Source organism: Lithobates pipiens, unplaced genomic scaffold, assembly GCF_037356315.1.
Source record: "Lithobates pipiens isolate NorthernLeopardFrog02 unplaced genomic scaffold, aLitPip1_a1.2 Scaffold_27, whole genome shotgun sequence".
Taxonomy (NCBI): domain Eukaryota; kingdom Metazoa; phylum Chordata; class Amphibia; order Anura; family Ranidae; genus Lithobates; species Lithobates pipiens.
This window is the reverse complement of record NW_027507788.1, coordinates 82,806,197-83,382,912: the sequence shown is the minus strand read 5'-3', so window position 1 is coordinate 83,382,912 and position 576,716 is coordinate 82,806,197. Positions and strand designations below refer to the sequence as shown.

General features: G+C 45.0%; 2 protein-coding genes across 12 annotated transcripts; both read right to left on the bottom strand.

The window, feature by feature from the left end:
- Positions 1–9,237: 9,237 nt before the first annotated feature.
- Positions 9,238–46,138, bottom strand: LOC143932960 (zinc finger BED domain-containing protein 4-like). Its single transcript, XM_077455890.1, has 6 exons — positions 46,059–46,138; positions 43,967–45,311; positions 12,053–12,350; positions 10,194–10,493; positions 9,548–9,700; positions 9,238–9,380 (listed from the first exon to the last, which is right to left on the bottom strand). Exons 1-6 carry the CDS (start codon positions 46,082–46,084, stop codon positions 9,238–9,240), a joined length of 2,265 nt encoding a protein of 754 aa, XP_077312016.1. The 5' UTR covers positions 46,085–46,138.
- A 186,492-nt stretch (positions 46,139–232,630) lies between these two features.
- LOC143933945 (galactoside alpha-(1,2)-fucosyltransferase 2-like) lies at positions 232,631–532,085 on the bottom strand. 11 transcript variants are annotated; one of them, XM_077457132.1, is made up of 5 exons: positions 531,747–531,836; positions 306,117–306,247; positions 269,222–269,318; positions 253,528–253,596; positions 232,631–235,387 (listed from the first exon to the last, which is right to left on the bottom strand). In XM_077457132.1, exon 5 carries the CDS (start codon positions 235,368–235,370, stop codon positions 234,330–234,332), a length of 1,041 nt encoding a protein of 346 aa, XP_077313258.1. In that variant the 5' UTR covers positions 235,371–235,387; positions 253,528–253,596; positions 269,222–269,318; positions 306,117–306,247; positions 531,747–531,836; the 3' UTR covers positions 232,631–234,329. The 11 variants fall into 11 exon arrangements, with proteins under 11 accessions (XP_077313258.1, XP_077313262.1, XP_077313256.1 ...); XM_077457136.1 differs by lacking the exon at positions 269,222–269,318; XM_077457130.1 differs by lacking the exon at positions 253,528–253,596 and having other exon boundaries at positions 531,747–531,835.
- Positions 532,086–576,716: the final 44,631 nt, after the last annotated feature.

Here is a 576,716-nt window from a genome sequence, read left to right as displayed (position 1 = left end):
GTAATCGGCTATTATTCCTCCTCGCGCTGACAGCGCGAGGAGAGAAAAAAAAAGCCGATCACCGGCGGCCGTGATCGGGACATCAGTCCCGATCACGGCCAGCAATACAGCTGACCACCTGCCCCCTGCCAGTGCCCACCGCCGTGCCATCCTGAATAAAAGTAAGTGCCCCCCATCAGTGCCCCCCATCAGTGCCCCCCATCAGTGCCCATAGTGCCCACAGTGCCACCTACAGTGCCACCCACAATGCCACCCACAGTGCCATCCAGCAGTGCCACCAACAGTGCCACCCACAGTGCCCACAATCTGCCTCAAAGGTGCTGCGACCCAGTGCCGCCCATCAGTGCCCAGCAGTGCCACCCATCAGTGCCCAGCAGTGCCACCCATCAGTGCCCAGCAGTGCCACCTATCAGAGCCACCTATCAGTGCCACCTATCAGTGCCCATCAGTCCCATCTATCAGTGGTACCTATCAGTGCCCATCCGTGCCACCCATCCGTGCCACTTATCCGTGCCACCCATCCATGCCATCTTATCTGTGCCCATCTTTGCCCATCAGTGCCGCCTTATCTGTGCCCATCGGTGCCACCTTATCTGTGCCTATTAGTGCCGCCTTAACTATGCCTATCAGTGCCCACCAGTGCAGCCCATCAGTGCCCACCAATGCAGCCCATCAGTGCCCACCAATGCAGCCCATCAGTGCCCACCAATGCAGCCATCAGTGCCGCCTAATCAGCGCACTTCAATGAAGGAGAAAAATGACCCGTTTGCAAAATTTTATAACAAACTATTAAAACATGATTTTTTTTTTTTGCATCTTTTTTTGTTTGTTTAGCAAAAAATAAAACTCCGAGCTGTAACTAAATACCACCAAAAGAAAGCTCTATTTGTGGGAAAAAAATGATAAAAATTTCATTTGGGTACAGTGTTGTATGCCCGCGCAATTGTCATTCAAAGTGCATCAGCGCTGAAAGCTGAAAATTGGTCTGGGACTGAGGGGGGTTTAAGTGCCCAGTAAGCAAGTGGTTAAAGGACTAGGTAAAAAATATATAAATAACTCTGATAACAATAGTACAAATTGTATGACTATATGGACTGAGACATTATAATACAGTCCCGGTAACAATGTATAATGGTAACAAAAATATACTAAACAGTATGTTGGAGATAGTGATGATCTCACATAATATAAAACCTTTAATTCCTTGTTTCATCACAAAACAGTAGGGTTACATAGTTACATAGTTAGTAAGGTTGAATAAAGACACCAGTCCATCCAGTTCAACCTGAGTGTCTACAATTGTCCCCATCACTTTACATTGCACACTCACATCAGTCCCTACCCTCAAGGAGCACACAATCCAAGGTACCCATTTATATACTAGGGCCAATTTTGGACAGAAGCCAGTTAACCTACCTGCATGTCTTTGGAGGGTGGGAGGAAACTGGAGTACCCAGAGGAAACCCACACAGGCACAGGGAGAACATGCAAACTCCAGGCAGGTAGTGTTGTGGTTGGGATTCGAACCAGCGACCCTTCTTACTGCTAGGTGAGAGTGCTACCCACTACACCACTGTGCCGCCGACAGGGTGTATACAATAGTTCATATATTATTATTTGTGTAACCATAACCATACAGACAATATCAATAAGTGGTGTGGTTCATTCCTGTGTTATGGTTTAGCATTGGGAGTCACAATATGGCGCCAATATGACAATGAGGCTAAGGTTTTAAAATGGGAGTCTCAATATGGCGCCCAGATGAAAGTGAGGCTTGGTTTGGGCCTGAACATATTTAAGTGATGGATCAACATATCACCTGTGCCCCAGGAGGACGTAAGGTATTATGAAACATGTCGGGCGTAATATGTTGATACCATCACGCTCTGTGTGACCCTTATGCACGGGTGTTATATGTTTTTATTTATTTGGACTTTATTTTATCTAACTGTTTTTTTTATACATTTTCACTTGTGCAATATCTTTTTGTATTGTGGCCGTTTGTGGGTAAAACCACAGGTCTCCTTTTTATATATAAAAATTAACTTTTTGATTTCAAATGGTAATTTACCATTGGAGTTTGTTTTTTCTCCCTCTTTCCACCTGCACTCATGGCCAGCCAGCCCGATTGTGCATTTCCCTTCTAGATAAGCTGATTCATCAGCTGAAAAGCTATTCCCCGTTTGGTTGAGAAACCTTCAAATTCCTTCCCGGAGAATCACGCTGGATTAGAGTAGCGATTGGTGAGTTCGCATGTCAGTCTGCCAGTGTACCGCCTACTGCTGTCTGTGTCCCCTCGTTTACTTCCGGATTTCACCGCTGGAGTTCGTGTACACAGAAGTTCCATATGTACCTGCAGAGGGCTGTGTCTGCCTGCTCAGCTGACTGCGCTCATAAGAGAGTCCAACGGATACGGTAAGGACCCTTATATACCATCACTGGAAGGATTTTGCTATCGCTGATTACTACTGCCGGGGGGTTCATCTGAATATTAATCTCATCCGTATTATTCCCATAAAAGACCCTATTATCATTTTTGTGCATTTTATTACACCTGAATTAGAAAGGACAATTCATTTGACTAGATTATCGGTCTAACAGGATTATTTTATTGTGGGATTTTTTCATTTTCATTGTGATCATTTCTCATATTATTTCACTTTTGTAGCGCAACTTTATTTTTATACTATTTCACGCTTGCCATAAGGATATTTGACGGTGTTCAGTTGCAGCTTTTTCAAGATTTTTCTAGTGCAATCATTTTTTGCCTTTTTGTATAGGCATTGCACCTGTCTCCATTGACGTCTGAAAAGGTCTTTATCAGTAAACTCTCCATTTGGAGCACTGACCATGTTGGTTTTTGAGTGAGTAGAGTTGCAGGTGTCAGCAACATGGGGTCCTCTGGATAATTAGTAACTGGGATCAGAGGTCTAGCATTTATGATGGCTGAGACCTCAGCCATGAAGGTGGACAGACATTCATGTGTGAGTCTGACATTTCCCATTTGAAGGAAAATAGAATCCAAGATCTTGCGGGCTATGCCTATCATTCTTTCCCACACACCACCCATATGGGAAGAATGAGTAGGGTTAAATGTCCAGGTATATCCCTGTTGGTTGAGATACCTTTCCACGCTGTTGTTGTCTAGATTGGAAAGGATCTGAAGTTCCTTGGCCACTCCAACAAAGTTGATGCACCTATCAGAGCGGATGTGATTAAAGGGACTTCTAATGGCAATGAAGCGCCTGAGAGTGTTGATAAAGCTGGAAGTGTCCATTGATTCAATCAACTCTATTGCCGCGTACACACGGTCGAACTGTTTGACGTACTTAGTCCGTCATACAATCCGACGGACAATCCGGCGTACTTTCCACTGAACGGACTTGACCACACACGGATACACAAACAGTCCGACGAAAGCTTGCACGATGACGTACAGCACGTTCGACGGGACTAGAAATAGGAAGTCCAAGACACAGCAAAGCCCTGTAAATCCTTTCTGGGCATGCGCCATTCTTAGTCCGTCGGACTAGCATACTGACGACCGTATTGTCCGCTGAAACCAAAGTACGACGGACAGATTTTTGGAAAAACTGAAATTCTTAGTACTCCGGACTGCACGCTGAAAAAGTCCGCTGAAGCCCACACACGAGCGGATTGTCCGCTGAAATGTGTTTCAATGGACTAAGTACGTCAAACAGTTCGACCGTGTGTACGCGGCATTAGTGAACAGCTCGAACAGTCATACAAGTAAAGATAACTGGCCAGCGTTTGCTGCTTGCGTGGCCTCCCCTGGTTTGGCGAGTGGTAACGGACCAAGGACCGAATACTTTAAGGCCCACACTTGTAAAGGGAGGATCTGAGTTAAGTCTGTCAGGTGGAAGGTCAGCCATCTTTTGGGTTTGTAAGAGTCCACGGAGTTTGTGGCAGGTAATGCAATTAAAGATACACTTGCTCACACATCTTTTTGCTCCTATTATCCACAGTGCAGCAACCCGCAAAGCTCCTTCAGTGAATAGTCAGCCTTAGTGTTTAACTTGACTGTGATAGTGTTGTACAAGCAGGGCAGTGACATGGTGCTGAGCTGGGAGAATGAGAGGACGCCTCTCGTCGTACTCCAAAGCATCCTATTCTCAACAGGTTTCTGCTGTCGAGGAATGGATCGAGTTTCTTTAGGGTGCTGTCTTTCGGGATTGGCCTTTTGTTGTTAATACAGTCAATCTCTCTAGCAAAGGTCTCTTGTTGCACAGTGTAAATGATCAGCTGTTTTGCTCTAGGTCAGTCACTGAGTAGGTATTTTTACAGCGGTGCCAGCCTTTGCAGTTAGTCCTTTTCGATGAGATTTGAGTTGAATTTGTGAAGCCACCGTGACTAATGCAGACACTTGAGGATGAACTTCTGCATCGTTGACTGCATCTACCAAGCTAAAGGTCTCAGATTCAGAAGTGTTGTGTTCTGAATTGTACAGGAATACAGGGCCAGTAAACCATGTTGTGTCCTTAAGACAGTTGGCTGGGACAGCTCTGGTCACTAGTTCTGTGGGATTGTGTTTAGTTGGAACGAAGTGCCATTGTTTTGGGTGTACGGATCTCCTAATCCTCAACCCTCTATTACTGACGTAGACGTAGAAGCTTCTGGTTTCGTTGTAGATGTACCCCAAGACTACTTTACTGTCAGTGTAGAACTCAGTGTCTTTGATTTCTAGGTTCATCTCTCTAGTGATCGTGTCAGCTAACTCCACAGCTAACACTGTGGCACAAAGTTCTAGCCTAGGTATTGTGTGTTTTGGGAGTGGAGCAAGTTTTGCTTTTCCCATGACAAAACATATATGGCACTGTCCTTTCATGTCCTTGGTCTTGAGGTAAGCTACCGCAGCGATTGCTTTGACAGAAGCATCGCAGAAAACACAAAGTCTTTGTTCTTGGATAGGGATGAGCTTCGTGTTCGAATTCCGAACGCTATGGGCCGTTCGCGGCAAATTCGTGTGGCGCTCACGGCCCACAATGCACTGCATCATCGCATTGCATTGCTGGCTCATGATTGGCCAAGCATGCACTGTGACCCCGCATGCTTGGCCAATCACAGCGCCAGCAGCGAGGAGAGCCATGATTGGCCACAGGCAGGATGCCCCCTTCCGTGAGTTTGTACAATGTGCGGTTCCTCAGTGGCAGGTCCCCAAACGCCACTTTTTTTCACGGAAGGCGATTCCGGCTCTCTACCGGCATGTGGAAGGCAATGTCCTTGCCTCGCTGGACAAGGCGGTCAGCGGTAAGGTGCATATTACTGCTGACTCATGGTCCAGCAGGCATGGACAGGGACGTTACCTGTCTTTCATGGCCCATTGGGTCACTCTTCTGGCAGCTGGGAAGGATGCAGGACAAGGTGCAGTAGTGTTGGAGGTTGTTCCGCCACCACACCTCCAAAATGCTACTATTGGTTGTGACACACCTCTCTCCTCCACCCCCTCCTCTTCTTCTTCCTCCATGGCCTCTTCCAGTGCTCTGTCCTCAGAACCAGCGGTGTTCCGTAGGCGTTCCAGGGGCTACGCAAGTACGCAGGCAAAACGATGCTATGCCGTGCTTGCGCTGGTTTGTTTGGGGGACAGGATCCACACTGGGGCGGATGTTTTGTCAGCTCTGCAGGGGCAGGCCGAGAGGTGGTTGACGCCACGCCAGCTTAAGCCAGGAATGTTGGTTTGTGACAATGGCACCAACCTCCTCTCCGCCCTCCGACAGGGACAACTGACCCATGTGCCCTGTGTAGCTCACGTCCTTAACCTGGTGGTGCAGCGGTTCTTGGGCAGGTACTCCGGCTTACAGGATGTCCTGAAGCAGGCCAGGAACCTGCCCAAGAACCGCCTTATATGTGACATGCCCACCAGGTGGAACTCAACGTTGGCCATGCTGCAGCGGCTGCACACGCAGCAGAGGGCCATCAATGAGCACCTGTGCGACTACGGCACCAGGACAGGGTCAGGGGAGCTCGGTTTTTTCTCACCACGCCAGTGGGGCATGATCAGGGATGCATGCACTGTCCTGTCACCGTTTTAGGAGGCCACAAGGATGGTGAGCAGTGACAGTGCATGCATCAGTGACACTGTACCTCTTGTCCACCTCTTGGAGCATACCCTGCGTGGAATAATGGACAGGGCACTTAAGGCAGAACAGAGGCAGGAAGAGGAGGACTTCCTTGCCTCTCAAGGCCCCCTTTATCCAGACAGTGTTCCTGCTGTGCCACCCTTCACACAGGAAGAGGATGAGGAGGAGAAAGAGGAGGAGGAGGATGATTGTGTCAGCATGGAGGTGGAGGCTGGCACTCAGCATCAGCAGCAGCAGTCTTGTAGGGATGATTTACAGTCCCAAGAAACACGTGGACTTGTACGTGGCTGGGAGGAGGTAGCTGCGGATCATGTTGTCCTTAGTGACCCAGAGGACTCCGGACCGAATGCCTCAGCTAACCTACGCTGCATGGCCTCCCTGATCCTGCAAAGCCTGCGGAAGGATCCTCGTATTCTTCGGATCAAGGAGAGGGACCATTACTGGCTGGCCACTCTCCTTGATCCACGGTACAAGGGTAAGGTTGCCGACCTTATCTTGCCATCGCAGAGGGAGCAGAGGATGAGACATCTCTGGGAGGCCTTGCAGAAAGGTCTGTGCAACGCGTTCCCAGAGACTGGGAGGTTACAAACTCCTGGTCCTGGACAACGTGTTGCTGAGGCATCGGTCAGAAGGAGTGGTGGAGAAGGTGGCCGTCTGACTGATGCTTTCAGACAATTTTTTAGTCCGCAGCCCCAAGGTATGATCGGTTCCAGCAACCATCGCCAGCGTCTGATTTACATGGTGCAGGAATACCTAGGGGCAAGGTCAGACTTGGACACCTTTCCCACCGAAAATCCTCTGGCTTACTGGGTCTTGAGGATGGATCACTGGCCAGAGCTTGCACAGTATGCAATTGAGCTACTGGCCTGTCCTGCATCCAGCGTTCTTTCGGAACCCACCTTCAGTGCTGCTGGTGGCTTTGTTACCGATCACAGGGTGCGCCTGTCCACCGAATCAGTTGATCGACTGACCTTCATCAAGATGAATCAGTCTTGGATCACCCACAGCTACCAAGCACCTGAAGCTGATGTAACCGAATAATTTTTTTTGAAATATCACATCCCTTCAAGACTGCCTATGCTGATGCTGAGTGACTGTCCTGTTATGTTGATTGTCTATCCTCTTCCTCCTCCGCTGATATGTTGGAAGAACATTTCTGGTTCTGGGTGATGCCATCAGCCCAATTTTTCTGCCCCTGTTTAACAGGGGCGTTTAAGTACAATTTTTGATGCAATGCTTTGCAGCAGGGCTAATTCCTGCAATAAAACTAGAGTATATGGGAGAGGTTGCAGTGTGGTGGCACCAGCACCAGTGCTTAAGGCCCAATTTTTCTGCCCCTGTTTAACAGGGGCATTTAAGTACAATTTTTGATGCAATGCTTTGCAGCAGGGCTAATTCCTGCAATAAAACTAGAGTATATGGCAGAGGTTGCAGTGTGGTGGCACCAGTGCCTAAGGCCCAATTTTTCTGCCCCTGTTTAACAGGGACATGTAATTACAATTCTTGATATAATATTTCACAGGAGGGCCCGTTCCTGTGCCCACCCAGAGTAACTGTGAGGACTTATAGTGTTGTGGCACCAGCACCACAACCACCAAAGGTCAATTTTTCTACCACTGTTCAACAATGGCATGTAATTACAATTCTTGATATAATTGTTCACAGCAGGGCGCTCCAGCGCCCACCAAGAGTCACTTTGAGGGCTTACAATGTTGTGGCAAAACCAACACCTTGTTCCGCCATTTCTGCAGAGCATATAGGGCAGGCCCCTACTTTCAAACATCCAACTTACAAACATCTCCTACTTGCAAACGGAAGGAGACAACAGCAAGTGAGATGAAAAAAGATGGACGACAAAACAAATTATACAGGGGTGATAACCCTTCCCTATGTTTTCCAAAAAGCTTAAAAATAGTTTTTTGACTGGAGCTACACTTTAAAAATGTACCAGTTGAAAATTACAAACAGATTCAACTTAACACAACAAACCTACACAGTCCCTGTCTTGTTTGCACCGCCTGTATACTGCTGTTCTGAGTATATAGGGCCTGGGGGCCACACGCATTTCCTTTTTTTAATATGGGTACAGGGTTCCCCTTGATATGCGTACAAGACCCAAAGGGGCTGGTAATGGGCAGGGAGGGCTACCCATGCCATTTTTCTCAATGGTTTTCAACCATATTGCAGGAACCAGATTTAACATTAAAACTGCAAGCAGTTTTCAATGATGTTATTTCTGTTTAATGTCATTTTGTGCAGGGACTGTTCTAAACACGGGGAAACACGTGGCACTTCACAGGCATACTACAGACATCCCCCAGGCACCATATTTAAAGGAATATTTCACTTTTTTTCTCACTTTAATCATCATTAAAGTGGGGTACCCCCTAAAAAAAAAAAATTAAAAGTCAGCAGCTACAAATACTGCAGCTGCTGGCTTTTAATAATCGGGCACTTACCTGTCCCGGGTTCCAGCGATGCGGGGGAACGAAGCCCCCCCCTCGCTCCCCGCTCCGCTCGCGGCGCCGTCATGCATACTGTGGGCACCCGGCTGTGGCTTCACAGCCGGGCACCCACTGCGCATGCGCGAGCGGCGCAGGGCGCCGTGATACGCCGTACAGTCACCTGGGACACGTGACAGGTCCCAGGTGAATGTGCGGCGTGAGGGGAAGTGATGTCACCAGCCCGGGCAATGAAGAAGGCAGACTACGAGGGACCCCCTAGCAACCGGTATTTAGAGGTGAGTAAAAAAATTTTTTTTTGCCAATTATTTTTTTTTGATTTTTTTTAAGAATTTTAAGTAGTTTTATTTTTTGGGGGGCAACTCCACTTTAAAATCAGTGCTCCCGCCAAAACGGCCATTTTTAAAAACATTTTAGGCATTGACCCATGTCCCCTGGGGCAGGAGCCAGGTCTCCAAACCCTTTTTAGGACAGTATCTTGCATATTAGCCATTAAAATGAGCACTTTTAATTTCGAACGTTCGAGTCCCATAGACTTCAATGGGGTTCTAAAGTTTGTTCGAATTTGGGGTCCGTTCGAAAGTTCTGGTGCAAACCGAACCGGGGGGTGTTTGGCTCATCCCTATTCTTGGATTTCTGTAGACTGTACAGGAGCATATGGTCGAGGGACCTTTAAGTTAGACAAGGCTGTCTGGGAATTTTTCCACTCTGTCCACTGATCTCTTTTCTCGGGGGGAAAGTAGATCATCGCAGTTCACTGTCTCTTGAGTCAGGTCTCTGAGAAGTGCTTTACCCTCAATGGTGACCGGAGCTACAAACCCTAGAGGGTCATACAGTTTATGGTAGACAGAACGCCTCTGTGTGTAAAGGGTTTTACTTCCTGACTAACCTGGAAGGTGAATGTGTCTGACCTTAAGTCCCAGAGTAGTCCAAGGCTACGTTGCGTTGGCAGAGAGTCAGAACCCACGTCTAAGTCTTTGAACTCACCTGAGTGGTCTTGAGAGGGAAAGGCCTTCATCAGTTCTACGCTGTTAGAGGCAATCTTGTGGAGCTTCAAATTGGAACAGGCTAGCATCTCCTGCGCTCTCTTGAGGAGACTGATAGCTGCTTCAGCGGTGGGTAGAGATTTTAAGCAATCGTCTACATAAAAAAGTCTTTTTCAACTAAGTGTTTCACTTAAGACCTTAGATGGATTCACCTTCGTGAGCCGATCATCTAAGCCATAAATGGCAACTGCGGGGGAAGGGCTGTTCCCAAATATGTGGACCTTCATGCGATACTCTGCGATTTCTTTGGAAGGGTTGTTATCTTTAAACCAGAAGAATCTCAAAAAGTTCCTGTGTTCCTTTTTAACGAGAAAACAGTGGAACATCTGCTGGATGTCTGCCATGAATGCCACAGAGTCTTTGCGGAAACTGAGAAGTACCCCAATGAGAATGTTGTTCAGATCTGGCACTGAGAGAAGAACATCATTTAACAACACGCCTTCTTCTCTAGAGCTAGAGTCAAACACCACCCTAATCTGACCTGGTTTCTTGGGGTGCTACACTCCAAATATAGGTAAGTACCAGCACTCTTCGTTGTCTTTAAGGGCAGGAGCTAACTCTGCGTGATTATTTTTTAAATATCTTACCCATAAAGGCAAAGAAGTGATCTCTCATGTCTGGTTTTCTCTGGAAATTGCATGTGAGGGAGGCAAAGCGTTTAAGGACTTGTTCCTTGTTGTTAGGTAGACGCTGTCTATGGGGTCTAAATGGGAGAGATGCAACCCAATTGTTTGACTCTTCCTTGGCTGTCTCTCTTTCCATTATTTGCAAGAAAAGTCTATCTTCAAAGGACATTGCTACCTGCTGGTCTTCCTTTGTTTTATGAATGACTGTACACCCTAGGTGGTCTGGGTCACTGTCACAAGCATAGTCATCTGTGTTTGGTTCTACAGAGGAACAAAGTATGTGAGTACTACCTGGAAGTTCTTTTGTGATGAAGCTGTTGTGACATGGTTGCAAGGAGGAAGGATGTCCTTTGTCAAGTACATTAGTGAACATGCTACTGACCGTGGTAGGTCTGTGCACAGTCTTTAGGCAGACGTCCCCTACGATGACCCACCCCAGGTCAAGTCTTTTGGCAAAGGGAGCATTGCGGGGACCATTACCACTTCAGCCCCGAAACAATTGTCAGCCTAAGGACCAGAGATCTTTTTACAATTTCGCACTGCACTGCTTTAACTGGTAATTGCGCGGTCATGCAATGTTGTACCCAAACGAAATTTGCGTCCTTTTCTTCCCACAAATAGAGCTTTCTTTTGATGGGTATTTGATTGCCTCTGCGATATTTATTTTTTACGATATAAAAGGAAAAAGACTGAAAATTAAAAAAAAAAAAAGATATTTTCAGTTTCATAGTTAGTAAGGTTGAATAAAGACACCAGTCCATCCAGTTCAACCTGAGTGAGTGTCTACAATTGTCCCTGTACACTGCACATTTGCATTGGTCCCTACCCTCAAGGAGCCCACAATCCAAAGTCCCCATTCATATACTAGGGCCAATTTTGTACAGAAGCCAATTAACCTACCTGCATGTCTTTGGATTGTGGGAGGAAACCAGAGTACCCGGAGGAAACCCACGCAGGCACAGGGAGAACATGCAAACTCCAGGCAGGTAGTGTCATGGTTGGGATACGAACCAGTGACCCTTCTTACTGCTAGATGAGAGTGCTAACCACTACACCACTGTGCCGTCCCTTTTCTACTTTTTGTTATAAGAAAAATCGAATGAACTAAATTTTAGTCATACATTTAGGCCAAAATGTATTCAGCTTTTAATTTATGACTGCCTATCTAATTTCTTGAGGTGCTAAAATGGCAGGGCAGTACAAACCCCCCCCCCCCAAATGACCCCATTTTGGAAAGTAGACACCCCAAGGAAATTGCTGAGGGGCATGTTGAGCCCATTGAATATTTTTTTTTTGTCCCAAGTGATTGAATAATGACACCAAAAAAAAAAAAAGTTTAGAAAAATTTGTCACTAAATGATATATTGCTCACACATGCCATAGTTATATGTGGAATTGCACCCCAAAATATATTCTGCTGCTTCTCCTGAGTACGGGGATACCACATATGTGGGACTTTTTGGGAGTCTAGCCGCGTATGGGAACCCGAAAGCCAATCACTGCCTTCAGGATTTCTAAGGGTGCAAATTTTTGATTTCACTCCTCACTACCTATCACAGTTTCGAAGGCCATAAAATGCCAAAATAGCACAACCCCCCCCCCCCCCCCCATGACCCCATTTTGGAAAGTAGACACCCCAAGCTATTTACTGAGAGGCATGTTGAGTCCATGAAATATTTTATATTTTGCCACAAGTTGCAGGAATATTACAATTTTTTTTTTTGCACAAAGTTGTCACTAAATGATATATTGCTGACACATTCATAAGGGAAATTACACCCCAAAATAAATTATGCTGCTTCTCCCGAGTACGGGGATACCACATGTGGGGGACTTTGTAGTGAGCTTCTCCAGTGTGACATCTAGACATGTTTGTTCAAACTTTATAGAGACTTCTATTGCGGCCTTATCTTGCGCTTGCTTGGCTTCTATTGCAGCTTTATCTTGCGCTTGCTTGGCTTCTATTGCGGCTTTATCTTGCGCTTGCTTGGCTTCTATTGCGGCTTTATCTTGCGCTTGCTTGGCTTCTATTGTGGCTTTATCTTGCGCCTGCTTGGCTTCTATTGTGGCTTTATCTTGCGCTTGCTTGGCTTCTAGCGAGGCCTTTTCTAACTCCAACTAAATTTCTTGTTCGGCAAAGGTAGCTTGCGTCTTTGCAGCTTCGGCTTTCCCACGGGCAATGTCGGCTGCAGCACTGGCTGTCACCGACTTACTGGAACCGTAAACTAGTGATCTGGTTTTGAGTGAGAATGTGTTACTGCGTGGCATGGCTGCTTGACTGAGTAGCGGCCTGTGGGAGCAATAAGCGTATAGGGCTGCAGTCTCTGTATTTTGCTTGGCTGTATGAAAGTGGCTGTATAGTCGATTGCAGACTGTAGCTCTTCCTTGTGGCCAAACCTCTTCCCCTTCTGCACTATCCGTAGTGTTCCTGGATGGAGTTACTGTCCTGGCCTCGCCCCCCATACTCCCAGAGTCTGTGGGTAGCTATCCAGGCAGACAACCTTTTTTCTGCGCACACAATAATTGACTGCTGTTTCATGTCTGCGTCTTTTATTGGCATGTTGCAGATTTTAATATACACGTGAATGACACATGTGATATGCGGTAAAACTGAAAACAACAAGAATATAACATTACCATACAATAGTAAACATATAAAATAATAACTAAAATGACTAACTCCTTTCCCTCATAGCCTGTGGAGGAGGAAAATTAATATTGCTTACCTCCGATGCCATGGATGGGGAGAGATAGCATCTAGGTTGCTGCCATGATATTGAACATGTTTATCCCTGTGGCTGTTTCACTTCCTGACTAAAGAGGATAGGACGATTTTTACATCACTTCCTAAGTGGCTGGATAATTTCTCTCATAAACTATATTAATGTTTGGCCAGTAGGTGGCGCAAGCATAACAACTAACCTAGAACAAGCATAATTTATGGCTTAATAATGCAACAACACAATATACAAATTAAACGACAAGGTGAATTCTCTTTTCTGAACCGTAGGAAAGAGAAAGGTATCCTGGAGACATGACACTGGGCTCTACAGGACCTTGTCCCGACACTGTCCCCTTTCTTATTACCCTGACAGTGAAAAATCCAATGCGCAGTTTAACTGCTTCCCAACCGCCTCACGCCAATATACGTAGGCAGAAGGGCATGTACAGGCAGAATCACGTACCTGTACGTTGCCTTTTAAGAGGCAGCGGCGCAGGCATGCCCGCGGGAAGCTCCGTGACTCGATCGCTGCGGGGATACCTCACTGAGAGGAAGAACGGGGAGATGCTAAAGTAAACAAGCATCTCCTCGTTCTGCCTAGCAACAGTGTCACTGATCTCTGCCCCCTGTGATTAGAGCAGAAATAAGTGATGTGTAAAACACAGCCACACGCCCTTAGGACACACTTAACCCCTGCACTGCCATCTAGTGGTGAACCCCTTCACTGCCAGTGTCATTTACACAGGAATCAGTGCATTTGTATAGCACCGATTGCTGTATAAATGACAATGGCCCCAAAAATATGTCAAAAATATCTGATGTGTCCGCCATAATGTCACAGTCACGATAAAAAGCGCTGATTGCCGCCATTTAAAAAAAAATAATTATTAATAAAAATGCCACAAACTATCCCCTATATTGTAAACGATGTAACTTTTGCGCAAACCAATCAATCGCTTATTGCGATTTTTTTTTTTTACCAAAAATATGTGGAAGAATACGTATCTGCCTAAACTGAGGAAAAAAAATAGTTTGATATATTTTTGGGGGATATTTATTATAGCAAAAAGTAAAAAAATAATGCGTTTTTTTCAAAATTGTTGCTCGTTATTTGTTTATAGTACAAAAAAATATTAATAGTAAATATTGTGTGGGAGCCAAGTCACACGACCGTGCAATTGTCAGTTAAAGAGACGCAGCGCTGAATCGCAAAAAAGTGCTCTAGTCAGGAAGGGGGTAAATTCTTCTGGGGCTGAAGTGGTTAAGGTTAAACTGATCTCCTTCAGTCTCATTATGTGGCCCCGTGTCCTCTAAGCCCTTGTACACACAGTCGGAGAATCCGTCGGAATGTGTCCTATCGGACCGTGTCGTCGGATAATCCGACTGTGTGTGGTATGCATCGGACTGATTCCGTCCGAATATCCATCGGACCCAATTTTCCAACATGTTGGAAATATTTCCCGACCAACTGGTTCGATCGGACATACTCCGATCATGTGTAGCGAATTTTGATCGGACCAAGTGCCACGCATGCTCAGATCAAATTCCTACATCAAAGCTATTGGCTACTAGCCTGAATGTAGTCCCATCGTAACGAAATTACGTCATCACGTTCTGAAAGATCGGATTTTTCGACAACTTAGTCCGACCGTGTGTATGCAACAGTTTCGGACACAATCCGTCGGACTAAATCCGACGGACAAAATCCGACGGATTTGGTTGGCAGAATCTCTGACCGTGTGTACAGGGGCTTACACTCCCTGAGACTGAATAGTTTCTTTCCTATGTTGGGATCCCCATTGAGGTATTTGTAGACAGTTTGTGAATCGATAGATAACTGTCTAAAAGACTGTATTCAGAGAGAAGTGATGAATGCTTCATATGCTTTGAATGGTTTAAGGTTATGAGGGGCGTACCCCCAAGGTTTAGTGTTGAACCCTTATATTTTAACCTATAAGTTATATAAAGTTTGGGATTAAAAGTATAATTTTGGTGTTTGCAGATGACAAGTAGTGCAGTGGAATAACGTTTTACAAAACGTCAACCCTTTAAAATCTGACCTCAGGGCGTTATTTAACCACTTCAATACTGAGCACTTTCGCCCCCTTCCTTCCCAGACCATTTTTCAGTTTTCAGCGCCATTGCACTTTCATTGACAATTGCGCGGTCATGCTACGCTCTACTCAAATGACAATTTTTATCATTTTGTTCGCACATGATATGTGTATACACTAGGTTGGTGATCAGTTAAAAAAACAGGTAAAAAACAGCTCATACTCACTGATCACCAGCCGGCTGCAGCGATCTGCTCTCCTCACCGACAACTTCCGTGTGAGGAGAGGAGAGCCGATTGCTGAGCAACTGGCTCTGTGTTTACATCACATGACGGCTGTGATTGGACACGGCCATCTTGTGATCAGGAGGGCCAATCACAGAGCCCTCCTGCCGATCGGAGATGCGCTGTGTCCGGGGTGACACGAGCGCATCAGGATTGCGAATGTCCACTCAGAAGGAGAGAGCACCCACCCGGGCCGTACATTGTACATTGGCCGGGTGGGAAGTGGTTAATTAGGCAACTATGGGGAAAATGAGGTATAACCCTTTAATCCCTTTTTCTGACATTTGTTGCTTACAAGTTAAAATCTACACACACACACACACACACACACACACACACACACACACACACACACACACACACACACACACACACACACACACACACACTTTTTTTCATTTAGTAGAGAACCTGGTGAATAAAATGGCGATTGTTGCAATATTTTATGTCACAGGGTATTTGCAGCAGCAGTCTTTCAAACGCAATTATTTGGGGAAAAAATACACTTTCGTGAATAAAAAAAACAGTAAAGTTAGCCTGTTCTTTTTGTATAATGTGAAAGATGATGTTATGCCGAGTAAATAGACACAACATTTCATTCTTTGAAATTGCACACACTTGTGGAATGGCGACAAACTACGAAGCTTAAAAATCTCCACAGGCGACAATTTAACCACTTCAGCCCCAGAAGAATTTACCCCCTTCCGGACCAGAGCACTTTTTGCAATTCGGCACTGCATTGCTTTAACTGACAATTGTGCGGTCGTGCAACATTGTACCTAAACAAAATTGACGTCCTTTTTTCCCCACAAATAGAGCTTTCTTTTGGTGGTATTTGATCACCTCTGCGGTTTTTATTTTTTGCGCTATAAACAAAAAAAGTGTGACAATTTTGAAAAAAAAAAAAGCATTATTTTTTTATTTTTTGCTATAATGAATATCCCCCAAAAATATATATAAAAAACATTTTTTTTTCCTCAGTTTAGACCGATATGTATTCTTCTACTTATTTTTTGAAAAAAATAGAAATTGCAATAAGCGTATATTGATTGGTTTGCGCAAAAGTTATAGCGTCTACAAAATAAGGGATAGATTTATAGCATTTTTATTATCATCATTTTTTTTTTTACTAGTAATGGAGGCGATCTGCAATTTTATCCTGACTGCGACATTATGGCGGACACATCGGACAATTTTGACACATTTGAACCATTGGCATTAATACAGCAATCAGTGTGATTAAAAATGCATTGATTACTGTAAAAATGTCACTGGCAGTGAAGGGGTTAACTGTGTTCCCTGGGAGGTGATTCTAACTGAAGGGGAGGGACAAACTACAGGAAGTGACAAATCATGGTTCCCAGCTAATAGAAACACACTCCTGTCAGAACAGAACAGGGAAGTGTGTGTTTACACACAGTCATCCCATTCTGTGTCTACTGTGTCACAATCGCTCGTGGCTGGCAGTCATCGCGACCGTCTGCTTACGCGTATCAGCACCCCTGCTGTGCAGCGGGCATGCGCAGCCCGCTATCCGGACCCCGTGAGCTCACGTACAGTAAAGAGGTTTCGCGCAGAGGAGCCAACCTGCCGCAGTAAAATTGCGGCGGCTGGTCTGGAAGCTGTTAAAAATAGCTACAGATAACCAGTTTAGAGTTACAGAGGAGGCCTTGTGCTAGAATTATTGCTCTCACTCTAATGATACCTCACATGAAGGGTTTGAACACTGTTTACATTTGTGGGTGTGATTTATGTATGCGTTCGCTTCTGCGTGCGAGCATGGAGGGATGGGCGGTTTACATTTTTCTTTTCTTATTTTATATTTTTACATGGTCTCTTTAAAAAAAAAAAATTCTGATAATTTTTATTACTGTAACAAATAATGTAAAAATCTTGTGACAGTAATAGTCAATCTATAAGACCCCAAATCCCTCCTTTGCACTTAAAAGTATTCAAAACGCCAAAATGGGCATTTTAGATTACTGATGATTTTTTTAAATCTGCGCAGTGTAATTGGCAGCCGAGTAAACTGGAAGTGATGTCATGACACCACTTCTGGGTTACTAGATCCAAGACCCGATCGAAGCTGATTCTGGCTTTGTTCGGGTCTTCGGCCAGCCAGCGATCATGTTGGCTGGTCGCTCTCGTCTCCCAGTGGGATGGAGAGGAGACGTCCCCTCTTGCTCCTAACAGCCGAGCAGCTTTTAACCACATCAGTTGTTATCCCAAGAAAGCCAACTGCCGGCTCTAAAAAATGGTACTGGGTGATGCGTGAAGGGGCTAATGTTGATAAATTTAAAGTTATGCACTTGGGGCTAAAAACATGGATGCATTAAACATTCTAGGAGGAGAACAGCTGGAGTCAATCATTGAGAATCTGGGTGTTCTGGTAGATCATAGACTTAATAATAGCATGTAATGCCAAGCTGCAATTTTTAAAGTGGTTGTAAAGACTTATATAGGGACAAGGGGTGGGGTCACCGGATGATGCCCCCGCCCCTTATGATGTCACATTCCCGGAGGATACTGGGATTGTGACATCATAAGGGGACGGGGTCACCATGAGACATCACCCGGTGACCTCGCCCATTGTCCTTATATAAGTCGCCGCTCAGCGCGTCCCTGTCATTGCGGCCAGAGAGAGCGTTGAGTCAACATCTCAAGGAAAAAGATGAGAAGAAGAGAAGGCGGCGACAGAAGACCGGGCCACCGCTAGTAAAAGAGCTGGAACAAGAAAGCGGAAGGCCTGGCAAGAAGACCCGAAGAGGGGGACAAGACCCCCGAAGTTGGAAGAAGACCCCCGGACGGCAGCGGCAACGAAGAAGAATGCCGGGCTCCTCCGCTAGTAAAAGAGCTAGCAGAAGATAGCGGAGGAGTCCGGCGAGAAGACCCCCAAAGACGGAAGAAGACCCCCGGAGCTGTGCAATAAATTTTAAAAACATGCGTTGTATTTTTTTTTCTTTACACTTTTTTCACCAGGTGAATGGGTAGGGGTACATGGTACCCCAATACTCATTTGCATAGGGTTGGAGGCCAGTATCTGGGGGGCCCCCTTATTAAAGGGGGCTCCCGGATTCCGATAACCCCCCCTCGCTGACCCCAACAACCAACGGCCAGGGTTGTCCGGAAGAGGCCCTTGTCCTCATCAACATGGGGTCCTCATCACCGCAGGGCCCCCCTTCCCCAAAGCACCCCCCATGTTGAGGGCATGCAGCCTGGTATGGCTCAGGAGGGGGGGGGGCACTCGCTCGTCCCCACCCCCTTTCCTTACCGGCTGGGCTGCGTGCTCGGATAAGGGTCTGATATGGACTTTGGGGGGCCCCCACGCCATTTTTTCGGCGTAGGGCTTCCACTTTAAGTCCATACCAAGTGACGGGGCCAGCGAGGTGTCAATCTCGCCGCTGAAGGCGGTGACATTCACTTCCTTTGCCAGTCCCGTCTACCTGGAGCCGCATTCAAAATGAACGGACTTTCCTCCGTGTGTGGGCAAGTCCGTTCATTTCAAAAGTCCGGCAGACTCCCGCTATAGTCCGGTGGTTTGTCAGCCTCACCTAGTCCACCGGAAAAGTCCGGTCGTGTGTGGGCAGGTCCGCTTGCTCGGAAAGTCCAGCGGACCTCCGCTTCAAAGTCCGGCGGTTTGTCCACCGGGCTAAGTCCGCCGAATAGTCCGATCGTGTGTATGCGGCATAAGTGCTATTCTCTATATATAACTGACATCTATACACGGAGTGCTTTTCCCTAACACTAATATCTGTATACTGAGAGTATTCCTTATATAGAACACTGATATCTGTACCCTGCATGGCACTCTAATGAGCTTGTTGCACAAAATGACTTTATTACACTTTATTTATGACATCTATTTATTTAATCCATATTGAGCACTATATTTGATTGGCTGCTTCTGCTTGGCACACAAACACAATCGCACATGATGATGAAGTCATCATCATGTGCGATTGTGCGTGTGTGCCAGGCCTAAGCAGAAGCAAACAGCCAATCAAATATAGTGCTCAATATGGATTCAATAAATATGCATAGCCATAGATATCATAAATAAAGTGTAATAAAGTGATTTATGCAGTGCAACAGCAGGTACTACTAAGTAGACTGCAGATGCGACTATAGGAAATAACCAGAGACTGCAAATGCGCTACAGGAGATGACCAGACTGCGAATGCGACTACAGGAAACAAGAGACTGTGGATGCAACTACAGGATATAACCAGACTGTGGATGTGACTACAAGAAATAACCAGGGACTGCGAATGCGACTACAGAAAATAACCAGACTGTGAATGCGACTACGGGAGATGACCAGACTGCGGATGCAACTACAGGTAATAACTAGAGACTGTGGATGCAACTACAGGAGATGAGCAGAGACTGCGGATGCGACTACAGGAGATGACCAGACTGTATGTGACTAAAGGAAATAACCAGACTGTGGATGCGACTACAGAAAATGACCAGACTGCGGATGCGACTACAGGAGATGACCAGACTGTGGATGCGACTACAGGAGATGGCCAGACTGCGAATGCGACTACAGAAAATAACCACACTGCGGATGCGACTACAGGAAATAACCAGGGACTGCGGATGCAACCACAGGAGATGACCAAGTAGCCAGTTTTAAAATGTAAACTTTCAGCAATGCAATACAGGGGGTAAACAACATTGCCAGGGAGGATTTAGCATAATAGCAAGTCTACAGGCAGTGTATATAAGCAGCAGTGGCAGCTGGTGTTCAAACTTTTTGGGGGGGGCGCAAACAAACTGAAAAAAAAAAAAACACACATCAATTGCAGCCACTGTGCCCATCAAACGCAGTTACTGTGCCCATCAATTGCAGTTACTGTGCCCATTAAGGATGTGCTCTGGCGTGTTTACAAAGCCCATGTGCAGAGCCCGCCAGGAAGTCTGCACTGCGCTAATCACAGGCAGGGAGACATTTCCAGTTCTCTGCAGCTGCACATCAGGACAATGTCTCACTGCCTGTGATTAGCGCAGCGCTGACTTCCTGGCAGGCTCTGCACACGGGCTTTGTGAACACGCTGGAGCTCATCCTTAGTGCCCATCAAATGCAGCCATTGCCATGAAACACAGCCACTGTGCCATCAAACTCAGCCACTGTGCCCATCAAGTGCTGCCACTGTGCCCATCAAGCGCAGCCATGGTGCCATTAAATGCAGCCACTGTGCCCATCAAGCGCAGCCGTGGTGTGCAGCCACAGTGCCCATCAAATGCAGCCACTGTGCCCATCAAACTCAGCCATGGTGCCCATCAAGCGCAGCCATGGTGCCCATCAATTGCCACTGAATTAGGATAAAAAAGACCTACCTGGCCAGCTAGACTCACCTCCCGCTCTCAGAGGTCCAGGGGCGGAGCTTTCAGTGGTAGGGGGCAGGGCTTTTTGAAGTCCAGGAGAGGTGATCTCAGCGATCACATACAGTCAGACTACATGGGGCGGGGCAGAGCAGGGTCAGAACGTCAGTTGAGCCCCCTGCCACACTCCTCCCAGCTGACAGACCCTCCCTCAGCCTTAGCCGAGCCTAACAACTCAGGCCCAGTAGTGGCTATAGGATAGAATATTGGCCCTGCGCTCCAGCAGCCTGGCCGCAGCGCCGGGAGCTATATTAATCCAGAAGTATGGGAGTTTTCGTGAGGGGGCGGCTTTTTTGCCACTGCAGACTTAGCCGCTCATGGGTCCCTCCCTGACATCGGGCCCTCGGTCGGTGCCTGAGTGCCCGAATGGTCAGTCCGCCTGATAAGATAACAGGGGAATGTTCAGGAATGCTCTTAAACGTCCCTTTACCAGCAGCAGTGTACATGAGGCCTAACTAAGCTGATAGCTGAGAAGCAATTAGATGTAGTGCATACTCCTGATACTAAAGAATATACCACACCTTTAAAAATTTCTAAAGAAATAAGGGATAAGCTTCAAGTCAGAGGTGGAAGAGTGAACGTTACTGAACTACAGCATCTGGTAAATGCTGATTTTACTCACATTAAAGGCAGAGCAAATGACCTTCTGAGGTTAAAAAAAAAAAAAAAAAAAAAGGTACAGTTGGTACTTGGACAGCTTGTTGATGACAGCTATTTGGACCAACTAGTAGAAGAAGTTAATGATAAACTGCAGGAAGCCAGCCAAGTGACTATATCAAAACACTGCAAAACATACTGTGCCTTGAAAAAGTATTCATACTCCTTGAAATTTTCCGTCATGTTACAACTAAAATTGTAAATGTATTTTATTGGGCTTTTATGTGATAGACCAACACAAAGTGGCACGTAATTGTGAAGTTAAAGGAAAATGATAAATCATTTTCAAAATTGTTTACAAATAAATATCTGAAAAGCGTTTGTATTCAGCTCCCTTTACTCCGATACCCCTAACTAAAATCTATTTACACCAATTGCCCTCAGAAGTCACTTAATCAGTAAATAGTGCACCTGTGTGTAATTTAATCTCAGTATAAAATACAGCTGTTTTATGAAGCCCTCAGAGGTTTGTTAGAGAACCTTAGTGAACAAATAGCATCATAAAGGCCAAGAAACACACAAGGGATAAAGTTGTGGAGAAGTTTAAAGCAGGGTTAGGTTATAAAAAAATATACTAAGCTTTGAACTTATCACGAAGTACTGTTAAATCCACCATCCTAAAATGGAAAGAGTATGGCACAACTGCAAACCTACGAAGACATGGCTGTCCGCCTAAACTGACAGGCCGGACAAGGAGTGCATTAATAGCAGCCAATATTGAACTTTTTTGGCCTAAAAGCAAAATGTTATGTGTGGTGGAAAACTAACACTGTACATCACCCTAAACACACAATCCCCACCATGAAACATGGTGGTGGCAGCATCATGCTGTGGGGATGCTTTTCTTCAGCAGGGAAAGGGAAGCTAGTCACGGTTGATGTGAAGATGGATGGAACCAAATACAGGGCAATCTTAAAATAATACCTGTTAAAGTCTGCAAAAGACTTGAAATTGGGGTGGAGGTTTGCCTTCCAGCAGGACAAAGACTCTAAACATACAGCCAGACTTACAATGGAATGGTTTAGATCAAAGCATATTCATGTGTTAGAATGGTCCAGTCAAAGTCCAGACCTAAATCCAATTGAGAATCTGTGGAAAGACTTAAAAATTGTTAGTCATAGATGCTCTCCGTCCAATCTGACAGAGCTAAATCACTAGAGATCCGCGCTATAGCCAAATGACGGCTACAGCGCGGACCTGCTTTGCCGGGACTACGTCTATTGACCTCGTCCCGTGCATGAGCGGCCTGAGGGGCGCGCGTGGGGCGCTCTGTGATCAGCGAGTCTATGAGACTCGCTTGATCACGGATCAGAGCAAGGGGTCAATCCCGACGCCTTACCACGTGATCAGCTGTCAGCCAATGACAGCTGATCATGTGACAAAACAGAGCCGTAATCTGCTATTTTTCCTCCTTGCGCTGACAGCGCGAGGAGAAAAAAAAAAGCCAATCACCGGTGGCCAGCTTATCAGTGCCCACCTGCCCCCTGCCAGTGCCACCTAACTAATAAAAAAGTGCCCCCCATCAGTGCCCAGAGTGCCACCTATCAGTGCCCAAAATCTGCCTCATATCCATGCCCATCAGTGTCATCTACCAGTGCCCATCAGTGCCACCCATCAGTGCCCAACAGTGCCACCCAGAGCCACCTATCATTGCCACCTCTCAGTGCCCATCAGTCCCTTCTATCAGTGGTACCTATCAGTGCCCCTTAGTGCCACCCATCAGCGCCACCCATCAGTACCCATCTTTGCCCATCAGTGCCGCCTTATCTGTGCCCATCAGTACCACCTTATCTGTGCTCATTAGTGCTGCCTTAACTGTGCCTATCAGTGCCCACCAGTGCCGCCTCATCAGCGCATTTCTATGAAGGAGAAAAATGACCTGTTTGCATTATTAATTTTTTTTGCATCTTTTGTTTGTTTAGCAAAAAATAAAACTCCCAACTGTAATTAAATACCACCAAAAGAAAGCTCTATTTGTGGGAAAAAATGATAACAATTTCATTTGGGTACAGTGTTGTATGGCCACGCAATTGTCATTCAAAGTGCATCAGTGCTGAAAGCTTAAAATTGGTCTGGGCAGGAGGGGGGTTTAAGTGCCCAGTAAGCAAGTGGTTAAACTATTGTGCTATGAAGAATGGGCACAAATTTCACTCTATAGATGTGCAAAGCTGGTAGAGACATCCCCAAAAAGACTTTAATCTGTAATTGCAGTAAAAGGTGGTTCTACAAAGTATTGTAGGGGGGGCTGAATACAAATGCATGCCACACTTTTCAGATATTTATTTGTAAAAATTTTTGAAAAACATTTATAAATTTTCCTTCCACTTCACAATTATGTGCCACTTTTTGTTGGTCTATCATATAAAATCCCAATAAAATACATTTACGTTTTTGGTTGGGACATGACAAAATGTGGAACATTTTAAGGGATATGAATACTTTTTCAAGGCACTGTACAACCTTCCCAGAGGCTTCCTGTCAGAGGCACTGTTAAAGGAAAAGTTCACCTTTTAGAACATGTTACATATTCCACCTGTATTTAGGTTGGAACATGTATAATGTCATTGTGTAACAGGGGAGAGTCCTAGTGGTGGTTATAAATGAGGAGTACTCGGAATGCTCCAGTGTGGAAAGTAGGGTCCCCCAAGGATCTGTCCTGGGACCAATCCTGTTTAATTTATTCATAAACAGTATAGAGGATGGGAGAAACAGCTCAATCTCAGCATTTGCAGACAATACAAAGCTAAGCAGGGCAATAACTTCTACACAGGATGTGGAAACCTTACAAGAAGACCTAAATAAAATAATGGGTAGGGCAACTACATGGTAAATGAGGTTTAATGTTGCAAAATGTAAGGTAATGCATTTGGGTGCTAAAAATACGAACGCAAGTTGCTCACTAGGGGGAGAACCTCTGGGTGTATATAGGATGGAAAAGGACACGGGGGTCCTAATAGATGACAGGTTCAGTAATGGCATGCAATGCTAAGCTGCTGCAAGCAAAGCCAACACAGAATATTGGCATGCTTTTAAAAGGGGATTCACTCCAGAGATAAAAAGATAATTTTCCCGCTCTGCAAGACTCTGGTCCATCTTGAGTATGCCGTCCAGTTCTGGGCACCAATCCACAAAAAGGATGTGCTGGGACTGTAGAGAGTTCAGAGAAGAGCAACAAAGCTAATAAAGGGGCTGGATGATCTCAGCTATGGGGAAAGACTACAAGCACTGAACTTATTCTCTATGGTGAAGAGATGCTTGAGAGGGGATATAATATCAATGTACAAATACCGTATTGGTGACTAGGGATGAGCCGAACACCCCCCGGTTCGGTTCGCATCAGAACTTTGGAACGGACCCCAAATTCGTATGAACTTTAGAACCCCATTTTAGTCTATGGGACTCGAACGTTCGAAATTAAAAGTTCTAATTTTAACGGCTAATATGCAAGATGCTGTCCTAAAAAGGGTTTGGGGACCTGGCTCCTGCCCCAGGGGACATGGGTCAATGCCTAAAATGTTTTTAAAAATGGCCGTTTTGGCGGGAGCACTGATTTTAATGACGATTAAATTATATCAAGAATTGTAATTACATGTCCCTGTTAAACAGGGGCAGAAAAATTGGGCCTTAGGCATTGGTGCTGGTGCCACGACACTGCAACCTCTCCCATATACTCTAGTTTTAGTGCAGGAATTAGACCTGCTGCAAAGCATTGCATCAAAAATTGTAATTAAACGCCCCTGTTAAACAGGGGCAGAAAAATTGGGCCTTAGGCACTGGTGCTAGTGCCACCACACTGTAACCTCTCTCATATACTCTAGTTGTAGTGCAGGAATTAGCCCTGCTGCAAAGCATTGCATCAAAAATTGTAATTAAACACCCCTGTTAAACAGGGGCAGAAAAATTGGGCTGATGGCATCAACCAGAACCAGAAATGTTCTTCCAACATATCAGCGGAGGAGGAAGAGGATAGACAATCAACATAACAGGACAGTCACTCAGCATCAGCATAGGCAGTCTTGAAGGGATGTGATATTTCAAAAAAAATTATTTGGTTACATCAGCTTCAGGTGCTTGGTAGCTGTGGGTGATCCAAGACTGATTCATCTTGATGAAGGTCAGTCGATCAACTGATTTGGTGGACAGGCGCACCCTGTGATCGGTAACAAAGCCACCAGCAGCACTGAAGGTGCGTTCTGAAAGAACGCTGGATGCAGGACAGGCCAGTAGCTCAATTGCATACTGTGAAAGCTCTGGCCAGTGATCCATCCTCAAGACCCAGTAAGCGGATAAGAGGATTTTCGGTGGGAAAGGTGTCCAAGTCTGACCTTGCCCCTAGGTATTCCTGCACCATGTAAATCAGACGCTGGCGATGGTTGCTGGAACCGATCATACCTTGGGGCTGCGGACTAAAAAATTGTCTGAAAGCATCGGTCAGACGGCCACCTTCTCCACCGCTCCTTCTGACCGATGCCTCAGCAACACGTTGTCCAGGACCCGGAGTTTGTAACCTCCCAGTCTCTGGGAACGTATTGCACAGACCTTTCTGCAAGGCCTCCCGGAGATGTCTCATCCTCTGCTCCCTCTGCGATGGCAAGATAAGGTCAGCAACCTTACCCTTGTACCGTGGATCAAGGAGAGTGGCCAGCCAGTAATGGTCCCTCTCCTTGATCCAAAGAATACGAGGATACTTCCGCAGGCTTTGCAGGATCAGGGAGGCCATGCAGCGTAGGTTAGCTAAGGCATTCGGTCCGGAGTCCTCTGGGTCACTAAGGACCACATGATCCGCAGCTACCTCCTCCCAGTCACGTACAAGTCCACAGGTTTCTTGGGACTGTAAATCATCCCTACAAGACTGCTGCTGATGCTGAGTGCCAGCCTCCACCTCCATGCTGACAATCATCCTCCTCCTCCTCCTCCTCATCCTCTTCCTGTGTGATGGGTGGCACAGCAGGAACACTGTCTGGATAAAGGGGGCCTTGAGAGGCAAGGAAGTCCTCCTCTTCCTGCCTCTGTACTGCCTCAAGTGCCATGTCCATTATTCCACGCAGCGTATGCTCCAAGACGTGGACAAGAGGTACAGTGTCACTGATGCATGCACTGTCACTGCTCACCATCCTTGTGGCCTCCTCAAACGGTGACAGGACAGTGCATGCATCCTTGATCATGCCCCACTGGCGTGGTGAGAAAAAACCGAGCTCCCTTGACCCTGTCCTGGTGCCGTAGTCGCACAGGTACTCATTGATGGCCCTCTGCTGCATGTGCAGCCGCTGCAGCATGGCCAACGTTGAGTTCCACCTGGTGGGTATGTCACATAAGGCGGTTCTTGGGCAGGTTCAACTCCTTTTGGAGCTCAGCCAGCCAAGCACAGGCATTAAATGATCGGCGGAAATACACACAGACTTTCCTGGCCTGCTTCAGGCCATCCGGTAAGCTCGGGTACCTGCTCAAGAACCGCTGCACCGCCAGGTTAAGGACGTGAGCTACACAGGGCACATGGGTCAGTTGTCCCTGTCGGGGGGCGGAGAGGAGGTTGGTGCCATTGTCGCAAACCACCACTCCTGGCTTAAGCTGGCATGGCGTCAACCACCTCACGGCCTGCCCCTGCAGAGCTGACAAAACATCCGCCCCAGTGTGGCTCCTGTCCCCCAAACAAACCAGCGCAAGCACGGCATCGTTTTGCCTGCGTACTTGCGTAGAACCCGGGAACACCTACGGAGCATGGCTGGTTCAGAGGACAGAGCACTGGAAGAGGCCATGGAGGAAGAAGAAGAGGAGGGGGTGGAGGAGAGAGGTGTGTCACAACCAATAGTAGCATTTTGGAGGCGTGGTGGCGGAACAACCTCCAACACTACTGCACCTTGTCCTGCATCCTTCCCAGCTGCCAGAAGAGTGACCCAATGGGCCATGAAAGACAGGTAACGTCCCTGTCCATGCCTGCTGGACCATGAGTCAGCGGTAATATGCACCATACCATTGCGTTCCACATGCCGGTAGAGAGCCGGAATCGCCCTCTGTGAGAAAAAGTGGCGTTTGGGGACCTGCCACTGAGGAACCGCACATTGTACAAACTCACGGAAAGGGGCCGAGTCTACCAACTGAAAAGGCAGCAGTTGAAGTGCTAGCAATTTAGCCAAGCTAGCATTCAACCGCTGGGCATGTGGATGGCTGGGAGTGAACTTCTTTCACCGGTCCAGCAGCTGGGGCAGGGACATTTGCCTGCTATAATCGGACGTGGGTGTACTGCTAGCAGAGTGCCCGGAAGCACTTGGCTGTGACACACCTAATTCTACACCTTCATTCCTCTCAGAGCAGGTTTCAGAGAGGACTGAAGGTCTAGTGGGGTTGGAGATCCCAGCTGATGAGGAGCAACGAGCTGCATGGCAGGTCAACATATGTCTGGTCAAGCATGTGGTGCCCAAGCGGTTGATGTTTTGGCCACGCGAGATACGCTTGAGACATATGTTGCAAATAGCAGCGGTGCGATCTGATGCACTCGTCTCAAAAAAGGCCCACACCAAAGAACTTTTAGAATAACGCACAGAGGCAGCGCCCTGCACAGGCAGAGCTCTGCGGTGTGATTCAGTCGGTGTTCTGCCCCTAAGCTGGCCCCCGGAGGGCATCCTGCCTCGTTGGACATGTGCCTCCTCCTCCTCTCTCCTACCAGGCACCCACATGGAGTCAGTGCCCTCATCATCCCCTCCCTCTTCATCGCTGGAGCAAACCTGGCAGTATGCTACAGCTTGTGGAACATGACTGCCAGATTGCTGTCCTTCTTGAGCATCCCCTCTCTCTGCATTCACGCTACTGCCTTCCTCTAGCTGAGTATCATCATCAGAGCCTACAAAACACTGGGCATCCTCCTGGAGCATGTACCCAACACTGTGCTCAAAGAGTTCAGGAGACTCCTCAGGAGGACGTGGTGGGTCTAGGGAAGGAGTCACTGATGATGACATTGAGAGGAGGGAAGATGATGCGTTGGCAGCTGCTTTGCTAGTACCCTGAGACTGGGTGAGAGAGGATGAGGAGGATGAAGAGGGCTTGGTCATCCACTCTACCAAGTCGTTGGCATGTTGCGGCTCAACATGTCCAGCTGCCGAAAAGAAGGACAAGCGTGTCCCATGGCCACGTGCTGATGATGACGATGCACCGCGTCCACGACCATTACTGTTGTCTCTAGACACAGAGCCTGCTTGCCCTCTTTTATCGACTCGCGCCTGTCTGCCTTTCCTTGCTGGCCTTCCAGACATGGTAATGGTCTGAAGGGAGTTGGGAAAAACAGCAATTGGGTAGTGTATATTGTGCTGGAGGCACACACAACTTCCACTAACTCCTGCAGATGGCAGATGGCTCAAATAGAGAAGAGCTATGTAGGTGGATATAGCGGTGTATACTGGGATCAGAGCTTGCAGACAGCACGCACAAGCTCCTACCGCTGACTGCAAGCTCCATTTAAAACGAGCAAGATAGTTTGCTATATAGGTGGATATAGCGGTGTATACTGGGTTCAGAGCACGCAGACAGCACGCACAAGCTCCTACCGCTGACTGCAAGCTCTATTTAAAACGAGCAAGATAGTTTGCTATATAGGTGGATATAGCGGTGTATACTGGGTTCAGAGCACGCAGACAGCACGCACAAGCTCCTAACACTGACTGCAAGCTCTATTATAAAAGATAGATATATCGCTAGCTATATAGGTGAATATAGCGGTGTATACTGCGTCAGGGCATGCAGACAACAACCACTACAGAAGAGCAAGAACGAAAAATCGGCCGATAACGATCGGTGTATACTGTGTTGAAGGTACACAGAACACCCACTAACTGCTTCAGACGCCAACACACTACACAAGGCCGCCGCGCTGGCGGCCTTATATAGTGTGGGGCGTGTACTACACAGCCTGAGCTATGATTGGCCACAGACATCCTGCCTGTGGCCAATAATGGCTCTCCTCACTGCCGGCGCTGTGATTGGCCAAGCATGCGGGGTCACAGTGCATGCTTGGCCAATCATGAGCCAGCAATGCACTGCGCCATCGCAGTGCATTGTGGGCCATGAGCGCCACACGGCCCATAACGTTCGGAATTCGCCGAACGGGCGAACAGCCGATGTTCGAGTCGAACATATGAAGCTCATCCCTATTGGTGACCCTAGCATAGGGGAAAAAACTTTTCAGTGAAAGAAATTCTAAAAAGACACGCGGCCATTCACTAAAATTGGAAGAGAAGCAGTTAAACCTTAAACTGCATAGAGGGTTCCTTACTGTCAAGGCAGTTAGGATGTGAAATTCTCTTCCACAAGCAGTGGTATCAGCAGGGAGCACGGATAGTTTCAAAAAACGGTTAGAAGGGCACCTTAATGACCACATTATACATAGGCTAGCACAAAGGAGTCATTAAAACAATAAGAGACCAACAACCATTCTTTCTTTCAACAATTATTGATTTTGGCAATTAATATTTTTTGGGCCCTAGTGTTCAAGGGGTAACCTACTAATGTATTATGAAAATTCAACTAAATATGAAGCCATCTTGGCTATAATACAACAACCCAAAATATTATACATTGTCCATCCAGACAATGCTGGACGACTATTCCCCCACTAAACACCACGATTATTACAAGAAATAGGGAGGGCGGGTGGGAGTCCCGGTCCTGTGCCACATGATCTGAAGGTAACGTCCAGACTCATCCTTTTTATCTCCTTTCAATTTGCGGGCTTTCCCGCCCTCCAAATTCTTCCAATCCGCTGCTGTTGCTACCCTGGGGGAGCTACTGCTGTAACCAATAGCATTCCTGTAAAACATATAAGGAACACGAGCATTCCCCTTTGGGCTCTCCCATGTGGGTCCTGCATATTGCATGGACTAGTACAAAGGAGTCATTAAAACAATAAGAGACCAACAAAAATTCTCTTTCAACAATTTATTGATTTTGGCAATTAAAATTTTTTGGAACCTGGTGTTATTCTAAATCTAAATATGAAGCCATCTTGGCTATAATACAACTTTTATACATTGTCCATCCAGACAATGCTGGACAACTATTCCCCAGCGACCGAGGCCAGGAGGGAAGCTGCTGGCTGAGGTCACCCAACACCATGGCACTCTCAGTTAAGCTTTGCTGACCCATATTAAATATACCTATGCCAATGTCTAACAGGTGAACTAAATCTTCTCTAAATAAACCAGGTATAAAACCCTCCAGCTCTAAGTGGGAAATGATAAACCACCCAAGGATACTAGAAAATTATGTATGGTCCTAATTCTATCTACATAGAATAAGTACCTCCAAGGAGACCAAAGGTGTCGAGGGACCATTTCGGAAAAGGCCAAAGTAGTACCCGGAAAAAAAAGCTTAATGGCATAAGTATTCTTCTTCTTTTCGCAAAGCAGTTCCCAAGCTCTAACTTTACCAATGTCGTTTGCTCCTAAGTGAATAACTAGAATCTTAGGTGAGGGCCAAATGGAAGATAAATTAATTAAGTGGCCTCTAAGATTATTCCATCTTAGGCCCCAAATACCAGACCATAAAACTTTAAAGTCATTAGATCCAGGCCTAAATTGCTTGAATAAATCCTGGATGCAGCCTGCTTACCAGCCCAGAAAACGTAGGAGTGGCCTACTATCAAGATTGTACATTTATATGAATCGGAAATTAGAAAATCATACAATTAATAACTCAGGGTGAACATAAATCTTGTATCTACTACTAGCACACCTGCCAACCCTTTTTTGACCTTCCCAACAGATTGGCAGTTGTGGCGGCCCCAATCCTAAAGGCATGAGATGAGAATTTAAGACCAGAGAGGTTAAGGCGTTTAAGGCAGGAAGCTAGCACAGTGGAAAACTGATATCTGGTCAAAGGGGACAAGTCCTGGTGGATAAAAAAGGAACCTTCAAAGGAGGGTCTGACTGACATGTAACTGGCAGTATTGGACACCAGACATACCATCGGATTGGGAGATTTAGCCAGAGATACCCACTGACCATTACCCAAATCAAAAGTTTTGGACCTAGAAATAGACTTAAACGGTCGGGTTCCAGGGACACATGAGTGAACAAAAGAAAAGAAGAAGAGGATTTGTTTTGAGCTGTAAACTCTCCAACTCTCTGAGTACCAAAAAGGGTAACTGAAAAGGCCGCCCTGAAAAGCAAGAGTTCAAAACGAGAAAAACAAACATCTTCCAATATCCACATTAGTTTAATCAATAAATTAACCAAAATAGGCAGACTCATCCTTAGTAGGAGTTGATTTCCAAAATCCTTTGAGGATCGGACTTACCTGAAAGAATGCGGTCAAAGCTGGCCTGCCAGAGAATTTTAGAAAATATGAAACTCCAGCCAAAATCTTACTAACTGAGGCAGGACTAATGCAGCGTACACACAATCGTAATTCTCGTAAAGCTCTGATGGTTTTCCCGACGGAATTCGGCTCAAGCTGTCTTGCCTACACACGGTCACATCAAATTCCGATCGTTTATAACGTGGTGACGTACAGCGGGACTAGAAAAAGGAAGTTCAATAGCCATAGCCAATAGCTTCTGTCTCGTAGTTGAATCTGTGTGATTTTTGGCATGTCGGAATTGCATACACACGATCGGAATTACCGATAGAAAGTTTTTCCGTCAGGAAAATTGAGAACATGCTATCAATTTTTGGCTGGCGGAAATTCGAACAGCTAAATTCCAATGGAGCATACACACTGTCACATTTTCCGATGAAAAGCTCTCTTCGGCCTTTTTCTGTCCGGAATTCCGATTGTGTGTACGCGGCATAAGTTGAGACTGAATCAGAGAGGACACAAAAGCTAATGAGACATATGCATTCACATCCAAGACATCAATAAGCATGCTAGAGCAAAAGGAACACCATATGGACAAAGCTAGTTTGTATTCCCACAAAGTCTTCTGCGCTACTGAATCCTGGAGGTGAGTAGATATCTGGGCAAAGGATGCTGTGCTGATCTGCTGATGGAGCCAATTCCCAAAATCTCTGGAACTGTGAACGAGATAAAGCATCAGCTTTGTCATTATCAAAACCAGATATGCGACGTGCTTTCAATTAAATATTGAAATGCATGCAGTGCAATGCTAAGAAACGTCAAAGCTTAATGACTAACTCTGATCTGGATGATAGCATATTAATAGCAAAGAGTACACCTTTGTTATCAGTATGCACTATAACCCTAAGATTCATAATCTGCTCTTTCCATATTACAATTGAGACTATCACCAGAAATAATTCAAGGAGGACTATGTTATGTAGAATATCCCGATGCAGACAACTGGAGTGCCATTCAGAGGCACACCAATGGCTATCCAAAAAGGCTTTGAAGCCTGATGAACCCGCGGCATCCGTAAAAAAGTTCAGCTGAAAACCTTTTGTAGCTAAAGAAAAACGCCTAGAAAAAATTCTGGCTATTGGGATGATTCTGGCTGCAAATGCAAAAAGACCCAATAAAGATTGCGCCTCCTTTAACAACACTTTGCGTTTAGATAAAAATAACGAGATCATTAATCTCATATGGTGCAATTTTCTTTGGGCAGTCTAAACTCCATCAAGTAGGAATTAGAAATATGAAAGAATGTGTTTAGTGACTTAAGACATAAGTGTGAGTCCTCCAGACCTATGAACAAGAAATCATCTAAATAATGCAGGAAACCTCCAGCAGGGGAGCATTCCGACAAAACCCAATGTAAAAATTTAGAGAACACCTCAAAATAAAAACACGATAAAGAGAAACCCATGGGCATACATTTATCAAAATAAAATTAGTCCTGAAATTGGAAACACAGGAAATTGAAACCTTGTGGATGCATGAGTAGCAGGCGAAAGGCAGATTTGATGTCTTAAATGTCTTAAAAGCACATATGCTTCATCAAAAGAGGAGTATGAAATAGGGGGTAATACTTCTGAAACTTCATCATTAACCGCTTGTCTACTGGGCACTTAAACACCCCTCCGGCCCAGAACAGTTTTCAGCTTTCGGTGCTCTCACACTTTGAATGACAATTACTCAGTCATGTAACACTGTACCCAAATTAATTTTTTGTCCTTTTTTTCCCACAAATAGAGCTTTCTTTTGGTGGTATTTGATCACCTCTGGGTTTTTTATTTTTTGCGCTATAAATGAAAAAAGACCGAATGTTTTGAAAAAAAAAACAAATTTTTCTTTGTTTCTGTGATAAAATTATGCAAATTATAAATTTTTCTTCATAAATTTTGGCCATAATTTATACTGCTACATATCTTTGGTAAAAATAACCCAAATTAGTGGATATTATTTGGTCTTTGTGAAAGTTAGAGAGTCTACAAGCTGTGGTGCGAATCATACAAAATTGATCACATCTAATGTACTGGTGGCCAATCTCATTTCTTGCGACCCGAACAAGCCAGGAAAGGACAAATACCCCCCAAATGACCCCTTTTTGGAAAGTAGACATTCCAAGGTATTTAGTAAGAGGCATAGTGAGGTTTTTGGTGTTGTCATTTTTTCCCACAATTCTTTGCAAAATTAAGATTTTTTTGTTTTTTATTTTTTTTCCCACAAAATTGTCATTGTAATAGGTTATTTCTCCCACATGGCATGTGTATACCACAAATGACACCCAAAATTTAATTCTGCTACTCCTCCTGAATATTACGATACCACGTGTGGGACTTTTTCACAGCTTGGCCACTTAGAGACGCCCAACATGCAGGGAGCGCCATCACGTGTTCTTGGAGCATAAATTACACATCTAAATTGTTGACTACCTATTACACTTTTGAAGGCCCTGGAGCACCAGGACAATGACACGTGACACTGATGGCAGGTGGCACTGATACATGGCACTGATGGCATGTGACACTGATGTGACACTGACAACAGATGGCACTGATGACACTTGACACAGATGACAGATGCAACTAATCTGTGGCACTGACACGTGACACTGATGTGGCACTGATGACAGATGGCACAAATACGTGGCACTGATGACAGATGGCACTAATACGTGGCACTGATGACACCTGACACTGATGACAGATGGCACTAATACGTGGCACTGATGACACGTGACACTGACTGGTGGCACTGGGGATACATGGCACTAGGGACAGGTGGCACTGGGGACACATGGCACTAGGGACGGGCAGCACTGGGGACACATGGCACGGATAGGTGGCACTGGGGACAGGGGGTACTGGGAACAGATGACACTGTTAGGTGGCACTGGGGACAGGTGGCATTGATAGGTGGCACTGGGGACACATGGCACTGATAGGTGGCACTGGGGACAGGTGGGCGTGTGTGTGTGTGTTTCACTGTGAGTGAGTGTGTACACTCACAGATGCTGCAGCACAGAAGCCCTCCCTCCTCACACGCTGGGAGGGGAGCCAGCGATGAGAGATGATCTCATATGTTTACATATGAGATAACCTCTCATTGGATAGCCCGATCGAGTGCTAAATGGCCACTGATTGGCCATTTAGCACGATCTGTGATTGGCTGTGTCCGAGGGACACGACCAACAAAGAACTTCCCCGATGCGCGCCCGCGGCGGCGCGCATTAGGGAAGTAAACAGGATACCTTCCGGCAGGATGCCTCCCGGCAGTCAGCGTCTGCTCTGTAGCCGTCTTTTGGCTATAGGGCGGGCACGAAGCGCTTAAGCGAAACACCCATTGGATAGGACAAATGGTGGATTAGCCTGAAACTACCATGCTCCTTCTTGGGAACAATGCCCAAAGGGGAGATTCGGAAATTCACAAAAGGCGGGTGATGAAAAGGGCCAGCTACTCGACCTTCATTGACTTCCTTAGCTATCTGAACCTGGACAATGTCAGGATAAATCCCAGCAGAACGTAAATTCTTAACCAAAACGCATCCTATCCCAGAAAAGGAGGGAACCAAGAAACCTTCCTTGAAACCATCAATTAGCAGCCGAGCCATCGTGCGGTCTGGGTAATGATCTAACCATGGTTGCATTTTTGGCAAACTCACTGGTGTCATGGCCTTTGCCACCGGTATCCCGGAGGTAATGATGGGAGGGAAGTTGCTCCTGACTTCCGAAAACACCTGCTAGCGGGATGGGTCCCATGGCAGTAAGGACACTCATACCTATACTTGATAAGTTTGATAAGAATTTACATTGCCCTTCATTAAAGGCAAAACAGAAGCCTTTGCGAAAGGCATTTTGCAGAGCCACAGCTTGAGATGTGAATTGTGGTTTCTGTGGTAGCATGAGGTTCAACCATAAACACAAACCCTTGCATCACCATTGTAAGGCTGGGTAAACCGCTATTTTCTCAAATCGCCTTTCAGGACAACCCCGGAGAGAGTAGCTCCACCTTGCAATCAGGAAACACATGCCCACTTTAAAAACACCTCCTCCTCCTCCATGGCTTCAGTTATTGTGTTTCCTCCTTGGAGGAAGCATGTGCCTGAACCAGGGAGAGCTACACTCTCTGCAGGGGAGTAAGGCTTACCTTTTGTTGCAGGTTGTTTCTCTTTGACCCCCAGCAGCATCTCCACGGGGAGAGGACTCCTGGAGCTCCTGGTCCCGCCATCTCACGGGAGTAAGGACCCTCGGAGTGCCGGCGTCGGGTGCCCGGTGTCCGCTTGTTAGCGCAGGGAGGGCTCTGTTGCTGGCGGAGGCCGCTGCAGGTCAGCGGCATGGCTCCGTTTTCGGCGCCGGGTCCCGGGCGGCGACGGCGTCGTTCACGGTGACGCGCGGGCGCTCTGAGGGGGCGTGGCGCCGTGGTTCAGCGCCTGGAACGCAGGGGTCATGGGGCGGGTCAGGTGACCGTGTGCTTCCGCTTCCGGCCGGCCTTGATGACGCGGCGGCCGGGAAAATTTAAAATGAGAGCTGTTTGTAAAATAGCTGCCTCACTCAAACGATGGAAGAGTGCAAGCCAGCTATGGCGGAGACAGGCGCCCCCAGCACCGGTCCAGCCCAGGTACGTAAGGTGCACTGGCACCCTCTGCTTTACTGTGGGTATGTCTTTGTTTGTTCCCCCCTCTTGGGGGCCTGTCGCTGCAGGTCAGAGGTGGACTTCGCTCTGACCTTTTGCAGCCTAGTTCTGGGGTCTCACTAGTAGGTCTGTTTGGTGGTGGGTCTCTGCACTGGCTTGGTGTTAAGCAACTGGTTGTTGAGAGCTTTTAGTGAATTAAACCTGTATGTCGTTTCAGGAAAAATCACTAGGAAAAGCTAGACCAGGTCAGAGAAAATGTCCTTCCTGCAAAACCCCCCTCAGAGATTCATGGCAGAAGGCAATGTGCAGAAATTGTATCAGAGAATTGGTGGAAGAGGAAACATCTCAACAATATAAGGATTTGTTTTCTTCGGTTAAAGAGCTGACAAACTCTTTGAGTTCAGTCAAGTCCATCCTGATACAAAACCCTCCCGCACAGACCGAGCCTCAGAACTTACCGCCCAGCCCCAGGGCGTCGTCATCCAGACAGGTGGAAACTGAAGAGTCTGGAGACGAAGGGGGTAGTACTCTCATCTCCTTCAGGGATTCTGAGGAGGAGGAAGAGGAAGAAGATAGCAGGGGCTCCAAATTCAAGCTATCACTAGAGGAAGTAGATGATATTTTAAAAGCAATCTACACTACTCTAGAAATTCAGGAAGAAAGAGTACAACTGTCAGTTCATGACAAAATGTACCAGGGGTTGGACGAAACAAAACGGCGAGTTTTTCCTGTCCACAGGGTCCTCTCAGACTCAGTGAGAAAGGAGTGGAAGGACCCAGAAAAAGCCCCTTTCTTCTCTAAAGCTCTCAAAAGAAGGTTTCCCTTCGAAGATAAGGACTCAGAGGTTTGGAATAAGAAACCCAGAGTCGATGCAGCTTTCTCGCAGGTATCCAGACGAACGGATCTAGCCTTTGAAGATATGGGGATCCTTAAAGACCCAATGGACAAAAAAGCTGACTCCATCCTTAAAAAAGCTTGGGATGCTGCGTCAGTCAGTCTAAAACCAGCAATGGCAGCTACGGTGGTGGCCAGGAATCTGGAATGTTGGGTAGAGAAGCTGAAGAGCCATATTGAGGCGGGGACACCCCGCAAGGATCTCTTAGAGTCCTTTCCACTGATCCTGAATGCAGTCAAATACATGGCGGATGCATCAGCAGAATCAGTTAAACTGGCCGCTAGGTCTTCGGCTCTTGTAAATTCAGCCAGGAGAGCAGTTTGGCTGAAAACATGGTCTGGGGACACTGCCTCTAAGGTCAAGCTGTGTGGTCTTCCCTTCTCGGGTGACTTGCTCTTTGGTCCTGATTTAGAGTCTGTGCTGGATAGAACAGCCGATAAAAAGAAGGCTTTTCCAGTTAAGAAAAAGCAGATGGCTAAAAAGAATTTTCGTGCTTTTCAGCAGTCCCATAAAAAAGACCAGGAGCACAAGAGCAGATGGGGTTCACAGAAGGGCAAAGGCAGGGGTGGAGTCCTCTTTAGATCTCCCCCAGAGCAGTCCCCTAAGAACAAGTGACAATATCTCCCCAGTGGGGGGGAGACTGTCAGCTTTTCGCGAACAATGGGACAGGCTGTCTCCAAATCTGTTCGTGAAGAGCGTTGTCGATCAGGGGTACAGGTTGGAGTTTTCAGAACCACCCCCGAGCAGGTTTTATGTGACAACATTGCCAAGGGATCAGGAGAAGGCCTCTGCAATGAAGCTGTTGTTACAGGAGCTGATACAGCAAGAGGTTCTGATTCAAGTCCCAGTAAGCCAGCAGGGCGGGGGTTTTTATTCACATATTTTTCTGGTGAAAAAACCCTCAGGGAAGTACCGTCTAATCCTGAATCTGAAATTCCTGAACAGGTTCATTCGGTACAAACATTTCAGGATGGATACAATTTTCTCCATCACAAAGCTGTTGACCCCAGAATGCTTCATGGCATCCCTGGACCTAAGGGATGCCTACCTTCATATACCAATTCATCAGGCATCGCAGCAGTTCCTGCGCCTGGCATTGAAGGTAGGGAGTTCGGTATGGCACCTCCAATTCAGGGCTCTGCCGTTCGGACTCTCGTCCTCTCCCAGGGTCTTTACGAAGATTATGGCAGAGGCTTTGGAACCCCTGAAATTGAAGGGGATTCCAGTTGTTCCTTATCTGGACGACCTTTTGTTTTTTGCAGACTCCAGGGAGCAGGTCCTAGTCAATCTCCAGAGGGCCCAGTCTCACCTCGAGGGCCTGGGATGGCTTCTAAACCTAGAGAAGTCAATCCTGACCCCCTCACAGGAAATGAAATTTCTGGGGTATACATTAAATTCGATTCTCCAGAAAGTTTTCCTGCCGTTGGAAAAACAGGAAAAGTTACAGCTAGCTGTACAGCGGATACAGAGCAACCAGACAGTCTCAGTCAGGATGGCTATGGCAGTTCTGGGCCTGCTTACGGCAGCAATCCCGGCTGTTCAGTGGGCCAGGTTCCATTCCAGACCCCTTCAGAGGGAGGTTCTGTCAGGCTGGTCCCATCAGGATCCTTTGGAAAGACAGCTAAAAATTTCGTCAAAGACGAAAAGAGCTCTTTGGTGGTGGAGAGACCAGGCAAACCTCTCAAGGGGCCTGGTGTGGACCTTTCCTGTGGACAAGCGCCTTACTACAGACGCAAGTGCCTGGGGCTGGGGAGCCCATCTGGATGGTCAGACATCTCAGGGGGTCTGGTCCAAACAGGAAGCTCAAAGATCATCCAACTGGAGGGAGTTGAAGGCGATCTTTCTGGGTTTAGTGGCATTTCAGCAGAGTTTGAGAGGCCACCATGTCCAGGTGTTGTCAGACAACACAACAGCGGTTACCTACATTATGAAGCAAGGGGGAACCAGAAGCAGGAGCTTGATGGAGCTGGCCAATCTGTTGTTAGCCTGGGCAGAACAGAACACAGCCTCACTATCGGCAGTGCATCTGAAGGGCTCTCAGAATTTGTTTGCGGACCTCCTAAGCAGGCGCAAATTGCTAGAGGCAGAATGGAGTCTGAATCAGGAAGTGTTCCTGATGATCTCCGAGGCCTGGGGGGTTCCACAGGTAGACCTTTTTGCCAGCCAGCAGAACTCAAAGGTGGACAGATTTTTTTCTCTTCACCGAGGAGATGCAGCAATAGGGTTGGATGCATTCGCTCACCCCTGGCATTACCAGCTGTGCTATGCCTTTCCCCCCTTTCCTCTAATTCCACTAGTACTGAGGAAATTCAGGGAAGAAAGGACAGACTTAATACTAGTCACTCCTTTTTGGCCAAAAAGGCCCTGGTTCGCGGGTCTTCGAAACCTAGCCTCGAAGCCCCCATGGAGGTTACCACTCAGAAAAGATCTGTTATCCCAGGGGACAGTAAGTCATCCAGAGGTGGAACTCCTGCAGCTAACCGCCTGGTTTCTGAGGAGGACCTGTTAAAGGCTAAAGGTCTCTCAGATAAAGTAGTAAAGACCCTGCTGTCCAGTAGGAAGGCAGTTACACAGGCAATTTACATGAAGGTCTGGAAAAAGTTCAACTCCTGGTGCAGTTCTAGAGAACTCAAGGTCAAGAGCACGGTGTCCGTCTTGGAGTTTCTCCATGAAGGAATGGAGAAGGGTCTCGCAGCCAGTACCCTGAAGACTCAGGTGGCTGCCTTATCAGTTTTCTTTGAAAAGACTTTATCTAAAGAAACTTTAATTTCTAGATTTTTTAGGGCTCTTGCTCGAAATAGACCAGTAGCCCTTAAAGACTTTCCCAGTTGGGATTTGTCTACAGTTTTACAGGGTCTCTCGGGAGCACCGTTTGAACCCTTACAAGAAGCTTCTTTGCAGAAGGTGGTTTTAAAAACAATCTTTTTGGTGGCCATCACCTCGGCCAGGAGAGTCAGCGAGCTCCAAGCTCTAGCTATTACAGAACCCTTCCTTAGAATTTATCAGGACAGGGTGGTACTGAGGACGGATCCAGCATTCCTACCGAAAGTATCCTCAACTTTCCATCGATCACAGGAAATAGTGTTACCTACATTCTCTGCAAGCCCAGCAAATGCAGGAGAGGAAGTTTTTCACACATTGGATGTGAGAAGATGTCTTTTACAGTTTCTGAAAGTTACTAAAGAATTTAGAAAATCAAACGCCCTCTTTGTGATATTTTCTGGATCACGCAAGGGGGAGAAAGCTTCTAAAAGTACGCTGGGTAGGTGGCTTAAGTTGGCTATAACAGAAGCCTATAAAGCAAAAGGAGAAATACCTCCCTCAGGTATTGCTGCCCACTCTACTAGATCCACGGCAGTTTCCTGGGCTGAAAGGGCCGGTGCCACGCCTGAACAAATCTGCAAGGCTGCCACTTGGTCCAGTTATTCGACATTTCTCCGGCATTACCGGTTAGATCTACTGTCTGCAGCAGATCAGGCCTTCGGCAGGAAGGTACTGCAGGCAGTAGTCCCGCCCTAGGGTAAGTTTCTCGGTTATCCTCTCCGGGGTTGTCCTGAAAGGCGATTTGAGAAAGACTCAGTTAGACTTACCGGTGACGGTATTTCTAAGAGCCTTTCAGGACAACCGTTACTTCCCTCCCTAGGTTATGCTTAGTAAATGTATTAAGTTCTACCATGGTGTTGTGCTTTCTGTGCTTTGTTTTCCAGCGTCGGAAGGCCACAATAACTGAAGCCATGGAGGAGGAGGAGGTGTTTTTAAAGTGGGCATGTGTTTCCTGATTGCAAGGTGGAGCTACTCTCTCCGGGGTTGTCCTGAAAGGCTCTTAGAAATACCGTCACCGGTAAGTCTAACTGAGTCTTTTTGTCTAAAGTTATCATAGGGGAACTATGCTGCACCACCAAAATGACGAAAAGCTTCAGCAATTATATCCACCTGCTGAAATAAACCTGAGCATTTTTCAGGAAATCATTCTCCTAGCACAGCTGCATAAATGCAGAAAACTTGCAGCCAATTCTGAAAAGTTCTGGGGACGGCCCTCCACCTATCCTCCTCAGAACGGTCCTCCGCCTTCTTATCAGATTTAGCTAGGAATTCTTTGGAAGCAGGCAATAATGACAGTAACTCAATAAAATCTCCCCTCCAATTTTTTTCTTTAACAGAGTCGTCTAATGCCGCATACACACGAGCGGACTGTATGGCGTACTTAGTTTGTCATACAATCCGACGGACAGTCCGTCGTACTTTCGACTGAACGGACTTGACCACACACGGATGCACAAACAGTCCGTCGAAAGCTTGCGTGATGACGTGTACAGCACGTACGACGGGACTAGAAATAGGAAGTCCAAGACACAGCAAAGCACCCTTCCGCCGTGTAAATCCTTTCTGGGCATGCGCCATTCTTAGTCCGTCGAACTAGCATACTGACGTGCGGATTGTCCGCTGAAACCAAAGTACGACGGACAGAATTTCGAAAAATCCGAAATTCTTAGTACGCCGGACTGCACGCTGAAAAAGTCCGCTGAAGCCCACACACGAGCGGATTGTCCGCTGAAATGTGTTTCGACGGACTAAGTACGCCATACAGTCCGCCCGTGTGTACGCGGCATAAGTGGAAGCCCAAAGGTGAAATGTCCCACGGCATAGAAACTAGTGATGCACCGAATGGGTTTTTTGGTGCCGAAACCGATACCGAAAATGAAAAATACACTAGGCCGAAAACCGAAACAGCACCGAAACCGAAAATGGCTTTTTTTATATATAAAAAAAAAAAATTATATATATATATAAAATTGCCTTATATAGTATTATTCATTATAGTATTCATATTCAACTGAATCATTAATTTTATGAATAAAAGAATAGTCCAGTAATGGAAAATAACAGTACTTTAATAAAGCAACCCAAATAAATTGGACAGTGGACACAGAAGATAAAATCATAAAATCAAATAAAATACAAAATTAAATGATTACTACCGCATATCCTGCAGTGTAGACTGCAGTCAGTGCACATTGAACCATAACAACAAAATAAATAAAAAAAATGAAATAAAATAATATAAAAATAAAACGACTAAGTCTAAGAAGACTTAATGTCTTAGACTTTATTAATTTTCAACTTAAACCAGAAGAACTAGTAGTAATTCAGTTCTCTCCCTAAGGTGTCAGCGGCTGCATGTGCGATAAAAGTGTATGTATGTAGCTGCGGGTTACATACACGGTCACACAGTAGACCACACTGTTTTCCGGCCCTCGGGTATGAGCAGAGACAGCCTGGAACACAGTCTACAGTCTGGTCTACAGCAGCGGTGTTCGGGCAATCACAGCAAGCAATGTAGACTAGTCTGTTTCTGGAAGTCTCTGCCCATATCTGGAACACAGTGTGGTATAGTGTATAGTACTGGAATATGTAGACAGCCACAGATACAGGACATACAGTTTTGCACATGCAGCGGGCTGAAAGCTTAGGGAGAGACAATCAATGACTGACAGTTTTGTCCCAACAACAAACTATAAAGAATAACAATGGCAGAAGGCTGTTATTCTGTTTCACAGTAATATACAAGTATGCTAAATGCAATAAATATTTTCAACCTGAGAGAACTGTAGTAATTTATTTTTTCCCCCCTAAGTTCTCTCCCTAAGGTGTCAGCGGCTGCATGTGCGATAAAAGTGTATGTATGTAGCTATGGGTTACATACACAGTCATACAGTAGACCACACTGTTTTCCGGCCCCCGGGTATGAGCAGAGACATCCTGGAACACAGTCTACAGTCTGGTCTACAGCAGCGGTGCTCGGGCAATCACAGCAAGCAATGTAGACTAGTCGTTTCTGGAAGTCTCTGCCCATATCTGGAACACAGTGTGGTATAGTGTATAGTACTGGAATATGTGGACAGCCACAAATACAGGACATACAGTTTTGCACATGCAGCGGGCTGAAAGCTTAGGGAGAGAGAGATATAGTTTGGCCCAACAGCAACAAACTATGTATGATGTGTGTGTACAGTACTAAAACTGGAGATCTCTTAAATTGAAGAAGTGCAAAAACTGTAGAACTACTACAATGAACAAACAACTAATGGCAGTATGGCACAACTAGACAACTGGAACATACTGGTAGTCAGTCATACTATGTTGTATGTTCCAATTGTCCAATAGCACAGTCCAATGCCAATTCATTTACTATGTTCAACAACATGGTAAAGGAATTAGTCTATGCTACGGATTTATAAATCTATTTCAGTATAAGTGGCAGATTTCGCTTTAAGAACAGAAGTTGCTCCGCTTTCTCACAGGAGAGACAGTTTCTCTTCTCGTCAAGAATATGAGATGCTAGACTGAATAGTCTCTCACTCTCTGTACTGGTGCTTGGGGCAGATAAATATCTGCGTGCAATCTGTGCAAGCAAAGGAAAACGTTGTTTGTTGATGCGCCAGTACACAAGGGGATTGTCACTTCTGGCGATAGGCTGTTCAGCTAAATAAATGTCCAGCTGTTGGGTAGCTGCACTTGTTGTTGCACTGGTATGGACCGGGGTGCATTCATGTAAAATTTCTTCAAAAATATCAGATATGGAGGGAGCGTGTTCCTCTTCACTTGTATGCAACCGTTTCTTCTCACTTTCCTCTGTGCTACACCTCAAAACTCCTTCACCAGATGCTTCCACCACCTCCATTTGTGCCTGTATCATTTCCCGTGCACGCTGCTTTTTCTCAACATTAAAATAATGCTCTTTAAATCGAGGATCTAGAACTGTTGCAATGCAGTACAGAGGGTGGGACTCTGTCTTGAAACCGGTTGGTAACAGCCTCCAATAGAGTGGTTTTAGCCGTTTTTACGCCATGGTCTGTTTCTATCTCTTTTCCTAGCAGACGCTTCAGTGCGGCAATCAAGGGAATAACTTCAGAAATGGAAGCATTAGTTGAGCTTATTTCTTTTGTTAACTGTTCAAATGGAGATAGAAGAGACAAACTATTTTCAACTAACATCCACTGATGTGCACTCAGTGTTGCCGGCAGCTCGTAATCTGCAATGCATGCAGCTAAAACACGCTTTTGTTCAAAAAGACTTTGCAGCATATAGTAGGTGCTGTTCCAACGAGTGGCTACATCTTGCTGCAGTCGTTTCGGTGGCATTCCAAACTGTATCTGCAAAGCTTGTAATCTGGAATAAGCAAGTGGAGAATGCTTAAAGTGACCCACAATTTTTCTTCCTTTTGATACAATATCAGATATGGTGCGCTGACTCAGCAATCCTTCATTCACAGCCAATTGCAGCGTGTGTGCCATACACGGTATGCTTTTAAGTTCACTGTCCTCCATTGCCTTTGCCATGTTCCGCGCATTATCTCGTACAATCAAATGCACTTTAGACTTCTCAATGTGCCAAGTGTCAAGCATGGATTTTAAAGTGTCAGCTATTGCTGCTGCAGTATGTGATCCAACAAACTCACGTGCGTTAAGTAGGATGTTTTGCAATTGAAATTTGTCATCTATCCACTGCGCTGTCAGGCTAAGCATGCTCGTTGGACTGACGTCTGAACTCCAAATGTCGGTAGTAAAACTGATTGCTATGATGTCGGTAGTCATGAGCTCTTGAACGTGTTTTCTAACACTGCAAAACAATTCAGGTAGACAGGTATCTGCAAAGTAGCGTCTGCTTGGTAGTGAGTAACGCGGCTCAATATGTTGCATAAGCCTACGGAATCCAATGTCCTCCACAACAGAGAATGGCTGGTCATCTAATGCAATAAATTCCATAATTTTATCTGTTATGGCACGAGCTTTGGGACTGTCACTTGTACATTTTTTAACCTTTTCAAAGACCGTGGCCACAGATGGTGTTGAGCCTGAGTCACTTTTTGGAAGTGGCACTGTTTTCTTGTAATCTGAATGCTGAACTGGATGTCGTGTTTTCAGATGGTGTAACAAACCTGTTGTTGAAAAATGCCTTGGCACTGTACCCCCTCTTGAAATTTTTGCTGAGCAAAGACTACAGATTGCAAATTTGGGGTCTTTATCAGAAACTTTAAAATATTTCCACACTGCAGACATGGTCCACCTTTGCTGGTAGCGCAGAATAATAGCATAGAATGATCTATAGTGGGAGTGAAATCTGAGGGGGGAAAAGAAAAAAAAAGGACAAAATTAATTTTAAAGCTAAAGCCCAGGAGGCAGCTTTAAAAAATAACAAACTATCACTTTTTTTTTTAAACGCTGCAGCTCTTGCCATGCAAGGTAGTTAATAATATGTCTGCACTGCAGTACATCTCCTGACTTGTACCAAAAGATAATATAATTGCACTGATTAAATTTCATTGCAAATGGAATGGATTGCTTGCATGCAAATTGCAATTGCATGCTATATTTAATTTATTGGGCGCTATTCTGCAGTATAATATAATACTATAACTTCATGTGCTTGTTGTTGTACAATAAAATATAAAATATATATATATATATATATATATATATATATATATATATATATATATATATATATAGTTGTTAAATATAATATATTATATTGCGTACTGTCATGTTTTAAAAAAATCATGTCATGTCAGTGTGCTATACTATACCAAATGACAAATTCAATGACAACAAGGGCATACATTTTATAGTATACTAGTACTACAGAATAAATAGCATGCCATTCCATTTCAAATCAGTTTACATTTTTATTTATTTTTTTCACGATGTACTGTAAGACATTTAATTAATACCATACTGCATGGCACAAAAGGCACAAAGGCGTAAGTAATACATGTTGTTTGACTGCTATGACAGTTTCAGTAGTATAGTAAAATAAATTAGTTGGATTGTTTGGCAGTTTAAGGCAAAAAGGCAATGCATTGCTCACCGGCGAATAGTAGTAATGGTAGCCATCCAGGAGGGACAGTGCCCACTGTTGTACTTCAGTATGTGCAGCCCTCTATGAAGCCGTCTCAGGTCCCAGCAGCATCTCTCGGGTCCCAACAGCGTCTCTCGGGTCCCAGCAGCGTCTCTCGGGTCCCAGCAGCGTCCACGGGGAAGGTGCCAGCGTCTCAGCAGGGAACGTGCTTACGAGTGCGGCGTCTTATCCGCGAGGAACGTGCAAGCCGCCCACAGAACGAGTGATGTCATCCGAAGTTTCTCCACCCGCTACTGCGCATGCGCGATTTTCGGCGCCATTATCGGCAAGAATTCTCTTTCGGCAAAATGCCGAAAAGGCCATTTTCAGCCGATATGTTTCGGCGGCCGAAATTTCGGTGTATCCCTAATAGAAACCTTAAATGAGGACTCCGCAACTATAAAATGACTGGGTCGCGGAGAGGGAATGACAGACTTGTGAGTCTGAACAGGTTTTGTGACAGTAAAATCGGACCACCATCTGTAACAAGATGCACCTCTGACAAATTTCGCCAGATTGGACTGACATCATCCGTATTATGTTGTAACATGAAGTCATTAGATCGAAAAATAGCACTAGGTATCTGTGCCCTCTTAAAAACAGTGTAGCACCGGCTCCTGAAGAGCACACGCTATCTCTATAAAAAATTAATATTCCTAAAACAGTTGGGTTTTAGGGCTAATTTTGCCAAATTATGGTTTCAGTACCAGTCTAGCTGGATTGCACTGAGTTCTCCTTGGCTGCAGGTGTCGCTATCACTGTTAGAAAGTGGTAGAACGCAGTCTAGTTGGGTGCATTGAATGCCTTTTTTCTCTCAGAACCAGCCCAGTGGGAGTGTCATCTTGCTGTGCATTCTGGGAGAGGGTATTTAAAATACTGACATCACGTGCTTCTGGGTTCCGTACCAGAAGAGATTTTCCGTCTGTTCGGTCCTGGTCCTCCTGACCAGCCCCCATGGCCCTCCTGGCCTGGGGTGTGGATCCATGCAATTCTGAGTCACGGGGCTGGATAGTCCGAGACGAAGCAACTGCAGGGACAGGCCTGAATGGATATGAGGCCAAAATTATTCAAAGGTGGTCCGGTGTCATCTCATCTAGGGGAGGACTCTTCGGGAGAAGGCCATGCATAAGGCTGGTTTCTCAGAAGGAGCCTGGAGGCTCAGTTGAAGGACACTTTGTGGATCTACACTGATACAGTATCGCCGGACCGACTGAGAAATACTGATACCATATCATAGTTTTCTAAATTTATCTATGACCCTCAGTTACATCCAAGTCTGTGGCAGAGACTATTGCTTTACTTAACACCCCACGAGCTGCTAGGCCTAGTGAGAGGAGGTCTATCCAGTGGCTGTAAGAATCCAGTTGTGAAACGGTAATTCTCTGGATTTCTATAGTGAGAGACATTCCTATTTTTGCAGTTCCAAAAGTACCTGAACTTTCTTCCTAACCCTCTACCCTTCATTAAGAAAATGTGTTATCTTTTGAAAAAATATCCAGTGTCAGTTTCTGCAATTCTTTGGGCCATCTACCATGGGAAACCCCTAGACGGAGGTGAGGCCAAGAAGGTAACGGTAAGCCCAATAAAACCAGCAGCTCCTTCAGGGGTCAGTGCTACAACAGTATTATGATTAGTATCATGCAACGCACCAGAATACTGTGCAACGTCAGTTTCTTTAATACCAACACCAAAAGAACAAGACTCTAGCATAGCACCAGATAGCTGTGCTTCTGTAGCCTCCCTGGCGGTATTCCCGAGTCTGGCTCGGGGTAAGATTTAAATACCATAAGCGGTATTCCCGAGCCAGACTTGGGACCGCACCACTGGATCCATGGATGGGGTTACTTACCTTGTCCCCTGGATCCAGCGATGTCTCCCCACACTGTGACCTGCGAGCCGTCCTCCGCTCGATCTGTCACATCGCCGGGCTCCGTTCCCTGCGAGCGTTGCAACGCACAGGGACGGAGTTCTGCGCCAAATTCAAAAAGTAAAAAACACAGTATGGATACAGTATACTGTAATCTTACAGATTACAGTACTGTATCAAATAATTACACATCCCCTTTGTCCCTAGTGGTTTCTCCAGTGCCCTGCATACAGTTATATATATATTAATTTATGATTTCATATTTCAAATTTTATCATACCCAGGATATCTATTAGACTCTTGTTTGGACAGATTTAAGTGAATTATTTCTAAGAATTACAGGCCTACAATATAAAACGCCAAATTTCCATGCAATATAATGGTACCGCTTTCAGCACCCAAAATCTGAAATAATCGTACCGCCAGGGAGGTTAAATTCAGTATTGTGATTAGTATCATGTAATGCACCAGAGTACTGCGCTCCTTCAGTTTAACCAGCACAAGCACCAACTGTGTGCACCCCTTTAAGGTCATTCACAATATTAGATAAAGATTTAACCAGAATATTTAAATCAGTGACATTAATATTAGAACATGTCTCACCAATAGGCAAACTCCTATGATGCTCACTGCTGGCTGTGGCTGGCTGAGTAGCACTATCTTGGTAGGGGTTGCATTCCCAGGAGGAACGCTGCAAGCTCTCTCCTTGTCTTTGAGACGTGGAGAAGAGGCTGCTCTCTCTCTCTCTCTCTCTCTCTTCTTTGCTCTCCGTGGCTGCTGACGCCTACTGCGCATGCTTTCTGTTGTCTCCTCCATTTTCTCTTGGACTGTGATAGGGGATGGCCCGAGCGGAGCCTTCTGAATGACCGGTCTCCAGGCAGTGAAGGAGCCACTCCTCCCCTCTGGAGCTCTCCGACTTCTCTAGGAGGCGGCGTAACAGACTCTCTCTTCCTCCGGGCAAACGACGCTCCATCCTTCCATCGGTCCTGAGCGGTGGGAGTCACCGTCCTGTGTAACACAGCCTGAAGGTAAGGCCGGACTGACCCTTTTTATCTCCTCTCGATTTGTGGGCTTTTCCGCCTGCCAAATTCTTCCAATCCGCTGATGTTGCTACCTTGAGGGAGCTACTGCTGTAACTAATAGCAATCCTGTAAAACATATAAGGAATACGAGCATTTCCCTTTGGGCTCTCCCATGTGGGTCCTGCATATTGCATGGACCTGTTAGGGATATAGGATGTACTATTGGCATAAACACATACGCACCAAACATAGGCTGAACTGGATGGACTGGGATCCTTTTTTCAGCCTCACCAGCTATGTAACTGCCTGCCTGTGATGTGGGAACAGACAGATACACTGACATGACCTGCGTAGCCCAACAGTCCCTTTCTTAACAATGCCCCTTACCAGCCCCCTTATATCTATAATAATGAGACCACACCTTCTCTTTTGGAGTAAAATGGCCACAACAGCCTTTATTAAACATAACCAAATATTTTACTCCCTCCAAAATCTGTATATAAATATATAAATATATATCTACAACTGTAAACAAAAACATTTTTGAACAACTTTAGCAACTCCAGTCTGGTGATCTGACGGTGACCCACTTTAACTCCAAACACCAACCTCACTGCTTTATCTTTTACCATACCAGACCTCAAGCTGTGACCGCTACCTCCCAGTATTCGGTCCACCGTTCGGGAATACACCGGAGGGGCCCATAATACCAATGAGCCCCCCACCCTTTTATATCACCTCCGTTTACCGCCACCGTCAAAGACCACCAGAAATCTCACGCTGCAGCCCCCCAAAGGGGCCGACTTCACTGTTGTGACGACCATCCATCTTCACCTGAAAGAAAGAAAAACAAAAACAAAACAACAACACCAGCAAGTAACCAGTACCCCACACACACCAAACATGCCATACAGTAGGGAGGGAGGGTGGGAAAAGCTGCCGCCTCCGATGCTTCCACACGCGTAACTGGTCCCGCTCTGGCTCCGCCCCTTTTATATATTGCTCCTCCCCCTTCACACATTTTCCTCCTCCACCTATCTTGTTCCTCTCCAGGTGTCTCTAGGCACCCGGTCATGCCCGCCCCTCCATTACCCCTCCCCTTCTGGGTGTATCATTACGGGGCTCCCTTGACCTGCGTAGCCCAACAGTCCCTTTCTTAACAATGCCCCTTACCAGCCCCCTTATATCTATAATAATGAGACCACACCTTCTCTTTTGGAGTAAAATGGCCACAACAGCCTTTATTAAACATAACCAAATATTTTACTCCCTCCAAAATCTGTATATAAATATATAAATATATATCTACAACTGTAAACAAAACGTTTTTGAACAACTTTAGCAACTCTAGTCTGGTGATCTCTGACGGTGACCCACTTTAACTCCAAACACCAACCTCACTGCTTTACCTTTTACCATACCAGGCCTCAAGCTGTGACCACTCAGAGACAACAAATTCCTGCAGTGAAAAACCTCCCAGTATTCCGTCCACCGTTCGGGAATACACCAGAGGGGCCCATAATACCAATGAGCCCCCCACCCTTTTATATCACCTCCGTTTACCGCCACCGTCAAAGACCACCAGAAATCTCACGCCACAGCCTGAAAGGGTGACCACCTTACCCTTGAGGGCAACCCCACACCCTCAAAGCTTGTTGGATCCCCTCCTGCAAACCCAAAGACCATAGGTCAATCCCGACATCCGTGAGATGAATCCCGTCCTTCCTCAGGTACAAACCCACATTCGACTCCAGCTCCCTGTGTCTGATCACCAGCCCTCCATTCTGCACCACGAATCTCCCCACCACCTTATTCACCCGGATCCTTGTCTTCTGAATGCTTGCCACCGACCTCGCCCATCTCCACTGTGTCCGGGCGACAATGTCCGACCGCAGCAGGATCGTACTGGGAAACCTTGCACGCAGCTTAAGAAAATCAGCCTTAATGTCAGTCAGCAAATCCCTGACCTTCCGGGCACCCAGGTCATTCCCCCCAGCATGTATAACCAACACATCCGGGGGCTTATGCAGCCAAACGTACCTTTCCACCACACTCATCACCCTTTCCCACTGCATTCCTGGTATCCCCAACCAATGCAATTCCGCTTCGGCCCTGGAAATCCCCAGTTGCCTCCCCTCAGGTCTCATGTCTCCTCTCCTGGCCCCCCAACAAACGTAGGAGTGGCCCACGATCCAAACGAGGCGTGCTGTACCTCCATCTGAAACGAGAAACCAGAACCTGCTGATCCCCGACAAAAAAAGACCCCAGTCAAAAAACACCACCACATTGCCACCGTACCCATCCCACGTAGATACTAACAATACCCCCGTGGAAAAACTTTTTTTTTTTTTATATCTAAACCAGGAAATTAACTAAGGACAATCCCACTCCCGGGACCGCCCAACTGCCAACTGTGGTCTAACGTATGACCGAAACCTACGCGACTCCCAACGACCAATCCTGCGCACAGCTGCCTCATCCAACCCGCACCGGGCGGCTTCCGTGGCCGCCCCGATGCGGAAGGAGTGTGAAGCATATTCCGACCCCACCAAACCACTAAGCGTCAAGCATCGCCGAAAAACCGACACGAACTGGAACCTTGACAGGAAAGACCCGTCCGCATGGATAAGGAATGGCCCTAGACTCCCCGGGCATACCCCACGGTAACTCTGAACTGCTTCCACCGGTCAGACATGCGATCCCACCAAACGGAACAAGCAAATTTCCACACCCTTACCCTGTTGGTCTGTTTTAGATCGCCTAAGAGTTATACTCACCTCCGTCCCCCTCACCTGCACATCCTGATCCCACAGCCCCCCCGGAACCTTCCGGGACGGGCTGACCAACTCCCCGATCCGAAAAGCCCCGTAAAATGGCAACGAAAAGGCCGCCGTGAACAACCGCACCTCGAACGGAGACGTGCAAATCGAGCCCAATTTACCACAAATGGCCACCAAGATCCACCTGCCCTGAAAAAACGCACCATAGCCCGTAGACCCGGCCGCGTCAGTGACCAATTCGACATCGAAGTTGCTCACCGGCCCGGACATCCAAACCGCCCTGCCGTTATAAGAGGACAAGAAATCATGCCACACAACCAAATCTTCCCGGTGGTCCTCCGTCAATCGAATTAAGTGCTTCGGTGCCCGCACCCCCGCCGTCGCTGCCGACAGCCGCCGGCAGAACACCCGCCCCATTGGAATGATGCGGCACGCAAAGTTCAGTTTTCCCAGTAAGGACTGCAATGTCGCCAACTGAACCTTCCGACGGCCCTGAATCTCCCGAATGGCCCTCTGCAAATCCGCCAACTTGTCCTCCGGCAACCTGCACTCCATGGCCTCCGAATCTATCACTATGCCCAAAAAACTCAACACCCCCACCGGGCCCTCAGTCTTTTCCGCCGCCAACGGCACCCCAAAAATGCCTGCGATGTGCTGCAACGTAGACAAGAGAATCACACACACAGCGGAGGCCTGGGGGCCAATGTAGAGAAAATCGTCCAAATAGTGAATGATCGATTCAATGCCAGAGACATCCCTCACCACCCACTCCAGGAACGAGCTAAATTGCTCGAAAACGGAGCACGAAACGGAGCAGCCCATAGGCAAACACTTGTCCACGTAGAACTGCTCCCTCCAATGACAACCCAACAAGCGAAAACTGTCCGGGTGCACCGGTAGCAACCGGAAAGCCGACTCAATGTCCGCTTTGGCCATGAGCGCCCCCCGGCCGTAACGCCGTACCCACCGGACAGCCGCGTCGAATGATGTATAGGACACCGCGCAGACATCCGGGTCGATGAAGTCATTGACCGGACCACCCTTGGGAAACGACAAGTGGTGTATGAGCCGAAATTTGTTCGGCTCCTTCTTGGGGACAACCCCCAAAGGAGACATCACCAGCGTCTCCCACAGCTTCCCCACAAATGGCCCCCCCCATGCGACCCAGGGCCACCTCCTTCCCCAATTTTTCATCCACTACCGTAGGGTGCAGCAAGGCTGACCTGAGGTTCCGTGCCACCGGCGGCACCACCTTCAGGTCACAGGGTATCCGGAAACCATCCCGGCACCCCTCGACCAGCAGCCGCGCCGCCACCCTGTCCGGATACCTATTTAGGAAAGGAAGCATCCTTTCCACTCTCACCGGCGTCTTCCCTCTTGTTAGCAGCGTCGCCAGGACGCTTTCCCCTTTTAAAGCACCGAGACAGCGCGTGGGCCCCCCGCAGCCGGAACACTCGTGCTTGAACCGGCATGCACCCCCAAACTTGCAGGCACCCTCGTTGAAAGACCAGCACACTCCCCACTTCTTTCCGGCCGACAGTCCTGAGGAGGGTGTACCCCCGCCCCCCCCCCCTGAAAAAACGGAGGCGGGGCCCGGGCGGAGGACATCAGCCTCATCCAGAGGCTGATGTCCTTGTGATCCCACCGTAACTCCTGACGCACCGCCTTCCGCTGCCGGAACTGTTCATCGTACCGGAGCCATGCCACCCCCCCGTACACCCGGTGCGCTTCCCCAATGGCGTCCATATAGCAAAACAACGCCGAGCAGTGCTTGGGGTTCTTTTCGCCAATGACGCTCGCCAAAATCGCAAACGCCTGCAACCAATTTGCAAACGTCCACGGGATCAACCTATACCGCCTCTTCTCCTCATTGTCTTTTTTCGTGTCGTTGGGCTTGACCCGATCCAAATTGAATTTCTCCAACGGGAGTAGCGAGAATATCTCCACATACTCACCTTTCGCAATTTTTTCCCGGACTTCTGGCTTCAGGTGCGCCCCGAGCGGGCCCACGAAGCAGACGTACACCTCACATCTTGCCGCATCCCCAATCCGAACCACGTCAGTCCAGCCGGGCGTCACGTCCGCCGCCTTCTCACCACTGGGCACCCCACTTTCCACCGGCCCCGCCCTCGTGGACACCGGGGGTTCCCCACCCGCAGCCGGCGGAACTACCGCCGCCCCAGTGACCGCACCAGCACCCCAAGGCGCCGCCAGGGCAGGAGTGCCCCGGCCCTTCCCGAACCTGTCCACTAACTCCCGCAACCCCTCCAACAAACCCTGCATCGGCGGCACGGGCCCCAGGTCCGCTCGACCCGACCCCGAACCTTGTCACCCCACCCAGCGGTGCCTCCGGCGCCACCGAACCAGCCGCCCCCTGCACAACCCCTGAACAACCCCTGCACAACCCCTGCAAAGCATCAGAAAAAACATCAGTTACCGACTTACCGGGCCGACCAGGAACACGTCCCAAAGCCGCGCTGCTGCTCTCCACCGCCGGATCCACCATCTCTTCCTCAGTGGACAGCTCCCCCTCCGACCGGTCTTCTGCCTCTCTCTCCACTGGTGCCAGAAGCCCCCTGGGCGACTCACCCCCAGAGGCCGCAGCAATCGGGTGGCTGGGAAGAGCCTTCCCCGCAGGGGACTTGCTCCCCGACCGGCGGAGCGAACCAGACCTGGGGCGCCCCCCCGCACCACCCCTGGGCGTCAGTCCTCTGCTGTGTCCCTCAGCCAGGCCCGCTTCCGCTCGGCGTACCCCATCCCCCATCCGCGCCTTCCGGTAGGCCGAATCCACTGTTCTTCCAGCCCCCTCCGAACCGCTGGCTTGACCCCTGCTCGTGCGGGGCCCCCCACAGGGGTCCCCCACGCGACCGGTTGCCGGGCTGGACGGCGGGGAGCCAGCGCCATTGCGGCCCGTGGCCCCGCCCCCAGGGTAGGCCGGCGGCGTGCCGACCGCCCTAGGCCCCGAGTGTCCCGCTGTCTCCGTTTGGCGGGGGGACCGACCTGTCCTCCCCCGGGCTCCGCTGGTCACGAGGTGGCCGAGGGGCGGGGCCCGGCGAGAAGCGTGCCTGCTCCGTCAGCCACGCCGTCCCCCGCACTTTCGCCTGTGCGCACAGCCGCTCCAACACCAGTTCGATCGCCGCCATGCTTGCCGAGGAGGAGCAGTGAACAAAAGCTGCCTCCTCCGATGCTTCCACACGCGTAACTGGTCCCGCTCTGGCTCTGCCCCTTTTATATATTGCTCCTCCCCCTTCACACATTTTCCTCCTCCACCTATCCTGTTCCTCTCCAGGTGTCTCTAGGCACCCGGTCATGCCTGCCCCTCCATTACCCCTCCCCTTCTGGGTGTATCATTACGGGGCTCCCTGGAGTCCTGCATGGTACACGCAATTTGCTCTACAGACTCCAAGTAAAGAAAATATTAAATGCACTTTTTTTACCTGCTGATGTGATAAGTGCATTTATTTATTTTTAAAAAAGGTAATGACTTAGCAGTATTGTTCAAGGGAAAATTGACCAAAGCAACAAGGGTGTGATTTATACAGTAGCATGTGTATCTGGTCACAAAGAGCATATTTGCATACCTCCCAAAATTTTGAGATGAGAATGAGGGACACCTACTAACAAATGTATGTAGGCATATGACACACCCCGTGTCACACCCCCTTAAAGGAGAATTAACCAAAAAGTCAATTAAATCCACAAGGACTTTTTTTTACCACTTGTATTCCTTTATATTGGCTTTTAAAATGTATAAATGCAGCAATTTAGAAATTGGATGAACGGTTTAGCACTGGTTTTTGAAACAAAGAGTGCATTTTATATACAACTATATAGACCAAACCAAAATGAGGGACAAATGAGGTAGAATGAGGGACAGAGGGACAATGCTCCAAATCAGGGACAGTCCCTCCAAATCAGGGACAGTTGGGAGCTATGTATTTGTGGTCTTTGTACAGATACAACATGAGGAGGTGTTTGGCCTCTTTTAAGAAACACATACTTTTGCTGAATTTTTAGATAGCATCAGATTTGTTGAAGTGACCTAAAGCCCACCCTTTGCCCCTGGTAAGAGGGTTATGTGCATTAGGCCTGTATTATTATCTGGGTCCACATTTTAAGGTGAGAGTACAATTATCATGAAGGTGGAGCACATTTTAAATGTTTGCTGTGGAGCACTGGAGTTGAGGTGTCAACAAAAAGGCAAACATATTCACTTTAAATAAACTAAAGTCTAAGCCCTTGTACACACGGTCGGAGGGACATTCCGACAACAAAATTCATCAGATTTTGTCCGATGGATTTTGTCCGAAACTGGTGTTGCATACACACGGTCGGACAAAGTTGTCGGAAAATCCGATCGTTCGTAACGTGATGACGTTATTTTGTTACGACGGGACTACGTTCAGGCTAGTAGCCAATAGCTTTGGTCTAGAAATTTGACCTGAGCATGCGTGGCACTTTGTCTGATTGGAATTCTCTACAAATGATCGGACAAAGTCCGATCGGATCATGTTGCCGGAAAATTTTATAGCCCAGCTCTAAAACTTTGTCGGTCGGATATTCCGACGGAAACAGTCCGATGTAGCCCACACATGGTTGGATTATCCGTCAACACGGTCCGATCTGACATTTTCCGTCGGAATGTCCGATCGTGTGTACAAGGGCTAATGTGTGAAAAATGGCCACTCTCATGGTGGCACCCCAACATTAAAAAAAACAAACAAGGGTGCTCATACCCAGGCACCAAATAAGCCAAAGGGTTAAAAGCATTTATTAGAGTTACTTAAAAAAGGCATTAGCCAACAGAAACTGTGTGTTTAATACTTATAGGGGAGGCTGGGACACTAACACACCCCTTTGATAAAGTCTCTCATCACTGTCTCTTGCAAAAAGGAGAGAGTTTGGAACTTTAGATGAGGCGTGTACTCATAAGTCGATGCCGAGAGCATAACCTTAGTGTATATGCATACAGCAAAAATACACAAGAAAAACCAACAGACATTATATACATGATAAAAAAAACAGAGGGATTGCAGCACAATTGTGAAAACATCACTTCCTCAGGAGCAAATGCAATCCATCGATCTATGAAGAACATATATGTAAACATCAATTTCATTATATCTGAATAGTAATGAATTATTAGCCCAGCTAAGGGCAATCTCAGAAAATGACTGTGTAATTACTCACAAAAACGGTTATTGGTATGGCCCCCTCAGTTCCTGGTGCTGACAATGGAGCTGTTTTTGTGAGTAATTACACAGTCATTTTCTGAGATCTCCCTTAGCTGGGCTAATAAGTCATCACTATTCAGATATAATGATACTGCAGGGAGCCCCGTAATGATCCGCCCGAAGGGGAGGGGTAATGGAGGGGCGGGCATGACCGGGTGCCAAGGGAACCCAGGGAGTAATGGGATAGGTAGAGAAAAATGTGAAAAGGGTAGGAGGAGCCATATAAAAGGGGGGCGGAGGCAGAGCGGGGCCAGTCACGAGTATAGGACATTGGAGGAGGCAGTTTTTCCCACCCTCCCTCCCTACTGTTGGGGTTGTTTTTTTGGTGGATAAGGGTATTATTGCTTGCTGCTGTCGTCTGTTTGTTTTTTCTTTCAGGGGAAGATGGATGATCATCACAACAGTGAAGTCGGTCCTTTTGGGGGCTGCAGCGTGATATTTTCTGATGGTCTTTGACGGTGGCGGTAAACAGAGGTGATCTAAAGGTGTGGGGGGCTCATTGGTAATAGGAGCCCCTCCGGTGTATTCCTGAACGGTGGATGGAATACTGGGAGGTGTTTTCACTGCAGGAATTTGGTTGTCTCTGAGCGGTCACAGCTAGAGGCCTGGGATGTAAAATGGTAAAAGCAGTGAGGTTGGTGTTGGAGTTAAAGTGGGTCACCGTCAGAGATCACCAGACTGGAGTTTCTAAAGTTGTTTAAAATGTTTGTTTACGGTTGTATATATGTATTTATATATTTATATATTTATATATACATATCTTTGGAGGGAGTAAAATATATTTTTGGTTATGTTTTTCCATGAACAATTTTTATTCAAAAAATATGCAGACATACAAGTAATGCACATGCAGTTGTATTACAAAAAAACAGTGTACAAAAGGTCATTAACAGTGATGTAAGAAAACTGGTTAACAAAAGAAAACACAAACTTGTTGCTCGTAAGGTAGGCTAATAAAGAACCCCATACTTCCAGGACGACAGGCCTGAGAGGTGAGAGGCTCCTCCCTACAGGAAACACAATCAATCGACAGCTGTTTTAAGTCCCCACCCTTCCCCTTGATCCTCAGTTTGTAGAGAAGTAACTCTTGAACCAGGTTCACAAGGGAAATCATTCCTCATAGGCACTCACCTTCGGGTGTTCTACAATTTTCCCTCCTCCAACGGGCGGGAAGTAGGCCTGCCGTCCTGGAAGATTTCCCAGAAAGACAGCTACCGGTAAGTAACTGGTACCTTTGTTAAATCATCTTCCAGGACGGCACACCTGAGATGATAAACAAGTACCTCAGGCCTACCTTAGAGTGGGGCCACTGCAAGACCCTCTTGGCGAACCTTGGTTCTGCAGTGAGCTTTACCTCCACTCCATATGCTCATATGCTTGATGAAGGTATCTAAGCTGGATCATACTGCTGATCTGCAGGTCTGCTCCACAGATGTCCCTGCCTTTTCCGCTCCGGATGCAGTATCTAGGTGGAATGGGCTCTTAAAGATGGAATCAGAAAACATGTTAAACTTGTAGATTAGCAATGTTGCCTGTCTCACACATCTAACAGCCATGGCCTATTGTGCCAGTAGGTGCTACTTAGAACCACTAAAAAGATAAATCGAAGACCTGTGTTGTAAGACAAGGACACTCCATTAATCAATAAGAGGGCCTGTCTTAACACTACCCTGTTCAGGGAAATAAAACTGCAAAAAAAGGGGGGGGGGGGGGGCCCTGACAACCTTTTTTTTGTTCCTTTTTATCTTTAAGTCAGCAAAGACTAAAGGGAAGCCTACTTAAGGGTAATAGATTAACAGAAGCTTGATCCCTGGGTTTAAGGCAGAGGCGGGCTGGGCTGGGGGGCAGGGATGCATTTGCCCCCTGGGCTGCTCTGATTCCCTATAAAAAGGCTTATGTGCTACCAGCTGAGCTGGGAACTGCACATGATGTGCAGTTCCGCAGTTGGCCACATGTTACTGCTCGGTCAGGAGGGAGGCTGACAGGGATGGATAACAGCCCAGAAGCGCAGGAACGTTTGTGCTGTGAGCGGACATCTGTCCTGTCACAGTGCTGTCCCTGGCTTCTGAGCTGACAGTCTGTGTCCATTGCGAGCACAGCCGAATGGAAGAGGGTGGATCCGCTCCACCTCCTCCAGCCCCCTCTCTCTCTGTGCCCGCCCACACTCTGAGCAGCCTATGTGCTGCATCTGAATAGGATGTGTGGGCGGGAACATTTAAACAGAGCGGACAGGGCTTTCTATGGGACGCTGTGGAAGCTGTGATGACTGAGCCTCGTGCTGGGTCCTTCCTTCAAAGTAAATGAGCTGTGACCAGCCTCTCCCCCTCTCTGCAGATAATGAAGTTTCTTTCAGCAGCATGTGCAGTACCTGGTCCTATGATGTGGGCTCACACTGGTGTGCTGCAGTGTTGCTGATCTCACTGTCTTCCTGCATGTTCCCCCCCAGTCACACTGTGCCCACCAAATGTAACCTCACTGTGCCCACCAAATGCAGCCACACTGTGACCAACATATGTAACCACACTGTGCCCACCAAATGCAGCCACACTGTGCCCACCAAATGCAGCCACACTGTGCCCACCAAATGCAGCCACACTGTGCCCACCAAATGCAGCCACACTGTGCCCACCAAATGCAGCCACACTGTGCCCACCAAATGCAGCCACACTGTGCCCAACATATGTAACCTTACTGTTCCCACAAAATGCAGCCACACTGTGCCCACCAAATGTAACCTCACTGTGCCCACCAAATGCAGCCACACTGTGCCCACCAAATGCAGCCACACTGTGCCCACCAAATGCAGCCACACTGTGCCCACCAAATGCAGCCACACTGTGCCCACCAACATCACTGTGCCCACCAAATGCAGCCACACTGTGCCCACCAACATCACTGTGCCCACAAAATGCAGCCACACTGTGCCCACCAAATGTAACCTCACTGTGCCCACCAAATGTAACCTCACTGTGCCCACCAAATGTAACCTCACTGTGCCCACCAAATCCAGCCACACTGTGCCCACAAATGCAACCTCACTGTGCCCACCAAATGCAACCTTAATTTAGCACACCAAATGTAACTTCACTGTGCCAACCAAATGCAGCCACACTGTGCCCACCAAATGCAGCCACACTGTGCCCACCAAATGCAGCCACACTGTGCCCACCAAATGCAGCCACACTGTGCCCACCAAATGCAGCCACACTGTGCCCACCAAATGCAACCTTAATTTAGCACACCAAATGTAACTTCACTGTGCCAACCAAATGCAGCCACACTGTGCCAACCAAATGCAGCCACACTGTGCCCACCAAATGCAGCCACACTGTGCCCACCAAATGCAGCCACACTGTGCCCACCAAATGCAGCCACACTGTGCCCACCAAATGCAGCCACACTGTGCCCACCAAATGCAGCCACACTGTGCCCACCAAATACAGCCACACTGTGCCCACCAAATGCAGCCACACTGCCCACCAAATGCAGCCACACTGCCCACCAAATGCAGCCACACTGTGCCCACCAAATGCAGCCTCACTGTGCCCACCAAATGCAACCTTAATTTAGCACACCAAATGTAACTTCACTGTGCCCACCAAATGCAGCCACACTGTGCCCACCAAATGCAGCCACACTGTGCCCACCAAATGCAGCCACACTGTGCCCACCAAATTCAGCCACACTGTGCCCACCAAATGCAGCCACACTGTGCCCACCAAATGCAGCCACACTGCCCACCAAATGCAGCCACACTGTGCCCACCAAATGCAGCCTCACTGTGCCCATCAAATGCAGCCTCACTGTGCCCACCAAATGCAGCCTCACTGTGCCCACCAAATGTAACCTCACTGTGCCCACCAAATCCAGCCACACTGTGCCCACAAATGCAACCTCACTGTGCACACCAAATGTAACTTCACTGTGCCAACCAAATGCAGCCACACTGTGCCCACCAAATGCAGCCACACTGTGCCCACCAAATGCAGCCACACTGTGCCCACCAAATGCAGCCACACTGTGCCCACCAAATGCAGCCTCGTTGTGCCCACCAAATGCAGCCTCGTTGTGCCCACCAAATGCAGCCTCGTTGTGCCCACCAAATGCAGCCTCGTTGTGCCCACCAAATGCAGCCTCGTTGTGCCCACCAAATGCAGCCTCGTTGTGCCCACCAAATGCAGCCTCGTTGTGCCCACCAAATGCAGCCTCGTTGTGCCCACCAAATGCAGCCTCGTTGTGCCCATCAAATGCAGCCTCGTTGTGCCCATCAAATTCAGCCTCACTGTGCCCATCAAATTCAGCCTCACTGTGCCCATCAAATTCAGCCTCACTGTGCCCATCAAATGCAGCCACAGCGACCCCCCCCCAGCAGCATTTAACCAGCACAACCCCTGCCCGCTCGCTTTCTGACTGCCACTTACCGCATCTTGGTGGCGGGTCAGGCAGCAGATGACGGGGTGAGCTGTGGGACGGGCAGTGGATCAGGCAGTGGCTCCTGTGTCCTCCATGCTTCCTCCTGCTAGATGTCCAATAGGAGCGCCTGACCTTCCAGCCAATCAGGTGATGGGTATTAGACCTGCGCTATCCTGATTGGTGGAGAGCCGATTCAGTGTTAAAAAAAGCAAATATTAATTTGATTTTCTAATACACCTGGGTGGGCTCCAAGTGCAATGCTCTGCGCTCTGAGTCCATCCTATTTTGAAGCCTATTAGAGCCTATGGCTCTAATCAGGTGCAGGGAAATGTGGAGCAGGGTCTCCCTCTCGCTGTGCAGGGAAATGTGGAGCGGTGTCTCTGTGTGGCATAGCTTTACTCACAAAGTGACCCTGCTGGCCAAGATGCGTTTGTTCCACTGCTGGCCGCTATCATCTGCAGGGGTTGCTAGGATTGCCTGGCATCTAGCAACCAGTGATCTCACAGTCCCCAGGAGGAAAGGATCTTCCGCCTCCTCCACGCCAATTAGTGTTTTATCCACCCACCTTCTCCCTCCATCTTCTCCTGCGCCTCGGAGCCTGCCTGAGGGAAGGGAACGGTCACTGACTGACAGAAGCACCTCTGCCTGAGGTGAGGGAGCAGTGAATGAATTAGAACATATGTGTAATGTGGCGCATATGTGTCATGGGAGAATGAGCTGGTAGCAGAGGAGGAGATCACATGCTTAAATCTCAGCCAGGGGTCATGCTGGGACTTGTAGTCCTTTACTTTTGGGGATGTGATATCCCAAAAGTAAAGGGCTACAGGTCCCAGCATGAACCCCTCAGAGCTCAGGACCTAAGGGGACACATCCTTAGATCTCAGGGGTTCATGCTGGGACTTGTAGTCCTTCACTAGTTGGGGGGTCAAATCCTTAAATCTCAGGCCGTAATGCTTGGACTTGTAGTCCCTCACAGGTTGGTCTGGGGGGGGGTCAGGTCCTCAGCTCTGAGGGATTCATACAAGGACTTGTTTGCACTTTAGTTCCTGGAGGCCATGGTGGTACAGGTCCTCCACGGGCCCTTGGGGGGCCACATTGTTCTCCCTGACCCCCCCCCCACCTTTGTGATCATGGAAAACCTTAGTCTGTTTTCCCTATCCATCACTTTGCCACCACCGGTTATATGGGCCACTTGACTGGACTTGCCCCCCTGGTCTAGGGCTGCCAGCCCTCCCCTGGTTTAAGGCATGTCCAATCTATGGCTTTACTTACTTACTTACTTACTTGAGAGCCTACTTCAGGAAATTAAAGTCCCTAGCAGGAGTAGACTACCCATATTGCTAAGTCTAGTTTTGCTAAAAGGGCGAAATGAAGGCCATGCACCGAACCGAAACCTATTCGATCGGATATACATCTTTATACTTCATCCTCAGGCCCTAATACTCCTCTGAACAGAACTCTAGTCTCCAAGTTCTTACTAAACAGGGCGATTCATTATCCCCTTCCTCCAGTGTCCCATAACCCTACAGGGCTTCAACCCTAGGAAATGGTTCTGGCATCCCTGAATGTAAGGGGTCGAGGTTTTCTGACATGTGGCATCTGCAGCCCAAACTCCTGGCCCCTCCATGGAAAAGAAGGCTGAAATACAAAAGGTGATACATGTATTATTAATATCACAAATAAAAAGATCATAGATTGTGGGCACGGCACAATAGATTTAGACAGAAAGGACACAAGCATAGACAACAATGTTGTGTACCTGAGTGTGACTAGCTAAACCGATATATCAAATATGGGAAGAAACCCAAATCTGAACCTCAATGTAGACAAACAGTCCTCACAGTCTGGTTTTCTGATGTGCTGCCAAGATGTAAAAACATTAAGACAAAAGCAAACCTTAAATGCTGCATATTTCTGAAGGGCAGCTAGCTAGGTCATAACTGATATATAAATACAGAAAGGACAGGAACCCCCTTTACTGTTGTGTTTTACTGATGTACAGCAAAACAAGGCTATAAATATAAAGACAGAAAGATCCAAACTTCTATGTTGCGTATTTCTGACAAACCACCAAATACAGTTATAAGATCAATATGAACACCAACTCCCGTGTTGTGCATTTCTGCTATGCCACAGGGTAAAATATGGAACACAAGACAATCCTTTCTGCCATGCACTTCTGTAGTGTAGTTCAGATAGAACTAACACTGAGAAAGGACACAAACAACCTGCAGCATTGTGTTTTTCTGAAGAGCAGTAAGGCAAGGCACTATGAAACAGAAAGCACCAACAAGCTTCAATCTTTAGTATTTCTGCTGTGCAACAACATAAAAGCAGACACTGAGGAAAAAGACAGACAGCCTTTACAGCTGCAATCTTTCTGGTCTGCTGCAAAATAAGACAATAATTGCCATGATGTGTATTCCTGCTGTGTAGCAAAACCTCAACCAGAAGGGACAGATAAGCTTAGGGCTCCCACACCCGTGCGATCCAACCTGCGACTTGGGACTGCAAGATGCATGAGAAGTCATACACTATGGCTTCCAATGGGTACCATTCGTGTCTGTGCCACTCCAGCAGTCCCCTATTCCTGGATCCACAGACCTCAAGATTACACAGGTCGCAGGGAAAAAAAAATAGCAATTTTCAGGTCGAACAAGTGAGGGGTCCCCAATGCTGTGACTCCCTGGTGTGTTTACCTAAGATGCAGAAAGGTAGATCAATAAGAAACACTGCTCACTGCTGTGCCTGATATACAAACGATAAGGCAGTAAATATAGGACATACAGGACACAAACATTCAATCTTTGTGTATGTCTGATGTGTAGCAATATACCAATACTGAGCAGAGATGCCACCATCCTCAATGTGCCTCAGCTGAGCAGCAAAAATAAAATCAGAAAAAGACAAGCAACCTTCCCTGCTGTGTCCTTTCTGATATGCAGCCAATAAGGCAGTATATGCAAGACATAAAAAAAGGACAGACAACCTTCAATCTTGTATATGTCTGATGTGCAACAATAAAACACTCTGAATAGAGATAGCACATACATATTGAAATGATTTGTCATGCGACTCAACATGTCAAATCGCATGCTTAAACTCGGCAGCCATTGCCGTTAATATCACTGTCTGAATCAGCACAACGCCACTTTGCGGTGCTGCACCACTTACCAAAGGCAGTATATGTACTACCCCTAGCCCAGGTTCAATTTGTATTTCTGCTGTGCAGCCCAACAAATCAGGACCATCAAACTTCACTGCTGCCTTTCTGATAAGTAACACAGGACACAGAGCCCCACAGACAGACCTCAATCTTGTGTATGTCTGATGTGCAGCAATATAACCATTATGAGCAGAGATGTCACCAGACTCAATGATGTGCATTTCTGCTGTGCAGCACAAAACCAGAAAGTACAGACCACCTTCACTGTTGTATTTTTCTGATCTGTAGCCAAACAAAGCAGTACCTTTAGGATATAAAGGACAGCAAACAAGCTTCAGTGCAGTACATTTCTGATGTACAGCAATATAGCCCTTATGAGCAGAAATGTTACAAATCTCAATGCGTATTTCTGCTGTGCCACAAAAACATCCCAGCAAGGACAAACCTTCACTACTGAGGTCTACTAGTGTGCAGCCAATGAGGAGTCATGGTCTATCCCTTTATGAAATAACCAACAGGCAATTTATTTCATAGGTATAGCCTGGGCTGTAGATACTAAACCTTCACCACCAGTGAAGGAACAAATCCTAAAATGGTTGGACACCCTACTATAGTAGTTGTTGTCCTACCTTACCTCCATAGACTGAGCAAACGCTAGCCAGCTCATACCCAGGTGGGGCTGATTAGCAACTAAAGTCTCAATGAGCCCAGCTCTAGAGGCCAATTTAAGACAGCCTCTAGAAGAGGTGGTTACCAATTTAGCCTGGGGGTAAATAGCTACTTGCAGGCTTCAAACAAACAATTATGTAGCTCTTGCATAGGTTTGCACAGAAAATCCTCAATTAAAAGGATGTAGGAAGCGATTTATGGTGAATCGCCTTTAAATCTGCTACTGGATGGATTGTATCCCAAACCAACAAAAGAGGTTTTCCTTACCTCCTACACTATAATATATCCACAGTGTAAAGGTAGAGTGGGAGGTTGGAGCTTATGAAAGTTACCTATAGCAATCAACCCCCAAAAGGAGGATCTGTCACCCCTACTGTGCAATACAGAAGCTTGGTTCCTGCCCATCCTTGAATGTTAGGTCAGCTTTTAAGCATCTTGAAGCAACTTCAGATTCCTAGCAGCTGGGCTAATAGGGCCGGTAACCTAGTGCACCTGCTGACCAGGGGAGCTTCTGAATCCACCAACCACTGCCCAATTAATAACTTGTTCAGTGGTATACCTGGCCTGTAAGTAACTTTGTATCTACCAGGTCCCCTCTGTACGCTATATTCATCCCTTCTAATGTAACACAACTGGGCATGTATGGAGAGGCTGGCAACCTACTGCTGTGATAACCACAGTGTCTCTGCTGTAAGAGAGAGCTGTGGCTGGTGTTTTTAGCAGTGGCATCTGGGCTATTTGTATCCCAACCCCAGGTTCTGCACTGCACCAGTCAGTATATACACGGGGAAGGGGAGCTATGGCCTACCTACCTCTTTGCCATCTGAGGTGGTTTAGGCACACTCGTTCCTCTGCACCACCTGTCCACCATACAGCGTCTCTGATGTTAGAGGAGCTGCGGCTGGTGTTTTAAGCAGAAGCTTCAGGGCTATTTGAATCCAGACCCCAGGGGAGATTATCTCAAATGCCCAGAAACCCTCTGGCTGGAATTGGGGATTTTGCAGCTAAATTCCCAAGGCAAAGAAAAGTACTCATCGTTGTCATCTTCCCCTTTTACCACAGCCAGTGGGCTTGCTTTTCCATCCTTATGGTCCACACGCAAGGAGGATAGCTGCCAATGTGCCCCCCCAACTGCTGTCCCCATAGGGAGGTGCAAGGTTAGGCTTTGTCCTGCACTGTACCAGTCAGTATATACACATGGGGGGGGGGGGGGGGGGGAGGCAATGCCTTCCATTCCTCATTCCCATCTGGGGTGGTTAAGGCAGACATTCACCGTAGTGAACTGGTGCCTCCTCGGTCTAGCGAAAGGAGGATGTGGGCGCCTGCTCCTGCTGACTCTTAGCCTTCGCTCCTGGGTAAGAACGCAGCCGCCATTTTCCTGAAGTTTGACAATGATGCGGGTGCTTGTTGCCGCGCCCTCTCAAACAGCCCACGCGAGCTACCAGGAGTCAGGTACACTATACCCCTGGAAAAAACCGATGGCAAGCACCCCCCCGTCTGAACAGCCACCTGGACAGGAAAGGAGGGGAGACAGGATAATGGCCCCTGAAGTTCTGGGTACACCACTGTACCCAGAGTTCTTCAGCTCTCAGGGGGGCTCTTCCAATTTCTGCTGCCCCCCCTGAGGAAAAGATAGGGGAACCCCCCAGTAAGGACAAGAATATCCTACCAGACCCAGAGGCTTCCTAAGCTTGTGGTCCGGCTCCCAGGGGGAGACCACCAGCCCCAGGCTTCGGGTCATTTGGAAAAAAACAAACAGTTTCGCTGTGTAGGGAGAAACACAATCAAAAACTGAGGATCAAGGGGAAGGGTGGGGACTTAAAACAGCTGTCGATTGATTGTGTTTCCTGTAGGAAGGAGCCTCTCATCTCTCAGGCCTCCCGTCCTGGAAGATGACTTGAGAAAAAGGATGTCAATTTGGTTTGGGTACATCGTCGTATGACAGCACAATTGTCAGTTAATACGACGCAGTGCTGAATCGCAAAAAATGGCTTGGTCATTGAGCAGCCAAATCTTCTGGGATTGAAGTGGCTAATGTGCATCTATCTTGTTTATGCATATACACTAAGGTTAGGCTTTCGGAATCGACTTATTGGTGCACGCCTCATCTAAAGTCCCAAACTCTCTTCTTTTTGAAATTGAACAGGGATGGAGACACATGTCTATGTATACTTATCACTGTCTCTGGCTCATATGTTCTGGTGAGTATATTTATATCTCTGAAAATTAACTCACAAAACTGAGCATCAGTATTGCACAGGCATAAATAACAAAGGGCTGAGACTCTAACTTGTTCTTTAGAAAAAGCCTCTTGCCACTGACTGTGGTCCATTTCATCCCATCCGTTTGTCTATAGCTTTGTAGATTACCTTACAAAGCTGTACAGATGTATTGCAGAGCCATAGACACAAAGGGGTTTACCACATTTCAGCCCTGTGTACACAATAAGGGTTTTGGCTCTATTCTAAAGGGCACATAAAGTACTGAAGGGCTTAAACACTAAAGGAACAAGCTTCTTCTTCTTCTAGATGTGTTTACAAGTTAACAGTTTTTTTTTTTTTGCTAGAAAATGAGTTAGCCCTTGTACACACGGTCGGACATTCCGACGGAAAATGTCCGATCGGACCGTGTTGTCGGATAATCCGAATGTGTGTGGGCTCCATCGGACTGTTTCCGTCGGACTATCCGACTGACAAAGTTTTAGAGCTGGGCTATAAAATTTTCCGACAACATGATCCGATCGGACTTTGTTCAATCGTTTGTAGAGAATTCTGATCGGACGCATGCTCAGATCAAATTCCTAGACCAAAGATATTGGCTACTAGCCTGAATGTAGTCCCGTCGTAATGAAATAACATCATCACGTTCTGAACGATCAGATTTTCCGCCAACTTTGTCCGACCGTGTGTATGCAACACCAATTTTGGACAAAATCCGAAGGATTTGGTTGTCGGAATGTCCGAACATGTGTACAAGGGCTTAGACTACCCCCAAACAATATATTTTTTTTTCTAACACCCTAGAAAACAAAATAGCGGTCGTTGCAATACTTTCTGTCACACCATATTTGTGCAGCGGTTTTACAAGTGCACTTTTGTTGGAAAAAACACACTTTTTTTAATTTAAAAGAAATGAGCCCAATTTTATATTGTGAAAGATAATGTTACGCCGAGTAAATTGATACCCAACATGTCACACTTCAAAATTGCGCCCGCATGTAGAATGGTGCCAAACTTTTACCCTTAAAAATCTCCAAAAGCGACGTTTAAAAAATTCTACAGGTTGCATGTTTTGAGTTACAGAGGAGGTATAGAATTATTGCTCATGCACTACCGATCGCGACGATATCTCACATGTGTGGTTTGAACACCGTTTTCATATCTCCTTATCTCGTCATCGCTACTTACGTATGCGTTCGCTTCTGCATGCGAGCTTGGCAGGACAGGGCACGTTTAAAAAGAAATATTATTTTTACACGGTTTTAAAAAATAAAATAAAAAATTGTGTCACTTTTATTCATATTACCAGGACTGTAAACATCCCTTGTAATAGAAAAGAAGCATGACAGGACCTCTTAAATATGAGATATGGGGTCAAAGAGATCTCAGATCTCATATTTACACTAAAATGCAGTAAGAAAAAAAAAAGAACAATTGTTATTTAAAAAAAGATTTTAAAAAAATGCCCCTTTAAGAGCTATGGGTGGAAATGACGTTTTGACGTCACCACCTGTGACCACCTGCACTTTAGTTCTGAGGCACCTCCCCTTCTTCCAGGGAAAATGTTCTGGAAGAGGGGCAGGGCCTAGGACTGGAGTGGCAGGCAGCTCATGTGAGGAGCCCTGACCAATCCCCAACTGTAATTGGCAGGGGGCAGGCCTCCCATATAAGCTGAGGTAACAGGCCACTGAGGGGGGGGGGGGGGGAGTTGTTGGCCGGGTGAAGTGGAGAATAGAGTACTAGACAGAAGTAGGAGGGCACCCCCATCTGGGGGGGGGCGGTGGACTGATTGCAGGAGGAGGCCTGGGAGAACTGTGAGGGAATTCACCCTTACACCGTCATGGGTGCGGAGATCCTGGAGCAGAGGGGCAGGAGAAGCTGTCGGAATGTAAAGTCCGGTTAAGTTCTCCATCATGGACTCTGGGCAGGAAAGGTCAGTGAGTGTACCACAGTGTGGAGTGCTGGATGTGGAGTCAAGCCAGGGAGTCTGCGAGGGAACTTCACTCTTACATGATCATAGATGAAGTCCTCATCTTATTGATGAGGAGTCCTGGATCACAGAAGAGACTGTGGGGAATAGTGTCAAATCGATGCAGCCCGAGGGCGCAGAATTTGCAAGCAGGGATAGCTGGGAACAGTGGTCCACCGTTCAGCACATGCTATTAAACTACTAGACCTCCGGGGAGAGGTACTGCAGGCCTCTGGCCTAGTAAAAGCAACCAGAGTCAGCATTAGGAACTATTCAGTGGGTTCTTGAGGGTAACATGGCAGATGTTAGTAACTAGTGGCAACACACCGCTACAGTAAACCCAACTACCTCTTTAACCCTTACACTGCCAAGTCCATACGCCATATGGACCTACAGAAGTGCCTGCAGGTAGCCAAGCCAGTACCAAGTACGGACCTAATTTCTCCCGCTCCTATAAGCTTATGGTCACTTCAATAACCATAAGCTTATATCAGAACTGTTTAGCAGGCACTGAGCAATTCTATAACTCTGATCAGAGGATTACAACCCACTGCTCAGAGTTATTAACCCCTAATGTGACCGTCCATTTCCCCCATCCATGCTACCACTTCCCTGTCCCTAGCCTCTACACCCCAGCGCACCCTTCCATCTGAAACTGCCCCCCCACTCTCCTCTTCTATCCCCTTTACCCGGAAAGGAATTGGGGGAAAGCACTGCGCTAGGGCTAAAGGCTGGGGGTCAGCAGCTAACACCCAAACAAACAAAGTTCAGTGGAAATAGGGGAAAAGTGGTGTGAAAAAGTGTTTGCCCCCTTCCTCCTCATTTCCTGTTCCTTTGCATGTTTGTCACACTTAAGTGTTTCGGAACATCAAACCAATTTAAACAATAGTCAAGGACAACACAAGTAAACACAAAATGCAATTTGTAAATGAAGGTGTTTATTATTAAAGGTGAAAAAAAATACAAACCATCATGAAAAAGTGATTGCCCCCCTTGTTAAAACATACTATAACTGTGGTTGTCCACACCTGAGTTCAATTTCTCTAGCCACACCCAGGCCTGATTATTGCCACACCTGTTCACAATCAAGGCATCACTTAAATAGGAGCTGCTTGACACAGTAAGGTCCACCAGAAGATCCTTAAAAGCTACACATCATGCCGAGACCCAAAGAAATTCAGGAACAATTGAGAAAGAAAGTAATTGAGATCCATCAGTCTGGAAAGGGTTATAAAGCCATTTCCAAAGCTTTGGGAATCCAGCAAACCACAGTGAGAGCCATTATCCACAAATGGCGAAGACATGGAACAGTGGTGAACCTTCCCAGGAGTGGCCGGCCGCCCAAAATTACCCCAAGAGCGCAGCGACGACTCATCCAAGAGGTCACAAAAGACCCCACAACAACGTCCAAGGAACTGCAGGCCTCACTTGCCTCAGTTAAGGTCAGCGTTCATGCCTCCACCATCAGGAAAAGACTGGGCAAAAATGGCCTGCATGGCAGAGTTCCAAGGAGAAAACCACTGCTGAGCAAAAAGAACGTCAAAGCTCGTCTCAATTTCTCCACAACACGTCTTGATGATCCCCAAGACTTTTGGGACAACATTCTGTGGACCGATGAGACAAAAGTGGAACTCTTTGGAAGGTGTGTGTCCAAGTATATCTGGCGTAGAAGGAACACTGCATTTCATAAAAAGAACATTATACCAATAGTAAAATATGGTGGTGGTAGTGTGATGGTCTGGGGCTGTTTTGCTGCTTCAGGACCTGGAAGACTTGCCGTGATAAAAGGAACTATGAATTCTGCTGTCTACCAAGAGATTCTGAAGGAGAATGTCCGACCATCTGTTTGTGTACTCAAGCTGAAACGAACTTGGGTTCTGCAGCAGGAGAATGATCCTAAACACACCAGCAAGTCCACCACCAAATGGCTGAAGAAAAACAAAATGAAGACTTTGGAGTGGCCTAGCCAAAGTCCTGACCTGAATCCTATTGAGATGTTGTGGTATGACCTTAAAAAGGCCGTTCATGCTCGAAAACCCTCTAATGTAACTGAATTAGGACAATTCTGCAAAGATGAGTGGGCCAAAATTCCTCCAGGACGCTGTAAAAGCCTCATTGCACGTTATCGCAAACGCTTGGTTGCAGTTGTTGCTGCTAAGGGTGGCCCAACCAGTTATTAGGTTTAGGGGGCAATCACTTTTTCACACAGGGCCATGATGGTTTGGATTTTTTTTCACCTTTAATAATAAACACCTTCATTTACAAATTGCATTTTGTGTTTACTTGTGTTGTCCTTGACTATTGTTTAAATTGGTTTGATGTTCCGAAACACTTAAGTGTGACAAACATGCAAAGGAACAGGAAATGAGGAAGGGGGCAAACACTTTTTCACACCACTGTAATTGAATTTGTGAAAAACTCAAAAAAATATATATTAAAAGGGGATAATAATGAAACCAATACTACAACACATACATGTAACAGAATGTGCAGAAATACGTGAAATCAAAAATGAGTAAAAATAATGATTCACTAAGTATGTAAATACAATATATATATAAGTGCACGTGAATCTTGGATATCAGTAGCTGAAATAAAAGTCCCAACAAAACAGTCCACATATATTGGGTAGTGAAAAGTGTCAGTGTTGGTCTTCCCAGCAATAAAATCAGGCAACCGCACAATTCAATTGGACCTGGAACAGCGACTTGTCTGGAGTGATTTAGAGAGAATTAAATACTCTTACCAGAGATAGTGGACACATCTGTCATATGACAGTGGGTCAAATGCGCTTGTAATCCCATGTGGTGTCAATCAGGTGTTGTGCGTTGTTGATAGGTCCCCGTTGATCACCGCACTGTCTCCGGATTTCACGGGCTCCCGATATCAGTGGCTGAAATGTATGTCTCCAGGGTCAGCGGGGTCCAGTTATTCACATTGGGGTGCCATCCCAAATATGGTAGATCATAGAAAAGGGGTTCATTGTTTTTATGTCATGGTTTTTATGACCTTTTTAATAAACCTATTGGTTACCGTCTGACCTGCACCATTTGGAGCCTTATTTTTTTTATTTTTTTTTTTGCTTTTTTTTTGCTTTGATCATAGAAAAGGGGTTAAAAAAAAAAAAAAAGAAAAAGAACAAACAATTATCGTCCGATAATCTCATCATATTACATAGTTAGTAAGGTTTAACCACTTCCCACCCGGCCAATGCATATGTACGGCCGGGTGGGAGCCGTCTACTTCTGATAGGACGTTCAGGAACGTCCATCAGAAGGAGCGGGATCACGCGCGCGCGTGCCCGCGCAGCGACGCGATCCCGATGTGCTCGTGTCACCCGGACACGGCACATCTCAGATCGGCAGGAGGGCTCTGTGATTGGCCCTCCCAATAACATGACGGCCGTGTCCAATCATGGCCGTCATGTGATGTAAACAAACAGCCGGTTGCTAGGCAATCGGCTCTCCTCACACGGAAGTCATCGCTGAGGAGAGGAGAGCAGAACGCTGCAGCCGGCTGATGATCAGTGAGTAGGAGCTGTTTTTTACAGCTTTTTACTCACTGATCATCAGTCTAGTGTAAACACACACAACACAGTGTAAACACAATGTCCCCACACATGTCCCCAAAACACACATGTGCCCAAAACATACATGTCCCCAAATAATAAAAACACATGTCCCTAATAATAAAACCATGTCCCCCACATATGTCCCACTAAAATCACATGTCCCAATGATTATCTGCACACATATGTACGTGATCACCTGCACACATATGTACATGATCATTTGCGTACATATGTCCGTGATCACACAAACCAATTATTATACACTTAACGGATTTTTTTTTACCAAAAACATATAGCAGAATACATTTTGGCTTAAATTTATGACAAAATTAGATTTTATTGGATTTCTTTTAAAATAGAAAATATTGTTTTTTTTCCAAATTTCCGCTGTTTTTGCGCTTATATCGCAAAAAATAAAAAACTGAGTCCTGAATAAATACCACCAAAATAAAGCTCTATTTGTGCGAACAAAATGATAACAATTTCATTTGGGTACAGTGTAGCATGACCGCGCAATTGTCACTGAAAGCGCTAGAGCGATGAAAGCTGAAAATTGGGCTGGGAAGGAAGGGGGCGAAAGTGCCCTGTATTGTAGTGGTTAATAAAGACACCAGTCCAACCTGAGTGAGTGTCTACAATTGTCCCTATCTCTGTACATTGAACACTCACATTGGTCCCTACCCTCAAGGAGCCCCCAATCCAAGGTCCCCATTCATGTACTAGGGCCAATTTTGGACAGAAGCCAATTAATCTACCTGCATGTCGTTGGATTGTGGGAGGAAACCCACACAGGCACAGGGAGAACATGCAAGCTCCAGGCAGGTGGTGTCATGGTTGGGATTTGAACCAGCAACATTCTTACTGCTAGGTGAGAGCGCTACTCACTACATCACTGTGCTGGGTAACAGGAAAAAGGGCTAAGGCCATACCTCCCAACTTTTTGAGATGGGAATGAGGGACACCTATCAGCAAAAGTATGCGGGCATAGGACACACCCCCTGCTACGCCACCTTGAAGGGGAATTGTACAAAAAAAGAAGATTGGTTAAGCCCACAAGTGCTTTATTTTTATTAAATTTTTTTGGTTTACCACTACTATACCTTTATATTGGAAAACCCATTTTTGATAGATAAAAAGTGCATTTTATATACATCTATATAGATCAGACCAAAATGAGGGACAAATGAGGAGGAATGAGGGACATAGGGAAATTGCTCCAAATCAGGGACAGTCCCTCAAAATAAGGGACAGTTGGGAGCTATGGCCGCGGCTTTAACATGTTGTTTAGAAAAAGTCCCTCATCAGTGACTGTGGCTTATATGTTCCTGTCAATTTGTCTATGTAGCGGGTGTCACTCAGCCACCCACGGCCCTGCCGAGACTCACACACTTACAGGCTCACAGAAGGGAAACAGAGCCTGTCCACAGCTGCAGGGGAATTCTCTCCCCTCTCTCTCTTTCCAGCTACAGTGTGCGAGCGTACACCATACACACAGTGAAGTAACTGGCTTCAGCTGATACACTACAGAAGTTGTACCTGTCTATCTGCAGTCTTCTCTCCTGTACAGTGGTCTTTTGTAAGAAAATTATTGATTAATACCTTGTTATGTAGTAGTTATATTGGGTTAGCTTTTTTCTTCTTTTCCAACTAAAAATATTTTTACATTGAGTGTTATCCCAATTCATAACTCTTACCAATTTATGATGAATGTTGAACTATCCTTGGTTGTAATTTCATCGTGTCCAGATAGTTCTTTCGTTTTGGCTAGTTAAAAATTACATTTTGACCACTGGGGGCCACTGTTGAGTGAATTCCATCTGTGTCCCCTTGGTGATCATTCTGGCCAGATCCTGCTAGATTAGATCTTGTAGAATCATATGTTTATTTTGTTGTTATGATTTTTTTTGTTTTAATATTAGGGATTATAGAGTCCCTGAGAGGTGACAGTGGAGAGGAATAGATGATTTTGTTTATACCCCCGAATTTAGTCCATTCCCTGTTTATTATTTTGACTTGGCCCCAATAAACGGTTGTGGATCATTCTAGTTACTATAAGATATTAGTGATCTCGTATGCCCATTACAGTTACCTCCTTTTTTTTTGTGGATACATGTAGTTTACCTTTGATGTTTGGGATGGAGTACTATATATGGTTCTAATTTGAAACATGAGCAGGTATTGCACATTTCCCTTTGAATTAGATGTGGTTCCCACTTTCAATATGGTGGATATTTGGCTGGCCACCCGAGACTCAGATCGAGGTGTGGTTTTTTGTTTTATTTAAGCGGTGAGTCAACATGCTAGTCATGCCCCAGGACAACGTCATGTTGTGACGATTAGCGTTGGGAGGAGCAATGTCACTGCGTTGCTACGATCCCAAAAGGACTATGCAAGCTGGCCAGCTTTATATCTATGCCTTTTTATTCTGCTCCTTGCTGTAAGTGCAATACCATTTTTACTATTAACCCTTTCATTGCCATGCCCTGTGCTCCATTTCAGGTGGCCAGATCACTTTTGCAATTTTTCCTTTGCTTTTTTTATTTTTCACTTAAAGCTTTCAGAATTTGTGAAAACCCCCCCAACCATATATTTTCTGAAAGCACATGATCAGTAGAATAAAAAAAAGGTGCTACTGATTTTTATTATTATTTATTTTTTAGACCCCGCAGTATTTGTGCAAATATTTATTGAACCAATATATTTGCAAAAAATACACTAAACACCATTATTAGCAGATAAAACACAGCAAATTTTGCAAAATTCCTACTAAATATAAAATCTTAACCTGTATTGAGTTAATAAATAACAAATATTTGTCACTTTTAAATTGCGCCTTTTTGCACAATGGTGAAAATTGAACAGATGCAAAAGTGTAAATATCCAAATTTCTCTAAAAATCTGAAGATTTTTATTTTTCCCTTACAGCTTTTGGAATTTGTGACCTCTATGACCTCTAGAATAAAAAGAAGGTGCTACTAATTTTTTAGACCTCGCGGTATTTGCGCAAATGTTTATCGAACCACTACATTGGCAAAAAAATGCACTAAAACCATTATTAGAAGATAAAAATACAGCTAATTTTACAAAATCAGTGCTAAATTCTTACTAAATATAAAATCTTAACCTGTATGGAGTTAATAAATAACAAAAAACGTAAATGTTTACATTGCGCCTTTTTACAAAATGGTGAAAATCGAACGTACGCAAAAATGTATATATCCAAACTTCTCTAAAAATCTGAAGGTTTTTTATTTTTAACTTATAGCTTTCAGAATTTGTGAAAGACCCCCAAAACCATAGATTTTCGGAAAGCATATGACCTCTAGAATAAAAAGAATGTGCCAATGATTTTTTTAGACCCACAAATGTTTATCAAACCAATATATTCACAAAAAATACACTAAAACCATTATTAGATAAAAGCACAGCCAATTTTACAAAATTACTGCTAAATCCCTATTAACTATAAAAGCTTAATCTGTATGGAGTCAATGAATAACTAAAGTTAAAATGTTTACATTGCACCTTTTTGCCAAATGGTGAAAATCGAACGTACCCAAAAATTTCTCAAAAAATCTGGAGGTTTTAATTTTTCACTTACAGCATTTGAAAAAAACCCTCAAATTAGACATTTTTTTAAAAGCACATGACCTGTAGAATAAAAAAAGTGCTACTGATTTTTTGGGCCCCGCAATAAGCAAAATAAAGTTCATAAGCAAATTGAAGTTTGCTAAATAATCAGTGACAATGGCGTAACTAGAACCTTCAAGGCCTAGAACTCCAGTGCCACACTACAATTCCTACCAGGGAGAAGCTCCATTCCAGGCCAGTTGGACAACATTTAGAAAATCACCCCACGACCACAAATCTTATCTTCAGATCTCTGACACAAAGGCAGATGCCACGTCATCCTCAGGGGCTCCTGTAACTGGTCTTTGCTGCAACATTCATCTGGAGATCTCTATGGAAAATATGAAGCATTAATGCCAATTGTGTGGGACAGCTTGATCTGCCAGGAATAGGGATACAATCCCTGGATCTTTTTAATCTGCCGTTTACCTTACAGCAGTAAGGTAAAGGGCTATTTCACCTGGTGTGCTGTGAGCACTGAAGAGGCACAAGAGGGATAATTACTTTTCACCTTCCACATGGAGAAGCACTAAATTAGTCACTGATTATTCAGCAAACTTCAATTTGCTTATGGACTTTATTTTGCTCATTTGCACTGTGTGATTCACGTTTTATTTATTCATTTTCCAATTTTAATGCACTTGATTGGACTTGTTTATGGGAATTTTGTTGCACTTTATCATTGCACATATGGAGTTCTGGTAATTCTGTACAGTTTTTTATATGAATATGGTATAGTTTCATTATGTTGATTTAAACACTAGGCACCTTATTCAACTCTTCCCTTTGAGGATTCGTTTCCTTTTTGTTAAAACTTATCTCAGTGGGGTTTGCACCTCTGCAATACGTTTTTTGCACATTTTATGTGATTTGTTTACATTTATGCACCAGACACTTTATTATGTGGTAGTGAAATATCCATTCATTGTACCTTTTTACATTTTATCTACGGCTTGATTTATTTTAGTGGGGTTTGCACCTCTGCAATATAGGTTTGCATATTTACACAGGATGTTTATTTATGCACTAGGCACTTTAGTTTAGTTTTGGTAGCGCAACACCATTTATTTGATTTTTTTTTTTTTACATTTTCGTTGGTGGGGTGTGTACCTCTGTCGGTGGTTTGCTGCAACCTTTTTTAGTAGTAGTTTTGTTTATGATAGCTCGGGTATATTCCAATTTATCTTTGCGCCTATAATCAGCACAGTCCCATCAAATGTGCCACCACAGCTGCCAATAAGTGCCAATCAACTGCCAGTCAGTGCCCTATCAGAAACGGATGTCAGTGCCAATCAGTTCCCACCACAGTGCCAATCAGTGCCCAGCAGTAACACCTGTCAGTACCTCATCATCAGTGCTGCCCATCAGTGCCACTTGTCTGTGCCATTCAGTACCATCTGTCAGTGCCCATCACAGCCACCTGTCAGTGCCCATCACAGCTACCTATCAGTGCCCATCCATTCTACATATCAGTGTCACTTTATCAGTGCCAATTCTTTAGTGCCCATCATGCCCATCAGTGAAGGAGAAAACAAAATGTTATAACCGAAACAAAGAAAAACGTATTTTTTTTCCAAAAATTTCATCTTTTTTAGTTTGTTTAACAAACAATAAAAACCCCAGTGGTGATCAAATACCTTTAAAAAAAAAAAGCTCCATTTGTGGGAAGAAAATGATAAAAATTTAGTTTGGGTGCAGTGTTGCATGACCGCACAATTGTCATTCAAAGTGCAACAGCACTGAAAGTTGAAAATTATCCTGGGCAGGAAGGGGCCAAAGTACGTGGTATTGAAGTGGTTAAATGTAAATCGTTTTGTTTGATCTGGTATCATATGAGAAAAATATTGGGCTTGTCCTATTGGATAATATCGGATGAACTGTCGTGATCACTTCTAGAAAGCTGTGTACTAACGATCAGAATAACATGCGATCGCTTCTATAGCAGTATTTTTCTGATCGTGTGTACCAGCCATGTGTGTTTATGACTCTGCAATCCTGATGGACAGTTTTGTGAGTTAATTTTCAAATATATTATTATATTGAGCCACAGACAGCATTGAGAGTCTTACAAAGAGGGGCACACACCTGAGAATTTGAACTAGCTGCACACCTCCTAGCCATATTTGGAAAAAGCGAAAAATAAATTTTGCCATGGGGGTTTAGAGCAGCAACAGAAGGACCAATTACTTTTTTGAAAATGATTAGGTTTATTTACCAATACACTTCTGGAATCCCATTACAATACAACAACATTTTTTAATTAGTTATTTAAAATATGAGCTCTGGTGTACATAGTGCGGAAAGGTAGGTACAAGGAAACATACATTGTATTGCAAGACTTTCATGCGGTAAGTGCAAAATTATTTGAGGGTACAATCCCTACAATGTAAGTTACATGACCTTTGACATTAAATACCCCTATGCATTTCAACTTTTGGGAATTAATAGTCTCCTCGGGGGGTTTCAGAAAATTTCTGTAATAATATCAAAGAAAAGACAGAGTTATATATTTCATAAAGTTCATATTAAGTGGCTTGGCAATACCGAACAGCAAAAAAAGTGTTTTATAGTTATACAAGCCACAAAAACAATTCCGCTTGAACCAGAGACTTCTTAACCACTTAAGCCCCGGAGCATTTTGCTGGTTTAAGACCAGAGCACTTTTTGTGATTCGGCACTGGGGTGCTTTAACTGATAATTGCGCAGTCGTGCGACGTGGCTCCAAAACAAAATTTACATACTTTTTTCCCACAAATAGAGCTTTCATTTGGTGGTATTTGATCACCTCTGCGGTTTTTATTTTTTGCGCTATAAAAAAATAATAATAATAAAGTGTGACAATTTAAAAAAAAAACACATAATTTTTTACTTTTTGCTATAATAAATATCCCCAAAAAATATATAAAAAACAATTGTTTTCCTCAGTTTAGGCTGATACATATTCTTCTACATATTTTTGGTAAAAAAAAAAAAAAAAATCACAATAAGCAATTATTGATTGGTTGGCGCAAAAGTTATAGCGTTTACAAAATAGGGGATAGTTTTATGGCATTTTTATTAATAATCTTTTTTTTACTAGTAATGGCGGCGATCAGCGACTTTTATTGTGACTGTGACATTATGTCGGACACATCGGACATTTTTGACACATTTTTGAGACCATTGTCATTTATACAGCAATCAGTGCTATACAAATGCACAGATTCCTGTGTAAATGACACTGGCAGTGAAGGGGTTAACCAGGAGGTGGCATTGTAGGAGTTAAGTGTGTCCTAGGGGCGTGTGTCTAACTGTGGGGGCGTGGCTGTGTTTTATAGATCACTGATCTCTGCTCCAATCACAGGGAGCAGAGATCAGTGTCACTTGTTGCTAGGCAGAATGGGGAGATGCTATTTACATCAGCATCTCCCCGTTCTTCCTCCCCGTGAGACAATCACAGGTATCCCTATGGCAATCAAGTCCGCGGGACCCGCGGTCGGATTCACAGGGTCCCGATGGCATGGCAGCAAATTCAAAGGGATGTATCTGTACACCCATTTGCCTGTCTGTGCCATTCTGCCCGGAGGTAACAGCACCTGAGAACAACAGTCATGAAACATTTATATATCTTTATTTTATTCTGTGTAGGAATATTTTATATATTAGTTTATATATACACATGTATGTTTACACACTTATATACATACATACATACATATGTATGTTCTTACACACACACGTATGTATTGCCAGGCTGGAAAGGCAATAGAAACACATGTTCCTGAAGCAAACTTTACAGGAAGTTATAAACCTGCTGAAAAATATTTAGCAATTATGAGTTATTTCTGAACTGTTTAATTTACTTTGCTTATTGTACTGGCTACCCTAAAAAATTATAATATATTAAATGAATATTGTTAATATTATTGTATACAAACTAAATAAATTATAGTAAAAAATTTGACTCATCCCTAAGTGCATGGATGTTAACAGTGTATAAGTGTAATAATTTGTGGTAATTAAGTGATGATGAAATGCTAAAGAAATAATAGTAAGAAGTGAATAAAACGTTTACATTTTTAATGAAATTATTGAAAAAATATAATAATTGAAAAAAAAAAAAAATAATAAAATAAAAAATAATAATATCTACAGTGTAATAATATCAAAATCAAAAGTGATGCTACGTGCTAGTGTGACCAGTGGGTGTGAATTTGTTCAAGAAATTACTAACGTGTAAACATATCAAAATCCTCCTTTAAAAAACAAATATTATCATAATCCATAGGGAGTTACCTGATGGTGTGGTCTGCTTTGCATGAATATCTCAGAATAAATTAGTTATAGTGACAAAGGCTTCTATGATATTTAGCCAAAGTATCTGTTACACCAATGGCTTCTATGGGAATAAGCCAAAGTATCTGTTGCATCTAGGTTGTAACAAAATGTCAAGTTAAAGTATTAATTCGCTAGAAACTATTGCTAGTAACTTGTTATCATCTAAACTCCTGAAGTCTCTCTTACCAGTATGTCCAGTTTACTTGTGAGCCTGTCAGAGATCAGCTAGGGAGTCCCATCATGTGAGCCTGTTTATATTGCTTACCATAATTAGTTAATTAGACCCAGGGGCCAAAAAGAATAGCCCACAGATCAGCCCCATCAAAGCTACAAACTAGCCTCATTCAAGCCGCCAAGCAAGCCGCTGATTGCGGCCACCTGAGCCGCCAAACGTGGCTACTATGTTACACCCCCCCCTCCCAGCGTTTCCCGGAAAACACCAAAGTGTTCCGGACTTAACCGTTGTCTTCGACGCAAGTGTCTGGCACGTGATGCGGAAGGACTGGGTGCATGCGCAGACCGAGCCTCCCCGCTGAGCAGCACGGAGGTCCCATCGTGCATGGCCGTCTCAGCCACATGTCTGGTGACAATCACAGAATGCTGCCTTCGGGCACGGCCTCGTTGCGCTCGGCTATTTTATATTCTAACTCTATGTCCACTTGGATGGTGGGGCTAGAACCGTTCATCTTCGGCTATTTTCAGAATCTGTGTGTGCTGTGTACTGCGCATGCGCAGTACACAGCGGACACAATATGATAGGACACCGGCACGGGAACTGCCCCCTCCTATGGAGGTTGTTGAAACTATGAGGGCTAGAAGTGGAGACATATATGCATGTCTCCCCTCCGTGCTGGGAAGCCTGTGAGTGCCCAAGGTGTCCTTGGACCGGGTCGTACATTCGAGCTGGGACCAGGAGACCTGCATAGGGAAAAAGAGGAAAAAATAATAAATGTAGAAAACAAAACTAATTATAAAATATAATAGTATCAAATAATCAATATTAATTTGAAACATAATGCCAAATTATAAATATTTAACTTAACTCATTTTATTCATATTAACCATGCATTTATGGGGTCCTATTGATGAGAAAACTGGGAAAACGGAAGGGAGGATCAAAAAACTATAATGTACATATGAAGGAAAATATATCAGTGAATTACTTCTTGTTAATTTATGTATTTTTTGATATGTCGGATCCAGCCAGGGCGGAAGGCTATGGAAGGAGAATCCTCAATCAAGAATCTATGATTTTTAGATCAATAATTTTTCAAATATATGGGGGTCCTATTAGCACCCAAATTCCTTATTAATATATTTAATAGTAAGAGTTGAGGGTAAATCCGATCAAGCCTCACAAAATACTCGAAATACTCGTTACTTAATTTGAGTGAGGGTTGAGGGCAGATCCCATCAAGCCTCACAAGCCCCTCTCAAATCAGAGGGGTTCAGGTGTGGCCTTGATTTTTGAGAACCAAGGCGGCGCTATTACATCATATATCTCCTTCCTCCTGTTGCTCCAATCCAAATGCTGCCGCCCTAGCTGGTTTTACCTGAGCTATATCCCTTTAAAAATGGTGACAAAAGAAACACACTCATTTAGGCCTGGATTTACCGTAGCAATGAGTATATATATGCATTTTTGTTCGACCTGTAGCAATTTTTTGTTCCAATCACCACCACGGCTCGGAATATGCACCCGATCCAATGCGGTAAAGGAAACTCTTAGCATCTTATGATTGTGTTGAGTGACTACGTGTCTTCCAAGGCGGAGGTAAATGTTACCTATTTCCATACTGTAGACATGTTTAGATGTTCTACACCAGAACCTCTGTTTTGTTTTTCCTACGTAGTAGGCGTCACACTTGCAGGTCATCAAATAGACCACACCGTAGGTCTGGCAATTTACAAAGTGTTTAGGCCTGAAGGCCTGCCCATCTGGGAAGATGAATGTTCTCTCTTTTCTGATAAACGAAACAATGAGCACAGTCAACATTGGAATGTACCCAATAATGAGCAATGTTTTTTGTTGTTAGATTTGTGGTACTCTCTTTTGACTAATTGGTCTTTTAAAGGAAGAGGCCTGTTTGTAAGTAATTGAAGGAACAGGGGATAAATTACTGTAAATTGCTTTAGGCCGCGTACACACGGGCGGACTGTTCGCCCAACTTTGTCCGCTGAACAGTGTTTCAGCGGACAGTCTGCTCGTGTATGGGCTTCAGCGGACAGTTTCAGCGGACAGTCTGACGAACAAAGTTTTTCGGAATTCCCGTTAGACAGTCCGCTGAAACTTGGTTTGAGCGGAAAGTCCGCTCGTGTGTAGGCTTGTTCGTCAAACTAAGTCTCGCGCATGCTCAGAAAGAATTTACAGGGCGGACAGGGCGGAAGCGCTCGGTCTTGTAAAACTAGTGTTCGTATTGAAGCTAGCATATTCGTCATGCTGCTAATTTTGTGTTTTTTTAATATAGCCCGTTGTTTTCTTCTTCGTAATGCAAGAAAAGTGAAGTAGCTTTGCTGCTTATATTCACACAGAGTTATACCACATGTTTTTATTCATCCTCATCCTATGATTAATCTTCCAATTATCGAAAAAATATATTCAAAAAAAAAAAAAAAAAAAAAACCCCAAAAAAAAAGAAAAAAAAAAAAAAATATATATATATATATGTATATATATATATATATATATATATATCTTAAAAAAATATATAAAATAAAAACCCCCCAAAAAATTTATATATATATATATATATATATATATATATATATATTTATTTATTTCTTAAAAAAATATATAGAATTTATCTATTACTATATATTTTTGGAACTACTATTGTCATATTTTTTTTTTTTGTTTTTTTTGTGGGGGGGGTTGAAACAAGATGGACTTGCATTTTTTTTGGCCAAGCAGGACTATGCAAGTAGAGATAGATAGATAGATAGATAGATAGATAGATAGATAGATAGATAGATAGATAGATAGATACCCAAACCAGCATTTTAGCTTACACATGATTGCATGTTCAAAATCAGCAGAGCTTCCCCTCATTTCAAATGTTAAGCCTCAAATTTACAGCGACTGAACTTCCAAGTGCACTTGCAGTGCTTTAAAAATTGCACTTGAAGTTAGCATATTTATATTAACATGAACGTGTGTTTTGTAAATAACCCCCAGAGTCTTTTGACATGTATCTGCCTACTCACAAATAAACTTTGTTTTTTAAGCCAAAATAAAAAAAAAAAAAAAAAAAAAAAACATACAAGATTTTTTTGAAATAATACATTTTTTTTTTTCCTCAGAACAAAAATAAATCAAGAGGGAGGCAACACTGGAGACAATTTTGACGTTTGTGAAGCCTTTTGTCCCCCAGGCACACATCAAGTGAGTGGCCACCAAAATTCCGAACCTGTGTAGCATGTACATAGGGAGCACAACCAGGTCCTAGAATCCCAAAGACCAGGAACAGCAGCAGATGAGATCTATGTCCCCAGACTGTGGTACTACAACAGCCTGCGTCTTCTTTCAGAGCAGACTGAAGCCAGGCAGTCACTTGCGACTCTTCCGTCTAGCCTTCCCTCCACGCGTCGCTGGAGGCTGTGCCTCTGGTGGTGGAGTTGTGGTAGGAGGAGAAGGAGGAGGAGGAGGAGGAGCAGTAGGGTCTGCGTTGTAAAGCTTGGTGGTGGGTGTGAGCTCACCCTTCAGACCCCGTTGGATGGCATCAAAAAATATTGCTTCACACAAGTTGCGCTGTGGTTTGTCCATTTCAAGTAGCTTACTAGCCAGATAAGTGGCATAGGCCTCCTCCGGATTGGGGGGTTTGGACAGAACTTGTGTGGCTTGGCGTATAAGCGGCAAGGACTCCTCCTCTGTACGGGTCATCCTCCTGGGCCTTTTGCTGCCTAGGCGGAGGGGAGGGACCTGGCTTTCAGTCCGACTCCTGCTGGGCCCAGCTAGCTCCTGCGTGTGGCTGGTCCCGGCCTCCTCCTCCATACCACTGGTCCCGGCCTCCTCCTGGGTGAGCTCATCCTGTGTAAAAAACAAAGAAATCAATAAATAAAATATGTCTATATTTTGAAATCATCAATCACTAACAATTTTACAGTTCTCACTTGCAAATACATTTGTCTTGAAATACAAAAGGCTATCATTTTGACACCATCATTTTTCCATCAGTTCACCAAGATTTGAGCCACATTTGTGTAAACTACTGTATCCTTCTATCTAATTTAATTTGTGATGAAATCCTAGATTTGGAAGCAATTCAAACATTGAACTTTACATTATTAATATTTGAGCAATCCAAACTTTAGAAACTAAAATATACCTGGCTCCAGCTGGGCGCATCAACTTCGTCCAGCAAGGAAGGGTCTGGATCTTCCAGGGATGGCTCACCTGAGGCGGAGGGAAGGGTGGAGGGACGGGTAGACGGAAGAGTCGAAAGTGACTGCCTGGCTTCTGACGTGTCATCCAGAAAACGCAGCCTGTCATAATACCACAGCTTAGGCACATAGACCTGACCTGCTGCTGATCCTGATGTTTGGGACTCTAGGATCTTTCTGCGCTCCCGCCTATACACGCTACGCAGGTTCTTAATTTTGGCGTTCACAAAGTCAGTGTCTGCCTGGGGGAGTCGGGTTTTCACAAACGTCAAAACTGTCTCCAGTGTCTTCTTCCGGGCAGCACGGCTTGAATATTGGGGGTGTTTTGAATCCCAAAGACTACTGTGCGACTCAACTAAATCCAGAAATGTTGAGAGGAAGGCCTCCTCCTTAAAGGGGTCTGGGGTATACCTTTGCATTTTCTGAAAAAAAAAAAAAGTCAGACCAAATGCACACTATATTGTGACAATGTAGGCGAGACACACACTACCACACACGCTACCCCCCCCACACACACACTACCCCCCGCACACACACTACCCCTCCCACACACACAAACACTACCCCCCCCCCCCACACACACACACACACACACTACCACACACACACACACACACACACACACACACTACCCCTCCCACACACACACACACAAACACTACCCCCCCCACACACACACACACACACACACACACACTACAGCCCCATACACACACACACACACACACACACACACACACACACACACACACACACACACACACACACACACACACACACACACACACACACACTACCCCTCCCACACACACAAACACTACCCCCCCCCACACACACACACACTACCCCCCCCCCCACACACACACACACACACACTACCCCCACCCCCCTATACACCCACCTCCACCCCCACACTACCACACAAAACACCAACCCCACTCAACCACCAACCCACATAAAAATCAATTAAACATCAATAAGATTAAATTTCAATATACAACGCTTTATATACAGTGCATGCGCTCAGGCTCCGCCTGCGTCGCCCGCCCCTGACGTTCCTTGTGACCATATTTCCCCGCCCCTTTTACCCTCGTTCCGCTGTGGGTGAATGATAGGAGAAAATGGCGGACGCAAATTCTATTAGCAGCGTGAGCAGCGCGGAGGAAAGCCATGGACCCCATGCTTCCGGAGCAAGGAGGAGATATAAGGCCACCAATATGGCATTTGAAGAGATGGTGGAGATGGTGGCTATATTAAGAAGGGAGGACTATGATGGGGAACATGGCCCGTACCCCAAACCTAACGTCCGGAAAAGCGGCATCTTGGAGGAGGTCGTCACAACTTTGTACAACAAATTTGGGGTACGAAGAGGCAAGGACCAGCTCCGGAAACTATGGTCCGACATCAAGTCCAGGGAGCCGGAGCAATATCATCGCATCAAAAAGGCCCTGAAAAAAAGTGAGTAAACTCCGCGTTTATCGTGACTGTCGGACATAATCGTTCGTGTAGGTATTGTATGTGAATCTGGCGGATTTGATCGTAATCGTCCGTGTAGGTATTGTATGTAAATCTGGCGGATTTGATCGTTCGTGTAGTTAATAGTTCATGTAATGAGCGCATATGGTTGTTCGTATATGTGGGCGTAAATAGCATGAATTTGTGTATGGTGTAAATTTATCTGGTGTTGGATTAGATTTTAATTAGTTATTAATTTTTTTTGTATTGTTCAGGATAAACTGAATTGTCACACTCAGTTTATAGGATATAAATTTTTAATAAAGTTTCATAAATTTATTCAGTGCAATGTAGACTCAATAAAAAAAAAATGAGATAGATAGATAGATAAAATGCTGGTTCAACATCTGGACTGGGAAACATTTAAGTGTAGTTTGGGACATCATAGAACATTTTTTGACATAATCACACACAGGTACTCCAGGGGATGATTCGAGTGTGTCCGTCTGTGAAACTTGGACAAAAGATATAAAGTATCACAGTTTGGTTAAAGGCTAGGTTCACATTGCTGCAATGTACGAGATCAAATGTGATTTGCACCGCACTGCAGTGCAAATCACATGTGATCTCTGTGTGATGCGATTTCAGCCATACATATAGTATGGCTGAATTCGCATCGCATCCGGCCCAAACTTGTACATGGCCCTTTTTTTAGTCCACAGCCGAATCGGATCACATGGGTGTTCACACCATGTGGTCCGATTCGTGTCCGAGTTTAAAGATTGCACTGTGAAATGAGAACTAATTTGGAGGTGTCAATAAAACTTTACACTGATGATACTCCCAGCAGGTCACATAGGGCAGTGCGAACTGCGCATGCGATGCGTGAAACCACAGTAGATTTGCAGCGTTCGCACATCGCAGCAGTCTGAACACAGCCTAACTAAAAAAAAGTCATTTTAAGGATGTATTAAACTAGGATCTTGTAATAACCAGCTAATAATTGTACACCACTTCAAACCAATGTTTCATATTCAAATTTCTGAACTCAAATATCACTATGCTTAAAAGTATCTTTTTTTTTTTTTTTTTTTCTTTTCATTCTCATAGGGGAACAAAGACTCAGACAAGAGGCGGAGCAGCCCAGGACCCCCCGACCTCGCCAGCCTGATTGGGCACTTAGCCCCAGCCCCGCGTCGGTATTGGAGCTGCCCAGCACAGTGTCCGAGAGGGAGCAGCCAAGCTCGGTATCCTCCGCTGGACCAAGCTCCGTAGCTCCACTGGATGAGCCGAGCCCAGGGCTAGATGTGGAGGAGGAAGAGCTGGTGGAGTTACACACCCCACAAAGTGAGTGTCTGACAACCCAGCTTAAGGTAAACAATTAATGGCTGTATATTTTAACCAATTTTTTATCTACGAATGTTTTTAGGTGATGATCTGGTTGTGGTAGGAGAAGCCGCGGAGCCATTTTCAGCGGACAGTGCCCAGAGGCTAATTGGTGACATCATGGCCTGGAATGGGCAGATTGACCGGATGGAGAACCAGATTCTCAACATCCAAAGAGAACTGGTCACTATGAGGCAGGGAATGAAGAACATGATCGATGTTTTAGGGAGAATCTAAGCCCCTTTTCCCTAAAACCCAATCGATCATGTTCTTCATTCCCTTGTAAAAACGTTTTTAATGTTTTAAAAACAGAGTTTTTAGAGGCCAAATTTTGAAGATGCACACGGTGTGTCAACATGTGCTATGTGCCATCAGAGGATCGCAATGGACGCATTTGGTGTTTGCAAACCCTTCCTCATTCTAGTATGTGAGAGGAAGGGATTGCACACACCAAACACGTCCATTGATCACTCATGATGGTACATAGCACATGTTGACATTACCAATTTTTGGTGTGCATCTTCAAAATTTGGCTTTACCCCTTGTTTTATGTAAATAGTTAAAAATATGCTTTTATTTATTTTATTTTTTTTGTGATAATTGTATTTTAGATATATCTATATATTTCTATGTTTACAAAAAAAGAAAAAAAAAAAAAACAATTTAAAAAAAGAAAAAAATAAAATAAAAACAATTTCCAAAAAAAAAAAAAAAAAACACAAAAAAAAAAAAAAAACGATCTAAAAAAGAGGCACTGGTTGGAATGTGCACTATTAAAAAATCAAAAAAAGATGTGTGTGTGTGTGTCTACTTCTTTCAATACTCAATACCAGTTTGGGAAGTCATTTTGTGTTTTCTGTCACAAAGGGCCTTATTTCCTATTGTCAAAAACCACTTTGCTATACAAATGCACTAGGACAGGAATATGCAATTAGTGGAAATCCAGCTGTTGCAGAACTACAAGTCCCATGAAGCATAGCAAGACTGACAGCCACAAGCATGAGACCCAGAGGCATGATTGACTTGTAGTTTTGCACCAGCTGGAGGTTGGCCAATTGCATATCCCTGAATTAGGACAATGTAGGAGACAAGCAACGTGAAAAGCAAACAAGAACCAAACTTAAAAATTTGAACAGACAAGACATATTTCAAGAAAAATACATTTTTATTGCTCAGCTGGCATTGGAATAGCCCCCCTACCATTAAAATAGCTGACATAGTGGTCACGCACCTCACGTGCTGTTTGGGGGGCTAAGCCAGGAAGGGCATGATCCAGGCCAGGAAGGGCATGATCCAGCCCTGTCAGTTCTGGAAATATGAGTCCGGCCTCAGGCCCAATAGGCTGCAGGTACTGGTTACCTGAAAATTTCCGTAGAAAATTGTGCAGAATGCAGCAGCACAGAATCACATAGTTCAGTTTATATTCTGCAAGGTTGATGGCTGTCAGTAACAGACGGAACCGGCTGGCCATAATGCCAAAGGCACTCTCCACAACCCTTCTTGCTCTGGCCAGCCGGTAATTAAAAACCCTCCTCTCCGGGGTGAGGGTCCTTTGGGGGAAGGGTCTCATAAGATGTTCACTCAGACCGAACGCTTCATCAGCCAGAAAAACAAACGGTAGCCCCTCCACATTCTCGGCATCTGGTGGCAAGTCCAGGCCACCAGTGATAAGAAGGTGGCAGAACTCGGTCTGCCTAAAGACTCCTCCGTCAGACATCCGGCCGTTCTTCCCCACATCCACATAAAGAAAGTCACATTGTGCCGACACCACCGTCATTAGCACCACACTATGGAACCCCTTATAATTCCAAGAGTAGGACCCCGAATGGGGTGGGGGCACAATCCTCACATGTTTCCCGTCGATCGCCCCTCCGCAGTTGGGGAAGTCCCAACGGGCAGCGAACTGGGAAGCCACAGTCTGCCATTCCTGTGGCGTGGAAGAACACTGGGGAGTCAAACACAGGAAAAAAAAATTAGTCATTGAATAAAAACAATTGATAAGAAATAAAACTCAAGAAATTGATAAGAAATAAAATGCTGAGGACGTTAATGAAAGAAAATATGCATGTGGGACACAAAAAGGTAAAAAGCTCAAAAAAAAATGACACAAAAAAAAAATGCATGCATTCATATAAAGGGGGCATTCACATCATATTCCTGTCATGGATATTAAAAGTCATGATGAAATGAATACAAACATACAATTCATATAATGCATATAATGCAATATTAAAAGAACAAACTTATATTCCTTCTGCAGGACCCGAATAATGGCAGAACAGGTCTCTGGAATAATGATCCCCAGAGCCTGGGGGGAGATGCCTGTCGAGAACTTGAGGTCCTGAAGGCTTCTCCCTGTCGCCAAGTAGCGCAACGTGGCGACGAGCCTCTGCTCCGGAGTGATGGCTTGCCGCATGCAGGTATCCTGCCTGCTGATATAAGGGGTCAGCAAAGCCAGCAGACGGTGAAAAACGGGGTCCGTCATCCTGAGATAATTCCTGAAATCATCAGGATTATTCTCACGGATCTCACGGAGTAAAGGCATATGCGAGAACTGGTCACGCTGGCGCAACCAATTCTTTGTCCATGAACTCCTCCTCACCCTGTTCACAGACTGGGCTCGGGTCAAAGTATTAACCCCAACACCAAGCCCCAATATAGCACGAACTCGTTCCCGAGTACGTCCACACTCCATGGCTTTGAAACGATCGGCTGGACAGACAAGCTCAACTGAACGCACTGAAGAACAGCCAGACCTATGAAGAACGACCTGAAACCCAGAAACGAGCGGACCAGAAGTGCCTAATAACAGGTACAACTGATCCACGCGTACCGAAAGACAGATACAAACCTCACAGGTAGACTGCGCCGCAGTGAACGGACAAATTAAGCTGAAGTCTGAAAAGCGCGAATCGTCTCTAACCAAACTTCTACTAACGCAAAGTCAGCAGAAGGAGCCCAAAGGGTGCTTTGCTGTGTCTTGGACTTCCTATTTCTAGTCCCGTCGTACGTGACGTACGTCATCGCGCACGCTTTCAGCGGACTGTTCGTTCATCGTGTGTGGTCAAGTCCGCTCATGCAAATGTTGGTCGTACTGTTTGACGAACAAGGTTGGGCGAACAGTCCGCCCGTGTGTACGCGGCCTAACAGTATCATCTAGACATGTGCGATTAGTTTCGTACGAATCACAAATTCGTACGAATTTCCCTAAATTCGTACGTTCGGGAGGATCCGAAATACGAATTGCCATGCGTCCGAATTTTGTACGCAATACGAACTTTTGTTTACGAATTTCGGATCAGTTGTCGTCGCATCGACGACTCAGTCATTTTGCCTTTATGAGGGGCTCCCACCATCCTTGTGCTATGCTGACTTCCTCCTGGGGCTGTACCTCTGATGTGCTCATTATGAGGGGTTTCCACCACCATTCCTGTGCTGACATACTGAGCACAGCAGGGGTACAGCCCCAGGAGGAAGTCAGCACAGGGATGGTGGGGGCACCTCATAATGAGCACATGGCTGCCATCCACAGCTGCTCCAGTTTTGATCCCCCGCACTGTACGGGGTCACCGGAGATGTGCGGGGTCACTGGAAATTGTTTGGTGTTACCAAGCATGTGCTCTCCGCACATCCCCGGTGACCCCAAACAGTGTGGGGTGATCAGGCGAAAACTGGACCAGCGATGCATGGCAGACAATCCACTTCTCTCTTTTATTTTCAAATCTTAACGGAACAAACTGAAGAGAAGCTGATTGGTTGCCATGGGCAACTGCTCCAGATTCTGTTCGCTCCAATTTTGATCAATTTCCCTAAATGTCTTTTTATCTGTTCTAGCAGTCATATGTGTAAATGAGAAGAATGGTGGGGGCACATCAGGGCACTTTGGAGCACATCAGGGCACATTGGAGCACATCAGGGCACATTGGGGCACATCAGGGCACATTGGAGCACATTGGGCACATCAGGGCACATTGGGGCACATCAGGGCATATTGGAGCACATTGGGGCACATCAGGGCATATTGGAGCACATTGGGGCACATCAGGGCACATCAGGGCATATTGGAGCACATTGGGACACATTGGGGAGCATCAGGGCACATTGGGGCACATCAGGGCATATTGGAGCACATTGGGGCACATCAGGGCACATCGGGGCACATCAGGGCATATTGGAGCACATTGGGGCACATCAGGGCATATTGGAGCACATTGGGACACATTGGGGAACATCAGGGCACATCGGGGCACATCAGGGCATATTGGAGCACATTGGGGCACATCAGGGCACATCGGGCACATCACGGCATATTGGAGCACATTGGGACACATTGGGGAGCATTAGGGCACATTGGAGCACATCAGGGCATATTGGAGCACATCAGGGCACATCAGGGCACATCGGGGCATATCAGGGAATATTGGAGCACATTGGGACACATTGGGGAACATCAGGGCACATCGTTTACCAGCCAGCATGCAGAGTAGTGCAGGAAGTGTGTGTAATAGGTTCTCTCTCCGCTCCTCCCTGGTGGCACCTCCCCTCTTCTCGTCCTTCTCAGATGATTTCACAAGCAAATAGGGGTAGATGAGAAGCGAGGGGAGGGATTGTGTGGAGGGACAGGGACCAACTACTAAGACCAAATGGCCATCTCTGCTGCAGACAGTCAGTTCAAGGAATGTTCAGAGTGAGGGAGGGGTACCCCAGCTTTGGCAAATTGATTTTCAAAAATGCTAACTGCTCCATTAGCTGGGGGGATAACTGGTATCTTTGGGGTGACAGGATGTTTCCCGTCACAGAAAACACCCGCTCACTCTGGACACTTGTCGGAGGGTAGGACAGTAGCTCCTTGGCAATATCTGCGAGGGCAGGCCACTCCCCGCTCTTCCCCTGCCAAAAAAACATTGGATCTGTGGTGGGGTGCACTGGTGGGGCTGACAAATAGGACATGACAACCTCCTTTGCTGATATGAGTTTCTTGGGGTGCACTATGCTGGAGGTTCCCATTAGGGTGTCAAGTGCCTCAGCCAAGACAGGAGATGCTCCGCTGGCAGGAGCTCTGCTCACTTCACTAGATGTAGATGATGCATGGGAGAGGGGGTCTTCAATATCTTCTTCCTCCTCTTCCTCTCCTCCCAGACTTACCATCTGCCTTTCCCTCTGATGCACTCTGTCGATTAGTCTGTCCCGCCATGTTGTCAGAGCACTACACTGCACAGCCATTTTGCCCTTGATGCGAGGGTCATACATGGCAGCCAGCATCGGTTCTGGGAAAGAGGCGGTCAACTCCTGCGTGCGTCTGCCCAACTCCATCAGAAATGTGTTTAGCAGAGCCAACACATCAGGTTGAGGGCCACCACCAGGCAAAGGTTCCTCAGCCGACTTGAACCACTCCAATTTGCTCTGAAGGTGGTTGAAGAGTGGGAGCACATGACCAATGCTGGCATCCTCGCGGCTTAGGTGTTCTGTGACAGAGAGGAAAGGTTTGAGGACTGCCACAATCTGCTCGATTATGGCCCAGTCCTCCCTGCCTAAAGGTCTCTCTATGCCAATGTTATGATCACAGGCCATGGCATGGAGAGCCTTCTGCTGCTCAAAGATGCGTTCCAGCATTGCTAGGGTTGAATTCCAAAAATACTACACACATCAGATACCGCCACCTAGTGTGTAAACACTGCGCCAGCACCCAACCTCCCCCCAGCTGCCACTTGTTTATATATTATTCAAATATTTAGAAGGTGAATAAATCCTCACACTTACATCGTGTTAAATCACTATCCCCTTGTGGCGCTAAATGGGTAAGATTAATCCCCCAGTAAGACCTCCAAAAATATATAATGGGAGTATACAGAGTGGATTCTCCAACCCCTATTCCATACACCTCAAATAAATAATGTATATGAAAAATCAGCAAATCAGACATATAAATGAAATATCAAGTGTCCTTAATCATTCAATTATAAGTGCAAAAACTAAATAAATATTTTCATATCCATTTAAAATATGTGCATGTCCCTCAAAAGAAACAATATATTCAAACGAATATGCAAAAGTGTGTGCTCAACTTCACATGTGTTTATAACATACAGCAAAAGCAGGTTATTTTAAAGTGAAAAAAAAAACAATTTCTTAGCATATAAGTAAAAGAGTCCTCAATAGAAATATCCCAAAGTAGAACGACAGGTGGTGATAAATGAAAAATCAGCACACCCTTCTCATATGTGCTTTCTTATCAGTGTCCCCAAACGATGAAAACTCCTTCACCACACCACTAGTGACCCCCTATGGATGGAGCACTCACCAAACGGATTGCCTAGTACTCTCGCACCAGGCTCAACAGGCGTTTCAAATAGCTTAATTAGGAATCACAGATGTCCAGCACACAATATCCAGAGAGTGTTACTTCCTTTTTGCAGATTCAAATAGGATTATCTCCCCAAGTTCCTCAAAAAGAAAAACAGAGGCTTCCCATGGTGTAATACTATAAAACCACTTTAATAGCACACTTAAAAGCCACTTGGTAATGCACTCACATGTAAAAAGCTTATAAAAAGCACTTCAAAGTCACTGCAATAATTCACATCAGCAAAACTTCACTCAAAGGCATTGGTGGTTACAGTGGATACTGGTCACAGTTAGCAGTGTCAGTGATATCTCTCACCCCTCCTTTAGCTGTATGGTACCCTACAGCCAGACTCTCAATGACACTCTCTCTCCAATCCTGTTCCTCGTGTAAGAGGCACACACACTTCAGCCTTGTTTGCAGAGTTTGATTCAATCAATGGTTGCCAGATAGCCACGCCCCCGACATATTTCGTCACTAGGACTTATTCATGGGACTCCTCGGTGTGCCAGGGTGGTGTGGGGCGGAGTCTCAGTCCGGACCCACCACACGTGACTCGGCCGACTCCTCAAAATGGAGCGAAGGGCACCCCGAAGCCGGGAGATGGATGCACGCATGTGCAGAGCACAACCTCCAATGACGGCAGCGCTGGAAATCGGCCCTGGCGATGGCTTAACGCTCCTGCACTCTGCGGCGGGTCTATCGGAAGGCTGCTGGGTAGAGGGGGGAGGAGGAGCCGAAAGCAGTGCAGGCGCGTTGCTGGCGGGACGTCAGCTGGGTGGAGAATGCAAGCAGGCGTAGCTGTGTGGTCATGGGCGTGGTGCATGCGTAGGACACGGGAGGATAAACAGGATTCTAACAGACCGGCAGGGGGGAAGGTGCAGACTAGGGGTGCAACGGATCAAAAAACTCACGGATCGGATCATTCCTCGGATCAGATCAATTTTCGGATCAGCAAAAAAAAAATAACACTATCCCCGCCCCCCACAGCCACATTGTTTATTTAAATAAAATGTATAACACTATCTCCCCCCAATAAAATGCAGCTTATTACAAGCATAAAAACATAGTCAGCATATCACTGATTATTTGCGCCAAGCTCACCACCGATCAAAGTTCCTCAAAACAGACCGCCGTGATATGAATCGTCAGTGATATGCTATGTTTTTGATATGAATCGTCAGTGATATGCTATGTTTTTATGCTTGTAATAAGCTGCATTTTATTGGGGGGGAGAGATAGTGTTGTAACTTTTACCGTATATACTCGAGTATAAGCCGAGATTTTCAGCCTCTTTTTTGAGGCTGAAAGTGCCCCCCTCGGCTTATACTCGAGTCATCGCTGTCTGCCCGCTCGATCAGCGTGTCGAGCAGACAGACAGCGGCCATTCTACAATTCAAAAGCCGCGCCTCCGGCTCCGCCTTCGCCTGTGATAGGCGGAACACTGAATTTCCCAGCAGCCTGTGTTCCGCCTATCACGGACATCGTATCATCCTCGTACTACGGACGAGGATGATACGATGTCAGTGATAGGCGGAACACAGGCTGCTGGGAAATTCAGTGTTCCGCCTATCACAGGCGAAGGAGGAGGCGCGGCTTTTGAATTTTATAATGGCCGCCGAAGAGGGCACGGGACGGAGGCAAGGCAAGGCAAGGCAAGGCACGGCACGGCACGGCACGGGACGGGACGGGACGGAGGCAAGGCAAGGCAAGGCACGACACGACGGCAAGGCACGGCACGGCACGGGACGGAACGGAGGCAAGGAGGCAAGGCACGGGACGGAGGCTCGGGACAAAGGTAGGCTGGACACACACACACACACACACACACACACACACACACACACACACACACACACACACACACACACACACACACACACACACGCGGATGGATACACACACACAGGGATGGGTGGATGGATGGAGACACACACAGGGATGGGTGGATGGATGGAGACACACACAGGGATGGGTGGATGGATGGAGACACACACAGGGATGGATGGATGGAGACACACACACACAGGGATGGATGGATGGATGGATGGAGACACACACACACAGGGATGGATGGATGGATGGACACAAACACACACAGGGATGGACGGACGGACACACAGGGATGGACGGACACACAGGGATGGACGGACACACACACAGGGATGGACAGGCATGTCTCACCCTCGGCTTATACACGAGTCAATAAGTTTGCCAGTTTTTTTGGGGGTAAATTGGGGGCCTCGGCTTATATTCGGGTCGGCCTATACTCGAGTATATACGGTATTTAAATCAACTGTGGCTGTGCCGAGCAAGTGGAAAGGCTTAGATAGGATTAGATAGTAACGAACTACTATCTAATAGATAGTAGTTAGTTATTAGGTTAGATTAGGTAATAATTAACGTAGTGGTACCTGCATAAAAGACGTTTTGAATGAGGGCAGGCAAGGCATCCAGCGTGACCCCTCCAGAATTCCTTCACTTGGGCGGACACAGGCTGAACGCCGCGCTGGGGGTGACGTCAGCGCGCAGCTCGCCGCCGCCGGGTGTACCAAGATGGCCGCCAGCTCCGGAGCTAGGCTCCGCGGATCACATGGTGCGGACCAACTAATTGATAATGAAAATCGTTGACAATGATTTTCATTATCGATTATTATCGATAATATCGATTAATTGTTTCAGCCCTAGTCTTACGTGATGGCACACGGTACTGTGGTGCAACAGCCTGCATCAATTGCTTGAAGGGCTCACCTTCCACCATGTTGAAAGGTGCTCCTCCAACTGCAATGAGCTGGCCAATCAGGCGTGTTATTTTATGCACCTGTGCCCGAGACATACCCTTACTCTGAAAGCCACCAAAATCTTCCAGGGTGGCCTGGCTGGTATGGATTGGATGCGGGATGGTAACAGCATTCTTTTCTGCCTTATACTGGCTGGTGGTGCTGGCACTCATGGTGGCTGTGGCGGTGCCACTATTGGTTCCCCTTTTGGTGTTTGGAGGAGTGGCCATAATACTTTTCTCCCCTACTTTTCTCCCCTAACAGCACTGCATGGTGGTGCACACGCATGTGCTGGTTCATGCCACTATTACTGAGATGCCCTATGTCTCGGCCCCGGCTGACCTCCCTGCCACAGTGATTGCATTTGGCCTTCTGACCGACACCAATTCTTTTAAACTACCTTCCACTGCAGTGGTCACACTCTCTTTCTGAGGTTCGGCAGGAGCGGGAGGAAGAGACCTGAACATCCCAGGTATTTTGGGTTCTGTGATGGATTGAGGTCTAATGGTTGCATTGGCCCATTCTGATGCTGGAGGCTTAGAAAGAACTTGGGCAGGGGTCTTTTCAGGAGAAAAAAGTAGTGGGGACTGAGGGGAGATACTTTCTGGGCTGTCGGTGGTGCCAACATGGGTAGAGGGCTGGAAATTAAATTTGTCTACAACAATGTCAGGAAAGCCTGCTTCCACCTCTTTCACATTGCCAAGGGAACAGTGATCATTAGAAGCAGTAAACTCTGTCTCCTTGCTGACCACTGCCAAGCTCCCTGTAGTGCTGATGGTGATGGCACTGGCAGCAATGGTGGTGGTGACATCATGAGCCTCGGCCTCCTGACATGTTTCCTGCTGCATGGCCAGGATCTCCAGCTTTGGCTGCACAAATGTATGTGCACTGGGAACCCCTTTGGCCTGCCCTCTTCCATAAAAGGTACCAATGGGTAGCATGTTACCAGCATCAGTGGCAGAGGGGGTAGCGACACTTTTGCTATGAATTGTGCTGCTGGTTCTAGGAGGTAAATCCTGGAACAGCTGGCGATATGCAAATGTCTGCTGTTTGCCAGGCTCTTTACCACCAGCAGTCTTCACTCCCAGCCGCCTCAGCTTTATGGGAGGTGAGCTGAGCTCAGAGGGCGCAGAGACAGAACGTCCCACCTGCTGCTCATGTACACAGCTCATAGTTCTCCCTCTCCCAGCAGCACTGCTTTTTTGGCCTTGTTTGCTGCTCATTTTTCCTTTAAAAGTTAGAAAAATGTAGACAAAAAAAAATATGATTTTGATTGCAACAAACTAACACCAAAATCACCAAATGTACAAAAGAAATATTATACAAACAGAAAATAACAAAATATTAACTAAATGAAACAAGAAATAAGAAAAAAAATGTTCTCTCAAAACCAACCAAAAAACGAATAAAACCAGAAACTAAACACTAAGGCCGGGTTCACACTGCTGCGGGGGGAGATCCGGATGTGATTCGCACCGCACTGCAGTGAAAATCACATCCGATCTCCGTAGCGATGCGAGTTCAGCCATACAGATAGTATGGCTGAATTCGCATCGCTCCCGCAACAAACTCGCACGGGACCCTTTTTTTGGTCCGCAACAGAATCGGATCGCATGGGTGTTCACACCATGCGATCCGATTCCTGTGCGAGTCTGCAGATCGCACTGCGATATGCGGACGGATCTGGGGGTGTCATTAACATTTCATTGACACTCCCAGCCGTTCGCATAGGGCAGTGTGAACTGCCGGCGGGAGTCATGCGATGCGGGAAAAAGCGGATTCGCGGCGTTCCCGCATCGCTGTGGTGTGAACCCAGCCTAAGAGATGATACACTTGCAAACTACAACAGATATAAACTAAAATGAACAATGAAAAACTAAGGATTGCAAAGATATTCGCTCAGATGCACAGACAAATAATCGTGTGATCTGCTCCACTACACTAACTAACCCACAAAGGGAAGTCACATGATCTGGCCTGCCCTGTAGGCCTCAGCAGCAGAAGAAAACCTCTGATTGGTCAACCAAGTCACATGTTGTTTACGTAGTAACGAAATTTGGACATATTGTCATATTGAGGTATATATTTTTTCCTTTAAATTCATCGTAAAGAACGTTCGTACAAGTTAACGAACCTAACGACAATTCGTATTTCGTACGAATTGAAATTGAATTTCGGACACGAAATACGAAGTACGAATTAATTCTAATACGAACCGGAACGGAACGAAACAAATTTATTGACGGTGCCCATGTCTAGTATCATCGTCAGTGAGGATAGACCAATGTCTCTTGATGATATTGTGTATTTGTTTATGTTGTGAGGAAAATCGCGTAATGATGCGAGTCACTTCATCCTTTTTGTCTTTTTTAGAATGTGTTTTGAAGAGTAAAGTTTCTCGGGTTTGCTTGATCGCACGATTATAGGCCCTACGCAAACAGCAATGGCTATAGCTGCGATCCAACAAACGGGTTTGAAGTTTCCCTGCTTCTATTTTAAACAATGAATCACTGGAACAGTTCCTCCGCAAGCATAGGTACTGTCTATATGGAATCAAATTCTTTAAAGGGAGAGTATGAAAACTGTCCGCGTGTAAAACTGTGTTACCTGCCCTACTTTTTCTGTAAAGTGTGGTTGAGAGATTCCCTAAGGGATCACGTTGAAAGTCTTTATCTAAATTGTGTGTTAGAGCCCCAGCCTCTACTTATAAGTGGAGAACTGGAGATGCTTTATGTCTCTCTATAAGCCATCTGTAATCTGGTGCTTAAAGTAAAATTCTAAAAAAAAATTGATTTTTTTTTAACTTACCTCTAAATGCCTGTTGCTAGGGGGTCCCTCGTATTCTGCCTCCTTCAGTGCCCGGGCACCTGATGTAACTTCCCCTCGGTGCAGTCAGTCATCTGGGAAACCTGACAGGTCCCAGATGATTGCGCGGTGTATCAAGGTGCGTGGCGCCACTCGCGCATGCACAGTGGGTGCCCGGCTGTGAAGCCACAGCCAGGTGCCCATAGTAAGAATGCCGGCACCGCCGAGCAGAGGGGGGGGGACGAGCGGAGCTTCGTTCCCCCGCATCGCTGGACCCTGGGACAGGTAAGTGTCCGATTAGTAAAAGTCAGCAGCTGCGGTATTTGTAGCTGCTGATTTTTTTTTTTTTAAGGGGCACACCACTTTAAGGGAACTACAAATAAACTGACTGGGGCATAAGAACCATAGTCATTGATGAGAGGCTTTATCTAAAGAGGGTGTTAGAGCCCCAGCCCCTTGTGTTTATACCTCTGCAACACATATGTGCAGTTTTGTGAGGAAATTTGCACAGAGATAAATAAACTGACCAGAATAATGAACCACAGTCAATGAAGAGAGGTTTCATCTAAAGAGTGTGTTAGAGCCCCAGCCTCCACTTATAAGTATTAAACACACACAGTTTGTTTGATCATGCCCTTTTTAAGTAACTTTAGTAAACGTTAGTAAAAAAATAAAAAATAAAACATGGCAAACAAGATGCAGCGCTGTGCAATAATAGCCTTAATAATAATAAAAAAGTACTATTACAATAACATCAATACTAAGTATACAAAAAGAGAAATGAATATAAAATATGGTGCAATGAAGATTAGGAAATCAAGGAAGTTCACAGTGAAAATCGAGCAAGTTCAGTGAAAAAAAAACTTTCCTGACAGACTCCATGGCAGCCTACGTATGGGTTAATCCCACCTCTCATACCTCATAGGACCCCACTCCCATAAATCTTTGCTTCTGTACAGAAACTGTGTTCTTTTTTGTCCTCCTCCTAGGACCAAGGCGTTTGCTTACCTTATGAAGAGTAGTTCCGGTCCAGTCCTGTTTGCATGAAGATTTTGATGGTTGTTATGGATTCCAGCAGTCCCAGCTATTAGCCGGGTGGAGACGGGCGACATATGCAATGCCATGAAGAGCTTACTAACCTGCCATTGGCAGGCAAGCAGCAATTTGGCCATACATCCTTTGCTATTAGCAGGAGGCCTCTGTTTTGATGTCCCGTTCGTGCAGTGGGTGAAGTGCCCTCAGTCAGGATGGATCGGGATCGTGCCGTGGCAGTATCGTATTGGCATAATTGTTTCTCATTATGGCAGCCTATTTTTGGGTGTTGTTTGTCCTTTCCTTACCATTTTCCAGTATGTATGGCGGCTGGAGTGCATCTGCGTTCCAGTCCGCTGCCTCTTCCGTTCGTTCTGTGCAGACGCGGGCCTCGTTCGAGATCGAGACTTGGTTTGCGCATGCGCAGTTTTCGGAGGATGGCAGCGGTCGCGCATGTGCACGAACTCCACTGACCGACGCCGGGGGACGTGGTGATGTCACTATCGGCGCTAACATTCAAATAGCTGTCAGATACAGCTATGGTTGGGATTGCTCTGCGGGATTAGAACGGCGGCTTCCCGGTGTGCTGTGTGTCTTTCTCGGAGGTATGTTCTGTTTGCCAGTAAGCTCTACTATTGATTCCCTTTGGATGCTTATGGTGTTTCCAAATCTCTCCAGCATACAGACTTTTCATTATGGACGTATCATCGCCCCCCAGTGGCCAACCCTTACGCTGCAGGTAGGAATATTATTCCCTTCTGCTGGTTTTATTTTGGGTAGCTACTTTTGTTTCTCTTGCTGCATTCTTTTCTTCTCTATTTAGCCCTTCTAGGTCTGAACGTCAATTGTCGGCACGCAAAGATACTGACCAGTCTAGGTTACAACATCGTCATTCTACATCAAGTTCTAGACGCACTAGATCACCCTCCAGACACCGTAAAGATAGGTCAAGATCTGGATCGGACCGTCATTCAACCCACCATTCCAGCCGCTCAGAGAGGAAAGCCTGCTGGGGTTGTAAAGCTCACGTTCCAGAGGGTAAATCCCTCTGTGAGTCTTGTTATTCTAGAGCTATGAAGGAAAGAGGAGCCGGAGACCAGCAAGTGGAAGCATTGGTCAGGAAGGTGGTTCAGGAATCTCTGAACAAAGCAGAGTCTGATTGCATGTTTAATCCTCCCTCTGTTACAGCACTAGTCGATGTAGACGCAGACCCTGTAATTCCAGGTCCTTCCAGACGCAGTGTCTCTTCAAGCGAGTCTTCGGACAGTGAGATTGATGAATCTGCTGCAGGTTTCAATTTTTCTCTTGTTCCGCAGCTGGTCAGAGCAGTCAAGGATGCTTTAAAATGGGAAGATCCAGTGGAAGCACCCTCTAAACAGAGGAAGTATTTTAAACACCTTAAGAAGGATCGCCCGAATTTCCCCTTCTTGGGTGAGCTCGGGGAGATTATTTCAGACGAATGGGGAAAAGTGGAGAGAACGAACTCCTTCATTTCCAAGATTGCCAAAATGTACCCGTTTAAGAGTGAAGACATTAAATATCTGGATTCAGCCCCTCTTATTGATGCGGCCCTAATGCGTCTGGTCAGGCATGTTACACTTGCTCTTGAGGATACCGTTTCATTCAAGGATGGTTTAGAGAGGAAGATTGACACCGACCTCAAGCGTATTTATATCACGGCAGGCATGGCTTGTAAGCCAGCTCTGGCTCTTGCGGCATTGTCTAAAGCCATGGAGTCTTGGACAGATGATGTTGGTGCAGCTCTGGGAAGCATTTCTGAAGAACTGATCCGGAGTTCACCAGTACATGAACTGAAGTTAGCATCAGTCTTTTTGGGAGAAGCATCCCTTGATATCTGCCTAGTGGCACGTGTCATGCTCTCCTCGGTTACTGCAAAGCGCGCTTTGTGGCTTCGTCTGTGGGTTGCAGATCCTGCCTCTAAACAGGCATGGTGTAAGATTTCCTTTGAGGGGGCCTCGCTCTTTGGGAATAAGCTTGATTCTGCCATTACCCATGCTACTTGAGGTAAATCAGGGTTCTTACCACAGGATCGTCGCCTCTTGAATCAGAGGAAAGTTCAACCTAGACAAGAACAGGAGCGTGCTAGAGATGCTCGCCGTTACAGGCCTGGTCGGGAATTTAGGAAGAACTGGAGAAGAACTCAGTCTTCGGGCCAAAAATCCTCTAAGTCAACCACATCAGGGGGACGAGAGGCTTCTAAGTCCTTTTGATATGGGGCCTGTCCAGATGGAGCAAGTAGGGGCTCGGCTACTCCATTTCCGGTACGTCTTGGCAGCTTCGATTCAAGACTATTGGACTGTCAAGACGGTCTCCTCAGGTCATTCTTGGGTGTTCAACAGTCCACCCATTCATCAGTTTGTTCCTACAATCCTACCACTTGTAGAAGAAAAAAGAAAGGTACTCCTGTCTTACACAGACTCTCTCTCTCTGTTGGCCCGAGGTGCTGCCATTCCGGTCCCAACCAAGGAGAGATTTCAAGGGGTCTACTCCCCCCTTTTTATGGTCCTCAAAAAGAATGGCTCTTGGAGACCAGTCATCGACTTGACGCATCTGAACTCCTTCATTAAGAAGGAAAAATTCAAGATGGAAACATTGCTAACAATACGTCAGACAATACAACCAGGCGACTGGTTGATTTCCATAGATCTGAAAGATGCTTATTTTCATGTTCCAATCGCAAAAGAGTTTCAGAAATACCTTTGGTTCGCGGTGGGCCAGTTACATCTGCAATTTGTATGTCTCCCGTTCGGGCTTACAACATTGCCTCAAGTGTTTTCGAAGCTCTTACTGGCTGTAGTAGCGCTAATCAGAATCAAAGGTATCCGGTTACACCATTATCTGGACGATCTACTTTTGCTTTCTCAAGACAGAGAACAGCTGCTGATACATCAAACTCAGGTCATCTCTACACTCACGGAATTCGGTTGGCTGTTGAACGGGAAAAAAAGTCATTTGGATCCAGCTCAGTCTCTGATTTTCCTCGGAGCTCAGTTCAACACGGTAAAGAGTACTATTTCCCTACCTGTGGAGAAAATTCCAGTGATCCGAGACAGGATTCAGCTTGCATTGCATTCTCCTCTTCTCAGAGCTTCGCAGTGCCTCAAGATAATTGGCACCATGGTGTCCACAGCCCCCATGATAAAGTGGGCACAATGGAGGATGTGTCCCTTTCAGAAGGGTTTTCTTCAACAGTGGGACCCAGGGTCTCGGGACCATCTTGTCAGGATAACCCCCTCCATGCGGGAAAGTCTCTTTTGGTGGCTTCAACGGAAGAACCTCCTCAATTGCCATTCCATAGCCCCTGTCTCCTGGATCACGGTAATGACGGATGCCAGCAACAGGGGCTGGGGCACCCTTTGTCTTTCAGAAATAGCCCAAAGCGTATGGGATTTTCCAGCCCGAGACGTAGTCTCGAATGTTCTAGAGCTTCATGCTGCTCTCTGTGCTCTTCAAGCTTTTCCTCACCTGATTTCGGGGGCCTCGGTTCTCCTTAAGTTGGACAACATGACAGCAGTATCTTATATCAAGAGACAAGAGGGCACCCGCAGTCTCTCTGCTGAAGAAAGTAAGCCCGATCATGTCCTGGGCTCAGATGAACTTGGCAAATCTGACGGCGGTTTACCTCCCCGGAATTCAGAATGTCCAGGCGGACTTCCTCTCGAGGTTCTCCCTGGACAACAACGAGTGGTCTCTCCATCCCGAGGTATTCACAGGGATTCTGTCTCTGGGGATCTTACCAGAAGTGGACCTGTTTGCCTCCCGTGCAATTTCAAGCTGGAGAAATATTACACGAGGTGTCGTTGTCCCCAGGCCTTCGGTATGGATGCACTGACGGATCAATGGAGGTTTCGCACAGCTTATGCCTTTCCCCCAGTTCTGGTCACCGAGGTGGTGACAGTTGCTCCATTTTGGCCCAACAGGCCGTGATTTCCACTCCTAATGCAGCTGAGTTTTCGGGATCCAGTTCCTTTCCCTTCCAGGGCAGATCTCCTGCTGCAGGGAACATCTCTTCACCAATGCCTGTCCCATCTTCATCTGATGGTCTGATTCTTGAAAGGGGAAGGTTGGAAGCATTAGGATGTCCAAGTACTGCTATCGCTACTCTGCTGAACACTAGAAGGCCGGGTACTAATAAGGTCTATCAAAGAATTTGGGCGAAGTTTGCTGATTATCTTTCTTCCACTGACGGTTCCTGTAGTGATCCGAAGATTCAAGACATTTTGGGTTTCCTACAGACAGGACTAGACCTATCCCTATCAGTGAGTTCCTTACGTGTTCAAATTTCGGCAATTTCGGCATTTACTGGCGTCTCCTGGGCCAAACACCATCTTATCAGACAGTTTTTCAGAGGAGCAATAAGACTCAGACCCCAGAAAAAAACAAGATTCTCCAAGTGGGATCTTCCTTTTGTCCTTGATTTATTTTCAGAGGAAAGGCTTGAACATATGGATCAATTATCTATGAAGGATCTTTCTCTCAAAACTGCCTTCCTGGTGGCCATAACATTGGCCAAGAGGATCTCCGAGATCAGTTCTCTGGGTTACAAAGAACCTTTTCTGACGTTCTTTCCGGAACGTGTGGTCTTGGTTCCCATGTTAGGGTCAAATCCTAAGGTCACATCTGTATTTCATGAGAACCAGGAGATTGTTCTTCCAACTTTTCGGACTTCCGGAGATTCTAACATTCACCCTTTAGATGTTGGAGAAGTTCTAAAACAATACTTAGAAGCCACAGCTCCTTTTCGGATTTCTGATCATCTTTTTGTTTATTTTCACGGAAAGAATAAGGGATTGTGTGCTTCTTCAAGAACCATTGCAGCTTGGATTGTTCAGGCTATTCAAGGGGCTTATCAAGCTAAGGGTTTGTCTCCTCCGGAGGCGGTGACGGCTCATTCTACCAGGAGCGTTTCCACATCATGGGCAGCTGCTCATCATGTTTCTCCAGAAGTGATCTGTAAAGTGGCCTCATGGTCATCAATTAATACCTTTATGACGCATTATTGTGTTGAACCGGCTTCTTTATCTTCGGTTAATTTTGGTTTACAGGTCTTATCTGTTGACAGTGCCAATTAAACCTTTTTTTCGTTAACCAGCATTTTCCCACCCGGGTGTGTATGGCTAGTTATTTCCCATACGTAGGCTGCCATGGAGTCTGTCAGGAAAACTGAAAATTTATATCAAATACTTACCGTAATTTTCCTTTCCTGATGGACTCCATGGCAGCAGGAGTTCCCTCCCATTTGCTGGAGTAGGCTAGATTACGGAACACAGTCTCTGTACAGAAGCAAAGATTTATGGGAGTGGGGTCCTATGAGGTATGAGAGGTGGGATTAACCCATACGTAGGCTGCCATGGAGTCCATCAGGAAAGGAAAATTACGGTAAGTAATTGATATAAATTTCCAGTTTTCATCCTTACAATAACATCAATACTAAGTATGCTAAAAGAGAAATCAATATGAAATATGGTGCAACCAAAGATTTGTGCGTTTGTGGACCAAGAATTGGTTGCGCCAGCGTGACCAGTTCTCGCTCATGCCTTTGCTCCGTGAGATCCGGGAGAATAATCCTGATGATTTCAGGAATTATCTCCGGATGACGGACCCCGTTTTTCACCGTCTGCTGGCTTTGCTGTCCCTTTATATTACCAGGCAGGATACCTGCATGCGGCAAGCCATCACTCCGGAGCAGAGGCTATTCTCCACGTTGCGCTACTTGGCGACAGGGAGAAGCCTTCAGGACCTCAAGTTCTCCACAGGCATCTCCCCCCAGGCTCTGGGGATCATTATTCCAGAGACCTGTTCTGCCATCATTCAGGTCCTGCAGAAGGACTATATGAAGGTAAGTTTTATCCTTTAACATCACATTCTATGTATTTAATGTTTGCTAATGTCTTGGATTTCTTTCCTCATTCCCTAATTACCATGATTGCAATATGCTCTAATTCATATGCTCTGCCCCTTTGTCCTCATGCATATTTGCCTCACTAACTTCCCCACCATGCTCTTCTGGACCCATAAAACTATAGTCTAGTCACTTAGCAATGTCTTTTGTCAGCTCCATAGTATTGCTTTTCCCTAAACACCCCCTAAAATGTCTACAAATGTTATGTGTGTGCTTCAATTCATGCAGAGTGACTTTTTTTTTTTTTTTTGGTTGGGCCAAACTCCTTAGGAACCCCCTCCCCCCAACTGCTAGGTCAGCTGATAGCAATCCTCTATCTGCTGACTTTACCAAACCCAATACATACTCTATCTACCTTTTTTATGGTCACATTTATGGACAAATTCACCAAAGCATGTAGTGCAAGGGCCTGCCTCAATACTTTCAAATGCTATATTTTTAATTTTTTTACCCTATTATTATCTTGATAGGTAATAGCAGAATGTCAAAATGTGCTTCCATTTTGTTTTATTTTTGGTATTATGACACTTCTTACCTGTCTGGTGGGCTGCCAATAGTGTAAGTAAGGAGGGGCTTCCCAAAGTATCACACATTTAGGCATTTAGCTCTCAATCAAGTGGAGAGGGTTACCTGTCCAAAACACCACCATCTGATGGGCCCTTGCAAAAAATGAGGGGGGGATGGGGGGGGGTGTGATGACTCTGATAAGGGGACCTTATACTTTAGGCTTTAAATACTCATTTCCCAAAATGTTATACTGATCTTGGCCAAAAATGTTGGTGTCTAATCTGCTTGCAATGTTGATTAGCAAAATTACTAATTTTTTGTCTTGTTTCACTCCACAGTTCCCTTCAACACCACAGGAATGGCAGACTGTGGCCTCCCACTTTGCCAGTCGTTGGGACTTTCCCAATTGTGGAGGTGCAATTGATGGGAAACGCGTCCGCATCGTCCCACCCCCCAACTCGGGGTCGTACTATTATAATTACAAGGGGTTTAATAGTATCGTGATGTTGGCGGTGATATCAGGTGACTTCCTGTATGTGGACGTGGGGCAAAATGGCCGGATGTCAGATGGTGGAGTGTTCTCACGGACGGAATTCTACTGGCGTCTCCAGAGTGGCAGTCTGGGCTTGCCACCCCCAGAGGAGAATCAGGAAGGACTCCCGTTCGTCTTCGTCACGGATGAGGCGTTTGCCCTGGCAAACTATCTGATGCGGCCTTTCCCGATGAGGACCCTCACCCCGCACCAGAGGATGTTTAATTTCCAGCTGGCCAGAGCCAGAAGAGTGGTGGAGAACACTTTTGGAATACTGGCCAGCCGGTTCCGCCTTTTTTTAACGCCTATCCACATGGCTGAATATAAACTCAATCACATAGTGCTTGCCTGCTGTGTTCTGCACAATTTCTTGAAAAGACATTCAGCAAACTATGTGGTCTCAGTTGGCCAAGATGCAGGCTTGCCTGAAAATGATAACCTCACGGCCCTTGAAGCTGCTCGTCCTGGCTTGCCCCCCAAAGCGCCCGCGAGGTCCGAACCCAATACATGGAGTACTTTGTGGGTAGGGGGGCCATTGATATGCCAGACAATGTCTGAGAGGCATTTTTGTAATACATTTTTCTTTGAAACTACAATAATCTTTGTTTTCATTTACTGCTTGACTTGGTTTTAGGTGTCTCCTAGGTAAATTTTAGATTTTTGTTGTTGTGCCTTTTTCTTCAACAGTGCAAACCCAAGTTCTGAGCGAGATGAGGGGACAGTCTCTTCTTCAGATAATCTTATTATGTTGTGAGTCTGCTACACACACACCTTGTTTTTGTTAACTAATGTATGTAGTGCATTACTGACAAAAATCTTGCTCATTTTCAGCACCATGGCAGAAATATGTGGAGTCAGGAAAAAGTGAGGCCCGGAGTGCAAGACTGGAAGGAGACTAACGGAGGGCCGGGCATGACAGGGATGGATAAGGGCAGCAGGGGGTTAATTGGGATGCAAGCAGAGGCCGGTAGGAGGAGCCAGGAGAGTCTGTTGATGGAGGGGGGCGGAGCCGTATAAAAGGTGGAGGGGGCGGAGCTGAAGTCAGTCCGACGGAGGAGAACCAGAGAGGAGGCAGTTGTTTCTCTGCTCCTCTGAAGATGTCTGAGGTGGACCGGCTGCTGGCGGAACTGCGGCGTCAGGCGGAGGAGCGGGGACCGGACTGGCTGCGGGCTCGGATCGGTGGACTGGCGGGATCGGTCGGATCGGACGGAGCGGACGCTCTGAGGGGTGAGGTGCTGCCGTGCGCGCGGAGGTCTAGGCCTCCGGCGCGTTTTTCTCCCGGGCCTGGCCCTCGGCCGCCTCGTATGGTTCGCAGCCCTGGGGAGGATCGTTCCCTCCCACCGGCGAAGAGGTCCCAGGGGACTTTGGGGGGTGCTGAGCGGCCTTCACGCCGCGTACCCGAGGGGGGGGAGGGGCGGGCGGGCCTCGTGGACGGCAGGCGGCCATCTTGCCTGCGGGGGGGTAACATTGTTGTTGCTGCTGGACGCTCTGCTGAGGGGGGAAGGGCGGCCATCTTGCCTGCGGGGGGGGGGTGGAATTGTGGTTGCTGCTGGACGCTCTGCTGAGGGGGGGAGGGCGGCTCGGGGTGGCTCAGCTTTGGCTCCAGATGCTCGGGACAGGGGGGATGTCGCCGGGCCCGGGCAGGTACGAGGATCTCCTGCGGGCTGCTCTGCCCAGCGTGGATCAGGGAGCGCCCAGGGGTCTGCTGCACGTGGGGCTGGCAGGGCTGGTCCGCATCGCCAGGCTGCTGTGGATGGATCGGCCGTGAGTGTGGCTGCTCCCCTGCGGGCTGCAACGTCGGCCTCCGGGGTCTCTTCCCCCGGGGGGCTTACACCCCCGCCTACGTGGGGACCGGATGATCGCTCAGAAGGGGAGGTCTCGGACGATGACGAACTGCCGGGTCCTAGCGGTGCTGTCGCCGGTCCGGCTGTGAGGAACGCCCCTGGGCCGCCAGGTGAGTCCCCTGATGCGTTGTCCTTGTCGCATGCATTGCAGGGCTTGTTGGGGGTGGTACAGGAGGGCACAGGGTGGCCAGTGCCGCCGGTGGGGGGGAGCCGGGGGGCGGGCGTCTCGGGTGGGGGGGTGCCGGGGGGGGGACTCTGCCGGGGCTTTGCGGGATCTGATGGATGGGCTGCGGGCGTTGGTTGGTCGCTTCGACCGGGGACAGGCCCCACCGCCTGTGGCCCCGTGGGTGGCTCCCCCGGCGGGGGAGCCAGAGACGGCCCTGGGGGCCGCCGTGGCGGCTCCCCCGGCGGCCCCTGCGGAGCCCGCGTCGGCGCCAGTGGCGGCTGCGGACGGAGGGAAGAAGGATGCGATTGTGCGGGAGGACATCGTGCGGTTGGCCGACGCGGCGCGGTGCGAGGTTTACGTGTGTTTTGAGGGCCCGCTGGGGGCTCATTTGAAACAGGAGGTCCGGGAGAAAATTTGGAAGGGGGAGTTTGTGGAGATTTTCTCGCTTCTCCCGTTGGAGAAGTTCAACTTGGATAGGGTCAAGCCCGATGATTCCAAGAAGGAGGACGAGGAGAAGCGGTGGTATCGGTTGATTCCGCGCACGTTCTCCAACTGGCTCCAGGCGTTTGCCATCTTGGCGAGTGTCATCGGCGAGAAAAGCCCCGAGCATTGTTCGGCGCTTTTCTGTTACATGGATGCGATCGGTGTATGGGGGGGTGGCGTGGCTCCGGTACGACGAGCAGTTTCGGCAGCGCAAGGCGGTTCGGCCAGAACTGCGTTGGGACCATAAGGACATCAGCCTTTGGATGAGGCTGATGTCTTCGGCGAGGGCTGCGCCTCAGTTTTTTCAGGGGGGGCCGGGAGTGCACCTACCTCGGGACTGTCGGCCGGAAAAAAGTGAGGGGTTTGCTGGCAATATAACGAGGGTGCCTGCAGGTTCGGTGGCACGTGCAAGTTCAAGCACGAGTGTTCCGGTTGCGGTGGGGCCCACGCGTTGTCCCGCTGTTTCCGTAAAGGGAAGCGGGCCGGGGATGCCGCTCAGAAGAGGGAGGACGCCGGTGATGCTGGCAAGGATGCTCCCTTTTCTAAGTAGGTATCCGGATAGGGCGGCGGCTCGGTTGTTGGAGGCGGGGGTTTCGGGATGGCTTTCCGATTCCGTGCTCGTTGCCGGGGGTGCCGCGGGTTGCCAAGAATTTGAAGTCGGCGTTGGAGCGTCTGGGGGTGGTGGACGAGAAGCTGCGGAAGGAGGTGGCGTTGGGGCGCATGGGGGGGCCATTTGCGGACAAGCCATGGCCCGACTTGGTGGTTTCCCCGTTGGGGGTGGTCCCCAAGAAGGAGCCGGGGAAGTTTCGGCTCATTCATCACCTATCCTTTCCAAAGGGGGGCTCGGTGAATGATTTCATCGACCCTGAGGTGTGCACTGTTTCTTACACGTCGTTTGACGCCGCTGTCCGGTGGGTGCGGCGGTATGGGCGTGGGGCACTGATGGCCAAGGCCGATGTGGAGTCGGCTTTTCGGCTGCTTCCGGTTCATCCTGATAGCTTTCGGCTGTTGGGGTGCTGCTGGCGCGACGAGTATTTTGTCGACATGTGCCTGCCGATGGGTTGTTCGATCTCCTGTGCGTACTTCGAAACGTTTAGCTCCTTTTTGGAATGGGTGGTGCGGGATGCGGCGGGTCTGGAGTCGGTCATTCATTATTTGGATGATTTTCTCTGCGTGGGCCCCCCTGCCTCCGCTGTGTGTGCGATTTTGTTGTCCACGTTGCAGCACATCGCGGGCAGGTTTGGGGTTCCCCTGGCGGCCGATAAGACGGAGGGTCCGACGTCTGAACTGAGTTTCCTGGGGATCGTGATTTATTCCCAGGCTATGGAGTGACGGCTGCCAGAGGCCAAGCTGTTGGATTTGCAGCGGGAGATTCGGAGATTCAGGGTCGGCGTAAGGTCCAGTTGCGGACCTTGCAGTCGTTTTTGGGTAAACTTAATTTCGCCTGCAGAATTATTCCCATGGGGCGAATTTTTTGCCGGCGGCTGTCGGCGGCGACGGCGGGTGTCAGCGTTCCCACTCACTTCGTACGGCTGGGGGGTGAGAACCGTGCGGATTTGCGTGTCTGGCACGAGTTTTTGGCTTCTTACAATGGCCGGGCCATGTGGATGGCGGGCCCGGTCAGTAACTTTGATTTGGATTTGGTTACGGACGCAGCGGGTTCCTCGGGTTACGGGGCGTTTTTCCGGGGACGGTGGAGTGCGGAGCCTTGGCCGGAGGCTTGGCGGGCGGCGGGGTTCCTGGGCAACCTGGTCCTGTTGGAACTTTTTCCGATCGTGTTGGCTATGGAACTGTGGGGGGAGGAGTGTCGGAATCTGAAGTTGCGCATTAATTGCGACAACATGGGGGTGGTGCAGGTGGTGAACCGGGTGTCGGCTTCTTCCCCTCCTGTTATTCGTTTGATGCGGCAGTTGGTCTTGCGTTGTTTGCAGCTTAATGTCTCTGTTTACGCTGTTCATATCCCGGGCGTGGAAAACGAGTTGGCTGACTCCCTGTCTCGTTTTCAGTGGGACCGGTTCCGGGAGCTGGCGCCGGGCGCGGAGGCGGACGGGGCGCCTTGCCCGGAGTGGATCTGGAAGCTGCCCTTGGAGTCGCTGCCGGATGGATTCGGCGGTGAGTGAGTGGGCCCACCTGGTTGGCCTATTCCAAGGTTTGGTCGGAATGGTATGGTCTGGTTCGGGAGGCGGGGGTGGTTGATCGGGGCTCTGATTGGCGGTTGTTGGTAATCTATTTTGTGGCTCGGAATATGGAGTGTGGGGTGTCAGTGTCTGCGATCGGTTGGAAGTTGGCGGGTTTGGCTTTTTTGTTTAAGCTGTTGCGGATAGAGGACTGGACGAAGGATTTTTGGGTGCATCAGGCGTTGAAGGGTTATCGCAGGCGCTGCAGGGCTCAGGATACGAGGAGGCCGGTGACGTTTGCTACTTTGCAGGCGATCTGTGCCCAGTTGGGGGGGGTGTGTTCTTCGGAGTATGAGGTGCGTTTGTTTCGGGCTGCTTTTTCCTTGGCGTTCTATGGGGCTTTTCGCGTCGGGGAGTTGGTTAGCCCGTCCAAGCACGTGGCCGGGGGGTTGTTTGACGGGGAGGTTCGCTTAGGGGCGGACAGGGTTGGCTTCTGGCTGCGCAGGTCCAAAACTGATCAGCTGGGGAAAGGGGTGCTGGTGTCGCTGTTTGCTTTACCGGGATCCGGGGTGTGCCCGGTGTCGGTGGTGCGGGATTTTCGCGCTGTCCATGGTGGGGGGGAGGGTCCATTCCTGTGTCACGCGGAGGGGTCCTTCTTGTCGAGATACCAGTTTGTTTCGGTTTTTCGTAAGTGTTTGCGGGTGGTGGGCTTGGATGGGAGAGAATTTGCGTCCCATTCGTTCCGGATCGGGGCGGCCACGGAGGCGGCCCGGTGCGGTCTGGATGAGGCTGCGGTTCGCAGGATTGGGAGGTGGGAGTCGCGGCGTTTTCGTTCTTACGTCAGGCCGCACTTGGTTGCACTTTAATTGTAGTGTTATGGGCTCTTTAAAAAAAAACAAAAAAAAAAAACATGCAATACAACATAGGACGTGCAAAGCACTCTGTTGGTGATTTTCATGCATTACCTGTGCTGGGGTCGCGGGCGTGGTTCTGTTTTCATATATGTCTGTTAATGTGTCGGGAATTTTTGTTCTGCTCGATGTGTTTGTTCCTTCCCCTGGGGGTTTTTCTTTGTGGGTTGTTTGGGGTGGTTGAGGTGGTGTCAATTTCGCTGGGGTGACGCTGTGCCTGGGGTTGGGGTGCTTTTACGCTGTTGATTTTTCTTTCAGATGGAGGTCCGGCTCGCCTCGTTTGGATCGTGGGCCACTCCTACGTGTGTTGGGGGGCCAGGAGAGGAGATCAGCGTCCGGAGGGCAGGCAACTGGGGATTTCTAGGGGGGAGGCGTGTTTACGGTGGTTGGGCGTCCCTGGGCTGTGCTGGGGTAGTTTGGTGGAGGAGATTGAGAGACATGTGTCTCGGGGGGGTCCCCCGGCGGTGCTGGTGATTCACACGGGGGGGAATGACCTGGGGGTCAGGAAGATCCGGGACTTGCTTGTGGATATCAAGTCTGACTTTCTGCGGCTGCGTTTCCGCTTTCCGGGTACGGTACTGGTGTGGTCGGACATCGTGGCGCGGACGGCATGGCGGTGGGCTCGTTCGGTGTCGAGCATTCAGAAGACCCGTATTCGGGTTAACAAGGTTATTGGGCGATTTGTGGCCAGTCAGGGCGGGATTGTGGTTCGCCACCGGGAACTGGAGTGCAATGTAGGCATGTACCTTAGGCGGGATGGGGTGCATTTGTCTGATGTGGGGATTGATTTGTGGTCCTTGGGTTTGCAGGAGGGCATCCGAAGGGCTTTGCGGGTGTGGGGTGGCCCGCAAGGGTAAGGTAGTCACCCTTTTGGGCTGTGGCGGTGTGTGTCTGGTGGTCTTTGACGGTTGGCGGTAAAAATCAGAAGTCATCTGATATGGGGTGGGGGGCCCATTGCTAAGATGGGTCCCTCCGGTGTATTCCTGAACGTTGGAGGGAATACCGGTATGGTTGTCACTGCGGAGGTTGTCTCCGAGCGGTCACAGCTGGAGGCCTGGAGAAGTGGGAAGTGGGTACCGCAGTGACTTGTTGGGTTGGTAAAGTTATGGGTCACCGTCAGAGATCACCAGACCGGGCAGGTTAGCTATATGCTATTTCGTTACCAGATGTGTGTTATTGGTTATATGTTTATGTTTATAAGTATATTTTATATTGTACATTCTTTCGGTTATATATATATATATTTATGGAGATATATATTTATATATTTTTGGTTGGAGTATTTTGAGGATTGTAATAAAGGCTGTTGTGGCCATTTTACTCCAAAGCAAGGTGTGGTCTCTTACTTATGGGTAGAACATGGGGGGTGGAGGTTGGAGTGTAATGGGTAACAGGTAATAGTGGGGGCCTTTAGACTACCCTGGTCATGGCATGATTGTGAAAATTTACACATCACTGTGGGTGTTATTTACTAAAGGCACATCCACTATGCACTACAAGTGCACTGCAAAAGTACACCTGAAACTGCACTTGGAGTGCAAAGTGGAGTTGCCTTTAGTAAATAACACCCATTGTCACCGAAAACATAAATTTTACTCCAAATACTGCTTTCGCGCATTGAAAAATAAAGCCACACATTTTTGATCATTTAAATTTTTAATCAAAGCACATTCACACGTTAGAAAAGGGTTTTACAACAAACCAACATATTGGGTGTATCAAAAACATTATTTCAGGTAATTTTTTTTTTAACTTGGCGTTTTTGTGTGAACAGGCATGTATCAAAAAGTAACATACAGAACACAGGAACTTACAAAGTTAAACTTTGAAAAGTGAAGACAATATCAGACATGAGTATGTACAAACTGGGCTGATATTGCCTTCATCACATGAGGTGTCACCCCTGGAAAAGCCAAATTTGGAAGATGCACACAGTGTGTCAACATGTTCTATCTACCATCATGGGGGATCAATGTACATGTTTTGGGGCTGCAACCCCTTCATCTCAGCCACTTTCCACAAAACACGTACATTGATCCCCCATGATGGGAGATAGGGCATGTTGACACACTGTGTGCATCTTCCAAATTTGGCTTTTTGTAAAATACAAAAGTTGTTGTTTCAAAACACAAAAATAAAACCCTAGCTAGTTTGGGGTGTTTCAGACTCTCCCCAAAACATCAATGATGTTCTTCATTTTATTTTGAACATCATTGATGTTTTTCTGTATATTTTCTAAATCCCGATTGCACCCCATTATCTCCCCAATCAGGATCTGGGCACTTTCACTGGTAAAATGTGATTCTTCTTCCACATCACCTACAAAAAAAGCAAAAAAACACACCATGTATTATAAATATGCAGACATACATTGATTAGATTATCGGAAGCTGTGGTCTCCGACACCTGTTGTGGTGACAATTTGTCCAACTTCAACAATCTCTCCTTCCTCCTCCTCCTGCTCCACTGCTTCTGGTGTTGGAATTTCGCCTTCTTGGGGAGGTGTGGGGTCCCTGGTGTCCTCAGACTTCCAGAGTCTTCTCTCCCCTATGAGAATGTAAAAAAGGAATACTTAGCACACAGAGGGCAGAAATAGGAATATGAAACATTGCTTGGAAGTGTGGTCCAATTGTGTTTTTTGGCCGAGTTCAAAGGTGAGAACATTATTGTGGACACTTTGTTGAGCTGGAATACTTACCTGCAGAAAGATGTTTCTTATGAACGACTGAACCCATGAACTTGAAAGTGGCCATTTTAAACTGTACAACATGAAATCAAAGTGCATGGAGCAGTATGCAAGCAAGAATAATCATATGAACACACGACAACTACTTACTTTTTTGAAGAACACGCTTGATCCTTCTGTACTGATCGTGCTCCCTCAGTTTCAGGTCTGACCAGCGTTTTCTCAGTTGATCCTTGGATCATCGTACCCCAAAATTCTTCTGAAGACTCTTCAAAACTTTAGTCATGATCTTGGCCTTTCTGATATTTGGGTTTGGGTAAGGTCCATACTTTCTATCATAGTCGGTCCTCTTCAATATGTGCACCATCTCCAACATCTCTCCAAAAGACATATTTGAGGCCTTAAATCTTCTCTTCCAGGATCGGGACATTTCAGGCTCCGGGCTTCTCTCACCCTCCTCCTCGTTAGTGGAACTCTGATTGCGCACCTGCGTTCTCTCCGCCATGTGCTTGCCCCACTGCGCTGAAAGAGAAGGGGCGAGGAATAGTCTAGAAAGAACGTCAGGGGCGGGCGAAGTTTCACGCATGCGCACTGTATATAAAACGCAACACGCGTGTGTCGTACGTACGATCTGTGAACAGAGGGAGAAGCTGACGCGACAATCGTGCAAACAAAGGTAACATTTTGAACTTGGTACATCACTAGCATATACTGCTTCTAGGTTGAGGCCTAAATTAGTGGAGTTTAGTCTGACATTAAGGTTTGTCTTGTGTTGTGTCTTGCAGAGATTATGGACAGTTTCAATGACCATAGTTTCCTCCCTCTGTTCATCAATAAATACAGGGAGCTGCCCTACCTGTGGCAATCGACGCAACCTCATTACAGTAACAAACTAAAGAGGCAGGCAGCGCTGGAGAAACTGGTTGAGTTTGTGAAGCTGGTGGTCCCCAGGGCAGACGTTAACTATTTAAAAGTGAAAATTGGTGGCCTCAGGAGTACATATCTGAAGGAGAGGAAGAAGGTGCTGAAGTCCATGCAATCTGGAGCTGCAGCAGATGAAGTTTATAATCCCAGGCTGTGGTATTATGAGAGGATGCAGTTTCAGTCAGACCAGGCTGAGGTCAGGGAATCCCTCTCTACCCTTCCTTACACGAGTCCTTCTATGCTACATTCCACACCCGCTGAGTCTTCCGACGCCCAACCTGGGCCTTCCATTCAGGAAGAACTGGGGAGCCCAGCTTGAGCCAGGTATAGTATTGTTGTACATATTTTGGGAGTAAAAATGAATGATGTTAACTTGATTTTTGCTCACTAATTTCTGATTTTAGAAAGTGTTTCACATATCAATAGACAGTAGTGGCCAAAACCTTTGGGCCAAGAATGAAAAATGCTGGGCTCAGAATGATAGTCTTTTCTATTGGTTAACAATTTTCAACAGTCTTGATGTGAAAATTGTGTGTGTTTGATGAACCAAAAACTAAAACTGTGTCCCTTTTTCATACACAGGAAGACATCAGCCAGGAGGTGGCTGTGGAAAGTGGCAGCCAGGAGGAGGCAGGGGTAAGTGGCAGCCAGGCGGTGGGCAGGCGGAGGAGCCTGACAGAATCCCAGGTCCCTCCCCTCCGTCTTCCACACAAAAGGGCGAGAAAGGTAGGGGATGTGGAGGAGTCAGCTCTGAGGCTCATCGGGGAGGCTTCAGCGGCCCTCAAAGCCACCCCTACCTATCAAGAGGCCTTTGCCTCCTTGGCTGCATGTAAACTCGAGCAAATGGAGGAGGGGCACAAGATCTTGTGTGAGGAGCTAATTCTCCACACCCTCAACAAGGGTCTGTTGGGCCAAATCACACAAGCAACACACTTGTGTGATTTGGCCCATGCCCCTCCTCCTCCACCTTCTGCCACACCTCCAGCACCACAGCCACAGCCTGGAAGGAAGCGTGGAAGGAAGACCAGAGTGTGAGAACCTGGGTTCAGTCTGGTCTGACAGAAGATGCAGCCTCTTGTAGTACCACAGCCTGGGAACACAGATGTCATCTGCTGCTGTTCCGGGTTTCTTGGACTTCAGGACCACACTTCTCTTCCTCAGACATGTACTCCTCAAGCCACCAATTTTTGCTTTTAAATAGTTGATGTGTGCCCTGGGGGCCAAAGGCTTCGCTAATCTCCCCAGTTTCTCCAGCGCTGCCTCCCTCTTTATTTGTTACTGACACCTAAATAAAGTATTTTTTTGTTTGAAGAAATACTTAATGGTGTTGTGGTAAGTTGAAACCCAAAACACACACCAAAAAATGCAAAGATGAGCAAACTGACAAAAAAGGAGATGTTGATGAAAAAAAACCAACCACAAAATTCCTCAAATAAATAAATAAAAATTGTGTAGATGTGACGATTTAAAATATTGTATTGCTGAAATTAGTAAAAAGACTCAAGAAATATGTTCGGGAGAAGTGTGTGTGACTATGAGCATCAAAAGAAGTTCATTCTTGCAGCATTGTAAAGAACGAGAGAATGCGCTTCATGAAAGAATTTTTAACATTGCAGCGTGACAAATGTGCTATATCGATTACGAGCGGTAGTTTTACCCGAGCGATCGCTTCCGTGTCCGAGTTTGATTGTGAGCATGTGTGGCACCTTGTCCGTCGGAGTAGGCTACACATGATCAGAGTATGTCCGATCTGAGCATTTTGTCGGAAAATTTTACCGACCAGTTGAAAAAGTTGGTCCGTCGGATACTCAGACGGAGACAGTCCGATGGAGACCACACACAGCCAGATTATCCGACAAAATGGTCCGATAGGACACATTCCGTCGGAATCTCCGACCGTGTGTACAAGGGCTTAGAACTGGCCGCTCAACTGTCGGCTAATTGCCAGCTCCTATCGTCCACAGTTACTCAGCTGTTGATGACATCCTGCTTGTCAGTCCTGCCTAATTAAGCCATCCAGCCCAGGGGATCTCTGCGTCTGCCTTGGTCAACATCACAGAGACTATCGCCTGCAATCCTGTTAAAGACATTGTTGTCTGACATCCCTTCTGGCTCCAGATCCTGCTTGCTGTTTTATTGCACTCATCTCCAGCTCCCTGATGTTTGGCTTGTCTGACTATCCGTTCCAGTTGCTGATCTATGGCTATGTTTTGACTACGCTTACTCTGTTTACCTTTTTTTTATATTATTAAACAAGTGTGCTTTAACTGTACTTCTGTCCCAGTCTGATTCATGGTTTCTGACAGTAGGCGAAGGCTATGAATTCAGAAAATGCAGTCAATCCACTTGTTGGTAATATTTTTTTCCAGATTGGATGAACTGGATCACCGCTTGGATCAGTTTGCCATAGCGTTATGTAGCGGCGACACTTTGGACAAGGTGTCTGCTATGTACAATTTTAGTTTTTCCTCAGAACAGTAAAGGGGTTCTGAGGGCTGATTGTGTAGGTTTAACTTTGGCATCAGTTTGGCTGGGCTATGTTAGAGACTTTAGGTGGCGTTTTTTTGTCCCCAGTTATCCAGAAGGATAGGCCCCTGGATTTGGTCACCCTTTCTTGGGCTGAGTCGTCCATTGAGATACAGGATCCAATCGACTCTGGGGCTGCAGGCCTGTTCATTGATGCTGCATTTGTTTCGCAGCACTCGATTCCGCTGCAGCTGCGTGACACTCCACTTGCCATTGAGGCTCTTGACGGGAGACCTTTACAGCCTGCCCATGTGACTCATGAGGCGGTTCCGTTGTCCATGGCCGTAGGGGCTCTTCACCATGAGATAATCCAATTCCAAGTTATTTCCACAACTAAGTTTCCACTGGTTATTGGTTATCCTTGGTTACAGAGGCACAGCCCCTCTTTTGATTCGCTCCATGCCAAGGTTCTCTTCTGGTTCGCCACGATGCAGTAAGGCATGCTTCCAGAATTTAGCCAAGGTCCTGTGCACCTCTTCACCCTCCTCCCTGATGGAGGAGTACCGTGATTTTAGCGATGTCTGGTAGTCTGCCTCCACACCGATCATATGATTGTGCAATTAACCTTCAACCTGGTGCCATACCCCCTTGTGGCTGGGTTTATGGTCTTGGAGGATAAGGCCATGGAGTAGTATGTTGCAGATGCACTTTCTCGAGGTTTCATCCGCAAACCCTCGTATCCTGCTGGTGCTGGTTTCTTCTTTGTGAAGAAGAGTGGTAAACTGAGACCTCGAGGGTTCTTTCTAAAAGGCAAATCCCCTTTGCACTACAAGTGCAAAGTGTACTTGAAATTGCACTGAAAATGCACTTGGAAGTGCAGTCTCTGTAAATCTGAGGGGTAGATCTGAAATGAGGGGAAGCTCTGCTGATTATATTATCAAATAATGTTCAAGCTAAAATGCTGCTTATTATTTTCCTTGCAAGCCCCACTCGGATCTACAGCGACTGCACTTCCAAGTGCACTTTCAGTGCAATTTTTCTTTTGAAAAATTCTGTTTATTAATTTCATTTAAAACATACAAAGATTGGGTGTGTCAATTGGACACAACCACTGGCCATATGGCCAAATCCTATCTAACAGAAAAAATCTAACTGGTTCAACCCCCCCCCCCCCATCTCGTTAGTCACTGCTCACATCCTGTACATCCTACATCCCTTCTTTCTGGTAGACAAGATGTCTGGATCACACAATAAGAAGTAAGGTACATTTAAAGTGCACTTTGCACTTGTAATGTAAAGTGGATTTGCCTTTAGTAAATAACCCCCCTTGTATCGATTAAAGAGGTCTCAATCGGTTCACTATTAAGAATGTCTATCTGATCCTGTTGATTACAGAATTATTTGACCACCTCAACGGAGCAATGGTTTTCACAAAGCTTGATTTGAGATGGGCATATAATCTTATGAGGATTAAGGGGGCAATGAGTGGAAAACTATGTTTAATACCAGAACAGGCCATGATGAGTACCTCGTAATGCCTTTTGGCCTTTGTAATGCCCCAGCAGTTTTCCGGGAATTGTTATGTGTGGTGGTTTAGCTCGATGATATCCTCATATTTTCCAAGTCCCTGGAAAGCCACCACACAGATGTCTGTTGTGTGCTTCAGAAACAAAGACAACAATCTCTAATGTAAACTGGAGAAGTGCCATCGTGAACATGTTAAATGCCTGGGTTATGTAATTTCCACTGCTGGTTTTTCGATGGACCCAGTGAAATTTTCGTCAGTCCTACAGTGGCCCCGACCCATGGGTTTACGTTCTCTGCAGCGTTTCCTGGGCTTTGCCAACTATTATCAGAAGTTTATTCATAACTTCTTGTCTCTGGTAAAACCCTTGACTGATATGACCAGAAAGGACAACAGCCACAGAGTTGGTCTCCAGAGTCCATTAAGGCCTTTTAGAGTCTCAAGGCTGCTTTTGTTTTTGCTCCTGTGTTGGCACATCATGATCCTACATTGCCTTTTATCCTTGAGGATGATGCTTTTGAGACTGGTGTTGGCACCCTTTGGTGACAGAGAGCTGTTAGCGATCATTTTAGCCCTGAAAGAATGGAGACATCTTCTTGAAGGTACCACTGTGCCGGTTCTCAATCTTACTTGATCATAAGAATCTCACATTCTTGCCTGGGTCTAAATGCCTCTCTCCCAGAAGGGTGTGATGGGCTCTTTTCTTGTCAAGTTTAAATTACATTGTCTCACTCGTACCAAGAATGTAAGGGCTGATGCTTTGTCACAACAATTTTCCTCCACTTCCAAGATGGAGTTGGTTCCAGTTCCTGTGATTCCTCCTGATCGTATTCTGGATATGGTTTGCACCAGTCTCACTTCTCCTTTGGGTGACAAAATTCTTGCTGCTCAGGTCAATGCTTCTCCTGAGAAACCTTGTGACCACTAAGAGTCTCCGTACTGCCGTCCTCCACACTTACAGTACCATTCTCCCATGGCTGCTGGCCACCCTGGGAAGAATCAACTCTTTTGGGCCATTTCCCAACAATTCTGGTGGTCTAGTCTATGTGCCGTTGTAAACGCCTTCGTAGCAGCCTGTTCTGTGTGTGCTTAGTGTATTACTCCATGACATCTTCCAGCCCACACCCAATGGAGAGAGGTCCTGGACCCACCTGTCTATGGATTTCATTTTGGAGTTACTTAACTCCCATGGCAACACAGTTATCCTTATGGTGGTTGATCAGTTCTCAGAAATGTCTCATTGTATTCCACTTAAGAAGTTGCCCATTTCTAAGGAACCGGCTTCCATTAATGCTTGGGAGATCTTTCGCTTACATGGGCTACCCAAGGTGATTGTCTCGGGCAGGGGTAGTCAGTTTGTGTCCTGGTTCTGGCGAACCTTTTGTACACAGTTGGGAATTCAGCTTGCTTTTTCCTATGCGTATCACCCAAAGTCTAATGGGGCCACAGAACAAGCCAATCAGTCCTTGGAGAAATTCCTACATTACTATATTTTTGACCATCATAACAACTGGTCATACCTATTACCATGAGCAGAGTCTGCTCACAATAATGTCTTGAATTCTGCTTCCCAATTGTCCCTGTTTATGGCGAACTATGGTTTCCGACCTTCCATGTTGCATGACTCATTTGCTCCACAGAGTATTGCTGCGTTAGAGGAGCATCTCCGTGGTCTTCGTTCCACTTGGGCACAAGTCCAGGAGGCTTTGCAACATGCTAATGATAGGTACACACTCCATGCTGACCGCAGACACCTGCCTGCACCTTTCTACCAGGTTGGGGACAGGGTCTGGCTGTCATCTCGCAACCTCCAACTTTGAGTTCCCTCTCTGAAGTTCGCACCACAGTTTATTGGGCCTTTACGTATTCTTCACAAGATTAACCCAGTGGCTTACGCATTAGACCTTCCTTCTAATATGCGTATGCCATGTCTCCTAATTAAAACCTTTGGCCTACAACCGCTTTACCACCTTGGTGCCACATCCTCACCCTGTACAGGTTGAGAACCATGAGAAGTTTGAAGTACAGTCTATTGTTGACTCCCATAGGTTCTGTGGGCGCATACAGTACCTGGTGCATTGGAAGGGGTACGATCTGGAGAAAAGCTCTCGGGTCTCATCCTCGGACGTACATGCCCATGTGCTCCTCCGCGATTTCCATAGATGGTTTCCCCTCAAGCCTGATGGTCCTCCAAGGGGGAGGGGCCATTGAGGTGGGGGTACTGTCAGGGCTGGGCTCAGCTCTTCCTCTCAGAGCTGGCCACTCTGCTAATTGCCAGCTCTTATCTCTCCACAGCTGTCCCAGGTTCCCACGATCGGACATTCCGACAACAAAATCCATGGGATTTTTTCCAACGGTTGTTGGCTCAAACTCGAAATTCCGAACGTCAAGAATGCAGTGACCTATGACGAGCCAAGAAAATTGAAGTTCAATAGCCAGTGCGGCTCTTCTGCTTGATTCCGAGCATGCGTAGAACTTTGTGCATCGGAATTGTGTACACATGATCGGAATTTGTTAATGAAAAGGAGTGGGTTAACATGGACATATAACATATAGAATACCTGTGGTAGTTATAGGACTATCTCGATACTCAGTAATTGGAAACAAGTAAAATAAAAATACAATAAAGTTTATTACATAAATATATATAAAAAAAAATAATTTACAACAAGCCAAAGATTGCCGTAACATGATTACATAATTAATTTAGGTTTATACCTGAAGAAGTGACTGAAGAAGCGACTTTGTTGCGAAACTAGTAGAGGATATCGTCTGTATCTGCATCAATTCCCTCACTCCTACCAGATGGAGTGTAGACCCTTGTATAAACCTAAATTAATTATGTAATCATGTTACAGCAATCTTTGGCTTGTTGTAAATGAAAAAAAATCTTTTTATATATTGATCTAATAAACTTTATTGTATTTTATTTTACTTGTTTCCAATTACTGGGTATCAATATAAGTCCTATAACTACCACAGGTGTTGCATGGTATTCTATATGGAGTAGTCCATGTTACCCACTCCTTTTCATTAACGTAATCAGGATTATGATACCAATCCCTACCTTAATTTTTAACATTATCTGAGGCATTACACTTTAACGGATTTTGTTGTCGGAAAATTTGAGATCCAGATCTGAAATTTTGTGTGTCGGAAATTCTGATGGAAAATGTCTGATGGAGCCTACACATGGTCAGAATTTCCGACAAAAAGCTCCCATCAAACATTTTCCATTGGAACATCTGACCGTATGTACGCGGCATTACTCAGCTGTTGATGATATCTTGCTCGTCAGTCCTGCCTACTTAAGCCATCCAGCCCAGAATATCTCTGCCTTTGCCTTGGTCAACATCAGAGACTATTGCCTGCATTTCTGTTACATAGTTAGTCAGGTTGAAAAAAGACACAAGTCCATCCAGTTAAAAAAAAAAATATATATATATATATATATATATAAATAAATATATATATATATATATATATATATATATATATATTAAATATACCAGCCCATATACCCAATTCTATACCCACAGTTGATCCAGAGGAAGGCAAAAAATTCCTTCCTGATCCCCCGAGAGGCAATCGGATTTTCCCCTGTTAAAGACCTTCTTGGCTGACATCCATTGCTGACAGGTTCCTGCTTGCTGCTTTACTATGCTCATCTCCAGCTCCCTGACATTCGGCTTGTCTGACTATCCATTACAGGTCCTGAACTTTGGCTATGTTTTGACTGTTTACTCTATTTACCTTTTTTTATATTAATAAACAAGTCTGATTCATGGTTTCTGACACCGCACTAGGCACTGCGTTGCTTTAACTGACAATTGTGCGGTCATGAGACTCTGTACCCAAATAAAATTGATGTCCTTTTTTTCCCCACAAATAGAGCTTTTTTTTGGCGGTATTTGATCACCTCTGCAGTTCTTTTTTTTTTTTTTTTGTTTCACAACGTTTTTGTTTTTTTTACTCTATAAACAAAAAAAGAGCAGCCAATATATATTATTCTACATATTTTTGAAGAAAAAAAAAACCGCAATAAGCGTATATTGATTGATTTGCACAAAAGTTACAGCATCTACAAAAGAAGGGATAGATTTATTGCATTTCTATTATTTTATTTTTTATTTTTTACTAGTAGTCAGCAATTTTTAGCGGGACTGTGACATTGCGGCAGACAAATCTGACCCTTGACACTTTTTTGGGACCAATGACATTTATACAGCAATCAGAGCTAAAAAATGCCATCGACTACTGTATAAATGTCATTGGCAGGAAAGGGGTTAACATTAGGTGTCGATCAAGGAGTTAAGTATGTTCCCTCATATGTGTTCTAACTGTGGGGGGATGGGACTGCCTGGAGGAGACCAATCGCTGTTTCTAATACCCTGACAGAACGGAGATCTGTCTGTTTACATTGACAGATCTCCGTTCTGTCGAGGGCGATTGCAGGTGGCCGACGGGCACTGCACCTGCCGGCCACTGCATCGGCTCCGGCGAGCGCCCCCTACACCTCTTCAAGCGGCTGAAGTACCATGACAGTGATTTGCCCAGGGGAACCAACCTGCTGCAGTATAACTGATGGCTGGTCCTTAAAATGAAACTCCACTTTTGTTGAGAAAAAAAAAAAGATTCCCCTCTGGGTGAGCTATGTACATTACAATTTGTAAGGATAATAAACTTTTTGCAGTTTCCTACCTTTTGTTATTCTGAGAAAATGTGTTTGTCTTTGCTTCTGTTCTGAGTGGGTCTAGTGGGAGTGGTTTCATAATTAACTGTCAGGTGTGAAAGCAGTAGGGCACTCTGCTGGGTCTGCATCCCTTCAGTTCCTATTAAAAGTATCTCTACAAATATGCAATTTTTGTTGCAGGGGATGCCTGAAATTTGACTTGTATCTTAGTGCAGATTTCTGGGAAAATTGGTGAGCCAATCACACAAGCAGAAAATGTTTCTGGGGAGTGGTCACTACACACTCTGTGTACAGAACAACTCCAGGTAGCCATATTGAAAAGGAAAGGTATTTTTTAATAAAACATTCAATTACAATATGATTAGTGTCACAGTTATATGCGCTATATTATTTTTTCTTAAATTTTCTATTTTTTTCCCAATTAAAGTGGAGTTACCCTTTAAGTGGTTAAGTAGTAGATGTGTATGGATTATTTTTGGAGAATAAAAATATTTATCATCCCTTTAAATGCAGTTCCTACATAAATGGGTAATTTCTACTGCTTTCAGAAATTTGCTGATCAAATACCCTGCTTTCCACCAACCACACGAGAATATATGGCTAAAACTCATGCTGCTGATCTACATCTACAGCATTTTCATTCTTTTGTTATAAAGCATTTTACATGCTCTACAACAAACTGCAAGCAAGCAGATTGTTCATAACTAAAGAACAAAAAAGACTGCATATTATGTACTAGCATTCCCTTCCCTTCAACAGACCAGTTTTTCCAGTATTAAACATAACGCAGGGTGGAAAACGAAACCCCCATATGAACAGCTAACCATGACTTTGTGTTTTTGTTTTCAAAGATTGCAGATTGATTATATACAATATTCCTTATCTAAACAATAGAAAAAGCAGCGCTGAATATAAATCCACACCAGTGAATTCAAAAATATTAAAGATGATAGACCCAGTCCAGTGAACATGATTATATACAGCTGGCAAAATGCGGGCTGAATTTGTGTTGGTGTGTTTGCGCAATTTGTTTTCAGCAATTTCATATCCTTATCATTCTCAAGCTAGTGGCAAAGTTGAAAGATTCCATGTCACTATAATGCTGCGTACACACGACCGGACTTTCCGGCAGACTAGTCTTAGGACTTTCGAACGAATGGATGATGATGTAAGACAGGATTAACCACTTGAGACCCGCGCTATAGCCGAATGACGGCTACAGCGCGGATCTCCTTTGCTGGGACTACGTCTATTGTCGTCGTCCCGTGCACGAGCGGCCTGCGCGCCCCCTGAGGGGCGCGCGCGGCGCACTCTGTGATCGGCGAGTCTATGAGACTCGCCTGATCACCGATCCGTGCAAGGGGTCGATCCCGACCCCTTATCACGTGATCAGCTGTCAGCCAATGACAGCTGATCATGTGATATAACGGAGCCGGTAATCGGCTATTATTCCTCCTCGCGCCGACAGCGCGAGGAGAAAAAAAAAAGCCGATCACCGGCGGCCGTGATCGGGACATCAGTCCCGATCACGGCCAGCGCTGCCAGTGCCCACCTGCCCCCTCATAACTATACTTAAAATTTGTGCCCCCGTCAGTGCCACCCAGCAGTGCCCATAGTGCCACCCAGCAGTGCCCACAGTGCTACCCAGCAGTGCCACCCAACAGTGCCCACAGTGCCACCCAGCAGTGCCCACAATCTGCCTCAACAAAGGTGCTGCACCCCAGTGCCACATATCCGTGCCCATCAGTGTCATCTACCAGTGCCCATCAGTGCCCAGCAGTGCCACCTATCAGAGCCACCTATCAGTGCCACCTATCAGTGCCCATCAGTCCCATCTATCAGTGGTACCTATCAGTGCCCATCCGTGCCACCCACCTGTGCCACCCATCCGTGCCATCTTATCTGTGCCCATCTTTGCCCATCAGTGCCGCCTTATCTGTGCCCATCGGTGCCACCTTATCTGTGCCTATTAGTGCCGCCTTAACTATGCCTATCAGTGCCCACCAATGCAGCCTATCAGTGCCCACCAATGCAGCCCATCAGTGCCCACCAATGCAGCCCATCAGTGCCCACCAATGCAGCCCATCAGTGCCCACCAGTGCAGCCCATCAGTGCCCACCAGTGCAGCCTATCAGTGCCGCCTCATCAGCGCAATTCAATGAAGGAGAAAAATGACCTGTTTGCAAAATTTTATAACAAACTATTAAACATGATTTTTTATTTATTTTTTTGCATCTTTTTTTGTTTGTTTAGCAAAAAATAAAACTCCGAGCTGTGATTAAATACCACCAAAAGAAAGCTCTATTTGTGGGAAAAAAATGATAAAAATTTCATTTGGGTACACTGTTGTATGCCCGCGAAATTGTCATTCAAAGTGCATCAGCGCTGAAAGCTGAAAATTGGTGTGGGACTGAGGGGGGTTTAAGTGCCCAGTAAGCAAGTGGTTAAAAAAGGAAGTTCAATAGCCAGTAGCCAATAGCTTCCCTTGCGTCATATTTGGTCAGTTGGACAAGCACACAGATGAACAGTTTTCCCGATAGGAATTGAGTCCATCGGACAGATTTGAAACATGTTCTATTTCTAGGTCCGTCTGATTTTTTAAATTAGCCCACACACAATTGGAATGTCCGATGGACTGACTCCATCGGACCTAGTCTTCCAGAAAGTCCAGTCGTGTTGTGTATGCGACATAAAAGACACGTTGATAAAGACTTGTCTGATGGACTAAAAATGCCTCAAGCACCATCGACTATTCTAATGCCAAGAACCTTCATAAACACATGATGCTTTTTCCCCTTGAGATCATTTTTGAACAACCCTCTACAACTGGACTATTTCTTATTTCTTTCTTCTTGATATGCTGATTATGCAAATCAACTTCCTAAGGGACTAATCAATCTACATCCTCAACTGTATTGTTCCTTACCAGACCTAGACTCATTGCTGCAGTGCTGTCTGCTGCAGGGTAGAAATATCTTGCCAGGGCATGGCCTGGCACGCAGCGGAGAAGGCAGCTTGCTAGAGGAGCTCCAGGGGAACCGCAGCCGAAAGCCTGCTCTTCTGTACAATTCACCCCTGATTATGAGCAAGCTGGGCTACCGAACACCACACACCAGATCCCGACAATCATCAGTGGCAACTAAGGGGCGGAATATATCCCAAATCTTTAAAAATCAATCACTCTTGCAGTCTGGAGGGTCCAGATCTAAGATGGCTCTGACACACACTTCAGAGGACTTCAGTGAAGACTCGCAATCAGAGGTGGAGGATAACGGTAGGGGACCCTCACACCCAAATCTCCCCCTGACACATGCTGACATGGCCATAATAGCAGCAGACATTAAATCCTCCTTTTCAGCAGCCATCACGGACCTTAAATCCAGCCTGCTGGTTTTGAATGACCATTGATAGCTGCTGAATCAGCTGGAAAGCAAAGAGAAAGAGCTATCCAAAGATTGGACAAAGTGACTGCCTCCCATTCTAATCATTTCATGGAAATTAATAGGCACCTAGAAGACCTTGTCAACAGAGGGAGAAGGAGCAATATAAGGGTCAGGGGGATACCCGAGACAGTTGAGACTGATCAAATCATTCCTGCCTTAACCACTTGCAGACCGCCTCCCGACGATATACGTCGGCAGAATGGCACGGGCAGGCAAAGTAACGCACCGGTAAGTTACTTGCCTCCCGCGGGCTGGGGGCACATCGCTCCCCCAGTGCCCGAGGAGGTCGGCATCATTGCAGGATCCGTGCTGAGGGGGAGGCCACTGTTCCATGGCCACCCCTCGTGATCGCTCCCGGCGAATGAAAAGCTTCCTCTTCTGCTTTAATGTAAACCATGGCAGAGGAAGTGATGTCATCTCTCCTTATGGAGCCTTTTCATTCTGGCTCCCATGGAGAGAAGACATCCAAGTGAGTTGCCCCAACACAACACTTACAGTAGAACACGCAGGCACACTAATCACCCCCAAATCACCCCCCGATCGCCCCGATCACCCCCCTGCACCCCCTGTCGCAGTGACACCAATAGCATTTTTTTTTTACTGATTACTGCATTGGTGTATTGTGACTGTTATAACTCTTAGGGCAGTTAGGGTTAGCCCCCTTTAAGTCTAGGGTACCCCCCTACCCCCTAATAAAGGTTTAACCCTCAAAACAACCCCCCGTCGCCAGTGTCACTAAGCAATCATTTTTCTGATCACTGTATTAGTGTCACAGGTGACGCTAGTTAGCCAGGTAAGTATTTAGGTTTGCCGTTAGCTTTTTAGAGCGTCAGGTACGCCCATATACTACCTAATAATGGTTACCCCCTCATTGCCCCCTAGTTAACACTTTCACCAGTGATCACAGTATAACTGTTATGGGTGACGCTGGTTAGTTAGTTTCCTTTTTACAGGGCACCCGCTGTTTATTACCTAATAAAGGTTTAACCCCCTCATCACCTGGCGGGTGATATAAGTTAGGTTTTAGGGTCTGCGTCACCCCAGACAGCGTCAGGTTAGTGCCAGTACCGCTAAAACCCACACACGCAGCATACACCTCCCTTAGTGGTATAGTATCTGATCGGATCGATATCTGATCTGATCAGATCTATACTAGCGTCCCCAGCAGTTTAAGGTTCCCAAAAATGCAGTGTTAGCAGGATCAGCCCAGATACCTGCTAGCACCTGCGTTTTGCTCCTCCGCCCAGCCCAGCCCAGCCCACCCAAGTGCAGTATCGATGGATCACTGCAATAAAACACACATAACTGCAGCTTTCGCAGAGTCAATCCTGATCCCTGCGATCGCTAACAGTTTTTTTGGTAGCGTTTTGATACAATCGCTAACAGTCAGGAGCTTTTTTACCTGTGAATCTCACTAGTGTACCACTAAATTTAGAGCCCAAAATGGCAATCAGGAGCTTTTTTACCTGTGAGTCTCACTAGTGTACCACTAAATTTAGAGCCTAAAATGGCAAATCGAAGGTACACTAGTGAAGCGGCCTACACGTTTCTGAGCATGACAGATAGTGAAGAGGAAGTCACTCATCTGTCAGATTCAGGCTCAGAATACGATCTTGTAGACGACAGCAGCTCCATGACAGATAGCTCTGATGACAGAGTTGTGGTCCCTGCCAAGGTCAGGTGTACCAGACCCCAATCTTCTTCTTCTGTCATTGAGGTGCAAGAACCGCAGATCCCTCGTATGGAGCAGAGCAGTACTAGTGCCGCTCATCCTTCTGGTAAACTGGAAGCATCGTGGACTAGTACATCCTGGTCGTACAACCAGCACTGCAGTATCACGTGGTGAAGTGGCGAGTCCCATATGTGCAGTTCAAGCTGGTGAGGTGGCAAGCACAAGTAGTGTCCCACTGCCACCAAGAAGATGAACACAGGCCTATCGTGCCCATAGTGCCCTTCCTGCTGCATTTGTCAATCCTAATTGGGAACCCACCACTTCTGCCGCATCTGTACTTCCCCCATTCACTGGCCAACCCGGCATTCAGATGGAAACAGTTGATTTTACGTCCCTTGATTTTTATTAGCTGTTATTCACCGAAGATCTCTATAGATCTATTGTGGACCAAATAAATTTGTATGCTGGTCAACACATCAGCACTATTTCCCAGTCCTTCCTTGCCAGAGATTGAAAACCAATTACGGTTTCCGAATTTAAGCTCTTTCTTGGCCTTTCCCTCAACATGGGCATAACCAAAAAGAGTGAGTTGCGGTCATATTGGTCCACTTACCTAATTCACCATATGCCCTTGTTCTCTGCTTCCATGACCAGGGCGCGACACAAGCAGATCTTGCGCTTCATGCATTTCAACGACAATGAACTCTGTCGTCCTCGTGGAGACCCTGGATATGATTGGCTCTACAAAATTTGGCCCCTCGTAAACCACTTCAACCATTTTGCAGACTTGTTTACTTCCCATCAATTTGCCTGCATTGATGAGTCCCTGATTACGTTTTCTGGCCTCTTGTCATTCAAATAGTATCTTACCAGCAGGAGCGCCAGATACGGGGTCAAGATTTATATGCTCGAGGGCGTGGCTTGGAGCTCGGAGCGGATGGCGGCAGACTAGGAGAGCTCCGCTATACCCTCAGCCCCGACAGCACGATTGCTACCGTAACCACCGGCGAACATGAGCAGGCTCACCCGCCACAACTCAGGCAGCCGCTCGAGTCGTTCCACACCGATCTCCGGAGCCAGAAGCATCCCGGACATCTTCAAATCGCAACCCCGCCGCACTAAGGCCTTACCCAAGATGGCGCTGCCTCGTGGAGAAGATGAGCTCAGCGATGATTCGCAATCCGCGTATGAGGAGGAGGTAAGGGAAGCGCAAGTCGAGCACCCCCTCACACTGACTGCCATGATGAAAATAGCGGCGGACATTAAGGGCACATTTTCATCCGCCATTACTGAACTAAAGGCAGATATCCTTTCCATATCAGAGAAGCTGGAGGGGGTGGAGAGGGCAGGTTCTAAACGGGACAAAGCCATCACACGCCTGGAAAGAATCTCGGATTCCCACACAGCCCACCTCATTGAAATGAACAGGCAATTAGAGGATTTGGACAACAGGGGGAGGAGGAATAACATTAGGGTGCGAGGCATACCAGAATCGGTGGAACCTGACAACATCCCCTCTGCCCTACAGTATGTGTTCAACGATCTGTTAGAACGACAAACCGACACGCCAATTGACTTTGTACGGGCTCACCGAGCCTTGAGGGCAAGACCTGCAGATACAGCCCCGCCACGGGATGTAATATGCTGCCTCTCTGATTTCAAGCTAAAGGAGGACATTATGGCCAAAGCAAGGCGTACTGCACATATTACATTTAATGATACAGAACTTTCCATCTTCCAGGACCTTTCGCCCATAACTTTGAGCAGCAGGCGCGCGTTGCGCCCCCTGCTGGAAGCCTTACGCGGGCGAAATATCCCGTATAAATGGAAGTTCCCTTTTGCCCTAAATGTGACCTTTTTGGGCAGACAGTTGTTCTTACGCACACCGGATAATTTACAAGGTTTCTGCCAAGCAGTCCAAATTCCTTTGATCGATCTTCCTGACTGGTACCAGGATTTTCATTATGTCCCGGTTTCTCAGCCTTCTCCGGGGTCTCACAACTCCACCCCCTCTAAGCCCCCGCACAAGAAGGGGAAGTTTCAGAAACTACCAACGCCGGGCCCAAGCGCTACACCCAGACGCTCCTCCGCCCCCAGGGCTTTACAGCTGAACCCGGCTCAGGAGGGATGACCGGTCAGCCAGGGGAACTCCATCCCAAACTCAAGCTTCCACTGGCGGACGGGATCAGGCAGGAGCCGTGGTCCGAACTGAATACCACAAACTGACTTACATCAAACCGCTCGTTGGGTCTATTCGTACCCAGTTTTACTTCACCTAAGCTGTTTTGGTATCTACCTATTACTTTTGGGTTCCCCCAGACACGCTCTCGCTGCAGGCTTGACGGGCCACCCGATATGCTGTTATTTTTCCTTTTACCTTTTTTTTCTGTTTTTTTTGTTTGTTCTCGGTTTCTGTTTTGTCACCTCTTCTACTCACAGTTTGCTTCTTTGAGCGGGTCGGACGACCTTACGGACACCTACCTTCTTGCTGCTCAAGCTGTTCAGAGATGGTTTATGCCATGCCTGAGTAACGACATGGATCGGCCCGGACCGGCTAGGACATTCAGGTAGGCTACTCCCATATGCACCGGGGAAAGGACTGGCCAACAGCGAATGCACTGCCTGTAGATTTTGTCGCTTGGCCTTAAAGTCTGAGACCAGGAACTTTGCAGATTCTATATAGCTGGACATGTGGGACTGCTCGCCACAGTTGGACAAAGGTTGGCCTGTAGTTGTGGCCGGATTGCATTACTTTAGACAAGTACTAACATACTGGTATAATGTATTTCCTTTTATCCCCCTTAAGGGGTTTTGGTTACGGTTGATAATCTCATTATGCACGGGATTAGTTAAGCTAACTGAATTAAGGGGCTGGGGGTGTATGGAGAACGATCGGTAATCGTAGACGGATCACCTATCCCAGATTGACTGGGTTTCTGTCTGTTGGCATTGCTTTGAGTGTTCTCCCACTTCCCCCACAGGGGGTATCGTGGAGTGGCGCCTCGAGCGGCTCCCCCGGGGTTTTCTTTTTTTTCCAGGGGATTGTCGCTGGGGAGGGCTAATCCACGACCCTACCTCTAGAATTTTGCCCCTGGGGGTCACCCCCCGGTGGTTGATTACTGAATATTCTTGACCCACTCTCTTAGTGTCAGTTAGTGGGCTTCTCTACCCCTCTCCCTTTCCTCATCTTTCTCTCCCCCCCTTCCTCTATCTCCTTTCTGTCCCCCCTGCCTCTCTGGGCTCCCTCCAAACCCGTCCCCTACCTGTTCCTATTCTGATTTTTTCTCCCTTTCCCTCTCCCACTCCCTTACTGCACAATGATTTACTCTGCCCTGGGCCAGAACCCTACAGTGGTCTCACACAATGTGCGCGGTCTCAACATTCCGCAAAAAAGAACACAACTATTACGCCACTTGAGGAGGGGGAGGCCGTCCTTCGTGTTTCTACAAGAAACCCATTTTAGGGCTGATTCTATTCCTAAAATGACAGATACATTTTTTCCCAAAGCCTTTCATGCGGCTAGCCCTGACTCGAAGACTAAAGGGGTCTCAATACTGTTGGGGAGAGACTCCGGATTCAAGCTCACGCAGCAGCTGGCAGACCCAGGGGGACGGTACCTCTTCCTCAAGGGAAAAGTTGGGAGGCTCCCTATTACGTTGGCGTGTGCTTATTTTCCAAATGCAGCACATGTGAGCTTTTGCCAAACCATGATAGATGAACTCTCTGGGTTCGCCACAGGGTGCATAATCCTGGGTGGGGATTTCAATGTATCGTTGGATCCCCTTCAGGATACTTCTGATGGTAAGTCCGCCATCACTTACCGTAAGCTCAAAAAGATTAGAACTATGCTGAATTCCCTAACATTGACAGACTCATGGCGAGTCTTGCACCCCCAGGATAGAGACTACACTTACTTTTCCACTGTACACGACAAATACACCCGTATTGACTTCCTGTTTGTGACACAAAGGGACTTGAACAACCTTAAAGAGGCACATATAGGGACGAGGTCGATCTCTGACCATGTACCGATATCCTTGACACTCACATTACAATCCACGCGCCCACAGTCGAGTGGCTGGAGACTTAATCCCGCATTACTGACGGACCCTACGACCCTAGCCCAGATCAGGGAAACTATACAGCACTACTTTAGAGAGAACACCACCGATGATGTTTCCCATTTAACCATATGGGAGGCGCACAAGTGCGTTCTCAGGGGCAGACTGATGGGCTTAGCAGCACAAAAGAAGAGAGCGGCGGAACAGGACTTGAAAGAAGCATTCATGAAAGTGAGGGATTTAGAGGCTCAACACAAACGGTCGACGGCGGTTGCTCGGGCCGACGATTTGCTGCTTGCACGCAAGGCCCTCCAGGATAAGCTGGACATACAGGCTAAACGGATATTATTTTTCCGTCAGGGTTTTTTTTATGAACATGGGAACAAAAATGGCAGATTTTTGGCGCGAGCTTTGAGGGGCGTGCAGACTTCCAACACTATCACTCAGATCAGGAACAAGGAGAATAAGCTAATACACGACACGGATGGCATTGCGGCGGAATTTCATAGGTTTTACTCCAAACTGTACAACATTCCACTTTCGCACAAACCAGCAACGGTGGAAGGGTCGAGATGTGAGATTCTAGAACAGTACATACAACACAGTGGCATGCCAGGCCTGTCAGTGGATGACGCTAAGGAACTAGACAAACCCATCGAAGCACCGGAACTCACCCAGGCTATCAAATCCTTAAAAACGGGAAAGAGCCCGGGTCCGGATGGCTTCTCCGCTATTTATTATAAGACCTTCACACCTTTACTGACGATGCCATTGCTACGCGCATTAAATTCCCTCTCTGCACCCCAGGAACCCCCGCCCTCCTTTAACTTAGCACACATCACAGTGCTCCCCAAACCTGGGAAGGACCCTAACTCATGCTCCAGTTACCGGCCGATTTCACTGCTCAATTTGGATATAAAGCTTTTATCAAAAATTATCGCTACTAGGTTGAACAAACTGTTACCCGAGTTAATCAGGCCGGAACAAGCGGGCTTTATGCCGGGGAGGGAAGCGCGGGACAATGTGGTCAAGGTGATAAATCTTCTACATTGTATTAGGGGGGATGCTGTCGAGGGCCTTCTCCTGTCTACGGACGCGGAGAAGGCCTTCGACAGAGTGGCATGGGACTTCATGTTTGCAGTGTGCAGGCAGATAGGTTTCCCACCAAAATTGATGGCCTGGATCTCGGCACTCTATCGACACCCGACGGCTCGGCTAAAAATTAATGGGACCCTTTCAGAACCCGTACTTATACGAAATGGTACACGTCAAGGGTGCCCACTATCCCCTATATTATTTATCCTAGCGTTAGAACCCTGTATTTGCACGATCAATGCCAACTCGTCGATCAAGGGCCTCACGTTGGGACAAACGCAATTTAAAATAGCCGCCTACGCGGACGACCTCCTATTTGTCATAACCCAACCCCACACTTCGATTCCCAACCTATTGAAAGAATTCGAGATATTTGGATACATCTCCAACTTTAAAATTAATTACGAAAAATCCGAGGCTCTGAATATCTCCCTGGGTCCTACACGCCTGCTGTCTGCCAAATCTAACTGCCCCTTTAAGTGGGTAGATCGCAGACTTAAATACCTGGGGATCTGGCTTACACCCGACTCGGATAGTCTCTATGCGCAAAATTTCCAACCCCTTTTAAATGATCTACGTACAGATCTCCAAGCTTGGCATCTCCACCCACTGTCGTGGTTCGGAAGGGCGGCGGCGGTTAAGATGACGGTACTACCAAGGGTGCTGTACCTTTTCCATACTCTGCCCATTAACCTACCTAGACGGTTTTTCGCTCATTTGACGGCGATAATAAGAGATTTTATTTGGGTCAGGAAGAAGCCCCGAATTAGCCTATCGACTCTGACCCTACCAAAAGTTAAGGGGGGGATTAACTTACCGAACTTCAAGTTTTACTATTACGCGTCACACCTGGTTCGCATCCTGGACTGGAATTGTCATGCCACATCCAAGGACTGGGTGGGGCTGGAATGCCGAATGACAGCGACCCCCTTGAGGTTTCTGCCATGGGTTGCCAAAGAGGCTCGTTCGGCCTTACTGACATTGCACCCCCTGATAGGGCCCACCCTGGAAGTCTTTAAAGAAGCTTCACAACAATGCGGACTAGCTTCCGCCCCGGGTCCCCTAACACCCTTGGCTCACAATCCTGGGTTCGCGTCAGGACACACTACGGTTTCATTCCCACACCGAGATGATGGGACACCTGTGACAGTGGAAGCAGGCAAACTCAGGTCCTTTCAGGACCTATCAAATGACTTACAGGCAAAACACTTTACACACTGGCAATACAGACAACTACACGACTATGTATACTGCCCGACTAACAGACCGCATGTTTTGAGGGAACTGACGTGGTTTGAGCAACTGTGCATCACGGGAGAACCGGTGCGGAGGGTGACCTCCCTGGTTTACAGTTGGCTACAAGCGACTAGGACAGACCACTCGACCAGACATAAACGGGATTGGGAGAGGTTTTTCTCCACAACCTTCACTGATGAGCAGTGGAGTCATGCATGCATATTAGCACACAAGTGCTCCATAAGCACTAGTACCCAAGAAACGGTGTACAAGGTTTTGACGAATTGGTATTTTACACCAGTCAGACTTAACAAATGGTACCCAGGAACGTCAGAGCTCTGCTGGAGATGTGGAGGAGCCAGGGGCGATATGATGCATATATGGTGGGATTGTCCGAATTTGCGAGAGTTTTGGGGCGGGATTTGTACGCAGATCCGGGCCATCACCGAAACCAAACTTGCCCTTACGCCTGAGTGCTGTCTGCTCCACGTCTCCAGCTACTCTTTAGGCAGGTACAAAAAATCAGTGGTGCGTCACATGCTGAATGCGGCTAAGACGATCATTCCTCGGCACTGGAAGTCGCCACACCCTCCTTCCTTACGAGAATGGCTTTTAGAAGTGGACTCCTTATATAAGATGGAGGAAACGGTAGCAATGGCCTCAGAAAAGACCGACAAATTTCATAAACTGTGGAGACCCTGGTTTATTTTTAAACTTACAGATGAGTATGCAAAATTTCAAACTGGTTGATTTGTGACAGATGGCGCGTTTAGCTATACTTCTGTATAATGTGACATTACCAAGGTTGGATATTATGGTATAAGGCTATGCAAATTGGTATATTACTGCATGAAGGATTGTAATGTTTGTTTTTATCTCTGCATTTTGATCTAGCCACTGCTTAAGGTAGTTTCGGCTCACAATTTTTGGCCGCTTGTGCCCTATTCACCCCCCGGGTCCGGGGCCTGTGGACTTATCTCCCCGCCCTCTGTCCCCCCTTTTTTCCTCCCCCCCTTCCCTACTTCTCTACCTTGCCCTTCACCCCCTTCCCCCACCCTCTTAGACACTTAAAAATTCTCCCCCCACAATTGAAGGTGTTAAGATGCACGGGTTAAAGGGGGTCATTGACATTCCTTTCTTTAGACCCCGCACCTATAGAGGCCTTTCTCTGGCTTGCTTTTTCTGTGTATCAACTCTCACCACTGAACTATGAGGTACTCTATAGCGGATTTATGTGACAGAACAATATGTTTTCTTATGCCCTATGGGCTGAATGTTTATGGATATATTTGTTCTCTTTCCCGTACTGTACTGTGCTGTCAATTGTTTCAATAAACTTTTATTGGTAAAAAAAAAAAAAAAAAAGATTTATATGCTCTGTGACAGGGCCACAGGCTATACATGTAGTTTTATGGTTTATGAGAGCAAAGATAGTCACGTAGAGCCAACAAACTGCCCTGACTACATAGGAAGCGCTGGCAAGATTGTGTGGGACTTGGTGTCACCCTTATTCGGAAAAGGGTACCACTTGTACGTGGATAATTATTACACGAGCATGCCACTGTTTAGTCACGTGTTTGATCAGCAGATTGGAGCATGTGGCACCATGCGTCCTAATCGCCGGGGCTTTCCCCAGCGGTTTGTAGATTCCTGTCTTAGGCTGGGGGAGAGAGCCTGCTTCAAGTGTAATAATTTGCTCGCTATGAAGTGGAGGGATATAATAATAATAGTAATAAGAATGTTTTTGTTCTTACCTCCCTTCATGCAGACACGCCGGTCCAAATTACTATGGCGACTGGTGTTGTGGAAAAACCCCTCTGTGTCCACAAATATAACCAAAATATGGGAGGGGTGGACCTCAATGACCAGCTGTTGGTGCCGTACCTTGTTGCCGTAAGGCCAGACGCTGGTACAAGAAAGTGTCTGTTTATTCCAATTGGCTTTGCTGAATGCTCATGTGATATACAGAGCTTCAGGATGGACTGGATCCTTCCTTAAATTCCAGGAAGAGATCGTCAGAGCCCTTCTGTTTCCAGACAGTGCTCCACCTCACCTTCCCCAACCAAATGCAGTAAGCTGGCTGCGTGAGAGGCATTTTCCTTATGTTCTCCCGAGTACCCCTACCCAACGAGCCCCCCAAAGAAGATGTTGTGTCTGCAGCAAGTGCGGATATAAGCATGGCACGCTATTTTTGTCCCTCCTGTCCTGACAATCCTGGTCTTTGCATTGGTGAATGTTTTGAACGCTACCATACACTAGTTGAGTATTAGCATAGGGTACAGCATTGCACAGACTAGGAACACTTTCACAGGGTCTCTCAAGATGCCATCGCAATGGTTACAACCGTTAGAACTATTACAGTTACAAAAAAAAAGTGAAAAAAAAAATAAAAACAAAAAAAATATAAAATAAAAAAAACAAAAATAGTTGTCGTTTTATTGTTTTCTCTTTCTATTCTCTCTATTGTTCTGCTATTTTTTTTACTGTATTCTATTCTGAAATGTTTTATTATTACTATGTTTTATCATGTTTGCTTTTCAGGTAAGCAATTTTTTTATACTTTACTGTTTACTGTGTTTTATTGTTAACCATTTTTTGGTTTTCAGGTACGCCATTCAGCTGCAGAGCGGATTTATTTATCTTGACAGCAACAGCGTTTGCTCCCACGATACATAAAGCCGTGACTCCAGCATTGATTTCACCACCACAGTTAAAAAAAAGAGCATATATGTCAAAGCATGGGGGCAGCAGGTGTGGAGGAGCGATTTGCTCCTACCTTCTGCCAGAGGATACCCCCATGCTTTGGCATACAGTACCTGACCACGGGATCTTGTTTCCAGCGTGATCTCATCGCACTGGTTCTCGGCGACAGGGCACTGTGCATCTCGCACTGGCCCCAATAGGAAAATGTCCTATTGCAGCCAGCGCAAGAGAGAAGCGACAATGTCGCATCTCTAATCGACCGGCATGGCTTCCCCTCCAGGGACATACCAGGCCCTTAGGTCTGGTATAGATTTTAAGGGGAACCACCCTACGCCGAAAAAACACCTATATAAGTGATCGCGCAGCGCTTACACGGCATTACAGTGGGAGAGTGTAAACATTGGAAGAAGAGGAGAAGAAGAGAAGAGGGAAGAAGGATGCAGAAGACTGGGCCACTGCTAGCAAAAGAGCTGGAAGAAGATAGCGGAGGAGCCGGCAGAAGAACCAGAGAGCGGGAGAAGACGCCGGAGAGCAGGAGAAGACGCCGGAAAGCGCGGAGAACAAGGGTGGGGGGGGCAGCCTCGTACAGCCACTTTCCTGACTGGCCGGGCTGCGTGCACGAATAGGGGTCTGGTATGGATTTTGGGGGGACCCCCACATTGTTTTTTCTGCGTGGGGGGTTCCCCTTAAAGTCCATACCAGACCTAAGGGCCTGGAATGCCTCTGGAGGGGGAACCCATGACGGTTTTTTTATTTAAAATTTGGCGTGGAGTTCTCCCTCAAGATTCATACCAAATACAGTGCCTGGTATTGGCGGAAATCCAATTCGGATCCCCGCACCAGTGTGAACCCGGCCTCAATGTCAGCAATGCTTGTTGATCATTGGGAAAGGAAAATAAACAAATTTTCCTTTCCCGATGCAAGCCGGCTTGGTGCTGGCTCCTGCGACGAGGCTCACATGGTGTCAATCTCACCGAAAAAAGCGGCGAGATTGACACAATATCACGGGCACCTACTGTATGTATATTTTAGGCACAGGTTGCATTAAAAAATGCGTTATTTTTTCCTAATTTTTTTTGTATTTGCTTTGCAGGTATGGTAAGTCTTACTGTTATACTGTAATGTTACTTAGTTTTATTGTTAACCATCATTTGCTTAGCAGGTACGCCATTCAGTTGCAGCGCGGATTTATTTCTCTTGACAACAAAATAGCTTGCTCCCACGATAAATAAAGCCGTGACTCCATCGCTGTAGGAGGTAATTTCACCACCACAGTTAAAAAGAGCATATATGCGGAGATGATGTGACGTGGGAAGGCTGGGGGAGGAGCCCGAGATGGCGCCTGTGAGGGCAGAGGAGGAGGCAGGAGATCCATGGCGGCGAGACTGATGCCGATGCCGGTTAGGAGGAAGAGTGCATCGCGCTAGGGGACCGCACGTGGAGGGATCCCGCGGACCCCTATGCCCCACGCTGTAGGATCTGGAGAACAAGGTGGAGCGACGCCCGGGGGGTGACAGCTGCAAAGGACGCTAGTCATGCTGAAGCTGAACGGGGGTAAGTGAGAGAGACCCCTGGTTCAGTCTAACAGCTGCTGCAAGAGATCACCTGTGAAATTTGGTACAAAAAGAAATGAGACTAGAGATGTAAAGAAAAGATAATGTGGGGTATGGGCGGAAGTGGGAGAGCCTCTCCAGAATACCTGTTCCCTCCTCTCCCCCCTATGTTTACCTGGCCATTAGGGCCGGGGGGGGGGAGGATGGACACAGAGTGCCGGGCTTGGAGTTCCACCCCAAGGGGTGAGGTACACCTACTAGGATGGGGATATATTCTGGTTATGGGTACAAGGGCAAAAGAGGGGCCGGGGAGGGTTGGGAGGTGGATGGGGGGGATGGGTAGGGGGAGAAGGTTGGGAGGTGGATGGGAGGGGGGGAGGGAGGGGTAGGGGGAGAGAGAAGACCCGACAGCCTAGGACCTCGCTAAGTGTGAAAATCAGCCTGATTAAAAATCCATGTACATAGTTAATTGTTTGTCATACAATGTGAGAGGGTTAAATAAACCAGCAAAACGGTTTAAAATCTTGAAAGAAATAGAACAATATAAAGCAGGTATTGTGTTCTTACAGGAAACTCATTTATCCTACGAAAGTAAGATTAGAATATACTCCCCTAGGCTCCCGGTGTGGTTTTATGGAGACTCAATCTCAAGGAATTCAAAGGGGGTAGCCATTGGTATAGGACGGGAGGTATGCCATAAAATAGAAGAAAGGTTAGTGGATCCGGAGCGTAGAGTCCTCTTCTTAAAAGGGAAATTATGGGGGATATATATTTCTTTAGGAGCAGATAGGAAGAGAGAAGGTATTAAAAAGAGCAGGGAGTTGAGGGAGGAAATGCAGAGATTAGAGCAAGACCATAAAAATGTGAACTGTAAGGAAAGAGGTCAGGATTCGGACCTATTACATACATTGGTTACTAAAAGAGAGGAACTAGGGGATTTAATGTAACAGGAAATGAGGATGATGTACAATAGGATCGCTAAAGAGAGACACTATATTGGTAATAAAAATAGTAAGACCCTAGCTAAGATATTGAGGGAAAAAAAAGATCTAAGAATTATCTAGAGAAAATATTAAATAAAGAGGGAGAGCTGGTTTATAAAACTAAGGACATAGCAGAAGTTTTTAGGGAATATTACGAGCAGTTGTACTCCGTGAGAAACAGAGAGACAGAACAACAAGAGATGAATAGAAGGAGAAAAATTAAAGAATATATACTCCAAGCAAATACTCCTAAAATACCAGGGGAACTGGCGCAGGAATTGGAGAGTCCAATCTCAGTCCAAGAAATAATCCAGGTAATAAAAGAGACTAAAGGAGGAAAGAGCCCAGGCCCTGACGGCTATATAATAGAATATTTTAAAAAGTTTGGGGACATATTAGCTCCAAATCTATGTGCATATTATAATGGACTAGGTACAAAATACGGACTGAGCGAGGAGGCCTCCACTGCGACAATTTCCACGATATTGAAAGAGGGAAAAGAGAATACAATATGCTCAAGTTACACACCAATTTCATTACTCAATACAGATGTTTAATTGTTTGCAAAAATATTAGCCACTAGAATAAAGAAGTTGATGCCAAGTTTAGTCCACGCAGATCAGGTGGGATTTATCGAGGGGCGAGAAGGAAAAGATAATGGAGTAAGGTCAATACTGCTGCTCCAGAGTATGAAGGAGAGTAGAGTCCCCAGTCTGCTCCTAACAATTGACGCTGAAAAAGCCGTTGATCAAGTAGACTGGGGATTCATGATGGGTACTTTGGAGGGAATGGGGTTTGGACCCAAAATTTTGAACTGGATAAAGGTGCTCTATAATAGTCCTAAGGCAGCAGTAAAAGTTAATGGAGTGCTATCAACACCGTTCAGAATGAGCAATGGGACTAGGCAGGGGTGTCCGCTGTCCCCCTTATTGTTCGTTCTGGCACTGGAACCACTCCTGGAGACAGTAAGAAGAAACCCAGATATAAAGGGGGTGGAGATAGAGGGGGAAACACATAAGGTAGCCGCATTCGTGGATGATATTCTATTTTAAGTGTCTAGTCCACGAATATTCATGCCAAATCTGTTAAAGGCCTTACAGGAGTATGGGGAAATATCTAATTTCAAAATTAATCCAAAGAAGTCAGAAATTTTAAATGTCAATATAAATTTAAGAGAAGAACAGGATATTAAGAGGGAATCCCCATTCCTATGGCAGAAGGAAATCAAATATTTAGGGATTAAACTGACCTCAACAATAGAAAAAATATATCAAATAAATTATATTCCCCTCTTGGAAGAATTGAGAGAAGAAATAAGGAGAATGAGAACAAAACCCCTGTCATGGTTGGGAAGAATTAATGCCCTAAAAATGATTATACAGCCTAAAATACTGTATAAATTTCAGTTACTCCCGATATATATCCCTCCAGTATATTTTAAAATTATAAATTCTTTAATTATTAAATTCATCTGGAACAACAAGAAACCTAGAATCCCACTGAAGATTTTGCAAAAGGAAAAAGATCAGAGAGGATTGAATGTCCCAGACATTAAAAAGTATTACGAAGCAGCAGTATTAACACGGGTGGCGGAATGGACAAAATTAGAAAGTAAAAAAAGATGGGAAAAAATAGAACATAGTTTATCAGGCACGAATTTAGGTAGGGAAATTTGGACACCTTCAAAATATAGATCACTAGGGGAGACAACACCTTTACTCACAAAATATGTGTTTAGAGTTTGGGAGGGAGTACACAAACACAATAAGTGGAAATATAATTCCCCATTAATATATTTAAAAGACAATGATTTTTTCCCACCAGGTAGAAGCACTATAGGAGGGAAATGGGTAAAAAAAGATAATATACAATTACGACACATAATTAAAGAGGGGAAAATGAAAACACTAGAAATGTTACAGAAAGAAAAAGATTGGATGGATTTAAATGAGTGGCGGTATCTGCAGCTTAGACATTTCGTCTTAAGGCTACCACAACCGCTTAGAGACGGAGAAAATTTGACTGCTTTTGAGCGGATATGTGAGGGGAAAACCTCAAGGGCAGGTATTGTCCAGTTTTATAGGGTTTTAAGATGGGAATGTGAAGCGGAGATACCAACATTTATAAAAAATGGGAAGAAGAATTAGGACCACGAGGTGAGTAAAAATATTGAAGATAGTACATAGATCCACGGAAAATAGTAAGATGATAGAAATAAACTATAAATCTTTAGTTAGATGGTACAGGACACCAGATATAATGACAAAGTATCAGGAGGAACAATCTGGGAAATGTTGGAGGAAGTGTGGACAAACGGGAAGTATGGCACATATATGGTGGTATTGTCCCAGGATTAAAGAATTTTGGAGAGAAATAATAAGATATATCGAAGTAATAAATAAAACCCAGCTACCAGAAAATCCATGGTTATGTCTCTTCCACGCAGTAGATACCCCAATTAAGGAGTATAGAAATTCCCTTACAAGCTCATTGATAAACGCGGCAAAGAGCCTGATTCCAAGAAAATGGAAAGAAATAGAAGCACCCAAAGTAAGGGAGTGGCTAGGAAAAGCAGAAGAAATATATAGAATTGAAAGACTTGGAATGGAGGAGGAGAGGGGAAGTAAGAGATTCTATGTGAAATGGGAGTGCTGGAAAATCTTTAAACAATCTAGGATTTATAGCGAGGCAATGGGTCTGTAGGGGGGGGGGGGGGGATGTTTTGGAAGAAATGGAGAGGCAAAGGGAGAAAGTTAGGACAATGTGAAATATGAAGCGTATGAATGTATTTTGGATCCTATGTTCTCCTTTATTATTTGGTCTTGATTTGTACTTAAAATAAGTGGAAAATTGAAATAAAGAATAAAAAGAAAAAGAGCATATATGCCAAAGCATGGGGGCAGCAGGGGTGGAGGAGCGACCAAGAAATTGGAAGCTACAAGGATTTTATGACTTAAATTTTCCCCGGATGTAAACAGCGCCATTGGGAAATTGGGAAAGCATTTTATCACACCGGTCTTGGTGTGGTCAGATGCTTTGAGGGCAGAGGAGAGATATAGAGTCGAATAGACCCCATTTTTTTCTAAAATGAGTACCTGTCACTACCTATTGCTATCATAGGGGATATTTACATTCCCTGAGATAACAAAAAAAATTATAAAAAAAGGCGAACGCAAGCGTCGGTCTGACGTCAAGTGTAAACAGCAATTGAATCATGCATGTGAGGTATCACCGCAAAGGTCAGATCGAGGGCATTCATTTTAGCAATAGCCATCCTCTGTAAATCTAAAGTGGTAACCTATAAAGGCTTTTAAATGCTTTTAAAAGTGTATGTAGTCGCCACTGCACATTTTTACGCAATTTTAAAGCATGTCATGTTTGGTATCCATGTACTCAGCCTAAGATCATCTTTTTTTTTATTTCATCAAACATTTGGGCAAAACAGTGTGTTTTAATGCACTAAAAATTTTAAAAAGTGTGTTTTTTCCCCAAGAAATGCATTTGAAAAATCGCTGTGTGAAAAAAAAGGAAGCACCAACCATTTTAATCTGTAGGACCTTTGCTTTTAAAAAGAAAATCATTTAGTGACAACTTTGTGCAAAAAAAATAAAAATAAAAAGTTTGTCATTTTCCCGCAACTTGGGGCAAAATAATGGGATTTTTATATACAGCTTACCTGTAAAATCCTTTTCTTGAGAGTACATCACGGGACACAGGAGCTTCATTACATAGTGGGTTATATAGGCACCTCTGGTGATTGGACACTGGTTAACCCCAATTAAGGAGAATTCCTCCCCTATATAACCCCTCCCATATGGGAGGCACCTCAGTTTTGTAGCAAAGCAATAAGAAACCACGTAAAACCCAAGAGGGGCGGGAGCCCTGTGTCCCGTGATGTACTCTCAAGAAAAGGATTTTACAGGTAGCTGTATATAAAAATCCAATTTTCTTGATCATACATCACGGGACACAGGAGCTTCATTACATAGTGGGATGTCCCAAAGCAATGCTCAGATTGAGGGGAGGGAGACACAGAACATAATTATAGACCGCCAGGGACCGGAGGACCTAAACTGCAGCCTGCAGTACACTGCGCCCGAAGGCGATATCCTCTTGCCCTCTGACATCCACCTGATAGAATCTGGTGAATGTGTGGACTGATGATCAAGTTGCAGCCTTACAGACCTGAGCTAGGGAGGCCTGGTGATGCACTGCCCAAGAAGCACTTACAGCCCTAGTAGAGTGCGCTTTCACTTGAAAAGGAGGAATCTTCCCCTTTATACTATAGGCCTGAGAAATAACCTGTCTAATCCACCTTGAGAGAGTGGATTTTGATGCCGCCTGGCCTTCCGGCAAAATAAAAAAACAATCAGTTTTCCTTATCTGAGCAGTTGCTTGAAGATATATACTGATTGCTCTAACCACATCCAAAGTGTGCAAAGATTCTTCTTCTGCGGACTGTGGGTCTGGAAAAAAGGATGGTAGGATTACGTCTTGATTCAAATGGAATCCCGAAACCACCTTAGGTAGAAAGGAACTGTTGGGACGCATGACCACCCGGTCATTATGAATAATTAGATACGGCTCCTTGCTGGAAAGAGCTGCTAGCTCTGATACTCTTCTAGCCGTAGATATGGCTACCAAGAAGACCAATTTTTTAGTCAGGAGAACTAATGAAGCCAGATGCAAAGGTTTAAATGGTTGCCCCTGCAAAGCCGAGAGAACCAAATTCAGATCCCATGGGCATACCGGAGGTTTGACTGGCGGTCTTATCCGCATGGCCCCCTGGATGAAAGCCCGCACCAGGGAATGCGATGCAAGTGGCTTCTGAAAAAATACTGACAGGGCCGAAATCTGCACCTTGATAGTGCTTATGGCCAAATTCATTTCTAGGCCTGACTGGAGAAAGGCCAAGATCCTGCTAATGACATACTTTCTAGGATGCCATTTCCTGAGTTCACACCAGGAAACATATGCCCTCCAGATTTTGTAATAAATAAGCCTGGAGGCCGGCTTTCTGGCATTGACCAGAGTAGAAAGGACTGGCCCCGAAAGGCCACGGTCTCTCAGAATGTGGGTCTCAGCAGCCAAACCGTCAAATTCAGACTGCGTAAAGCAGGATGGTAAATTGGACCCTGTGAGAGCAGATCTGGCCGGAGAGGGAGGATCCATGGCCTACCTACTGCCAACTTCATGATCTCTGCGTACCACGGTCGCCTTGGGCCAAGCCGGGGCCGCCAAAAGGACCGATTTTGTCTTCCTCTTGACTCTTCTCAGGAACCGCGACAGAAGCGGGCTCGGGGGGAAGGCATAGATCAGATTGTACTGATCCAAGGGAACTGTCATAGCATCTGACCCCTGAGCAAGTGTATCTCTTGTCCTTGACACAAAATTGTCCAGTTTCCTGTTGAACCTGGATGCAAACAGATCTACGTCTGGAGTACCCCACCTGTGACATATGTTCCGAAACACGTCGGGGTGCAAAGCCCATTCTCCTGGGCACAACTGCTGGCGGCTCAGAAAATCCGCCTGCCAATTTTCCACTCCTGGAATGAAGACTGCAGAAAGACACGGAACATGCTTTTCTGCCCAGACAAGTATGCGATTCACCTCTTTTTGGGCCACCAGACTCCTGGCACCGCCCTGGTGATTGATATAGGCCACTGCTGTGGCATTGTCGGACTGAACCCGAACAGGGAGACCCCGTAGTCTGAAAGACCAGTTTATGAGAGTCATATAAACTGCCCGGATCTCCAAGACATTTATGGGCAATAGCTTCTCGATCGCAGAACATTTCCCCTGCGAACACGTCTCCTCCAACACTGCTCCCCAGCCTGTCAGGCTGGCATCTGTCGTGATAATCTTCCATGGAAGAGGAAGAAAAGTTTTGCCCTTCAGCAAATTCTTGGTTTGTAACCACCAGATGAGACTCCTGCGTGTCCCTGGGGACAGACGCATAGGAAGATCATAGGATTGGGGCTTCCTGTTCCAAGCCGCAAGGATGCATCTTTGCAGAGGCCTTGAGTGGAACTGGGCGAATGGGATGGCCTCGAAGGAGGCGACCATTTTCCCTAACAGTCTCATGCACAATCGAATGGGGGGAAGACCTGCTGTCACGTACCTTAAGGCAGAGCCCGGAGTGCAGGGAGTGGCTTCTCGTAGACCTCTGACTCGAGAGACCCTGGTAGTGATGACAGGGGCTCAGGAGCACAGAGGGGCACAAGTGCCTGACTGGATAGTAGGTGTAAGAAGCAGCAGACCGTTGATGGTGGAAGTGTATTGTAGTCCAGTATCGGAATGCAGGCAAAGGTGAGGTAGGGTTCAGCAGACAGCAGAAGGATTCCTGTAGTCCAGCAACGGAATGCAAGTGATCGCAGGGAACAGCGAACAATGGAGGGGTACTGTAGTCCGACAGCGGATGCAGGTGCAAACGGAATACTGCGGAAGTGGAAGAGTCCAGTAGTCTGCAGCAAGAGGTAGAAGGCTACAAACGCAGAGGGAGTAACAGCCGGGTATGGTGGAAGACTGGGAGGTGTCCTGTAGTACAACAGCGGTGAACAAGCAACTTACAGTTGACGGATGGTGTAACAGTCCAGGTCAGGCACAGGCGGGCAGATCAGGTACAGAAACGGAATCCAGAAGAGTAGTCGGGTACAAAGCCAAAGTCGGGGGGCAGGCAGCAAACAGCAGAGTCGGGAACAAGCCGGGTTCAATACGGATCAGGATACGGATGCAGGTTCAGGTTCAGATACAGGTTAGCAGAAAGCACGGGAACGCTGTTGATCAGGCAGCAAGGCAGTGAAGCATGGATCCAGTTTAAATAGCGCTATTGGCGCCAATTTGCGTCAAACGGTCACGCGCGCACCCGCGTGCACGCTCACGCTCACGCGCGCACCCGCGTGTGCGCGCACGCTCACGCGCATGCGCACGTGCACGCGCACGCGTGCACCGCTGATCGCGGTAACGCTCCTGAAACTGCGCAAAATATCTCCTGCGACTTATGCCGCTCGGACGCCTGTGAGAAGGATCTTCCTGACATTGCCCCCCTCCAATGGGCAGCCTCCGGATGCCCAACTGGGACATCTTACCTGGGTGAGATCTTTTGAATGCCAGAACCAACGTCTTGGCGTGGATACCAGTCTCTGGTTCCCAGGAGTTCTCTTCTGGACCATACCCCTTCCATTTCACCAGATACTGGACCTGGTTGCGTCTCTTTCTGCAATCCAAAATTGCTTCTACTTCAAATTCCTCCTCACCATTAATAAGCACAGGTTCAGGAGGACCCACGTTCCGATCAGTGAAGGGATCCTGGATTGAAGGTTTTAAAAGGGACACATGAAACACCGGGTGAATACGCAGCAATTCTGGTAATTTTAGTTTATAAGCCACATTATTAATTTTCCTGGTGATTGGGAAGGGACCCACAAATTTTGGGCCCAGTTTTCTAGATGGACATGTTAAATTCAAATTCAGAGTAGATAGCCAAACTAAATCTCTGGGTTTTAGATCGAGCTCCCCTCTCCTCTTTTTGTCAAAAACCGCTTAGTTGCGTTCTTGGGTCCTTGCCATCGTCTCTTGAAGCAACTTGTTATTGGTGCAGAAAAAGTTCAAAGTTTCTTGAGCTGCTGGAACCGTACATTCTGGGATGTTGGCTGATAAGAACTGAGGGTGAAAACCATAGTTTGCGAAGAAGGGAGACTGATTAGTTGCAGAATGAACAGAGTTATTGTAGGCGAACTCGGCAAGTGGTAAAAGGGATACCCAGTCGTCTTGCGAAAAAGAAGAATAACAACGCAAATATTGCTCAAGGGTCTGGTTTGTTCGTTCGGTCTGGCCATTGGTCTGGGGATGGTAGGCAGAAGAGAACGAAAGATCAATTTTCAGGGACTTACACAAAGCTCTCCAAAATTTTGATGAAGGTTTATCTGGGGCTCTTTCTCGGAAGAACCTCCTACCTGGACCATGTAAAAGACTCTGCCAGAAACTTTTGTGCGCTCTGTATAAACAGTTCACCAAGTCTGGTTTTCCCAGAGCCCAGTCTTCCAATAGGAGAGGACTTACAGGCCAAACCTCGTTCCCTCGGCTGACGAGGCCCGGGTACCATACCATCTTGGAAGTCAAATATCGGCCCGAGGTATGGATCCGGTTTGTTGTAGCCCTTAGGCCCCCGCAGGGACCTGCACAGAGCTAAAGTTTTACGTGACCAACCACCATAGACACTGGTGAAAAAACTGAGGTGCCGCCCATATGAGAGGGGTTATATAGGGGAGGAATTCTCCTTAATTGAGGTTAACCAGTGTCCAATCACCAGAGGTGCCTATATAACCCACTATGTAATGAAGCTCCTGTGTCCCGTGATGTATGATCAAGAAATAAAATATTCCATGAACTCAACATGCCTCTCAGAAAATAGCTTGGGGTGTCTACTTCCCAAAATAGAGTCATTGGGGGGGGGGGGGGGTTGTGCCACCTGGGTATTTTATGGCCTACAAAGCTGTTATAGGTAGTGAGGAGTGAAATCAAAAATGTAAGCGCTTAGAAATCCTGAAGGCAGTGCTTGGTTTTCGGGGCCCCGTATGAGGCTAGGCTCCCAAAAAGTCCCACACATGTGGTATCCCTGTACTCAGGAGAAGCAGCAAAAATTCTTTTTGGGGTGCAATTTCACATATGCCCATGGCATGTGTGAGCAATATATCATTTAGTAACAATTTTATGCAAAAAAAAAAAGTTTGTAATTTTCCCGCAACTTGTGGCAAAATATAAAATATTGCATGGACTCAACATGCCTCTCAGCAAATAGCTTGAGGTGTCTAATTTCCAAAATGGGGTTATGGGGGGTTGTGCCATCTTAGCATTTTATGGCCTTCAAAACTGTGATAGGTAGTCAGGAGTGAAATCAAAAATGTACGCCCTTAGAAATCCTGAAGGCGGTGATTGTTTTTTGGGACCCCGTACGCGGCTAGGTTCCCAAAAATTCATGTGGTATCCTTGTACTCAGGAAAAGCGGCAAAATGTATTTTGGGGTGCAACTCAACATATAACCATAGAAATGGATATTGGGAAATCTGGTCCCCAGCCTGAGATATCAACAAGGAGGAGAGCAAGGGGATTATTGCGGTGCGCAGCACAAGATTCAGAACCGATTAGAAAAACGAGTATAAAATGATTATAGAAATTTAATAAATAATAAAAACAAGTAACAATGTACAAACATTCATGGGCTAGTATAGAAGGTGAAGTATTTCGACTAGTTTTGCTTTTCAGCTTCTTCAGGAAGTACATACATCTAAAAAAAAAAAAAAAAAAAAAAAAAAATTATTAATATATATATATATCTCAATCATAGTTAAGCATACAGCAATTTCTTCCCCTTGTCTCCCCTTATGCCCCCCCTTCCCCCCCTTCATCCGCCCATTTATTAATTGTTTTGGTTCCCCCTCACCTTTTGTTTCTCCAGTTTTTGTTCGTTTTTTTTCTCTCTCGCTCATTCATTCACCCCTTCTCCCCTACCCCCCTTCCCCCCTTTCCCTTTCACTGTGGGTTTCCTCTCCATGTAGCTTTTTTTAAACACAGTCACTTGGCTTCACCCCTTTAATGGTCACACTCATTTCCCTCAATGGCACTGGTAAATTTCTGGTGGTTGAGATGGATCTTACACCCGGTTGTCACCTGAAAAATGTCCTGAGGCAATTAACAAACTAGTAAACCGTAATGTAAATATCTCTATACAGACATCGGCCAGTGTCGGGCTTAATACCTCTCCCAGTCTCCGGGGAATCCTTCCCCCAGTCGCCTGAGCTACCTTGGGGGGCCTAAGCGTTTGGGTAAGACTCTGAATGTATCTACATGTATTGTTTTTCCCCCACTATTTTCCCATTGTATTTAATGATTATACCTTATCTAATTGCTGTATGCTTAACTATGATAGATTATATATATACTTCACCTTCTATACTAGCTCTTGAATGTTTATACATTGTTACTTGTTTTTATTATTTAATAAATTTCTATAATAATTTTATACTCGTTTTTCTAATCGGTTCTGAATCTTGTGACGCGTGCCGCAATAGTCCCCTTGCTCTCCTCATTGTTGGTATCTCTGGCTGGGGACCAGATTTCCCAATATACATTTCTATATCCACTTGGGATGATGGTGCACAATGTAATGTTTTACTTGTTACTGTATTGTGAGGCCATCCAGAATTTCCACATATAACCATGACATGTGTGAGCAATATATCATTTAGTGATAGCTTTTTGTAATCTTTTTTTTTGTCATTATTCAATCATTTGATACAAAAAAATTAAATATTCAATCGGCTCAACATGCCTCTCAGCAATTTCCATAGGGTGTCTACTTTCCAAAATGGGGTCATGGGGGGGGGGGGTTGTACTGTCCTGCCATTTTAGCACCTCAAGAAATGATCTAGGCAGTCACAATCCAAAATCTGTGTAAATTCCATAAAATGTACCTTAGATTGTAGACACTATAACTTTTGTGCAAACCAATAAATATACGCTTATTGACATTTTTTTACCAAAGACATGTGGCTGGATACATTTTGGCCTAAATGTATGACTGAAATTTAGTTTAGTGTTTTTTTTTGTATAACAAAAAGTAGAAAATATATTTTCCTGGTGCCTCCATGGCAGCATACCTGTGACAAGCTACGCCTTGGCTCCTCCCTCAGGACTAGTGAATATTATAAAAGAAATGGTTAGCGCAGCCCCAGCATTCTCCTTTTTTTCCTCATACCTCATGGCAGTGAATTCTGGTCGGCGTCCTTACCTTCTGCATTCGGCAGCCTCCGTCCGGGTTCAAGCCTCTCCCGGACGCAGTTCCTTCTCTTGGGCAGCTAAACGCGCTTATAAGGTTGGAAGTCCCTTCTGTAGGATCTTTTGGGACAAGCAGTTTGTCTCTTAAGTAAGAGCTTTTATCTGCAAATTGGTCATTTAGGCATTAGCTCACTTACTTGGTTACAGAGGCAGCAGCTATTTCTGCATTCCTTTTTTTTTTCCCCCTTCTCTCTCTCTCTCTCCTTTCTCTTCTCTCTCTCTTTTCCTTCCCTCCTCTCCCCAACTTTCCATTTTTTTCTCTTGGTCTCTCTTTTTCTTTCCTTTTCGTTCCTTGTCAAAGAAAACCCCCCTCCTAGCCCCTGCCGCCCTCCAGGCTCCCTAGGAGCCGCGCGCGCTCAGTGCCGGCTTTTTGTACACTTTCGCGTTCCCCGCCGTGTTCTGCGCATGCGCCGGCGGGGCAGGTCCTCCGGGTGCTTGTTCCGCCGGTCGGCGCATGCGCGGTAAATCCGGAGGCCACAACGGCCATTTTGGTTGAGGGCAGAGCCCTCAAAGCATCAGGGACAGTGTAGAGGTGTGCCCCACCTCTCCTATTCCTATTTATCTCCCTGGCAGCCTCAGTGGGACGCCTGTGGCTGCAGGGAGAACTGCATCTGGAGAGCTCCAGGCAAGGAAATTCCCATTCACTTCAGGTAAGGCGAATAAATAAATAAAAATTGTAATTAAATAATATAAAATAAATAAATAAAATAATATATATTAAATTATTAATATAAATAAAATTAGTTAAATGAAATAAATGTTTATTTGGGGTCCTAAAAAAAAAAAAAAGACAACCCTTTGTTTTTAGAGGTAATCCCTTTTTCTCAAGTCGGGACATGGCCAGTTGATGCTTCTCCTCTGACTCTTTTCTTTGCTGCTGCCTCTGCCTAGCATGAGCCATTCGCCGCCCGCACAAGATCCTACTCTACTCCCAAGGTAAGGACCTACGTCCAGGTAAGTTTATAAAAAAAAAAAAAAAAAAAAAAGAGTGCACTGGGGCTGGTACTTTTATGTATTTCAGTCCTGTACGCCAGAAGATGTCTAAGAGGACCTCAAGGCGTCATGAAGATGACGATGACTCTAGTCACAGCAGAGACAGGTCGTCCAGGCATGGGGATTATAGGAGTGACATGAAAGCATCGGCCAAAAAGCGCAGTCATTCGCACTCCCCGAGACCTAGATCTCCAAGATGTCAGGCCTGTGGAGCTACCCCATTTCCAGACAAACTGATCTGTTGAAACTGCCTCAAGGACTATGCAGCGGACAGAGAATCTGAAGGTCTGCAAGTGGCGGACCTACTCAAAAATCAGTAAAAGATTCCTTTACGGAATTGGTAGCCACAATGCTGACGCAACAACCAGCATCCCCTCCTCAGGAGCAAACGGCTGAGGCTTCCACTCCCGGGCTGTCCACAAGTGGAATTTTTCATCTGATGCCTGCACCTTCCTCTAAACATCAAGAAGAGAATGCTATCTCAGAGGAATCATCTGATGACCTAGATGCCTCTGGTTTTGCTTTTGCCATGGCCCAGCCTTATGTACAGGCAGTTAAACAAGCGATCGGCTGGGAAGAGACCAACACAGAGGTTAAGAAGTCTAAATCAGGAAGGAAGAGTGGAAAAAGACAGAGAAAAGATTCTCCATTAATCGCTTGGGAAAGTTATACTCTCTCTCAGAAGCTGATTTCGCAATGCTGGAGGGTTCTCCAGTGGTCGATCCAGCAGTGGTAAGGTTGCCAAAGAATGTCACGTTGCCCCTAGAAGATTCAACTTCTTTTAAGGATCCACTGGACAGAAGGATGGATCTCGATCTCAAGAAGGCTTATCAGATGGCAGGCAATGCCTGTAAGCCTGTGATAGCCCTGACATCAGTGTCCAATGCACTACGCGTCTGGACGGATAATATAGAGTCGGCAATCCAACAGGACATCCCAAAGGAGGATATAATCAAGGCCTTGTATGAGCTGAAGCTCTCAGCAGACTTTATTGGTGAAGTCGCCATTGATTCAATTTGTTGATCCGCAAGGGCAATGTTCCACACAGTGATGGCCAAACGGGCCCTGTGGCTGAAACCGCGGGCAGAGGATATTGCCTCAAAACAAAACTGGTGCAAGATTCTTTTTGACAGCAAAGCCTTGTTTGGGGAAAAACTAGACAAGGCCATCTCTCAAGTCACTGGCGAAAAATCAGTCCTACTACCCCAAGACAGGCAATTCGGACGCTCCAGGACATTCGCACCCAGATTCCAATACTCCAAGAATAAGGATTACCGACAGTCCAGGCAAGGGAAAGGTTTCAGGCACAATTGGAAAGGCACACAGTCCACGTTCCTCAAGACCCGAAGACAGAGACCAGTGCCTACCCCACAGGATTCTACTAAATCCTTTTGACGCCAGGCAAGCCCAAGCGATGCCTGTAGGGGCCAGGTTAAAACACTTCTCAAAGATCTGGGGACAAAGTGCAGGGATCCTTGGGTAGTCTCCACAGTCAAATATGGCTATTTCTGGTCGTTCCTAGACAAACCTCCCAAGGACTTCTTCTCCCTGACAAGGGTGTTAAGGTCCCCCTAAAAAGCGGAAGCGCTACAGCGATTTCTTCTCTCCTTGCAGGAACAGCAAGCAGTAGGCCCAGTGCCTCCATCAGAAAGATTTTGGGGTTTTTACTCCACCCTGTTTCTAGTCCCCAAGAGAAACGGAGGGTGGAGACCCGTGATAGACCTAAAAAGACTAAATCGCTATATCTTCCTAGAAAGATTCAACATGGAGTCACTACAGATGATTATTCGTGTAGACCAACCAGGGGACTGGATGTTGTCAATAGACTTGCAGGACGCTTACCTGCATATACCCATACTCCCTCCATTCCAGAAGTATCTGAGATTCGCGGTGGGGCAGGTACATCTCCAATTCCAGAGCCTTCCATTTGGCCTCTGCACGTCGCCAAGAGTCTTCAGAAAGACCCTGATTGCCATCATAGCCCCTCTGAGAGAATTGGGGCTTCGGGTATACCACTACTTGGACGACCACCTACTCCTGGCGGAGAATCCAGCCCAGTTAGTGGAAAACAGAAACAATCACCTCTCTCCAAACCAGGAGATGGTTTATTTGGGCACTCTGTTCAACACAAGGAACGGAACAGTGTCTCTCCTACCTCAGAAGGCGACATCCATTATTCAACAAATGAAGAAAGTAAGTACGAGATCCTACCTGGCAGCCTCAAACAGTTTGGGCCTGATAGGCCGGATGTCGTCATGTATCCCTATGGTCCCCTGGGCCCATAGGCATTTGAGACATTTCCAGCTGGAGTTCCTGAGACTGTGGAACAGACGGTATCTATCACAACCCATACACTTGACGACCTTGATGCTCAGGAGTCTACATTTGTGGATGAAGAAACAGACACTTCGGAAATCACGCCCGCTAGGGCATGTCGACTGGATCACAATTACTACTGATGCCTGTGCAGCAGGTTGGGGAGCACACTGCAACCAGATCTCAGTGCAGGGAAGATGGTTCTTCCATACAGCAGGCGGGGTGTCAAATGTCCTGGAGGTCAGATTGGCCTACCTTGCATTACTAGCCCTAGAGTTCGAGATTACGGGGAAACCAGTTCTCCTCGGAACGGACAACGGGGCTGTGGTATCTTATGTACACCGACAAGGGGGGGCATGCAGCAGGTCCCTCCTGAAGGAGATGGAACCCATAATCCTCTGGGCAGAAAGGAATCTAAGAGACCAGAGGGCAGTCTATCTGCCTGGTCATCTCAACTCGAGGGCCGACAGCCTTTCCCGCAAGTGCGTGGATACAATCGGATGGTCTCTACACCTGGAAATTTTCAACTGGATAGTGAACCAGCGGGGTCCCCTTGAGCTAGACATATTTGCTACAACATTCAATACCAAACTCCCAAGGTTCATCTCAAGGCTTCCTCATCCCCAAGCGGAGGCAATAGATGCCCTCTCAGCCCCCTGGGCATGCAATCGGACCTATGACTTCCCTCCACGGCCTCTCATTCTAAGATTCTTGTCAAGACTTATGAGGGAAACCACGAAGGTGATAGCGGTCCTACCGTACTGGTCAAGACGTCCTTGGTTCCCCACAGCAATGTATCTGAGTACCCGGCCTCCAGTCAAGGTTCCAATAATACCTCTTCTCCTGTCGCAAGGATGTCACACCCATCCAGATCCCCGCAGGGTAGATCTTCACATCTGGCAGCTGAAAGGCAAAGGTTCCAATCCCTAGGGTGTTCCAACAAAGTGATCGCAACCCTGCTCAAAGCAAGAAAAACATCCACAAACGGTATACACATTGTGGAACAAAGTTCAGGGCCTTCATGATTGGCAGAAGCTGTGATCCAGATTCCCCATCATCCTCTCAAATTCTTGAGTTTTTGCAGGCAGGCCTAGACCTAGGTCTTGCACTAGGTACACCTAAAGGTACAGGTATCAGCCATTTCAGTGGCAACCAGTGGAAGATGGGCCGAGGATCCATTGATAATCCAGTTCTTCAAAGCTGTCAGGTCTGTCCGCCAACTAAACAATCTTTTCCCACTTGGGACCTTGCTATCATCCTAGAGTCCTTAGCCAATCCACTTTTTGCCCCTTCGGAGTCGCATCGCTCTGAAATCTAACCTTGAAGCTTGCCCTCCTGCTAGCTATAACCTCTGGTAGACTGGTTTGAGCTCCAAGCTTTAGGAGCAGATCATAATTGTATCATATTCTATCCGGACAGAGTAGAACTCAGAACAGTCTGAGGATTTATTCGCATCATCCTTGAACATGTCGGAACCTTGGGCACTCCCAACATTTTCAGAACAGGACTCCGGTTCTCTTCATGAGCTAGACATCGCCTCCACTTTGAGATGCTATCTGCAGGCCACTGCATCATTCAGGGGTTCCATCAGGGTGTTTATAATTCCCTGGGGTAAAAACAAAGGCAAGGAGGCATCAGCAAGAACGATTGCCTCATAGATTGTTAAACTCATCCACAAGGTGTACAGGACAAAGGGACTGGAACCCCCTTTGACGGCCAGGGCGCACTCCACCAGAGCGGTTTCTGCCTCTTGGGTGGCAAGAGCGAATGTGTCAATTGAAACTATTTGTCGGGCAGCGACTTGGTCGTCCCAACATACGTTTCTGAAACATTATAGGGTGGACCCAGGAGCTCTCTCTTCGGTGGAGTTTGGCAGACAGGCAGTCACTTCAGCCTTCGCTTCTTCTAAATAATAATTTCTTTAAAGTAAACTTCTAAGCATCATCCCACCCGTCTTAGCTAGTTATTTGTCACAGGTATGCTGCCATGGAGGCACCAGGAAAACAGAAAATTGTACCATACTTACCGTAATTTTATTTTCCTGGTGCCTATCCATGGCAGCATACAATCCCACCCTCTGTATTCTATATTACGGAGAATGCTGGGGCTGCGCTAACCATTTCTTTTATAATATTCACTGGTCCTGAGGGAGGAGCCAAGGCGGAGCTTGTCACAGGTATGCTGCCATGGATAGGCACCAGGAAAATAAAATTACGGTAAGTATGGTACAATTTTCAGTTTTTTTTTCAAAATTTTCGGTCTTCTTACGTTTATATCACAAAAAATATCAAATAAATCGCAGAGGCAATCAAATACCATCAAAAGAAAGCTCTATTTGTGGGGGAAAAAAGGATACAAATTTCGTTTGGGTACAGCATTGCATTACTGTGCAATTAGCAATTAAAGTGACGCAGTGCCAAATTGTAAAAAGTGCTCTGGTCAGGAAGGGGGTAAATCCTTCCGGGGATGAAGTGGTTAAAGACACCCAAGATACAATCATAGCTCTCAATGAAATGACAGTGGAGGAAGATTGCATACTCGTAACTGCGCATGTATCTTCACTAAACACAATAATTCCACATGATGAGGCTCTTAAGGCAGGGAAGTTATTTTTAAAGGACAATCATGACATACCCAACCCCATAGGAGATTTATTTTAACCTTGTTAGATTTCTGTATGGGTCATAACTATTTTTAGTATGATGATCAATTTTTATTTCAACTGGAGTGGCTATTTATGGCCCACTGGGAGGAAAAGGCTATTTTCAACACACCAAAGAGTGAGCCCATATTTTGGCATTTTTATATCGACAATGCATTGTTTATTTGGAAGGGCACAGAGTATACACAACTGACTTTTATTTAAGATTTAAATACAAATCTTTTGGGTATTAAATGGAATTAAAATATAGTATAATGGAAGTAAATTTTTTGGATTTAGTTGTTATGAGGAAAGGTAACGGTTTTTGTACTAAGAATTATTTTTAAAAAATAGGTAGAAATGGCGACATACCAATGTCTAGTTGCCATCATTCCAACTGGCTTTCTGGTTTTCCCAAAAGTCCAATTTCTAAGGATCAGAAGAAATTGTTCTGATCAAAGTGATTTTCTGAAGCAATCTGAAATAATCAGGCAGAGATTTTTGGAAAAAGGTTATCCAGAGGATGGCTTGGAGGCTACCATTCAACAAGTAGCAACACTGGACAGGGAGGCTATCTTGGCCCCTAAGGATAAATCTGTCAAGTATGTAAATGTGTGGGTCCAAATTCCATCAGGACCACAACGTTTTCATCTAAAGTAACAGGTAAATCAAACCAGATTGAAAACTTCATATCTTGTAACACAAAGAGTGTGGTTTATCTACTGGAAACAATATGTTGGGGGGACCAAGAGGGAGCTACACGTTAGCGTGGGTGAGCATCTAGCCAATATCAATAAAGGATTTCCAAAACTCAACCTTTCCAGGCATTTTGTGTTTAACTGATCACAACTGAAGGTGGTGGGTATTGAGGTGGGTAATATTGAGAAAGAAAGAGAGAAAACCAACCAATGAGAAATCTTGACAGCTCTTACCACATCCCAAATGTATTAAAGAACTTGCCCCAAGGGATAATGCGGGTAAGAAAATTGACAATATATTGAGAACAATGGTACTAGAAAAGTATAAAAATATATACATTTTAGTCAATAGCTAATTACAAAATGATACAGACTAGGGATGGGCTTTATGTCATTGGCTGTTGGCAAAATAGCGAATCATTTGGGGTGTTTGCGGCAAATTAGAAAGCCACGGAACACCCTTTAAAAGTCTATGGGAGAAATCAAAAGTGCTAATTTTAAAGGTTAATATGCAAGTTATTGTTATAAAAAGTGTTTGGAGACCTGGGTCCTGCCCCAGGGGACATGTATCAATGCAAAAAAAAGTTTTAAAAAGTGATGTTTTTTCGGGAGCAGTGAGTTTAATAATGCTTAAAGTGAAACAATAAAAGTGTAATATTCCTTTAAATTTCATACCTGGTGGGTGTCTATAGTATGCCTTCAAAGTGACACATGTTTCCTGTGTTTAGAACAGTTTGAGAGAAAAATGACATTTCTAAAAAGGAAAAAAAGTAATTTAACCGATTCCTGACCAGCGCACACTGATGTGCATTGGCAGAATGGCACGGACAGGCAAATGGGCGTACAGGTACGTCCCTGTCAGGTCACAGGTCCGCGGACTCGATACCCGCAATCATCTCATGGGGAGGAAGAACGGGGAGCTGCTAATGTAAACAAGCATCTCCCCATTCTGCCTAGTGACAGTGTCACTGATCTCTGCTCTCTGTGAGTGGGAACAGAGATCAGTGACATGTCACATGTAGCAACGCCCCCCATAGTTAGAAACACACCCCAGGACACACTTAACCCTTACCCTGCCCCCTAGTGGTTAACCCCTTCACTGCCAGTGTCATTTACACAGGAATCGGTGCATTTGTATAGCATTGATTCCTGTATAAATGACAATGGTCCCAAAAATCTGTCAAAAATGTCCATGTCCGCAATAATGTCGAAGTCTAGATAAAAATTGCAGATCGCCGCCATTACTAGTAAAAAAAAAATTATTAATAAAAAATGCCATAAAACTATCCTCTATTTTGTAAGCACTATAACTGTTGCGCAAAACGATCAATAAACGCTTATTGCAATTTTTTTTTACCAAAAATATGTAGAATATGTATCAGCCTAAACTGAGTAAACTGAATAAAAAAAATGTTTTTTTATAGATTTTTTGGGGATATTTATTATAGCAAAATGTAAAAAATAATGCATTTTTTTTTTAATTGTTGCTTTTTTTGTTTGTAGCGCAAAAAATAAAACCGCAGGGGTGATCAAATACCACCAAAAGAAGGATCTATTTGTGTGAAAAAAGCTGCCTTGCAGGGTTTCTCTTTTCAGACTACCTCCCATAGCACCCTTTGAGGCAACCACGGAATACACTGATCCATGCCCCTGCCCCTCGGCTCCTCCCTCTTGTGAGTGTTCCCCCACTCAGCGCACAAAGGGCCGCTACTGCGCTTCCCACGTGTGGAGAGGCGGGGACATGTGTCTGTCCCCTCCCTCCTCACTTCCGTGGACTGCAAGCCGGTGCACCCGAAAGTCACTTCCCCATATGGAAGCTGATCGCGAGATCTTTCTCACGGAGGCTTCCTGTGTGGTTCTTTCAGAGCGGCCAATCCCGTTGCTGAGGGGGAGTCACCCCTCCCCCTACTCGGCATCGGGACACGCCCTTCTCCCTCCACTGCACACTACATTTGGAGGAGGCGGGCTCCTGCGCCACCGACTCGGGGGCGTCGCTGCTCCTCCTCTCTCCCCCATGCCTCCTAGCCACTCCCACCTTCTTCCTCTCATAAGGCTGGCTCTCCACCCCATCATTCTGGCTGAGACTTCAGGCTACACTGACACACTGCTGCACCAGCTAAGGTAGGCCTCCGGTCTGCCTCCCTCTCATTCATCCCCACCATACCCCAATTGTACTGGTACTCCAGCCCCTTTCCCCCCTCTCCCCCTTCTCCGCTCCCCTCTCCTTTCTCCACCCCCCCCCCCCTTTTTTTCAAAAAGGATTTTTTTTCTGCTCAGTTTACCAATTTACCATTTATACTAATCATGATTCCTAGACCCACCCTCATTTTGAACCACCAGACGTGCTCCGATCCGAGGGCTGCGCCCGCCATAGCATACTTATAATATTAATTATTTATTTAATTTTACTTTCATTCTTACTTACATCACACGTACCTCTTTTTAGATTACCCCCTGCGGGTTCTGTGAGGGACTCCCACTGACGCCCTCTGTTGGGTGAACCCCCACTCTTCACTTGAGGCTGTGGTCCTTTCCATCCAGGGCGGGAGCAATTTTCAAGGATCAGACTTCAACCTCCTGGTTTCTTCGTTGGATGCGAGGAGACACAAGTCAGCACCCCCCCCCCCCTTTCTGTTCTCCTGAGGCGTACCATTGTTTTTATCTATGTATATTTATGGATGCATTTGTGACGTATCGAGCTTCTGATACAGGGTCAGTACAATACTAGCTTTTACTCAATGTCAGTATGCCACAGTGACTATAATCTTTGTATTAGCCACGCATTCTTATGTTTTTTTTTCTTTATAGATTGATGTTATATGTTTGCTGATCCATTTCCCTGAGGAAGAGTTTGAAACACTTGAAATGCGTTTGTTTTTACTTGAAGTAAAATAAAAACCTTTGGTTTAAAGTAATACATTGCCTACTAAATACTTGTCCTGCCCCTTCAAAGTCCCGCCAAAGCACCCCTTTCGAACCTACCATTTAACTGGGATGTGGGTCAGGCCATTTTCAGACCATTTGCAGCACTTACCCCCCCCTGTATTTGTGTGAAAAAAAGGATGTCAATTTTGTTTGGGCGCAACGTCCCACAGCCGCGCAATTGTCAGCTAAAGTGATGCAGTGCCGAATCGCAAAAAGTGCTCTGGTCAGGAAGGGGGTAAAATCTTCCGGGGCTGAAGCAATTAAAAGTACTTGCGGCTAATGAATTGTTGGTCCCAGCAATACACATAAAAGACATAAAAAAAGGCATGGGATCCCCCCACAGATGAACCCCGAAACCAAAAAAAAAAAAGGTGTGGGGAGTCCCCCTCAAAATCCATACCACATCCATCAGGTCTGGTATGGATTTTATGGGGAACCCCGCACCAAATGTAAAATAAAATTCTGTGGGGTCCCCCCAAAAATCCATACCAGACCTTTATCTTAGTACGCAACCTGGCAGGCCTCAGGAAAGAGAGGGGATGAGAGATCGCCCCCGAACCATACCAGGCCACATGCCCTCAACATGGGGAGGGTGCTTTGGGGTAGCCCCCCCAAAGCACCTTGTCCCCATGTTGATGGGGAGAAGGGTCTCATTCCCAAAACCCTTGCCCGGTGGTTGTGGGGGTCTGCGGGGGGGGGCTTATCTTAATCTGGAAGCCCCCTTTAATAAGGGTACCCCCAGATCCCGCCCCCATGTGAAAAAAAGTGTCAAAAATGTTAAAAAAGACAATAGCTGGTTTTTGACAATTCCTTATTAATGTCTTCTTCTTTCCCCGCTTCTTCCATCTTCTTCTGTTCTTCCTTCGGTTTTCTTCTTCTTCCTCCATCTTGTTCTTCCCCACTTCTTCCTCTATCTTCCTCTGCTTCTTCCTCTGGTCTTCTTGTCCAGCATCTTCCTGTGGCTTCTTCTTCCCCGCTTCGTCCTCCAGACGATCTGCCTCAATGGGAGTCTCCCGCTGTGTGGCGCTTCTGTTCAGGTGACAGCTCTTATATAATGGAGGGCCACCCTCTGACTTCCCTATGCCTTCCCCCCTGGTTTTCAGAGGGGGGGTGGGGTCAGCCATTTACGTAACATGTGACCCCGCCCCCTCTGACACCAGGGGAAAGCCATAGGGAAGTCCCTGTGTGTCAGAGGGGTCACCGGGTGTCCCCACCCTCCGTTATATAAGAGCTGTCATCTGAACAGAATCGTCACACAGCGGGAGACTCCCATTGAGGCGGATCGTCCTGAGGATGAAGAGGGGAAGAAGGAGCTGGAGGAAGATAGAGGAAGAAGCATGGCAAGAACAAGATGGAGGAAGAAGAAGAAAACCAAAGGAAGAACAGAAGAAGTTGGAAAAGAAGAAGACATTAATAATAGGAATTGTCAAAAACCAACAATTGTCTCTTTCTTAACATTTTGACACTTTTTTTGTGAAATGGTAGGGGGTACATTTTTACCCCATTACCAATTCATACAGGAGTCCCCTTGTTAAAGGAGGCTTCCAGATTCCAATAAGCCACCCGCCTGCAGATTCCCACAACCACCGGGCAAGGGTTGTAGGGATGAGGCCCTTCTCCCCATCAACTTGGGGACAAGGTGCTTTGGGGGGGCATGTGGCCTGGTACAGTTCAGGAGGGAGGGTGCTCTCTCACCCCCCCCTCTTTTCCTGCGGTTTGCCAGGTTGCCTGCTCGGATAACGGTCTGGCGTGGATTTTTGTTGGGTACCCCACACCATTTAAAAAAAAATTTTGGCACTTGGTTCCCCTTAAAATGCATACCAGACCTGAAGGGTCTGGTATGGATTTTGAGGGGGACCCCTACGCCATTTCTTTTCAATTTTTTTTTTTTAATTTTGGGTCGGGGTTCCCCTGTGGGGGAATCCCATGCCATTTTTTTCAATGACTTTTATGTGTATTGCCGGGACCGACAATTCATTATAGCTTCAAGTAGTTTTAAATTACTTTTTTTTCCTTTAGAAATGTAATTTTGCTTTCAGACTGTTTTAAACACGGGAAACATGCGCCACTTTACAGGCATACTATAGACACCCCCCAGGTATGAAATTTAAAGTAATATTACACTTTTATTGTTTTACTTTAAGCATTATCAAAATCACTGCTCCCGAAAAACATCAGTTTTTAAAACTTTATTTTGTATTGATATATGTTCCCTGGGCCAGGACTCAGGTCCCCAAACACTTTTTATGACAATAACTTGCATATAAGCCTTTAAAATTAGCACTTTTGATTATTCATGTTCGTGTCCCATAGACTTTAATGGTGTTCACTTGTTCGAACTAATTTTTTGCCTGTTCGCGCGTTCTGGATGCGAACTGAATTGGGTGGTGTTCAGCTCATCCCTAATATAGACAATGAACATCTAAAAACATTGGAATAGAACACATTCAAATATAATGTAACAGCTGCTAAGTGTTGAGGCACACAGATATTCTAGACATAAAGTCAAATGCGAGTGGTGGTCGCAACAAATCCCTTAAAAAAGCCAAAAGGCTAGATTGATATTGTATTAATTTCCTTCCTCAGGGGTTAAATGGAAGTATGCTGATAAAGTTCTATTGAAAAAATGCATGAGTAAATTAAAATAATATTCAATAATAAACAAATATATATTAATGCAGCAATTGATTTCAACATGGCAGAGAACAACAAACATTTGCAATACACAGTACTCACAGATCATATGTTCCTTTTCAATAGTGCACAGCACAGTTGAAACAGATGGTACCTCGTGCTTCAAAGACTGCCAAGTCGCATAGCAAGACTGGACAAGATGAATAAAGGGGAGCAGAAAACCATTTCCCACTTCTTGATAGATTCCCAAACAGCGTATGTTGTAAAAATATGTGTAAAGGCTGGAATGGATATTATCCCAATGAGGGAGTGGCAAATCAGGGCACACAGGGATATCCAAAGCGGGCTGAGAACATATGCTTGCCAAAAATAAAAATAAGTCTAAAAAAAAATATATATATATATATATATATATATATATATATATATATATATATATATATAAACCAAAAAAGAGGGGACATATATATATAAAGAATCCAACATTCAATCAATCAGGTTGGACTTCAGATAGTCAGAATGCATATGAGGTGGGGGCATAATATGCAGGGAAAAGCCTCCAGGTGTAGACAGTCTAATGTTGAAAAAAAGGTAATGGTAGGCACCCCCCAGCAGCAAAGAAATGTGCTGCATTTGCCACAATAATATGTTCATCTAGTACAAAGAGCAGTAAAAAGAATAAAAAAAGTATAGGTGAGAGGACAAAAAGCTAGCTGTCTCAAATGCAACTCCTACCTTAAACAACAGAACCTCTCCAAATGTCTGGGATAGGACTGATATCCTGGCTGTGCAGCAACTGATTTGCTGCAACATACCAGGTATATATGGTAGAAGGAGTGGGAGTGGCTAGAGTGATTAGCCTATCAGAAACATAAATGTGAGTTATACATCTGTGTTAGAGGGCTGACAGGTGATCCGAGTAAGACAAAATTGAATGGCACGCTTGGACACCTGCAGCCTGATTCCCAGCAACGAGTTCGAGATAGGTGATCCCTTGACTGAAGCGGCCCCCGGCATCACTGCCTGAAATACATGGTGACATCAGGCGTCGACAAGGCCGCCTACATGCAAAAAGGACAGCAGCTACTGGCAGAATGACAGGAAGCTAGTGCGCAAGTGCAGGGCAACCAAATTCCCCAGCAGATGCGCAAGGTGCCAAGGCCCATGGGGGATACTGCCTCCAGACTGCAGGGAAAGATCTGGAGGCCCCTGTGTGCCTGGGTGCTCCAATTAGCCACAACCCAGTGGGATATTATGGTTTTTAAATCCAGCCGACACTAATGTGTTTAAAGGGACACAATAAGTATTTAGAATAAATGATGCAGCAGAAAAATTAAGACATGAGTTTATCATCTTTACATCTTGGTATACTTCAATATCAGAGTACTGTGCATATACAAATAATGAACAATACAGACAATGTGAGTAGATGGATAAATAAAATATATATCACACATAATGGTCTTAATAAGCAAAACGGTGGTCGGTGCAAAACGACTGAAAAAGTAACATAATTAGCAATAATAAAGTAGTCATTAGTATGCACGAACCATCAATAGCCAACAAGACTGTATAAAAGCACATCATGGGTCCTTATAGAAGAGCAGATCACAATTATGATATATTTGGAAATTAATTAATGCATAGGATGGCAAAGAATTCCTAAAGATCTTTATCAAAGCCTCCAGTGGCAAAACCTGGTAAAAAAAGACTTTAAATTAAAAGCCCCTCATTTAAACCAGGTGGTTGAGTGGTATTGAGATTACATATCCATTTTAGCTCACGTTGCAAAATATATTTATTAAAGTCTCCCCCTCAGGGGCTAGGATGTATTCAATCCAAAACTAGGACCGATATCTTGGGCAATTCCTACTGTGTGTCTGCACAGCGTGTCTTCCTAATGGAAAATCAAAGTTACCAGTTTGCATTGCTTTGATATGTCGATACAATCTTTGCCATAATGTTTGAATAGTCTTCATTTCTGATCAACAGGTCACCCACAGATTTGGCCCATCTGTATGTGACTGTGGGGGCTGGGGGTACAAAAGGTCCTACTGTTGGATCAGAGGTTAGGAGATGCCAGTATTTTTTACATATTGTTAATATTTTGGCATGGTCGTTTGTATATGTGGTGATGAATCTATGCCCCTCATTAGAGACCCATTTTCTCTTGGGGGCCAATAGAGCATATCTATTACTGGCATCTGCTTGATTAAATGCCTTTTTGAGGCATTTATGGCTGTATCCTTGTTCAAGTAGGCATCTCTTAAGGTTATTAGCCTCATGTTTGAAATCCTCAGGATTGGAAAAGTTGTGTTTAATACACAAATATTGGCCGTAGGGGATAGAGTTCACAAGTGGTCTGGGGTGAAAACTGGATGAGTGTAAGATAGTGTTTCCTTCGGTGGACTTCCTGAATAGTTTGCATGACAGCATGTTCATATTGTTTTTGAATATCTCGACATCCAGGAAAGTAATCCTGGAAATGTCTTGGCATATTGTGAATTTGAGAGTAAACTCATTCATGTTTAGTGGCATCAGATCACTCATCCAGAAGATGTTGGGGTCCATCCCAGACGACGAAGATGTCATCTATGTACCTGTGCCACATGACGCTGAAGATGGCCCGTTCCCATTCCCCCAGGTACAGGTTGGCATAGCCAGGGGCACAACAAGTGCCCATAGCTACTCCCTGCACCTGGAGTAAAAAACGGCCATCGAATGAATTTTTTTTATGATTCAATATAAAATCCAGTGACATTAATATGAAGTCATTGAATGCTTCATGATGGCTAATTTGGGATAGCACCCTGCGAATACAATAATGCCCTCCAGGGTGCGGAATTGAGCTGTAATGGGCTTCTACATCAATACTCGCAAGGATGCATTGCTCAGGGACTAGTACACCCTCAATGATTTGAAGAAGGTGGATGGTGTCGCGAATGTATGATGGTATTACAAGGACAAAGGGTCTGATGTGTTCATCTATCAATCATGATAGATTTTCGGTGATACCACCATCACTGGAAAGTATCGGTCTACCCAGGGGATTCAGTGCATTTTTGTGTATTTTTGGGAAAAATGCGTAGAAGGTTGCCACTCTGGGGTAAGGGACACGAATGAAGTCCCAAGTTTGTTTAGAAATGACTTTATTTTCAAAGGCAGAATCTACAAAAGAATAAAATTGTTTGTTAACGGCCTCCACAATGTCAGACCTAACGGGGCAATACCATTCACGATTACTTAGAATATTGATGCACATTTGGCTATAGTGCTCATTGTCCATAAGGATAAGGGTATTGAGGTGGGTATACAACATTGAAGGGGCATGAACACGGTCCAACATATATCCAGGCGAGAAACTCGCTTGATATACAAACTCAGATCCCATCAGTCAAAGGGGATGAATGCTGAGTGGGACATCAATAGTTTTAATAATAATAGCTAAATAATTATTAGGGGACTACATTTATTCGATATTTTATATAGCATTTTATTTCACGTATTTTATTGTATATTATTTACCACCCACCATATAAAGGTACTTATATGGATATGCCATTAGATTGGAATATTATGTGAGGGGATTGAACGTATGGCAAGCTCAGGATAGCAATATGTTTTACGTCAAATTTGTTGCTGGAATAGGGGGCAATGGAGCTCTTGAACATGGCCGCCATGGGAGGAATCTCTGGCTACAGTAACATGGTGATGCGGTCCATGTTGGTTAACAGACACACTGCCCTCTAATGTCCGGCACTAATATTGCCTTTTGGTTATTAGTAAGTGATGATATGGTTATGTTAAGATTAATCTTATTTTGGATAACCAAATATAGGATTTGTATACTCTAAATGAGTGTATGGACTGATCATATATGCTGATTAAAAAGGCAATACGTTTGGTTATATGTTGCTGAAATAGAGTGCAGTGGATCCTTTGGAACATGGCCACCATGTTAATAGTCTTGGACTACAGAAATATGGCTGTGCGGTTCACGCTGGTGTTGAATACTAGCAGCACTGCTCTCTAGTATTCGGCAACAGAAATGTATCTGAATATAAGGAAGTGATGTGAGCACCACTGACCCTTACTGCCTCACAGGAGAAGTACCATTTGACAAAACGTACGTCAGGCTAGGCACAGAGCAGTGATGACAGTGGTGAAAAGAATGTTGCGCAATGAGTTTATCTTCCTCTTTCATATTATGAATGTGAGACTGGACTCTGAAGTTTCCTTGACTGAAGAGAACTGTAGATTATACACCTGTGGAAGCCAATTAAGCAGGCTGGGTAGTGGATGTGGATGAGCTCATAGTGAGGGGTAAAAGCTCACTAATGCGCAAATAGACCCTGGAGGGTCTTAAAATCTGGTAAGCAGATATATTTACCCTGTGTATCCTGTGGGGAGCACCTGTTGTCTTCACAAATTAAACATTGGGTCAGCACACGTTTTGAGTTTACTTTATGGATTTGAAATTGGGACATTTGGACTATTAATACTTTTTCTTTTTTCCTTTTTCATTTTTTCACACTTTCATCTTTATTGCATTATATTATTTTTTTTTTGCACTTTAATCACGAAGGTCATGGTTTGACAGCTCTACACGTTTTGATTTAAAAAAAATTACAAAGTGTACATTGTTGTGAGAGCTGCTGTTGGTCACGGATCATCTGTGACACTTACATAGTTTGGTTTACTTTATATGCACTTAGTGCATTATTGCTTATCTACTACCCTGTTAAACAGGGGCAGAAAAATTGGGCCTTGGGTGGTGGTGCCCTAAACCAAAAATATTGTTGGAAGCTAGCATCATCAAGATTGATCAGGAATAGGATAGTCAGCATAGGCAGTCTTCAAGGGTTCCCAGATCCATAGCAAATTCAATCAGTTACATCAGCATCATGTGCTTGATAGCTGCTGATCCAAGACTGATTTATTTTTATGAATGTGAGCCTATCAACGGAGTCTGTGGACAGGCACACTCTTTGATCCATTACAATCCCTCCAGCAGCACTGAATGTGCATTCAGAAAGCACGCTGAATGCAGGACAGGCCAGTAGCTCAATTGCATATTGAGCAATTTCTGGCCAGGGGTTCATCCTCACACCCAGTAACCCAGTGGATGCTCTGTTGGAAAGGTCTCCAAGTCTGCTCTTGCCCCTAGATATTCCTGGATCATATAATGCAGATGCTGGTGATGGTTGTTTGAACCAATCAGACCTTGGCACTGAGGACTGAAAAATTGTTTAAAGGCATCGGTCAGCCGGCCACCTTCTCCACTGCTCTTCCTCTGACTGAATGAAGCCTCAGCAACACATTGTCCAGCACCAGGAAATGGTAACCTCCCAGGGTCTGGAAATACGTTACACAAACCTTTCTTCAAGGCCTCCTGAAGACGTTTTATCCTCTGCTCCCTCTGCAAAGGCAGAATGAGTTCTGCAAATTTATCATTGAAACGTGGATCAAGAAGGGTTGCCAGCCAGTAATAAACCCTCTCCTTGATACCACGAATCCTAGGGTCCTTTCGCAGGCTTTGCAGAATCAGGGAGGCCATGCAGCGTAAGTTTGCAGAGGCATTTGATTCTGAGTCCTCTGGGTCACTTAGGATCACATTATCCATAACTACCTCCTCCCAGCCACGTACAACTCCTTGGGTTTCTGGGGACTGAAAACCATCCCTTGAAGACTGCTGCTGAGTGTTATCCTCTACTTCCATGCTGACACAATCCTTCTCCTCCTCTTCTTGTTTGTTTGGCAGACCCGCAGGAATGCCACCTGAATAAAGGGGGCCTTGAAAGGTAAGGAAGTCCTCCTGTTCTGCCTCAAGTTCCCTGTCCATGATTCTACGAAGTGTGTGCCCCAGCAGAAAGACTAGAGGGACAGTGTCACTGATGCATGCATTGTCGCTGCTCACCATCCTTGTGGCCTACACAAATGGTGACAGGACAGTGCATGCATCCTTGATCAGTAGCTAATGGCGTGTCTAAAAAAAGCCAAGCTCCTCTGACTCTCTCCTGGTGCCATACTCGCACAGGTACTCATTGATGGCCCTCTGCTGTGTGTACAGCCACTGCAGCATTGCCAACGTTGAGTTCCACTTGGTGGGCATGTAACAAATGAGGCAGTTGATGGACAGGTTGCATTCCCTTTGAATGTCAGCCAGCCAAGCACTGGCATCGCATGACGGGTGGAAATGACCACAGACTTTTCTGGCCTGCCTTAGGTGTTCTTGTAAGCCTGGGTACCTAGTCAATAAACGCTGCACCACCAATTTCAGAACGTGTGCCAAACATGGAACATGGGTCAAGTGTTCCTGTCAGAGGGAGCGGAAAAAAGGTTGGTGCCATTGTCGCATACAACCATTCCTGGCTGAAGCTGGCATGGCGTCAACCACCTCCGAGCCTGCCTCTGCAGAGCTGACAGAATCTTTGCCCCAGTGTGGCTCCTGTTCCCTAGGCAGACTCAAAACTCAAGCACTGCATGATATCTTTTTGCCTGACTACTTGCATACCCCCTTAAGCGTTTAGGGAGCACAGAGGGAGGGAGTTCAGAGGACAATTCTGCAGAAGAGGCCATAGAGGAAGAAGAAGAGGAGGGAGGGGAGCATACAGATGTTGTGGCAGAATCACCACTAGCTTTTTGGAGGCATGGTGGCGGAGCAAGCTCCAACACTGAACCCTGACCTGCATCCTTCCCATCTGAGGGAAATATACAAACGTATACTGCTCTGTCCAAAAGTTCAAGGATAGCAGCCAGCACAGCAATGATTCAAATGCAGAGATAAGAGTACAAGAGTGCAATACTCAATTTTGAATAAAATTTACAAAAATAAATGTCCATAAATGATAATATGGGGACCAATGTAGGTCCTAATAGTGATAAACCAAAAAGTAGTCCAGTGAAATGAAAAAAAAAAAAAAAAAAACAATCCAGGTGTATAGAAGCAATCATATATCAGACTGTAAGTGTCACATAATTAGTGAAAATTGATAGAAGATCCACCAAAGTCACTAATCGCTTACCAGAACAATTGAACTCAGATAGGTATACATCTAATGAGTCAATCAGGCTTTTGTGAGGTACCAGGGATGGTTCAGGCTCACAGCAAAGGCTCAATATCCAGGGGGTGTTCAGACCAGTGGATATCAGCAGATAGGACAATATATAGGGCAGAAATGATAGTGTTTTATTCCTGCGCTACCACTGGTGATCTATCAAATGTCAGGGGCTGCTGCTACTACCGGAATGGATCACGCCGTATCCACTTAATATGAAACTAAAGATATGTTGGTATTGCGCTGTCCCTATATTAAATAACCCTCAGAGGGTGATAAGTATAATGCCTAGTTACATAAATCAATAGTGTAATATAAAAATATATATCTATAAATGTCTACTGAATAGTATCAAAAAGTGCAAAGTGCTACATTAAATAAAATAAAATAAACACACCACAGAGGTGATAGAATCCAAATAAATGAAAATCAAGTGAACAAAGGTAAGTAACTAAAAATAGTCTCTTAAAAGATTACTATTTTGATAAAGTGCAGAAAAAATGCAAAAAAAAAAAAAAAAAAAAGTAAACGCACTACAGAGTCAATTGAAAACCTCCACGGAAACACAACTGCTTCAATTGAGTGCAAAGCCAAAAAACAGTGAATTGATCATAAAGTGCCAAGTGCGTCTTATAAATGTGCAAATAAGTAAACACTCTCACTCTCACAGTAATCAGCAGCAAGTGCATCCACAGTCAGCTTCCTTCCCGTCCCTACGCGTGACAGCACATCACGTGACTTCATCAGGGGATTCCCTGATGAAGTCACGTGATGTGATGTCACGCGTAGGGACGGGAAGGGACGCGTAGGGACGGGAAGGAAGCTGACTGTGGATGCACTTGCTGCTGATTATTGGAAAAAGGCTTTTTTCTATCTATTAATGTGTGAGTACCCTGTGTATGAAAATTTTTAATAAATGCTATTTGTGAAATACTACACTATGGTATTCCCTCTCTATTAATCTATTGGGTCCTCTGGAGCAGTAAGAATAAAATTCAAAGGAGAAGGTGACCGAATTTACCAGGAGAGAAGACATATAAAGAAATCTATATACCTCTATGCGAATCCCTCCTTGCTATAGGTAAGGGGCCACTGCCCACTAAAGTGTGATCACAGCGGGATTAAGCACTGGGAGATCCACACCTCAGTTGAATTTGCACAAGTTTGCACAAAGCACTTGCACTTAAAGGAGACTGTTGTTTATTTATGGACTTGAATATTTATATCTTTTTATTTTTGATGGATTTCAATATGTATATTTAATCTATAGAGGCCAGGTTCATTCTGATATAACGTATGTTACAGCCGGCTCTGTAGTGCGTTTACTACTATATATATTTTTTGTTTATTCTAAAGTTTATTCCCATGTGATCAGGAGAGGGTACCCTCTTTTTGGTCTAGGTATACTCTTTCTTATTTTCTTGTATATCATTTGTTTATTATTAGGTTGGTTCACTTATATCACCTCTGGAGAGTGTTTACTTATTTGCACATTTATAAGACGCACTTGGCACTTTATGATCAATTCACTGTTTTTTGGCTTTGCACTCAATTGAAGCAGTTGTGTTTCTGTGGAGGTTTTCAATTGACTCTGTAGTGCGTTTACTTTTTTTTTTTTTTTTTTGCATTTTTTCTGCACTTTATCAAAATAGTAATCTTTTAAGAGACTATTTTTAGTTACTTACCTTTGTTCACTTGATTTTCATTTATTTGGATTCTATCACCTCTGTGGTGTGTTTATTTTATTTTATTTAATGTAGCACTTTGCACTTTTTGATACTATTCAGTAGACATTTATAGATATATATTTTTATATTACACTATTGATTTATGTAACTAGGCATTATACTTATCACCCTCTGAGGGTTATTTAATATAGGGACAGCGCAATACCAACATATCTTTAGTAATATATAGGGCAGACAGCCCAAACATTAGATGTGGAAAGAAAAAGGAGGGCACATAGCGTAATTCCGTATGGAATGAATGAAATTTTATCAGAAAATATAAAGGTTACAATCATTTTTCTAGCACTTGTAAGACAGTAACAGTGAAATCAGCTGGACTACCCGATGCGTTTCGCCTCAACAGGCATCATCTGGGGCACTGAGTCTACCATCTGAAAAGGCAGCAGTTGCAGTGCTAGCAATTTGACCAAGCTAGCATTTAAACGCTGAGCCACATGCTCAGCGTTTAAATGGCTGGGACCAAATCATTTTTACGGGTCAGCAACTGGGGTAGGGAAATTTGTCTGCTAAAATCAATTTGTGGTGTACTGCTAGTATATTGGCTGCAAGTACTTGGGACACCAAGGGTTGGAGATCCAAGATCCAAAGGACTGCATGGCAGGTCATCATATGTCTGGTCAAGCACATGGTGCCCAAGCGGCTGCTGTTCTGGCCACGCTTGATCTGCTTCAGACATAGGTTGCAAACAGCAATGGTGCGATCTGCTGCACACACCAAGGAACATTTAAAAGTCAGCGGGGAGTCAGCAGCACCCTTTACCTGTGGAGCTCTACAATAGGGTGGCTGCCCTTAAGCTGCCCCCTAGAGGACATCCTGCCTCGGAGTTGTGCCGCCTCCTCCTCCTTCCTGCCTTTGGCCAGTTATGGGTCTCTCAGCAGAGTGCGCTATGATTGGCAAAAGCATGCAGGTCAAGTGCATGCTTTGGCCAATCCTTATACAACAATGCACTGCGATCTCGACGCCACACTCAAATTTCCCACAAATGCCCCATGATATTCGTTGTTCTGCGAACGGGCGAACACCCGATGTTCTAGTTGAACTTATGTTCGACCCGAACATCAAGCTCATCCCTAATTACCAGTTTAGACAGTGCTTATAATATTGTGTTGGGTCATTTCACATACATCATATACAAACTTTAGGATAGCTTACCTTGTTACACATTTGGCTAAGCACTGTCTTTCTTCATTTATAGATAGATGTGTGACAGATGTCATGGTCTTTTATATGCGTAAGGGAGCGGTTTGGCTTCTAAAAGATTTCTATTTCTGTCCATCCAGTACTGAGATTACATGACTCTGCCATGACTTTAGTTTATACTAAAAAATACTGAAAAAAATGCAGCTAATGCAACTATGTATTCATTAAAAGTGTTTGTTTAGTAACTAAACAAACACTTTTAATGAATACATAGTTGCATTAGCTGCATTTTTTTCAGTAAAAATATGTATAGTACATACAAGGTCACATTTTATTGGAAACTATCACTGACGCACAAGAAGTTTTAATCCAAAAAATGAATACAATGAGGAGATTAGGTAAAACTGGTTATTCTATAAAAGGGATTTACATACAAAGTGAGATTAGGAGGGCGTTTTCCTGAAATGTGACAGCCATTCACAAAAGCTTTCAATACAGAATATTAGCAACTTTTATGGCATACAAATTTATTTATTTTTAATTAGTATAAGTGGGGAAAGACCAGAACAATTGTCTGCTTTTTACTGCTATCTGGAACTCCATAAGGCTTGGTTCGCACCTATGCTTTTTTAGCCACTGCATTTTTGGAAAGGGTTGGGGAAAAGCTGCAGAAAAGCATGTAGTGCAATTTTGCTGCGATTTGCATTTAAAGTTTTTTAATCTGCACAACAACAAATTGGCCAAAATAAAAAACATAAAAAATGTGAAACGCATCAACAAACATGTGAAAAACACATGTGCAAAAATGCAAAATCAGATCAAAAGCAAACTGCATAGGTGTGAATGAGGCCCAAGGACGTGATTCACACTATGCAGTTTGCTGTTGATCCATTTCTGCAGTGCATTTTGTGTTTTTGCACACGTTTACACTTTTTTTTTACGCGTTTTGCATTTTGTAATGCTTTTTTTTTTGCCCAATTTGTTGATGGGTGGATTAAAAAATTGTGGAAAAAATCACAGTAACATCGTGGCAAAATCATACTATATGCTTTTCTGCAGCTTCTCCATTGAAGTCTATTGGACCAAAAACATACCCTTTTGCATTTAAAAAAGTGCCCACATCTATGCGGTTGTGGTTGATGTGGTTTTCAGGTGCATTTTGCATTTTTGTAACATGTGTTAAAAGGACTTGTCAAAAACTCATGTTGTGTCTTTACTCAGTTTTTAAACTTTTTTTGGTGAATGGGTAGGTGTACTATGTACCCCGTACTCATTCACATGGGAGGGCAGGATCTGGGGCCCCCTTGTTTAAAATGCCGAATAAGCCCTTCCACCCACAGACTGCCCCAACCACCAGCCAGGGATGTGGGGAAGAGGCCTTTGTCCCCATCAGCATAGGGACAAGGTGCTTTGGTGGGGCACCACCATGTTGAGGACATGTGGCCTGTTATATTTTGTTGTGAGGTCACTCGCTTGTGCCCTCCCTTTCCTGGCCTGCATGTTTGGATAAGGGGCTAGTATGGATTTGGGGGGGGGCAACCACAACTTTTTTTTATGCTATTGTGGGGTTCCCCTTAAAATGCATTCCAGACCCAAAGAGCCTGGTATGAATTGGGGGGGGGGGGGGGGGGCACGTGTTTTTTTTTTTTTTTACATTCAGTTTTTCTGCATTTTTTTTTACATTCATCAGGCAAGCCCGCTGACAGATGATAACTTGTTGGTTTTTAAGGACATGGACGCCGGCTTCACAGACAACACTTGTGTTTTTTGGGGTGTGGGTCCATTGAAGTCTATTATATGCAAAACGCAATCTGCTGCTTCCCCGCAGACCCTTTCCAAAAATGCACCGGCTGAAAAACTTAAAGATGTGAACGTGTCCCATAGGAATCCATGTTAAATGGACTGTAGTGCGTTTCTGCAAAAAGCACTAAAAATATGCATAGGTGTGAACTAGGCCTTAACAAGAATTTTATCAAACCGAAAAGTGCGTGTGTGGGGTGGGGGTCTTTAATAGGGATACAGACAGAAATAAAAAGCTGACAGATTTCCAGTAAGTTTGTGTTCACATCATCAAAAGTTAATGCATTTCGTGTGATGCCTTTGGCTTACTGCACATGTGCGTTTTATGTTAGCATGTTACTGCTCAATAGAAATGAATACGAGAAAAACTTTATTGCATCAGTCTTCAAAATAGTTACACACATACATATATAGCACCCTCCTAGTTAGACTGCTAGGTAAATTTAGTTTTTGGAATCTTTCTGTAATCTAGGGAGTAGACATGTGCACACGGAAATATTTTGTTTGTGAATTTCGTTTTTGTACGAAAAATAAAATTTAGTTACTCCCAAAATTAGTTTTTATTTATTTTGCTTTGTTAAAAAATGCATTATGCCGCGTACACACGACCAGACTTTTCAACATCAAAAGTCCGACGGAACAATTCCGGCAGACCATTCGATCGTGTGTGGGCTGCAGCGGACTTTTGATTTATAAAAGTCTGACAGACTTTAGAAATGGAACATGTTTCAAATTTTTCAGCCACAACTCCGCCGGACCCAGTTCCTACCGAGAAATCCGCTCATGTGTATGCTAGTCCGACGGACAAAAACCGACGCGAGGGCAGTTATTGGCTACTGGCTATGAACTTCCTTATTCTAGTCCAGTCGTACGTCATCACGTTCAAATCCATCGGACTTTGGTGTGATTGTGTGTGGCCAAGTCCGTTCATTCAGAAAGTCCGTCAGAACTCCGTCGAAAGTCTGTCGGACCTAAGTCCGGTCGTGTGTACGCGGCATAAGTCCTCTAGTTATTATCCTCATTAGTCCATTAGCATCCTCTGGGACTGTAACATCATAATGGGCGGGGACATCATCCGGTGATGTCCCTATATAAGTCGCCGCGCGCCGCATCCCTGTCATTGTGAGCGGAGACAGCGACGAGGCAACATCTGAAGAGAAGAAGAGAAGAACAGAAGACGGCGACAGCGGCAACAGAAGACCGGGCCACTGCTTGTAAAAGAGCTAGAAGAAGGCACGGTGGCCCGGCAAGAAGAACCGAAGAGGGGGACAAGACCCCCGAAGTCGAAAGAAGAGGGCGGCGGCGAAGATGAAAGCCGGGCTCCTCCGCTAGTGAAAGAGCTAGCAAAAGAGCAGAAGATAGCGGAGGAGTCCAGCGAGAAGACCCCCGAAGATGGACAGAAGACCCCCAGAGCTGTGCAATAAACTATTTTAACCCTTGTGTGTTGTGTTTTTTTTTTACTTTTTTTTTTACAGGTGAATGGGTAGGGGTACATTGTACCCCATACTCATTCACATAGGGTGGGGGACCGGTATCCGGGGCCCCCTTATTAAAGGGGGCTCCCGGATTCCGATAAGCCCCCCGCCTGCAGACCCCGACAACCAACGGCCAGGGTTGTCGGGAAGAGGCCCTTGTTCTCATCAACATGGGGACCATGTGCTTTGGGGTGGGGGGCCGCGCGGCCCCCCTTCCCCAATGCACCCCCCATGTTGAGGGCACGCGGCCTGGCACGGCTCAGGAGTGGGGGCGCCCGCTCGTCCGCACCCCCTTTCCTGGCCTGCCGGGTAGCGTGCTCGGACAAGGGTCTGATATGGACCTAGGGGGGACCCCACGCTGATTTTTCGGCATAGGGGTTCCCCTTTAAGTCCATACCAAGTGACGGGGCCAGCGATGCCTCCTTCGCTGGCCCCGACTACCTGGAGATGCGCTCAAAATGAGCGGACTTTTCTCCACGCGGGAAAAGTCCGCTCATTTCAAAAGTACGGCGATCTGGCACACACACGGCCGTACTGTCCGCTGAAAAACGAGTCCAGCGGACATATTGGAGTGCAAAAATACTTTCTTAGTCCGCCGGACTTTTGGGTAAAAAAAGTCAGCCGGAGGCTACACACGGGCGGATTGTCCGGTGGACTTGAGTTTGCCGGATTTTTCCACCAGATTGCTTGATGGTGTGTACGCGGCATAAGCTGTAGCAGGGTGGCCAAGACCATACAGCGGTTTAATAGGACAGGTTCCACTCAGAACAGGCCTCGCCGTGGTCGACCAAAGAAGTTGAATGCACGTGCTCGGTGTCATATCCAGAGGTTGTCTTTGAGAAATAGAAGTATGAGTGCTACCAGCATTGCTGAAGAGGTTGAAGGGTGGTGGGGGGCAGCCTGTGCGTGCTCAGATCATGGCTGTTGTCCCATAAGGAAGCACAAGAAAGCCCGCAAAGTTTGCTGAAGACAAGCAGACTAAGGACATTGATTACTGGAACCATGTCCTGTGATCAGATGAGACCAAGATAAACTTATTTGGTTCAGATGGTATTAAAGTGGGGTGCCCCTAAAAAAAAAAAAAAAAAAAAATTTAAAGCCAGCAGCTACAAATACTGCAGCTGCTGACTTTTAATAATCGGACACTTACCTGTCCCAGGGTCCAGCGATGCAGGGGAACGAAGTCCCACCTCATTCCCCACTCCGCTCGCGGCTCCGTCATTCGTACTGGGGCTTCACAGCCGGGCACCCACTGCACATGCGCGAGCGGTGCAGGGCCCAGATGATTGTGCGGTGTGAGGAGAAGTGATGTCACCAGCCCGGGCAAGGAAGAAGGCAGACTACGAGGGACCCCCTAGCAACAGGTATTTAGAGGTGAGTAAAAATGTATTTTTTCCAATTATCAAACTGAAGCAAACCATGATCCCCTTCCTTCAGAGACTGGGCCACAGGGCAGTATTCCAACATGATAACGACCCCAAACACACCTCAAAGATGACCACTGCTAAAGAAGCTGAGGGTAAAGATGGACTGGCCAAGCATGTCTCCAGACCTAAACCCTATTGAGCATCTGTGGGGCATCCTCAAATGGAAGGTGGAGGAGCGCAAGGTTTATAACATCCAATAGCCAAATAATGGTGGCCACACAAAATATTGAAACTTTGGGCCCAATTTGGACATTTTCACTTAGGAGTGTACTCACTTTTGTTGCAAGCGGTTTAGATATTAAGTGTGTTAAGTGTACAGCTTGTACAAAAATGTAAATTTGCTGTCCCCTCAAAATAACTCAATTCTTTACATTGTTACATTGTAGCAAAGTGTAATTTCTTCAGTGTTGTTACGTGAAAAGATATAATAAAATATTTTTAGGGGTGCATTCACTTTTGTGAGATACTGTATAATATAAAATAGGTAATAATCTCTGGTGACTATATATTGTCTACCAAATGTAAATTTAAATACAGAGCGTATTCCAACAAGAATACGCCATCTAATAATATTTAGCATATTAATCTACCTCAATAACCCCAGATGATATTTTCCCTTTAAGAAATGTCTTTGTGTGTACAATTTCGTTTTAACATGCTCTGCAACAGCACTTAGTTTTCACTTTGGTCTTGACGTTGTAGGCCCAGTAACCTAATGCCTACTACTCCATGCCCACATACCACCCTCCAAAACCCTCTTTACAAAAGACCCAACTAGGCTTTGGAGTAAATGACCATCCGGCCTTATTTTATTAACAAATATAAACTTTAATAAATAACATAAATTAACATTACCAACACTTTCAACTTTTAAACTGGTTCCTGATTGGGGAGGGGAAACACCCACTTACTGGTCACTGCTACCACCTATATTAACTTCAACCTTATGCCTCCAGTCGGAATCCCCTGATTCGGAAGCGTTATCAAACCTAGCAGTGACCTATTCCTTTTAACCCTTCCAGGTACCCCCTGTACCTGGAAGTACCATAAACAACTCCCATCACATGGATGGGTACAGTATGTTTTTACACATGTACTTCTCCGATCTCCTCTCCCAGCAACCCAAAGAGCTGCCTTACCATACAACTTCCCTTTACCTAAAACCTATTTTAGGGCGGGTGGGTGGGAAACGCTTCCTCCTCCACTCTGTGACTGCACGTCACTTCCCGTAACCATCTCACTTCACTAGCCCAGGCACTGCCCCCAGTTCCTCCCCTCTCTTAAAGTGTCCCAACCATTTAAAATGGCAACTGTGCAGTCAGGCACAGTCATGCCGTCCCTGCGCCTATTTCTTCTGGCATTTTGCTTCGGGACTCTCTTTATATTGGTTAAAAAGCCTGCTACTTTCAGCAAAAAGTTTTTTAAAAATGCTATGATACTTTGTTTTTTTATCATCAAGTTTTTTATTAATTTGTACACCCTATTTTTTATTATATTATGGTACGTTTTAATAAACTTTATAAATGTGCCAGCACTAGATACATAGTATATACAAATTTTATACCAGCCCACACTTCCAGACGGCTGTGTAAGGGAAAGGCTCTAGATGGACTCACTAGCTTGAAAAAGGAGCGCGGATGCTCGGAATCAGCAGGGCTCATGCTCCAAAACATGTTGCAAAAGCATCTTGGGTACCGTGATGTCACCACCACCAATGCCGCCTCCCCTACACAATGGTCCACGCTGCGTTCCATCGGGACAGGAGCGACAACAGCAGACGTCCTCCAAAAGTGCCTAGGATACCAAGGCGTCTTCCACCCGGCAATACAGCCAAACTATTAGCATGGTGCCCCGGACCATTAACCAGAGATGAGCCTGTTTTTATTCAGTTGTGTGAGTAGCCCTATTTAGGGATATAATAAAGTGTATCTGTCCTATTATGCGTAGTGGTGCTTTCCTTTACTGAGAAGCATCCTTTGCAAACCAGGGATGTGCAGTCCCCTGGCAGGGCCTCACCTGCCATGAACGAGGGTCATAGCTCAGCTGACACACTGTTTGCATGTTTGCAGCAAAATTATGCTGCATACACACGATCGGAATTCTCGTCGGAAAAAGCTCTGATGGTTTTCCCATCGGAATTCCGACGGTATTTCGCTCAGACTGTCTTGCCGACACATGGTCACACCAAATTCTGACGGTCAATAACACTGCGACATACAACGCGTTCAATGGCACTATAAAAAGGGAAGTTTAATGCTTCCGAGCATGCGTCCGAATTTTGCTTATCTGAATTGCATACACACGATCGAAAATTCCGATAGAAAGGTTTTCCATCTGAAAAATTAAGAACAGGCTCTCAATCTAAAGACCATCGGAAATGCAGACAGAAAAAGACTGATGGGCATACACAGATTGGGAAAATCCAATGAAAAGCTCCCATCGGACTGTTTCCATCTGAAATTCCGGCCATGTGTACGCAGCATAAGAGGTTGAGCTCACACTGCCTCTTACTTCTTGTCAGAGGCACTGAACTCAAATAGCTTGGAGTCTTGGACCAATGGTAAAGTACCATTGGTCCCAGCTGTCCAGTAAAAATGCTGCAGTGGAAGCACGCCTCTCACTGCAGTGTCATAGAAGGGGCATGTCTCTAAAAGACACATACTCCTTTCCAGCGCAGCACTCTTAACTACAAGGAAAAAAACATGTGCTTATTGTAGTGATATAGTATAGTGGGTAGATAATTAGTAGTTATTATAATGATGATGTAAGTACTCTTCCGCAGCAACCCAATTCTTCCAGAGAGATGCACTTTGACTTCCAACACAAAACAAAGTCTTGCAACAGATGACAAAATCCAACAGAGTAATATGACAACGAATACTAGCCTTCAGATTCCTATGTTTCCTAGACCTTACAATTCACATTGTAAAATGAATTGTGAAATGCTTGCAAGATGGACTACAGTGTTAAGCTCATGAATGTCAAGTGCAATAGTTTGCAGCACAGAGTTTTTACTCCCTTATCCAAACCTTTTGACTTTGAAAGTGAGTGCTGGTACATGGATGGTTCTTCTTATTATAAAGTAGTTAGAACCGACCCAAGTGTGGATATATGTTGTAATATGTTGGTGGATTTATGTGGGATTTTATATTATTATTATTATATATGTACACACAGGGCTGGACTGGGAATAAAACCCAGCCCCCGAAATACTTTCATACTAGCCCCATAGCATTATTATACGAACCCAATGGCATAACGTAATTTTCTTCTTGTTCATGAAAGGGAAAACCATGCATTTTAAAGCACATTTGAAGAGTGTGTATATATTGTGATATTTGGGGGTTATTTAGCCTCTGTGTAGAGCACACCAGTGAGTAGAGTCCATGCCAGTTATGCCATTTAAGGGCTTGTTGGCCCACTTTTATTAAAAGTAAAACAAAACAAGTCCAACAACAGGTGGGTTTCCCACACAGGGGTTTCAGCTTTCCACGGGAACAGTGTAATAATAAAAATGAAAAATGCCAAGCCACCTGGCTCTCCTCAGCAATACCACTGTTCCGGCTTACACTTCAGCCCTCTTATCCCTATAACAGGGATGCCGTACTCCTGTACCTCTTTTTCTCTTCTTTGCTGCTCAGCCCACAGCTTTGGGCCCTCTGATTATACCATGCAGACATGCATGCTTCTCCCTTGCTTGCCTGGACTCCTCGGGAGGGTGGAGCCCAGAACCATGGGCTTTCCCCTTTGCACTGAGGGTTGGCTTGCTTTCCTCTGTAGCTTGGTTCAGTGCTGCTAAATGCCGCTTGCACCAGTGTTGCTAGGGGCAACCCCAGCCCTTTTTCTCCTTGATAAACTCTGATCAGGTATGTATGGGGCTCGTTCAGGCGGTAACAACCCCTCCAACCACAGAGCTCTGTCTCTCATTTCAGCAAACCTTGCTTCTTTTAGGAGCTTTGAGCGCGCCATACTTAGCAACTCCAGAACAACTTTACACAGTCCAGGAAAATGAAAGTGTCTCTTTTAAAGCAAGTTGCTTTTCTCTTCATGCAAGCTTTCCTCACCTGCACATTGCACACACAGATTGTGCTGTCTCATGCACACAAACACAGTTCATAGCAAGAAAAAAAATATATATTTGACTGTTCATTCACAGGTACACCACCTGCAACACGCAATGCCTTTTGCCTGGCTCCACTTCCACACACAGCCAATAGTTCCTGACTTGGACTTACTGTAGAGCAAGGACCCGGATTCCACCACCTTGTGCCCGCATTCTTCACCACTTGTGATATTTGGGGGTTATTTAGCCTCTGTGTAGAGCACACCAGTGAGTAGAGTCCATGCCAGTTATGCCATTTAAGGGCTTGTTGGCACACTTTTATTAAAAGTAAAACAAAACAAGTCCAACAACAGGTGGGTTTCCCACACAGGGGTTTCAGCTTTCCACAGGAACAGTGTAATAATAAAAATGAAAAATGCCAAGCCACCTGGCTCTCCTCAGCAATACCACCGTTCAGGCTTACACTTCAGCCCTCTTATCCCTATAACAGGGATGCCGTACTCCTGTACCTCTTTTTCTCTTCTTTGCTGCTCAGCCCACAGCTTTGGGCCCTCTGATTATACCATGCAGACACGCATGCTTCTCCCTTGCTTGCCTGGACTCCTCGGGAGGGTGGAGCCCAGAACCATGGTCTTGACTCTGTTATAAGCCCAGAACCCACCTGTACAATCAACCAGACAGACTTTTGGCTGTTCCCAAAACCCGGTCCCAGGATTGGAGATTCCGTCCCACCCATAACACTATGGAATCTCCGGGCTCCAGGTCCCAAACTGGATTTTTGGAAACGATGAGGAAATTGAAAAGCCAGTTTCCTCTCAAACAAACAACTCCCCTGGAGCCCCTCAACCTGCTTGGTTGAGAACCCTGCATCCTTCCGCTGGTGGGGTACCATACTACCACAATATATATATATATATATATATATATATATATATATATATATATATATATATATACATACACACAAACACACAAACACACACACACACACACACACACACATTATAGTAAAGAATACATTAAAGTAAGGGGGGGGGGGGGTACTGATATAAGGGGGAAACCTTTATATCAGTGCCCCCTTATATTATTGTATTCACTCCCCCCTTACATCAGTGACCCCCCCTCAAACTGGCCTGGCGGTTCTGTCACTGACCTCCTCTCAGGTGCACCATGCAGTGCTCAATTAGCCGGCTCCAGCTTGGTGGCTCTGGTTTTCCTATAGTCTCCTCTCCACAGTCCACATGTTTGACTTCTACCATGACCCCCATCCCGGTGGCGCTCCCACTTTTGACTCCTCTCCAGACTCCCCCTCAGAGACTGCAGACATGATATAAGACAAGATATGGTCAGTGGTTGCAGGCATGATACAAGAGATGGTTAGAGGCTACGTGCATAGTACAGGAGATGGTCAGAGGCTGTAGGCATGGTACAGGAGAGGATTAGAGACTGAGGACATGATACAGGAGATCAATGCAGCCTCACCAGTGCCCATCAAATGCAGCCTTACTGTGCCAATCAATGCACCCTTACAGTGCCCATCAATGCCACTTTACCATGCCCATCATTGCAGCCTCACCGTGCCCATCACTGCAGCCTTGCCAGTCAGTGCCTGTGCCAGTGGATTACTGAAAGCGCGTATTTCCTGCTGTGTCATGGAGTTCAGTCGGAAATGTTTGGCCACGCTGTTACAAAAGTCCCGCCCTCCTCCTAGACCAGCTCATGTGATAGACAGAACACTGCGTCTATGACATGAGCTAGTCTAGGAGGAGGGCGGGACTTCTCATAGCGTGGCATAACATTTCACAGTCACGCTGAGCTCCGCGTTGAGCTATGCTGCAGCCACATCTTAGCTCAAAGCAGCCCCAGGGCAGGCAGCCTACTGGGAAATGTTCCGGTATCCCGGTAGGCCAGTCTGGCCCTACGTTCACATACAGTACAAGATTGACCTGGCCAGATTTCAGTTGACAATAATTCAGTTGTCCGAGCCAACTCAATTACACATGTTAAAAGGGGACTTGTTGATCAAAGGGAAACTGGCCAAACAAGATTTACTCCACATATCAAAGGGGAGGGATAGTGACTCTAACATGTAAATGTTAATATGCAAGAATGCAAATTAGGGCAGTTTATGACTACAGCTGTTTATGGCTAGGGGTCATTGTCGGTCACTCTGAAAGACAGAAGCAGATCAAAGGTCTAATGGAAATGGCCAAATTGCTCAGCCATTCAGTGTATAGGGAATATAACCTGCCGTTCAGTCAATGGACTGTGAGTGATTATGAAGGCACAGGTCTAGGAACATGGGACTCTGAAGGCTAGTATTTGTTGTCATATTTACTGTTGGATTTTGTCATCTGTTGCAAGACTTTGCTCTGTGTTGGAAGTCACTAAAGAGCATCTCTCTGGAAGAATTGGGTTGCTGCGGGAAGATTACTTACATTATCTTATAATAACTACTAATTATCTACCCACTATACAATATCACTACATTTATGTGTATAAGATTTACTCACAATCCCATGTTTTTTCACACAGTTAAGAGGGAGAATTAAAATATACTGCTATTGAAAATGTTGGAATGTCCCCAGAAAAGTGATAGAGAGAAAATCTTTCAATGGTGACAATCGCTTCTTCAGTAGAGCAGTTGCATCTGGCCCTAATAAACTCCCCTATCAAAATCAACCGCTTGGTGTGTGTGGGATGACAACTTGAAAACAAAAATAGAAAGTTACCCACACACTCCATGCGATTTGTATGGGTAGTTACGATACCCTGGACAGCATCTCCCATTAACGTTATGTCTAAGAAATTAATAGTATCATTATGGCTGTCAGAACTAAATTCCAAATTAAGGGAATTATCATTAACTCAAGATACAAAGGAGGCACAACCAAGAGAGGAGCTATTCCAAATTAGGAGCAGATTGTCTACGTATCAACTGTACCATGGGATAGAACCTGCACATGGGTTGGTAATAGAGAATAAAAAATTCTCTTCCCACCAACTCATGTACAGGTTCGCCAATGACAGTGAGAAATGAGCCCCCATGGAGGCCCCGCTACACTGCAAGTAAAAAACCCGGTCAAAACAGGAAACAATTGTGGGTAGGAAGGAAATCAACTGCCATAATCAGAAATAATCTAAGAGATGCATCATATTTTTCAAACAAGGAAACAATACTTGCAACTATCAGTCTCCCCCCTGTGCAGGAGTAACATTCTTATGTATTTCCAGGGCAGAAACAAACTGGATCCACAAATTAGGGACACATATTCCTGGGGGGCTCAACGTCGAGTGGGACATTAATTGTTTTATTAACAACAGTTGATTTAATATTCCCTTTTTCCTTTTTTTGTACTGATTTTGTATTCAGTCTGGGTCTCATACACCATTTTCACTACTATTATTTGTATTTTTGTAGCAATGTTTGCTAGGTAGTTCATATGATTTTTATGTAAACTATATTTATGATAATAGAGTGATTGTAATTTTCTTTCTAAACCTGTTGGTTATGTCTCATCCATGTATTTCTTTAACTGGACTAAGGGTGATGGTGGGCAGCTAATGCTGTTTAGGCCCCCGCCTCAATATTATGGTTATTCTCCTCTCTCTTTTTATGGTAATTTATACGCATGTATTGCATATATATACATTTCGTATATTTTTTGAACCAAGTTACCTTTTTTGGGACATACACACAGTGAGACAGCCACCATTATTGTATCTGGCCATCTGTCAAACAAAGGTGATTTATCACAGAACTCATTGTTTGCTTTTTTCAGTGGTCACCTTCACTAGTCTATTGTATATTTGAGTCCCACCATTTAGTTATGATGGTACTCAAACTTTATTTGAATTAACTGGTCGTTGACCGTTTTTTCCCTTTTTCCTCTTTTTCATGTGTGGTAACCATTCCGAAGGGACTGGTCATTTGTGGGTTAATCCCATTAAGCACGGACGTTTTGGTCTGCACCTATGGCAGGGCTCCCTACCTCACCCATAGGCTATTTAAACCTTAAGCACGAGGGTGTGGGCGTACCCCTGATGACGTCAATCTGTGACGAAACGATCGTCGGGTAGATACGTCTACACCTCGTGCTAATTTTATCCGCTTTATTTTATATTTTTGCTAGCAATTTTTTTCGTTCAATTTTATACGACTCCATTGAGTCATTTGTATCTTTCAACGCCTATTTGGTTGGAAAATAAAGTACATATGTTTTAGACTTTATCACACGATTGGGCGCTTTTTTCCTTTTTCATCCATTTGGTGACACGCCAACATTTTTCGAACGGACCGGAACGGACGACGTTCAAGGAACACCCGAAGGTGTGGGTCATTCTTTACCTTCCTATCCGGAAAGGTGATTCGAGCCATCCATTCACACGAGGAGCGTCGGAGGAACGATCTTGTCCGATCCCAACACTTGGGGAGTTCGTATTTGCGCACACTAAAGGTTGCTCTGGTAAGCCTTTACTACTTACTTAAACTGTAGAGTGAAAGAATTTACGTGGTCAAGCACCTATACCAGTGACACCTGGGACCAGTTTTAAAGCTTCATTCACGTTCAACTATAAAGTTCCATTCACGTTCCATCTAATGAACTTATATCTTCACATTTATGGGGCCTTGTAAATCACTTCATTTATCCAAAGCATGGGATTTGTTTTGATTTGTTTTTCAATTTTGTTGTTTGTTTTTTTCACTTAATCACAAGTTTGTGCTTCACAGCACTAAGCTGTAGTTTAAATAATTATTTTTTGTCCTTCTAAAAGTGTTTTTTCACCCTTTTTTTGGTTTAATAACCCATTTTTTGTTTATTGCACAATATGCACATGTGTATTGTTTATCATTGATGTTTCACTTTTTGGAAACATCATCTTTGAAAGTTTTTTTCCTGATTTATTGTTTCACTACATTCAGTCACGTGTTACACATTAAGCGCTGCACTGCTTTTCACATTTCTGTTAGTTGGACCTAGTATCTGGTTTTTTGTGCTCAGCTGCTATTATCTTAATTGATTTTTCCCATATCAACTATTTCTTTACCAAGCGCAAGTTTCACTCCTTTTGTTTTTAACATTCTTATGTAGTTTGAGCATGTGATGAAAATGAGAATCTTGGGAAAGTCAACCATCAAAAACTCTGCTACCTTGTTGTTTAAAGTGGTTGTAAACCCTTACAAACCCCTTTGACCTACAGGTAAGCCTAGATTAAGGCTTACCTGTAGGTCCAAGAAATATCTCCTAAACCTATATGGTTTAGGAGATATTTGCCCAAAAACAGGCACCGCTGTCTACGGCGCATGCGCCGTAGACAGCGGCGCACAGGCGCACTGAGAGCGGCATTCTCAACGACGGAGCTGCCGCACGTGTCGGCTCCCATGCACATGCGCGGGAGTGACGTCATCGCGGCATCCCCGAATGACAGCGGCGGAGCTGCGAGACCCCACCAAGAAGATGGATGCGGCGGACTACAGGGGACAGCGGCGACTTCGTTGGCTCCTGTGTCAGGTAAGTGACACATAATGGACTACTATGCGATGCATAGTAGTCCATTATGCTTTGCCTTTGCAGGGAATGAAAGAGGAAGTAAACTCATCAGGGTTTACTTCCTCTTTAACATTCCAATCTCCATGCCCATGTCAAGCAGGTGAGACAACTGTTGCTTAAAAACAGGTGTGGGATTGGCATCAATTCATTCAACAATGGCTTTTTGCCACTCTTCCATAAAGGCCAGATTTATGGAATACACTACTAGGGATGGCCGAACGGTTCGCCCGGCGGTCGTCTCGCGGTGAATTTCGGCTGTTCGCCGACTGCCCGATCGGCGGACTATTGCCGCCGTTCGCCCGGCGGACTTCCCTGTTTACTGTGTAAAAGAACTTTGACCTATGATGACACATCCATCATGGGGTACAGGACAGCCAATTGAGACATTACAGTACATGGACACTTGGATATTCCCCCTAACTTATAAATAGACCCGATCCGGTGGCCATTTTACATTTATTCTTCTGTCACTATGGGGAGAGGTTGCTGTGTGGAGCAGGGAGAGACTTCTGTGACCCAAATCGCTATTTATTAGGTCCACAAAAGTTCTTTTAAGGACTGGTATCATGGTATAGGTGTTAGGTGTAGTTCAGGATATAGGTTTGAGGCAGTGCTGTGCTAGTGATTGTTGCAGCAGCCTGAGTGTCTTTTTTCAGTGTAGAGAAAGGGACAGGACGCTGTGTGCTGCAGGGACAGTCAGTGTAATCATTAGCTGTTACTATTAGGTCCACAAAAGTGCAATTCAAGTTATTGTTCCAGCAGCCTCTGTTTTGTCAGTTTATATAGGGACAGGCAGGAAGCTGTGTGTGTGGCAGAGAGGGACAGTCAGTTTAATCAGTTGCTGTCACTATTTGGTCCACAAAGGTTCTTTTCAGGACTGGTATGGTAATAGGCTTGTACACGTATAATATTCTTTCTTCCAAATATAGAAAGAATATTATACTTGACTGCTGCCCTTCTGCTGCAGTAGTCCTTTATCAGTATAGGGACTGAGGTACAGTCTGCTAATCATTCACAACCTACTTGTTCCACAAAGGTCCTTATAAGAACTAATAAGGTCTAGGGTGCTACAGTACATAGGGTTGAGTGAGGTACAGTCTTCTATTCCTTAAGGACTGGTATAGGTCCACAATACATAGGGTTGAGGTGCACTACTGCTGACCGCTGCCCTATACTGCAGCAGTCCTTCATCAGTATAGGGACTGACGTACAGTCTGCTAATCATTCACAACCTACTTGTTCCACAAAGGTCCTTATAAGGACTGGTAAGGTCTAGGGTGCTACAGTACATAGGGTTGAGTGAGGTAAAGTCTGCTATTCCTTAAGGACTGGTATAGGTCCACAATACATAGGGTTGAGGTACACTACTGCTGACCGCTGCCCTATACTGCAGCAGTCCTTCATCAGTATAGGGACTGACGTACAGTCTGCTAATCATTAACAACCTACTTGTTCCACAAAGGACCTTATAAGGACTGGTAAGGTCTAGGGTGCTACAGTACATAGGGTTGAGTGAGGTACAGTCTGCTATTCCATAAGGACTGGTATAGGTCCACAATACATAGGGTTAAGGTGCACTACTGCTGACCGCTGCCATATACTGCAGCAGTCCTTCATCAGTATAGGGACTGAGAGTTTTGTCACAGGGTAATTTAAAAATTGACAGGCAGAGGAAGAGGCAGGCCCTTCCGCAGGGTGGTAGGGGTAGGGCAGGAGCAACAGGCTTGAGCCAAAGTGGGAAGTTGCAGAAGGTGCGTTCAATTCATTTAAAGGACGCACCAGACTTGGTTGAGTAGCTCACTCAGCCTTACTCTTCTGCACCCTCCTCATCCTCTCGATCTGCACCCTCTTCTTCACTCTCTGCAATGTGCACCCCCAAAGACACTACCACCAACAACAACACCACCACCACCACCACCACATACCTTCCGCTTGGGTCACAGGAATTATTTTCCAATCCATATCAAGACATTTCTGATGTGCAGCCACTCTTAGTATTGGATCAGGAAGAGGAGGTAGCAACAACCGCTACTCAGCAGTCTGACGACAGTACCCAGATCAGCCCAAGGACGAGGTTGGTCCCCGGTGTTGCTGCTACTCCGAGATCTCTACTTATAGCGGTGGGGAAGGTGACGTCGATGATGACGTGTCTAGTGATGTCATGTGGGTGCCCACAAGAGAGGAAGAGGAGGGGAGTTCAGAGGGAGATATGGACCAGCAGATAGGGAGGAGAAGCAGGAATAACTTACATTGCACAGGAGGGACAAAGCAGACTGCAAATGTATCAGGAGCGAGTCATCGACCATGTATGGCTCCGCAGTGTGGGCTTTTTTTAACGTGTCCGCTGCTGACAATAGCGTTGCCATCTGCAATCTTTGCAGTCAACGCATTAGTCGCGGTAAGCCCAACACTCACCTAGGGACGACCGCCTTAAGAAGGCACATGAGCAGCCATCACCGAGCCCAGTGGGAGCAACGGAACACACAAAGCCACACTCCAGGCACTCACCGTCCAGCCTCGTCTTCTACTTCTCCTTCTCCTCTCTCCTCACAATTGTCCTCCACTCCACCTTCCATCACGCCAAGCTCATGTTTTTCTGCAAAAAGGCAGGCTTCCGTGGGCCTAATGTTCGAGCGTAAAAAATTATGACGCCGGATAACCCTCTTGCCCAATGGTTGACGGCTGGCTTGTCAGAACTCATAGCCCGCCAACTACTGCCATATAAACTGGTGGACTCGGGGGCCTTTCTCAAATTTGTGGCCATTGGAACACCACAATGGAAGGTCCCAGGAAGGAAGTATTTCTCAGAGAAGGGCATCCCAGAGCTATATGGCCATGTTCAGCGGCAAGTGAATGTATCTCTGGCACACAGTGTCGGTGCCAAGATACATCTGACCACAGACACGTGGTCTAGCAAACACGGGCAGGGAAGGTATATCACTTTTACTGCCCACTGGGTGAACCTTCTGATGGCCGTCAAGCATGTAACCCGTGGCACCCGTGTAGATTTGGTTTTACCGCCACGGATTCCATGCAGGCCTGGCTCTTCTTCTCCTCCTCCTACTCCATCCTCCTCCCTCTCCTCCTCGGCTGACTCCTCCTGTTCCGCTGCTAGCGTCTCTTCCGCTGCGCCGCCCAAGCTCCCCAGAACCTATTCGACATGCCAGGTGAGACGTTGCCATGCCGTGCTGCGTCTGTTGTGCCTGGAAGCCAAGAGCCACACTGGCCCGGCACTCCTTTCAGCTTTGCGTTCACAGGCAGATCAGTGGCTAACACCGCTCAATTTGACAGTTGGTAAAATGGTGTGTGACAACGGTGCCAATCTGCGCATTGAAACAGGGCAAAATTACGCACGTGCCATGCATGACACACGTCTTAGACTTGGTCGTGCAGCGATTTGTTGTCAAATACCCTGGGGTCCAGGACATCTCGGCCCATTTCAGAAGATCTTACACGGCCATGGCTCGCCTTGCTGACATTCAGCGGCAACACAATCTGCCGGTCAGATGTCTTATTTGCGATTGCCCGACGCAATGGAACTCAACCTTCTATATGCTTGATAGGCTGCTCCAGCAGAAACGTGCAGTTAATGTCTACCTGTATGAACTCTGCGGCAGAACAGGTTCTGGGGAGCTGGGGTTTTTTTCACCGCGCCAGTGGCTGCTCATGCGCGACGCATGCAGACTTCTGCGGCCATTTGAGGAGATCACCAAACTGGTCAGTCGCAGCCATGGCGCCATCAGTGACATGGTACCTTATGCCTTCTTTATGGAGCGTGCATTGCGTCGTGTCATTGATCAAGCTGTGGAGGAGCAGGAGCGGGAAGATGAGGAAGTCGCAATGCTGGATGAATTCCCAGGGGGGGCTACTCTATCTGAGACAAGTCAACAACAGGAGTCTGAAGAGGAGTCAGAGGAGGATGGTGCTGGGGCGGATGAGGAGGAGCAAGAAGAGCATGCTTTAAACCTTTCTGGGATCCCTGTTGTTGTGCGTGGATGGGGAGAGGAAAATGAAGAGGACGACATTATCCTGGATGATGAGCAGGAGCCAGGCCACCACACCGCTTCCAGTTTAGTGCAAATGGGGGCCTTCATGCTCCAGTGTTTTAATAGGGACCCCCGTATAAAAAGCATAATGGTCAAGGACCAGTACTGGGTGGCAACGTACTTAGACCCCCGGTACAAACACAAAATGGCGGAAATGTTACCGCCGTCACAGAGGGCTGTCAGAATGGAGCACTTCCAGGCCTTGCTTCGAGAAATGCTGCATTCTGCTTTTGCGTGCGCTGGCAGAGGAGCAATTCCCACTCCCAGAGAAGGAGTTGCGGGTACCAATCCAACGGCGCCTGCAAGAAGAGGCCAATTTGAAGATGTGTTGGTGACTTCGGATATGAGGTCATTCTTTCAACCGACCCATCGACAGGTCTCATCCGGATCCAGCATCAGGGAACGCCTAGACCATCAGGTGTCCGACTACATCGGGTTAACGGCCGATGTGGACGCTCTGAGGAGTGATGAACCCCTGGACTACTGGGTGGGCAGGCTTGACCTCTGGCCAGAGCTTGCCCAATTTGCAATCGAACTGTTGGCTTGCTCCTCGTCCAATGTCCTGTCCGAAAGGACGTTCAGCGCAGCAGGGGGGATCGTGACCGATAAGCGTACTCGCCTAGCTCACGACAGTTTTAACTACCTCACATTTCTAAAAATGAATGAGGCATGGATCTCGGAGGAATTCAACACATGTGACCAGTAGGCCATGTATATGTCTATAAACATTTTTTTTAATCGAGAACACAGACCTTCTTTCTTCATTTGGCTCACTTCCTTGTCCAAAAAAAGCACACCGTACTATATGCCCGTACCCTCCTGTTTGAAGAGGTTGAGCGGTGTCATATTTCTACTGGGGCTGCTTATTATGAGGGGCTCCCACCATCCCTGTGCTGTGCTGACTTCCTCCTGGGGCTGCTTATTATGAGGGGCTCCCACCATCCCTGTGCTATGCTCATTATGAGGGGCTCCCACCATCCCTGTGCTCTGCTGACTTCCTCCTGGGGCTGCTTACGGTGCAAGTGTCAGTGCTGTATATAACGGTGCTGGTGTCAGTGCTGTATATCACGGTGCTGGTGTGAGTGCTTTATGTCACGCTGCTGATGTCAGTGCTCTCTATCACGGTGCTGGTGTCAGTGCTGTATATCACGGTGCTGGTGTCAGTGCTTTATGTTACGCTGCTGATGTCAGTGCTCTATATCACGGTGCTGGTGTCAGATCACTCTATCACGATGCAGGTGTCATTGCTGTATGTCACGCTGCTGATGTCAGTGCTGTATATCACGGTGCTGGTGTCAGTGCTGTATATCACGGTGCTGGTGTCAGTGCTGTATATCACGGTGCTGGTGTGAGTGCTTTATGTCACGCTGCTGATGTCACCTACCCTGACCTTCCCTCTCCTACATTGCCTTCATGCGCTCCACAGTCCTGAATTGTCACAACAATTTCACATATAAAAAAAGAATGCTTGTAGTTGTCGATCCCAGATTCGCCTCATACATGTGTTATGTCATTGGCCATGTGGTCGGACTATGTTTGCACAGCTAGTAATTATTTTGTGGCTGCAAATTTGACCTGTAGGTTTGCAAAGTTCGCCTCCCATTGAAGTCAATGGGGCCCGCCGCGAACGTTATGGTTCATGAACTATCGGCCGCGTGCGCGGTGCGCGTTCGTGAAACGTCCCGTCGGAAGTTCGTCCATCACTAGTCTCAGCTACTAAGACCAATTTTTAATTAAATACCCATTCTCTGCTCTCCCTACATATTGTATAATAATTATAATGAATATCCACTTTTCATTTCAGCTTCAGCAGTCAAAATGTTACTGAAGTCAAATGCCCCGTACACACGGTCGGATTTTCTGACGAAAAATGTTCGATTGGAGCCTTTTTCGGAAATTCCGATTGTGTGTAGGCTTCATGGGACAGTTTCCATTGGAATTTCCGTCGCACAAAATTTGAGATCTGGTTCTCAAATTTTCTGAAACAAAATCCGTTTGCGGAAATTCTGATCGTGTGTACACAATTCCGACGCACAAAGTGCCACACATGCTCAGAATAAATTACGAGACAGAAGCGCTCGGTCTGGTAAAACTACCGTTCGTAATGGAGATAACACATTCGTCACGCTGCAATTTTTTTATAGTTTAAGGCCGCGTACACACGGGCGGATTGTCTGCCCAACTAAGTTCGTCAGAAAATCCGACAGACAGTCCGTTCAAAATTTGAATGAACGGACTTAACCACACACGATGAGCAGACAGTCCGCTGAAAGCGTGCGTGATGACGTGTACAGCACGTACGACGGGACTAGAAAAACGACGTCCTATACACTGCAATGCAACCTTCGGCCGTGTAAATTCTTTCTGAGCATGCGCCATACTTAGTCCGTCCAACTTGCCTACACACGAGCGGACTGTCCGCTGAAACCAAGTTTCGACGGACAAAACCAAGTTTGAACAGACAAAATTACGGAAATTCCGTAAGACTTTGTTCGTCAGACAGTCCGCTGAAAAAGTCCGCTGAAGCCCACACACGAGCGGATTGTCCGCTGAAACACGGTTCAGCGGACTAAGTTGGACAGACAATCCGCCCGTGTGTACCCGGCCTAATGCTGCACATTCTCTTCTTCTTTAGAATGCTAGAAGAATGAAGTTGTTTTTCTGCTCATATTCAAACAGAGTTCTCACAAAATGATTCCTTTATTATTTCTCGTGATCTCATGAATAATATTAACCACTTGCCTACTGGGCCTACTGGGCACTTAAACACCCCTCCTGCCCAGACCAATGTTCAGCTTTCGGTGCTCTCACACTTTGAATGACAATTACTCAGTCATGCAACACTGTACTCAAATGAATTTTTTGTCCTTTTTTTCCCACAAATAGAGCTCTCTTTTGGTGGTATTTGATCACCTCTGGGGTTTTTATTTTTTGCGCTATAAATGAAAAAAGACTGAAAATTTTGAAAAAAAACGCATATTTCTTTGTTTTCTTCATACATTTTGGCCACAATTTATACTGCTACATATCTTTGGTAAAAAATAACCCAAATTAGTGGATATTATTTGGTCTTTGTGAAAGTTAGAGAGTCTACAAGCTGTGGTGCGAATCATACAAAATTGATCACATCTGATGTACTGGTGGCCTATCTCACTTCTTACAAATACCCCCCAAATGACCACTTTTTGGAAAGTAGACATTCCAAGGTATTTAGTAAGAGGCATGGTGAGCTTTTTGATGTTGTCATTTTTTCCCACAATTCTTAGCAAAATTAAGATTTTTTTTTTTTTTTTCCACAAAATTGTCATTGTAATAGGTTATTTCTCTCACATGGCATGTGTATACCACAAATGAGACCCCCAAAAAAATTCTGCTACTCCTCCTGAGTATTACAATACCACATGTGTGGGACTTTTTCACAGCCTGGCCACATAGAGAGGCCCAACATGCAGGGAGCGCCATCACGTGTTCTAGGAGCGTAAATTACACATCTAACTTGTTGTCTACCTATTACACTTTTGAAGGCCCTGGAGCACCAGGACAATGACACGTGACACTGATGACAGATGACAGATGGCACTGATACGTGCCACTGATGACACTTATACGTGGCACTGATGACACTTGGCACTGATGACAGATGGCACTAATATGTGGCACTGATGACAGATGGCACTTATACGTGGCACTGATGACAGATGGCACTTATACGTGGCACTGATGACACAAGGCACTGATGACAGATGGAACTAATACATGGCACTGATGACAGATGGCACTAATACGTGGCACCGATGACAAATGGCACTAATACGTGGCACCGATGGCACGTGCCACTGATGACAGATGGCACTGATAAGGGGCATTGATGACACGTGACACTGACAACAGATGGCACGTGACACTGACAGGTGGCACTAATGACAAATGGCACTGATACGTGGCACTGATGACAGATGGCACTATGTGGCACTGATGACACGTGGCACTGATGACAGATAGCACTAATACATGTCACTGATGACAGATGGCACTAATACGTGGCACCGATGACACGTGACACTGATGACAGATGGCACTGATAAGTGGCATTGATGACACGTGACACTAACAACAGATGGCACGTGACACTGACAGGTGACACTGATGAAAAATGGCACTGATATGTGGCACTGATGACAGATGGCACTAATATGTGGCACTGATGACAGATGGCCCTACGTGGCACTGATGACACGTGGCACTGATGACAGATGGCACTTATACGTGGCACTGATGACAGATGGCACTGGGGACAAATGGCACTGACAACAGGTGGCACTGGGGACAGATAGCACTAACAGGTGGCACTGGGGACAGATAGCACTAACAGGTGGCACTGGGGGCAGGTGGCACTGGGGAGGATGGCACTGGTGCGAGGATTTCACTGGGGCAGATGGCACTGGGGGAGGATGGCACTGGGGCGGATGGCACTTCTTTTTTTTTTAACTTACGGCTGCTGCAGCCGTTCATCTCTCCCTTCTCACACGCTGTCTGTGTTAGGAGGGAAAGCGGCACTGAGAGATGATCTCATATGTTTACATATGAGATCATCTCTCATTGGACACGCCGATCGTTCTGTAAACAGCCGCTGTGATTGGCCGTTTACAGCGATCTGTGACTGGCTGTGTCCGGGGCCACAACTTCCCCAATGCGCGCCCGCGGTGGCGCGCAGAGGGTAAGTAAACAGGAGGACGTCCAGGGACGGCCTCCCGGCAGATAGCGTCCGATCTGTAGCCATCTTTCGGCTATAGAGCGGGCGCGAAGCGGTTAATTTTGTTTTTCATCAGATCTCCATAATAATGTTATAATTATTGTTTCTTCTTCTTCTTCTTTTTTTATCAAGATCTACATTTATTTATTTTTTTCTAGTGCTCTCCATAATATTATTTCTCATTTTGTGTGTAAAGTTACCACAATACCATGATTATCTTGTATTTTTTAACCTCAAGGAGCTTGGTTGGTGTTGGTGTCCATTGTTAATTTTACATTGTATTTAGGAAATGTACCTGCCTACTCACAAACAAACTTTTTTTTTAAGTAAAACACATAGGAAAGTATTTAAGAAAAATAAATAGCCATTTATTCTGGGCCATAACAAAATAAAGAGGAAGGCAACGCTGAAGAAACTGCTGAAATTGGCGAAGCCTTTATACCCCTGGGCACACATCACTATTTTCTAGCCTGAGGAGTCCATATAATAGTGAGCACACTTCAGTCCAGGACTACAAAAGATGGGGAACATCAGCAGATGACATATCTGTCCCCAGGCTGTGGTCATACCACAGCCTGCATCTTTTGTCAGACCAGACTGAACCCAGGCCATCACTCTCTGGTCTTCCTTACACACTTCCTTCAAGGCTGTGGCTCTGGTGTTGGAGTTGAGGCAGGAGGTGGAAAAGGAGGAGGACCATGGTTCAACTCATGGCTAGTGAGTTTGTCCCTCAACCCTTTATTTAGGGCTTTCAAGATCACTTCCTCACATAAAAGGCATTGGCCCTCCTCCATTGCCAGCATTTTGCAGGCTGTCATGTAGGCATAGTCCTCTTGAAGACTGGGGGGGTTTCTGAGGGCCGCAGTAGCCTTCAGAATTATACCAAGTTCTGCCTCCTCCAGGCTACTCCTCTTCCTGGCACTTTTTGTGGAAGGCCGAGGGGAGGGACCTGGGATTCGGGCAGGCTATTGGGCCCGGCCACCTCCTGGCTGCCACTTTCCATGGCCTCCTCCTGGCTGAGACTTTCCTGTATATGAAAAAGGGACATAGTTTTCTTTTTTGGTTCATCAATCACACACAATTTTCAGCTCATGACTGTTGCAAATTGAATGTTAATAAATAGAAAAAACTATCATTCTGACACCAGCATTTTTCAGTCTTGTCCCAATCATTTGTGGCCACTACTGTCTATTGATATGTAAAACACTTTATGAAATCATAAATTAGTTATCAAAACTAATATATATTTAACATCATTAATTTGGAAACCAGAAATATTTTGAAGAATGCTATACCTGACTCAAGCTGGGCTCCTCCACATGGTGCTGCCTGGAAGGCCCAGGTTGGTCGTCGGAAGCCTCAGCTGGGGGGGAAGGAAGCCTTGAAGGAAGACTGGAGAGTGCTGGCCTGGGTTCCCTCTGGTCTGACAGAAAATGCAGTATGCCATAATACCACAGCCTGGGTACATAAATGTAATCTGCTTCTCCTGATCTCAGGGAATCCTGGACCTTCTTGTGCGCCCTCTCGTAAGTGCTCCTCATGCTACCAATTTTGGACATTAAATACTTGATGACTGCTGTGGGAATCACCAGCTTTACAAATTCAAGCAGTTTCTCCAGCGCTGTCTGCCTCTTTGTTGGATTATTATAAAACGGGTGGTTCACCTGCCACAGACAGGGCAGCTCCCTGAACATATCAATGACTATTCCTAGAAATTTCCTATCATTGAAGGGATCCATTTTCTCTGCAAGACACAACACAAGACAAACCCTAATGTCAGGCGAAACTCTCCTAATCTTGACCCAATATAGGTCTCAATCTATAAGCAGTGTAGGCAACTGATGCACCAAGTTATAATTGTACCTTTTTTAAAACAATCGCCGCTTCCGTTACTCCATCCTCCGATCACAGATCGTACGTATGACGCAGGTGTGTCACGCTTTATATACACTGCGCATGTGTGAAACTCCGCCCGCCCCTGACACTCTTTCTTTTTTTTTGTTTAACATATAGTTTATTTATAGTTTCAAAAGCAAACATACATTAACAGGTTGCAAAAAAAAATACAGACAAATATCCAAGTGTCTTTACATACTTATCGTAATCGTGCTAGTGGAGGGTCCATATACCATACAGGGAGGGGGATCCTATTAGACCATGCTGCAAAGGCTCAATCAATGGTCAAGTGTTTCGCCTCCACCCATGCTGCCCAGATCTTCCCAAATTTTTTGGGACAGTTTCTACCCAGATACGTCAATTTGTATAGCGGCAGTGCTGTGTTCACCAAGGACTGCCAGAATTGTTTAGTGGGGGGGAGGGGCTGGTTCAATTGCAATAGAATTGCTTTCCTTGTGTAAAGTGTGGTGTAGAAAATAAACAGTTTTTTCCCCCAGGAGACCTCAAGAAAATGGCAAATACCCAGCAGGAGAGGTAGAAGGCTAAATGGGACCGTCATTTTCCCTACAGTATTAATGTCAGTCAGGACATCTTTCCAAAATTCCACCATTCCTGGGCAGGACCATGCCGTATGGAAAAAGTCAGCACCATCTGATTTGCATCTAGGGCATGTAGTCGGTCGGGCAGGATAAATTCTTGCCAGGTGTGCCAGGGAGTAGTATGCCCATGGAGAAATTTCAATTGTATAAACCTGTCCCTTGCCGAAACTGCAAGAGGCAAGTAGAAATACTATGTCCCCTAATGCTATGACCCCATGCCTGGCCCAGACAATTGGATCAGGGATGGAGTGGAAGTGGGGCAGGCGGGGGTTCCCCCAGAGGGGGTCGCCGGGGCCCACACCCCTGGATCCACCACCTGCCTGTTAACTAGTTCCCACACCCTGAGAGTCATGTGCATCAGAAGGGTTATCCCCAGGTTATATCAGGGCCCCCTATGGATCAGGTTTCTCAATTCCACATAAGTAACCCAACAATGCCGCCTCCAACGAGGACTCGGGGTTGGCTGGTCTCTCAGAGAGCCACCACTTGATAGTCACCAGGACCGCAGCCCAGTAATACTTCAAGAAACAAGGTAATGCCAGACCCCCCAGTGCAAGGGGTAATTGAAGGGTTGTTCTGGCTATTCTAGGGGCTTTTCCATTCCAAACAAAGGACGTGATTATTCCATCTAGTTATTTGAAAAATCTATTAGGTATAGGCACAGGGGTCTGGCGGAAGAGGTAAGTAAACTTGGGCAGAAACTACATTTTAATTAGATTAACACGTCCCACAGGCGATAAGGGCAAGGATTTCCACATGTTACATTTCTGGGCTAGCTGGGTGACCACTGAACATAGGTTAAGGGTGATATACTGCTTCAGATCTCGATGTATCTCCGCTCCCAGGTATCTAAATGGAGAGACCCTCTACAGCTGCCCATCTGCCTGCGGGGGCCAGCCCCAGAGTGTAGTGGGAATAAAATTGCCTTCCCCCAATTTATACGTATACTCGAGAACTGTCCAAATTTGTCAATAATCGATAGAGCTTCTTTCAGCGAGGTCCCGTCATCCCTGAGTTACAACAAGGTATCATAAGCGTACAGTGACAACTTCTCTTGCAGAGGGCTCCTGAAAATCCCCCAGACCTCAAGAGAGGATCGGAGGAGAGCCGCCACAGGTTCAATAGCCAGCGTAAAGAGCCCCGGGGAGAGGAGGCACCCCTGTCTGGTTCCCCTGTGCAAGGGAAAAAGCGGGGAGAGAACCGTACCCCATGTGCACTCTAGCTGTGGGGGCCTTACACACTGCCCTGACCCAGGAGACAAAGATCGGACCAAATCCAAATTTGCAGAGGACCTCCCAGAGATAGCCCCACTCTACAGAGTCAAAGGCCTTCTCCACGTCTAGGGAGGCAACCACCTCTTTCTTTCCCTCTCCATCCCCAGAGGCCAAGACAGTATACAACCTACAGACATTGATGTCAGTCCCCTTTCCTGGCATAAAGCCTGACTGGTTCTTATGAATTAGGGTGAGTATGATATCATTCAGCCGCCCAGCAAGAATTTTAGTCAGCACTTTTGCGTCAGAGTTGAGTAGGGAAATGGGTCCGTAGGAAGAGCATATTTGGGGGTCCTTCCCAGGTTTGGGTATCACCACTATGATGGCTTGTGCCATAGATGGAGGGAGATCCTCCTCCTGTAGGGTCTTCGTAAACATGTCGTGCATTCTAATAGTCACCTCTTCCATATATTGTTTATAGAATTGCGGGTGTATCCCATCCACCCCAGGGGTTTTTCCCGTCTGCACGGACCCCAGTGCTAGTCGGACCTCCTCTAGTGTGATCAGGGAGTCTAAGCTGTCCCTAGCTGTGGGAGTGAGGGTAGGGAGTGTCACCCCCTCTAGGAAAGCACACAGCTCCCCATGGGAGTACCGTGCCCTAGAGGAGTAAAGAGTGGTGTAGAACTCCGCAAAACAAGCATTTATGTCGACAGGATCTGTTACCAGTGTCCCATCCCTGTTATGGATACGGGGTATAGTGGAGACCGGGGCCTATTCCCTAGAGATCAAGGCCAACAGTCTCCTTGTCTTGTCTCCCTGCTCGAGGATCCTCTGTGTCTGGGCCAGTTGGTGTTTGTTTGCCCTGGCTACCCTAAGCAGTACCACCTCCCGGTAGGCTACTTTCATATCCTGCGCCGTGATAGGGTTGGCGGTGAGGGTAAATCGGGTTTCAAGGTCCTGGGCCTTGGCTTCTGCCTCCTCTATTGTGATCCTATCATTCCTACGCTCCTGGCCAATGGATGAGAGATAACAACCTCTCATGTAGGCTGTAAATGTATCCCAGACTATCCCCCTCGACGAGGTGTCGGCGCTGGATGACCAGAATCCCTGTATTTCTCTGGCCATCTCTATGGCTATAGTGGGGTGCTCAATCCATTTCCTAGAGAGAAGCCAGAGTCTATCCCCCTGGGGGGTAGAGGTTTGCAGTGTACACAGTAATGGGGAGTGATCAGAGATGCCCGAGGGAGCATCTTGATTCCTAGAACTTTGGGAAGCATAGTTACACTAGCATAGACAAGGTCAATACAGGAGAGAGTATTGTGAGAGGAAGAATGGCACTTATACCTGCGATCTGACAGGTGTTTCCACCTCCACACATCCTCCAGCCCAAACACCCGGGCCCACCGAGAGAGTGCCGAGTCAGCAGCCTGATCAGAGGATAACCTATCCAGAGACGGGTTAGGAGGAATATTAAAGTCCCCCGCTAGGACTACATTGTCAGTGTGGAACCGGGCAATTAGGGCAGTCAGTTTGTGTAGCAGAGACAGACTGGCCGGTGGTGGCATGTAGAGACCCACCAACACCATCTCTATCATGTCTATTCTTGTGTGCACCAGCACATACCTCCCTTCCTGGTCTGTGACAATATCAAGACGCTCAAAATTGAGGGTCTTGTCAACCAGGACAATAACCCCTCGGGCATAGCTGGAATGTGTGGCGTGATAATGGCGACCCACCCATGGCCTTTTTAGGCCCATTATCCTTCCCCCCACTCAGTGTGTCTCCTGGAGGATACAAATAACAAATATTTTTTCAAGTAGTCAAAAACCAGGGAACGTTACATTTTTTGGTTAAGCCCCCTGACAATCCAGGACAAGATCTTTAACTGAGCCATAACCTGGAAGGGCAGGGGGGACCAACGGAGATGACCGCATGACCGAGGTCAGGGCTAGGGATGAGCTTCTTGTTCGAGTCGAACATACGTTCGACTCGAACATCGGCTGTTCGCCGTTTGGCGAATTCCAAACGTTATGGGCCATCGCGCCAAATTCGTGTGGCGCTCACGGCCCACAATGCACTGCGATGGCGCAGTGCATTGCTGGCTCATGATTGGCCAAGCATGCACTGTGACCCCGCATGCTTGGCCAATCACAGCGCCGGCAGCGAGGAGAGCCATGATTGGCCACAGGCAGGATGCCTGTGGCCAATCATAGCTCAGGCTGTGTAGTACATGCCCCACACTATATAAGGCCGCCAGCGCGGCGGCCTTGTGTAGTGTGTTGGCGTCTGAAGCAGTTAGTGTGTGTTCTGTGTACCTTCAACACAGTATACACCGATCGTTATCAGCCGATTTTTCGATCTTGCTCTTCTGTAGTGGTTGTTGTCTGCGTGCCCTGACCACAGTATACACCGCTATATTCACCTCACCTATATAGCTAGCGATATATCTATCTTTTATAATAGAGCTTGCAGTCAGTGTTAGGAGCTTGTGCGTGCTGTCTGCGTGCTCTGTACCCAGTACACACCGCTATATTCACCTACATAGATCTTCTCTATTTGAGCCATCTGCCATCTGCAGGAGTTAATGGAAGTTGTGTGTGCCTCCAGCACAACACAGTATACATCTGTATTTACCCTTTATTGCTGGTGTTCTATAATAAAGGCATCTGCAGGAGTTAGTGGGTGTTGTGTGCCTCCAGCACAATATACACAACCCAATTTCTGTTTTTCCCAACTCCCTTAAGGCCATTACCATGTCTGGAAGGCCAGCAAGGAGAGGCAGACAGGCGCGAGCCGATAAAAGAGGGCAAGCAGGCTCTGTGTCTAGAGACAACAGTGCTGGTCGTGGACGCGGTGCATCGTCATCATCAGCACGTGGCCATGGGACACGCTTGTCCTTCTTTTTGGCAGCTGGACATGTTGAGCCGCAACATGCCAACGACTTGGTAGAGTGGATGACCAAGCCCTCTTCATCCTCCTCATCCTCTCTCACCCAGTCTCAGGGTACAAGCAAAGCAGCTGCCAACGCATTGTCTTCCCTCCTCTCAATGTCATCATCAGTGACTCCTTCCCTAGACCCACCACGTCCTCCTGAGGAGTCTCCTGAACTCTTTGAGCACAGTGTTGGGTACATGCTCCAGGAGGATGCCCAGTGTTTTGTAGCCTCTGATGATGACACTCAGCTAGAGGAAGGTAGTAGCGTGAATGCAGAGAGAGGGGATGCTCAAGAAGGACAGCAATCTGGCAGTCATGTTCCACAAGCTGCAGCATATTGCCAGGTTTGCTACAGCGGTGAAGAGGGAGGGGATGATGAGGGCACTGACTCCATGTGGGTGCCTGGTAGGAGAGAGGAGGAGGAGGAGGCACATGTCCAACGAGGCAGGATGCCCTCCGGGGGCCAGCTTAGGGGCAGCACACCACTGAATCACACCGCAGAGCTCCGCCTCTGCAGGGCGCTGCCTCTGCGCGTTATTCTAAAAGTTCTTTGGTGTGGGCCTTTTTTGAGACGAGTGCATCAGATTGCACCGCTGCTATTTACAACATATGTCTCAAGCGTATTTCGCGTGGCCAAAACATCAGCCGCTTGGGCACCACATGCTTGACCAGACATATGTTGACCTGCCATGCAGCTCCTTGGCAAGCGTACCTCAAAGACCCACACCAAAGAACAAAGCGGACCTCTCCTTGCTCCTCATCAGCTGGCATCTCCAACCCCACTAGACCTTCAGTCCTCTCTGAAACCTGCTCTGAGAGGAATGAAGGTGTAGAATTAGGTGTGTCACAGCCAAGTGCTTCCAGGCACTCTGCTAGCAGTACACCCACGTCCGATTATAGCAGGCAAATGTCCCTGCTCCAGCTGCTGGACCGGCAAAAGAAGTTCACTCCCAGCCATCCACATGCCCAGCGGTTGAATGCTAGCTTGGCTAAATTGCTAGCACTTCCACTGCTGCCTTTTCAGTTGGTAGACTCGCCCCCCTTCCGTGAGTTTGTACAATGTGCGGTTCCTCAGTGGCAGGTCCCCAAACGCCACTTTTTCTCACGGAAGGCGATTCCGGCTCTCTACCGGCATGTGGAAGGCAATGTCTTTGCCTCGCTGGACAGGGCGGTCAGCGGTAAGGTGCATATTACCGCTGACTCATGGTCCAGCAGGCATGGACAGGGACGTTACCTGTCTTTCACCGCCCATTGGGTCACTCTTCTGGCAGCTGGGAAGGATGCAGGACAAGGTGCAGTAGTGTTGGAGGTTGTTCCGCCACCACGCCTCCAAAATGCTACTATTGGTTGTGACACACCTCTCTCCTCCACCCCCTCCTCTTCTTCTTCTTCCTCCATGGCCTCTTCCAGTGCTCTGTCCTCAGAACCAGCGGTGCTCCATAGGCGTTCCAGGGGCTACGCAAGTACGCAGGCAAAACAATGCCATGCCGTGCTTGCGCTGGTTTGTTTGGGGGACAGGAGCCACACTGGGGCGGATGTTTTGTCAGCTCTGCAGAGGCAGGCCGAGAGGTGGTTGACGCAATGCCAGCTTAAGCCAGGAATGGTGGTTTGCGACAATGGCACCAACCTCCTCTCCGCCCTCCGACAGGGACAACTGACCCATGTGCCCTGTGTAGCTCACGTCCTTAACCTGGTGGTGCAGCGGTTCTTGGGCAGGTACCCGGGCTTACAGGATGTCCTGAAGCAGGCCAGGAAAGTCTGTGTGCATTTCCGCCAATCATTTAATGCCTGTGCTCGGCTGGCTGAGCTCCAAAATGAGTTGAACCTGCCCAAGAACCGCCTTGCTGCAGGGGCTGCACAAGCAGCAGAGGACCATCAATGAGTACCTGTGCGACTACGGCACCAGGACAGGGTAAGGGGAGCTCGGTTTTTTCTCACCATGCCAGTGGGGCATAATCAGGGATGCATGCACTGTCCTGTCACCATTTGAGGAGGCCACAAGCAGTGACAGTGCATGCATCAGTGACACTGTACCTCTTGTTCACCTCTTGGAGCATACGCTGCGTGGAATAATGGACAGGGCACTTGAGGCAGAACAGAGGCAGGAAGAGGAGGACTTCCTTGCCTCTCAAGGCCCCCTTTATCCAGACAGTGTTCCTGCTGTGCCACCCATCACACAGGAAGAGGATGAGGAGGAGGAAGAGGAGGATGATTGTGTCAGCATGGAGGTGGAGGCTGGCACTCATCATCAGCAGCAGCAGCAGTCTTGTAGGGATGATTTACAGTCCCAAGAAACCCGTGGACTTGAACGTGGCTGGGAGGAGGTAGCTGCGGATCATGTTGTCCTTAGTGACCCAGAGGACTCCGGACCGAATGCCTCAGCTAACCTACGCTGCATGGCCTCCCTGATCCTGCAAAGCCTGCGGAAGGATCCTCGTATTCTTCGGATCAAGGAGAGGGACCATTACTGACTGGCCACTCTCCTTGATCCACGGTACAAGGGTAAGGTTGCCAACCTTATCTTGCCATCGCAGAGGGAGCAGAGGATGAGACATATCCGGGAGGCCTTGCAGAAAGGTCTGTGCAACGTGTTCCCAGAGACTGGGAGGTTACAAACTCCTGGTCCTGGACAACGTGTTGCTGAGGCATCGGTCAGAAGGAGCGGTGGAGAAGGTGGCCGTCTGACTGAAGCTTTCAGACAATTTTTTAGTCCGCAGCCCCAAGGTATGATCGGTTCCAGCAACCATCGCCAGTGTCTGATTTACATGGTGCAGGAATACCTAGGGGCAAGGTCAGACTTGGACACCTTTCCCACCGAAAATCCTCTGGCTTACTGGGTCTTGAGGATGGATCACTGGCCAGAGCTTGCACAGTATGCAATTGAGCTACTGGCCTGTCCTGAATCCAGCGTTCATTCGGAACGCACCTTCAGTGCTGCTGGTGGCTTTGTTACTGATCACAGGGTGCGCCTGTCCACAGAATCAGCTGATCGACTGACCTTCATCAAGATGAATCAGTCTTGGATCACCCACAGCTACCAAGCACCTGAAGCTGATGTAACCGAATAATTTTTTTTGAAATATCACATCCCTTCAAGACTGCCTATGCTGATGCTGAGTGACTGTCCTGTTATGTTGATTGTCTATCCTCTTCCTCCTCCGCTGATATGTTGGAAGAACATTTCTGATTCTGGGTGATGCCATCAACCCAATTTTTCTGCCCCTGTTTGTTTGACAGGGGCGTTTAATTACAATTTTTGATGCAATGCTTTGCAGCAGGGCTAGTTCCTGCAATAAAACTAGAGTATATGGGAGAGGTTGCAGTGTCGTGGCACCATCACCAGTGCCTAAGGCCCAATTTTTCTGCCCCTGTTTAACAGGGGCGTTTAATTACAATTTTTGATGCAATGCTTTGCAGCAAGGCTAATTCCTGCAATAAAACTAGAGTATATGGGAGAGGTTGCAGTGTCGTGGCACCAGCACCAGTGCCTAAGGCCCAATTTTTCTGCCCCTGTTTAACAGGGGCGTTTGATTACAATTTTTGATGCAATGCTTTGCAGCAGGGCTAATTCCTGCAATAAAACTAGAGTATATGGGAGAGGTTGCAGTGTCGTGGCACCAGCACCAGGGCCTAAGGCCCAATTTTTCTGCCCCTGTTTAACAGGGGCGTTTAATTACAATTTTTGATGCAATGCTTTGCAGCAGGGCTAATTCCTGCAATAAAACTAGAGTATATGGGAGAGGTTGCATTGTCGTGGCACCAGCACCAGTGCCTAAAGCCCAATTTTTCTGCCCCTGTTTAACAGGGGCGTTTAATTACAATTTTTGATGCAATGCTTTGCAGCAGCGCTAATTCCTGCAATAAAACTAGAGTATATGGGAGAGGTTGCAGTGTCGTGGCACCAGCACCAGTGCCTAAGGCCCGATTTTTCTGCCCCTGTTTAACAGGGGCGTTTAATTACAATTTTTGATGCAATGCTTTGCAGCAGGGCTAATTCCTGCAATAAAGCTAGAGTATATGGGAGAGGTTGCAGTGTCGTGGCACCAGCACCAGTGCCTAAGGCCCAATTTTTCTGCCCCAGTTTAACAGGGGCGTTTAATTACAATTTTTGATGCAATGCTTTGCAGCAGGGCTAATTCCTGCAATAAAACTAGAGTATATGGGAGAGGTTGCAGTGTCGTGGCACCAGCACCAGTGCCTAAGGCCCAAATTTTCTGCCCCTGTTCAACAGTGGCGTTTAATTACAATTTTTGATACAATGCTTTGCAGCAGGGCTAATTCCTGCAATAAAACTAGAGTATATGGGAGAGGTTGCAGTGTCGTGGCACCAGCACCAGTGCCTAAGGCCCAATTTTTCTGCCCCCTGTTTAACAGGGGCGTTTAATTACAATTTTTGATGCAATGCTTTGCAGCAGACCTAATTCCTGCAATAAAACTAGAGTATAAGGGAGAGGTTGCAGTGTCGTGGCACCAGCACCAGTGCCTAAGGCCCAATTTTTCTGCCCCTGTTTAACAGGGGCGTTTAATTACAATTTTTGATGCAATGCTTTGCAGCAGGGCTAATTCCTGCAATAAAACTAGAGTATATGGGAGAGGTTGCAGTGTCGTGGCACCAGCACCAGTGCCTAAGGCCCAATTTTTCTGCCCCTGTTTAACAGGGGCGTTTAGTTGCAATTTTTGATGCAATGCTTTGCAGCAGGGCTAATTCCTGCAATAAAACTAGAGTATATGGGAGAGGTTGCAGTGTCGTGGCACCAGCACCAGTGCCTAAGGCCCAAATTTTCTGCCCCTGTTTAACAGTGGCATTTAATTACAATTTTTGATGCAATGCTTTGCAGCAGGGCTAATTCCTGCAATAAAACTAGAGTATATGGGAGAGGTTGCAGTGTCGTGGCACCAGCACCAGTGCCTAAGGCCCAATTTTTCTGCCCCTGTTTAACAGGGGCGTTTAATTACAATTTTTGATGCAATGCTTTGCAGCAGAGCTAATTCCTGCAATAAAACTAGAGTATATGGGAGAGGTTGCAGTGTCGTGGCACCAGCACCAGTGCCTAAGGCCCAATTTTTCTGCCCCTGTTTAACAGGGGCGTTTAATTACAATTTTTGATGCAATGCTTTGCAGCAGGGCTAATTCCTGCAATAAAACTAGAGTATATGGGAGAGGTTGCAGTGTTGTGGCATCAGCACCAGTGCCTAAGGCCCAATTTTTCTGCCCCTGTTTAACCACTTGGGTACCGCGCTATTGCCGGATGACGGCATTAGCGCGGACCTAGATTGCCGGGACTACGTCTATTGACGTCGTCCCGGTTACGAGCGGCCTGCGCGCCCCCTGTGATCGGCGAGTCCGTGAGACTCGCCTGATCACCGATCCGTGTAAGGGGTCGATCCCGACCCCTTATCACGTGATCAGCTGTCAGCCAATGACAGCTGATCATGTGATAAAACGGAGCCGGTAATCGGCTAGTATTCCTCCTCGCGCTGACAGCGCGAGGAGAAAAAAAAAAGCCGATCGCCGGCGGCCGTGTTCGGGACATCAGTCCCGATCACGGCCAGCAATTCAAGCGGACACCTGCCCTCTGCCAGTGCCCACCTGCCACCCGCAGTGCCATCCTGAAATAAAGTAAGTGCCCCCCTGTCAGTGCCACCCAGCAGTGCCCATAGTGCCCACAGTGCCACCCAGCAGTGCCCACAGTGCCACCCACAGTGCCACCCAGCAGTGCCACCCACAGTGCCACCCAAAATCTGCCTCAAAGGTGCTGCACCCCAGTGCCGCCCATCAGTGCCCAGCAGTGCCGCCCATCAGTGCCCAGCAGTGCCACCTATCAGAGCCACCTATCAGTGCCACCTATCAGTGCCCATCAGTCCCATCTATCTGTGGTACCTATCAGTGCCCATCCGTGCCACCCATCCGTGCCACTTATCCGTGCCACCCATCCGTGCCATCTTATCTGTGCCCATCTTTGCCCATCAGTGCCGCCTTATCTGTGCCCATCGGTGCCGCCTTATCTGTGCCTATTAGTGCCGCCTTAACTATGCCTATCAGTGCCCACCAGTGCAGCCTATCAGTGCCCACCAATGCAGCCCATCAGTGCCCACCAATGCAGCCCATCAGTGCCCACCAATGCAGCCTATCAGTGCCGCCTAATCAGCGCACTTCAATGAAGGAGAAAAATGACCCGTTTGCAAAATTTTATAACAAACTATTAAAACATGATTTTTTTTTTTTGCATCTTTTTTTGTTTGTTTAGCAAAAAATAAAACTCCGAGCTGTAACTAAATACCACCAAAAGAAAGCTCTATTTGTGGGAAAAAAATGATAAAAATTTAATTTGGGTACAGTGTTGTATGACCGCGTAATTGTCACTCAAAGTGCATCAGCGCTGAAAGCTGAAAATTGGTCTGGGACTGAGGGGGGTTTAAGTGCCCAGTAAGCAAGTGGTTAACAGGGGCGTTTAATTACAATTTTTGATGCAATGCTTTGCAGCAGGGCTAATTCCTGCAATAAAGCTAGAGTATATGGGAGAGGTTGCAGTGTCGTGGCACCAGCACCAGTGCCTAAGGCCCAATTTTTCTGCCCCTGTTTAACAGGGGCGTTTAATTACAATTTTTGATGCAATGCTTTGCAGCAGGGCTAATTCCTGCAATAAAACTAGAGTATATGGGAGAGGTTGCAGTGTCGTGGCACCAGCACCAGTGCCTAAGGCCCAAATTTTCTGCCCCTGTTCAACAGTGGCGTTTAATTACAATTTTTGATACAATGCTTTGCAGCAGGGCTAATTCCTGCAATAAAACTAGAGTATATGGGAGAGGTTGCAGTGTCGTGGCACCAGCACCAGTGCCTAAGGCCCAATTTTTCTGCCCCCTGTTTAACAGGGGCGTTTAATTACAATTTTTGATGCAATGCTTTGCAGCAGAGCTAATTCCTGCAATAAAACTAGAGTATAAGGGAGAGGTTGCAGTGTCGTGGCACCAGCACCAGTGCCTAAGGCCCAATTTTTCTGCCCCTGTTTAACAGGGGCGTTTAATTACAATTTTTGATGCAATGCTTTGCAGCAGGGCTAATTCCTGCAATAAAACTAGAGTATATGGGAGAGGTTGCAGTGTCGTGGCACCAGCACCAGTGCCTAAGGCCCAATTTTTCTGCCCCTGTTTAACAGGGGTGTTTAATTACAATTTTTGATGCAATGCTTTGCAGCAGGGCTAATTCCTGCAATAAAACTAGAGTATATGGGAGAGGTTGCAGTGTCGTGGCACCAGCACCAGTGCCTAAGGCCCAATTTTTCTGCCCCTGTTTAACAGGGGCGTTTAGTTGCAATTTTTGATGCAATGCTTTGCAGCAGGGCTAATTCCTGCAATAAAACTAGAGTATATGGGAGAGGTTGCAGTGTCGTGGCACCAGCACCAGTGCCTAAGGCCCAAATTTTCTGCCCCTGTTTAACAGTGGCATTTAATTACAATTTTTGATGCAATGCTTTGCAGCAGGGCTAATTCCTGCAATAAAACTAGAGTATATGGGAGAGGTTGCAGTGTCGTGGCACCAGCACCAGTGCCTAAGGCCCAATTTTTCTGCCCCTGTTTAACAGGGGCGTTTAATTACAATTTTGATGCAATGCTTTTCAGCAGAGCTAATTCCTGCAATAAAACTAGAGTATATGGGAGAGGTTGCAGTGTCGTGGCACCAGCACCAGTGCCTAAGGCCCAATTTTTCTGCCCCTGTTTAACAGGGGCGTTTAATTACAATTTTTGATGCAATGCTTTGCAGCAGGGCTAATTCCTGCAATAAAACTAGAGTATATGGGAGAGGTTGCAGTGTCGTGGCACCAGCACCAGTGCCTAAAGCCCAATTTTTCTGCCCCTGTTTAACAGGGGCGTTTAATTACAATTTTTGATGCAATGCTTTGCAGCAGGGCTAATTCCTGCAATAAAACTAGAGTATATGAGAGAGGTTGCAGTGTCGTGGCACCAGCACCAGTGCCTAAGGCCCAATTTTTCTGCCCCTGTTTAACAGGGGCATTTAATTACAATTTTTGATGCAATGCTTTGCAGCAGGGCTAATTCCTGCAATAAAACTAGAGTATATGGGAAAGGTTGCAGTGTCGTGGCACCAGCACCAGTGCCTAAGGCCCAATTTTTCTGCCCCTGTTTAACAGGGGCGTTTAATTACAATTTTTGATGCAATGCTTTGCAGCAGGGCTAATTCCTGCAATAAAACTAGAGTATATGGGAGAGGTTGCAGTGTCGTGGCACCAGCACCAGTGCCTAAGGCCCAATTTTTCTGCCCCTGTTTAACAGGGGCGTTTAATTACAATTTTTGATGCAATGCTTTGCAGCAGGGCTAATTCCTGCAATAAAACTAGAGTATATGGGAGAGGTTGCAGTGTCGTGGCACCAGCACCAGTGCCTAAGGCCCAATTTTTCTGCCCCTGTTTAACAGGGACATGTAATTACAATTCTTGATATAATATTTCACAGGAGGGCCCATTCCTGTGCCCACACAGAGTAACTGTGAGGACTTATAGTGTTGTGGCACCAGCACCACAACCACCAAAGGTCAATTTTTCTACCACTGTTCAACAATGGCATGTAATTACAATTCTTGATATAATCGTTCACAACAGGGCGCTCCAGCGCCCACCAAGAGTCACTTTCAGGGCTTACAATGTTGTGGCAAAACCAACACCTTGTTCCGCCATTTCTGCAGAGCATATAGGGCAGGCCCCTACTTTCAAACATCCAACTTACAAACATCTCCTACTTGCAAACGGAAGGAGACAACAGCAAGTGAGATGAAAAAAGATGGACGACAAAACAAATTATACAGGGGTGATAACCCTTCCCTATGTTTTCCAAAAAGCTTAAAAATTTTTTTTTTGACTGGAGCTACACTTTAAAAATGTACCAGTTGAAAATTACAAACAGATTCAACTTAACACAACAAACCTACACAGTCCCTGTCTTGTTTGCACCGCCTGTATACTGCTGTTCTGAGTATATAGGGCCTGGGGGCCACACGCATTTCCTTTTTTTATGTTCAATAGTTTTTTATTGAAATTTGTAGTAGTACAAGAAACAAAGGAACAAAATAAAAGATAAGCGAAATATCAATAGTACAGTCAGTAGTAAAGTAATACACCGTGTGTCCAGAAACTGTACAAAATAATGCAGGGTTGTTTGTAATGTACAATTATGACAAAAAAGAGAATGAATATCAATACTCGGGAATATCCTCCCACCAGACACCCCAAATGGGATCTTGCTGTGTACTGGGTCAAGGATCAGCCTCAGAGCATCTTAAGAATAAAAGCGCAATATTAAGGTTTTCCCCGAGGATGCAGACAAGCAATATAGGTCAAATATGACCAACTTTCAAGAGAAAAGAAAAAAAAAACAGAATAACAACAAAAAACAAAAAAACAAAAAGAAAAACATGTATAACGCTCAACGTAGTTGGGATGCAGCAAATGCAAGAGCAAACAATAGTTATCACATGAGTACCTGGATCCGGGTAAGTGGTGGGCGTATTAGAGTACGAGTATGGTAGCGGGTGAGAAGTCATAAAGCATAAACAAAAACAAAAACAATTTGGGGGGGGGAGAGGGGTGGTGGGAAGGAGGAAGGGCTTGGGGAGGTGAAAGATGAAGTGGTAAGAGAGCAAGTAAGTGAGCCCATAATGGAGTATGAGTATTAGATAAGTAGGGGATGGGATTTGTCAAACCATTGTAACCAAGCTTCCCACAGTTTTATGGTTCTGGGTAGGTGGCCCTCAGCAGTGGCGTGCATGCGTTCATACATTCCGTGTAGGTGTGTTGTTCTCACAACTTCAGCACAGGAAGGTGTGTCAAGGGATTTCCAATTTCGGGTCAGAGTCAATTTTGCTGCTAAGCAGATGTGTGTTACTATGCATCTAAGGTCATGTGGTAATTGTTCGATGCCAATGTTGAATAAAGCTAGAGCGGGATCAAGTGGGGTAACAATGTGGGTGACCGCCAATATAAGATTGAATACGTCTGCCCAGAAGGGAACCAGTTTGGGGCAGGACCAGAAGGTATGATAGAGGGTTCCTGGGAGGCCACAGTGCCTCCAGCAGGCAGAATTTGCGTTCTCAAAGTATTTGTGTAGAAGGTTTGGGGTAAGGTACCATCTGAGATTAATTTTATACGTGAGTTCCCAAAGATTGGCCGACTTGGTCGCAGAATAGACAGCTTTTATGGCGAGCGACCATTGTTGTGGTGAGTAAGAAGTACCAGTTTCATGTTCCCATTTCACCAAAGGGGGTAGTTTAGCAAAGATCATTTTATCATTAAGTGTGGTATAGAACAAAGAGATACCCTTAGCTGTAACATCATTACCCGATATGTATTGCCAAGTTGTTTTCGGAATACTCACATGGAGATGGGGATTTTGTAGTAGGCAGTGAGTGATTTGAAAGTATTTAAAGTAGTCGCGGGGGGAAAGATTAAATTCCTGTCGTAGAGATGTAAAGGATTTGAGGAGTCCAGAATCATAAAGGTCTGCTATGTGTGTAATCCTATTGTTTTTCCAAGAATGGAGACGCAGATCGGAGATCAGTAATCCAATAATATCTATTGGAAGGGGAATTCTACAGTTGGTGATGTTTGATTTTGTGTGGGTAATCAAGTATTTGAATGCTAACACTGATGCTACTATAGATGGGGAAAGGTGAGTACAATTTGCCTTCAATTTAGGCGCTGAGAGGAGCCACAATCCCAGATTGCTACCAGGTATTTGGCAGGATTCTATGGAGCTCCACTGATTGGAAGGATCAGGATTAAACCAGGCTCTAATTTGAGCTAGTATAGCTGCGTTGTAATAGTCTCTAATATTAATATATCCCATGCCTCCTGCCTGTTTGTGTTTTATTAGGGAGTTGTGTGCTATTCTAACCCTTTTTCCTTGCCACACAAATCTTCTGAGGAGTGATTGAATTTGCGTGTGGAAGGATGAAGGTATGGGGATCGGGATTGCTCTAAATAAATACAAGAGTTGAGGAAGATGAATCATTTTAAACGCTGCTAGTCTACCCGAACTTGTGAGCATCAGTCTAGACATTTTATCTAGTTCTAGTGATAGTTTATTGAGAAAAGGGATGAAGTTGGTTTTTAATAGATCTTTAGGGCGAGAAGTGAGAGTGATACCTAAGTAACTCAGAGAGTCTGTAGACCACGTATATTGATAATGTTTTTTTAGGAACAGAGATTGGCGCTCCGGTAAGAACAAGGGGAAGACATAGGATTTAGAAATGTTCACTTTGTAATAAGAAACAAGACTGAATTCATCAAGTGTTTGTTGTACCGAAGCCAGGGAAGCTGTGGGATGTGTCAAAGAGAAAATAACATCATCAGCAAAGAGGCTAATTTTGTGATCTGTGTTGCCAATGTTGATACCAAAGATGGTGGGGTGGGATCTAATTTTAGCAGCCAGGGGTTCGATCATTAGGTCAAAGATCAGGGGCGAAAAGGGGCATCCTTGGCGAGTGCCGTTGAAAATGTGAAATGGCGTCGATAGCATGGACGAGCAGTAAACTTGGGCCGAGGGATTAGAATAAAGGGCTAGGATGGCTGAGAGAATATGGTTCTGAAATCCAAATTTCTCTAGGGTCAATTTTAAGTAATGCCAGTGGACCCTATCGAACGCCTTCTCCGCATCCAATGATAGAAGCAGAGAAGGCGCTCGATGGGCCACCGCGTGATGGACAAGATTGATCATCCGTCGTGTAGCATCTGAGGTTTGACGCCCCTTAACAAATCCCGACTGGTCAGGATGTATCAACATTGGCAAGACGTCGATCAATCTTTTTGCTATAACTTTAGCGTAAAGTTTCACGTCGTGATTTAATAATGAAATAGGGCGGAAGTTTTGAGTTAAGTTTGGTTCCTTCCCTGGCTTCGGTATAGTCACTATTAATGCTCTAAGCATCTCTTGAGGAAAAGAGGCAGAGGAGGCAGCAGAGTTGAACAGCGGTGTCATGTGCTCAGTGAGAATGGAGCTGAATTGCTTATAATATTCTCCCACAAAACCATCAGGGCCGGGTGTTTTACCATTGGGTAGCGTTAATATGGCAGATTGAATTTCTATTTGTGTGAAAGGGGCGTTTAATTCCTCCAGCTGTTGTGAAGTCAGGCTGGGGAGTTTCACAGAATCTAAGAATGCTTGTATCTGTACGGGGGTGGGTTGGGCTTGATCAGGAGCGTTCTTCAAATTATATAGTTTGCCATAATATGCGCTAAAGGCATTAGCGATATCTTGTGGGTTTTGTAATTTGGAGTTAGAGTCAGGATGATGGATATAAGGAATGGGACGTCTAGTGAGAGGTCCCTTAATCTGGTGGGAGAGTAGTTTGCCAGATTTATTACCTGCAGCGTAAAAGTTCATTTTGTGTCTCCGCTGAATATGGTCATGTTTTTCTAGAAGAAGAGCCCTAAGTTCTAATCTTAATGATATTAATTCCGATTTGAGTGCTTGGGTGGGATGGGATTTTTTGAGTAGATCAGTATTTTGGATGCGCATGAGAAGTGCGTCCATCTGCTGCCTCCTTCGCCTGCCATCTCTAGTTCCAAGTTGAATGAAAAGTCCCCGCATATATGCTTTATGCGAGGCCCATAAAATATGGGGATCTGCAACAGAGTCTTTGTTGTGGACAAAGAATTCCTCCAATTCGTTTTTCAGTGTTTGAGCATAGGGTTCAGATTGTAGGATTCTAGTATTCATTCTCCAAAGATACTGTGGAGAATGTCTGACATTGTCTTCCACGGTAATGTTGACAGGGGAGTGATCTGACCATGTAATCAGGTGTATGTTGGAGGAGGATACGGTTTGAAAGGTCCTGGAATCTGTCAAAAAGAGGTCGATGCGGGAGTAAGAGTTATGTCCTGGGGAAAAGTACGTATAGTCCCTCTCGTCTGCATGCTGACATCTCCAAACATCCAGAAGACGTAGCTTATTCAGTAGAGGATTCAGTGCCAGCCTGCTTCTCCTGGGCTGGAAGGACGAATCAAGATCAGGATCAGGGGTGCTGGTAAAGTCTCCACACCATATTGTAGTGCCTTGTTTTTCTGTTTCTACTTTTTTATGTAATTTTCGTAAGAAACGAGCTTGATGAGTATTGGGCGCATAGACATTAACAAAAATATAAGGAGCCCCATTGATGATACAGGATAGAATAATATAACGGCCTTCAGGGTCCTTGGTGCACTGAACCAGTTGAAACGCTAAAGAATTTTTAAAAGCAATAAGCACCCCTTTCCTTTTTTTAATTGCATTAGCTGTGAAGACAGTGCTGAAGTCTCTGTTGGTGCATGTAGGGGGATTACTCTGTTGGAAATGTGTTTCCTGTGCGCATAGAATTTCACATTCGGTATGCTTGGCCAGTGCCCACAAGGATCTTCTCTTCGCAGGGTGATTTAGTCCCTTCGTATTGATTGTGACAATGGTGATAGGCATATGTAGTGCAGGAACATCAAAAAGATGAGAAAGGTATTACTTGATAGGGCTTAGGGCTAGAGGAGACTGGGACTTCAGTGAGCGATGAGATATGGTTCAGCTGTCAGAATAGGTGAGCGTTGAGGGTGAACAGCAAGGAGTGCAGGTACCGTGCTAGTGGACTTGTAATAGAGGCGAGGGTAGATCTTGAATGGGAGCGGTCAGGCAAATAGGTCGAGGCTCTCAAAGCGCTGTGTGAGGCAGAGATACAGGAGGGGAAGGAGGAAATAAGGGGAGGGTAAGAGCGTAGGGAAAGAACAAAAACAAAAAAGGAAAAGTACAAAAAGGTACAAACTTAACTCAACGGTCCAAGAAACAACAATAGCAGTGGATTAATATGATTCGGAACGCTGCTTGGTAGATGACCGTAAACTGTAATAAGTGTTTCGAGTGAGGAATTACCTCAGCGCCTCCGCGCGTAGAAACACTAAATAGGGGTAACGAGTCTTAAGACCGGTTGTGAGTAGATGGCAGCGCCAAACGGCAATTGTAAAGCATGGCCCCAAACCACATAGCTAGTGGGAGGCATTTTTCTGGCTCCTTGGGGGCAGAGGTTGGGTTGAAAGAGAGCCTGTGTTACTTTGATCCATGGGTGCTGCATCTGGGGGAGCAGGGATGATGTCCCATCTTTGTAGTAGGTGCATACCTTGTTGCAGAGATGTTACTAGGTGTTTTCTCCCTTCACGATGAATGGATAGTTTAGCAGGTGCTATCCATTGGTATTGAAGCTGATGGTTTACGGAGAGCTTTAGTTATTATGTTTAATTGTCTCCGTCTGCTCAGGGTGTGCTGTGAGAGGTCAGCATAGATTTGGAGACGGGAGTACGGGTCTGGTAATGATTCCATTCCCCTCATTTTGTGCATAAACTGTTCCTTGATGTGATAGAAGTGCACCCTCAGTATGACATCTCTAGGTACTGCATCTGGTAAGAACGCAGGTTTAGGTAATCTGTGAATGCGATCTATGACCAGCTCAATATTTTTTGCATCAGGAAGCACCGTTTTGATGAGACCTTCGGCAAAGGCAGGTAGCTTAGTATTTTGGACAGATTCTGGGATCCCTCTAATTTTAAAGTTATTACGTCTGGCCCTGTCCTCTAAATCCGCCATTTTGTCTTTTATCCAAGCAATGTCCTGAGATTGTGCCTCCTGAGTGTCAATAACATAATTTACTGTGCCCGTAATGTCACTTACAGTAGCCTCCATGTGTGTGATTCTGTCATCCATTGCTCCTAACTTGTGGCCAAAACTATGCATAAGGGAGAGCATGTCGGATTGCAAAGAGCTCCTCAGAGACATGAGCATGTCTTTCAAGGTAGAGTCTATTACAGCCTGTCCAGTGGTAGGAAATGCTGCTATGGCGTCAGGCTGGTGGTGCATCTGAGGGTAGGCCTGAGGCATCCCACTGATCTGAGCCCTGCCCTGGGCCGGTTCTGTGTCATCCAGGCGCATTTTAGCCTTAGCTGGGTTGTGGGCTGTGGGAGTTCCCGGGGGAGAAAGAGAGTGTCCTGTTTTGCTTACCAGAGGATCCGATGCAATGTGGTAAGCTCCCCCTTCATCGGGATGCGGCCTCAGCCTGTGTAGGTTGTGAATTCGCTTTGGCGCCATCTTGGTTCTTCCGCGCGGACGGCTGATACATATACGCCGTCAGTTTTCGGGGAAGCCGACTATCCTTTCGCTTGAGCGACATCTCCGGGAGGTAGAGCGGGTGTTCCCCCAAGTTGCCAGAAGCAAAAAGAACGGAATGGGATCGCTGAAATGCCGCTTCAGAAGCCGTTTAGACTGAGAGCAATCTCCTCACGCAACCATCTCGGTCACGCGCCGGCCACGCCCCCCATTTCCTTTTTTTAATATGGGTACGGGGTTCCCCTTAATATGCGTACAAGACCCAAAGGGGCTGGTAATGGGCAGGGAGGGCTACCCATGCCATTTTTCTCAATGATTTTCAACCATATTGCAGGAACCAGATAAAACATTAAAACCGCACGCAGTTTTAAATGATGTTATTTCCGTTTAATGTCATTTTGTGCAGGGACTGTTCTAAACAGACACCCCCCGGCACGATATTTAAAGGAATATTTCACTTTTTTTTTCACTTTAAAGAGGAAGTAAACCCTGATGGGTTTACTTCCTCTTTCATTCCCTGCAAAGGTAAAGCATAATGGACTACTATGCATCGCATAGTAGCCCATTATGTGTCACTTACCTGACACAGGAGCCAGCGAAGTCGCCGCTGTCCCCTGTAGTCCGCCGCATCCATCTTGCTGGCGGCGTCTCGCAGCTCCGCCGCTGTCATTCGGCGAAGCCGTGATGACGTCACTCCCGCGCATGCGCACGGGAGTCGACACGCGCGGCAGCTCCACTCTTGGAAATGCCGCGCTCAGTGCGCCTGCGCGCCACTGTCTACGGCGCATGCGCCGTAGACAGCGGTGCCCGTTTTCGGGCAAATATCTCCTAAACCATATAGGTTTAGGAGATATTGCTTGGACCTACAGGTAAGCCTTAATCTAGGCTTACCTGTAGGTCAAAGTGGTTTGTAAGGGTTTACAACCACTTTAATCGTCATTAAAATCAGTGCTCCCGCCAAAACGGCCATTTTTAAAAACATTTTAGGCATTGACCCATGTCCCCTGGGGCAGGAGCCAGGTCCCCAAACCCTTTTTAGGACAGCATCTTGCATATTAGCTGTTAAAATTAGCACTTTTAATTTCGAACGTTCGAGTCCCATAGACTTCAACGGGGTTCTAAAGTTCGTACGAATTTGGGGTCCGTTCGAAAGTTCTGGTGTGAACCGAACCGGGGGGGGTGTTCGGCTCATCTCTAGTCAGGGCAGTGGGGCAGCAACTCAGAACCCACAAGGAGCCCACCCATAACCATGCACATAGACATCAAACCCAAGAGCATCATGACATACATGGTACATTTGGTAGTAGGACTGTCTGCAGTAAAAGTCATATGAACATAGAAAGAAAAAACAAACAAGAATCAAACAAAACTCCCCTCCAGCCCACCCCACACCCCAAAAAAGAAACCACAAGGTGTTTGTTTACCCAACCAGCACACCTAGAACAGAGTCTTTTGCGTTAGAGTATGCAGACTCCAGCGCAACCGCTTCCTGGAGGCAATATAAAACTGAGGGAACAAAATAGGGGCATAATTAATACCTCAAACTGAAGTACAATGTTCGCTTAGAGTGTTCCAAGGGCCCATTCTTAGTTGCAGCATTTCCCAATAAGGAAGAAATAAAAAGGAAGAAGAATCATATAATTAAAAAAAGGGGGGAAAATAAAAACTTTTAAGATGAAGTTCAGTATTAACGGTAATCGAGCCGTGGGGGGGGGGGGCAACTGCCTCACCCCATCCCTTTTTGGCTACCAGAGTCTCCAGTTTCGGTACCCCACATGGATCATGTCTATGCCTAAAATTTTGCTTTCAAACAGAGCAGTATACATATCAGTCCTGGATCCTGAGAAACCTGCCCGGAAAGCAAGCGGGGTTGTAGCGTGACCCTTACTCCCTCATCACATCAGATTAGAACTGCAGAGTCTTTGCCCCCCCACCTCCCCATCCGAGGAGTACAAATCATTGTGCCCTTGTATAGGTACCCAGGCAGCCATTGGCCAGAGGGGGGGAAGGGACGAGGGGGGCAACACAGGGCCTCCAGACCCCTCTGGAACAGAGTGTATCCCCCCACCCCCTCCACCATAGATCCCGGCCGACCCTGCGGCAATATCTAAAGCCATCTCATCCCCGGATCGGGGATCTCTCCACATTAGAGAACAGGTTGTCTCGAGACAGTTCGGGGGGAGTCAGGGCAATGGGTCTTCCAAGTTCAGATAGAGGTGGTCAAGATTGGGCAGGGACAGATGTGCTTACCACTGGGCATAGCTGGCAGTGCGGGAGGACCTCTGCCAGAGACTCCGCATCTGGGATCAGCCTTGCCGAGGGAGGGAGTCGATCCATCTGGAGGCTTCACTCAGGGAGGTGAAGAATCTGACGGATTCCCCATCTACCACTCTGAGTTTCGCGGGGAACATCATGTTGTATTTGAGACCTTTGGTGCGCAGCTGGGCCTTGACCTGGTCGAATGTCCTGCGTTGCCTTTGTGTCTCCACTGAGTAGTCAGGGAATAGCATGATTTTGAAATTCTCATAGCGCAATTCTCCTTTCTTTCTCGCCTCCCTTAGAACGAGATCTCTGTCTCTAAAATTCAAGAGGCGGAAAATAAATGTGCGTTGTGGGGCTCCTAGCGGGCCCTGGACAGAAGGCATTCTGTGTGCACGCTCCACTACAAAGTGTGGAGAAAATGATGCCTGCGGGAGGAGTGTGCATAGCAGTTGTTCAGTGAAAGTCTCTGTGTTCCATCCCTCCGCACCCTCCGGGAGGCCTACCAGTCTCAGGTTGTTCCTCCTTTTCCTGTTTTCTTGGTCCTCAGCCCTGGATTCCAACGCCTTCATTTTCATCTGTAGTGTGCGGGAGGAGGCAGCATGGTCCCGGACCACATCCTCCGTGTCCCCTATCCTCCGCTCCGCCTCTGTCAGTCTCTCCCGTCTGCCCTCTCCATATATTTGTACATGTTGTACATGTTGATCATATCCCCTCTAAATCTCCTCTTATCAATAAATCAATAAATAAATTCAGTTCCTCTAAGCTTTCCTCGTAGCTGAGCTCCTCCATGCCTCTTATCAGTTTGGTTGCCTTCTCTGCACTTTCTCCAGTTCCCCAATGTCCTTTTTGAGAACTGGTGCCCAAAACTAAACTGCATATTCCAGATGAGGTCTTACTAATGATTTGAACAGGGGCAAAATTATATCTCTCTCTCTGGAGTCCATACCTCTCTTAATACAAGAAAGGACGTTGCTCGCTTTGGAAACTGCAGCTTGGCAGTGCATGCTATTATTGATCTTATGATCTACCAAAACCCCCAGATCCTTTTCCACTACGGATCCCCCCCAGTTGTGCTTCCCCTAGTATGTATGATGCATGCATATCCTTATCCCCCAAATGCATAACTTTACATTTATCAACATTAAACCTCATCTGCCAGCTATTCGCCCAATTAGACAGAGCATTGAGGTCGGCTGGTAAATTGGAGACATCCTGTAAGGACGTTATTCCACTGCATAGCTTGGTGTCCTCTGCAAAGACGGAAATGTTACTTTTGATCCCAGACCCAATATCATTTATAAATTTTTTTAAAAGTAAGGGTCCCAACACTGAACCTTGGCTTACACCACTGATAACCTTAGACCATTCAGAGTAAGTGCCCGTTCACACTACCGCGACTTGTCAGGCGACTTAGCCGCCTGACAAGTCGCGCTCCGTTCTGTACTATGGAACCGTTCTAATAGGAGCCACTCAAGTCGCTCCGACTTAGAAAAAGGTTCCTGTAGTATTTTCGGGGCTACTTCAGGCGACTTGCATTGACTTCTATACAGAAGTCATTTTGCAAGTCGCCGCTGAAGTCGTGTGCAGGTCGCGTCTGTGAGTCGCGCTGCAAGTCGCGTCGCCCCTGTGTGAACGGGCACTTAGAATCATTAAACAATACTCTCTGTCTTTTAGCCAGTTTTCTATCCATTTACAAACTGATATTTCCAAACCTGTAGACTTTACCTTACACGTGAGCCGTGTGTGCGGAACTGTATCGAACGCTTTTGCAAAATACAAGTATACCATGTCCACCGCCACAACTCTGTCCAAGGTTTTACTTACCTCCTCACAAAGAGAAATCAGGTTTGTCTGACAACTTCTGTCTTTCATGAATCCATGCTGCCTGTTGCTTTAAATATTTTTTTCCTGCAAGAACTCATCTATGTGATCTTTTATTAATCTCTCCAGTATCCTCCCAACTATAGAAGGTAAACTAAAGCCCCATACACACTATCAGATTTTCTGCTGATTTTTTCCTTCAGATTTACCAAAACCATATAATATGAGGTCAAACCTTAGGAGTTTCAATGTGTATGCAATCAGGCAGGCTCTTCCACTACATGGTTTTGGTAAATCTGAAGACAAAAATCAGCAGACAATCTGATAGTGTGTATAGGTACCACATTGGCCCTATACCAATCCAGTGGTACTATTCCTGTCATTAGTGAGTCCCTAAAAATTAGATACAATGGCTTTGAAATTACAGAGCTGAAGAAAGTATTTAATAAATTAGCCTTCTCTTTGTCCCCAGTCACCCACTCTAGATTATTTTGTAAAGGGCCTACATGCTCCGACTTGACCTTTTTTGGGGGTTTGTACTACTATTTTATGCAATCTGTCTTTTGTTTTGAATTTTTGCATCCTTGATTTCCTTTTTTACATATTCTGTTATATTCTTTGTAACATTTAACCACTTAAGGACCGCCGCATGTCAATGTACGTCGGCACAATGGCACCGACAGGCACAAGCACGTACATGTACGTGCTTGTCTTCCAGCGGGTGGGGGGTCCGATTGAACCCCCTCCCGCTGGCTGCGGCGGTCCGTTTCACTTCAGGAGCAATCCGCAATGAGGGGATGGCCGTTGGTTTCTGGCAATCCCCTCTCGATCGCTCCTGGCGAATGAGAAGCTTCCCCCGCCTGTGTAGTGTAAACACAGGCAGGGAGGAAGTGATGTCATTCTCCTCGGGCGGTCTTTTTGACCGGACTGCGAGGAGAACACATAGTAAGTGTGCACCAACACTACACTGACACGTAGGTACACATAGGCACACAAATTACCCCGATCACCCCCCCTCACAGTCACAGTGTCACTGATTGCAGTGATCATTTATTTACTGATCACTGCATTTAGTGTCAGTTGTGACAGTAAAAAGTGTCAGGGCAGTTAGTGTTAGGTCCAGGGTAGCCCCCTACCCCCTAATAAAGGTTTAACCCCCTGATTGCCCCTAGAGTTAACCCTTTCACCCCCTTTTGCCAGTGTCGTTTTTCTGATCGCTGCATTAGTGTCACTGGTGCCGCTAGGTAGATAGTTTTTTTTTTAGGTTCACCGCCAGGTTTTTATAGCATTAGGTACCTCCATATACTACCCAATAAAGGTTTTAACCCCCTGATTGCCCCTAGAGTTAACCCTTTCACCAGCGATCACCGTATAAGTGTCACTGGTGATGCTGGATAGCCAGTTAGTTATTTAGTTATTTAGGTTCCCCGTCAGGTTTTTATATAGCGTCCGTGACCCCCATATACTACCTAATAAAGGTTTTAACCCCCTGATTGCCCCCAGGTAACCCTTTCACCCCCTTTTGCCAGTGTCACTAAGCGATCGTTTTTCTGATCGCTGCATTAGTGTCACTGGTGCCGCTAGGTAGCTAGTTATTTTTATGTTCACCGCCAGGTTTTTATAGCGTTAGGTACCCCCATATACTACCTACTAAAGATTTTAACCCCCTGATTGCCCCTAGAGTTAACCCTTTCACCAGTGATCACCGTATAAGTGTCGCTGGTTAGCCAGTTAGTTATTTAGGTTCCCCGTCAGGTTTTTATATATAGCGTCAGGGACCCCCATATACTACCTAATAAAGATTTTAACCCTCTGATTGCCCCTAGTTAACCCTTTCACCAGTGATCACCGTATAAGTGTTACGGGTGACTCTGGTTAGTTAGTTTGCTTTTTATAGCATCAGGGCACCCACCATTTATTACCCAATAAAGGTTTAAACCCCTGATCACCCGGCGGGTGATATCAATTAGGTTTTAGGGTCAGGGTCTGCGTCGCCCCAAGCAGCGCTAGGTTAGTGCCAGTACCGCTAACACCCACGCGCAAAGCATACACCTCCCGTAGTGGTATACTATCTGAACAGATCAATATCTGATCTGATCAGATCTATACTAGCGTCCCCAGCAGTTTAGGGTTCCAAAAAAACGCATTGTTAGCGGGATCAGCCAAGATACTTGCTAGCACCTGCGTTTTGCCCCTCCGTCCAGCCCACCCAAGTGCAGTATCGATCGATCACTGTCACTTTCAAAACACTAAACACATAACTGCAGTGTTCGCAGAGTCAGGCCTGATCCCTGCTATCGCTAACAGTTTTTTTTGGTTGCGTTTTATATTTAAATCCTGAATGCAGTGCTTGGTTTTCAGGGTCCTGTATGCGGCTAGGCTCCCAAAAAGTCCCCCACATGTGGTATCCCCGTACTCGGGAGAAGCAGCAGAATTTTATTTTGGGGTGTAATTTCACTTATGCCCATAGCATGTGTGAGCAATATATCATTTAGTGACAACTTTGTGCAAATAAATAAAAATTGTAATATTCCTGCAACTTGAGGCAAAATATAAAATATTTCATGGACTCAACATGCCTCTCAGTAAATAGCTTGGGGTGTCTACTTTCCAAAATGGGGTCATTTGGGGGGGTTTTGTGCTATTTTGGCATCTCATGGCCTTCGAAACTGTGATAGGTAGTGAGGAGTGAAATCAAAATTTTGCACCCTAAAGCCCCATACACACTATCAGTTTTTCTGCTGAGTTTTTCCTTCAGATTTACCAAAACCATATAATATGAGGTCAAACCTTAGGAGTTTCAGTGTGTTTGCAATCAAGCAGGCCCTTCTACTACATGGTTTTGGTAAACCTGATGGAAAAACTCAGCAGAAAAGCTGATAGTGTGTATGGGGCTTTAGAAATCCTGAAGGAAGTGATTGGTTTTCGGGGTGCCGCACGCGGTTAGACTCCCAAAAAGTCCCACATATGTGGTATCCCTGTACTCAGGAGAAGCAGCAGAATATATTTTGGGGTGCAATTCCACATATAACTATGGCATGTGTGAGCAATATATCATTTAGTGACAACTTTTTGTAAACTTTTTTTTTGTGTCATTATTCAATCACTTGGGCCAAAAAAATATATTCAATGGGCTCAACATGCCCCTCAGCAATTTCCTTGGGGTGTCTACTTTCCAAAATGGGGTCATTTGGGGGGGGGGGGTTTGTACTGCCCTGCCATTTTAGCACCTCAAGAAATGAGATAGGCAGTCATAAATTAAAAGCTGTGTAAATTCCAGAAAATGCACTCTAGGTTGTATAACTTTTGCGCAAACCAATAAATATATGCTTATTAACATTTTTTTTTACTAAAAAGAGTTGTGTAGAATGCAGCATGCAAGGATTATATGGTTAGGTTTATATTCCGCCATGTTAATTTGAGTAAGGAATAGGCGGAACAGACTGGCCATTATCCCAAAAGCATTCTCCACCACTGTTCTGGTTCTGGCTAGACAGTAGTTATAAACCCTTTAGTCCCGAGTGAGGTTCCTCATGGCTTCAACCATGAGGTCAGCTGGTCAGAACGAACTAAAAGAAAGCACTGAAAAACAAAGGGCAGAGCTGAAAATCACAAATGAGCAGACAAGAATGCACTGAAAATCAAATACGTAATATAAATAAGAACTCACAAGCACAAACTGAAGAGCAGGAATGATGGGAAAAGCAGGAGGCTGAAAACCGCGAATCTTCTGTCACCAAACTTCTACTAACACGAGATTAGTGGAAGGAGCCCAAAGGGTGGCGTACTTGATATTGAACTTCCTCTTTCTAGTGCTGTCGTATGTGTTGTACGTCACCGCGTTCTTGACGTTCACGAATTCGGATCAGCTTTGTGTGACCGTGTGTATGCAAGACAAGTTTGAGCCAACATCCGTCGGAAAAAAACATGGATTTTGTTGTCGGAATGTGCAATCGTGTGTACGCTGCATTAGCCTTCGCCATTTTATCCAAAACGAAATGAAACTTTTGCCTTTACACAAATTTTAACACTACATCCTCTACCAAAAACCATAGTATCCATTTCAGGTGGACTCTTTAAAGTGTAACTATGGCCAGGATTAGGGATGGCCGAACGGTTCGCCCGGCGGTCGGTTCGCAGCAAATTTCGGCTGTCCGCGGTCCGCCCCATCGGCGGACTATTGTCGCTGTTCACCCGGCGGACTTAAGTGTTTACTGTGTAAAAGAACTTTGACCTATGATGACACATCCATCATGTGGTACAGGACAGTCAATTGAGACATTACAGCACATGGACACTTGGACATTCAACCCTAACTTATAAATAGACCCGTTCCAGCGGCCATTTTACATTCTTTCGTATGTCACTATAGGGAGAGGTTGCTGTGTGGAGCAGGGAGAGACTGCAGTGACCCAAATCACTAGCTATTAGGTCCACAAAAGTTCTTTTAAGGACTGGTATGGTATAGGTGTAGTACAAGATATAGGTTTGAGGCACTGCTATTCAAGTCATTGTTGCAGCAGCCTGTCTTTTGTCAGTGCTGAGAGAGGGACAGGACGCTGTGTGCAGCAGGGACAGTCAGTTTAATCATTAGCTGTTACTATTAGGTCCACAAAAGTCCTTTTCAGGACTGGTATGGTAAAATAGTACAGGATATAGTTTTGAGTGCTATTCAAGTTATTGTTGCAGCAGCCTGTGTTTTGTCAGTTTAAATAGGGACAGACAGGAAGCTGTGTGTGGCAGTGAGGGACAGTCAGTTTATTCAGTAGCTGTTACTATTAGGTCCACAAAGGTTCTTTTCAGGACTGGTATGGTAATAGGCTTGTACACGTATAATATTCTTTCTTCCAAATATAGAAAGAATATTATACTTGACTGCTGCCCTTCTGCTGCAGTAGTCCTTTATGAGTATAGGGACTAAGGTACAGTCTGCTAATCACAACCTACTAGTTCCACAAAGGTCCTTCTAAGGACTGGTAAGGTATAGCGTACTACAGTATATAGGGTTGAGTGAGGTACAGTCTGTTAATCCTTAAGGACTGGTATAGGTCCACAATATATAGGGTTGAGGTGCACTACTGCTGACTGCTGCCCTATTCTGCAGCAGTCCTTTATGAGTATAGGGACTGAGGTACAGTCTGCTAATCACAACCTACTAGTTCCACAAAGGTCCTTCTAAGGACTGGTAAGGTATAGCGTACTACAGTATATAGGGTTGAGTGAGGTACAGTCTGCTAATCACAACCTACTAGTTCCACAAAGGTCCTTAAGGACTGGTATAGGTGTACTATTTGGTGTGCAGTATATAGTTGTGTAATACACGTATAAAATACTTGCACATATAGAAAGCATAGTATAGTGCATTTCCACTGTCCAGCATTGTGACTGCTGAGCGGTTCTGCAGTGATACTACAAAGAGTGACAAACGCAATCCAAAAAAAAAGTATTGTAACTGGTGTGATAGACCAGTGGCCCCCAAAAACAATAGATTGAAGCGGGGTGTTATATACCTTCTTCCACATACATACTGCACTTCTGTAGAGAGTTTTGTCACAGGGTCATTTAAAAAATGACAGGCAAAGGAAGAGGCAGGCCCTTCCGCAGGGATAGTAGGGGTAGGGCAGGAGCAACAGGCTTGAGCCAAAGTGGGAAATTGCAGAAGGTGCGTGCGATTACGTCAAAGGAAGCACCAGAATTGGTTGAGTGGCTCACTCAGCCTTACTCTTCTGCACCCTCTGCTGTGCATATTATGAGGGGCTCCCACCATCCCTGTGCTATGCTCATTATGAGGGGCTCCCACCATCCCTGTGCTATGCTGACTTCCTCCTGGGGCTGCTTATGGTGCAGGTGTCAGTGCTGTATATCACGGTGCTGGTGTCAGTGCTGTATATCACGGTGCTGGTGTCAGTGCTTTATGTCACGGTGCTGATGTCAGTGCTTTATGTCACGCTGCTGGTGTCAGATCACTCTATCACGGTGCAGGTGTCATTGCTGTATGTCACGCTGCTGATGTCAGTGCTCTCTATCACGGTGTGGTTGATCATCTCCTGCACCCTCTTTTTTGCCTACCCTGACCTTCCCTCTCCTCCATTGCCTTCATGCACTCCACAGTCCTGAATTGTTAGAATTTCACATATAAAAAAAGAATGCTTGTAGTTGTCAATCCCAGATTCACCTCATACATGTGTTATGTCATTGGCCATGTGGTGGGACAATGTGTACACAGCTAGTAATTATTTTGTGGCTGCAAATTTGACCAGCAGGTTTGTAAAGTTCACCTCCCATTGAAGTCAATGGGGCCCGCCGCGAACGTTACGGTTCGCGAAATATCGGGCCGCGTTCGCGAAATGTCCCGTCCGAAGTTCGTCCATCACTAGCCAGGATATAGAGATTTAAACATCTACATATTCTTACCAAACAGTAAATTAACTTTAAATCAAGTCCTCTCTGATATCTGTAGTTACGGGCACTGTGTTGCCATTCATCCTCACATTTTACAGTGGAAGCACTAAATTCCTTGTCTACTGTACACCTACTTAAGGGTAGTTTCACATCTAGCCATTTCCTGCATGCATTTGGGCAGTCACAGCAGCCCATTCATTTGATCGGGCTGCTGTACCTGTGGGAAACAAAGGAAAAAGGTTCCAGCAGCTTTTTGAAACTGAAGCTGCACTTAAAAAAAGCATCATGAGGTTTCACGTACTCAAAAAAGGCACTGCATTTTCAGATGTAAAAATTAAGAAATAATAGCACCCGCCACACATCTGCTAAAAAGCGTCACGCTTTACCTATGGGTGCGTGAACACATGCAATTTACATGCATTCCTGCACCTGCCTAACTGTGTACCTAGACTAAGACCCCATACACACTATTCGATTTTCTCCAGATTTTTGTCTTCAGGTTTACCAAAACCATATAAAATGAGGTTAAACCTTAAGAGTTTCAATTTGTATGCAGTCAGGCAGGTCCTTTCACTACAAGGTTTTGGTAAATCTGAAGACAACAATCTGCAGAAAATCTAATAGTGTGTATGGGGTTTAACACTTCCTGTTCCCTCCTCCCAACAGTGACTTGGCAACCTTCCAGCCTTCCAATCTTTAATGTAAACACAAATCAAGAGCTCTGGGATTATATAATATTGGGTTATATTACAAGTAAACATTAAATACATGGAAAAGCATACTCACCCAGTTAAAAATATCAAATATTTAACACATGGCTATGTCATTTTCTTTAAAGTAAAGTAGATGAATAACTCCAACTGTTTGCAATACTGAATCCTACAGAGCTTAGATAAGCCCCAGCCCAAAACATTAATGCAAGGCTGAGGCCTTAGGCTGGGTTCACACTATTGCAAATTGAATGCGGAATCCCGGCATCAAATTCGCAATAGCAGGAGAATGTGACCAACTATCTATGGAGCTTGTTCACATATCTCCGATGCGGCTCTGGTGCAAATTTGCACAGGAGCCCTGTGCGCCTGTGGGCTGAAATCGCACCTAAAAAAGTGAACCAGGACGCACAGGACCCCTGCTGGGAGTCACATTGGCATCTAGTGTGAACCGAGCTTTAGTGATCTATTGAATCTCCTGGGATGTAAAGGAGAAGGCCATACCTATATGTAGTTCACACACATCTACACAGGTTGAACTGGGTGGACTGGTATCTTTATTCAACCTTACAGCTATGCAACCATGCAGGGAGCGCTATAGCTGCTTAATTTCAATCTTACTATACACTTTTTGAATAGAGTGGATAATGTTAGTTTTTAATCTCAATAATTTAAACATGAAATGTATTTAGATACTATGGGTAAAAATTTAATTTTTATTGCTAACGTTCATAAATATATAGCAATGTAATACATTATGCAACATGAATCTTCTTTTTGCATTGTATGAAATGCAACATCATCTCCACAGGAGGGATAGATCCTAGTCAAATACTTTTGGCATTCTGTTCATCTCCAGGGAAGTTCCTGAGTAAGGATGAGCCAAACACAACCCCATCCCCCCCCCCCACCCACCCGGGTCGGTTCGCACCAGAACATTCGAACAGGCAAAAAATTCGGAAGAACACACAAACGCCGTTAAAGTCTATGGGCGTTTGGGAACCTGGGTCCTGCCCCAGGGGACATGTATTAATGCTAATTTTTTTTTAAACAGATGTTTGTTTCGGGAATAGCGATAATATAATAGAAATTAAATATTCCTTTAAATATAGTGCATGGGGGTTATCTATAGTATGCCTGTAAAGTGGCACAGTTTTCCCGTGTTTAGAACAGTACCACAGCAAAATTACATTTCTAAAGGAAAAAAGTAATTTAAAACTGATCGTGGCTGTAATGAATTGTTGGGTCTTAGCAATATTGATAAAAGTCATTGAAAAAAACAGCATGGGGTTCCCCCCATCCCATTACCAGGCTCTTCGGGTCTGGTATAAATATAAAGGGGAACCCCAAACTAAAAATGTAAAAAATAATTGTGTGGGGGTCCCCGGCTTCAATAAAAAAAAAAAGAAGTCCCGTGGTGTAAGAGGGGACAGGGTCACCTGTTTACGTCTCCGGGTGACCCCGCCCTCAGCTATATTACAGCTGTCATTGAGAAGAAGCATCACTCGGTGGGAGCCTACCATGGAGGCGGAACTGTTGCAGCTTTTTTTTTTTGGTCCATCGGGCGGCGTGGATTTACATCGTGGGACATTTTTTTTTTTTTATCTTTTAATAAAGGACTTGTCCCAAGCTGTCTCTTGTCTTTCTTTCCATTTTAGACACTTTTTTGTGAAATGGTAGGGGTACAATGTACCCTGTTACCAATTCACATAGGGGCGGGCAGGATCTGGGGGTCCCTTTGTTAATGGGGCTTTCAGATTCCAAGAAGCCCCCCGCCCACATACCCCCACAACCACCGGGCAAGGGTTGAGGGGATGAGGCCCTTGTCCCCATCAACATGGGAACAGGGTGCTTTGGGGTCAGACTCCAAAGCACCCTCCCAATGTGGAGGGCATGTGGCCTGGTACAGTTCAGGAGGGTTGGGCGCTCTCTCGTCCCCCCTCTTTACCTGCAGCATGCCAGGTTGCGTGCTCAGATAAGGGTCTGGTATGGATTTTGGGGGGGGGGGCTATGCCATTTTTAAAAAGAAATTGCCACAGGGTTCCCTTTAATTTCCATACCATACCTTGAAGGGCCTGGTATGGATTTTGGGGGGACCCCAGGCAATGTTTTATTTTTATTCTTGGTTGGGGTTCCCCTTAATATTTATACCAGATCCAAAGGGCCTGGTAATGGACTAGGGGGGACCCCATGTTGTTTTTTTCAATGAGTTTTATCTATATTGCCGAGACCCAACAATTCATTACAGCCGCAATCAGTTTTAAATGACTTTTTTCCTTTAGAAATGTAATTTTGCTGCGGTACGGTTCTACCTGAAAAATGCACCACTTTACAGGCATACTATAGACACTCCCCATTATTAAAATCACTGCTCCCGAAAAAACAGCCGTTTAAAAAAAAAAAATTGTCCCCAATACTTTGCATACAAGCCTTTAAAATTTAGATTTTTCATGTTAGTGTCCCATAGACTTTAACGGTGTTCCAGCGGCTTTCGAATTTGCAACGAACGCCGCATATTGTTCGGTGTTTGCTGATCATCTGAACAACCAAAGTTCGGCCCACACTTATGCTTGGTCCAAGCCATTCGCCCATCCCTATTCCTGAGTTATCATTAACCATTCTTATTCAGAAGTGGAGAGAGGTCTGCAGGAATCCCAATCCATTCCGGAAGGAAAGCAGCTTCATATTTAAAAAGTTTAAGAAAAGGAGAGTCAGGCAGAGTATAGTTTGTTAAATAGATGGTTTCACCACCTACCAGATAGCCCACCCAAATACCAAAGGTCCCTATAGTCATGATGGTGTGGTTACAATGTGCGAGAAGGGCAAAGTCCCGTCCTGGGGATCCCTCTTGACCATCTCCAGCAAAGTGTACATCTCCCAGTGAATTATCAATGTTCTCCTTACACCAGTCCATCCCGTTACTGGTTACAATAAACAGTGGGTTTTCATACTTTTTTCTGAAATAGTCTGTGGCTTTTTGCAAATATCCTTTGTCAGCAACCACCCCTTTCCATGTGTTGGGCATAACATGCACATAGTCTCCTCGACGGACATGTATGCCTACAAAAGTGACATTTTTCCTGTCACCACGTACATTGTTCAGATATGCATAAGATTCCTCTTTAATGAAGTCATGGAATGTAAATTCTCGTAGAATCTCATCTTTTATGTGATGGTAAAATGTAAAAGAACATGGGTATCCACTGAGATGAATATATTCCCCTTCTATATGTTGGTACTCATCAGACATCCAGTCATGAAGTCCGTAATGCCTCCATTTGATGCGGTTAACTACATCCTGGTGGAGCACTGGCAATCTTAATTTAAAGATCTTTGATAGTTGGCTGTGCATTCCTGGTAAGACATAGGCTTGTCGGCCATTCATTTTGGCGAGAGCATAAAGCGTGGCATACTCTCCCATTAGATTACCTAAACGGCCAATGGCATTGACAGTCCACATACCGGTCAGAGGTTTTGGTTCTTCTACAGTCTTCTCAATGACTGGTTCCTCTGTTCTTGAAACCACTTCATTTTTTTGCACAATGTTTGTAAACACAACAATGTTTGGTTTGGCATGGTATAAATAGGAAAGGTAAATAATGACCAAAAGAACAAAAGTAACTACTATGCTGTAGAAGATATGCTTATTCATGTTTCCAGTGGTCCAAGCTAGAGAAAAATTGAAAAAAAGAGACACATTAATTCATTAAAAACAATACTAGTTATTTTTATCTTGATTCTAGCAGTTTGCCAATATGTGAATGTTGTACATAAACATTAAAGTTAAAGCATTTGTAAACCCAACATTTCATATTCCTGATATGCAACTGCTGTACCATGTACTTGTATGAAAAAGTGTCTTATTCTCTATGTATTGCTTCCTTTGTTTAAAAACCCTGGTGTTTCTGCTAGTCAAATCTCCTTTTCTTTCCACGGTAATGTTTAATAAACTGTGTTAAAGAGGAAGTAAACCCTGATAGGTTTACTTCCTCTTTGTCTCCCTGCAAAGGTAAAGCATTATGGGCTACTATGCATCGCATAGTAGCCCATTATGTGTCACTTACCTGACACAGGAGCCAGCGATGTCACCGATGTCCCCTGTAGCATGGAGCGTCCATCTTCTTCCGGATTTGCGCACAGGAGTCGCCACTAACAGCATATCCCAGTTAGCAGCGGCATGCCCAGTGCTCTTGCACGCCACGGTTTACAGCGCATGCGCCGTAGACAGCGGTGCCTGTCTTTTTATAAATATCTCCTAAACCGTGTAGGTTTAGGAGATATTTCTTGGACCTACAGGTAAGCCTTAATCTAGGCTTACCTGTAGGTCAAAGTGGTTTGTAAGAGTTTACAACCACTTTAAGCACATGGAAAGTTGTCATCACATTAAATCAGAGTGCAGGAGAACACACCATGGTCAGTTCTCTAGCTATGCTGGGAACTCAGCCTGCTCTCCCCCAATGAGCAGATATGTCCTGACACGCCACCCCTGCGCAGCCTTTCACTGAGAAGATCAGTGTTCTGCAGCTTCTCTTCCCCTAGTTCTCATGCAGCTGAGAACAAAGAGAATGAGATCTGTGTAATGTTTTTTTTATATCTATACACAAATGTTTTGCCTTTTATTTCAATTTTAAATTGAATGGGTTGCTTTAAAAGGTGAGGGTTTACAATCACTTTAAAGTACATTAAAACAGGTAAATACACATTTAAAATACATAAATGGGAGCTGGTTTAGGGCCTTATTCACAAGGAGCACTTTAATCTATTCCCCATGCAGGGACATGTTTTACTGGTAAGGGGATGCACAGGTGTTGCTTGCATCTATGTGTCAGCAGCCTCATAGCTTTCAATTGGGACGCAGCAGCACATATAAAGCCGCTGCTCCCAATGTGATATTTGTGCTGGTGTGAGTGCATGGCCCCTAACCCACACAGCTTTCACATTGGTAGCAGTGGATGTCTATGCAACAGCTGCATCCCAACTGACAGTTATGGGACTACCAGAATGGGGATACACGCAATACCTGAGCATCCTTGTGGCAGTAAACACAGCCCTGTGCAAGGCACGGTTTAAAGAGGAAGTAAACCCTGATGAGTTTACTTCCTCTTTCATTCCCTGCAAAGGCAAAGCATAAGGGACTACTATGCACCAGATAGTAGTCCATTATGTGTCACTTACCTGACACAGGAGCCAGCGATGTCACCGCTGTCCCCTGTAGTCCGGCGCATCCATCTTCTCGGTGGGGTCACGCTGCTCCGCCGCTGTCATTCGGCGAAGCCGCGATGACGTCACTCCCTCGCAGTCACACGGGAGCCGCTACGCGCGGCATCTTCGTCGTTGACGGTGCCGCGCTCAGTGCGCCTGCGCGCCGCTGTCTACGGTGCATGCGCCGTAGACAGCGGTGCCTGTCTTTCGGCAAATATCTCCTAAACCGTGTAGGTTTAGGAGATATTTCTTGGACCTACAGGTAAGCCTTAATCTAGGCTTACCCGTAGGTCAAAGTGTGTTGTAAGGGTTTACAACCACTTTAAGATGCCCAGTGTGAACGAGGCCAAACTGCCAAAAGATTTATATTTCTGCTCACCCATTTCTGAGCTTTACAAAGCTATGCTACACAGCATGACCAAACATAGCCAGAAATAGCTCTGTATGGCAAGACAGGTGAGCTAATTAATTGCTACAGTTAATCTGCATGCATAGTCAAATTTTTTTTTGTTGGGGGGTGGGTGAGGGTTAGACACCCTGCCAAGTTTTATTTGCGGTCTGTGTGGCCCTAATGGGGAAATTTCTCCATTTGTCTTGGTGGCCATTGCCACTGACACTTGAAAATGGGAGGAAAGTAGTGAGCGTAAATTAACATATAGGGCAAATGTTCTGTTAACAACTGTCTGAGTTAGGAATTCCCTCTCACTTCCTGTTGCATCTCCGGGACAGGAAAGTAAAATTCCACAGCTGGAAACAGAAGGCAAATTATAACCAAACCCTGGAGTTTTACCCTTCTCTACTCTATCAAAAAAGCAAAAAAGCAAAAAAAAAAAAAAAAAAAACTTTACATACAATTTAAGTATTATATACAGGTTTTGTCACTGCCCAGATTGACTAAACAGAGAAGGGAGAATCTGCAGACTGATGAGCTCATCTCTTTATCACTCTTTCTCCCCCCATCAGCATGCTTTATATTGACACATAAGCACTACAGCACAACTGACTGGCTGCTTTTGCTGCTTCTCCCTCTCTGACTGAGCTCTGCTATATAGAGACTACAAAAGGCTGATACCAAATCAAATTCTGACCCACTGCTTGCAAAAAAAAATACATTAAGGCCCCTTTCACACTCGTGCGACCTGTCCTGTGAGTCAAGACTGCAAAGTCGCATGACAAGTCGTACCCCATGTTTTCCAATGAGTACCATTCATATCTGTGTGACTTCAAGTCGCAGCAACTTCAAAGTAGTCCCTGCACTACTTTGGTCTGACTTTGATGTGACTTGAGGTTCATAGACCTCAAGATTACACAGGCATTGCTTTAAGTCACGACACAGTCGCGCAACTTTCGGGTCACACAATTGTGATAGGGGCCTTATGCCGGCCATACACGGTTCGAATTTCGAAAGAATTTTCTTTCGAAAATCGTATCTAAGAATTTTCGTATGAATTTCGCACCATTAGTGGGCTGCAGCAACAGCCGATTTTCGTGCAGAAATAAAATTTGAGGAATCGGACATGTTGGAAATTTTTAGAAAAACGAACGATTTTCTAATCAATGATGGGAGAATCGTGCGAGAAACGTAAGAAAATGTACGGAGATAAAAGAAAATGTACGGAGATAAAAGAAAATGTACGGAGAGAAAAGAAGATTCCCAGCCAAGAAAATTCTTTTCTGTAGCAACATGAGGTGAAATTGAAGGCTTGGTCGGCCGAATTTCGAAAATCAATGGTGGCATCATCGGATCACAAAAAAAACGAATTTTCTGATTTTGAAAAGAAAATTCGTTCGAAATTCGACCGTGTATGGCCTGCATAAATGATGTATTAATAAACAAAGAGCTTAAATTAAATCTTGTCTCTTATCTAATACAAATATATGTTCTTCCCATTGCTAACCTCTTTCTGAAAATGCTAATTACTTGGCTGTTTTGCATCTCTCTTGTTTTAGTGTTTTTCAGTCACTCACTTGGGACGAATTTGAAGGAAAGCCAGAGAAAAGTCAGAAATCCTTACAACCAGCCTGACAGCCAGGGAACTAACAATAGTCAAAAGAATTTTTAAAATCCAGTCTCCATGTGTCTTAAAAAAGGTTTAATTTAAAGAACATTTGCTGACAATTTGTCTTTAATACCCATAATATATGTTGTAATTATTCCCGTACAGGGTACAAAATGAAATGTTCCCATGAGTTAAATGTGTCCTTATTCCGATATGTCTGATTTGGGCTTGTTTACATTCATCAGCAGGCCGGAGAGCTATTATATGTGATGAAGTATCAGCGGGAGAGGATCATCATGAGATATATACGTCCTTGGATTATATTTTGGCTGTGGCATTTTTTTTTTTAATGGTCAGTGTGTGCTTTACTATGAGGCAGATAAATCAAAGCCAGTGATTTTAAAAAGGGACTTCCAGATTCCAGTAACCTTCCCCTCTTTCCCTGCACAACAACACATTTGCAGGGCCAGACATGTGGAGAACAGGCCCTTACACTATCAACATAGGGACAAGGTGATTTGCCAGTCTCCCCTTATTGAGGGCATGTGGCCTGGGATTAGGATTGCCACCTGTCCCGGATTCACCCGGACAGTCCGGGTTTTAATCCACCTGAAACCCTGTGGACAGACTGATGTGGAGGGAATTATACTGGCGGACAGACTGAAGTGGGTGGAATTATACTGGGGGGCAGACTAAAGTGGGTGGATTATACTGGGGGACAGACTGTCATGGGGGCGATTACACTGGGGGACAGACTGTCATGGGGGGATTATACTGGGGGACAGACTGTCATGGGGGTGGATATACTGAGGGACAGATTGACCTGGGGGGATTATACTGGGGACAGACTGACCTGGGGGATTATACTGGGGGACAGTCTGGACTGCGGGGATGTACTGGGGGACAGACTGACCAGGAAGGGATCATACTTGAGGACAGACTGACTTGGGGAGGATATACTAGAGTACAGACTGACCTGGGGACTAACCTTGCTTGATTTAACTATGTTCCTTAAGCTTCTCCCATTACTAACTCTATTTGGCCACACCCACTGTTCGTCACGGGACAATACATGTGCCACAATCCAACTCAACGTTGTCCCAGGTCTTTTGCAATCCTATAGTGCAGTGATGGCGAACTTTGGCACCCCAGATGTTTTGGAACTACATTTCCCATGATGTTTAACTACACAGAGTGCAGAGTGCATGAGCATCATTGGAAATGTAGTTCGAAAACATCTGGGGTACCAAGGTTCGCCATCGCTGCTATAGGATATACTACAAAAAAAAAAAATTACATTCTCATGCGCTGTTAAAGTGTTTTCGGGTTTGGCTTGATAAAATGGTGGTAACCCTACCTGGCATGGTTTTGAAGAAGGAGGGGTACATGCTTGTTGCCTCCCCCCCCCCTGTCCTGCTCAGCCAGGCTACATGCTCAAACAAGGGTCTGGTATGGATTTTTAGGGTATCTCATGCCTTTTTTTTTTGTTTTGTGTGGAGTCCCTTTCAAAATTATTTATTCAGTCATGCAGCCATCCAATCCTGAACCACACCAGGCCACATGTCCTGAGGAAAAAAATAATAGCACGAAGGAACCCTTTGAAATCAGTAACAGAATCGTATTTTGCATTGGGCAGAAAGCGGTGTGCTATATTCACTTTATAAATATAAATATACTGAAAATTTAGAAAATTTGTATTCAGAATTCAAAAATGTGAAGCCTTCTAAAAACTGTCCAATTTTTATTAATAAAATACATTTTCAAATTGTACATTTATATCAGGTAACATTATACTGTTTTCCCGTTTGATTAATGATTAGTGAGCAGGAAGTATAGGACATCTAGGGCCGTGTGATTAGTAAACAGGAAGTCCCAGACAGCAGTAAAAACAACTAGTGCTCACAATATACTAAAGTTTAGAAGGAAGCTTAACAATGAATTATAAAAAAATATCATTCCTATTTTTTCCTGGATGATCTCCCATTACATTAGTAAAAAACATGTTTAGCGGGAATGGCAATGCGACTCAGTACACATATAATTCAAGGGTGAATACTGCTGCGCAAAATGTGAGCACGCTGTTTCTTTGAAACCCAGATTCTGAATCTCAGGAAGCAACTGGCAATGCTGCAAAGCATCGTCAACAGGAAAGAGTTTTGACTGTGCCTGTCATGTGCTGGCAAGAGCTAGTATAGAGGAGGTGAGAGCAGGCACCAGAGCAGGGTAGTTGGGTGACAGGTAGAAGGTGGGGTAAAGGGAAGAGCATTAACGAGGCCAGTTCTGAACTGTCACATCCCAATAAATATTCTGGTTATGTGATTCTGGGGATATCAGTTCCGGAGTGGCATTGCTGGAGCAGAGTGCCTGCCCTAGCTGCCAGGGGAACAACTCCTCCAACGAGGATACAGGCAAGGTTACAGAAAATGGTAGACAGATATTGGTGGTAGGGGACTCAATATTTAGAAGGACAGATAGGGCAATCGGTCACAAAGGCCATGATCTTCAAATAGTATGTTGGTTGCCGGGTCTGGCACATTGCAGAGCAGTTGGAAAGATTATTGGGTGGGGCTGGGAAGGCGCTAGCTGTCACGGTACATATTTAGTGCTAATGACAAAGTTAGAGGAAGATGGAGCATCCTAAAAATTATTTCAGCGACTTAGGCTGGATTCACACATATGCGGCCGCAGTTTTAGTGCAGCAGTCTGGTGAACAGAATGGTTCTGTTCACTGGTTCGGGTGCGATTCAGGTGTGAATTTTTACCTGAAATTGTACCTGAACCGGACCCGAAATTGCACCAGACCCTTTTTAAAACCGCATCGTGTGAACCGGCTCCATTGAAAGCCGGTCTGATTCACATTATGCAAATTGGATGCGGTTAAATATTCATCCAATTCACATATCTGTGAACCAAGCCTAAAGGTGCAATATTAACCACTTCCCTACCCGCCCATAGTCATATGACGTCCGTAGGTGGGATCTCCCATTCTGGCCGGGAACCCGCGATTGCTAGTGACAGAACAGGAATGTGGATCTCTGTGTGTAAACACAGAGATCCACGTCCTGTCAGGGGACAGGAGTCAGATTGTGTGTTCCTAGTATATAGGAACACTGATCGGTCTCCTCCCCTAGTCAGTCCCCTCCCCCCACAGTTAGAATTACTCCCTAGGTAACACATTTAACCCCGGGGAGGAAGAATGGGGAGATGCTAATGTACACAAGCATCTCCCCATTATGCCTAGCGACAGTGTCACTGATCTCTGCTTCCTGTGATTGGAGCAGAGATCAGCTACGTGTCACACACAGCCACAACCCCCTGCAGTTAGAAACACGCCCCAGGACACACTTAACTCCTACACTGCCACCTAGTGGTTAAACTCCTCACTGTTAGGCCGCGTACACACGCGCGGACTGTTCGCCCAACTTTGTCCGTCCAACAGTTTCGGCAAACAGTCCGCTCAAACTTAGCATGGACGGACATGGCCACACACGACGGACGAACAGTTTGCTGAAACCGTGCGCGATGACGTGAACGGCACGTACGACGGGACGAAAAATACGACGTCCTATACACTGCATTATAGCTTTCGGCGTGGAAATCCTTTCTGAGCATGCGCGAGACTTAGTTGGCCGAACAAGCCTACACACGAGCGAACAGTCCGCTGAAACCTTGTTTCAGCGGACAGTTTTTCGGAATTTCCGTAAGACCTTGTTCGTCCAACTGTCCGCTGAAACTGTCCGCTGAAGCCCCACACACGAGCGGACTGTCTGCCCAAACACTGTTCAGCGGACAAGGTTGGGCGAACAGTCCGCCCGTGTGTACGCGGCCTTAGTGTCATTTACACAGGAATCAGTGCATTTGTATAGCACTGATTGCTGTATAAATGACAATGGTCTCAAAAATGTGTAAAAAATTTCCGAAGTATCTGCCATAATGTCGCAGTCACGATAAAAATCTCCATTTAAAAAATATATATATTAATAAAAATGCCATAAAACTATCCCCTATTTTGTAAACGCTATAACTTTTGAGTAAAACCAATCAATAATTTCTTATTGCGATTTTTTTTACACAAAATATGTAGAAGAATACGTATCGGCCTAAACTGAGGAAAAAAATATTTTTTTTATATATTTTAGGGGGATAGTTATTATAGAAAAATGTAAAAAATTATGTTTTTTTTTTTCAAAATTGTCGCTCTTTTTTTATTATAGCGCAAAAAATAAAAACCGCAGGGGTAATCAAATACGCACTCGCGATTGTCAGTTAAAAAGAGACAGTGCCGAATTGCAAAAAGTGCTCTGGTCAGGAAGGGGGTAAATTCTTCCGGAGCTGAAGTGGTTAAAAATATAAAGCTGAAGGGCCACCGTCGGCATTCTAACACTAAATAGAATGCAATAAGAGTTGTAAGAGAGTGATCAAGGAAGCTAAACCACATAGCACAGGAAAAAAATCCTCAAAAAAATGTTAAAATAGGTGCCACAGGAACTATTTTTTCCTACAATTATGGGAAAAAAGAGCTCAGTATAAAGAGTTTATAAAAAATATATATATATATATATATATATATATATATTTAAATGTACTAATAATAAAAAAGACAAGGTGAAAGCACATTGGCCCTATAAAGGATAATCAGGGGAAGTTGGCTATTAATGTTAAGAAGCGGAAACTGTATGAATTACAATATTTTATTTCACAATGGAAAAGGAGGGGTATAATAAACAAGACTGCATTGTTAGTAAAGCAGGTCATACAAGTTTCAGTGGGTTGAACAAAAGATTAACCAATTCCACCAACCACACATTCAAAGTGGATGGGGGGAGTGCCTCCCGTGGAGTTATTTTACTTTGACAGTAAGGAGGCTTCCCTGTTGTAAGAATACACTCATCGGCAACACCAGCTAAAGCCAACTTTTACAGAAGCCGATCAAAATATTGACTTCTGTACAACCAGCCTGCCTGTCATGCCTTCTGCCTATAAGGAAAATCAATATCTTCTGGACTTGCAATACCAACATTGTCCAGTAGGTGCCACTCTAACAAAAGACTATTGATGGGCAGTGTTCTATGGTTAATACACATTTCCTGTCATATCACTGGGAACTAGCGCCACTTCCTATTACAACGCTTTCATCTTCTTCATTGAGACAGACCACATGGAGCCAGCTAAGCCTGCACCACATGTTTCCTAGGAAAATCCTAGTCCTTCTAAGGCAGCATTGCTGATATACTAAAATTTTTACCTGTATACTTAGTGGACATTTGTTTATGGTCATATAGTTCTTATATGTTAACCGCTTCCCGCCCGCCCTATAGCCGAATGACGGGCATAGAGCGGGCGCTCTAGTCCGGGAGGCCGTCCCTGGACGTCCTCGTCTTTACTTCCGCAATGCACGCCGCCGCGGGCGTGCATCGGGGAAGTTTTGTGTTTCCCGTGTCCCCCGGAGACAGGCAAACACAGATCTCTGTAAATGGCCAATCACAGTGGCCGTTTACAGCGCGATCGGCCTATCCAATGAGAGATGAACGGCTGCAGCGGCCGTAAGTGGAAAAAAAAGTTTAAAAAAAGTGCCATCCTCCCCAGTGCTACCTGCCCCCAGTGCCACCTGCCCTCAGTGCCACCTGCCCCCAGTGCCACCTGTTAGTTCTATCTGTCCCCAGTGCCACCTGTTAGTGCCATCTGTCCCCAGTGCCACCTGTTGTCAGTGCCATTTGTCCCCAGTGCCAGCTGTCATCAGTGCCACGTATAAGTGCCATCTGTCATCAGTGCCATCTGTCATCAGTGCCACATAGTAGTGCCATCTGTCATCAGTGCCACATAGTAGTGCCATCTGTCATCAGTGCCACATAGTAGTGCCATCTGTCATCAGTGTCACGTATCAGTGCCATTTGTCATCAGTGCCACCTGTCAGTGTCACGTGCCATCTGTTGTCAGTGTCACGTGTCATCAATGCCACTGATCAGTGCCATCTGTCATCAGTGTCACACGTCATCGGTGCCACGTATTAGTGCCATCTGTCAGCGGTGCCACATTAGTGCCACGTATTAGTGCCATCTGTCATCAGTGCCACGTATTAGTGCCACGTGTCATCAGTGCCACGTATAAGTGCCATCTGTCATCAGTGCCACATATTAGTGCCATCTGTCATCAGTACACATGCCACGTGAGAAAAATAACCTATTACAATGACAATTTTGTGGAAAAAAAAAATCAAAAAAAAAAAAAAATCTTAATTTTGCAAAGAATTGTGGGAAAAAAATGACAACATCAAAAAGCTCCCCGTGCCTCTTACTAAATACCTTGGAATGTCTACTTTCCAAAAAGGGGTCATTTGCAGGGTATTTGTACTTTCCTGACTTGTTTGGGTCGCAAGAAATGAGATAGGCCACCAGTACATCAGGTGTGATCAATTTTGTATGATTCGCATCACAGCTTGTAGACTCTCTAACTTTCACAAAGACCAAATAATATCCACTAATTTGGGTTATTTTTACTAAAGACATGTAGCAGTATAAATTGTGGCCAAAATTTATGAAGAATAATTAATAATTTGCATAATTTTGTCACAGAAACAAAGAAATGTGCGTTTTTTTCAAAATTTTCTGTCTTTTTTCATTTATAGCGCAAAAAATAAAAACCACAGAGGTGATCAAATACCACCAAAAGAAAGCTCTATTTGTGGGGAAAAAAGGAAAAAAATTCATTTGGGTACAGTGTTGCATGACTGAGTAATTGTCATTCAAAATGTGAGAGCACCGAAAGCTGAAAATTGGTCTGGGCAGGAAGGGTGTTTAAGTGCCCAGTAAGCAAGTGGTTAATTTATCTGTTTATTTCTAGTTTCGCCATACACGTACGTGTACATCCGATTCTTATATGGACACAACCTGCTAATTGTAATAAAGATCCAAAGTTACAGACAGTCTGGTTATTTTAGGATTCAAGGTTTAAACTGTATGTTGAGCTACATACATGCCGGGGCAAACGTGTAGCGAGAACAGAACAGTGAAACAGCGGCTATCCAGCAAGTGGGATTTAGGACAGTGACTACACAGAGGCCTGCTACCCTGTCAGTGCAGTCACATGCATATGGCAATACAGCAGTCTCTACACAGTCAAGCATTCCTGCAAGCAACATGTCACATAGCCAGGCATCCTCACTCAAGGCAAGGTCTCAAGTTTTCGGCTCCTCTAGATCTTCACCTGCAAGCAATGCACTCGCTATCGCACGTGCAAAAGCTGTAGCCGCCAAGGCCCGAGCAGCCTTTGCTGAGCAATAAATGCAGATTAAAAAGGAGAAAGTGAGGCTGAAGACAGAGAAAGCGCAGCAAGAGGCACAGTTAGAGGCTGAGGAAGCCCTCCTAGAAGTAGCCCTAGAGAAACTCACTATAGTGAAGGAAGCAGCAGCCGCTATAGCCAAAGCAGGGGTCTTAGAATTAGCTGTATGCCCGAGAAGTGAATGCAGCAGATGCAGCAATATTCTCGACCCAGAAGTTGAAACTCAAGATTCTCTACAACGAAACTTCGGATTACATCAATCAACATTTTAAGCCAAGCAGTGACAAAGATGATGTCAAAGAGAAAAGCCAAAGACACTACACGGTACCGCCACAAGTCAGTGACAAGTCTCAAGCCTACAAACAGGAGAAATCCATGCAAAGTGACGCCTCCTACGAAAGACTCCCTACACGTGAGATAACAGAGACTTCTATTCATCCTCCAGAACCAACGGTGCGACAAAGGTCGGCTTGACACCCTCAAAAGGTATGACTACACACAGCCATCTCACCATGGCAACACACTGCAGGCTAACCAAGCCACCATAGACTTTGCAAGGTTCTTTGCACGACGTGAGTTAGTCTTGAAAAGTTTAATGACTGCCCTGAAAGCTACAGAGCCTGGCGGTCTTCCTTTCAAAATGCCATCAGAGACTTAGATCTGTCTTGCAGTGAAGAAATAGACCTCCTGATCAAATGACTTGGAAATGAGTCTGCCGAGCATGCTAGGTGAATCAGGACAATAAATATAAACCACCCAGACACTGGTCTTAAAACGATCTGGGATAGACTTGATGAGCGTTATGGTTCAGCAGAAGTAGTAGAAAGCGCACTATTCAAAAGACTTAACTTCCCCAAAATACCTAACAAAGCCTACCAGAAACTTAGGGATTATCTTGCTAATGGAACTTCAAGTAGCTAAATTCGAGGGGGGACTTACATTCCTTGACACAGCCAGAGGTGTCAACACCATTGTACAAAAGTTAACCTACAACTTGCAAGAGCATGGGATTACACATGGATCCCAATTTAAGAGACAGCATGATGTTCCATTCCCTCCTTTTTCTGTTTTTGTGGACTTTGTGTGTCAGCAAGATAAAACAAGGAATGATCCAAGTTTTGATTTTACATTGTCATGTGCTGCTCCTTCAGGACTTAACCCTCGCAAACCACCAGTAGCAGTACACAAAACTAACATGACTCCTCCAGATTCTTTTCACAAGTCTACCAGCTTCTTTAACTTGGAGACAAAGGTCAAGGATCCTGGTAAGCAGTGTCCCTTGCATCAGAAGCCACATCCTCTCCTAAAATGCAGAGCTTTCAGAGAGAAAACCCTGTAGGACCACAAGGCCTTCCTCAAGGAGAACCATATCTGCTACAGGGGCTGCTCTTCAACATCTTACCTCGCCAAGGACTGTAAGGTCAGTTTAAAATGCATGGAATGTGACAGCTCAGATCTCAACACAGGTTTACATCCTGGGCCAGCTTCATGGACTTTACAACACAATCTCACTGCTAGTGGGCATGGTGGGGAGGAAGAGCACACCATTACAACTACACCAGAGATCACTTCACCATGTACAGAGTTCTGCAAAGGAGTCATATGTGGCAGGTCCTGCTCCAAAATCTGCCTAGTTAGAGTCTACCTAGCAAGCCAAAAAGACATAGCTATTAAACTTTACATAATTTTGGATGACCAAAGTAACAAGTCATTAGCCAGCTCAACCTTGTTTGACATCTTTGGCATTAAAGTCCCCAGCATCCCCTACTCCTTAAAAACGTGTGCTGGAATAATGGAGACAGCGGGGAGGAGAGCATCCGGCTACCAAGTCGGGTCCATTGAAGGACAATCATGCTTGTCTTTGCCAACTCTTTTCGAATGCAACCAGATCCTGACCATAGACCGGAAATTCCTACACCAGATGTGGCTGCTCATCACCCACACTTGAAACACATAGCACATCTGATACCAGAACTTAATCCTCAGGCTTAGACTATCCTACTCCTTGGGAGAAATATATTACGAGGCCACAAATCAAGAGCTCAAATGAATGGCCCCAACAACGCTCCTTATGCTCAGAGGTTAGACCTCGGATGGTTCATCATAGGAGATGTCTGTCTAGGAAGCATGCACAAACCTAACTCCATTAGCAGCATGCTCTCAAATACCCTAGAGAATGGGCGTTCCTCTCTTTTCCAGCCATGCCACAACCATTTTCTTGTTAAGGAATCGACCTACACCACCCACTTGTGTTGTTCCTTGACAAGCCCCACTAGTGACAACTTTGCATGTGACAGTGACCGAGACGACTTAGGGTGCACAGTCTTTCAAAGAACTATAGATGACAATCGTGTGGCAATTCTATTGAGGACAAACTCTTCTAACAGAGCAAGAACTAGTCAAAGATTGCACAAACAGCTGGGTCACACCTCTTCCCTTCAGACCACAGAGACAATGTTTACCCAATAACAGAGAACAAGTGCTATAATGTTTCACTTCCCTTACACGTAATTTACAAAGAAAGCCAGAGATGAGAGAACATTTCTTTTTTTTCGTGGGAAAATCTTTGAGAACAGTCACGCCGAGATAGCTCCCACCCATAAAGACTCTGAAGAGTGTTGGTACCTCCATATATACAGAGTGTACCATCCTAAAAAGCCGGGTCACATCAGAGTAGCGTTTGGTTCTAGTGCCAATTTCAAGGGTGTCTCCTTGAAGGATGTCCTCTTGACAAGCCCAGACCTGAACTACAAACTCTTGGGAGTGCTCTTACGATTCCACAAAGATTCTATTGCCTTCATAGCAGACATCCAACAGATGTAACATTGCTTCCTGATCAGAGAGGGAGACAGAAACTTCCTAAGGTTCCTTTGGTTCAGAGAGAGAATGACCCTTCCAATGACATCTCAGAGTATCATATGAGGGTACACATCTTTAACAATAGCCCTTCACCTGCAGTCGCTATCTACGGACTCAGACATTATGTCCAAGAAGGTGAACTTGAGTATGGTTTAGATACAAAACAATTCGTAGATAAAGACTTTTATGTAGATGACTGCTTGAAATTCAATGAGTCTGCAATCTGTCTTCTTAAAAGAGCACAGGAGATGCTCACTTGTTCTAACCTCAGGCTTCACAAGTTTACTTCCAACACCAAAGAGGTAATGGAAGCTTTCCCTGCTCAAGACCATTCTAACAATCTAAGAGACTTAGATCTAGGTACAGACTCTTTACCCATACAGCGCAGCCTAGGTCTACTTTGGGACTTGAAATCTTATTCCTTTACCCTCCAAATAAATGGAGAAGAAAGGCCCTTTACTCGCAGAGGTGTCTTGTCCACAATCAATAGCCTATACGATCCATTAGGATTTGCGGCACCTGTTACAATTCAAGGTAAAGCCCTACTTAGAGACTTGATTTATGAAACATCCGACCGGGATGCCCCACTACCCCCTGATAAGAGGAACTCTTGGGTAGAGTGGAGGAACTCTCTATCAATCTTATCTGATCTCCATGTTTCATGCCCATATGCTACTGTACCCTCTACAAAGACACAGAGCCAAAACCTTTGCATATTCTGTGATGCTTCTATCATGGCAATAGTTGCTATGGCCTACTTAAGAACTTGCGACACTGCAGCATGATGCCAAGTAGGATTTGTCATGGGCAAGGCAAAGCTAGCTCCACACACTGAGCACACTGTACCTAGGCTAGAACTTTGTGTTGCAGAACTAGCACAACTAATGACCTCAGAGATGGACATTGACCTCAAGGATATCCAGCTCTACTCTGACAGCAAGGTAGTGCTAGGCTACATCTACAATGAGACCAGACGTTTCTATGTTTACGTCAACAACACAGTGTTGAGGATTAGGAGATCCACTCGTCCAACACAATGGCGCTATGTACTGACCATAATCCTGCAGACCATGCTACAAGAGCTATTGCTGCATGTAACCATAAAGACAAGACCCGCATTCTTGTACAATGCAGAACTTCATAAGAGTAACACTATTGAACTACTAGATCCAGACTCAGATACTGACATCCATCCTGAGATCTCGACATTTCAGGCTGCAACTTCAGACTGCAAGCTTAAATCTAACAGATTTAACAGATTCTCAAAATGGAAGTCACTTGTTCTAGCTATTTCTTGTCTTACTCATATAGCTCACTCTTTCAAAGGTGACTCAAACAGCTGTGACTGCAAAGGATGGCATCATTGTCAAAGGATCAGTTCAGCATTAGAGCTCCAACAGTCTCAGGATCATATCATCCGCACTGTACAGCATGAAGCCTATGCTAAGGAGATGGACTGTATCTTTACACAGAAAACTGAAGTAATCAGTGCTCCCCATGGGAAATTCACCACTAAAGACTTAAACTTGCGGCAGTAGAGACAATCCCTTCTGGGACAGGTGGAGGAAGCAGTACCTCTCCACTTTATAGCCACCTACTAAATGACAAGACAACAAGCCCAACCTAAAAGGGGGAGACCTTGTTCTTGTTAAGGACTGTCAGTCCCAAAGAAATGAGTGGCCTTTGGGTCTCATCACCAACCCCTTTCCAAGTGAGGATGGAAAGGTCAGAAAAGTGGAAGTCAAGATTCATTGAAGCAAAGAGACAAAGTTGTTACTAAGACCAGTTTCTAAACTAATTTTATTGTTGTCATCTGAGGAATAAATAGTGGCATCTGATGATACCAGACAGGGAGTGTCATGCCTTCTGCCTATAACAAAAAATAATATCTTCTAGACTTGCAATACCAACATTGTCCACTAGATGCCACTCTAACAAAAGACTATTGCTGGGCAGTGTTCTATGGTTAATACACATTTCCTGTCATATCACTGGGAACTAGCTCCACTTCCTATTACAACTCTTTGATCTTCTCCATTGAGACAGACTGCTAAGGATGAGCTCCGGTGTGTTTGTATACTCCAAGTGCAGAACCCCCCAGGAAGTCGGCGCAGCGCTGCCCTAATCACAGGCAGTGAGGCGTTGCCCCGATTCGCGGCTGCAGAGATCGGGCAAAGTTTCACTGCCTGTGATTAACACAGGGCTGCACCAATTTCCTGGCAGTCTCTGCACGTGGAGTATGCAAACACCCCAGAGCTCATCCCAACAGACCGCATGGAGCCAGCTAAGCCTACGCCACATGTTTCCTAGGAAAATCCTAGTCCTTCCAAGGCAGCATCACTGGTATGCTAAAGATTGTTTACCTGTATACTTAGTGGACATTTATGTTCATGTAATTCTTATATGTTCATTTATCTGTTTATTTCTAGTTTCAACATACACATACGTGTACATCCTATTATATGGCCACCACCTGCTCATTGTAATAAAGATCCAAAGTTACAGACAGTCTGGTTATTTTAGGATTCAAGGTTTAATCTGTATGTTTAATCTGTATGGGCAAGCGTGTAGCGAGAACAGAACACTGCCTGTAGATGGATCAAAATTCTGACTGGCCAAAAGCTGAATATTCAAAAAGGTGCCAAGATTTATACCTCAAAACTACAGACCAGTCAGCCTAACATCAATAGTATGTGAACTATTGGTAGGAATGATAAGTAACCATATATAAGAATTTGCTGATGAAAATAGTATTAATAGCAATCAGCATGGATTTATGAAAGATTGTTCTTGCCAGACCAATGTGTTGATATTATATGAGCAGTATAGTCAGTGTTATCTGGTGCTCCAAAGGGACAAATCCTTAGGGGTATAGTCTGTGGCTGTAATAGCTGGATGGTGATGTATCCATAGGTTGGGTGGTTGGAAAAGAAAGGGATATTAAGGGTTAAAAAGGTAGGTAGCCATCCTTCAGAGTGTGTCCAGAACTCTGCAACACATGTAAGGAAAAAAAAGGGGGGGGGGGCACGGACCCGAGTGTAGTATTAAAATGATGACTTTAATAGGATAAGATTAAAAACACTTACAAGATGATAGAAGATCCATGCTCGTCAAAGTAAAGTGCAGTCCTGGTATACCACATGGCTCTGCGCGTCCTACCTCTGTTCCGGATAGCTGGAAAGGATTGGGTAGCTGGCTGGAATGGATCACAGTGTTTCTCTAGGAACCTCCACACTGACCAGCATGGACCATGGAACAGGAAGTAATGTCACCTGCGTCTGATTGGACCAGGGCAGGGCTGGAATCTTGTTAATCAGGGCTGTAGTGGTGAAGGCTATGCATTCAGAGCTGGCTGCTCCTTCTATTGGCCTGCTGCCCTCTAGAGGAGGACAGCTATATGTACACAATGCGGAGCATGTAGGTGTGGCCATGGAACTAGAACGACCAGAAGGCCAATCGGTAAACAATTTAGGGAAAAATAAATTATAGCAAAGGGCAGGTGAAGCAGGTGTTAAAAGTCTCATTGTGATGCGTTCCAGCCAGCTGCCCAGTCCTTTCCAGCTATCCGGAACAGCAATCGGACCCGCAGAGCCATGTGGACTGCCAAGACTGCACTTTACTTTGACGGGCATGAATCTTCTATCATCTTGTAAGTGTTTTTAATCTTATCCTATTAAAGTCATTATTTTAATACTACACTCAGGTCGGCGCCTCCCCCTCCCTGTTTTTTTCTTTGATATTCTATGAGGCAGTGCACTGTAATCTAGATAGAGGAAGGTCTGTAGACTTGGTATACCTAGATTTCTCTAAAACATTATATACAGTATCCCATAAATGCTTAATTTGGACACTGAGGTCCAGTGGCATTTTGTACCTGGATAGAAAACTGGTTACTGGGGTGTGTCCAGAGGGTGGTGATAAATAACGTATCTTCTGAATGGTCTGGAGTTGTAAGTGGGGTACTCCATCGCTCTGCCCTGAGACTAATTCTGTTTAACTTGTTCATAAACGATACAGAGGTTGGAATAAATAGTTCACTCTCAGTTTTTGCTGATAGAAAACTAAGTAGGGGAATAACATCACAACATATATATGTAAAGCGTGGCATAAATTGACAGCACTATATAAGTACCTGTAATAAAATAAAGTAAAACAAACAATAGGACATAGCAACTTTATAAGAACTAGTTGAAATAGAGGGTTGGGCAGCTATATGGCTGGTGAGGTTTAGAATTTAGAAAATTTAGAAAATTTTACAGCAATGAACTCGAGGGCTAAAAATTAATGCAAGTTACTCCCTAGGAGTAGAACCTCTGAGAGAACAAAGTATGTAAAAGAATCTGGGTGTCCTAGCAGATAATAAACAATAGCATGCAATGTCAAGCTGTAGCAAGCAAAGCTAGCAGACTATTAGCATGCATTAAAAAGTGTATTAACTCAAGAGATAAAACTATAATTCTGCCACTTTACAAAACTTTGGGTCAGCCACATCTTGAGTTGGCCATCCAGTTCTTGTCACCAGTCCTCAGGAAGGATGTGCTGAAAAGAGATATGATTACAATATGCAAATAACTAAATGGTAGTGCCATAAACACATACACACACATTGAACTGGATGGATTGGTTTCTTTTTTTAACCTTACCAATTATGTAACAATGTCAAATATAATAGTTTAATATATTTTGCTATACTACACTGCACCTTACTACATACCGCCCAACATTTTGAGATGAGAATGATGGACACCTACTAACAAATGTATGTAGGCAGGGCACGCCCCCCTGCCAACCCCCTTAACCACTTGCCACACGCCATATAGCAGAATGACGTTGGCAAAGTGGTTTCAATATCCTGACTGGACGTCATATGATGTCCTCAGGATATTAAGCCATTGCGCGCCCCTGGGGGCACACGTCACTGCGATCGGTGGTGAGGTGTGTCAGTCTGACACACCGCAACTACAATCTCGGTAATGGAGACTCTTTACCACATGATCAGCTGTGTCCAATCACGGCTGATCACAGTGTAAATGGGGGGGGGTCTGTGCTAATCGATTATCAGTGCAACCCCCAGAGGATGCCCCCACTGGACCACTAGGGATGCCACCAGACCACCAGGGATGCCCAGCACCAGGTATGCCACCCTAGACCACCCGGGATGCCAATCAGTGCTCACAATGGGCATCGCTGATTGGCATGCATTATTGTTTGGTACTGATTGGCATCCATCAGTACAATGCTGTACACTACAATGACACCTATCAGTGCGCATCTGTGCCACCTATCAGTGCCCATCCATATCGCCTATAAGTGCCCATCTGTGCTGCCTATCTATGCTCATCTGTGCCGCCTATCCATACCCATCCGTGCCGCCTATCCATGCCAATCCATGCCGCATATCAGTGCCCATCCATGTCGCATATCAGTGGCACTTATCAGTGCTCATCAATGCCACCTCATCAGTGACACTTCATCGTGCCCATCAGTGCCCCTCAGTGCAGGCCCATCAGTGAAAGAGAAAACATACTTATTTACAAAGTTTTGTAACTGAAACAAAAAAGCATTTTTTTTCCCAAATTTTTGGCCTTTTTTAATTTGTTTAACAGAAAATAAAAATCCTAGAGGTGACCAAATACCACCAAAAGAAAGCTCTATTTGTGGGAACAAAATGATAAAAAATGAGTTTGGGTACGGTGTAGCACAACCGCTGTCAGGAAAGGGCCCACCCTCTGATGATACTGTCTGACATTTGGCGTGCAGTACTGTCGTCCACCAGCAGGTGTCTCCTAGCAGTCTGGAACTGCCTGGGGAGCCCGCAGTACTGGCGTCCACCAGCGGGTGGTTCCTGGCAGTGTGGGGCCGACATCATCTCCTGTAATTAGGAGTCACCTGAGTAATTGCAGGAGGTGTGTATAAGTACCCGGCAGACACACTGATCCCTTGCCATCTTCCTTGTGTGGTTCCCTGTGCCCAATCCATCCTCTCGTTGGCCTGTTTGTCTTCCATCCCCAGCTGCTGACCCCCCCGTTGTCGACCCCGGCCTGGCCCTGTTTATGATTCTGGTATTCCCCTTTACTTGTAAATATTTGTCTGTTACTATTTGTGGGTTTTTGTTGGTGGTTGTTTGGTTGCACATATTTACTTATCTTAATAAATTATATATTTTCACCTTATCTGCGTTTGTTCCTCTGTTGCTGTCCACACAGCTCTGGTCACACCAGATACGTGACAGTATACCAAGGCCATTCCTGACCAGAAGTGGCTGCACAGAGGAACCAGTTTGGTTCTGTTTGACGCTGGTGGGATGAATTCAGATATAATTGTTTATTATGCTCTGCTGGCCACAGATAGTTCTGAATATCTCCACCAGACATTGAAAGGGCGGTCCAGTGATCAGCTGCTGGAGATTATTAGTTTAGCTCACTCTGTGGTTGATCAGGGCAGTGTGCTGTTTTAGGACGTTCAGCCCTTTTTTTTTACCACTACTATTCCTTTTATATTGGCTCTTAAAATAAACAAATGCAGCAATTTAGAAATCAGATGAAAGGTTTAGCACTGGGAAACACTTTCTGAAAGAAAAAAAAATGCATTTTATATACAACTATATGGATCAGACCAAAATGAGGGACAGAGGGACATTGCTCCAAATCAGGGACAGTCCCTCAGAATTGGGGACATTTGGGAGCTATGCCTTACTATATTCCATATATGTACACATTCTTTATTTCTCCACAGGCGTGACATGTTAAATATTTTTATTGTGGCACATATATGTGGGGGTTTAACATTGGGATGTTGTAAAATTCATTGGCTCAGGGTGAATTGTTTTAGGGCCGGTTCACACTGCAGGCGAGGCGAGGCGACTCCGACTTGCCTCGCCGCGACCTCAGCGGCAACTTGCAGATGACTTCTGTATAGAAGTCAATGCAAGTCGCCCCGAGGTCGCCCGAAAGTAGTACAGGAACCTTTTTTCTGAGTCGGAGCGACTCGAGTCGCTCCTCTCAGAACGGTTCCATTGTACAGAACGGGGGGGACTTGTCAGATCGAGGCGAGGCAAGTCGTGTCGCCTCGCATCGCCCGCAGTGTGAACCGGCTCTTACTGTGAGATAACAAGGTAACCAACCTTGATCACTGAAATAACTTTTTTGTTCACTTGGTAAACAAAACAGGGGGAGTTTTCTGTTGTCTAGGAGTTGTGTATTCTCTATATCCAATCTGTGTCCTTTGTGTGCTGTGAATGCGGTGTATTTTCAGTGCTGTTATTTATGCTGTGTGTTGTGTCTGTTCCTTGTATAGTAAATGTGATTATGATGTGTGCATCCTGTGCCGTTTATCTTCTGTGTATGCTGATGGCACTCAATGCTGGGTATACATCTTGAGCTGGCCATACACAGTGCAAATTTCTTTCCTAAAAACCACTGGTTGCAGTAAATACATTTGCTTGATTTCCCCCATCAACACAGATGGGCCATTGTCTTCTCCCGGGGGAAGGCAGTGGTTTATTACTAGCGGATATAGCAAGACAATCCAGCAGGCTGATTTTACCCAAGTTGATTGATCGATCAACTCTGTACGTTCAGCCTGCCCATTGATGTTTTGAATCTCAATTTGAACCATGTATGGCCAGCCTAATGGCATGTACACACGATCAGACTTTGACGGACTTGGTCTGGCGGACAATCCAACGGACTTTGCAGCTGAGGTCTGCGGGACTTTCAAATAAACAGACATGGCCACACACGATCCAAAAGTCAGACAGATTCGAACGTGATGACGTAGAATAAGGAAGTTCATAGCCAGTAGGCAATAGCTGTCCTAGCGTCGGTTTTAGTCCGTCGGACTAGCACACAGACGAATGGATTGTCTGCTAAAAGTCGAGTCTGGCAGACAAACTTGAAGCCAGTCTTATTTCTAGGAAGAAAAAGTCCGCTGGAGCCCACACGATCGAAAAGTCTGATTGTGTGTACGCAGCATAACTGTGTGTATTTTGTGCTGTATGCACTCTATGTTGTGTAAGCTTTGAGCTACATACGCTATATTACCAAAAGTATAGGGAAGGCTGCCTTTACACCCATATGAACCTTAATGGCAGCCCAGTCTAAGGCTGGATTCACACCTATGCATTTGTAGTGCTTCTTGCATATTTGCACTACAGTCCATCTAACATGGTTTCCTATGGAATATGTTCTGTAGTGCAAATCTGCAAAAAGCGCTAAAAATGCTGGTGTGAAGGTGTGAATCCAGCCTTAGTCCGTAGGGTTCAATATTGAGTTGCCTCACCCTTTGCAGCTATAACCGCTTCAACTCTTCTGGGAAGGCTTTCCACAAAGTTTAGGAGTGTGTCTAGGGGAATGTTTGACCATTCTTCCAGAAATGCATTTGTGAGGTCAGGCACTGATGTTGGACTAGAAGGCCTGGCTCAAAGTCTCTGCTCTAATTCAGCCCAAAGGTGTTCTATCGGATTGAGGTAAGGACTCTGTGCAGGCCGGTCAAGTTCCTCCACCCCAAACTCGCTCATCCATGTCTTTATTGGTGTCCCAACACTTTTGGCAATATAATGCAGTTACATAGGTTGAAAAAAAATAAAAAATAAACACAAATGTATCTAGTTCATCCAAACAAATATAAAATCTCCACATATACAATCCTATACACACAGCTGATCCAGACTAAAGCAAAAGAAAAAACACAATAAAGCATGATCCAATTTGCTTTGAATCTCCCCCAAGAGATTCACTTGTATCAACTACCCCTGGTGTTATTACCGCTAAATATGAGTATCCGGTTATATTTTGTCCATTTAGTAATGTATCTGGCTCTTTTTTTTTTTTTTTTTTTTTTTTATCTGGCTCTTTTTTTAAAGCAATCTACTATGCTGGCCAGAATCAGTCGTTGAGGGAGTCTATTCTATAATTTCACAGCTCTTACTGTGAAAAAGCCTTTCATTATGTGACCGTTAAATCTGTTTTCCTCCAGATGTAAAGAACGCCTCCTTGTCCTCCATAATAACCTGAAAGTGAATAACTCTAACTCTACACCAAGTTCACTATATGGACCATTTATGTATTTATACATGATGATCATAGCCAACCATATTCGCTTCTTATTAAAAGAGAATAATTTCAGTTCAGCTAATCTTTCCTCATAGCTAAGCTCCTCAATACCTCTTTTCAGTTTGGTTTCTTTTCTCCAGTTCTTCGATATCCATTTTGGGAATTGGTGCCCTATATTCTGGTTATGTTTTGTTCTTTGTATGTTGTGAGTGCTGTATTGTGGTTTTTGTGTTTGCTCTGTGCTGTGTACAGCAGTAGGGGTAGTTGATCCAGGGAATATCTAAATGCTCCTAGGGCAGTGGTGGCGAACCCTGGCACCCCAGATGTTTTGAAACTACATTTCCCATGATGCTCCACTACACTGCAGAATGCTTAAGCATTATGGGAAATGTAGTTCCAAAATATCTGGGGTGCCAAGGTTCGCCATCACTGTCCTAGGGGATCAGGAAGATTTTTTTTTTTTTTTTTCCCCGGCTGGACCATGCTTCATAAGGAGTTTTTTTTTCTATTTTGGATCAACTGTGGGTATAAATTTCTGTTTATGAAGGTTTTCTGTTTATTTATATAATTTTTTTTTTTTTCTATAGGTTGAGCTAGATGGACTTGTGTCTTTTTCCAACCGGACTAACTATACAACACTGGGGTTTATTTACTAAAAGCAAATCCACTTTGCCCTACAAGTGCACTTGGAAGTGCAGTCGCTGTAGATCCGAGAGGAACATGCAAGGTAGATAAACAGCATTTTTGCTTGTACATGATTGGATTATAAAATCAGCAAAGCTTCCCCTTAGATTTACATGACTGCACTTTAAAGTGCACTTGTAGTGCGGAGTGGATTTGCCTTTAGTAAATCAACCCCTATGTGTATTGAGCAGGCTGTGAATCTGCTGAACTCTGTGAGTCTTTTAAGTCAATGTGTGTGGTGCCCTCCCTGTTTGCTTTGTGAACTACATGCAATCTGTGTGATCTGTTGTGCATGTGATGAGTACTCTTTGTGTTGGGTATGTTGTGTGTGTGACCTGTGTTTTATGTTCTGTACATACTTGACAGCATCTTCATCCCAGTCCTCGGTACAATGTCACCGCCACCCTTGGCCCACCCATATCACATCCTTTCTTCTGACATTCCCCCCCGATCATGCATACTTTCTGGGCAGTCCCACCTCTAATTATTGGGAACCCGCCTGTTCACAACCACAATCCCTTTTTTAATACCTGCAGCAATTAAAAAAAGGGTGATGCTGTGATCTCAGGACACAGCCCAATTATAATTTTATTGAGCTGAAATGTTAATTTTAGATACAGTAATTACATTCTTAGAATTCAAAGTGCACGCAAGTAAATGTTGTAATCCAATACTTACCGTATATACTCGAGTATAAGCCGAGTTTTTCAGCACATTGTTTATGCTGAGAATTCCCCCCCACCCCCTTGGCGTATACTCATTATACTTGAGTGAGGGCAGGGATACCGGGCTTTAGGCTTCTTGTGCTGGGGCTGCATTGAACTGTGGCTGCAGTGCTCCCCTCTCTCTCTCCCTTACACAGCAGGAGGCCGCTGTGTCTTCTTACTGACTCTGAAATTTTCGGCCATGCTGTGACAAAAGTTCCGCCCTCCTCCTAGACCAGCTTGTGTGATAGACGCAGTGTTCTGTCTGTCTGATGAGGCTGCGGTGATGGGCACAGTGAAGCTACAATGATGGGCATGGTGAGCCTGCGGTGATGGGCACAGTGAGGCTACAATGATGTGCACGGTAAGCTTGCAATGATGGGCATGGTGAGGCTGCGGTGATGGGCACAGTGAGGCTACAATGATGGGCATGGTAAGGCTGTGGTGATGGGCAAGATAAGGTTGCACTAATGGGCATGGTGAGGCTGCAGTGATGGGCACAGTGAGGCTACAATTATGGGCACAGTGTGGGTGCAATGATGGGCAGCGAGGCTCCATTGATGAGCACAGTGACGCCGGCAGCCTCTGTGTTGTTCATGCCGCACCACATCCTGAAAATTTACCAGTAGCTGCTGCATTTCCCACCCTAGGCTTATACTTGAGTCAATACGTTTTGCCATTTTTTTTTTTTTTTGTTGTGGTAAAATGAGGTGCTTCGGCTTATATTCGGGTCGACTTATACTTGAGTATTTACAGTAGCTCCACACCAGAAAAGTGAATGAGAGTGATGGCATAGGGGTGCTTTTACTGCCAGAGGCACACATGAAAATATGACATTAAAATCTCTCAAAAGGTACAGAATCTCCTTGGTGGTCATTTCAGGTTAAAGAGTCCTGTTTCAATAAAACAGGAATACAATCAAAAGAGCAAAATGCATTTTATTGGTTGAACTGGATGTACTTTTTTTCAACCAGACTTACCATGTAACTATACTTGACCCTTGGCAGCCCTTGTGCATAGCAAGCTGAAGTTTCTACCCCCCACCCCCCATCTTTAACACAATTTACCACTTTGAGATACAGTGATTGCATGGAAGGAAATTCAGAGGACGTTGGGACTCTCCCCATTTACAGCCATATATTTATCTATCCAAGGCCCATGTTTCCAGAAGGTATGTAATATGAGGTCTTTGCAATCTGGAAAAGTAGAGACCTGTAAGTTTTTTTTCCCTCACTGTTTGAGCTGGATTCTGGCAACCTGAAACCCTTCAGAGAGCTCTCCACTAGTTTTGAGTTATCTGATCACCACATCTTCTACTACCTGTATTGTGCGAGCTACGTACAAGCCTGCTGCATAGACAAAGCTAAGAAGCTCCAGCTTTCCCTGATCGACTGTCTACTTCAGAATCAAGCCTATTCCATCTTAGACATGTACTGGCCCCTCAACGTGAACTTCACAAAACCTCTAGAACTATTCTCAGTCTCTAATTGGCGCAAAGATTTTTCAGGTGACACACTTATTGAAAAATTGAGTGGCTACAACAAGGTCATGAGTCTACTAGCTAACAAAACATGAAGATTTACAACTTAAACTCCTCCATAGAACCGATATTCAATTTCTCACATCCAAAGAGGACTCTTGATCAGCTGATTGCCAATTATGCAGGCCCTCACTTGGGTACTGTCTCTGGTCATTCCCAAACACTTTCAGCTACTGGGGCTGGGTGGCCAGCTATACTTAAAAATGGACATCATCCATAAGGTTTACCATATCAGATGTCAAAAATGAGCTGCAAATCCTTATACCATGAAAAACTTGGAATGGACTTATTTTGCCCCATCTCTGTCAATCATTACAACTTTAGATGACAAGCATTCATGGAACATGCCCTATCAAAATCAGAAGTGTCTGTCCTTTTGTTTCCTTCAGTTTTTTAGATAAGGCCCACCAATTCCACTTTCATACTGCAAGGGCCAACCCTGTTTCTCTTAAGCCACACCAATATAGTCAAAGCCTCATTGACGCAACAATTGCTGACTTTAGGTAGTGCTTCCAGGTCTGCGGATTTACCCTGTAGTTGTTTTTAGGATATGCTTTGCTTTCTGTTGCTCTTTTCTTGCTCTTATCCCAATATAGATCCCATTGGGTTCATTTTAATACCCTCAGACTGGCAAGGATCCTCACAAGACTACCTAATAATGATTCCCTGTCTCCCTCTTGGGGATCTGTATTATAACATGTACCTGTCTTGAATGTATAACATAATAGCTCAACTACAGGTGCTTGAGACTGCACTTTACTGCTTTATGATTAATGTCGATTGTCCTTTATAAAACTCAATAAAATGTATTTAAAAAAGAAACATTGCATATCACATAAAAATTGCATTTCCCATCATTTTATTCTACAGGGTCTCTGCTTTCAAAAAAAATGTACGGCAAGTAATCCTGAGGCTCAAAAACTGCATTTTAATGTGTGCAAAAAAAAATTAAAAATGCCCATCTGACATCACTCTTTGGCTGATGGACAGATGGCACATGGGTGATTTTCATGCAGCATTTAGCTATGGCCCCCTCCCATTTTTTTACAGCGATTTGTCACTAGGATAATTACAATAAAATTATGATGATTGTCAGTAACAATGAAAAGTTTGAAGTAACTTTCTTTAGCGTTTCCGCTCAGCGGCAAAAATCACTTTAAATGTTTTTCTATGAAACATTGCAGCAATTGCTATGCTTATTAGAAATTTCTAAAAGAAAGTGACTTGTAGCACAACACAACCCAAATGCTGTAGTCAATCGCTAGTGACTCTTGTGATTAAATTGATAGCTAACTTTTTTTTTATCTTAATGCATTCCCTTCATTAAAAAGTGTTACTAAACCCAGTAATATGAAAATAGTTAATCCGCCCCCTGCAGTGCTCACAGCTTATAAATCTTTTTACATTAAAATACTGCCACTATATACCTTGTTGGCCAATTTGTATACCACGGTCACGTGATAAACTGCAGGGTTTGCTCAAGTGCTGAGTGTTCAGGTAGGAGGAGATATCCACTACAGCCTGTGTCCTCATGCTGTTAATGGAGGTGGATCATCCATCAATCAAGATGCGACATCCCAACCACTGTGTTCTTTTTTAGCTACTGGGCATGGAGGAGGAGGAGGGAGGGACTGGGCTGTCATTTAGGATCTGTGTACACACTCACATCTGTGATGTCAATATCATGTGACCTGAAAAGCTCAGCTCAAGGAAATGTTCTCTCCAGCAATAGAGACCAAACTGAGCACGTGCAGCTTTACTACCCTCGCTGTGTCTTATATGGCCTTGCCAAAAGAGACCCTGCAGGAGGGGGAGGATCTGTTCATAGAGGATCAAAGAGCCTTTTTACACAAGATAGAGGATTAACCCTTTAAGTTCCACAGTGAGTGTAACATGTATGCTATTCTGCATATACAGATATTACTGTTGTGGGTTTAGTAAAAAAAAAAAAAAACTACCTGTCCCTCCCCCCAACTCTAAACACTTACCCCACTCCTGTCACTGCTCCAGAACTGTCTTGTCTGCACCACTGCGCCTCCACTTCCTGGTCTCACACAGGCCACAGAAAGAGCCATTGTTGTCAGTCAAACTCCTGTGAGGAGGGAACAGGGGGGCTTGGCTTTCTAGTGCTTTGTGTGCCTATTGGTGCACACAGTCCAGCTCGGCTTGCTATAGGGGCACCGGAAGGAAGAAGTAGTGGATAGTGCCAAAGGACAACCAAAGAAGTAAGGTGCCAATCTGTGCAATATTGTTTCACAGAGCAGGCAAGTATAACCTCCTTCTTTTTTACTTTAAAATATTGCTTTCACTTTAAACACTGGCATTCGTGATCCGTAGCAGCGATTGATATCTGTGAATAAAAAGGCCTGCATAACTGCTTTTTAGCCCTCTTTCACATGGAACACGGCTTTGAAATTGTGTGACTTTAACTGAAATTGCATGATTTCAAAGCCGCATTAAAGAGATAGGGTTACCACCGCTCCAGGTAGGTTTGCTGAAACAAAAAGGTTTTTTCTCCAGGAAATGAACAGCCCCAGGTGTTGCCTAATGCATATAGCAAATCAAGGTGAGGAGAAAATTCTGGACAGCCCCACTCCAAATGAAATTTCTTGTGCCTTTATTAGAACATCAGGATCACACTGTACATGTCACAGCAAAGTAATACAGAACCAAAAACAACTGATGCGTTTCACACTAAACGTAGTGCTTACTCATAGCCGCATTGTCGGGTCCAACTTGAAAGACATCTGTGTGGCTTCAACACAGATGTCTATTGAAGTCACACCCGAAATCTGCAAAAGTAGTGCAGGAACTTCTTTTGCAAATTGGTGCAGTGCTGTAAAGTTGGCGTTGCGCCAATTGGAAGGGTGTCATTGCCAGGAATAGGCTGCGACCTGTCAAATCGCATGACAAATCGCTTCAATGTGAATGAGGGCTTAGTGCACTTTAACATGTATTTATTATGAAAAAACAATCCTCTGTGCTAAAGATACTAATTAGCGATTAGGCCTGCCGCTGCTGTACAAGACATAAGTCAAAACATGGAAAAAAGGGTATAAGTACCACAGCTGACAGCCTGAATAAATACAATAAAGTGAAACTGTAGTGCATACAAAATTAAGTGCAAAATTAATCCAAAAAATATATCAAGCATATAGACAGTGAAAGCTTAAAAAAACACCTGCAAATATGTATAAACTTCTAGGAGGAAGTTTCCTCACAACCTAACTGCAATTGAACGAGCATCGGACATGGTGCCGCAAGCTGAGTCTGACGCTGCGTTTCTCCATGCCCACAGGGCGTTATCAAAGGTTTTTGATAACGCCCCCTGGGAAGGGAGAAATGCAGCATCAGACACAGCTTGTGGCACCATCACATCCGATGCCTGTTCAATTGCAGTTAGGTTGTGAGAGAACCTATTGATTAATGGACCGGTAATTGATGTTCATCCATTTGCCCTCCACCTTGGAACCCTGTAAAGATTGATTTTATGATTGCAACTTTGTAAAGATTGATTTTAATGAATTAAACAAGACATACTTTACTATGCTGGCTCTTTCTCCATATGTTTGTTCCTGAAAACGCACCAGGGAGGATCACACCCTGGAGTTGGCGTTTTCATCGCCTCGCACAGCATACTAAGCCTACCTGACCCGTAATGCAGTACTGCTTGGGGGTCCATTGGATCTGGCAAGTTCAACTATGGGGGGGGGGGGTGGATCCCGTATGCACCTCATATGTTTTTTTCACTGGTCATATGCTTAATATTGATTTCCACTATTTCTAGCACAGCAGCACCTGTGAAAGGAACCTTCCAACTAGAAGTTTATACATATTTGCATGTGTTTTCACTGGATAGTTACATAGTTAGTAAGGTTGAATAAAGACACCAGTCCATCCAGTTAAACCAGAGTGAGTGTCTATAATTGTCCCTATCCCTGTACATTACACACTCACATCGGTCCCTACCTTCAACAAGCCCACAATCCAAGGTCCCTATTCATATAGTTTCATAGTTTCATAGTTAGTAAGGTTGAATAAAGACACCAGTCCATCCAGTTCAACCTGAGTGAGTGTCTACAATAGACCCCATCCCTGTACATTGCACACTCACATTGGTCCCTACCCTCAAGGGGCCCACAATCCAAGGTCCCCATTCATATACTAGGGCCAATTTTGGACAGAAGCCAATTAACCTACCTACATGTCTTTGGATTGTGGGAGGAAACCGGAGTACCCGGAGGAAACCCACGCAGGCACAGGGAGAACATGCAAACTCCAGGCAGGTAGTGTCGTGGTTGGGATTTGAACCAGCGACCCTTCTTACTGCTAGGTGAGAGTGCTAACCACTACACAACTGTGCCGCCCCTAATATACTAATACTAATACTAATACTAATACTAATACTAATACTAATACTAATATACTAGGGCCAATTTTGGATAGAAGCCAATTAACCTACCTGCATGTCTTTGGACTGTGGGAGGAAACTGGAGGAAACCCACGCAGGCACAGGGAGAACATGCAAACTCCAGGCAGGTAGTGTCGTGGTTGGGATTCGAACCAGTGACCCTTTTTACTGCTAGGTGAGAGTGCTAACCACTACACCACTGTGCCACCCATGATGCTTATTTTTTGTATTCATTTTGCACTTCATTTTGTATGCACTACAGTTGCACTTTTTGTATTTATTCAGGCTGTCAGCGCTGGGGTACTTATACCCCTTTTCCCAACGTGTATTTATTGCATGCATTTTACAGTGGAGCAGTTCTATGCATTGAAATGTATGTATAGATTTGTTCAACCATGTGCTGCATCGAGCAGAATTTAAAAAGAAATCAAGTACATTGCAACATAACTTTTGGGCGCAATTAAAAAGCACAGAGCTGTAAAGGGGCCCTAAAGAAGAAAGCGTTCAGATAACAAATTTAGTAAAATCAACATCAGGGAAATCAGAGCAACAAGTAGCCACCACACACCTGCCTGATGATCACAGCACTCTATATACAGTGTATGATAGATGAGGTAAAAGAAATGCTATATACTGTAAAACCCCAAAACCTTGGATTGAGAGTTAGGCCGGATTCACACCTATGCAGGTTGCAGTTTGCATATTGCAGATGCATTTTGCATTTTTCAATACACGCTTTTGATCCATTAAAGTCTACGGAACCAAAAAACTGAAAAAAAGTCCCTGGCCCTTTCCATAAAATGCACAAATGTGAATTACATCCATAGGAAGACATGTTAAAATTGTCTGTAGTGTGTTTCTGCAAAACTGAAAACGCACAAAAAAAAATGCATAGGTGTGAACCAGGCCTAACTTGGTCTGAGAGTGTTTTGCAAGGAAACATTTTTTTTCTATACATTTTGACTTGATAAACAAGTGATGTCTTGATATACAAGTAGCGTCTTGTCACAACTGAGTATAAAAGAGAAGAGAGGTGCCTCTAAGTGTAGCAATATGGTTACGTTTAATGAAGGTACAACATTTAACAACTCACATGGTTGATGATTAAAACAGGTACATCTAAGTATGCAGGCATCCGGGGTAAAGCGGTCCACATAGACCATCCCCCGCACTGCCATAGACGTCATCCGTTCCACGCTGCCCTCCATGAGCACTTCAAGCCTCGCTTTCAGATCACTCTACTGCAGGGTAATCTTCCCGGTCACAATTGAAAACTGACAGCTTTGGGAGTCGGCGGTACAGAGGACGGTCTATGTGGACAGCTTTACCTTGGATGCCTGCATACTTATCTGTGCCTCTTTTAACTGCTTGCCACCCACACACTGTCAAATGACAGCAGGGCAGTGCAGCTCTTGTTCTGGGATGCCCTCATATGACAGCGGCCCAGAACAGGCGCTCTTGCACGCAGCACGGCGATCGAGGCAGCGATGTGTTGCTAGGACACGGCGCGACCCCGATCTGTGTAAAGAGTCGAGTTCGCGGCTCTTTAACCATGTGATTGGCTGTGTCCAATCACAGTTGGTCACATGTAAACACGGTAATCGGCTCTCCTCGCCTCACACTGACAGAGTGTGAGGAGAGGAGAGCCAATCAGCGGCATCTCCTCACAAGGGGACATCTTGGGATGTAATCAGGGCACTGATCATCAGTGTCCTGATTACAATAAAGAAATAAAGTGTAACAATACAGTCCCCTCCAGTGTCAGCATACAGTGCCCACCAGTGGCAGTAATCAGTGCTCACCAGTGCCCACAAGTGGCACAAATCAGTGCCCATTAGCCATGCCAGTCAGTGTTGGCAATCAGTGCTGCCTATCAGTGCTGCCCATCAATGCCCATCAGTGTTGCCCATCAGTGCCACCCATCAATGCCCATCTTTACCGCATATCCATGCCACCCATCCGTGCCCACCAGTACTGCCTATCAGTGCCCACCACTGCCGCCTAACAGTGCCCATCAGTGCCACATATCAGTGCCCATAAGTGTGGCATATTAGTGTCTCCTCATCAGTGCCACCTCATGAGTGCCCATAAGTGCCGCTTCATCAGTGCCCACCAGTTAAGCCTATCAGTGCCGCCTCATAAGCGCATATCAGTGAAGATGAAAAATTTACTGACAGAAAAAGAGTAAAAAAGCCTTTTTTCCCCCCAAATTTTTGGTCTTTCTTTTTTGTAAAAAATAAAAAACCCAGTAGTGATCAAATACCACCAAAAGAAAGCTCCATTTGTGTGAAGAAAATGATAAAACATTTGTCTGGGTACAGTGAAGCACGACCGCTCAATTGTCATTCAAATTGCGACAACAATGCAAGCTGAAAAATGGCTTGGGCAGGAAGGGGTTGTTAGTGCCTGGTAGGCAAGTGGTTAATCATCAACCATGTGAGTTGCTAAATATTGTACCTTCATTAAATGTAACCATATTGCTACACTTAGAGGCGCCTCTCTTCTCTTTTATACTCTGGAGCTCCTGATGGGTTTTGCTTCTAATCCCCTTGTGGAGGCTGTATTTGTGGATGGACATTTTATGGTTCCACAACCTATCACATTGCTTATAATCTTTTTATATGGATTAAAAACTGAAGGATAACAATAAACATGGCTGTGGAATGAATCGTCTGAGTTTCCTATATTTCTTATGAGGAAATAGATTTTATAATGAGTGCCTTGAATTACAAGCATGTTTCTGGAACGAATTATGCTCGCAAGCCAAGGTTTTACTGTATAGGGGAGAGTACTAGAGGATGCCCAGCCACCCTTAGCCCTTGTACACACGGGCGGACATTCCGACCACAAAATCCATCAGATTTTTTCTGACGGATTTTGTCTGAAACTGGTGTTGCATGCACACGAACGGACAAAATCCGATATTTTGGAACCTGATGACGTTTGTTTGTTATGATGGGACTACGTTCAGGCTAGTAGCCAATAGCTTTGGTCTCGTAATTTGATCTGAGCATGCGTGGCACTTTGTCCGATCGGTATCCTCTAGAAACGATCAGACAAAGTCCGATTGGATTGTGTTGTCGGAAAATTTTATATCCAGCTTTCAAACTTTGTTGGTCGGACATTCTGACGGAAAAAGTCAGATGGAGCCCACACATGGTTGGATTATCCTACAACATGGTCCGATCGGACATTTCCCTTCGGAATGTCCGACTGTGTGTACAAGGGCTTAATCTTAGAGGCTCACTTATAAAGATATGAATGAATGTCTCTCAATAATCCATTGTTAACGACTCACAGGCTGCAATTCTTTCCTTATCTACAATATAATACTATCTAATAAAACATATATATCGGTCTCCATGTTATCTCATGGATGAATAGCCCATAATCTCCTAGTTTAAAGATTAGCGTTTCCTTTAACAATATTCAAATACATATCACTAATTCTGTTGTACGTTTTGTTTTCTAAACCTGTCACCCAATGATTATGAGCAATTTAGTTACATAGCTACTTACATAGTTAGTCTGTTTGAAAAAAGTCCATCTAATTCAACCAAAAAAAAAGAAAAATAGAAAACCTGCATATACAGAATTTTATATCTAGATGTTGTTCTGGGGAAAGGCAAATAAAAAAACCCCTATGACTCCAATTTGCTTCAGCAGGGAAAAAAGAATAATTCTTGCTGTTCCTGGAAGACAATCAGTTATTCCCTGGATTGATGGATGATAGACCTAAGTGCAAAAGAGAAGAAGATATAAGTGAACTCACCTGCAGTACTAGGCTGCCTTCCTGTTTCCTTCACTGTGAGCGTCTTCTACAATGTTACTGGTTCCCTCTATGCAGCTAGAGAGAGTTCTATAATTACCTGCCAGTATAAGGTAGAGAGGTGTGTGAGTCAACCTGTGACAGGTAAGCTGAACTATGAGACAGTGGCATTCTGGGTGTGGCAACCTACTTCCTTCTGTGATAACGAACATTGCAGTTCAAGGAAACTCGTTTAATGTTTAGCTCTTTGTCTACAAGATTAGCACACAAAAAAAAAATGACTTAACAAATTTAAAGTGATTGTAAAGCTTTTTTTTTTTTAAATTAAAATAACAAACATGTTACATTTACCTGGTCTGTGTAATGGTTTTGAACAGAGCAGCCCCGATCTTCCCCTTCTAGTGTCCTCTGCTGGCGCTCTTGGCTCCTCCCACCCACCGAAGGCCCCCATAACAAGCCCCCTGCTATGGGGGCACTCGTGCATGCTCGCTCCCAAGCCCAGCTCCCTCACCGCTGACTGTGATTGACAGCCATTGGCTCCCGCTGCTGCTGAACATTGCTGGATTAAGATCGGAGGTAAGTATATAGGGGGGCTGTGTGCATGCAGAAGGTTTAACTAAATGCAGTAAAAATCCTTCTGCCTTTACAACCACTTTAACCACTTGAGGTCCGGGCCATAGCCGAATGACGGCTACAGCGCGGACCTCAATTTCTGGGAGGCCATCATAGGACGTCCTCGGCTGTGCACACTCCCTGTGCGCGCCTTGCAGGACATGCGGGGAGCGCACTGTGATCATCGAGTCACTGAGACTCGGGTGATCACCGATCCGATCCCATCCCGGCCCCTTACCATGTGATCAGCTATTAGCTTTTTTTTTTATTCAGTCATTTTCATTTTTTAATAAAAACCGCATATTCCATATAAGACAATTATATTCCATATAGGACAATTGGTAACTCACAAGATGTATGAGATGTCATACTACACTGCACTGACCACTATACTATACTATACTACACTATACTACACTGACCACTATACTATACTACACTGACCACTATACTACACTACACTGGCCACTATACTATCCTGACCACTATACTACACTATACTACACTACACTGACCACTATACTATACTACACTAAACTACACTGACCACTATACTATCCTGACCACTATACTACACTATACTACACTACACTGACCACTATACTATACTACACTAAACTACACTGACCACTATACTATCCTGACCACTATACTATACTATACTACACTGACCACTATACTATCCTGACCACTATACTATACTATACTACACTGACCACTATACTATACTACACTACACTGACCACTATACTATACTACACTGACCACTATTCTACCCTGACTATACTATACTACACTACACTGACCACTATACTATACTACACTGACCACTATACTACACTACACTACACTACACTGACAACTATACTATCCTGACCACTATACTATACTATACTACACTGACCACTATACTATACTACACTACACTGACCACTATACGATACTACATACTACACTACACTACACTGACCACTATACTATCCTGACCACTATACTATACTATACTATACTACACTGACCACTATACTATACTACACTGACCACTAAACTATACTACACTACACTACACTGACCACTATACTATCCTGACCACTATACTATACTATACTACACTGACCACTATACTACACTACACTGACCACTATACTATACTATACTATACTACACTACACTGACCACTATACTACACTACACTGACCACTATTCTACCCTGACTATACTACACTACACTGACCACTATACTATACTATACTACACTGACCACTATACTACACTACACTACACTGACAACTATACTATCCTGACCACTATACTATACTACACTACACTGACCACTATACTATACTACACTACACTACACTGACCACTATACTATCCTGACCACTATACTATACTATACTACACTGACCACTATACTATACTACACTACACTGACCACTATACTATACTACACTACACTGACTACTATACTACACTGACCACTATACTATACTACACTGACCACTATACTACACTACACTGACCACTATTCTACCCTGACTATACTACACTACACTGACCACTATACTATACTGCACTGACTATTCTACCCTGACTATACTATACTAAACTAATACTAAACTACACTGACCACTATACCATACTACACTGACCACTATACCATACTACACTGACCACTATACTACACTATACCACACTGACCACTATACTATACTACACTCCACTGACCACTATACTATACTACACTACACTGACCACTATACTATACTACACTAACCACTATACTATACCACACTGACCACTATACCACACTGACCACTATACCACACTGACCACTATACTATACTACACTGACCACTATACTATACTACACTGACCACTATACTACACTATACTATACTACACTGACCACTATACTATACCACACTGACCACTATACTATACTATACCACACTGACCACTATACTATACTATACTATACTATACTGACCACTATACTATACTATACTATACTATACTGACCACTATACTATACTACAATGACCACTATACTACACTACACTACACTGAGCTCCACACTGTACTACACTACACTGACTTGCCTACAATCGGTCCGGAGATAGGAGAAGACAGCAGCGGCTCAGTTTTGCTTCTCTCCCACGCACTCTAGCTGCCATGTTCATTGTCCGGCCCGGCGCACTGTGATTGGGCGTATGGGGGTCATGTGGGGAGGCGGGACTTCAGGAGCGATCTCAGACAGGTCAGCCCTACACCTCACATGACCCCCATATGCCAGCAGGGCACCGGCCAGACACTGAACATGGTGGCCGGAGCGTGGGGGACACAGGAAGTTAAAATTAGGAGGAGGCAGCCAGTAGTGACCAATACTGGCGCCCCCCTAAATGTCATGCCTGAGGCCACGGCACCCCCTGCACCCCCCCACGATACGCCACTGGATGAACTACATTATTAACCCCACATGCGCTGACATCTCATACATCTTGTGAGTTACCAGTTGTCTTATATGGAATAAAATGTCCTATTAATGTTGCACTTCTGTCTTTGCCTCCTACAGAGTTACTTCTAGCCGTTCATGGGCCGGCAGCCGTCTATAGTCAGCTTATCTAAGAACATCAACAGCCCTGTGTCACATATGAACTTTTACACATTGATTCCCTGTGATAGAGAGTCTTCATCACCCACTCTCTCTTTAGTGAGTGAGTTCTCAAAAACTGAGCATCAGTGCCACATAATCAATTCCCTTCAGTGTCGCCTCATCAGTGCCCATCAGTGCTACCTCATCAGCGCACATCAGTGAAGGAGAAACATTACTTATTTACAAAATTTACTAACAGAAACAAAGAAAAACGTATTTTTTTCAAACTTTGTCGTCTTTTTTCAAAAAAAGTGTTACACGACAGCGCAATTGTCATTCAAGGAGTGACAGCATGGAATGCTTAAAACTGGGGTGGGCAGGAAGGAGGTAAAAGTGCCCAGTAGGCAAGTGGTTAAAGAGTAACTCCACTTTTGTTGAGAAAAAACTTTCCCCTCTGGGTGATCAATGTACATTTTTTAACAAACTTTGTTGCAGAGTTCTACCTTTTGTTAGTCTGAAGAACTAGCTGTTTCTTTGTCTGTGTTCATGTACAAAGTGAATGTGAATGGGAGTGATTTTATAATCATCAATCAGCTGCTGTACTTGCAGGGCTCTAATGAGAAAAGTGGCAAGGTCTGCACCCCCTTTGATGTGATTTCTCTTTGGAAATGTTGAGAACGGCAAGGTTGAGAATGCAGTCTAGTTGGGTGTATTGAATGCCACTGTTCTTTCAAAACCAGCCCAGTGGGAGTGTTCTCCTGCTGTGCATTCTGGGAGGTGGTATTTAGGGTACTGACATCACATGTTTTTTGGGGTTCTGCTCTGTTGCAGAGAATATTTTCTGTCTGTGTGGTTCTGATCCTCCTGACCAGCCCCCATGGCCCTCCTGGCCTGGGGTATGCATTTCAAGTTTCGGGGCCTATTGATCCAAAGGTGGTCCGGTGCCGTCTCATCCAAAGGAGAGGCCCTGCAACTGGAGAAACCCCAGGGGAGGACTCTTCAGGAGAAGGCCGTGCTCAAGGCTGGCTTCTCTGAAGGAGCCTGGAGGCTTAGTTGAAGGACACTACATGGATCTACACTCATACGGTATCGCCGGATTGGCTGAGAGATACTGGTACCGTATGATAGCTCTTTAAATTTGTCTATGTCCCTCAGTAACGCTAAAGTCTGTGGCAGAGACTTTTCCTCAAATATCCTACACTGTGGCAGAAACTTTGCTTAACACCCTACTGGCTACTAGGCCTAGTGAGAGGTCGTCTATCTAGGGGTTGTGAAATCCAGCTGTGAAACGGCTGCTATGTTCTGGATTTTTCCTATAAGAGACTTTGCATTTTAGCAGTCTAAAGTACCTGAGCTTAATACTAACCCTCTACCCATGTCTAAAGACTCTGTTTCTGGTTCAAATAAATAACCCAAAAGAAGATTCAGTGTCAGTTTTCACATTTCTTTGTGACATCTACCACAGGAAGCCCTAGACGGAGAAGAGGTCAAGAAGGTAGCGGTAAGCCCAATAACACCAGCAGCTCCTTCGGGGGTCAGTGCTACACTACATTTAGACTTCTCCCTCTTTTTCCACCCTTTCTTTTTTTCTTTCTCTTTGTTCTTCTTTCTCTCTTCGTCTGTTTTTTTCATATGTTTCTCTCCTCCCTTGAACTAATTATGTTCATTACAATATTTGAAATTACCCGTTGTTTCTGATTTATCCACAGTGATTAGAATCCAATAAGTATAGGATTCCACAAATGGACTAATGAGATACGACATAATATACAGTAATGTATTTCACATTTATTACTTTTTCTGGCTTTATGACCAAATGTATTATTTACTACACCTCTGAACAATGAAAGCAAGGTTTACAAATGTATATGTATTGGTCTTTTCTAGTGTTCATTTGTTTTTATCTAGCCTGTGCTTTCTATCCATGGGTACTTTGCAGTGACTAGGCGTCCGCTGACTTGTCAGAGATTTTATTGATCCTTTTTTTTTTTCCCCTTGTTTTCTTTGCTCTATGTTTGGGCGCATCAATACTATGGTACCAATAGGTTTCTTTATGTATCTTGGCTACAACTCAATTCCTTGTGTCTTTTTGTTCCTGGCACGCATGTGTGAATCGAGCGCAGACTGCTCGTCGCGCTGCCTACAATCCCCACAATTCATTTTGTCTCTCACGATGCTCCTTTGTGTTGGCGTCATATGATACCGCCTCATATGGGTGTGGGGATACGCTCTTTCACGATACGTAGCCTGCGCTTGAGCCTCAGCTTTGTGTACAGCAGCGGGCTGTCTCCCGGGGTATACCTGTGCGTCTCAGAACATATGTAAGTACCTTCACCCCCTTGGCTATAATGTGTATCTTTGATAACACTCCTTGTCAGTACGGTTACTATCGCTATTGTTTCTCTATTGTTTGTTCTCTATCGGTGATGCTTGTCTTCAGCTGCTTTCTATGCTGGTTGGGATACACTATATACTATCAGCGTCTGTGAAGCTTTATAAATGGTGTATGGATGGGAACCTGGATTGTTTAGGACAGAAGTGCCCAACCTTTTGAAAAGCGGGGGCCACTTAAGCGACTTGGTAACCGGTCGCAGGCCACAATGAGCGGAGTGGGTGGATGGCATGTCTGTGTCCACTCTGCATTTGCAGAGCAGAAATGGACGCAGCCCACAATACTTTTTGGTGGATCGTATTGGAGGTAGAACACAAGTCAGTTTATGTCTGCCACTACTTAGAGGTGAATGAAGGGTCCAATTGGTCAGACTGTCGGACTGACTGTGTAAAAGGGGTCCAAGGCTGCTTTCACACTGATGCGCTGCAGTTTACCCGCACCACGCATGCAACGCAGTGTACCTTTGGCTTTCCTGGAGTTTGCAATAGACTTCTATTGTATTCTGCAAGTTTGGTTCACATTCAGAAAGCTCCCCAAACTCGCAGGTAATAATAGAAGTCTATGGCTCAGTGCAGGTAAACTGCTCTGCACATGCGCATCAGTTTGAAAGCAGCCCAGTAACCACTGCAGAAAATATATGCCCATATATACACTGTGATTTTAGTAACAAACTGGCCTTTAATAACAGACTTCTTTCTATTCTATCCCAGAGCAGGAGGTCACGGGCCACATCAGAAGGCTCTGCGGGTCATATGTGGCACCCGGGCCACTGGTTGGGCACCCCTGGTTTAGGACTTTCTCTTTGATGTTATACTTTGATATGAGACTTTATCTGCCCCTGTTATAAGCAACTTTGTAATTACATTTAGTGGTAGGTATTCTCACAGATCTACATTTCGTGACATTGGTCTTTAAAAAATATATACATTTTATTTACAAACTTTTTGCTTTTCATATTATCTATTAGAACTTGTTGCGTGCTGTTTACCCTACTACAGCTTGATAGACAATTTCTACATATTTGGGATTGTTCCGGCCGTTGGATATTTGTACTTGAGGCATAGCCCATCTTAAGGTATTTTTACCACTTATGGCTCTGTGTGTCCCCTTGTCTCTTCTCTATCTCCTGGATAGTTGAGCACATGCTATTTAATACAACATACAATGCAAAGCTTTCTATATATATATATATATATATATATATATATATATATATATATATATATATATATATATATATATGCTTTGTTTGAATTTGAATTTGAATATATCTCATTTCAGATAGGGAGATTTATCCTGCTCTTTTTTGTTATGTCTTTGAACCTTTTCCGTGTCCTGAGGAAGCCTTACGGCGAAACACGTAGATGCGACACACAAGCGCTCAATGTACAAATTATTTAATTCTATATGATTTTTAATTGTTTGAACACTGTTACTATACTATGTACTTTTTTCAATAAAATTTTTTTTTGCTATTTTCTCATTGTTTCCATGCCTTAAAAGTCTGACCTGTGGGTACCTATTTTGGTATCCTTCCCCTATGTTCCCCTTTATATATACGGATGTGGCATTGTGAGTGCTTTTCCTTTTTCTATATTTCACTTCATGCTTCCCTCTGCTGATCAGCTTTATGGAAAAGCTGATTTCATTTTCCAGCAGGACTTGGCACTTGTCCTCACTGCCAAAAGTACCACCCCAACAGTGCAGACGAGAGAGCAACTATCAAAGAAACCTGGGCTTCCATAACACCTCAGCAGTGCCACATGCTGATTGCCGCCATGCCACGCCGCAATGATGCAGTAATTCATGCAAAGGGACCCCTGACCAAGTATTAAGTGCATACTATACTGTACATAGACATACTTTTCAGTAAGCTAGTATTTCTGTATTAAAAATCTTTTTTTTTTTTATTGGTTTTATGTAATAATCTAATTTTCTGAGATACTGAATTTTGGGTTTTCACTAGCTGTAAGCCATAATCATCAAAATTAAAAGGTATGGGTACTTTGCAGTGCCTGGCCGTGCCGCCCGCTCGTAGTAAATCTACCGTGAGCGGGTGGCAAGCAGTTAAGGAGCGTGGCAAAAAATACAGCTTTCTAATCGATTGTATGACAATCTGATCATTAGTACACATCACTAACGACAGTTAATGCAAATTTATCCAAAGGGAGAAACATGAACATTTTTCTTGCTCAATATCTGAACGTATGATATTCGTTTAACCACTTCAGCCCCGGATGGATTAACACCCTTCCTGACCAGAGCATTTTTTGCAATACGACACTGCGTTGCTTTAACTGACAATTGCGCAGTCGTGCGACATTGCACCCAAACAAGATTGATGCCCTTTTTTTCCACAAATAGAGCTTTCTTTTGATGGTATTTGATCACCTCTGCGTTTTTTATTTTTTGTGCTATAAACAAAGAGTGACAATTTTTTTAAAAAAAAAGCTATATTTTTTTACCTTTTGCCATAATAAATACCCCCCAAAAAATATATAAAAAAACTGATTTCTTCCTCAGTTGAGGCCGATATGTATTCTTCTACATATTTTTGGTAAAAAATAAATAAAATAAAAGCGCAATAAGTGTATATTGATTGGTTTGGGCAAAAGTTATAGCATCTACAAAATAGGGGATAGATTTATGGCATTTTTTATTATTATTTTTTTATCAGTAATGGTGGTGATCTGCAATTTTTATCATGACTGCGACATTGCGGCGGACAGAGCGGACACTTTTGACACTATTTTGGGACCAGTGACATTTAAACAGCAATCAGTGCTATAAAAATGCACTGATTACTGTGTAAATGTCACCGGCAGGGAAGGGGTTAAACACTAGGGGGCAAATCAAGGGGTTAAATGTGTTCCCTAAGTGTGTTCTAACGGTAGGGGGGGTGGGCTCACTGGAACATGACAGAGATCACTGCTCCCGATCACTGTTAACATAGGCATCTCCCCTTTCTGCCTCTCCGTCTCACGATTGCGGGCCACTGGCGGCACGCGCCACTGGCGGCATGCACGCGCCACTGGCAGCACGCACGCGCCCACTAGCCCACAATTTAAAGGGGGCGTACAGACATAGTTCCCAACTGTCCCTGATTTCGAGGCACTGTCCTCAATTTGGAGCAATGTCCATCTGTCCCCCTTTCCTCCTCATTTGTCCTTCATTTTGGTCTGATCTATATAGTTGTATTTAAAATGCACTTTTTATCAGAAAGTGTTTCCCAGTGTTAAACCTTTCATCCAAATTCTAAATTGCTGCATTTGTCAATTTTAAAAGCAAATATTTAGTGGTTAAAAAAAAGCACTTGTGGATTTGATTAACCTTTTTTTGTTATGTCCCCTTTAAGGGGCGTGGCTGGGGGCATGTCCTATGCCTACATACGTTTGCTAGTAGGTGTCCCTCCTTCTCAAAATGTTGGGAGGTATGGTACAAGTACGCCCATTTGCGCAGCCGTGCCATTGTGCTGAAGTATAGCGCCGTACGCTGGACGTAATGCGGTTGATCAGTATAGCATTCGTTCCGAAAAAATTTGAAAAACCAAGACCATTCATGCTCAGAAAATGACAGAATACATTACAATACAACACATTACATCTCTTCCTAAGTTGTATTCTGTTGTACAAGAATTTTTCGTAACTTAACTACTTGCCGCCCGCGCTATAGCCGAAAGACCGCTACAGCGCAAACTTAGTTTGCTGGGAGGGTGTCCCTGGACGTCCTCCCGTGCTTGAGCGGCCTGGGCACTCTCTGTGATCAGCGACTCTATGAGACACGTCTGATCACAGATCGGAGTAAGAGGTCGATCCTGATCCCTTACCATGTGATCAGCTGTCAGCCAATGCAGAACACCGAGACTATAGGGACTTATGGACTTTATAGGCACTAATACAACACAAATTTGTCAGCCAATGACAGCTGATCATGTGATATAAACAGAGTTGGTAATCGGCTATTTTTCCTCTGATCCCTGGCGGCTGCGAGAGGGACATCGGTCCCGATCGTGGAGGTGTCACCAGCATCACCTATCAGTGCCCACATTGCCGCCTATAAATCACCAATCAGTGTATCATTACCAGTGCTGCCTATCAATACCACCTATCAGTACCCATCAGTGCCATCTTATCAGTGCCATCTTATCTGTTCCTATCAGTGTCGCCTTTTCTGTGCCTATGAGTGCTGCCTGATCTGTGCCCATCAGTGCAGCCTCATCAGTGAATATCAATGAAGGAGAAAAATTACCCGTTTGCAAAATTTTATAACAAACTATGAAACATGATTTTTTTTTCTAAAAAAAAAACAAATTTACTGACAGAAAAAAAAGTAAAAAACATTATTTTTTTCAAAATTTTTGGTATTTTGTTTTTTGTAAAAAATAAAAAGCCCAGCGGTGATTAAATACCACCAAAAGAAAGCTCCATTTGTGTGGAAAAAAATTATAAAAAGTTAATTTGAGTACAGTGTAGCATGACCGCTCAATTGTCATTCAATATGTAACAGCGCTGAAAGCTGAAAATTGGTCTGGGCAGGAGGGGGGTTTAAGTGCCCAGTAAGCAAGAGGCTAAGCAACCTCTTTATTCAAGATATGAGAATACCATGCAAAAAAAAAAAAGAAAAAAGCAAACAATCATTCGTCCGATATTCTCATTGTGTGTACGAGGCATAAGACACACGTATCTGGTGTTAGAAAGCAATTTCTATGCATTGGTTGCCGTGACGGAGGCCTGCACAGCCATAATGTATCAGCCCATGGGATCAATTACTCTTCTGCCTCTCTTGCCATCTCTCCCTGCTTACCTAACTGGAATAGGAATTAATTGTTTACCTAGTAAACGTATACGTTCGACGCTGTCTACCTCTCCTGAATGGATACAATCTCAAAAATGCATGCGGGCAGAATGTGGGGAAAATGGACAACAAATATTGCTCTTGAAGTCTACCCATATCTTAGCACTGTTGCTGGTTCAGGCTAATTAGATTCACTCCACATATGCCAGATGCAAACAGGTCTATCCTTGCACGTAACTGAATCTGCCACCTTAGAATTTAATACCTGTTTGTATGGCACTTGCCTTAAAGTATTTGTTACCCCAACATTTCATATCCCTATTATGTGCCGGCTGTACCACGTACTTGTATGAAAAAAATCCTGTTCTCTTTCTATAGTCTCCTTTGTGTAAAATCACTGGTGTTCCTGCCAGTCCCTCTGCTTTCCTATTAAAAACTGACTACACTAGGCATGCGAGCACTATGTTGTCAGTTCTCTAGCTCTACTGGGAACTCAGCCTGCTCTCCTCCAATGCTCAGGCTTGTCATGACACAGCTCCCCTGCACAGCCTTTCACTGAGAAGCTCAGTGTACTGCTGCTTCTCCTGCCCCAGCCCTTATGCAGCTGAGAACAGAGGGAATGTGATCACTTATTAAAAAAGAAAAACATTATCAATACCCTTTTTTTTTATATATCTATGCAAACATGTTTTGCCTTTCATTTCTATTTAAAACTGAATGTGTTGTTTTACAAGGTGATCGTTTACAGTCACTTTAAAGCCTGGTACACACGATCGGATTGTTGGCCAACAAAACCGTGGACTTTTGTCCGAAGGGCGTTGGCCCAAACTTGTCTTGCATACACACAGCACACAATTGTTGGCCAACAAACACGAACGTAGTGACATACTATGTGTTTTTTCAGCTCTTTAGCGCCACCCTTTGGGCTCCTTCTGATAATTTTGTGTTAGTAGAAGTTTGGTGAGTGTTGATTCGTGCTTTTCATTTCACGCTTTTCAGTTCATTTCTGAGCGGTCGTTCGTCAACCAGACATGTTGCGGAATCAGAGGAGATAACCTATTAATTATTATTGGCCTTGGAGTTATCGCTTTGACATAATTTTTTTGGTCGAATAATAATGATTTGATTTGGTATATTTTCTATATTTTTGGATGCATAGAATGTAGTTTTTGGTTAAGTTCTATTGGCAGATAGCATTTCTAATTTTATTTTTATTTTTTTTAATGCACAGTAAAAAAAATTGTGTAGAATAATACTTGGCTATGTGTTTTACTTTAAATGACAGTTTGGGAGTAGGCAGCTACATTTAAAAAAAAAATACAATGTAAATTTGACAAGGAACACCAACATAGTTGTATCTTTGATCTTAAAAACTAGAGGATAATGGTATTGTGGTAACTTGCCCCAAAAAAAAAAAAAAAAAAAGAAAAAAAAAAGCATAACAATATTGTTCTTGATATCACTAGAAAAAAAAAGCCTTTGAAAATTTGTTTGCAACAACTCCATCAGTATCACCAGAAAAGCAGCTTCATTATTATCCCATTAAAGAAGAAGAGAATTGTCGCTGCATTTCCAGATTTCATAATTTTCTACTTCAGGAATGTTAATGTTCTCCATTATGACTGACCGCTTCTGGCTCGTCCTTCCGAGCATGCGTGTTTATACTTTGGACTTTTGTCAGACGGACTTGTGTACATTCAGAAAATACTCTGAACCCGGTCTTTCTGACTGGAAATGTGTGACGATAGGCTGTTGGCGGTAAATTCAACCATGTGTATGCTCCATCGGACAATTGTCATCAGATTTTTCGTGGACAAATGTTGGATGGCAGGTTTTAAAATTTACCGCAAACAAATGTCTGCTGTTGGATGTTCCGAGCGTGTGTACACAAGTCTGTCGGACAAAAGTCCAAAGTACAAACACGCATGATCGGAAGCAAGGACGAGCCAGAAGCGGTCGGTCTTGTAAACTAGCTGGAGAATTAACATTCATGACGTGGCAAATTATGAAATCTTGAAATGCAGCGCACAATTCTCTTCTTTAATGGGATAATAATGAAGCTGCTTTTCTGATGATACTGATGAAGTTATTGCAAACACATTTGCAAAGACTTTTTTTTTTTGTGATATCAAGAATAATATTATTATCTTTTTTTTTTTTTTTTTTGGGCAAGTAACCACAACATCATTATCCCGTTGTTTTTAAGAGCAAAGATATAACTATGTTGGTGTCCCCTGTCAATGTTACATTTAAAAAAATACAATTATGCTTTTTTTTTTTTTTTTTTTTTGGGACAAGTTACCACAACACCATTATCCCGTAGTTTTTAAGATCAAAGATACAACTATGTTGGTGTTCCTTGTCAAATTTACATTGTATTTTTTTTTAATGTACCTGCCTACTCCCAAACTGTAATTTGAAGTAAAACGCACAGCCCAGTATTATTCTATGCAATTTTTTTATTGTGCGTTAAAAAAAGAAAAGAAATACAATTAGACATGCTATCTGCCAATAGAGCTTAACCAAAAATATAGAAAATATACCAAATCAAATCATTAGTCAACCAAAAAATAATGTCAAAGCAATTACCCCAAGGCCAATAATAAATAACACTTTATCTCCTCTGATTCTGCAACGTCTGGTTTTTTTTTTCTTGGGGGACAGCTCCGGATATAGTATCTGTCTCTCATTTATCTGAAAGAAGGGGTAGTTTTGGGGCGTGGATTGGGTTTTATTTTTATATATTTATTTATTTTTCGTCTCCTCTCTTTTTCCCTCCCCCCCCCCCCCGAACTGACAATAAAAATGACTAAAATAAGTTTCACATCATACAATGTTAAGGGACTAAACACCCCAGAGAAACGTACACGATTAATAATGGAGTTGAAAAGATTTAAATCTCAAATAGTTTTCTTACAGGAAACTCATTTTAAAAAGGATAGGATCCCTTGGAGTAAAGGTCACTATTTCCCCTGGGTATATCATAGCACCTCACAGAACTCGAAATCCTGTGGGGTATCTATTTTAATAGCAAGACAGACACCATGGAAGGAACAAGGGGTATACATGGATGAGGAAGGTCGCCTCCTGATAGTAAAAGGTACATTGGGCTGCCAAAAAGTGACATTGGTAAATATATATCTGCCAAATGAAAACCAAGTAACCTCTCTAGAAATCTATTTACAGATTATTCAACAACATAAAGAGGGAATATTAGTGTTAGGAGGCGACCTAAATATGGCTTTGGATCCAATAAAAGACACATCAAAAGGCTCGTCTCATCTATCTTATGTCAAATTAAGGAAAGTAAAGAGAATGATGCAAGAACTGCAGCTGATCGACAGCTGGAGGGCTGTTCACACACAGAGCAGAGATTATACTTTTTTCTCGGCAAAATATAAATCTTACTCTAGAATTGACTATATTTTAATCTCCCAGAATGTGATTACATCCCTAGTGGAAGCCTCAATTGGCCTATTTACACTATCAGACCACGCCCCGACGAGTTGTGTGATTGAATTAGGGGAAGCTGAACCAAGGGAATGGCAATGGAAGTTAAATGAAACATTACTAAAGGATAATGAATATAAGGTAAAATTAGAACAAGAACTGGATGTTTTTTTTGCAACAAATAAAGTAGGAGAAACAACACCTTTTTGTATATGGGAAGCACATAAATGTGTCATGAGAGGAATATTTATATCCATGGGAGCACATAGAAAACGCAGAATGAATGAAACGATTGATAACTTGCTTAAAGAGATTAGGGAACTAGAAACAGTACATAAAAAATCACAAGCACAATTAGTAGAACAGAAATTAGAGGGTCTGCGTGAAAAATTAAATCTCCAATTAATAGATAAAGCGAAAGCAAAGCTAACTCGAGGGAAACGGAGATTCTATGAATTTGGGAATAAACCAGGGAGACTGTTGGCAAACGCCCTCAGAGAAAGCACAACTAGGAATTCAATTACACAAATTAAGACACAGAGAGATGAAATGGTTAATACATCGGAGAAAATTGCTCAGGTATTCAAAGAATACTATGAGAAGCTATATCAGTTGGAAAAGAAGCCTACGTTGGCAGAGGAGTTAAAAAAAGGAGAGATCGCTAGAGAATATATTGAAAGGACAGAAATGCCAAAAATAACAGAGGAAATGGCCAGAGAAATAGATGTACCAATCACTCTAGAGGAAGTTGCAAAAGCATTAAAAATATTGAAATTAGGTAAATCACCAGGTCCAGATGGATTTACTTTGTCATATTATAGAATGTTCGCGGAGAAATTGGCTCCGAGATTCGTGGAAGCCTATAATTCAATACGGGAAGGGAAGCAAATTCCAACAGAAACGTTACTGGCGCATATAACAGTAATACCGAAAGAAGGAAAGGATCCCTCTCAGTGTCCCAGCTACCGACCTATTTCGTTGTTGAATGTGGACCTTAAATTGTTCACAAAAATATTAGCCATGAGATTGATAAATTTGATACCGGAACTAATACACCCAGATCAAGTGGGATTCGTCCCAGGGAGAGAAGGAAGAGAAAATACGCAACGAGTGGTGAACACAATTTACCTGGTACAAAAATTGCATAAGTCAATGGTGATAGTATCTGCGGATGCAGAAAAAGCGTTTGATCGGGTGGATTGGATATTCTTAAAAGCAGTACTACAACATATAGGCCTGGGGGAGGGGATGCTGAGATGGATCCTAAACTTATATTCAAAACCAAGTGCTAGGGTGAAAGTGAATGACAGATTATCAGAGCCATTCTCCATTTTAAATGGAACACGCCAGGGATGTCCCCTCTCACCCCTGATATTCATTTTGACAATAGAACCTTTTTTAAGGAAAATACGTGCCAATGTGGATATCAGGGGGGTAAAAATAAAAAATGAGGATCAGAAGTTGGCAGCTTATGCAGATGATTTGATCTTTTTTGTAACGTCCCCAATTACATCTCTCCCATCTTTACTAATGGAGCTACGAGAATATGGGAAAATATCCAACTTTAGAATAAACTATGGAAAATCGGAGGCAATGGGAGTAGAGATGGATTCGCCTCAGTTGCAAGCAGTGTCCACGCAATTTGATTTTAGATGGACGAATTCATATATAAGTTACTTAGGAACAAAAATGTCAAAAAATCTAAATGAATTGTTTGAACTTAACTATATCCCACTGGTAAGACAGATCAAAAGAGATCTTCAAAAATGGGACAAAGAGATTTTTACATGGTTCGGGAGAACCAATATTATTAAGATGAATGTGATGCCCAGACTGTTATACATAATTCAAACTATACCAATTAAGATCCCTTCAAGTTTGTTTAAGGATCTTAGATCAAGATTTATGAAGTTCATCTGGGCTGGGAAGCCAGCAAGAGTACGTCGAGATATTTTAGTACTCCCCAAAGGAAAAGGAGGGATAGGACTTCCAGATCCAATAAAATACCAGGAGGCCTCACACTTAACTAGAGTAGTGGAATGGTGTAGGCTTAAAAACGAAAAACCGTGGATACAGACAGAACAAGCAGCGACAGATATCCCATTGGAAGGATTAGTGTGGATTCCAGATACAGAAATACCAATGGGATTGAGAAAACATCCAATACTAGGGGAGACATTACGAATAACTAAAAGAGTATTCAGGAAAACATCTATTTCAAGAATTCCCAGTCCGCTCCTTCCTATCCTTGGTACTCCAGCATTTCTACCGGGAATGACAGATCCAAAGTTTAAAACAATACAAGATAGAGGTATGAGTAGAATTTGTCATTTCTCGGTAGGCAACCGGTTAATGACTAAAAAAGATATTGAAAAAGGAATGACAATAGGACTAGACCCTTTCAGAATGAGGCAATTAGAAGCCTTTATTAGATCTAAATCAAAGGTATACGTAGAAATAAGGGCATTGACTGAGTTTGAAGAGATCTGTTTGAAAGGAGAGGAACTGAGACATCTGATGTCTTATTTTTATAGTATGTTAATAGAACAGGAGACTTTACAAGATTTGCCCTTTTTACAGGCTTGGGAAAGAGATTTAGGGACTACGTTTTCCCCAGAACAAAAGGATAAGATGCTGTGGTTTAATCAAAAGGCCTCGATGGCAAGCAGATATCAAGAAGGGGGATACAAGATCCTTACTAGGTGGTATAGAACACCAAAAGTGTTACATCAAATTTACCCCCAGATATCAGAGACATGTTGGAGATGTCATGGAGCAGAAGGAACATTATTACATATATTTTGGGAATGTCCAAAAATGAGAGTGTTCTGGGAGATGGTAGCCGATACTATTGTAAGGATTACAGGAATTGACCTGGGAGATAAACCGGCAACTTTTCTGCTGCTGGACATCCCAATGGCAATAGAAAGATTCAAAAATTCTTTGCTGAGACATTTATTGATAGCAGCAAGGGCATGCATCCCGGTTCTGTGGAAAAAAAGCAACCCTCCAGCTAGAGCACAGTGGTTTCAGAGAATTGCAGAAATCCAACAAATGGAAAATTTAACAATGACAATGAGAGATCAAGACGAGAAATATCAGAAGATCTGGGCTCCATATCTAAATTATAGAGAAAGTATGATGTGAAACATTTCGAAATATGATAGAGCAGGCGGGTGGTGGTGGGGGGGGGGGGGGAGTGAGGGGGGGGATTATAGTGAAAATTCAAACTTTTTTTTTTTTTTTTTTTTCTCTTGTTTGTATATTTATTTATTTATTTTTCTGGGAGGGAAGGGTGAGGGAGGGGGGAGGATGACATGGAATTGAGGTACGGATTGAAATATTATAAGACTGTTATAGCTGTTAAAGAAGTTGTAGATGTAAAACGAAATGTAATGTGAAATCTATGGAAAGAAAAGATGAAAAAATAAAGAATTTATAAAAAAAAAGAAACAAACCGAAAAGTGTGAATCAATGCTCACCAAACTTCTACGAACACGAAATTAGCAGAAGAAGTCCAAAGGGTGGCGCTAAAGAGCTGAGAAACCACATAGTACGTCACTACGTTCGTGTTTGTTGGCCAACAATTGTGTGCCGTGTGTATGCAAGACAGTTTGGGCCAACGCCCTTCGGAACAAAAGTCCACGGTTTTGTTGGCCAACAATCCGATCGTGTGTATGAGGCTTTAGAGTGCTCTGTCCTGAAAAAGAGGAGGGAGGTGCTTCAATAATGAATTATTGCCCAAACATTATACAGTGAGGAAAAAAAGCACTTCATCCCCTGCTGATTTTGACAGAACGACAAAAAAAGTATCCAGAAAAAATAAATAAAACACATTTCAAAAAATGTATAAATTGATTGCATTTTAATGAGCGAAATAAGTATTTGATCCCCTATCAGCAAGATCTCTGGCTCCCAGATGTCTTCTATACAAGTAATGAGCTGAGATTAGGAGCACTCTTAAAGGGAGTGTTCCTAATCTCAGCTTGTTACCTGTGTAAAAGACACCTGTCCACAGAAGCAATCAATCAGATTCCAATCTCTCCACTATTTCCCAGTCCAAAGAGATGTCCAAGGATATCAGGGACAAGATTGTAGACCTAAACAAGGCTGGAATGGGCTACAAGACCATCGCCAAGCAGCTTGGTGAGAGGGTGACAACAGTTGGTGCAAATATTTCCAAATGGAAGAAACACAAAATAACCGTCAATCTCCCTCGGTCTGGTGCTCCATGCAAGGTCTCACCTTTTGGAATTTCTACGATCATGAGAACGGCGAGGAATCAGCCCAGAACTACACAGGAGAATCGTGTCAATGATCCCAAGGCAGCTGGGACCATAGTCACCAAGAAAACAATTTGTAACACACTACGCCGTGATAGACTGAAATCCTGCAGTGCCCACAATGTCCCCCTGCTCAAGAAAGCACATGTACAGGCCCATCTGAAGTTTGTTAATGAACATCTGAATGATTCAGAGGAGAACTGGGTGAAAGTGTTGTGGTCAGATGAGACCAAGATCAAGCTCTTTGGCATCAACTCAACTCACTGTGTTTGGAGGAGGAATGCTGTCTATGACAACAAGAACACCATCCCTACTGTCAAACATGGAGGTAGAAACATTCTGCTTTGGGGGGTATTTTTCTGCTTAGGGGACAGGACAACTTCACTGCATCAAAGGTATGATAGATGGGGCTATGCGCTGTCAAATCTTAGGTGAGAACCTCCTTCTATCAGCCAGCGCATCAGCCAGACCCTAAAGTGGATGCAAACCTGATTCATGAAGTTTTGACCCAAGTACATATATCTGAAGTGTTTTCTTATCTCGCTCCAAAGCTCTAAGTCCTGTGTCTTTCTGCTGCTGCTCTGTTCTTCTGTTAACTTCTGACAAGTTCTCCAACAACCGAGATAAAACCAGCCTGAAATTTGTGTCGGGTGGGTGCTAGACCTAGATTAGCAGAGAGCTTGTCATGTCACGGCACAGCTCTGCACATTCCTTCCTTCTCATGTGAAGTGGGAGTGTGTGCCTTTCCTCCAATCAGTTCATACACAGTGTATGCCAAGAATACACTCCCAGTGCTGAACATAAAGAAAAAATCTCTAACACGATGTGCACTTTCTAAAAAATATAGCTAGCTGAAGACAGCAGATATACATCTTAAACTTATGTAGGGAGATTTATTCATATTTTGTTCATCTGAGGCTGTTCACTTCATTGGGTATATGAGAGGGTTTACATCCACTTTAATCCCATAGAAAATATGTGGAGGGAGTTGAAGGTTCGAGTCAGTGTTGCCAACCCCCCAAACTAAAATTTACTGTCAGGACCCCAAAATTTACAAACGCCACCAATTTTTTACTGGCAAAAATCATGACATTTACTGGCAGAGCCACATTTTTTACTGGCACTGCAAAAAAGTACCTGCAATGCCTGTTTTCAGTGCTAAACAGTGCAAATATCAATATGTAATCTATAAACATGTAGCTAGTGCTATTAGCAATGTGTTTAAGTTAAACAAAAGTCATAAAACATATTTCTTCATTTACATGGTACAAGAGGGAGTCAGAGGCTGTGCGGACAGAGTACAGGGGGGTCAGAGGCTGTACGGACAGAGTACAGGGGGTCAGAGGCTGTGCGGACAGAGTACAGGGGGTCAAATGCTGTGTGGACATAATACAGGGGGTCAGAGGCTGTGCGGACAGAATACAGGGGGTCAGAGGCTGTACAGACAGAATACAGGGTTCAGAGGCTGTGCACACAGAATACGGGGGTCAGAGGCTGTGAGGTCAGAGTACAGGGATCAGAGGCTGTGCGGATAGAGTACAGGGGGTCAGAGGCTGTGCAGACAGGGTACAGGAGGGGGTCAGTCTCTGCTCCTGCTCAGTTGCTCTCTGTCCTCCCTCCTCCTCCATCTCCATACTTGGCTCAGTATAGCAGAATACATCTGAGATGACATCTGACTGACCTGGATGGATGGATGGAATTTGAAGCAACTTTCCTTTTCCATTCCTTATGGATGCTCTGAGCAGCAGGAAGCACCTGTGCATTGTGACATCAGAATCCTTCGCATTGTGTTGCTGTCAAGTAGCAGGACAGTGACCCTGCAGCATGCTGACCCAGCAGCGGGCACAGCGCACTGAGATTTCAGCCAATAGGTACCCCCACCAGCTGACACTGCATGGGTTACTGCAGGGGTGTCCAACCAGTGACCCGGGGAACACATGTGGCCCGCGGAGCCCTCTGATATGGCCCACGAGACTTATTAAAGTTCAGTTTATTACTAAAATTAAAAAATAACTGGAAGCTTGTCTCACTGCATTGTGGCGACCAGGAGAGAACCTCAGCACAGAGGCAATCAAAGGAGGGGTTGTGCATCTGTAACCAAGGATAGCCAATTACCAGCGGAAACTTAGGCAAGGAAAATTGGAATTGGATTATCTCATGGTGAAGAGCCCCTATGGCCATGGACAATGTAACAGTGTCATGAGTCACATGGGAAGGCTGTAGAGGTCTCCCCTCAAGAGCCTCAATGACAAGTGGAGTGTCACGCAGCTGCAGTGGAATTGAGTGCTTCGATACAAAGGCGGCATCAATGAACAAGCCTGCCGCCCCAGAGTCGATTAGAACCTGTATCTCGATGGATGACTTAGCCCAAGAAAGGGTGACCAAAACCAGGGGCTTATCCTTCTGGATAACTGGGGATGAAACAATGCCACCTAAGGTCTGTCCGTGACAGGACCTCGAGGTTCGGGCGTTCCCTGGATGGGTAGGACAAGACTTCAAAAAGTGACCTGCCTGGCCACAATAAAGGCCCAATCTCTCCTTCCTCCTAAAGGTTCTCTCATGCGCAGAGAGGCGCATGAAACCCAAGTGCATAGGTTCACCTTCACTGCCCAATTCGGTACCAGGAGACATGGAGGTGAGGGAGGCACGGGTGGGACTTCAAAGCTCAGAGACAAATGTACAGGAGGTTTCCGCAAGCGCTCCTTAAAAGAGGGTCTTTTCTCTGAGTCTGGAGTCAATGAGGATGGCAAACGTGATCAACTTCTCCAGCTCAGTGGGTATATCTCGGGCTGCTATCTCATCCTTGATGGTATCCAGGAGACCATGTGAAAAAGCAGCCACGAGGGCCTCATTGTTCCATGCAACCTATGCTGCCAGAGTACGTGATTCAATGACGTAGTCAGCAACAATTCTCGTATTCTGTTCGATGGATATGAGGCACTTGGCAGCAGAAGCAGAGCGTGCAGGAACGTCAAATAACCTTTTAAACAAAGCCACAAACTCAGGGTAACTCAAGACAACGTATTTTTTGCCTCTCCCATAGAGGGTTTGCCCAGGCCAAGGCTCTCTCAGAAAGCAAAGATATCACAAAACCTACTTTGCTTCTGTCCATAGGAAATACCTGGGGCAGCATCTCAAAGTATATCTCAACCTGGTTGAGAAACCCTCTGCATTGGACTGGATCAACTCCAAATCGTTGAGGAAGCGGAGCGAAACCAGATGTTCCTCTTATATAGGTATTTTTTTAGATCAAAAAGCACGTGAGGAGAAAGAATGGACTTTGTAGGCACCAATTATAAGGGGATATAGGGGATGTAGGAGATGTATGAGCCCGTCACTCTGCATCTGTGTTTTTTTATGTAAACCTGCTCTGAGATGCTGAACAGGCAAAAATTATTAACTGAATACTTCATTGAATTGGGTGGTATTACCGGTGATACACGTGACCATTGACCATTGGAGCTCTAAAGACTGAGATTTGGCCATATACCGGCGTTAAGGGTTATCTGGATACAAGAACCTTGATTGATGCTCTAACCACCCTGCTTCGAATTAATACCATTAAGGCTGTTACTGTTCATATATCTGGTAAGCGCATCACTTATCCGGTGACGGGCACAGATTCTCAAGTGTGTGTGGATTCACGGTGGTGATATGCTAATCGCTGGGATATTGGAACATCCTAATGAACTTTAATTTTATAGCTTTCATGTTTATTTTCATATATAGCCTTTATTTCACATAGACTATATATATATATTTTTTTACCCGTATATCTCTCCGTGATTATTAAATGCACGTTTAGTGATTGCTTTCGGTAATTAGGTATTTATTTTATATGAATGCCATATGTTCTTTGTATGTTTTTATTTATATAGTTATTTTTAGTATATAGCGCTATTGGCGCAGCTCTCCATATTTTCTTCAATTATAAAAATAACATAAAGTAATAGACAAAAGTATCCCTGCGCTATCAAAAATCTATTAAGCCTCAATTAGGGTTGCAGCCAAACACAGACAGAGGTATAAGCCCTACCACTGAAACATATAGCAACAAATCAAATAAATGGTGTTGCGCTCCCTTAAACTAAATAATATTAAAACATAAATTATCTGTGCATAAATTCTGATTCCCGTGATAAATCGTGATCAGTGATCAAAGTGACTAGTGCAACAAAGCATTCCAAATGAATATATATATATATATATGTAAAGAAATAGAAACCACATATATAAAATCGCATAGACCAAAGTAAAAATCGCATAAAATCACCCAGTGATAGTGATGAATACCAATAAATAGATTTTCTTACTCTGTGTAAATAGAAACACATAAAATCGCATAAATAGAAAAGAAATCGCATATACCCATAAAGTGATAAATGCAAATAAATAAAGTATCACACAAAGTGTGTATAAAGCAAAATTAAATAGTGAAACATTCAGTGCAAACAAATGTAGAAGTCTCTCAAACTGCAAACAAAAATAAAAAAGTGGCAAAAAAAATCCGAACAGTGCTTCTCGTAGTAGCAGGTGCAATACAACGTAAACTGTGCACACTCTGGTGTCTCTTGAGTGTCCCGCAGTTAACATATAGGGTGGCCCCTTACCTTACTGCTGTAAGGCAAACAGCATAAAGAGATCAAGGTCTCAGATGGTGACAGCGGTGTACCCTTAGTTCCAAGCTAGGAGGACTTCTCCCCACATTAAGGCAGGATCTCACAGAGAAGGAAACAGGAGGGCTCCAAATGGTGAAGTATGTATACACTTTTATTACAAAACTCAAACAAATGGAAAGGTACTCACAAACAAATCAGTTTAAAAACGCCAGATAGCAGTTTAAAATGTTCCTTTTCGTCTCTCAGACGTGGCTTCCTGTATCCACAAGCACTTCCTTGTGCTTGTGGAAGGAAGTGCTTGTGGATACAGGAAGCCACGTCTGAGAGACGAAAAGGAACATTTTAAACTGCTATCTGGCGTTTTTAAACTGATTTGTTTGTGAGTACCTTTCCATTTGTTTGAGTTTTGTAATAAAAGTGTATACATACTTCACCATTTGGAGCCCTCCTGTTTCCTTCTCTGTGAGATCCTGCCTTAATGTGGGGAGAAGTCCTCCTAGCTTGGAACTAAGGGTACACCGCTGTCACCATCTGAGACCTTGGTCTCTTTATGCTGTTTGCCTTACAGCAGTAAGGTAAGGGGCCACCCTATATGTTAACTGCGGGACACTCAAGAGACACCAGAGTGTGCACAGTTTACGTTGTATTGCACCTGCTACTACGAGAAGCACTGTTCGGATTTTTTTTGCCACTTTTTTATTTTTGTTTGCAGTTTGAGAGACTTCTACATTTGTTTGCACTGAATGTTTCACTATTTAATTTTGCTTTATACACACTTTGTGTGATACTTTATTTATTTGCATTCATCACTTTATGGGTATATGCGATTTCTTTTCTATTTATGCGATTTTATGTGTTTCTATTTACACCGAGTAAGAAAATCTATTTATTGGTATTCATCACTATCACTGGGTGATTTTATGCGATTTTTACTTTGGTCTATGCGATTTTATATATGTGGTTTCTATTTCTTTACATATATATATATATATTCGTTTGGAATGCTTTGTTGCACTAGTCACTTTGATCACTGATCACGATTTATCACGGGAATTAGAATTTATGCACAAATAATTTATGTTTTAATATTATTTAGTTTAAGGGAGCGCAACACCATTTATTTGATTTGTTGCTATAAAAATAACATAATCGTTTATTAAACACAAAATACAAAAGGGAATTTTCATTAAAATGTTATTTTGCAAAGTCAATACATGCAAAACTGTGCTGTTGCTTTTACTCTCTAAAACAGCTGTTTGAGTAAAAGCAACAACACAGTTTTGCATGTGTTGACTTTGCAAAATAACATTTTAATGAAAATTCCCTTTTGTATTTTATGTTTAACCACTACAGATCCGCGCTATTGCCAAATGACGGCATTAGCGCGGACCTACATTTCCGGGACTAAGTCTATTGACGTCGTCCCGGATACGAGCGGCCTGCGCGCCCCCTGAGGGGCGCGCGCGGCGCGCTCTGTGATCGGCGAGTCCGTGAGACTCGCCTGATCACCGATCCGTGCAAGGGGTCGATCCCGACCCCTTATCACGTGATCAGCTGTCAGCCAATGACAGCTGATCATGTGATAGAACGGAGCCGGTAATCGGCTATTATTCCTCCTCGCGCTGACAGCGCGAGGAGAGAAAAAAAAGCCGATCACCGGCGGCCGTGATCGGGACATCAGTCCCGATCACGGCCAGCAATACAGCTGACCACCTGCCCCCTGCCAGTGCCCACCTGCCCACCGCCGTGCCATCCTGAATAAAAGTAAGTGCCCCCCATCAGTGCCCATAGTGCCCACAGTGCCACCTACAGTGCCACCCACAGTGCCATCCAGCAGTGCCACCAACAGTGCCACCCACAGTGCCCACAATCTGCCTCAAAGGTGCTGCGACCCAGTGCCGCCCATCAGTGCCCAGCAGTGCCGCCCATCAGTGCCCAGCAGTGCCGCCCATCAGTGCCCAGCAGTGCCGCCCATCAGTGCCCAGCAGTGCCGCCTATCAGTGCCCAGCAGTGCCACCTATCAGAGCCACCTATCAGTGCCACCTATCAGTGCCCATCAGTCCCATCTATCAGTGGTACCTATCAGTGCCCATCCGTGCCACCCATCCGTGCCACTTATCCGTGCCACCCATCCATGCCATCTTATCTGTGCCCATCTTTGCCCATCAGTGCCGCCTTATCTGTGCCCATCGGTGCCGCCTTATCTGTGCCTATTAGTGCCGCCTTAACTATGCCTATCAGTGCCCACCAGTGCAGCCCATCAGTGCCCACCAATGCAGCCCATCAGTGCCCACCAATGCAGCCCATCAGTGCCCACCAATGCAGCCATCAGTGCCGCCTAATCAGCGCACTTCAATGAAGGAGAAAAATGACCCGTTTGCAAAATTTTATAACAAACTATTAAAACATGATTTTTTTTTTTTTTTTGCATCTTTTTTTGTTTGTTTAGCAAAAAATAAAACTCCGAGCTGTAACTAAATACCACCAAAAGAAAGCTCTATTTGTGGGAAAAAAATGATAAAAATTTCATTTGGGTACAGTGTTGTATGCCCGCGCAATTGTCATTCAAAGTGCATCAGCGCTGAAAGCTGAAAATTGGTCTGGGACTGAGGGGGGTTTAAGTGCCCAGTAAGCAAGTGGTTAATAAACGATTATGTTATTTTTATAATTGGTGCCTACAAAGTCCATTCTTTCTCCTCACGTGCTTTTTGATCTAAAATTGTTCTATAGGACATGGCACTGCTCCATCTTTAAGACCCCTGCAGTAACATCCTGTGATGGAGTCTTGGTGTACTTTTTGATTCACTCTTATAGAGGTAATACTCAAGACTGGAGCAGCAGCAGAGTCGGCCTGCAACATAGGTTGTATCGGGGGGCCACAGTGGGAGATTCCAGGTGAGCCGTACAACTCATGAGCGTTTGTAACACCATGGCGAACTGATCCAGTTCATCCAGTCTGGAAAAAATATTACCAACAAGTGGATTGACTGCATCTTCTGAATTCATGGTCTTCACCTACTGTCAGAAATCATGAAATCAGACAGAGAAAGAAGGACAGTTGAATTACACTTGTTTCATAATAAAAGTAAAAAGAACAAACGTAGTCAAAATAAAGCCAAAGTTCAGTAACCGGGCCGGATAGTCAGCCAAGCCAGCAAGTCAGGGATCAAAGTAGTGAAACAACAAGAAAGACCCAGAGCCAGAAGAGATGTCAGCAAAGCCATTTTTTAAACGGGAACGCAGGAGATGTTTCTTGTGATGTGGACCAAGGTGAAGGCAGAACTCCTCTGGACTGGACAGCTTAAGCAGACAGGACTGACGAGCAGGATAAAATCAACAGGTGAGTAACTGTGGAGAGAGATGGGAGTTGGCAATTAGCTGACAGCTGAGTGGCCAGCTCAGACAGGAAGGGCTGAGCCGAGCCCTGACAATTGCAAAATCTCAACATCCGCTGAACTTCCTCAGCTACTGACGGTCTGCGGGCCTCTGGAATACGATAAGGCTTAAGGAGTACTCAAACCTTGGTGTCAGTGGCAATGTCATGTTTAATTAACTTTGTGCAGCTGGGCAAGTCTGAGAATAAGTCTTTATTGCACTGTAGAAACTCCCTCACCTCCTGCTATTGGGACACTGACATAGACTCAGGTATCTGAACCTCATGTATGTCTTCCTCTTTCTTAAGTGGCTGATCACCCAGTGCTAGGAGAGCTTCCCTGTCCTTCCATGCTTTAATTAAATTACCTTTTATAAACTATACCTTTAGTTTATCTCCCTAACATTTTCCAGTATTTCCTTGCCACTTAGCTGGAACTTACTTTCCATTGTGGGGACTAAAACTAGTATGCAATCTCCCAGATGGAAAGTTCGAACCTTCACCGACCTATTGTACACTCGACTCCGTGCTTCCTGCATGTGTTCTCGAACAAGGGGCATTACTAAAGCAATTCTATCCTGCATGGCTGAGATATGCTCTATGACACTCCGATAGGGAGTAGCTTCTCCCAAGTTTCTTTAGCAACATCCAGTAACATCCAGCAACCCTCGGGGATGCCTCTCATACAAAAGTTCAAAAGGTGAAAACCCCATAGAAGACTAGAGGACCTCTAATTGTAAACAACAAATATGACAGTAGACCATCCCAGTCTTTTCCATCTTTAGCCACCACCTTCTTTAGCAGACTCAGGATTTTGTTAAACCGTTCTACTAAACCATCTGTCTGAGGGTGGTAAACCAAAGTATGCAAATGCTTAATACTAAACAATTTGCACAATTCTTTCATTACCTTTGATGTGAAGGGAGTCCCTTGGTCAGTTAGAACCCCCTATGGGATCCCAGTATGGGTAAACATGTAGAACAAGTCTTTGGAGATATCCCGAGGCTGTTTAAGGAAACAGCCTCGGGATACTGGGTGGCATAGTCCATGACCACTAGGATGTACTGATAGCCTCCGGCAGACTTAACTAATGGCCCTATCACAGTGATCATCAACCCTGTCCTCAGGGCCCACTGGCCAGGTTTTATGTATTACCTTGGGGAGATGCAGACTAGAATACTGCAATCACTGAGCAGCAAATTATATCACATGTGATCTATTTCAGTTATCTTGCAAACCTGGCCTGTTAGTGGGCCCTGAGGACAGGGTTGATGACCACTGCCCTATCAGATCCATGGCAATTCGGTCAAAATGAATCTCAATCACAGGCAAAGGCACCAGTGGGCTATGGTAATGTGGCATAGGAGAAGCTTTTTTGACACTCAGGGCATGACTCACAATAGTTTTTCACGTCGGCATGTATCCCAGGCCAAAAGAAAATGCTGCATGACACGTTTTTTAGTCTTTTCATAGGACAGATAACCATCCAGGGGATGTGTTTGGGCCAGGTTCAGCACTGTCCTCCTAAAAGGGCCAGGTACCACGAGTTGTTCCACAACCTCCCCCTGAATTTTGTCAAACCGATACAACATGTCACGGTTAACCGCCCTATTTGGAAACACATTCTCCAGCCCCGGGGCTACCAGGATCCCATTACTTTAACATTTTTCCAGGCTTGTATAAGAGTAAGATCTTGTAACTGGGCAGTCCTGAAGTTATCTCGAGAAACCTCTAGCTCTGGCACCCCAGGCAACTCTAGGGTCTCAGGGGTCACCTCAGGTTCACCCACACAGACTGCTAGGGGAAAAGACAAATTTTCATAAGTGGTCACCCCTACAGCATTTTTATCAACCTATGCTTCAAAGGGGTTGGGGTCGGGGGCATAGGTTGATAAAAATGCTGTAGGGGTGACCACTTATGAAAATTTGTAGTCCCACTAGGAAGTCCAGGCTCCAGACTCTTCTCCTTCCCACTGCATAGTTCCTGGAACATTGGAACGTCTCTCCCCAATATTACACTGTGCAATAGGATAGGGAACACAGCCACTTCATGGCAAACAGATCCTGAGCTGGTTTCAAAGGTCACCAGCGCTGTGGGGTACTTCTTACAGTCACCATGCACACATGCCACTAACACTACTACCATCTGCTGGGTCAGCTGTTCAGGGTCCACCAGCTGGGCATGGACCAGGGTGACCAGGCTTCCAGAGTCCAGGAGGGCACGCACACTTTTCCCCCTTATCTTTGCAACAGAGCTCGGCATGTTTGGATAAGCGACTAGGCCCCGCCAAGCAAACAGGCACATGCGTTGAACTATGTCATATTCCATAGGCTCAGGGTTCAAGGGACAGTTAGCAGTGATGTGACCCCACTCACTGCACTACCGAGACTGGGGATGCCCATGGGTTCCTCTGGGGCTTCCCAGATGGGGTCTTCCAACAGGGGGTGATGCTCCGACCATTCTCGCCGACTTTTCAGGACTTCCTCTTTTCAGCTTTACCCACTGTGTTACTGGGGTTTTGCCGGGCAGCCACAGGAGGGGGTATTTTGCCCATCGGGAATATTGAAACTGCAGACCCAGAAACCAGGTCCTCTGCCGCAAAGCAGAATTCCACCAGCCCAATCAGAACATCCTTTGAATTTGGGTCAGATTTGCAGAGGTGGGTGAGGCACTCAGGAGGTAGAGCTCTCAGGAACTGGTCCATTGCAACTCTTTCTCAGGCTGCTACCACCGTTTGACCAGGTCATAGCAGGGGGGATCCATCTGTCTTGAAACTCCAGCTATGTACTCACTGCACTCTCAATACTGCGGTGACGCCCAGATGCCGCATGATCTCAGCTTTAGTTTGTCATCATCTCGGGCATCCTCAGCGCACAAGTCAAAGTATGCCTTTTGGGAGTCCCTTGCTAACAGTGGTGCCATAAGCGCAGCCCAGCGGTCTTTAGGCCAGGCCTTCCCCTCAGTAGTTCTCTCAAAAGTACATAGGAAGGCTTTCAAATCATCCTGGAATGTCATCTTTTGTAGAAGGTGACTTTTGGTGCCTGGCATGATGTCACCAGGGGACCCTGTGGAGACATTTGCAGCCTGCGCTGGCATCCGCTGGAGTACTTCTGCTAAGGCCTGTCAGTCTTTCTCAGCTACCTGAGCCAGGGCAGCCACTTGAGCCCCAGCTGTCTGAGCCAAAGCAGTCACTTGATGCTGCTCAGCAGCCAACATTTTATTGGTTTGGTGCTGCTGAGCAAGGATGAGCTCAGGGTGTTCGCAACCCGCATGTGCAGAGCCGGGGCTGGGGGGGGGGGGCTAGGGGGGGGGCACGCCCACCGTGTACAGCGTGACCATGCCAGCGGGACCAGCGGACTCGATGTCCACCAGTCTCTGGAAAATCAGGTCATGGAGCCGCAGAACGGAGAAGTGCCTATGTAAACAAGGCATTTCCCCGTTTTGCCTTGTGACATGACAGAGATCACTACTCCCTGTTATCGGAGTTGAAGCCCATCGCCTCCACAGTTAGAATCACTCCCTAGGACACACTTAACCCCTTGATCGCCCCCTAGTGTTTAACCCCTTCCCTGCCAGTGTCATTTATACAGTAATCAGTGCATTTTTATAGCACTAATCGCTGTATAAATGACAATGGTCCCAAAATAGTGTCAAAAGTGTTCAATGTGTCCACCATAATGTCGCAGTCACAATAACAATTGCAGATCACCGCCATTACTAGTAAAGAAAAAATTTATAATAAAAATGCCATAAAACTAGCCCCTTGTAGACGCTATAACTTTTACGCAAACCAATCAATAAACGGTTATTGTGTTTTTTTTCTTACCAAAAATATGTAGAAGAATACGTATCAGCCTAAACTGAGGAAAAATAATGTTTTTTTTATATATTGTTTGGGGATATTTATTATAGCAAAATGTAAAAAATAATGTGTTTACAAAATTGTCGCTCTTTTTTTGTTTATAGCGCAAAAAATAAAAACCGCAGGGGTGATCAAATACCACCAAAAGAAAGCTCTATTTGTAGGTAAAAAAGGACGTCAACTTTGTTTGGGAGTCACGTCGCATGACCGCGCAATTGTCAGTTAATGTGACGCAGTGCAAAAAGTGCTCTGGTCAGGAAGGGGGTAAATTCTTCTGGGGCTGAAGTGCTTAATGTTGTGTGGGGTGACAGCCAGTTGGGACAGGATATGCAAATATATAGATAAAAACAGAAAAAAATTATTGTATGCAAGAATATATTTTAAAAAGAACATAACCAATGCCTGAACCGTTCAGAACACTAGCCTCAAGCTAAAATAGCATTGTTTAACAAAGCTGTCATCACAGTATTGGGTATAGCTGACAGAAGTGGTAACCAGTTTGGTGTTGTGCTCAGGGGTGTAACTACAGATCACAGTTCCCCAGGTGTAGGCGATAGACTGAAGTATATCTGCCAACCTGAAGGTGGCACTGTACTGTTAATTCAGGATGGCAGGAGACCATTGAGGGCTAATTTGTCCCCTATTATGGGTTCCAAGGCTAGATGACAAAATCCTGTGAGATTTAGGGGACCATCGTAACACAGAAGTCCTTGTATAGAACATACATACATACATACATACTCCCATATACAATCCTAAAACTCCAAATAAAGCATGATCCAATTTTCTCCAGCAGGGGAAAAACTTTCTTCCTTATCCCCCAAGAGGCAATCAGATATTCTCTGGATCTAATTTACCTACAAATGTTAGTATGCAGTTATATTATGTACATTTAGGACTTTCTTAAAACAATCTACTGAGCTGGCCAGATCCAACTCTTGAGGGAGTCTATTCCACATTTTCACAGCTCTTACTGTGAAGAAGCCTTTCCATATTTGGAGATAAAATCTATTTTCCTCCAGACATAAAGAGTCCTCTGTGATGACCCTAAAGTAATAACTCACCACAAAGTTTACTACATGGACTACTTATCTATTTGTACATGTTGATCATATCCCCCATAATCTCCTCTTCTCAAGATAGACTAAATTCAGCTCAGCTAATCGTTCCTCAAAGCTGAGCTCCTGCATACCTCTAATCAGTTTGGTTGCTCTTCTCAGCACTTTCTCCTGTTTCCCAATATCCTTTTCATGAACTGGTGCCCAAAACTGAACTGCATATTCCAGATGGGGTCTTACTAATGATTTGTACAGGGGAAAAATGATATCTCTCTCTCTGCAGTCCATGCCTCTCCTAATACAAGAAAGGATTTTGCTTTCTGTGGAAACCGCAGCTTGGCATTGCATGCTATTATTAAGCCTATGATCTACCAGAACACCCAGATCCTTCTCCACCATTGACTCCCCCAGCTGTGCTCCTCCTAGTATGTAAGCACTGTTGGGCACTGATTGGCAGCACTGGTGGGCACTGCTGGGAATGCACTGATAATCAGGACACTAATAATCAGTGCCCTGATTATCAGTGCCGATGTCCCTTTAATCTGGCGGTATGATTATGTCGGATTTTTGTTGCATGGAAATTCGGCGTTTTATATTGTAGGACTGTAATTCTTAGGACTAATGTCGTGTACACACGGGCGGAATGTCCGACAGAAAAAGTCAGACGGGAGCTTCTCATCGTATATATGCCGATCATGTGTATGCCCCATCGGACTGTTTACGTTGAAAATTCTGACAAACCTAGCAAGAGCACACGTTCTAAATTTTTCCAACGGAACTAATTCCTATCGGGAAAACCGCTTGTCTGCTCCGACGTACCAAAAACACATGCTCTGAAGCAAGAACGAGACAGAAGCTACTGGCTATTGAACTTCCTTTTTCTAGTCCCATTGTATGTGTTGTATGTCACCGCATTCTTGACGGTCGGACTTTGGTGTGATCGCGCGTACTCAAGACAGTTTCAGTGGAATTCCATCGGAATTCCGCCTGAAAAACCTTCAGACTTTATTCCGACGGGAAAACTGGCTGCGTGTACACGGCATAACTCACTTAAATCTGTCCAAGAGTCTAGTAGACTTCCCAGGTATGATAAAGTTTTAAACAAAAAATCATAAATTATAACATAATAAATAACTAAAAATAATAACAAATAATAATATAATAATAATATATTTTATTCAATGCATGTTAAAAACAAGGGTGCAATATTACTAGTCACTGCACTGGTTTAGTAAACATCCTGGGTAATCAAATCAAAAAAACTGAAATTTGTCCAAACAAGGGTGCAATATTACTAGTCACTGCATATTGGTTTAGTAAACATCTGAAAAAAATAAAAAATAAATATGAAAAAGTTTGAAGCATGGGACTGCACAAAGTCCAATGACAATCAGGACAATGGAACCTGATTTCCTTTCAGATTATCTTTGCACTGTCATCTCGCTTCGAGCAACAAACTATGCACATTCTTGTATGTGCTGACTTTTTCTCAGTTCGTGGGATGTAGTTCATGAAGTGACGACCAGTCAGGCATTCCGGGTTGACAACACCAGCAGCATGATGTCCAGCTCTATTGACAGCCATTGGTGTTTGGCGGTTCACAAAGATCAGTTCGGCAACTTTCCAAATAAAGTCAGAATGAATCACAGGCTTGTCACTCTTTTTTTTTCAGCAGAATGTAGGTATTCCAGAAGCATTTCTCAAGAAGATCCCGGAAGATCTTTTGTAATATTTTTTTTGCTGTTTCCTCATTGCTGGATAGAATGTCATTGCTTGATCAGCTCTGTCAAAACTTTCCATGGTGTTATTGTAGTCTATCACTACTCATCATGGCTTCATGATTTCATTCCCACCTTATGTGCGTACTATAACACTGGAGGTATTATAGACTGTACTCATTAGGCACACATCTTTTTTGCCACGCCATCGCAATTTGCCTTTCTGCCAGGCAACCATTTCTCCAGTCTTCAACTTCTTCTTGCCAAATATTGGCGACATGTCACGCCGGTTAGCCCTAACGGTTCCATTGGCATCTGTTTTGTTCTGCAGAAGAAACTCATAAAGTTTAGGAGATGTGTAAAAGTTGTCGGTAGTTATGCAATATCCCTGGTTTAGCAATGGCTCAATCAGTGAAAGAACAGAAGATGTTGTCATTCCATAGCTGCTGTATTTTGGGTTGAATTGTGTTCCTTTCCCAGTGTATAGGACTGAATTCCAAATGTAGCCAGTTGATAATTTGCATAGCATGAAGGATTTTACGTCAAATCGTGGACTCTTTGACACCATGTATTGTATCCTGCTGAGCCTTCTCTTTTAGGCCATTAGACTTTCATTTATGCTGATGTCTCTTTCTGGCACATAGCTCCATTGGACAATTTTCAGAATCATTTGAAATGCTTCCCAAATTTTCTTGAGTTTTGCTGCAGGATGAGTACCGTAGTTTCACCAAATTCTTTTTTTTTTTTTTTTTTTGAAGTGTAAGTATTCCATGATCAGACCTGCACTCTGACATGACAGTGCCAAAGAATGAAGTGGCAAGTAATTTGTTAGTTGTCCAATACTACTTCTGCAGGGGTTTTCCCATCACTCCCTGAAATATTATTAGGCCCAGAAATTTCCAAATGTCATCTTTGGTCGCTGGTTCCCACTTTCTACTTCTTGGAAACTTCCAATGCATAGTAGCTTGTTGCTCTTGGTACCGGTTTGTCTCTGTAACTATTTTTTCAATAACCTCATCGGTCAAAAATAGTTGTAGGTATGCCAAGGGGTTGTCATCTTCAATATCCACTTTCATACCAGGTGCTGGGAATCTTGGGGGTGCTGCGTGATCCATACCACAGTCAATAGAGCACCAAGTTCGCACATCACTGAGCTCAGTTGCAGAATCATCGCTGTCATCAATTTCCGTGTCTGATAACTAATTTCCCCATGAATCACTATCGCTCAATTCTGCAAGTGATTCTGAATCACTATTGCTGTTTTCAAGCAGGTCATAAACCGATTTTGATGTCGAGGCATGCTTTTTGGATGCCATGGATGTTCTCAGGTTTCCAGGCAGAAAGAATGTCAGAAAGAACAGTAAAACTGCAGACAGGGCACTGAACAAAGCACTGGGGACAAACTGAGGTCAAATGATTTTATACACCAATGTAATCCAATAAGATTACAATGTCATGAGAGTGTGTTGTGTTTTATATTTTTTGAAATTGCTGCCAGGTTCCGCTCCCCCATGCGTTGCAACGCTCACAGGGAATGAGACCCGGAACAAAGAGCATCAGACGAAGGATCCGGCCACCGGACACAGCGGGAGTACATTGCAGGATCCTGGGAACAAAGTAAGTAACCGCTTCCTGGATCCTGCGATGCAATCCTGTGGCTCAGGGTTACCCCTAATGGTACTTAATTTTCACCCCAAGTCAAACTCAGGAATACTGCCCTGGAAGGTTAACACAAGACGGTTTTTGGCTCTTTTTTTCTCTCACGCTGTCAACATGAGGCAGGAAAAGCCGATAACCGGCTTGTGTTTACATCCTGCAATCAGCTCTCATTGTACACAGCTAATCACGTGGTAAAGGGTTGTTGTGATTGGCCCTTTACCCCGATCTGTTATCAGCTGAGTCCAAAGGGGGCAAGCAGGAGGACGTCCTGAGACCGTCTTTTCTGCTTTGTGACTGACAACAGTGACTAACAGGTCGGCCGACCTGGCCTTGCTATCCCCTGGTGGCGACTGGAGGACAATGTCTGTGTTTGTTCATGTTTTTAACCCTGGCTATTCGCTCAACCACATCTCTAAACAGATATAATAAGAAAGTTGTTAAAAGACATGTAATAAGGTGCATCTTTTGCAATATATTTAATGTTATGTTCTTATATAAAAATGAATGAAATTACTGCGCTTACTATGCAATGGTGAAAATACAACAGCTAGCACTGCAATGTGACAAAATGTAAAACGTGAATGAATAAAAATTCAGCGTTATAAAATTGACATTTAGTGTTTGTTGTGACAAACTGGATTCAAATAAACTGGTGCAACAAAATATGTGCAAAAATGAACTGCGTTGCCAAATCACCAATATCTCATAATACAATGGCATATAAACAGTGACTCAAAGGTAAAGTGCATCAGTGCAAAGGTAAATCGATACATACAAGTTAAAAATGGAAAACACAAATACATACAGTATCTCACAAAAGTGAGTACACCCCTCAGATTTTTGTAAATATTTTATTCAATCATTTCATGTGACAACACTGAAGAAATGACACTTTGCTACAATGTAAAGTAGTGAGTGTACAGCTTGTATAACAGTGTCAATTTGCTGTCCCCTCAACAAAAACTCAACACACAGCCATTAATGTCTAAATTGCTGGCAACAAAAGTGAATACACCCCGAAGTTAAAATGTCCAAATTGGGCCCAAAGTGTCAATATTTTGTGTGGCCACCATTATTTTCCAGCACTGCCTTAACCCCCTTGGGCATGGAGTTAACCAGAGCTTCACAGGTTCCCACTGGAGTCCTTTTCCACTCCTCCATGATGATATCAGGGAGCTGATGGATGTTAGAGACCTTGCGCTCCTCCACCTTGTTTGAGGATGCTCCACAGATGCTCAATAGGGTTTAGGTCTGGAGACATGCTTGGCCAGTCCATCACCTTTACCCTCAGCTTCTTTAGCAAGGCAGTGGTTATCTTGAAGGTTTGTTTGGGGCTGTTATCATGTTTGGAATACTTACCTGCGGCCCAATCTCTGAAGGGAGGTGATCATGCTCTGCTTCAGTATGTCACAGTACATGATGGCATTCATGGTTCCCACAATGAACTGTAGCTCCCCTGTGCCGACAACACTCATGCAGCCCCAGACCATGACACTCCCACCACCATGCTTGACTGTAGGCAAGACACACTTGTCTTTCTACTCCTCACCTGGTTGCCACCACACATGCTTGACACCATCTGAACCCAATAAGTTTATCTTGGTCTCATGAGACCACAGGACATGGTTCCAGTAATCCATGTCCTTAGTCTGCTTTTCGTCAGCAAACTGTTTGCAGGCTTTCTTGTGCATCATCTTTAGAAGAGGCTCCCTTCTAGGATGACAGCCATGCAGACCAATTTGATGCAGCATGTGGCATATGGTCTGAGCACTGACAGGCTGACCCCTCACCCCTCCAACCTCTGCAGAAATGCTGGCAGCACTCATACATCTATTTCCCAAAGACAACCTCTGGACATGACGCTGAGCACTTGCATCTTTTTGTAGAGCAACAGTTCTTTTTTTCAGATCCTCAGAGAGTTCTTTGAGGTGCCACGTTGAACTTCTAGTGACCAGTATGAGCGAGTGAGAGTGATAACACCAAATTTAACACACCATTCACACCTGAGACCTTTTAAAACTAAGGAGTCACATGACACCAGGGAGAGAAAATAGCTAATTGGGCCCAATTTGGACATTTTTACTTAAGGGTGTACTCACTTTTGTTGCCAGCGGTTTAGACATTAATGGCTGTGTGTTGAGTTATTTTGAGGGGACAGTGAATTCACACTGTTTTACAAGCTGTACACTCATTACTTTACATTGTAGCAAAGTGTCATTTCTTCAGTGTTGTCACATGAAAATATTTAATAAAATATTTACAAAAATGTGAGGGGTGTACTCACTTTTGTGAGATACTGTATGGGCAAAGCAATAGGAGATCACTGAAAAGTGAATAAAAATTCAACAAGAACAAAGTCCAACTTGGTCTGCTGAAATGTCCACACTGAGAACCAAACTGGTAGAAATGGGATAAAAATCTGGGGTACAAGGAACCAAGGCTGATGTCAAATCACCCAAGATAGTACGGGAAGTGCTCTTACCGTAGACTGTGGACCCACGTGCCAGCGACAGTGAGTCAACCAAGCTTAGAGGAAGGGAACCGGAACGCCAATGCAGGTCACCAATAGTCCCAACGATGCACACCAAGATACCATCCAATGGATATTCAAACCTGGGTGTAATAAGAAGAAAAAAACGCCTTCACATGGTGTAAGTCAAAAGGTAGATTTATTTTAAAAATATTATGGACATCGTGACATTGGGCATAATAAGAAAAAACGCCTCCACATGGTGTAGGTCAAAAGGTGGCTTTTTGTATGCAAATAAAATGTGATCACAGATTCCAACACAGTAGCTAGGCTAGCAAATCCAATGTGTTTCGTCCCACTGGACTTCAACTGGGGTATTAGCCCGATCTTCCACATTGTACATATACACATATATATATATATATATATATATATATATATATATATATATATATATATATATATATATAGAGAGAGAGAGAGAGAGAGAGAGAGAGAGAGAGAGAGAGAGAGAATAAATAATTGATACGCTAATAAACAATCGTAATGGAGTGGCTCTGTTCCCGGCACCCAAAACCATCACCAAGGGTGAGTGGTTTCGAGGGTGAGGGCCGATGAACGGAGAGACGTGAGGGCCGATGAACGGAGAGACGTCAAACATGTAACTCCATGCGTGATGTCCAAGACTCACTTTGGCCTAACCAGAAATAACATCGCCAATATCTCTATTAGCGTATTCACCAAGCCTTGAGTTGAGTATTAATCAAACCTCGATTTGGAAAAAAATAAAAACAAACAGGCAATGGGGGTTATTTACTAAAGGCAAATCCACTTTGCACTACAAGTGCACTAGCTGTAGATCTAAGGGGTACATGCAAGGTAAAAAAACAGCATTTTTAATTGCAAATGATTGGATGATAAAATCAGCTTCCCCTTTAGATCTACAGCGATCTACAGCGACTACACTTACAAGTGCATTTGTAGTGAACTTGTAGTGCAAAGTGGATTTGCCTTTAGTAAATAAACCACAATATGTCTTGTAAAGGAAGGGGGACCTTGATTCCTTGAGAGAATTTATGGCATTGCTCAATAACAACAATAGAGGTATTTCATTGAGTTACGAAGCTAATCATTCTATCATACATTTTCTGGACCTTGAGATTTCCGGTGTTGACCATAAGTTGGAATTTAATACTACTGATCTAAATGGGTACATCCTGGTAGACAGTTGTCATCACAGTTAATGATTAAAGTCAGTCCCACACAGTCAATTTTTATGACTGCGAATTAATTGTACCAACCTAATGGATTTTAACCTTCAGTTTCAGGTTTTGAAGAAAAGATTTATGGAGAAAGGTTATAGACCTATGGATCTGAATGAGGAAATCACTAAGGCCTCTGCCATAGATAGGAATACATCATTAGTAGACTGCCCTAAACCTATACAAGACACCAAGTCTAGGTGGTAAATTTTACAACATTCTCCATCCAAATACAGGCAAATTAGGGGCATTTTTAATAAACACTGGAAGCTCCTTAAAAGGGGCAGATTTTTGGGTCCCGTTCTTCCTAAACAAGCAGGTGTTAATTACAGAGGGGCACAATCCATGGGAAGACAAATTGCTCCCAATGTTATTGCCCCCCCCCCCCATGAAGACTTATTTTTTCCATGAATGCAAAGGGTATTACCCCTGTCGAAGATGTAACGTGTGTTTACACAATACCTGTAGGAGGAGAAAATCTGAAACATTCACATCCACGGCCACTCATTGTACATATTACATTAAACATTTCATTACCTGTGCCACTCGTTATATAGTTTATTTGCTGACTTGGCCCTGCGAAAAACAATACGTGGGACGTATTATTAGAACCTTTTCAGTGAGGGTCACTGAACATCTGGCCAGCATCAAAAAGGGACGTATCAATTACAGTGTTCCACGTCTTTATTCAAAATATCACAATAAAGATCCGTCTGGAACCTCATTTCAGATTATTGACAAATTTGCCCCCCCCCCTCTTTTTTTTTTTTCATACATGCTATTTTATTATATGAAGGATATGTTCCAGTGTATTTGACTTTATAGGTGACATTTCATATATATTCATTCCATTTTTAGTAGTGTAGTAGAAACATTTAATTTGTAAGACATATTGTCTGTTTGTTTTTATTTTTGTCAAATCAAGGTTTGAGTCATACTCAACTTGAGGCTTGGTGAATATGCTAATAGAGATGTTGGCGATGTTATTTCTGGTTAGACCAGAGTGAGGCTTAGCCCTTGTACACACGGTCGGAGATTCCGACGGAATGTTTCCTATCGGACCGTTTTGTCGGATATTCCGACTGTGTGTGGTCTGCATCAGACTGTTTCCGTCGGAATATCCGACGGACCAAGTTTTCCAACTTGCCGGTAAAATTTTCCGACAAAATGCTCCTATCGGACATACTCTGATCATGTGTAGCCTACTCCGACGGACAAAGTGCCACGCATGCTCAGATAAAATTCCTAGACCAAAGCAATTGGCTACTAGCCTGAACGTAGTCCCGTCGTAATGAAATAACGTCATCACATTATGTACAATCAGATTTTCCGACAACTTAGTCCGACCGTGTGTATGCAACATCACTTCCGGACCTCTTCCGGAATTAATCCGTTGGAATTACTCCGACAGATTTGGGTGTCGGAATCTCCGACCGTGTGTACAAGGGCTTAGACATCACGCATGGCGTTATAAGTTTGACATCTCTCAGTTCATCAACCATTGGAAAGAGGTGTTGGTTTTGGGTGCCGGGAATGGGGCCAGGTCGTTGCGATTGTTGGCTTCATTTGCTTATCAATTATTTATTTATATATATATATATATATATATATATATATATATATATATATATATATATATATAATGTGCAATGTGGAAGAGCGGGCTAATACCCCAGTTGAAGTCCAGTGGGACGAAACATGTTGCGTTTGCTAGCCTAGCTCTTCATATTGCGTTTGAATCTGTAATCACATTTTATTTGTACACATCAAACCAAAGACATGCAGGTAGGTTAATTGGCATCTGTCCAAAATTGGCCCTAGTATATGAACAGGGACCTTGGATTGTGGGTAGGGACCAATGTGAGTGTGTAAAGTACAGGGATAGGGACAATTGTAGACACTCAGGTTGAACTAGATGGACTGGTGTCTTTATTCAACCTTACTAACTAACTAACTATCTTCACCATGTGGAGGTTTTTTTTTATGACCCCTATGTTTGAATATCCATTGGACGGGATCTTGGTGTGCATCATTGGGACTATCGATTTCTGGTTCCCTTCCTTTAAGCTTGGTTGACTCGCTGCCACTGGCACGTGGGTCCACAGTCTCCGGGAAGAGTACCAATACCTTACCCCAGGTGGTGGACGCACTATCCCGGGTGATTTCACATCAGCCTTGGTTCTTCTAGTTGCCTTGTACCCCAGATTTTGATCCCATTTCTACCAGTTTGGTTCTCAGTGTGGATATTTCAGCAGACCAAGTGGGACTTGGTTCTTATTGAACTTTCATTCACTTTTCAGTGATCTTCCATTGCTTTGCACATATCTATTTTTTTTCCCTTTTTAATTTGTATGCACTGATTTACCATTGCATTGATGCACTTTACCTTTGGGTCACTGTTTATATGCCATTGTATTATGAGATACTGGTGTTTTAGTAATATAGTTTATTTTTGCACCTATTTTGTTGCACCAGTTTATATGAATCCAGTTTGTCACAACAAACGCTTATATACACTTGTCACACATGGTATACACATTTCGGTTTTATAGCGCTACATTTTTATTCATCCATGTTCTTATTAGAGAATGTAGCTCCCCACTTCCACATTATATACACCCCTGAAGAACATTACGAAAACAAATTTCTAAACGCATTGGGTATTCACTATCTGCAGCTTTCTGTTTGGTGCTTTCAAGTGGGAACTCTATAACTTACTACAGGTATATTGTATTATAAATTTATGATCGGAATAACCAAGTTAGCTTTGTACAACATGTTTTTATACTTTGTGATACGACTAAAGATTTTTTTTTTGGACATTTTTTTTTTTTACATCATCTCAAGTTACAACTTATTATGAAACATTACTCGCTTGTCATTTAAAGTCCCATATATGAGGGTTTTCTTTCTATTTATATGTAATTAAAGTGGTTGTAAACCCTTACAAACCACTTTGACCTACAGGTAAGCCTAGATTAAGGCTTACCTGTAGGTCCAAGCAATATCTCCTAAACCTATATGGTTTAGGAGATATTTGCCCGAAAACGGGCACCGCTGTCTACGGCGCATGCGCCGTAGACAGCGGCGCGCAGGCATACTGAGCGCGGCAGTTCCAAGAATGGAGCTGCCGCATTTGTCGACTCCCGTGCGCATGCGCGGGAGTGACGTCATCGCGGCTTCGCCGAATGACAGCGGCGGAGCTGCGAGACGCCACCAGCAAGATTGATGCGGCGGACTACAGGGGACAGCGGCGACTTCGCTGGCTCCTGTGTCAGGTAAGTGACACATAATGGGCTACTATGCGATGCATAGTAGTCCATTATGCTTTACCTTTGCAGGGAAAAAAAGAGGAAGTAAACTCATCAGGGTTTACTTCCTCTTTAAGGGATGTTGGCAACCATCAGCCACAACCTATATGAATTCTAAAAAATGCACACGACTCTTTTTAAACCTGCAGAGAATTCGCACTGTCACTGCACCACACATATGTGAACCAGCTCCATAGAAAGCCAGCTTTATTCACATGTAATGCAAATCAAATTTGGTTCAAAACGCATCCGATTCATATCAATGACCTGAGCCTTAGTGCCACTTTAGGGATACCTTTAGATAGGAAAGTCACTGGCAGTTGGTTACATTTGTAATCATCATTTTTTTAAGGGGCCTGTGGACATCAAGTGGTTAATAAATTATTATATTAATGAAAATTCATTAAGGTAATTATTTATTGATTTCCGTTACACATAGGAAAGATATATTTTGAACCATCTTGGAATATGGACTTACACAACAAGCATACAGTTTAATCATTTAATCAGTAAAAAAAAGTCAGCTGGATTTACTGTAAATAATACTATTAATATGTGTTGATGTTTTGAAAATTCTTTTAATATAATATAAAATTTGAAAACAAAATGTACATGGGGCAGCCATATATGCTCATTAACATACCCAGGATCTGTTTTCTGCCTTGTAGTGCTACAGAATGGTTGTGCTCTACTGCTTCTTTCTCCGAGTCTATGTGCCATATTTATTTGGTAAAGGAGTAGACGATTCACTTTGTAAAATGTATGTCCACGTGGCTTTGTAAATAGGGCTATTTCAGATGTGCAGCCGGGAGTAGTAAAAACAGATGGCTTAGATGCGGTTTTACTGCCCTCTTGTCACCCCCAGAATTTTAACAATACAGCCAAACAGGGCTGTAAACATGTTGTGACCACAACATTTTTAATTCAGAGTGCAGAGTTTAACAAGCGGCATGCATTTCTTCAGGTAGACAATGGGCAAGATATACCACCCTCTTCTTTTTTAATTGTCTTTATCTGATTAATCTTCAGAGGTCAGTTTGACCAACAACTAAAGTACAGTTGCAGAACAATGTACACATCTGCCATCCAGCATTAGTAATTACACTATTTTAGCTCCTGTGAGCATGTAGCACAGGTTTACTTTCTGCAGAGCAGTTAACCCTTTGGGTACAGATCACTGGATGTCTTCAGTCCAGGGGCAGTGTCCTCCATTTGATCAAAGATTTCTCCTCTCCACACGGGCCAATAGGGAAGCTCAACTCTGGGGCTTCATAGTGGCTTTTTACGGTAATCTTGCTGGGGCTTCCCAAGTTCCTGTCACAGGGACCCAAAATCCCAAGTCACCCAGGGGCAGCACCACAGAGTTTGAAAATCACCACCCAGCTCATCACCCCTCTGAAACACTAGGCAGCAGCCAGCCTGCAAGAGCCTAAATAAGCAGCACAACTAGAGAGCCCCAAACTCTTTACTAATGTCTCTTCACTCTCCTCCAAACACAAGTTCCTACAACAAGAGAACCATCTGTAAATCTTTATACATTTTTGTTATGATTTTCAACTGTATTGTTTTTTTTTTTTATTGTACCGTGATAGTCCAATTGCCCTCCCTGGTAGCCTAACTGGAATTAGGCTCCAAAGTTTCTTTAATATTCAAATTCTGGATGATGGTACAGTCTTTATTGTAATTATAATTAATTTATTACCAGAGGCCACATTAATAATTTTTCCCCCCAGATAATATATGATTGTCTTTATGCCATTTGCATTCTTAAAGAAAGGTGAATTCTTTAATAAAATTCACAAAATCTGACATCCAGCAAAGGTACGTACTTGTTTCTTCCCAGTCATACACTTCTTTTTCAGCGGACTAATACGGCGTACTAAGTCCGCCGGACTATCCGCCGTACTTTTGAAATGAATGGACTCGCCCACACATGCGGAGGAAAGTTCGCTCATTTCAAAAGTATGGCGGACTGGCATACCAACGGCCGGATTGTCCGCCGAAATGCGAGACCGACGGGAAGATTGGAGTGCAAAACTACTTGCTAAGTCCACCGTACTTTTGGGTAAAAAAAGTCCGCCGGAGGCTACACACGGGGGGATTGTCCGGCGGACTTGAGTTTGCCGGACTTTTCCACTGGATTGTTTGATCGTGTGTACGCGGTATTACACAGCACCATTTCAAGAGACTCAGGGGGGAGATTTACTACAACTGCAGCACACAGAATTTGGTGCAGCTTTGCATAATAACCAATCAACTTCTAACTTTGGCTTGTTTAATTAAACTTCAACAATAAAACCTGGAAGCTGATTGGTTTCTGTGCAGAGCTGCTCCAGATTCTGTGTGGACCAGTTTTAGTAAATCTCCCCCACAGTGTTCACACTATTCAGTTAGCTTACCCTAACACTCTTTTGGTAATGAAGGGGCAAATGTTTTCTTTGCCTCCCACCAGGGAGCAGTCCTGGCACTCCCTCAAAGAGCATGCAGCTCAGCCCTCAAAGGACTCACGTGATTGCATATTGATATGCGATCTACAAGAACATTCCTTCTTAAAGAGGAGTTCCCCTTAAAAAAAAAAAACAATTAAAAGTCAGCAAACAAATACTGCAGCTGCTGACTTTTAATAATCGGACACTTACCTGTCCCAGGGTCCAACGATGTGGGGGAACAAAGCCCCGCTCATTCCCCCCCCTCCGTTCGTCAGCACCGGCATTGCAACTTTGGGCACCCGGCTGTGGCTTCACAGCTGGGCACCCACTGCACATGCGTGAGCGGTGCCACGTGCCATGATTGGACGCGCAGTCATCTGGGATCTGTCCCAGATGACTGACAGGAGGGAGGGAGCAGAGCTGAGCCCCTCCTGCTCCGAGGGGAAGTGATGTCACCAGCCCAGGCACTGAAGGAGGTAGACTATGAGGGAACCCCTAGCAGCAGGCATTTAGAGGTGAGTTAAAAATGTTTTTTTTCCCAAAATTTTCCAAATGTTTATTTTTTATTTTTTTAGGAATTTTAATCATTTTTTTGTGTGTGGAACACCACTTTAACTTCCTTCCTGTGCAGAGCCAACTATCTCCACCCACTGGCCCTTAAATAACCCAAGATAACAAGTAGCAGTGACAAGAAATGCATGCAGCAGAACCTTTGATTAAAGGGCCCCACACTTCTCTACACTTTCCCTATTGTCAATGAAGGAATGCCCATTGCCCGTCCCTGTGTGTCAAAAATAAAGCCCTAAAGACACACATTATACAACTGAATATAAGAATAAGAATGCTTGTTTCGGGTCTGGATGTCTAGGTAGCAGCAGAAGTTCCAGAGATTAGTGTACAAGGAATCCACCCCCTGCATAGACAGTATTCTGGAGCCAGTTAGCACAGTGTCCACCACATGAATGGGGCTGAAGATGAAGCTGCATGCTCTTTCCCAGTGGCCCATGTTCCATTAACAACAAAGAGGGGCCCCATAACTTGGTGACAGCTAGTGTGCCCAACAATCTTTATCTCATCAGGCATGGACTCGCTGGAATTCATATTGCCTGCGTGTGTCCAAGAGTCCAGGGGATAGTGGGAGCCATGTGGAACTGCCCACGGGGCCCCAGCTGCATGGGGGGCCCCTGCACTTTTCCAAAAGCAGCTGGCCCTTGAGCCCATGCTGCCCCAAAATTGGGGGCCCCATGATGGCACTGAGCGTGATGGATACACAGGAAAGGCAGGCTGGCAGCAGTGCACCTTGATGTGCAGAATTATACCTATTACTTCACAGCCAGCAGGGAGGGGCAGGGCCGGAGCGCCAGTGATGCTCTGACCCACCTAATGCAGCGTGAATGCACAGAACTCGAAGACTGCGGGGTAAGTGCTGAAGTGAGAGCTGCTGAGTCGGCAGCCCTGAGAGCCCATCTGCGGAAGTAGCATTGTGGATGGTGTCATGGTGAGCCCAGCTGCCAGCATTGTTTGCACAGAAGGGCTTGGAATGCCAGAGGGATGCTCCCTCCTCCGCCCCTTTTTCTGCCTGCTTGCTTGGTATAGGTGAGTACAGTGCTGGGGGGGATATCTGGGGTGTAGAGGGGTCAGAGTTCTGGGGGATATGTGGGATGTAGAGGGGTAAGAGTGCAGGGCATATTCGGGGGGGTAGAGGGGTCAGAGTGCTGCGGGGGAATAGCTAGGGTGTAGAGGGGTCAGAGTGATGGGGGGGATATCTATGGTATAGAGGGGTCAGAGTGCTGGGGGAATAGCTGGGGTGTAGAGGGGTCAGAGTGCTGGGGGGATATCTAGGGAGTAGGGGGGTCAGAGTGCTGGGGGGATATCTGGGGTGTATAGGGATCAGAGTGCTGGGGGGAAATCTAGGGTGTAGAGGGGTCAGAGTGCTGGGGGGATATCTGGGATGTAGAGGGGCCAGAGTGCTGGGGGGTTAACTAGGGTATAGAGGGGTCAGAGTGCTGGGGGGATAACTAGGGTGTAGAGGGGTCAGAGTGCTGGGGGGATATCTGGGGTGTAGAGGGGTAAGAGTGCGGGGGATATCTGGGGTGTAGAGGGGTCAGAGTCCTGGGGGGATATCTGGGGTGTAGAGGGGTCAGAGTGCTGCGGAGGATATCTGGGGTGTAGAGGGGTCAGAGTGCTGGGGGGAAATCTAGGGTGTAGAGGGGTCAGAGTGCTGTGGGGATATCTGGGATGTAGAGGGGCCAGAGTGCTGGGGGGTTAACTAGGGTATAGAGGGGTCAGAGTGCTGGGGGATATCTGGGGTGTAGAGGGGTCAGAGTGCTGGGGGGATATCTGGGGTGTAGAGGGGTCAGAGTCCTGGGGGTATATCTGGGGTGCAGAGGGGTCAGAATGCTGCAGGGGATATCTGGGGTGTAGAGGGGTCAGAGTGCTGCAGGGGATATCTGGGGTGTAGAGGGGTCAGAGTGCTGCAGGGGATATCTGGGGTGTAGAGGGGTCAGAGTGCTGCGGGGGATATCTGGGGTGTAGAGGGGTCAGAGTGCTGCGGGGGATATCTGGGATGTAGAGGGGTAAGAGTGCTGGGGGGTTAACTAGGGTGTAGAGGGGTCAGAGTGTTGGGGGGATATCTGTGTATAGATGGGTCAGAGTGCTGGGGGGATTTCTGGGGTGTAGAGGAGTCAAAATCCTGGGGGGATATCTGGAGTGTAGAGTGGTCAGAGTGCTGAGGGATATCTGGAATGCAGAGGGGTCAGAGTGCTGCGGGGGATATCTGGGGTGTAGAGGGGTCAGAGTGCTGGGGGGATATCTGGGATGTAGAGGGGTCAGAGTGCTGGGGGGATATCTGGGTGTAGAGGGGTCAGAGTGCTGGGGGGATATTTGGGATGTAGAGGGGTAAGAGTGCGGGGGATATCCGGGGTGTAGAGGGGTCAGAGTCCTGGGGGGATATTTGGGGTGTAGAGGGGTCAGAATTCTGTGGGGGATATCTGGGGTGTAGAGGGGTCAGAGTGCTGCAGGGGATATCTGGGGTGTAGAGGGGTCAGAGTGCTGGGGGGGATATCTAGGGTGTAGAGGGGTCAGAGTTCTGGGGGGGGATATCTAGGGTATAGAGGGGTCAGAGTGCTGGGGGGATGATATCTAGGGTATAGAGGGGTCAGAGTGCTGGAGATATCTGGGGTGTAGAGGGATCAGAGTGCTGGGGGGGGTAATCTAGGGTGTAGAGGGGTCAGAGTGCTGGGGGGATATCTGGGGTGTAGAGGGGTCTGAGTCCTGGGGGATATCTGGAGTGTAGAGGGGTCAGAATGCTGCAGGGGATATATGGGGTGTAGAGGGGTCAGAGTGCTGCAGGGGATATCTGGGGTGTAGAGGGGTCAGAGTGCTGGGGGGGGATATCTAGGGTGTAGAGGGGTCAGAGTGCTGGGGGGGATATCTAGGGTATAGAGGGGTCAGAGTGCTGGGGGGGGGATATCTAGGGTATAGAGGGGTCAGAGTGCTGGGGGGATGATATCTAGGGTATAGAGGGGTCAGAGTGCTGGAGATATCTGGGGTGTAGAGGGATCAGAGTGCTGGGGGGGTAATCTAGGGTGTAGAGGGTTCAGAGTCCTGGGGGGATATCTGGAGTGTAGAGGGGTCAGAGTGCTGAGGGATATCTGGGGTGTAGAGGGGTCTGAGTCCTGGGGGGATATCTGGAGTGTAGAGGGGTCAGAGTGCTGAGGGATATCTGGGGTGTAGAGGGGTCTGAGTCCTGGGGGGATATCTGGAGTGTAGAGGGGTCAGAGCGCTGAGGGATATCTGGAATGCAGAGGGGTCAAAGTGCGGGGGGATATCTAGGGTGTAGAGGGGTCAAAGTGCAGGGGGATATCTAGGGTGTAGAGGGGTCAGAGTGCTGAGGGATATCTGGAATGCAGAGGGGTCAAAGTGCGGGGGGATATCTGGAATGCAGAGGGGTCAAAGTGCGGGGGGATATCTAGGGTGTAAAGGGGTCAGAGTGCTGGGGAGGCATCATTCTAGCAGATATATTATATGCACAGGACAACTTTGTTACTTTATGTATGTAGTATTTTTTGCAGTTTCTTTGCTGTACAGAATGATTGTTCATGTAGTTAATGCAGAGCTCCACCCAAAAGGGGAAGCTCCACTTGTCTGCCTAATACCTACTTGATGTCTGTTTACCTGTGCTGTCTCCATTGTAGGGGCCCTAGAGCATTACTTTGCCCAGGGGCCCATGATGCTATTAAGATGGCCCTGTGGATTGTGAGAAGAGGAATTAGAAGTGGCTTATACTCACTGCTGATCAAGATAGGTAATGAAGCTCTCCACTACACCAACACTAGCACCGAGCATTCTATTCCTTCAAACTACTGGCTCTTGTGATTCACCTGACAAGGGGCAAAGGTTATACACTATCTTATAGGCTGCTTTTTATTCCTGGAGGTGAATCTGCAAAGTTTCCTCAGCCAAAAGTATGCAATTCATGAAATTAGTGAATCTCGGGGATTGGCTGCAAACTCATGCAAGACTTGAACCTCACCCCTTTTTAGTACATATGGTCAATGGTAGATGTCTTTACCAGTTCCGGACCAGCCGCTGCAGTTATACTGTGGCAGGTTGGCCCGGCTGGACGAAGCATCGTAGCTATATGTCCCCTAGGGGGCCAAGACGATCGGATTCGCTTCAGGACTGGTCAGTCCCCAGGCCCAGGCCAATGATTTTTGGCCTGGACCTGGTGATCACATAGGTACACTTGTCACCCCCCTAACTGTCCCCCCCCCCATTAACCCCTTCACCCCCTGTCACTGTGTCACCCAGTGCAGTGTTCATATTGTTTTTTTTGTTTCAATGTTTTTATTGATTATTATTGATAAAACAAAAATTGCATGTTACATACACATAGTAAAACATAAATCTGAATATCATTGTAATCATGAAATACAGAGTTTTAAAATAAAGCAACAATATGAATTGATATTTGGCATAAGGTAGAAATGCATAGATCAATAAAATAAAAATTAAAAACACTTGTAAATATCTATCATATAGATGAAATTACTCCAAGCTGGATAAAATTGATTTAAACAACACATGCGTATATATGGAGTCGTATTAGTTGCCTACCTACATCTCAGAAGAAATCACAAAAAGGTGTAACAAACTAGAGTAACAATGAATCTGTAAATTCCATATTATCTCACGCACCCCTCATGGGATAAAACTGTGCACAAAAATTATTTGAGTCCTAACATCAGACTATATATAAGATAGTCGTCTGTATGGCTTTAAGCCCCATACACACTATCAGATTATCTGCTGAGATTTTCCTTCAGATTTACCAAAACCATGTAGTAGAAGGGCCTGCCTGATTGCATACACATTGAAACTCCTAAGGTTTGTCCTCATATTATATGGTTTTGGTAAATCTGAAGGAAAAACTCAGCAGATAATCTGATAGTGTGTATGGGGCTTTAATCTGAGCTACAACCAACATGGTTGTCTACCTTATAAGAGATTAGTATCCAGAATTGAGTACAAGCTGCTATATAAAAACAGTGAAATGTAATTTATTCTATTATATTAAGTTGGGGTCCCCAAGTCAAGCTAAACAGGGACAGATATTATGGTGTTATATGTAGTCGAGCACTTAAAATGTGACCAACATTACCACGTTTTATGAAATTTAATATGGGTATCTTTCGCTTGAGAGATCAAGCCCTCCATTTCAGCTATTTTCTCTATTCTGCGGAACCATTCAGAAATAGTGGGGGAAAAGGAAGAACGCCAATGAACGCAAAGCTTTGCTGCATTTATAAGATGTAATGTGAGGGATCTTTTATAAGTCAATTGCGGAATAGATGTATGATGCAGGAGGTATTGAGCTGGCGTGTAGTCTGGGGTATAGGTTGTGATTTTAGCGATGAGCTTATGCACTTCCTTCCAATATGGTTGGATTAAAGGACAATCCCACCATATGTGGAGAAGAGATCCGCGCACTAGATTACATCTCCAACATGTGGGAGGGATAGTAGAATGGAGGTTGTGAATTCGGTCAGGCGTTCTATACCATCTAGAGTATAATTTGTATCCATTTTCTTGAGCCGTAACATTTAGGGAGCCTGAATGTATGTGTGTATATATATATATGTTGCCAGTCCTCGTGTGTTAAATCCAAGGACAGTTCTCTTACCCATTTCTTACATGTGGTGTCATTTGAGAAAAAAGCATCTGGGAACATTAAAGAATAGGTAAATGAAATGAGGTGTCTTTGAGGGTCTGTTTTGGAGCATAAGTTTTCGAACGGCGTATAGTCTCTATACCACAGAGATTGGAAGTTAGAGCTTTGCAAAAAATTTCTTATTTGAAGGTATTTAGAATAGATGGGAAGCATGTCCACATTGTGCCACCACCCCATTCAGGGTCTTACTATTACAACTATAAGGGGTTTAATAGTGTAGTGTTAATGGCGGCACAATATGAATTCATGTATGTGGACGTGGGGAAGAATGGTCGGATGGAGGAGTCTTCGCCAAGACGGAGTTTTACCAGCATCTCCAGACTGGTGACCTGGCATTGCCACCTGATGCAGATAACGTGGAAGGACTGCCCTTTGTCTTCATTGCTGATGAAGCGTTCGGTCTGGGCGAGTACCTGATGAGGCCATTCCCCCAAAGGACCCTCACCCCGGAGAGGAGGGTTTTTAACTACCGGCTGGCCAGAGCAAGAAGAGTTGTTGAGAATACCTTCGGGATAATGCCAGCCGGTTACGCCTGTTTCTGACAGCAATCCATATGGCGGACTACAAAATAAACCACATCATCCTGTGCGGTTGCATCCTACATAATTATTTAAGGAAACCGTCTCATAATTATCTAGCTTCAGTTGGACCTGAGGTATGACTTGTTCCTGAAACTTCCCTGACAGGCCTGTATGCTGGCCGTACTGGCTTGGCACCCCAAAGTGCCCATCAAGTTCGGGGGAGATATGGGAATTATGTTATGGGTGGGGGGCTATTGCAATGCCAGACAATGTTTAAAGTGTATATTAATTAAAAAGAATTTCTGATAAAATCTAGAATTTGATTTATTGCTTGCTTTTCTTTTTAGCTGTCTCCTATGTTCTCCTAGTGCACTTGAAGTGCCAAGTGGATTTCCCTTTAGTAAATAAGCCCCATTGTCACTATAAACACAACATGACTTGTGGTCTTTCAAAATGTTTACTCTGCACATTCACACATGTGCGGTTATAAAATCTGTTTAAACTTTATTTTTGATTTTTCACAATATCTTTTTTGGTTTTATATTTTTTACTCAATATAATTTTTTTTCTTTTGTTTTCACAATTATTTTTTTTCATCAATATATTGTTATTATTTTTATATATATATATATATATATATATATATATATATATATATATATATATATATATATATATATATATATATACAGTGCCTTGCAAAAGCATTCGGCCCCCTTGAACTTTTCAACCTTTTGCCACATTTCAGGCTTCAAACATAAAGATATTACATTTTTATTTTTTGTGAAGAATCACCAACAAGTGGGACACAATTGTGAAGTGGAACGAAATCTATTGGATTTTTGAAACTTTTTTAACTAATAAAAAAATGAAAAGTGGGGCGTGCAAAATTATTCGGCCCCCTTGCGTTAATACCTTGTAGAGCCACCTTTTGCTGCGATTACAGCTGCAAGTCGCTTGGGGTATGTCTCTATCAGTTTTGCACATCTAGAGACTGAAATTCTTGCCCATTCTTCCTTGCAAAACAGCTCGAGCTCAGTGAGGTTGGATGGAGAGCGTTTGTGAACAGCAGTTTTCGGCTCTTTCCACAGATTGTCGATTGGATTCAGGTCTGGACTTTGACTTGGCCATTCTAACACCTGGATACGTTTATTTGTGAACCATTCCTTTGTAGATTTTGCTGTATGTTTGGGATCATTGTCTTGTTGGTCTGATACTCCTTCCATTTCAAAATGATTGCTTGCACAGTGCTCCTTGGGATGTTTAAAGCTTAGGAAATCTTTTTGTATCCAAATCCGGCTTTAAACTTCTCCACAACAGTATTACGGACCTGCCTGGTGTGTTCCTTGGTCTTCATGATGCTCTCTGCGCTTTCAACAGAACCCCCGAGACTATCACAGAGCAGGTGCATTTATACAGAGACTTGATTACACACAGGTGGATTCTATTTATCACCATCAGTCATTTAGGACAACATTGGATCATTCAGAGATCCTCGCTGAACTTCTGGAGTGAGTTTGCTGCACTGAAAGTAAAGGGGCCGAATAATTTTGCACGCACCACTTTTCAGTTTTTTATTTGCTAAAAAAGTTTAAAATATCCAATAGATTTCGTTCCACTTCACAATTGTGTCCCACTTGTTGGTGATTCTTCACAAAAAATAAAAATTTTATATCTTTATGTTTGAAGCCTGAAATGTGGCAAAAGGTTGAAAAGTTCAAGGGGGCTGAATACTTTCGCAAGGCACTATATATATATATATATATAATTTATATATATTTTTTTTTTAGAAACAGGCATGTTTTAAAACATAACATACACAAATCTGGAACTTACAAAGTTCAACGTATAAAAATTGTAGGCAATATCAAACGTATCAATGGACGTGTTTTGTGGGTGTAATCCCTTCCTCTCACCTGCTAGCATTATGAGGAAGGGGTTGCACCCACAAAACATGTACATTGAGATCCCCTGATGGCAGATAGCACATGTTGACACACCCTGTACATCTTCAAAATTTGTCTTTTAACATTTTAAAAATTTAAAAACACAGAATGTGGTCATCTCAAAAGGAAATGAAGAATATGATCGATTTTTTTTTAGGGAAAAAGGGATTAGATACTCCCCAAAACTCGATCATGGTCTTCATTTCCTACTGCATGATGTTCAGCCGACTGCGCATGGCATCGATCTCCCCATTCCAGGGCATGATCTTGGCAATGAGGGTTTGTGCGCTGGCGCTAGTAAATGGTTCAGCCGCTTCCCCTTCCACAACCAGAACATCACCTAAAATTCATGAAAAAATATGTATTTAGAAATATGCAGGCATAAATAGATTAACTGAAACTGGGGTGTCAGACTCTCACCTGGTAGGGTGCCCAAGTTGCCCAGATCCTCCACCTCTCCTTCTTCCACATCCTCGGGGGGGGGCTGGGGCTTCATTCTCATTCATGCTGGCGAGGGTATAGTTAGCACACAGATATTTGTGTCCAGAAATAGGAATATGAAACATCGAAATGAAGTGGTGTACAATTGTCTGTTTGGGAAGAGATCCAAGTTGAAGACATGATTAAAATTCTCTATTAAATAAACTGCAATACTTATTTCACAGATGGAGACACCCCAAGTATCCCCTGGAGCACCTGTGTGGGTTACCCTAAAAAATGTTCTCTGGTGTCCCACACTAGTGCTTCCGAGTCAGGAAGATGTGTTAACAGCTGCTGAGTGTATTCTCCTTACATTCCACTGAATCAAGTTTGCAATTCATTCTAGTTTCCAAGACATCTACACAACAATATCCTAAACTTCTTTTAATAGGACAAATTAGCATGACCAAAATGCAGGTATAGGGGCGTGTCCGGACAAGCAAGAAGACAGTCGCACTTCGGATGAGCTCCGCCGCCTCGGAGGCAATCCGCTGCCATCCAGTGCCGTCGACAGCTCCTTTCGCCTCCAGACCCTCCGCACCAGCATCTGGGCTCCCTCGGAGCTGATCTGTGCCATTTTGGTGGCCAGGCCACATCGCGGCCCGTTCCGAGGACATCTCCATCCCCGGATCTCCGGCCGCCATCTTGCGGCCTACAAGGCCTCCGGATCCACCGGCATTTCCCACGGCGCTCTACCGGAACATCGGAGGCCCCCCTCTGCCAGCATTAGCGGCGGTGCCCAAGGCCGAACAGCGGACCGCAGAGCTCCTGCCCCACGGCGGTCCGCCGGTACAGCGTTCTGGCCTGCGGCCGGTTTCATCACCCGGCATTAGGCTGTCCTTTTGCGGCCCTCGAGGCCCACGGATCGTCCGGGACTTGTTGCGGGGGCCATCCGAACTAACGATCATCCACCCCGGCTGGCTCTCGGTCTCTCGGCCGCTCGTCCACCCTGTGATCCGTATTGCGGCCTTCTCGGGCCTCCGGGAGCCGTCCGCCATCTTGAGGCCTGCTCCAGCTTCTCCAGGCTGCCTCCTCTCGTTTTCCATCACCAGAGGACCCGAGCTGCAGAGTCATTGAGCCCCAGGGGAGACCAGAGGAGCTCTACCTGATTCAAGCACTAAGGTGAGAGACGGGCAGCTTGATACACCCCTAACCCACCCACAGCCTTACTGTCCCCCCGTACTGTGACTCCCACCCAGCTACATTATAATTATATTACCATCCTCTCCCTGCTATATCACAGCAACACATCTCCTTGGGGGGTTCTCTCAGGCCAAGGCGCAGACAAGTCTACATCCCCTCCCTATCTTATCCCCACTTCCAGCTGCAGCCACCCCCTCTCTACCCCATAACAGCCCGGAATTGCTCTCTGTGGGTCCCCAAGAGCAACCCCCAAGTACTCTTCCGGCAAAATGTAGCCGCACAATGATCTTGACACAGGCTATAACCCTGAGACCATGAAATAAAATGGACTAAAGATATACTCACATACAATTGGGGACGCTTGCGAGCCGCGATGCAGTTCAGCATACATATCCAATAATCCCATAGATTCAGCGAGGATTCATTACGACAGATAGTGTTCTATTGCCTTTAATAGTAATTTTTCACATAAAAATCCATACATTTCATACTAGTGCATGCCGTCGGGCAGGAAGGCGAACAATCGCCGTGCGCAACAGCACTTATTAACCACATACCCACTACGCAATAAGGAGCAAAAGAACATGGCTCAAAAGGGCACCAGCTCATCACCGGAGCAGCCCTGCACGGCCGTCACTGGCCCTCAAGTAAAGTCTCCTTCAAAACAAAATATCAACGATCTCCCCTCCCAGATCACAAAGGCTGACTTGGATTCCAGTCTAACCAAGATCTACGAAAAACTTGTAGACAAAATACAGTGTGAACTCCAAAAAACAACAAACACACTTACCCAAGAAATTGCTACTCTAGGAAATCGCACACATGTTCTAGAAACCAAACATGATGAACTTACACTTGCGCACAACGATCTTAGAAGGGACTTTGAGCTCTTGGCAGAAAACCACTCTTACTTACAATCACAAGTGGAGGATTTGGACAATCGCAACCGCAGAAATAATCTACGGATTCGCGGCATCCCAGAGTCTGTCACGGAATTGTTACCTGCGGTGTCCAAGTTGTTCCACAGCCTCCTCCCAGATTTACCTCCGTCCTCATTTATGTGCGATAGGATTCATAGGGCCCTGCACCCCAAGCCTCCCCCAGATAATCCCTCACGGGACATTATATTGTGCATGAAAGACTTCCTCATAAAAGAAAGTATACTTAGAGCATCTAGGAACATGCAAAATATTGAATTGGATGGCTCGAGAATCCAAATATTCCCAGATATCTCACAAGCCACCCTGGAGAGGAGACGCAAAATGAAAGAGATAACATCGGTATTACAATCAGCTCATATCAGATACCGGTGGGGTTTCCCGTTTAAATTAACAGTCCCTCACAATGGTACTACTTACACAGTTGTCAATATCTCAGAAGGTAAAGATCTTCTAGTAAAATTGGGACTCCTGGACCCGGGCACAGTTGCAAGACCACCTTCTACTCCTCATACCTCACCTATCTGGGCCACCCCGGCCACACGCCGAGGACAAGGAAGATGGCGCCCCTCACTCAGAAATTTAGACCCCTGAAGCTATATTTGTGCTCTGCCGACTGCTTTATCTCCATTCTTTTACAGGAGCGGAGGAAACCCCCCCCCCCCCCTTTTTTTTTTTTTTTTTTTTTTTTTTTTTTCCTCTTACGCTTGATCCTAAGACCAATTTTTATAGTTTTTTATTCAGCAAGCACTAAAGTTTGACTTATTACGATTGGTACTTAGCAGCTATATTCCTTCAGAAAGTATCAGTTCGGTATTTACATAATCTTTACTATGGGATTTCATGCGTATGTATACACTTATTACACCCCTCCCCTTTTTTTTTTTTTCTTTTTTCTCTTCTTCTCTCTCTTTCTCTCCCACTTTCCTTACTGGACCCTAATACATAACCTTTATTGTTCAAATGATTCTAAATCTTTATATGAGTATTATTAGGATCAATATTCAGCAGTTACACAACGTTAAGATATTTCGAGTTGGTTTTATATAACCCCCTATACATGTTTCTATGTGACACTGTGCTCCTGTGGTACGGAGAAAAGGAAGGGGAATTTCCTAAAGATAAACATTTTTATTTTTATTTAAAAAAAAAATTTTCTCCCCCTTTTCCTCCTCTCTCTAAGGGGCAATAGCACACTCTTGGTTTACTCTTTTTATAGTTTATAAAATCCTCGCTGAGGCTGTTCTGCTCCGCCTCTGCTAGTTTGTTCCCCTACTCACAAAGGACTCCATAAGCATGATTCACCTGGTGGATACGCTTCTACTAATGAACATGCTTTCCATGGTTTTTTTGGAGGATGCTCCATTTGTGAGTTATGGACATTATGGTCCACAACAATGTTCTTTTTGGTCAGTTAGTGCTCCTCACACTGACCCCCATGTTATTAATGACTATAATTCATTTATTTACTGTACTGTTCTTTATGTTTCGACACATTTGAATAGGTCAAACAAATATTCTCTACGTTATTTAATGCAATATGATGGTGAGATTTTATGCTGGGTAGCACTCACACTGTTCAGGTTCTTAGAATATGTTTGGTTCTACACTTTAAGAACCTCAATCTACATTGTTTACGGGTATAGGTACAATATATCACTTATTAAAAGCTTAACTAGAATATACATACACAAGGTTTTGATGAATTACTTCATATACACACTTGATATCATAGTTGGCCAAATAGTTACCACAGAATTCCTCTCTTCGCTAGGTAGTATCTCCATCTTGCTTTACACCTTGTTGATGGAATCAGCCTCATCACCAATATCAAATCAACTCAGCCTCAGATCAATCCCTGGGCCCCATGACCCTCTGCCACTATCCAATAACCTCTGTAGCCTATTAACGCCTCCCCAATGGGTCTCAGGGTGATTTCTCATAATGCCCAGGGCATTAACTCACCTCATAAGAGAAAGAAAGCCTTTCGCCACTACAAAAGATTGGGGGCAGACATAATTTTAATGCAAGAAACCCATTTTGCAACAGAAAAACACCCCAAATTTTTTGACAAAAGCTTTAGTCAGTTTTACTGTACTACTTACAACACGAAATCCAGAGGAGCCGCCATATTCATTAGAAACTCTGTAGTTTTTGAAATTCAGAGTCTCTATAAAGACCCAGATAGTCGTTATTTAATTCTGAAAGGCTCAATTAATGGTCGCTCCATCACCATTGCTTCGATTTATGCTCCCAATAATGCCCATTCAAACTTTTTCAATACATTTTTTGACACTCTGGATAAATATCACTCCTCGCACTTAATTGTGGGAGGTGATTTCAATCTAGTGGCCCATTCGGCCCTAGACAGAAGTAGAGTTGTCCCATCTTCCAAAGCCTTCCCCAAGTCTCTTAATAAATTATTATATAACCACCAATTAATAGACTCTTGGAGAGCACACAATGTTGGCATCAAATCCTACACATTTTATTCCCACCCACATAACAGCTTCGCCCGTCTAGACTATATCTTCTGCTCCCCAATCCTACTTGCCAACTCCTCCAAGGCTGACATCCACACATGCTCCTGGTCGGATCACCACATAGTTTCTTTTGACACCTCTTGCATAGGTCTAGCCAAAACTACACATTCATGGCGAATTAACGACTCTATACTTACTGACCCTTCATGCATCCAGCAAATTCGATCTCTCCTTGAGCAATATTTTGCAAATAATGTAACACCGGACATGCCTCCTTCAAATGTTTGGATGGCACATAAGGCTGTGATTAGAGGCCATTTGATTAATATCGCCTCATTCAAAAACAAGTCCAAACTAGCAGACATCAGGTCCCTCACAAAGGATCTAGACCATCTATATCATAGAAATAACCAGAACCCGTCTAGCGACCTTCTTAAACAAATCCAGGAGAAACGCACAACCTTAGACTCCTTATTAACTTCTGATACTGAAAAAGCCCTTAGATGGTCTAAAGCTAGATTTCTACTTAACAGTAATTCATATTCCACTATGTTCGCTAGAAAATTAAATCAATCCATGAAACCACCCCACACATATAAATTAAGAAATACATCTGGAAACACAGTGTCTCACCCTAAAGAAGTCATGAAACTGTTTTTAGACTACTATAAAAATCTCCTCTCTACCCCACAACCCTCTCCTAAACAAACCTCTTTAGATTGGCTTAATGACATTACACTACCTACCCTCTCCGCGGAACAAGTTGAATCTCTCAATGCCCCTTGCACTGACACTGAAATCAATAAAATCATTGGCACTTTAAAGATATCCACAGCCCCTGGCCCAGATGGCTTTTCCACGTCATATTATAAAAAATTTTCCTCTATTATTACTCCTCACCTTATTAAACTATATAACAATATTTTACAAGGCGCCCAGTTTCCATCTGAGATGCTCTTAGCCAACATGTCCCTTCTTCCCAAACCAAATAAAGACCATACGGCCCCCCAAAACTACCGCCCAATATCAGTGATAGATAATGACTTGAAAATATTTGGTCGTATCTTGGCAGATAGACTATCCAGAGTTATCTCTCCTTTAGTCGACCCTGATCAAACAGGCTTCATTCCAAACAGGCAAATTACAGATAACATAAGATTGACCTCAAACATTATTCAAGATTCCAACTTACATTCCAAACCTACCCTACTACTTAGCCTAGATATACACAAAGCTTTTGATAGCGTATCCTGGTCATATCTAGACATTCTACTTCCCAAATATGGCATTGACAATAACTTCGTACATGGCTTTAAGGCTCTGTATCACAACCCACAAACACGTATTAAACTCCCTGGCAACAATTCTGAATTCTTCCCCCTGACCAAAGGCACAAGACAGGGATGTCCCCTTTCCCCTCTACTTTTCGCACTTGCAATAGAACCCCTAGCCTGCGCTATCAGAAACAACCTAGATATTAAAGGATACTCCAAGGGAACCAGAGAATATAAATTAAGTCTTTATGCTGATGACGTGCTTCTATTTATAACCGACCCTCTCATCTCTCTTCCCAACCTTACAAAAACCCTAGACATCTTTCATGACTTGACAGGTCTTTGTGTAAACTTGTCCAAGTGCTCGGCTTTACCGATTAATATTCCCCCAACCTTAATTTCTTTGCTTAAAGACAATTTCTCATTTAACTGGAATGAGGACTCATTCAGATATTTAGGTATCCAGATTACACCATTATATAAATCACTATACCAAGCAAACTACCCCTCACTAATCAACAAGATTAAAAATCTACTTAAACTTTGGTCGTCATACCACATCTCATTCTCGGGCAGAATAGTTGCCGTGAAAATGATGATTTTACCAAAATTATTGTTTTTTTTTAGAGCTCTTCCCATTGCATTAGCTAAAAAAACATTAGACTCCCTACAAAGGGACATCAATAAATTTATTTGGCTTAACAAAAAAAAATAGATTTAGCAATTCTCTCATGTTTAGACCCCAAATAAAGGGAGGTCTAGGTATCCCCAACCTCTGGCAATATTATCTTTCGGCCAGATTCACCCAATTAGCTCAATGGTATGCACATTCACTTCATATCCCTTGGCTCCGCTTTGAGGAAGAATCTATCCTACCCTATAATCTACAAGGACTCCTCTGGTCCAAATCTATTCCTCCACAGAAACTAAGGCATTTCAACTCTATCGTCACTCACACTCTTCAACTATGGAATAAACAGGCCACTAAATTTAAATTGTCCTCTGATACTCCCCCCCTTGCTTCCTTTCTAGGCGACCCTCGCTTTTCCCCCCCAGAAAGAGCTCATGATCATAATTCTCTATCGCATTGGAAGCTACATAATCTTACGCACCTAAAATCACTCTCTCACAATAACTCATTTCTCACCTTCACTAGTCTACAAATAAGATATGATCTCCCACCCTCGGAATTAGAGAACTATACCAATATAAAACACTTCTATCAGAAATTTTATTCACTCACACTCCACCCCCCTTACACACAATTCGAGCAAATTTGCATTTCCTTCCCTCGAGATAGGGGCATAATCTCCAAGATTTATAAGTGCTTAAACGAGTCCAATATGCCTGAGAAAACACTCCCCATGCTACAGTGGGAATCTGATCTAAATACCACATATACTTCTGAGCAGTGGGACTCTATCCTTACAAACCTACATAAATGCACAAAAACAACCTCAATTAGAGAATCTTCCATGAAATTGTTACATAGATGGTACCTTACACCTGCCAAACTTAACACTTTCTATCCCTCAATTTCTCCTCTTTGCTTTAGGGGTTGCCCCTCCCAGGGAACCCTATTACATATCTACTGGGATTGCCCTCACATAAAAAATACTTGGCATAAGGCCAGCAAAGTTATAGAAAAAATAGCCGGTAAAAAGCTCTCTCTTACGCCCCAAATATGTCTCCTATTCTTCCCTTTACAAGATATCCCAAAGAACAACATTACCCTAATCCATACATTCCTAAGCACAATACATTGGGCCATAGCCTTTAATTGGCGCTCCACTACGGTACCTTGGCCACAAATCCTTAACCGCATGATGAACATCAAACTTTCAGAAAGAATTCACCACATGCTATACGACTCAATGCCCCTTTACCAAAAGAAGTGGATGCCATGGGATACCGCTCTTTTAATTTAAGAGAGAATGGGAGATATAGGGTGAGAAAAGGTGAACCTAGGCTCAGCTTTTTACTATCTTCCACCCCCCCACCGCAACATGCAAGTATCAATCGCTATATAACCCTTCCCACCTCTACCACTTATATATAGCCAACATTACAACAATGTGCAAATTTACAGATTTTTTTCTATTATTCATTTAACCATAATCCTTGTTATATTCCTGTACTACATTTATTGTTATTATCATATACTTTTATACCTGTACCTTCGCTTAACTGTTTTATACTCTGACCTTACAAATAATAAAAATCGTTTGTAAACAAAATGCAGGTATAACCCTGTACCAGCTAAATACATTGCATTTATTTGGCAAACGAATGATGTTTCCTACAAACTATGTTTTCTACGAATGACTGCCCATGAACATGAAAGTAGCCATTTCAAACTGTACAATAGTAAAGAAAAGCACATGGAGCAGCATGCAAGTTAAAGGGGAGGGCCACCCTGAAAAACAAAAAAATTTTAAAAATTACAAAAAAATCTAAAAAAAAAAAAATGAAAAAATTTTTTTTTTTTTACTTACCAGAAATGCCTGTTGCTAGGCACTTTCTCCTAATCTTCCTCTTCCTCCTCCGCGGAGATCTTCTGTCTTCTCTCTTCGTCGCGGCGTCTTCTGGGTAATGAGTCGCGCTGTGTTCTGGGAACTGTGTGTTCCAGAACACAGCGCGTCCCATTCAGAAAGCGCTGCGGGACTCGCGCATGCGCAGTAGCTGCGGGACTCGCGCATGCGCAGTAGGAAACGGGCAGTGAAGCCATAAGGCTCCGCTGCCTGTTTCCCTTACAAGGGATGGCGGCGCCGGGACCCGAGAGCCGAGGGACGGGTCGGCCTCGGGCGGCCGACATCGCGGGCGCCCTGGACAGGTGAGTGTGTTTATTAAGTCAGCAGCTGCAGTGTTTGCAGCTGCTGACTTTTTTTTTTTTTTTTTTTTTTTATAACCGGCCCTCCGCTTTAATTGTCATAATAGGAACACACGACAAGTACTTACTTTTTTGAAGCTCCTTCTTGATGTTGCGATGCTGATCCGGCTCCCTCAGTTTTATATCGGACCATCGCTTCCTCAACTGCTCTTTTAACTGGCGTTCCCCAAACTTCTGCTCCAGGGTGCTGACCACAGTTGATATGATGTCGTTCTTTCTTCTATTCGGATGGGTGTATGGACCATGTTTCCCATCATAATCCTCCCTCCTTAAAATCCCCACTATCTCTACCATTTCCTCAAAGGCCATGTTGGTGGCCTTCAATCTCTTCCTGGATTCGGATGTTTGGGGCTCCGGGCTTTCCTCCGCGCTACTTCCACAATGGGTCTGTCTCTGCCATTTTTATCAATATACTCCTACTGCTCACTGAAGAGAGAAGGGCCGGAGAATAATCATCAAAAAGAACATCAGGGGCAGGCGACGCAGGCGGAGTTTGACACATGCACAGTGTATATAAAGCTAACACGCATCAGTAGTACGTTTGATTTGTGTCAAACGAATGGCAGTGACGAGCGTCCTAAACAAAGGTAACATTTGAACTTGGCCCAGATTGAGACCTATATTGGGCTATGATAATAGACTGACATAGGTGTTTTTGTCTTGTGTATTGTCTTATAGAAAAAATTAATCCATTTAAGGAACAAGAATTTTTGACAATTTTTATTGACAAGTACAGGGAGATGAGGAATCTGTGGGAGGTCAAACACAGTTTATATTAAAATAAACAAGCAAGGAAGGCAACACTGGAGTCACTTCTGGAATTTGTCAAGACTTGGGTCCCCCGAAGCAAACATTACATTTTTGGAAAATAAAATGATTATCTTGAGGAACATGTATAGGAGGGAGAACAAGAAGATACAGGCTTCCCTCAGATCAGGAGCATCAGCTGAGAATGTTTATTTCCCCCGGCTGTGGTACTTCAACAAACTGCAGTTTCTGGACGACCAGGCTGAAGCCAGGGAATCTCTTTCAACCCTTCCCTGCTGCCTTCCCTCCAACCTTCCCTCCACCACAGCAGAGACTTCCCAGGAACGACCTGGGACTTTCATCCTGGAAGAAGTGGATGCGCCCAGCTGGAGCCAGGTATATTCATTTTTAGAAATATTTATTGTCCTAATATTAATGATGTTATAATTGCTTACAAATCAATGATTTCATACCAAAATGTATGTATATATATCACTATACAGTAGTGGCCAAAAATGTTGGTGACCAGCTTGAAAAATGCTGGGGTCGGAATGATAGCTTTTTCTATTTATTAACATTCAATTTGCAAGTCATGAGCTGAAAATTGTGTGTGATTGATGAAGCAAAACTACACAGGATGAACTCAGCCAGGAGTAGGGTCTGGAAAGCGTCAGCCAGGAGGAGGCCGTGACCAGTGGCAGCCAGGAGGAGGCTGTGCCCAGTGGCAGCCAGGAGGAGGCCGTGCCCAGTGGCAGCCAGGAGGAGGCCGTGCCCAGTGGCAGCCAGGAGGAGGCCGTGCCCAGTGGCAGCCAGGAGGAGGCCGTGCCCAGTGTCAGCCAGGAGAAGGCTGTGCCCAGTGGCAGCTAGGAGGTGGCTGGGCCCTGTAGGATCCTCACCCAATCCCAGATCCCTCCCCCCCACCTTACCATCAAAAGGCCCAGGAAGGGGACAATGACAGAAGAGGCATCACTTGCCCTCATTAGGGAATCCAGACAGTTCCTGAGGAGCCCCCCCCCCCCCAATGCTGAAGAGGCCTATGGCTGCTATCTGGCCACCAGGTTGGTGGAATTGGAGAAGCGCTAACGCCTCCTCTGTGAGGGAATTTTTTCTGAGGCCCTTCAGAAGGGGGTGAGGGGCCAGCTCACTGAGAACAGCACTGAGAACATATATGAGCAAGCCTCTACTCCTCCTCCTCCTCCTGCCACAAGCCCACCACCAGAGGCATAGCCTCCAGGAAAGGCTACAGGGCAGCGTGGAGGGAAGGCTGCAGCAAAGAGAAGAAAGTGATGGCCTGGGTTCAGTCTGGTCTGACAGAAGACGCAGCCTGTTGTAGTACCACAGCCTGGGACAGATATGTCATCTACTGCTTGTCTTGATCTCTGGGATTCCTGGACCAGATTGTGCTCCCTATTATATGGATTCCTCAAGATCCCAATTTTGTTTTCCACTGACATGATATGTGCCCTGGGGGCTAAAAGGCTTCACATATTCAAAAAGTTCCTCCAGTGTTGCCTTCTTCTTTATTTTGTTACCCAGAATAAGTGATATTTTATTTTCACTAAATACTTTCCTATGTGTTTTTATTCAAAAAGGACAGTTTGTGAGTAGGCAGGTACATTTCAAAAAGACTATGGGGGTTATTTACGAAAGGCAAATCCACTTTGCACTAAAAGTGCACTTGAAATTGCACTGCAAGTGCACTTGGAAGTGCAGTCGCTGTAAATCTGAGGGGTAGATCTGAAATGAGGGGAAGCTCTGCTAATTTAATCTTCCAATCATGTGCAAGCTAAAATGCTGTTTTTTTTATTTTCCTTGCATGTCCCCCTTGGATACACAGTCACTGCAGTTCCAAGTGTGCTCTCAGTGCAATTTCAAGTGTACTTTGCACTTGTAGTTTGCACTTGTAGTGCAAAATGAATTAGCTTTTTGTAAATAACCCCCTACATCAAATTAACAAGGGACACCCACCTCCTGAAGGTTAAGAAAAATATAAGATAATAATGTTATTGTGGTAACTTGAAACTCAAAAAAATCCAATTATTTGGAGATCACTAGACATTTTTTTTCAAGTAATTGTAAAATAAATCTTGATGAAATAAAAAATTATAAAGGATGAGTATAAAAAATAATTGGAAACATTATTTATGGAGATCGGGCTTTTAAAAATTAGAATTTTAGTCATGAGATGAAGATAAATAATGAAGAAATCAGTTTGTGAGAACTCTGTGTAAATATGAGCAGCAAAACATCTTCATTCTTCTAGCATTCTAAAGAAGAAAAGAATGTGCTGTATTAAAAGATCAAGGAATTAGAAGCGTGAGGAATGTGCTAGCTCCAATACAAATGGTAGTTTTACCACACCAAGCGCTTCGGCCTCATACTTGCTTCAGAGCATGCGTAGTTTTTGGTCCGTTGGACCAGCATACAGACAAATGGTTTTCCCAAAATTGATTCGGTCGGACAGATTTGAAACATGTTCTATTTCTAGGTCCGTCTGAGTTTTTGAAGAAAAAGGTCTGCTGGAGCCCACACACGATCGTAATATCGAACAAAATTATTCCGTCATACCTTTTCCTGACTTAAAGTCCAGTCTTGTGTACGCAGCATTAGGGTACTTATTGGTAGGCCCAGATAGGTCTAGGGACCCCCTAACAACCCCTAATAAAGGTTTAACCCCTTGATCGCCCCCTGTCACCAATGATCACTGTATTAGCGTCACGGGTGACGCTGGTTAGCTAGTTTTTTTTTTTTATAGCATCAGGGCAACCGCCGTATATTACCCAAAAAAGGTTTAAACCCCTGATCGCCCGGCGGGTGATATCAGTTAGATTTTAGTGTCAGATAGGGTCTGTGTTGTTCCAGGCAGCATTAAATTAGTGCCAGTAGCGCTAACACCCACGCAGGCACCATACACCTCCCTTAGTAGTATAGTGTCTGAACGGATCAATATCTGATCTGATCTATACTAGCGACCCCAGCAGTTTAGGGTTCCCAAAAATGCAGTGTTAGTGCGATCAGTACAGCTACCTGCTAGCTCCTGCATTTAGCCCCTCTGCTCAGCTCAGCCTAGCCCATCCAAGTGCAGTATCAATCGATCCCTGTCGCTTACAAAAACACTAAATACATAACTGCAGCATTCGCAGAGTCAGGCTTGATCCCTGCAAACGCTAACAGCTTTTTTTCTAGTGTTTGAAGCAGTCGTTGACAGTCAGGAGCTCTTTTTCCTGTGAGTCTCACGACTGTACCACTGCATTTGCCAATCCTAATTGGGAGCCAACCACTTCTGCAGCACCCGTACTTCCCCCATTAACTGGCCAACCTGGAATTCAGGTGGAAATAGTTGATTTTACATCACTTGATTTTTATACGCTGTTTTTCACTGAAGATTTCTATAGATCTATTATGGACTAAAGCAATCCCCAGTTGACCTTTGCCAGAGATTGGAGACCTATTACGGTCTCCGAATTTAAGACCTCTCTGGGCCTATCCCTTCTCATGGGCATAACTAAAAAGAGTGAGTTGCAGTCATATTGGTCCACTGACCCAATTCACCATATACCCGTGTTCTCTGCCTCCATGACCAGGACATGATACAAGCAGATCTTGCACTTCATGCACTTCAATGATAATGAACTCTGTTGTCCTCTGGGTGACCCTGGATTTGATCGGCTCTACAAAATTCGGCCCCTCGTAAACTATTTCGACCAACAGTTTGCAGCCTTGTTTACTCCTGATCAAGTTGTTTGTGTTTATGAGTCCCTGATTAAGTTTTCTGGCTGCTTGTCTATCAAACAGTATCTTCCCAGCAAGCGTGCCAGATATGGGGTCAAGATCTATAAGCTCTTTGACAGGGAACAGGCTATACATATAGTTTTATGGTTTACGAGGGGAAAAGATAGTCACATAGAGCTGGAGAACTGCCCAGACTACATAGGGAGCGCTGGTAAGATTGTGTGGGACTTGGTGTCCACTTGGACAATTTCATGAGCGTGCCACTTTTTAGTCAATTATTGATTATGGAATTGGTGCATGTGGCACCGTGCGATCTAATTGCTGGGACTTCTCCCAATGGCTTGTAGAATCCCGACTTAGACGGGGGGAGAGAGCCTACTTGAAGTCTAATAATTTGTTAGCAGTAAAGTGGAGGGATTCACGGAATGTTTTCATTCTGTCCTCCCTTCACGCAGATCCAACAGTCCAAATTCCTATGGTGACTGGTGTTGTGGAGAAACCCCTCTGTGTCCACAAATACAACCTTAACATGGGAGGGGTGGACCTCAACAACTAGTTTTTGGTGCTGTACCTAATGGCCCATAAGGCCAGACGCTGGTACAAAAAAGTGTCTGTAAACTTATCTTATTTCAATTGGTTCTGCTGAACGCTTTTGTGCTATGCAAAGCTATACAAAGCTTCCGGATGAACTGGCTCCTTCCTAAAGTTCCAGGAAGAGATGGTCACAGCCCTTCCATTTCCAGACAGTGCTATGGTCCACCTTCCCAATGCAAATGCAGTGACACCCCAAAGAAGATGCCTTGTCTGCAGAAAACACGGATTTAGGTGTGACACCAGCTTTTATTGTCCCTCCTATGCTGACCAACCTGGTCTTTGCATCGGTGACTGTCTCAAACACTACCACACACTAGTTGAGTATTAGCGTAGGGTACAGCACTACACAATCCTAAGGCACACTAACACATGGTTTTCGAAAGATAAGATGGCCATCACATTTTGAGAGACCCTAATCTGGAACGTTCACAGTTTACAGTTTTTGTAAAAGTGAAAAAAAAAAGTGAAAAAAAACACACACAAAAACACAAATAAATATAAAAAATAGTTTTGGTTTTATTTTTCTTCTCTCTCTCTATTGTTCTCTCTCTTACGTTTGCTCTCTACTGTCCGCTCTATTGTTCGCTCACTATTGATCTATATCTTTTGTTCTCTCTCTGTTGTTACTGTATTTTAGAACTGTAATGTTTTATTTGTACTATGTTTTATTGTATTTGCTTTGCAGGTATAGTATGTCTGTTATACTGTAATGTTACTTTGTTTTATTGTTATCATTTACCTAGCAGGTCATTCAACTGCAGCACAGGTTTATTTATTCTGAAAGCAACAGCGTTTGCTCCCATGATTTATAAAGCTGTGACTCCAGCGCAGTAGGTGATTTCACCACCACAGTTAAAAAAAAGAGTATATATGTCAAAGCATGGGGGCAGGGGCGGAGGAGAAATTAGCTTTTAACGTTAGGGGCGGATTGCCCCATGCTTCGGCATATATTTTTTATGCACAGATTGCGTTAAAAAATTTTTGTTTTACTGTTTTATTGTATTTGCTTTGTAGGTATGGTGTGTCTTACTGTTATACTATTTTATTACTGTTTTTTATACTGTTACTTTGTTTTAACCATGATTTGCTTAGGAGGTACACCATTCAGCTGCAGCTCTGATTTATTTATTTTGACAGCAACAGTGTTTGCTCTCACGATACGTAAATCAGCGACTCCAGCGCTGCAGGAGGTGATTTCACCACCACAGTAAAAAAATAAATTGGTGCATGTATGCCCATCATTAGAAGTGGGTGGATGAAGGGCAGTATTCTAATGGTGGGCATACCCACCGATCAATCTCTTTTTTTGTTCAGCCCACAGGCTGTATGAAAAAAAGAACATTACAATGTATGCCCAACAAGGACCAGCGACATACTGGTAAGTTGTTGGACTTTGAGTGGTTATACCAGAATGATGCATGCAGGTTTAGGTATCATCTTGGTATCATTCTTTTCAGCCAACTGTCGGCTTTCATGTAAAAGCAATCCTAGTGGCTAATTAACCTCTTCCATGTTTTTTCTCGGGCTCTCCTGTCCCAACAGGGAACCCAAGAATGCAGCCAGTGGTTCTGCCAGATGACCATAAAGCTGACCAGAGACCAGAATGATTCCAATCATCTCTATGGCCTAAGAAACCGCAAGCTACGAGCATTTCATGACTTCAGTTTTGCCCGATATAAACAGCACCATTGGGAAATTGGGAAAGCATTTTATCACACCGATCTTGGTGAGGTCAGATGCTTTGAGGGCAAAGGAGAGATCTAGGGTCTAATAGACCCCAATTTTTTTCAAAAAAAGAGTACCTATCACTAACTATTGCTATCATAGGGGATATTTACATTCACTGAGATAATAATAAAAATGATAAAAAAAAAGAAGAAAGGAACAGTTTAAAAATAAAATAAAAAAGCAAAATAAATAATAAAAAAGCACTGTCCCCCCGTGCTTACGTGCAACGGTGAACGAAAGTGTTGGACTGGTGTCATATGTAAACAGCAATTGCACCATGCATGTGAGGTATCACTGCAGAGTTCAGATTGAGGGCAGTAATTTTAGCAGTAGACCTCCTCTGTAAATCTAAAGTGGTAACCTGTATAGGCCTTTAAAGGCTTTTAAAAATGTATGTAGTTTGTCGCCACTGCACATTTGTGCGCAATTTTAAAGTATGTCTTGTTTGGTATCCATGTACTTGGCATAAGATCATCTTATTTATTTCATCAAACATTTGGCCAATATAGTGTATTTTGAGTGCATTTAAATGAAAAAGGGTTTTGTCTTCAAGTGGTTAGAAGAGTGGGTGATGTGTGACATAAGCTTCTAAATGTTGTGCAGAAAATGTAAGGTGAGTTCAACCCCCCCCCCCTTCAAATTACCCATTTTTTTGGGGGGGGGGGGGGGGTTGTGCTATCTTGAGATTTTGTGGCCTCCAAAGCTGTGATAGGTAGTGAGGAAGTGAAATCACAATTTTTAGAAAGACTGAAGGCAGTGCTTGGTTTTCGGGGTCCTGTACACGGCTAGGCTCCCAAAAAGTGTCACACATGTGGTATTTCCTTACTTGGGAGAGGCTGCAGACTTTATTTTGGGGTGTAATTTCACATATGCCCATGGCATGTTTGAGCAATATAGTGATGACTTTGTGCAAAAAAAAAATTGTAATTTTCCCGCAACTTGTGGCAAAATATAAAATATTTCATGGACTCAACTTGCATCTCAGCAAATAGCTTGGGATGTCTACTTTCCAAAATGTGGTCATGTGCTATCTGGGCATTTTATGGCCTGAGAAACTGTGATAGTTAGCGAGGAGTGAAATCAAAAATGTACGCCCTTATGCCTTGTACACACCACTGGTTTTCCCATCTGAATAAACTCTGAAGGTTTTTCCGCTGGAGTTCAGACGGAATTCCACTGAAACTGTCTTGCGTACACATGATCACACCAAAGTCTGATCGTCAAGAACGCGGTGACGTACAACACATCCAATGGGACTAGAAAACGTTCAATAGCCAGTAGCCAATAGTTTCCGTATCATACTTGCTTCAGAGCATGCGTCGTTTTTGGTCCATCGGGACAGCATACAGACGAGCGGGTTTTCTCGATAGGAATTGGTTCCGTCGGAAATATTTAGAACATGTTCTATTTCTAGGTCCGTCAGAATTTTCGAAAAAAAATAGTCTGATAAGGCATACACACGATCGGTATATATGATGAAAAACTTCCGTCTGACTTTTTCTGTCGGACATTACGCCCGTGTGTGTACGCGGCATTAGAAATCCTGAACCTGAAGGCGGTGCTTGGCTTTCGGGGTCCTGTACAAGGTTAGGCTCCCAAAAAGTCTTGCACATGTGGTATCCCCATACTCAGGAGAAGCAGCAGAATGTATTGTGGGGTGTAATTCCACATATAACCATGACATGTGTGAACAATATATAATTTAGTGACAACTCTGTAATTTAAAGAGGAAGTAAACCCTGATGGGTTTACTTCCTCTTTTTTTCCCTGCAAAGGTAAAGCATAATGGACTACTATGCATCGCATAGTAGCTCATTATGTGTCACTTACCTGACACAGGAGCCAGCGAAGTCGCCGCTGTCCCCTGTAGTCCGCCGCATCCATCTTGCTGGTGGCGTCTCGCAGCTACGACGAATGACAGCGGCGAAGCCGCGATGACGTCACTCCCGCGCATGCGCACGGGAGTCGCGTCTCGCAGCTCCGCCGCTGCCATTCGGCGAAGCCGCAATGACGTCACTCCCGCGCATGCGCACGGGAGTCGACAAATTAGGCAGATCCATTCTTGGACTTGCCGCATTTAGTGCGCCTGCGCGCCGCTGTCTACGCCGCATGCGCCGTAGACAGTGGTGCCCATTTTCGGGCAAATATCTCCTAAACCATATAGGTTTAGGAGATATTGCTTGGACCTACAGGTAAGCCTTAATCTAGGCTTACCTGTAGGTCAAAGTGGTTTGAAAGGGTTTACTTCCTCTTTAATTAAATTTTTTATTTTTTTGTAATTTTTCAATCACTTGTGGCAAAAAATAAATAAATATTCAATGGGCTCAACAAGCCTCTCAGCGCAATTTCCTTGGGGTGTCTACTTTCCAAATGGGGTCATTGGGGGGGGGGGGGGGTTGTACTGACCTGCCATTTTAGCACCTCAAGAAATGAGATAGGCAGTCAGAAACTAAAAGCAGTGTAAATTCCAGAAAATGTACCATAGATTGTAGACGCTATAACTTTTGCACAAACCAAAACATTCTTTTTACAAAAGACATGTGGCTGAATACATTTTGCCTAAATGTACGACTAAAATTGAGTTTATTGGATTTTTCTTATAATAAAAAGTAGAAAATATCATTTTTTTTCAACACTTTTTCCATTTATATCGCAAAAAATAAAAATCGTAGAGGCAATCAAAAGAAATCTCTATTTGTGGGAAAAAAAGGACACAAATTTAGTTTGTGTACAACATTGCATGACCGCGCAATTACCAGTTAAAGTAGCGCAGTGCCAAATTGTAAGAAGTGTTCTGATCATTGAGCAGCCTAATCCTCCGTGGCTGTAGTGGTTAAACATACTATTACTGAGTAATGATGAGTCAAACACCAGGGGTTTGGATTCAGCATAGGTTTAAGAGCTTAATAGAAGTTTGGTGTGCCAAATCCAAACCCCATTGATTTGCCAAATTGTAAACAAAAAAAGACGGAGACCAGGCATGCCAAACTAAGTGCAGTAACTAAAAATCACCATTTAATAAAATTAAAAGCAAAGCCAAATGGCTACTTACAAAAGCAGAGTAAATACAAGTGTATCAGATAAAGTGACAAGTGCTTCAGTGGTCCTAGTTGCTTTCCAATGCTGGGGACTGGCTGGATGTAGTACACCAAAATCGCCTGTAGGATGGCTGATGATATGTCACTGGGTTAATCCGGAATGCCCAGTGAAAACAACAAGCGTCCTACACCTCAAACAGAAACCGGAAACTGGAACCAGAAGTCCATTCCAGCCTGGAACGCAAACATTGAGGACCGGAAGTCACGTGATACGGGTAGCCAATATGGAAAGGGCACTCTTATTTGGGGACCCTTCTCAAAGAAATTTCAGAGATTAAAGGGTATATGTGTAGATATCAGGAAAGACCACTCTGAAGCAGCCGGTACTCTCCAATGTGTGTAGGTCTTTGCCATCAATGCAGTGTACAATGTAGGACCATCAGTTGCCTTTTGTCATTCTGAAGAAATCACTGGTTGTTCCTCTGGGCCCTTGTTCTGAGTAAGTCTAATGGGAATACCTATTAAGCCTTGAAAATGGTCATTACAGTTTTTTTTGTACAATTTGGCTCCCATTAAATTCAGTGGGGTTTTGATTTGGCACAAAAACTTCTATTAAAATCTTAAACCTATGTTGAATCCAAACCCCTGGTGTTTGACTCATTATTCAGTAATACTATGTTTAAGACCATTGACCACATGTACTAAAAAGGGTGAGGTTCAAGTTTTGCAATGGTCAATGGTCTCAGTGATCGGGAGCAGTGATCTCTGTCATGTTCTAGTGAGCCCATCCCCCTACAGTTAGAACACACTGAGGGAATACAGTTAACACCTTGATCGCCCCCTAGTGTTTTAACCCCTTCCCTGCCAGTGTCATTTACACAGTAATCAGTGCATTTTTATAGCACTGATCGCTGTATAAATGTCAATGGTCCCAAAATAGTGTCAAAAGTGTCTGATGTGTCCGCCACAATGTCGCAGTCACGATAAAGTTCACAGATCGCCACCATTACTAATAAAAAAATAAAATAAATAAAAATGCCATAAATCTATCCCCTATTTTGTAGACACTATAACTTTTGCGCAAACCAATCAATTTACGCTTATTCGATTTGTGTACCAAAAATATGTATAAAGATTACATATCGGCCTACTACAGAAAAACTGTCATTTACAAAAAAAATAAAATACACTGTGACAGCTCCCAGCACCTTTGTTCTGTTTGTGGACCCTTTGGGGTCTGGTATGGAATTTAATGAAGAATCCCAAGCAAAAAAACACAGAATCCTGTCCGAAAGGCGGAAGACGAGTGTGCACCCCCTCTGAACCATGTCATAGTTACATATTAGGTGAGGTTGAAAAAAGACACAAGTCCATCAAGTCCAACCTATGTGTGTGATTATATGTCAGTATTACATTGTATATCCCTGTATGTTGTGGTCATTCAGGTGCTTATCTAATGCCTTGTACACATGGTTGGACATTCCGACAACAAAATCCATCGGATTTTTTCTGACAGATTTTGTGCAAAACTTGTCTTGCTTTCACACGGTCGGACAAAGTTGTCGGAAAATCCAATCGTTCGGAACGAGGTGACGTTTGTTGCGTACTATGGGACTACATAGAGGCTAGTAGCCAATAGCCTTGGTCTCGTCATTTAATCTGAGAATGTGTAGCACATTGTCCGTCGGAATTCTCTACAAACGATTGGAAAAAGTCTGATCGGATTTTGTTGTTGGAAAATTTTAGATCAAACTCTCACACTTTTTCTGACGGAAAAAGTCCGATAGAGCCCACACACAATCTGATTTTCCGACAACATAATCCGATCAGACCTTTTCCGACGGAAAATCCGACCATGTGTACAGGGCATAGTTTCTTGAAACTATCAATGCCCCTCGCTGAGACCACCACCTGTGGAAGGGAATTCCGCATCCTTGCCACTCTTAGCCCTTGTACACACGGTCGGAGATTTTGTCGGAATGTGTCCCATCGGAGCGTTTTTGTCAGATATTCCGACTGTGTGTGGTATGCATCGGGCTGTTTCCGTCGGAATATCCGTCGGACCAAATTTTCCAACTTGCCGGAAACATACTCCGATCATGTGTAGAGAATTCCGATTGGACAAAGTGCCACGCATGCTCAGATCAAATTCCTACATCAAAGCTATTGGCTACTAGCCTGAACGTAGTCCCATCGTAACGAAATTATGTCATCACGTTCTGAAAGATCGGATTTTCCAACAACTTTGTCCGACTGTGTGTATGCAACAGTTTTGGACAAGATCCGACGGACAAAATCCGATGGATTTGGTTGTCGGAATGTCCGACCGTGTGTACAAGGGCTTACAGTAAAGAACCCTCTATGTGGTTTAAGGTTAAACCTCATTTCTTCTAATTTTAATGAGTGGCCACGAGTCTTGTTAAACTTCCTTTTGCAAAAAAGTTTTATCATCCCTATTGTGGGGTCCCCAGTATGGTATTTGTATATTGAAATCATATCCCCTCTCAAGCGTCTCTTCTCCAGAGAGAATAAGTTCAGTGCTCACAACCTTTCCTCATAACTAATATCCTCTATCAGCTTTGTTGCCCTTCTTTGTACTTACTCACTCCATTTCCAGTACGTCCTTCCTGAGGACTGGTGCCCAAAACCGGACAGCATATTCCAGGTGCGGCCAGACCAGAGTCTTGTGCAGCTGGAGAATTATTGTTTTATCTCTGGAGTTGATCCCCTTTTTAACCACTTCCCACCCGGCCAATGTATATATACGGCCGGGTGGGAGCCGCCTGCTCCTGATAGGACGTTCAGGAACGTCATTCAGGAGCAGCGGGATCGCGCGCGCGCGCGTGCGCAGCGGCGCGATCCCGATGTGCTCGTGTCACCCGGACACGGCACATCTCAGATCGGCAGGAGGGCTCTGTGATTGGCCCTCCTGATCACATGACGGCCGTGTCCAATCACGGCCGTCATGTGATGTAAACAAACAGCCGGTTGCTAGGCAATCGGCTCTCCTCTCCTCACACGGAAGTCACCGCTGAGAAGAGGAGAGCAGAACGCTGCAGCCGGCTGATGATCAGTGAGTATGGGTTGCTTTACTCACTGATCATCAGTGTAGTGTAAACACACAACACACCACACAGTGAAAACACAGTCCCCACATATGTCCCCAAAACACACATGTCCCCAAAACATACATGTCCCCAAATAATAAAAACACATGTCCCTAATAATAAAAACATGTCCCCCACATATGTCCCACTAAAATCACATGTCCCAATGATTATCTGCACACATATGTACGTGATCACCTGCACACATATGTACATGATCATTTGCGTACATATGTCCGTGATCACACAAACCAATTATTATACACTTAACGGAATTTTTTTTACCAAAAACATGTAGCAGAATACATTTTGGCTTAAATTTATGACAAAATTTGATTTTATTGGATTTCTTTTCAAATAGAAAAAAGAAAATATTGTTTTTTTCCCAAATTTCCGCTTTTTTTGCGCTTATATCGCAAAAAAAAAAAAACGGAGTCGTGAATAAATAACACCAAAATAAAGCTCTATTTGTGCGAACAAAATGATAACAATTTCATTTGGGTACAGTGTAGCATGACCGCGCAATTGTCACTGAAAGCGCTAGAGCGCTGAAAGCTGAAAATTGGGCTGGGAAGGAAGGGGGTGAAAGTGCCCTGTATTGAAGTGGTTAATGCATGCCAATATTCAGTTTGCTTTGTTAGCAGCAGCTTAGTATTGCATGCTATTTCTAAGCCTATCATCTACTAGGACCCCCAGGTCCTTTTCCATCCTAGATTCCCCCAGAGGTTCTCCCCCCAGTGTATAGATTGCATTCCTATTTTTGCCACCCAAATGCATTTTTTTTTAAATGTTTCTACATTGAACCTTATTTGCCATGTAGTTGCCCACCCCATTCATTTGTTCAGATCTTTTTGCAAGGTTTCTCTCAACAAAGACATTGGGGACACCCCTGGAAAAGCACATTGTTCCAATCTTGATGAGGATAAGGATCTCTTCCCCACACCCTATCCCAGAGGTTAAGGAGGTCTGCAGAGGGGTGACCTTTAAAAAAGGGGGCCCTCAGACACCAATCTCTTTACATGAATGAGTAATACTTGTCCATATTTGTGCAGTGACTTTCCTTCCTCATGTTGAGTGTGATCTACTATGGTTCAACAGGGGTATTTGCTTGCCCCCATTCTCTTGGATAATCAGGCTGCAAACTTGGAACGGCCTGATTAAGACTTGTTTTGTGGTCTTAAGCAAAATCTGCTTTCCAATAGCATACCTCCCAACTTTTTGAGATGAGAATGAGGGACACCTATTAGCAAAAGTATGTAGGCATAGTACCTACCCCCTGCCACACCACAAATAATACAACAAAAAAATAGTTAAACCCACAAGTACTTTTTTTACCACTACTATTCCTTTATATTGGCTTTTGAAATTTACAAATGCAGACATTTAGAAATTGGATGAAAGGGTTGGCATTGGGAAATACTTTTTGAAAGATAAAAAGTGCATTTTATATACAACTATATAGATCAAACCAAAATGAGGGGCAAATGAGGAAAAAAGAAGGACAGAGGGACATTGTTCCAAATCAGTGATAGTCCCTCGAAATCAGGGACAGTTGGGAGCTATGCAATAGCTCTTCAGACAGCAATAGACAGGCAGTGAGGAAGCATAACCTTGTGCATTGTGGGTGCTTGCAGCATGGACCTATTCACTTGACAATGACGGGAGGTATAATTCCGGCCGCAGCTGATAAACAAAGCTTTGAGACCAAGGCATGTGTACACTCCCAGTCTCTGACTCAGCAGTAGCAGGGGGAGCAGTTGAGGGGCAGTAAAAACAAGGCTGAATCACAAGGTTTTACCATTCCTCTGTCGCAAGTCTAATCTCTTTACTAATAATTTGTAGGCATGGGCATAAGTAAGGAAAAGTAAAGGTGAAAACACTTGAAAAACAACATATTCTGCACAAGTACATGTCAGAAAGTCCATAAAAAAACATGAGACTAATAGAGGTTAAAAGTCCATGAACGAAGGTCTCCCACCATATAGGAACAGAAACCGGGTTCCAGCAAAGCTGAAAGAAACAAGGAGAGAGGCACCCCTAGGTGTAGGATTAAAAGCAATTTAATAGCACATAAAATTGGCAAATCACGTGTGAAATATAAAACAAGCCCATCAAAATAGTAAGGTCCCGAGAGGGATCATCGGTAGACGGTCGATTCCTTCAATCCCATCGCTGTAAAGCACTGTTTGTTGCTCGTCACCGCTGAATAGGAAGCTGGCCGTGCGGTGGAGAAGATCAAACCGAGGTTTGAAGCGCAGATAGTGAGGTGGCGTGGAAGGAGGAGCTCTCCAGGATGCAACATGTTTCCAGAGCATGCGGTATGGTGTGGCAGTCGCGCTCCTTTATCACGCTGCATCAAAAGTTTGATAAAAGGAACACAGCTGCATCACCATACGCAGCACGCATGCTCAGGAAAAGCATTGCATCCTGGCGACTTTATCCTTCTACGCCACCTCGCCATTCGCTCTTCAAGCCTCGGTTTGATCTTCTCCATCGCATGCCTGGCTTCCTATTCAGCAGTGATGAGCAACAAACACATTGCTTCACAGCTATGGGATTGAAGGAATCGACCATCTGCCGATGACCCCTCTCAGGACCTTACCATATTGATGGGCCTGTTTTATACTTCACACAAGTGAGTTGCCAATTTTATGTGCTATTAAATTGCTTTTAATCCTTAACCTATAGGCATAAGTAAAGCTGTGGTTTATCTCCTTGTGACCTTTGAGCCACCCTCCCTTCCTCTTCTAATTGTGCCAGTAGTGTTAAAACTAAACATCAGTCAGCCATAAAATCATAACAGTATACTGTATGTCCTTACAGGATACCTCCAGCTTACAAGCCGACCTCAATGTACTATTATTTGTAAAACTATGTGGCAAATTAGGTTTAATGTTGATAGATGTAGAGTCATCTACTTGGGGGCCTAAAACATGCACGCTTCATACAGTCTAGGAGGAGTACAATTGGGGGAGCCAGTGGTGGAGAATGATCGGGGTATTTTGGTGGATCATAGACCTAATGGCATGCAATGCCAAGCTACAAATTTCTAAAGCAACCAAAATACTTTCTGGTATTAAAAGAGGTATAGACTCCAGAGAGACACAGAGACATAATTTTGCCCCTGTACAAATCATTACCAAGACCTCATTGGAAGCATGAGGTTTAATTTTGGGGCACCGCTTCACAAAAAAGATATCAGAGAACTGGAGAAAGTGCAAAGAAGGACAACCAAAGTAATACGAGGCATGGAAGAGATCAGCTATGATGAAAGACTAGTTGAATTGAATGTATTCTCTCTTGAAAAGAGGCAGTTAAGGGGGGATGTGATCACCATGTATAGTCCATATAGTGAACTTGATGTAGAATTATTTACTTTTAGGACACTAACAAAAAGGACAAAGGGGTATTGTTTATGTCTGGAGAAAAATATATTTAACCTCCACATATAGAAAGGCTTCTTCATAGTACGAGCTGTAAAAATGTGGAATAGACTCCCTCATGAACTAGTTCTTGCCAGCTCCATAGATTTTTAAAAAGGGCTGGTTGCATTCCCAAATAAACGAAACTTAACTGGAGATTAGGGATGAGCCGAACACCCCCCTGTTCGGTTCGCACCAGAACCTGCGAACAGACCTAAATTTCGTGTGAATTTTAGAACCCTATTAAAGTCTATGGGACTCGAACGTTCACAATCTAAAGTGCTCATTTTAAAGGGTAATATGCAAGTTACTGTCCTAAAAAGTGTTTGGGGACCTGGGTCCTGCCCCAGGGGACATGGATCAATGCAAAAAAAAGTTTTAAAAATGGCTGTTTTTTCAGGAGCAGTGATTTTAATGATGATTAAAGTGAAACAAAAAAAGTGTAATATTCCTTTAAATTTCATAGCTGGGGGGTATCTATAGTATGCCTGTGAAGGGGCGCATGTTTCTGGTGCTTAGAACTGTCCCTGCACAAAGTGTCATTTGTGCAGGAAAAAAAGTCTTTTAAAATCACTTGCGGCTATATTGTCGGGTCCCTTAATACAGAGAACACTCAATGAGTGTTCTCTGTATTAGCCGACAATTCATTCATTCATTGATAAAAAAAATAAAAATAAAGCGTGGGGGTTCCCCTATATTCAATTACCAGGCCCTTCAGGTCTTCAGGCCTCCCCCTCCCTCCTGAACCGTACCAGGCCACATACCCTCAACATTGGGAGGATGCTTTGGGGGTCTGTGACCCCTCAAAGCACCTTGTCTTCATGTTGATGAGGACAAGGGCCTCATCCTCACAACCCTGGCCGGTGGTTGTGAGGGTCTGCGGGCAGGGGGCTTATCAGAATCTGGAAGCCCCCTTTAACAAGGGGACCCCCAGATCCTGCCCCCCCCTGTTTGAAATGGTAAGGGGGTACAAAAGTACCCCTACCATTTCACAAAGAAAGTGTAAAAATGGTTAAATAAGACAAACACACTTTTGAAAAATTCCTTTATTAAAAAATAAAATAAAAAATAAAAGATTCCAGCGGTGCTAATCCACTCTTGCTATCCAGCGACGAATCTCCGGGGTCCAGCGATGGATGATCATATCCAGCGACGGGGGATCTCTCAGTCCAGCGCTGTCCATACATCCGTCTTCTGTCTCCACTGAGGAGACACTGCGGAGATCCCAGCGCTGACGTTTCTTATATTAGGAGGGCGGGGCCACCCGTCACCTGACCCCGCCCCTCTGACACTGGAGAGGGAAGCCAGGGGTTCCCCAGTAACGTGTGGGTGACCCCGCCCCCTCTGATGTAACGCAGGTTTCTGCTACATCAGAGGGGGCGGGGTCACCCATACGTCACTGGGGAACCCCTGGCTCCCTTCACCAGTGTCAGAGGGGGCGGGGTCAGGTGACGGGTGGCCCTGCCCTCCTAATATAAGAAACGTCAGTGCTGGGATCTCCCCAGTGTCTCCGCAATGGAGACAGAAGACGGATGTATGGACAGCGCTGGACTGAGAGATCCCCCGACGCTGGATATGATCATCCATGAGGGTATGTGGCCTGGTACGGTTCAGGAGGTACGGATAAAGGGTCTGATGTGGATTTTTAGGGGGACCCCCACGTCAATTTTTTTTTTATTTGATGCAGGGTTCCCCTTAATATCCATATCAGACCTGAAGGGCCTGGTAATTGAATTTAGGGGAACCCCCACGCTTTTTTTTTTTTTTTATCAATGAATGAATGAATTGTCGGCTAATACAGAGAAAACTCATTGAGTGTTCTCTGTGTTACGGGACCCGACAATATAGCCACAAGTGATTTTAAAAGACTTTTTTTCCTGCACAAATGACACTTTGTGCAGGGACAGTTTTAAGCACCAGAAACATGCACCCCTTCACAGGCATACTATAGATACCCCCCAGCTACGAAATTTAAAGGAATATTACACTTTTATTGTTTCACTTTAATCATTATTAAAATCACTGCTCCTGAAAAAACTGCCGTTTTTAAAACTTTTTTTTGCATTGATCCATGTCCCCTGGGGCAGGACCCAGGTCCCCAAACACTTTTTAGGACAGTAACCTGCATATTACCCTTTAAAATTTGCACTTAAGATTTCTCCCATAGACTTGTATAGGGTGTTACGGCTTTTCGAATTTGCTGCGAACAGCCCAAATGGTTCACTGTTCGCTGAACAGGCGAACAGGCAATGTTCGAGTCGAACATGAGTTCGACTCGAACTCGAAGCTCATCCCTACTGGAGATATATAGGAAAAAAACATCAGATCTTGATCCAGGGTATATCTGGTTGTCTTCAGGAGGATCAAAAAGGATTTTATTTTTTCCCCGCTGGAGAAAACTGGACCATGCTTTGTAGTTTTGGCTTTTTGCCTTCCTTTGCATCAACTGTGGATATAAGGTTCTGTAGTTGGAGGTTTTCTATTTATTCTATTGTAGCACTACCCCTGCAGGGGTTCCAGATTTCTGAGTTCTCCACTCCCACCCAAGTAGGCAGATAGCATTCTCCAGCTTTCACCCGGACACAAAGAACAGTCTTTGAGTTTGATTTTATGTTTTATTTATCGGTAATAACTTGGATGGGTAATGGGAATTATGGGATGTCCAACTTCGTAGCAAAAACTCAGGGACAGTTTCCTCCCTATACACAGTTCCGATTGATTCCTCTATTGGCAGCCTCTGTCTCTGTTAGAAAAGCAAAAGCCCCTTACAAGCTCAGTCCCTTTTTAGAAGTAGCACAAAGTGGTTGTGAACTGCCTCCTGGAGTAACTCCAACTCCCTATAGACACTGATCCCAGCTTTACCTCCTTCAGGATATACAAGCCCATCTGGCTGCCTCTTCACCAGTCTATCCGACTGACTCCTCACCAGTCTGTCTGACTGATTCTTCACCAGTCTACCCAACTGACTCTGGAGATCTCCCAGGGCAAAGTAGGGAAGATCTAAGCACACCGGTATCTTCCTCAGAGATCTGCTACATGTGGAAGTCTCTCCCCTTGTATATCCCTGACCCATGCTGTAGTACTCAAACTGCCCTCTCCTTGCCTCTCAGGAAGCCACCTTCCAGCTTCTCCTGTGGTCTTCCAGGCCTTCAGCCACTAGCCTCTACAAGCTTCTTCAAAAATCCAGACTCTGGAGGCACCAGAAACTTTTCTGCATGAGTCACCCAGCCCTGAACTCTAGCAACCCTGACCCAGATTAAGACTCAGGTTTAAACAGTCAGAATGTAAATTTTCTTGCACTCACACTAGTAGCACACTAGAGGGTGCTATACTCACCTCCCTTTAAAAATCAGCCATGTGCCCATTGGAAAAATATGTACAGAAATGCCTCCTGCACCCAGGAGCAAGGGCATTCCATAGCAAAAATAGAGTGGGGCAAAATGGAAGCAACTCAATGGGAATTATGGGATGCCCAACTTGGTAGCAACAACTCACTGATAACCTCCTTTCCTCACTGATACAGATTCCTCACTTGGCAGCTAATAGTCTTTTTTAGAAAAGCAAAAGCCCTTTACAGGCTAGGAACTCTCAGTCCCTTTTTAGAAGTAGTACAAAGTGGTTGTGAACCACCTACAGCTGCTGGCAGTAATCAATGTGTTTTTCTGTCAGAAAAGGCTCTCCATTGGCAGGACACAATTGCACTGCGGGAAAGATTCTGCCATGTTGATGGAGGAATCCAGCAATTTTCTTTCCCTTTAGAAAGTTGTATAATATATGCCTTGTTTAAGTTGAAGATAAAGCCCCACTGATTAGGGAGAGGGTATGAGCAGCATTATGAGAGATACCTGACAAGGAGGGAAAGAGAAGGTTTTTCCCAACAGGATGTCCCTTCACAATCCTCCTGCATAGCATACTAGCTCATTATGAATGAATTACCTTAGATTGAAGCCCCACAGCGTTTCTCGTTCACCATTCCGGCAGCCGACATCATCTGTGGGAGATTACATCTTGGTATCACGGCTCTGTCGCTGTTTTTGGCCAGAGCCGCAATGACCTCACTCCTGCGCACAGTACAACTGAAGCAACGTACGTGCCAGTGCTTCAGTTTGCTCAAGTGCACATGTGCCAATGATGTTGATGCATGCAAATACAGGGATATCTCTTAAACGTGCAGTTTTTGGAGATATCCAGTGTAGCTACAGATAAGCCTATTTATAGACTTGTCTGTAGTATAAAGTGGTTGTAAAGGTTTACAACCACTTTAGGGCAATAAGGATAAAAGATAGAATGGAAATTTAAACAGCACAAAGCTGCACAAACGTAGCACTAACCAACTAGCCCAGGGAGGCCCAGAATAAAATACACAAGGACATAGATGGAGGGCCGGGCATGACTAATAGTGAGAGTGAGGGCAACGACAGGGTTAAGGGATGACACTGGGAGAAGAGGGGGAGGAGACTTGGGGAAAAAGAACTGAAGGGGGAGGAGGGATATAAAAAATGTTGGTGGGGACTAGCGGCAAGTGTGGAGCAGAATGGAGAGGAAGTTTCCCACCCACCCTCCCTTTGTATTATTGGTGATAACTGTGTTCCTTTGTTGTGTCTTCTTTTTGTGTTTTGTCTGTGTTTCCTTCTCTTACAGGGTGTCGGTGATTCGGGATGTCATAGCAGCAGTAACGGCGGTGTCTTTGGTCTTTGATGGTGGCAAGAAAACAGATGTGATGGAAGTGGTGGGGGGCTCATAGGTGGTATTTGCCCCCTTTTGGTGTATTCCAGCGGAAGGGTAGGCTGGAATACGGGATTGGTTGCACTGCGGGAAAGGGGGTTGTCTCTGGGCTGATAAACGGCCAGAGGCCTGGTATGGTAAAATTTGGTCCCACAGTGTACTGGTGGAAGGTGTTAAGTGGAAAAGGTGAAGTGGGGGTACCGTCAAAGACCAACGGACTGGGAGTTTGAAATTGCCGTTACAAAATGGTGTTATATATTATTTAAGTTTTGGTTTGAATATTTGTTAATAAAGGCTGCTACGGCCATTTACACTCCAAACTCCTGTGTGGTCTATTCATTGATGCAAAGAGGGGAAGGTAAAAGGGGGGGGGGGGGGGGGGTATAGGTAAAAGGAAGGTTGGAGGAGGTAAGGTGGTTATGGGAGAGTTGGTGATATACATTGGTCATGGTTTCATGCCATTTGGCTGTTGTAGGGGGTCTAGGTGAAGTCATAGTCTGGAAAAAAACAATTGCTAATACCTTAAAAATAAAAGCAGCACAAATGTAATTTTTTACAACACAAAACAGCACAAACGTAGCACTAAAGAAAAACACTTGAGTTTTCATTTGTACTGATTGTAGGGGGGCCAGCTTCGCTGAGCTGCTACACCCTGGGTTAAAGATCCATCCATGAACTGTATGTGCCTTTGTATTTTTGCTTTGTGCTGAAGATAAGTGGACTTTCCTTTGTGTTTTATTCTTGTGTTGCTGCTGGAAGCATTTCTTTGAGTTTCTTTGAAAAATAAACACGTTTTTGTTTAAGTTTACCAGCTTTGCACTTGGTCCTGTAGAGCTACATCCCCCCAAACTTTACAACTGGTGTCTTGGACGCTGGCAGAGTGCATTACAGCCTCAAAAGCCATTTAAAACTGAAACTGACATTTAAAGAGACAGTGTATCTATGGCATGTCTTGGGTGAAATCAGCTCAGACACTGCAAACAGCAGGAAAAAAACATGTAGGAGGTCACCAAGGCACTCGCGCAAGCCATCGTGACCCAGCAGCAAGCCTTGGAAGAGGCAAACCGTTGCCATGAGGAGACAATGGCTCAGGCTGTAGCTGCACAACAAGAAAACACATGGTTGCTAGCTGCCAAATTTACAGCCCAGCAGGAGTCCACGTAAACACAGGTGACTGCCTTGCAGAAGGCAGTGCAGCATCTGGCTCAGGGATGGGAGCAGGTGGTTGTTACCGCTGGCAACCAAATATCCATGAGGTCCAGACATTTCTTGCAAAAACTGACACCCAGCAATTATGTAGAGGTCTTTCTCACTACCTTTGAGAGAATAGCGGAGAGAGAGGGGCAGCCTCGTGACCAATGGACTGGCATTATCTCCCCTTTCCTTACCCTACTTTGACCTGCCAAGTGAGCACATCTATGAGCGTCTGAAGGCAGAGATCCTGGCCTGCCTAGGAGTGACCACAGCCTTCCGGGCTCAGAGGGTGCACCACTGGAGGTACAAACCTGACCGACCACTCAGGTCTCAATGCATGAACTGGTTCAGCTGGTCAAAAAATGTCTGCAACCGGAAAAGTTAAGAGGTCTGCAAATGGTGGAACGGGTGATGATGGATTGGTACCTGCAGTGCTGGGTTAGCCATGGAGACCCTGCAACCACGGACCAGCTGGTAGAGTTGGTCAAAAGATACACCATGATGGAAGACCTGCTCGGGCCTGCCAAGCATTGGGAACCAAAACCAAGAGAAATCAGCCACCTAGGAGGGAAGCCCTGCCAGACCTCTGGAACCGAAATCCTGGCCTCCACTGTGCCAAGCTCTCGGAGGTCGGTCCCTGCCACAAGAGGAGGGAACATACAGTGTTGGCAATGCTGGTTCTGGGGACATACCCAGGCACAGTGCCCACTTTAGAAGGAGCCCATGGAATGTGGAGCTGGCAGGAGAAGCTTTTTCTTTGTCCAAAGAGGCCAGTGCACCCAGACCTGGACATATCTAGGGGTGTGTTTTGCACCGTCCAGTTACAGGATCCTACCTTGGGCAATGCTTGAGAGCAAGTTTCTGTTGTTGATGGCGTCCCACAAATGCCTGGTGCAAAACAGAGGTTTCCTCATTTTGCGTTGAATGGGAACTTGGTTTATCGAGTGGCTGAAAGCTGGGTGGAAACTTTAGAGCAATTGCTGGTTTCCCATCCGTATAGGCAAATGCTCCTTGATCTAGCCCATAATGATGCACTGGGAGGACACCTGGGGGCTGAAAAAACAGAGGCCAGTATAACCGACTTGTTTTACTGGCCAGGGGTGAAGGCCGAGGATAAAAGGTACTGTGCATCTTGTCCCACTTGCCAGTTAACCACCCCAGTTTCCCACTATAGAAACCCCCTGGTGCCCTTGCCAATCATTGAGGTGCCATTTGAAAGGATCTCATAGGACCCCTGGTAAAATCAGCAAGGGGGCACCAATATATTGCAGTCGTCTAGACTATGCAACTAGGTATCCAGAAGAGGTCCTGTAAAGGAAAACTTCCTCTAAGGCCATTGCTCGTGAATTGTCATGGACTGGGTTCAACATGTCTCTTACACATCCTCCACCCACAGAGAACAGCAATGGAGGAACCCCGCTCCCATATAGGGAAGGAACCAACTTCCCCCATGGAGAATAATGCCGTACACACACGACCGGACTTTCCGGCAGAAAAGTTCAGACAGAATCATCGGAGATTCTGATCGTGTGTGGGCTTCATCTGACTTTTTTCTTCAAAAATTCTGATGGACCTAGAAATAGAACATGTTTTAAACCTTTCCGACAGAATCAATTCCTATCAGGAAAACCATTCGTCTGTATGCTAGTCTGATGGACCAAATACGACGCAAGGGCAGCTATTGGCTACTGGCTATTGAACTTCTTTTTCTTGTCCCGACGTACGCCATCGCATTAGAAACAAACAGACTTTGGTGTGATCGTGTTTAGGCAAGTCAGTTCGGTCGGAAATCCATCGGAACTCCGTTGGAAAGACCGCCAGAGTTTATTCTGATGGAAAGTTCAGTCGTGTGTATGTAGCATTAGTGCTGGTTCACACAGGGGCGACTCAGATCCGACTTCAAGTCGCCCCAAGTCACCTCAGGTCGCACAACATGTAGAAATCAATGTAAGTGAATGAGAGCCGTCTTAATGCACACTACTGAAGTCGCTCCGACTTCAGAAAAGGTTCCTGTACTACTTTAATCCGACTTGTAGGCGACTGGTACCCACTGATTTCAATGGAGGTCGCCTCCAAGTCGGATCTCTGTCTATACAGAGGCGACTCTCAGAGAATTATCAGCTCTCAAAAGGAGTTCCCCCCGAGAGCTCATTCTCTGATTGGCCACGGCAGGTCGCCTGGCCTGGGGCGACTTAAAGTAGTGTTAGTCGCGTCCAAGTCACGTCAAGTCACGTCAAGTCACGTCAAGTCACGTCAAGTCACGTCAGGTCAAGTCACGTCAAGTCACGTCCAAGTTGCCTCCAAAAGTCGTGTTGCCCCTGTGTGAACCGAGCCTTAAGGAGAGAGTAGATAGAGGTTGTAGAGCAGGGCAAAGCAGCAGAAAAAGAAGGTGGGAAACAGATTAAATGGTATAAATAACTTACGTGGTGTTGAATTGACTCATAAGGAGGTGAACATCTTGAACTCCGGTTTAAAATGTGCTATTTAACAACCTATTAATAAATGTGATGTATATGTGCATGAACATAAATATAAAGAAAACTTCATATAGGGAGGGATTTGGAACAGGTGGTTCCAAGGCTAATTAAAAGTAAATATATTCAAGAAGGTATAGAACAACTGGAAAAAAGGAATAATATAATAATTCACCCAGCGGATAAGGGGTGTGGGATGGTAATTTTGGACAAAAACTTTTACCACAATTGACAGGTATGTTGTCGGGGGAGAATACGTATGTTAGATTGGACAGGGATTCAACCTGCAGTTATAGGGATGAATTAACCAATTTGGTGGCATTAGGGTATCAAACTAGGGTACTAACTAGGGATGCACCGATACCGGTATCGGTGTCCATACTTGCCATTTTCGGGGGTGGTCTGCGCCGAGTCGCAACAGCGACCGCTCTCTGTATCTTGGCCTTGGTGAGTACATTTATATGATACTATGGCAAAAATGTGTTATTTTTCATTATTAAAAAAAAAAAATGCTCACATGACCAAAATCAGGTATCGGTAATTGGTATCGACGAGTACATGATGCCAAGTATCGGTTCTCGTACTCGTTGTCAAAAAAGTGGCATTGGTGCATCCCTAGTACTAACTAAAAAAAAAGAAAGGAGATACTTGGTACCCAGTAACAGACATATACCCACGATATACACACTCCCTAAAATCCATGAAAAAAACTCTAAAACTCACCAGCTCAACCAATTATAAACACTATAGGGTCGATAACGACAAGATTAGGCCAATACTTGAAGAAGTTTTTACAAACAAGTGTCCTACAGGCTAAAACATATCTTAAGGACACTAAGAACTTTTTACAATTATTACTGGGGGTAGATCTGTCGGATAAACCAGAAGTATATCTAGCGGTGGCTGATTTGTAGTCTTTATATACAATAATACAACAACGCACTATTAGCCTTAAACTAGGCCCTCAGCCAAAGGAATGATATCCCACATGCCCAGAAAGTTTTTTTGAGGAAAGTTTTGGACTTTTGCCTTTCCCTCAACTACGTTTGGTACAATCATCATTTTTTCTTCTCCCAAAAGAGAGGTGTTTTGCGATGGGAGCAAGATTTGAGCCTACTCCCGCAAACCTCTTCATGGGGGAATGGGAGGATACCTATGTGTGTATTTGGCAAGGAGAGGGAACAATTGATCTTCTTAAGAAAATGTATTGATGACCTTATTTTTATTTTGGCAGGTGTTTCTAATTGAATTAAATGGTAATAACAACATGTAGTGGTACCCCCGTAGGAGCTGCTTAGTGTAGTAGTCCATCTGTCAACCTGCCCAGCCAGGCACAGACTTTTCACTCACTCGGAGACATGAAAGCAGTCCTTGCACTTGTTTTTATGTTTTATTGAGGGGGATTAAACTTAGATAAGGGAACTTATGGTAATCAAAAGTTAAAGCTGGGACTACTATATACATCACAATATATACAATCTACTCTTCTCCTCTTGCACTTTCTTGCTTGCAGATTATCACGCCTTTCTCCTTCTGCACATCACTTCCTTTCTCTTTCCAGACTAGCTTGCACTGTAGTCCCAACACTGGTCCAGCCAGTCCTAAAGTAGATGCCCTTTACAGGCAGGGATTGCAGGCCCCTATGGTGTAGCAAAATAGAAAGTTCCAGTGCTAGCTGTCCCTGTGGCTACTGCTCCCAGTACCACCTCTTCAGGCACTGCCAGCCCTCCTGGCTTCAGCCGCCCTGCTTCATGCCGATGACACCACCATCCTCTAGACTGGCTCTGCACCCATCCCAGACTGCTGCATCTTAGTCCTCTCCAGCGTGCCTCCCAGTTCTCCCGACCGTGTGATCACTCACCAGCCCTCCTGGCTGCCTCTGTGGAACTCCTGGAGACTAGCCCTGCAGTGTTCATCCACTGTCCTCTCACTGTTACATATAGTTACATAGTAAGTGAGGTTGAAAAAAGACATCAAGTCCATCACCCTATGTATGTGATTATATGTCAGTATTGCCTTGTATATATATCCCTGTATATTGTGGTCGTTCAGGTGCTTATCTAATAGTTTTTTTAAACTTTCGATGCCACCTTTGACCACCGGGCATGGAAGGGAATCACACATCCTTGCTGTTCCTACAGTAAAGAACCCTCTACGTAGTTTAAGGTTAAACCTCTTTTCTTCTAATTTTAATAAGTGACCACGTGTCTTGTTCCTCCTGTGCCTTCTGGCCAGGACACCTCTGTGGGTTGTAAGAGGGTACCTTCCGCACCCAAGCCCAGGCCCAAGGTCACCCCCCCACATACTGGGGAGCTCCCTCAAAGGCCCTGACAGCCTAATATTCCATCTACATCTTCCACCTGATACAACTCCTCCCCAGTTGGCTGACCCTGGGTATTTAAGGAGGCCTGCCCCCTGCTAATCCAGATTGGGGATTGGTCAGGGCTCCTTGGAACACCCCAAAAAGTACCAGAAGGTTCTGGAAAGAAGTGGGAGGCCCCAGTGGCACTACCTGTGAGTCACCCAGCACTGCTCTAGGTCACTCCCAACCCAAATCCCAAAATGTACATACTTTAAAAAAAAACCTGCACTATTTCTTCTAGCACACTACAGGGTGCTGCAAACAATTTTAAGCTGGAGTGTCAGTGGAGCAAGGACCAAATCCAATTTTTTGGATGTGAATGTTTGTAGACAGGAGCATCAACTGGGTATTAAGGTATATTTTAAACCCACTGACCTGAACAGTTACCTGCCTTTACAGAGCGTGCATCACCTACCTAAAGGTCAGATTATGAGAGTTAAAATAAATTGTTACACTGATGTAGATTTTATTACCTAGTCCCAAGTAATTAAGGAAAGATTTACCAAAAAGGTTATAGTCCCTACCGGATAGATGGAATTATACAGGAAGTGTTGGGAATACCTCCTGAGGACAGTTTAACCCTTTCATGACTAAGCCCATTTCTGACATTTGGTGTTTACAAGTTAAAATCTGTATTTTTGGGGGCGCATGCGCGGCGCTGAGCGAGATGGCAGCCTAGTGTGAGAGCTCCGCACTGACCGGGAATTCATCAGCGCCCTGGGGGTTATATATCACCTTTTTCGCTTCAATTTTGCTACCCCCCAGGTCCCCTCAACACGGTGCATGTCTGCCCGAAAGAAGAAAGCCCGCAAATCGAGCCAACATACGCTAACCCATTACCTCCTTCGGACAAGGGACAGCGGCGTGATGTCTCAAGATGGCGCCGAGCGGGGTGGCCTCTCCGCCTCTCCGCCTTCCACGCCGCGGGCCTCCCCGGACCCCTTCCCTCCGCTGCCCAGAGCCGGTGAGTCTAACTCCCTCTCTAAGGCCGATTTGGACGCTAGCCTTGAGGCCATGTATGATAAAATGGCGGCTAAATTTCAGTCGTAGTTACACAAGACGTCCCACGTGCTATCGCAGGAGATTGCCGCTTTGGGCTCCAGAACGGAGAAACTTGAAAGTAAGCACGACGAACTAACCTTGGCCCACAATGAATTAAGCAGGGAACATGACAATCTGGCCTCTGCTTTCACTACTATTCAGATGCAGCTCGAGGACCTTGACAATAGGAATAGGCGTAATAACCTGCGTTTGAGAGGAATCCCGGAAACAGAAGTGGACCTAATCCCGACGGTTATCCGCCTGTTTAAATCTCTCCTGCCCGAACACGAAGCCGTCACTTTTAAATGCGATCGCATCCACCGTGCCCTTCGTCCGAAGCCTCCGGCCGACAAACCGCCAAGGGATATCATCCTATGCCTCAAAGATTTCCTAGTAAAGGAGGAGATTCTACGGGCTGCTAGGAATCAACCGCGCATTCTTTTTGATGACGTCCAAATTCAGATCTTCCCAGATGTCTCACCCGCCACCCTGGAAGGACGTCGTTCGCTTAAGGAGGTCACATCTGCACTACAGTCCGCGCGGATTCGGTATAGGTGGGGCTTCCCGTTCAGACTGATCGTTCCACATAATGGCAGCACTTACTCGGTGTCTACGCTTCAGGATGGACAAGATCTACTGGTTAAACTGGGACTTCTGGAAGCCATGGAGGTTCGTAGACCCCCGCTGACTCCTAGACCGGCCCCTATCTGGCAAACACCACCGTCACGAAGGGGTGGGAGGCGGATTAGGTATGGAGCCGGCGAACCGGACGGAAGAAGCCCTCGTTGAGGCCCGCTTCTCCTCAGCACTCCCCCCTGACTTCACTTTTTTGCTGGCAATGGATGTAGACATGCCTCCCCATTTTTCCTTTTACTCCCGGAACGGCGGCCTGTTGCTGCTGTCGCTTGGTGCAGTGACATGCTTCTCCCCCCCAGCAGTTTTCTTACACACTTTTGTTTTATCTATTTCATTTTGTAGATGCACGCTGGGACTGAGACCTTGGTGTCTCGTGGTTACCTTTGGGTTCTCTGTTTTTCAGGCTGTGAGTCTCTCCTAGGGACTTGGGCCCCGATGCTCAATCTTCTGATGGTCATCGGTCCCCCTGCCAGCCTGACCCCCTGGTTAAAAGTTTTTGGACTTGGACTCTATGTGCTCTGGACTTGGTTTATGCTCCGGGGTACTGGTTTCCTGGGAAAGCTTTTCCCTCCCGATTTCTACGCCTTCTCTGTATTTGCTTTTTTCCTTTTCTCTTTTCCCCTCTTCTTCCTCTATTCTGTTTGGTCTAGCACTTTTTCTACACTCTCTTTCCACACAATGTTATATATATGGCTGTATTTTTTTATGCTTGATATGGCTTTAATTGGTGAATATGTACTTGGTAGCGGGTTGATGGCTGTGCCCCTATTTGCTCTCCCTCAGATTTGTCCCTTCCACTCTATTTTCCCCGACTATTTGTTGATGGTTGGTGCTTCCCAGATGCTCGTCCCCCACATTTTTGGTCATGGCAATTACATGTATGTCCCATAATGTTAAGGGGTTTAACTCCCCCATCAAGAGACGCAAGGCGTTTGACTTCTACAAGGGAGTAAATGCTAAAATTCTCCTCCTTCAGGAAACCCATTTCTCCCATAATTCCCACCCCAAATTTTTTCACAGGGACTTCCCACAGGCGTTCTACTCTCTGCACCGCTCTAAGTCTAGGGGCGCAGCCATCTTCTTGCATTCCTCCTTTCCTATGGAGGTGAAACGCATCTATAGGGATGCTGATAGTAGATATGTCATTATCAAAGGTTTGATACACAACAGAGAACTGACTATCGCAAGTGTTTATGCCCCCAATGATGCCCCGGCTGCTTTTTTTAAGTCCTTTTTTTTGAAACTAGCCTCCTTCCACTCATCACACCTGATTGTTGGAGGGGATCTTAATTTGGTCGCTAATCCAAATTTGGATCGCTCCTCTCATACCCCCCTCACTAGAGCTTTCCCCAAGTCACTTACCCACGGTTTATTAGAGTATCAACTGGTTGATACCTGGCGGGCACATAATGTAGGGGTTCGGGAGTTTACATTCTACTCCCACCCGCATAACAGCTCAGCCAGGCTGGATTATATTTTTGCCTCCCCTATTATCCTAGCTAACTCGACTCAGAGCCGTATCTACCCTTGTGTCTGGTCGGATCACCATGCCACTGCCTTCTCTACAACTTTCATTAGATTGTCCCCCACATCACACTCTTGGCGACTTAATGAGTCCCTTTTGACGGAAGCTGACATTGTCTCGACAGTGGAAGAGGCGATTGAAGATTATTTTTCACTTAATGATTTACCAGAAATGTCCCCATCCACTGTTTGGGTAGCGCATGAGGCGGTTTTGAGGGGTAAACTGATTGCGATTTCGGCTGCCCGCAATAAACTATTAAACGGTAGAATTCTAACCTTGACAAAAGAACTGGATCACCTATATAAGAACTCCTCCGTCTTACACTTAGATTCTACTAGACAGGAAATTGACCGTAAACGTTTAGAATTGGACTCTCTCTTGACTAACAATACTGAAAAAACTCTTAGATTTGCGAAAGCGAACCATATCCTGTCAGAGAGTGCGGCCTCCTCCAGATTCGCACGTAAGTTGCAACACTCCCAAAGACCTACACATGTCTACAAACTGACTTCTCGGGAAGGTCATCTCACGTCACACCCAAAGGAAGTTTTAGCGATCTTTGAAAAATTCTACGCCTCCCTGTTGGCCCGTGACCCAAATGTTAAGACCCCAGAGATCGACACTTGGCTGGATGGGGTGCCATTGCCGACCCTGTCCGAGTCACAATTGTCGAGTTTGAACGCTTCTATCACTACGGCGGAAGTTTTAAACGTAATTAAATCCCTAAAAAGAGGTTCTGCCCCAGGCCCGGATGGCTTTGCAGCGGTCTACTATAAAAAATATGCTTCGGTTTTGGCCCCCAGACTCGCCTACTTTTTTAACTGGGTGATGAAGGGTGGTTGCTTTCCGGAGGAAATGTTACTAGCTACAATGTCCATGATCCCCAAACCAAACAAAAATCACGCACTTCCCCAAAATTATAGACCAATTTCCGTCATGAATAATGATTTAAAAATATTTAGTAGGATCCTTGCAGACAGATTGGCTCTTCAAATTCCCCGCCTTATCTCCCCATTCCAATCTGGTTTTATCCCCCACAGATTAATCACAGATAACATTCGATTGGCAACTAACATAATTCAAGACGCTAATATACACTCTCGGAGTCTTCTGCTTCTCAGTTTGGATATCCAGAAGGCATTCGATAGTGTCTCTTGGGCTTATCTTACTAGGGTATTGCAGAGGTTGGGCTTCTGTGGCAGGTTTTTGCACTCTTTCCACTCCTTATACAAAGACCCCAAAACTAGGATAAAGATCCCGGGCTGCTGCTCAGCCTTCTTTGATGTGGGAAGGGGTTCTAGGCAGGGGTGCCCTTTATCCCCCCTCCTGTTCGCCCTGGCCCTCGAGCCCCTAGCGATAGCAATTCTGAACAACCCCGATATCTCAGGATATACAAAAGGAACCTTAACTAGCAAATTCTGTATGTATGCAGACGACGTCCTGATGTTTCTGACTAACCCATTAGTGGCCCTTCCCAATCTGTTCGAGACCTTGTCGAGATTTGCTACTATTTCAGGCTTATCCATTAATATATCTAAATCTGAAGCCCTCCCCATAGGTATCCCCCCGCAGGAACTCTCTCACCTCAAACAGATATTTCCCTTTCATTGGCCCTCTTCCCACCTCTCTTATTTAGGAATAGCCCTCTCTAATGATTATAAACTCCTCTTCTCCTCCAATTATCCTCAGTTGTTTGCTAAAATTAAGTCCACCTTGAAATCTTGGTCTAACTTACACATCTCCTTTCTAGGGCACATAACGGCTATTAAGATGGTTGTACTCCCCCGTTTATATATGCTTTTCGATCCCTCCCAATTAGGGTCTCAAAATCTTTTATAGACCGACTCCAATCATGTCTTAATAGATTTATTTGGCAGGATAAACCCCCCAGATTTGCGAGAGCTGTTCTGTACCGTTCTGCCTCAAGTGGTGGATTAGGTGTCCCACAAATTTGGCTTTATTACCTGGCAAGCAGGTTCTCCCAGCAGGCCCAATGGTCCATTAGGAACTCTAGGGTACCGTGGGTTCAGTTTGAGCAGGAATCCATACATCCTTTAGTCCTATCGAATGTTATGTGGTCCCCATATACATCGCATTGCCCTTACATCCATGAAAATCTTTGTGTTTTGGATGCCCTGCGCCTCTGGCATATGTATGGCAGTAAATACGGCCTAGTCCCTCAGACCCCAGTTGGGGTCTCTTTCTTAGGTGACCCTAGATTCATATCGGCTCATAATCCTGGTACCGCGTTCAGTATCTGGATTGAACTTGGCCTGGTTACTTTGAAGGATTTCCTAGTGGGCTCCCGTTTTGTCTCATTTCAGGAAATCCAATCCCATCATCCCATCCCGAATTCAGAATTCTTCCACTATCTGCAGATACGCCATTTTTTCTCACAACATTACCCTGGCCCTTACACCCGTCCCCAAGGGTTTCTTTTTGAGGATATTTGCCTCACTGCTCCTAGGCAGAGGGGCCTCATCTCCGGCCTCTACGAGACCATGTCCTCCATGATGGCGACCGTAGGATTACCATACCATGCCAAATGGGAAACTGAACTTGGCTTGGATCATGACACCTTGGATTGGGACCAAGCCTGGAGGAACATGTGCCAATGCTCTAAATCTCTCTCCCTCAGAGAAACAGCTATTAAGTTACTTACCAGATGGTATTATACGCCTCATCGGTTGCACCGCATGTTTCCCCAGGTCTCCCCCACCTGTTTTAGGGGTTGCCCCGGTCCAGGTTCATTTAAACACATTTTTTGGGACTGTGCCCGTATTCAGCCGTTCTGGGGTTTGCTTTTTGATGTGATCAATAAGGTAGCTGGTTATACTATAGACCTTGATGTATCTCATGCCTTATTATTTGTTGCACCACCAGATACTCCTAAACCTTTGAGATGTTTGATTCATTCGATCTGCCTAGCCATGTTATGGTCCATAGCACTTAATTGGAAATCTCCCTCTTTGTCATTTTCCCAGATCCTCTCCCGTATAGACCTCATGATGCATGTTGAAAAAATTTACCATACTATGCATGACTCTATCCCTTTATACGATACTAAATGGAAACCGTGGTCTACCTTTAGACTCCTCTATTAACTGTGCTGGTCTCTCCTTCTCTTTGCTTTGCTATCCTGTTGTTTTCTCTCCTTTTCTTTATCCTTGTATGTTTCCCCCTTTTTTTTTTTCTCTCTCTCTTTTTCCCTCCTTTTGTCTCTCCTGGTTCTTCAGAAATATTTTTTCCCTTTCGATCCATGTGGTATTATTTATTTCGTAAGTTACCACTCAGGTTATTCACACTGATTTCATAGTGTCCTTTTTTTGCTTATTTTACCATGTTCTCTCAATTTTGAACTTATACGATGTTCACTATGTAACTTGCATCTTTTGTTTTGTATGATTATACATGCTTCACCACTGTGTATCCTTTCTTCTGATTGTTATTCTCTAATAAACGCTTTTGAAAACAAAAAAAATCTGTATTTTTTGCTAGAAAATTACTTAAAACCCGCAAACATTATATATATATATATATATATATATACATTTTTAGCAGCGAATCTAGAGAATATGGCGATTGTTGTAATATTTTATGTCACATAGTATTTGTGCAGTGGTGTTTTAAATGCAAGTTTTTGGGAAAAGGGACACTTTCATGGATTTTAAAAAAACTAAACAGTAAAGTTAGCCCACTTTTTTTGTATAATGTGAAAGATGATGTTACGCCGAGAAAATAGATACCAAACATGTCACGCTTTATAATTGCACGCACTCGTGGAATGGCGACAAACGATGGTACCTAAAAATCTCCATAGGCGACACTTTAATTTTTTTTTTTACGGTTACCAGATTAGAGTTACAGAGAAGGTCTAGTGCTAAAATTATTGCTCTCGCTCTGACGATTGCGGTGATACCTCACATGTGTGATTTGAACACCGTTTACATATGCGGGAGCGGCTTCCGTATGTGTTTTCTTTGCATATTTATTTTATTTATTTTAAAATTAATGATTTTTTTTGTTTTGTTTTTTTATCACTTTTATTGCTGTTACAAGGAATGTAGACATCCCTTGTGACAGTAATAGGTGGTGACAGGTACTCTTTATGGACAGATCGGGGGTCTAAAAGACCTCCAATCTCTCCTTTACACTTCAAAGTATTCTGATCACCATTTCCGGCGATTCTGAATACTGTATATTTTTTAAAACCGGCGCCATTGGCAGCCGAGTAAACGGGAATGATGTCGCTTCTGTGTTTACATCAAGGAGACTGGAATGAAGCCTCTTACGGCTTCTTTCCAGTTTGTCCCTAGCCGCCAGAAGTGGCAGATTGTTGATGGTAAGAGCGGAGAGAGGCGGCGGGGGGGTGTCCCCTCCCGCTCCTCCGGTATAACAGCCGAGCAGTTTTTAGCCGCATTCGTTGTTATTGCTGGAAAGCCAATCGCCGGCTCTAAAAAATAGTACAGGGATGATGCCTGCAGCTGCGAGCATCGTCTTGGTATAACCCCCGAAAGCCGAGTACGCACATCTACGTACGCTCGGCAGCAAGGGGTTAAGGGATGATAATAGAGAAATTATACAGTAAACAATAACCAGGAATGGGGCTTTATTACCAATTTACATTCACAATGTAGAGAAGTAGAAGCCATAAGAAACATTGGCATGTTCACTGTATGGACAAAGTATTAAATCGTGTTCTCCCAGATAACCCTAAATTCATCTACATGAAAGCTCCAAGTTTTGGAGACAAAGTGGTCAAAAAAGTTATTGATCTACCAACCAGACCCCAAATATTTTGGGATAGGGCTGGTTTTCTTTGCCTGCAGAAAATAAAAAGCATGCTGACAAGTTACCAATACATTCAAAGGGTTAAGCAATTTCAGATCTACGTCCAATAATTTCCAAATTACAGAATTTATTTCATATAATACCACATATGTAGTTTCCACCCTGAAATGTCTTTATGTGCTGATGTATATTGGGCACACTAAAAGGACCCTACAGAAAGGGATTGCTGAGCACATACACAACATAAAAATAGGATTTAAAGATCACAGCGGGGGTAATTTACTATAGCACGAATATGCGATTGCGGAGTGCATATAAATAATGGACAATTAAGCAAATTAAAAGTTTAAGTGGGCAAATGCACAATTCCTGGATTACGCTATTAGCAGCGAACATGCCTTTGTAAATTCGGAATAAGCGATTCAGTGGATCTGCAAGTGTCAATGGGGTACCCCAATGGAATCTATGGGAACCGAACAGGAAAAATCAAAAGTGCCCATTTTGAAGGCTTATATGCAAACAATTGGCCATAAAAGGGGTATGGGGGTCTGGATACTGCCCTGGGGAACCTGTATCAATAAAAGAAGAAAAAAGTTTTTTGTTTTTTTTCAGGAGCAGTGATTTTAATAATACTTAAAGTGAAACAATAAAAATGAAAAAAATCCTTTAGATGTCCTGCCTGGGGAAGGGGGATGGGTCCCCTTAGTCTGTAAAGTAGTGCATCTGGCTGATGTGTGGAACATTGCTGCAGCAAAATTTCTAAAGGAAAAAATGGCATTCAAACTTGCTTGCGGCTGTAATGTATTTCCGGATCCCGGCAATAAAGATAAAAAATCAAGGAAAAAAAATGTTGTAAGGTTCACCCCCCCCCCCCAGTAAATACCAGGCCCTTCGCCAAAATGTAAAAAAAATTGACGTAAGGTCTCCCCAAAATCCATACCAGACAGATCCTTATCCAAGCAAGCAGCCTGGAGGACAGGAGGGCCCCCCTCCTGAATCATACCAGGCCACATGCCCTCAACATGGGAGGGTGCTTTGGGGTCCCCCCAAAGCACCTTATCCCCATGTTGATGGAGACAAGGGCCTCTTCCCGACAACACTAGGCTGTGGTTGTCGGGGTCCGCGGGTGGGGGTTTATTGGAATCTTTAACAAGGGGACCTCCAGATCCCGGCCCCCTATGTGAATGTGTACCCCTACCCATTCACCCAAAAAAGTAGTGTAATGTGACAAAGGATGGTCCATCCAGTTCAACCACAAAAAAATAAATAATAATAATATCATACAATCCCATATACCGAATTCTATACCCACAGTTGATACAGAGGAAGGTGAAAAACCCCAGCAGAGCATCCAATTTGCTACAGCAGGGGGAAAAATTCCTTCCTGATCCCCCAAGAGGCAATCGGATTTTCCCCGGATCAACTTTACCTGTAAATGTTAGTACCCATTTATATTATGTACATTTAGGAAACAATCCAGGCCTATCTTAAAGCAATCTACTGAGCTGGCCATAACCACCTCTGCAGGGAGTCTATTCCACATTTTCACACCTCTTACTGAAATCTCTTTTCCTCTAGAAGTAAAAAGTGCCCCCTTGTCCTCTGTGTTGACTGTAAAGTGAATAACTCAACACCAAGTTCACTATATGGCCCCTTATATATTTTTACATGTTGATCATATCCCCCCTTAATCTCCTCTTATCAATGAGCTCCTCCATGCCTCTTCTCTGCACTTTCTCCAGTTCCCCAATATCCTTTTTAAGAACTGGTGCCTAAAACTGAACTGTATATTCCAGATGAGGTCTTACTAATGATTTGAACAGGGGCACAATTATATCTTTCTCTCTGGAGTCCATACCTCTCTTAATACAGGAAAAGACTTGGTTTGGAAAACGCAGCTTGGCATTGCATGCCATTATTAAGCTTATGATCTACCGAAACCCCCAGATCCTTCTCCACTATGGATACCCCCGGTTGTACTCCCCCTAGTATGTATGATGCATGCATATTCTTAGGCCCCAAGTGCATAACTTTACATTTATCAATATTAAACCTCATCTGTAGGGATGAGCTTCGAGTTCGAGTTGAACTCATGTTCGACTCGAACATTGCCTGTTCGGCGAACAGTGAACAATATGGGGTGCTCGCGGCAAATTCGAAAAGCCGCGGAACACCCTGTACAAGTGTATGGGAGAAATCTAAAGTGCTAATTTTAAAGGCTAATATGCAAGTTATTGTCCTAAAAAGTGTTTGGGGACCTGGGTCCTGCCCCAGGGGACATGTATCAATGCAAACAAAAAGTTTTAAAAATGGCTGTTTTTTCGTGGGGGAATGATTTTAATAATGCTTAAAGTGAAACAATTAAAGTGTAATATTCCTTTAAATTTCGTACCTGGGGTATCTATAGTATGCCTGTGAAGGGGCGCATGTTTCCCATGCTTAGAACTGTCCCTACACAAAGTGTCATTTCTGCAGGAAAAAAGTCATTTCACTCGCGGCTATAATGAATTGTCGGCTCCCCGTAATACAGAAAACAGTCAGTGAAAGTCATTGATAAAAAAATAAATACAAAAGCGTGGGGTTCCCCCCAAATTCAATTGCCAGGCCCTTCAGGTCTGGTATGGATATTAAGGGAAACCCCGCGTCAAATGAAAAAAAAAATTATGTGGGGTTCCCCTAAATATCCATAGAGGATACCTTCAGGTCTGGTATGGATTTTAAGGGGAACTCCACGGCAAATTTGAAAAAAATGGCGTGGAGTTCCCCGAAAAAAACATAAGGGACCCTTTATCCGAGCATGCAACCTGGCAGGCCGCAGGAAAAGAGGGGGGGACGAGAGAGCGCCTCCCCTCCTGAACCGTACCAGGCCACATACCCTCAACATTGGGAGGATGCTTTGGGGGTCTGTGACCCCTCAAAGCACCTTGTCCCCATGTTGATGAGGACAAGGGCCTCACCCCCACAACCCTGGCCGGTGGTTGTGGGGATCTGCGGGCAGGGGGCTTATCAGAATCTGGAAGCCCCCTTTAACAAGGGGACCCCCAGATCCCGACCCCCCATTTGAAATGGTAATGGGGTACAAATGTACCCCTACCATTTCACATAGAAAGTGTAAAAGAATGTTAAAAAAGACACACACACCGTTGAAAAAGTCCTTTATTAAAAAAAAAAAAAAAAAAGATTCCAGCTTGGTAATCCACTCTTGCTATCCAGCGACGGATGATCATCTCTCCGGGGTCCAGCGGTGGCTGATCTGATCCAGCGACGGGTGATCTCTCTCTCCAGCATAGTGCAGTCCATCCATCCTCTGCCTCCACTGGCGGAGACACTGCGGGATCCCGGCAGCCTGACATTTCTTATATGAGGAGGGCGGGGCCACCCGTCACCTGACCCCCCTTCTGACGCAAGTGGGAAAGCCTGGCTTCCCCAATGACGTGTGAGTGACCCCGCCCCCCTCTGATGTAACGCAGGTTTCTGTAGATTTTATGGAAAGCTGTTATATTTTTGAAAAACAAGTACATGCTATACTGGTGCACAGGGAAGCTGGAATTGTTGAAAAAAAGTGAACTCAGCCTTTACATTTCTGTTTTAGGGGTGCTGGAAGCATGGTGCAAATTGGCCTATCTTTTTTTTAAATTATTTTGGCTTCTTGCAGTTAGCAGGTTTCTTTATGAGGACGTGAAAAACATTGCTGAAATCCAACAGGTTTTCAAGTTTTGTTTTTATCACTGGGTTTTGAGGAAGTAAAGGTACTGCCATTTTTTTTCTCTAAATGCAACCTGCAATGCAAAGGCATAATGAGCTAATATGCATAGCATACTAGCTCATTATGAATAACTTATCTGAGAACGAAGCCTCCGAAGCGGTCCTCCTTCTTCATCTTCACCACTGCCATGTATCCCAGAGTGACTTCCAGGTCCTGCTGCTCCGGCGCTGTGATTCACCGCAATGACGTCACTCACGCGCATGGGAGCCACCACGAGCGGCATATCGCCGCTATCTGCGGCGTGCTCAGTGCGCCTGCGCACCGCTGTCTGCGCACCGCGGTGCCTGTCTTTTTGAAAATATCCCGTAAACCATGTAGGTTTAGGATATATTTCTTGGACCTACAGGTAAGCCTTAATCTAGGCTTACCTGTAGGTCAAAGTGGTTTGTAAGGGTTTACAACCACTTTAATAAGGCAAACTGGATAGAGAGGTAGCAACAGGTCCTGCAGATTGTCTACAATCTTACAGATGTTTCCCTTTATGAGAATCCAGCAGCAGTGCTTCCAAACTTGACTCCAATGTCCAGTAAGAGATACCGTAAATTCCTGCTGAAACATCTAAAATCAACTAGGGCATGCATCCCCAGCATGTGGAAACTGCAATCTACACCTATGGTGTCACAGTGGTTTGCCAGGGTGAATGATGTTCAATGGTGGAATACTTAGGGACAGAATAGAGGAACGCAACACATGACCAGTGTAGTTCAGAGGTACCCAACTTGCCTCTTACTACTATACCACTTGTACTCCACCATCCCCATTTCTTACCCTTCTAAAATGATGAGACCACACCTTCATTTTGGAGTATAAATGGCCATAGCAGCCTATTTATTATTCACACCATATAAATAACTCCAATATCAAATATATACCAAAATATCACCTCCGTAACAATTTGTTCAACTCCAGTCTGTTGGTCTTTGAAGGCACCCCAGAACTCCAACACATATTCCACCAATACACTGGGGGACCTTTTTCCACACGATAGGCCTCCAGCGGATAATCAGCTCGGAGACAACCCCCTTCCCGCAGTGCAACCATTACAGTATTCCAGCTAACCTTTCGCTGGAATACACCGGAGGGGCACATACTACCGATGAGCCCCCCACCCCTTTCCATCACATATGTTTACTGCCACCGTCAAAGACCAACAAAACACCGCCAATCCACAGCTGCCATGTCGACCATCTGCCATGCTCCTGAAAGAAAGAAAACACATAAACCAACAAACACAGACAACATATAGGGAGGGTGGGTGGGAAAAACTGCCTCCTCATTTCTTTCTCCACAACTTTCTGTTTCCCAGCCCAGCCCCGCCTCCTCCTTATATATTACCACTCCCCCTTGGACTTTTCTCACTGTCCCCTCCCCTCTAATCTCTTCATATTAACCCATGCATTGTCTCCCCTAAACACATGGTCATGCCCGGCCCTGCACTACTTTTTCTTTTCTGTCTTTTCCGTTCCGGGCCTCACTTGACCAGTGTAGTTCAGAGGTACCCAACTTGCCTCTTACTGCTATACCACTTGTACTCCACCATCCCCATTTCTTACCCTTCTAAAATGATGAGACCACACCTTCATTTTGTAGTATAAATGGCCATAGCAGCCTATTTATTATTCACACCATATAAATAACTCCAATATCAAATATATACCAAAATATCACCTCCGTAACAACTTGTTCAACTCCAGTCTGTTGGTCTTTGACGGCACCCCGGAACTCCAACACATATTCCACCAATACACTGCGGGACCTTTTTCCACACAATAGGCCTCCAGCGGATAATCAGCTCGGAGACAACCCCCTTCCCGCAGTGCAACCATTACAGTATTCCAGCTAACCTTTCGCTGGAATACACCGGAAGGGCACATACTACCGATGAGCCCCCCACCCCTTTCCATCACATATGTTTACTGCCACCGTCAAAGACCAACAAAACACCGCCACAGCCCGCAAGGATGACACCTTACCCTTAAGGGCTCCCCCACACCCCCGGGGCCCGCTGGATCCCATCTTGGAGTCCCAGAGCCCAGAAAACTATCCCCACTACCTAGAGGTGTATTCTAACACCCTCAATTACAGGCCCACATTAGTTTCCACCTCTACTTTCTGATCACCAGGCCCCCCATTCTGAGCCACAACCTCCCCACCACCTGAGTGTTAGACAACTGTACGAAGTCGTAAAATATCTAAATATCTGACTTAACGTCCGAGATCAGCTCCCTGATCATTCGAACCCAAAAGCATTACCCCTTGCATGCATAACCCAAACGGCCGGCGGTTTATCCCGCCGCGCCTAACGTTCCACTTCCCATATCACCTTGCTGCACCTCAACCCCCTTACACCTAGCCAGTGAACACATGCCTCCCTCCTCTAACTACCCAACTGTCTGCCAACCGATCTTGCATCTGCTCTTCTGGCCCCCCCAACAAACATACAGATAACAAAGAAAATCCAGACAAGGCGTATAAGTCCTCCATCTGGACAAAAAAAAAAAAAAGGCAAACAAAGGCAGCACCAACTTTAACCACTTGACCACTGGGCACTTAAACACCCTTAATAACCAGACCAATTTTCAGCTTTCGGTGCTCTTGCATTTTGAATGACAATTACTCAGTCATGCAACACTGGACCTATATGAAATTTTTGTCCTTTTTTTCACACAAATAGAGCTTTCTTTTGGTGGTATTTAATCACCGCTGGGTTTTAAATTTTTTGTGCTATAAAAGAAAAAATACCGAAAATTCTGTAAAAAAATGAATTTTTCTTTGTTTCTGTTAGAAAATTTAGCAGATTAGTAATTTTTTCTTCATAAATTTTGGCCAAAATTTATACTACTACATATCTTTGGTAAAAATAAGTACAAATTGGTGGATATTATTTGGTCTTTGTGAAAGTTAGAGAGTCCACAAGCTATGGTGCCAATATCTGAAAATTGATCACACCTGAAGTACTGACGGCCTATTTCAATTGTTGAGACCCTAACATGCCAGAAAAGTACAAATACCCCCCAAATGACCCCTTTTTGGAAAGAAGACATTCCAAGGTATTTAGTAAGAGGCATGATGAGTTTTTTGAAGTTGTCATTTTTTCCCAAAATTCTTTGCAAAATCAAGATTTTTTTTACTTTTTTTTTTTTCACAAAATTGTCATATTATCAGTTTATTTCTCACACACAGCATATGCATACCACAAATTACACCCCAAAACACATTCTGCTATTACTCCTGAGTACTGCAATACCACATGTGTGAGACTTTTACACAGTGTGGCCACATACAGAGGCCTAACATGCAGGGAGCGCCATCAGGTGTTCTGGAGCACCCAGGACAATTCTGACATTTCTCTCCTACATGTAAAAATCATCATTTATTTGCTAGAAAATTACATAGAACTCCAAAACATTATATATGTTTTTTTAGCAAACACCCTGGAGAATACAATGGTGGTCTTTGCAACTTTTTATCTCGCACTGTATTTGCGCAGTAATTTTTCGAATGCTTTTTTTTGGAAAAAAAACTGTTTTGTGCTTAAAAAAAAAAAAAACACAGTAAAGTTAGCCCAATTTTTGCATAATGTGAAAGATGAAGTTACGCTGAGTAAATAGATACCTAATATGTCACTCTTCAAAATTGCACACGCTCGTGGAATGGCGCCAAACGTCGCTACTTAAAAATCCCCATAGGCGACGATTTAATTTTTTTTTACCGGTTATATGTTTTGAGTTACAGAGGAGGTCTAGGGCTAGAATTATTGCTCTCACTCTAACGTTCGCAGCGATACCTCACATGTGGGGTTTGAACACCGTTTTCATATGTGGGCGGGACTTACGTATGTGTTCGCTTCTGCATGCGAGCACATGGGGACAGGGGCGCTTTAAAAAAAACATTTTTTTTTATTGTTCATTTTACTTTATTTATTTTAGTTTGACATTTTTTTCCCCAAAAATAATTTTTTTGATCACTTTTATTCCTATTACAAGGAATGTAAACATCCCTTGTAATAGAAAAAAAAAAAGATTCTGGCTTTGGTCGTATTAGCGATTCGGTAGAAGAACCGGAGGGCGGCAGGAGGGGGGGGGGGATGTCTATGGCTGGGTATTGCAGGGTATCACCGACTATGGCTGGGTATCTCAGAGTATGGCTGGGTATCTCAGAGTATGGCGTTGCAGAGTATTGCGTTGCAGAGCATTGCAAGGTATTGGCGGGTGTTGCAGAGCATTGCAGAGTGTTGCAGGGTATTGGCGGGTGTTGCAGAGCATTGCAGAGTGTTGCAGGGTATTGCGGAGTGTTGCGGAGTGTTGCAGGGTATTGCAGAGTGTTGCGGAGTGTTGCGGAGTGTTGCAGAGTATTGCAGAGCGTTGCAGAGTGTTGCAGGGTATTGGCGGGTGTTGCAGAGCATTGCAGAGTGTTGCAGGGTATTGCGGAGTGTTGCGGAGTGTTGCAGAGTGTTGCGGAGTGTTGCGGAGTGTTGCAGAGTATTGCAGAGCATTGCAGAGTGTTGCAGGGTATTGGCGGGTGTTGCAGAGCATTGCAGAGTGTTGCAGGGTATTGCGGAGTGTTGCGGAGTGTTGCAGGGTATTGCAGAGTGTTGCGGAGTGTTGCGGAGTGTTGCGGAGTGTTGCAGAGTATTGCAGAGCGTTGCAGAGTGTTGCAGGGTATTGGCGGGTGTTGCAGAGCATTGCAGAGTGTTGCAGGGTATTGCAGAGTGTTGCAGAGCATTGCAGAGTGTTGCAGGGTATTGCAGAGTGTTGCAGGGTATTGCGGAGTATTGCGGAGTATTGCGGAGTGTTGCGGAGTATTGCGGAGTGTTGCAGGGTATTGCAGAGTGTTGCAGGGTATTGCAGGGTGTTGCAGGGTGTTGCAGAGTGTTGCAGAGTGTTGCAGGGTATTGCAGAGTGTTGCAGGGTATTGCAGAGTGTTGCAGAGTGTTGCAGAGTGTTGCAGAGTATTGCAGATTGTTGCAGAGTAATGCAGAGTGTTGCAGGGTATTGCAGAGTCTTGCAGGGTATTGCAGAGTATTGCAGAGTGTTGCAGAGTATTGCAGAGTGTTGCAGGGTATTGCAGAGTGTTGCAGGGTGTTGCAGAGTGTTGTAGAGTGTTGCAGGGTATTGCAGGGTAATGCAGAGTATTGCAGAGTATTGCAGGGTATTGCAGGGTATTGCAGGGTATTGCAGAGTGTTGCAGGGTATTGCAGAGTGTTGCAGGGTATTGCAGAGTAATGCAGAGTAATGGCAGGGTATTGCAGAGTGTTGGCAGGGAATTGAGGGGTTAATTTTCGGTGAGCAGCGATGTGGACACTGCAGATGCAGCCCACATCGCTGCTGACACCGATCTCTTCCCCCTCCGCTGTACCGATCGGTACAGAGAGTGTTGCAGAGTATTGCAGAGCATTGCAGAGTGTTGCAGGGTATTGGCGGGTGTTGCAGAGCATTGCAGAGTGTTGCAGGGTATTGCGGAGTGTTGCGGAGTGTTGCAGGGTATTGCAGAGTGTTGCGGAGTGTTGCAGAGTGTTGCAGAGTATTGCAGAGCGTTGCAGAGTGTTGCAGGGTATTGGCGGGTGTTGCAGAGCATTGCAGAGTGTTGCAGGGTATTGCAGAGTGTTGCAGAGCATTGCAGAGTGTTGCAGGGTATTGCAGAGTGTTGCAGGGTATTGCGGAGTATTGCGGAGTGTTGCGGAGTATTGCGGAGTGTTGCGGAGTATTGCGGAGTGTTGCAGGGTATTGCAGAGTGTTGCAGGGTATTGCAGGGTGTTGCAGGGTGTTGAAGAGTGTTGCAGAGTGTTGCAGGGTATTGCAGAGTGTTGCAGGGTATTGCAGAGTGTTGCAGAGTGTTGCAGAGTATTGCAGAGTGTTGCAGAGTATTGCAGATTGTTGCAGAGTAATGCAGAGTGTTGCAGGGTATTGCAGAGTGTTGCAGGGTATTGCAGAGTATTGCAGAGTGTTGCAGAGTATTGCAGAGTGTTGCAGGGTATTGCAGAGTGTTGCAGCGTGTTGCAGAGTGTTGCAGGGTATTGCAGGGTAATGCAGAGTATTGCAGAGTATTGCAGGGTATTGCAGGGTATTGCAGGGTATTGCAGAGTGTTGCAGGGTATTGCAGAGTGTTGCAGGGTATTGCAGAGTAATGCAGAGTAATGGCAGGGTATTGCAGAGTGTTGGCAGGGAATTGAGGGGTTAATTTTTGGTGAGCAGCGATGTGGACACTGCAGATGCAGCCCACATCGCTGCTGACACCGATCTCTTCCCCCTCCGCTGTACCGATCGGTACAGAGAGGGGGAGGGAGGAACCGGCGTCATAACATGACGCCGGTTTGTTTACAAGTGATCACTCCGTCATTTGACGGAGCGATCACGTGGTAAACGGCCGTGATTCGTGATGGGCCGGGTCCACTGGACCCAACGGTCATGGATGCTCTCGTGTGCGCGCCCCAGGGGGCGCGCGCGAGAGCAGAATTCTGGGAGGCCGTTAACGGCCTCTCAGAGTTAAACAACCGCCCTGAAGCCGTTAATCGGCAATGGGCGGTTGTTAAGTGGTTAAAGTAAACCAATGTAACCCCATACCACAAACAACACAGCTTGTATGTACAGACTACTCCACCACCACATGAAGGCATAGGTAAGTGCGTAATCGCTTTGCTTCCCACCTACCATTCCTCCTCACCGCCGCCTCATCCAACCCACATCTGGCAGCTTCTAAAGCTGCCCCGATGTGGAAGGTGTGTGAAGCGTATTCTGCACCATCCAACCTTGCGTCCCAGTGGCATTTTCAGAACATCCACCTGAACTGGAACCTCAACCAATACTTCCCAGCCTTGTGCCACATGAACTGCCCCCCATGCCATCTGTTCCAAACCCTAGAAACTCCCTAACCGTTTTATCCCTTTTTTTTTTTATTATTATTTTATGATTTATTTATTTTTTATTACTCTGAATCCTGGTAACACAAACAGCAGCACCTCCAACCCTCTAACCCTTTGATCATTTTTTTTTATTTTTTTTATTTATTGTCCAACCCAAACTCCTTTTTTCAATCCACCCTGCACAGCAGGTTAAACAAAAGCCAAAAACCCACCAGTTTCCGCTCGATGGCAGATACCGACCCCGTTTACCAAGTTCCTGGAACCACAGTACCACCAACAACCTTACTCCCCCACACAGCCATGTTCGACCTCAGACTCCTGCACCGAACAGCCCACCCTTCTTTTCATACATTCACATAAGCTGCCCATGTGGACTCACTGGCTGACTGCCCTGTTACCTCCCGTGGTGACTCCAATGCCATCTCCCCTATCCAGCCCGAGTAGGGAACTCCTCCCCCTCTGTGTCCGGCCAACTCTCTGAACCTATCCCACCGAAAATAGATGCACAAGTAAGCCCCCCATGTTTCCGAAGCCTGCAAGATGAATAGCATATAGAAAATGTTCAACTGCACCTAACGCAACACAAAATGGCGTAGCCGCCGTATGACCAGTTGTGACAATGCGGACATGTGGTTGACCACGTAACCACACCCACATAATCACAATTCAACTCCGTGTCAGGTTCCTGCCTGACCCTTACCCCAGCTCCATAGCCAGAACCACTGGAAAAATTCCAATAGCACAAGTTTACGAATGAACACCCCACTTCCACCCAACAAAATTGGGGCCAAATTTCCTCACTCTATTGCATCTGAAAGAGAAATTTCCCCCAAACCTGTTTACCCCGCTGTGTTCGTGACCTCTTTTCCCATCGACCTGGCATCCACCTATCGTCCGTTATATGTGGCCAAGAACTCGTACCAAACCTTCTAACCCTCCCTATGTTCCGCATTTAACTGTTTAAATTATCCAGGGCCTGAAACCCCCACTGTAGCAGACGGCAACCGTCGGCCAAAACCCGCTTGGAATAAAACCGGCAGGTGAAATTGAACTTACCCAACAATGAATGCAAAGTCCTCAACTGTACCTCACGCCGTCCCTGGGCCTCACACACCCCCTTCTATAGTACCTCCAACTTGGTCACCGACAGATGACCCTCCGTAACCCCCGAAACAATCACAATGCCAGAACAAAATAGTACAATATCCCTCGTCGGCCCCCTGTGTTTTGCAGCCAATGGCACTAATGAACCTACCTGCAATGTGCTGCAATGTATAAAGTATAATCGCACACACATCGGAGGAAGGCGGCCCAACATACAAACGTCCAAGCCATGTATGATTGAATCAGGGACCGACACGTCTCTACCCCCCCACTCCGGTAAAGAACTAAACATCTAACCATAGCCCACTAAATTGAGAAACCCATGGGCAGGCATCGTTCCAAGTAAAAAAAAATAAAAAATAAAAAAACTCATCTTGCCAGCATCTATCCAGCAGCCAAAGCTCTCCGAATAAACTGGAAGCAAGTGGAACACGGATTCCTAGTTTGCCATAGGCGCCCCTTTTCTGTCACACCTAACCCACCTTATAGCTGTGTACGTGAAGTATCGGACACAGTGCACTGCATCGGATTATGACAGAACTCTTTTTTTTTTTTTTGACAGATAAGTGGGGAAACGAGGCAAAACTTGTTTGGTTCCTTCTCAGGCACCACTCCCGCTGTAGACCCCATTAAAAACCCCGGAGGCAAGCAGCCTCGCTATTTCCGTATCTACTTATGAAAGGCTGCAACCTTTTCACCCCCTTCCAAAAGTCATCCCTTGTGTGACTAGGCTTGCCTGTACATCGTCCTCACAGGAAGCCACAATACAATGGATGGGTCCCCCCACCCTTTTAACACTCGTGTTTAACTGAACTGACAGGAGCTCACATTGCACTGCCAACCCACCCCTTTCTTTTCAGCTGACCATCCAGAGGGGGGTATAGTTGCCTCTACTACTACAGAAACCGCATCCAGAAGCCGCTATCCTTTGATCCCCATTAAGAAACGGCCATACCGACCTGCGCAGTCTAAACTGCTCATCATCCCGTAGCCAATCAGATCCCCCTTTTTAACATGTGCACCTACCAATGGCCTACATATAACAGAACAACGCCGAACCATGTTCGGGTTCTTCCCCCATGACAATCGCATAATGGCGACTGCCGTCGGCAAAAGCGATCGGTACCTCCTCTTACCTTCATCCTTTTTCCCTTGATCTTCCTGCTTGACCCTATACACTTAACCACTTGCCGACCGCCGCACGACGATATACGTCGACAGAATGGCACGGGCAGGCATATGGGCGTATATATACGTCCCTGCCTTCCCGCGGGTGGGGGGCCCGATCAGGCCCCCCCCGGTGCCTGCGGCGGTCGGTATTCGTTCGGGAGCGATCCGGGATGAGGGGGCGGCCATTCATTCATGGCCACCCCCTCGTGATCGCTCCCGACGAATAGAAATGCTCCGTGACATCACTTCCTCTCCTGTAATGTAAACACAGGAGAGGAAGTGATGTAATCTCTCCTCCGTGTCGGTAGTTTTCGTTCCGGCACCGAGGAGAGAGGATCGGTGAGTTGCACCAACACGACACTACACAGTAGAACATGCCAGGCACACTCACACCCCCCCTTCACCCCCCGATCACCCCCCCCAATTACCCCTGCCCCCCCAGTCACAGTGACACCAATTGCACTTTTTTTTTTTTTTTTTGCATTGGTGTCATTTGTGACTGTAATAACTGTTAGGGCAGTTAGGGTTAGCCCCCTTTAGTTCTAATGTACCCCCCTAACCCCCCCAATAAAGGTTTAACCCCGTGATCACCCCCCGTCGCCAGTGTCACTAAGGCTGGGTTCACATTGCAGCGGTTTATGAGAACGAATGTGATTCGCACCGCACTGCAGTGCAAATCACATCCGATCTCTGTGCGATTCGAGTTCAGCCATACAGATAGTATGGCTGAATTCGTGTCGCACCCGCCGCAAACTCGCACGGGACCCTTTTTTTGGTCCGCAGCAGAATCGGATCGCATGGGTGTTCACACCATGCGATCCCAGTTTGCAGATCGCACTGCGATATGCGAACTGATCTGGGGGTGTCATTAACATTTCACTGACACTCCCAGCAGTTCGCATAGGGCAGTGTGAACTGCCGCCGGGAGGCATGCGATTCCGGAACCCGCCGCGGATTCGTGGCGCTCCCGCATCGCTCCAGTGTGAACCCAGCCTAATAAGCGATCGTTTTTCTGATCGCTGTATTAGTGTCACAGGTGACGCTAGTTAGGCAGGTAGGTATTTAGGTTCGCCGCAGCTTTTTATAGCACCAGGGACCCCCATATACTACCGCATAAAGCCCCCTGATTGCCCCCTAGTTAACCCTTTCACCAGTGATCACCATATAACTGTTACAGGTGACGCTGGTTGGTTAGTTATTTTTTTATAGTTTCAGGGCACCCGCCATTTATTACCTAGTCTCACTAGTGTACCCCTAAATTTAGGGGTGTCTACTTTCCAAAATGGGGTCATTTGGGGGAGTTTGTGCCATCTTGGCATTTTATGGCCTTCAAAACTGTAACGCCCTTAGAAAGCCTGAAGGCGGTGCTTGGTTTTCGGGGCCCCATACGCGGCTAGGCTCCCAAAAAGTCCCACATATGTGGTATCCCCGTACTCAGGAGAAGCAGCAGAATTTATTTTGGGGTGTCATTTCACATATGCCCATGGCATGCGTGAGCAATATATCATTTAGTGACAACTTTGTGAAAAAAATAAATAAAATAAAAAAGTTTGTAATTTTCCCGCAACTTGTGGCAAAATATAAAATATTCCATGGACTCCACATTTAGTGACAACTTTGTGTAAAAAAAAAAAAATTTTTTTTTTTGTCATTATTCAATCGCTTGAGGCAAAAAAATAAAATATTCAATGGGCTCAACATGCCACTTATCAATTTCCTTAGGGGGTCTACTTTCCAAAATGGGGTCATTTGGGGGGGTTTTGTACTGCCCTGCCATTTTAGCACCTCAAGAAATGAGATAGGCAGTCGTAAACTAAAAGCTGCGTAAATTCCAGAAAACGTACCTTAGTTTGTAGATGTGACAACTTTTGCGAAAACCAATAAATATACAGTTATTGACTTTTTTTTTACCAAAGACATGTGGCTGAATACATTTTGGCCTAAATGTATGACTAAAATTGAGTTTATTGGATTTTTCTAATAACAAAAAGTAGAAAATATCATTTTTTTTCAAAATTTGCGGTCTTTTTACGTTTATATCGCAAAAAATAAAAATCGCAGAGGCAATCAAATACCATCAAAAGAAAGCTCTATTTGTGGGAAGAAAAGGACGCAAATTTTGTTTGGGTACAACATTGCATGACCGCGCAATTACCAGTTAAAGAAGCGCAGTGCCAAATTGTAAAAAGACCTCTGGTCATTGACCAGCAAAATGGTCCGGTCTGAAAGTGGTTAAAATGTAAATCCCCCCCCCTTTTTTTTTTTTTCTTCTTTTTTTAAAGGTGGACATAACGAGAAGATCTCCACACACTTGCCTTTTCAAATCGCATCCCGGACCCCCTATTTAATTGTGTTCCCAGGGGACCCTCAAAGCACCCACACATCTCACATTTTTATTTATTTATTTATTTATTTTTATTTATTATTTATTTTGTTTTTATTTTTATTTTTTTTTTTTTTTTTTTTGCATCTGCAATCCTTACCATCTCCATCCTCCCATTACCTGACAACCCCACCACTGCACCACTGTCCCAAAACTGGCAGGTGCACCGCCCGCCACTTGTGGGCCAGCATCCACCACCTCTGTTCAAGGAGGAGCAACCACTGCCGACATTGCACCCCCCTTTCCAACCCCCCAACAAATCCTGCAATGCCCCTAAACAAAAAACATTTAGACATTATTTGACTTACCAGGCTGACTGGAACCCCAACAGCCGCCTCGCTTGCCTCCATCGCTGGCTCGCATTCCTGCGGCTCCTCCTCCTCGCACACTGTCAGCTCGCCTTCCGACCTGTGGTCCCAGACCAGGACCGGTGGTGTCATCAGCCCCCCAGGCAAAGAGGTCCTGGGGGCTGTGGAGTCCCTCCTTTGTACTGCCTGTCTCACCCCCGAAGCTCCGCCTCCTGCCACAGTTCCACATATGCCCTCACATACTGTGACCTGGAAGGTCAACCTCGTCCTTCCACCGCCATCTTGTGCCATCTCGAGCCGCCGGTATAGGCCACGCCCACCCGCGGAGCCCCGCCCCTTGAAAAAAGCCTGATGGCCATACTAATAAGTCTCCCTCGCCAAGCCTTCCTCCCTGGGCAGCGATGCAGGCAGAGGAGGTAGTAGTTCTGCGATTCATGGGCGGGGAAGCGGCACCATAAGGGCCCGTGGCTCCGCCCACCGAGCTGGGTTGGTGGCGTGGAGTCCACCCAGACCCTGCTCAGGCAGACGGCTGGCTATTCTTTGCTGGGGGACCGGATTGTTCCCCCCAGAGGGCTCCTTGCCTGGCACATGGTCCCAGATGAGGGCCCTGGTGAAAACAGAGTGCCAGAGGCTGCAAACTCTGCATGCACAGCAACCCCCACCTCCCAGCCTCCATCCGCTCAACTGGTCATTCATAAAGGCCCTCATCCGAGTGACATCTCAGCCATGCTGGAGGAGCAGAGCAAAAAACTGCCTCCTCATTTCTTTCTCCACAACTTTCTGTTTCCCAGCCCAGCCCCGCCTCCTCCTTATATATTACCACTCCCCCTTGGACTTTTCTCCCTGTCCCCTCCCCTCTAATCTCTTCATATTAACCCATGCATTGTCTCCCCTAAACACATGGTCATGCCCGGCCCTGCACTACTTTTTCTTTTCTGTCTTTTCCATTCCGGGCCTCACTCACTGGCTATACTGGGACATGTTCTAGTTCTTGGATGAATATCTGTTATATGCTTAAGCAAATTCCTTCATGGGATTTTGACACCTTGTTTCATCAACTCTGCCGAAGCTCTCCACCTTCTCTCCTCCCTTACTGCTTTCCTACTTTTACCTAGGGTTGCCACCTTTTCTTCACCTTTTAGCGGCGCACAAGTCAATCTATTTTTATAGTATGAACTATACATATATTTTGCAATTAAATAAAATTTCTAATCAAATGAAGTAAATCAAAAGAGTCCCCCTTTACATCAGAGTCCACAGAGTTCCCCTTTTTTCTGAACTCACAGAGTTCCCTTAAACTGTAAGGGGGGACTCTGCAGACTCTGATGTAAGGAAGAACTCTGGGGACTCTAACAAAAGGGATGCTCTGGGAACCCTGATCTAATGGGGGACCCTGAGAACTCTGATGTACAGAGAGGACTCGGATGTAAAGGGGTACACTGTGGCCTCTGGTGTAAAGGGGAACTCTGATGTAAAAGGGTGCTCTGAGAACCCTGATTTACCTTCATGTTACATAGTTACATAGTTAGTCAGGTTGAAATAAGACACAAGTTCATCCAGTTCAACCTTAAAAACAAATAAATAAAATAAAAAATAATCGTACAATCCAATATACCCAATTTTATGCCCACAATTGATTCAGAGGAAGGCGAAATAAACCCCAGCAGAGCATGCTCCAATTTGCTACAGCAGGGGAAAAAAATTCCTTTCTGATCCCCCAAGAGGCAATCGGATTTTCCCTGGATCAACTTTACCTATGTTAGTACCCACTCAGTTATATTATGTACATTCAGGAAAGTATCCAGGCCTTTCTTAAAGCAATCTACTGAGCTTGCCAGAACCACCTCTAAAGGGAGTCTATTCCACATTTTCCCAGCTCTTACTGTGAAGAAGCCTAACCATACTTGAAGATGAAATCTCTTTTCCTCTAAGAGAATAACTCAACACCAAGTTCACTATATGGACCCCTAATATATTTGAACATGTTGATCTTATCCCCCTTATTCTCCTCTTCTCAAGAGTGAATAAATGTAGTTCCTCTAATCTCTCCTCATAGCTGAGCTCCTCCATGCCTCTTATCAGTTTGGTTGCCCTTCTCTGCACTTTCTCCAGTTCCCCGATATCCTTTTTGAGAACTGGTGCCCAAAACTGAACTGCATATTCCAGGTGAGGTCTTACTAATGATTTGAACAGGGGCAAAATGATATCTCTCTCTCTGGAGTCCATACCTCTCTTAATACAAGAAAGGACTTTGCTCGCTTTGGAAACAGCAGCTTGGCATTGCATGTTGTTATTGAGCTTATTATCTACCAAAACACCCAGATCCTTCACCACTATGGATTCCCCCAGTTGTACTCCCCCTAGCATGTATGATGCATGCATATTCTTAGCCCCCAAGTGCATAACTTTACATTTATCAACATTAAACCTCATCTGCCACATAGTCGCCCAATTAGACAGAGCATTGAGGTCGGCTTGTAAATTGGAGACATCATGTAAGGACGTTATTCCACTGCATAGCTTGGTGTCATCTGCAAAGACAGAAATGCTACTTTTGATCCCAGACCCAATATCATTTATAAAGATATTAAAAAGTAAGGGTCCCAGCACTGAACCTTGGGGTACACCACTGATAACCTTAGACCATTCAGAGTAAGAATCATTCATCACTACTCTCTGAATTCTGTCTTTTAGCCAATTTTCTATCCATTTACAAACTCGAAACGCTTTTGCAAAATCCAAGTTTACCACGTCCACCGCCACCCTTCTGTCCAAGGTTTTGCTTACCTCCTCATAAAAAGAAATCAGATTTGTCTGACAACTTCTGTGTTTCATGAATCCATGCTGTCTGCTGCTTAAAGTGTTTTTTTTTCAGCAAGAACTCGTCGATGTGGTCTTTTATTAAACGCTCCAGTGTACTCACTCAGAGGCAGGAGAGAGAAGGGGGAGACTTCAGTCACAGACAGGGATGGATGGTGAGCTCACTCACCCCTTGGCAGTCAGTACCTCTCATCCAGATGTAGCCAACGAACGTCATCATGTTCCGAACGAACGAATTTTCCGACAACTTTGTCCGACCGTGTGTATGCAACACCAGTTTCGGACAAAATCCGTCAGAAAAAATCTGACGGATTTTGTGGTAGGTATGTCCGACCGTGTGTACAAGGGCTTACAGACACTCTAGGTTTACACAACTACAGCCAGCAACCCTGCTGGGAAGCCATAGTCTGGTCTGAACAACGTGTCCTGGTTTCAGGTGAACCCAAATGTATGATTCCAAACCTGAACCCGGACAGGTAGCAACCCTACTTTTACTTCTCCTTCTTACTTACTTCCTAGACACCTAGGGTGTCGTCCTTTTTCTCTATTAAACAGAAAAAGTCTCTCGGTATGCGTTGATCATTGGATGCTGTTACTGTGAGGATAGGGTTAAGAGCCATATATTGCGTAACATCCACATTTTGCTCCCCAACTTTTTTTTTACAAATAACGAGGCTTTTTTTTTTAGAAGAGTAAAGGCAGTTTACAGAGTATACATTGTCAAGGCTGTCTCATCAAAACGGATTTAAACAGGTGTTACACTAAGCCCTTGTACACACGGTCGGACATTCCGACAACAAAATCCGTCAAATTTTGTCCGACACATTTTGTCCGAAACTTGTGTTGCATACACAGGGTCGGGCAAAGTTGTCGGAAAATCCGATCGTACGTAACGTGACGACGTTATTTTGTTACGACGGGACTACGTTCAGGCTAGTAGCCAATAGCTTTGGTCTAGGAATTTGATCTGAGCATGTATGGCGCTTTGTCCGATCGGAATTCTCTACACACAATCGAACAAAGTCCGATCGGATCATGTTGTCGGAAAGTTTTATAACCCAGCTCTAAAACTTTATCCGTCGGATATTCCGACGGAAACAGTCCGATGGAGCCCACAGTCGGATTATCTGACAACAGGGTCCGATCGGACATTTTCCTTTGGAATGTCCAACCGTGTGTACAAGGGCTTACACACTATTTTTCTACACACAATAGTACAATGCATAAACCAAGATGGTGAGTATATGAGCATAGCGTATTTAATGACTGGGTCTACTAGCGGGAGGGTGCTCAGGCCTGGTATTGTGATGGGGGAGAAGTAAAAAAAAAACAATAAAGGTAAACAGAAACTAAAACAAAGATCAGTATGGGTGTCATTCGAGTACCTCATTGCAGTTAGCAGCATTGCCTAACCAGGTGTCCCATATCTTCCCATATTTGGCTGGGCAGCCTCTATGGACAGAGATCTCTTTTTTTGATAGGGGAGAACTTTGTTAATTGCGGCTATCCATTCCTGGAGTGATGGGGGCATAGCCTGAAGCCATTTTCTCACTATAAGTAGTCTGGCAGTGAAAAGCGATTCTTGGAGGAATATTTTATGGAATTTATCCGAGTCTGCATCTGGAAATATCCCCAGTAAACATTGTTTACGGCACAACGTCAGGGGAGATCCCATCTCGTCATGGATGAACTTCACAATGTGGGTCCAATAGTCCTGTATTGCAGGGCATAACCATAGAATGTGTAAAAAAGTGCTGCATGGACTATTGCATCTGGGGCATAAAGGACTGTAGTCAGGTTTATATTTGGCCAGTCGGATCGGGGTCAGGTATGATCTATGCAAGATATAGAGTTGCATAAGGCGGTCAGACAACTTAGTTGAGACCTTTTGTTTATAGGTGTCCAGTGCTTCTTCCCATTCGTCATCCTCCAGCCCGCCCACATCTCCAGCCCACCGATCTTTCTTGCTTCCCAACTTTTAGTGGTTCAGTACCTGCTAGTTAATGTTTTTCCTATTTTTTGCTGGTATGTTCAAGACACCAACATTTCTATGATGGTCTTCCATCATACTACAGGTTATAATACAGGATATATTTGTTGTAGAGGCTACTGCCCACAATTTACAGAGATCTTATATTGCTGTACTGGAACCCTGTTTGTGATTTCGTTAATATCCATTGATTCACTGATATGGTTGTATTGTTGCCTATTGATGGATTTCATTGAGTATGGTATGTAATGTCATACTGTTATGTTCTACTGCAAACCTTAAATAAAGAATAAAAAAAAAAAAAAAAAAAAACTCCCATGTGGCTGCAGGAACATTCACTCACATATGAGCAGTGGGAAGTTGGCTGTGAAGCCGCATGGAATCACAGCTGGCTTCCCACACTAAACATGCCGATGCAGGGGACCCAAAGACCTGAGAAGAACGGCCCAAGTGAGGATGGTGCTGGATCCCTGGACAGGTAAGTACCTTTTTATTTAAAGTCAGTAGCTACCATATTTGGATCTGCAGACTTTTCATTTTTTGCAAACAGACTGAAGAACTTCTTTGTTTAAATGGTTAAAAGAGTCAAGCAAAATAAAGTCTGGTGTGAGCTGAAAATGAAAAACAATGATCTGGAAATTGAGCCACCACCCCAAAATATTGGAGTCTGAAATTAAGTTTATTCCAAATATTAGTTGGGTACAGCGGCCAACGCATTTTGGGGACCTGATATCATCTTCTTCATCAGCGTTTAACAGAGTGTGGGGTTCACTGGGACTTGAGAAGTAACAGATTACATAAAATGTGTGGGTTTACATTGCAACACAGTGACATTGAGCCTTTCGTTTGAGAAACAAAAAACAAGGTCTTCTGCCTTGTCCATGCATTGGGATTACATTGGCCATTGCATGTACTGTGAATGAGCCCTAAATTGGTGGTACAAGTTTACTTTAAACTGACTGAAGGGCAAACATTTTTCAGTAGTAACTTTTTATTATTTTGAAAGATATTTCAAAATGATAATCTGTAGAGAAATACATTTGTCTGGTCGTGTTAGTACATCTCAGGTTAAATGTTTGACATGGCTGTCACTTATACTTGAAGGAACTCTAAACAGCACAAACCAGAAAAATTACTAAAATAAAAAGAAAAGGTCAAGGCCGATACTGTGCAAATATTTCAGGAATAAAAATGTATAGTTAAACTGTGTTATACACAATACAAAGACTTAAAGTTATTTTTTTAAAGTAATACTTACCATAGCCTTCAGCAAATGAGCCTCACCACGCACTTGCATTGATACTTTTAGAACAATGTTGTTGGGTGTGCATATTATTACATCAAATACAGTACTATTGGAATGTGGTTTTGGGGTTAAAGGATAAAATTACAAACTACTCAATCAGATTAAAACCAGCTAGGCTGGTGCAAGGTAGTAGGGGATACGTCATTTTCTAAAGAAAAATACAGCACCAAACTCTGCCAACCAGGAAAAAGAGAATCTTTAAAATCTGCTTGTTATAAAAACAGAGATAATGGAAGCATATTTTTGTAAAGTGTATGGAGGTCACATGCTGGGTTGTTCATTTCATCCCACACTATCAGACACATCTAAACATGATCATCGCTTGTGATTTGGCTCATTTCCAAAAAAGGTGCAGGAGCACCTTACCTCTCTTAATACAAGAAAGGACTTTGCTCGCTTTGGAAACCGCAGCTTGGCATTGCATGTTATTAGTGAACTTATGATTTACCAAACTCCCTGATCCTTCTTCACTATGGATTCCCCCATTTGTACTCCCCCTAGTATGTATAATGCATGCATATTCTTAGCTCCCAAGTGCATAACTTTACATTTATCAACATTAAACCTCATTTGCCACTTAGTTGCCCAATTAGACAGTGCATTGAGGTCAGCTTGAAAATTGTAGAAATCCCGTAAAGACATTATTCCACTGCATAGCTTGGTGTCATCTGCAAAAACAGAAATTGTACTTTTAATCCCAGACCCTATATCATTTATAAAGATGTGTGTGTTGAAAAAACAGCAGCATGTAATGTAAAGCTTTTAATAATGCTTAAATTGAAACAATAAAAATGTAATATTCCTTTAAATATTGTGCTGGGGTCCCCTTAGTCTGCCTGTAAAGTGGTGCATCTTTCTCATGTCTTTTACTATGCTGCAGCAAAATTTCATTTCTAAAAGGAAAAAAATGTCATTTAAAATTGCCCGTGGCTATAATGTATTGTCGGCTCCTGGTAATATAGATGTAAAAATGTAAAAAAAAGGCAGGCGGTCCCCACCCCCAGTCCATAGCAGGCCCTTCAGTAAAAATGACAGGAGACAGTTTTTGACAATTTATTAAAAAATTTTTTTTTAAAAGTGTGCCACTATGTCCACCCATCTTCAATCAGGGTGCACGCACATGAAAAATAGAAAAAAAAACCCTGCCACGATGGGAGACATCCCGCCGACTGCTGTCTTTTTGTGGTGACAGTTGTTACATAGGCAAGGGCCAGGCCACTCAGTGACGTAATTAGGTAACCCCATCCCCTCTGACATCATGTGACATCAGAAGGGGGCGGGGTCACCCAGATTCCAGATTCCGAAAATCCCCTCCACCTGCAAACCCCGACAGCCACTGGGCAAGGGTTTCAGGGATGATGCCCTTGTCCTCATCAACATGGGGACAAGGTGCTTTGGGGGGGACCCTAAAGCACCCTCCCTATGCTGAAGGTAAGCGGCCTGTTAGGGCTCGGGGGGGGGGGTCTCGCTGGCCCTCCTTTCCTGGCTTGCCATTACTGCTTGCTCGGATAAGGGTCTGGTATAGATTTTGGGGAACCCATGCCATTTTTTTTACATTTTGGCTTTTAGGTCTGGTATGGATTTTGGGGAGGGGGCCCACATAATTTTTTTTTTCAATTGGCACAGGGTTCCCCTTCTTTAATACATTGTGTTATATATACTACACTGCCTGCACTGACTGAATATAAAGTCTACACTGAATATCTAGTCCACACTAAATTATATATATAAATATACTGTATATATCAGTATCTCACAAAAGTGAGTTCACCCCTCCCATTTTTGTAAATATTTTATTATATCTTCTCATGTGACAACACTGAAGAAATGACACTTTGCTTCAATGTAAATTAGTGAGTGTACAGCTTTTATAACAGTGCATATTTGCTGTACCCTCAAAATAACTCAATACACAACCATTATTGTCTTAACCGCTGGCAACAAAAGTGCGTACACCCCTAAGTGAAAATGTCCAAATTGGGCCCAAAGTGTCAATATTTTGTGTGGCCACCATTATTTTCCAGCACTGCCTTAACCCTCTTGGTCATGGAATTCATCAGAGCTTCACAGGTTGCCACTGGAGTCCTCTTCCATTCTTCCATGAGGATATCACACAGCTGGTGGATGTTAGAGACCTTGCTCTTCTCCACCTTCCATTTGAGGATGCCCCCACAGATGCTCGATAGGGAGACATGCTTAGCCAGTCCATCACCTTTACCCTCAGCTTCATTAGCAAGGCGGTGGCATAGGCTATAAGAAGATTGCCAGGATCCTGAAACTGAGCTGCAGCATGGTGGCCAAGACCATACAACGGTTTAACAAGACAGGTTCCACTCAGAACAGGCCTCGCCACGGTGGACCAAAGAAGTTGAGTGCATGTGCTCAGCGTGATATCCAGAGGTTGTCTTTGGGATATAGACGCATGAGTGCTGCCAGCATTGCTGCAGAGGTTGAAGTGGTGGAGGGACAGCTTGTCACTGCTCAGACCATCCGCTGCATATTGCATCAAACTGGTATGGCTGTCATCCCAGAAGGAAGTCTCTTCTAAAGATGATGTACAAGAAAGCCTGCAAACAGTTTACTAAAGACAAGCAGACTACTCGATTACTACTCTAACCATGTCCTGTGGTCAGATGAGACCAAGATAAACTTATTTGGTTCAGATGGTGTCAAGCGTGTCTGGCGGCAACCAGGTGAGGAGTACAAAGACAAGTGTGTCTTGCCTACAGTCAAGTGTGGTGGTGGGAGTGTCATAGTCTGGGGCTGCATGAGTGCTGCCAGCACTGGGGAGCTACAGCTCATTGAGGGAATCATGAATGCCAACATGTACTGTGACATACTGATGCAGAGCATGATTCCTCCCCCCCCCCCTTCAGAGACTGGGCTGCAGGGCAGTATTCAAACATGATAACAATCCCAAACACACCTCCAAGATGACCACTGCCTTGCTAAAGAAGATGAGGGTAAAGGTTATGGATGGGCCAAGCATGTCTCCAGGCCTAAACCCTATTGAGCATCTGTGGGTCATCCTCAAACGGAAGGTGAAGGAGCACAAGGTCGCGAACATCCACCAGCTCTGTGATGCCGTCATGGAGGGGTGGAAGAGGACTCCAGTGGAAACCTGTGAAGCTCTGCTTAAGAGGGTTAAGGCAGTGCTGGAAAATAATGGTGGCCACATAAAATATTGACACTTTGGGGCCAGTTTGGACATTTTCACTTAGAGTTGTACTCACTTTTGTTGCCAGCGGTTTAGACATTAATGGCTGTGTGTTGAGTTATTTTGAGGGGACAACATATTTACACTGTTATACAAGCTGTACACTCACTACTTTACATTGTAGCAAAGTGTCATTTCTTTAGTGTTGTCAAATGAAAAGATATAATAAAATATTTACAAAAATGTGATGGGTGTACTCACTTTTGTGACATACATTAATTTGTTAATATTTGTTAACTGATGAATATTAGATAAAAAAAAAACTTTCTAACATCCTCCTGCACAGAAATCCAGATGCACAGTCTGCTTAGCAGTAAATAAAGCTGTGTGCGGTGATAGTTCTGTGATCGTGGAGGAGATTTACTTTGCTTTAACCTCCCTGGCGGTGATCCCGAGTCTGGCTCGGGTTGGGATTTTACTATCATAAGTGGTAACCCCGAGCCAGACTCAGGATCGCATCGCTGGATACAGGGAGGACACAGGGAGAAGTTACTTACCTTGTCCCCTGGATCCAGCGATGTCCTCCGCGCTGTGTGATCGAGCCGTCCTCCGCTCGATTCACACAGTGCCCGAGTGCTGCTGAGCTCCATTCCCTGCGACGTTACGGTGCACGGGAGCGGAGATCTGCACCAAATTCCAAAAAGTAAAAACACACAAAACACACACAGTACTGTATTCTTACAGATTACAGTACTGTATAAAAAAATTACACACCCCTTTGTCCCTAGTGGTCTGTGCAGTGCCCTGCATGCACTTTTATATTATAAATACTGTTTTTTCTGCCTGGAATTTGGAGATTGTCCATAGCAACCAAAAAGTGTCCCTTTATGTCAAAAGTGATTTTAGACCAACTAGAAAACAGCGATAATAAATTATAATCACTTGCAGAATTGAGCGATAGCGATTTGTGGGGAAATTCGTCATCAAACACGAAATCTAATGACAGCGACAATTCTGAAAATGAGCACATTTCAGTGTTTTTGGATTTGATTACATTATTGAACAATTTTTATTATTATTTATTATATTATAAACTTTATCATACCCGGGATGTCTGCTAGACTCTGGTTTGAACAGATTTAAGAGAGTTATTCCTAAGAATTACAGGACTACAATATAAAACGGCAAATTTCCATGCAAAATAATTGTATCGCTTTCAGCACCTAAAACCAGAACTAATCATACCGCCAGGGATGGTAATAATATATTGCTGTGCCTATGTCTTCTTTTAGAAGTGTTCTGTCAGAATAGGAAACCCATCAGATTAGGTAACGGAAGTGACATTCCGCCAGCTACCAGGTTTGCTAATCTGACAGAACCCTGCAGTCAGAAGGTGGTAGCGGACATCTTACTACACCCAGCTACATCTTGAATTTCAGAGTAATTTTAGCAATAACGTGAGCATATATATAAATAAATATACTATATTGGCATCTGTGATTTGATTTAGATGTTCCATTTTGAAAGAAGCTGGACGCCAGCAGTAGGAAGGTGGCAGAGGCCATGTTGGTACACATTGCTCAGCGCTAAACCTTTAGGCTTTCAAAATGTAACATCCAAACAACATCAAAGATGTCGATATACTATATTTATTTATAAATTCAAGATGTAGCTGGGTGTAGTAAGATGTCTGCTGCCACCTTCTGACTGTAGGTGTTCTGTCAGATTAGCAAACCTGGTAGCAGTGGAATGCATGAGCAGCTGATGGAACGTCACTTCCGCTACCTAATCTGACGGGTTCATTATTCTGACAGAACACCAGCCCTAAAGAGAAGTCCAGTGGTCGGGCAGAATTTCCAGGGATGGAAACAGGGAGGGCTGCTGGCTTTTGGGGGGGCGCAGCTGGAATATGGCCCAGAGAGGGCGCAGCCCACCCTAGATTGGCCATGCTCCTTTACATCAGTGTCCCTATCAGAGTCAATGAGAAGAGAGGGGGTGAATATAGTGGTGCTTGGAGAGAGACAGATGGGTGTGAAACAAAACTATAGGTAAAGGTGATTACGATAACAAAATCCAGTGGTTGGGGGTAGCTTGGACCCTGGAAAGTTCAGTTAAGACTTGAATGGGTTAGGAACAAAGTTCAATGGGTTAAAGATGTATATAGCGCTCTAGAGGTGCAGTCAGCTGTGGAAGAGGAAGCAGCTCTGTAGATATATAATGTGGAGAACAGCGGCGCTCATCTGAGTGCAATATATTAAAATGATTAATGATGAATTTATTAAGATAAAAAATTTAAATAAGAATTAACTCACAGGATAAGGGTTAAAATGGCTAGTCACACGGGGACTCTGTGTAGACCTGATCCAGATAGCCGGCAGTGTGGGGTGCTGCTGCTGTCTTGCTAGCTGCAGCAGTTTTCAAGGCTTCGAGTCAAGCTGGCAGTCGTGTCGCGTTCAGAGCATGCATGCTACTTCTTCAGGCTGTGATCAGTCTGAAGAAGGAGCACGCATGATCCGAATGCACGCCTGCTGGCCCTGTACCCCACATCCAGTGACGTCACAGCCAACGGGAAGACGACTGCCAACTTGACTCTGAGCTTTTTACATCTAGCAAGACAGCACCAGCACCCCACACCGCCAGCTATCTGGATCAAGACTACACAGCGAGCCTCCCCTTGTGATACTACATAAGAACTTCTTTAAACAAGTGGTCCCCCCCCCCCCCCGGGCTTGAACTTTGGGTTGAAGCCCCTGGTATTTTTCCCACCTAGCAATGCCCTTGGTTCTTGCCAAAGCAATCTACTAACTTTCTATGAGGAGGTGAGTTGCCATCAAGATAAATGAAGGCCCGTAGATGTGGTGTATCTGGATTTTGCAAAAGCGTTTGACACAGTTCCCCATAAACCATTACTGTACAAAATAAGGTCCCTTGGCATAGACCATAGGGTGAGTATATGGATTGAAAACTGGCTACAAGGGCAAGTTCAGAGGGTGGTGATAAATGGGGAGTACTCGGAATGGTTAGGAGTGGGTAGTGGGGTCCCCCAGGGTTCTGTGCTGGGACAAATCCTATTTAATTTGTTCATAAATGACCTGGAGGATGGGGTAAACAGTTCAATCTCTGTATTTGCAGACAATACTAAGCTAAGCAGGGCAATAACTTCTCCGCGGGATGTGGAATGAATGAATGAAATACTTATATAGCGCACAATGCGAACTGAATCGCCTCTAGGAAACCTTGCAAAAAGATCTGAACAATTAATGCGGTGGGCAACTACATGGCAAATGAGGTTTAATGTAGAAAAAATTAAAATAATGCATTTGGGTGGCAGAATTATGAATGCAATCTATACACTGGGGGGAGAACCTCTGGGGGAATCTAGGATGGAAAAGAACCTGGAGGTCCTAATAGACGATAGGCTCAGCAATGTCATGCAATGCCAAGCTGCTGCTAACAAAGCAAACAGAATATTGGCATGCATTAAAAAGGAGATTAATTCCAGAGATAAAAGGATAATTCTCCCGCTCTACAAGACTCTGGTCCGGCCGCACCAGGAGTATGCTGTCCAGTTCTGTGCACCAGTCCTCAGGAAGGATATACTGAAAATGGAGCGAGTACAAAGGCCAACAAAGCTAATAAAGGGTCTGGAGGATATTAGTTATGAGGAAAGTTTGTGAGCCCTGAACTTATTCTCCCTGGAGAAGAGACGCTTTAGAGGGGATAGGATTTCAATATACAAATACCATACTGGTGACCCCACAATAGGCATAAAACTTTTTCGCAAAAGGAAGTTTAACAAGACTCATGGGCACTCATTAAAATTAGAAGAAAAGAGATTTAACCTTAAACTACATAGAGGGTTCTTTACTGTAAGAGCAGCAAGGATGTGGAATTCCCTTTCCACAGGCGGGGGTCTCAGCAAGGGTCATTGACAGTTTCAAGAAACTATTAGATAAAGTACCTGAATGACCACAACATACAGGGATATACAATGTAATACTGACATATAATCACACACATAGGTTGGATTTGATGGACTTGTGTCTTTTTTTCAACCTCACCTACTATGTAACTGTGTAAGAGGCGCCAGTGGCGGGAATCGAGAAGAGGAGGATCTGGGCTGCTCTGTGCAAAATCATTACACAGAGCAGGAAAGTATAACAGGTTTGAAGTAGGTAAGAACAAAAAAACTGAGACTCATTTTAAAGCTGGAAAATGATAAATGTATCCTAAAACACAGAGTGGTACTGTGGATACATGAAAGGAAAACCTGTGCCACGTCCTAATATAACATGAGAAATAGAACAAGAGGGGGCTATGGACTTTTTAGGCACCGTAGACAAAAATAACAATATATAAAAAATATAATTTTATTGCTTAAAACATGTATATTTTTTCATACAAAACATTTGTTAAAAGCCATTGCAAGAAGATCTGAACAAATGAATGAGGTGGGCAACTACGTGGTAAATGAGGTTTAACCACTTGCTTACTGGGCACTTAAACACCATTCTGCCCAGACCAATTTTCAGCTTTCGGTGCTCTCACACTTTGAATGACAATTACTCAGTCATGCAACACTGTACCCAAATGAATTTTTTGTCCTTTTTTTCCCACAAATAGAGCTTTCTTTTGGTGGTATTTGATCACCTCTGGGGTTTTTATTTTTTGCGCTATAAATGAAAAAAGACCGAAAATTTTGAAAAAAAACGCATATTTCTTTGTTTCTGTGACAAAATTATGCAAATTATTAATTTTTCTTCATAAATTTTGGTCACAATTTATACTGCTACATATCTTTGGTAAAAATAACCCAAATTAGTGGATATTATTTGGTCTTTGTGAAAGTTAGAGCGTCTACAAGCTGTGGTGCGAATCGCACAAAATTGATCACATCTGATGTACTGGTGGCCTATCTCGCTTCTTGTGACCCGAACAAGTCAGAAAAGTACAAATACCCCCCAAATGACCCCTTTTTGGAAAGTAGACATTCCAAGGTATTTAGTAAGAGGCATGGTGAGCTTTTTGATGTTGTCATTTTTTTCCCACAATTCTTTGCAAAATGAAGATTTTTCATTTTTTTTATTTCTCTCCACAAAATTGTCATTGTAATAGGTTATTTCTCTCACGTGGCATGTGTATACCACAAATGACACCCCCCAAAAAATTCTGCTACTCCTCCTGAATATTACAATACCACATGTGTGGGACTTTTTCACAGCCTGGCCACATAGAGAGGCCCAACATGCAGGGAGCGCCATCACGTGTTCTAGAAGCATAAATTACACATCTAACTTGTTGACTATTTATTACACTTTTGAAATACCAGGACAATGACACGTGACACTGATGACAGATGGCACTGATACGTGGCAATGATGACACTTATACGTGGCACTGATGACACGTGGCACTGATGACAGATGGCACTAATATGTGGCACTGATGACAGATGACACTAATATGTGGCACTGATGACACGTGGCACTAATACGTGGCACTGATGACACGTGGCACTAATACGTGGCACTGATGGCACGTGGCACTAATACGTGGCACTGATGACACGTGGCACTAATACGTGGCACTAATACGTGCCACCGGTGACAGATGGCACTAATACGTGGCACCAATGACGCGTGACACTGATGACAGATGGCACTGATAAGTGGCATTGATGACATGTGACACTGACAACAGATGGCACGTGACACTGACAGGTGGCACTGATGACAAATGGCACTGATACATGGCACTGATGACAGATGGCACTATGTGGCACTGACGACACGTGGCACTGACGACACGTGGCACTGACGACACGTGGCACTGACGACACGTGGCACTGGGGGCAGGTGGCACTGGGGGCAGGTGGCACTGGGGTGGATGGCACTGGGGGCAGGTAGCACTGGGGTGGATGGCACTGGGGGCAGGTAGCACTGGGGTGGGTGGCACTGGGGGCAGGTAGCACTGGGGTGGATGGCACTGGGGGCAGGTAGCACTGGGGTGGATGGCACTGGGGGCAGGTGGCACTGGGGTGGATGGCACTGGGGCGGATGGCACTGGGGCAGATGGCACTGCTGGGGGTGGATGGCACTGCTAGGGGAGGATGGCACTGCTAGGGGAGGATGGCACTTTATTTTATTTTTTTACTTTTTTTTTCTTTCACAGGCAGAACGGCTGCCGCTGCAGCCGTTCATCTCTCCCCTCTCGCACTGTCTGTGCGAGGAAGGAGAGCGGCGCTGAGAGATGATCTCATATGTAAACATATGAGATCATCTCCCATTGGATACGCCGATCACGCTGTAAACGGCCGCTGTGATTGGCCGTTTACAGCGATCTGTGTTTGCCTGTCCCCGGGGGACACGGCGAACACAGAACTTCCGCGATGCGCGCCCGCGGCGGCGCGCATTGCGGAAGTAAACATCACGCCGTCCAGGGACGGCAACCCGGACGAAGGCGCCTGCTCTACGGCCGTCATTCGGCCATAGGGCGGGCGCGAGGAGGTTAATGTAGGAAAATGTAAAATAATGCATTTGAGTGGCAAAAATATGAATGTAATCTATACACTAGGGGGAGAACCTCTGGGGGAATCTAGGATGGAATAGGACCTGGGGGTCCTAGTAGATGATAGGCTCAGCAATGGCACAAATTGATAATATATATTATATTTCTTTTTATGTGTTTTTGACTTTTTCCTATATTCTCCTAGTGGAGAATGACTTTGCGCTGCTCGTGCCTCACGGTGCATGCATGCTATCGGGTTCCACACATGCATAGGCATGCTGAAGGGCTTTGCCTCGTCTTTGGGACCCAGCAGAGACCTTCAGCAGACCTTCACTGCACATGCACAAAGATGTTGTAGCTTTATTCAGGGCAGCACATCTACACATGTGCTGCCCTGAATTTTCTAAGATGGTCGCACTGGTGAGGGAGGATGCCAGCATTACTGAAATGGATTTTCCTCTTAATGATATATACAGTATCTCACAAAAGTCAGTACAACCCTCACATTTTTGTGAATATTTTATTATATCATATGGTATATTTGATATTTTATATTTAATATATGTAGCACCCTGCTCCTGATCAGCAGACGTTATTGTTTTTTTCTTAAATTTAATTATCTGAAGCTGTAGTTTGGCTCAGACTAATTTCTCTAAAGTTCTGGTTTCTGTACCAGTTCAGCTGGGTTGTACTGATACCTACCTGACCGTAGGTGTCACTGTCACAGTCGGTGGGTGTGGAACAGCAGCAGGCCGGATGTATTCAATACTGCCTCTTGCTCAGAAATGGTTCAGTGGGTGTGGTTTCCTTGCTGTATATTCTGGGAGAGGGTATTTAAGGTACCAACGCCATTTTTCTATGCGTTCGTTGTTTTCTGGGGTCCGTGTTCCCAACCCCAGGGTCCTCCTGGCCCAAGGCTCTGAAACTGAGAGTGTAGGCCCAGGAATGTTTTGGGGCCTACTGATCCAGGGTTGGTCCTGTGCTGTCCCGCCTGCGGGGAGAAGCCGAGGAAAGCTGAAGGATCCAGGGGAGGACTTTTCCAGTGGAGGACTGAGTGCAAGGTTGGTGTCTCTGGAGGAGCCTGGAAACTCAGTTTGAGGACGCACCCCGGATCAATATCCTTACAGTATCGCTGGGTTTTCTGAAAGAATCTGGTACTGTGTGGTAGTTCTTTCTAAAAACTCTCAAGAATCTCTAAGTTCAATTAACAAGTCTGTGGCAGAGACTTTGTTGTTCATCTACTCTCGAGAACCACTAAGTTTCATTGATAAGTCTGTGGCAGAGACTTTGTTTGGGATATCATCAGCTGCTGGGTCAAGTGAGAGGGGCCTATCCAGTTACTGCTGGATCCAGTCTGTTGAGCGGTTTGTCCTCTGGATCTGACTGATACCTCTAACACACAATTACTAGGTGCCTGAACTCCCCCTTATTCTCTAACCCTCTATTGAAGGACTGTGTCTTGTGTCTTTCTTTGGTGTTACCCCTAAATAAATCTTCAAAAAAGACCACGTGCCTGATATATCTTCAAGTTCAACATGGCACCTCATGGCAAAAAAATCTCAGAGGATCTGAAAAATGAATTGTTGCTCTACATAAAGATGACCTAGGCTAAAAGATGAATGCCAAGACCCTGAAACTGAGCTGCAGCACGGTGGCCAAGATCAAATAGCGGTTTAACAGGACAGGTTCCTTTCAGAACAGGCCTCGTCATGGTCAAGAAGTTGAGTTCATGTGCTCAGCGTCATATCCAGAGGTTGTCTTTGGGAAATAGACGTATGAGTGCTGCTGCAGAGGTTGAAGGGGTGGGGGGAGGGGTCACCAAATTGGTCTGTATGGCTGTCATTTCAGAAGGAAGCCCCTTCTAAAGATGATGCACAAGAAAGCCCACAAACAGTTTGCTGAAGACAAACAGACTAATGCCGCGTACACACGAGCGGACTGTATGGCGTACTTAGTCCGTCATACAATCCGACGGACAGTCCGTCATACTTTCGACTGAACGGACTTGACCATACACGGATACCCAAACAGTCCGTCGAAAGCTTGCGCAATGACGTGTACAGCACGTACGACGGGACTAGAAATAGGAAGTCCAATACACAGCAAAGCACCCTTCCGCCGTGTAAATCCTTTCTGGGCATGCGCCATTCTTAGTCCGTCGAACTAGCCTACTGATGAGCGGATTGTCCGCTGAAACCAAAGTACGACGGACAGAATTTCGAAAAATCCGAAATACTTAGTACGCCAGACTGCACGCTGAAAAAGTCCGCTGAAGCCCACACACGAGCGGACTGTCCGCTGAAATGTGTTTCGACTGACTAAGTACGCCATACAGTCCGCCCGTGTGTACGCGGCATAAGGAAATGGATTACTGGAACCATGTCCTGTGTTCGGATGAGACCAAGATAAACACATTTGGTTCAGATGGTGTCAAGTGTGTGTGGCGGCAACCAGGTGAGGAGTACAAAGACAAGTGTGTCTTGCCTACAGTCAAGCATGGTGGTGGGAGTGTCATGGTCTGGGGCTGCATGAGTGCTGCCGGCACTGAGGAGCTACAGTTCATTGACGGAACCATGAATGCCAACGTGTATTGTGACTTACTGAAGCAGAGCATGATCCCCTCCCTTCGGAGACTGGGCCGCAGGGCAGTATTCCAACATAATAATGACCCCAAACACACCTCCACGACCACTGCCTTGCCAAAGAAGATGAGGGTAAAGGTGATGGACTGGCCAAGCATGTCTCCAGACCTAACCCCTATTGAACATCTGTGGGGCATCCTCAAACATAAGGCGGAGGAGCGCAAGGTCTCCAACATCCACCAGCTCCGTGATGTTGTCATGGAGAGTGGAAGAGGACTCCAGTGGCGACCTGTGAAGCTCTGGTGAAATTCATGCCCAAGAGGGTTAAGGCAGTGCTGGAAAATAATGGTGGCCACACAAAATATTGACACTTTGGGCCCAATTTGGACATTTTCACTTAGGGGTGTACTCACTTTTGTTGCCAGCAGTTCAGACATTAATGGCTGTCTGTTGAGTTATTTTGAGGGGACAGCAAATTGACACTGTTATACAAGCTGTACACTCACTACTTTACATTGTAGCAAAGCATCATTTCTTCAGTGTTGTCACATGAGAAGATATTATAAAATATTTACAAAAATTGGAGAGGTGTACTAACGTGAGATACTGTATATATGTATATATATCAAGTAGTCTATAACAAATGGTCATAAATCAGCAGTTTGTGATATAGCTTTAGTAAACTCCAATCTCATATATTAAAAAGAATGGTCTTTTTTTTACTCTTCGTACACTGAGATTGGTAACTTAAAGTGTACTATTCATCAACTTTTTCAGTCGATTTGGAATAACTGCTTTATATGTTTTACTTGTTCCCATTCACATAGCATAACTTAAAAAAATGAATTAATAAAATGAATGCTTACCTTTTTACTTGGTTAAAATCCTACTTAGCATTCACTTTCTGTGTAATGGATTCTGGTGAGTTTTATATACTATTATCAACCCCATGTGTACTGTGCTGGAAGTTCCTCATTATCTTTTGTAAGCTAGATGTGCCCACTCTCTGTCCTAACAAAGGGTTGAGGATCTCAAGGCTTGGATAGTACATTATAGGTTAATGCACTTAAAAAATGTAAAAATAAATAACACACAACTGTCCTTGCATCTTCCTCTAATTACACTTTGCAAGCTATTCTGTGCAACTTCGGACACCCTTTTGAGTCATGTGCATAAACCTGCTCCAAAGATACAAACATACAGGATCTCAAATTTAACTGCAAAAGTGGAAATATACTTTAACCAAACTGCAGTTACTGCTTCTTTCTTGAACTTTGTTTTATGTGAACAATGTTTCCCTCTGCTGGAAATTAACTGAATTACCATCAAACTAGGCTACAAATCAACCCTATACTTTTCTGGATATAGAAATCAATCACAATTAGCAAACTACTTATGCTGCTAGAACAAAAATCACAGTTGTGTTAAATTCAGAAATGACATCTCTGCCATAGTACTCATACTATAGTAGTACCCTATCCATTAACATGAGCCCTCAAAATGTCTTCCAAAATAATTGCACTTATTGGATCTAGCATCAGATAATTTTAATGGAAGGTGCATACATTGTAATTGATTTGGAAGTGCAACTCTTAAAGGAATGTAATACCTTACAGAAATCACAATATCCTACCCTTACCCCCTAACAAAATATTTAGCTTTTCTATCATCAGCAGGGATGGTACCAATGGCGGCCGGTTCATGCAGGGTGCAGGGACGCCACCCCCTAATTCATGCGCCCAGCTCATAATCTCCATGCAAGGTGTCATACACATGGATTTAAATTTTTTTTTGGATGCACATGATTAGAGCCAGAGGCTTTAATTGGCTTCAGAAAAGGGTGGGCTTGAGGCGCAGAGCACAAATTAATATTCCCTATTGCCTTATTGATTCTCCTCCCAGTCAACCAAGAAGCAGGTCCTGAGACCCAACTGGCCAGGGGGTCTTAGGACTCCTAACACTTCCTGTTTTGCGAGGAGGAGAAACAATGTCTTTTTGGCCAGGAGGAGAAGCCCCAACTCTTCCCTCGGCTGGAGCGAGGAGAGCAGCCCTACCCCTCATCCTCGATCCTTGTCATCTCCTAAAAGTAAGGCTGCCTTCCTGTCTGTCTCCCATGTGGGGGGTGGCAGGGGTTTGTTTGCCGCCCCCTCCCCCCAAATATTGAGAACCTACCGCCACTGGACAGTACCATCTTTGTTCAGGCAATGCCCAGGGTCAGCATTTACTTTCTGGACTAAGATGCTGCCTCAAGGTCCGAGTCATTTAAATCATAGCACTGAATTCACAAATGTCTGAAACAGATCCCCTCCCTGTTGCATCTTCTCACCTTGACTTTCTAACACGCTACAATTGTGTGGTCTGATTATTGTTGCAGAGGAGGAGCAGCAGACTGGTGAGATCATCTCAGCCTAAATAAAGTAATTTGCCTGAAGCGCAGGGATTGCTATTTTAACCACTTCAATAATTATACACTTATACACCCTTCCTTCCCAGAACAATTTTCAGCACTTTGAATGACATGCTACACTGTACCCAAACAAAGTTTTTATCATTTTTTTTCTCACAAATAGAGCTTGCTTTTGGTGGTATTTAATCACCGCTGGGTTTTTTATTTTTTGCAATATAAGAGAAGAAATTTTTTGGGAAAAAAACAACACTTTTTTTTTTATTTCTATTCTCAAATTTTACAAATAAGTAATTTTTCTTCATAAATTTGAGCCAAAATTTATACTGCTGCATATCTTTGGTAAAAAATAACCCAAATTAGTGCATATTATTTAGTCTCTGTGAAAGTTATAGAATCTACAAGCTATGGTGCAAATCATTGAAAATTACATAGTTACATAGTTACATAGTTAGTCAGGTTGAAAAAAGACACAAGTCCATCCAGTTCAACCTAAGGGCCGGTTCACACAGCGAGGCGCGGCGAGGCGTCTCCGACTTGCCTCGCCGCGACCTGCGGGGACCTCAGCGGCGACTTGCAGAGGACTTCTGTATAGAAGTCAATGCAAGTCGCCCCCGAAGTCGCCCCGAAGTAGTACAGGAACCTTTTTTCTGAGTCGGAGCGACTCGAGTCGCTACTCTCAGAACGGTTCCATTGTACAGAACGGGGGCGACTTGCGGGAGCGAGGCGAGGTGAGCCGTGTCGCCTCGCATCGCCTCGCTGTGTGAACCGGCCCTTAAAAACAAATAAATAAAATAAAAAAATAATCGTACAATCCAAATACCCAATTTTATGCCCACAATTGATCCAGAGGAAGGCGAAAAAAAACCCCCAGCAGAGCATGCTCCAATTTGCTATGGCAGGGGGAAAAAAATTCCTTCCTGATCCCCCAAGAGGCAATCGGGTTTTCCCTGGATCAACTTTACCTATGTTAGTACCCAGTTATATTATGTACATTCAGGAAAGTATCCAGGCCTTTCTTAAAGCAATCTACTGAGCTGGCCAGAACCACCTCTGGCGGGAGTCTATTCCACATTTTCACAGCTCTAACTGTGAAGAAACCTTTCCGTACTTGAAGATGAAATCTCTTTTCCTCTAGACGTAAAGAGTTGATCACACCTGATGTACCTATATCATTTCATGAGATACTAACAAACCAGGACAGTACAAATAACACCCCCCATGACCCCTTTTTCGGAAGGGAAAGTAGACGATCCAAGGTATTTAGAGGCATGGTGAGATTTTTGAAGTTGTAATTTTTTCCCACAATTCTTTTACACAAAATTGTCACATTAACAAGTTATTTCTCTCACAGAGCACATGCATACTTGCAATTACACCCCAAAATACATTCTGCTACTCCTCCTGAGTATGGCGATACCACATGTGTGAGACTTTACACAGCCTGGCCACATACAAAGGCCCAACATTGAAGTAACACCTTCAGGCATTCAAGGAGCATAAATTACTAATTTCTCAACCAATTATTACACTTTTGAAGGCCCTGGAGCACCAGAACAATGGAAACGCCCAGAAATGACCTCATTTTGGAAAGCAAACACTGCAACCTATAATCTATGAGGCATAATGACTCTTTTGAACAATTAATTTTTTCCAGAAGTTTTTGGAAATTATGAAAAAAAAAATGAAAACGCATTTTTATTTACACAAAGTTGTCCATTTATAAGATATTTTCAACACATAGCATGTACATAGAAAAAAATAACCCCCAAAATACATTCTGCTACTCCTCCTGAGTATGGCAATACCACATGTGAGACTTTTACACATCCTGGCCACATACAGAGGCCCAACATCCAAGTAGTACCTCCAGGCATTCTAGGAGCATAAATTACAGACACAAATTACAGCCCCGGAAGGATTAGCCTCCTTAATGACCAACCCATTTTTTGTGATATGGCTGCGTCATTTTACCTGACAATTGCGCGGTCGTGCGACGATGTGCCCAAACAAAATTCACGTCCTTTTTTCCCCACAAAAATAACTTTCTTTTGGGGGTATTTGATCACTATAAAGACCGACAAATTTGAAAAAAAATGTTCTAAATACACAATTGGAATTTAAACGATCGGATTTTGTTGTCGGAAAATTTTAGATCCTGCTCTTAAATTTTGTGTGTCAGAAATTCCAACGGAAAAAGTCAGATGGAACCCACACACGATCAGATTTTCCGACAACAAGATCTGATCGCACATTTTCCGTCGAAAGTCCGACCGTGTGTACAGGGCATTAGAGTGCCCTGGGTTTGTCACAATCTTAGCAATGCCCCTGGTTATATGATTTTTTTTGTACATTGCAATGTCTAAATAATTTAACTGTTTTATAAAATAAAAATGAAAGAGACACAATGACAAAGAGGCTTACAATTCATCTGTTTATACCTACCTATAGATGTAAAAAGCAGCAAATAAACCAGAGTGAGTCCTGGGAGTGTTCACAAACTTTTATTTTGCACAAAGGGCACATACGTTATGCTCTTGTGACAAGATTGCTTTGTGTTTCCTTCCCTTTTTAACTTGCAATTTACTCAGGTTCAACTGCATGGACTGGTATGTGTCTTTATTCAACCTTACCAACTATGTATGTAACTGTCTAATTTATAACAAATTGTACCAGAAAAATATTTATATTTTCTCTAAAAACAAATGATGCAAAGAACATGATGTGGTAATAATGGGGTTATGGGATTAAAACAGGCGACGAGGAGGCATCATATCGTCTCCTCAACACCTGTCAAATGGCTCTGAAAAGTGATCTGAACGCAGATCACTTTTCAGAGGTGTCACTATTTGTCACCTGCTTATATGATGAGATGGAGGGCTACTAGTGATATTTGTGTGTGTGTGTGTGTGTGTGTGTGGGGGGGGGCAGTTCTAGGTTTAAGAATTATGCATAGAAGTGTAACATTTGGTAGAGAGCATAAAAACAAACCAATAAAAACAAAAAAAATGTTTTCCACCAAAACTATTCTTCCACTACATCTCTCTCAATGTGTGGACTATTGGACTATTGGCTACAGTGCGGACTCCAATTGCCAGGAGGGCGTCCCTGGACATCATCCTGTTTACTTCCCCGCGTGCATCAGGGAAATTCTGTGTTGGCTGTGTCCCGTGGACACAGCCAATCACAGATTGAGCTAAATGGCCAATCACAGCGGCCATTTAGCACTTGATCTGAGTGTCCAATGAGAGATGATCTCATATATAAACATATAAGATCATCTCTCATCACTGGCTCTCCCTCCTCACACAGAGACAGCGTGTGAGGAGGGAGAGCGAACGGCTGCAGCTTGTGAGTGAAAAAAAAAAAAGGAAAATAAAATGCCCACAGTACATGTCAGTGCCATCTGTCCCCAGTGCCACCTGTCCCCAGTACCATCTGTCCCCAGTGCCACCTGTCCCCAGTGCCACGTATAAGTACCATGTTTCATCAGTTACACCTGTCAGTGCCACGTATTAGTGCCATCTGTCATCAGTGTCACGTATTAGTGCCATCTGTCATCAGTGCCATGTATTAATTTCATCTGCCATCAGTGCCACGTATTAGTGCCACGTGTCATCAGTGCCATGTATAAGTGCCATCTGTCATCAGTGCCACGTATCAGTGCCACATATTAGTGCCATCTGTCATCAGTATCACGTGTCATCAATGCCACGTATTAGTGCCATCTGTCATCAGTGCCACATCAGTGTCACGTGTCATTAGTGCCACGTATCAGTGCCATCTGTCATCAGTGCTATGTCAGTGTCATGTGTCATTGTTCTGGTGCTCCAGGGCCTTCAAAAGTGTAATAGGTAGTCAACACATTAGATGTGTAATTTATGCTCCTAGAACACGTGATGGTGCTCCCTGAATGTTGGGCTTCTGAAAAGTTGTGAAAAAGTCCCACACATGTGGTATCATAATACTCAGCAGGAGTAGTAGAATGTGTTTTGGGGTGTCATTTGTGGTATACACATGCCATGTGAGAGAAATAACCTATTACAATGACAATTTTGTGGGGAAAAAACAAAACAAAAAACTTAATTTTGCAAAGAATTGTGGGAAAAAAATGACAACATCAAAAACCTTGCCATGCATCTTTCTAAATACCTTGGAATGTCTACTTTCAAAAAAGGGGTCATTTGGGGGTTATTTGTACTTTCCTGGCTTGTTAGGGTCACACAAAATGAGATAGGCCCACCAGTACATCAGATGTGATCATTTTTTTTGATTTGCACCACAGCTTTTAGACTCAAACTTTCACACAGACCAAATAATATCCACTAATTTGGGTTATTTACCAAAGATATGTAGCAGTATAAATTGTGGCCAAAATGTAAGAAGAAAAATTAATAATTTGCAAAATTCTATCACAGAAACTGAGAAAAATGGTCTGGTCACGAGGGGGGTTTAAGTGCCCAGTTGTCAAGTGTTTAAGTTGGATACACACAGTCCTGCCAGTGCAGCAGGAATTGGCTGACATTGGGACCATGTGTACAGCTGTCCTTTCAACAGAACTGGCTTTTGTGGAAGGGACATGGTGGAAAACCAGCATCCGATTAGACCTAGCTAATGGCTGTGAGCACTCAGGGAAAGGGGGTTTGGGGGAGTCCCCCTGTCAGAACACAAAGGCACAGCAGGAGAAATCTCTGCACTAATATTGCTTAGTTCCCTGGCATCCCTGATCCCGCTCTCTTCAGCTCCCCAGCTGGCTACCGAGACCCAGCACCTCCCAGACCCACCGCCGGCCCTCTGCACACGGGGGAAGACCCGCGAGGCCCGTTGGAGATGGTGGGACCGGACTCCCAAGATGGAGCCGCAGCGACAGCGGCCATGTTACAGCTCACTCCGTGAAAGGCCGACAGATCCAGAGAGGGAAGCAGCAGAAAAGCTCAGAAGTCACAGGGTAAGGAGCAGTACAGAGACATGCTATACTATGCCCAAAAACTACAGGGCCCTGAGGCTGCTGAAGCGATGGAGGCAACAAATAGAGGGGACGAGGCAGACCTGTTTACACAGGCTGATTGGGGACAGGACACAGACAGCATACCATGGATGAAGCAGCTCATCCCCAACCCCCAACCCCCCTCCAGAGGACACATCAGAGACTCTGGAGCAACCCACATTAGCTGAAATACTGAAGGCCGTTCATATGTACACAGCTTCAGTTAATGTTATGAAGGATCAGTTTGGGGGCCTAAGAGAAGAGGTGTCACTTCTCAGACAAGACCTTCAAAAGGTTAGAGAGAGAGCAACAGCAGTTGAGAGCAGAGTGTGTGATAGAGAGGGCCAGCTACCTCCACTTGCAAGAGAAGTCAGAGCAGCACACCGCATGGCTCAAAACACATACAACAGAGCAGAGGACACAGAAAAATGTTTGCGCAGAAACAATATAATCAGAGGGTAAAGACCCCACTGCATTTGTGGAAAATTGGCTAGTTGAGATCTTTGGCAGGGATGCATTTTCCCCATTTTTTACTATGGAAAGAGGCCATAGAGTGCCGGGCAGGCCTCCTCCACAGGGAGACCCTCCCAGGTCAATTCTGGCCAAACTACTACATTACTGGGACAGAGAAGCAGTACTACGCTATGCACATGAGCGGGCAAATGTTAAATTCAACAGAGTCAGAGTGTCATTCTACCCAGACTTCTCTGCTGAGGTCCAGCCATGTAGAGCAAAATTTGGAGATGTGAAGAAATGCCTGAGGGCCCTCCAATTACCTTATGCCATGCTCTACCCAGCTAAATTGTGTGACAGCAGACGGGCACACGCAGTTCTTTGCTAGGGATGCAGCAGCCTGGTTGCATCATAACGAACAGGCCTTGCGCCACCACCGAGCGAATGCAGACAGCGACTGACCCTGACACCATTTTGTGGATATAAAACATGATAAGCTGCCTGGCATCCTGGAAAAGTAATTCCTTTTGGCTTGAGATATTTGTGTCCCCTGGGGAACTAGAGGGGAGCATCTGGAAATTCTTTACCCACCAGCCTGACTCAGAATCCGTACTGAATGGGAGACGTTTAAGACTTATCTGAGACGTGTACTTAGTAATGAAGTTACCAAAGTTAAAAAACAGTCTGAGGTCCTCAGAGAAGCACTGAAATTAATGTCCACTCCCTGGAGGTAAAATACGTCCAAGATCCCACAGACTCCGCTAAGGGGGCTTGGCAGTTGGCTCAATGAACGTATGAGCACTTACTGGCCTCTTCGGCGGAAAAGAGGTTCTTTTCTGAGACCGCTTTTTTTGAAGAGGGTGAGCCGACTCTTGGCTAGAATTGCCAACTCTGAGCAGAAAACTCCAGTTATTGGAACTATAAGGATGGCTGGGGGGCGGCTTGTACATTCCCCAGATATAATATTAAAAATGCTGGCAGACTTCTATGAAACGTTATAGCACCAGAACTCGGAGTACAGCTCCGGGGAACTATCCGCCTATCTAGATGAGATCGTGTTCCCGAACCTCTCAAACTCTCAAAGTGAGGTTCTAGACTCTCCATTAACTTTGAAGGAGTTACAGACAACGGTGGCGGGGTTTCCCAATTGTAAAGCCCCAGGGGGGATGGCATCCCAATGGAGATTTACAAACAGTATTCAGAGATATTGCTACCCAAGTTGTTAGAGGTGTTTAATGCTACAAGGGTAAAAAAAAGTCCTACCCTCCTCTATGTCCAAGGCCCAAATTGTGTTAATCTTAAAACCTGGTAAAGACCCAGTGGACCTGGTCTCATATAGGCCGATTTCGCTACTACAGTCAGATATAAAAATACTGGCAAAAGTATTAGCTCTCAGGCTAAATAAGGTAATCACTTCAATTGTACACCCTGACCAGGCGGGTTTTATGCCTAACAAATCAACGGTAATAAACAGAAGACGGTTTCTCGATATGCAATCCCAAGATGATAATGTGAGCAAGAGGGCTCTTTTGTCATTAGATGCTATGAACGCATTTGACAGTGTGGAGTGGTCGTTTCTCTGGGAGGTACTGAAGCGATTTTAATATCGCTGCTCCCAGATGGTCACTAGAGAGGCTGGTAGAGTGTCGCTATCGATTGCGCTGGGCCGGGGCACGCGGCAGGGGTGCACTTTGTCCCCCCTGCTGTTTTCCCTGGCAATAGAACCACTGGCAACTCGGATTAGAGAGCACAAGGATATCACCGGCTTCTGCTATGGAGACAGACAGGAGAAGGTGATGCTCTATGCTGACAATACAATGGCTCTGCTGGGAGATATAGAGCAATCCTTGAGCATGACGATGGATACAGTGGTCCATTTTGGGGAGTTCTCAGGCCTAAAAATAAACTGGACTAAGTCAACCCTAATGCCAATAGATGACGTACATTTACAACATGGAGTGAGAGTGGGAGATATCCCTATAGCCACCTTCTTCAAATACCTGGGGATACAGATGACACTGCAAATCAGGGAATATAGCTAATTAAATATCTCCCTGCTATTGGCCAGGTTTTGCTCAAGAGCCAAAACTTGGAATGTCTTATGTATGCTGGTTACGGGCAAGGTGAATCTAATAAAAATTATACTCATAACCCAACTGCTATACATGCTACACAACTCCCCAGTAGTGATCCCACTAAAGACTTTCAGAATAGTGAACACTATATTTCGTGAGCTGATATGGAAGAACCAACCTCCTAGGATAAAGTTAGAACACCTATAACGTCTCAAGGACGGCAGCGGCCTTGCGCTGCCAAACCCTGGGCTGTATTATTTGGCGTCGCAACTGCAAATTTTGATAGGAACCATGGTCCTGGAGGGAGACCCAGTAGACAGAACCCCCGGCACCTCAGAAAACATTATGGTCCATACGGTGGGTGGAAAATCCATTCCAACTGCTCTTGAGGCATTAGCTTTCGGAAAACCTCAAAAAAGCTTCCCTACATATAGCTTAATACAGAAGATATAGAAAAAAAACAAATATCTGCAGGGGCGACGGGTAGTGAGTTCAGCCCCATTTTGGCAAATGATTCCTATTCCGAGTTAGCCAAACTGCAGCATGCGGAGAGGTGGAAAAGGTGTGGTGTTCTCTACTTAACACAAATTACCAGCAATGGTAAATTACTGCCATTTGAAACTCTGAGGGAGACATATATGTTACCAGCGCATATAAACTTTTATTATATGAAACTCTGCCATGCTTTCAAAGCCCAATCAAGGGCCTCTGAGTGGCATGTGGACGCTACTAGACATGTGCATTCGTTTTCGTCCGAATTTCATGTATTTTCGTTTTCGTTTTGACAAGTGCAGAATCTGAAAACGAAAGATCCGACATAAACGACTTTAATAGGGTTCTAAAGTTCACACAAAGTATGCTATATAGAGTTTAGCAAGTCCGTCGAATCTTCTTTATACATTCGACAGACACCATAAGCCTTCAAAGACAGATTCGACCGTAATTCATGTGGATTTGTCGGACGAAGGCAATTTTTGAATGAAAAACAAAATAAATAAAAACGAATTTTGGGAGTAACGAAATAAATTCATTTTTCGGACGAAAACGAAATTCCGAAATGAAATATTTCACTCTGCACATGTCTACACGCTACACCCCTCCTCTTTCAGCTTAAAGCGGAGGTCCACCCTAAAGTGGACCTCCGCTCATCGGAACCCTCCCCCCCTCCGGCGCCACAATTGGCACCTTTCAGGGGGGAGGGGGGTGCAGATACCTGTACAGTACAGGTATTCTGCACCCACTTCCGGGATAGCTCTCTGCCGAAAGGGGCGTAGATTACGCCCCTTTCCGCAAGTGCCCGCCCCTTTCCGCAAGTGCCCCGCTGCCTGCTGGGAAACACACAGATCCCAGAGGCAGCGGGGACCGTCCTTATTGCGCAGCGCGATTCGCGCATGCGCAGTAGGGAACCGGGAAATGAATCCGAAAGGCTCCATTTCCTGATTACCATACCCAAGATGGCAGCGGCAGCACCTTACAGACGATCTAGAGATCGGCTTCGGGTGCCGACATCGCGGGCGCGCTGGACAGGTAAGTGTCACTATTTTAAAAGTCAGCAGCTGCAGTATTTGTAGCTGCTGGCTTTTAAAAAAAAAAAAAACGCGGAGTCCCGGCGGACTCCCGCTTTAAGACAGCAGAGACCTCTAAAGGATTCATTTTCCCAGAGTTATGGAACACTACTGAATAAGTCCCTCACTAAACACCCCTTGACAGTTAAAATAAAATGGGAATTGGATGTAGGACCCCTGGACGAATATCAGTGGGAGGAAGCCCTACAGTCAGTGGCCATATGCTCTCTAAACATAACACAAACTATATACTTTATTGAGAGTATACTATATGCCTCACAGAGTGTATAGCATGGGACTGCTACCCATATCCATGTGTACTAGATGTAAAAGGGACCATGGGGACACATGCTCTGGTGTTGCCCCATACTGCATGTGTATTGTAGGTGGGTGATAGACACTTTGAACACAGTGTTCCAGGTGTCAGTCCCATTGGACCCTAGGAGTTGCATTCTGAATTTGCTAGACGAACTGGAGTAGGAACCTCATGTCAGAGAGGCCCTCTCTTTATGGCTCACAAATTGATAATGCTACATTGGAAGTCTGATTCACCCCCCTCGGTTAAGAAATGGACTATTGCACTAGGCAATACACTAAGAATGGAAAAAGTCATATAACAGCATAGAGGATGCTCTAAAAAAATTGAAAAACTATGGGAACCATGGCTGGGGACCCTGGGACTTGCTCCGGAGGACCTAGCCATGGATAGACTTTTGAGACTCAATATGGGCTAAAGGTACTGCTCAATCTGGACTATCATTGGTTTGAGGGGGCGAGTCGAACTGCCATAGAAAATGATCATAGATGCATCAGAGATGCATGATATTTGGTGATGGTGATTATACTAATGGGAAAAGGGCATGGTTTTGAATATATTTGGAACACTAAATAAAACTTTTTTCTGGATAAAAAAAAAAACATTGCTTAGTTAGTACATCAATCTTTTTTTTTCTGTTCAGCCAGCAGGGTTAAACGAAAAAATAAAATAAACAAATTAATGTGTGTACCAGGTTTTAGCCTTGAAAAAAGCTGGAAAAATATAATATTCACCTTCTATTTACTTCTATTTAGTTTGGTGCTTTGAGTTTCGCAAACTTGAGTTCACTGAACTTCCCACAACTGAGTTTTGTCCAGTTTGCTGATCCATATTGTAAAGGTATATTTACAGTATGATGCAAAATATTTTTTTGCACAAAACAATTGCTTCCTCTTGGGTGTGAGTATACCTGTTTCCATCTTCAAAATTGTCAGTATACCTTAAAGCCCAGATTCTAGCCAGACCTTTTGTTTTATTAACCATTTTAATTAAGTTTTTTTTTTTTTAATACATATAAACTATTTAATAACAGGAGTACATTTTTATATATTTTTTTTCATATTTTTCCACGTTGTATGGACAATAAGATTTTTTTTTTTGAGTGGGGAAATTGGGAATTGTGGATTGAAAGCAGAAAAGTAAGAACCTATCTCAATTGTCTTTTGATTGCTGCCCGTGTCCCTGTTGAGGGGTTTCCCCTAACTTCCCTTTTTGTTGAATAACCATTAAATAGACAAAAATTTAGATCTTTCTTTGCTTCTTGTTCTGTCTGACACTCAATGATGTAAACTTGACATGGATGTAAACCCCATTCATGAAAGCTGACCTGGGCACATATATATATATACTGTATGTAGTGTTTACTTATCTCTCTCAAAAGCCCTAAGCCCCATGTCCTTCTTCTGCTCCGTTCCTCTGTTATCAGCATGATAACTTCTGACAAGTTCTCGGACACAGGAGATAAAAGCAGCTGGAAATTTGTGTTGGGGTGGGTGCATAGAGATAGATTAGCAGAGAGCTTGTCTATTCACAGCACAGATCTGCAAGTTTCTTCATTCCATTGCCTATGAGAAGGGGGGAGCGTGCCATTCCTCCTAACAGCTCACACAGTGAATGCCCAGACTCCCCTTCCACTGCTGAAAACTGAAAGAAACATTTCTAACACAATATATGCACTTCCTAAAGAATATAGAAAACTGAAGACAACAGACATACATGCAAAACATATGTAGGGAGATTAGCTTCATCTCTGTGTATCATCTGAGGCTGTTCATTTTACTGGGTATATGAGGGTTTATATCCACTTTAAAGTAAGGGAAATCTTCCAAGTAGGATTAGAATAATTAAAGTGTGGACAATAAGGGACACTGCTATATAATATCCACTATTATTTGTTGTCATATCATCTTAAAGCGGTTCTTCACCCTAAAGGGGAAGTTCCGCTAATCTGATCCCCCCCCCCCCTCCGGTGCCACAATCGGCACCTTTCAAGGGGGAGGGGGTGCAGTTACCTGGATAATCCAGGTAACTGCACCCACTTCCGGCCAGACCGCCGCAGACCCCCGCAGACGCTTCGCCCCCCCCCCCCCCGTTGTGTTCTGGGAAACACACAGTTCCCAGAGACACAGCGGGGGACCATAAGAGACGCGCAGCGCGACTCGCGCATGCGCAGTAGGGAACCGGGCAGTGAAGCCGTCATGCTTCACTTCCCGATTCTCTGACAGAGGATGGCGGCGGTGGCAGCAGCGAGACGAGCGATCGCTCGTCATCTGCCGCCGACATCGCTGGAACCTGGGACAGGTAAGTGTGATTTTATTAAAAGTCAGCAGCTGCAATATTAGTAGCTGCTGGCTTTTAATATTTTTTTTTTAGGTGCAGCTCCTCTTTAGAGTCCATTCACACAGGGGCAACTCCTGATCCGACTTCAGGTCGCCCCTAGTCGCCTCAGGTCGGACAACATTTAAAAAGCAATGTAAGTGAATGAGAGCCGTCTTAATGCACACTACTGAAGTCGCTCCGACTTCAGAAAAGGTTCCTGTACTACTTCTATCCGACTTGTAGGCGACCGGTACCCATTGATTTCAATGGAGATCGCCTCCAAGTCGGATCTCCGTCTATACGGAGGCGACTCTGACAGAATTATCAGCTCTCAAGAGGGCACTCCACCTCCGAGAGCATACCAGGCCCTTAGGTCTGGTATGGATTCCAAGGGGAACCCCCTACGCCGAAAAAACGGCGTGGGGGTCCCCCCCAGATCCACACCAGACCCTTATCCGAGCACGCTACCCGGCCGGCCAGGAAAGGGGGTGGGGACGAGCGGGCGGCCCCCCCCTCCTGAGCCGTACCAGGCCGCGTGCCCTCAACATGGGGGGGTGCCTTGGGGGAGGGAGGGCGTGCGCCCCCCCACCCCAAAGCACCTTGTCCCCATGTCGATGAGGACAAGGGCCTCTTCCCGACAACCCTGGCCGTTGGTTGTCGGGGTCTGCGGGCGGGGGGCTTATCGGAATCCGGGAGCCCCCTTTAATAAGGGGGCCCCCGGATACCGGCCCCCCACCCTATGTGAATGAGTATGGGGTACAATGTACCCCTACCCATTCACCTGTGAAATAAAGTACAAAAAAAAACACAACACAGGGAAAAAATATTTTATTGCACAGCTCCGGGGGTCTTCCGTCTTCGGGGGTCTTCTCGTCGGACTCCTCCGCTATCTTCTTGTAGCTCTTTTGCTAGCGGAGGAGTCCGGCTTTCTTCCTCCCCGCCGCCGGCCTCTTCTCCCGACTTCGGGGGTCTTGTCCCCCTCTTCGGTTTTTCTGCCGGGCCACCGCGCCTTCTTATAGCTCTTTTAGAGGCGGTGGCCCGGTCTTCTGTCGCCGCCGCCTTCCGTTCTTCTCCTTCTTCTTCTCCTGGAGATGTTGACTCGACGAGCTCTCCGGCCACAATGCCAGGGACGCGCTCCGCTGCCACTTATATAGGGACAATGGGGCGGTGTCACATGGGTTGATGTCACATGGGTTGGTCACATGGGTTGATATCACATGGTTACCATGTGACATCAACCCATGTGACCAACCCATGTGACATCAACCCATGTGACACCGCCCCATTGTCCCTATATAAGTGGCAGCGGAGCGCGTCCCTGGCATTGTGGCCGGAGAGCTCGTCGAGTAGAGAAGATACAAGAAGATAGCGGAGGAGTCCGACGAGAAGACCCCCGAAGACGGAAGACCCCCGAAGCTGTGCAATAAAATATTTTTTCCCTGTGTTGTGGTTTTTTTTGTACTTTATTTCACAGGGGAATGGGTAGGGGTACATTGTACCCCATACTCATTCACATAGGGTGGGGGGCCGGTATCCGGGGGCCCCCTTATTAAAGGGGGCTCCCGGATTCCGATAAGCCCCCCGCCCGCAGACCCCGACAACCAACGGCCAGGGTTGTCGGGAAGAGGCCCTTGTCCTCATCGACATGGGGACAAGGTGCTTTGGGGTGGGGGGGGCGCACGCCCTCCCTCCCCCAAGGCACCCCCCCATGTTGAGGGCACGCGGCCTGGTACGGCTCAGGAGGGGGGGGGCGCCCGCTCGTCCCCACCCCCTTTCCTGGCCAGCCGGGTAGCGTGCTCGGATAAGGGTCTGGTGTGGATCTGGGGGGGACCCCCACGCCGTTTTTTCGGCGTAGGGGGTTCCCCTTGGAATCCATACCAGACCTAAGGGCCTGGTATGCTCTCGGAGGGGGAACCCATGCCAAATTTTTTTCAGAAATGGAGTTCCCCTTCAGCTCATTCTCTGCTTGGCCACGGCAAAAGTCGCCTGGCCTGGGGCGACTTGTAAGTCGTCCCAAGTCGCGCTTGAAGTCATCACAAGTCGTTTTGAAGTCGTCCCAAGTCGCGCTGTGATCTTAACTCAAGTCGTGTCCAAGTTGCCTGACTCAAGTCGCCTACAAGTCGTGTTGCCCCTGTGTGAATGGACTCTTAAGGTCTGTACACATAATCATAAAATTGGATGAAACATACCACTTTCAAAGCAATCGTGCGATAATCTGATCGTTAGTACTCAGCTTTCGAAGAGCCAATCACAACAGTTCATTCAATATTATCCGAAGGGACAAACATGAAAATTTGTCTTGTACAATACCAGAGCATACTATTTTCATTTAATAAGTGCAGCTTTCGTCTGAAAATACAATACAGATACAACACATCACTTACCAATGTTTGTTCTGCCATACAAGAATTTTCGTAACTTTAGTAACTTTTACATTTTCGATATGAGATTAGCATGCAAAAAAAACAGACAGTCATTCGTCCGAAAAAAAAACTCATTTTGTGTACTAAGCATTATACTCAGTCTCACTGATTTGGTTATATTGTATTTAACTTATGCATTCTACTGTCTTGAATGTTTTCGGAAATGATCCTCAAACATTTCACTGATAAAGTGTGGACAAAGGTTCTCACGCTTTAACCAAAATGAAAAAAAAAAAAAGTTTTGTCTGGAGTGGAGCTTTAATTTAGCCATAGCTCTACACAGTGGGGTTTATTTACTAAAACTGGATGCAGCACCCTCTAATGTGTGCTAGGTGAAGGGTAGGTTTGTAGGGTAGGTAAAAATTGTTCAGCTCAGGTCTAAGCATGTGCTGTGTAATCTGGGCCAGGGTTACTTTAGTTCAGTGCTGGATGACTTATCCTAGCAGCCTCTCTGGTGCCTCCCTTGACTGAGGTGCTGGAAGGACCCTGCCAAAACACAAAGAGAAAGCCCTTCCTGGAGGCATGGGAGCAAGAAGAGAGAGGACAGCAGGAGCAGGTCATCACTACTGGGAGATCTCCTGAGAGTTAGCCAGGTGGGCTGGTGAATGTCAGTCTGGAGGACAGCGGAGAGAAGTTAGCCTGTAAGGCTAGTAAAGGGGCAGCTGCAGCCAGGTGGGTTGGCAGTGCCTGAAGAGGTGGTGGTGATATCAGTAGCCAGAAGAGTATGAGTATAAGCTGGATACTGTAATACTTTGCTATACAACCTAGGGGCTTCGGGTTCCTGCCTGCAATGGGCCATTCCATTTAATCTGACTGAGTGCCTGTCAGATCTTCACAGAGATTCAGCTGGGTTCTGCAAACAAATGTGTGCTGGAGGAAGAAGTGGAGCTGTATATAGAGTTGGTATATAGGAAGAGTGTCCGTGAAGTTTACTAAAGTTGAGTGAACATCCAATAACTGCCCACCCCCATCAAAGTTATTACCCTCCATAAATAACCAAAAAAAAAAAAGTCACAGACTGTTCTCTGTCTCAAGAGTGCCTGTGAAAATTTGGTGAGCCCGGATGTGCAGGGTGGAGGATTCCAGTTTCAGGGAGTAGGCTACATTGAGAAAGAAAAGCCTGGCGCCGCAGGGGTTAACAAAACCCTGTAGGCAGAGGGCTGGCATGACTGTGTGAACAGTGCATGTCAGCCCTGCATGATAGGGGGCGGGGGATTGGCCGAGGGGAGTAGGGTGTGAGTTACTCAGTGCAGAGAAGTTGATCCCGCCCCCTTCACGAGGCAGCATTCAAGAAAAAAGTTTGAGGAGGACAGCAGCATGGCAGCCATAGAGGAGCTGATTGCAAAGGTTAGAGAGGAGGCAGCCACTCGGGGGGAGGCATGGGTGTAGGAGACACTGGGGGTTTTGCTGGGGCAGCCGGGGGGGGACATCCACGGACGGCGGGGGTGGGGGGGCGCCCACGGAGGTCACGGCCCCCGTCCAGGTTTTCACCTGAACCCCCCAGGAGAGGGAGAGCTGATGCCAGCAGTCCGGGGAGGGCTCCATCGGGCCCCCCCCCGGTGAAGAGAGCCACCAGGACTGGAGGGGGGAGACTGAGGAACCCATCCCCAAGGAGGCTGGGACAGAGGAGCAGGACGGAAGGGGGATCTACAGGAGCTGCTGGGCCCCATAAGAGAGCAGTAGGAGCGGATGCAGCCCCCCCACCCAGCGTGGAACACGCAGGGTTAGGACCTCAGTGGGGGAGATCTCGGGCCGCGGGGGTGGGTCCCCCCCCAGGGCTAGCATCACCAGGTCGGGTGAGGAGGGACGGAGACTGGCGTCAGCGATTGGTGGTCGATCGGACGGGGCTGAGGTGGTCCGCACCGGCCCTACAAAGGCAACGCAAAAATCCACTGGCGGGTACGCAGCACGGCGGCAGGCCAGGTCGGCTGTTTTACCCTCGGCAGCCAGGGCCGTGTCCCCTGGTGGGCTGTCTGGAGAGGATGCGCTGATGTCCGGTCACAGGTCAGGGGGTGAGGTATCTGGATCGGAGGAGGAGGTTCTGAGAAGTCCAACCCCTGCTAGGGTGTCCGAGAGATCGGCTGGTGGGATCGCTCCTGTGCAGCCCGGTGAGTACCCTTTAAGTTTACCTATTGGTGGGGGGGTTGTTTCGGCGGGTGCCGGTGGTGCTGTGAGTGCGGGTACACAGGAGGTGGTGGAGCAGGGGGGTTTGGGGACAGGTGGGGCTGTCAGGGCAGAGAGTGGGCTGTTGGGTTTTCTGGCTGGGATCAAGGAGCTGGTGGGCAGGTTTGAGCACCAGGAGAGGGCTGCCACTGGCCCGGCGGCAGCGTGGGTCCCTTCTGGCGGGGTGTCAGGGGGTGTGGCAAAAGGTGGCTGGGCCCGCGGGGCTGGAGCCGCCAGTGACCATTAAGGCATCAAGCAGGAGCGAGTCCTCTACTAGACAAGACATTGTAAGTTTGGCGGACTCTTCGAAATGCGAGGTGTATGTCTGCTTTGAAGGCCCGTTGGGGGCTCATTTGAAGCCAGAGGTACGGGAGAAAATATGGAAGGGTGAGTATGTGGAGATATTTTCACTACTACCACTAGAGAAGTTCAACCTGGACAGGGTGAAGCCGGATGATACTAAAAAAGACAACGAGGAGAAGCGGCAGGACAGACTGATACCGAGGACCTTTGCGAATTGGCTGCAGGCATTCGCCATCATGGCGAGTGTGATTGGAGAAAAGAACGCTGAGCATTGCTGGGCTCTTTTCTGTTACATGGACTCGGTTGGGGAAGCTTACCGAGTGTACGGGGGAACCGCGTGGCTGAGATACGATGAACAGTTTCGCCAGCGGAGAGCGGTGCGGCCGTCGCTGAGATGGGACCACAAGGACATTAGTCTGTGGATGCGCCTGATGACGTCGGCGAGGGCACCGGGCCAGTTTTTTCTGGGGGGAGGCGGTGGATCTTCTGCTTCTGGACAATCGGCCAGTAGAAAGATGGGAGCGTGTTGGCAGTTCAACGAGGGATCCTGTAAGTTTGGCGGATCCTGTCGGTACAAGCATGAGTGTTCCAGCTGCAAGGGAACACACCCGTTGTCACGCTGTTTTAAACAGGGCAGGAACAGATCTGGAGATGCTGCGCAAAAGAGGGAGGACGCCAGTTATGGTGGAAAGGATGCGACCGATGAATCTGTGTAAGGAGGTAGAGTTGGGACGGATGGGAGGCCCTTTTCCGGTGGCACCTTTCCCTGATCTTGTGGTTTCTCCTTTGGGGGTGGTTCCAAAGAAGGAACCGCAGAAATTTCGGCTAATTCACCACTTGTCTTTTCAGAAAGGGGGGTCGGTCAATGATGCCATTGATCCTGAGGAGTGTACAGTTAGCTACACGTCCTTTGATGCGGCGGTGAGTTGGGTCCGCCGATATGGGCGGGGGGCGCTGATGGCCAAAACAGACATTGAGTCGGCTTTTCGATTGCTCCCCTCCATCCCGAAAGTTTTCGGTTGTTGGGGTGTCATTGGGACAACATGTTTTATGTTGACCATTGCCTCCCCATGGGGTGCTCCATTTCGTGCGCGGTGTTTGAAACATTTAGCTCATTTGTGGAATGGGTGGTGCGGGATGTCGCAGGGCTGAACTCTGTTATCCATTATTTGGATGACTTTCTCTGCGTGGGTCCGCCGGATTCCAGAGTGTGCGGGGTGTTGCCGGCGACGTTGGAACACGTAGCGGAACAGTTCGGCATTCCGTTGGCGCCCGACAAGGCGCAAGGGCCCAGGAAGGTCATCACCTTTCTGGGTATTGTGTTGGATTCTGAAGCGTTAAGGTTGAACTGGATGGGCTTGTGTCTTTTTTCAACCTGACTAACTATGTATGTATGTATGTATGAAGCGATGGAATGCAGGTTGCCGGAGGACAAGCTTGTGGATCTGAAGACCATCATTCAGGGACTATTGGACAAGTGCAAGGTGCAGCTTAAGGTTCTATAATCACTGTTGGGGAAACTCAACTTTGCTTGTAGAATTCTTCCAATGGTTAGGGTGTTTTGTCGGCGGCTGTCGGCGAGCACGGCAGGTGTGCGGTCACCCGTGCACTATGTGCGGCTGCTTAAAGTGCATAGGGATGATCTGCGGATTTGGCACCGTTTCCTGGAGGCCTTTAACGGAAGGGCTTTGTGGATGTCTAGACCGGTGAGTAATTTTGATATGGAATTATTCACCGATGCGGCGGAGGCATCAGTCTTTGGAGCTTTTTTCCAGGGCTGCTGGAGTGTGGGCCCCTGGCCGAAGTCGTGGGTGGATGCTGGGTTTACCAAAAATCTGGTGCTGCTGGAATTGTTTCCGGTGGTGCTGGCGGTGGAGCTCTGGGGGGCATCGTTCCGGGACAGGAAGGTTCAATTCCATGGTGATAACCTGGGGGTGGTGCAGGTGATCAACAGAGTATCTGCATCGTCCCCTCCGGTCATCAAGCTACTGCAACACGGTTTTACGGTGTTTGCAGCTGAATATCTTCATTTATGCGGTGCACTTGCCAGGTGTGGAGAACGTGATTGCTGATGCGTTGTCTCACTTTCAGTGGGACAGGTTCCGGGAGTTGGCGCCGGCCGCGGAGCAACACGGAGTGCCCTGTCCCGACTGGTTGTGGACGATTGCATTGGGCGACTCACGGGATGGATTAGGAAGTCGGTGGGCGAACCCACATGGAGAGCATATGGTAAGGTATGGGAGGAATGGGGGGTTTTCGTTCAGGGTTTGGGTGAGGATCCCATGGGCCCGGTAGTTCACTGGATGGTGCTGTATTACCTATCTAGACAGATGGAGGAGGGAGCCTCAGGGGCTGCCGTGAGCAGGAAAATGGCAGGTTTGGCATTTCTGTTCAAATGGCAGGGGCTTCCGGATTTTACCAAGGATTTTTGGGCGTGCCAGGGGATAAAAGGCTATAAGAATTCGGTTGGGCGGAAGGATACTAGGAGACCTGTGTCTTTTGCGATCCTGGGGGGCATTCTGGAGCAGTTGGTGGGGGTTTGCTCCTCGACCTATGAGCTGGGTTTATTCAGGGCGGCTTTTCTGTTGGCGTTTTTTGGGACGTTTAGAATTGGGGAATTGGTTAGCCCGTCTAAGAAAGTCCAAGGGGGCATTGGGTTCCAGGACATCCAGTGCGCTGCAGACGGGGTTTCTGTGCGACTGCGGAGATCAAAAACGGATCAAGCGGGCAGGGGTAAGATGGTATACGTCTACCCCTTGCCGGGATCGGATTTATGTCCAGTGGTGGCAGTTAGGGGGTTTTTGGATCACAGACCGGGGTTTACAGGTTCATTATTACTGCATGAGGATGGGTCCCCGCTGTCCAAATTTCAGTTTGTCGCTGTTTTCCGGAAGTGTTTACGGGGTATGGGTTTGGAGGACAAAGGTTTCTCTTCTCATTCGTTCAGGATAGGGGCAGCGACTGAAGTGGCTAGGTCCGGTTTGGGCGAGGAAGCAGTAAAACGCATTGGGCGGTGGGAATCCAGAAGGTTTAGACTGTATGTCCGCCCTCACCTGTTGTGATGGCAGTTTGGTTTTTGGGGGGCTCAGGATCTGTTGAGTTGGGGTTAAAGTTGTTTTGCATGGTCATGGTGGCACATTTGTCTTTCTTAAATTCCAGATGCGGTGCAGTGCCTGATCTGGATTTTGGGCCACTCATATGTTTGCTGGGGGGCCAGAAGGGCAGATGTCCGGCCTAACGGGTGGCAGCTGGGGTTTTCCAACCGAGAAGCCTGTGTTCGTTGGTTGGGGTTTCCGGGTATGTTATGGAGCAGAATGGTATCACCGTTTTGCACGGCGGGACAGGCCTCCAGATGTTTTGATTTTACATGTGGGGGGCAACGACTTAGGAGTCAGGTCCATGTTGGATATCACACAGGACATGAAGTTCGATATACAGCGGCTGCGTATGTCTTATCCGGACACTATCATCGCGTGGTTCGACATGGTGGCTCGTCAGTCTTGGAGGATGGCCAGGTCGGTGGAGGGTGTGAACAGGGACAGACGCAAAATAATCAGGGGTATCAGCAGGTTTGTGATACAGCATGGAGGTTTGGGGATCAGACATCTGGAGTTGGAATTTGAAAATTGGCGGTACTGGAAGAAGGATGGAGTGCACCTTAATGATGTGGGGACTGATCTGTGGGCACTGGGGATACAGGATGGAGCGCAGCGAGCGTTGCGTGTGTGGCGGGGCTCCCAAGGGTAAGGGGGTTACCCTTGTTAGCTGTGGCTGGTGTTTGGTCTTTGTGGGTGAGGAAGAGAGTTCTGAATGAAGAGTCAGTATCTGTCGGTGGTACGGGTCCTGTGGGTGGTACTCCAGTTAACGGAGGTTATCTGGTAATTGGTTATGGGGGCATTGCGGTAGGTGGGTGTCTCGGAGTCAGCCTGTTGGCTTGAGGCCCAATAACCCACGTCAGAGGGACCGCAGTGTCATAATTTTTGGATATAACCTGAGGGTTATTGGTGTACCTGCAAAGACCAACACTAGGGGGAGCTGATGTTTTCGTCATAACTGATGTTATTGTTTTGTTACTGTTTTTATTATGGTTTATGTTATTTAAAGAGTTATATATTTTTGGATATTTTATACAGTTTAATAAATTAATGGCTGCTACGGCCTATTTTACTCCAAAAGTGGTATGGTCTTATTTATTATATAATGGGGAGGTTAGTGGAGTATAGGTTGGTAGCAAAATGCATATATGTTATACACTAGTCATGCAAAATCTGGTGCAGCTCTGCATAGAAACCATTGAGCTTCCAGCATTTTATTTGTTGAATCTTAAAGAGGAAGTAAACCCTGATGGGTTTACTTCCTCTTTCATTCCCTGCAAAGGCAAAGCATAATGGACTACTATGCATCGCATAGTAGCCCATTATGTGTCACTTACCTGACACAGGAGCCAGCGATGTCACCGCTGTCCCCTGTAGTCCGGCGCATCCATCTTTTCGGTGGGGTCTCGCAGCTCCGCCGCTGTCATTCGGCGGAGTCGCGATGACGTCACTCCCGCGCATGCGCACGGGAGCCGACACGCGCGGCAGCTCCATTTTTGGAAATGCCGCGCTCAGTGTGCCTGCGCGCCGCTGTCTACGGCGCATGCGCCGTAGACAGCGGTGCCTGTCTTCGGGCAAATATCTCCTAAACCATATAGGTTTAGGAGATATTTCTTGGACCTACAGGTAAGCCTTAATCTAGGCTTACCTGTAGGTCAAAGTGGTTTGTAAGGGTTTACAACCACTTTAACCACTTCAGCCCCGGACCAATTGTCAGCCTAAGGACCAGAGGTCTTTTTACAATTTCACACTGCACTGCTTTAACTGGTAATTGCGCGGTCATGCAATGTTGTACCCAAACTAAATTTGCGTCCCTTTCTTCCCACAAATAGAGCTTTCTTTTGATGGTATTTGATTGCCTCTGCGATATTTATTTTTTACGATATAAAAGGAAAAAGACTGAAAAAAAATTTTTTAAAAGATATTTTCTACTTTTTGTTATAAGAAAAATCAAATGAACTAAATTTTAGTCATACATTTAGGCCAAAATGTACCGTATATACTCGAGTATAGGCCGACCCGAATATAAGCCGAGGTCCCCAATTTACCCCCAAAAAACTGGAAAAAATTATTGACTCGTGTATAAGCCGAGGGTGAGACATGCCTGTCCATCCCTGTGTGTCCGTCCATCCCTGTGTGTCCATCCATCCCTGTGTGTGTCCATGCATCCGTGTGTGTGTGTGTGTGTCCATGCATCCGTGTGTGTGTGTGTGTGTCCATGCATCCGTGTGTGTGTGTGTGTGTCCATGCATCCGTGTGTGTGTGTGTCCATGCATCCGTGTGTGTGTGTGTGTGTGTGTGTCCATGCATCCGTGTGTGTGTGTGTGTGTGTGTGTGTCCATGCATCCGTGTGTGTGTGTGTGTGTGTGTGTCCATGCATCCGTGTGTGTGTGTGTGTCCATCCATCCCTGTGTGTGTGTGTGTGTGTGTGTGTGCATGCATCCGTGTGTGTGTGTGTGCTTTTTCCCACCTTAGTTTGATTGGTTCATTAATATATCAAAATTGCCCTAAGGAATTAGAAACAACTGTCAAATAGGCTACTAAGGAATAAACCAGTAACACCAGTAATAGAAAGGTTTTACATTGCTGTTGTTACAAAAGCACTATAATAAGCATATGTGTATGTATATTATTTGCTAAACATTGTTTGATCATCATAAACACCAGTCAGAGGAAGTAGCCATTGAAGTAATGGGTTCCATATGGTACAAACTGAAAGAAAAATGGAATAGGGCACATGCATTGATTTCTTCATTTCCAGGAGAGGCACAGTAAAGACACAGTAGAGCCTACCTGTGTCCGTCCAGCCTGTGTCCGTCCCGGCCTGCGTCCCGTCCCGGCCTGCGTCCCGTCCCGGCCTGCGTCCCGTCCCGGCCTGCGTCCCGGCCCGTCCCGGCCCGTCCCGAGCCGAGCCTCCGTCCTTCAGCTCTTCGTCGGTGGCCATTCTAGGATTCAAAAGCCGCGCCTCCGTCGGTGATAGGCGGAACACTCAATTTCCCACTGACTGCTGGGAAATTGAGTGTTCCGCCTATCGGATGTCCGTGATAGGCGGAACACTCAATTTCCCAGCAGTCAGTGGTCCGCCTATCATGGACGTCCGCTCATCTTCATACTACGGACGAGGATGAGAGGATGTCCGTGATAGGCGGAACACAGACTGCTGGGAAATTCAGTGTTCCGCCTATCACAGGCGAAGGCGGAGAGGGAGGCGCGGCCTTTGAATCCTAGAATGGCCGCTGTCTGTCTGCTCGACACGCTGATCGGGCAGACAGACAGCGATGACTCGAGTATAAGCCGAGGGGGGCACTTTCAGCCTCAAAAAAGAGGCTGAAAATCTCGGCTTATACTCGAGTATATACGGTATTCAGCCACATGTCTTTAGTAAAAAAAAATGTCAATAAGCGTATATTTATTGGTTTGTGCAAAAGTTATAGCGTCTACAAACTAGAGTACATTTTCTGGAATTTACACAGCTTTTAATTTATGACTGCCTATCTCATTTCTTGAGGTGCTAAAATGACAGGGCAGTACAAACCCCCCCAAATGACTCCATTTTGGAAAGTAGACACCCCAAGGAAATTGCTGAGGGGTATGTTGAGCCCATTGAATATTATTTTTTTTTTGTCCCAAGTGATTGAATAATGACACAAAAAAAAAAGTTTACAAAAAGTTGTCACTAAATGATATATTGCTCACACATGCCATTGTTATATGTGGAATTGCACCCCAAAATATATTCTGCTGCTTCTCCTGAGTACGAGGATACCACATATGTGGGACTTTTTGGGAGTCTAGCCGCGTACGGCACCCCGAAAACCAATCACTGCCTTCAGGATTTCTTAGCCCTTGTACACACGGTCGGAGAATCCGTCGGAATGTATCCTATCGGACCGTGTCATCGGATAATCCGACTGTGTGTGGTATGCATCGGACTGATTCCGTCTGACCCAATTTTCCAACATGTTGGAAATATTTCCCGACCAACTGGGCCGATCGGACATACTCCGATCATGTGTAGAGAATTTTGATCGGACCAAGTGCCACGCATGCTCAGATCAAATTCCTACATCAAAGCTATTGGCTACTAGCCTGAATGTAGTCCCATCGTAACGAAATTACGTCATCACTTTCTGAAAGATCAGATTTTTTCGCCAACTTTGTCCGACCGTGTGTATGCATCAGTTTCGGACAAGATCCGACTGACAAAATCCGACGGATTTGGTTATGGAAATCTCCGACCGTGTGTACAGGGGCTAAGGGTGCAAATTTTTGATTTCCCTCCTCACTTCCTATCACAGTTTCGAAGGCCATAAAATGCCAAAATAGCACAAAACCCCCCCAAATGACCCCATTTTGGAAAGTAGACACCCCAAGCTATTTACTGAGAGGCATGTTGAGTCCATGAAATATTTGATATTTTGCCACAAGTTGCAGGAATATTACAATTTTTTTTTGCACAAAGTTGTCACTAAATGATATATTGCTCACACATGCTATGGGCATAAGTGAAATGCCAAAATAGCACAAACCCCCCCCCATAAGTGAAATGCCAAAATAGCACAAAACCCCCCCAAATGACCTCATTTTGGAAAGTAGGCACCCCAAGCTATTTACTGAGAGGCATGTTGAGTCCATGAAATATTTGATATTTTGCCACAAGTTGCAGGAATATTACAAATTTTTTTTTTGCACAAAGTTGTCACTAAATGATATATTGCTCACACATGCTATGGGCATAAGTGAAATTACACCCCAAAAGAAATTCTGCTGCTTCTCCCGAGTATGGGGATACCACACGTGGGGGACTTTTTGGGAGCCTAGCCACGTACGGGACCCAGAAAAACAAGCGCTGCCTTCAGGATTTAAATATAAAACGCTACCAAAAAAAACTGTTATGCCCCGTACACACGAGCGGACTTAAGTCCGAAGGAGTTTCCGCCGGAGTTCCACCGGAGTTCCGCCGGAGTTCCGACAGAGTTCCGACAGAGTTCCGTGGAAACGGACTTGCCTACACACGATCCCACTAAAGTCCGCCCGTCTGGTATGCGGTGACGTACACCAGGTCCGACGAGACTATAAAACGGAAGTTCAATACCAAGTGCGCCACCCTTTGGGCTCCTTCTGCTAATTTTGTGTTTATCTCGTGTTAGTAGAAGTTTGGTGAGAGACGATTTGCGTTTTTCAGACTCGTATTTTTCAGAACGTTTTTCACTGCTTTTCAGTTTGTGCTTGTGAGGTTTGTATCTGTTTTTTAGTGCGTGTAGTCAGTTCGTCTCTGTATTTTGCAGTGCGATCTAACTGCGCTCGCTGACTTTCAGCTCGCTCTTCACAGGCCTTGCTGTTCTTCAGTGACTTCTGTTAAGTTCGTTCTGACAAGCCGACCGTTTTGAAGCCATGTTGCGTGTACGTACTCGTCGTCGAGTTCGTGCTTTGCTTGTGCTTGGTGTTGTAGTTCATTCTTCAACCCAAGAACAGTCCGTGGACGGGGTGTTGAGGAGTTCATGGACGAAGAATTGGTTGCTCCAGCGTGACCAGTTCTCGCACATGCCTTTGCTTCGTGAGATCCGGGAGAATAATCCTGATGATTTCAGGAATTATCTCCGGATGACGGACCCCGTTTTTCACCATCTGCTGGCTTTGCTGACCCCTTATATCAGCAGGCAGGATACCTGCATGCGGCAAGCCATCACTCCGGAGCAGAGGCTCGTCGCCACGTTGCGCTACTTGGCGACAGGGAGAAGCCTTCAGGACCTCAAGTTCTCGACAGGCATCTCCCCCCAGGCTCTGGGGATCATTATCCCAGAGACCTGTTCTGCCATCATACAGGTCCTGCAGGAGGACTATATTAAGGTAAGATTTATCATTTAACATCACATTTTATTGTCTTTAATGTTTGCTAATGCCTTGTATTTCTTTCCTCAATCTCTAATTACCATGATTGCAATATGCTGTGAATGTCCCCTTTGTCCTCATGCATGCTGTAATCTTTTAATGCTCCTTTTTTGTCTTTCCTGCATATTTGCCTTCATTAAACCTCACCAACATGCTATGGTAGGCCCATATCCACCTAGTCTAGTCACTTAAAATGTCTTTTGTCAGCTCCATTCTATTGCTTTATCCTAAAACCAAACATTTAAAGATTATTCCAAATGGTCTGTGTCCCCTTAACTGAATCCCCCCCCCCCTTAATAGTATCCCAAATGGTCTGTGTGTCCTTTAACTGGATCCCCCCCCCCCACTTAATATAATTCCAACTAGTCTGTGTGTCCTTAAATTAATGTTGAGTTATATATTGTATTTTTAACCCACTTCAACCCTGGAATGATTTTCCCCCTTCCTGACCTTCAGCACTTTTTTGGGTGATTTGGCAGTGCGTTGTTTGAATTGACAATTGTGCGTCCTTGTAACATGGCTCCTCCTAGTAAATTATCTTCATTTTATTAGCACAAATAGATGTTTTATTTGGTTGTCTTTGATCACCTCTGCTTTTTTATTTTTGGTGATTAACCACCAACAAACCCAAAATGCATTTTTCAAAATATGCATTATTTTTCACTTTTCGCTCTAAGAAATATAGGCACAAAAATATATCACCCTGATTTTTTTGGACATCATTTGATGCCAATACGTATTCTTTTAGTAAACAAATGTGTTAAAATGAATCGTAATAAGCGTTTATTGATTGTTTTGTGCAAAAGTTCTATTGTTTCGTAAATATGGTCTATTTTGCTGGCATTTATAAAATCTTGCCATTTTTTAAAATAGTAATGGTGGTGCTAACCGTTTTTTTTTTTTTTTCTGGTGACTGCCACATTATGGCGGACACATTGGCCAATTTCCATACATTTTTGTGACCATTGTCATTAATACAGTGATCAATGCTGTAAAAAATTGTATTGATTACTGTAAAAATGTCACATGCAGTGAAGGTGTTATTAAGCACAAGGGAGCCGAGGAATGGTTTAAAGTGTGTTCTGGGTGAGTGTTTATTAACTGTCTGGGGGATGGGCTAGCAGTGACATGACCCTGATCACTGCTCCCAATGACAGGGAGCAGACGATCGGTGTCCTGTGACTAGGCAGAAGCGGGAAAGAAAGTTTGTGTTGTAATGTATAATGTTTAATGTGCAAAAGTACTTATTTTTGTTTTTTCTGCTTTGCCTCCCCAGTTTCCTTCATCGCCACAGGAATGGCAGACTGTGGCATCCCATTTTGCCACCCGTTGGGACTTTCCTAACTGCGGTGGTGCGATAGATGGGAAGCACGTCCACATTGTGCCACCACCCCATTCGGGGTCATACTATTATAACTACAAGGGGTTTCACAGTATTGTGTTAATGGCGGTGGTGTCGGCACAGTATGAATTTCTGTATGTGGACGTGGGGAAGAATGGCCGGATGTCGGATGGAGGAGTCTTCGCCCAGACGGAGTTCTACCGCCGTCTACAGACAGGTGGACTGGGATTGCCACCTGATTCCGAGAATGTGGAAGAACTCCCCTTCGTGTTCATCGCTGATGAGGCTTTTGCTCTGGACGACCACATCATGAGGCCATTCCCCCAAAGAACCCTCACCCCGGAGAGGAGGGTTTTCAACTACCGGCTGGCCAGAGCGAGAAGAGTTGTGGAAAATGCGTTTGGAATAATGGCCAGCCGGTTCCGTGTTTTTCTGACTGCTATTAACCTAGCCGAATACAAACTGAACCATGTAGTACTTACGTGCTGCATTTTGCACAATTTTTTACATAAAAACTCCACAAATTATTTATCTACAATAATGCCTGAGGCTGGACTTGGTCCGGAATCTCTGACAGGCCTGGATACTGGCCGTACTGGCTTGGCCCCCCAAAGTGCCCGTGAAGTTCGGCAAAGATATGTCACTTATTTTAACGGTAGGGGGGCCATTGCAATGCCACAGAATATTTAATTTTTAAAACCAGTAAAATAATAAAAGAACCTCAAATCTGAAATGTGTTTTCTTGCTTGCTTTTGGTTTGTGCTGTCTCCTATGTTATCCTAGTGCACTTGTAGTGCCAAGTGTATTTTCATTAATTAAATAAGGCCCATTGTCACTGGATACACAAAATCACTTTTCCCAAACTGGTATTGAGCATTGAAAGAATACGCCACACATTGTTGATTCTTCAAAATTTTAATTTGGCCACATTCACATGTGCCATTGAATATTTATTGATATAATTTTTTTTAGGTTAATTTAACTTTCTTTGCCAAACATTTTTTATTTTCCTTTTTTTTATAATTTTAAAAAACAATTTTTTTGGGGGGTTTTTCTTTTTCTTAAAAAAATATGAAAAATGTAACAACAATCAGCCACAATATTTAAAATTTTGGAAGTAACAATCTTTGAACTAAAACAAGGGAAATGAAGAACATGATCGATATTATGGAGAAACGGATTATATTCTCCCCAAAATATCGATCATGTTCTTCATTTCCAGCTGCATATTGTCAATCTGATTCTTCATGAGATCCAGGCTAGTTCGCATGGCATCTATTTCCCCATTCCAGCCCATTATCTGGCCAATCAGCCTATGTGCGCTGTCACTGGAAAACGGGGCCCTTTCCACAACCAGAACATCACCTACAATAGATGGTAAAAATTGGGTCAAAAAATATGCAGTCATACATGGATTTCAACAAGCTGGGGTGTCAGACACTCACCTGGTGGGGTGCCCATCTCCCCTACTTCCTCCACCTCTCCTTCCTCAACCTCTCCTTCCTCGACATCCTCGGGGGGGGCACTGGTGCTTGGAAATGTGTCGCTTTCCACAACCAGAACATCACCTAAAATAGATGTAAAAACATGTGTTTTGAAATATGCAGGTATACATCGATTACCTGAAGCTGTGGTGTCAGACACTCACCTGGTGGGGTGCCCATCTCCTCTCCTTCCTCCACCTCTCCTTCCTCCACATGCACATCCACGGGGGGGATGGGGCTAACCTCACATTCATGCTGGCAAGGGTGGCGGTCCCTGGGATCCTGCTTTGTGAGTCTTTTCTCCCCTATGAGAAATTAACAAACAAAAAGGTATACTTTAGCACACAGATATTTAAGGCCAGAACTAGGAAGATGAAACCTTGATTAGAAGTCTTGTACAATTGTCGGTTTATGAAGAGATGCAAAATGTGAAGACATGATAAATCAATTCACTTTGCCAAAAAATAAACTAATTGGCTTGTTTGCCCAAGTTTCACACCTGACCAACCCCCCCCCCCCCCCCCCCAAGTATACCAAGGAACCCCGTGTGGTTTACCCTAATAAATGTTCTCTGGTGTCCCACACTTTTGCTCATGAGTGCAGATGTGTTTTTAGCCAGCTGCCAAGTGTCCTCTCCTTCAATTACACTGAATGTTCTTTTCTAGTCACAATGTCCTAATCTTTTTTTGGGTCCTAAAAATTACACAGCCAAAAAATGCTGTTTAAACCCTGTATCATAAACGAGGTTTGCCACGAACAACTTACGAGGGTTTGTTAAGAACGATACGATTATTACTGTATCCAACATGAAAGCAGCAATTTTTTACATTGTACAAAGGTAAAGCATATGGATCTGTATGCAATAATCATAAAATAGGAACACACGACAAGTACTTACTTTTTTTAAGAACTTTCTTGATCCTTCTGTATTGATCAGGCTCCCTCAATTTAAGGTCGGACCACCGTTTCCTCAATTGGTCTTTTAACCGTCGTACCCCAAAACGATTGTGCAGGGTCTTAACTACTTTGCCCATGATTCTGGCCTTGCGCAAGTTCGGATGGGTGTATGGTCCATGCTTGCCATCATAATCCTTACTTCGCAAGATTGCCACCATCTCCACCATCTCTTCAAATGCCATATTTGAGGCCTTAAATCTCCTCTTTCCGGATTGGGACGTTTGTGGCTCCGGGGATTCGTGACTACTGGAGTCGTTAATATCAAGCACCTGTTGTGTTTCCACCATGTTTCTCCTACTGCGCACCGTAGAGAAAAGGGGGCGGGAAATATTCTTGGAAAAGAACGTCATGGGCGGGCAACGCAGGCGTAGTTCTACGCGTACGCACTGGATCTTACGCCAAAATGCACATGTCGTACGTACATTATGTGCGCAGAAAGGGGCGGGAAAACAAGAACTTGACTAAAAGAACGTCATGGGCGGGCAACGCAGGCGTAGTTCTACGCGTACGCACTGGATCTTACGCCAAAATGCACATGTCGTACGTACGTTATGTGCGCAGAAAAGGGCGGGAAAACAAGAACTTGACTAAAAGAACGTCATGGGCGGGCAACGCAGGCGTAGTTCTACGCGTACGCACTGTATACAACGACAAAATGCACATGTCGTACGTACGTTATGTGCGCAGAAAAGGGCGGGAAAACAAGAACTTGACTAAAAGAACGTCATGGGCGGGCAACGCAGGCATGGTTCTACGCGTACGCACTGTATATAACGACAAAAATCACATGTCGTATGTTCGTTTGCGAAAATAGGAACGGAAGTTGGGAGCAAGCAAAACGAAGGTAAGTTTAAACAAATTCCCCAAATAAGTGGCAGATCCTGGGGTCTATATTGGGCTAAGATTAGGAGAGTCTGAGCTAACATTATTGTTTATGGCTTGTGTATTGTCTTTCAGAAAAATGAATCAGAAATTTAAGGATCCGGAATTTTTAAGTCTATTTATAGACAAATATAAAGAGCTGACAAATCTGTGGCATTCCAAGCACATTGATTATTATAATAAACCAGTAAGGAGGGCAACACTGGAGAAATTTGTGACATTTGTGCAGCCTTGGATCCCAGAGGCAGACGTGGACTTTGTGGACAGGAAAATTCAATTATTGCGAAATATGTACCGAAAGGAAAATAAGAAAATCGAGAAATCCAAAGCATCAGGAGCAGCACCAGGTGCTGTGTATGTACCCAGGCTGTGGTACTTTAACAAGCTACGGTTTATTGGCGACCAGTGTAAAGCCAGGGAGTCGCTTTCAACTCTTCCCTCCACCCTTCCCTGCAGCATTCCCTCCACCTCAGCAGAGGCTGATGAGCAAGCGGAGCCTTCCATCCTGGAAGAAGCGGATGCACCCAGCTGGAGCCAGGTATTTTGTTACAAAAAATAGTGATATTCATAATATTAATGATGTTAACTAGATGTTAGAATTTTAACGCTATTATTGATGTTAAAAAAACCTAAAAATTTGGACATATCAATTTACAGTAGTGGCCACAAATGTTTGTCACCAGCAGAAACAAGAAATAGTGGTGTCATAATGATACTCTTTTATATGTATTAACAGAATTTTGAAGTCAGGAGCTGAAAAATGTTTATGCTGAAAAACTAAAACAATGTCCCTTTTTTCTACACAGGATGAGCTCAGCCAGGAGGAAGGTGGGGAAAGTGGCAGGCAGGAGGAGGCTGGGCCCACTGTCAGCCAGGAGGTGGCCGGGCCCACTGTCAGCCAGGAGGTGGCCGGGCCCAGTAGAAGACTGACAAAATCACAGGTGCCTCCCCTCCGTCTTCCAGCAAAAAGGGCAAATAAAATTACAGTAACACAGGAGGAATCCCTGCGCCTAATTCGAGAGGCTACTAATGTTTTAAAGAGCCCCCCTGAAGCTGAAGAGGCCTATGGCTGCTACATCACCAGCCGTCTACAGCAATTGGAGATGGGCCAACGTCTCCAGTGTGAGAGACTAATTTTCTTGGCGTTGCAGAAGGGGCTGAGTGGCGAATTAACTGCCACCAGCGATATTGTGGAGCAAGTTCCTCCTGTTCCTCCTCCTCCTCCTCCTCCTGCCACAAGTACACCACCGGAGACACAGCCTCCCAGGAAGGCTACAGGGAAGTCTGCAGGGAAGGGTGCAGTGAAGGGTGGAGCGAAGAGAAGAAGGTGCTGACCTGGCTTCACTCTGGTCTGACCAAAGACGCAGCCTGTTGTACCACAGCCTGGGGACATATATACCATCTGATGCTGCTCTTGATGTCTGGGATTCTGGGACCATATTGTATTTCGGAATATTTGAATTTTCTTTTCCACAGAGTTTAATGTTTGCCCTGGGGCCAAAAGGCTACACAAATGTCACAAGTTTCTCCAGTGTTGCCTTCATTTTTTTTTTTTGGTTGAACCAGAATAAATGGATATTTTTGTTTGAAAATATAATTGCCTATGTATTTTTTGGTCAAATACATTTCTAAAAGACAATGTGAAATTAACAAGGGACACTAACCTCCTTGAGGTTACAAACAAAATAAAAATGTTATTGTGGTAACTTGTCACCAGAATAAAAATAAAAAGGTTATTGTGGTAATGAAAAACACACACAAAAAAAAAAAAAAAGGTTTTTGGTGTTAACTTGACAGAATAATTAAATATGGAGATCACAAGAAAAAAAATGGTAAAGAATTCTACGAAAAATATGGAGGAAAAAATTACTCAAAAAAATAAAAAAAACTGGTGTTAACTTGACAGAATAATTAAATATGGAGATCACAAGAAAAAAAATGGTAAAGAATTCTACGAAAAATATGGAGGAAAAAATTACTCAAAAAAAAAAAACTGGTGTTAACTTGACAGAATAATTAAATATGGAGATCACAAGAAAAAAAATGGTAAAGAATTCTACGAAAAATATGGAGGAAAAAATTACTCAAAAAAAAAAAAAAAAAAACTGGTGTTAACTTGACAGAATAATTAAATATGGAGATCACAAGAAAAAAAATGGTAAAGAATTCTACGAAAAATATGGAGGAAAAAATTACTCAAAAAAAAAAAAAAAAATGGTGTTAACTTGACAGAATAATTAAATATGGAGATCACAAGAAAAAAAATGGTAAAGAATTCTACGAAAAATATGGAGGAAAAAATTACTCAAAAAAATAAATAAATAAAAAAATAAAAATAAAAAAATATTAATGAGATGGGGCTTTAAAATAAAAACAAGATCATTCATCAGATGAGGAGAAATAAGACAGAAATGTGTTTTGTGAGAACTCTGTGAGTGAATATGAGCAGCAAAGCAACTTCGTTCTTCTAGCATTATAAATAAAGACTTCGTTCTTCGAGCATTATAAATAAAGACTTCGTTCTTCTAGCATTATAAAGAAGATGCGCTACATTTAAACGAGCACAGAATTTGCAGCATGACGAATGTGCTACTTCCAATACGAACTGGAGTTTTACAAGACCGAGCACTTCCGTCTCGTACTTGCTTCAGAGCATGCGTCGTTTTAGGTCTGTCGGAACAGCATACAGACGAGCGGACTTCTACATCGGAACTGGGTCTGACGGAGTTCCGTCGGAAAAATTTGAAGCATGTTCCATATTCTAAAGTCCGTCAGACTTTGGTGGGTCAAAAGTCCGTTGCAGCCCACACACGATCGGATAGTCTGACGGACTCAGTCCGTCGGACTTTGGATGTTGAAAAGTCCGCTCGTGTGTACGGGGCTTTAGCGATCGCAGGGATCAGGCCTGACTCTGCAAATGCTGCAGTTATGTGTTTAGTGTTTTGTAAGTGACAGTGATCGATCGATACTGCACTTGGGTGGGCTGGGCGGAGGGGCAAAACGCAGATGCTAGCAGGTATCTGGGCTGATCCCGCTAACAATGCGTTTTTTTGGAACCCTAAACTGCTGGGGACGCTAGTATAGATCTGATCAGATCAGATATTGATCTGTTCAGATACTATACCACTACAGGAGGTGTATGCTTTGTGCGTGGGTGTTAGCGGTACTGGCACTAACCTAGCGCTGCCTGGGGCGACGCAGACCCTGACCCTAAAACCTAATTGATATCACCCGTCGGGTGATCAGGGAGTTAAACCTTTATTGGGTAATAAATGGTGGGTGCCCTGATGCTATAAAAAGCAAACTAACTAACCAGAGTCACCCGTAACACTTATACGGTGATCACTGGTGAAAGGGTTAACTAGGGGCAATCAGGGGGTTAAAATCTTTATTAGGTAGTATATGGGGGTCCCTGACGCTATATAAAAACCTGACGGGGAACCTAAATAACTAACTGGCTAACCAGCATCACCAGTGACACTTATACGGTGATCGCTGGTGAAAGGGTTAACTAGGGGCAATCAGGGGGTTAAAACCATTATTGGGTAGTATATGGGGGTACCTAGCGCTATAAAAACCTGGCGGTGAACCTAAAAAAATAACTAGCTACCTAGCGGCACCAGTGACACTTATGCAGCGATCAGAAAAACGATTGCTTAGTGACACTGGCAAAAGGGGGTGAAAGTGTTAACTAGGGGCAATCAGGGGGTTAAAACCGTTATTGGGTAGTATATGGGGGTACCTAGCACTATAAAAACCTGGCGGTGAACCTAAAAATATAACTAGCTACCTAGTGGCACCAGTGACACTAATGCAGCGATCAGAAAAACGATTGCTTAGTGACACTGGCAAAAGGGGGTGAAAGGGTTAACTCTAGGGGCAATAAGGGGGTTAAACCTTTATGGGGGGGTAGGGGGCTACCCTGGACCTAACACTAACTGCCCTGACAGTTTTTACTGTCACAACTGACACTAAATGCTAGGGATGCACTGAATGGTTTTTTTGGTGCCGAAACCGATACCGAAAATAAATCTTCCTTCCCGAAAACCGAAACCGATACCGAAACAGCACCGATACTGAAATTGACTATTTTTAAAAATATTTTTATACAGGAGATGGTCAGAGACTGGGGACATGCTACAGGAGATGGTCAGAGACTGGGGACATGCTACAGGAGATGGTCAGAGACTGGGGACATGCTACAGGAGATGGCCAGAGACTGGGGACATGCTACAGGAGATGGCCAGAGACTGGGGACATGCTACAGGAGATGGTCAGAGACTGGGGACATACTACAGGAGATGGTCAGAGACTGGGGACATGGTACAGGAGATGGTCAGAGACTGGGGACATGCTACAGGAGATGGCCAGGGACTGCAGGCATGCTACAGGAGATGGCCGGAGACTGCAGGCATGCTACAGGAGATGGCCGGAGACTGCAGGCATGCTACAGGAGATGGCCAGAGACTGCAGTCATGCTACAGGAGATGGTCAGAGACTGCAGGCATGCTACAGGAGATGGTCAGAGACTGCAGGCATGCTACAGGAGATGGCCAGAGACTACAGGCATGCTACAGGAAATGGCCAGAGACTGCAGGCATGCTACAGGAGATGGCCAGAGACTGCAGGCATGCTACAGGAGATGGTCAGAGACTGCAGGCATGCTACAGGAGATGGTCAGACTGCAGGCATGGTACAGGAGATGGTCAGAGACTGCAGGCATGCTACAGGAGCTGGTCAGAGACTGCAGGCATGCTACAGGAGCTGGTCAGAGACTGCAGGCATGCTACAGGAGCTGGTCAGAGACTGCAGGCATGCTACAGGAGCTGGTCAGAGATTGCGGACATGCTACAGGAGATCAATGCAGCCTCACTGTGCCCAGCAGCCTACCAGTGCTCGCCATGTAGCCTGCCTGTGCCTCACCAGTGCATATAAACATACACATATAAAAACACGCGCACACACATGTATATAAACATACACACATATAAACATACAACACACATATAAACATACAACACACATATAACACATACATGCGCGCACACACAAATAGAAACATACACACGCACACACACATTATATATATATATATTTATGGCCCAGAGCCCTCTGACCGATACGGATAAGGATGACAAACAAGGTTAACACAAACTCGCTTACTTGAACCGGACCTGAAAGTGTGCCCTGGCCTAACGTAGGGTATACCAAAATAAGGGGGCATACCCTTGATAGAGAAATGAGTAATAAATGAAATGAAAATGAAATGAAGTGAAATGAGTACTCGCTCGAGGAGTAAAATGCTTGAGAAATGCCCTTGACAGGGGATGGGTGGGTGGGTATCGCGCACCGGAACCGACGAGGGAGCCAGGCGAACGGGCTGGTTATATACACCACCGGGCTCCACCCATAATTCCAGGCCACCATACTGGCCTTTCCATTTATGGCCCAGAGCCCTCTGACCGATACGGATAAGGATGACAAACAAGGTTAACACAAACTCGCTTACTTGAACCGGACCTGAAAGTGTGCCCTGGCCTAACGTAGGGTATACCAAAATAAGGGGGCAAAAACATACAGGTAGGGAAATGCCTTTATTGATTCAAGTTTGTTACTGGGTGAGCTTGACAAAGGCCTGGGCCATCTCTACTTGCGGATTGGGTATGTAACGGGCGAAACAGGTGGACTTCCACCTACCCAACTTTTTGATAACGTGGACCGGGACCCCTTGGCGGGAGGCAGTTGAAGCCGCTCCGATCCGAAATGAATGTCCGGAGTAGTGAGCCGGATTGAGGTGAAGGATGCCCAGGAGTATCCTGACATGCTCCATGAACTGGGCTGCGTTCAGTGGCTTACCGTGGAATGGCAGAAGCGGGCCAGTTCCTGGTTGATCGGCCAGAAGGGTCAACAAGCGGGTGAGCATGGCGACCGGGCACCAGCGGTTGTTAGTTTTATAAAAATGTATGTCCGTCCCTGGGCCGAGCTGCTGCGTCTTGGATACTGCTATATGTAGGATGAAATGGTCTCCGTGCCTGACCAGGTGGTGCTTGCATAGCGTGCGAGCTGAGGGGCTGCTGGAGGTAAACTCGCCTGGCCGCAAGAAGCCGTAGAAGGCCAGGTGTATGGCTGCTTGTATAATGGTACTAGTGTGGAGTCCGAAAGGTGCAGTGGCCAGAATATCGGACATGTTTCTGAAAACGTCTCCTGTGATAGGCAGGCGTTTGAGGGAAGCCGCAGGCTGGCGTTTCTGGATGCCACGCATGACGGCCCGAATGGCGTGAAAAGTGAACAAGGAGGGTTCAGCAGGGTCCTGGAGGGACGTAAAATGTTGTACCCCGGCCAGATATAGTCGGATCGTGTTGAAGGATAACGCCAAGTCCGAGTGGCAATGGGCAATGAAGGCCAGAACCTGCTTGACCCGGGAGGTCTCTGTGGAGCGAGACGTTAAGAAACGGTTAAAGGCCCTCCAGGCTGTTTGGTAGGCCTTGCGGGTATTGTCTGCGAGGGAGTGATTGATGAGTTGCGTCGCGGCTACTAGGTGAGGGGTTAATCCAGGGTCAGTTGAGACCAGTCCGGGATAACTGCTGACGTTGGTCCGGCTCCGGGCACCTGATCGAAAAAGGAAACTAAGTTAAAGCGGGAGAGGGCGTCCGCTGCCCGATTACATTTACCGGGGATAAAGGCACAATGAACATTAAATTGAAACAATAACGAGAGCTGGACCAGCCGCCGCAGGAAGGACATAATCTCCAGAGACTTGGACCTGCCTTTGTTAATGATTTCCGCAGTGGCGAGATTGTCCGTTGAAAAGGTCACTGTTTGACCGGACCAACTGCGGCCCCACGTATGGGCAGCGGCTACGATGGGGTACAACTCGAATAGGGAGGACGTCTCGGTGAAGCCCGGAATAGCCAGTATCTGAGGAGGCCAAGGGGCTGCGAGCCAGAGGTGGCCAAAAATTGCCGCAAAACCTGTAGAGGCCGCTGCGTCGGTCACGACCTGCGGTGACGAGGAGGACACGGAGGGAATGAATAGGGACACACCATTCCAGGACGTCAGGAATTCCTCCCACATGGCAAGATCAGCTATAGCTGCGGGGTCCAGGCTGAGGATATGCTCCGGGTCTTGTGAATGAGACAGTAGGACTAACAGGCGTGATATAAAAGCGCGACCTTGAGGGATGATGCGCATGGCAAAATTAAGCATACCGAGAAGGGACTGTAACTGCCTCTTGGTACAAGTTCTGGTGCGGGTGAAGTCCCTCATGACCGACCTGATGCGGCTTAGTTTATCCGGGGGGAGGCTGGCCTGCATAGTGCTGGTATTTAAGCTGACCCCGAGGAAGGTGATTGCCTGCGCAGGGCCCTCCACCTTGTGCTCAGCAATCGGGACGTCAAGGTTATTGAAGACCACCCTTAGTTTATCCAAATCCCCTGGAAGGGAGCCAGGTGACTCGACCAGCAGGAAGTCATCCAAATAGTGTATGACTCCCTGGCACTGGGCTACGTGCAGCAAGATCCATTCGAGAGCCTGCGCAAACGAGTCGAAGAGCCAGGGGCTACTCTTGGACCCGAAGGTTAGCTTAGTGGCAAAATAGTAGAGCTCCCTCCATTTGATGCCATGCCAGCACCAGAGAGATGGGTGGATAGGAAGGAGCTTGAAGGCGTCCGAGATGTCGGCCTTGGAGAGCCATGTTCCTGTGCCTGACTTGAGAATGGCCTGGATGGCCATGTCTACGGACGCGTACTTAAGGGAGAACTCCTCAGAGGGGATAAGAGAGTTGAGACTGGGGACAGAGGAAGAATAAGGCGCTGACAAATCGTAGACCAACCTAAGTTTATTGGAGAACTTGCCCTTGACAAGCCCAATAGGGCTGACTCGCCAGGTGTTAAATGGGGGCTTCGTGAAAGGGCCTATGATGAAATCCCGGTCTAGCTCTGCCTGTAATAGCTGGTCGATGGCTTGCACGTCCGTGGCTGCTGACCGCAGGTTCTGGCACTCGTGTGTAAGGTGAGGGAGGGAAATAAGTCCTGTATGAAAGCCCTGAGTAAAGCCCTGGACTAGGTAGGTGGCAAGTGAGGGGGTGGGATGATTGGCGAGGTAGACGCTGAGCCACGACACGTTGACCCGGCTTAGTCAAGATTTTCTAGCCTGCTTGACCTCGCACATGAGCCTGGGATGAGCTCTATTACATCGTGAGCATACATGGAGCAGCCTGCACTGGCTGAAATTGCACGACCCACTGTTGTAGTTGTTGCAGATGGCTGCGCCCCCCAAGGTCTTGACCGGGCGCCCCAGTTTATCCATCTGCGGCAGGCGTACCAGCGCCGGTAGGGCCTGGGCAGTGCCTGAGGTCGATGGACCGTCTACGGTTGGGGTTGCCACTGAGCTGGCACACCAAGTCGCGGTGTGAGTAGCCGACTGGCAAATGGCACAAAGAGGAGACCGCAGCCCTGCGAAGTGTCGACAGAACAACTCGGTGTCCAAGACACTCCAATCCGTAGGTGTCTGAAATTGGGAGAGCCTGGCGGCCGCCTTAGCGGAGAAGGAGCGGTGATAGTCATAAAATGCAAAACCGCCGTATTTGTACCCCAGGTCAACTACTACGTGGAGGTAACGATCCAGTTCCTCCCTCCTGCCGGGGGAGGCCGAGCAGATGACATCCCTCAGCATGCCGAAGGCCAAGGTGAACTCGGTGACTGAAAGCTTCCTGTCCAGCCTGGGGTCTTTGGCTTTGAGGACCACCGACACATCCCCCCAAGTGTAAGCTTTATTTTCTGCCAGCTCATGAATGGATATCAGGAGTGAAGCCAGATTGACGTCCTTTCCCTCTAGGATGTCCTTCCTGATGTTGGCTGATATTAAATGAGAAGGGTACACTACTGGTGTACACCCGGGGGTACCTGCGCTGGTGTTCTCCACTGCTTGTAAAGCTGGTGTAGGAGGAGAAACAACTGGGCGGGTCTCGAGGAGGGCCACCCGACTCTGAACCTCTGACATTGAGGTCGTCAGGGATGACACCAGCGTGTGAAGCTGCGTGATGGAAGCAGCGATAGAGCCCAGGGAGGCCTGCTGGACGCTATCCTCAACCGCGGCTGGGGGAGGAAAAAGGAGCCTGAAGAGCTCGGCCTTTCTGGCTGTAGCTGGGAAGGGTACACCCCTACGCCTCAACTCGGCTGTCAGCCTTGGAATGGTCCACGATCTGAAGGACCTTTGGCTGCCGCTCTCTGAGACGAGAGACGGGGACAACGGAGCCGTGAAGTCCTCGCTGCCAGCCTGGGACATGGTGGCAAAATCCAGACTTGGTGAGCCTATTAATCCTAGGGTCCGGGTTTTTCTCCTATACGGAACCTAAGAGGGTGACATGGATTACAAGACTCGTAGGAGACTCCTAAGCAAACATTTTTTTTTTTTTTTTTTTTTTTTTTTAGAGAAGGATACTACCGCTTGTGAGCGTTCCCTTCCCAGAAGATTCTCTTACCTAAGGAGGCACCGTCCGACCCGGTGCAGGTTGGACCTACTGAAAACTCGACTGATCTGAGGAGATGAAGGTGAGTTTGTATGAGACTCCTATACCTGCAGAGAGATGTCTAGCTAAATAGTGGAGGTAAGACTTGAAATGTGATGGAAGACATAACTGAAACAAGCTACATAAAACGAGCAGACAACTGAATTTAGAATAACGTGCATATGGCGACAGAGACGTGACTTGGTTGCGCCGCAGATGCAAGATTTCCTTTCCTTCCCTTTCCCCATTTTTTATTCCTTTTTGTTTCTAACGCAACTTGCACATAGAACGTGGGGCTCAAGCGAAGGTGGACCCTGCCACGTGGAGCTCAGGCAGGGGGGTGAACCCCGCCACGTGGAGCTCAGGCAGGGGGGGGGGGGGGCCTGCCGCGTGGAGCTCAGGCGGAGGTGGAGCCTGCCACGTGGAGCTCAGGCAGAGAGGGGGGGGGGGGGGCCTGCCGCGTGGAGCTCAGGCGGAGGAGGAGCCCGCCACGTGGAGCTCAGGCAGAGGGGGGGGGCCTGCCGCGTGGAGCTCAGGCGGAGGTGGAGCCCGCCACGTGGAGCTCAGGCAGGGGGGGGGGGGGGGTCTGCCGCGTGGAGCTCAGGCGGGGGGTGGCCCCGTCACGTGGAGCTCAGGCAGGGGGGGGGGGAACCCCGCCACGTGGAGCTCAGGCGGGGGTGAACCCCGCCGCGTGGAGCTCAGGCAGGGGGGGGGGGAGGGGACCTCGCCGCGTGGAGCTCAGGCAGGGGGGGGGAGCCTGCCACGTGGAGCTCAGGCAAGGGGGGGGGTACTGGAATGAGGTGTAGCAGCTGGGCGCACCAGAACGAATCGATGCATAAGGAATGCGATGGGATTCGAGTTGGAGCGTAATAAGTGACAGAAATGATATGCCATGACAAAGACTAGAATCAAGGACCATGCTTGAACCTGCGAGTGACTCAGTCTCTGGAGCATGTACAGAAATGAGGGCGAACCTTGGGGCACTTCGAAGCGAATCGGTGCGTTGGAGATGCGACGGGATTCGAATCGGAGTGTGGTAAGTGACAGAAATGATAACATGGTTAGAAGCGGCAGAAAATGAAATGATTCGACATAACCGACTGGCAAGATTGAAATGACTGCAATGATTGACATGGAAAGAAATGACCTGACGGACATAGTACAAACGGTATGAAAATGATTTTTTTCTTTTTTTGAACAACCTGAGATTGACATTGCCCGGACTGCTCAATTTAGCGTGACAAGCAGACAGCTGTGTTTTCGAAACGGTTCGATCGATTCGAACACGACGAAATGAGTCGTTCGGTTTAGCAATGACGTGCTACGAAACGAAGTGCCTGTCGGCACGAACGACAAGTACCGAAAAGGTGACAACGACTTCTTCGAAGAAGGAGTAGTGACATGAGGTATCGAATATACGTTAAGACGTTCGTGTAACCTAAGTGAGTGGTTCGTGAGTTCAAGAATCTAGTTTACGTGACTTAATAACACATGAACGAAAAGGGTGCCGAAGCCCTACCTGCGACAGCCGGCCCAGACGTGTTGTACGACAACGGAAAATTCGATTTAGAGTATAGCGACTCAGACGGCAACCAGACGGACGCTGACGAACGACAAGGCTTTGTCGACACGAGGCGGACGAAAACGTGGAACTCACGAACCCGGCTCACTGTAAAGTCTTGTGGATAGTCGGCCCTTGATTTCTGACGTATCAGAGATCGCGCACCGGAACCGACGAGGGAGCCAGGCGAACGGGCTGGTTATATACACCACCGGGCTCCACCCATAATTCCAGGCCACCATACTGGCCTTTCCATATATATATATATATATACACACACACACATACAACACACAGGCATACAAACATATATATATAGACAGTCTTTTTTTTTTAAATTGGCAGCTGCTGCGCTGTACATTAATCAGCATGCTGGGTACTGCACTCTAGGGGGAGGCAGAGAGCACAGCACACACTGCTAGACGCCTCTCCTTTGGTTTCACTTTCACAGTAAACATCGTTCCCAGCTCCTGCACAGCCGATTTACACATCGGCTGAGGAGACATAAGCAGCCACCGCTGTGGAGAGGGGGACTTTAGAGCGAGACCCCACAGGCTGACTGCAGCATAAGTGAGGAGGGAGGGGAGGAGGAGAACTAAAGACAGAATGACACCCCCGTGATGGGCGGCACTGGGGGCGGGGCCAAGCCCCGCCACATTTTCGGCACCAGTATCGGCGGAAATTCTCGGTGCATCCCTACTAAATGAATAAATAAATGATCACTGCAATCAGTGACACTGTGACTGGGAGGGGGGGGGGCGGGGGATTGGGGGGCGATCGGGGAGGTGATCGGGGGGGGGGATTTGTGTGCCTGTGTATGCCTACATGTCAGTGTAGTGTTGGTGCACTTACTATTGTTTTCTCCTCGCAGTCCGGTCAAAAAGACCACCCCGAGGAGAATGACATCACTTCCTCCCTGCCTGTGTTTACACTACACAGGCGGGGGAAGCTTCTCATTCGCCAAGAGCGATCTAGAGGGGATGGCCAGAAACCAATGGCCATCCCCTCATCCCAGATCGCTCCTGAAGCAAAACGGACCGCCGCAGCCAGCGGGAGGGGGTCCGATCGGACCCCCCACCCGCTGGGAGGCAAGCACGTACATGTACCTGTCGGTGCCATTCTGCCGACATACATTTACATGCGGCAGTCCTTAAGTGGTTAATTGAGCAAGCTGAAGTTAGAAGCTGATTGGCTACCATGGACAGCTGCACCAGATGTGCACGTTTCAGTTTTAGTAAATAAATCCCACATCTGCCATATTTGCAAGCACTGTCAACCACCAGCTGTCTCATTAACTTGTATACGCTTGGGAAAGGAGATATTGCTACAGAGTCAGCACCATTTTATCTTGAGGGAAAGAATAATGCTGTGTACACACTACCGGACTTTTCAGGCGGACTAGGTCTGACAGTCTTCCCGACGGACTTTCGGCAGAGTTCCGACGGACTTTCCGAGCGAATGGACTTTGCCACACACAAGCCACCAATGTCCGATGGATTCGAACATGATGACATACGACCGGACTAGAATAAGGAAGTTCATTGCCAGCTGCCAATAGCTGCCCTAGTGTCGGTTTTCGTCCGTCGGACTAGCATGCAGACAAACTGATTTGTTTGACCGGACTCGAGCCCGACGGAAAGATTTGAAACATGTTTTATTTCCAGGTCCGTCTGACTTTTGGGGAAAAAAAGTCCACTGGAGCCCATACACGATCGTAATATCCGCCGGATTCATTCCGCTGGACCTAGTCCATCGAAAAAGTCCATTCGTGTGTACGCGGGATAACAGTTTGTAAAGGTTATAAAACCTGCCTGAATGAACAAATCATAAGGGTGCTGCTTGGTTCATTTATTTGGTGTCCAGAGGATGCTGAATGAGAATACACACTGTGCCATCAACCCACTGCCTCATCCAGTAACCCCCCCCCCCCCCCCCCCACTCCAGCATCCCAGAGCAAAACCTGTCCCCTAGATTCTTCCTAATTCCCATTCCTCCCCTCCACAGATGGATAGGATCTCTGATGTCCCGCTGTGAGAGAACTGCATAGAAAGTGAATGCTATCAGCCCAGTTCTAGATATGGTTGATGAAACCAGCTACTATATAGTCCTGTAAATAGATAGTGTGTTGTCGGGTCGTGCCTACGATCCACATACTCTGCCTGCTACAGCTGAGCAAGCATCTGACCCTGTGTATTGAGACAGGACACTATAACTGAATCCAGATGATAAGCTAGGTATATTTACCTTGAGCAGTCATTTCCAAACTACAGTCCTCCAGCTGTTGTGGAACTACACATCCATTGTAAAACTCTGACACATACATGACTAGGCATGATGGGAATTGTAGTTCCTGAACAACTAGAGGGCCATAGTTTGGAGACCCCTGACCTAGAATGATGAATCAACAGTCTCTCCTAGCACAGAACCCCTTTATCATTTGCTAGATCCGGCCATGACTATTATACCTGATAATAGGGAGAGTGTGCACCGAGGGAGTAGCACTGTGACTGGCACTGAGGCGCTCGTATGTGTGTATGGGATCTCAGCACCTTCAAGCATTCAGGTGAAGCAGGTTTTCTGTGTAAGCAGGCAGAACAGTCAATGTCCATGCTGTCTCTTCATGCGGGTAAAGCACTGCCAGCGTGCACTCCGGCATGTCAGCGGAGAGTCAAACGTGGAGGGAAGGAAAACGACCCCAACCGCCTACATGTTTCCCCCCTCCCACTGGCCGGGGGCTTCCTCAGGCACTCTGGGTTGCCTACAAGATGGCCGATAGTAGCATTTCATTAAACTTGCAAAGGGTCACAAGCAAGTTTTCTCAACAGGTGGATTGCAACATGTTCACAAAATTCCGCTTCTAGTATATTGTGCAAAGTTATGTGATTTTTTTTTATATAATGTTTATTTATTTGTTTATTTATATGCAGACTTTAAAATACATGCTGGACCAGTAATGCAATTACCAGAATTCAAATTAAAAAATAATTAAAAGCATTGATTATTGTCTACATGCCGTTAATATGTACCTTCGTAGACAAATGATTAAAGGGTAACTCCACTTTAGGAGAAAAAATAACAAATAATAAAAAATAATAAAAAATATGGCACATATGGAATTGCAAAACAGTCATATTGTAATTAAAGTGGAGTGCCACCCATATAAAAGTCAGGAGCTACAAAAAGTGTGCTACAAAAAATGTAGGCGAAAGAAGCCCCGCCCCTCTACACCTCCTCTCCTCAGCACCGGCATCGTGACTGTTGGCGCCTGGCTACAAGCCATGCTGCGATTAGCCGGGCAATCTTCTGGGACCTGTGACATGTCTCATAAGATTGCACGGACGGAGGGGGGAGAGGTGAACTTCCTAACTTCCTTCCAGTGCCACAGAGCACCAGGAGGAAGTGGGAGCTGGATGGCCCTAAAAAGAGGGTATCCTCCCCCCCAAAAAATGACATACTAAATGTGGCATGTCAGGGGGTCACCACCACTTAAAGGAGAAATTCAATTTTTGGGGGGAACACCGCTTTAAATTACCTTTCCTTTTCAATCTGCAGTGCTGTCGTTTTCTGTAAAAGCCAATATGGATACCTGGAAGTGTTCTGTACACAGAATGCCCTCCAGAAACCTAATTTTCTGCTTGTGTGATTGGCCCGCTGATTTTCCCTGTACTAAGATACAAGTCAGATTCCAGGCATCCCCCGCAAAAAAAAAAATTAATTTTTGGTCAGATACTTCCAATAGGAAACCATTTCCAAAGAGATACAGACCCAGCAGATTTCCTCATTAGAGCCCTTCAGGTGCAGCAGCTAAATTGACAATTGTGAAACCACTCCCATTAGATATACTTTCCCACATGGACACAGAGAAACACAGTGATTTCATCAGAATAACAAAAGGTAGGAATCTGCAACAAACTTGTTTAAATCCTTGATACACATACTGTAGATCATCCAGTGGGGAATGTTTTTTTCTCAACAAAAGGTGAGTTACTCTTTAAGGTGACCTGCCTTCGGAATAAAAAAAAAAATATGCTGCTGGTATAAAATGCAAGCACATGGTGCTTACACATACCTTCAGCAGATAAAGAAACCCTGAAGATATGGCTGAATGCCAAGCCACTCTGGCAGGAAAAGCGTTGACACATTGCTCTAATCCTTTTTTTTTTTTGCCATTTAATTTGTTGACCTTAGATAGAGCTCATGTGGGCTAAAGAACACGGGTTGACAAGGCATAAGGCTCTTTGGCTGCTGTTGCTGCTGGATGTCTTTTCAGGTTTCATTGGTGGAACTTGGTGCTGTAGTAACCTTGAAGTCCCTAGGGAAAGGGAGCTTTAACTGATGGGAGCATGAACCAGCAAGTGGTATTGGACCCAGGTATCTAAGTTAAAGCGGAGGTCCACCCTAAAATGGACCTCCGCTCATCGGAATCCCCCCCCCCTCCGGCGCCACAATCGGCACCTTTCAGGGGGGAGGGGGGTGCAGTTACCTGGTTAATCCAGGTAACTGCACCCACTTCCGGGCTAGCTCTCTGCGGAACGAGCGTAGGTTACGCCCCCGTTCCGCAAGCACCCGCCCCCTTCAGCAAGTGCCCCGCTGCCTGCTGGGAAACACACAGCTCCCAGAGGCAGCGGGGACCGTCCGGATTGCGCCGCGCGGCTCGCGCATGCGCAGTAGGGAACCGGGAAATGAAGCCGAAAGGCTCCATTTCCTGATTCCCATACCCAAGATGGCGGCGGGACCCGGCAGCCGAGCGAGCGATCGGCTTCGGGTGCCGACATCGCGGGCGCGCTGGACAGGTAAGTGTCACTATTTAAAAGTCAGCAGCTGCAGTATTTGTAGCTGCTGGCTTTTAAAAAAAAAAAAAAAAAACGCGGAGTCCCGGTGGACTCCCGCTTTAACAGCTTCAAGGTGATTGGCTACAGTTTTATGGGGTAATGGGCCATTGCCTGAACTCTTTAAAGGGTAACGCCACTTTCATGGGAAAAAATATTAGCAAATAAAAAATAAAAAAAATACCACTGCATATACAGTTGCGACACAAGTCATATTGTAGTTGAATGTTATTAAAAATTACCTTTCCTTTTCAATCTGCAGCACTGTAATTTTCTGTAAAATGCAATGCAAAATGGCTACCTGGAAGTGTACACAGGCGGTGTGCCTCCCCTGGTTGGAGCCCAGGCTGAGGCTGTCATATACTTCCTCATAGGGTCTTGCAGTGGTGATTAAATACCACCAAAAGAAAGCTCTACTTGTGTGAACAAAATTATAAAAATTTTGTTTGGGTACAGTGTTGCATGACCGCACTATTAACCCGCAAATTGAAGCAGCACTGAAAGCTGAACATTTGCCTGGGCAGGAAGGGAGTAAAAGTGCCCTGTATTGAAGTGGTTTAATGTTGCTATAATGGGCCATGCCCTCAGGTGGAAGTTGTGACTGGATAATGCCTGTCTGGCACTAATGGTAAGGACAGATTGTTTCGATTACGCCAATTAACTGTTCACATGTGCTCACAGTATGACTGTGACTAGCACTGGTTAAAGTGGTTCTAAAGGCTCAAGGTTTTCTATGCATTAAAGATATAAAAAAAACTCTGGTGCAGTCCCCTCTCCCCCAAGCCCCTACCCCCCCCCCCCCTTATATTTACTCCATCTCGATCTAGTAATGTGCATGAGAGCAGTGTCTTCCACAGGTCTCTCTCCTCATTAGCTCACACAGCAACAGGAGCCATTGGCAAGAGGCTTTCTATTGGGGGCACTCGGCAGGACTGCGGTCGGGGGACCCGAAAAGAAGGTGAGAGCAGGCAAGTATAACATGTTTGTTTTGTTTTTTATGTTTCCTTAAGGGTCCTTTCACACGGGACAGATCTGTCATGATCCACCCGTGAACATACACTTGCTCAGAGGAGATCGCTCCGTTGATCCCTGCTGAGCCGGCAGATGACAGGGCCGTCCTTGCACACTGTGCAGGGACCACCCTGTCAGATCTCTGCTCTCCCCTATGGGGGGGATCGGATGAACATGGACCATCTGTGAAAAATAGGATTTTCCCATCTTCTGGAACTCACTACCTCCACTGGTCCAGTTATCCACTACTCTCGCTACCTTCATCTCTTCAGGGAAGCATACCATGTCTGCATCTAATCTTCTACCACTTCCATCGGCTCATTCCCCACAGTTACAACCTTTTGTACCACCTGCCCCACCCTATTAGATTGTAAGCTCTTCTGAGCAGGGCCCTCCTAATCCTCTTGTATTTTATTGCATTACATAGTAAGTAAGGTTGAATAAAGACAACAGTCCATCCAGTTCAACCTGAGTGAGTGTCTACAATTCTCCCTAACCCTGTACAATTGTTCCTATCCCTCAAGGAGCCCACAATCCAAGGTCCCCATTCATATACTAGGGCCAAAGTAGTGTCATGTTTGGGATTTGAACCAGTGACCCTTTTTACTGCTAGGCGAGAGTGCTACCCACTAAACCACTGTGCCACCCTATTGTAACTGTATTGTCTCCTTTTATATTGTAAAGTGCTGGGTAAACTGTTGGTGCTATATAAATCCTGTATAATAATAATAATAAAGTGGTTATAGAATTCCCCATAAGATTTTCAGCTAATGATGATTTTTGATAGAGTTGGTAACTTGGGTGCCTCCAATCAACTGACTTTCAGTCTGAGTTGAATAAAAATCATTGCAACAGTATACACAGAATTGCACACAGCCACATAAATTAATATAATATATATTGTGGCTTAATACACAATATTAACATGTCATTTTGTGGATATAGCCACTTTGATAGGTAGTCAGGAAATTCGATGTGTTATGTATGCTCCTTGGGCAACTCTATGCATCTAGGTTTTAAAAAGTCTCACACACATGGTATCCCCATACTCGGGAGGTATAGCAGAACATGTTCAGGAGTAAAATTATAAGTATGCCTATGCTGTGTGTGATAAATACCTTGTTAAAGTGGCAACTCTGTGATAATAGAAAAAAAATAAAAGAATTGTAACAAAAACTTACAAACTTCAAAAAGCTCACAACGCACCCTACGAAAATACCCTGGACTGTCTACTTTCCAAAAATTGGTCAGTTGGGGGGTATTTGTACTGTCCTGGCATTTTAGGGCTTCAAGAAATGAAATAAGTAGTCAGTGCATCAGGCTTGATCAATTTTAAAATATATACAGTATTTCATAGTTTGTAGACTCTATAACTTTCAGACAGGATAGACTTATTTGAGTTATTTTTTACCAAAGAAATGTAGCAGAAGACACGTTGGCCTAAATTTATGAAGAAATAACATTTTGCAAATAATGGAACAGAAACTAAGAAAAAAAGTTGTTTTTTTTTTTCAAACGTTTTGGTATTTTATCGTTCATATAGAAAAAGATAAAAAAAATCCAATGATTTAATGCCACCAAAAGTAAGCTCTGTCTCAAAAGAAATGATAAAAATTTAATTTGGGTACAGTGTTGCATGACTGAGTATTTGTCATTTAATATATGACAGCGCTGAAACCCTAAAAATGGTCTGAGTAGGAAGAGGCGGGGCGGGTTGAATCGTCCAGCATTGAGGTGGTTAATGATCTCCAAGAAAAGTATTTTCCAAAATCCTTTTTATTTACAGACAAATATCTGCAGAGAATCTTTATGTATTGTTTCTAAAGATACACTATATGTTTTAGGGGGACACTAGAGCAGCAGTGTAAGGACTGCTCTTTCTGGTTATGTCATGTGATAGGTCACTGACAGCATAGGCTTGCGCAGCCCATTGCATTAGGGTGTGTACTCCTGAGATAAAACTTGCTTGTATATATATAGTTACATAGTTAGTAAGGTTGAATAAAGACACCAGTCCATCCAGTTCAACCTGAGTTAGTATCTACAATTGTCCCTATCCCTGTACATTGCACACTCACATCTGTCCCTACCCTCAAGGAGCCCACAATCCAAGGTCCCCATTCATATACTAGGGACAATTTTGGACAGAAGCCAATTAACCACTTTCAGACCGGACCAATTTGCTGGTCAAAGACCAGACCACTTTTTGCGCTTCGGCACTGCGTCGCTTTAACTGACAATTGCGCAGTCGTGCGACGTGGCTCCCAAACAAAATTGATGTCCTTTTTTTCCCCACAAATAGAGCTTTGTTATTTGATCACCCCTGCGGTTTTTATTTTTTGCGCTATAAACAAAAATAGAGCGACAATTTTGAAAAAAACGCATTATTTTTTACTTTTTGTTATAGTAAATATCCCCCAAAAATATATAAAAAAACATTTTTTTCCCTCAGTTTAGGCCGATACGTATTCTTCTACATATTTTTGGTAAAAAAAATCGCAATAAGCGCTTATTGATTGGTTTGCCGCAAAAGTTATAGCGTTTACAAAATAGGGATAGTTTTATAGCATTTTTATTAATAATTTTTTACTAGTAATGGTGGCGATCAGCGATTTTTATTGTGACTGCAACATTGTGGGGGACCCATCGGACATTTTTGACATCATTGTCATTTATACAGTAATCACTGCTATATAAATGCAGTGATTCCTGTGTAAATGACACTGGCAGTGAAGGGGTTAACCAGTAGGTGGCAGTGTAGGGGTTAAGTGTTCCTAGGGGTGTGTTACTAACTGTGGGGGGGTTGGGCTTTCATTTAGTGAACACTGATCTCTGCTCCAATCACATGGAGCAGAGATCAGCGTCACTAGTTGCTAGGCAGAATGGAGAAATGCTGTTTACTCGGCATTTCCTCCATTCGGCTGCTCCGTGAGACGATCGCGGGGATGCCTGCGGCGATCGAGTCCGCAGGTCCCGCGACCGGACTCACGGGGGTCCCGACCAGCGTGGGAGCGCGCCGCCGGTGGTGCGCTCCCGATGGCAGGGCGGGATTGAATATTGGACGTACCTGTACGCCAATATGCCTGCCCGTGCCATTCTGTCGACGTACATCGTCGTGCGCTGGTTGGGAAGTGGTTAACCAACCAGCATGTCTTTGGAGTGCGGGAGGAAACCGGATTACCCAGAGGAAACCCAAGCAGGCACAGGGAGAACATGCAAACTCCTGGCAGGTAGTGTCGTGGTTGGGATTTGAACCAGCAACCTTTCTTACTGCTAGGTGAGAGTGCTAACCACTACACCACTGTGCCGCCCACAGTGGTGTACACAGTATCTCACAAAAGTGAGCACACCCCTCAGATTTGTGTAAATATTTGATTCTATCTTTTCATGTGACAACACTGAAGAAATGACACCGTGCTGCAGCTCAGTTTCTTGTGGTCTTGGCAATCTTCTTATAGCCTAGGCCATCTCTATGTAGAGCAACAAGAGAATTCTTTGCCATGAGGTGCCATGTTGAACTTCCAGTGACCAGTATGAGAGAGTGAGAGCGGCAACACCAAATTTAACACACCTGCTCCCCATTCACACCTGAGACCTTGTAACACTAATGAGTCACATGACATCAGGGAGGGAAAAGGGCTAATTGGGCCCAATTTGGACATTTTCACTAAGGGGTGTACTCACTTTTGTTGCCAGAGGTTTAGACATTAATGGCTGCGTGTTGAGTTATTTTGAGGAGACAACAAATTTATACTGTTATACAAGCTGTATACTCACTACTTTACATTGTAGCAAAGTGTAATTTCTTCAGTGTTGTCACATGAAAAGGTATATATATATGTATGTGTATAGGTGTTCCAGGTCTTTTGGTGTTGCTGAGCTCACCAGTGCATTCTCTCTTTTCAAGGATGTTCCAAACTGTTTATTTGGCCACACCTAATGTTATTGCTATCTCCCTGATGGGTTTGTTTTGTTTTTTTCAGCCGAATGATGGCTTGCTTCACTGATGGTGACAGCTCTTTGGATCTCATATTGAGAATTGACAGCAACAGATTCCAAATGCAAATAGCACACTTGAAATGAACTCTGGACCTTTTATCTGCTCCTTGTAAATGGGATAATAAGGGAATAACATACACCTGGCCATGGAACAGCTGAGCAGCCAATTGTCCCATTACATTTGGTCCCTTAAAAAGTGAGAGGCACATATACAAACTGTTGTAATTCCTACACCATTCACCTGATTTGGCTGTAAATACCCTCAAATAAAGCTGAAAGTCTTCAGTTAAAAGATATCTTGATCGTTTAATTTCAAATCCATTGTGGTGGTGTATAGAGCCAAAAAGATTAGAATTGTGTCAATGTCCCAACATTTATGGACCTGACTGTATATAGAGAAGTGAATCATACAGGAGGCAAAGGTAAGCAGTTTCTGGTTAAGATATGAATCCTTTTTTCCTGTTTGTTCTCCTTTCCTGGTGCTTACTACAGCAAATTTCATTATATTCTATGTAGAAAGGTCCACTAAATATATTTGTTTCTGCTCTTGCTGTTCATTCCTGGCATTATTTTTGCACTCATTGTAAAAAAGGATGACATAATACACTTGTATATTCACTATTTATTTTAAAATACAAACTTATTTTAAATGGATAGCTCTGAGCCATTCTGCCTATTTTGGCCTATTGCAGCACTAAAGCTGACCATACTCAAGTAGAGAATCGTTCAAAAATTAAAAAAATTTCTACTAGATGGTGCTGTAAAATGGATGATAATTTTTGAACATAATGAAGTGAGAATTCAAAGGAGCCAGATGTTTTTTTCTCGAACTAACTAATTTCTTATTTATTCCAAAACCAAAATGTTCAAAGCAAATTTAATTTTAAAATACAACAAAATGACACCCTTTTGCACACTTTCTCTTCATATACAGGGGCATCTCATAAAATTAGAATATTATCAAAAAGTTAATTTATTTCAGTAATTCAATTCAAAAAGTGAAACTCATATTTTTTATAGATGTTCTACACGCAGAGTGATGTATTTCAAGCATTTCTTTCTTTTCATTTTGATGATTATGGCTTACAGCTAGTAAATACTCCAAATTCAGTATCTCAGAAAAGCAGTATAAGGCTGCGTACACACGGGCGGACTGTCTGCCCAACTTAGTCCGCTGAACAGTGTTTCAGCGGACAATCCGCTCGTGTGTGGGCTTCAGCTGACTTTTTCAGCGGACAGTCTGACGAACAAAGTCTTACGGAATTTCCGTAAGACAGTCCGTTCAAACTTGGTTTTGTCCGTCCAAACTTGGTTTCAGCGGACAGTCCGCTCGTGTGTAGGCAAGTTGGACGGACTAAGTATGGCGCATGCTCAGAAAGGATTTACACGGCCGAAGGTTGCATTGCAGTGTATAGGACGTCGTTTTTCTAGTCCCGTCGTACGTGCTGTACACGTCATCACGCACGCTTTCAGCGGACTGTCTGCTCATCGTGTGTGGTCAAGTCCGTTCATGCTAATTTTGAACGGACTGTCTGTCGGATTGTCTGCCGAACTTAGTTGGGCAGACAATCCGCCCGTGTGTACGCGGCCTAAGACCAATACAAATAGGATTTTTCCTACAGCTTACCTGTAAAATCCTTTTCTTGGCGTGCATAATTACTGTCTGGATTATACGCCACCTATAGGTGAATGGACACCGGAAGATCAAACATGAAGTTTTCCCATATATAACCCCTCCTTCGCAGGAAGCACATCAGTTTTGTAGCAAGCAATTCCCAAAAAGAGGGGAGGGACCTCTGTGTCTCATGATGTGCTCCAAGAAGAGGATTTTACAGGTAAGCTGTAGGAAAAATGTTATTTTCTTTATCGTACATCACAGGACACAGAGCAGCTATAGTAATTATTATCTGGGATGTCCCAAAGCAATGCCCCTGAGGGGAGGGAGACACCATCAAAGAAACTGCCAAAGAAGGGCCTACTCTGCTATTTGTAATACTCTGAGGCCAAAGGCAGTATCTTCTACGTGATTGACATTGACCTGGTAAAAATCCTGTAGATGTATAAACAAAAAACCAAATAGTGGTCTTGTACTCCTGGGCCACCGACACCCAATGATGGGTGGCCCAAGATACTCCCAAACCTGGTAGACAATCTCTCCCCAGAAAAAAAAATACTTTTTGCCATTTAAAACCATAGGCATCATTGATAAACTGTCAGATCCACTGCTAAATATTCAACCTGGATGCTGCCTGCCCTTCCTGGGCTCTTCTGGCAGCACAAACCAGGATTTCTGACTTGTGCCGACAACTCAAGTAGACCCTAAGCATCTGAACTACCTCTAGAGAAGGTAGAGATCTTTCTCCTGTCGACTGTGGATTAGGAGAAAAATAAAAGGCAAGACACTGTCCTGATTCAAGTGAAAACTAGAAACCACTTTAGGTAATAAAAATGGATAAGGACGCAACATCAACTTATGATGCGAGACTAAAGCCGCGTACACACGGGCGGACTGTCTGGCCAACTAAGTCCGTCAGACAATCCGACGGACAGTCCGTCCTACTTTCGAATGAACGGACTTGACCACACACGATGAACAAACAGTCCGTCGAAAGCTTGCGCGATGACGTGTACAGCACGTACGACGGGACTAGAAATAGGACGTCCAATACACAGCAATGCAACCTTTCGCCGTGTAAATCCTTTCTGAGCATGCGCCATACTTAGTCCATCGAACTAGCCTACTCACGAGCGGACTGTCCGCTGAAACCAAAGTTGGACGGACAATAGTACGGAAATTCCGAAATACTTAGTCCGCCAGACTGCACGCTGAAAAAGTCCGCTGAAGCCCACACACGAGCGGACTGTCCGCTGAAATGTGTTTCGACGGACTAAGTTGGACAGACAGTCCGCCCTTGTGTACGCGGCTTAAGAATGGCTCCTTGCATAAAAGGGTCGCCAACTCTGACACTCCACTTAGTGAAGTGATATCAACCAAAGAAGCCACCTTTCCGAGATAAAAATGGACCAACAGAATCCCCTGATTTGTTCAAAAAGTGGCCTCTGCAAGGACAGTGAAGATCAAATTCAAGTCCCAAGGATACAAGAATGGCCTGACAGGCAGGACTGTCCAAGCTACATGCTGTATGAGGAACGAAACAAGGAGTGAGAAACAAAGGCCCCTGGAAAAAAAATTGATAGTGACGAACTCTGACCCTTAATGGTATTTAAGGCCAAACTCCTTTCCTCTACCAATTGGAGAAAGAAAAAGAAAAATCTCCCACTCATATTTCTGCGGGTGCCACTTTCTGGCTTCACCCCAGGCAAAAAAATATTTGCAAGTCCTGTAATTGAAGTTCCTCCAAAGCTGGCTTCCAGGGGCTCAACAGTGCTAAGATACAGGACTCAAGACCATCAGGTCCCTCTGGACTGGGTGTGTCCAAGAAGCAACCCCTGCAAGACTCACTATGTCAGTGTACCAAGCCCCCCCCCCCCCCGGGCTAATTCGGACAAAACTAATATCCGTGTTACCACCTCACGGATTCTTTGCAAAAGATGTGGCAGAATCTGAAACAGAGAACAAAATGTAAAATAAGGGAGAACCAGACCATAAGGTGTTACACGTACATGTACCCCTATTTGCAGTGGGACTCTTGTCCAGGACACACCTGGTCCAAACTGCTGTAGAGATAGAATGTGGTACACCTCCCTGAGTCGCATGACCTCTGGTGCTGCCCTGGTGGTTGATATATATATATGCCTGCAGAGGTATTTCCAGGTTGAAGCTACAACAGGTTTGTCTTATAATCCAGAGCCAAGCGTACTGGCCAAAAATTCCAAGCTATTGAACAGTATTCTCTCCTGTGGGGACCAAGCCCACTGAACTGTAGCCAGCCTCAAGTCAACTTAGAAAGACTGGCATCAAATGGTTATTTTCCAAATTCCTGAAAAAGGAAGAATATCAAGCACAGTTTTTTTACTCTGGAACAACCCAGAAACAGAGCATTCTGGCAATCCAATGCCTGGATCTTCAAGTTCCAGAGAGAATGAACCTCTACCAAAAGACCTGGAGTAGGGCTGTATGCAGGGAATGTGCTTTGACCTAAACACAGCTTCCTCCTGTAGAAATATAATTGACGGAACCCCTGGAACCCAACTCATTCCTGAGTAAAGATTATTGAGGTAATGAGTATTGAGGTGACTTCAGCAAGCCCAGCACTGAGGCTAAATGCTTTGTGAGCCCTCCGAAGCTGTGGCCAACTCTAAGGGAAGATTCGCAAAAAATAAAAACTCCTTTCCACTGCAATTGCATAAATGTTTGATGAGCCGGGAAACAAACCGCCACATGAAGATGTGTGTTTACAGATGATTATGGACCCCGAAATCTACCTCTTGCAGACAGGTCATCACTGAACAGACTATCCTATCTGAAACAGAAGGATATTCAGTGGCTTGAGATCTTAAGATTGACCTCAGGTCCATATTTGGTTTTGGAACTGCGACCATTTAATTGTCTCACAATAATGAGCCTCCAAGAGCAAATGCAAGGCAAAAGACTGACGACTCTGTGACAGACCAAGACAGTCCCAAGGAGGTGCACTTAACCTACCAGGTTTCTTCCAGCTAAAGATGAAACAAACCACCTCAGAGACTGCCCTAAAATTTTCTGGCCTGAGATACTCTCAAAAACACAGCATGGTAAAGGGATATTCCTGCGCTACCATGTAAGAAAATATAAATAATAATAAGAGAACTGCTGAATACACCAAAGTGGATTAGACCATATCCACTATAAATGTAAATAAATCAAAAACACAGCAGTCTCAGATGCCTCCCTCACCCAGGTGGGGAAAGCTTACAGCATCTGGTATTCCCATCTATATACTAATCAGGCTTGATCTATCTTAGGCTTTGATCAACCGAGATAAGGCATGATGAAAGTGATGTGGTCGCAGTCTGACAAAAAAATAATGTGACACGAAACACTGCAATGCCAGTCACCACAGTGGCTCAGATGCACCTGACTCCACTGTCCATCGTGAGATGTGGACACCTCCAGATCACTAAACCTGAGAGCAGTGCCCCTGCCTCCCCAGCTGCCTCTCTTTTCTGGAACCATTTAACTGGTATAACAGGTAAATAACGCAGCAACTATATTAGCTAACCTAATATACAGTCCTCCAAGGATGCAGGCCTAAAACAAGGTTGGTTTACCTCCATGCAACCCTTTAGGTATGCAAGTACCTAGGTATGCAAACATGCAGGTACTAGGTATGCAAACATGCAGGTATACAAGTATTCTTGCCATTCATACATTTATGTATGCAGTACAAGGCCAATAAGCATAAACGCAGGTAGCCCCAGGCAAACAAGCACATATGGATGTAGCCCCAGGCAAACAAGCCCATATGCATGTTGTCCTATGCAAATAAGCACATATGTATGTAGTCCCAGGAAAACAAGTACATATGTATACAGCTTAATGTAAATAAACATACGTATGCAGTACAAATGAAAACATGCCAGCATGTGTTTAAGCAATATGCATCTATGGAAGCATGTGCTTATGCAACTATGCATTTAGGCAAAATATGAATGTGTGCATCCCTGTAAACAAGCATTCATGCAATATGTGCCCATGGAAACAAGCATTTTTACGCAATAAGCAAGCATGTGTGTCATGGCTGGGCTCAGCCCTTCCTTCTCAGAGCTGGCTGCTCAGCTGTCGGCTAAATGCCAGCTCCTATCTCTCCACAGTTGATGTTGATATCCTGCTTATCAGTCCTGCCTACTTAAGCCATTCAGCCCAGTGGACTTCTGCCTTCGCCTTGGTCAACATGACAGTGTTCCTGCAATCCTGTTAAAAGACTTGCTTGGCTGACATCCCTTCTGGCTCCAGATTCTGCTTGCTGTTCCACTACATTGATCCCTGACCTTTTGGCTTGGCTAACTATCTGTTTCGGTTACTGAACTTTGGCTATGCTTTGACTGTTTGTTCTATTTACTTTTATTATTACACAAGTAATAAGGCCAAACTGCTGGTTGCAAGCTGAACAGTGGAGCCTTGAGTGGAGAGTGAACAAGTATTGCTTTTTGACTGCTGGGTTGCATTTTTAGGTTCTTTTGGGACTTTTTCTTGTAGCTTTTTAATACCCTTTTCTGACACTTTTTAAATAGTTTTTTTTTCTTTCCTTCCTTCAGCCTACTAATTAAGGGGATGGTTTAATTGGGCACAGGTGCTTGAGGTCTATATAAGTTTGGGTAGAACTCATGTGAAATTGCCAAACTGCTGGTTGCAAGCTGAACAGTGGAGCCTTGAGTGGAGTGTGAATAAGTATTGCTTTTTGAGGGTAGAACTCATTTGAGCCTGCTCAGCTTGAGTCTGTGAGAACTCTGTCTAAGTGGAACTGGTCCAAGTGGTGAGTTAAAAACCAGAGTTAGTGGAACTGGTCCAAGTGGTGAGTTAAAAACCAGAGTTAGTGGAACTGGTCCAAGTGGTGAGTTAAAAACCAGAGTTAGTGGAACTGGTCCAAGTGGCGAGTTAAAAACCAGAGTTAGTGGAACTGGTCCAAGTGGTGTGTTAAAAACCAGAGTTAGTGGAACTGGTCCAAGTGGTGAGTTAAAAACCAGAGTTTAAAACAGGAGGTTATAACAGGGGTCATAGTAGCTGTGTAGTGTGAGTACCTGTGTGTATGAGTAGTGTGTGTGTGTGTGTATATCGTTAGTACTTGTGCATTGTGGGTGCACGCTGGTCTGTGAGTACCTGTGTACTGTCTTGTTGAGTATTAGTGTCAGGAAGCTAGTTGTTAGGTAATTTGGACTGGGTATAATCTCTAATCCTCATTAAATTAATAGGTACGATGACTGGCGGGTGTGGAGAGGCGACTCGGTGTACATGTATGGGTTCCTTGATCATCTGATCGAGGGTGAATACTGCTGTGCAAAATGTAAGCACATTGTTTCCCTGGAAGCCCAGGTTCTGAATCTGGGGAAGCAACTGTCAGCACTGATAGGACCCTCCACCCTAAAATGAGAGCCAGGAACGTACACAGCAGGTGCCGGCAGGGGCCAGCACAGAGGTGGGTGGAGACAAAGAGGTGCAGGCACTAGCAGAGAGTAGATGGGTGACAGTCAGAAAGGGTAGAGGGGCAAGGGCCAGGGAGGCCGATCCAGGGCTGGAGCATCCCAATAAGTACGCTCCATTGAGTGACATTGGTGATCCCAGTCAGGGACCAGCACTGCTGGAGCTGAGGGATTCTCCTAGCTGCCAGAAGAAGAACTCCTCCAGTGAGAGTGGGGGGGAGCGAAGGGAAAGGAAAGACAGATTCTGGTGGTAGGGGACTCAATTCTTAGGAGGACAGAGAGGCCAATCTGTAACAACAACCTGAAGTGCTGAACTGTATGTTGTCTGCCGGGCGCTCGGGTTCGGCACATCACGGATCTGGTGGACAGATTACTGGGAGGGACTGGGGAAGACCCAGCTATCATGGTGCACGTTGGCACCAATGACAAAGTCAGAGGCAGATGGAGTGTCCTAAAGAATGATTTTAGGGACTTGGGAGCTAAATTGAGGAAAAGGACCTCCAAGGTAGTATTCTCAGGAATACTACCAGTACATCGAGCCACACCAGAAAGGAAGAGGGAGATTAGGGAAGTAAACAAGTGGCTCAAAAGCTGGTGTAGTAAGGAGGGGTTTGGGTTCCTGGAGGGTTACTAGGACGACTTCTCAGTTGATAACCGGTACTATAGAAGGGACGGACTGCACCTAAATGAGGAGGGTGCAGATCAGCTGGGATTAAGGATGGCCAAAAAGTTAGAGGGGTTTTTAAACTAGGCGATGGGGGGGAGGGTTCAGAGATAGAGATAGTCAGCGTGGAGCATATTCCAGACGGTAATATTAGGGGCATTAGTGGTAGGGTAACCAAAGCACATAAACCAAGGTAAATATAGTAGTAAGTCCTAGTTGTAATCTTGGAACACCCAAGAGGATAGTATGTGACCGGTCAAAATATATTAATACATTAAAATGTTTGTTCGCCAATGCCAGAAGTCTGCCAAGCAAAATAGGCGAGTTGGAAGCTCTGGTGCATTAGGAGAGCTATGATGTAATCAGTATTGCTGAAACTTGGCTTCATTCCTCACATGACTGGGCTATTAATATTCCTGGCTATGCACTCTTTCGGAAAGACAGAGTAAAAAGGAAAGGTGGAGGGGTCTGTCTGTATTTGAGAAATGATCTCAAAGCTAGTGAGAAAGAGGACCTGGTGGACGGAGAGTGTGATGAGTCTGAGGCATTATGGGTGGAACTGCATACAGATGTGCGTAGTTCAAAGTTAATCATTGGAGTTTGTTATAGACCACCCAATGTTATTGAGGAGGTGGAGACTCAGCTCCTTGCAAAGATAGAAAGGGCTGCAAGGGCTGGGACAGTGATAATAATGGGGGATTTTAACTACCCAGAAATTGACTGGGGTAATGGCACTGCTGGGACAGTTAACGGGCAAAAATTTGTAAACCTATTACAGGACAATTTTATGGTCCAGTTTATTGAGGCCCCAACTAGGAATGATGCTCTGTTGGACCTAGTAATCTCAAACCATGCAGAACGTATTACTAATGTTCAGATAAAGGAACATCTGGGTAGCAGTGACCATAACATGATTTCATTTGATGTAAACTGTAAGCAAAAATCACATACGGGAAAGATAAAAACACTTAATTTCAAGAGAGCAAATTTTCCAAGGATGAGGGCTGCTCTCCAGGACTTAGACTGGAAGAGAATATTGGCACCAATGGGCACAGAACAGAAATGGGAATTCTCCAAAAAGACTGTTTGTGATCTCACGGCAAAGTATATTCCCATGGGCAATAAGTTTAAAAGGTTAAAAATAAAACCGATGTGGCTCACGGCCAAAGTCAAAAAAGCTATAAACTATAAAAAAAAGCTTTTAAAAAATATAAAAATGAAGGAACGCTAGTGTCATTTAAATGTTACAAGGAATATAACAGAATATGTAAAAAGGAAATCAAGGATGCAAAAATTCTAAATGAAAGACAGATTGCAAAAGATAGTAGGACAAACCCCAAAAAATTCTTCAAATATATTAATAGTAAAAGGTTAAGTCTGAGCATGTAGGCCCTTTGCAAAATAATCTGGAGTGGGTGACTGGGGACAAAGAGAAGGCTAACTTATTAAATACTTTCTTCAGCTCTGTGTATACAAAGGAGCATGGGGGAGCTCATGTCCATAATGGGGGTGGTACTGACGCAGCCCTAAATCCACAATGGCTAAAAAATGATATGGTCCAGAAATATTTGGACAGAATAAAGGTGGATAAAGCACCTGGACCTGATGGCATCCACCCACGGATCCTAAAAGAATTGAGCTCTGTAATTTCAAAGCCATTGTATCTAATTTTTAGGGACTCATTAATGACAGGAATAGCACCACTGGATTGGCGCAGGGCCAATGTGGTGCCTATATTTAAAAAGGGAACAAAGTCTTTACCAAGTAATTATAGACCCGTTAGTTTAACTTCTATAGTTGGGAAGATACTGGAGGGATTAATAAAAGACCACATAGACGAGTTCTTGCAGGAAAAACATATTTTGAGCAACAGACAGCATGGATTCATGAAAGACAGAAGTTGTCAGACAAATCTAATTTCTTTTTAAGGTGGTAAGTAAAACCTTGGACAGAGGGGTGGCGGTGGATGAGATATATTTGGATTTTGCAAAAGCGTTCGATACAGTTCCATACACGCGGCTCATGTGTAAGGTAAAGTCTACAGGTTTGGAAATATCAGTTTCTAAATGGATAGAAAACTGGCTAAAAGACAGAATTCAGAGAGTCGTGGTTAATGATTCTTACTCTGAATGGTCTAAGGTTATCAGTGGTGTACCCCAAGGTTCAGTGTTGGGACCCTTACTTTTTAATATCTTTATAAATGATATTGGGTCTGGGATCAAAAGTAACATTTCCGTGTTTGCAGATGACACCAAGCTATGCAGTGGAATAACGTCCTTACAGGATGTCTCCAATTTACAAGCCAACCTCAATGCTCTGTCTAATTGGGCGACTATGTGGCAGATGAGGTTTAATGTTGAGAAATATAAAGTTATGCACTTGGGGGCTAAGAATATGCATGCATCATACATGCTAGGGGGATTACAACTGGGGGAATCCATAGTGGAGAAGTATCTGGGGGTTTTGGTAGATCATAAGCTCAATAATAGCATGCAATGCCAAGCCGCGGTTTCCAAAGCGAGCAAAGTCCTTTCTTGTATTAAGAGAGGTATGGACTCCAGAGAGAGAGATATAATTTTGCCCCTGTTCAAATCATTAGTAAGACCTCATCTGGAATATGCAGTTCAGTTTTGGGCACCAGTTCTCCAAAAGGATATGGGTGAACTGGAGAAAGTGCAGAGAAGGGCAACCAAACTGATAAGAGGCATGGAGGAACTCAGCTATGAGGAAAGATTAGAGGAACTGAATTTATTCACTCTTGATAAGAGGAGATTAAGGGGGGATATGATCAACATGTACAAATATATAAGGGGTCCATATAGGAAACTTGGTGTCGAGTTATTCACTTTACAGTCAATAAAGAGGACAAGGGGGCACTCTTTATGTCTAGAGGAGAAGAGATTTCATCTCCAAATACAGAAAGGTTTCTTCACAGTAAGAGCTGTGAAAATGTGGAATAGACTCCCTGCAGAGGTGGTTATGGCCAGCTCAGTGGATTGCTTTAAGAAAGGCCTGGATTATTTCCTAAGTGTACATAATATAACTGGGTACTAACATTTATAGGTAAGATTGATCCGGGGAAAATCTGATTGCCTCTCGGGGGATCAGGAAGGAATTTTTTCCCCTGCTTTAGCAAATTGGATCATGCTCTGCTGGGGTTTTTTGCCTTCCTCTGGATCAACTGTGGGTATAGAATTGGGTATATGGGCTGGTATGATATTTATTATATATTTTTTTTTTTTGGTTGAACTGGATGAACTTGTGTCTTTTTTCAACCTAACTAACTATGTAAATATGTAACAAGTGTGATTTTACTGTACTTCTGTCTTGGTCTGATTCATGGTTTCTGACAGTAGGTGAAGGCCATGAATTCAGAAGATGCAGTCAATCCACTTGTTGGTAATATTTTTTCCAGATGAACTGAATAACCGCATGGATCATTTTGCCATGGCGTTACAAATGCTCCTGAGTCACACGGCTCACCTGGAATCTCTCACTGTGGCACTGGTACAACCAATGTTGCAAGCCATCCCTGCTGCCGCTCCAGTCTCTGTGCAGGCACCCGCCTTGAGTATTACCTCTATAGGAGGTATGTCTGGTTCCCCTCTGCTTCCCCAGCGATATGGGGGTGATCCAGTCTAATGCAGAGGGTTACTCAACCAGGTTGAGATATACTTCGAGATGCTGCCCCAGGCGTTTCCCACGGACAGAAGCAAAGTAGGTTTTGTGATATCTTTGCTTTACTGAGAGAGCCTTGGCCTGGGCAAACCCTCTATGGGAGACTCAAAAATCTGTTATCTTGAGACAAAATTCTTGCTGCTCAGGCCATGCTCCTCCTGATAAATCTTGTGACCGCTGCTTTGTCCCAGAGAGTCTCCATACTGCTGTGCTCCAGACGTACCATTCTCCCAAGGCTGCCATCCTGGGAAGAATCAACTCTTTTGGGCCATTTCCCAAAAATTCTGGTGGCCTACTCTATGACCTGATATAAATGCCTTCATAGCTGCCTGTTCTGTGTGTGCTCAGAGTAAGACTCCACGACATCTTCCAGTGGGCTTCCTACAACCCATACCCAATAGAGAGAGGCCCTGGACCCACCTGTCTATGGATTTCATTGTGGAGTTACTCAACTCCCAAGACAACAAAGTTATCCTTATGTTGGTTGACCGGTTCTCATTGAATTCCATTTAAGAAGGTGCCCTCTTCTAATGAACTGGCTTTCATTTTTGCTCTGGAGATCTTTCGCTTACATGGGCTACCCAAGGTGATTGTCTCAGACAGGGGTAGTCAGTTTGTGTCCTGGTTCTGATGACCCTTTTGTGCACAGTTAGGATTTCAGCTTGCCTTTTCCTCTGCGTATCACTCACAGTCTAATGGGGCAGCAGAACGAGCCAATCAGTCCTTGAAGAAATTCCTACGTTGCTATTTTTTGACCATCATAACAACTGGTCAGACCTATTACCGAGGGCAGAATTTGCTCACAATAGTGTCTTGAATTCTGCTTCCTGATTGTCCCCATTTATGGCGAACTATGGTTTCCAACCTTCCATGTTGCCTGACTCCTTTGTTCTGCAGCGGAGCATCTCCGTGGTCTTCACCAGAACAAGCGAAAAGTAAAAAAAAAAAATTCTCACACACCCGAACACCATTAAAGTCAATGGGACACCAACATGAATAATCAAAAGTGCTAATTTGAAAGGCTTATATGCATGGTATTGTCATAAAAAGTGTTTGGGGACCTTGATCCTGCCCTAGGGGACATGTATCGATGCAAAAAAAGTTTTAAAACTGCAGATTTTTCGGGAGCAGTGATTTTAATAATGCTTAAAGTGAAACAATAAAAGTGTAATATTCCTTTAAATTTCATACCTGGGGGGTGTCTATAGTATGCCTGTAAAGGGGCGCATGTTTCCCGTGTTTAGAACAATCTGACAGCAAAATGACATTTCTAAAGGAAATAAAAAGTCATTTAAAAGTACTCGTGGCTATAATGAATTGTCAGTAACAAGGGGACCCCCAGATCCTGCCTCCCCCTGTGTGAATTGGTAATGGGATACAAATGTACCCCTACCATTTCACAAAAAAATGACAAAAAGGTTAAAAAACACAAGAGACGGTTGTAAGTCCTTTATTAAATTCTTCTTTGCGCTTCTTCTTTCATCTTCTTTCTTCTGGTCTTCCTTCGGTATTCTTCGTGTTCCTCCAAATTCTTCTTCTCCATCTTCTTCCTCATCTTTTTCCTCCGCTCTTCTCATTCTGCATTTTGCTCCAGCTTCTTCTCCACGCCGTCCGCAGGATCTGCCTCTGTGGGAGTCTTCAGCCATGTGATACTTCGATTCTTCTGACAGTTCTTAAATAACGGAGTGCGGGAAACCCAGTGCCCTCCTCTGATGCATGGGGACTTCCCTATGACTTTCCCCTTGTTGTCAGAGCAGGGCAGGGTCACGTAAACGGGTCATGTAAGCTATACATCACTGAAAGCACTTGTCCTATGGGCCTAAGAGTCCAGGTATTCCCTACTATCAAATTTCCCTCCCCGGACTTTAAAAAGTAATGGGAGAAATCACTTACTACATGTAGCATAATGTGATCACTCATTACCCAATACACTAATGACATTACGTTATTGGACGGTGAAATTGACCGCTTTAATACACAATATGAACATCTTAATGGCACTACAACCACTAAATGGAAGGAGATTAAGGACAGACTAGAATCAATGAACAAAGAAATTATTGTGAGAAAACAAAGCAAATTTGTCAAAGACAAAATGGCTTTCGCAGACGGATATGCATACAAGTGGACCGCTAGAAATCCCACTAGATGGGGACCCCACGAAATAACCATTCCCATAACCCTACTGCTGAATATGCTGAATCCGATTCCTTTCTGTCATCCTCTCTTTCTCAACAAACAGGCTTACGCACAACAGATACATCCACTTTCAATTCACAAAAAAGATTACATTACAGTGGCAATACTCCATCGACGGCTTCCAATAAAAGTTAAAAAAAAAACACCAAACCACTCGAACGGACACGAACATAACCAACACCCACACCTATAGGAAATCAGGCCGCAGGTGGCGGTAATGTTCCCCCTTCCTCTACCCTACGCGCACCATCCCTAAAATCCTGGGATCCCACTTTTAGCCCCTAAGCCCACTAAAATGAATGATGATTTTTTTTAGTTCTTCCCACACTGGATCTCAAAAAGCAACAAAGCAACCTGGACACCTTTTCCCTTGAACCCCACCTTCCCTCACCCAACATTTCTATAGTGACACCAAGTTAAACTTTTAACCTCACATTCAAATTCATTTTTGATAAGGAACATAAGAAAGTCAATCGTGAGCTTGTAGAGTGAACTAAACATTTTTCTATGGAAGAATTTCGGGCCTTCATGACCTAATGTTACTTTATGATTAAGGTGCTATTGATGACACTCTTTCATCTTCTTTCTCTTATATTGAATCTCAAGTGCAAACCCAGGCCCAGGTTCCTATCCAATCCATCAATAGATTTAAATTGAAGCCCCGCAGGGTGTCCGGATGGCTGGATCCTTCCTGATGGAACAGATGTCTTGGCCTCTGAACCAATTTATTTTGCAATTACTGATCTTTATACCAACCAAAAATGATTTCAGCTTTAATGATAAATATTATTTACAGACTCAAGGAGTCACTATGGGGACATCATGTGCCCCCACATATGCTAATTTGTATCTTGGTGGCTGGGAATGAACTATAACCTCTGAAGAGCATATGTCTTCTTTTTTCGAACATATTTTACTTTGGTACAGATACATTGACGTTCTATTTATAGTGTGGATGGGCACTAGGGGCCTACTCCTGGAATTAATCCGATCCCTGAATATCAATGGATTTATTCTGAGTTTCACTTTTAGTTTTGACGATAGTCAGATCCCATTTCTGGATCTGAATATCCTCAAACATACTGATGGAACCATTGGAACTGATCTTTACCGTAAACCCGTGGCTGGTAACACCGTTGCATGCCTCTAGTGCCCATCCAAAATCTTGAATACGTAGTATACTGTATGCACATTTTTTGCGCTTGCAGAGGAACTGTACATTGGAATTCGATTTTAGAACACAAGCCAATGCCCTGCAAGATCGCCTTCTTGCAAGGGGATATTCTCGCACTAAATTATGGAAGGCTTTCAATTGAGCCCTAGCACATACTAGAAATTCACTGCTCTATCATACCCCTAAACCTCAACAAACTGATACTGTTACATTTATAATTAGGTTTTCTGCTTATCACCAACAGTTGAGGGAGATTATGGGCACACATTGTCACCTTCTTATTAACCATCACATGCTTAACAGACATATAAGATCTACCCCCAAACCTGTTTTCCAGAGAGCCTCCTCTCTTAGAGACCGCCTCACTAGTAGCCATTATAGGACCCCTTAGCCATCCATGGTTGGACCACGTGGCACTTTCCAATGTGGCCAGTGTCCATGCTGCCCATGGATTCTCGAGGGTACTAAATATTTACTGCCCAATAGTGAAACCCTGGTCCCCCACACCCCCTCAGACTGTGGCAGTATGGGGGTGATTTACTTGTTGACCTGTAAATGTAATGCATTTTACGTGGGAAAAACTATCCGTGAATTTCACCAAAGGATAGAAGACCACTTATATTACTCTGGCAATGGTAAATTAACTACTGTAGGCCGTCATATTGGCTTGCACCGTAAGTTTGATTTAATGGCAGTGAGGTTTTTTGTCCTAGAAGTTGTTCATCCGATCCCAAGAGGGGGCAATTGGGATAGGTCCATATTACAATGAGAAACATTGTGGATTGAATGTCTCAATGCCACCATTCCCCCAGGTTTGAATCAAACCAACTCATACAAACATTTTCTATGAGGTCACCCCCCCTTTTTTCCCCTCCCTTTTACCCCTTTTTCCTTCACCCCACTTGTTCCCTTCCCCCCTCCCCTTCTTTGGTCTCCCTCCTTCCCCCCTTTTTCAATCTCCCATCCTTAGCTCTGGTGCAACAATATTCTTCTGGCTCCCCTGTTCTTGGACACCATTTACTTGATGGATGTTTGGTTGGTGACCTAAAATCTAGAATTGTAGTTTTTCCTTCCTTTTTTTCTTTTCTTCTTTTTAATTAACAAAATGTTCCTATTAAAATTCTAATGGGATTACTATATGCAGTATCTCATAAAAGTGAGTACCCCCCTTGCAGTTTTGTAAATATTTTATTATATTTTTTCATGTGACAACACTAAAGAAATGACACTTTGCTACAATGTAAAGTAGTGAGTGTACAGCTTGTATAACAGTGTCAATTTGCTGTCCCCTCAAAATAACTCACACAGCCATGAATGTCTAAATCGCTGGCAACAAAAGTGAGTACACCCCTAAGTGAAAAAGTCCAAATTGGACCCAAAGTGTCAATATTTTGAGTGCCCACCATTATTTTCCAGCACTGCCTTAACCCTCTTGGACATGGAGTTCACCAGAGCTTCACAGGTTGCTACTGGAGTCCTCTTCCACTCTTCCATGATGACATCACAGAGCTGGTGCATGTTAAAGACCCTGTGCTCCTCCACCTTCCGTTTGAGGATGCCCCACAGATGCTCAATAGTGTTTAGGTCTGGAAACATGTTTGACCAGTCCATCACCTTTACCCTCAGCTTCTTTAGCAAAGCAGTGGTCATCTTGGAGGTGTGTTTGAAGTGGTTATGTTGGAATTCTGCCCTGCAGCTCAGTCTCCGATGGGCAGAGATCATGCTGTGAGCAGCATCTGACGCCATCCGGGTTGGGGAGCTCATAAGTGGGCCAGTGTCCGCTTGTTAGCTGTGCAGGCGGTTCAGTCCAGGAGGGGAAGCCTCAAATTATCACACCAGGTATGTACTCAGTTACATCATGGCCCCACGCTGGCCTTTGGATATTGATGGATATTTTTAGTTTGCTTAGCCACCTTCCCTTGCGAGCCACCTTCCCTTGCATGTTACCCTTACTCTGCCTCGCAGATCAATCTGGCTGCAAAACCATCCAGCTGGATGGATACAGTCACATAGCCACTGTACAGCAAATCCATCAAGGTCATCCCCCTTTTGGTGTGATTCAAGCAAACTAGATCGATTCCCAGTTCCTGCTCTTTTTCTCCATCCCCCGGGGTATTATTCCATGCTTTCAATGTGACAATATAGGTACGTGTTTTATTATATGTGGGACCTGCCCCTTATTTCTATTTCCCCTCCCTTCTCCTCCTTCCCCTCTCCCTCCCCTTCCCTTTCCCACCTCTCCCCCCCCCCCCATTCCTCCTCTTTTCCATTACTTTCTTGTGTTCCTTCCCTCCCCCTCTTCCCCTCCTTTCCTTCTCCTTTCCACCTGCTTACCTCATTCCTCCCTTTCTTCCCCTCTCCCGGAACCCCATTTGTACACTGTCTCTTTAAATATCATTTTTTTTCGTTTTAAAACATTTTTTTGCGGCTGCAAATGCACTTTTGCCAGCATCCAAGACACCAGTTGTAAACTTTGGGGATACTACACAAGTAAATGCGCAAAAACAGGGTCAAAGATTTTCCCAATGTCCACCAGTCTCTGGTTGCTGAGGTTGTTTGACAGCCGCGCTCCTTCATCAAGGCTTGATGAAGGCGCGCGGCTGTCAAACAACCTCAGCCTGTACGCTCATGAAACCGGTCGCACCCACCTCATGATGTCATCTCTCTCCACGTCTGTGCCACTTCCTGGCCACTAGCGGCTACAGTGCCTCAGCTTGACGGACTACTAGATGACCACATCCATGCTCAGCTTTTAAAGTGACTGAATGCTCATAGACCACATCCAAAATGTGAGCTGCCTGTATTAAATGCTTTTTTTAAATTAAAGTGTATGTTATCTCTACACCCAGAGGCACCTCTTCCTTTGCTTTTTTTGTAAACTTTGGGGAAAATAGCTCCGTGGGATTAAGTGCATAAACCTTTGAAACTTGAAATAAAAGGCTTTTATTTATAAGCAAAAATATGGCTTCCTTCAGCACACAAGTCAAAAATATAAAACAAAGTCCGCTTATCTTCAGCACAAATCAAAATTAAAGAAAAAGCACATACAGTTTTGTAGCCGGTGTCTTCACCCCAGAGTTTAAAGTCCTTGCTGAATCTTTAGCAGCTCCCAAACAGGTACACAGCTCATCACAACAGGTGTAAGCACCTACTCCTCCTCACCACCACCTCTTCAGTACTTTCTGTCTTTTATGAGCTGTTTCCTGGAGGCCTTTAACCCCCTGTGTGCTGAATCCCTGTGGTCAGAAAGGGAGGCTCTTTCCCACCAGAATATCACTTCAGAGCCTCCCAAATTCAGAATCCCAAATACCTCTATAGTCAGTCCTCTCCTGATTGACTACTCCCAGAATTCCTCACCCCTTCTAGGTGACCCCCTGAAGTCTACCGTGACTCCCTTAAAGGGACCACAACCCAAATACTGGTGCTATATAGCACCCGTCCAGGACCCAACCTTGGCATCCTGTACAATATATACTGTCTGATATACTATATGAGATTTGTACTTTTTCTATGATCGTACCGTGTACCTCTTAGATACCTTAGATGAAGAAGCGGTCCTTGATCGCAAAACTGTTGAGGATTGCATAAATCTGTGAACAAACTCTTTAACCACTAATCAGTCTGGAAGTCTATAAGTATTTTATTGCTGTATCAATCTTCCTTCATTGTTTTGATATTTAATGTGTTGATATATTTTTTTATATGTAATAAATTAATATTTTATCATAATCAAACTCTGTAATTGATGCCGAGGTAGTCCATTTTTCCTCTTTGGAGGTCTTAGAGGACAGCCTAAGCAACTGTCCCTACTCATCTCCTCCCCTTTTTATAAAATTAAAAGAAAGAAATGCTTGAAATATAATACTCAGTGTGTAATGAATCTATAGATAATATATGTTTCACTTTTTGAATTGATTTACTGAAATAAAAAACATGTTAGAGGGGGTTCTCCCATGGGTAGGAGACCAAGCTGAAGCATTTTTTACTAAGAGGAGCTCACTATATATTGTGGAAGTGTGCAGACATTTTTTTTGTAGTCCTCAATGTGTCAAACGAGCCAGTATTCTCACATAATGTTTTATTTAAAGGTAAAAAAGCATTTACAGAGATCTTGAACAACAGTAGTACTATGAAGCTTTACAAATCCACAGTACACCATTACATGGAAAATGCAATAACTTTGTCATAAATTTGTACATGGTGGGGGATATGAACTCACCATGTGATTCTGCATGGTCTAAAGATCACCAGAGAATGATCCCTTAGGGGAGTGTCCAAAATATATTCAGCTGGAATTGAGTTGGAAGGAAAAGACTCAATGGGTATGGGACATGGTTATAGTATAACTCTAGCTGAATACAAGAGTAGTCAGTGGTTAGGGGGGATCAGCTAGGAGTATGTTCCATGTGTGGCTTCTGGGGTGGGTGGGTGAGAGGTGTGTGAAGTGGGTATGTAATGCTAATGTCTGGGTATCTAAAGTGGGTGCCTGAGTGGGGTGTGGGGGAGGATGAAGGAGAGGGGAGAAGAAGTGGAGGGGGGAGGGGAGGAGGGAGGAAGGAGAAAGGAGGAAGGTATGGGAGGGTGGGGGGGCCATCTCTGGCTCCCCTCATCAGTTTTTAGGCGATTTTGGGGTTTTTGTTTTGGAAATCATGTGCATTTTGGGGGGTGGAGTCCTTAAAGGGGGAGGGGTGGTAAGGAAAGAAGTGTAATATGGATGATGTGTATTACAGTTTGTGGTTGGCATAGCCTAGCACGGTTCTGGCTGCTTTTTTATTTATTTATTCTTTTAAGTGGGTGGATTGCATATGCTCATGTATTCAGATGCTGTCTGGTAATGCGTCCAACAAGCCCATTTTTTGTTGAATCTTGTCAGGGTGTTACGTGCGATGTGAATCAGTTTTTCCATTTCAGAAACTTTGCAAATTTGCATAAGCAAATCTTTTAGAGTGGGTGTCCGCGAGGAATTCCAGTACAAGGGGATGCACTGTTTTGCTGCGTTAATCATGTGCATTGCCAGAGATTTGTGGTAGGATTTGTGTGGTAAGGGCGAGTGGTTGAGTAGGAATTGGGCCATTCCAAGTCATAGGAGGTAACCTGAGAAGTGATGTGGCATACTTCCTTCTTTTTCTAGTCGGTTGGAGAGTTGGGAGGCCGATAGGAGTTTCCCTTGATGAAAGAACTGGGGAGTCCTGATTCAATCTGGTGGCCAGTGGGAGGTGAGATAGTGTAGGTGCATTCCTGGAGGGAATTCAGGGTTTAGTTTTACAGAGGTCAGGGGTCCAGGGATATGGTATGGGAACACATCTTGTGGAACCATTGTTGGGTGGGCCCTATTAAAAAGAGTGTAGATGTATTTCAGAGGGAATGTGACTTGAGGTCGTCCATGGTAGAGATTCCAGGGGTAGGGTTGTGAAGGATGCTTCCAGGTAGACCCAGTCATTGTGAGGGGAGTGGACATTCCAGTCTACTATTCTAGTGAGGTGGGTAGCAGCATAGTAGTTGAGAAGGTCTGGGAGGCCTATACATCCTAGTCGTTTTGATCTGGTGAGTTGCTTAAAGCCAATTCTGGGTTTGCTTTCCCACCAAAGAAATCTGGAGCAGATGTTTTTGTACGTTTTGAAGTAGGATAGTGAGATTTGTATGGGAACCGTTTGCAGGATATATAACAGTCTCGGTAGGTCATTCAGCTTTAGGATTTCCGCTCTGCCAAACCACGAAAATATTAGTTTGTTCCAGTGTTTGAGGTCAGAAGTTAATTTGTTTAGCAGGGGTATATGGTTTTTCGCATATTAGTCTGGGAGTATGTGATCGACTCGTGTTTCCATTGAAATGAAAAGTTCTCTTTGCATTGGTCTTTGAAAAGGACTTTGAAAAGTTGATTTTGAGGTTGGAAAGAAGTTGGAAGTTTTTTTAATTCTGTTAACAATACAGGCAAGGTGGTCAGTGGTTTGGTTAAGAACAGTAGTATGTCGTCTGTGTAGGCAGCGTATTTATATTCTCTCTTGGGTGTTTGAATTCCCTGGATATCTGGGTTTAGTCTCAATTTATGGAGTAACAGCTCGAGTGTGAGTACAAAAAAGGATATGGGATAGGGGGCATCCCTGTCTTGCACCACTTCGGATGGGGAAGGCATTCGACAGTGTTGTTGACCCACACTTTAGCTGATGGACCCGCATATAAGGAGAGAATCAGGCCACACATGTGTGGGCCTATGCCTATAGCTTTCATGTAGTCCCATGCTGCTCTGTTGAATGCCTTCTCCACATCTAGGGACAAGAAAAAGCCTGATTTGTTTGTGTTATCAGATGGTGTAGATTATTGCCTTAATGGTGTTGTCCCTAGCCTCATGACCAGGGATGAAGCCTACTTGGTCTTTGGAGATGAGAGAGGGGAGGAGTGGCAACAGTCTGTTTGCTAGTATCTTGGAAAATATTTTCATGTCCACATTTAGTAGGGAGATAGGTCTGTAATTTCCTATTTGTGTGGGATCTTTTTTGTCTTTGGGGATGACTACTATTTGAGCTTCCAGCATGTCACGTGTAAGAGGGTTTGAGGGAGAGAGGGAATTAAAAGCTTTAAGAAGGGGGTTTGGAGCATGCCCAAGAATGTCTTGTAGTATTCTGCAGAGAGGCCACCTGGGCCTGGGCTCTTACCAGGTTTAGTTGTTAACTTTTTATAGCTTGTTCACACACTGTTGTGGTAATTGGTGATTCAAGATTTGTGGTGGCGTCTTTTGGGATTTTCCCTGGGGCAAACTGGTCTAGAAACGATTTGGTCTCATTAGTTCTTTTGGAGAACGGAGTAGTGGGGGGATTGGATATATTGAGGTTGTATAGGGAGAAGTAGTATTTTTCAAATTCCTGTGCTATGTCGCTATTTTTCATGAGTGTTTGACCTGTAGGAGAATGTAGTTGGTGTATTGTGTTGCCGCCTTTTTTCTTGCATAGTGCCTGAGCAAGAACATTAATTGCCAAACTCATAAAAGAGTTTCTGTGATAAATCAAATTTTTTCCTGAGGTTATGGCCCAGCGCTGGGATTAGGGCAATCAAGTGGTGTCACTTTTATAAAATTTTTGATCTAAAAAGACATTTTGCAATAATTTGGAATGACATTTATTATTTATTTGTTTTTTCTTATGAATGTTCCTATAAAAATCTACCAGTGTATACAGAGTCCCATCAGTTTACAATAGATTATTAAAAGGTTTCCAAGCAAAGAGGTTCCTACTGGCCCACATCAAATAGCAAGTAGAGGGGTTCTTTAAAGGATAACTTCACTTTCGTGGGGAAAAAAATTTGCAAATAGAGAAAAAATAATATAGCGTATTCAATTGCGAAACAATCATATTATAATTGAATGTTATTAAAAAAATTACCTTTCTTTTTCAATATGCAGCTCTGTAATTTTCTGAAAATGCACGCAATGTGGCTACCTGGAGGTGTAGAATGTGTACAGAACATCCCCCAGAAACATAATTTCCTGCTTGTGTGATTGGATCACCAGTTTTCCCAGAAGTATGCCCTAAGATACAAATTAGATTTCCAGCATCCCCTGCAACAAAAGGATGCAGGCCCAGCAGCTTTCCTCATTAGTGCCCTGCATGTGCACAGCTGATTGATAATTGTGAAACCACTACCATTAGCCCTTGTAAACACGGTCGGAGAATCCGTCGGAATGTGTCCTATCGGACCGTGTCGTCGTATAATTCGACTGTGTGTGGTATGCATCGGACTGATTCCGTCAGAATATCCGTCGGACCCAATTTTCCAACATGTTGGAAATATTTCCCAACCAACTGGGCCGATCGGACATACTCCGATCATGTGTAGAGAATTTTGATCAGACCAAGTGCCACGCATGCTCAGATCAAATTCCTACATCAAAGCTATTGGCTACTAGCCTGAATGTAGTCCCATCATAACGAAATTACGTCATCACGTTCTGAAAGATCGGATTTTTTCGCCAACTTTGTCCGACCGTGTGTATGCAACAGTTTCAGACAAGATCCGATGGACAAAATCCAATAGGCAAAATCCGACAGATTTGGTTGTGGAAATCTCCGACCGTGTGTACAGGGGCTTAGACTTGCTCGGAACATGGGTACAGACAAACACACAGGGATTTCTTCAGAATAACAAAAAAGATAGGAATCTGACACAAAGTTTGTTAAAATCCTTGTAATGTACATAGATCACCCAGAGGGGAGTATTTTTTTTCTCTCAAAAATGTGGAGTAGAGTTAAAAGCAGAAAACATTTAAAACTGGTTTAAGGTAGAGGTCTGGACATTTTAATTTCCAAGCGATTTATTTGCTTAACCAAATCAATCCTATGTCAAAAGCCTTGCTAGCTATTGTAATTTGGCAAAAGCAAATACAACATGTGAAAACATTTACATAAGTCTTTGTTTTCCATAGTAATAGTTGTTTCAGCTAAACTAATAGCAGTACCAGGATGTAGTACAATGTGTAATTCAACACTTTATATCATAATTAAGTGCCAACATTTTAAAGGCATGTTCCTATTCCATAATATGTATTACTAAAAACTAAAAGGAAGAAGGAAGAAGGAAGAAGGAAGAATTCACCTCCAGAGATCTTAATGCTCCTATGTCCATTGTGCGCACGTTGTCAAGAAGTTTACAGCCCATGGCTAGATAGCTAATCTTCCTGGACATGGACGAAAGAGAAAAAATTATCACAGATTGCAACGAAGGATTGTTTGAATGGTGGATAAAGAACCTCGGTCAACTTCCAGAAAAATTCAAGCTGACCTGTAGAGCACCTGTGAAGAGATCTAAAAACAGCAGTTGGGAAAAGGAACCCTTCCAATCTGAGAGACCTGGAGCAGTTGGCAAAAGATGAGTTTTTCAAAATTCCTGTACAGCTGTGTAAGAAACTCATTGATGGTTACAGGAAGCAATTGATTTTTTCCAAGGGGTAAGCTACCAAATATTAAAGTGGTTGTATACTCTTTTTTTTACTTTTACCTACAGGAAAGCCTATAATAAGGCTTACCTGTAGGTAAAAAAAAATATCTCCTAAACCTGTACGGTTTAGGAGATATTCCCCTTGGTATGCCCCTCTGACTGCAGCGGCGCATGCGCACAAGGGGATTCTCGGCTGAAAGTCCAGCAGTGGCCGACCGGCCGGGATGAAATCTCCCGCGCGATACCCGGAAGAAATGCAGAGGGAGCATGTCAGCTCCCTCGGCGTGGATCGGGCCAGATGTTGGGGGCCTCGTTCTAAGGTAAGTATTTCATAATGAGCTAGTATGCGGTGCATACTAGCTCATTATGCCTTTTGCTTTGCAGGTGGTAAAAAAAAAAAAAAACATTAGCGGGTTTACTATCGCTTTAAATTGAAGATGCCAATAATTTTGTCCAGTCCATGTTTGAAGTTTTGCATGGAATGTGTCAGATTTGGCTTTTGGTTTCTCCACTTTTGTGTCATACCAATACAAACAAAAAAAATAAACATGAAAATGCCAAAAAGTAGCATTTGCTACAATCTTGTGGGTGAAGTGGTGCATTATCTGACAGAAATGCAAGGGTGACAATATTTTTGGCCATGACTGTAGATATACAGTGGGTAAAAAAAGTATTGAACATGTCACAATTTTTCTAGGTATTTCTAAAGGTGCTATTGATGTGGAATATTCACCACATGTTGGTAACAACCCATGCAATCCACTCATACAAAGAAACCAAAACAAATAAGTCCAGAAATTAAGTTATGTGTAATAAAATGGAATGTCACAGGGAAAAGGTATTGAACACAAGAAGAAACACATATTGAACACATGGAAAGCCAAGACACCAGCCTAAATCTATTAGTAATTAGAAAGCAATCCTGCCCCTTGTCAGTGCAAATGAAAGTGGTTATAAAGTCAGAAGGCATGAGGATAAAAACACCTATGTCCAGCAGCCTCCCTCAGCCCCCCTAATACCTGAGGTCCATCTAGATCCAGCAATGTTGCACTTGAGACTCTGCTTTCTGGGACTCCCCTCCTTATTGGCTGAAACAGCAGTGTGGCGCCATTGGCTCCCACTGCTGTCAGTCAGTGAGTCAATGAGGAGAGAGGGGGTGGAGCCAGACTGTGGCTCCATGTCTGAATGGACACAGGGAGCTATGGTTTGGCTCAGGAGCCCCCATAGCAAGCTTCTTGCTGTGGGGGCACACAGCATGGGGGAGAGGCCATGAGCACCAAAGAAGGGACCTGAGAAGAGGAAGATCCAGGCTGCTCTGTGCAAAACCACTGCACAGAGTAGGTAAGTATGACATGTTTGTTACTTTTAGCAACAAAAAACAGACTTTAGTATCACTTCAATATTAGCTGGTTCCGTCTCAACTGATGGCCTATAAAAAAAGTATTTCATTACCAAGGTGTCAAAAAACATCTCAGGATGTGCAAGAGCACCCGTTCCAAGCTCCACACTGAATCCAGATGTCGTCACCGTCCTGGACCTTCCCCTATGCATGTCAACACAGGGTCATGTGTCTTCCTCAGAGGATAATCAGGGGATCATCCCCCTGAGGAAGACACATAACACTGTGTCAACACACATAGGAAAGAGGCCAGGACGGTGACAACATCTGCATCCAGCGTGGAGCTGTGAGTCGGATCTATAATATGCATAAAAATACAAAGGATAGTGGTGCAAACTGTAGAATATAAATGTAACTTTAAGTCCATACAAGAGTCTTATGAGCTGTATCACTCTGTGTGAGATGACATTCTTTGTACCCAGGGCAGTCTTGCAGGGGGAGTTGAAGCAAACTCCAAAACATATGGATAGAAAAACAGAAAATAGGCGCCGCTTGAGTAAAACTGTATAGGTTTAATAAACAAAGTGTATTAAAAGACTCACATAGAAGTATCTTTACGTCTGTGACATCATCCCGCCACACTCTGCATTCCAGCCCTCTCCTGAGACCTGCTGACTGTGCTCCAGACCTCGTTCTGAATCCCGCCTGAGAGTTGGAAGATCCCTGGTGGACAGGGCGCCGACTTTAAATCGCACAGCTCCACAGGAAGAGAATAGCGCTGCTAGCTGAAAATGGAGACTGGCGCTTTCACTGGACTTCACCGTGCCTCTATAAAGATATTTCTATGTGAGTCTTTAATGCAATTTGTTTATTAAACCTATACAGTTTTACTAAAGCGACGTCTATTTTCTGTTTTTCCTTCCATGTGAGTCAGATCATTGTCTGCTAGGCTTGTGAGGAGAGAGCGGTGTGTTCAAAACACATATTTTAATGGAGCTCAGAGCCTGGTGCGCTGGAAACACCTGAGCAATGTGAGTAACCTGTACCCATTTAATAAATTGAAGTTTTTTAGAGGATAGAAGTGATATTAGTTTGTTTTCTTTATATATGCACCTTGAACGCTACGAATCACCCAGAGCCATATCTGAGTGGACAACAGCAACAAATTTCAAAGCAAATTTCAAATTTCAAGCTAAAAGGCTTGTATCAATATCTCACTTAATTGTAGAGATCCCACTCCCTCAGGTGAGATTATTCCTGTAGGGAGGAGCACTTGAAGGTGATCTGCTGAGTGATCTTTGAGCACTAATGAGAGAAACTAGATAGACAGAAGACAAGCACTAGTTGGTATGAACTCACAGCGGGATATTGCATCTTTGTTTTTTCAACACTATTTCACTTCTATTATTTGTACAGTTTTTTGCATGGACTATCCACTGTTTGCACGGATTTAAAAATTATCCACCAATATTGGAGTCATTTATGCATATTTTGATGTATTGAGCACTGTAATCTAATTTTTTTTATAATTATTGTTATTATTATAACTGTTCCAGTTACTGTAGCGTGGTACTATTTAAATTTGAAATATACTTGGCACATCCATGAGAGTGTGAACAGTACCAGCAGTATAGTCAACCTACTTTTTGGTTATCGTTTAGTAGCTCGCAGGATTTTCACAATATTTAGCCTGCTTTATACTTGTTACTTCAACAAAAAACAATGAAGAGGCAACAGGACCTTTATTCAACAGTTATTTTGCACATAAATCCTTAATTGCTTTAGAAATTTCAAGAATCTGGATATAAGATTTCTACTAGATGGTATAGGGTCGCCTATAGTGCTGGAGATGTGGGGAAACTGAAGGAATGCTCTTGCATATTGTCTAGTCCTGGGATACGCAAACCACAATGCCAATCTTCTGAGGAGAAAGAGGATTGTAGCTTCGATTCCCAGTAGGTTATGTTTGTTGGTTTAGATAATGAAGTAGGTCTGGAGAGAAGGGTATAAATGAAGGATATGCCTTTGGTAGTACTAGCGAGGCGGTTGTAGTGATTGAGAAGATCCTTGGAGGTGGTTTCTGTAGAGGTCAGAATTTTTGAGTGAATATGCCTAATCCTGAGGTATATGTAAAAGTCTTTATGCGAGAGTCTGAATTCCGAGGTCAACTTTTGGTAGCTCTTGAGATCCGGCCGTAGGTAAAGGTCTCCAATGGTTTTGATTCCAGCATCAAACCAGTGTTGAATAGAAAGGTCTGGGGATAGTAATTGTAGCGCCAAGAAAGGTAAACTTTTCAATGTGTCTCCATGAATACCTCGTTGGATATGACCTATTGCAGACTATTGTGTCATACAGGCACGCATTGTGGGAAGGAATGACCGTGTGATAGGAAGGGACATCCAGATCGCTGCAAGAGTTAAATGTAGACTATTGGGAAATGCCACGGATTCTATTTGGTGCTACCTTGCGTCTGGGTTCTGAGTCCAGAGTTGCTTTCCTTAATCCAGTATGACGGCCTTGTAGTATCTTTTTACGTCTGGTGCCCCCATCCCTCCAGAGATGGTGGGTGTACACAGGATGGAGGATTGCAAACGGGGCTTACGACTTATGAGTCTAGGATGTGTTGGATTTTGGTTAGATCTCCCGTGAGTATTGGAAGAGGAAGGGTACGAAAAAAGTAAAGAACATGTGGAAGGAAAAACATTTTGGTTAGAGCTATCCTTCCAGCCCATGAGGCTTTTATGGAGGACATGTTCGAGGTCAGGTTGTTCAATTTTACATACAAGAAGGCAAGATTTTTGCGAACCATTGCTGAGGAGGGGGTTACCAGTTGAATGCCTAAGTATGTTATAGAGGCACCAGGGGCCCAGGAGAAGGGTGAGATTTTGGAGATTTCTAATTTAAGCGCTGGGGGTATCTCAATGCAAAGCATGGCTGATTTCGAGTGGTTCAGTTTGTACATGGATACTTCACTAAAATTATTTAGAACTTTTGTCAGGGTAGGCAGGGACTTTACTGGGTCAGCAAGAGCTATTATTACATCGTCCGTGTATAAACCTATTTTGTGGCATGCATCTTCTACCATGATACCTTCAATATGGGGATGTGTGCGAATAGTCTGTGCCAGGGGTTCCATGACTAAGGCAAAAATCAAGGGTGAGAGTGGGCACCCCTGCCGAGTGCCATTAGTGATTTTAAAAGGGTTGGAAAGAATGCCCGAGGTACGAATCCTCGCAGTAGGTGAGGAATATAGGCCTAAGATAGCGCTCAAGAAGTTGCCCTCTATGCCAAATTTTTTCAGAACCGCTTCTAGGTATCCCCAGTGTATTCTGTCGAACGCCTTCTCTGCATCTAAGGATATCAGCAGAGAAGGCGTTTGACTATGTTCCGCCCAGTGGATAAGATCTACAAACCTGCGGGTACCATCTGAGGCCTGACGTCGGGGTATGAACCCCACTTGGTCTGGGTGTATAAGATGGGTCATGTGTTGTGATAGTCGGGTGGCAAGAAGCTAGGCAAACATTTTCCATTCGGAGTTAAGAAGTGAAATAGGACAGTAGTTTGCTGGGTCGTGTGGCGCTTTCCCGGGTTTGTGAATGGTGGAGATGGTGGCTTCTAAGGATTCTGTGGGGATCTCCCCGGTGGTGAGCATTCTATTAAAGGAGTTACATAGATGTGGGATTAGTGGTTCAGCAAAAGTTTTGTAATATTCGTTTCCAAAGCCATCTGGGCCCGGAGCCTTGTGTAACGGTAGACCTTTGATGGCACTCCGAATTTTCTGGAGCGAAAAAGGTAAGGCTAAGTCTGCTGATTGTGAAGGGGATAAGGAGGGGAGGGTCACGCTGGAGAGAAAAGTCTGGATATTCGCATCAGTGGGCAGTGTCTCAGTCGAGGAGTCTTTTAAGTTGTACAATTGTTGATAAAATGTCCTTGGGGTTAGTCAGTCTGTTGCCCTTAGGGTCTTCCAAATATGAGATTGTGGATTGGGCCGTCTTACGTTTGTATTGTTGAGCTAGGGTTTTCCCCGTTTTATTTCCCTGTGAGTACCAGGTGAGCCTTCGTTTTCGTAAATAAAACTCTTGTCAGTTATGAAGGTAAGTGCTCATTTCTGACCATAGTTTACCTAGTTCTGCGTGGATGGATGCAGAGAGTGAATGCATGTTACTTTTCTCTAGGGTCTTTATTTTGTCTAGGAGGGTGTTAAGGGTCGCAGAGCGCTTTTTCTTTTCCTGGCCCCCCAATCTTTTTTTTTTTTTTTTTAACATAAAGTTTTATTAAATTTTTCACAGTACATGTCAGAACAGTGGTACAATCTCAACAATAATAAGTATAGCAGTTTACAGCGTTACATCAAGAGAAGGAAAGAGTCAAATTTGGGCTAAGCAGCATATCAACATATCTGATTACAGCAGTTAGTTAGGCAGTGTTTCCAATAAACCATAATTGCACTCAGAGAGTAAGATCCGTGGGCTACACATAATCACGGGTGGGATACCAACATCTATATCAAACACAAAGCATTCCTACACAACTGAAAGGGCATACAGAATCCCCAGCCTTCCCCACCACCACCACCTTCCCAGCTAGAGATTCCTACACCGTCTGGAGCTCAGGTTTTAAGGGAGTGGTCTCTCTTTGACCCAAGGGCCCCATATCTTATCAAATTTGGTGGGACAGTTTCTTCCTAGGTACGTCAGCTTATAGAGTGGTACGGCCGCATCGATCAGGGCTCTCCACTGGGCAACCGTTGGGGGGCTAGGGTCCTGCCATTTGATTAGGATAGCTTTCCTAGCGTAAAAGGCTGAATAAAATACAAATTGTTTTTTAGCCTGCGGGGCCGGGAGCGTGTCCACAACCCCTAATAAAAGGGGTAGTGGATCACAGGGGACATCGAATCGGCCTATAGAGCCGATCTCCGACGCCACCCCCCTCCAGAAGGCCTGTAGGTGCACACAGGACCAAACAATATGGAAGAACGTGCCAGAGGCCAAGCCACACTTAGGACACGTACCAGTTCTATTGGGGTAAATCCTGGCTAAGCGGTCTGGGGAGTAGTAAGCTCGATGGATAAATCTAAGTTGGGTGTATCTGTCTCTGGAGGAGATCATGAGGGGTAGATATTGCTGGACACCCTCCTCCCAATCATCCTCTGCTACCGGTAATTCGGGTATATCCCGCTGCCATCTGGAGAACAGCCGGGAGACAACAGATGTATCAATACTATTTAGAACAGCATATAAGGTCGATAGCGTTTTTTTTCTCATTCGGGAGGGCCAGAATGGTCTCCACAGGGGTTGCCTCCAGAGTAATAGTACGTGGAAACTGTGCACGGTAGGCATGCCGGAGCTGTATGTATCGAAAAATCATGGAGTTAGGTAGCCCATGCCTACATTTCAGTTCATCATATGGAAGCAACCCTTGCGGGGAGGAAACATCCGCCAAGGTTTTGATACCACTCTGGGCCCACAGCATCGGGTCTGGAATGGTTCGAAAGTGGGGCAGCCGCGGGTATCGGGGGACCAACTATGCGGTTTCCCTATTCTAGCCCGAACTACATCCCAAACCCTCAGCGTGGTCCGCATCGAGGAGGTAACCCCGGGATTGGATTTAGGGCCTCTGTGGACCAGAGTTCGGAGTAAGAGCCCAAGAGTACCGCCTCAAGGGTAGCCGCAGGGTTTGCCGGCCCATCCGACAGCCACCACCGCACCGTTACCAAGACTGCGGCCCAGTAGTACTTCACAAAGCACGGTAAAGCCAAACCCCCCAAAGAAAGCGGGAGCTGAAGCGTGCTCTGCGCTATCCTCGGGGTGCCGCCATTCCAGATAAAGGAAATAATCAGACTATTTAACTTCCGAAAGAAGGCCTGGGGAATATGCACTGGAGTTTGCCTAAACAAATAGGTGAACTTGGGGAGGACCGTCATCTTAACCAGGTTAACCCTGCCCACTGGCGAAAGAGGTAAAGTCCTCCAACCCGAGCACTGTCGTGTCAGTGAAGACAGAACCGGGTCAAGGTTAAGGGGTATGAATCGGGACAGGTCTCTGTGAATTACTACCCCCAGATATTTAACTTGGGTGACCAGTTGAAGTGGGGCGCTAATCAGGAGCCCAGCCTCCGAGGGGTGAAGAGCAAACAGGACAGACTTGTCCCAGTTTACTCGGACTCCTGAGTACCTGCCAAAGGTATCGATAAGGGAGAGGGCTTCCACCAGAGACGTGGACACCTCCCGGCGGTACAATAGGGTATCATCAGCATAAAGGGAAATTTTCTCCTCCACAGGGCCCAAGGGGATGCCATGGATCGTCGTGGAAGATCTAATCATGATGGCCATTGGTTCTATAGCTAACGCAAAAAGAGCCGGAGAGAGCGGGCATCCCTGTCGAGTACCCCTGCGGAAGAGAAAAGGGGGAGAGATGACCGATCCCGTGCGCACTCGTGCCCTAGGGGCACCGTAGATAGCTTTTACCCAGGAAAAAAATCTGGGGCCAAAGCCAAAGAGGAGCAGAACCCCCCAAAGATACTCCCACTCGACAGAGTCGAATGCTTTTTCAGCATCCAGGGAGGCTACTGCATCCGCCGGGACCAGATGGGCATCAGATCCCAGAACCGTGTATAACCTCCGAAGGTTGATATCCGTACCCTTGCCCGGCATGAAACCCGACTGGTCCTCATGAACCAGGGCAAGGATAACCTCATTTAATCTCTGCGCCAAGATTTTAGTAAGCACCTTGGCGTCGGCATTAAGTAAGGATAAAGGGCGATAGGAGGAAAACAGCTCCGGGTCCTTACCCGGTTTGGGTATAACCACTATAATCGCCTCCGCCATTGGACGCCGGTAGGGCCTCCCCCCGAAGAGACTGGACTATCATAGAATGCAGCTTGGGGACCAACTCGTCCCCATACTGCCTATAGAATTCCGGAGGGATCCCATCGAGGCACAGAGTTTTTCCGCCTGGAGTTCCCCCAGCGCCCGCCGAACCTCCTCTTCCGCTATGGGGGCCTCCAAGGAGTCCCGGTCCTCATGAGAGAGAGTAGGAAACTGTATACGGTCCAGGAACCGGTCGAGATCCGCTTCGGAGTAGTCTACTTGAGAGCTGTAAAGATCGCTATAGTAGGAGGCGAACAGGGCATTTATGAGTGAGGGGTCCACCAGCACCGTGCCATCCGGGCCCCTAATACGGGCAATAGAGGTGGTGGGCTGTTGCTCTCTAGCCAACCAGGCTAGCAAATGGCCGGTTTCCCCCCCCCTGCTCAAAAATGCGGTGCGTCTGAGCCAGTTGTTGCTTGTTCGCCCCCGCCACCCTAATAAGCATCACCTCCCTGTAGGCCGTTTGCATGTCTAAATAGGTAACTGGGTTCTAGGTGAAGGTGAAACGAGCCTCCAGCTCCCTGGCAGACGCCTCAGCCTCTGCCAAGGTAATCGCTGAGTCGGGCCGGGCCCTGGCTATAGCGGAGTGGTATGCCCCCCTAATATATGCCTTAAACGCATCCCACTCAGTAGGTGCTGAGGTCGAACCCGCATTTGTCAGCCAATAGGTCTGGATATGTTCAGAAATCTCTACCTCCACCAGTGGAGCAGAGATCCATTACCTGGACAAGCGCTATATTCTCTCCGTGGGTGGAGTCAGCATTTGAAAAGTGCATAGCATGGGGGCATGATCCGAGATTCCTCTCGGAAGCATGTCCACCACCCGCACCCGTAAGAGCATTCCGCCACTAACCAACACCAGGTCAATCTGTGACATAGCTCTATAAGATGTAGAGTGACATGTGTAGGCCCTCTCCCCCGGGTGTCGCCACCGCCAAACATCAGTAAAACCATACAGGTCCGCCCATTTAGATAGCGGGGAGTCCATTCCACCCCCTAGGGACAGCCTATCCAGGTCAGGGTTTGGAACCATGTTAAAGTCACCCACGATAATAATGTTGTCAGTGGGGTAGCTAGAGATAAGGGGAACCAAAAGCTTCAACAGGGCAGTGGTAGCCGGTGGCGGGATATAAAGGCCCACAATTACCATTTCCACCGTGTCTACAACAGCATGTAGGATTACATATCTGCCCCCCGGGTCCAGCTGCACATTTAATATTTCACACGTCAGGGATTTATGTATCAATATGCTAACCCCTCGGGCGTAACAGGAATAAGTGGAGTGATAACCCCTGCCCACCCACTGCCTCCGCAGGCTTAAGATCCTACCCCCCACAAGATGTGTTTCCTGCAGGATGCACACATGTGGGCTATGCTGCTTAAGATAGGCCCATACCAAGGATCGTTTCAGTTTATCGTTGAAGCCCCGGACGTTCCAGGACATCAGCCTCATCTGAGTCATAGTGAGACTTGCCGCAAATGAACGCCAGGGGAACACTGCATCCCTGGGCCCGAGTGGGGACAAGTGTCACTCTGCCCCCTCCCCGGCACCAGCCTGGAAGTCCAGACCGCCAACAGCAACCACTGCCAACGGTGGGGGTCCCACCCGAGAAAGGTACCACTATAAAACCATTCCAACATGTACAGTAATGTAAAATAGAACAGCCCAAACCCCCCCCCTCCCCCCACCCTGCACTGCCGGGGTACTCGGAGTACCCATTCCCAGAACCAAAACTCAGCTCAACCAGATCAAATCAGGTATAACTCCTGCGGGGGCGCAGGGAGAACTAAGAGGGGTAGCCCGAGATGGAGTTGTGAGCCAAAAATTGCACGGTCGCTGACGTCCGCGCGGCACCAGCCCGAGCCCGGGAGACCAAGAATAAAAGACCAGTATAGACAGACTCATGAATCGGAATCACTTGACCAAAGTCAAGGGTACACACTTAAAAACATTACAGTAAATTAAGGCACAAAACAATAACTGCAGCATATCGCTGCATTTGCATGAAGACTCTGTTAATGGTGAGTATCCCCCACCACCCCCCAGCAGTGTCCAGGACCCCCACCAGGCAGCGAGTCCAGTCAGCTCCCAGGCCCAGCACCAGTAAAAGCCAGGATCCGGGGAGGGAGAGAGGGGATGAGCCATGATGTCTCAGGCAGGGGGACAACCGACCCAAGTAGTAGAGCTCGAGGCCCACACATACCGGGGCCTAAGGCACCTAGTCCTCCTCAGTAGAACAGTATAGCAGAGAAATCAGTAAACAAGAGGGAGGGGGAAAAGAGCAGGAGACATCATGGAACAACATTAGAAGCGTAGGTTGTAAAGGGCACCATAGTTACCGGGGCCTGGGTAAAGTGTCCAGCCATTGTGAAGCCTCTTCCGGCAAAGTAAAGTAGCGGGTGGACTCCCCATCGATCACCCGAAGGCGGGCAGGGAACAGCATATCATATTTGATGATTTTTGCGCGTAACTGGGCCTTGACATGGTCAAAAGTCTTCCTCTGGTGCTGGGTCTCTACGGAGTAGTCCGGCAACAGCATGAGACGGGCATTGGCAAACCGTAGCTCAGGGATTTTCCGCACCTCGCGGAGGACCAGATCCCGATCCCTGAAGTTCAGTAATCGCATAATAAAGGTGCGGGGAGGGGCACCAGGCGGTCCCCGCATGGATGGCATCCTGTGGGCCCTCTCCACCGCATAATGGGGAGAGAACGCTGCTGCTGGTAAGAGAGTGTGGAGAAGATGCTCAGCAAAAGTTGCAGGGTCCTGTCCCTCCTCCCCCTCCGGTAGGCCCACCACGCGGAGGTTGTTCCTTCTGCTCCTATTTTCACTGTCCTCAGCTCGGGACTCTAGTGCCCGCACCCGCACCTGAAGAGTATGGAGGGAGGCACGATGGTCTCTGAGGGCCTCTTCTGTGTCACCCACCCTCCGCTCCACCTCCCCCACCCGCTCCCGGAACTTGTCCATATCGCGACGCACCAACCCCACATCCGTCTGCAGGAGGTAAATTTTTGCTGTTAGGGTCGTTTTGCACCCTGAAATAGCTTGCATCAGTGCCTGAAATCTGTCCTCCTCCACGGTGGCCGGGTCTTGCGGCGGGGTTTGAGTCGCCATGTTGGCGCCAGCAGGCGGGGGTTGCTGCTGTTGCACGTGCTGCGGGGACGGTACCGGGGCAGAAGAGGTCTTCCGTCTGGAGTTATGCTTACCCCCTCTCATGCCCAAAAGGCCAGTTCAATGGTGCCAGGGCTCAGATGTGGGCAGAGGAAGACAGTGCAGCATTGGTGGAACACAGACGTTAGTATAGGGAGGCAGTTCAGTATCGCTTTGTCACAGGCAATAGCGCAGGGAGGCAGTTCAACAGCTCTGTGGCACAGGTGGAAGCACAGGAAGGCAGTTCAGGATAGCTGTGGCACAGAGTATAACACAGGGAGGTAGTTCAGTACCTGGGTGCAGTTCAGTAAAGCTGTAGCATAAGCATCAGTACAGGGAAGCAGTTCAATATGGCTTGTGCACAGATGGTGACATGAGGCAGACAGCCCAACACAGCTAAGGCTCAGGGGGTGACACAGGGGAGGCAGTGCAGCATGCTGCGGTTAGTGCAGAGGTGGTGACTATAGGGAAACAGGCCTGACAAGCATAAGCAGAGTACCTGAGGTCACAGTAGGCCGCAAGATGGCGGCGGGCCTCGGACGGTGATGGGGGTCCCCACAGCTCACAGCACCCTCCGGGGAGATCAACTCCAGCGCGATGCCCAGGATGGCGCCGCTCGGTCCGCCGATCGCGGCACGCGAGCCCGCGGATGACGGAGGCCTCGTAGGCCTCAAGATGGCTGCGGGTCTCCGCCGTGTGACAGCGCTCCGGTGCGGCCGATCCGGCCGATTTCTGGAGGAACAGGTGCCCGGTCTGTCTAGCAGCTGATGTGGAGGGTTTGGAGGGTCTCCCGGTCAGCGGCGGTGAAGGATGGCAGTGGATGGAAGGAGGATCAGCGGAGCTCCACAGCGGCACGTCTATCCCCTTCTACATTCGGACACGCCCCCCGGCCCCCCAATCTTAGTAGACCGCCTTATGGCCGTTCCAATAAGTAGTGTCGTTGGAGACAGAATGTTGGTTCAAGGTAAAGTACTCATCTATGGCGGATTTGACCTGTTCCCAAATGTCCTTGGTGCTGATTAGGTTGGCGTTTAATCGCCACAGCGTAATTGGGGTGGTAGATGGGGAGAGATTGAGGACCATTGAAATAGGAGCATGGTCTGACCATGATATTACTCCAATACTGGTGGAGGAAACTGCTTGGAGCAACACTTTGGAGGTCAGGAACAGGTCAATCCTGGAATAGGTTCTCTGGGCATTGGAATAAAACGTATAATCTCTCTCAGTACCATGTTGACACCTCCAAAGGTCATAGAAGTCTTCTAAGTGTGAAATGGAGGAGAGGGTTGTAGACCGTCTCCTATGAGGGGTTGAGGAATCAAGCGTGTGATCTAACACCGCATTGAAGTTCCTGCATAAGATGATTTGGTCTTTCGGATAGTGTTGTATTGTGGCAAGAATGGATTTAAAAAAAGACTTTTGGTGTGAGTTAGGAGCGTATATGTTAACAATTACCAAGGGCTTGTTATTAAAGTGTGCAGCTAGTATTAGGAATCTTCCTTCGGGGTCTTGTTCTACGTTGGAGACTGTAAGTGCTACAGTGGATCGTACTGCTATCATTACACCTATGACTTTTTTGTTTGTGCGGGAGTGGAAGATATGTGGGTACCGTTTATTGGTACATTGTGGAGGATTCAGGGAGGACAAATGGGTCTCCTGGGTGCATAAAATGTCAGATCGGGAGGCAGTCGCTTCCCTCCATAAGAGGGATCTCTTGAAAGGACTATTTAGTCCTTTAACATTAAGGGGCGTGATTGTGAGGGACATGATATACTGATTACAGTTGTCAAGATGGTACTGAGGTTGACTGTGTCTTATGTGGAGGCAAGTAGTGGTTAGTTACACGTTATGCATATAAGAAATCGTTAACTTTAACAGCAACTATCAGTTGTTACAAGAAAATAACAGGAAATCTAAAAATCTAAAAGGCAAAGCAATCTGTGCTGAGGCTTCTATATCGCTAGCTGATATAGAGGCGTAAGTCACTTTGTGGAACGGTTCCGTTAGGAACAATAAGTGAAGAAAAACAATGTGCAACAGTGACGTGGATGTAAAACTATGGAGAATGCCGTGTGCTTTGCACACAGTAGCAGTCTGGCGTGGAGGGTTCAAGGTAAATGAGACGTTCATCCACACTCTCATGTTAACTGAAGACCAGCTAATGAAGAGGGCAACCGGAGAGGTTGCTCCATTGTCATCGGAGAGTTAAGATTTAATTTTTGTAGCCCATTTTGTGGGGATCCTGGAGGACCTAGTATTCAGAGGTGGCACCGGAGGTATGTTGGGTGAGATGCCCCACTTATGCAGCTGTTTGAACCCATCCTTAGGGGTTAGGAAGGCAACTTGTTGTTGCTGAAAGCTAACAAGGAGTTTAGTGGGGAATCCCCATTTGTATGCGCTATGAGAATCGCAGTAATTTGTGAAAATGCTTTGCGCGCCTGTGAAGTGGCGGCCGAGAATTTTAGCGAAAGGTTCAGGAAGGTTGCGTATGGATCTAGCGGCCCTCATGATCTGCTCTTTAGAATGAAAGAAGTGTATCCTAGCTAGGATATCTCTGTGTATTGAGTCGGGCAGGTGTTGCGGCTTGTGGATTCTATGAGCTCTGTCAATGAGGAGATCCTGCGGTGTCAAAGTAGGTATAATTTTGCGGAAAAGTTGGTATGGAACTATTTCAGGAGATGAAACAGCTTCGGGCACCTCTCTGATTTTAATATTATTCCGCCTTGAGTGGTCTTCGAGGTCTGCGAGTTTAAGACGCAGTTGGTGGATAGCTGTAGAGTGTTCGTCCTGAATGTCAACCATTGTGTTATGGGAGCTGGTGGCGGCAGAGAGATGCTGCTCAATGTGGTCTATGGTTATGTAGCAAATGGTTAATTGAGGATCTAAATTCTCTCTGCATGTTTGTAGAGAGAGTAACATGGCTTTTAAGGTATGCTCAGAAGCAGGGCTGTCAGAGGTGTTATATGCTGCCAGAGAGGGGTTGGATTCACCTGCTGCTGCTGTGGAACTACAGGTGTCAGCGCCATGTTGCCGCTTCACAGGGGGAGGCTTAGAGGGAGAGTGTGCAGGAGACATGGCTGATCTCTTACCTCTGTCAGCCGGTGATAGGCAGGGTGGGCACTGCTGTTCCCCAGATTCCTCCATGTCAGAGAGGGGGTCCTCTGTGGACGCGGAGGCCACATGTGTCTCCTGAGGGGCAGGGACTCCGTCCCAGTTGGCGCCTTCTTGGGCCTGTGCACTGGCGGGCTTCATGTAAAACTCTGTGAGTTTTCTCGCTCCTTGGGCGGCAGATCTGCCGCGGGTCATGTCCCCGGTGATGTGCGGTGGTCTCTGGTTCTCCGTGGGATGAGTAGGTCAGGCTGATGGAGCTGGATGCTGGCTGTAGCTTGGTGGATGCGCCGAGCTCTGTGTCTAAGCGGCCATTCTGGTCAGCGGCCAGGGCACGCCCCAGAATATTACACTTTTATTGTTTCACTTTAAGCATTATTAAAATCACTGCTCCTGAAAAAACTGCCATTTTTAAAACTTTCTTTTGCATTGATACATGTCCCCTAGGGCAGGACCCAGGTCCCCAAACAATTTTTAGGACAATAACTTGCATATTAGCCTTTAAAATTAGCACTTTAGATTTTGAACTTTCGAGTCCTATAGACTTTAATAGGGTTCTAAAGTTCACACGAAGTTTAGGTCTGTTCGCAGGTTCTGGTGTGAACCGAACCGGGGGGGGGGGGGGGGGGGTGTTCGGCTCATCCTCAGCCACAACTCTGGCTTTGCCATATTGATGCTTCACCTGAAGCCTGGAGTGGCACCTTTGACAGATGCAATCTCAGCTTTCTGGCATCAGATTCCTAGCACCCTTACCCTTGGCTTAGGATTTTGGACCCAAGCAGTGGCTACATAAGCATAACAGTTGAAATCTTCCAATAATTAACTAGCAAAAGTGTTCCCATTTGATAAACGGGATTACATTTCAGATTGTTGGTGAAAACATACTAGTGATATGAGTGTTGAGGGGTGTGGAGAATGCAACATACAGAGTGAAGCAGAATGGGATAAGTGTCATGCCCTGTACACCCGGTCAGACATTCTGATGACAAAATCCGTCTGATTTTGACCCAAACTTGTATTTCATACACACGGTCACACAAAATTGTTGGAAAATCTGATTGTTCAGAACGAGGTGACGTACAACATCTATGACGGGACTATAAAGAGGCCAGTAGCCAATAGCTTTTGTCTCATAATTTATTCTGTGCATGTGTGGCACTTTGTGCATCAGAATTGTATACACACGATCGGTATTAAAACGATCGGATTTTGTTGTCGGAAAATTTTAGATCCAGATCTCAAACTTTGTGTGTCGGAAATTCCAACGGAAAACGTCAGATGGATCCCACACACGATCGGAATTTCTAACAACACAGTCCGATCGCACATTTTCCATCGGAAAGTCTGACCGTGTGTACAGGGCATAATATACATTTATAGCACAGCTTACAGAATGCAGTGTACATATTATCCAATATCCATTGGAAAGCAAAATTATACAGCGCTTGCGTTGCTCATCCCTTACGTCTTGAGTTTGGTGGTCTACGTGTAAACAATAATGACACAATTGACAGTTTTCCACCAAAAAGGCTGTTCTCTGCCGTGTTGCTGAGTACAGATCACAAAGTATAGTGTGTCCCTAGCAAGATGGTGATGGTGTTTTTGATGGTGTTTTTGATGGAAAACCTTCAACTGTGCAAGAACTACTTTATATGGTCACCACTGACTGGTGGATCCATCTGGTCAGGCTGCAGAATAATGCACCAGCCAGAGATTACAAAGTTTCAGGTTTCCATCAGCAGCGATAGGATACAGACAAAAATGCATTTTAAGTAAAGTAAGCAAGGACTAAAACCCATTCGATTTTTTTTGTGGTTTCCTATTCTTGCGACAACTGCAATCTCTATGAGCCAAATGATTCGAAGCAAGGAAGAATATCCATAATGTCATCAAAGACAGAAATAAAATCGCAAAATTGAACACATTTTCCTGCACACAAACCTCAACACCAAAAGGAGTGCATGGCCTGCAGTGGTGCTACAACAAACTTTATAAAACAAGGAATGAACAGCACGACTAAAGTTGGGACTGGTTTGCTTGTGATCACATGCCATGTTGGTCACTTGATAAAGGAAGCCTCTGTGCCTTGGAAACATTTGTTTTTTGGACGTAAGTACATGTCATCATATTAAGCTGGTTTCAATTTTTTTTTTCACCTCAGCCAGGGTGGATTTGGTTTAAATCAAGTTAATTTAAATCACAAGTAAAAAGGCTTGATTTAAATTAACTTGATTTAAATCATATTTTTTTTAAAGAGCAACTGTCATCTCTGTCCCGCAGTGGCTCCTCCTATGACCTGCTCTTGACTCAACAACAGTCCAATTCACATTAATGGGATGGCTGGTGATGTGGCAGTGACACAAAAAGGTGAAGGACATGGTGGCAGCAGGTGAGTGGATGCCCACTAACAGGTGCTACCATGATGGATATGAAATGACAGGTGCTCTTTAAATGTAAGGACTCATTCTTGCTGGTAGTTAGAATCTTTAATATTTGCAAACAAAATGATGGTTAGTAATTTAGAATAATAAGCTGTCAGGTTAGTAAATATTCCCAAACTGGGTCTCTTTTACTGCATGCTGCCATTTTGCTCCTCAAGGGAGGAATAAAGTACGTCAAGCTATGTGCAGAAAGATCACAAGGTTTATAAGCTGCTTAGGCGGTTTCACTTTCCTTTTTACTGCTTGCCCCTCCTCCTCACATTTAGAACCTGGTACAGATGCATTTCTCTTCAAACAATCATACAGTTTGTAGTGTACATAGATTTACAAAACAATGGGATAAAGGATTATTCCTGAACTTTGTTCTATCTCATGGTTACTGTGAAATTATGTGAATGCATCAATGCAGTGCATGTTATCTCAGCTTGCAGAGCTTGGATTCATTGAATGAGTTTATCAAAAAAAGTAAATACTGTATTGCAGAATATACAGCCTCCTGCTACATAACGAAGCTTCATTTCATGCTGAATAAACAAAATTATTAAAATCATTTTATTAAAATAAATTTGATAAAAATAAAAAAAAATCTGATTTAAATTTAAAAAAATCTGATTTGATTTTTCTTTAAAAATTAATGATTTTATCCACCCTGATCTTAGTGTTCACCCCATTTCTTCTTTTATGAAGGCATAAAAACTCAAAGAAATGAACGAAAAATTATACAGAGTTTGCGCCTGTACAGTGGAAAAAACAGAAATGGAACAAAATAGCTAATTAAAAGGTGAGTTAATTGTGACTAATTGGAGATAATTGTGGTTAATAAAGGGTAAACAGAAATGTTATTAAAAATAACCGTGTGATCTGGTGCAGACAAATGCACTGCATTTGCAATCTGCGTTTTGGGGTGTCATTTAGATCCCTTTCACACTGGGGCGTTTTCAGGCATTTTTCAGGCACTTTAGCGTTAAAAAAAGCACCTGTAAAGCGTCTGAAAGAAGCCGCAACTGCAATCCCAATGTAAAAGCTTCGCTGGCAGGGCATCAAAAAAAGTCCTGCAAGCAGCTTCTTTGCAGCGATTTTGGAGCGGTGAATACACCGCTCCTAAAGCCCCCCTTCCTATTGAAATCAATGGGAAGCGCCTGTAAAGCGCCTGAAAAGTGCCTGAAAAGCGCTATTGGCAGCAGCGTTTTGTGGGCACTTTTAACCTTTTATTTAGCCACTAGCAGGGGTTAAAAGCGCCCCAATAACACTCGAAAAATGCTGGTAAAGCGCTGCTAGTTTAAGTGGTGCTTTACGAGCGTTTTTCGGGCGCTGACATTGTGAAAGGGCTCTTAAAGCACCTGGGCTTTCACATTGGGACTGCAGATTAGGCTTCTTTCAAGCGCTTTACAGGCGCTTTTTTTAACGCTAAAGCGCCTGGAAAAACACCTCAGTGTGAAAGGGGTCTAAGTTTACACTGCAGATCGCAAGTACAGTGCTTTTTGAATGTGGTGTGGGAAATTAGCCCGGAACATGGGTTTTCCTCACAACGTTCTGGTGTGAACTGGCTAGAAGAATAAAATAAAAAACTGAAAATTACCATAGGACAGCCTTTGATCTAGACATAAATGAAAAATTTAACATTATTTGTATTGTATTTATGACTCGAGAGTCTACCACCTGTTACACAGTTTATTCATATTGGAGTTGATGCCAAAACTCTGGTAATACAGACCAGGGCTGACCAAGTGGCTCAGCAAGGGGGGTGTAGGGATAAAGTTTTACAGGGCATAATGTGGAATCAGGAAAAAATAAACTTTCTTCCACTCTGCCAAAGTGTTTCAGTTACAGATTTAATTTGCTTTATTGCAGTTTGACTATTTTTTCACTTGCCACAAGACAGCTGAAAAAGTCCTCAATGGAAGAGATAAGGTTTTGCATTAACAGAATTCAACAAAAGGTCACCCAGTATTTAATGTGTGCCAAACAGTAAAGCTCCACGCAGTTGCAGGTTACTAAAGAGCTCATGCACAAGAAGAGTAAGAAAAGAAGAACAATAGACAGCCAAGCTTATCATTCAATTTGTAGAAATAATGCAGATGCCATCTGTTCAGTACCCCTTGCATCATGGAGGGCAACAGCACTTAGATATTGTACCAGGAGGGCATCACGAAGAATGCCTCCTTCTCTCCTGTCGTAGAAGTAAGCAGTGTGTCCAGGTCTATATGGCAACAGATGAAAGTCCCACTTTATTATAATGGATCCAAAGTTTCAAAGTACCCTTGTGCAGCTACACAGTCTGAACAATTGGCTTGGTTGCCCCTTGGTTCACTTCAGCACCTTTTGACTCATACAATAGAATTTATGGAGTTCTAAAATGAAGGCCCTTCTGTTTTTTTTAATGGAAGGCTATGGGGGTGGGAACTCTTGTTATTACTACATGGAGGGTCCACATTGAATGAACACATTTACACAATCCTTTTATGCTCAGGCATATGGAAAGGTTTCATAAATTAAGGTCTAAATTAAATTATATATTTCACACATATTCATATAACTTCTGCACATTCAGGGTTTCCCAAATTAAAACAAGTGTGTGCCCTTAAAAAAAAAAAAAAATTACAATGATTACCGTACTGTACTGTGTTATTGTACTACCACACCATGCAATGCAATCTCACCGCAAGCACTCCATGGTATGTACAGATTTATTGCCAGTACCCATAAGAGTTATTGTGCATGAATGTTTTTACAAACAATACTTGATATTAAAAATATTTAGCTAGATATGTGTATATAAGAATTATAGCTTGATACATTTCAGAACTATTATGATAATTTTTTTAATTTAACATTTGAACCCACTGAAATACACCAAAGAGAAACTATATTTCTGTTCTGCTTTCAGTATTAGCTTTATTTTTGTTTTTCCTATTCCACACAAAATACTGTATTTTGTGTAGATTCAGCATTACAACAGGCTGTTTTGATTGCAGAAAGCCAGTATCAGGTTTTCCATGTAAGCATTTCCTAAACACTCAAACATTACTGCGTCTATCCGCATTACTTTGATTAAATCATATGTAAGGAAATCCTAAATATGTGACCTTTCTCATCCTATGGCTCAGAACTTTTTAGTATGTGTACTGAACAGCTTCTTCCTATCTCACCACTAAGCCTGTACTAGAGCTAAATCCCACCCATAGCCTTTTCATCACACTAATGCCACATACACATGACCGGACTTTCCGTCAGAATAAACCCGACCAATGGGACTTGCCCACATATGATCACACCAAAGTCCTTTTGTTTCAAATGCAATGATGTACTACGGGATTAGAAAAGGAAGTTCGATAGCCAGTAGCCAATAGCTGCCCTTGCATCGTATTTGGTCCGTCAGACCAGCATACAGACGAACGGTTTTCCCAATAGAAATGGATTCCGTCAGAAAGATTTAAAGCATGTTCTATTTCTAGGTCCGTCTGAATTTTTGAAGAAAAAAGTCTGATGAAGCTCACACACGACCGGAATATCCGATGGAATGATTCCTTTTCTGCCCGAAAGTCCGGTCGTGTGTATGCGGCACAAGAAACTAACATTTAATTAGACACTTCTAAAAGAAGAAAAGCGAAGCTGTATAAAAACAAGATCATTCTATTGTGTGTGTGTTTTTTTTATTTTAAACATTATTCATTGTTCATTGTTGTTCTTTTGGGAGAAAACAAAACACATTTTTTAAACCTAGAGAAAATTCCCAGCTCAACTCACCAGCCAGTCTGCTTACCAACCGAATTAACCTGTCCAATACTCTGTGTTCAAAACAGGGGTTTCGTTGGCACACATTTGCAAACGCATACACAAGCTACAAGGCCTCTTTACAGCACCTTGTGTATTGCTTGCAGTCCTAACACTACTACATTTATGAGTGTCTCCACAGTGGAAACACTTGCATTCTAATGAATAGAAGACGGGCAGGTAGGCCCGGAGGTAGCCCAGTCCTCCTTAATAGGGATGAGCTTCGTGTTCGAGTCGAACATGCATTCGACTCGAACATCGGCTGTTCGCCCGTTCTGTGAATTCCGAACATTATGGGCCGTTCGCGCCAAATTCGTGTGGCGCTCACGGCCCACAATGCACTGCGATGGCGCAGTGCATTGCTGGCTCATGATTGGCCAAGCATGCACTGTGACCCCGCATGCCTGGCCAATCACAGCGCCGGCAGCGAGGAGAGCCATGATTGGCCACAGGCAGGATGCCTGTGGCCAATCATAGCTCAGGCTGTGTAGTACATGCCCCACACTATATAAGGCCACCAGCGCGGCAGCCTTGTGTAGTGTGTTGGCGTCTGAAGCAGTTAGTGGGTGTTCTGTGTACCTTCAACACAGTATACACCGATCGTTATCGGCCGATTTTTCGATCTTGCTCTTCTGTAGTGGTTGTTGTCTGTGTGCCCTGACCGCAGTATACACCGCTATATTCACCTCACCTATATAGCTAGCGATATATCTATCTTTTTATAATAGAGCTTGCAGTCAGTGTTAGGAGCTTGTGCGTGCTGTCTGCGTGCTCTGTACCCAGTACACACCGCTATATCCACCTACATAGCTCTTCTCTATTTGAGCCATCTGCAGGAGTTATTGGAAGTTGTGTGTGCCTCCAGCACAGCACAGTATACATCTGTATTTACCCTTTATTGCTGGTGTTCTATAATAAAGGCATCTGCAGGAGTTAGTGGGTGTTGTGTGCCTCCAGCACAATATACACCTGTATCTACCCTTTATTGCTGTTCTCTAATAGAGCCATCTGCAGGGCTTAGTGGGTGTTGTGTGCCTCCAGTACAGTATACCCCTTTATCTACCCTTTATTGCTGGTGTTCTATAATAAAGGCATCTGCAGGAGTTAGTGGGTGTTGTGTGCCTCCAGCACAATATACACCTGTATCTACCCTTTATTGCTGTTCTCTAATAGAGCCATCTGCAGGGCTTAGTGGGTGTTGTGTGCCTCCAGTACAGTATACCCTTTTATCTACCCTTTATTGCTGGTGTTCTATAAAAAAGGCATCTGCAGGAGTTAGTGGGTGTTGTGTGCCTCCAGCACAATATACACTACCCAATTGCTGTTTTACCCAACTCCCTTCAGGCCATTACCATGTCTGGAAGGTCAGCAAGGAGAGGCAGACAGGCGCGAGCCGATAAAAGAGGGCAAGCAGGCTCTGTGTCTAGAGACAACAGTGCTGGTCGTGGACGCGGTGCATCGTCATCAGCACGTGGCCATGGGACACGCTTGTCCTTTTCGGCAGCTGGACATGTTGAGCCGCAACATGCCAACGACTTGGTAGAGTGGATGACCAAGCCCTCTTCATCCTCCTCATCCTCTCTCACCCAGTCTCAGGGTACTAGCAAAGCAGCTGCCAATGCATCGTCTTCCCTCGTCTCAATGTCATCATCAGTGACTCCTTCCCTAGACCCACCACGTCCTCCTGAGGAGTCTCCTGAACTCTTTGAGCACAGTGTTGGGTATATGCTCCAGGAGGATGCCCAGTGTTTTGTAGGCTCTGATGATGACACTCAGCTAGAGGAAGGCAGTAGCGTGAATGCAGAGAGAGGGGATGCTCAAGAAGGACAGCAATCTGGCAGTCATGTTCCACAAGCTGCAGCATACTGCCAGGTTTGCTACAGCGATGAAGAGGGAGGAGATGATGAGGGCACTGACTCCACGTGGGTGCCTGGTAGGAGAGAGGAGGAGGAGGAGGAAGAGGAGGAAGCACATGTCCAACGAGGCAGGATGCCCTCCGGGGGCCAGCTTAGGGGCAGCACACCGACTGAACCACACCGCAAAGCTCCGCCTGTGCAGGGCGCTGCCTCTGCGCGTTATTCTAAAAGTTCTTTGGTGTGGGCCTTTTTTGAGACGAGTGCATCAGATCGCACCGCTGCTATTTGCAACATATGTCTCAAGCGTATCTCGCGTGGCCAAAACATCAGCCGCTTGGGCACCACATGCTTGACCAGACATATGTTGACCTGCCATGCAGCTCGTTGGCAAGCGTACCTCAAAGACCCATACCAAAGAAAAAAGCGGACCTCTCCTTGCTCCTCATCAGCTGGCATCTCCAACCCCACTAGACCTTCAGTCCTCTCTGAAACCTGCTCTGAGAGGAATGAAGGTGTAGAATTAGGTGTGTCACAGCCAAGTGCTTCCGGGCACTCTGCCAGCAGTACACCCACGTCCGATTATAGCAGGCAAATGTCCCTGCCCCAGCTGCTGGACCGGCGAAAGAAGTTCACTCCCAGTCATCCACATGCCTAGCGGTTGAATGCTAGCTTGGCTAAATTGCTAGCACTTCAACTGCTGCCTTTTCAGTTGGTAGACTCGGCACCCTTCCGTGAGTTTGTACAATGTGCGGTTCCTCAGTGGCAGGTCCCCAAACGCCACTTTTTCTCACGGAAGGCGATTCCGGCTCTCTACCGGCATGTGGAAGGCAATGTCCTTGCCTCGCTGGACAGGGCGGTCAGCGGTAAGGTGCATATTACCGCTGACTCATGGTCCAGCAGGCATGGACAGGGACGTTACCTGTCTTTCACGGCCCATTGGGTCACTCTTCTGGCAGCTGGGAAGGATGCAGGACAAGGTGCAGTAGTGTTGGAGGTTGTTCCGCCACCACGCCTCCAAAATGCTTCTATTGGTTGTGACACACCTCTCTCCTCCACCCCCTCCTCTTCTTCTTCCTCCATGGCCTCTTCCAGTACTCTGTCCTCAGAACCAGCGGTGCTTCGTAGGCGTTCCAGGGGCTACGCAAGTACGCAGGCAAAACAATGCCATGCCGTGCTTGCGCTGGTTTGTTTGGGGGACAGGAGCCACACTGGGGCGGATGTTTTGTCAGCTCTGCAGGGGCAGGCCAAGAGGTGGTTGACGCCACGCCAGCTTAAGCCAGGAATGGTGGTTTGCGACAATGGCACCAACCTCCTCTCCACCCTCCGACAGGGACAACTGACCCATGTGCCCTGTGTAGCTCACGTCCGTAACCTGTGGTGCAGCGGTTCTTGGGCAGATACCCGGGCTTACAGGATGTCCTGAAGCAGGCCAGGAAAGTCTGTGTGCATTTCCGCCGATCATTTAATGCCTGTGCTCGGCTGGCTGAGCTCCAAAAGGAGTTGAACCTGCCCAAGAACCGCCTTATATGTGACATGCCCACCAGGTGGAACTCAACGTTGGCCATGCTGCAGCGGCTGCACACGCAGCAGAGGGCCATCAATGAGTACCTGTGCGACTACGGCACCAGGACAGGGTCAGGGGAGCTTGGTTTTTTCTCACCACACCAGTGGGGCATGATCAGGGATGCATGCACTGTCCTGTCACCGTTTGAGGAGGCCACAAGGATGGTGAGCAGTGACAGTGCGTGCATCAGTGACACTGTACCTCTTGTCCACCTCTTGGAGCATACACTGCGTGAAATAATGGACAGGGCACTTGAGGCAGAACAGAGGCAGGAAGAGGAGGACTTCCTTGCCTCTCAAGGCCCCCTTTATCCAGACAGTGTTCCTGCTGTGCCACCCATCACACAGGAAGAGGATGAGGAGGAGGAGGATGATTGTGTCAGCATGGAGGTGGAGGCTGGCACTCAGCATCAGCAGCAGCAGCAGTCTTGTAGGGATGATTTACAGTCCCAAGAAACCTGTGGACTTGTACGTGGCTGGGAGGAGGTAGCGGCGGATCATGTTGTCCTTAGTGACCCAGAGGACTCTGGACCGAATGCCTCAGCTAACCTACGCTGCATGGCCTCCCTGATCCTGCAAAGCCTGCGGAAGGATCCTCGAGTTCTTCGGATCAAAGAGAGGGACCATTACTGGCTGGCCACTCTCCTTGATCCACGGTACAAGGGTAAGGTTGCCGACCTTATCTTGCCATCGCAGAGGGAGCAGAGGATGAGACATCTGCGGGAGGCCTTGCAGAAAGGTCTGTGCAACGCGTTCCCAGAGACTGGGAGGTTACAAACTCCTGGTCCTGGACAACGTGTTGCTGAGGCATCGGTCAGAAGGAGCGGTGGAGAAGGTGGCCGTCTGACTGATGCTTTCAGACAATTTTTTAGTCCGCAGCCCCAAGGTATGATCGGTTCCAGCAACCATCGCCAGTGTCTGATTTACATGGTGCAGGAATACCTAGGGGCAAGGTCAGACTTGGACACCTTTCCCACCGAAAATCCTCTGGCTTACTGGGTCTTGAGGATGGATCACTGGCCAGAGCTTGCACAGTATGCAATTGAGCTACTGGCCTGTCCTGCATCCAGCGTTCTTTCGGAACGCACCTTCAGTGCTGCTGGTGGCTTTGTCACCGTTCACAGGGTGCGCCTGTCCACCGAATCAGTTGATCAACTGACCTTCATCAAGATGAATCAGTCTTGGATAACCCACAGCTACCAAGCACCTGAAGCTGATGTAACCGAATCATTTTTTTGGAAATATCACATCCCTTCAAGACTGCCTATGCTGATGCTGAGTGACTGTCCTGTTATGTTGATTGTCTATCCTCTTCCTCCTCCGCTGATATGTTGAAAGAACATTTCTGGTTCTGGGTAATGCCTAAGGCCCAATTTTTCTGCCCCTGTTTAACGGGGGCGTTTAAATTACAATTTTTGATGCAATGCTTTGCAGCAGGGCTAATTCCTGCAATAAAACTAGAGTATATGGGAGAGGTTGCAGTGTCGTGGCACCAGCACCAGTGCCTAAGGCCCAATTTTTCTGCCCCTGTTTAACAGGGGCATTTAATTACAATTTTTGATGCAATGCTTTGCAGCAGGGCTAATTCCTGCAATAAAACTAGAGTATATGGGAGAGGTTGCAGTGTGGTGGCACCAGCACCAGTGCCTAAGGCCCAATTTTTCTGCTCCTGTTTAACAGGGGCGTTTAATTAGAATTTTTGATGCAATGCTTTGCAGCAGGGCTAATTTCTGCAATAAAACTAGAGTATATGGGAGCGGTTGCAGTGCCTAAGGCCCAATTTTTCTGCCCCTGTTTAACAGGGGCATTTAATTACAATTTTTGATATAATATTTCACAGGAGGGCCCGTTCCTGTGCCCTCCCAGAGTAACTGTGAGGACTTATAGTGTTGTGGCACCAGCACCAGCACCACCAAAGGTAAATTTTTCTACCTCTGTTCAACAATGGCATGTAATTACAATTCTTGATATAATTGTTCACAGCAGGGCGCTCCAGCGCCCACCAAGAGTCACTTTGAGGGCTTACAATGTTGTGGCAAAACCAACACCTTGTTCCGCCATTTCTGCAGAGCATATAGGGCAGGCCGCTACTTTCAAACATCCAACTTACAAACATCTCCTAATTGCAAACGGAAGGAGACAACAGCAAGTGAGATGAAAAAAGATGTATGACAAAACAAATTATACAGGGGTGATAACCCTTCCCTATGTTTTCCAAAAAGCTTAACAATTGTTTTTTTGACTGGAGCTACACTTTAAAAATGTACCAGTTGAAAATTACAAACAGATTCAACTTAACACAACAAACCTACACAGTCCCTGTCTTGTTTGCACCGCCTGTATACTGCTGTTCTGAGTATATAGGGCCTGGGGGCCACATGCATTTCCTTTTTTTAATATGGGTACGGGGTTCCCCTTAATATGCGTACAAGACCCAAAGGGGCTGGGAATGGGCAGGGAGGGCTACCCATGCCATTTTTCTCAATGATTTTCAACCATATTGCAGGAACCAGATATAACATTAAAACCGCAAGCAGTTTTAAATTATGTTATTTCCGTTTAATGTCGTTTTGTGCAGGGACTGTTCTAAACACGGGAAACACATGGCACTTCACAGGCATACTACAGACACCCCCCAGGCACGATATTTAAAGGAATATTTCACTTTTTTTTCACTTTAATCGTCATTAAAATCAGTGCTTCCGCCAAAACGGCCATTTTTAATAACATTTTAGGCATCGACCCATGTCCCCTGGGGCAGGAGCCAGGTCCCCAAACCCTTTTTAGGACAGTATCTTGCATATTAGCCGTTAAAATTAGCACTTTTAATTTCGAACGTTCGAGTCCCATAGACTTCAATGGGGTTCTAAAGTTCGTACGAATTTGGGGTCCGTTCGAAAGTTCTGGTGCGAACCGAACCGGGGGGGTGTTCGGCTCATCCCTACTCCTTAAAACCACAGGGGGCACACTGGACACTCAACACATAGCACAATAGCAGCAAAGGTGCCCAGTGTGTCCCCTGACCTGCCCTTCCCTGTGCTCCTTGCTATGAAGGCCAGTTATAGGTAGGGGCAGGGGCCATCTCCTAATTGTTTTTAAAACTAGCCTGTCTGCTAAATCCAGTTTGTGTGGAAAACTATTCTCTAGTCCAGCGGTCATCAACCCTGTCCTCAGGGCCCACTTACAGGACAGGTTTGCAAGATAACTGAAATACATCACAGGTGATATTATTTGCTGCTCAATGATTGCAGTATTCTAGTCTGCATCTCCCCAAGTTAATACATAAAACCTGGCCTGTCAGCAGGCCCTGAAGACAGGGTTGATGACCACTGCTCTAGTCTACATCCTAATATGAGGCTTCAGTCCAAATTTTTTGTTTTGTTTCAGATAAAGTGGTAAAGGGTCAGAATTTCTTTTTTTTTTTTTAAACTGTTGACTTCATTCTTTTTGTAGATATTTTCCCTCACTTTCGGTAACAGTGTAAGAACATTGAGGCTGGGTTCACACTGTAGCACGGAGCAGCTCACAGCAGGAGTCCGGTGCGTCCCCATTCACTATTTCAGCCCAAATTTTTGGATGAATTTGGACCTGAAAATAGGCCAAAAGATGCACGGGACTCCTGTGCAATTCGCTCTGGAGCTGCTGTGGAGATGTGTGAACTGGCTCCATAGGAAGACAGTCACAATCTCCTGCTATGCGAATTGGATGTGGGGAAACTGGCATCCAATTCGCAACAGTGTGAACCCAGCCTCAAATACACATTAATGAACACATGAAAAAACTATGCGTTTTAATTAAAAATGATCAAATAAATGAGTTAAAAAATGTTTTACATGCCATATAGAATGGTCCTTCGGTGCCAAGTATATGCTCCAAACCCTGGCAGTTGTTTGCAGTCTGAGCATTAAAATAGCCAATGAAGAGCATTATGTTGTAACTAGGGATGTCATCTAAGGTTTCTTGCAATAGTTCATTAAAAGCTCCTTACTTTTGTCTGTGTCTTAACCACTTTCAGACCGGACCATTTTGCTGGTAAATGACCAGAGGTCTTTTTACACTTTGGCACTGCGCTGCTTTAACTGGTAATTGCGCGGTCATGCAATGTTGTACCCAAACAAAATTTGCGTCCTTTTCTTCCCACAAATAGAGCTTTCTTTTGATGGTATTTGATTGCCTCTGCGATTTTTATTTTTTGCGATATAAACGTAAAAAGACCGCAAATTTTGAAAAAAAATGATATTTTCTACTTTTTGTTATTAGAAAAATCCAATAAACTCAATTTTAGTCATACATTTAGGCCAAAATGTATTCAGCCACATGTCTTTGGTAAAAAAAAAGTCAATAATTGTATATTTATTGGTTTGCGCAAAAGTTGTCACATCTACAAACTAAGGTACGTTTTCTGGAATTTACGCAGCTTTTAGTTTACGACTGCCTATCTCATTTCTTGAGGTGCTAAAATGGCAGGGCAGTACAAAACCCCCCCAAATGACCCCATTTTGGAAAGTAGACCCCCTAAGGAAATTGATAAGAGGCATGTTGAGCCCATTGAATATTTTATTTTTTTGCCTCAAGCGATTGAATAATGACAAAAAAAAAATTTTTTTTTTTTTTTTACACAAAGTTGTCACTAAATGATATATTGCTCACACATGCTATGGGCGTATGTGAAATGACACCCCAAAATAAATTCTGCTGCTTCTCCTGAGTACGGGGATACCACATATGTGGGACTTTTTGGGAGCCTAGCCGCGTACGGGGCCCCGAAAACCAAGCACCGCCTTCAGGCTTTCTAAGGGCGTACATTTTTGAGTTCACTTCTCACTACCTATTACAGTTTTGAAGGCCATAAAATGCCAAGATGGCACAAAACCCCCACAAATGACCCCATTTTAGAAAGTAGACACCCCAAGCTATTTGCTGAGAGGCATGTTGAGTTCATGGAATATTTTATATTTTGCCACAAGTTGCGGGAAAATTACAAACTTTTTTTTTTTTTTTTTTTTTTTCACAAAGTTGTCACTAAATGATATATTGCTCACACATGCCATGGGCATATGTGAAATGACACCCCAAAATAAATTCTGCTGCTTCTCCTGAGTACGGGGATACCACATATGTGGGACTTTTTGGGAGCCTAGCCGCGTACGGGGCCCCGAAAACCAAGCACCGCCTTCAGGCTTTCTAAGGGCGTAAATTTTTGAGTTCACTTCTCACTACCTATTACAGTTTTGAAGGCCATAAAATGCCAAGATGGCACAAAACCCCCACAAATGACCCCATTTTAGAAAGTAGACACCCCAAGCTATTTGCTGAGAGGCATGTTGAGTCCATGGAATATTTTATATTTTGCCACAAGTTGCGGGAAAATTACAAACTTTTTTTTTTTTTTTTTTTTTTTCACAAAGTTGTCACTAAATGATATATTGCTCACGCATGCCATGGGCATATGTGAAATGACACCCCAAAATAAATTCTGCTGCTTCTCCTGAGTACGGGGATACCACATATGTGGGACTTTTTGGGAGCCTAGCCGCGTACGGGGCCCCGAAAACCAAGCACCGCCTTCAGGCTTTCTAAGGGCGTTACAGTTTTGAAGGCCATAAAATGCCAAGATGGCACAAACCCCCCCCAAATGACCCCATTTTGGAAAGTAGACACCCCTAAATTTAGGGGTACACTAGTGAGACTAGGTAATAAATGGCGGGTGCCCTGAAACTATAAAAAAAATAACTAACCAATCAGCGTCACCTGTAACAGTTATATGGTGATCACTGGTGAAAGGGTTAACTAGGGGGCAATCAGGGGGCTTTATGCGGTAGTATATGGGGGTCCCTGGCGCTATAAAAAGCTGCGGCGAACCTAAATACCTACCTGCCTAACTAGCGTCACCTGTGACACTAATACAGCGATCAGAAAAACGATCGCTTATTAGGCTGGGTTCACACTGGAGCGATGCGGGAACGCCACGAATGCGCGGCGGGTTCCCGCATCGCATGCCTCCCGGCGGCAGTTCACACTGCCCTATGCGAACTGCTGGGAGTGTCAGTGAAATGTTACTGACACCCCCAGATCAGTTCGCATATCGCAGTGCGATCTGCAAACTCGGATCGCATGGTGTGAACACCCATGCGATCCGATTCTGCTGCGGGCCAAAAAAAGGGTCCCGTGCGAATTTGCGGCGGGTGCGGCGGGTGTGGCGGGTGCGGCGAATGGCTGAACTCGAATCGCACAGAGATCGGATGTGATTTGCACTGCAGTGCGGTGCGAATCACATCCGTTCTCAAACCGCTGCAATGTGAACCCAGCCTTAGTGACACTGGCGACGGGGGGTGATCACGGGGTTAAACCTTTATTGGGGGGGGTTAGGGGGGTACCTTAGAACTAAAGGGGGCTAACCCTAACTGCCCTAACAGTTATTAGTCACAAATGACACCCGCCGGGTGATCAGGGGGTTAAACCTTTATTAGGTAATAAATGGCGGGTGCCCTGAAACTATAAAAAAATAACTAACCAACCAGCGTCACCTGTAACAGTTATATGGTGATCACAGGTGAAAGGGTTAACTAGGGGGCAATCAGGGGGCTTTATGCGGTAGTATATGGGGGTCCCTGGCGCTATAAAAAGCTGCGGCGAACCTAAATACCTACCTGCCTAACTAGCGTCACCTGTGACACTAATACGGCGATCAGAAAAATGATCGCTTATTAGGCTGGGTTCACACTGGAGCGATGCGGAAACGCCACGAATGCGCGGCGGGTTCCCGCATCGCATGCCTCCCGGCGGCAGTTCACACTGCCCTATGCGAACTGCTGGGAGTGTCAGTGAAATGTTACTGACACCCCCAGATCAGTTCGCATATCGCAGTGCGATCTGCAAACTCGGATCGCATGGTGTGAACACCCATGCGATCCGATTCTGCTGCGGGCCAAAAAAAGGGTCCCGTGCGAATTTGCGGCGGGTGCGGCGGGTGTGGCGGGTGCGGCGGGTGCGGCGAATGGCTGAACTCGAATCGCACAGAGATCGGATGTGATTTGCACTGCAGTGCGGTGCGAATCACATTCGTTCTCATAAACCGCTGCAATGTGAACCCAGCCTTAGTGACACTGGCGACGGGGGGTGATCACGGGGTTAAACCTTTATTGGGGGGGTTAGGGGGGTACATTAGAACTAAAGGGGGCTAACTCTAACTGCCCTAACAGTTATTACAGTCACAAATGACACCAATGCAAAAAAAAAAAAAAAAAAAAAAAAAATGACATTGGTGTCACTGTGACTGGGGGGCAGGGGTAATTGGGGGGGTGATCGGGGGGTAAAGGGGGGGTGTGAGTGTGCCTGGCATGTTCTACTGTGTGTGTAGAGTGTTGGTGCAACTTACTGATCCGCTCTCCTCCGTGTCGGAACGAAAAATACCGACACGGAGGAGAGAATACATCACTTCCTCTCCTGTGTTTACATTACAGGAGAGGAAGTGATGTCACCGGGGATTTCTATTCGTCGGGAGCGATCGCGAGGGGGTGGCCATGAATGAATGGCCGTCCCCTCGTCCGGGATCGCTCCCGTACGAATACCGACCGCCGCAGGCACCGGGCGGGGGCCCGATCGGGCCCCCGACCCGCGGGAGGCAAGGGACGTACATGTATGTCCTTATGCCTGCCCGTGCCATTGTACCGACGTACATCGGCGTGCGGCGGTCGGCAACTGGTTAAATAGGTGCACACACTTATACAACAGTCAACTGAAACAGTGCAGTAATGATGCATTTGGTCACAGGCTTGCATCCCATTAGAGCACTGGACCTCCTTGCTCAGCATCAGGCCAAAGTTTGATTCACACAGGAGTCAAATCAAATGAAGCCTCAATGCACTGTTTAATTGGGTGACTATGGGAGATTATGTGGGAAATAAGGCTTAAACAGTTAAGGACCAAGCCCATTTTTGATACTTGTTTTTTACAAGATAAAATCTGTATTTTTTGCTAGAAACCCCCCCCCCAAACATTATATATGTATTTTTTAGCAAAGACTCTGGAGAATAAAATGGTGGTCGTTGCATTATATGTCACACAGTAGTCACACAGCAATCTTTCAAACCCAATTTTTGGGAAAAAATACACTTTGAATTAAAAATTAGGAAAACGGTAAAGTTAGCCAATTTTTTTCTATATTTTGAAAGAGGATATTATGCTGAATAGATACCAAAGATTTTACAACTGAAAATTGCGCACACTTGTGGAATGATGACAAATGATGGTAATTAAAAATCTCCATTGCTGACACTTTCATTTTTTTTAAGGGTTTACTAGATTAGAATTACAGAGGAGATGTTGTGCTAGAATTATTGCTCACACTCTTATGATCACGGGGATACCTCACATGTGTGATTTTTACTCAACTTATGTATGCGTTTTCTTTGCTGTGCGAGCACTTGGATACGGGGGCGCTTTAACAAATTAATTTTTTTTTTCTTATTTATTTTATTTTTTATTTTTTAACACTGTCCCTTTAAAAAAAAAAAATCGGATCACTTTTATTGCTGTCACAAGGAATGTAAACATCCCTTGTGACAGTAATAGGCCGTGACAGGTACTCTTTATGGAGGGATCTGGGGTCCAAATATGGCTTAGTTTGGCTTGCAGCCTAGCCAGCAGATGCACGGATTGTGGCTTGTGTCTTCCTGTGGGGCGGGAGGCCCAGGAAGGGCGGCGTACAGCAGAGGGTGGGTTATGTCCTCTCCTGCTGCCTAGGATAACAGGATAATGACCGGATCAGCCATTATCACCAGATAGCCGACCGCTCTGAAAAATGGTACCGGGGTATAGCCTGCAGCTGGCTGCTATAGACTATACCCCTATACATCCACTTCCTCCTACCGACCTACTGGTACGGCGATTTGCATGAAGTGGTTAATGTTGATAAATGTAAAGTTATGCACTTGGGCACTAAAAATATGAACACACAATACATACTAGGGGGATCACAATTGGGGGATCAGTGGTGGAGAAGGAAGGATCTGGGTGTTTTGGTAGATCGTATGCTTAATAATAGCATGCAATGCCAAGCTGTGGTTTCCAAAGAGAGCAAAATCCTTTCTTGTAATAAAAGGAGGTATGAACTCCAGAGAGAGCAATATAATTTTGCCCCTATACAAATCATTAGTAATACCTCATCTAGAATATGCAGTTCAGTTTTGGCCACCAGATCAGAATATTGGGGAAATAGGCGATTAAGCAGGGGGGATATGATCAATATGTATAAATACACAAGTGGTCCATGTAATGAACTGGGTGTTGAGCTATTCTCTTTAAGGCCATAACAGGGCACAAGGGGACACTCTTTACATCTGGAGCAACCATTCTGAACCAGGGTTCCTCCAGAGGTTGCTAGGGGTTCCTTGAGCTGTGGCTGATGAATCACCTATTTGATGATGTGTAATGGAAATTTGTAGGTTCTGTGTATAAATGTATTCTATTTTATATAGCAAATAGTACATGGATAAAAATCAGTTCATGTCCTGAAAATATCAGTACTAACACAGCGCTAAACAATAAACAAATTAAAGTCCCAAATAACAGCATAAAAATCCAAAAGGAGATTGTGCAGAAAGGGTGACAATGATGGTATAATTAACGCTGTGAGGTGATAATATTGTTCATCAAAAAGTGCTGCAACTACTCCATCCACCAGGATTGCACCAATATTTCACCGCGTGAAGTTCGTATCCCCTCAGGGGGTTAAACTCACCAGATATAAGAATAATAAGCGCCTTTAAGGGAATAATCCCATTTTTATATACCGCAATTCAAATGTCCTCCACCAGGGTTCGTCTGCCAAACACGCTTCCTTGCTTGCTTCTGGGCTCTCACTCTTTCTGCGTGTTTGGCAGACGAACCCTGGTGGAGGACATTTGAATTGCGGTATATAAAAACTGAATTATTCCCTTAAAGGCGCTTATTATCCACTTTCAGACCGGACCATTTTGCTGGTAAATGACCAGAGGTCTTTTTACACTTTGGCACTGCGCTGCTTTAACTGGTAATTGCGCGGTCATGCAATGTTGTACCCAAACAAAATTTGCGTCCTTTTCTTCCCACAAATAGAGCTTTCTTTTGATGGTATTTGATTGCCTCTGCGATTTTTATTTTTTGCGATATAAACGTAAAAAGACCGCAAATTTTGAAAAAAAATGATATTTTCTACTTTTTGTTATTAGAAAAATCCAATAAACTCAATTTTAGTCATACATTTAGGCCAAAATGTATTCAGCCACATGTCTTTGGTAAAAAAAAAGTCAATAATTGTATATTTATTGGTTTGCGCAAAAGTTGTCACATCTACAAACTAAGGTACGTTTTCTGGAATTTACGCAGCTTTTAGTTTACGACTGCCTATCTCATTTCTTGAGGTGCTAAAATGGCAGGGCAGTACAAAACCCCCCCAAATGACCCCATTTTGGAAAGTAGACCCCCTAAGGAAATTGATAAGAGGCATGTTGAGCCCATTGAATATTTTATTTTTTTGCCTCAAGCGATTGAATAATGACAAAAAAAAAATTTTTTTTTTTTTTTTACACAAAGTTGTCACTAAATGATATATTGCTCACACATGCTATGGGCGTATGTGAAATGACACCCCAAAATAAATTCTGCTGCTTCTCCTGAGTACGGGGATACCACATATGTGGGACTTTTTGGGAGCCTAGCCGCGTACGGGGCCCCGAAAACCAAGCACCGCCTTCAGGCTTTCTAAGGGCGTAAATTTTTGAGTTCACTTCTCACTACCTATTACAGTTTTGAAGGCCATAAAATGCCAAGATGGCACAAAACCCCCACAAATGACCCCATTTTAGAAAGTAGACACCCCAAGCTATTTGCTGAGAGGCATGTTGAGTTCATGGAATATTTTATATTTTGCCACAAGTTGCGGGAAAATTACAAACTTTTTTTTTTTTTTTTTTTTTTTCACAAAGTTGTCACTAAATGATATATTGCTCACACATGCCATGGGCATATGTGAAATGACACCCCAAAATAAATTCTGCTGCTTCTCCTGAGTACGGGGATACCACATATGTGGGACTTTTTGGGAGCCTAGCCGCGTACGGGGCCCCGAAAACCAAGCACCGCCTTCAGGCTTTCTAAGGGCGTAAATATTTGACTTCACTCCTCACTACCTATTACAGTTTTGAAGGCCATAAAATGCCAAGATGGCACAAAACCCCCACAAATGACCCCATTTTAGAAAGTAGACACCCCAAGCTATTTGCTGAGAGGCATGTTGAGTCCATGGAATATTTTATATTTTGCCACAAGTTGCGGGAAAATTACAAACTTTTTTTTTTTTTTTTTTTTTTCACAAAGTTGTCACTAAATGATATATTGCTCACGCATGCCATGGGCATATGTGAAATGACACCCCAAAATAAATTCTGCTGCTTCTCCTGAGTACGGGGATACCACATATGTGGGACTTTTTGGGAGCCTAGCCGCGTACGGGGCCCCGAAAACCAAGCACCGCCTTCAGGCTTTCTAAGGGCGTTACAGTTTTGAAGGCCATAAAATGCCAAGATGGCACAAACCCCCCCCAAATGACCCCATTTTGGAAAGTAGACACCCCTAAATTTAGGGGTACACTAGTGAGACTAGGTAATAAATGGCGGGTGCCCTGAAACTATAAAAAAATAACTAACCAACCAGCGTCACCTGTAACAGTTATATGGTGATCACTGGTGAAAGGGTTAACTAGGGGGCAATCAGGGGGCTTTATGCGGTAGTATATGGGGGTCCCTGGCGCTATAAAAAGCTGCGGCGAACCTAAATACCTACTTGCCTAACTAGCGTCACCTGTGACACTAATACAGCGATCAGAAAAACGATCGCTTATTAGGCTGGGTTCACACTGGAGCGATGCGGGAACGCCACGAATGCGCGGCGGGTTCCCGCATCGCATGCCTCCCGGCGGCAGTTCACACTGCCCTATGCGAACTGCTGGGAGTGTCAGTGAAATGTTACTGACACCCCCAGATCAGTTCGCATATCGCAGTGCGATCTGCAAACTCGGATCGCATGGTGTGAACACCCATGCGATCCGATTCTGCTGCGGGCCAAAAAAAGGGTCCCGTGCGAATTTGCGGCGGGTGCGGCGGGTGTGGCGGGTGCGGCGAATGGCTGAACTCGAATCGCACAGAGATCGGATGTGATTTGCACTGCAGTGCGAATCACATCCGTTCTCAAACCGCTGCAATCTGAACCCAGCCTTAGTGACACTGGCGACGGGGGGTGATCACGGGGTTAAACCTTTATTGGGGGGGTTAGGGGGGTACCTTAGAACTAAAGGGGGCTAACCCTAACTGCCCTAACAGTTATTAGTCACAAATGACACCCGCCGGGTGATCAGGGGGTTAAACCTTTATTAGGTAATAAATGGCGGGTGCCCTGAAACTATAAAAAAATAACTAACCAACCAGCGTCACCTGTAACAGTTATATGGTGATCACTGGTGAAAGGGTTAACTAGGGGGCAATCAGGGGGCTTTATGCGGTAGTATATGGGGGTCCCTGGCGCTATAAAAAGCTGCGGCGAACCTAAATACCTACCTGCCTAACTAGCGTCACCTGGGACACTAATACGGCGATCAGAAAAATGATCGCTTATTAGGCTGGGTTCACACTGGAGCGATGCGGAAACGCCGCGAATCCGCGGCGGGTTCCCGCATCGCATGCCTCCCGGCGGCAGTTCACACTGCCCTATGCGAACTGCTGGGAGTGTCAGTGAAATGTTACTGACACCCCCAGATCAGTTCGCATATCGCAGTGCGATCTGCAAACTCGGATCGCATGGTGTGAACACCCATGCGATCCGATTCTGCTGCGGGCCAAAAAAAGGGTCCCGTGCGAATTTGCGGCGGGTGCGGCGGGTGTGGCGGGTGCGGCGGGTGCGGCGAATGGCTGAACTCGAATCGCACAGAGATCGGATGTGATTTGCACTGCAGTGCGGTGCGAATCACATTCGTTCTCATAAACCGCTGCAATGTGAACCCAGCCTTAGTGACACTGGCGACGGGGGGTGATCACGGGGTTAAACCTTTATTGGGGGGGTTAGGGGGGTACATTAGAACTAAAGGGGGCTAACTCTAACTGCCCTAACAGTTATTACAGTCACAAATGACACCAATGCAAAAAAAAAAAAAAAAAAAAAAAAAATGACATTGGTGTCACTGTGACTGGGGGGCAGGGGTAATTGGGGGGGTGATCGGGGGGTAAAGGGGGGGTGTGAGTGTGCCTGGCATGTTCTACTGTGTGTGGGATGTGTTGGTGCAACTCACTGATCCGCTCTCCTCCGTGTCGGAACGAAAAATACCGACACGGAGGAGAGAATACATCACTTCCTCTCCTGTGTTTACATTACAGGAGAGGAAGTGATGTCACCGGGGATTTCTATTCGTCGGGAGCGATCGCGAGGGGGTGGCCATGAATGAATGGCCGTCCCCTCGTCCGGGATCGCTCCCGAACGAAAACCGACCGCCGCAGGCACCGGGCGGGGGCCCGATCGGGCCCCCGACCCGCGGGAGGCAAATCACGTACATGTACGTGCTTATGCCTGCCCGTGCCATTCTGCCGACGTACATCGGCGTTAGGCGGTCGGCAAGTGGTTATTCTTATATCTGGTGAATTTAACCCCCTGAGGGGATACGAACTTCACGCGGTGAAATATTGGTGCAATCCTGGTGGATGGAGTAGTTACATCACTTTTTGATGAACAATATTATCACCTCACAGCGTTGATTATACCATCATTGTCACCCTTTCTGCACAATCTCCTTTTGGATTTTTATGCTGTTATTTGGGACTTTAATTTGTTTATTGTTTAGCGCTGTGTTAGTACTGATATTTTCAGGACATGAACTGATTTTTATCCATGTACTATTTGCTTTATGACTTTTTCTACTTTAACGGCTGCTGCCCTATAGACCCTCGAGACTAATTCGATAGGTCATTATTATATCTGTTTACTATTTTTCTGAATGTTTGGTCTGCTGAAATAGGCGCTGAGTGGGGTACTGTGGGCCTATCTTATACCCTTTTTATTCTATTTTATATGTATTGCACAATGCCCTCACTGTGCACATGGCACTAACAATGTTTTCAGTACATGTTTTGCATTCTTTCGAGTCCTGATTAGAATTAGCCTGCCTATGTAACTCCCCTTGTTACCATAAACGTACAATTGTAATATCAATGTGATACCTACGTAATCATGTGTATAAAAACCTTCAAATGCGTCATAATAAAGGAGAACGGTTATTTGGAAAGATGCTGAGCGTATCTTTTGTGTCTGTTCCCTACTGCAGTAGTTATTAATTTGGAAGCACTAATCAATATGAGGATAGGAGTTGCCTATCTATAAAATATCCATTTCAGATGTTTACAGCGTTCAAGGTTCAGCACCACTTAGCAAAGCCAGCAGCATGACACTAACTATCTTTTTAGCTGTCTTTAAGGGTGGCATTCTGAACACCACTTTAAGGGGGACATTCTTCCTATTGACCACCAATATAAGGAGCATTGTTCCTATTGAGCCCTAATGATTTGGGTTTAGGAAGGGTTCCTCGAGACATGAAAATTATTTCTGAATGTAGCACAACCAAGTTTTTAGACACTGGGACCCCATCTCAAGTTAAGCACCTGTGAGGCTTGGTGACAAACCCTCTAGAAGTACCGCATCTTGAGCACAGTATTAGTTCTGTTCAGGACTACACCCTGAGGCCATGTACAGTATTTCATACAGTGTCAAGGTGCCTTTGCATTGTGGACCCCTATCTTTCAGGACCTATCACTTTCACTATTTCTTTACTGGACTATGAATTGCTATCAAAATTAGCGTGTGTTGTAAATTGCCCCCAGCATTGTTCTTGTTTCTTCATGCTGGAGGCTGCCATTTTGCTGAAGCCTAGAGCCCCTGAGCAGCAGTTAATCTTTAGGCTGTCAGCAGGTCGGCCTCTACATTTTCAGCACTGTGGCATTAAAAAGAGAGCAACTGAGCATGAGAAGAGCAGGGTGAGAAAGTGTATTGCTGGATTTAAACAGTACAGGTACTTATTTATACCTGCAAAAGGGAACAGCTTGAAGTAATTTATTAGGACTTAATTTTCTGCCTAAATTTACACTTTTAAGGGGACCAATTTTCAAAAAGTGAAGACTTGCTGTCTTATTGGGTATATCTAGTAAGTTTAACTGTGACTAAGCATTACCCTGAAAAATTTACTGTTTGCCTTGAATCACTCATGAGAAGCTGCAGTGTACTTCCTGACATGAGCTGGTGCATAGGCACTCTTGTGCATTCTATGTGAGGTAATTTAAGGAATATCCATGGCTCGAACAACTGCCACTCTCAAGGATTTAGGGCATATTCCTAAGCACTGCAGTAACAGATGGAAATATCTCTTTGGTTCTGCTTGTTGTTTTTTTGAGCATCTTGTGGACAGGTATCTGTACCAAAGGACCTGCATTGCAAAAAATTCCTTGCCTTCTGCCTAAAGCCCCATACACATGTAGCGCCGGTACTCCTGAAGAGCACACGCTATGTTTTGTAAATGTCGTTTTTCTAAGACCATAGTTGGGTCTTAGGGTTAAATTATGTAAATTGTGATTCAGGCATCAGTTTGGCTTGACTGTATTGTGTTCTGTCTGGTTATAGGTGCATGTATCACCTTTGACAGGCATTGGAACGCAGTCTGATTGGATGCATTGGGTACCAATCTTTCTCTCTGAGCCAATCAGTGGGTGTGTTATCTCGCTGTGTATTCCGGGAGAGGGTAGTTAAGGTGCTGAGGTCACGTGGTTCTGGGTTCTGGTCCAGAAGTATGTTCTGATTCCAGGGGTCCTGGTCCTCCTGACCAGCCCCCGGAGGTCCTCATGGCCTGTGGTGCGGATCCATCCGTTTCCGAGTTTCGGGACTGGCTAGTCCGAGGCACAGTAACTGGAAGGAGGATTTCAAGGTGGTCCGATGTTGTCTCGGGTTTGGAGAGGCCCAGAAACTCAAAACGCAACCGGGAGAGGACTCTTTAGAAGAGGGCCACGCACGAGGCTGGCTGCTCAGTAAGAGCCTGGAAGCTGAGCTCAAAGGACACCAAGTAAATCTGCATTCATATGGTATCGCCGGACCTGCTGCAATATACTGGTACTGTAATAAAGTTCCTAATTACATTCTTCAGTTACACCTAAGTTTCTGAGCTCATTTTAAGTTCTACAATCAAGTCTGTGGCAGAGACTTTGTTAATCTTGAATCACCTGTCGGCTGCTAAATCCACAAATAGGGATTTATCCAGTAGTTGAACTATCCAGTTGCGAATGGCTATTCCCTGGATCATCTAGAGAGAGACATTTCAAGTGTCAGCAGTTCCAAAAGTACTTGAGCTTTACTACCCCTACCCTGAGACTGGGTATTCTGTTCAACGTTTTATGCAAATAAAAATTCCCCAAAAGGGATTCAAGTGTCGGTCTCTGCAGTTATTGGGCCATCAACCTCGGGAACCCCTAGACAAGAACGAGGTGCAGAAGGTAAACGGTAAGCCCAGCAAAACCAGCCGCTCCTTCAGGGGTCAGTGCTACACACACACTATCAGATTTTCTGCCTTTTTTTACTTCAGATTTACCAAAACCATATAATATGAGGTCAAACCTTAGGAGTTTCCATTTGTATGCAATCAGGCAGACCCTGCACTACAAAAATCAGCAGAAAATCTGATAGTGTGTATGGGGCTTTATTCTGTGGATCTGTGCTTCTCCTGCTGCCTATTGATTACTTCTCTTCCGGTTATCAGCCGACCATTTATCAGTTTATTAAATCACCAGTCATCAGGGATGTGGGTCTGACAGAAGGAAGCAAACCATTGTTCTTTTGCCTAGATGGCCATCTCCATACAAAGACAAAGCATGAAATGCGGCATGATAAATCCATCCCAGCAGGTAGCCTACAGGCAATAATGGTGCACAGTACTTGGCTCTCCAAAAGACTTTATGGGCACAGCTTCCACAATATAGATCCATTTTATGGAAAGCCTTCATATCATCACTGGGAGGGGATAATTTTGGCCGCAAATGTTTCTCTTAATGATCTAGTGTTGCCAGCAGTGGCTGCAGACATATATCTCATCTCCAGACCAGGCTGCCATATTCTAGTGAACCCTAATAGCCGAACTTTCTTGTTTCACAAGGCTCTGCTTCTGGAGTTTGGTAGAGAAGCTCCTGATCAGCAGCATTAGCTCCTAGGTGGGTAGCGGCCCTATAAATCCCTCCATACTAAAGGCCCAGATTTTCAGAACACAGTATTTCCATTTTTACATGTCAAAGCAGAGCTAAATAACCAATTTAACAGTTTCCCAAAACAGTTCATGCCTTGATTGATAATGGTTTCAGTTACTAGTGTGCTTATGTCAGCTCTCAACAAAACTGTCAAGCTATCAAATGGCTGGTGTCCTATTTGATGACATGTTACATAGTTGGTAAGGCTGAATAAAGACACCATTCCATGCAGTTCAACCTGAGTGTGTGTGTTTAGAACACTACCATTATCCATATGCTTGTGCATTCGCTAAGAAACACATCTAACATTTTTTTTTTACTTATTTTACACTCTTTGGTTGACTTTACCAACTGTAGAAGGAAGTTGCACATATCACTCTAACAGCAAAGAACTTATGCAGTTTAAGATTGGACCGCTTCTCGCATAGTTGCAAGTCTTTTAACCGCATGCCGACCAGCCGCCGCAGTTATACTGCGTTAACATGACTCGGCTGCATGAATCGCCGTCATGGTACATTGGTACAGAGTATGAACAGACGATCCATCCTCTCCCCTGCACAGTCCCACCCCCCTTCAGTTAGAACACGTATGAACAGACAATCCGTCATCTCCCCTGCATTTTCACAGTAATCAATGCAATTGTATAGCATTGATCGCTGTACATATCACTCTAACAGCAAAGTACTTATGTTTAAGATTGAACTTCTCGCATAGTTGCAAGTCTTTTAACCGCATGCCGACCAGCCTCCACAGTTATACTGTGGCAACATGGCTCGGCTGCACGAATCGCGGTCATGGTAAGTCGGTACCATAGACGGCCACTAGGGGGCGCGTGTGCACGGCGCCCCTGCTCGCCATGGAGCCAATGCGAGTGCCCAGCAGGCACGATCACTGTCGGGCTCCCGCGATCGCTCGGGGTACACTGAGAACCGGGATCTGTGTATGTAAACACAGTTTCCTGTTCTCTGAAGGGAGAACAGACATATCGTCTGTTCATACAGAGTAACAGCACTCTAACAGCAAAGAACTGCCAAAAAATGCCAATGGTCCCAAAAATTTGGCAAAATTGTCCATGTCTGCCATAATGTTGCAGTCCCGATAAAAATCGCAGATCGCTGCCATTACTAGTAAAAAAAAAATTCATAATAAAAAAAACATAAAATAATAAGACGCTATAACTTTTGCACAAACCACTCAATATACGTTTATTGCGTTTTTTTTACCAAGAATATGTAGAAGAATACATATCACCTAAACTGAGGAAAAAAAAAAATTTTTATATTTTTTTGGGGATATTTATTATAGCAAATAGTAAAAAATAGTGCGTTTTTTTCAAAATTGGCTCTCTTTTCTTGTTTATAGCGCAAAAAATAAAAACCACAGAGGCAATCAAATGCCATCAAAAGAAAGCTCTATTTGTGGGAAAAAAAGGATATCAATTTTGTTTGGGTGCAGCGTCGTAGGACCGCACAATTGTCAGTTAAAACAGCGCAGTGCCGAATCGCAAAAAGTGCTCTGGTCAGAAAGGGGGTAAAATCTTCCAGGGCTGAAGTTGTTAAGAGACATTATGATAAAAAATTTACACTCAATGTTTAAGTCACCATTTAAAGATGTGTATATTGCAATCTTATCCCCTCTTAAGCGCTTCTACTCCAGGGAGAATAAGTTTAATGCTTCTAGTCATTCTTCATAATAGAGGTCCTCTAGATTTGTTGCCCTTCTCTGGACTTTCTCCAGTTCCAGCACATCCTTTCTGAGGATTGGTGACCAAAACTGGACAGCATAGTCAAGATGTGGCCAAACCAGAGAGTCTTGTAGAGTGGTAGAATTATGGTTTTATCTCTTGAGTAGATACCCCTTTTTAATGCATGTTAGCAGTCTGCTAACCTTACTTACTGCAACTTGGCATTGCATGCCATTGCTGAGTCTATTATCTATTAGGACCCCCAGATAATTTCCCATCTCCCATAATTTCCCATCTTCGATATTCACAGAGGTTCTACTAATTGCGTGTAAACTGCATTCATATTTTTAGCACTGGGAGTAAACTATTTATTCCAACCTCGAACAAGTTAAACAAAATTAGTTCCAGAACAGAGCCCTGGGGTCTCACATACATGCGCAGCACCATGGCAACTGCACATCAACCAAAGGTTAAGATGACAGCTTTCTTGACTGTAAAGTATAGCAGGGTTTAGTTTCACAACAGAACTAACAGCATGTCATTTCTTTTGAAATGTTTGCCTTGACTTGGCATGCTTGCATCGAAACTCTACGTACAATAAGGAAGAAGCAAAAGGCATCAGGCTGAAATCACACAATACATAAAATGGGTTTATATGCATTTATAAGACATTCCTAAATGCATAATACATGACTGGTGTATTACAGACTTACTGGCTGCCGTGCCCAACTTAATACTAACTCACCAACTTTATATGAATAAGACAGCAAACTTTTAATGGGTTTAAATGGCCACAGAAGCGTTTTATGAACAAGGAAAGCCAAACCATACATAATACTCATAACAACTAACTGACTCTCTTAGAGCAGGTATTTGGAGGAGAGCATGGTCTACCAAATATGCTGTATCAAGCTACCCTTTCATACCACGGCCCCCCAGCCACAAATACCCTGGCTCGGGGATAATTTGTTACACATTACCACCTGATACAGCCCCAATACCGTTCTCATCTTACTGACGTCACTTAATTCGGGAAGGTACCCATACCTAAGATGAACCCCTCCCACCATGCTCCACAGAAAAATGTGGACCATGCCCACCTTCAAAACCCCTGCCACAGACACCCAAGTGGGAAACCTCACACTTGAGTGGCCCGCCACACACTAAACGCCCTCTGGACACCATGCTGAAGGCCCACATGTTGATGCAGACAACATTCAAATGAACGTCCCCTCGCAAATAGAGCCAGTTGTCACCCTCCAACTCCATATGGCGCACAGTAAGGCTGCCATTCCTGACAAAGAATCGTGCCACTTCCTTATTTAATTTAATTCTCGCCTTATTAAGTCTGTCCACAGAGCGAGCCAGATGCCAGGAGGCTCTGCCCACAACATTGGACCAAACTAAGATAGTATCCTGGAAAAAGGATCGCAAATGCAGGAAGTCCAACTTAATATCCCGAATCAACTCCCTGGCAGATCGGAGCCCAAATCATTGCCCCCAGCATGCACTACCGGGGGTCTATCCATCTTGGCATACCGATGCACTTCCGGCAATACCCGGGACCACAGCATGCCCAGAACTCCCATCCACCGCACTCTGGCCAAGTTCCATGGGAAGCCTTCCAGTCTGAATGCTGCCTTTTTTGCACCCCAAAAAACCCATAAAAAAACCCCAAAAAACATAAGAGTGGCCGAGTATCCACACCAAACAGTCTCTGTCTGAAAAACATGAAATACAAGAACAAAGGAATAACAGTGTAATGAAACAACTTATGCAGACAAATGCCGCGTACACACGTAGCCAACTATCTGACGAGCGAGCGCCCCCCCCCGCCTATCCGTACCAGGCTGCGTGCCCTCAACATGGAGGGGATCCTTGGGGAAGGAGGGGGCCGCGCGGCCCCCCCACCCCAAAGCACCTTGTCCCTATGTTGATGAGGACAAGGGGTCCCCATGTTGATGAGGACAAGGGCCTCTTCCCGACAACCCTGGCCGTTGGTTGTCGGGGTCTGCGGGCGGGGGGCTTATCGGAATCTGGGAGCCCCCTCCTTTTTATAAAGGATACCGGCCCCCCACCCTATGTGAATGAGTATGAGGTACAATGTACCCCTACCCATTCACCACACTGATTTTTTCGTCCATACCAGGTGACAGGGCCAGCGACGCCTCCTTCGCTGGCCCCGGCTACCTGGAGATGTGCTCAAAATGAGCGGACTTTTCTCCGGGCGGGAAAAGTCCGTTCATTTCAAAAGTACGGCGGACTGGCACACACACGGCCGGATTGTTCACCGAAATGCGAGTCTGACGGAAAGATTGGAGTGCAAAACTACTTTCTAAGTCCGCCGTACTTTTGGGTAAAAAAAAAGTCCGCCGGAGGCTACACACGGGGGGATTGTCCGCCGGACTTTTCCACCGGATTGTTTGATCGTGTGTACATGGCAAAAGACAAACAAAAAACTAAACACGACCACTAAATCCAAAGACAAAGGGGTACAATGACAACAAACAAGTTAAAGGAGACAAGGACGAACATACAAACGAAAATGCCGGGATTCCCATCGACCAATGCACTGTAGGATCTGATCACCCAAACCCCATCTAGGTGCCTCGGTAGCCCCTATTCTGGATGAATGGGAAGCATAAGCTGATGGATCAAAACCAGCCGCCAGTAAGCATTTTCCAAAAACTGAAACAAACTGGAAACAGGAAAATGCCGAGCCATCAGCGTGCATCAAAAAAGGCCTGGGCCAAGCCGCCCGGACTCTTAACCAAGTGAGCACGGCTGTAACCAGGCAGGAAGAAGATTTGGGAACCCTGCTGAGCACCAAGGCCCAGCTGGTCTGTCTTTGATTTTCTAATGAACAAATACAGCTTGTCCCTCTGAACCATGACATTGGAAACACTCAACCCAACCCCAACACAAGTAGAAGGGCTAATTCCACAATCCGAAAAGAGCCCCCAAAAAAGCCAAAACAAAAGCAGTCCTAAAGAGAACCACTTCAAAAGGAGTCAAGCAGACTGTCGGCAACTGTTCCAGAAGAAAACCCAGCATTTCAAAAGAAACTGGACGATGGGAATCAGGCACCCGCAGATCCTTCGTGTAACCTCACAAAGCTTTTCTAGCCACAAAAGACTTTGTGATGTCCGCCAACCCTGAGAGCCAGAACAGAAATGTCAAACCAGCCATCTTTCTACTCAGAGAGAAGATCGATGCTCCTTCCTCAAAGTTCTCCCAATGTAATACAGCAAGACGTGCAAGCAATCTTCCTCCTGAAAGCAACCCCCACAAACTCACCAATCTGTGCCACTCGCCCCAGACCCGTTCATAAGCTGTCCAAGTAGCAGAACAGACCGATTCCCGAATCAAGCTAGCTGCGGTGGAAAGGCGACATCCCACAAGTGATCCGGGCATGGAATTCCGAGCTGCTCTGCCTCCTGTGCCAACTGGTGGAATTTCTTCCACTGCAGACGAGAAAGAGCATCAGTCACTGTGTTATGCACTCTAGGCAAATGGACAGCATATACAAAAGCATTCAACTCAGACATTGCAAAACCAAATGCCGTAGCAAACACACAACTGGCGGAGAAGAAGGCATAACAGTGTTAATGGCCTGTATAACCCCTAATTTATCGCAGTGGAAGTGCCCACGCTTGTTCCGGAATTCCTGGCCCCAAATTTCAACCGCCAACACTATTGGGAACAACTCCAACAGTACCAGGTTACAGATGAAGTCCAAAGTACTCCAGGACTCTGGCCATCGCCCCGCGCTCCACCTGCCACCAAAATAAGCTGTGTATCCAACTGAGCCAGCCGCATCCGTATAAAGTTCCAAGTCAAAGTTGGTCCATCCATAAGGACCGCCCATTATATTGGTCAAGGAACATTTCCCAGACTTGTAAATCATCCCGATGGGCTCTGTGGAGTCGCACATAATGATGCAGGGATTTTTCTCCCGCGGTGGCGGCCGCCAGTCACCCGCAAAAAACCCGCCCCATTGGCATGATGCGGCAGGCAAAAAACCCGCCCCATTGGCATGATGCGGCAGGCAAAATTGAGCTTGCCCAGAAGTGACTGCAGGGAGCGCAATTGCAACTTTTTGCAACTACACGCACGAGTAACCGTCCCATGAAAAACCTCCAGTTTATCGACAGGTAGCCTGCATTCCATCCTAAGCGTATCAATGATGATACCCAGTTCCTCAACTGGACCCTCCATCTTTTTAGGCGCCAACGGCACCCCAAAAATTTTGAATACATGCTGTAACGTGGCCAACAAGATCTGACAAGTCCAATTCCCAGGAGGGCCAATCACCAAAAAATCGTCCAAGTAATGGATAACGGACTGTAAGCCGGACAAATCACGCACTACCCAGTCCAGAAAGGAACTAAAAGTTTAGAAAAATGAACAGGATATAGCACACCCCATGGGTAAACATCGGTCCAGGAAATACTGCCCCTTCCAAATGCAGCCCAAGAGCCGAAAACTCCGGGAAGCAATCGAAAAGCTAATTCAATGTAATTTTTTCACCAGCAGCGCACCCTGGCCAAACTTACACACCCACTTAATGGCATCATCAAAAGAGGCGTATGACACCGCGCACAACTAAGGGTCAATAGCATCATTGACCACATCCCCCTCAGGAGTGTGACAGGTGGTGAATAAGGTGGAATTTGTTGAGTTCCTTCTTGGGGGCCACCCCAAGCAGAGAAACCACCAAATCAGCCATAGGAAGCAAAGAAAATGGTCCCGCCACCCTACCCATGGACACTTCCTTAGACAGTTTAGCCGAAAACCACCTCCGGATGCAAGTTTGCGGAGCGTAAGTTGTCCCCCACAGGAGGGACAGTGGACAAAGTACAAGGAATATTAAATCCCTCAGCGAACCCCTGTGCAGAGGCCCTATCCGGATACCTACTGAGAAAGGGCACCATTTTTTCCACCCTCACTGGAGTTCTCCCTTTTTCCAGCATCGGCCGACCCTGCTTGAAGCACTTGGACAAAGCATGTGAACCTCCGCATCCGGAGCATGCGGCAGGATTCCTTGAATCTGCATGTGCCATCATGGAACCGCCAGCAGTATCCCTTTCGGTTTTCAGCCGATGGTGTTGGGGCACTAGCACCCCCGACCCCATCCTGAACGGGTTGTGGAACGGTACTCGCTTGGGTCATCAGCTTTATCCACAAGCTGATATCTTTGTGGTCCCACCTCAGGGAGGGCCTAACTGCCTTATGCTGTTGAAACTGTTCATCGTAGCGTAACCAGGCCACCCCTCCATATACTCTCTGGGACTCACTAATGTCACTTTTCTTCCTCTTTGCTCTCGCCTGGCTTAACCTTATCTAAATTAAACTTTTCAAGCTGCAAAAGTGCAAATATCTTGACGAATTCTCCTTTCCAGATTCTTCTCTCATCTCAGGCTTAAGACGGGCCCTTGAAGCAGATGTAAACCTCGACTTTTTCTGAGTCTGACAACCACACCCCATTCCGCAGTCCCTTCAGCTGGCTTGGACTCCAACGCAGTCTTAGACGCACTGTCCACAGGAACCACTCCAGGGTTCGGTACCACTGTTCCCACTGACGTCACCTGAGTGCTAGCAGTAGCCTCACCACTGAAAATTGGTCTTGTAGAGACGTTTACAGGGGGTAGTTAATGGCAGGGATTTGCTTCTGGGAGGGAGGTTGATTGGATGAAGGGAGATTTTCTTCATAATTAGGAATCTTTGCTGGAGGAGAGGGTGTTATCTGAGGGACATATTTTTTCTTAGTGGGTCAGTTTAGAGACAGGGGGGTTTAATTTTGGGGGGGATATTTGAGGGAGGGAGATATTTTACAGTGGAAATCTTTGCCTGGGGAGGGAATGTTCTTGGGAGGGAGATGGGGATTTTTTTTTTCTTTTAAAAGGAGATTTTTTTATTTTTTTATTATACTTACCTAGGTGCATGGAGCATCGATCCAATGTTGCATCTGTCCCCAGCTGCTTCTAAGACCAACAATAGAGCAATTCAAAACTGCTGATCAGTCAGTTCTCAGCCTTTAGTGAGCAAAGAGTGGTGACCGTCAGTCCCTGGCTCTGCCCCCCTCCCCAAAGCTCACTGGAATGCCAGGTTGTAGAGGAAGCAGGAGCCGCTGGCTCAGGGTCTCTGCGGCTCACTGAGAGGCTGAACGAGATCCTGGTCCAGGCATCTGGATAAATCCTGACTTTAAAGTTAGGATCTTTCCACAGGCTGGACCTGCAGTGCGATGTCAGCTGACAGGCAATAGCTGGCCATCGACTAAAAATGGGTCACAAAAGTGCAGAACAAACTGCACTCCTCCCTAGGAGAAGTATAACCAAATGGTATGATGTCCCTTCAGAGTGCCTGCACAGGTGACATCACCGGCTGCTTTCCATATTTCCATAATTTCTTCTAAACACTACATGTTCAGGCGATATTCACTGTACCTACAGGTAAGCGTTATTATCGACTACGCGCCCGCGCTATAGCCGAAAGACGGCTACAGCGTGGCGCTTAATTGCCGGGAGGGCGTCCTCCTGTTTACTTCCTCCCTGCGTGCCGCCACGTGCCCGCATCGGGAAAATCTGTGTTGACCGTGTCCCTTGCACACAGCCAATCACAGATTGTGCTAAATGGCCATTCACATCGGCCATTTAGCACTCAATCGGAGTGTCCACTGAGAGAGGATCTCATGAGATCATCTCTTATTGCTGGCTCTCTCTCCTCACACAGAGACCGCGTGTGAGGAGGGAGAGCGACCTGCGGCTGCAGTGTGATTGTTGGTGTTCAAACACAGTGCCACACTAACACAAAACACACATACCCACCTGTCCCCAGTGCCATGTGTCCCCAGTGCCACTTGTCTCCAGTGCCACCTGTCTCCAGTGTCACGTGTCATCAGTGCCATGTATCAGCGCCATCTGTCTTCAGTGGCACCTGTCAGTGTCATGTGCCATCTGTTACCAGTGTCACGTGTCATCAGTGCCACATATCAGTGCCACCTGTCAGTGTCACGTGCCATCTGTTATCAGTGTCACGTGTCATCAGTGCCACATATTAGTGCCATCTGTCATCAGTGCCAGGTATTAGTGCCATCTGTCATCAGTGCCATGTATCAGTGTCACCTGTCATCAGTGCTACGTGTCATTGTCCTGGTTCTCCAGGGCCTTCAAAAGTGTAATAGGTAGTCAACAAATTAGATGTGTAATTTATGCTCCTAGAACACGTGAAGGTGCTTCCTGCATGTTGGGCCTCTCTATGTGGCCAGGCTGTGAAAAAGTCCCACAATCGGTATCGTAATACTCAGGAGGGGTAGCAGAATGTATTTTGGGCCGTAATTTGTGGTATGCACATGCCATGTGAAAGAAATAACCTATTGCAATGACAATTTTGTGGGTAAAAAAATAAATAAAAAAATCTTCAGTTTGCAAAGAATTGTGGGAAAAAATTACAACATAAAAAAATCTCACCATGCATCTTACTGAATACCTTGGAATGTCTACTTTCCAAAAAGGGGTCATTTGGAGGGTATTTGTACTTTCCTGGCTTGTTCGGGTCACAAGAAATTAGATTTTTTTATGATTTCTACCACAGCTTATGGACTCTATAACTTTCACAAAGACCAAATAATATCCACTAATTTGGGTTATTTTTACCAAAAATATATAGCAGTATAAATTGTGGGCAAAATTTATGAAGAAAAATTCATAATTTGCTAAATTTTATCACAGAAACAATGAAAAATGTGTTTTCTTTCCCAAAAATGTCAGTCTTTTTTTATTTATAGCGCAAAAAATAAAAAGCCCAGAGGTGATCAAATAACACCAAAAAAAAGCTCTATTTGTATGAAAAAAGGAGAAAAAAATCATTTGGGTACAGTATTACATGAGTAATTGTCATTCAAGGTGTGAGAGCACTGAAAGCTGAAAATTGGTCTGGGCAGGAGGGGGGTTTAAGTGCTCAGTAGGAAAGTGGTTATAGGCTTCCTTGTATGTATAAGTTCAAAAGCTGAGTTTACTACAGTTAAAAGACTGAATAAAAGCCAACCACATTGACCAGGTGCAAAGGGTACCATCCTGTGGTAGGCAGTTAAAACATTTAATAAAATTTCTTAGGACATCCCACCCAGCCCAGTCTGATCCCCTTGGGGGTGCTGGGTGTATAAAAGGGACTCCCTCGGTTCCCCCCTAGATTTCACCTTGGGACTGTCATAAGAGCGTTTCCTTTAGCCACACACCCTTCCATTCAGTCTGCAAGCCGTTACAGTATTGGACTCCTTTCATTTCCAATATCCGGTCGGGATACTTCTCTGTCCCAGACAGTCTTAGGGTCCTTTCACACGGGGCGGATCAGTGCTGATCCGCCCCGTGGATATCCGCTTGCTCAGCGGGAATCGCCGGAGCGATCTCCGCTGAGCAGGAAGAGGACAGGTCCGTCTCTGTACACTGCACAGGGACAGACCTGTCACAGCGCCGCTCTCCCCTATGGGAGATCAGGTGAAGACGGACCGCAGTGTCCATCGTCACCCGATCCGATGACGGATGGAAAAATAGCTTTTTCCTCCATCACACTTTTTCAGATCAGAGCGGGCCGGATGTCAGCGGTGACATCCGACGCTCCATAGAGCTCTATGGAGCATTCGTTCAGGCCCGCCTGAAAAACTGACAGGCGGATCTGAACAGATTGGTAGTGTGAAAGGGGCCTTACTCCATTGGCACTTCAGCTATGTTTAAATCCTCAAGGAAGACTTCCAACTCTTGTTGCCTTATTGTTTCCTAGCCTCAAGTTCATACTCTGTCAACCTTGTAATGTAAATGCTTTTACATGCTTGTTCGTATTATAAAAATAAAATTCTTTTGGAATTAAAAATTTCTTAGGACAGAGTTTTTTAAGGTTTAAATAAATCACTGAATTTACTGCCCATCACAATATGTTGCCCCTTGCACCTGCTCAACTTGCACAGTAAGGTTAGCTAAAATCCATTACCATGGTGCAGCAAGTATACTGCAAATACCTTCACCCGGGATCTCAGATGTTCCAATCTCTGCTCAGCCTGTACACCTGAGTGATGGGCTGAAAAGAGCCAAGGCTGTCTGCTGCTGTAAACATGTATCCACATGTATCTGCTCATCCAGTGGTTACCTGCAGGTAGGGATACATTTTTGCCCTTGGATAAAATCTCTCTGCACCCAGGGTCAGAAATTTGTCCCTAACAGCAGGTAACAACTGTGACCCATAGTTTGTTAGTGTGTCGCTCAGGGTCAATCAATGTGGGGAGTAATGTAGATGAGAACGCATGTGATGCAGGAGTGCCAGCAAGGGATGGAGCTCATCCTAGCTCCTATATTCACTGAAGGAAAGAGAGAAAAAAAATCCCTGGTGCCGCACATCCACGGAGTCCTATGGTAATGTAGTAGTGATGGGAGAGACCTCAGCCTGGGTTCCCCAGGCCACACCTCAATGTGTTTTGCTTTATCCCCCCGAGCTTAAACACAAGTACCACTGGATGTGCAGATACATGTTAACAGCAGTGGCTCTTTTCAGCCCATCACTCAGGTGAACAGGCTGAGCAAATTGCCCTCTATTTTCTATAGAACTAGAATAGAAAAGGATAGAATAGAATATTATAAAAAAAGTAGCATAGAAAAGAACAGGGTATAATAGAGCAAGAAAGGAATAGAAGATAGAAAAGATTAGAATACAAAAGAATAGAACGAATATAGCTGTATAACTTATATAGTCTTCCAAAATGTGAATACCGAAACTGGAATTTCAAATCTATTTGAAAATAACAAATATACAAAACAAATCTGAATATATACAAATCAAATTCCAAAAACGAATCATTCTAACATAAAGAATATGGCAAAATGAAATTATTAACTTAACGACCGACTCCGAAATGAAAAAAAAAATTCCGTGCACATTTTTAAGTACCACCTTCCGGGTCCCTCGCCATGACCAGTTCCAGCTGGGGGTCCTCTGATCCAGCACTGCTATGTGCCCCCCTCCTTTGCTTACATATTTTTTGCTAATAGGTGAATCTCTTTGCCATCTCATAAAGTTGGGAGGTATGGAAAATGGACTTGCCACCCACCCCAGGGTGTCTTCTCTGGTTAACACTACAAAAAACATTGTGTTTCTGCATGCACGTTTTTAAAGTGGTTTTGTCGCATTATGGTTGCATTTTTGATGTGTTTCTGGATACATTCCAAATGCTTTTTTTCTTCTTTTCATATATATATATATATATATATATATATATATATATATATATATATATATTTTTTTTTTTTTTGTTTGTTTTACTGTACTGTTTGTTTTACTCACACCAGTGAATTTTTTATGTGTTCCAGTGTGTTTTTGATGTGTTTGATGTGTTCCAGTACAGTCCAGTGCAGGAAATATGCTGCAGGTTCTACTTTATTTTCTTTTTTTTTCTGGAACTAGAAAGCCCTGGAACTGACCACATTGGTGTGAATTATCCCACTGGAAACCATATAACCTACTTTCCATGTGTTTTTGATACAGGAAAAAAAAAAGCACACTGGACTGCATTTGGTGTGAACTGGCCCTTAGTTCAAAAGTGGTTGTAAACCCTTACAGACCACTTTTTGCTACAGGTAAGCCTATAATATGGCTTACCTGTATCTATCCAGGATATCTCCTTAACCTGCACGGTTTAGGAGATATCCCCTGTATTTGCATGTGCCAACGTCATCGACACATGCATACTGACACAAACTGAAGCAATGGCAGGTATAACTTCGATCTCAGGGGAGTATTACATAATGAACTAGCTCATTATGCCTTTGCCTTGCGGGTGTTAGTTTTTTGTTTTGTTTTTAAAGTGGGTTTACAAACACTTTAGTTAAATTGCATACAATTGAAAATGTTGTTTCGTTTTGACCTCATATTATACGGTTTTTGGTAAATCTAAAGGAAAATTGTACAAGAGGATCGAACATGTATGGCCAGCCTTAGGTGATGTAGGTTTTGAACTTTAACAAGTGTTGTTATCAATTTGGTGTAAGTACAGTCATCAAAATGATTTTCACTGAACAGTGCGCAGAGCTTGTGTTTGTAATGCTATGGAACCAGAGCTTTTATTTAAAAAAAAAAAAAAAAAAAAAGTAGAAGTGCTTCATTGTTTATTGCTGATCTATCACCACTGGATACGTGATCAGAAGTCTATAGGAGGTTGCTCTTTCTTTACATCTGCCATTCACTTTAAATTGCTTTCGTTTTTACATTCCTTTGTGGATTAATAGAAAAGTTGAACTGTCTTACCTTGCTGGATGCTGTCGTTGGTGCTGTTCCCTTCCACTCCTGGTCTTTTAATCCTTATGCAGCAAATAACTTTATTATCACAAATGCATTCAGCATGCAGTAAAACCCCACCTATATCCGTTTCAAAAAAAAAAAAAAAAAAAAACCCATAGATTTAACCACTCAGAAACTGAAACTAACTTGCATAACATCCTTTATCTGTACAGCTACCAGAAGTGAAGGGTGGTTGTGCAATATTCTACACATGGGCTGATAAAAGATTTTCTTGCAATTCTGTCAGTTTTAGTAAAGTACATAACCATACAGTACATGTTTTATTATCCTACGTCCTGAGGAAGTGTAAAGTATGGTTGGCTCAGCGAGGATTAAAGGATTGTTGACATTGTTTAATTTTCTTGTCATTGCAAAAAGTTTTACGGTGGTAAAATGATAAAAACCTGACGTCAATTCAAAAGTAAACAAATTTTTTTCATGTAAAATTACAAAGGTTAGGCTTGCTAGTACAAAACTGTAAGGCAACATGCACACGGGTGTATGAGTTTATGTTCCAAATATGAGAGGAGAGGATGGATGCTGGTATGCTCGATAGGGATATCTCTAAGGAGGAAATAGAGAGAGCAATCAAGGATAGTAAGAATGGGAAGAGCCCAGGGCCCGATGGATACACGTCATTATACTTTAAAAAGTTTTTGGGACCTTTAACACCTTATTTTCATCAGTACATGAACTCAATAGGGGAAGGAAGGGAGATACGGAAGGAAGCTTTGGGGGCCTTTATAACTATATTAGCAAAGGAAGGGAAAGATCCAACATTGTGCTCTAGTTTTAGACCTATTTCTCTGATTAATGAGGATGTAAAAATTTACGCAAGGATTTTAGCTGAGAGGCTGAAACAATATATGCCAGATTGTATAGAAGGAGATCAGGCAGGCTTTGTACCTGGAAGGGAGGCGAGGGACAATATACTGAGGACAACCCTTTTAATGCAGGAAGTTAAGAAGAAGAAGAAGCAGTCTTCCCTTTTCCTATCGGTTGATGCAGAAAAGGCATTTGATAGGTTAGAATGGGAATACATGCTGCAGACATTACATAAATTTGGTTTAGGCCCAAGAATGCTGCGGTGGATAGAGGCCTTATACTCTAACCCTACAGCTCAGATTCAGGTGAATGGGACCCTATCAAACTCTTTTGGGCTTTATAATGGTACACGTCAGGGATGTCCACTATCTCCCTTACTTTTTGTATTCTCCTTAGAACCCCTTTTGGTTTCTATAAGAGCGAACCAAGGTATTGAGGGAATAAAAGTATCAGAGAATGAGCATAAGATATCTGCATTTGCAGATGATATTATGCTCTATATAACGAATCCCAAACAGTCCCTTCCTAGGATTTTGCAGGAGCTGGAGGAATACGGGAATGTTTCGAACTTTAAGATCAATAGAGAGAAAACTGAGATATTAAATGTCCATTCTCCCCCAGAGGAGAGAAGAGAACTTAGAGCTCTTTTCCCCTTTGTGTGGAAAGAGAAGGGCCTGAAATACTTAGGAATATACTTATCGACATCAGTTACAGATTTATATCAAGATAATTATCTCCCTCTTTTAAATAAAATTAAACAAGATCTTAAAGGTTACCCTGCACATAGACTGTCATGGTTCGGCAGGATAAACGTAATTAAAATGATGATTCTGCCAAAGGCTCTATATGTCTTTCAGGGCCTCCCGATAAATATCCCAGGGGCCTATTTTAAAATTATTAAATCCCTGATTCAGAAATTTATATGGAACAAAAGAGGAAGTCGCGTCTCTTATAAGGTAATGAATAGGCCTAAGGAGAAGGGAGGGGTATCTCTCCCAGATTTTCAAAAATATCATTCAGCAGCGGTAATGAGGAGGATTTTGGATTGGGTTTACAACGCCCCATATAAAAAGTGGGTATCACTGGAAGATAATATGAGTAATGTTGCCCTGAGTCAGACCATTTGGATTCCAATGAAGTTTAGGGGTCTCTCTAGAAGAATATCCCCGATTACAATGGAAACATTAAGAACATGGGATGGGGTACTCAAAGGTACAGAAGGACAAAACAACAATAGCCCTCTAATGCCCCTGTCAGGAAATAACTATTTTCCCCCAGGGAAAGAAAACAAAATGTTCCAGAAGTGGACGCATAGGGACATATTAAGGTTAAGGGATGTGTTAAAAGTAAATAGCTTATGCTCATTGGAGGAGATACGAGAGAAATACGGAAGAACACCATGGGATGGATGGAGATACAGACAACTCCAACATTTTGTTGAGTCCCTTCCAAAACCTCTCCGCTCTGGTGACAATTTAAACCCTTGGGAGAAATTGATTGACCAAGGAGGAGTGGGCAGACAGGGGATCTCTAAGATATATAGGACCTTAATATCTTTAATGGAAGACGAGGCGATACCTGCTTTAGGGAGGTGGGAAGGGGAATTGAATCAACCAATCCCAGAAAAACTGAAAGGGAAAGTTATAGACTATACCCACTCCACGTCAATAGATACGAAGATCCAAGAAATGAACTATAAATTATTGGTTAGATGGTATTATGTCCCATCGAAAATGCATAAGATTAACAAAGACTTATCACCCCTCTGTTGGAGAGAGTGTGGGAGGGAGGGAACCCACGCCCATATATGGTGGCAATGCAGTGCAATCCAGCTATACTGGGAAAAGGTGGTGGGTTTAATTAAAGAGATCGATGGGAAGGAAATAGAATTGGATCCCTGGAAATGTTTGTTTCACGCGGCCGAGGGCCCTAGGGAAAAATATAGAAGAGCATTAACTCCATTTTTGCTAAACGCAGCGAAAGTACTGATCCCGAGATACTGGAAAGTAAAGGAAACACCAGGGATAAGAGATTGGTTTAGGGAAATAGATAGATTGAGGATTGTGGAAGAACTAATACACCTTCAACGGGGAGCCGAAATTAGATTCCAGGCGACTTGGAGGAACTGGATGGAATTTAGAAAATCCTCAATATATCTTGGAATTATGGGGGATGGAGAGGGCGTCTAGGGGAGGGAGATAGGATGCATATACTTCATAACCCCTTATAAATTTTTTATTTCTTTTTTATAAAAGAGGGAGGAGGAGGGGAGGGAGGAAGGGAGGGGAAGGGGGTTTGTCGGGGTTTTTTTTTTTTTTTTTTTTTTTATTTTTTTTTTTGTAGAAGGGAGTGGGGATGGAAGGAGAGGAATCCCCACCTTACACAAACCACAAATTGGAATTAAGAAAAAGCGTCACGTGGGGGGGGGGGGTAATAAATATGGGTAAGATAAAATCACAAAAGGATAATTTTAAACACATGAAGAGAGGGGGAGGGGGTGTGCTTTATATTTTTTTTTTTTTTTTTTTTTTTTTTTTTTTTTTCTCTCTCCCTCTCCCTCTCTCTTCCTCTTCTTCTCCCCTCTTGGGATATTTAAGATCGATCCGGTCGGGCACCCAATGTGTACTTTTTTTTGACTGTTTGTTTTTATGTGAATGTTGAAAACTCTGAAATAACATGAATGTTAGTCAAAGTGATTTTTAAAAGTATGTATAAGGAATATTTTGTACTGTTCTTTTTGTAAATGTGGAAAACGAAATAAACAATATTAAAAAAATAAAAAAAATAAATAAAAAAAGATAAAAACCTGACGTCAATTCAAAAGTAAACAAATTTTTTTCATGTAAAATTACAAAGGTTAGGCTTGCTAGTACAAAACTGTAAGGCAACATGCACACGGGTGTATGAGTTTATGTTCCAAATATGCTGCCAGAAGACGGCAGAAAAAAGGCCATAATGTTGCATTAGAAGCATATGAGGGTAAACACGATTTATAGGATAGAAAAGAAATGTATTATAGCACTGAAATAAATGTATGCATGCCAAGTTTAGACTAATGCAGGCCATACACAGTCGAATTTCGAACGAATTTTCTTTTCAAAATCAGAAAATTCGTTTTTTTTGTGATCCGATGATGCCACCATTGATTTTCGAAATTTGGCCGACCAAGCCTTCAATTTCACCTCATGTTGCTACAGAAAATAATTTTCTTGGCTGGGAATCTTCTTTTCTCTCCGTAAATTTTCTTTTATCTCCGTACATTTTCTTTTATCTCCGTACATTTTCTTTTCTTATTACGTTTCTCGCACGATTCTCCCATCATTGTTTAGAAAATCGTTTGTTTTTCTAAAAATTTCCAACATGTCCGATTCCTCAAATTTTATTTCTGCACGAAAATCGGCTGTTGCTGCAGCCCACTAATGGTGCGAAATTCATACGAAAATTCTTAGATACGATTTTCGAAAGAAAATTCTTTCGAAATTCGAACCGTGTATGGCCGGCATAAGGTGACCAGATTTTTAAAATGAAATCCGGAGACATACTTTTTATTTACTAGTAATGGCAGCAATGGCAGCGACTCATAGTGGGACTGCGATATTGCAGTGGACAAATCGGACACTAATGCACTAACACATGACCGGTTTTCCCTTCGGAAATAAACTCCACAGGTTTTTCCGACAGAGTTCCGACAGGAGTTCCGACAGAGTTCCACAGAAACAGTCTTGCCTACACACGATCACACCAAAGTCCGACGGTCTAGAACGCGGTGACGTGCAACATGTAGATGGGACTAGAAAAAGAAGTTTAATAGCCAGTAGCCAATAGCTTCCATCTTGTACTTGCTTCAGAGCATGCGTAGTTTTTGGTCTGTTGGAACAGCATACAGAAGAGTGTTTTTTCCCGATAGGAAATGGTTCAGTCGGAAATATTTAGAACATTTTATAGTTCTAGGTCCGTCAGAATTTTCCCAAAAAAAAGTCAGTTGAGGTCCACACACGATCGGAATATCTGATGAAAAGCTTCCGTCTGACTTTTTCTGTCTGACATTCCGCTCGTGTGTACGCTGCATTAGTGACACTTTGACACTTTGTGGGAACCAGTGACACTAATACAGTGATCAGTGCTAAAAATATGCACTGTCACTGTACTAATAACACTGGCTGGGAAGGGGATAACATCTAGGACAATTAATGGGTTAAATACGCCACCACATTGTAGGAGAGGAGGAAGGGCTCCTGTTTGCCGGCCGGCTTTTTACATTGCTCCTATATGCTGTGTTTTATCTACGTACTTGTAAGTGCATTACTTTTATTTTAATTAAACTGTTCCTACGTTATTACGCTATGTCAGTTCCTTTCTTTTCTGTGGACCTCTGAGTTCCTTATTTTGAGACCATGGAACAGATTACTATCTAGGAAGTACTGCTATGAGATGGAGTGCTGACCCACTGAAGGAAGGTTAACTTGGATGTGATCCACCGACCATATACAAACGCTTCATTTTATATATTTTCTGGTAAGCGCATTCACTATATGGTGACGGGCACTTCATGCGCTTTGGAAAGTGTTGAACCACTGTGGTGCTGCTATTTATGAACACTAACGTCCATTATCTGGATTCACCTATGAACTTTTCTTTGATTGGACTCTTTTTTTGTGTCATCTTTTGGGCACTTTTTGCTATTTGTACACACTTGAGGTGTTTTGCTTATTGTATTAATTATTCACCTGTTAAGTAATCTCAGCTTTTTATTATTTTTATTTTTATTATTTCATTTTATATCTATTAGAGGGTTGGCGCAGCTTTGTATTTTTCTATTTAAATATGTGCCTAACAAGTGTTTTCTCACTGTGGGAGAGGTGCTTTTACTAAGGGAAGCCATAGATCCCTGTACCTGCTTTGCAGGAACACAGGACAAATGTCTTCTACAATGGCAGAATGGCGAACTGCCTTGTTTACAGACCAGACCAGTAGGCGAGTCTGCCGGAATCTGCTGATTGGCTCTGAAACCCATAAATGCAGAATCACATATATATGTGATCCTGCGCAGCGCGACCGCCCTGTAGCAGTAAATCTGCTATCAGGCGATCGGAAACTGGTTAAGATCATCAGCATCATGATAACTCACAGGCAGGGAGCACTCTATCATGGCTCTGGCTGGCTCTGTCACAGTGTGTCACCTAACATTGCTGGTGGGTGCTGATTTTGTTAACTTATGACCAATAAGTGCCCCCCACTGCCTGTGAGTTCTGATATAATCCATTATGCCAGAGAAACAGACACAGTGCAATGTAGTCTATTCACAGACACCCCCAAAGCACACCTGTGTTGAAGCCTTGAAGGCACTGGCAGCCCCACGATTGGATCTGCTTCCCCTCTATTCCTGCTGCTGGACATCATCAGCTGAGCTCAGCTGCCTCTCTCTGCCCATCGCCACCTCCGCCAGCCTCACAGCCTCTCATGTCTCACTCTCCGGGCCCCGGCTACTACTGGGTGGGGAGAGGAGGAAAATGACTGCCGGGGAAGGCAAGGAGATAAGCAGGCACAGGCCCGTCTTTAAGGCAGGGCAAAAGGGACAGCTGCCCTGGGCCCTGTCATTGTTGTGGGGCCCAAAGCAGCTGCCTCATACTTGCCAACTATCCCAGTTTACATTCCCTTGTCCCTTGAAGTTTTAGTCCTGTGCTGCTACTAATGCTGCCCAGCTCTGCCCTATTGTTGTGTACAGATGGCTCACCTGCAGACCTGTGTTTACATGTAAATGCTGGCATTCATATGTAAATAGCAGTGACATGCATATGCAAATAGCTTAGGCCAACTGCATTGATATGAAAATAAAGGCAGCATTCATAGGTATAGCATGCCCTCCTGCAGTGAGGAGAAGATGTGCTGTAACCTATAGCAACCAGTGAGCAGTATTACTGTACAGCAATCTCTATCAGCCAATCAACAAGCAGAAATGTGCTGTAACCTCTAGCAACTAATCAGTGAGCCTTAAGGTGTGCTGTAACCTCTAGCAACCAGTCAGTAAGCAGTAATGATATGCTGTAACCTCTGGCAACCAATCGGTGCCTGATCTGATACAGTAAACTGATTTTAAGTCTAGCTGCTATTTATTGTATGTCTCAGAGAAGGTGGAGAGCGAAATTGCATGGGGGAAGTGGGGCCCTAAGAAAAATTTTGCCCAGTGTCCAATCAATATTAAAGACGGGCCTGGACGGCTGACCGGGATTTGAGCCAAGGCAGAAGAACATGTGAGCGGAGCTGAGTGGGCATGTGCCGGAAACTGAAGAAATAGTCCATCCGCTCCGACCAGCACATCATCATCAGAAAGGGACACAGATAATGGAAAAAATAAATCCCCCTAAGCTAGTAGGAGCGGGGGTGTGTAATTCATCTTTTATTTTTTATTCTGCACTGACTGTCTTTGAAAATTGCCCCAGCTCCTGTTGAAGTCAAATCCGGGGACAAAACCTGGGACAGAACTGTTCCGGGGACAGTTTCCTTAATCTGTCCCTTTAACCCGGGGACAACTGGTCACCCTACTTTAAACGCCCTGAATACTGCTCTAAAATACACCTGTGAGACTGGGTTCACACTAGAGTTCGCAGCGGCTCACACAAGTCTGGTGCATCTCTATTCACTGTTTCAAGTCTGATTCTGAATTTTGGGCTGAATTTGGACCTGAAACGGAGCAAAAGACGCAATTCGCACCGGAGCTGCTGTGGAGATGTGTGAATCAGTTCCATAGAGAGGTGGTCACAATCTCCTGTTATGCAAATTGGATGCGAAAACCAAGCCTAAGGATGGATTCACACCTATGCATTTTAGTGCTTTTTGCATTTTGCAGATTTGCACTACAGTCCATTTACCATGGTTTCCTATGGAACACGTTCTATAGTGCAAATCTGCAAAATGTAAAAAGCACTAAAAATGCATAGGTGTGAATCCAGCCTAAATGACACAATGCACATTACATTCATGTTCTGAGTTCAAGCTCTCCAGGTGTGCTGATGATCTTTCTCACTTTTATTTCTGGAGCACCATCAAATTTACTATTTAAAGTAGAAGGAAAAAACAAAAAAGGACGCCTTTAAGACTGCATTCATGTAAAAAATGTACTGACCTTTTCACGCACATTTTTTTCTAGCACAAAACTGACCCCCCCCCCCCCCCCCCCATGCCTGAATCTGGCATACAATATGTGTATCAGGGACATGCAATCAGGGGAAGCAGGTGAGGCAGAGAAGAATTGAGTTTAGAGGGTCGTAGCTAAGAAAAACCTCAGGTCACAGACAACCTAAATTTGGAAAATATTTGGCTTAAGTCCTACCCCACCACTGGTCAATATTTGGGGATCCTGACACTTATAGTTCCAGAGATAAGGGGCTTCATGTGCAGCCTGTCAGAAGCTACGTACAGTGTGGCCAGTTTAAATACAAGCTGGCACACTGTTTGCAGCAGACTGAGAGGATGAACTCACAGTGCCTCTCACTGCTTGACAGAAGCACTGAGCTTAATGGCTAGCTTGGAGCCTTGGACCAATGGTAAAGCACTATTGGGACAAGCTGTCCAATAAAAATGCTACAGTGAAGGCACGCCTCTCACTTCAGTGTCATAGAAGGGGCATGTATCTTTCTAGCCCATCCCTCTTAACTAGAAGGAAAAAGCATGGGTTTATGGATAGAAGATTTACACAGTTAAAAGGAGTTGTAAAGGTAGAAGTTTTTTTTATCTTAATGCATTATATGTATTAAGATGAAAGAACCTTTTGTGTGTAGCAGCCACCCCAGCACCCCCTAATTACTTACCTGAGCCCCATCTCTCTCCAGCAATGTCTACGAGTGTCTAAGCCTTCCGGGACACTCCTCCCAATTGGCTGAGACACAGCAGCCACTCCATTGGCTCCTGTGGCTATCAAAGTCAGTCAGCCAATCAGGGGAGAGAGGGGGGTGGGGCCAGGTTGGGGCTTCATGTCTGAATGGACAAACTGAGCTGCGACTTGGCTCGGTGCCCCCATAGGAAGGGGCTGACTGTGGGAGTACTTAATAGGGGGGAGGGACCAGAAGCACAGAAGAGGGACCCAAGAAGAGGAGGATTCAGGCTTCTGTGTGCAAAACTATCTGCACAGAGGAGGTAAGTATAACATGTTTGTTATTTAACCTCTGGGCACTTAATCCCCCTTCCTAACCAGACCAATTTTCAGCTTTCGATGCTCTCACATTTTGAATGACAATTAGTCATGCAACATTGTACCCATATGAAATTGTTGTCCTTTTTTCACACAAATAGAGCTTTCTTTTGGTGGTATTTAATCACCTCTGGGTTTTTTATTTTTTGCGCTATAAAAGACTGAAAATTCTGCATAAAAATGCATTTTTCTTAGTTTCTGTTATAAAATTTAGCAAATTAGTAAATTTTCTTCATACATTTTGGCCAAAATTTATACTGCTACATATTTTTGGTAAAAATAACCCAAATCTGTGTATATTATTTGGCCTTTGTGAAAGTTATAGAGTCCACAAGCTATGGTACCAATCTCTGAAAATGTATCACACCTGAAGTACTGATGGCCTCATTTATTGAGACCCTAACATGCCATGAAAGTACAAACTCTCCCAAATGACCCCTTTTTGGAAAGTAGACAATCCAAAGTATTTAGAAAGAGGCATGGTGAGTTTTTTTAAGTTGACATTTTTTTCCACAATTCTTTTCAAAATCAAGATTTGCTTTTCTTTTTTTTATCCACAAAATTGTCATATTAGCAGGTTATTTCTCACACACAGCATATGCATACCACAAATTACACCTCAAACCACATTCTGCTATTACTCCCGAGTAATATCTATCACGTATGGCGATACCACATGCGTGAGACTTTTACACAGAGTGGCCACATACAGAGGTCCAACATGCAGGGAGTACCTTCAGGCTGTCACGTACCTAGTGGTGAGCCTGGAATGCAGAAGGAGACCTCTCTTGCGTCCCCAACTCACGGCCCCTGATGGTGGTGACAGGAGGCATGGGAGTCAAAGGTAGCACGAGTGCCTGGCAGGATCAAAAGCCGGAGGATGGATCAGGCTGACTTCAGGAACTGTAGCTGGACAAGCAGGCCTCAGTGGCAGTGAACAGGAACCAGTAAACAACAGGAGACCAACAGGAACAGGTAGATCACTCAGGAGCAGGCACACAGAAGAGTCGGGCAAGCCGGGTCAAACCAAACAGTCAGTACAGGATCAGATGCAGCAGGCAGAGGCAAGAACGTGGAACAGGCCGGGTCAGTAACGGATGACCACGGATGGACCAGAGGATAAAACAGGTGCAGAGTCGTAGACAAGCTGGAGGTCAGAGGCAGGCAGAAGGCAAGGAAGGTCACAGGTCAGGCTGGGTCAATACATGAACAGATCAGATTCAGGCACACGCCCAGGCACCACTGTCCCCAGCCAGCCTTTCCTGACATTGCCCGGGCCATTTTCTCAGGATGGGATCTCTTGAAGGCTTGGATCAGATGCTTGGCATGTATGTTTCAGGCTCCCATGAGTTTTTCTCTGAACCGTACCCCTTCCATTTAATAAGAAATTGGACACAGTTATTTCTCTTCCTGCAAACCATTATTGCCTCCACTTCAAACTCATCTTCACCATTGACCATTATAGGAGCAGGGGGATCCATGGCTCGTCCTGGGAAAGGATTAGAGATGGCAGGTTTCAAGAGAGAAACATGAAAAACGGGGTGTACCCGAAGTTATTCTGGCAGTTCCAGTTCGTAGGCCACCTCATTGATTCTCCTCTTGACTGCGAAAGGACCCAGAAACTTAGGGCCCAATTTCTTCGAAGGGCAAGCGAGTCGAACATTAACCGTAGACAGCCAAACCTGGTCTCCAAGTTTCAGAATCAGTTCCCCCCATCTGTTTTTATCAAAAGTCTCTTTGTTTAGTGGTTGTGCTCTGGTCATGGTTTCCTGCAACAGTTTATTTTTGGTAATCAAAAAATCCACAGTCTTGAGAACGGCTGGCACAGAACATTCAGGAACAGAGTTAGGTAGAAATGATGGGTGGTAACCATAATTGGCAAAAAACTGGGTCTGCTTGATGGTAGAGAGGGTAGAATTATTATATGCAAACTCGGCCAGTGGCAACAGAGAGAACCAGTCGTCCTGAGAAAAGGAGGAAAAACAGCAAAGATACTGCTCGAGAGTCTGGTTAGTTCTCTCTGTCTGCCCATTTGTCTGAGAATGGTATGCAGAGGAAAAAGATAGATCGATGCCAGGGGAACTGCATAGTGCTTTCCAGAACCGAGAGGTAAACTGCACTCCCCTATCTGATATGATGTTGGCTGGAACTCCATGAAGTCTGATGACTTCCCTGATAAAAACTTGTGCAGTTTCCGGTGCCAACGATGTTCCTTTCAAGGGGATGAAGTGTGCCATCTTGGACAGCCAATCCACTACCACAAAGATGGCAGTATGGCTTCTGAAAGGGGGAGTTCAACAATAAAGTCCATGGAGATTAATTTCCAGGGTCTCTCTGGAGCAGGTAAAGGTTTAAGCAAGCCCCAAGCCCTGGCCTTATTACCCTTGTTGCGAGTACAGATGGTACAAGACTCCATGTATCTTTTGTAGCCCTTTGCAACTTGCGGCCACCAGAACGTGCGTTGCACTAGGTCAGACGTCTTGGAGACACCAAAGTGGCCGGCTAGTACATGGTCGTGGAAGAGCTCCAGTATGGTGGCCTGAAGATTTTCTGGAATGAAGATTTTTTCCTTGAGCCAGAACAGACCGTCTTTCGCGAGCAGCCCTGCTTCTGCAGGAGGGGGGGGGGGGTCTTCACCGGAAGCTTGCTTAATTCAACTTAAAAGATCTTCTTGAAGAAGGAGAACGTTTTCTGCTGACAGACAGTGTTTGAAGCAATAAGGTGAAGGAAAGGTAACATCTCTGGTAGTCCAGTCAATGCAGGGGTTGTGGGCCTGGAGTCAGGGCATACCCAGGATAACTGGAAACAAGGGTGAAGAGATGATGTCAAGACATAAAAGTTCATGGTGAAGATTGGATATGCTGGCAGAGATGGGGATGGTTTCCTGGGTGACTGGACCAGACCGGATGGCAGATCCATCAGCAAGATGTATAAGTAGTCCCTGGGTCTTGGAACGGAATGGAATGTGGCGTTTTGCTGCAAAAGCAGAGTCCATAAAGCAACTGCATGCTCCCGAATCAACAATAGCGGGAACCAGGATGTTCTTTCCGGGGAGATGCAACAAAAACGGAAAGAGCAAGTGGAGGGGAAGCATTAGTGATTGCAAGGACTTGATCAGCAGAAGGAGGAAGCCACTTACGGATCTTGGCGGGGCAGGATCTCACATACTGCCCAGGCTCCCCACAATACATGCACAGATCATTCGTGCTGCAACATTGACGTCTTCAGGTGTGAGCGTTGGTTGTAGCAAACCCAGCTGCATAGGCTCCGGCACATCCGTAGTAGGAGTAGACTGAACTGGTGGCATAGTACTTGAGTAGCTGGGCACTCTTGGCAACATCCAGGTTGGACATGACAGACCTGTGGCTCTCTCTGGCCTGCGTTCATGTAGGCGTCTATCAATCTGTATGGCTAGATTGATAAATTCATCCAGAGTCTGTGGAACCCCTACACGGGCGAGTTCATCTTTAAGGGGGTCAGACAGACCCAACTGGAACTGGTAGCGGAGAGCAGCATTGTTCCAATTGGTGTCTGCACTCCAACGCCTGAACTCTGCAATGTAGTCCTCTGCGGCCCTGCTGTAATGCATGGAGAGCAGCTTCAGCTGTTGCTGAGGGTCCTCATAAATTCGGGCCATAGCGTCAAATAAGGTGGTCAGGTTGGAAAGTTTGTCAGCCTTTTGTTCAAGAAGGCATCCAGATCTGGGGTTCGTTCTGAAGCAAGGAGATTACAAAGCCCACTTTGGTGGCTTCCAAAGAAAATGTCCGTAGCTGAAGAGCAAAGTATAGCTCGCAGGAGTTGTGAAAGGCCCTGAATTTTCTGCATTCACCAGAAAATCTCTCAGGCGTGGGCACTCGAGGTTAGGGGGGTAACATCACCACTGCTGGTGGAGCAGGCATGCTGGCAGAGGCAGATGGTGACCCCTGGGTAGTAGCTGGCGGAGAGAGGGCTTGAACACGTTCCTCCAGATGGGAATAGCTTTCTTGGAGACTTTTAACTGCCTGGGTCAAACTCGCCAAATGCAAACATAGTTCATCCAACAGAGAAGCTCCCTGCCCGGGCTCGGACATGGCTGCTTGATACTGTCACTTGCCTAGTGGTAAGCCTGGAATGCAGAAGGAGACCTCTCTTGCGTCCCCGACTCACGGCCCCTGATGGTGGTGACAGGAGGCACAGGAGTCAAAAGGTAGCATGAGTGCCTGTCAGGATCAGGCTGACTTCAGGAACTGTAGCTGGACAAGCAGGCCTCAGTGGCAGCGGACAGGAACCAGTAAACAGCAGGAGACCAACAGGAACAGGTAGATCACTCAGGAGCAGGCACACAGAAGAGTCGGGTAAGCCAGGTCAATCCAGACTGTCAGTACAGGAACAGATGCAGCAGGCAGAGGCAGGAACGTGGAACAAGCCGGGTTGGTAACGGATGAGCACGGATGGACCAGAGGATAAGACAGGTGCAGAGTCGTAGACAAGCTAGAGGTCAGAGGCAGGCAGAAGGCAAGGAAGGTCACAGGTCAGGCTGAGTCAATACACGAACAGATCAGATTCAGGCAATAGACTCAGGAACACTGTAGATCAAGCAGCAAGATCAGAAGGGAGAACTGGGTTTAAATAGCCCGCCTGGCACCGGTAACCTTGCGTGCGTACGCCCGTGCGCACATGCCCAGGCACCCGCAGACGCGCACAGACAGGCGACGGACCACTGTCCCCATCCAGCCTTTCCTGACACAGGCACTCCCTGCATAAATTACACATCTAATTTCCTGACTACTTCTTACACATTTGAAGGCCCTGAGGCACCAGGACAATGGAAATGCTACAAAAAATGACCCCATTTTGGACAGAAAACACCCCAATGTATAATCTATGAGGCATGATGAGTGTTTTGAACAGGTAATTTTTTTCTGCAAATTTTTGGAACATGTGGAAAGTTGTCTATTTATACAATATTTCTAACACATAGCATGTACATACCAAAAAAGGGCACCCCAAAATAGATTCTCCTACTCCTCCTGAGTACGGCGATACCACATGTGAGACTTTTCCACAGCCTGGCCACATACATAGGCCGAGTACGGCTGAGTATGGCTGGGTATCGCAGAGTATGGCTGAGCATGGATGGGTGGATAAGTATGACAGAGGGATGGCTGAGTATGGATGGCGCAGTATAGATAGCGAGATGGCACAGTATGGATGGCGGAGTATGGATGGCTGGCTGGCAGAGTATTGATGGCTGGTTGGATGTGGCTGCAGTGTCACAGAGCAGCGCTGTGGGCACTACACATGCAGCCCACAGGGCTGCTGCCACTGATCTCTCCCCCTCTCCTCTCACACTCTAATGATCGGTACAGAGAGGGGAGAGAGGAACCAGCATCATGACATGACGCCGGTTTGTTTACAAGGGGGCGATTCTGGGAGGACCTCAATGTATGCCCTCCCAGTGTTATTGAGCCGCACTGTAGCCGTCATTTGGCTATAGTGTGGTCAGTAAGTGGTTAAAAAAAACAGACTTTACAATCACTTTAAAAGGGAGAATGAGAATCTGCTGCTTGCTGAAAAAGGTACTGTTTTAATCAAGCTAAATCATATATTATTATGCTATATGTTATAACATAATCATTTATTATTTACCTATTTACTGTAAAATACTGGTTTGAAGTTACAACTTCATACTTCAGTAATTTTTCCGGTAAACCACCTGCTTGAGTACAGTTTTTGAAAAGATAGTGAATTACCTTAAAAACAATATATAATAATTTGTATATTACTTACTCATGGTAATTAACCCCTTGCCACCCAGGCCAATGCTGACAAATCTCTCCTACATGTAAAAATCTTTTTTTTTTTCTAGAATATTTGCTCAGAACTCCCAAACATTATATATATATATATATCTTTTTTTGTTTTTAGCAGACGCCTTAGATAATAAAATGGTAAAATATTTTTGGAAGAAAACAGTTTCATGAAAAAAAAAAAAAAACATTAAAGCTAGCCTGTTTTTTTTTTTTTTTTTACAATATGAAAGATGATGTTACGTCAAGTAAATAGATACCCAACGTCATGCTTTAAAATTGCGCACACTCGTGGAATGGTGCCCAACATCATTACTTAAAAATCTCCAAATGTATGATACCTATCAGCTTTGTGCAGTGGTTTTGCACAGAGCAGCCCAGATTCTCCTCTTCTCTGGTCCCCTCCTGTCAGGGGCACCCAGGGCAAACAGCTTGCTGTGAAGGCAACCAAGTAGGCCCATGTGCATGAGGCCTAGGAATACTATAAGAATGAATATACTGATTGGAAGATAAAACACCATGTACCCCTGGCAGCCCTTCTCCCCATAAACAAACAGCAAGCAAGGCTGCTTGGTGCCAGACACACAACTCCTAACATTTTGAGATGGGAATGAGGGACACCTATTAGCAAACATATGTAAGCATAGGACACACTCCCTGCCACACCCCCAGAAGGTTTTACCCCCTGACCAGGCCATTTTTTGCGATACAGCACTGCACCGATTTTACTGACAAAAATTGATGTTTTTTTTTTCCCACAAATAGAGCTTTCTTTTGGTGGTATTTGATCGCCTTTTTATTTACTTTTTTTTTAATTGTTGGTCTTTTTTATTTTATAGCGCAAAAGAAAAAAAAACGCAAAAATATTTTTTTACTTTCTGCTATAATACAATACATATCCAAAAAACGGTATTCATCTGTTTAGGTCATATATATTCTTCTACATATTTTTGATTAAAAAAAAAATTGCATTACATGTATACTGATTGGTTTGCGCAAAAGTTATCCCATCTAAAAACTATGGGAAAGATTTATGGACTTTTATTTTTATTTTTTTTATGTTTTTACTGGTAATGGCGATGATTGCTGTGGACAGATCTGACCCTAAGTGACACTTTTTAGGGACCAGTGACATTATTACATTGATCAGTGCTAAAATAACATACTGATCACTGTATAAATGACACTGGCAGGGAAGGGGTTAGCACTAGAGGGCGATCCCAGGGTTAACTGTGTTCCCTAGGTGTGTTCTAACTGTGTGGGGGCTGGGCTCACTGGAACACCACATAGACGGCTGTTCCCGATCACTGGGAACAGCAGGTCTCCATGATGTCTTCTGTCAGAATGGGGATCCGCCTTATTTACATAGCAGCTTCCCGTTCTGCCTCTTTGTACCGTGATTGCAGTACACAGAGGCAGAGCGGGGATCTGCCTATGTAAATAAGGTGGATTCTCGTTCTGACAGGAGACATCATGGAGATCTGCTGTTCCCACAGTCAGTTAAATGCCACCAAAAGAAAGCTGTAGTTGTTTCAAAAAAATGATTTGACTGCGCAATTGTCATTCAAGGTGCGACAGCGCTTAAAGCTGAAAATGAGCCTGGGCAGGAAGGGGGTGAAAGTGCCTGGCATTGAAGTGGTTAAAGCCCTTACAATTTATTACTGCAATGCAGTCAGACTGCAGATAAAGTAATGAATGGACCTCTTTTCTATTTTTTCTCTTTTTGCTAAATGCTACAGCAAGGGTTACAATCCCTGTGCTGACAATGCTATGAGATTAGGACTACCCCTCCCCCACACAAGCAGCCAGGGCTGGATTAACATAGGGCCTATTGGAGCTGCAGCTCCAGGCCCCTTTCTCAAGATAGGCCCATTTGCAGAAACAAAAAATAAAATAAAATATAGACTTTGAGGATTGTAGCTCGGTGATCATTAGTCGCAGAGACCCCACATTTGGGGGGTTGGTATAGGGTTGCCACCCGCCCGGGATTCACCCGGACAGTACGGGTTTTAAATCCTGTGTCCGGGGATCAGTCCATCTTAGCCCCGGACACAGTGCTGAGGAGTCTCCTATTATTACTGTGTATTGGGGTTTCCCGTGCAGATGTCTCCCTCCCTGCCTTCACTGCCCGGTGTTCTGGTCGAGTCTCCTGCACTGTGTCACTTAAGTTGTGACACATTGCAGGGCGGCTGTGAGAGGAGAGAGACTCGCCAGTAGCCAGTGCCTACTCCATGCAGATACACAGCCTCGGCTCTTCCCCTCTGCAAGCCGATCATGTGACCTTTCCAAAAAGCAAGAGGAACAGACACAGAGCCTGCTGAGCGAGCTAAGGGGACACAAACAGACTGCTGGGTAAGTGCAGAGCTGAGGGTCTTTACTTCCCTGCAGTTCAGTCCACAAGCTCTCCAGTGTGGGACTGTCATGCTTGTCTTTCCAGGGACATGGCTGCTGATTAAAGATTGCAGTCTAGTTCTCCCTGCAGCACAATCCTGGCATCATTACTTCATTGTGCAGTGCTTACTCAGTAGCCTTTAATATCTTTTCTTCTCTAGTTATGGGGTGCCTGTGGATTGCTTTGATTTTTTTGTTGATTTTTTAGCAATTAAACGTCCACTGCCCACTGACAATGCACTCTGCTAACTGACACCATCTACTGCCCACTGGCACCGCACTCTGCCCACTGACACCATCTACTGCCCACTGACACCGCACTCTGCCCACTGACACCATCTACTGCCCACTGACACCGCACTCTGCCCACTGACACCATCTACTGCCCACTGACACCGCACTCTGCCCACTGACACCATCTACTGCCCACTGACACCGCACTCTGCCCACTGACACCATCTACTGCCCACTGACACCGCACTCTGCCCACTGACACCATCTACTGCTCACTGACACCGCACTCTGCCCACTGACACCATCTACTGTCCACTGACACCGCACTCTGCCCACTGACACCATCTACTGCCCACTGACACCGCACTCTGCCCACCGACACCGCACTTTGCCCACTGACACCATCTACTGCCCACTGACACCTCACACTGCCCACTGACACCTCACTCTGCCTCACTGACACCTCACTCTGCCCCACTGACACTGCACTCTGCCCACTGACACCATCTACTGCCCACTGACACCGCACTCTGCCCACTGACACCGCACTCTGCCCACTGACACCGCACTCTGCCCACTGACAATGCACTCTGCCCACTGACACCTCACTCTGCCCACTGACACCATCTACTGCCCCACTGACAACACACTCTGCCCCACTGACAATGCACTCTGCCCACTGACACCATCTACTGCCCACTGACACCATCTACTGTCCACTGACACCGCACTCTGCCCACTGACACGGCACTCTGCCTACTGACAATGCACTCTGCCCACTGACACCATCTACTGCCCACTGACACCATCTACTGTCCACTGACACCGCACTCTGCCCACTGACACCGCACTCTGCCCACTGACACCGCACTCTGCCCACTGACACCATCTACTGCCCACTGACACCGCACTCTGCCCACTGACACCATCTACTGCCCATTGACACCGCACTCTGCCCACTGACACCGCACTCTGCCCACTGACACCGCACTCTGCCCACTGACACCATCTACTGCCCACTGACACCGCACTCTGCCCACTGACACCGCACTCTGCCCACTGACACCACACTCTGCCCACTGACACCATCTACTGCCCACTGACACCATCTACTGCCCACTGACAACACTCTGCCCCACTGACACCTCACTCTGCCCCACTGACACCTCACTCTGCCCCACTGACAACATACTCTGCCCCACTGACACCGCACTCTGCCCCACTGACCCGCACTCTGCCCACTGACACCGCAATCTGCCCACTGACACCGCGCTCTGCCCACTGACACCATCTACTGCCCACTGACACCATCTACTGCCCACGGACACCGCACTCTGCCCACTGACACCATCTACTGCCCACTGACACTCTCTGCCCCACTGACACCTCACTCTGCCCACTGACACCTCACACTGCCCACTGACACCTCACTCTGCCTCACTGACACCTAACTCTGCCCCACTGACACCTCACTCTGCCCCACTGACACCTCACTCTGCCCACTGACACCATCTACTGCCCACTGACACCGCACTCTGCCCACCGACACCGCACTTTGCCCACTGACACCATCTACTGCCCACTGACACCTCACACTGCCCACTGACACCTCACTCTGCCTCACTGACACCTCACTCTGCCCCACTGACACTGCACTCTGCCCACTGACACCATCTACTGCCCACTGACAACGCATTCTGCCCACTGACACTGCACTCTGCCCACTGACACCGCACTCTGCCCACTGACACCGCATTCTGCCCACTGACACCTCACTCTGCCCACTGACACCTCACTCTGCCCACTGACACCATCTACTGCCCCACTGACAACACATTCTGCCCCACTGACAACACACTCTGCCCCACTGACAATGCACTCTGCCCACTGACACGGCACTCTGCCACTGACAATGCACTTTGCCCACTGACACCATCTACTGCCCACTGACACCGCACTCTGCCCACTGACACCGCACTCTGCCCCACTGACACCACACTCTGCCCACTGACACCTCACTCTGCCCACTGACACCTCACTCTGCCCACTGACACCATGTACTGCCCACTGACACCATGTACTGCCCACTGACAACACTCTCTGCCCCACTGACAACACCCTCTGCCCCCTGACACCATCCCCTGCCCACTGACACCTCTCTCTGCCCACTGACACTATCTACTGCCCACTGACAATACACTCTGCCCACTGATGCCGCACTCTGCCCACTGACACCTCACTCAGCCCACTGACCATGCACTCTGCCCACTGATACCGCACTCTGCCCACTGATAATGCACTCTGCCCACTGACACCATCTACTGCCCACTGACACCACACTCTGCCCCACTGACACCTCACTCTGCCCCACTGACACCTCACTCTGCCCCACTGACACTGCACTCTGCCCACTGACACCGTCCCCTGCCCACTGACACCGTCCCCTGCCCACTGACACCATCCCCTGTCCACTGACACCATCCCCTGCCCCACTAACACCATCCACTGCCCTACTGATAGTGTCCACTTTTAAGGTATATTTTAACTGTGACATTTCTTTTAATAATCTAATCATATTTTATGGTCACTCAAATGCTTTTGTTTTATTTAACCATGTCCCTTTAAGTCTACCCCCCTCCCCTCCACTGTTAACACAATTTGGCCACAGCAGCGCGCTATTCGCGCCTCCTTACTACTCTCCTAGGGTAACTCAAAGGTGTCCCAAGTTTCCTACAATCATATAGAGTGTCTATAGCGTGTACTACAAAAAAATATTTCCGTGCGTTGCTAAAGTGTTCAGGTTTGGCTTGACGAAAAGGTGGCAACCCTAGGTTGGTAGCTAAAGACGCACTCCAGCTCTGGTTAAAATATAGGTCTGCTATGATCTATGGTTCCAGAGATACGGGGCTCCTTGCACAGCCTGTCAGAAGCTACATACAGAGCAGCAGTATAAATACAAGCTGGAACACTCTGCAGCAGACGGAGAGGATGACCTCACAGTGCTTATAATAATTATTTGTATATTACTTATGATAATTAACCCCTTGCCACCCAGACCCATTCTGAGATTTTTTATGCTAGAAAATTACTCAGAGCCCTCATGCATTATATATTGTTTTAGCAGAGACCCTATGGAATAAAATGGTGGTCTTTGCAACTTTTTATGTTACACGATATTTGCGCAGCAATTTTTCAAACTTTTTTTTGGAAAGAAACTGTTAAATTCATTAAAAAAAAAAACACTAAAGTTAGCACGATTTTTTGTTGTGTACTAAGCGATGCTTTACATTTTTTTTACAGGTTTAGAGTTACAGAGGAGGTCTAGTGCTTGAATTATTGCTCTCGTTCTAACGATGGTGGCGTATGTAACCTGTGTGTATCTGGCTCTGATACTAACCAGTGCCTACCCAGGGACTGACTAGTATCCCTCCCCAGCCTGTCCCCACACACCCTCTCACCCGCTGACCTGTGAATGGGGCGATCACTCCCGCAGTGTTATTGTGTTCTGCCAGTCAATACAATGATTAGTGTTGCTAACTATAGCTGGCAGCACTGATTGTTTTGGGGAAAACCTGACAGGCTGGTTGTACTCAAGTCGGTTAATAGGTTAACTTCTGTAAAACCAGCTAGCCCATACATAGATTGACTATGGCTGGTCTCTGCTTAATTGGTGTAATTTCAATCCATGTATGGCCCGCTTAACCACTACGCAGTCCCTAAACATCCTTCCACAAACCTTTAAATTTTTCCTTCCCAGATTACTTCATCCTCCTCTCCTATACATAGTGCCCACTGCCATACTCTCCACACTTCTCTTCTATACATAGTGCCCACTGTCATACTCTCCACACTTCTCTCCTATACATAGTGCCCGCTGTCATACTCTCCACACTTCTCTACTATACATAGTGCCCGCTGTCATACTCTCCACACTTCTCTCCTATACATAGCGCCCGCTGCCATACTCTCCACACTTCTCTCCTATACATAGTGCCCGCTGTCATACTCTCCACACAATTTTCTCCTATACATGGTGCCCGCTGTCATACTCTCCACACAATTTTCTCCTATACATAGTGCCCATTGTCATACTCTCCACACTTCTCTCCTATACATAGTGCCCACTGTCCTACTCTCCACACTTCTATCCTATACATAGTGCCCACTGTCACACTCTCCACACTTCTCTCCTATACATAGTGCCCACTGTCATACTCTCCACACAATTTTCTCCTATACATAGTGCCCACTGTCACACTCTCCACACTTCTCTCCTATACATAGTGCCCACTGTCATACTCTCCACACTTCTCTCCTATACATAGTGCCCACTGTCATACTCTCCACACAATTTTCTCCTATACATAGTGCCCACTGTCATACTCTCCACACTTCTCTCCTATACATAGTGCCCACTGTCATACTCTCCACACTTCTCTCCTATACATAGTGCCCACTGTCATACTCTCCACACAATTTTCTCCTATACATAGTGCCCACTGTCATACTCTCCACACTTCTCTACTATACATAGTGCCCACTGCCATACTCTCCACACTTCTCTCCTATACATAGTGCCCACTGCCATACTCTCCACATTTCTCTCCTATACATAGTGCCCACTGTCATACTCTCCACACAATTTTCTCCTATACATAGTGCCCATTGTCATACTCTCCACACTTCTCTCCTATACATAGTGCCCACTGTCCTACTCTCCACACTTCTATCCTATACATAGTGCCCACTGTCATACTCTCCACACAATTTTCTCCTATACATAGTGCCCACTGTCATACTCTCCACACTTCTCTCCTATACATAGTGCCCACTGTCATACTCTCCACACTTCTCTCCTATACATAGTGCCCACTGTCATATCCTACACACTCCTCTCTTGTACATAGTTCCCGCTGTCATACACCTCTCTCCGGTACATAGTGCCCACTGTCCTACTCTCCACACTTCTATCCTATACATAGTGCCCACTGTCATACTCTCCACACAATTTTCTCCTATACATAGTGCCCACTGTCATACTCTCCACACAATTTTCTCCTATACATAGTGCCCATTGTCATACTCTCCACACTTCTCTCCTATACATAGTGCCCACTGTCCTACTCTCCACACTTCTATCCTATACATAGTGCCCACTGTCATACTCTCCACACAATTTTCTCCTATACATAGTGCCCACTGTCATACTCTCCACACTTCTCTCCTATACATAGTGCCCACTGTCATACTCTCCACACTTCTCTCCTATACATAGTGCCCACTGTCATATCCTACACACTCCTCTCTTGTACATAGTTCCCGCTGTCATACACTTCTCTCCTATACATAGTGCCCACTGTCCTACTCTCCACACTTCTATCCTATACATAGTGCCCACTGTCATACTCTCCACACAATTTTCTCCTATACATAGTGCCCACTGTCATACTCTCCACACTTCTCTCCTATACATAGTGCCCACTGTCATACTCTCCACACTTCTCTCCTATACATAGTGCCCACTGTCATATCCTACACACTCCTCTCTTGTACATAGTTCCCGCTGTCATACACCTCTCTCCGGTACATAGTGCCCACTGTCGTACCCTCCACACTCCTCTCCTATACATAGTGCCCACCGTCATACCCTTCATAGTCCTCTTTAAAATTATACTGAATATCCTCTATGTTACCAGCTCATGTGCATTTTTTTTTTTTTTTTTTTTTCTCTCTCTCTCTCTCTCTCTCTCTCTGGGGGGGGTTGGACAGAAAATGTGAAGTCATAGGAAACATTCAGGTGTGAATTAGACTATAAATTTAGCTTTCTTTTATGAGAAGGTTACAAATTATTCACTAGCAAAAGAGGTACATAAAAAGTAGTCTGTAGAAATGCAATCAATTTTGACTGTCTGTATTTGTATGTGCACCTGTTTATATAATAAAAGCGAAACTTCACCCAAAAGTTGAAATTCCGCACTTCCTCCCTCCCTTCACATGAGCACCTCCTCAACGCCTATTAAATACCCTCTGGAAGGTGATACAAATGCAGATTGCTATTCAGAAGTCACTGCTTAAATGTCTTAGCTGGTGTGCAGTTTTAATTTGTACGTCAAGTTCATCAAAATCTATAATTGCAAACTGATTTTTATCTTCAGATTTACCAAAACTATGTAGTGCTAGGGCCTGCCTGATTGCATACAAATTGAAACTCCTAAGGTTTGATCTCCTATTATATGGTTTTGGTAAATCTGAAGGAAAAAATCTGCAGAAAATCTGATGGTCTGTATGGGGCCGCTTTACACTACCCTTTCCACAGATTGACAATGCTGCTGTCCAACGGCTCCATTGATATTTGATTCAGTGTGGAAACCCTCTAAGACAGGAAGTGTGTTACTGGCCAGATCACCAGGTGAGAATAAAAGAAAAACTCCTAAAAACAGAAAACGAATGCAGCCACCACATGTAAGGATCAGTAAACTGCAATATATTACATATTTGGTTTTGGGTTTTGGTACCATTTAAAGCTCAATTTTAAAGTGATAGTAAACCACAAAAAAAAAAGAGTTGGGCCCCTGCAGGTAATGACATAATGTGCTAGTATGCATCATATACTAGCACATTATGACAGACTTATATAACAATTAAATCCTTTAGCGTCACGCTGTCATTGCTGACAAGCAGCAGTGGCCCGTCCATATGGTATTACATTTTTAATTGACAACAAGTAGACAAAACAGTCCTTCAAAGAAAGGTAGAGGGTTGGGTAGGAAGTTCAGGTACTCTTGGAACTGCAAAAGATAGAAAGTCTCTCATTATAGAAATCCAGAGAATTACCGCTCACAACTGGATTCTCACAGGCCTAGCAGCAGAGTGTTTAAATGAAGCAAAGTCTCTGCCACAGACTTGGATGTAGAAAACTTGTGAATAAAGTCTCTGCCACAGACTTGGATGTAGAAAACTTGAACAAAGTCTCTGCCACAGACTTGGATATAACTGAGGGACGCAGACAAATTTAGAGAGCTATCATACGGTACCAGTATCTCACAGCCAGTCCGGTGATACCGTATGAGTGTAGATTCACTTAGTGTCCTTCAACTGAGAAGCCAGCCTTAAGCGTGGCCTTCTCCCAAAGAGTCCTCCCCTGGTTGCTTCTCCAGTTGCTGGGCCTCTCCACAGATGCGATGGCACCGGACCACCTTTGAATCCTCCTCCTAGTTATTTTGCCTCGGGCTAGCCAGCCCCGAGACTTGAATTTGGATGGATCTGCACCCCAGGCCATGAGGGCCATGGGGGCTAGTCAGGAGGACCAGATCCAAGCAAACAGAAAGATCTCCTTGACCGGAACCCAGAAGCACGTGATGTCAGTACCTTAAGTACCCTCTCCCAGAATGCACAGCAAGATGACACATCCAATGGGCTGGCTCTGAGAAAGAGTGGCACTCAATACGCCTAGCTAAACTGCGTTCTCACACTTGCCAGTGGTGACAGCGACACCTGTGACAAAGCAGAACCCAGTGCAATCCAGCTAGACTGGTACTGAAACCATAATTTGGTATAATTAACCCTAAAACCCAACTATGGCTTTAGGAACTCTAAATAGGATAAAACATAACGTGTGCTCTTCAGGAGTCTGCGCTACAATATATATATATATATACACACACACACACACACACACACACACACACACACACACACACAAGTAAATGCGCAGTGAGCCAGATCACTAGACATTGTGTAAACATGGCTGTTAATCCAAACAGAGTCCATATTATATATAGTCCATAAAGGATTTCTGCCAGAAATGGGAATTCAATGACAGGGAGTTCATAAACACAGGGCAGCCTCGAGGGAAACAGAAACCATGTTCCAAACCAGGCCCGTCTTTAATATTGATTGGACCCTGGGCAAAATTTTTCTTAGGGCCCCCCTCCCCCCATGCAATTTCGCTCTCCACCTTCTCTGAGACATACAATAAATAGCAGCTAGACTTAAAATCAGTTTACTGTATCAGATCAGGCAGCGATTGGTTGCCAGAGGTTACAGCATATCTTTACTGCTTATTGACTGGTTGCTAGAGGTTACAGCACTCCTTAACCCCCCTGACGGTATTCCCGAGTCTGGCTCGGGGTGGAATTTTTATACCAAAAGCGGTAACCCCGAGCCAGACTCGGGACTGCATCGCTGGATCCAGGAGGATGTTTACTTACCTTCTCCCTCGGATCCAGCGCTGTCTCCCCGCTGTACGAGCGAGCCGTGTCTCGCTCGATCTATCACATCGCCGAGCGACGCACGGGGACGGAGATCAGCGCCAAATTCAAAAAGTAAAACACACAGTATACATACAGTATAATGTAATCTTACAGATTACATTGCTGTATGTAAATATTTCACATCCCCTTTGTCCCTAGTGGTCTGCCCAGTGTCCTGCATGCAGTTTTATAATATAAAAACTGTTCTTTATGCCTGGGAACTGGAGATTGTCCATAGCAACCAAAACTGTCCCTTTACATCAAAAATGATTTTAGACCAGCTAGAAAACAGCGATAATAAATTAGAATCACTCGCAGAATTGAGCGATAGCGATTTATGGGGAGATCCGTCATCAAATACTGAAAAGTAATGACCGTGACAATTCTGCAACTGAGCAAATGTCAGTGTTTTTGATTTGATTACATTATTGAGTAATTTTTATTATTGTTATATTATTATTTGGTACAATTAATTTATAATTATTTATTATATTATAATTTATGATTTCATTTTTCAAACTTTATTATACCCTTGATGTCTGCTAGACTCTGGTTTGGACAGATTTAAGAGAGTTATTCCTAAGAATTACAGGACTACAATATAAAACACCAAATTTTCATGCAAAATAATGGTACAGCTTTTAGCACTTAAAATCCGAAATAATCATACCGCCAGGGAGGTTAAGGCTCACTGATTAGTTGCTAGAGGTTACAGCACATTTCTGCTTGTTGATTGGCTGTTAGAGATTACTGTACAGTAATACTGCTCACTGGTTGCTATAGGTTACAGCACATCTTCTCCTCACTGCAGGAGGGCATGCTATACCTATGAATGTTGCCTTTATTTTCATATCAATGCAGTTGGCCTCAGCTATTTACATATGCATGTCACTGCTATTTACATATGAATGCCAGTATTTACATGTAAACACAGGTCTGCAGGTGAGTCATCTGTACACAACAATAGGGCAGAGCTGGGCAGCATTAGTAGCAGCACAGGACTAAAACTTCAAGGGACAAGGGAATGTAAACTGGGATAGTTGGCAAGTATGAGGCAGCTGCTTTGGGCCCCACAACAATGACAGGGCCCAGGGCAGCTGCCCCTTTTGCCCTGCCTTAAAGACGGCCCTGTCCCAAACTACAAAAGAAGAGATGCCTCTGGGTTTAGATTTAAAAGCAATTTTTAATCACACAAAGATATGCAACTCACATTTTTGAAGGTTTAAAATGCGCAAAGAATAAAACAATCCAGGGAGTGGGAATCATTAGATCAGTCCGTTCATCCTGCCGACTGGGACACTGAAGCTGTCATATGCAGAAAGCTGCTGTGGAAGGAGCGCTGGTCATTGGAGACAGAGCGAAAGGTGGAACGTAGGCAGAGGATGATGACGTCATTGGCATGCAACCGGTTTTGTGAGTGCTCAGGCTGAGATGGCAAGTCAGTCGCGCTCCTTCGTCAATTGGTGACCACCGCCGCCCTCCGCTGTCTCCTCTCTCCACCTCTCGTGTCAAGAGAGGTGGAGAGAGGAGGTGGAAAGAGGACGCAGGGACACTGCCCTCCTAATCCATTTGCCCGGTCCTTAATTTACATGCATGGATTTCCAATGGGAGTTTTTTTCTTCTTTTAGAAGCACGTGATTAGAGCCAGAGGCTCTAAATGACTTCAAAAAAGGGTAGGCCCAGGGTGCAGATCGACTGACCGGGAGTGGCTTTGGACAGATTGCCGCCCACCCAAAATAAATACCATCAACAGCCACTGACAGGGTTCCCACCTTCATCCAATCTTCCTTCCAGGTCTGCGGGCTCTGGCCATTTGAATGGAAGAACAATAACGTCACTCTCGCACATGCGCATGGCAGTGTCAGCAGAGGCACAACTGTCTCAATGGACAGCATGTCAACGTCACCAGCTGCTACTAAAGTTATTATATTCTAAACAGTGCACATTTAGTAGATATTTACTTTATCTACAGGTATGTCTTATTATAGGCTTACCTGTAGGTGTAAATAAAAAGGTCTACTACCGCTTTAATGGGACTATATGGTCGATTATAAATGCAGATACTAAAGAAGTATGAGTTTCTTTTTTTTTTTCCTGTGAGCTGATGATATCTATAAATCTTTCTAGCCCTCTCAGAAGTGCCCTCATTTAGTTAAAATCGAGCTAAATGCCTGTGGGAGGGTCAAGAGACATTCATTCAGTGTAATACCGACAATGGTCTGGCTCTGGAGTCTGGATCCACCCATTTTCCTGTCATTTTGCTTGATTGAGGTTCTCTCTCTGCTCATTCACGTGAGTTCACAGAGCCAGAACGTAGCTGCTCCCCCCTCCCTTCTCCCCCCTCTCTCCTCCCTTCTCCTCCCTTCTCTGTGCTATGTGGGGCTGTATTACATGGCATATTCATGCAGCTGCAAAAATATAGAAGTATTTGGCCATGTTGATGTGCCCTGGAATGGAGAGGTGTTCCATGCAGTTGCCTGTTGAATGCAATTAAAGGCTTACAGGTGCACAGATCTTCATAAATATTCTTGCGTGTACATCAGCCTAAGATGGGATAGACAGGTGTTTGGTGTAGCCATCTTTTAACCACTTGTCCACCACCCCATAGCAGTTTTACTGCTACAGGGTAGTCACATTGTGCAGGATCAGGTACGTGTAAATATACAGATGATCCTATACTTCTGGGTATTGTTCACGAGAGCGCGCCTCCGATGAGTCACTCCCACTGTGCTGCTCAATGTACGCTGGCACCCACTGATTCGGTAAGCAGGCGGAACAGTCTGTCTATGTAAAGATTACCATTCTGCCAGTAAAGATCTATGCCTTCCCTAAGTAAAAGCACCTCCCCCACAACACTAAAACACAGGCTAGGCACACAGTTTGGTGATCTGGTAAGCCTTCATTTCTTATGGATTTGTAGCTGTGAAGGGTCCACGTGGTCAAGCACTTTCTCCTGAACAAACAGGATTAACTACATTTTTTGTTCACTTATATAGGACACTATTATACACCTTTTTTTTTTTTTTTCACATGTTTAAATGCATTGGACTTTTGAGTTTCTGATGGATGTTGTTTTTTATTTTGACAACTAACTAATTTTTTGTAAACACTTTTCACTATTGATTTTCACTTTATTTGGATTCACTAATATTTAGGTTTTTTATAAAAGTTTATTCATTTATACTTAGGCCGCGTACACACGGGCGGACTGTTCGTCCAACTTTGTCCGCTGAACAGTGTTTCAGCGGACAGTCCGCTCGTGTGTGGGCTTCAGCGGACAGTTTCAGCGGACAGTCTGACGAACAAAGTTTTTCGGAATTTCCGTAAGACTGTCCGCTGAAACTTGGTTTGAGCGAACAGTCCGCTCGTGTGTAGGCTTGTTCGGCAAACTAATTCTCGCGCATGCTCAGAAAGAATTTACACGGCGAAGGTTGCATTGCAGTGTATCGGACGCCGAATTTCTCGTCCCGTCGTACGTGCCGTTCACGTCATCGCGCAAGATTGCAGCGGACTGTTCGTTCGTCGTGTGTGGTCAAGTCCGCTCATGCTAATTTTGAGCGGACTGTTTGTCAAACTGTTTGACGAACAAAGTTGGGCGAACAGTCCGCCCGTGTGTACGCGGCCTGAGTTATATGAAAATTCACCTAGTGGTAAGCGCTACACTTTTATTTATTTTTATTATTTTTTCTAGGCACACAGTTAAGCCTTTGATCACCTCTGATAGTAACCCCTTACCAGCCAGTGTCATTGGTCCCCAACAAAAAAGTGTCAGTGTCTAAAATGTCTGCCACAATATCGCAATTACGCTATAAGCTGATTGCCTCCATTAAAACATTTATAAAACAGAGCTAGCAGCCTATACCAAAAAATGTGTATCCTAATAAACAGTGCCTATCGCATCAATAGTTAAAAAAACAAAAACAAATATATACAAAATCCAAAGTGCTTCCGTAAAAAGGTACAACGGTGCGCCAAAACTTTGAATTGGTGAAGTGGCTCCCCCTTTGGTGTCTCCACTCAGAGTTATTGGATCCTCAGCTTCGCAGTCTGGGATCAAAAGAGAATTTATCAAATGATCTGGGGATATGCCAGATGGTTCCTCAGCCAAATCTTGCAGGAAACAAAGAAAGAACTCATAGTGAAATAACATTTGGCATCAATTATCAAGCACATTCAATGCACAACTTACACAATATTTGGTAAAAAACAGGCATCAGTAAAAAACATTCGAGTCCACTGCTGAATGGTGTGCTTTCCACAGAGACTTGCGTCACTGGTTAGTACAAACCAGAAGTACATTGATGCATTTCGCTCCTCCTGCAGGGCATCAAAGACATCACTTCCAGTTACATTACATTCTATTCTATTCTTGCTTCCTCCTTTTACTCCTTACTTCTATTCGTACTTCCTCCTTTTACATCATTTTCTGTTGCCAAATATAAAACTTTAATAACAAAAGCTTAAACAGACAATTAACCTGTTTAGCTATTAGCTATTAGAAATTTAGAAATTCCCAGTTCAGCTTTGTTGGTTTACGATTGACGTTGAGTCTCTTTACAATAGTATTCCGCATTATGTGGGTGTAGCGAATGTTGGAAGAGTTTTTCAGCAGAGATAAACACATGAATGGAAATACAACAAATTTATACTCACCATGTTGGAATTTATTCTAAAACATAATGTTTTTTTTCTACAAAGGCTCCCACTACCTCCAGGTACAGGGTGGGGCCATGGGGACTTGTTGTGCCCCCTCTTACAGTATCCTGTACCTTGGGGAGTGGGAGGAGAATTCTATGTATACACAACATATTTTCATGTGGCAAAGATACAATGATAATCTGTTGTTGATATGGGATGGTCCTGAAAGTAAATTAGGGAGTTGCCTCAACCATCTGAATCATAACAATCTTAATCTCGTCTTTAACCACTTGAGACATGCGCTATAGCTGAATGACGGCTACAGCGCGGATCTCCTTTGCCGGGACTACGTCTATTGACGTCGTCCCGTGCACAAGTGGCCTGCGCGCCCCCTGAGGGGCGCGCGCGGCGCGGTCTGTGATCGGTGAGTCTATGAGACTCGCCTGATCACTGATCCGAGCAAGGGGTCAATCCCGACCCCTTATCATGTGATCAGCTGTCAGCCAATTACAGCTGATCATGTGATACAACGGAGCCGGTAATCGGCTATTATTCCTCCTCGCGCTGACAGCGCAAGGAGAAAAAAAAAAAAAAAAAGAGCCGATCACCTGCGACCGTGATCGGGATATCAGTCCCGATCACGGCCAGCCCTGCCAGTGCCCACCTGCCCCCTGCCAGTGCCACATCAATAAAAAATGTGTCCCCCCCCTGTCAGTGCCACCCAGCAGTGCCCACAGTGCCACCCAGCAGTGCCCACAGTGCCACCCAGCAGTGCCCACAATCTGCCTCAACAAAGGTGCTGCACCCCAGTGCCACATATCTGTGCCCATCAGTGTCATCTACCAGTGCCCATCAGTGCCCAGCAGTGCCGCCCATCAGTGCCCAGCAGTGCCACCTATCAGAGCCACCTATCAGTGCCACCTATCAGTGCCCATCAGTCCCATCTATCAGTGGCACCTATTAGTGCCCCTTAGTGCCACCCATCTGTGCCACTCATCTGTGCCACCCATCCGTGCCATCGTATCTGTGCCCATCGGTGCCGCCTTATCTGTGCCTATTAGTGCTGCCTTAACTATGCCTATTAGTGCCCACCAGTGCAGCCTATCAGTGCCCACCAATGCAGCCTATCAGTGCCCACCAATGCAGCCTATCAGTGCCCACCAGTGCAGCCTATCAGTGCCGCCTCATCAGCGCACTTCAATGAAGGAGAAAAATGACCTGTTTGCAAAATTTTATAACAAACTATTAAACATGATTTTTTATTTTTTTTTTGCATCTTTTTTTGTTTGTTTAGCAAAAAATAAAACTCCCAGCTGTAATTATATACCACCAAAAGAAAGCTCTATTTGTGGGAAAAAATGATAAAAATTTCATTTGGGTACAGTGTTGTATGCCCGCGCAATTGTCATTCAAAGTGCATCAGCGCTGAAAGCTGAAAATTGGTCTGGACATGAGGGGGGTTTAAGTGCCCAGTAAGCAAGTGGTTAAAATAACCTATGATTCTCAGAAGGCTGATTTCTTGGATGTTAGGATCTTAAAGGACAGAGAGGGTAGAATTACCAGCAAATTATTCAGGAAGGACACAGTTGGTAACACATTGTTGCATGCCGCCAGTTTCCTTCCTGTGTCTTTAAAAAAAAATCCATACCCTTCAACTAATATTTTCACATCAGGCGTAATTGCACCACAGGTATTGACTTCCAACTGGAAGCCGATACACTTACCAGCAGATTATTGGCTGGAGGCTATACAAAAACTAACCTAAAAAAGCATTAAATCAGGTTAAAAGTATTGAAAGATATGACCTTATTTTTAACAAAAAAGTAAAAAAAAAAAAAAAAGACATAAAAAGGGAAAGGCTGAGGAAAACAATACAACCAGGATCATTCTACGATACTCTAATGAACATGACAAAATTAGAAGAATTCTCACAAAATACTGGCCAGTTCTGCCAGTGGATCCCATTTTGAAGAGTTTAGCAACCAAGAGTCCACAAATTACAAAAAAAAAGTGGGTTCAATCGGGGAAGAACTTGTCCAAAGTGAATACAAAGGGAACCTAAGGAGGGACCCTTGTAAGACCTGGGGAACCTTCCCATGTGGGTCATGCTCACAATGTTCTGTAATTGGAAGACAGAATCAATTTTCTTTGCCCAATGGGGATTCCTTTCAGGTGAAGCACTTTGCTAATTGTAAGACGTGAGGTGTGGTGTATCGTATGCAGTGTCGGTGTGGGGCATTCTATGTGGGCAAAACTAAACAAGACCTGGGCCAACGGGTTACCAAACACATGCACAGCATGAGTATTGTAATCTATACTTACCACTTAGCCGATATGTGACCAAGGAACACAACTATAGGATGACCAAATTTAACTTTACTGTTCTGGATAGAGTACATGTTCCAGCCTGTGGATGGGATTGGAACAAGTTGATTTTTTAAGGCAACTACACCACCAGGCCTTAATGAGTGTGAGAGTTTTAGACCCTTTTTGGACAGTTTTTCCTCCAAAAAAACTGATTAATGACCATATTGTGAATACATGTTTCTGCATCCTTGCACCCCCTTCTTATAATATATCATATACATATATGGATATAACCTTTTTATCTTTATTTCATTTTTTTTGCTCACAATCATGATCTAGTGTTGTCTCGCCTAAATGACAAGCAATATATGGATTCTGTTTTTTTTTTCTTGTGCTAACCTTCCGTGTGGACTTTCCATTAGTGGGTTGTCTATTTTGAACAAGATGATTCATGTTTTTTTTATTTTTTTTTATTTATGTATATAGAGACCTCCATGTTTGGCAATTTAAAGTATGTATAGTATATAATGGTAGAAGCACTTTTCCTCTAGGACTATAGAAGACCCCGCGTGTGTAACAAGATTTTTGGTTGGTTTGCCCATTTCCTTTTTTCTGTGCTGTAGTTATTAGAAACTTTATCGCCATGGTTGCTGGGCCCCCTTTTTCTACCTTTTTTCTCCCTGTCCTCCCTTTTACTCTGTTTTTTCCCCCTCCCCCCTCCCTTTCAGGTTTTTTAATCTTGTTGTGGAGTGTCGGGGGGTATAATGGCTGGATGGCTTTGTATGTGGAGGAGGGTTGCGTTTTCACGCTCCCGCCCCCATGTGGTTTGGACCCAGAATGGCGTTGGTAAATTTTTTGATTTCACACCAATTGTGGCTGCTATCCTGGTCTCCGGATGTTTGTTTTCCGGAAATAGGAAGTGATGCGGTGATGGTGGAGGTGGCGTAGCCACGTCGGGTTGCTGCCTATTGCGTCACTTTTTCTCATACATTTACAGTTTAACCAGTGCAGGAGCCGAAGTGGGGGTGACGCGATTACACGTGATGACGGGTATTGCGTCACTTCCTCTCATAAATGCACATAATAGGGACGCCATCGGCATCTTTCAGCGCCATTCCTTCTGCCTTTGATCGAGGGGGAGCTTGGTTGTCTTCCACTCTCTGGCTTCCAGTCCTTAGGAACTTCGCCCTATGCCACAATTGACAATTAGAAACAGGATTTCTTGGACCAATGCACGCTTGATTTAAGGGGGATTTCAAGTAAGTAATTTATTTATTTATTTACTGGGCCAGCCCTTCAGGGAACAACATTCAGGCTGTCCCAGTATCCTCTGGAATAGAGACTAATTATCTTCCCGGGGATTTACCATCATTTGTGGTCTTGCCCCCCCCCCCCCCTATTCTTCAGTGCAAAGCCTTACGTGTTTTCTGGGGCAGCTTACATCAGGCAACCGATGGATGGTCTGATGAAGAAGCTGTAGCTTTGGAATGCATTACCATTCCTTGCCACTGTGAATAATCACATTTAGTGTTCCTGGAAAGTCACAACCAGCTGCATCTTGTTTCCTGGCTCCTGGTTCCCAGCATCCTCTTGATCTCTGTAAGATCACACTAGTGCCCCAGGCTTCAAAAGGAAGACATTTATGAGACTCCAGGATAGGCGATTTTCACCACATACTGAACTCATCTAATTTAACCTGTGAGTTACTACTTGTTTTTTTTTAAATATATGATTTATACTGCACTCAGTATGACGCCCCTCTGTTCCCATTTATACACTGTTGTGAATTCATGAATAAATACATTTAATATTCACTGGCAGAGATGAGAGATTTCAGTAGGCCTAAAAAAAAAATGGATGAACTATAATGTTGATATTATTGAACTGTGACCCTCTTGGAGAACTTTAAAGCAAAATACAGGATCTCACATGTTTTTCCAAATGTTCAGGGGATTAGTTATCTTTTAAAGTTTTACAAACCCTGTGTTGAAACAAGAGACTGGAACAATGATAACTCTTGTCACCAAACAAGAAGATGTGTACTTATCTTTGTTGGTTAGATTGAGAAGACCAAACTTGAATAGGGAATGACTAAGTATTTATCACCTGGAAATAATCCTTAACTAGAAAACCCCATTGTGCGCAAGTGAAGACTGTTTGGACAATATACAGCCATGAAGACAAAATTCAATAGCTGACACCTTGTCCAACAAAACCTATTGTGTGAATTGTAGAAATTTGAAGGGCACAGCTAAGCCATCTAAACATTTATTGGACTGCTCAAAGTTCATCTCAAAACATGGTGTGAGAGGGATATGCAAGTCAGACATATTTCAAAAGTACTTCAAGTAATTCAAACTATATGTGATATTTGTAGGTCACAAAAGAGATATTATAATGTTAGTATCTAATGATCTAAAGAACTTTGTCATAAAGAAATTATATATGAAAATGTGATTATAAATAGAAGTGTTTTAGCAATGAATTAGCATTATGAAAAACATATAATCGTGATTATAACTGTATAAGAATTTAACCTAAATTTAGATAAACAAATATTGATTGGATACCCGAATTATACATGTATCCATATAGGGAAACATGTCATATAGATTGATTTTGTATCTTAAAAATATCTTCATTAAAAATTACTTAATAAATACTGTGCGGGAAACTGTCCTTAAAAACACAACAACACAGAACTAATGGATGCTGACAATTTGGTGACTTTATGGTGGAGGTCTTTAACCACTTGCAGACCGGACCATTTTGCTGGTCAAAGACCAGACCACTTTTTGCGATTCGGCACTGGGTCGCTTTAACTGACAATTGCGCGGTCGTGCGACGTGGCTCCCAAACAAAATTGATGTCCTTTTTTTCCCACAAATAGAGCTTTCTTTTGGTGGTATTTGATCACCCCTGCGGTTTTTATTTTTTGCGCTATAAACAAAAATAGAGCGACAATTTTGAAAAAAAACACATTATTTTTTTACTTTTTGTTATAATAAATATCCCCCAAAAATATATAAAAAAAAAAATTTTTCCCTCAGTTTAGGCCGATACGTATTCTTCTACATATTTTTGGTAAAAAAAAATCGCAATAAGCGATTATTGATTGGTTTGCGCAAAAGTTATAGCGTTTACAAAATAGGGATAGTTTTATAGCATTTTTATTAATAATTCTTTATTATTTTTTTTTATTATTAGTAATGGCGGCGATCAGCGATTTTTATTGTGACTGCAACATTGTGGGGGACCCATCGGACATTTTTGACACATTTTTGGGACCATTGTCATTTATACAGTAATCACTGCTATATAAATGCAGTGATTCCTGTGTAAATGACACTGGCAGTGAAAGGGTTAACCAGTGGGTGGCAGTGTAGGGGTTAAGTGTTCCTAGGGGTGTGTTACTAACTGTGGGGGGGTTGGGCTTTCATTTAGTGAACACTGATCTCTGCTCCAATCACATGGAGCAGAGATCAGCGTCACTAGTTGCTAGGCAGAATGGAGAAATGTTGTTTACACAGCATTTCCTCCATTCGGCCGCTCCGTGAGATGATCGCGGGGATGCCCTCAGCGATCGAGTCCGCGGGTCCCGCGACCGGACTCACGGGGGTCCCGACCAGCGTAGGAGCGCGCCGCCGGCGGCGCGCTCCCGACGGCAGCGCGTCATTGAATATTGGACGTACCTGTACACCAATATGCCTGCCCGTGCCATTCTGTCGACGTACATCGTCGTGCGCTGGTCGGGAAGTGGTTAATGACCCATGTATGGTGTCCTGGCCATCTGGAGGAGTGCTTCTGCTAAACATACGTTTACATTGTAAGTGCATGTGGATGATGATTTACATGTATTTTTCATATAATTATGTACCAATGGTTCACTAATTTAAGCAGTTTTTTCAGAAGTGGTATTATTCAATGAAGAAGATTTATAACAGTATAACTTAAAACGCATTGTATACCCCCTCTGCTACATTCCTTGGTACAATCAATGACAAAGGGAACAGGAAGCATATGGGGATTATCACTTTAGGATTAAATAGTCAATTGTGCAATCTTGATAATATCAATGATGCAATGTTTTGTAATTTCAATACAAGATTCTTTTAATGTAATCTTTCTACAATAAATATTAACTTTTATATATATTGTGAAGGACTAGCATCAAATGCACAGCTTTAAGGACACCCTCACTTGCTGGTTCTTCTTTTTAAGGGCTTTGTTTGCCATAGGTTTCCCTCGCAGGGGGTTTTCAGCATTCCTTTTACCATCAACAAAATGACATTCAGCCTAGTTGGCTCTCACTTGCAGCACTGCTGCTCTGGCCTTACATTCCAGACCCTTGTCTGTCTCGCAGAGGCATACCAATTCAATGCCCTTGGCGAGATTCTGTATTGGCGCCCACCCCCCCCCCCCCCCCCCCTTCATTAAAGAGTTAGAATTTCAGTTGTTTGTTTTTTTTTTAACATGAATTTCCTTTAATTTTTAAATTGTCTGCATATCCATTAAAGATAATGTTTAGGCTATACAGTCGCTTTTCAATGGTTTTGACTTTTGAAAAAAAAAGATATTGCATATAAACATAATAGTCAGATGAGATTTAGGATAAACACGTGGTATAGAATTCAGAAGAAATATAAAACCTTATAAACCTTAATAGGTTTTATATTTTTTTTCTAATATAACTCATTTTACATTTTTAAAGGTGCTAAATATAACAAAAGGTAAGAATCTGTATTCATATTATGCTTATGCTTCATATTGTGCTTAGCTTGGCTAAAATTTCAACGTGACCTCATATCAGAAGAGGTCCCTGGTGTGTGCTGGGAAAGGAACAGAGTGATGTGCTTATTACAATGCATCACAATATTAAAATTTTTCTTTTTCTCATTTTGCAGCTTTTTTATATGTCACAAACTGACTTATCATTCCTGTTTATGCACCGCTGTACACAGTGTTGTAATGCGTCAAAAACAGTATAGTAATAAAGAACATCTTACTTGTTTTCACTTCAGTGGTGTGAACTGAACATACGGCTCACAAAGCAAATTGCACCGTTTATCCACTACACATCACAGCATTATTGCTTGCCTGGGTGCCTCTCTGCATGCTCTTGCGCACAGGACAGCCCATTAATTTTAATGCACTCCCCCACATGTGAAAACACGGAAAATAAGTCCCCGCCTCTTTTCTAAAAACATGCTGCATAGAACTGCATTCTGCTGCAGCACCATTCAGTTTAGGATGTGTGTTTGCAGATGCATGGGGGTTGCCATTGACAATTAGTGGCACCCCCACTCAAGTGCAGTGCATTTCCCTGTGTGTTGGGAAAGCATGCGATTTTGTGGGCTTTTCCAGCACATGTAGATGTGGATCTAGAATGAATGTTCTATTTAAACCATTAGGTTCCTGGCAATGTCCTGTGTTCTATACAATCAGCAGCATCATAAAACCTGCCACTGTTATTGAACCATCACCTGTTCATATTCTCCTGACTGGGTATGAGTTATGCCCTGTACGCACGGTCGGATTTTCCAACATGTTGTTGGAAAATTCGATCGTGTGTGGGCTCTATCTGACTTTTTTCATCGGAAATCCTGACGGAAAAAGTTTGAGAGCTGGATCTATAATTTTCCGACAACAAAATCTAATCGTATTTTTTCAGATCACTTTGTCCGAACGTGTGTATGCAAGACAAGTTTGGCACAAAATCCATCTGAAAAAATCCAATGGATTTTGTTGTCCAAATGTCCGACCGTGTGTACAAGGCATAATAGTGTCACGGTTGCCAAACAATCCAGAATAGGCTGTCGTTAAAAAAAGGAAAAAAAAAATCTTATTTACCCAAATTAAATAAAAAGTGGAATGCTTTTAGATGGCAAGCTCTTCTGAGCAGGGCCCTCCTAATCCTCTTGTATATGTAGTGCACTACTCCCTTGGGAGCTGCAATGTTGTTCATTACCTTTTTGTTAGTTAGCCCCGTTATGCTCCTGTCCCATTCAGTTTCACACACCAGATGACTTTAAAGTTGATAATGCTTTATTCTGGGGTAAATCAATAAATGCTGAAGCTGATGATATGAGATGCCCCGTTATTTTATCTTATTGGCCCATTACACTTCACTCCTGGTGATTCCCTCCTGCGCTTAACTTTTGCTCAGTTAGAACTTAACACATCCAATATGGACTGACCAGCATCACTCTGAATAATGCATTGAGTAAGACTACAGTGCCACAGGCCACACTGCCTATTTCCATGCCCCTCGTTGTCATCCCTCCGTCAAGTCCTGGAATTTGTGTATCACCGCAGTCCTTGGACGCACAATGTGTTCCCGGAATAGCACTACTGGGTTGCATTCCCTTTGCTCACTCCCAATCAACAGTCCATGTTACTCACAGAAATCCAATTCCCAGTTTGATCCATCTGCTTGACTCCTACTTCCTTCTCCTTGCATGGGACGCCCAGTCTCTGTTCAATCTCTACATGGTTGATGTTCCTCCAGGGACCAGTTGTGGGTCCACTGGACTCCTACTCCTCCGATTATCCAGCTCTGTGGTCTCTGAACCCCCAGGCCTTCCAACCTCTGCCCGGAGGCTCCGGGGTCTCTGAACCCCCAGCCCTCTGGCCCTCCTCCTCTCCTTTCTTAGTACTTTCAGCCATGTTGAGCATGTGACCCCCCTTTTTTCATATGAGAGACACCCAGTGACCAAAGAAATTAACCATTGGTCCATTCTCTCACATGGGTTTCCTGACACTCAGACCTTAGTCCTTCCCCCCTGTCCAGTCCTGCCCACTGTCCAGCAGAGGAGGTATCCCTGAACTTAACACATCCAATATGGACTGACCAGCATCACTCTGAATAATGCATTGAGTTAGACTACAATGTCACAGGCCACACTGCCTATTTCCATGCCCCTCATTGTCATCCCTCCGTCAAGTCCTGGAATTTGTGTATCACTGCAGTCCTTGGACGCACAATGTGTTCCCGGAATAGCACTACTGGGTTGCATTCCCTTTGCTCACTCCCAATCAACAGTCCATGTTACTCACAGAAATCCGATTCCCAGTTTGCTCCTTCTGCTTGACTCCTACTTCCTTCTCCTTGCATGGGACGCCCGGTCTCTGTTCAATCTCTACATGGTTGATGTTCCTCCAGGGACCAGTTGTGGGTCCACTGGACTCCTACTCCTCCGATTATCCAGCTCTGTGGTCTCTGAACCCCCAGGCCTTCCAACCTCTGCCCGGAGGCTCCGGGGTCTCTGAACCCCCAGCCCTCTGGCCCTCCTCCTCTCCTTTCTTAGTACTTTCAGCCACATTGAGAATGTGACCCCCCCTTTTTTCATATGGGAAACACCCAGTGACCAAAGAAATTAACCATTGGTCCATTCTCTCACATGGGTTTCCTGACACTCAGACCTCAATCCTTCCCCCCTGTCCAGTCCTGCCTACTGTCCAGCAGAGGTGGTATCCCTGAATCCAAGTGTAGGCGGTCACACCCCATTCTACACTAACACTCCCATCCCCAAATAAACAACCAGGCCTAGGAAAAACAACCAGGCCCAGCAACTAAAGTGCTGTGTAAACTATTGGTGCTATATAAATTCTGCATAATAATAATAATATACATTTATTATTATAATAATAATAATAAATGTTCTAGCAAAGGGGTAGGCAACACGTTTTGAGTACAGTGTGCTGTAAAATGTTTTCAAAGAAACTGAGAGTGCCAATTTTATAACAAAAAATGTTAACTTTAAATTCTCAATCACTAAAAGGATTTTTAAAGTAAATGCTGTAAACTACTTTAGTAGTGAGAAATTAACATCCTGCACTCACTCCTCAGATCAGCCCCAATTCCTGCATCTTCACACCTCAGATCACTGTCCCCCCTGCTCCTCTACCCCACCGCTGTAACCCCTGCTTTTCTGTCCCACCACTAAATCCTCTTCTCATCCCTTCCACCACTGTACCTCCTGCACATCTGCCCCACCACTGTACTCTCTTGCTCTTCTGTCCTACCACTGTAACCCCCCTGCTCATCTGCCCCATCAATGTACCCCTTTTCTCATCTACCCCACCACTTTACCTCCCTGCACATCTGCTCCACCGCCATTTTCCCATGCTCTTCTGTCTCACTACTGAATCACCTTCTCATCTGTCTTAACACTGAACCCATCTGCCCCACCAATGTAACCCACTTTCTCATCTGCCCCACCAATACACCTCCTTTCACATCTTTTCTTCCCCAACATTGTACCACCTGCACATCTGTCTCACCTCTGTATCCCCCTGATCTTCAGCCCCACCTCTGTGCCCGCCTGGTCTTCAGCCTCACCTCTGCACCCCCCTGGTCTTCAGCCCCACCTCTATACCCCCCTGGTCTTCAGCCCCACCTCTATACCCCCCTGGTCTTTAGCCCCACCTCTGTACCCCCCTGGTCTTCAGCCCCACCTCTGTACCCCCCTGGTCTTTAGCCCCACCTCTGTACCCCCCTGGTCTTCAGCCCCACCTCTGTACCCCCCTGGTCTTCAGCCCCACCTCTGTACCCCCCTGGTCTTTAGCCCCACCTCTGTACCCCCCTGGTCTTCAGCCCCACCTCTGTACCCCCCTGGTCTTTAGAGCATAGTGGGACTTTTAGTTCTATCATAGGCTGAAATGAAAGTGCAGAGCATGTTGACACTTGTAGTTCTATCACAGGCTGCAAGAGAGGTGCAGAGCATGCTGGGACATGTAGTTCTAGCATAGACTGCAAGAGAGGTGCAGAGCTTGCTGGGACATGTAGTTCTAGCCCAGCCACCCAGTAACCTATACTACAACGAAAGTGAATAGCATTCATGCTGGGACCTGTAGTTCTATCAGGCTACAATAGAGGAGCAAGGCATGCTGGAGCTTCTAGTCATATCACAGGCTGCAATGATCCTGCAGAGCATAGTGGGACTTTTAGTTCTATCACAGGCTGCAATGGAGGTGCACAACATGCTGGGACCTGTAGTCCTATCACAGGTTTCCATAGAGGTGCAGAACATGCTGGGACTTGTAGTCCTATCTCAGGCTGCACTGTATGTACAGGCTATACATCGTTTTAGTTTTCTCCTTCCCAATCCCAGCCACTCTCTCCCCCTCCTCCCTGTCTATCTATAAAGCATAGAAAAGTTTGTACAGACCTGAAGTCATTGTGTGTTCCGGCTCCCCCTTCTCTTGTGTGTAAACAGAGCTGAATGAGAAGTAGGAGGGGGAGGGGGAGGAGACAGCTTCGTTCTGCTGTGTGTCTGTGAGACAGGCTGCAGAGACGGGAGACATGCATCTGCATCTGAAGCGTGTGAGGTGATTTGAACGCGGGCTGTGTGTGTGAGAACAAGATAAAAGAGCAGTAGAACACTGCCAATATGCACACCCCCTCGGCCTGCACCCCTGGCGGGCGCCAGTCTGTCAAGCCTCTTGGTACACTCCCCTAAGCTAGTAGGAGCAGCAGAGCGCGGGGCACTTGCAGCACTGCTGCTCTGACCTTACACTCCAGGCCCTTGTCTGTCTCGTACAGACTGTTTCACCAACCATCTTGGTGCATATAGCTAGCAGTCTCTTGCTGCACTGGCTCCCACTTGGAGCCCTCCTGACTCCTGGTACTCAGACTTCCTATCTGCCGGGGTGGGGCCAAGAACCATGGTCAGTTTACTACTAAAAGCCCAGCACACACCTGACCAATCAGTATGCTGGCTCTCAAAATCAGGACCCAGGACTAGGGATTTCATCCCACCCAGATCTCTCAGAAATCCCTGAGCTCCAGGTCTGAAAGGCCAGTTTCCTCTTCATGTTACATGCTCCCTGGAGCCCCTCAACCCGTCTGGTTTAGATTTCTGGGTCACATCCTCCTAGACCCTGGCAGGGCAACCTCTGTGCCAGTTACCACCAACAAGGGCCAAACCCAGTCTTATCAGGTGACTTTCCCTATGTCCCCCTGCTACACTGACTTGGGTACTACAAAGACACCCCAGTGACTTTTTACGGGTGCGCTTCCAAAAAGGCCATCTGCCCATTTTCCTTGGGGCCACACCTTCAAACACTTTAACACTAAGGGACTTACCAAGGACTTGGATATTGTTTCTCAACCTTTTTCTCTTTGCTTCTAAAGTGATTACATTTTTAAACACCTTTTTAGCCATAAGTGTGGGCACTTTTATTTGGGAATTCAACTCTTAATGACACCTTGTTAAGCTTTGGGCCAGTGTCCTAAGACCTTTTACTAGACATGTGCAAAAGGAAAAAATTTGTTTAGTTTTGTTTCGTTTTAATTTGTTAATTGATTAATTTAGTTTCGTTATATTCATTAAATTCTTTAAATTCGTTTTCGTATTTCGTTTATTTTTCTGCCGAATTTGAAAAATTGGTCACATTCGAAAATATTTCAATCAAATTCGTAAATATTTCTACCGAATTTGAAATGATTTCAACATGATTCGAAATTATTTCAACCGCATTCAAAACTATGTCAACCGGATTTGAAAATATTTTTTTAACCTGACTTTAGGGCCATGTATCTCGGGGTCACTTGGTGCTAGAAACCCCAAATTTGGATATGTTGTAATACTAGTTCTATTGTGTTTGCATACCAAATTGTTGTTTCTAGCTATAAGTGACCCCGAGATATGTGGCCCCAAATTCAGGTCGCAAAATATCATTCTCTGCTGCAGAAAAGTACTTTCATATTGCCCATATCTGGGATCGCTTGGTGGCAGGTGACGTGGCAAGCGGACAATCCACAACTTGGTCTGAATGACATACAGCATATGCACTTGCCTTGCGATCGACATCCGTGACTTCTTCAATCAGTCATGCTGACAACTTCATTGATACCATAAATATAAATGAAATAAGATGTGTGTGTTTTTTTTTTGCACTGGTACACTGCAAGTATGAAAAGTTGATGTGACAGATATATATAAGTATATATATATATATATATATATATATATATATATATATATATATATATATATAACTAACCATCTTCCAAAATTTCTAATTCAAATCGAAAAGATTAGAACAGAATAGAAAATAAATAATGTAATAGAATAAACTAGAAAGAATATACAACTATCTTCTGAAATTAAAATTTGAATAGAATAAATTTGAATTTCGAATAGTATGAATTCAAATTTTTAAATGAATTCATTTTAAATTTGGATAGAAAATATTATAATAAAATAGAAAATAGACTAGAAAAACGATAGAATAGAATATATTATATTTTATTCTGTTCTATTGTTTTTCTAGTCTATTCTTTTAAATTCTATTAAAATCTTTTCTATTAAAATCATTATATACTAAATTAGAATTTCGGAAGATAGTTATATTTCCAACATTTGAATTTCGTATAGAATGAATTTGAATACAAAAGATTAGAATAGAAATAGAGAATAGACTAGAACAATAGAACAGAATAGAATATAGATACTATCTATTTAATTTTTATTTTTTTGCAGATTACCATTTGTTTTAATAAGATCTCCTGCAGGCTATTAGCATCTATTTCATTTTTTTTGCAGATCTCCTGCAGGCTATTAGCATCTATTTCATTTTTTTTTTGCAGAACTAGAAACCCTAAAATTTGGATATGTTATAGTGCTAGTTCTACTGTGTTTGCATACCTAATTTGGGGTTCCTAGCCATAAGTGGCCCTGAGATACATGGCCCCAAATTCGGGTCGCTAAATGTCATTTTTCTAATTTGATTTGAATTTCGTTTGAATTTGTTAGCATTGCAATTCGGAATGCATCCGAATGTCCGAATAATGAAAATTCATCCGAATTTCGATTCGTAACGAAACAAAATGCACATGTCTACCTTTTAGTCTTGCAACTTGGGAGGTTCCTGGACCCCTGGAAATCCTTCCCAGAACCACACCGCTGAACCTGTAGGGGGGCCATTTCTAATGCACCTATTCCCTCTTCTGTGTCTGTCATACCATTCAGCTTCCTGTTTTTTTTAAGGTTAAGGGCAACCATGTCACCTTGACCATCAGGTCTTCCCTTATTATTGTTATTACCCATGGTAACCAAAACATTTACCAGTGTCTGGAGGAGAATCACACAAAGTGGAGTGGTTGTCTACCATGGTAACTTCACTAACCACCAACTCCACTGTCACATGATGCTCCTCCAGCGACTGTCCTGATACCTGATCCTCACTATCCAATTTCACCTTTGGATTGATGGCCCCAACACATCACATGTACTTGTGCCCTCTGGCACTTCCACCCAGTTTTCTGTCCTGTCTCCAGTACTCCAGAGTGCCGCTCATACACAACCTC

Excerpts from the sequence above, each read along its gene's own strand:
- LOC143932960 (XM_077455890.1), bottom strand. The coding sequence starts at position 46,084 with ATGGCTACCATTACTACTATTCGCCG. Across the intron at positions 45,312-46,058 it reads ACCATTACTACTATTCGCCG|ATTTCACTCCCACTATAGAT; the intron begins GTGAGCAATGCA and ends TTCCCCCCTCAG. Across the intron at positions 9,701-10,193 it reads TCACTTCTTTGCCTTTATGG|ACGATTGCTTAAAATCTCTA; the intron begins GTAAGATATTTA and ends TTTTTTATGTAG.
- LOC143933945 (XM_077457132.1), bottom strand. The coding sequence starts at position 235,370 with ATGAATAAGCATATCTTCTACAGCATAGTAGTTACTTTTGTTCTTTTG.